General features: G+C 38.1%; 3 protein-coding genes across 5 annotated transcripts; 1 reads left to right on the top strand and 2 right to left on the bottom strand.

The window, feature by feature from the left end:
• Positions 1 to 18,508: 18,508 nt before the first annotated feature.
• Positions 18,509 to 50,897, bottom strand: VIP (vasoactive intestinal peptide; the record flags this gene model as incomplete). The annotated part of the gene is made up of 7 exons (XM_083374883.1): positions 18,509 to 18,638; positions 42,752 to 42,825; positions 43,427 to 43,547; positions 44,025 to 44,159; positions 45,698 to 45,802; positions 46,394 to 46,534; positions 50,791 to 50,897. The coding sequence occupies 7 exons, from the start codon at positions 50,895 to 50,897 to the stop codon at positions 18,509 to 18,511; spliced, it is 813 nt and encodes a 270-aa protein (XP_083231009.1).
• A 28,296-nt stretch (positions 50,898 to 79,193) lies between these two features.
• Positions 79,194 to 93,912, bottom strand: MYCT1 (MYC target 1; the record flags this gene model as incomplete). Its single annotated transcript, XM_083374770.1, has 2 exons — positions 93,855 to 93,912; positions 79,194 to 79,723 (listed from the first exon to the last, which is right to left on the bottom strand). The coding sequence occupies exons 1-2, from the start codon at positions 93,904 to 93,906 to the stop codon at positions 79,194 to 79,196; spliced, it is 582 nt and encodes a 193-aa protein (XP_083230896.1). The 5' UTR covers positions 93,907 to 93,912.
• A 28,359-nt stretch (positions 93,913 to 122,271) lies between these two features.
• On the top strand, positions 122,272 to 442,633 carry SYNE1 (spectrin repeat containing nuclear envelope protein 1; the record flags this gene model as incomplete). 3 transcript variants are annotated; one of them, XM_083348719.1, is made up of 145 exons in its annotated part: positions 122,272 to 122,338; positions 150,725 to 150,786; positions 162,594 to 162,689; positions 164,719 to 164,802; positions 165,130 to 165,150; positions 166,168 to 166,260; positions 167,857 to 168,035; positions 170,615 to 170,811; positions 170,968 to 171,077; positions 172,455 to 172,559; positions 172,874 to 173,011; positions 174,701 to 174,865; positions 185,160 to 185,272; positions 185,829 to 185,997; positions 192,084 to 192,180; positions 193,558 to 193,760; positions 197,687 to 197,851; positions 198,117 to 198,269; positions 198,794 to 198,937; positions 199,965 to 200,138; positions 202,712 to 202,870; positions 204,376 to 204,540; positions 206,159 to 206,293; positions 207,873 to 208,031; positions 209,151 to 209,359; positions 209,725 to 209,833; positions 211,524 to 211,688; positions 212,805 to 212,972; positions 214,873 to 215,049; positions 217,120 to 217,260; positions 218,369 to 218,529; positions 222,470 to 222,620; positions 226,207 to 226,434; positions 229,660 to 229,758; positions 230,195 to 230,382; positions 230,493 to 230,616; positions 231,993 to 232,159; positions 233,475 to 233,628; positions 234,120 to 234,748; positions 236,970 to 237,149; positions 237,647 to 237,797; positions 239,525 to 239,683; positions 241,423 to 241,605; positions 243,200 to 243,301; positions 244,800 to 245,003; positions 245,826 to 246,033; positions 246,764 to 246,876; positions 250,270 to 250,475; positions 251,694 to 251,849; positions 252,540 to 252,831; positions 253,725 to 253,897; positions 254,461 to 254,770; positions 257,097 to 257,261; positions 258,614 to 258,970; positions 263,645 to 263,781; positions 264,905 to 265,082; positions 271,864 to 272,046; positions 272,611 to 272,754; positions 273,504 to 273,659; positions 274,913 to 275,077; positions 276,252 to 276,424; positions 277,439 to 277,592; positions 279,471 to 279,614; positions 279,975 to 280,139; positions 281,710 to 282,027; positions 283,293 to 283,448; positions 285,300 to 285,470; positions 285,731 to 286,057; positions 286,985 to 287,137; positions 287,490 to 287,657; positions 289,172 to 289,348; positions 290,044 to 290,190; positions 291,636 to 291,761; positions 292,366 to 292,542; positions 293,590 to 293,855; positions 295,601 to 297,761; positions 298,606 to 298,943; positions 299,921 to 300,065; positions 305,702 to 305,920; positions 307,016 to 307,278; positions 307,961 to 308,126; positions 308,645 to 308,800; positions 310,715 to 310,867; positions 311,621 to 311,803; positions 313,475 to 313,612; positions 315,686 to 315,871; positions 316,728 to 316,850; positions 317,631 to 317,813; positions 318,757 to 318,900; positions 325,522 to 325,722; positions 327,520 to 327,660; positions 329,428 to 329,595; positions 331,490 to 331,651; positions 333,669 to 333,863; positions 334,596 to 334,769; positions 337,812 to 338,003; positions 338,473 to 338,607; positions 339,699 to 339,802; positions 340,947 to 341,103; positions 342,843 to 342,974; positions 343,170 to 343,325; positions 344,351 to 344,560; positions 345,940 to 346,041; positions 346,708 to 346,827; positions 347,210 to 347,410; positions 349,177 to 349,350; positions 350,058 to 350,189; positions 351,795 to 351,991; positions 352,862 to 352,994; positions 353,264 to 353,446; positions 354,411 to 354,560; positions 355,310 to 355,486; positions 356,296 to 356,451; positions 357,375 to 357,527; positions 359,062 to 359,232; positions 359,933 to 360,066; positions 361,157 to 361,361; positions 363,014 to 363,196; positions 365,265 to 365,411; positions 366,961 to 367,115; positions 368,775 to 368,922; positions 372,085 to 372,179; positions 372,636 to 372,870; positions 373,574 to 373,768; positions 379,978 to 380,103; positions 380,587 to 380,742; positions 387,578 to 387,736; positions 388,182 to 388,348; positions 394,563 to 394,725; positions 406,678 to 406,865; positions 408,585 to 408,735; positions 411,701 to 411,883; positions 412,075 to 412,212; positions 413,680 to 413,871; positions 416,432 to 416,762; positions 419,901 to 419,969; positions 422,164 to 422,306; positions 422,926 to 423,052; positions 425,641 to 425,852; positions 426,752 to 426,952; positions 428,319 to 428,447; positions 428,728 to 428,940; positions 430,424 to 430,516; positions 433,800 to 433,858; positions 441,619 to 442,633. In XM_083348719.1, the coding sequence occupies 145 exons, from the start codon at positions 122,272 to 122,274 to the stop codon at positions 441,863 to 441,865; spliced, it is 26,445 nt and encodes an 8,814-aa protein (XP_083204845.1). In that variant the 3' UTR covers positions 441,866 to 442,633. The 3 variants fall into 3 exon arrangements, with proteins under 3 accessions (XP_083204845.1, XP_083204847.1, XP_083204846.1); XM_083348720.1 differs by lacking the exons at positions 122,272 to 122,338; positions 150,725 to 150,786; positions 162,594 to 162,689; ... (122 more) ...; positions 380,587 to 380,742; positions 419,901 to 419,969 and adding an exon at positions 385,842 to 385,871; XM_083348721.1 differs by lacking the exons at positions 122,272 to 122,338; positions 150,725 to 150,786; positions 162,594 to 162,689; ... (122 more) ...; positions 419,901 to 419,969; positions 433,800 to 433,858 and having other exon boundaries at positions 380,618 to 380,742; positions 441,619 to 441,804.
• Positions 442,634 to 453,711: the final 11,078 nt, after the last annotated feature.

Below are 453,711 nucleotides of genomic sequence, written 5' to 3'. Positions count from 1 at the left end.
ATAGCTTAGAAAGATGACCATCTGGCAGATTTCTAACAAAAACAGTATAATTTCTATTTTATAAAATGGGAAACAGAAATTACCTTTAATGCTTGATTGGCAAAAGAAATGCAATAAAACACATATTCTAAAGTACTTTGCCTATGATATGCATAATATATAGTCAGCCTCATAATAGTGATTTAAGCCCTATGTTTTGTTTCTTTCTGATAAAATGGAAAAACTATGAGACCATTTTATGAATTTCAGCAGTTTTAGTCCAATGTTTTCTCTGATTGACTGGTTGGTGATTTTATTTTGTATTGAGCGCTAGTTAATAAATTCACTTAGAGTATATTCCATGTCCCTAAAGAGAAATTTTAAGAAACTACAGATAGAAAGTTCCATATGTGTAAGCGATGATAACTGGTTAAAGTGATTTCTATTGAAAAAAATATTAGTTGGCTGGAGTTGAAATTCAAGCCAGGGTACATTTTTCTTCTGTTTCACAATCTATTAAATTGGCTTCCTTATATCATTGCAGACAACCCAGCTGTCTTTTATTGTGAATCTTATGCATCCTTTATTAATTATGCACTTATACATATAAACAAAATATTTGAGGTGTATAAACATTTGCAATCTGAAACTGCATAAATATGAATTACATCTGAAATTATATGTACAAGACTGAAATTGCGATATGATCACATGGTATACATGCTTGGCATAATGATGACTTTATACTTCAGTGGTCTGCAGCTTCTGTTGTACACTCATTTCTACTCTTGAGAATCACTTCAAGTCCTCTCAGCCAGCTGTCCTTTATAAAGCTCATAATATCTCCCTTTGAAATTTGTATGAAGGATTACTTGTAATACCACCTCCCTCTCAGGAGTCTGTCCATGTTCTCAAAGGCTGTTTGTCCCGTGGAATCTGAAGTTCAACAGAAGGCTGCAACAGGTCTCCATGTAAACTCTGGAGTATCCTCTCCTCTAAAGGCGTCTTTGTGCAAAGTCCATTTCTTTCTGAACGAAAGTTATTTTTCTTTTATTAGCAAGTTACGACCAAATGAAACAATCTAAATGGAAGGATGAGGGAGATCCACCGCCCAATGTTTTTATCTACTACCAAATACCAAGAGATGTAAGTAATAAAAACTAACTACCAGTAATTTAATAATCAGATTAACAATAGCAAGAAAGTTCAGAAACCTTTAATATTCTGAGGTACAGAGAACAGCAAAGAAATTACATAAAAGCAAACCAATGGTTCTACTCTTACTTGACCTTTAGACTATCTACTGAAGAGGTAAATGGTTTTTTTTTCCTTTTTTCATCTCAGATTTTCAAAACAGACAGATTTTGAACTTTCCCAGTTTTCTTTCCTCTTAGGTTATTCTTTTTTAAAAAATAATTTTTTAATTTTTAATTTTTCAAAAATAAAGAAAAAACAAAAAACAAGAATTAAAACAGGACCCAGAAAAAGGGGGAAAAAATAAAAAGGCTGTATACAACATATATATAATTAGCAATAAACACACAACCTCCACCCTAGCTGAATGTTGACACCTGTATCTCATACAAGCCTAATAGGTTCGCTCCCTTACATTACAGGTCTACAAATGGTTATCCATTTTTCATCTATGTTTGCTAATTTACTATTTTAAATCACATTCTCTTAACAAATTTCTGAAGCATACAAATCTGTTATCTATCAATCAAGTCGACCCATTGTAAAAAAGCTGTTAACCCCACCCCCAAATATATTAAAAGCTCTCTGTTAACAGTCCATTATTATATTTAACTCACAAAAAGTCCACAAATGGCTTATAAACTTATCCAAACCATTGTCTCTAATCAATGCAGTTAATTTCATCCTCTCTGCCAATTCCACCAGTTTGAAAATCCATTCTTCCACTCTTGGTATTCCTTTTTCCTTCCAATGTTTAACACACACAATCCTTGCAGCTGACTCCATATACAAAAATAAGGTTCCAAATGGTTTTTCTGTTAATTTATCCGTAATAGCTAGAAGAAAGGCTTCAGGTTTCGTTAGTATTTGTGCTTTAAGTATTTTCTGGATAATGCTTATTATATTTATCCAATATGATTTAGCATGTTTACAAGACCATAACATACACCTTGAGTTTGATTACATTTTCAGCATTTGTTGGAAGTTCCATTATATATTCTTATCTACCTATCTGGAGTCAAATGCCGTCAGTGCATCATCTTGTAAAAGTTTTCTTTCAAACTGTAATTCAAGATAAACTTTAAAACATTAATCCACATATTTTCCCATTGATCTAACATTATGTTATAACCTAGGTTTTGTGGAAAGAAATCATCAGAGTCCAGTCCAAGCCAGGAATAAACAAAATGGAGGCTGCTTTAGAAAGAATGTTGTAATTTATTAAAGAGCAGAGCCAGACAGAAATGTGGCTCTGGAGTAGCTGACCACATAGAACAGGGAGTGGTGGGTTTTTATACCTTCTTGGGTTTTTGTGTTTGGAGTTGTTCCTGTGGTATGAACTTTGACCTGAGCTTTGAGTGTGTCCTTTTTGGTATTCTGATGTTGGTGGGTTAATCCTGTTATGTCCTAAAGGTGATATCCTGCTTCCCTGTGTCTGTGGCTGATGGCTACGTGCTATGTTGGATTTTTTTTGGGTGAGGGGTTGTTGGTTCTAGGGATCTTTGTCTTTCTAATCCCATCAGCTCCAAGCTTCCTGGCTACAGTGTTTCTGAAAGGACTATCAAATCTGCATTTCTAATTTTAGGGGGATATTAAAAAAGGACCGAATATTATATTTCCCCAAAGGAATAATAAAAAATCTTAGACAAAGACAGCCCCAAGTCTCCCTGCCCCTAGCAGAAACCAAGCAGGCCACCTTTTAGAAATGCAGATTTGATAGTCCTTTCAGAAACACTGTAGCCAGGAAGCTTGGAGCTGAAATTGCTTTAGACATATGCATTTTTTCCATTATGTTTCATGTCTACCAAAATTTGGGGAAACATCTGGGATTTTTTAGTTGGTATAAATCTCAGAATGAGATAAAATCTTTCCAGTTTGCATTAACACTACCCTGCATTGTGATTTATAATTTTTCTTTTCCATAAAGACCCAATCCCCTGACTTCTTCCAAAGTTTCAGTGAAAACCCCTTCATATGCTACATTTTTAGTGTAGGGTGATAAGCCCTGTAACACTGAGTCTTACCTGAGATACTTCCCATGTGTTAAGAAGCTGGATTATACAATGGGGCTTTGTATTGTTTTGTTGCCTTCGGATCACTGTGTTCTGAATTTTATAGGTTGCTCTATTACAAGCACCTTTCACTGTACATTCTCAGGATATATAGCCTTCACTGGCTGACTTCTCTGCCAAATGAACGACTGGGACATGTTGAGCAGATCAGCCCAAATCAAAGAGTACATTCTTCTATCACTAGACAAGGAAGGCAATGCACATAAAAATGCTTTTATTACATTTTCATGTCTTTTTATTCCTTTTTCTCTTTCATCTATTAAAGGCAATTTTAAAAGAACAACACCCACTCACCCAAGACATTGAGTCTTATTCACAGTAGCATTTACGGGCAAGATGTGGGTGGAGCATTACGATGCAAGCCCCATGCTTTGTAAATGGAACTAATTTGTATGGGAGAAGAAATGCACGTCTGGTCTAATTTCCTAGGAGGGAATAATAAACTTTGGAGTATTAAAATTAGGTAAACATTTTTTAAAAAGGAAATTAAAAAGGAAATGGTATTTAAAAAGAATATAATATATTTATACTGATAAATATAAATATTTAAATAGAGTTATATTTATCTTTTTACATAAAAGGCAAATGCCTGTGTGTAAGGCTGAAGCAAAACCAACAAGATACAATCAATGTGGATATAAAAAATGCCCATTTGGCTCTGGATGCTTTGCAAGATGATGCTTGTTGATCTGAAAAGCGGACTTTGCAAACTGCGGGAAAAACGCTAGGATGATGATGATTTTTTTTTTAAAAAAAATCCGATTGCACTATTAGATAAAAAGACACAGCTAACTAACTAAAACAAGAATGGTTATTGAACTGAATGGTTCCTGTCCATGAATATATTGACACAGGATTTTATTTAAAGCTTCAATAGGTGGAATGTAAGTGCATTTTGAATATCCATGATATATTATTTATTGGTTTATTTGTCTACATTGCAAAATGTTGGGCAAAATATCTGTTTTTCATTCCTATCCTCACAGGAAGAGCCACATGTGTAACACAAAGGCCATCAGCATACAGCAACACACTGGAAAGTATAGTAATTAATTCAAGGAAACCAATGCTAGACTAAAACTATTTCTATAATACAGCATAAGAGCCCTAAATGTGGTGTCACCAGATGATATATTCAGAGTAAATAATTGAAAGATTCAGTTATGTCCTCTGTCAGCTTTGGGGATGGCATTAAAAAAACATCAACATTCCAGACAATAAGAATGTAAATCTCGTTTGTTTGATTTCTCTATTTAAGAACCTTCAATTTAAGCAAATAGGTTTTTTTAGTTGTTTATATCATACCTTTGAGAGGGACGTGGTGGCTCAGTGGGTTAGGACGCTGAGCTTGTTGATCAGATGGTCGGCAGTTTGGCGGGTCAAATCCCGAGTGCCGCATAGCAGAGTGAGCGCCTGCTACTCGTCCCAGCTTTTGCCAACCTAGCAGTTTGAAAGCACGTAAAAAATGCAAGTAGCAAAATAGGGACCACTACGGTGGGAAGGTAACAGCGTTCCGTGCGCCTTTGGCGTCTAGTCATGCTGGCCACATGACCACAGAGACGTTCTCGGACAAGCGCTGGCTCTTCGGCTTTGAAACAGAATGAGCACTGGCCACTAGAGTTGGAAATGACTAGCATGCATGTGCGGGGGAACCTTTACCTTTACCTTTATCATACCTTTGCCTGCATTTAAAATAGTTTCAGATAGTACTTGCTTAATATCAAAATTATAGTGGACCTCCCCAAAAGGTATAATTTTATTTCATAGTTTTGATGGTCTCACACATCCTCATGGTTACAGGATCACATCTGGGGCACTTGGCAACAGGCACGCAATTATAGCAGTGTGCAGTCTCCTGGAGTCACATGACTGTAACTGTTGGGATTTTGTGCCAGTTTCCAACATTCACTTTATGGTTTTATCCAATTGGATAAACAAGATTCGCTTAATGACTACAGCATTCCTTTAATAACTGCAGTGTTCATTTAACAGGGACCACAAAATTTGTCAAAACAGGCACAGTGATGTGGTAGCCCACTTAGTGACCGTAAGGACTTAAGACTGGAATTCCAGGCTCAAACATCAAATACTACCTGTATTGATTTTATCCACAATTGTTGCTTACCGGTAACAATACTTGCACACTGACAAACTGAATGTTTTGTTATCAGCACCCCAGAAGGTATTAAATAGGCAGGGACTGAAAATGACTATCAGTTACATTTATGTATTCAATTAAAACAGACTGACCTTGAGTACTGCAACAATCCCTGATGCAGAATAAACTGCACACATGTTATTCAGAAACTTCCCCAGATAAGGATTTCTTCTGGTTTATATTCTAAAGTGCACCAGTGATATATAGTTTAATTACAGAATGGGTGATGGTTTTACTATATATTACTATGAGATGCTATTTTATTATCTAAAAATGCCTCTTTTTGCTTAATATATATAGAAACAGGTTTCAGGGTTCAGTACAGACAATGCAATAAAGGGCAAGGAACAGGTTAAAGCGTAACATTTGGAGTGACCTACTATTAATTTGTTTCCAACTTTTTTCTTCAAAGTGCTTTAAGTTTTGATTATTCATTTAGTTTGAATACGTTTAAAGTGCAATCTTCAAAAGTTGCTTCAAAGTTTTTTTGTCTTTACAGTACTTTTAAAGACCCAGATTGTAGTGCCATCTCTTTGGGCACATAAGTAGAGACTACTTCAAGAAGTCCCTTATGGCCACTGATCTTATCTATTGACATGTGAAAAAACAGATATTCTGGCTTTCTAATAATAAGACCAAAGCACAGGCAATTTTGTACCAGTCATGACTCTGTTGATCTGATGCAATAGAGAAGAGGATACAAAGCAGCTGTGCAACAACTACAATTTCAGCAAGTGTTGCATCTCATCTAAGTCATGCCTATTGCAATTCCCTCTTCATCACATTGACTAACACTTCACATCCTCCACCCTTCTCTGGTCATTCTAATGCTGGCTTAAGTAGGGTCATTATATGATTATGTTACTGCTTCATCTTACTGTTTATTTTTTTCCCTTTTGCAAGTTTTACCTAGCAACCGGCTCATAAACAGGATGTGGTACTACATGAGACTGAGGACAACAACTACACTTTAAGCCAAGACTGTATCGGATCTTAGATGCTGTAATTGCGCCAAGGTTATATACATGATTATAAATTGTAAAATCTAAAACCAAACTGAAGGAATCCATATAATCAACTTATCCAAGAATTACTGGAATTATATGAAAGCTGTTTGTTATTCTATTCTTGGTCCAAGGAAGATTTCCTTAGATGAAGTTTGGCATAAGTTATTAATGACATCCTAAGTCCATCTGGTGAGCCTCTTCTTGCTTATTATTAAAACCCATGCTTACTTACTTCTGAATATTTGGGACACATTATTAGCCCAAATAGCCCCAGCTAACAGCTTCTGATTAATAATTATGGAGATGACTCCCCAAAATACATCAGTTTGCCAACCCAGTAAGCCATTAAAGGAAGCAGTTGATCAAATAAGTAATTATAATGGACAGAAGGAATAACCTTGAATAACAGGAGAACCACAACCAATATAATGGTGGGCTAAAATAAATCTGAGTCAAGGGTAGAAATGTAATTTGAGAAAGCATCTCAAACATGAGCTTCCCTTGTTCTCATGAAAATGAAGGATGGAAGGAAGGAAGGGAAAAAGGGCCTTCAGACTTGCCAGATTCCATGACTGTAACCATATAATAAAAGTACTATTAATTTGCATATTGTTGGTTATAAAAATTGAGTCTACCTTGGAGAGATTAGAGTAATTAGTGCCACTTCCTTATCAACAAATTTCAGTTGGAATCTCTGAAAGTCATCCAAGAGCATAGGATTTAGAAGTGGGCCCAGCCTATTTGTGGATTCTATAGCAGCCATATATTGTATGGTAGCATCCAGGCTAAAGAATATGTGAATGACTTTGTCATCAGAGCACATCGCAAAAAATCACAGTCCACACCAGAGAGTTCATTCATACCACTCTGATCACATACAGTACATGGACAGAACAGCAAGAAGAACCTTTCCTATGGTGATTTCATAAAATGACCCTTCGCAAATACAACTGAAACATAAGCTGATTAGAAAAGATGTTATACACTGATGTTAATGTTATTTGTATAAACACTAGAAAAAAATATTTACATTTAACTTTGTATATATTGAAAGTACTAAGAATTGTATTTACTCAATATTGGCAAAAGGAAAATACTATTGGAAGAAGAGAACATCAAGGAAATGTATCACTACCTAGTATGTTGATTATGGAATCATAGAACCTAACTATTATTGATTGTTTTAAATATATGAACCCAGATAACACATTGTTTACCAAGTACTAAAGATTGTTACTGTAAAAAATTAATTATATTTTTAAAAAAGAAAGGACATCTTTTCCATCTAAACCACCTCATGGATTTTTGTTGGGGAAGAATTGGAGGAAAGAAAGTTACTCTTCCTTCAGCTCCTGAAGGAAAGGCAGGACATAAATCTAACAAATAAATAAATTGAGTTGGTTCAAAATTCAGTTCTTTCCTGGATTTGGGGAATTTCACTAAGTTTCTCATTGCCTGAATCCCACCATTCCCACCCATTCTCCTGGCACCATTCAGTTTCCCAGCTCCTCTATGATCAAAGATGTTGAGCTTATAGACATGATTGTTCTTGATAAGAAGCCCATCTTTTAAATCTCTGAGTAAACTGTACTCCTGATATTTTGTCAAAGGCTGGCAGACTACATTCTGCAATTACCTCATGTTCTTTACACAACCTCATTATACATTTGCACAAAGTAAGAGTTAGGGAAGCAGCTGCAGTTTCTCTACTTCTCTATGCACTTGGCATATTTATAAGCATTTACATGTCAGCATCTTTGGACTTCATCTTCTCAGCATTTCCTAAGCAAAGGGGGCAGATTAATTGTTATAATGATCTGAATCACATACACATTCATCAATGCCATTTAAAGTGCATTTCTTTCCTCCTCCTTGTCGTTCTTAAAGAGAGAGAGAGAAACACAAAATAACAACCTTTTGTCATCCAAGACTAAAAATTAATTTAGACACTTACCCACAAAATACTGCCCGAAAAAATTGCATTTGAATTTGAATTAATTGCTTTCTTTTCTTTTCAGTTGAAAGACCAGATGTTCACTTTGGAAGGAAAATTTCAAATGCAGAGGAGGACAGACAAAGAGCACCTCTGTCAGCCTTTAAGTAAACGGATCATTCTCCAGACTGACCATCTCCTTGGTTCTTTTATCACAAAATTACCCAGTTTGAGAGATGCCAAGGCCTGTCATGTAAAGCAGTACTATTCTCTTGAAAGCTGCCTATCAAGTAAATATATGTAGAAATAAATGACGCTTTGAACCTACCACTCAAGTTCAGCTACTATGTAACGCTCTGAGATGATTCACTTATAGAAACTAATGTGCAAGCAGATCTCACCGGTTTTAGGGGCCACTATTCACATGGTCTATAGGGACGCGGTGGCTCAATTTGTTAGGACGCTGAGCTTGTTGATCAGATGATCGGCAGTTTGGCGGGTCGAATCCCGAGTGCCGCGTAACAGAGTGAGTGCCTGTTACTCGTCCCAGCTTTTGCCAACCTAGCAGTTCGAAAGCACGTAAAAATGCAAGTAGAAAAATAGGGACCACTACGGTGGGAAGGTAACAGCGTTCCGTGCACCTTTGGCATCTAGTCATGCTGGCCACATGACCACGGAGACGTCCTCAGACAAGCGCTGGCTCTTTGGCTTTGAAACGGAGATGAGCACCAGCCCCTAGAGTTGGAAACGACTAGCACGCATGTGTGGGGGAACCTTTACCTTTACCTTATTCACATGGTCTAATCATAAAAGCTCAAGAACTGACCAGGGTATCTGCAGAGGAGTTTCAAAAAAAAAAGAAGTTAAGATAGTCACTGCAATTTGGGTCAGAAATGTTAAATTTACTCAGGCTCAAAATTTAAGAGAAAATTTTTATAAAATGTTTTATAGATGGCATCTGGATCCCAAGAAGCTGTCCAATATGTATCCTAATGTACAGTCTAAATGCTGGAGGTGTAGTAGTTTAGAAGCTACCTATTTTCACATGTGGTGGACTTGTAGAAATATAAAAGCTTTTTGGATTAAAATTTGGTGGAACATTCAAAAGATTTTTAAGAGAAAGATAAAGTTCTCCCCGCAATTGTTTTTATTGGGCATTGTTCTAGATTGTGATGTTAAAGAAACTAACTTGATGTTGAACATGATAACGGCAGCACGGTTACTGGTGGGACAATATTGGAAGAAGGATAGTTTGCCCACTGTAGAAGAATGGGTGTTTAAAGTTTCGAATCTTGCAGAAATGTCTAAGATTTCTGCTTATCTGAAGGATCATTCACAGGAAAGATATATTTCAGTTTGGAGGAGATGGATAAATTATATTCAAAACAAATATGGGACTAAAAAGTACCATTTAGCTTATGAGTTGATTTTAGTGGGATATTGTTATTGGTACGTTGTTTGTAGTTATGTTAAAAGAGAATTAAAGTGCATTATGAATTTGGTTAATTGTATATTATGCATAATTTTTATTTAGAATATGATTATTGTAACTATAATCCTGTATTTAGCTCTGGGAAGTGGGGGGGGGGGAAGTGGGTGGGTTTGGGGTGGGAGGGATTTGGGGATATATTGTAAAATTCTGTTTTTGTAAAACTCTTTAATAAAAAAAAAAGATAGTCACTGCAACCACAAGTCAAAAATTCTGCCCTTTTCGCCATAAACATAAAAAGAGACAGATGTGATAGAATATAGCAGGGAGTCATGGGAGAAACGGGCTCTTTCCCAGCAGACAAAGAAACAGAGGAGTTTGGAATGTCTGGTAGGCAGGAAGAGAGTGAAGGTGGACCCTTCCTAGCAATTCTCACAGTATATCTATTAGTTATGTGCAGTGCTTTTTTTGTAAAAGAAAAAGGTGCCGGAACTCACACATGTCATACAACCCGCCTTGCCTACCCTACAAGGTTCCATCCAAAAAAGGTGCCGGAACTCCGTTCTGAGCGTTCTATGAGAAAAAAGCCCTGGTTATGTGGACAGTTGCTTTAGCCTAGCAAGATTCTGTTCGTAGGTAATAATAATAAGTAAGTTGGAAGGGACCTTGGAGGTCATCTAGTCCAACCCCCTGCTCAGGCAGGAAACCCTATACCATTTCAGACAAATGGCTGTCCAGTCTCTTCTTAAAAACTTCCAGTGTTGGAACATTCACTGCTTCTGGAGGCAGGTTGTTCCACTGGTTAATTGTTCTAACTGTCAGGAAGTTTCTCCTTAGTTCTAGGTTGCTTCTCTCCTTGACTAGTTTCCATCCATTGCTTCTTGTCCTGCTTTCAGGTGCTTTGGAGAATAGCTTGACTCCCTCTTCTTTGTGGCAGCCCCTGAGATATTGGAACACTGCTAACATGTCACCCCCTCACCCTTCTCTTCGTTAAACTACACATACCCAATTCTAGCAACGAACGATATAAAATACTACACAGAAATAACTTCAGGGGTTGTTCTTGGTTTTTTGGCCTCACAGCAGCGCTTCAATCACATAGTCACAATAACCATCTTGATTTTTTTACACTTTCCCCATGGATGCCCCTGGAACTAACACTTCCCAATAAGGCATATCAGTGCCCTGTAAAGCCCCCATCAAAGTTTTTTGTGCAGTAAGTAACCTTCCATTGGCTGCTGTCAATTATTGCTTAACTAAAACTTGAAGTAAGTTACTTTAAGAGAGCCAGTTTGGTGTAGTGGTTAAGGCACCAGCTTAGAAACCAGAAGATCATATGTTCTAGTGCTGCCTTAGTCACAAAGCTAGCTAGGTGGCTTTGGGCTAGTCTTTCTCTTTCTCTCTATTCTTTCTTTTTCCCTCTCTCAGACCTAGCAAGGAGGCTGTGGCAAACCCACATCTGGAATTTGCCAAGAAAACTGCGGGGACTAGTCAGGAGTCAACACTGATTGAAAGGCACACACAAACAAAGAAAAGTTGCTTTAAGACTAAATAAGGTGGGAGTAGGTGGAAGATGAAGGACAGGATCAAATAATGTAATGGTAATGTGGGAATGACCTAGGGAGACGGAAGAAAGAGTGGCAAATGATAGACAATGGTTGGATAAGAGGCCACTTACCCAACAAATGTGGCAGACGTGGCAACAGGTCTCAGAAGGGACCCTCCCTAGTTGTCGGGATGGTAAAGGCAAGGGGAAAAAATGCAAGATTCTGTTAATGTAACTTTACATTAATCCCAGCCAGCATGCATGAATGCTGACAGTTGTACATCTTAAAGTTGCCAACTTTAAAAAACATTGAACAAGAGATACCAATGGAATGCAAGCCTTAAGTCTACATCACAAAAATTGATAGATTCATGATATCACTTTCAATCATTTGCCTCCTGTGTTGGGTGAAGCATTTGATTTGCTTGGTTTAAACTTGATTAAATCTACTACTGGGGAACAGCAGAGATTCATTTTTTCCCATATATTTCATCACTAAGCAGCGTTTTATTGAATTCTATGTTTGAATTCAGGTGAAGACTATTATCTCTTTTCATTCAACTAGGCTTTTCATAGTTTAGATAATACCTGTTAGACTCTGAATCAAGCTGTACCATATGTGCAGTACAGCTTCCTATTTTAACCTCTTCAAATCTAATCTTCAAATCTGATCTGTGGCTTTATTTTATTACGTATTACAAAGTGACCAACTTTTATCATATTGTGTGCCTCGCACACTACCGAAATATTATTACTTTCGTATCTTTTTCTTTAATGTAACGACCATTTTCTAAAAATAATGTATCAACTGATGAATACTGTATAAAGCTGGGTCAACTCTTCTTTTTAACTCTCTGGTTTTCTTTGAGGTTGAGCTGAACATAGCAGATTGGTGTCCTGCTCTTACAGCAGGAGACAGCAGAAGGACTGTGTCTCCATTGTGCACTAAAATGTTCTATATGATCATGTGGCATCATGAACTGTTTGTTGCAAGTTTAAAGTCAGCAGCAGCTTCTGGGATGGTCAGGCAACTATATGAATCTCATGGTCACCCATATCAAGAAAGGAAATGTAATAAACACAATGTTAAGACCAGGGGTAGGCAACCTTGGCTCAGGAATTCTGGGAGTTGAGGTCCACGAGTCATAAAAGAGGCAAGGTTTTTTTTTAATCCCATTTATATCCCGGCCTTCTCCAAAGATTCAGGGCAGCTTACAATTTAAAGCACAAATCAATGTGCTTAGCAATAGCCTTCATTCTATGTATATGCCTGCTTATTAGGGCTTCCCCCCCCCAGCAGCATTATTACAAAGTCAGCTTATTGCCCCCAACAATCTGGGTCCTCATTTTACCTACCTCGGAAGGATGGAAGGCTGAGCCAACCTTGAGCCTGGTGGGATGCGAACCTGCACTAATTGCAGGCAGCTGGTGTTACTTAAGGAGGCATTAGCCCACTGCTCCACCAAGGCTCTTTGGTGGAGCCAGGTTGCCTATTCCTGGTTAAGACCAAAAAATTAGAATGATCCTTGCGGCATCATTCTAACAAGTATGAAAGATCACGAACCTTTGAATAATTCTAGTCATCTCATTTTATATTAAAAAGGATTAAAAAAACACCAGAGGATTGTTCATTGTTCTGTTAATGATATAAAGTAGCCTTTTTAAACATAGATATTTTAGATAATAACTCACACTATATCCATCCAGGAAAGCTGTAAAAGGAAACATTTGGAGAGTACGAGTTTGGAGAATGGTAAGCGAAGACATTGCCTGGAGCTGATGATTTTTACCATATCCTCGCAGGTTCTGTTTATCAGAATTGGCCACTTGAAGTGAACTATTTGATTTATTTGACATTAAAATCATTCTCGGTGGTTCTCCGCTTGCCAGCAATTTCTGAAATAATTTCCTGTGGCATCTGGTTTTAGAGAACTGGAAAAAGAAAGAAGAGGAAGGAAGGAACAGCTGCTTAAATATTCTGGTTATTCAAATTATACATATTATCGTTAACATCATTATTTATCAGGAAACCCCTATTTTTTCTGTAAACCATATAGGTCCTGAAAAATAAAACAGATTAATACATTATTGGGAAGAGAAGAGGAAGAAAGCATTCCAGCAACTATTGTATATACTTGGTTGACTGAAAGAAGTATTCCAGTCTCCTGTCTGCCATAAATCTTTTGGTGACTGTTTGACAATATAGGTCAAAAATCAACTTCTCCCAACTCTGCCACTCCAGGCAACCTGGGCAATTGGCACGCCATTTGTTAATGCTCCAAACAAATCTACATCTTGGTTAAAATTAGGATTAGGGTTTATATTTTGTAACATTCTCTTCCAGTATGAGTATTGAGTGAGGGCATTTTCTAGCCCTCACTGAATAAAGACATCTGAAATCAAGCATGGATTTTTGATAGATCTTTTTATTTCTCCAAATCTGTTTTGAAAGAGAAGCAGCTTTTGGAGATACAATGGAATAAATGTTCTGAAATCAGATTTCTGTCATCTACTGCAGGTTAGGCAACTGCAGGAACGAATGTCCCCTCAGACACTTTTGTCCCAACTGACAAAAGTGATTCTTTTAATGAAAATACACCAGGCTGGCAAGCTGCAAAGCTGAATACTAACTTCTAACAATCCATTTATTTGCAGCAGTGTGTTTAGGTCCCACCAGGCTGTTAAAGAGCAATCTGGGAAATTAGTTCACTTTCTGTTAAATGTATGCTTTGTGACAAATAGGCAAGTCTCCTATGTCACCTGTTATATGAAAGCTCTCACCACTGATTTTTAAAAACAGAAGTTGTTTCCAGAAGTTGTCTAGCCCTTGAACCCTTATTTTATAAGCCTGCCTAATTACACATTCTGTTTCAAGTGACTATGCAAATAATCATTTACAGTCTTATTTTGGTACCATATAATATTTCACTCTGTGATTTTTAGATTTAAATTATTTAAGTTTGGCAAGATAGCTGAGGAGGAAATGCAGACCATATTTGAAGAAAATATCCCCAGGTGGCAAGCCCTCTTGTAGTGTTCAAACCACATGGGTAGAGTCAACTGGGTTTTGCCTCATATGACCCGTACTGTGCCTTACTCTAAAGGCCTTCGAAATAATGAGAAGTATTTGAATTGGGCTCCAAAAGCATTAGTGCCAAAAAGGCATCTTAACTGAGTTAGGGCCTAATTCTGTGCATCAGCTGGTGCTTCAAATTTACCTACTGCAGTAATAGTCTACCAGCCTTCAGACTTCATTATGTGACCCAACATTTTGACTTTGAATACACTATTTTTCACTTTCTATAAATCTGAGAGTAGAATTAATCTGAAACACTAAAAAGATGCATAATTCAAAATAAAGGAACAAAGCTGTCTGTATTTTTCATACCACTGTTAGATTGGGAAATACCATTGCTTTGGCATTTCCAGGCCTTTAGTCATGTACCTTTATCTGTTTAGCACATTTTGCAACATCAAATGACTGCATCGCCTTCCACATTGTACAAAGCCTGGGTGGAATTTTCGTATCACAATTTCTCCTGAAATTGCCATACTGGAAGAATAACCTGTCAGTTTATTCTGGGTTGTTTTGTGATATATTGCCAGCCAGTCTTTTGCTGAGCCACACGCCTTTCTTCAGGTTGGAAAATTTGATTAGCACTCAATTGAACAGTTGGCTCAAATCAGAAAGGGTAAATTAAACAATAGAGATATTTTGTAATTAGATTTAGCACTAGTTAATCAGCCAGAGCACATTCAACATTTTCAGATATAAGGAAAGGATTTTTTTAAAAAAATCCTCAGTGTGTGTTTTTCTTCCCAAATAATTATTTTAGGCTGTAACCCCCGTGAGACTATAAAAACTACCTGAGGGAATTCACCAGGCCTCAAACAAATAATGATATAATGGGGTTGTAATGGAGAAGCCATGCCACAATTTGTGCATAAACTTTTCAATGGATAGCTAGATTGGAAAACAGATATGTGAACTTTTGTGATGTATGATTTTTCAAGCTCATCCTACTCCTCCCTTTCTTTCCCTCCCTCCCTCCCTCCCTCCCTCCTTCCTTCCTTCCTTCCTTCCTTCCTTCCTTCCTTCCATCCTTCCTTCCTTCCTTCCCACAGATATAAAGTCCACATGTTCATAACAGACAGTCATTCTAGAAAGCCTTGCGAGTGAACAGCATGGTTTTTGCAAAGGAAAGAAAAAATAATCAAGAGTAATCACTTACTAATTCACACCCTTAAGTATATATACATATAAGAAATGATTGCTGGAATTGGGTATGTCTAGTTTAATGAAGAGAAGGGCGAGGGGGGACATGATAGCAGTGTTCCAATATCTCAGGGGCTGCCACAAAGAAGAGGGAGTCAAGCTATTCTCCAAAGCACCTGAAGGCAGGACAAGAAGCAACGGATGGGAACTAGTCAAGGAGAGAAGCAACCTAGAACTAAGGAGAAACTTCCTCACAGTTAGAACAGTTAATTACTGGAACAAACTGCCTCCAGAAGTGGTGAATGCTCCAACACTGGAAGTTTTTAAGAGGAGACTGGACAGCCATTTGTCTGAAATGGTATAGGGTTTCCTGCCTTAGCAGGGGGTTGGACTAGATGACCTCCAAGGTCCCTTCCATCATCATCATCATCATCATCATCATTATTATTATTATTATTATTATTATTATTATTATTATTATTAATTATTTATTATTATTATTATTATTATTATTATTATTATTATTATTATTATTATTATTATTATTATTATTATTATTATTATCATCTTTACATTAAAAATCCACACCTCTCTGGGATTAAAACCTGCCCTGCAAATTAGGCAGGAAAACAGATCAGATTTACTGTTTACTAATCTGAATATTAGTAAACCAATCACAGCACAGATTGTCTCATGCAGGAGCCAGCACTCTCCACCCACAGCAACCAATCACAACTGTGTGTTCTAGCACAACCCTACTAGCACAACCGTACTGCTCCAGCTAGTAAATTTAAAAATATCTTAACTATTTTATTTTGCTGTATTTTATTTTAATTTTACGTAAAATAGGACCAGATTATTTGACTGCTGGTAAGAAGCTTGAAGATCAACAGTCTGGGAGTATCTATGCTTGAGAACTGGAAAAGAAAATGTAGTTTGCACATGTTCAAAAAAACCTTTATCTCCAGTACCTCAACTTTACGTCCCAGAATTTCAGTAAGAGTCCATGTGATTATATGAGCTAATTAAATTGAATAACAATTACAATTTATCAGCCAAATTTAACAACTGTGATTTTAGTTGGGTTCATCCTTTCTATTTGGAAGTATTTAGGTAAAAAATGAGAGTGTTCTCAGTTTAGCTACAGTGCTAATGCTAGTTGTATAGATGGTTATTGAGAGAAAAGATTAATGCAAAGAACTAGGAATTGACATTTTACATTTTGATTACACAGGATATCAAGCTTAACATTCATGACTGCCCTGTAGCCTTCAGATCAGTACTTAGGGGGAATTTTCTGCTCTGTCAACTACTCTGATTGAATCTGCTTTACATATCATTTTAGATTTGGAAATGGGGCTGTTCCAAAATGCATCAGCACTTAAGGGTGAAAGCAAAAAAGACATCCTTATTTCACTAGTCAATAAAACATCTCACATATAGGAATACAAGCAATAAAACTTTGGAGTCTAATTTTAATGGACTAGATCAGGGGTCAGCAACCTGAAACAGTGAAAGAGCCACTCGGAACCGGTTCCCTCACAAAAGGAAAAACTGGGAGCCGCAAAAAATATGTGTGCATGCGCATACATGCGCGCATGCGCAGAACAGGGTTTGACTGAAGAGTGGAGCCAAGGAGAGATATGCACCTGCCCTGCATATTTGAATTGATTGGTTGAACTTTTTTAATCCCACTTTTTTTTTTGGACTGCACATGGGAGAGGACTGGGAGCCGCAGGAGATGGACCTGTGGACTAGATGATCTCCAAGGTCCCTTCCAACATTATTATTATTATTATTATTATTATTATTATTATTATTATTATTATTATTATTATTATTATTATTATTATTGAATCCAAATCTCATCAGTTCAAAAGTCCAAAGCTCATTCAAGAGCCTAAAGAAGTTATTAAAGCTTTTATTTTGCCTTTAACATGAATTCTCCCTTGTTTATCCTTACAACTGTTTGTCCAGATGTTTGAATGTTGTCATTTTCATCTAGATAAACAATCTTTGCATTGTAACAAGCTTCCAGATGACCATCTCCTTCAGAATGAAGATTACAGGTATGAATTGGCACGTACAATCAGCATTTTTCTATGTGCTGAATTTGGCCCATTTCTTTTCATAGTTTTTATCTGACTCATATTTGATATGGATACAGGTTATAGAACCTGATTTTTTTTTCTTTTATTCAGTCACTGTAGCTATTGGATTAGATGGAAGAGAAGCTTGTTCCTGGTAAAAATAGGATGGAGTGTAAACAAGCATTCATGGAAAACTGGGTTAATTTTTTATGGGACAATATCTCCTCTGGTGGACATCATGGTAAGGAAGGTTGCTTTAAAGAGAAAGTGAAATGGTGAATAGTAACTATTACAATAGTGAAAAAGGCGATATGTCAATTCTTCCAAATTACAGCTAAATAACTACAAATTCAATGTGTGCCTCTATTAATTTTTTGCAAATATGTGCTATATTTCTATATTTCTTTCTACATCAATCATATTCTCACAATAAATTTCATAAAGTAAGATTCTGTCTACATGGTGTGAGGAAATAAAGAACAGAACCTTGGCTGGATTGTTCTATGTCAGGGATCTTCAAACTTGGTCCTTTTATGACTTGTGGACTTCAACTCTCAGAATTCCTCAGCCAGCTTGCCTGCTCTATGTCATTCTTCTCTATGTCATTCTCTATGTCATTCCCTGCTCTATGTCATTCTTGGGCTGGGCCTGGCATTAGTCTTGCCACCCTAAATCCCAACTGAGGGGTCCTTGGTGCTCTCTGAGCTTGCTTGTTTTCTTGCAGATATTTCATTACTCAAACTAGGTGACATCATCAGTGCAGTGCGGTGAGCTACAAATATTGTCCTGTATTGGTAAATCTGTACTATTCTCACCCTGATTTACTCTAGGAGATTCTATGACCTGGCTATTCTAAATCTCTTCCTCTGTCTCCAGTCTCCAGTCTAGCTCCAGGCCGTGTTGTCTCTTGTCTCATCCCCCTCCTTGGAATGCTCTTCCTCTTCTTGGGAAATTGCTGCTTCATTGTAATCCATTACACCATCTCCTCCTTTACAGACACAATCCACCATAGAGCTATTCAAGCAGAAATTGGATAGTTATCTGTTAGGAAGAATTTAATTTGGATCTTGGCATTGAGCATTGAGCGTTGATTTGGATTCAACAGCTTAAAATTATGCTTTCCAACTCTGTTATTACATATGAACAGACTTCACTGGATAAGATTGTTATTTCATTCTGTTATATTTTATAAAGCAATGAGCTATCACATTAATGGAGGTTGTTTATAAATCAAAACCTGCCTGCTACAATTTTTTTTTAGTCTCTGCAATAATAATACAGTAATGCTTCAAAGGGACTTTCTATTAGAATTGCCTTAAAGAGATATATTTATAGTTTTTTATTATTATTTCAGTGTGCCTTGTTTGATCTTCTCTATAATTTATATGATTCACTTCTATTCACACTAATTTAAAACCACAAAGGCAATCTTGGTATTAAAGTGCAGGGATCACCTTCATACCTATTAGGGTTGTCAACATGCAAACTGAAAAATGGTGATAATATTGTATGAACATTCACTGCTATCATTTTGGTACAAAGGATATATTCTTTTTAATTATTTCTCCTTTATCAGCCAATACCCTCTCTTTCTTTCCAAGTACTCATTGAGTCCCTATTCTCAAGGCATAGTAGAATGACTCTGGGGTTGTGTACTTCTCCCCTTGTGTACATGGAAACTTTTTTTAGACACTATTTAGCTGGGGGAAGAAGTACACAACAGTTGTTTTTTTTTCCTTTTCCAATGAATATATTTCATCACCCTCATGGTTCAAGAAAATGCAGAGATTCAATGTGATGTAATGGTTAAAATGTTAGACCAAGAAAGGGCAAAGTCATTTCCAGTCCCCACACAGACATCCTATACCCTCTGGAAGCAGCTGGCTTCTGAGTTGCATCTTTCTGGGTCTTTGATCTATGCCACAGTTCAAAGCATTTGGGATCCTGTAGGAAAAAAGCAGGCAGAGCTTGGGGGGGGGGGAGGGAGGGAGGCAGAGTTAAATATGTCATCAGCTTAGAGTCCTTACATTGCCATAAATGGTCCAAGTCCAGCCCCCCTTGAATTCTGCTGATCCTTATCTAGTGCCAATTTAATGTTGACTGTTAGCTGACTAGATTCTTGTATATAGGTTTGAATAAATCATCTGTGTTGATCCCAATCCTTTGTGCCTGGTGTGCCTTATCACCTATTTGTTCTTTTTCAAGAACAAAGAGTACATAGGTTATATAAAGAGTACCACACCTGGAGATGGTCCGATGGCCCATTTTATCAGTGACATCATTACAACCCAAGAAAGTTGATTTTCTGACAAAAGATATCATACGAGGGGAAAAAAATAGAGTGTCATTGTTGATTTTCCCTTCTACAGATGTCAGACTAGGGACCGCACATTGTTTTCTTTATATTCACTGTTACAAGCTGTGATCCTAATGAAAATCTCAAAGGCAAAAATGATTGCACACTGAAATTGAGAATTGTTTCAAATTGAAAGAGCACCCAGGTTTTAGCAAGACAGCCTTACTAAACTTGGTGGGATTTATTCACAGGGATACTAGGCTTAGTCTTGGATCTTCTTTTGAAATTTGTCTGGACGAACAAAATTAGTTAATAATATGTCCAGTAACTATATAAAGTGAAACGTAATTATCTGTTTTAAATTGTTCATATTGTTCTCTAACAATCTCATGGGTTTAAAGATTTCACCTCTCATATACTTTATAAAAAATGAATTTAAAATACAGAAAGCTGCCACATATGGATTTGGCAGTGGGAGGCCTAAAAAGTCACAGGCCTGAATCCAGCTTTCTGTCTGGTTTCTGTCAGTTTCTGTCTGGTTTTATATTCTCTCAAATTCTGAATTGAACTGGGCTATTACCTGAATCATCAGACTGAATCCAAACTGAATCTATACATAATTGCGCTGCAGGACTTCAAGGCTTGTAACTTCCATTTTGATTCTATTTAGTAGGTATTAGTTATGTTTGTATCCTGTCCCTCTTCCAAAGAACAATATTGTATACATGTAATTTTTCAAAAATACATATCATATGATTTAATCAGGAAGATTTTTGTAAATATGTAAAGAGGTTGTGGTCTTCCATGTCAAAGACCAACACTGTTTGCAGTCCAGTCTTTAGAAGAAATTGTAATTGTAATATTGTTCAGTATCTTGCCCAGCTTTTAAAAATTAATATGTGCTTTAGCTAGAGGGACAACTAGCTTTCTTAATGTAGGATGAACTATTTAGTTTACAAGTTCACTTTAATGAGAGGAAATAAATAGAGAGGAATGAAAAGATTGTCATTTGGAAAGCCTATAATGCAACATTCTGGACTGGTTAAATGTAAAACGAATCAAGTCCATTTTATGTTCCATGTGATTAATAGAATTGGGATAAACAGTAAGAGGTAACACATGTCAAAAAGAGCTAGTGTTTGTTGTTGTTTTGCATTGGCTCAAAAAAGCACACTAAGTCTCATGCCATGTGTCAATGTCACTTGGAGAGTTACTTTCATAAAACTTAAGAAATATGCACCAAAAATATCTGTAATTTGTATCAGCAACTCAAGACAGTAAATATTTTGAAAGTTATTTATAGAGAGCTAAATTAAGTCTCTGCAGACATTTAAAGCAGGAGTGCCTTATAGTAGATTAGGGTCTGCTGATAGATTTCTGAGTGTTTTGCAATCAATCATAAGAATGCAATGATGCCTTGTTGTTTAAAAGCAATAATAACTAGATGGCACAGCTCTCCATGCCCTTTCCAAGCCCCTCCCCCGAAATAGGAATGAAGGAAGCTTAAAATAAGCCAGAATGGAAAATCATCAGTACACAAATGGACTTTTCTGTATCAAATCTCTGACTGAGATTTCAGGTGAATCTAGTTCTCAGGTCAAACTTATTTGCCTAGGGTTACCAGACACCCAGCTAAAAGAGGATATCTCATTGTGGTTATCCTCATGGCAACCATTCAAAACAAATATTGTCTGAATTTTTGAGAATTGAACTGAGCAGTTTTCTCTGGCACAGGAGTTTCCTGATGAGTGTTATGGGCAAGTTAACGAGCTCAGTTTGAAATTGACCTTAATCAACAAAGATGATTAGGGGTCTGGAGGCTAATAAAAGAACGATTGCAGGAACTGAGTATGTCTAGTCTAGTGAAAAGGACTGGGGTGACATGATAGCAATGTTCCAATATTTGAGGGGCTACCATAAAGAAAAGGGGGGTCAACCTATTTTCCAAAGCACCAAAAGGCAAGACAAGAAACAATGTATGGAAACTAATCAAAGAGAGAAGCAACCTAGAACTAAGGAAAAATTTCCTAACACTGAGAACAATTAACCAGTGGAATCGGCTTGCCTTCAGATTTTGTGGGTGCTGCATCTGGAAGCTTTTAAGAAGAGATTGGATAACCACTTGTTTGGAATAGTATAGAGTCTCCATGGTGTGGGTTGAACTAGAAGACCTTCAAGTTCCCTTTTAACTCTGTTATTCTGTTATTAATCAATTACACCTGAACGCTTTTGCCTCCTAACAGGGCAAACAGCTGGAGCTAGCATGTTCCTCTCCATGCTCCATTGTGAGCTTTTAACTCACTTGTCATCCTTTTTTCTCTTGTCAGTATATAAATACAAATATTTAATAGTTACTTTATTCTCCTTTTCCCCATTTGTTCTCCTTTGCCTGTCCAGAACTGTGCCACATATCTGAGGTGTGTGTGTGTGTGTGTGTTTGTGTGTGTATCAAAACAGGTAACATGGGTGCCTTGACAGCATATCCAAATCTCATATCTTATGTATAAGTGTCAATCATGCTTCCTACGGACATTGTTGCCCTGTAGAATTCTTTAATTCTGTGTTTTTAGCTCCAGCTAGAGAACATTTCAATTCTGACAAGGAAGAAAAGAAATTCTAGCCCTGATTGAAAGATAAAATAATGTTAAAAATGGGAGGATGCATTCAGCTTCTGAGCAAGAGATCTATCTGCTTCAACTACATAGGCAGATATTTGAGAGAATATTAGCAATTACTATTCAACTCTAGGCAATGTATTAGGTATTCTATGAGCCATGTCAAAAAAATATTGAGAGCAAGAACGATGTCTTTTGGAAGAACTAAAATTAAATGATAGAATGTATTATTTTTTTGCAGTCTCCATGAAAATACTCTCTCTCTCTCTCTCCCTCCCTCCCTCCCTCCCTCCCTCCCTCCCTCCCTCCCTCCCTCCCTCTCTCTCTCTCTCTCTCTCTATCTATCTATCTTCCAGTGCTGTTCCATTTGACAAATTTCAATTACTGCTATGAAACAAAGAGTTAGAGCTCTGTTTGCAACGTGTTATTATTCAGTATTTGTAAACATTAAACCTGTTTCACAAGATTCTAACCACTGGTAGTAAAAATATGTAGTTGTATCTCCAACTCATTAAAGACTAGAAAGGAGAAAGGAAAACAATTCTGTTCCAAATTAATCTCCACAGCCTTTTCTGTTCAAAATTCATATCAATAAATGAGGCCCCTTCCTCTGTCATTATCCTCTGAATATCACAACAACTTTCTTATGTGGAACCTCCTTATAAAATTGAAATGGGGAAAAAAATAAAGGAATCTTCTTTTAATGCTGTTGTCTTTGAGGTACGCTGTCCCATGGTTTACTTTAATATTGCACTAATAATATGAAAGATGTCTGGACATGCAACGGCAGAAGTTCTGGTGGAAGGAAGAGCCCAAACATCCATGGATTGCTACAATTACACAGCTAGAAACAGCAGGAACTTTGAATTGAGGTTTGATTTAGTTTAGTGAAAAACCTAAAGAATAAATATAAAGGTAAGGTAAAGGTAAAGGTTCCCCCCCACCTGCGTGCTAGTTGTTTCCAACTCTAGGGGCCGGTGCTCATCTCCGTTTCAAAGCCGAAGAGCCAGCGCTTGTCCGAGGACGTCTCCGTGGTCATGTGGCCGGCATGACTAGACGCCAAAGGCACACGGAACACTGTTACCTTCCCACCACAGTGGTCCCTATTTTTCTACTTGCATTTTTTACGTGCTTTCGAACTGCTAGGTTGGCAGAAGCTGGGACGAGTAACAGGCGCTCACTCTGTTACGCGGCACTTGGGATTCGACTCGCCAAACTGCCAACCTTCTGATCGACAAGCTCAGTGTCCTAACCCACTGAGCCACCGCGTCCCTAAAGAATAAATATAATAATATACAAAAAATATTTTGTTTCTCCAGTTGTTCAGAGACTTTTACCTGCATCTGTACATAGGGTTATTTGTTATAAGTGCACCAAAGAGGAATTGGATGGCCTCTAAATGTGGACAAATAAATCAATAGTCACATAAGAAGAAATATAAGAAGCAGCAGAATCCACCTAAGCAGTATAAAATAAGATCAAATATCAGCCATCTCTTTCTACATGTACATTTACATTTATCAAGTCTTGCTCCTCTTTTCCCATTTTCCTTCTTCATGAAATGTGAACAGTTATCCTGTTATGTGGTCAGTTTAGATCACAGTAGATATAGGAGAGAGCTGAACTGTTTATTGAAAATAAACGTTACCAGTTTGAAATGAAGTTTTTACAGTTGTACCTAAAAGAGAAATTGTTCAAGCGATGCTTTCTCCATTCATGAGATTTTTTTTTTTAGCATGGTCACTGTGTTTTCAGATTTTGAAATGCCAGTAAAGACGTGAGAAACAGATGTCAGATGGTTTTTGTAAATCCCTTTCAACGACACCTTAAGCCCAGCGAGAATGACAAATCAAGGTTTATATCTTTTTGAAAGCCATTAGAACCAGGCTCTGCCAAGAATAATTTTACCTATCACCTCTAAATCATCAAAGTCTCATTCAGACAATCCTTGACAGTTCTTTGGCTCTCTAGATGGGCCAGGGCAATGCCTTGGCATGCTGTTTCAGCTGTTTCAGTCTCCCATCCTTATGGCACTCAGGAAATTGTCACAGACTCGGTTGTTCTCCTAGGTCTTGAGGAAAGAGTGTTTATGGAGTTCCCTAATTGTTTTGTTTTGTTTTTGTTTCACACTGGTTTTTTTATTTCACTTTTCTGGTCTGTTATCTTTTCATTTTAATTACTGAATTTTTAGTTGTAAGCCATCCAGGCTTGCTTGGGGATTGGACAATGTGTGTGTGTGTGTGTGTGTATACATATATATATATATATATATATATATATATATATATATATATATATATATATATACACACACACATACAGAAAATGTTTTTTTTTGCCATGGTATAATCATCATTCAAGAACTCCATCCTGAGGTCATCTTAGACTCACATCCAGAAGGTGCCAAATAAAAGTATTCTTGAATACAATGGGTGAGTTTTTGTTGGCTTGTTTAAGTCTGTGGAATATAGAACAAGAGACGTGTGTGTGGGGGGGGGAGGGGAAATCAACTGGTAAGCCATTTTTAGATGAAGATTTATTATTTATTATTAATGACAAGGAAGGTTTTATTAAAGGAATCATGCCATAGCAATGTTGCTTCTTTTTAAACCCCAAGAAGGGAAAGGTGTAGATTCTAAAGAAGACTTCATTCTTCTACCTGCTTTGGCCGGACAGTTTGGGCGGGGTCCAGAACTAATTTTTGAAGTTTTTTTTTAATTAATCCAGAGATTTTTTTGCAGAGAGATTTCTTTCCTTCTTTATTGCTTCTTGAGGTAACCAGAGAAGAGGGGGTTAACCTATTCTCGTAAGGACCTGAGGGCAGGACAAGAGGTAAAAAAAGCTAAGTTGCTTTCTATAATTCTGCATTCACTGTAATAGAAGTTCTTGTGAATCTATTCAAGGGCAATTAGGACAAGGTAAGACAGATGATCAAAACTAATAGTGACTTCTGACATCAAATAGCTGGCTGGCCCAGTGGCACCCAAATTGTCACCTCTCCTTATATTGCTAAATGATAGAAAAACTTGAATGTTTGCTTGTATGTTTGTTTTAAAAGAGGGACGCGGTGGCTCAGTGGGTTAGGATGCTGAGCTTGTCGATCAGAAGGTTAGCAGTTTGGCGGGTCGAATCCCGAGTACCGCGTAACAGAGTGAGCGCCTGTTACTCGTCCCAGCTTCTGCCAACCTAGCAGTTCGAAACCACGTAAAAAATGCAAGTAGAAAAATAGGGACCACTACAGTGGGAAGGTAACAGCAGTCCATGCGCCTTTGGTGTCTAGTCATGCCGGCCACATGACCACGGAGATGTCCTCAGACAAGCACTGGCTCTTCAGCTTTGAAACAGAGATGAGCACCGGCCCCTAGAGTCGGAAACGACTAGCACACATGTGCGGGGTAACCTTTACCTTTACCTTGTTTTAAAAGATAGGGCCACATTTTTATCCTTTGATTCATGGTGCAGAACTAACCAACAGAGGATACAACAGAGGATACAGAGAGAGATTTAGTAAGCTAAATCAAGCTGAAGGTCCTGAGTCATTGGTACTCCAAAAAACTCAGGCAAGATGGAGTAAGATATTTGCATTTTGAAAATGAGATCATGCAGTCTATCATTAAAAATGTGAAAATATATAAAATAAGGATTAGCATGCTTTATTGTTCTACCTTACAATGTAATTCACAGTTGAACAGCTGAATGCACTATTTTTGCTTTATTGGACTTTCAGATAGGACCAGCCTGTTAAGTTCTTAGGAAATACAGGAACAGTAAAATAAAGAAGATTACAGACTGAAGGGACGTGGTGGCTCAGTGGGTTAAGACGCTGAGCTTGTTGATCAGATGGTCGGCAGTTTGGTGGGTCGAATCCCGAGTGCCACATAGCAGAGTGAGCGCCTGTTACTCGTCCCAGCTTCTGCCAACCTAGCAGTTCGAAAGCACGTAAAAGTGCAAGTAGAAAAATAGGGACCACTACAGTGGGAAGGTAACAGCGTCAACAACATCCTCGGACAAGCGCTGGCTCTTCAGCTTTGAAACGGAGATGAGCACCGGCCCCTAGAGTTGGAAATGACTAGCACGCATGTGTGGGGGAACCTTTACCATTACCTTTACCTTTACAGACTGAAATGGAATATGAAAAGACATACGAATTTCCCGATTAAAAAAAATACTTATAAAGGAGGGAGTTGGTTTATTCAATATATCTCTCAAACTTCTCTTTCCCCAATAAGCAAATAGCATCTTTGAGTTAGGAGGACATTAAAAAAGTAGCAATTACAGTGTGAGAGTTAAGTAACTCCAGTCTGTTTTGGTTCGGTTTTTTTAGATCTTGCTGTCACAACTTCTTTACCCTTGAAATTACTGCTAGTTAAGTATATTTGATTAATTTACTTCATCAGCTTGATTATCCCGATCATTTATTGTCAAAATATCTCTAGAGATTTCTAGATAGCATTATAAATACATAATTTGTCCAAAACAAAAACAGATATTTGTAATAAAAAAGCTCTCAACTAACACACACAATAAAAAAATTGGCTGTTAGGCCATTTAGACTTTGATTGATTGACAGATCAATCAATTCTGTGTCATCAAGTTGCTGTCTATCCTAGTGACCACACTGATAGATTTTCTCCAGAACTATCTGTCCTTGATTATTCACAATGGAATAATCAAAAGTCCATCTATTTCTCATGGCATACTGTTGACTTCCAATTACCAGACCCTGTGGACATCCATATATATAGATTATGGAATGTTCCTTCCTATAAATAAACTAACTAAATAAAAAAGGACTGGATATTCTGGCAATTTTGCAAGAGCCGTTTCTTCTTTCAGAGATTTTGTCTTCTATACAGACAGGCCTTCTTATTTGGAGGAGCAGAAAGTTATCTAAGCTCTCACCTACAGGGCAAAACCATAGAGCAGCTGCTTTTTTTTTTAAAGTCTGGTGTGTGAACTAAAATTCTCATCAATCCCATCTGTCTGCTGACAGTGGAAATTCTGACCCAGCCCAAGATTCCCTGTTATGAAAAGGAAAGCTAGACGCAGTTCTTTCTCCCTAGACCAGACTTGTCAAATGCTAATCCTAACGCTGGAGATCCCTGTCAACTGCCATTGATTTCACCTGTTTAACTTGATTTGGTGAAGTGCTCTTTGGCATGTACTGTCAGCCCTTAGATGCAGTCCAGACAAGAAACCAAACCCATGAGCACTAACAGTATCTTTATTGTAAGGGTACAATAACAGCACTTCTCTCTTGCTTTTATTTTCCAAGGAATTAGGGAAGATCCCTTCTGAGACTCTTTCTACACTCCCATTCCTTCTATAGGCTGAGATGTCCCTTATATGTTCATTGGCCACACTGTGTCTTTTCCTCATCCTGTCTCCCAAGGATATTCCTGCAGACTGTTACATGTGTATGTGTGTGTATATATTTGGCCAAAGACCATGAATGAATATTTTGAATCAGCAGGAGGTGGCACCATCAGTCAGCGTGACCTAGGTAAAGGTAAAGGTAAAGGTAAAGGTTCCCCCACACATGTGTGCTAGTCGTTTCCGACTCTAGGGGCTGGTGCTCATCTCCATTTTAAAGCTGAAGAGCCAGCATTTGTCCGAGGACGTCTCCGTGGTCATGTGGCCGGCATGACTAGACGCCAAAGGTGCACGGAACGCTGTTACCTTCCCACCGTAGTGGTCCCTATTCTTCTACTTGCATTTTTACGTGCTTTCAAACTGCTAGGTTGGCAGAAGCTGGGACGAGTAACAGGCACTCACTCTGTTACGCGGCACTTGGGATTCGACCCGCCAAACTGCCGACCTTCTGATCGACAAGCTCAGCGTTTTAACCCACTGAGCCACTGCGTCCCTAGCGTGGCCTAGGAATGCCATATATTCTTGAGCCAGCACAGCCTTCAGATTAATCTTAACTCTCGTTAACAAGTCCCTTCAGTTTCCATACCAGGATTTTGAAAGTAGTTTGCCCTTGCATTCTTCCTAGGGCTGAGAGAGAAGGACTGGCCCAAGGTTACCCAGCCAGCTTCATGCCTAAGGCGTGAATCCATGGTCTCCCAGTTTCTAGTAGGGTGCCTTTAACCACTACACCAAACTGACTCTCCTATATATTGCAATAGCACTTAGACTTGTATACCGCTTCACAGGGCTTTGCAGTCCTTTCCAAGCAGTTTACAGAGTCACCATATTGCCCCCAACAATCTGGGTCCTCATTAAAAATGACAAGACAAAATACTGATCGTAATGCAGCATCCAGAAGCAAACTCTCTTCGGGCTTTAAAAGAGGCCATGAAAAACATGGGAAATATTTTCAATGCCGAAAGCAGTTTAATAATATTATTGTACTAGAACAGCCCTTAGCTTGAATAAATTCTGAGATTGCCATCACACAAAAAAGTCTTATCAGTCTCCGTGGATTGCTGGATTTTTCCATTGTAGGGGAAAAGAAGTAAAATTTGAAAAATGTACTAATAAAATTAAAAGGGGAAAAAAATGACAGTAATTAAAGCTGAAAAAGGTCATGAAGGAAACGTAAAATTCTACTGCAGACGGAGTTTTGCAACAAGGCAAAGTAACTCAGTAAATCAGGAGTGTCCAACCTTTTGGCTTGCCTGAGCCGTACTTGTCTTAGGCTGTATGTAAAATAAAGAGTATGGTTAATGTTTATAAATAAAAAACTTCTTTTATATATATTTATATATTTTTATAATGACCTTGTGGGGCCACATTACTAGTTGTCCAGGGCCACATGCCACCTGTGGGCTGCGGGCTGGCCATACCTGCTGTAAATGCTCCAAAGTTTTCCATTAACTGGCAAGTAAAGAAGGACGGAGCCTCTGTGATTAATTCAAGTCAGTTGAACTATTACAGAGCCAGTCTTGCTGCTCAAATTACCATTTCTTTGAGCTGCTTTTTCTCCCTATAATTTCTGAAGAAGTAAACAGGAGTCCAAAATATAAATAGGCAGAGAGCTTGAACTAGAAAAGTGTTGTAAAATTGCTGTGGACAATGTCCAGTCCTATTTTATTTTATTTTGTTTTGTTTTATTTTATTTTATTTTATTTTATTTTATTTTATTTTATTTTATTTTATTATTTTATTTTATTTTATTTTATTTTATTTTATTTTATTTTATTTTATTTTATTTTATTTTATTATTTTATTTTATTATTTTATTATTTTATTTTATTTTATTTTATTTTATTTATTATTTTATTTTATTTTATTTTATTTTATTTATTTTATTTTATTTTATTTTATTTTATTTTATTTTATTTTATTTTATTTTATTTTATTTATTTATTTTATTTTATTTTATTTTATTTTATTTTATTTTATTATTTTATTATTTTATTTTATTTTATTTTATTTTATTATTTTATTTTATTTTATTTTATTTTATTTTATTTTATTTTATTTTATTTTATTTTATTTTATTTTATTTTATTTTATTTTATTTATTTTATTTTATTTTATTTTATTTTATTATTTTATTTTATTTTTTCTATACTGCCCATCTCAGCAATGGACTCTGGCTTGCATCACGCACACACATTCAGCTCCTACATCCGGATTAAATGGGACAAACCAGGACAAAAACAAGTAAAAGCATGAACTATAGGCAACAATCTCAAAGGTGCTTTTTTCAAAAGGCAACTGGACTGTTTTTTCCTTGAGGAAGATGAAGAAAATGTTTTGCTTCTCATCCAGCTTCATCAGTTGTGATGGTGGGGGGGATGGAAGGATAGGTACTGATGGTTGAGACTGGATGGTGGGGGGATGGAAGGATAGGCAACAATAAAGACAATAAAAATAAGGATAGGATGGAAGGATAGGCAAAAATCTACTATATATCATCTAAACCTAAATTTATATATCAAAAACAAAACAGCCACTGAAAACAATCCTGAGGATAGTTTGCTTGGACAGTCCCAAAAGGGAGTGGCTTTTGGTTATTTCAGCTTTAATCCTTTTATGTCAATAATAGCAACAGAATAACAATGGAAAGTAGGACACCAGGTGATCCCACCTCTATTCTGCACCATTAAAGTAACAATTTTTTTTAAAGTTTGCATGTAAATTATTTAATCTGGAGATAGACATCTCAGTGACTCTACAGATTGTTTCAAATATAAGATTATAGTCAAGCGAGGTTTGTGGCTGATCGTTCTCCATTTTGTAGTAATTATAAATAGTCTTTAGTGGAGGCTATTTTCCAAACAAAAATCAGTAAGTGTCCACCTCCACAAGTCTAAGCCAAATTCATCCCCAGCTGTTTCAGATTTTTATCTTAATGCCAAGGTCAGTCCAAAATATAAGCAAGCTTGTTTGTCAATGGTATTCACTTGCAGTAACAGACATGGGCACTAGATGTCCCCAGAGTACTTCAAATCCTTTTCTGATGGAGACTTTTTATTTATTTCTTTTTTTGTCACCTTTTTTAGATTGATAGGTAGAATAGTCCATTTGTATTAATATAGGAACTTTGGGCCAAAGGTAGAAAGGCAGTAAGTCCAATTAATCAGTATCATATAGTTCAAGGGTTTTTCTTTTCTCTCCCAATGTAGACAAAGGCTGCTATTAAGGAGGTTGGGGAAAAAAATCCCTTCCCTCTCTCCTCGCAAAGGGAAGCAAATTCGGAAAGCTTTGACAGAAAGAGTAGACAATTAGGAAAAGGAGAAGGCAATTCTCACCCAGTTTTCAAGTGCTTTCAAGTGCTTTGTTGTGATTTTGGCTTTGGCAGGAGATGGCTAAACAATGGGCCATGGGAGTGGCCGATCCTTTCTTCTTCGGTTCGGAGAGTAGATCCAAGCTGATGGGAGGGCCGTTGCCCTTCTACCGCTGACTGGAGAGACCTCTCCCCCACTCGTCGTCCCTCCAGGTCTACTTACATGCCCCCCCATGAAGAAATCTAGGTGACGTAAGGAACGATTTCTTTGCACGTCTGGCCGCGCCGGGATCTGGAACCAGAAGCCATAACAATTTGATGAATAGGGATGTAGCCAACAAAAGAAGTTACATTCAAATTTCCTCTGATAAAATGTCAATCACTTGGTTTTCTTTCGAATGCCAGATGGCATTTATGATGATGATGTTCATAAATTGCCAATGATCCTAACATGGGGACAGGCTTTCGCCTCTACCTAATCTGAACACTCCTTTTTGCTGGCAATTCATGGGGTAGGATCAGTGGTGGGATTAAAATATGTGAACAACCAGTCCTCTGTGTGGATGCCACTTCCAGAAGTCCATTCTCATTCATTTCAATAATGTTATTCAGTGTCATCATAATTTTGAACAGTCACTGAATGAGTGGTCAGTAAGTGAGGGCTACCTATAGCCCTGAAATTAATATACTTTTCCAATGAGTGCAGTGGTTTGTAGGATGTTTGATGCTTTTGCTTTATTTTCTTCCCAGTTTAGGTGAGCGTCTTGGCCTGTCCCAGTGATTCCCCCATCCAGGTATTAAGCAGATTAAACTATGCTTAGCTTTTCTGAAATCAGCCAAAGAGGAAAAGTGCTAGCAACAGGTTTAACCAGCCAGCAGTGATTTGTAGTTGCTATAACTCTTGCACAATCCAGATAGCTGTGGAAGAGGGCTCGAGGGATAATATTGGCCTTTTATTTGTCCTTGGCTTTAGCTATTCTGCTTCTGTCATAGCCTTAATCCACAGGCACAAATAATATGAGACACTATCTTTCCCGAATCCTTAAATGTAGTCTTTTCTAACATGGTGCTCTCTGAAGTATTAGATCTGCAGACACATCTTTAGAGTTTCAGGCTGGAGGACGTGGTTCCAGAATTTATCCCTTTCATATGAAACATCTGCTTAATTTTCTAAAATATTCGCTTTCCTGTGACAAAAGTGTGACTGATCATGGCTCACTGATTATGTGCCATCAAGTCATTTCTTACTTCTGTTCGCCAGATGGCTAGGTTTTCGACCATGGCAATCTATCCCTAACCTGGTCCTTCAAGTCCAAGGTTCAGGTCCAAGGACCAGAATTGGAAAGTCCAAGGTCCCTTCTAATTCTGTTACTGTTAGGTCTTCCAATGGGGTGTTCATCGTTACTGTAATGGAGTCCATCCACCTTGCTGCTGATCATGAGCTGTGGTGGCGCAATGGTTAGAATGCAGTACTGCAGGCTACTTCTGCTGACTGCCGGCTGCCAGCAGTTCAGCAGTTCAATTCTTGCCGGTTCAAATTTGACTCAGCCTTCCATCCTTCCAAGGTTGGTAAAATGACCCAGATTGTTGGGGGCAATAGGCTGACTCTGTAAATCATTTAGAGGAGGCTGTAAAGCACTGTGAAGCAGGTATATAAGTCTAAGTGCTACTGCTATCTTCTTTTCTTCCATCTGTCTTCCATCTTTTAGGATGACATGTTCTAGATAAGAATGGAAACAGGTTTTATTTATTTATTTATTTATTTATTTATTTATTTATTTATTTATTTATTTATTTATTTATTTATTTATTTATTTATTTATTTATTTATTTATTTAAAAAGTCTCAGGAACAGAGGATCAACCAGTCTGTGGTGTGATTGATTTCCTCATCCCAGTAGCTCTCATAGGAGTCATAAGTGATACTGAAACCATAATGGTAAAGTCTAATTTGGATGGTTCTCAGCTCTTTCACTAATGGCAGAAAGTGAAGATGAACTAAAGAGCCTCTTGTTGCAGGTGAAGAAGGAGAGTGCAAAAGTTGGGTTGAAACTTAACATTAAAAAAACCAAGATCATGGCATCCGGTCCTCTCAATTCCTGGCAAATAGATGGGGAAGAAATGGAGGTAGTGACCGATTTTATTTTTCTGGCCTCCAAGATCATATGGGGACTGCAGCCAAGAAATTAAAAGACGCTTGCTCCTGGGGAGGAAAGCCATGGCAAATCTAGACAGCACACTAAAAAGCGGAGACATCACCCTGCCAACAACAGTGCGTATAGTCAGTGCGTATAGTCTTCCCAGTTGCAATGTATGGCTGTGGAAGTTGGACCATAAGAAAGGCTGAGCGCCAAAGAATTGAGGCCTTTGAACTCTGGTGCTGGAGAAGACTGCTGCGAGTCCCTTGGACTGCAAGGTGATCAAACCAGTCGGTCCTAGAGGAGATCAACCCTGACTGCTTTAGAAGGCCAGATCCTGAAGTTGAAACTTAAATACTTTGGCCACCTAATGAGAAGGAAGGACTCGCTGGAGAAGAGCCTAATGCTGGGAAAGATTGAGGGCAAGAGAAGAAGGGGACGACAGAGAATGAGGTGGCTGGATGAAGTCACTGAAGCAGTAGGTGTGAGCTTAAATGGACTCCAGAAGATGGTAGAGGACAGGAAGGCCTGGAGGAACATTGTCCATGGGGTCACGATGGGTCGGACACGACTTCGCAACTAACAACAACAGCTCTTTCACAGTGAAACAGTGAAGCTATGCAGATACTACAACTTCAACAATAGTCAGCTTATTTTCACACCTAGGCATCGTTCACCTTGCCTGACGTGCTATCTACCCTGAGAAGACCTCTGGTGGTTTGAAAGCATGCACGTTATTTCGTGCACATTATTATCTCTTGCAGGTAATGATGAGTTAGGAATATTTCTACTGGATGCTGTGACTTTGGAATAGTTTGCCCTCCAACAAATGTAAGCTGATCCTGAAATGGCCCACTCTCTAGTCAGTTCTAATATTGCTGCAGCAGAATTCATGAATGAAGTTTTCAGTGGATTGTTTCATATGGTGGCAAATTTTGATATTTTTTTAGTGTGACAATTGTTTATGCTTTATATGGGCCATTTTTATCATTCTGCTGGATTCAAAGAGACTGCATAGTCATTTCTCAAGGATGGTTTAACTGGTGTTCCTGAACAGAGGGTTGGACTACATGATCCTGGTACTTCCTTCTGCCAGACCTCTGTGACTCATTCCACAACTAGAAGTGTATAAAGGTAGTCCTCAACTTATAACATTTCATTTAGTGGCCGTTTGAAGTTGCAACAACACTGAAAAAAGTGAGATGACCATGTTTCACACTGATGACCATTGCAGCCTCCCCACACTCATGCAATCAAAATTCAGATGCCATATTTATGCAGTATCCCGGGGTCATGTGATCACCTTTTGTGACCTTCTGACAACTGCAGTGATTCACTTAACAATGGTGGCAAGAAAGATCGTAAAATGGGGCAAAACTCACTTAACAACTGTCTCGTTCAGCCACAGAAATTTTGAGCTCAATTGTGGTCATAAGTTGAGGACTTACCTGTAATTAAACACCATTTCAAATGGTCAACATTTCTGGATGATTAATTAGATCATTTTAAAAAAATAGAGAGAAGAAAAGCATTGGTTATACATGTGTGTTTGTGTGAAATGCTCCTTTGTTCTTCTTAGATAATGTGATGCATGATCCAATATCAAAAAGCTGCCTCATTAGTTAACATACTATCCACTAGTAGTACTCTCAAAAAAGCAAGTAACCTGACAGTTTCATTATACTTGCATTATAATGAAGTCTCCTTTTCCTGGGAATAGGAAGTCTCCTTTTCCAGTTACTCAGCCTTGAAGGAAAATATTGTTGAATAGAGATTTGCACTGTAGAACCCAATATGCGTAACAACACTGACTCTTTGAAAAGTTGGCTCAGAGGATGAAGGCTGAATAGGAACTTGTGGAGTATGGAATGAATCACAGAGTAATAATACAAGCTGTAATTTCAACTGGATTTCTTTATAGCTGCCCAGCAGCAAGCTAATTATTCGATAGGTAATCCATCTGATAATCCGTCAAGCAGCAAGGTGAGAGCCTCATTTCTCCCGAAATCCATGCAGCCACTTCAGTTTTGGCTCATTGCTAGTACGCCAACTTGAGAGGGCCTTATTGTTAAAGAAGGGTTTCCAGCTCTACAGAGGGAAATTTGCAGCACCCAATAATATCTGTGTTAACATTTCAGGAAGCTCATACGTTTTCCCCAATATTTTCCCCAATAATTAAACTTAAGGATGAAATATTGGTTACGGTGATTGTAAGAAGATTGAGAGTCAGCAACACGTGTGGTTCTAGTGAAAATCATCTCTACTAAGAATTCCTGAAATCTGCTAACAATTTGCCTGGTAAATTGATAAAAGGAGCAGTGGTTAGAATGTAGTGTTACAGGCAAACTCTGCCCACAAGCCGGGAGTTCGATTCTGATGAGGTTGAAGGTTGATTCAGCCATCCATCCTTCTGAGGTTGGTGAAATGAGAACCCATATTGTTGGAGACAATATGCTGACATTGTAAACTGCCTAGAGAGAGCTGTAAAGCACTATGGAGTGGTATATGAGTCTGATTGCTGTTCCTATTGTTTTCTTCTGTCCATTCCTTATACAGGCCATTAATGACAATGCAACAATTTCAATGGATGCCTGAAAGAACAACAAAGAAAAAAACTGCTAGTCTTACAAATAGGTTTTCATGGATGTGTGTTTGGTCTAATTTTCTGCTGCAAGTAAAAATTTGATAGCCTTTGGAAAAGAAAATTCCTTGCAGCAGGATGCTGGAGAAGTTTCTACAACATTCATGGCACTGTCATTGTTTGTTTTGACAGCAGAATTTCCATCCAACTATAGCTGTTCTTTCTTTTTCAAAGACTATATTTGAAATATGTACAGCAAATCCAACCAAAATATACATGCACCCAAACATAGGCATTGAATGTAATCTTCCAATTTCACCAGTACTGAGCATTGAATCAATGTTCATGATTTGCACAAATACTATTGCTGTTAAAAGGTAAAGGTAAAGGTTTCCCTGCACATGCGTGCTAGTCGTTTCCAACTCTAGGGGCCGGTGCCCATCTCCGTTTCAAAGCTGAAGAGCCAGCGCTTGTCCAAGGACGTCTCCGTGGTCATGTGGCCAGCAGGACTAGATGCCAAAGGTGCATGGAACGCTGTTACCTTCCCACCGTAGTGGTCCCTATTTTTCTACTTGCATTTTTACGTGGTTTCAAACTGCTAGGTTGGCAGAAGCTGGGACGAGTAACAGGCGCTCACTCTGTTACACGGCACTCAGGATTCAACCCGCCAAACTGCTGACCTTCTGATCGACAAGCTCAGCGTCCTAACCCACTGAGCCACCGCGTCCCTCTTATGATTTCTGAGTCCTGATCAAATGCTAACATACTATATGCTGGTTCAGATCTTGTAAATGAATGACAGCAGCTCCATCAGGCAAGTTCTCAACAGGTCTTTCCTGTAGCTTGTCTCATGCATCAATTTTGTCCTTTATACTGGAGAAGGTTCCAGGAAGTCTTGAATCCATGCTAATACTAACTGTGCTAAGAGAGAAAGAGGGGTAATTTTTTAAAATATATCCTTACTGGAATAAGGATGTTCCCTGGCTGCTACTGGTAATTTATGATAGCAACTACAACATGAGACCAACCTGGTTGCCTGAGCAACAATCTGGGATATGAATTTGGCCAGCTTACCACGTACTATACCAGGGGTCTTCAAACCTGGCCCTTTTATGACTTTTGGACTTCAACTCCCAGAATTCCTCAGCCAGGCTGGCTGAGGAATTCTGGGAGTTGAAGTTCACAAGTCATAAAAGCGCCAAGTTTGAAGACCCCTGTACTATACAGAGAACACTCCCTTAAGTCCTTTAGTAAGCTGATCATAATGGAGTTTTTTCCCACTTGGTGTTTCAAGAAAATTGCTTGGATCATAGCAGGGACTGGTAAGGAATATCTTTCCAGTCAATTCTAAAATGCTTCAATGCCCCCTTCTTATTTTCCTATAAGCCTCACCCACTTTTTGTAACACTTAAGATCTAAAGATGTCCAGATGCTAGAAGCTTTGGGACATTGCTTTTTTTTTTTTAAAAAAAAAAAAAACACCTTTCTGCCTGGGATGCTTGTATTTCAAATTCCAGGAATGAAGGAGAGGAAAATTCTACAGTTTACAGTTTACTTCATTGTTCACTTGCCATCTGCCTGGAAGTTAGCCACCATCTACATATGAAAGAAGATGCAAGGCACTAACATTCTCCCACTGAAGATAAGCAGAGCACCATCAGAATACAAAATATAACTATAAAATATGGTTGCTAGCAGCTGTCAATATTAGAAACTGAAGCCATGGCTACCTATGTTGAAAAATAATTTAGATGAAACAATATTTAGCTTGTCAGTTTCCGGCCTTAAACTGGCAAATGGTTTATTTATGGGTCCTGGGCTTTTTCCAGTTGAAAACAATCAATGACTATTTGAGTAAGTCCTGTCTCAAGAGGCTTCACTTTCTGGCTCCACAGAAGCTAGGCTTATCCCTTGAAAAGGTCAGTATGCTGCCTAAGTCAGTAAACCAAAGTTTGTCAAGCTGGAGAAGCACTTGGGAATCAGGCAGAATGTGTGTATACACAAGTTTTCTACTTCCCATCTTTTGGTTTGCCACTTGTCTGGGAAAGTAATTTCACCACCAACCTGCTATGGGTCTCTCTCTCTCTCTCTCTCTCTCTCTCTCTCTCTCTCTCTCTCTCTCTCTCTCTCTCTCTCTCTCTCTCTCTCTCTCTCCCTCCCTCCCTCCCTCCCTCCCTCCCTCCCTCCCTCTCTCTCTCTCTCTCTCTCTCTCTCTGTGTGTGTTTGTATGTATTCACATTCTTATCCTATCCTAGAGCCTTGGTGGAGCAGTGGGCTAATGCCTCCTTAAGTAACACCAGCTGCCTGCAATTAGTGCAGGTTCGCATCCCACCAGGCTCAAGGGTGACTCAGCCTTCCATCCTTCCGAGGTAGGTAAAATGAGGACCCAGATTGTTGGGGGCAATAAGCTGACTTTGTAATAATGCCGCTTGGGGGGGGCGCAAAAGCCCTAATAAACAGGCATATACATAGAATGAAGGCTATTGCTCATTGATTTGTGCTTTAAGTTGTAAGCCGCCCTGAGTCTTCGGAGAAGGGCGGGATATAAATGGGATTAAAAAAAAATACTCCCATTTTTACTGTATCTTGCTAGAGTTTTAAATATTGCTCCCAGTGACAAGCCAATGTTCCATCCAAATTCAATCAACTTATTTTCTTATTGTCTCGAGTGATACCCTGTGCTTTAGGGACCCATTTGTCTGCTAACATGAAGGAAACACCATCTATTTGATCTGGTGAAAAACCTTCCTTCCATCCAATCTTGGGCAGGACCTTGACCTGTTCAAAGTCAGGACTGCAAGCTTTTATTATACAGGTAGTCCTCAACATACGACCACAAAGGAGCCTAAAAATTTTGTTGTTAAGTGAAACAGTTGTTTATCAAATTTGGCCCCATTTTTACGACCTTTCTTGTCACACTTGTCCAGTTGGTAACGTGGCTGTTCAGTGAATCTGGCTGAAGGTTGCAAAAGGTGAAGTCACATAGCAACTGCCACAAAAAGGAATCGGTTGTTCAGCATCCAAATTTTGATTACCTGACCAGGCAGCAACAATCGTAAGTGTGAAAAACGGTCATAAGTCACTTTTTTCAGTGATGCTGTAACTTTGAATGGTCACTAAATGAACAGTTGTAAGTCGATGATGGAAGGCAGCCAAACGCTGCCAGGTTTCCTATGGATACCTTTATGCGTTGTTGCAGCATATTTCTGAAATATCTGGCTGCATCTCCCTTAAGGCAGAGATAGGGACGAGGAAAGGGCAAGACAGAAATCCCTGAATTATCCAGCAAAGAGCCTAATCCTTTTTCTGTATGGAGTATAAACAGCAACTTGATATATTTTGCTTCTCTGCATTATTTGTCTTTACTGAAACTGCAGGCATCAAAGTAACAGACTTACAGCATCAGAAGACAGAGAATTAGCATGAGTTGAACCAGCATACATACAGTATGTATAGTCAGATCGCTCTAAGTTATTATTTACAGTGTAAACATCCATTTTTATTATATAAGAAACATAAATATCACAAATTTCACTCCACAATATATATTTGTTTTGATTTAAATAATGAAATCATCTCTTTGAAATACCATGAGAAACTCAAAAAAATAGCTTGATCTTTTTCTTTTTAGGATTTTTTTTCCCCCCAGGACTTTTTGAAGGATTTTTTTTTAATGAGTCGTCTTCAGAGGTTCTGGAAAGAGAGAAAAAGAAAGGAAGAGGAAAAAAAGAGCTTAAATGTTTAAGACACTTTAATGAACATTTCTTAAAAATTTGGTGTCACTAACTGAGCGTTGTTAGCTTGGGCTCAAGTTTTTAGGTATTTCCAGAAATTGAAAGAAATTTTCATCAGCTGATTTACGATTCTGATTGCAATGTTTCCCCTTACAGGGGTAGGCAACCTTGGCTCTTTTATGACTCGTGGACTTCAACTCCCAGAATTCCTGAGCCAGCCATGCTGAGAGAAAAGGGAGAGGTTTCCAAGCTGAGCCATGCTGGCTCAGGAATTCTGGGAGTTGAAGTCCACAAGTCATAAAAGAGCCAAAGTTGCCTACCCCTGCCCTAGAATAAAGGTGGGTGCAAAATCACAAAGGCCAGGTCACATGGGTCCCTCAGCCTCTTTTGATGACACTCCCCCATGATCCCCTGCCTGAAATGTCTTGTCAAACTACACCTTGATTTTCTGCTGTGTTCTATTTTTCTCAAAATAAGAAGTTAAAAAAAATATTATGCCAGTAAAGTTTAATTGGATTATTTTATTTTATTATTTTTAAATGAAACCCATCAAGTTAAGGAAAGGGGATGAGAATTCCAGCCCTACCTCTGTGATGATATAATTGCACTACTATCATATTGCATGCAGCCTCAGCTGCAAGGACAAATAATAGAACTCCTGGCAACCAAACATTCAGATATTCTTATTCTGAAAGATCGCCTAATTCTGTCAAGTGGGTTTGGGGGATGTGATGGGTTGCCGAGTTAGGAAAGATTTGTTAATGTGTGCCACCTTTCCTGCTTAGCTAGTAGAGATTGTGTGCTGGATCAATTCCATTTCCATGTCAACAGGAAAATGATATTTAAAACTAACTATATAAGTAAATAAAAACTTTTCTTGATACAGTTTTAATGTAGGGAGAGAGGTTTTCTTAAGTCAACTTTTTGAGCCAGGTTTTCTTAATTAATATTATAAAACTTGCCAGCTCCATGCTTCTGTTGATATACAGCTCTTCTATTAGACTGAGAGATTTTATCCTTAGCAGTAGAACTAACAACAACAATAATAATATCACATGTTGCTTGTGCTCTAGAAATTCAATGAAAGTCAATTCAATAAAAAATACTTTCTTAGGCTTTCTGTAATTCAGCCAATAGAGAAATTGTGCAAGTTGCATTATAAGGAGATCTATGACCAACTAGGACAGGGGTCTTCAAACTTGGCTCTTTTCTGACTTGTGGATTTCAACTCCCAGAATTCCTCAGCCAGGCACACCAGTCCACAAGTCATAAAAGGGCCAAGTTTGAAAGACCCCTGAGCTAGAATATCCTACTTTATGTATGATTTCCCCAAGTTCGCATGCAAAGTCTTTTATAATGCTGACATGGCCTCAATATGGGAATATAGGCAATACACTTCTAAGGATGCTCTTAGATCATAATGCTTCTTCTGGATGCTTTGTCATAAATAGACTGGGATAGTGGACTAAACACCTTCTAGTGATGACAGATGTCTAGCCATTGATCATGCTAACTGGGTTGATGGAAGCCACAGTCCAAACCAATTGATGCCTCTGTAGGAATCATTGTATCTACAGTATAATTATATTCTGGACCCTCACATTGAAATAAAGGAAGAACCACAGTTTGGACAAAATCCTGGGAAAGTAGCATCCAGAAGAAGCTATTCTGTTTTCCAGGCAAACGATAGAAAATTCATTTCATTCTTCCCTTCATTTATGGAGCCCAAAGTTGTTGTTTTTCCATCTCTCCTAGGACCTCTTAGAATTCTGAACATGGATCGTTTTTATAGGACCTTTATTAGAAGGTAGCTGAAGGAAGGTAGAAACTAAATAAATTCTTGAAAGATTCTGCTCTGACATCTGCAGTATTTCTAACATCACTATCTTTAAATATAAAAGTACTAATTGCCTGCATTTTGTCTATTGTTTGCCCCGTTTATATAACATTGTTCTGACCTATTGATCCTAGGGAGAAAATATAGAGTATTATTTTATTATAGAGGTTGTTTATTTTCTGTACTGTAATATTAACATATTACAGTACAAAAAATGAATATTAAAGTTCATCCAGTAAAGCTGGATGGTGAAAGATTCAGAGGGAATGCTTAAGAAGCAGTTGTTATGATTCATAGAGGGATTAAATTGATCACCTTGAATAGGGTTTAAACCCTTAGATAGGGTTTAAGCCTGATCCATCATTGCTGCTTTTTATGTTCCAATGCTACATGTATAGTCTAGTAGTTTAATGTCTTTCAAGTAGAATCTGATATTTCCCCAATTGTCAAGACATGCCTCTTCCCTAGCCTGGTTACCTCAAAGCGATCTCCAAAAGGATAATAGAACATTATATCAAGGGGAAGCAAATCAAAGGGTATAGAGCAGACATGTCAAACACAAGGCCCGGGGGCCGGATCCGGCCCGCGAAGTGGTTTCATGTGGCCCGTGAAGCCATCCTGGAAACAGTGAGGGAACGGCCCCCACTGCCTTGGCCTTGGCCCAGAGACCCTCCTTCTGCCAGAGACCCTCAGATCTGTCCCACTCCTGCCCAGGCCCCCATAGGCACCCTTGATGCCAACGATGTAGAGCTGGCCATGCCCACCCAGTAGGCCATATGCACTTTAGCCACGCCCACCCAGTAGGCCACGCCCACCCTGGCCATACCCACCCCGGCCCCCTGAGGGCAACCACAATGCTGATGCGGCCCTCAATGAAATTGAGTTTGACACTAAATTAATCAATGAGAGAAAGCATGCCTGGCTGGCTGGTATCCTAAATAGGCATATGCTTGTTAAGATATTGCATAGCCAATATTTTGAACTAAGTACAAATTGTATTTCCCATTGTCTGTCCCAAGGGTCCACATATATTGTGCATATCTTCTCCAGATATGTCATAAGGTTCTTTGTCTCACTAAATTCCATCTCAAAAAAAAAAAAAGATCTAGGCAAGGAGGTCCATTTTAACTTCATAATCCACTGAAGAGGGTCTTGTATTTTCCTTCATCAATCACTTTTGACTGGCTTAATGCAGAGCAACTCACTGCTTTGAACATAATTTCAGTTTCATATGTATGGGAACTCACAGTCTGAGAGTGACAGCTATGAGACAATGGAAGTGCAGGTCTGGTATGTCAGGATAAACTTTGGGGATTGTCGGCTACAAATTCAATTTCAATTAATCAGAAGGATATGAAGAAAAATCTATGGACTATCTATCTATCATCTATCATCTATCTATCACCTATCTCAGAGGTACCCAACCATTTGGGCACTAGACCAGTTCAGTGGAGAGATGTTTTTCCACGGACTGGAGGGTGCATGGTTTTGTGTGCTGCCTGCATCCCACAGATGGGGCTTTGCTTGTTTGTGCAGACCGGTTGCTGGCATGCTGCGTACCGGTACTGGTCCATGGTCCATTGGTTGGGGACCGCTGATCTATCATCTATCATCTATCTTCTATCTATCTCATTAAAGGGCAGCGCTTGTGCAATCATGTCAAAGAGATTATTCTTGCTTGAGCTTCAACTTAATATTAACAGTTTAAGAAAAATCCCAGCAAACTGAGCAAGTTAATCACGTCGAAGTATTAATTTTCATTAGCTTACATATATTTAAGCCCTGCAATTAGCTTCTTGTGATATGAAGCTATATAATTTAAGAGGGTTTTTTGCAAAGGGGGGGAGAGGAGTAGCTATGTCATGGGTGTCAAGGATTGAAGATCAGGTGATTTCTCTTATTGGGAACAAATTTCAACCTACCAGTGGGAGGCGATTCAGAAGACCCATATCATCTACAGTGACATCATCATAATTTTCTGAGAAGGCTGGTTCAAGCAATTCTACTTCATCCCGAAGATTGGGTGGGTTGAGATCTTCTTGACTAAAATGGCAGAGAAACAATGCACATTTTGTTGAATCTCAGGAGCGAAATAATCTTCGTGCTTCTGCCTTTTATTGTGCCAAACGTTACAGGTCTTTTTACTGAAAAGATACATCTCAAATAGTTTTGTCGTATAAAATAACGTATAGCTATTCTATGGAAACACAATACAAAGCTTTTTATTTAGTAATTATAAAACCATTTGTGAGTTAGGTCACCAATTCTTTGCTAAGTAATTCCTTTGCATGCAGAAAGATGTCAAAAAATAACAAATGGAAAACGCACGGGTCATGCTCACCTTTCTTTCAGTACACAATTTGCTGTGCTTTAAAACTATTTTTATGATAATTTGTCCTCAGAAGAAAAGCCACTGTTGCTAATTGTTTTTCAATACATTAAAAAGAAGATTTTCCTAATGGGTTATAGCTGTCTGATCCCTTTAAAACCCAGATATTTTTAGGCATTTCCTCTGTATACCTTCTTTTCCCAGTTAAAACAGAGTCCAGGTACTTCTTCACCGCCATCTGTTTTCGTAAACGGCTGTAGTTGTCAGTGAAGACAGCATCCGAGTGACGTTTGACTGGCACCTGCTCATCAAGGGGGTTGTTGTTTCTTCAAGTAAAAATGGAGTTGCAAGAAGCATATTAATGCACAAGCCTCTCGAAGACTAGGCCAGTCAACATTCATACTTTTATTGTAATTCTCATTTTAAAAAACAACAACAAAGTCACTTGTCTTGATCTTACCCTCTGCTCTAATGGATTACACTTGATTAAATGTTTCTTGGGTTTGTGAACACAATGACTCTGAAGGGAAATTATAGCTCGAAGGAATATCCAAGTATAAAATGTGGAGTTTGGGCCATGTGGAAAATAGTTATTTTTTTTTATTGGTCTTGAAATAGTATCTGTCATCAATAGGTGCCACCACAAAGTATCCAGCATATTTAAGTACAACAGTGAAAGAGCCTTGGTGGAGCAGTGGGCTAATGCCTCCTTAAGTAACACCAGCTGCCTGCAATTAGTGCAGGTTCGAGTCCCACCAGGCTCAAGGTTGACTCAGCCTTCCATCCTTCTGAGGTAGGTAAAATGAAGACCCAGATTGTTGGGGGCAATAAGCTGACTTTGTAATAATGCTGCTTGGGGGGCCCCCGAAAGCCCTAATAAGCAGGCATATACATAGAACGAAGGCTATTCCTAAGCACATTGATTTGTGCTTTAAATTGTAAGCCGCCCTGAGTCTTCAGAGAAGGGCGGGATATAAATGGGATTAAAAAAAATTAAAAAAATCACTGCTAATGAATTATTGATATCACTTTTTCAGTATAAAAGGCAGGTGACCCAAGGCACAGGGTGCTTCTGGTGTTCTGCTTTACCAGAGGCATCTTAGTTGATTTGTTCTCAGTTTAATTCATCGGTTCACGGTTTATTCAAAGTAACTGGTTTGTACCGATTGCAAAGTCACAATGGGCAGGTTTTCATGTCATTACCGGCCATATTTTGTATACGACACACTATCAGAGTTTTTCTTAAGTTATGTTCTAGCTTCAGAATTTCCAGCAGCTCTCTCTTTATTTTATTTTTTTTCTCACCTCAACTTCTCTAATACACGTATTCATCTGTTAGGTTTAGATCCCATCTTTTTCCCCAGGAGATCAAAGAATCATGTAGAACAATCCTCTTTTTTTCTCTATCTCTCAAGCTCAGCCTGGTCATCTCCTACACCAGTGGTGTCAGGCAGATCCTTTGTGAAACACCCATCAGTTTCCAAATGGTCTACAAAGCCAACCCCACGTATAGTCTATTGCAGCAGGTAGTCAAGACATGAGTAACTGAGAAAAGGTCCTCCCATTCCTGGAAAGGTCATGACAATTGTACCAGATAGAGTTGTGTGGTCTTCCTTGCCACATCTGGTACCTCTCCTCTTTGCAATATAACAAAGATGTGGTGTAGTAATATACTGAAAATATCTCTTCACTTATAATTCAAATTTCACTAATAGGTTCAGTTAAAGGTTTCTTCTTCGCCACCACAAACCTCTTTATCATTAATACAAAATATGAAAAGTTACAAATATTCTGGATCATATTAAATATATAGGAGTATTTAAAGGTAACCAGCATTGGGGAAACACAAGGTACAATCACTTACCCAATCCTTTTTCCAACTAGGGATTCCAAATACTTTCTTGCAGAAAGTTGACCCAAAAGTTTGCTGTAGCCACTTGTAAAGAGCCCATCAGCATGTCTTGTATTTCTATAATGATTTAAAATGTATGACCAATATTATTATACAGAAATGAAAATGAATATACATTGGTGATATGCACAGAAAATGCTGTGAATTGACTCCTTGTTGCAAAATCTTTATTTCAAACAGGACATGTAGAACTACAGAGCAAAAGGCCTCAGTGAATTTATCAACATTAGTTCACAAAGACTTTTTTTTCAGTGTTTAAAAGGTAAAGGTAAAGGTTCCCCCGCACATGCATGCTAGTCATTTCCAACTCTAGGGGCCGGTGCTCATCTCCGTTTCAAAGCCGAAGAGCCAGCGCTTGTCTGAGGACGTCTCCGTGGTCATGTGGCCGGCATGACTAGACGCCAAAGGCGCACGGAACGCTGTTACCTTCCCACCGCAGTGGTCCCTATTTTTCTACTTGCATTTTTACGTGCTTTCAAACTGCTAGGTTGGCAGAAGCTGGGACGAGTAACAGGCGCTCACTCTGCTATGTGGCACTCGGGATTCGACCCGCCAAACTGCCGACCTTCCGATCGACAAGCTCAGCATCCTAACCCACTGAGCCACCGCGTCCCTTTTTCAGTGTTTATTAGAGTTCAAAGTTTTTACCTGTCAATAGCTCTGGACATATCAAAATAGAACTTCTCATTTTCAGGTACAGTAGTTTGAAGAATGTCAGCCTCAGGTTTTAATGAACTTTGGGTGTGATCAGATTCACTTTGTCCATCAAATGGTATTCTGTTTCCTAGTCTGAGAAAGGTTGAAGGAGGGGAAATAGGATGGTAAAAATGTTGAGAATGATTTGGAAGGAGAGCATTCTCACAGACAAGGACTTCAAAGATACTTTAAAGTCACCTGCTCATGTCATAATGGCAGCATATTCCTCCATTGTCTAAAAGCAGAAGGAAAACATGCTGTGCTCTGACACCAGAATATTCCAATCAGAACTGAAACAATGTGAGATTTTGAATCATTTGCTTAACTGAGTGATATTAATCAGTTAATTAAATATGGACAATTTCATTCTGATGGGCTATGTGGAGAAAGAACACATACGCCTGACAATAAATAGATATGAACTGAAGTCCCCATTCTATTATTTCATTATATATAACAACAGGATGAACGTAAAAATATTAAAATATGAATGTGGAAGCCAAGTTGTCAAAACACACAGTACAAAATTTCCTTATAGAAAGAATCTTCATCAGACTTCAGCATGTTAGCCTATGAATAAGGATTCTAAAGATTTTCCATTGAATACACAAACCAAAAATATATGCAGAGCTTACAGTTTGCTACCCTTAATACTGCTTTCCTGTTACATCCTTCTTCTGTTCCATTGTTCCCACAGCAAGAGGTGGAAAAGGGGGATAATATAAGGTGACCTTGAAAATTTAGCTCTAACATGTTTACATCTATTTATTTTTGATATGCTATTGGGAAGAAATGAAGCACCAGTTTTTGGGACATATGGTCCTTAGTGGTAGCCAAGAATCAGCTCTTAATATAAATTGATTAGGTCTCTCCTCCTCCTCCTTACTGGAAAAGAGGGACCAAGATAAGGCTTGCAATAAGGATATAAAATAATAGTGCTTGGAAAGCTCATGCTGGGCGAATGAAAAGGGTGGACGGTAGAAACTAATGGTGAGAAGGATGCCAATGTTCCTACAAGAGAATGATTAGTTTTTCCAAACTCACTCAAAAAGTTCCTTGGCTGCCTTAGCGTAAGGAATTTGCTAATTAGCCCTATGTTGGGAAAGTATGACTTGTTTTAAAGGCTTCCAAATATTTGCTTCTCTGCTGTTATACTTAATTCAGTTACAAATTTTTCAGTCTTATTGCAATGTGTATATTACTTTCTGTAACATTTGGGCAAGCAAAGACCTTTGTTTTACCAATAATTCAATGTGCTTTCTTCCAATTAATGTTCTACTAATTTTTCAGTTGATAGTATGATTAGGAAAATGCCCATTTGAATCTTAGGCTTAGAGAAATTGGCATATGCTTCTTTTTTTACAGACTGAATGTCATGACATTTAGTTGTTAACTACTACCCATGTTTATAAGATTCTATTGCTTTCCTTGAATGTTTTATCTGAAACAGGGAACATCTTATAATGTCTATTTATTTTTAACTTTCCCCTAGTTATTAAATATGCAATTCTGTGATCATAAGGAGAACATCCCTGGAGCCACAGAATGCAGATTTTTCCCTTCGTAGAGACAAAGGCTGCAAAGGCTACTAATTCTGGTTAATCTTACAATAAAACAGGAAAAGGGCTGATTTCTGGGATCATATTAGATCAGGAATTCTTTGTTATGAATCCTGATTCTTTGTTATGGATTTCATAAAAGCAGATAGCCAGCTAGCCAGCTGGCCAGACAGACACAGACAGATGGATGATAGAAAGATTAATAATCCTAAATATTTCCTTAACACCTTTCCTAGAGCTAATAAAAATTAATAGGTGATTTGATATAATATAGCCATAATATAGCAATAATTTCCTTTTCATGGAAAATTCTTTTCTGTATCAAAAAAGAAATCTGGAAAAATATAAAAGGTTTATTTCTTTTGAAGGGAATTATGGCATTTCAAAATTATTCCACTCTCACATAATAGTCTCTTATAATATCTTTTGTCTGACTCTTCAAATTACTGATAAATTAGTAATTTAAAATAAGTTTTCATTTGATGATGTTGCATGTATGAAATAATTGGTAATAAATGTAAATTTCTTAATCTTTTTCAATTTTTCATGTGTTGTTTTGGGTGAAATTTGCATATTGTAAAAATATGAAATATTTATTTGATCATTTTTCTCCTGCATACTGTATATCCTGCATTTCAGTTAATCTGTGCATTTCATTGGATAGATTTCTACTTTAAACATTCTAATGAGGATCTATTGGTGATGTTCTCAAGCTTTTAGAAAATAAAATGTTCTTCTGAGTTATAATTGGGTGGCATTTACCACTAACCATGGCTACCTGAGTTATGGCAACTCTATTATTTTTACCCCCAGCTTTCTCATGCTCACTACTTCAAAGAATGTTAATATAATTAGTAAATGTGAGCCAGTAATTATTTGCCCCACCCTGCTTTCCATTTGTTTACTTATCATGGTGGGTTTAAATAAATAGGGCTTCAGTCAATTTGTGGACCATGCATATGAACATGTAAAAGTGAGGGTTATACATGCAGCATTGATGTTAACTAATTCAGATAAGCACAACCAGGAATACTAGTTCTATCTTAATTATATGGTTACAGACTCTTGCAAGTCTGAAAGTATTTTTCAAAACAGTTTTGCTCTCTGAAAAACCTAAGGGCTTCCTTTTGAGACACTGTCCTTCAGACTCAAATTTTAGTTATCACACTGTTATCTTGGCTGTGCCTCTTCCCTCCTGTCTGTCAAAGTCATTCCCACATACCACTACATAACAGAATAACAGAGTTGGAAGGGACCTTGGAGATCTTCTAGTCCAACCCCGTGCTCAAGCAGGAGGCCCTATACTATTTAATTTAATTTAATTTAATTATGGGACTTATATGCCGCCCTATCTCCCGAAGGACTCAGGGCAGCTAACAACAATAAAAACAATGAATACAAATATTAAAAGAAATTAAATTTTACAAAGCCCCACTAAAACCTGTAAAAATTCAAAACATGATTAAAACCCCCAACATCAGTCCAGGTCGGTCAGTTGGAAAAGGTATGTCTTTAGGTCGCGACGAAAGGACCAGAGATCTGGGGCCATCCAAAGTTCTTGGGGGAGCTGATTTCAAAGGGCAGGTGCCCCAACAGAGAAGGCCATCCCCCTGGGGGTCACCAGCTGACATTGTCTGGCTGACAGCACCCTGAAGAGACCCTCTCTGTGTGAGCGCACAGGGCGATGGGAAGTCGTTCCTTGCAGCAGACGGTCCTGCAAATATCCCAGACCTAAGCCATGTAGACAAATAATTGTCCAATCTCTTCTTAAAAGCCTCCAGTGATGGAGCAACCACAACTTCTAAAAGCAATCCATTCTACTGTTTAATTGTTCTAACTGTCAGGAAATTTCTCCTTATTTATAGGTTGGCTCTTTCTGATTAATTTCCATCCATTGCTTCCTGTTCTGCCTTTAAGAAAATAGGTTGACCTCTCCCCCTCTTTGTGATATTGGAACATGTCATCTCTAGTCCTAGTTCTTTTCATTAAACACACCCAGCTTCTGCAACCATTCTTCATCTGTTTTAGCCTCCAGTCTTCTAATCATTTGTCTTGCTCTTCTCTGCCTTCTTTCTGGAATCTCAACATCTTTTTAATATCATGGTGACCAAAACTGGGTGCAAAGTGATTATATGAATAATATATTGTTTTCTTGATAAAATAATACAACTTCCAGAATGATTTTTTTAAAAATTCCAGTCTAGATTACAACACTAGTATTTCCTTTTGGTCTGCCATGTAAGTACTAACTACTAGGCCAACCCTGCTTCACTTCTTAAGAATGATAATAAAGTGCTTTCTGCATATATGGAAATCTATCTCCTCCCCCCCACACACACACACTTATCCAAGCCTTGAGTTTAATAGTTTAAAGATACCAAAATTGAAGAGTGGTAAATTCCCTGATTAAGTCTTTATTATTATTATTATTATTATTATTATTATTATTATTATTATTATTATTATTATTATTATTATTTTAATATTTCTGGAATTAATTTGTCTTTTCTACCCTAATCCATGTATACAGGTAAAGTCCAATTGCAACAGCTCAAAAATACCTAACTTATTTACCTAAATAAATATTCCAGTATCTATTTGTTAAAGAGTAAAAAGTAGTATAACATTCTTTAGATGACTTTGTGACATTGGAAGCAATAATATTTGCCATTAGATTTGGCTATCAACACAAGCAACAGTTGTCTTATTTCAGTCCATAGGATTCAAGTACTTCTTAAATTTGCAACTCATGTTATCAGTTGTAGAAGAAATTGCTTAGGGTTTTCTTACCTTATAGCTGAATATGTTCCTAAAGGAGGCAAGGCAATGACTTGAGAGCAGAAAACATAGAGGAATGTGAAATAGAGGAGAAGATGGGAGCTACTTCTGTGTTCCATCTCTTTTGACCTGGATTGGCAAAAATGACAGAACACGATATCAGTGTCCAATACTTGATAAAGATCTTGTCAGAAGGAGGTTGTTTTGGAAAATCAGTACCATTGAGAGAGAGAGGGAGAGAGAGGGAGAGATGTACATCTACAGTAAATTAGATCTACAATAGACATAGATATAAATGTAGGTGTAGATCATATAGATAGAGGTGTGTGTGTGTGTGTGTGTTTCTGTGTGTGTGTGTTTGTACCTGTGCTCATTTATAGCTCTAATTATGAATTAAGAATGTGGACTAGACATTTTCATTAAAATACTCAGAGGCCAGAAATTTCTTCATAGTGAATATCTGCAATAGGAATTATTTATTATGCAGGTCTCCACAGAAGAATTGGCTGATTTATAAGAAAAACTGTTACTAGTAATATGAATAACATTAATAATATATTGAATATCATAGCTATGCTCTGCTACTTGATAAACGCTTTCTTTCTTGAGGTTAAGCATATGGCATGCAGAGAAATTTTAAATGAATCCTGACATAAAAAGCAGAGGTTGAGGTTCAGAGGATATGGGGGAAGGGGCGGAAATAGATGATTGACAGATAAACAATTTTGCTAATTATATATAATTAAAGTGTCAAAATATTAACTAAGATCATCTTGATTTTCAAAGTAATTTTATCCTGTTGTTAAAAATAGCATCAAAGAACTTGTACTGGCTGCACTTGCTTTGAAGTTATGACAGAAAACAGAGCCAAACATTTGAAACACCAGTAAACTCATTGAAAAGTACTCCATAACATCCACATAAAGAGCTCTGAGATTAGAGACAAGAAAGAAGGAGAAAAACTTATATGGTGATGGTGATCCATTCTCCTGAAAATATTTATCCAAGGGAGAGTGTGACCAAATAAAGCTTCTGCTATAAAAAACATATAAATCTTCAAGCTGCTACAAAATTGTCTATTGTTTTTATTGTCACAGTCTAACACAGCTTCCCCTCAGGAATATGTTCACGTTGTTCTGCAACTGAAATCTATTCATTGTTTTTTAAAAAAGTATTCATTTTATCTGATCACAAGAACAGAGTTAATGTAAAAAATAGAGAGAGAGTACCACTGAAATTTAAGTGAATAATTTTAGAGAAATTACATATTTCTTAACTACACTTTAAACACGTGAATGTGAAAAATGATGGGGAAAAATCTTCATGATTTATTTAAAAACTCTTAAACTGCATATAAAGGAAATAGTTTAAATGATCAGAGGAAGGTGAATAATGAATATCCCCTTTTATTCAAGGAAAAGAGACAATTCAAAAAGAATATGAAATACTGATGATGAAATATGCATTTTTTTAAAGAAAAAACTTTTGTTATTTGAGAGAGAAATCAGAAAATCATCCCCGAAGAGAAATTCATATTTTGAATTCATTGCGATAACTCTTTGTATTATTATTAAGTCATACCAACATACAGACAGAAAATCTAAAAATGAATTTAGGAAAAAAAATATTTCTCTAGACTGAAATGAACGCATATAACTTTTACTTACCACGCCAGAAGACAGACTTTTGGATTCCTCAAAAATGCAGTAATAGTGATTTTTGTACAAGGGATACGTGGAGCTCTCCTAGGTGCTGAATTTCTCTTCAGTGTGCCACACTTTCTTCTTCAGATACTGAGCAGAGTATTCAAAGGCAAGTATCTGGTCTGCTGGTCTGAAGTTTACCAGCCTGCTTTTCTTTGCAGGCTTAGTGCAGCCTTTCCAGCTGTCTCATTTAATAGGTTTATATATACAGGACCACTTTTCCACTTCAGAAACGGCGAACGCATTATGCAGGAGACGTCACATACCCCAGGGGGCATATGGAAATATCCATCATGGTTTTGTTAAGGATATTATGAGACAAAGGAAGTTCATACTTAATTCAAGGGAAGGCACACACACCCCTCCTTCTCTGATTAGTCGATTTATCACTTGATTGATGAACAACTCAAGATGAGTAACACTGGGCCAGGCAAAGTGGTCAACTGCTTTAGGAAACGTGGAATTAAGCTGGTAAGACAGAACCTTATCAACTAATATTGGTTGTGATGGGTACCCCTTTCCAAATTCCCTTGAGAAAAAAAATGGTTACAAGGCTCTAGCATTCATCAAGATTGTCAGAAGAATTGAGCAAAGTTTGATATATGTTCAATATCATTGCATTTGTTTAAATGCTATGCTCCAGAGTTGGAGTATATATTAAGATGATTTTTAGGAAATTAAACAAATGAAAATAAGCCCAAGCATTGTAGCTTGCAAAACAGCCTTAAAGTAATATATATGTGACTTTAAAGATGCATGGAGAAGAAAAAGGATTATCTCCCTCAGTAGAATTCCCTACTTTTCTCAGTTTTAGCAGAGAGAATGTTCCCTCTTAATTTTTATGGTTCGTGAACAGAATTAAAGAGAGTACTGGCCTTTCTTTCTTTTTGAATTATCAGTAGGCCATATTCAAGTCACAACGCTAAATGGTTACCTAAACCCTCTTGAATATTTTGAGAATATTTGTTTTGACTGTCTTTCTAGAGTTATATGTAGCTTATTTCTTTGAAAACTATTTTAATTATTTGAAAACTAACAATGCCACTACAATTGTTCTAAGATCTGAAATGTAAGTTTAAGCTATCTGCTGAGTTTATATGGAACATGACTGATATTTGTCATGCTTTTGAATCCTGGTGTATTCCTACAGGTATAAATGTTTGTCATCATCTGCTTTCTCATTTTACTACAGTATTTTTTAATCAGTCCATCAATACAACATAAACTGGACCTTGTATCTATAAGTCAAACCAAATAATGGTAATTTATTATTAAATTTACACATCAGACTTGCTAGAATCATTTAGTCACACCTAATACAATTTAAAGAAAACAACAACAGGTATTCAAGAAAATGTTCCTCAATAGAATGTTCATTTAGTTCCTATTAAATGTCTAATCATAGAATAAAGATGTAATTAATTTGAGATAGAGATGAAACTATGTATGATATATAAATGTACCTACTATTTTAAACAAAACACTTTCTCAATACATTTGCAAATATATTCTAGAGGCATAAAAGAGAGGCTATCTGAAAGGTAAGGTTTCCACCAGGAAGGAAATTTTGTAATTCCGAAAGCTACTCTAATGTTTATCTGTTCAGGACAGTATCTGTTAGAGCAGGGGTGTCAAACTCAGTTTCACCGAGGGCCACATCAGCATCGTGGTTGCCTTCGGAGGGCCAGGTGGGTATGGCCAGGGTGGGCACGGCCTACTGGGTGGGTGCAGCTGGAGTGCGTATGGCCTACTGGGTGGGCATGGCCAGCTCTACATCATTGGCATCAAGGGTGCCTATGGGGCCCTGGGCAGGAGTGAGACAGATCTGGGGGTCTCTAGCAGGAGGGTCTCTGGGCCAGGGCCAAGGTAGCAGGGACCGTTCCCTCACTGTTTCCAGGATGGCTTCGGGGGCCACATGAAACCACTTCGCGGGCCGGATCTGGCCCCCAAGGCCTTGTGTTTGACATGTCTGTGTTAGAGCAATAAAATAAATTGTTGTATTTTAATGATGGGAATTTCAGGTACCTTTTATCAAGCATACATGTCCACAAGTTAGGCATGTAAGGCTCAGTCATGTTTACTTTTCCCCCTCATCTGAGAAACCTGACAGAAAAAATTGTCCCAAGTTGCATCAGCAGTATTCCCTTTGTCTGACATATTTGTTAAAGGAATGCAAGTATCACCCTACATAACAACAGAGGCCTTATCGCAAGTTACATTGTTAATTGGTACAGTTTTATATAAATGCTTTGAAGTTTGTGTGTGTGTGTGTGTGTGTGTGTGTGTGTGTGTGTGTGTGTGTAGCTGGCTATTTAGTATTCATATATAATTCCTAATCTGGGGTTTCTGGACAAAGCCACAGTTGATAGACAATTAGGAAAAACTGCTTAGATTAATTCTATCAAGAGCATCTTTGATTTTAAGTTGGGGTTGAAGAGGTGAATTAATGAATAAAAATATTACTTGTGACGAATCTGGAATAAAAACAGAAACCTGTGATACTCTTTTAAACAATCATGGTCTTAATATTTAGAAATAATAGGTATGTGAGGTATTTATATCTATATTAGACAACTAGCCAGTCATGAACAAGTGCTTTGCCTCTCCAATGTTCACCCCCACAAAATGTAGACCTTCACTTCCAATGTATATTTTGAATTTAACCCTCATGAAGAAACCACTTGTGAAAGCTGCAATAAACAGTCACTGATTGGTTTTGTTTCAAGATGAAAGCATGATCCAGCCAAATTAAAATACTAAATTCCATCAATTCTAATGGAAAAAAATAAGCATGAAGCTAAGCAATGCTTACTTTGCATTGGAGTTTTTTTTTCACTGGAAAACTAATTTCCACTGAATGTTTGGCCAATAAATGTTGAAAGTGAAATTCAAATACTCATAAATAAAATACCACAGAAATTAGAAGAACATATTCCAAAGTTAAATCAGTTTAGTCTCAAAGCCTACCAAACAGAGAAGATCTTCCTTCTAATAAAGTTTTCATCTTTTTATCTTGCCTCTGATTCATGGGTTTGTAAGTTTAGACAAACTTGGTGGAGAACGTTCAATGATCTTTAATCATATTTTCTAATTCATTTAATGTAAAAATTAAATGAAGTAAGCCTCAGAAGAAATGTCTGGAAATCTCTTTCTGAGTTGACAGCTGTGACCTAAACCAGAGTGCTTACAAAATACTAATTCCCCAGGAAGCTTGTTCCTCTTCTTATTTCATGACTGGTGGGGGAAAAAACTGTTCTGTCTTAGGGGAAGAGAATTTATCTCTTGCAGTTATCCAGGTTCTCCTTATCACATGGAAGTAAGAAGTGGAAAGAGAAAAAAAAGAAGAGACGGAGGTAAACAATGGATTTGCCAAACCTGCCACAGCTCAAATCTGTAATTAGAAATGATCCTTGGCTCCATTTGTTGAGAAAGGTATAATTAATTAGAGGTTAGGTATATTGCAGTAAAGCAAAGTCAGAACTGAAAATTGCACGCCAAAATCCCTAAGTTCTACTAACAGACAGTGCAAGCATATGCAGCCCCCTCCTTCTTCCAACTGGGTAATCTTGAGGCAGCATCTCGAGGAGATACAGCGTTTACTTTCATTTCCCAAAGCATGTCCCCCCTCTCTACAATTCAAGGCAGTCTATCACCGCATAGTAATTTAGCACAAGCATAGCATAAGGTGGTAACTGTCAGGATTCAAATCAAGATCACAATCTAAGGGAAATAGATTTCCTCTAGATTTGTCCTACTAATTAAATTAATAAATATATCCTACTCTTCCATGGTTCACATAATAACAGAAAATCTTCTGCATCCTCTTTCCTATAGCAGTCTATGAGCACTCTTGTTTGTTATACATGTCCAGTTTCTTGTACTGAGATACACATTTCTCAGTGTGTAAATTTCATTTAGCTCTCATGGCTAATATCCATGGCTGGATAGATGTAATCTTCATATTCAACATTAATGTACCTGCGTAAATGGAAGTTGCCTTTAGCCTTGTACAGAAATGGACTAATAGGAACAGAACCTGCGTTTAATTATTTGTATATTTACTTTCTGTTTGTTTTAAAGAGTATTAGAAGAGCACGGAATAAGTTAGCAAGGAGGTGATAGACATAGGAGCAAACACAAGTCAAATGGCATTGACATCTCCTAAAGCAGACATGTCAAACTCACGACATCACGTGATGTCACGTGACATATCGGAGCTTTTTCTCCATTGCCGGCAATGGGGTGGGCGTGGTTTCCTGGTGATGCATCTGGCCCGCAGTTTGCCAATCCTGCCTTAAACTCTGCTGAAGATGTTACCTAGCCTGGTAACAAAATATTCAGAAACCAACCCACAAGCTCAAGAACAAACCTTCACTCACAAGTAAAATGAAGTATGCTAATGGAAAGAGAATATAAGAAATTAAAGAACACAGAGAAGCAAACAGGGAGGGAGGAATCGCAGCATATTTGTCACTTCTTCAGTTTGTTAATAGCCACAAATTAAATTCCACACCTTTCAGAAATCATGCAAAGAAAGGAACAATTGTGCTTCCATATAGCTCAACAGCACCACCTAGCTATTAAATTAAGTGTTTTATTCCTGGCAAAACTGCCTGCGGGATTTACAACATAAATTATCAGTAATATCTTTAGTTAAAATAAACAAGCCGTTCAATAAAACTCTATGCCACATTATGAAAACAGCCCTCAATAAATAAAATAAAGTGCTCCTCAGGAAGGGAATACCAGAATATAAAACTAGATTTCAAGTGCAATTTAAAAGGGATGAAAAACTGTGCATCAGAGGAAGGGAAATCCTGGAGCCGTCATAGGGAAGGTTCTTGATTCCAGGGTGGTATCCTCTGCATATACTTAATTAAAGAGTAGAGGGGTATAATTTCCTTAGGGTGGAGTACCAGTAGTCCTCGACCTACGACCACAATTGAGCCCAAAATTTCTGTTGCTAAGTGTGACAATTGTTAAGTGATTTTTGCCCCATTTAACAACTTTTATTGCCACAGCTGTTTAGTGAATCACTGCAGCTGTTAAGTTAGTAAAACGATTGTTCAGTAAATCTGGCTTCCCCATTGACTTTGCTTATCAGAAGGCCACAAGTGATGATCACTTGACCCCCAAGACACTGCAACCATCATGAATGTGAATCAGTTGCCAAGCATCCGAATTTTGATCACAAGACCATGGGAATGCTGCAACAGTCATAAGCATGAAAAACAGACATAGGTCACTTTTTTCAGTGCCGTGTGATTTCGAATGGTCGCTAAATGAACTGTTATAAGTCAAGGACTACCTGTAGTAAGGTTTTTAAGGCATCCTGCATTAAAATTGGTCAATTCCATGGTCATTCATGTTTACGCATAAAGAGGAAAGGAAAGTTTTGATAACTTCCAAAAATCAATCCATGCCCCTCTTCCAAAAGTACAGATGGACACGACTTTAAGACCATGGAATGAATGTTTATAGCTTTTACTTTCTACCACTCTCCTTAATCAGTTCCTGGTATCTGAAATGCAGTTTGCTGCCTACCTACAATTGATCCACACTGGGGATGCTAACCTTGAACTGTCTTTTATCACTCATAAATAAGCGGTTGCATGTGTGTCAGCTCCTCCTCCCAAATATTCTCCAAATATTATCTCTTTTCCAAATCTTTTTGCTCTTCTTACATTGAAAGACCATTTATATCAACCGGCAGATCAATGTCATGTCCAGCACTAACAGAAAAGAAGCATCTATTTCTGTCTCTTTTGATCCTAGTAAATACATTTAAATGTCGTTTCTGACATCCAGGATTAAGCACCAAGGGATTTATGGATAGCAGTAAGTTTTCATGTCCCTACAATGTTTTCTCCATCCATTGAATGCATGGGGGAAACTCACAGCCAGATTTGTGTTCATTCTAATGGAACGTCTTATTGGATTCCTGTTTGTTTTATTCTGACAACAGTGGTGTGAGTTGTTTGGATTGACAGGGTGAATCATTGAACTTTTTTGGGGGGGGGAAAACCCCAATGAAGTGGGCTTCTACTCGTCCGGTTGGTTTGTACTCAATCAGGCCATGAGGCATTGGGTAGATGAAGTTTCTACTGTCCCTGTCTCCATCCTATATCTCTTGTGCAACCTTCAGCCTACAATGTATCCCCAAATCTATTTTGTTGGGTTCTGTGATTCTCTGAAGAAGGTTTGAGGGACAGAGACTCAGGAGGAAGGGGGAAGCCGCTATAGATATTATCATTTCGCAACATTTACTATTTGATTCTACCTTGTACAATAATTTGTGGTTATTTTCCATTATGCCAGAGACTATCTGCCCTGTTTGTGCTTGTTTATATGTACGTGTTGTGTGTATGAGAGAGGGAATGAGAAAGAGAAAGAGAGACGCATAGAGACAGACAGACAGATAGAGACAGTGACGTAGAGATACACAGAAAGAGACCAGAGACAGAGAGATTAAGTAGGATAAAATATGAATCATTTCACTTCTTGCAGCACAAGAACACAGAATAGGGTGTTTATAATGATAAAACCAGCTACTTGATCTCTTATTCTAGGATCATCACAGTTAATTATTACTGGCTAGGGAACAACTATCTAAACCATGAGAACCACTTTTATCTAATTGCTACGACACTGGGCTAGAAACCAGGAAGCTGTAAGTTCTAGCACCACCTTAGCCATGAAAGCCAGCTGGGTGACTTTGGGCAAATAAATAAATAAATAAATAAATAAATAAATAAATAAATAAATAAATAAATAATAAATAAATAGTTAGTTAGTTAGTTAGTTAGTTAGTTAGTATATAATTTCATGAGGAGGTAATATAACTGCCCTTTGAGAAGCAATTGGGAGATGACTCTGAAGAAACATCCTCCGGAACTATAGATATTAGCTAACTACAGTATGTCCAGCTGCTCCAGCTATTTTAGGCACAGGATCCAGCACTTCAATTGAAATGACATGAGCAGCATTGCATCCTGACAATGGAAGCTCCACCTTTTTCATATGGGCATGCAATGTCTCAATGCATGTACAAAATTGACAGAGCTTATGTTGCATCAGCATGGCGCTGCTCACATAATGTGTGCCCCCCTTGCCTGCCCCCACAGATGTGTATTTTCAACAACAAAGGCACTTACATTATATATACCAGGGCTTTTCAACCGGTGGTACGCGTACCACTTGTGGTACTTTGCCAAGTGGCAGGTTTAGTTTAGTTTATTAGACTTATATACCACCCTTCTCCCGTAGGACTCAGGGCGGTTCACAAGGTTTTTAAAAGAAACAATACTATAATTACAAAGGTTAAAACAATTAAAATGATTATATTAAACCTTGAATATAAAAAACCTAGTTAAAACCAGTGAAAACCCCAATTAATACCCTCAGTCCAGGCCAGAAAGCTCAAAGAGCCAGGTCTTCAGGTCCCGGCGGAATGAACGGAGGCCAGGGGCAGTCCTAAGCTCTACAGGCAGCTGGTTCCAAAGGGCCGGCGCACCCACAGAGAAGGCCCTCCCCCTGGGTATTGTCCGCCGGCAATCTCTTACCGGCGGTACCCTGAGAAGACCCTCCCTGTGGGAGCGCACAGGACGAAGGGAGCTTGATGCCGGCAGCAGGTGCTCCCTCAAATATCCCGGACCCAAGACATTTAGAGCTTTATAGGTCATCACCAGCACCTTGAATCACAACTGCTAGCCAAGTGTAGCAGGGGAGGGGAATGAGCCTAAGTGAGCCAAGCCTGAGGGAGAGGGAGAGGCAGCTGCAGCTGCAGGACTGTTTGGGCTTGGCAGAAGCACCGGGAGCTGGCAGGGCTCCAGCTGATTGGCTCCAGCTGATTGGAGCTTCCAGAAGCAGCTCGGAGCTGGAGGTGAACTGAAGAAAAAAAGAGGGTGAGAGAGAGGAGAGGCTATAATAGAACGTGGTTTGGGTGGGGGAAGGGGAAAAAAGACAACAGGAACGGTTTAATCCCTTTAAACAAATGTAATTAGTTTTACCGCCTTTAATTGAGTCTGTCTGTGGCTTTTAGAAAGTTTTCTTTGAAGGTAAACTGGCTTAATTTAAAGCTAAAGCTTTTCACAATCGCTGGAGCCTTTTGGCCTAGAATTGCAACATTGTGACATGTGACATGCCTGAGGCAGCTTAAAGAGTTTGTGTTTCTTTATTTTCTTGCTTTACACTTGATTCCTCTGTCTTTAAGGGTACAGGAAAGGGATTGGGGGGTGAGGGTGCATTCTTACTACACTGTGGAAGAGCTGAGAAGAGCCAACCAGCTAGCTCAGGAGTCTACAAACTTAGCAACTTTAAGACCTGTGGACTTCAACTCCCAGAATTCCTCAACCATCCATGAGGGCTGAGGAATTCTGGGAGTTGAAGTCCACAAGTCTTAAAAGTGCCAAATTTGAAGACCCCTGAACTAGCTGGTAGTGGTGCATATTAATAAACATGGGTAAATTCATCACACATTTGTCAGTACAAAGGGAAAGTGATTCAGCAAAGGAACAGCCACCGAAGAAATTAAACTTTTTTACTTTTTTTCTACAGTTTGTAATATTTTATTAGATTATAGAATAAAACACAAAAATACAAAAGCAAATAGTAGGACACAGTGGGGAGGAAAAAGTGGAAAAAGTAAGGGGGAGTAGGGGAAAAAAAACATACTTCCTCTATTGCAGCAGAAGGAAGCACTAATGTTGAACCTCAACTTTTTACTTTTCTATAATATTATAAACTAGCCATTTCTATAACAAATGAATCTAATCACTAAAACCCAAAATCCCCCCTTTTTTTAGCCATCAAGTTTTTGACACCTTGCTAAGCATTGGTGGTACTCAAATATTGTCATGTCCTAAAAGTGGTACATGGGACGCGGTGGCTCAGTGGGTTAGGATGCTGAGCTTGTCGATCAGAAGGTCGGCAGTTTGGTGGGTCAAATCCCGAGTGCCACATAACAGAGTGAATGCCTGTTACTCGTCCCAGCTTCTGCCAACCTAGCAGTTCGAAAGCACGTAAAAATGCAAGTAGAAAAATAGGGACCACTACGGTGGGAAGGTAACAGCGTTCTGTGTGCCTTTGGCGTCTAGTCATGCCCGCCACGGAGACATCCTTGGACAAGAGCTGGCTCTTCAGCTTTGAAATGGAGATGAGCACCGGCCCCTAGAGTCGGAAACAACTAGGACGCATGTGCAGGGGAACCTTTACCTTTACCTTTAAAAGTGGTACAATCTGTGAAAAGATTGAAAAGTCCTAATACACACCACTTCATAGCGCTTTACAGCCCTCTCTAAGCGGTTTGCAGTGTCAGCATATTGCCCCCAACGATCTGGGTCCTCATTTTACCAACCTCAGAAGGATGAAAGGCTGAGTCAATCTTGAACCAGTCAGGATCAAACTGCTGGCTGCGGGCAGAGTTAGCCTGCAATGCAATGCTCCTAATCCAGTCAATTATAGGGTTAGAGAAGGTTGCCTTAAAACAGCACTAGGATTGTTTATAGTCAAAATAATTCCATAAATTATTCCCATAAATAGGAGAAACTGAAGCTTTCCTTCCCTTTCATGCCACTTCCCACAGAGACAAAGCCCTTGAATGGACACCCAAGAATGGGGCTTGTCTACTACTGTAGGCACTTTTTCTCCATTTTATCCTGCTTTCACATTAGAGGATCAAAATGAGTAAGCTTCCTCCAACCCAGTCTTGGATCAGATAACCATACATTTTTTTGTTTGTTTGTTTTAATTTACAACATTAAAATAAAGCAGAAGGTGACAGCTTCCTCACCGTCTTTGTGTCAACTGACAGGACACCAAAAGTGTCTATTTCCTGATTGAATGGGTCATTTATGATCATATACTGTTGGTATGTGGAGGTATTACTCAGAGAATTACCTAAAGTATTACTCAACTCCATTGAGTAATGGAACTTATTTATTGAAAAAAAAGTCCTCTAATTTATTGTTTAATGCAGTTTTTTTTATTGAAAAGTTTTATCATACAGTTTATCTTTAACAATCCTCCCTAACCCTCCCCTATCCCTCCCTCCCTACCCCTCCCACCCCTCCCCCTCCCGACTTCCCAGAGCTAAGTACAAGGTATAAAGAACAAAAAAAAAACAATCGTAAACATTCATATGCTAACAACCATAAACTCTGAAATCCATCTCTCTCTAGCTCATATAGGGTAATTACAAACACTATTAATATAAGATATATAAAAAAAGAAAAAGAGAAAAAAAGAGGAGAAAAAAAAAGGAAGACTTATTCAAATGCTACATGAAACTTCTTAGTCCCATATTTGTTCTGGATATACTCAATCCATTTTCTCCACTCCATAACATAACGTTCTTGCGAGTGATCTTTCAAATAAGCCGAGATCTTTGCCATCTCTGCCAGGTCAGAAACCTTTAAAGTCCATTCTTCTACAGTCGGCAGTTCCTCCTTCTTCCAATATTGGCCTATTAAGAGTCTTGCTGCCGTAATTAAATTCAACATCAGCTTAGTGTCCACAACCGTAGCATCTGTAATTATACCCAACAAAAAAAGTTGCGGACAAAACTTTATCCTTTGCTTGAAAATCTTCTGCATGTTCCACCAAATTTTTATCCAAAAGGCCTTAACCTTTTTACAAGTCCACCATATATGAAAATATGTTGCATCTTCTTCACCACACCTCCAGCATTTAGGCTGATAGTTCGGATACATACTTGCCAGCTTTTTAGGATCTAAATGCCATCTGTAAAACATTTTATAAAAATTTTCTCTTAAATTTTGAGCTTGTGTAAATTTTACGTTCCTCACCCAAATCCTTTCCCATGTGTCCATTGTAATAACTTCTTGGATATTTTGGGCCGATTTAATCATACAATCCTTAACGAGTTCTGTTTCTGAGTCAATTTCTATCAAGGCAAGATATATCCGTTTAATATGTGCTGGACCCTGATTTCTGATTTGCTTTATCAGATTTTCATCAGTCATTGTAAAACCATTTTTCTGATCTTCTTTCCACCTGGCCCGTAGCTGAATATATTGAAACCAAGTCTGAACAATCTTCTCATCTCGCAAGAGACTATATGGTTTCAAACACCAGACATTTCTTTCCAAGCTTAGAATCTCCTTGTACGTAGTCACATCATGTTTGAAACCAGCATGTATATTTTCTATTGCGTGTTTTGGGATTGCCCACAATGGTATCTTACAATCTAATTTATGTCTGTACTTCTTCCAAACCCTCAACAATGCCTGTCTTAAAATATGCACTCTAAAAACATTATCTACCTTCTTATCATACAACAAATATGCATGCCAGCCAAACAACAAGTCATGGCCCTCAAGATTTAATAATCTCTCTTGTGTCAAATTGATCCAATCACTTATTCCTGCTAAAGCAGCAGCTTCATAATATAATTTAAAATTAGGCATTTTAAGACCACCTCTTTCACGAGTATCCTGTATTATCTTTAATTTAACTCGTGGCCTTTTCCCTGCCCATACAAATTTGTTGATACCTCGCTGCCATTCCTCCAAATTAGAATCTTTCTTAAGAACCGGTATCATTTGAAATAAAAATAAGAATTTAGGCAGGACATTCATTTTCACTGCTGCGGTTCGCCCCAACAAAGACAATTGCAATTTTTCCCAACTCTCCATTTCTTTTTGAATTTTCCCCCATAATTTTTCATAGTTATTTTTATATAACTTTGTATTAGAGGGCGACAAAAGCACCCCCAAATATTTAACCCTTTTAACAATCTCAAATCCAGTTAATCCTTCTAAGAGAGCCTTTTGCGAAGCTGTCATATTTTTGGCCAGAATTTTAGTTTTTTGTGTATTAACTTTAAATCCAGAAACCTTCCCATATTGTATTATTATCTCCATCAGGTCCACAACAGAGTTCTCCGGCTGGGTCACTGTAACAACCAGATCGTCTGCGAACGCTCTCAATCTATAATCCTGATCTCTAATTTGTATACCCTTAATTTTTTCCGAATTCCGTATTTTAACCAACAATATCTCCAATGTTAGTACAAATAACAAGGGCGATAACGGACACCCTTGCCTTGTGCCCTTCTCAATATTACATGCTTCTGTCAGGCTATTATTAACTATTATTCGGGCCGTTTGTTTTTGATATAATGCCCTAATTGGTTGCAAAAAATTATACCCAAAATTCATTTTATCCAAGACTTTCATCAAAAATTGCCAATTCAATTGATCAAAAGCTTTTTCAGCATCTAAAAAAATTAGCGCCGCAGGGATCTGGTTATTCCTTTCCAAAAACTCTAACACATCAACTATATGCCTCACATTATTTTTCATTTGCCTACCACTAATAAACCCCGTTTGGTCCCCATGAATCGTCTGTTGCAGAACCCTCATCAATCTATTAGCCAACACCTTAGCAAATATCTTGTAGTCTGTATTTAAAAGCGATATCGGTCTATAATTTTTAACTTGAGTAGCATCTTGGTCTTCCTTCGGAATCAAAGAAATCAAAGCAGTTCTCCAAGACGGAGGCACCTTTCCCCCCCTCTGAATTGTCTGGAACAGTTCCTTTAACAGTTTTATCATCTCTAATTGTAGATTTTTGTAATAAGCCGCAGTCAAACCATCCGTACCTGGCGCTTTGTCCACCTTCAATTCCTTAATTGCTATAAGAATTTCTTCTTCTGTTATCAGTTGATTAATCCCCTCTTTTTGTTCTTGCGTAAGAACCGGGATGCTAGCATTCTCCAAATATATATCAATGTCTTTTTCATTAATCTTCTCCTTAGCATATAATTTAGAATAAAAATCCACAAAAGCATCCTTAATAAGATCCTGTTGAAACACAACCCTTCCCTTATGCTCAATTTTATCTATATTAGAAGCCCTTTGCTTTTTCCTCAGTCTATAAGCTAACCATCTACCTGGTTTATTAGCATTGCAAAAGGTGTTGTGCCTGGCAAACCGCAAATTGGTTGCCACTTGATCAGCCATTAATTTGTCAAATTGTCCTTTTAATAGCTTAATAACCTCCTTAGTCTTCACATCCGCTGGATTCAAAATCAAAGCCTTTTCTTTTTCCTTAATTTCATTCTCCAATTCTTTCCTCCTGGCTTCCAAAATACGTCTATGTTTATTGTTCATATATATCAACACCCCTCTCATATAGGCCTTGCTAGCATCCCAAACCATGTCCATAGAAGTGTCTTTGTTCATATTAATTTCAAAAAAATCCTTCATCCGCTGTTTACATTCTTCCACATTTTTCTGATTTCTAAACAAATTCTCATTTATGCGCCACGAGCGCCTATCTCTATTCTCCTTATTAATCTCTAGCCAGACTGGGCTGTGATCAGAAATAGTTCTTGCACATATCTTCACCTTTTTAATCCTTGAAAAAAAGTCATTAGTCAGCAAAATAAAATCGATCCTGGAAAAAGATTGATGTCTGTCAGAAAAAAAAGTATAATCCTTTTCATGCAAATGTATTTCACGCCAAATATCTCGCAGTTCCAAGTCATCCTTCATTTCAAAAAAGGATTTAGGCAGTCTAGCATGACTTGGAACGTGTTTAAAAGAACCAGCCTTATCCATCTGTACATCCAAAACACCATTCCAGTCCCCCATAAAAATGAACGATTTATAATCCAACTGAGTAAGCTTTGTGTGAAGTAAACTAAAAAAATCAGCTTGTTGTTGATTAGGAGCATATAATCCAACTAAAAGCGTCTTTTTACCTTCTAACAGCAACTCTATCATAACGTATCTTCCATGCTTATCTGCTTCAATTAAGTCCGCTGTTAAGGCACTTTTAACATAAACAACCACTCCATTTTTCTTATTCATTGCAGAAGCAACAAATTGCGTGCCCAACCTTAAGTTCAATAAATACTTTTGGTCCATAGCCCTAATATGCATTTCTTGCAAACATATAACATCTATCTTGAATTGTTTTAAATATTGAAAAACTTTCTTCCTCTTCTGTGGTGAATTTAGTCCATTAACGTTCCAAGTTAAAAATTTAGTCGCCATGCATGTCATCCCAAAGCTGTTGGAGCACATCTTTAATAGGCTCTCCTTTAGGCCGTGCTCCTCCCACTGCTTGGCTGTAAGTACGTTTTGGAAGTTCCATAGACTTCTGCTGATCTTGTTCTTTTATTTTTTTTGCTCGTTTTAAAGCAGCACGCATCACCCTCTGCTCTCCAGGATCAGCCAAAGAAGTTGTAGCTTGATCTCCTCCAGCACCATTCTCCTCTGTATGTCCAGCTTCAGCCTCTTGAAGTTTTCCTTATCCAGATCCCTTTGCAGCTTCCAGAAGTGATAGTGGGGTTGCTTTTAAAACATTGTTATAAAAATCCCGCGCCTGTGTCACAGTGACCAGACGGTACCTTTTGCCTTCATGCATCGCCACCAATCCAACTGGAATCTCCCATCTGAACCTTATATCACGTTGTTTGAGCTCCTGCACAAGAAATGCATAATCTTTTCTTCTCCTTAAGATCTTTGGAGGAATTTCTTTTAAAACCAAAACTTCTTGGTCAGCAATCACAACTTTAGTATCATAGGCAGCTTGAATAACTTCATCTCTAATTTCCCTCTTTGCAAAATATACCACCACATCTCTAGGTAACTTTTTCTGTCTAGCAATCCATGAATTAACACGGAACACTTTATCCATGCCTCCCTTTATTTCAGATGCTGGCTGACCCAATACTGCTTCCAGAGCTTCAGAAATCAGCTGCTTTAGATCTTCCTTAACATTTTCTTTTAAACCTCTGATTCTAACAGCATATTGCATCTGGTAATATTGAACTAGACACAGTTCTCTGTCCATTTTGTCTCTTAAATCTTCATTCTCCAATACCTTTGCTTCTAATATGGCATTCTTTTGAGTCAGGTCCTCCACTTTTTCATCCAGATCTTGCACACATTCAGCCACACTACGCACTGTAGACAAAATGTCTACCCTCATCGCACTGAACTTCTCCTCCATCCTCTCCTCCAATTTCTCCTCCATCTTTGCCAATTTATCACCCATTGATTCCAAAATTACCTGGGCATGTTTTTCAAGAGCATCTTGTAAGTCCTTTGATGTCAGTGCAGCAGGAGGAAGCAAAGCTTGCAATGATGTCTGTTGCACCGGAGAAGTTCCAGCACTCCGAAGAGTTTTTGGGGGAGGTTTAGCCGCCATCTTTTTACTTTCACTTGTGACACACTTTCACTTTAAGTTTATAAAGTCCATTAAGCTAGAGAGCAAGAATAAAAGTCCTCTTCACCTTATCCTCCTGTACCGCTCTGCCTGCTCTTTTTATTCCATGGTCTTTCCTTCTGGCAGGGGTGGTCGCAAACGCCTGGCTCCGCTCCAGAAATCACGGAGCAGAGACGCTGAACAGCTGGGAGCAACCCAGGCTACGGGGGAGTTCAATCCTTCAGCCGCCCAAGCTTTAAGCTCAGGCGGCCCCGGAGAACTCAACCCCTACCTGGGGCCTCTCCCCCTCCTCTTCTCCCGAGGAGGGGGCTTCAAATTCACCTGAACAGCTGATCGGCGCTGTTTCGGGTGAAAACAACACAGCTGAGCCGCGGGCAGCCCGAAAAGGCTGTCTCCGGCGCCGCGCCGCCACCGGAAGTCTGTTTAATGCAGTTTTTTTGAATGAAAAAAGTTGAAAGGAAGTATTTGGTGGTAGTTCTATCATTATATGAAGATATATAACAAGAACCAGTTTGGTGCAGTGGTTAACGTGCTGGCCTAGAAATCAGCCCCACAACTGTAGCTGGTTGGTTGACTATGGGACAGTCACACACACTCTCTCAGCCTAACCCACTTCACAAGATTGTTGTGGGGAAAATAGGAGGGAGGAATGTTAAATATTTCATCATCTTGAATGATATATATATATATATATAAATATAAACAAATAAAAAGGAGACTAAACAACAACAACAACAACAACAACAACAACAACAACAATAATAATAATAATAATAATAATAATAATAATAATAATAATAATAATAATAATAATAATAATAATAAATGTTGATCCAGGGCCTGGAAGACTAGTAAGGGACCTAAAGAAGACTAGTAAGATCTACATAAACCCTTGCTAGAAGTAGATGTTCTATCTGATGCCACACGCATTGTTAGATCAAAGCAATCATCTATATTATTGGAAATTAATTACTTGATAGGGCTCGCAACTTGGGTGTCCTCCTGGATTCACGACTCAATTTTGAAGACCACATAGGAGCCATGACCAGGGGGGCTTTTGCACAGGTTCGCCTGGTGCACCAGTTGCGTCCCTATCTGGACCGAGATGCCCTACACACAGTTACTCATGCGCTCGTGACCTCCCGTTTGGACTACTGCAACGCTCTCTACATGGGGCTGCCCTTGAAGACCACCCGGAGGCTTCAACTGGTGCAGAATGCGGCCGCGCGAGTTGTAATGGGGGTCTCCCGATACTCCCATGTAACACCTCTACTCCGCGAGCTACATTGGCTTCCGGTTGCCCTCCGGGTGAAATTCAAGGTGCTGGTTATCACCTATAAAGCCCTACATGGCCTGGGTCCGGGGTATTTGAGGGAACACCTGCTGCCGGCATCAAATGCCCTTCGCCCAGTGCGCTCCCACAGGGAGGGTCTGCTCAGGGTCCCACCGGTAAGAGATTGCCGGCGGGTGACACCCAGGGATAGGGCCTTCTCAGTGGGGGCGCCTGCCCTCTGGAACCAGCTGCCAATGGAGCTGAGGACTGCCCCCGACCTCCGGTCATTCCGCCGGGGCCTGAAGACCTGGCTCTTCGAGCTCTCGGGCCCAGGCTGAGGAGTAATTTATTTTAATCGGGGTTTTAATTGCACAGGGTTAGTTTAATTTTTTTTTAAATTGGTTTTAACTTTTGTATTGCTGGTTTTTTAACTCCCTGTAAACCGCCCTGAGTCCTCAGGGAAAGGGCGGTATATAAATGTAATAAAATAAATAAAATAAATAAATACTTCTGTATGCTACATGATTCAAACCGTATAGCTGGGTTCACACACGATAGTTTGTTAAAGAACTCACAAAAGGCCACAGAATTTTGTGAAACCTGATCAGGTTTCTACTGGCAAAATGGAGAACAGAGGTTCAACTGATCTTTAAGAAATGGCTAATATTATAGGTCTGATTGATTGACTGATTAATTGATTATATGCCATAAGGTCATTGTCAATTCTTAGAAACACATAGACTTTCTCCATAATGATCTGTCCCTAACCTGGTCCCGCAGCCCTTTCCAATGGGGCACCCATAACTACTCTAACTGAGTCTATCCACCTTTATTTATTCAATTTATATACCACCCTTCTCCCATAGGACTCAGGGCGGTTCACAAGGTTTTTAAAAACAGTACAACCAATTACAAAAAATTACAAAAAATGCCGATTGTCCTCTTTTCTCAATGCTATAAGTCTAGTCTCCATCAAAATATCCACAGCTTTATATCTTTTCAATGGCATTACATCAATTCATTTATCACTATATCACACAATATCACAAAGTTTGAGACAGGCAATTTGTTTCGTCAAACAAAGCAATAAAAGAGAATTAGATCTACCAACATTTTCTCTCTCTTTGATATTTTTAACAGCAGTCATGCATGGATTTGATCATTTTCTGACTTTTTTTCTCCTCAGACAATTTTTTTTTACATTTTAAAGGCCTAAGGAGGGGACCTATTTGTGGGGAAATCTAAAAAATGAGTTAATTCTTAAAACTATACTTGGAATAAAAAGAAAAATCGATCCAGTCATTTCATCTATGGCAGACATGTCAAACACAAGGCCCGGGGGCCGGATCCGGCCCGCGAAGTGGTTTCATGCGGCCCGCGAAGCCATCCTGGAAACAGTGAGGGAACGGCCCCCACTGCCTTGGCCCTGGCCCAGAGACCCTCCTCCTGCCGGAGACCCTCAGATCTGTCCCACTCCTGCCCAGGCCCCCATAGGCACCCTTGATGCGAACGATGTAGAGCTGGCCACGCCCACCCAGTAGGCCATATGCACTCTAGCCACGCCTACCCAGTAGGCCACACCCACCCTGGCCACACCCACCTGGCCCCCTGAGGGCAACCGCCATGCTGATGCGGCCCTCCATGAAATTGAGTTTGACACCCCTGATCTATGGAGATTCTCAGTCTCATGGTTGTTCCAAAGGTGCTTTTTTAAAAGGCAACTGGACTTTGTTTCTCCTTGAAGACGTTTCCTTTCCTCATTCTTCAGTTCATGAGGAAGCTTCTGGAACTGAAGAAGCAAAATGTCTTTCAGGAAAAACAAATCCAGTCATTTCAAATAGTCGATCTTAAATAGGAGGGGGAGCTTTTCTTGTTCCCCATCTCCTTAGAACTGCCTTAGTTTTAGTGGATTGGCTTAGTATTTGATAGACTTGAGGGCTCAGCATCATTTGAATCTACAGTTCCAAAAACCATAAAGCAGGGGTGTCAAACTCAATTTCATCGAGGGCCGCATCAGCATTGCGGTTGCCCTCAAGGGGCTGGGTGGGTATGGCCAGGGTGGGTGTGGCCTACTGGGTGGGCGTGGCTAGAGTGCCTATGGCCTACTGGGTGGGCATGGCCAGCTCTACAATGTTTGCATCAAGGGTGCCTATAGGGGGCTGGGCAGGAGTGGGACAGATCTGAGGGTCTCTGTCAGTCTAGTCTCTGGGCCAGGGCCAAGGCAGTGGGGGCCATTCCCTCACTGTTTCCAGGATGGCTTCGTGGGCCACATGAAACCACTTTGCGGGCCTGATCCGTCCCCCGGGCCTTGTGTTTGACATGTCTGCCATAAAGGAATTGAGTCTCTTTTTCTTCCCTCCCTCATACCTAAAAATTACCCCTTTGTTTTTCTCCATAGTTACAAGGGTGGCCTCTTTATCTTTCTTGAAGTGAAACAGCCTGGAATGCATTTGCACTATGAAATGTATATGGTATTTATAGAACAGTTTTTGCTATTCAGATATCTGGGCTTATCGTGCTTACTGAATCATTTATATGCAAATGTGATGTTTCATAAAGACAGACTAAAGGTGAACAACGAAATAAAAGCACATCAAGCTGCAGTGGTAAATCTCTGGCAAGCAAGGTGCACAAAAGTCTCTTCTACTTCAAAGGAAACCCCCAGGTTGATTCTCAAAGAGGAGAGGAGAGAATTATTGTGGTCTGTTGCTCCTTGAAGCCTACAGATTGCTCGTCTTGGAAAATAATACTTTGCTTTAATTATACATGTCTTGCCTCTGTCCCTCTACTACTCCCTATCGGTTTCTTGCTATATAACATGGTGGCTTGCAGTCAGATCACCTCCTCTCCTGGGGTATGGGATAAAGAAAAATGATGTTACAGTAAAGCAGAAGAAGCAGCAGCTTTGAGGATTGCCCATTTGTGATAGGACCCAAACTCCAAGTGTCACATTCCCATTGTCTTTAACAAGTAGAGACACGCCTCATTTTAGTGGTATGTCATACTCACGTTTCATAAAGATGTATTTAATTTATATTATGTGAAGGAGAATATATGGACTCTTTGAGTCACATTTAATGCCCTCTCCCTCTCTCCCATTTATGAAACTGATTAACTTTACTGTTTTGGCTTTGCCAGAGAGATACTTCCTATCTCTGTTTTCATTAATTGCTGTAGAAGCTGAATCATATCTCTAGCATTTGTAATCTCCTGAAGTATTTCTAGGTGAAAATCTGGCATGGGTTGATGCCTAACTGGGCAGCTTCCAGTAAATACAGTTTTCATTTTACTTTTCAAAAGAAGTCACTGAGACGAGTCAAAAAAAAAACAAGTAGTGATCTTCTGGTGAACTTTAAAAATCCAATTTTATCTAAGTTCAGATAATCTACCTGATGTCTTTTCTATCAATTATACATCAACATCTGTAAAATATTTTTATACCAGGATTGTAATTTATTGCAATTCAGCTTTGCTCTATTAAAGTGATATCTGTGATCAGTTATCCAAGAAAAGTACTTTTGTATTTGTTTAGGACCTAAGAAGATGTAAAATTACAAATTGTTGTTGTTGTTGTTAGTTGCGAAGTCGTGTCCAACCCATCGCGACCCCATGGACAACGTTCCTCCAGGCCTTCCTGTCCTCTACCATCTTCTGGAGTCCATTTAAGCTCACGCCTACTGCTTCAGTGACTCCATCCAGCCACCTCATTCTCTGTCATCCCCTTCTTCTCTTGCCCTCAACCTTTCCCAGCATTAGGCTCTTCTGCAGTGAGTCCTTCCTTCTCATTAGGTGAAAATTACAAATAGATGTAAGTAATAAGAAAATCGGAATCCCTTGGTCTAGAGATGGATCCAACAAGAATATTTTTTAAAAAAGATTGGCTTTATATGGTAAAGATCAATACATTCAAAGAAACCTTGGTATACAAGATATAGGTGCATGCACAATTATCTCCAGTGTCTGTCCTCTGGAGCAAAGTCCTCCCCTAAGATCCAGATGTCCCCCCCCACCTGCTTTTTCAAAGGGTCCTGCTTTTGGTTCAGCCTTTAGAGAGATTGATTGAAGGCTCCTTTTGAAGATGTGGTGGTGGTTTTTGTTTTTGTTTGTTTGTTTTGCTCTTGTCCAGTTTGTTGTCTTTTATTCCTTGTTCGTGTTTATTATTTTATGTATTTATTTGAATCCCGCCTTTATTATTTTTACAAATATCTCAGGGCGGCGAACATATCCTACACACCTTCCCCCTCTAGTTTTCCCCAGAACAACAACCCTGTGAGGTGGATTGGGCTGAGACAGAATGACTGGTCCAAAGTCACCCAGCTGGCTTTCGTGGCTAAGGTGAGACTAGATCTCATGGCCTCCTGCTTTTTAGCCTGGTGCTTTAACCACTAAACCACACTACCTCTCATGTCATATTCCTTTTATTGTGAACCACCGTGTCAGCCGAACCAGATAGATTAGACCAGGGGTAGGCAACCTTGGCTCTTTTATGACTCGTGGACTTCAACTCCCAGAATTCCTGAGCCAGCCATGCTGAGGGAAAAGGGAGAGGTTTCCAAGCTGAGCCATGCTGGCTCAGGAATTCTGGGAGTTGAAGTCCACGAGTCATAAAAGAGCCAAGGTTGCCTACCCCTGGATTAGACTAAGAAACCAAGGCCATGTAGGTCAGAACTACTTATACCTGTAAACAGCTCCAGTAGCAGAATCTTGCAAGTTTTATCTTTTTTCCACATTTTTTTTTCTTTTGTTGGTCCTGGCTCAAGTCCCGCTTATCTGACTGTTGCCTTGGTAGTGGCTTTTCCTCCTGCCCTTCAAACAGCCAACCAGACCTGGGTGACTGAGAATCTCCATAGACATTTAGCCAACCACATACCGATAGTATTTTCATTTTCTAATATGTATTACAGGGAGTTCTCGGTTTACAACTTTTCATTTAGTGGCCATTCAAAGTTACAATGGCATTGAAAAAAGTGACCTAGGACCATTTTTCACACGTACGATTGTTGCAGCATTCCCCCATGGTTACATGATCAAAAATTCAAATGCTTGTCAACTGGCTCATATTTATGACGGTTGCAATGTCCCGGGGACATGTGATCACCTTTTGTGACCTTCTGACAAGCAAAGTCAATGGGTGAGCCAGATTCGCATTAGAACTGTGTTACTAACTTAACAACTGTGGCAAGAGAGGTTGTAAAATGGGGCAAAACTCACTTAACAACTGTCTCACTTAGCAATGGAAATTTTGGGCTCAGTTGTGGTCATAAGTCAAGGACTACCTGAACTCTAGGTTATTATGCTAGACTGCCATTAATTAATTAATGGCACTGTTTAATTACTTTTTAATAATTTTTAATTTTTGTATCTTGTTTTTATGTATTGCCCTGTTCACCGCCCTGAGTCCTTCGGGAGAAGGGCGGTATAGAAATTAAATTAATAAATAAATAAATAATAAATAATTAACATGCCAAAAGATTGGTCTATTGACTTCTGGAATAACTTTAGTTAATACAAATGACCTATGCTCCAATTCACTGCATGTGTTTTTCAACATCATATGCACAATAGATTTTTTTCTTTCTACAGTACCTAGGGGTATTTTATGGAAATGTTTAAGGAGCTACAGCCCACCTTTCCACCTGGAACCATTTAACCAAAGAAAAACTTTTAATAGTACAGCAGTACCTTGGTACTTAACTGCTTTGAAACTCATCGAATTTGGTACTCAACGCATTTTGACATGAATTTTTTTCCCCCAGTACTCATTGTTGGTTTGGTACTCAACACACAAGCCAGAACATGTCAGTGTCAGCTGCCTTGTGACTCACTACATTATTCCTTATGGGAAAAATTTTGTTTGGTACTCATCGATTTTGGTACTCATCGTGTGTTCTGGAACCCATTAATGATGAGTACCGAGGTACCACCATACATGATTGAAACCATTTCTCTCCACCCTCACTTCTTAAGCACTGACAAAACTTGAAAACAGAAAACGTTAACTGAAAATATTCAAACTCTTCTCCTTTTACACCATGATCACATTAGACCTCCAGAACTTTTTCCTGTGAAGTGGTCATGCAGTGGATGATGCTGCCCTGGTTTTTTTTTTTCAATGGGTGTTCAAGATAAATTTGTCAGGAACACAGCAAAGCTTTCAGAAATGCCAGGCTGGCAGTAGGCAGTTTCCTTCTCCTAGGAGTCAGAAACCATGTGACTTTCCTTTAGAAACACTCACATCTGTTGGTGTATCACTGATTCTGCCTCTACAACAAACAACTCTGTGTTGCCGTCCTTCCTTGGAAATTGGATTAGATCCTTCGTAGGGCTTCTCTGATGCATGCAAAAACTCAAGTACTTTGTGAAAAGGAAAGAAAGTGGATCTTTAGAGCTACGTTGAAACAGTCATAAGACTGAGATAAAATTGTAAGTTATACTTGCAAAAAAATAAATATATCAGAGAAACCGAATTTTGTGTCTTGTGATTTTTAAGCACTGTGAGAAAATACCATTTTTTAGGCATGGTGAGCAAGTACCGTGATTTTTAACCACAGTGGGAAAGTACCATTTGAGAAATCACTTTTCTTCTATTTTGGAAATGGAGCAGCACGTAAGCCAAAATAAACAAAAACAAGCACAGAAAGTTAGGAACTGAAAAGGATCTGAACACCAATCAAGTCACAAGTCTTTCTATCCTTTTGTTCTGTACCAGCCTGCTACCGGCCCTGCAGAAAAGGCAGGGACAACCCCTTTACAAACGGCAAGAGGCTGGAATTAAGCCTGCCAAATTTATTAAGATAAAACAGAGCAAAACAAGACACCAACCATGAAACAGGAGCTATGAAACAGGAACTAATCAAGCGGTTGCCTTCAGCAAACCAGCCCTCCCACGCATTCCCCTTTTATACAATTCAGGGCGTGGCTTCTCTCTGCCTCCTTCCGAGGTGCCCCATTGCCTTCCTCTGTTTACTCCTGATTGACTGCCTCCTGCGTCAGGCGTCCTTGAACAGGGCCAGCTGTGGGTCATCTTCATCCACGCTGTCAGGCTCACACAGCTGGGTCTCCGTCGTGACTAGGTGGGAGGGGCCTGGCTGAGGGCTTTCATCAGCAAGATCTTCAACCCCCTCAGCAAGCTCTTCAACACCCCCCTCCTCCTCTGAGTCATCCAACCCAACTGCCGAACCCACAGGCTGACCCTGAATCACAACACCTTTGCTACTCTCCTGCAAAAAATAATAATTAAAAAAAATAGCAAATCAAGACTTTTCAAAGAAATGTATTGCAAACGACACCATAAGGTGGAATGTTACAATAATACTTGCTTCCAGTAAAAGAACACCACAGAGCAAGACATTAGAGACATTGTGTCAGTGCCATGCTAGGGAAAGAATTGTAAGTGTTTGGGGATCTAACAAAATGCAATAGCTATCTCTTCCCTTTCCCAAGGTAAAATTCCTTTAAAATATAATGTAGAACAAATAATCAACTCATAACACAGATACAAGAGTCAGGAGTTTATTTAAATTGCATCATTTCCACAGCGCTCATGAAATACAGATTCAGCCATGTTTTAAACGCATATCAATAGACAATTATTTTACAAATTGTTATGAAGTAAAGAATGTACACTTCGGCTTTCCTAACTTGACTATACACATAAAAGGGAGATTTGTGTCAGTATTTGGACTGAATTATAGTAAGGGAAAATATCTTCCCATATGCTGCTTATGAAAATGAGAAGTTACATATAGAACAATATCAACTGTAATTTTAAATTACTCTTCACAATCAGCAAAAAAACCCTTCACAAATTTAACATTCTCCTTGAGAATACCTTTCAGCTCGCTGGACAATAAAAGGCTCCCAGTTTTATAGTTATAATGCATAAAGGATTCTAACATTAACAAGGAGCATTGTCCTTTTACAAGATCAAATTACACTCACACCAGAGGGAAGCATGTGATTTGACAGGCACACCCTAATATCAACATATATACTTGCTGTTTCTCAATAATGAGCAAAGCAGTTTAGGATGTGAAGGTGAGTTTGCTCTTCTCAGGTGTGAATAAATCAAGGGCTCAGTCCCAGAAGTGGCCCTACTATAGTTCCCCCCCCATATTTCATCCGTTCAGCTGGGGGGGTCTGATTGACAGAAGCTTACTTGAACATAAAAACATCTTTCAATGTGATTTGAGTGTTTAATAGAGCATAATTCCAAAAGAAAGATCCTGTCATTCAAGCAAATGCAGGCACCTCTGCTTCAGATCACCCAACTAAAGCTTACGGTGGTCAGAGAAAGCAACTTTAGATTTAGGTTCATTAGAGTTCATTTTCATTGGTAGTAAAGGAAGCCCTGGGAAAAATCTCTTGTTCACGACAAAGAATGGCATTTGCATGTCTAGGTGTTCTGAAAAGAAATATTTGAGAAAACTCTTCCATTCATTTTTCTCATGCCACACAGGGACGAGTCAGAATACGCTTTGGATGTATCTGATCTCATGATATAGGCTCACTTTTGGGAATGGGGTTCATAGCTCAACTGTGAGATATCTGAAACTGCAGCCATGGTGGAATTGCTGCAGGATCTTCAAGGTTGACTCAGCCTTCCATCCTTCCAAGGCTGGTAAAATGAGGACTTGGTTTGTTGGGGCGGGCAATATGCTGGTTCTATAAACTGCTTAGAGAAGGCTGTCAAGCACTGTCAAGCGCTATATAAGTCTAAGTGCTATTAATTATTGCTATTTTTCAGGAAGCATTTTCTGCCTTCCAACTATTTTGCTTCTCCAACCCCCTTCCAGGGTAAAAGTTCAGCTACTGTGCTGGACAAAAGCTATGGCTCTCTGCATTTCAAAGAAGAGATTAGCAAGAGGGACTGGGAATACAAAACATGGTGGGGTGAAATTGTGCTAAGATTGCAGCCTTGTGCCCATGTTCAGCACCAAGCTCCCTTAAATTCAGCAGAATGCTGCCGAAGTTGTGGATGCTCCAGTCTGCGGAAAAACCTCTCTCCACGTAACCGGTACCTGGTGCCCAAAAGATTGGGGACCTCTGGTATAGGGTCTCCTGCTCAAGCAGGGCATTGGACTAGAAGACCTCCAAGGTCCCTTCCAACTCTGTTATTTTGTATTCTATTCTGTAAATATCATAAGCTTGTAAGCCGCCCTGAGTCTTCGGAGAAGGGCGGGATATAAATGGAATTAAAATAAAAAATAAAAAATAAAAAAATAAAATAAGGTGTATATGAAGTGTATTTCCAAGTCTTCCCACATAGGAAAAGGGATCTTACATATTTCCTTTTTTACTCCCATCCTCAAGATTCATTTGGGTTTTTTAAACTGATGTTTTCAAACATATTTGAAGGCTGTTGCAAATGGGCAGAATGTGGGTTGAAGTAAGACATTGGAAGGTCTTGCATGATGCAAACCACCAGAGAAAGAGCATAACAAGAGACATACCTCTCAGCTTCCTCATTACTGGAATATGTACAGGAATCTATACCAGGCTATACCAGTGTTTCTCTGAAATACTTTTCTCCTTTGGGGAAAAAAGACCCCACAGCAATTTTCAAACTGGTTGGCAAAAAAAAGCAGAAAGAAATGTAGGGCACTGCATTGGTTTTCTTACAGCAGTTCCTCAGTTCCTCAGAAGCAAAAATGTCTCGACTCAGTAAAATTTACATGAGGGAAGTGGAAATTAGCCCCCAGTCTTAATCAGGGTGTGGTTTGAAGTAGCTATTTCTAAACATATAAATCAAAAACCTTTTGGTTCTGCAAAAGTAATACATAAAGTAACCTAGATTTCTGCTGAAGAATAAGTGAAGACCCATATACTATTTTGGCAAACTGATATACAAGTCATAGGAGAAATCAAGTCTGGAAATTCACATTCCCAGGGAAAAGGCTTTTATAATTAAAATCCCATCTTAAAAGAGAAAACACCGCTACTTTCTAATTAATAGCAGGATATTTACCATTGTGTTTATGCTTTGTGTCTGTACGGCAAGCCATTTTGTACTGTCTAAATGAAAGACAATGCTTAATAAGCAAAGTTAGTTATAAAAATGCATTAACACTGCAGACATAGCTACACTTGTGAGAAAGATCTTCAAAGCTGAAGAACATCCAGGTGCCACACCATCTGCTCAGGTTTCACTATATCCTTTCTGTTCCAGCACTGTAGTTCTTTTTGGCCATAGTAAGCTTCCCAGATATCTTCACAGCCCACAGAAAATCGTAGAATCGAAGTCAAGGGTCTGGAAAAGCCTTTATGATAGAGTCATAAGCAGGAGGCGGAGTTTGTGTTGAATGGCAGACCCGAAGACTGTTATTTGGCCAAGTGAATTCTGGATGAGAGAAGCTGTTGGTGGAAGTGCTAGTAAGTGTGGCGGTCGTACTGGTGGGGACCAGAGTAATCAACTGACTCTCAGTTTCCACAGGAAGCGGAGGGCATTGGAGAAAAGGATGAAATGTAGAGGCCCTAAAACTTGATTTCCTTGGGAAAGAGTTAGCCTGCTCTAAAGACGCTTGCCTCTGGAAGGTGAGGCTAGCTAAGCTGAGATTGCTTCGGCGCTCACAGCTGCTGTTGCGGTAGAATCCAGGCCTGCTGGAAACACATCCATGAGCAGCTCTGGTACGTCGGCTGGATGATGAGTTGCTCCACTGGGAAATGTGGGCACTGGCTCTGCGGCCAGACAGGCAAGTCAAAAGGGCCCAGATTATGCTTCCAATGACAAGTCCAATCACCATAGAAACAAAAAACGCTATTATTATTTGATCTAGAAAGGAAAAACAAAGATAAGTCAATTAATCACAAATTCAGTGGGGGAAAAAGACATTTTTGCAAAAAGTATGCAGTGGTCAATAGTAAGTACAGCTTTCATGTGGAAATTATTTTTTTCAAAATGAATAGACCAGATTTGTCTAACCTATTCAATTTCAAGGATTTCCTTCCTATCCTGGCCAACAGTTATGCTAACTGAGAATCCAAAGAATTATTCCCATTATACAGAGAGCAAAGGTTTCCAGGCCAATCTAAAATCTTTGGAGAATCATGAGGATTAGTCCTTGCTGGGGCCAAATTAAAAAAAAAGTTTTTGTTTTGTTTTTAATAGTCATACTAAAAACTGACTGTCTCCCAAGCTTTGGCTGCAAATTCTCAAGATATAATCTTGTAAGAATTCAGCCACCCATCATCATCATCATCATCAAATTAGGAGAAGTGTTGATGCCATTTAGAGGAAAAACATGTGTCATGGTCCCTGAGTAAAGATGGAGTCCTTTAAAAGCTTTCAGTAATCTTATAGTGATCACATAAAAAGAAAGTTTGAAACTACTGAGCTAAAGGACTGCAGATTAGGAGAAAATTTATAGATTTAATATACTCAAGAAGGGAGGAGGATGCAACATGGTGAAGAGGCAATACCCCTCCCCCAATATCTGACTAAAGAATTCTGAGAGAATTTCTGAGAAGCACTACTCTAGAATTATTAGTTTTGCTAAGTTTCTTGTCACTTAATAGAATATATGAACGTGAAAAAACTCTATGAATATGTACAGGCCATAATTCATCAAACTTATTTTATAAATGAATATGGTGAAGAAAAATAACAAAAATGAGATATTTGCTACATTTTATCTTAAAACGATGGATTATTTATATTAACTTCTATTAAAGATTAATTTATATTAAAGGTACTGACCTCTGTCATTTATATTTGTCATGGCTTGTTGATGTATTTATTTAGATAGATTTTTTTTTATTTTTTCCCTTATTTGTTGCAATGACAAAATAATAGATTAGGAATAAGGAAAAGAGAGGGGAAAATAAATTTGGGAATATGGATAGCTGAGAAAACATGTACTCTTAAAGAGAAATATGAAATTGTTTACATTTCTATTCAAAAGTTTTACTAAGCTATGAGGAAAGCACAAATAAATTAGCATGATTTCAAATAAAAGAGCTCTCCTTTGTTCTATTTATTTTATTATTTAAAATATTTCTGTACCATTTTCCATATCTATACCATTTCCCCCACAAAATTCAGTGCAGTTTCTAACAACTTTCAAACGATAAGAACTCCAGGGTAAAATAATTGATGGAAGTCATTTAGTTTATTCTTTAATTGCTAGTCTAAGAACCATATCAAATAAAGTAAGATAAAATATAATAGTTACTGGGATATTTTATACAAAACACTCACACATTAATGCACTGTATAAAATATGCAGCCCGAAGTATTAGCTAAAACAGTCTATAAAGCAATTTCAGAAAGTCAAAGCAGCAATAAAAAGTTTAAAACCAGCAGCATTGGCACATTATTTAAAAAGTCAATAAAATACCTTTCTGTGGGCTTGAAAAACTATGACAGTAACCCCAGATGAGGATCCATTTCAAAGTCCGGGAACTGCCACTGAAAACATTTGCTTTCTCTAGGCCAGTGATGGCAAACCTTTTAGTACCCAAAAACCGCCCCCACCCCACCCTCACCCACAGGGCCACCTACTGCCTTGACGGCCCACTGCAGATTACCCAGGTGCCCTTGCAGCACCATGGTGGCCACGCCCTCCATCCACCTCCCACAGCATCATCTGTGCACGACGGGGCGCAAGGGCGGAGTCTTGTCCCTGCTGCCCAATTGCCATGTCCTTGGCTGCGCTGCTCCATGTGGGATGTACCCTGGGGCAACTCTCCTCTGGAGGGGCTGCTGTTGAAGAGTGGGCTGTGGGGGGAGGCGGGACTGGGGCAATGGCACGCGTGCCCACAGACAGGGCTCTGAGTGCTGCCTCTGGCATACATGCCATAAGTTCGTCATCACTGCTATAGGCGCTCTTCACCCATCATAATATGGGAGCACTAATGTGGCCCTTCACGTATAGCAGGATTCTCTGGAAAGTGGTGCAGGTTGTCCTTGACTTACGACTCCAATTGAGCCCAAGCTTTCTTTTGTTAAGTGAGACATTTGTTAAGTCAGTTTTACCCCATCTTACAATCTTTCTTGCCACAGTTGTTAAGTGAATCTCTGCGGTTGATAAGGTAGCAACCCAGTTGTTTTTTTTTTATTCAAAAGAAATAATACAAACATAATACATATAACTTGAAATAAAAAACAATATATAAAAATACAAATATTACAGTGCACACACCCCCGCAGACCATATTTCTTCTCATATAACAATTAACAATATACAATATATTTCAATTGTGCCCTTACCCCCTCCAAAACAGCATATATTCCTGAGCAGGTTTATTCCCTTTGCCTTCCACCAACACCGTTTTATAAAATCCTCCCCTATTTCATTATAATTATTTACTTTAATTATCCCTTTTTTAAATATAATTTCTGTGGTTAATTTATCATTTATTACCATATTCCATATTTCATTATACCAATCATTTCTTTGACTAACCCAAATTCCGACTCCAATATTTAGCCATCGCTAATCTAGCTGCTATTATTGAATTTACAATCAGTTCCTTTTTTGCTTCATTTATATCTTGTTTTTCCACCAGTAACAGTAATGCAATCATGTACTGTAATTGCTATTGCATTACTGATAGCAACCCAGTTGTTAAGTGAATTTGGCTTCCCCACTGACTTAGCTTGTCAGAAGGTCACAGATCACATGACCATGGGAAAACGCAACGGTCATAAATATGAACCACTAAACAAACTGTTGTAAGTCGAGAACTACCTGCATTCTTTCAGCTCCTGGGATCTGAAGCTATGGAGGGCTTCTATACTTAATATCAGCATCTTGAGTTGCAACTGGAAATGAACAGGAGCTAATGAACACCATAAAAACCCAAAGTGTGAGGTGTTCCTTTTGTTTAACCACTTCTAGTCAACAATGTTGCCTTACTATATTTGTGATGAATTGTGATAAAGGGAACTTTGGTTATTTAAAACTTGGAAATTATAAATATTAATGGGAAACTAAAAACTGGGAAAAACTAATTAGGACATTGATTCTCTACAAAGATTGAATGTTAAAATAACCAGGATATGTATAAGCTAAAAATTATTGATAAATGTAAGAAAGCTAATTTTATTTAATTGATAAAATAAGAATTGTATTAGTTTAATTGTGAGAAGGTAAATAAGGAGAAAAGAGAGGAAATATTTAATGCAGTAGTTTGACACTTGTACTAAAGATACTTGTATGTTATTGAATTATCAATTAACTCAGCTACCACTTGCTTTTTAAATATTTAAATGTAAAATTAGAAAAATCAATAAAACTTTTTAAAAAACTGTTGCCTTACTATTTGATATTACATTTTTTTTAACTTTCTACAAAGGTAGCCTTAAGTACAGTGCACTGCAGTTATCTATTTTTAGGAAAGCTGTAATAAATATTGCTAAGCACATTGATTTGTGCTTCTTAGATTGTAAGCCACCCTAAGTCTTCGGAGAAGGGCAGGATATAAATGGGATTAAAAAAAATGCTACTTTAAAAGTCTGAAGCCTGAAAATGTAACACTGTTCTGTTGGTACCAAGTGGCTACAATGGAAATTAAGTTTAATGAGGTCACAAATCAATCCACTAAACACACTACTTGTGTATACTGCCAAACCATTGATCCAACCAAACAAATATAAATCCATTCTAATTTGCAGTAGCATTTTAAAACTCAGTATGTTCCTTTTGTATTTAAAGCTGTGCATTTAAACTCAGTACCTTCCAGTATGCATCACTTAAGCATGATAGTTTACTAGCTGTGACCCAGGAATTGGCTGCAACTGATGAAGCCTTTCATGAGTAGAATTCACCTTTCACTTTGCAGAGATTAGGTGTGCTAATCTACTACAGCAAAACTGTTTAGATAAAACAAATATGGGCCACAAGATCCTTTGATCAGTTTGCTCTGCAATGTAAGGGATTACAAAGGATCTTAAAAATCGGAGAATGTTCAACGAACCATTTCTCTGTGACATGTTTATGACAACACTGCCCTCTACTGGAAATGTGCTTGAATAAAACAACGAGGTGTTTAAATGAAACTTGAATGAAATAGTAACAAATGCTATTACCTAGAAAGAAATCGGTTTCCTTAGCCTTCTAATGTAATTCAGAAGCTTGTTATATTTCGTCTTAGACAACAATGTAATAGATAGGTTTTGTTTGTTAACATTCCTAATGCTACCTGTCTGATGTCACTATACAGTAAAACTGTTTTATTTTTCGGCAAGACAGAAGTGATGGAGGGGGAACACAAAACGTTTACAAAGGGAAAATGAAAGCATTTCATTAGCTCATAAAATTCAACTAATCACACAAGATATTTAACTAACACCATTTAAGTGTTAGCGCTTTCATATCTGCACTGCACAAATCCAGATGACCATTTAATGAAAGCAGGAACCAAATTTTCTGTTTCTTTTTATTGCTGTCTAGTGGTTACTTAAGCATTTCTAGCCTAGATATGTTTCTGACTACTGAGATACATTTGAAAACATCCTGAATAGCAACATATTGCCCCCAAAACAGGCAACATCTCTTTGCATTGGCAACTTTAGCACTATAGTTGGGTTCCATATTTCAGCTGTAAAAATGAGGATGGCCATTAGATGGCAGCCTCCCCCCAAATTGTTAACTTCTCATTGTACGCAGTGGCTGAAGGATTTATTTCAGAAGCTGCTGCTTTCCCTAAAGTAATGCAGCCCACATTACTTTTGAAAGCCAAATTGCACTTTATTTTCTTCATAACTTTCAGAATAGACTGAGTCTTTGTACTATAAAAGGTAAAGGTTCCCCCGCACACGTGTGCTAGTCGTTTCCGACTCTAGGGGTCGGTGCTGATCTCCGTTTCAAAGCCGAAGAGCCAGCGCTTGTCCGAGGACGTCTCCGTGGTCATGTGGCCAGCATGACTAGACACCAAAGGCGCACGGAACGCTGTTAACTTCCCACCGTAGCGGTCCCTATTTTTCTACTTGCATTTTTTACATTCTTTCGAACTGCTAGGTTGGCAGAAGCTGGGATGAGCAACAGGCGCTCACTCTGTTATGCGGCACTCAGGATTCGACCCGCCAAACTGCCGACCTTCTGATCGACAAGCTCAGCGTCCCAACCCACTGAGCCACATGTTATTGAAATTTTGTGTTGGGTCTTGAAGGGCCTTTTACTAAAACACTCAGGCATGGATAGATAGTTTCTTTGGATTTCAATCAATATTCAGAATAAGACATTTCTTTCTGCATTATTTAAATAGAAGCATTAGAGAATCAGTCAGTACATTATCAATCTAAATAAAAAGTAACTAATATGTGTGAGCACTAAAATATTAGTGCTCTTAGAAAAATTACAGAAACATCATCAAGACCTATGTTCCTCTCCTAGAAAATGGTGTCTGTATTCAAACAAATCTTGATTTATTATTTTCAGTTATATACAAAATTAAATTAGATGGAAGTAGCAGTTTCCTGCTGTTGTTCAGCAGCCACCAATAAAAAGAGGTTTTACAAAAAAGTTGGCAAGCACGAAGCTTGCTGTGGAGCCAGACTGCTTCAGGTGTCCCTTAATAACAAGGAAATTCAACAGCACTGCAGTCTGCAAAATATCCTGCTGAAACATTTGGTAAATATATTATAAATCTGATCAACAGGTTTTTTTCCAGACGCCCTCCACCTTAGGCATGGTGAAAAGCCATACATTTTAAAAATTGGAACTGTAAAATAAACTCTGGAGTTGTTTTTTTTCTTATTATGCATGAAAGGGTATTTCTAATTCATTTATAAAATTTGTGTGATTTCTGGAAGGTTTTGCTTTAAACGATGGAATGATCATGGAAAAAGAATATTAATCACATAGCAGAAAAGGCCATAATAACCTTCCCCAGACCTCTCTAATCTTTAACTGTAGTTAAAAGACTCAACATTTTACAATGTATTTTATTTATTTGCTGTCCACCTCACCTGTGTAACTCTGGGCAGTTTACAAACAACATCACAAAATAATATAAAAATGTGATCAAACGCACAGTTGAAAACAGAGTTTAAAAACAAGGTTAAAATTTACACGTTAAAAGTAAAAATAAATATCTCTTTTTTGTTCTTTTTCTTCAATATATTTATTTTTATAAATCAATATATTGATTTAGAAAATAAGGTTGATAAATTATGGCCTGCACATATTTATGGAGTTTTTTTCCATTTATTTCTGTTAAGACCCTCATGCTAATTAGTAAAGTCGGGTCTTAACACTCCTCCAGAAGGCCAGGAGAGTGGAGGTTCACCTCATCTTTGAGGATAAGATGTTCCAAAGAGGCGGTGGGGGGGGGCAGTGGAAAGGCCCTCTTCCTATATTCTGTCAGTCAAAATTCTTTAACTGACAGAATCCACAGGATGTCCTCCCTGCCTGACTGGGTGGGACAAATTGGGATGAAGAACTTTAAATGTGACAACCAATACCTTGAATTGAAGTCAGAAGCAAACTGGCACACAATGCAATCATGAAACAGAGGTGTTACATGCACAATTCTAGGGGCACCCATACTGCTTACGCAGCTGCCTTTGAGTGGCCTTTGTCCTTTAAATGCAGAAGGACAGTCCATCTGCATTTAAAAGACACTCTTTCGAAGACAGCAAAGTCCACATTTTGGACAGAGGACCACTGGTTTAAAAGAGGGGTCAAAGAGGCCATCTGTGTCAAAATTGAACAGCCTTCTCTCAACAGAGGGGGTGGGTGGGAAACAACATCATCTATCTCCAGTCTACAACACAGTTCTTTCAACAGTTCCAAGAACAGTTCCACACCCATTTGCACTACTCAGGTGACCCTGAAGACACAGATAAGCCTCCAGATAGCTTTAAGGACTCACAAAAAGAATGCAAATGAACAGCAGGAGTATAAATCTTTCTATTCCCCACCATCCAGTCAGAGCTGAAGAAGCTTCTTGGATGACAAGCAAAACATCTTCAAAGAAAAACTAATAGAGTCCTGGGTTGTATAAACAGAGGCATAGAATCAAGATCATGCAAACTATTAGCACCACTTTATAAAACTTCTCTCTCTCTTTGGTCAATTTCAAAGTAAGACCACAGCTGGTCTTGGGGAGCTATCTCCTCCCCAACCCACTCCTAAATCCGCCACCTTCTGGACATCTCCCCTGACATAGTAGGGTAGAACTAAAGGGGACAGGAAGAGTTCTAATAGTTTTCCTCTCTTTCATGACCAGCCTCCATGAAATACCTCTTGCATGTGCTAAGAATGACAATGTAGTTGTGAACATTTTCGCCCTTCTATCTCCTGTAGGCATCACTGTAGAGCTCTTTCAAATCTGGTAGTTCCTGTTAACTAAAGTTCAGATCTATGTGTTGTGATTCAGGGTCAGCCTGTGGGTTCAGCAGTTGGGTCGGACGATTCAGAGGAGGAGGAGGGGGGTGTTGGAGAGCCTCGCAGAGCCCTCAGCCAGGCCCCTCCCATCTGGTTACGACGCAGACCCAGCTGTGTGAGCCTGACAGCGTGGATGAAGATGACCCACAGCTGGCCCTGTTCAAGGACGACCGACGCAGGAGGCAGTCAATCAGGAGTAAACAGAGGAAGGCAATGGGGCACCTCGGAAGGAGGCAGAGAGAAGCCACGCCTTGAACTGTTTAAAAGGGGAATTTGTGGGAGGGCTGGTTTGCTGAAGGCAACCGTTTGAATAGCTCCTGTTTCATGGTTCGTGTTTCTGTTTGCTCTGTTTGCTCTGTTTTATGTCAATAAATTTGGCAGGCTTAGTTCCAGCCTCTTGCCGTTTTGTAAAGGGGTTGCCCCTGCCTTTTCTGCAGGACCGGTAGTAGGCTGGTACAGAACACTATGCATGTTTGCCATGAACATCTATAGGATCTTATAAATTGAACGGGACCAAGAAAAGTTATGGAAATCATCAGTGACCCAATGTATCTTGTAGAAATCCTGCCTCTTTATCATAGCAAGCAGACACTCTGGATATGAAATTAGCAAGCAGATCCTTTGAGAAAGTAGACATTTTTACTCCCTGCTTAACTGCTGTGTGATAGACAGCTTTTAAGACATAGAAGCCTGTACAAACGAAGGTGACATCCTTGACTGAATTGTGACAAGGGGGGGGACTTCTCTCACCCTCTTGTGTGCATGCTTTGTTTTTAATTTCATTTGAATAGCTGAATTACTTAATAAAAAACTTTAACAGTGTGCATTCAGTGACATTCTACTATGAGTCTGAACAAAGGTTGTCCTTATGTTCTTTAATGCCACTTGCATTTAATTCATGCCTTTGAGGCATGTTATCTACCAGATGCTTTAAACATTCCCCCCCTTTTTTTTCTTAAAGAAATGGGTAAGGTTTGTCCTTCACAACTAGAAATAAGATTTATTATCTTTTCCGTCTGAGACACTGGGTTGTGGAGTTTTTTTTTGTCACTGGACAAAGAGGTTAAACAGTGCTTACCAAATTACTTGATGACACACCACATGGAGCGTAATATTAATATTTTAGAACACAGAAATAAAATCAAAATGATCTTGACAACTTACAGAAATGAAGTGAAAATATTCAGGTAGAAGACAGAAATCAAATTTCCAGATTTAGCAGATGATGCATGGATTGCTAATAGTTCATGGAAATAGTTATGCAAGCCGAATATGAGTCAGCAAATGTAATTTTAGTTTGTATCTACAGAAGTCTTGTTTCCAAATTGTGCAAAATAAAAGTCCCATTCATGCTCAAGTAGTCAGACTCATCTCTAGTATTCATCTTATCTAGTCCTCATCTCTAGTTCGTCTCAAAGATGTAGACAGAATGGACAAGAAAAGTCGAGAAGTATACCCAGGAGATTAAATATTAGATAGAAACAGACACCTAACATAAGAACCATCATTTAAAAAGCACAACAAGGAATGTTCTTCCTATGTCAACTCAGGAAGTTCAGACTGCCCTAGGAGCTGCTGATACAGTTCTACAGAGGAATTATTGAGTCTATCATTTGTACTTCTGTAACTGTCTGGTTTGGTACAGCAGTCAAACAGGACAGATACAGACTCTTAATGGATAGATAGGACTAGAAAAAATAATTGCAACCAGCTTGCCTTACATTGAAGATCTGTATATTGTGCAGGTCAGAAGGAGGGCAGAGAAAATATCTACACACCCGTCACATCTCAGACAAACTGTTTCAACTCATCCACTTGGGATGCTGCTATAGGGCAAGGCTTTTCAATCAGTGGTACGGGTACCACCTGTGGTACATTGGCACCTGGCAGGTGGTACGTGACCATTCTAGAAAAGAGGTAGTGGGGGAGGGGAATGAGCTGAACTGGTGGCAGCACCGCATACGCCTGAGCAAGAGATGGTTGGAGCTGCAGGGCTGTCAGGGCTCAGCGCAAGCGCCAGGATCAGCGCTTCTCTGGGGCTATCAGGGCTCAGCGGAAGCGCTAGGATTAGCACCAGGCTCCAGCTGGAGCTCGGCGCTGATCCTGGCGCTTCTGAGCCCAGAAGAAGTGCCGATCAACTGGAATGTTGCAGCATCTCCAGGGTCTTGTGATTTACATTCAGATGCTTGGCAACTGATTCATATTTATGATGGTCACAGTCTCCCAGGGTCATGTGAAATGACCAAAACCTGCTGCAACCACCCAGCAGAGGGGTGGAAATAAAAACCAAACACCCCCACACCCCACACCCCCACTGCTAATCCTCAACAGAAATGCTCACAACAATGAAAACCTCGGACAGGAGGAAGAGTGCCACCAGGCAGGCAGGTAGGTATCCTGCTCGGCTGTGGCTTGGGGGGCACTTTTTTCAGTGCCATTGTAACTTTGAACAATCACTAAGTGAACAGTTGTAAGTCAAGAACTACCTGTACTTCATCACCTTTTTCCTCTTTTTTTTGGTCATCAAGTTTTTGACACCTTGCTAGGCAACTGGTGGTACTCAGATGTTGCCATATCCTAAAAGTGGTACAATGGGGGAAAAGGTTGAAAAGTCCTGCTATAGGGCATTGCATGCCAAAACAACTAGACACAGAGACAGTTTTTCCCCCCTTATGCCATCATATTGCTTAACACCTACAGTGCTGTCTTATGTTTATTTCCAGTGTTGCACAATTGTATTATTATTATCCTTCCCATCTTCTTTACTATCCCTTCTTACTGGTGTCATTATTATGATTATTATTACTCTGTTGCTTTGCATGTACACTGGGAGTTTTTGAGCCAGAGACAAGTATCTAATCACACTTGGCCAATAAAATATTTTATTACTTCTATTATTATGAAAATTGAAGAAACTGGGAACTTTCAGAAGAGAAGGCTGAAACTGAGTTATCTTCAAATACCCACAAAGATATCACATAGCACAAAACTCAACAGTTTTTCTCTATCAATGTGCAATATTCAGACTTGGACTTTAGACTTGAAGTGAGGAACCATGTAATAGAAGTAGAGTGATCATCCTCTTTGTACCTGTGGCCTGCTTCTTAAGGGAGCTACACTTTTTTCTGGATTTGTAGTCACCTAGGGTCAGGAGAATAGGAAATATAAAGCTCCTTTATAAAATCAGCCCAGGAAAAGGTCCATCCCTTTCAAGGAGTCACCTACAGGGAAGATATTTATAAAATTACAGAATTGGAAGGGACCTAAGAGGACATCAAGTCCAACTCCTTGCACACTGCAGGGTTCTTTACAACATCTTCCATAGATAACTATCCAGCCTCTGGTTGAAAACCTCCAGTGAAGAAACCCTGCAGTAATTTATTACAATGATCCACAGCTCTGACTGTCAAGAGGTTTTTCCTGAGGTCCATGAAGTTTTATTCCTTTAGTTCTAATTTTATCCACTGGACCATAAGTCAGAATCCTCTGTAATGTAACAGCACTTCAGATATTTAAAGACAAGCCTTGGTGGAGCAGTGGGCTAATGCCTCCTTAAGTAACACCAGCTGCCTGCAATTAGTGCAGGTTCGCATCCCACCAGGTTGACTCAGCCTTCCATCCTTCCGAGGTAGGTAAAATGAGGACCCAGATTGTTGGGGGCAATTAAGCTGACTTTGTAATAATGCCGCTTGGGTGTGTGTGTGTGAAAGCCCTAATAAGCAGGCATATACATAGAATGAAGGCTACTGCTAAGCTTGTAAGCCGCCCTGAGTCTTTGGAGAAGGGCGGGATATAAATGGAATTAAAATAAAAATAATAATAAAATAACTATCGTAACCTCACTCAACCTTCTCTTCTACAAGCTGTAGAACTTTTAGCCATTTCTCTTAGGACTTGATTTCCATTATATTGGTAGGGAAGCGTGGTGGATCACATGGTTTGGACCCTGGGTTGGAGGTTGGCAAGCCAGTGTTTGAGACCCAAGTGCTACTGCGTGGCAGGGTGAGCTCCTGTCATTTGCTCCAGCTCCTTGATGGGGACATGCAAGGAGCCCCACAGGCATCACCCCCCCAGCAATGGTGATGTCATTGACTAATCCTTTCAACTTGGAAGTGCCTTAAATGGTGACTCCAACACAAATGGGACTGGGGGAGAATATATTGGTAGCCCTTCTCTGGACCTGATCCAGTTTTTCAATGTCTTTTTTAAAGTGGGTTGTGCAAAACTGAATGCAATATCCAGGTGAGAGCTGACCACGACAGGGTATAGCAGGATAATTTCTCTCTCACAATCTGTACTTTGTAGTCTTCTTGATGATCTTCAACATGTCATTGTTTGAATTTCTAGCTCCCTCCAAATGCCCGATGCAGTGTTTGTTTGACAAATATTATGCTCAATAGCATTTTTGTTCTTCCATCTCTTTGATGACTGATTACCTTGATGCATGGAGATGCTTTCAAAGAAGATATTACAGGTGGTACTTGTCTTATGACTGTTTGTTCAGCAGCAGTTAGAAATTACAATGACTCTGAAAGAAGGGACTTATCACCCCTGCTTGAAGTTATGGTCCCTGCAATGCCCCTATAGTCACAGGAACAACATTTCACTTCTTGAGAATCCAACCACGCTTATGACTGACTTCAGAGATGCTGCAGTAGTAACCCTCTCTCCCCACCCCCCAAACTTCTCCTCATCCTTCTCTGCTGGTTCCCCCCAGGCCTTGGACCTGCTTCCCACCCTTCTGGATCCCACAACCACCTCCTGAACCCATCACACTTTGGTCATTTACCTTTTCCATAGATCTCCTTTGGGAAGCAGCTGATCCAGCAAAGGACCTCCCTACATGGAGGCCCCATGTGCCATCCTGGAAGCAGATGCCCTTTCATTCTGCAAATGAATTATGGTCACTGCAAAATGGCACACACTTCTGGGACAGTGTCATGCAGCCTCTGTAATGTATAGAGAAGCCGAGGGGTAGAGCAGCTGGTTCTGCTTCCAAAACATGATCTCTGGTTAGCTGAGGAATTGCTGCAATGGGCTTGTGCTAGGCTTCCCAGGGCCTCCCCTATCCCTGAATCACCATGTGCTCTGCTTAATGATTGTTATGGGGAGAACACTGATTGAGGTTGTTAAGCAAGGCAGTCCCTTGGTCCCTCCCTTAACAATTGTCATGATTTGCGACCAGGATGGGCAAACTCCATTTATAGCTACTGTTCAGACCTACCATCTCAAAATAGGTTGTATTCATTTGCAACAAGATTTTCGGGCAATGTTATAATAAGTCCCATGTTCAGTGAAGTCAAACTCTCCACAGCTCAGTTTTCTATCAAATAGTATAGGGCTTCCTGCTTGAGCAGGGGGTTGGACTAGAAGACCTCCAAGGTCCCTTCTAGCTGTTATTCTGTTCTGTTCTATCAGAATGAAAATTAATCTGAAGTGTTTAATAATAAAAGCTCAAAATAAAGGTCCTTTATGACTACTAATCAATATTATTTGTAGTGAAAGCACATTCACTGGCCATGCTTCTTTAAGCATCTAACATCCTGTCTAAATATCCATCTCTTTACAGGTTCCCAAGACTGGCAAAGACAGGGCAGGGTGGTTCTGGATCACCAGTCCACAACTTCCTTGCCTGTTTCTGTCTGATCTTTGCCCAGGACAACAAAAGGCAGAACACAGTATAAGAGCAAAGAAGCAGCTGGAATAAATCAATAGGTGGGCCCAGTAACCGAGAAATATGGCCATACTTTCCAAAACAAACAACGACAATACCTTCTTGGAACAGAAGTGCCAACTGGTGCTACGCTGGTTGGATAAAGGCAGAGAAAGAATAACAGTAATGAGGATGCCTAAGAATATCACAAATTATCCCTGCCTTTAAAAACAAGATTACAACTCAAAGTATTCCATTATTATTATTATTATTATTATTATTATTATTATTATTATTATTATTATTATTATTATTATTATTTTGTAATATATTTTATTTTTATTTTTTAAAAATCACTTGATAATTGGTGAACAGTGTGTTGTCTGGGTTACATTTGTAAAACAATCATTAACAATTAATTTCTATCATCCATATTCCACATAATAATTTTAGTTGATTTCCTCTTTCCCCAAAACATCCCCAAAATAATATTTCATTATTTTTATAGTTTTCAGTTTAGGCTTTTAGTTTGTGGGCAAAACTAAAACTTGGTGGATCTAATGAACAGGAAAGTAGCAATCCTGCTCTTTTTGCTGTCAGCATGAAATTGTCCCTTGAAGGTTAGCGACATATTTATATCTAAAAACAAAGTGAGCTTAATAAACGTCTGGTAATTTGCCAATATCTGGCCAGTTTATGGTTGTTGTCGTTATTATTACTCCAAAAAGTGGGATAGCAATGTTAAAAAAAACTACTTTGCAAATGCTTTTTTATCATAAAATATTCTGGTTTATACTGAATACAATATCTATGCTGGATACCATTTAATTGCCTAGCAGACAGAATTCAGAGAGGCATGATACAGAAAATATTTTCACCCACATTGTTTGTATAAGAAACAAGTCAACTAGGATACTTACTCCAGAAATTGGGGGGCCAGATGTTCTCAGGGCTTGTGCCGTTGTTATCCATAGCATTCAAGATGGACAAAGAAAGTAATTTTAAGAAATGTTGTATTCAGAATAAATGTGGAGTGTATTAGAATTTTGATTTGGGTAAACGAAAAAATTCGTTACACATTCCCCAAAGTTGTTCTGTTTGCATGAAAGGAAATCAGTGTATCAGATTTCCTGCTTTTATACTCAAATTAGCAACTGTTTCCCTTATCTTGCATTGCCACATGTTTCCTGAGACAGGGAACAATTTCCTTCTCGTCATTTCCTTGGCTAGTCAGTGTATCAAGTGTGAACAGTATCTCAATCTTTTGTGTTCAGCTTGTTGTTGGATCCAGCTCATCTCTAAGAGAGGCAGAAAGGTTTCCATCCCTTCTCCAGAATATTTCTATAAATGAAGCGGTTCATCCTGCATTCTGAAATGAGCAAGAGGACACATGGGACTTACTATTTTCTTCATGACGATGGAGCCATTTTTAAACTTTATCTGGTGTTGTGCTTATTTTTTTTTATTGCATTTTCCTTCTCTTGTGTTTTAGACTGGGTCCCTAATAAGATAGCTCTTCTTGTTATTTTGTTTTGCTTTGGGGTTTTTCCTCTCTAATTGCTGTAATAGGAAAGTTTAAGTGCTGGTACACTTTATTTTGATATTAATTATGTAAGTCCTCTCTGGAGGGTTGAGATCAGCTTCAAAATATTCCAACATACATAATATTTTAATTAAAAATAAACACAAAACCATTCCATGTGCATCACGTAGGAATGCATTTATTTACCTCGTTTTTTTTTCATCAACCAAGCACTAAATTGCAATTTATAATGCAATTAAATTTACAACCATAACTTAAAAAAAAAAAGTTCAAACATCAGACAGCCTACTTTGCAGGAAAGAAGTATAGATAAAAGACTAAGAAACTCTAAAGCCTATTGGAAATATGCATATTTTATTTATTATTTGCTTTTTGTCTCACATTTCTTTACTCAACAGGTAAACTGAAGACTACTTTTGAAAAAGTATAAGTAATATATGTGAAAGTTTGCAAGTACTAAATCTTTCTTCATCCGAACTCATGTTTCTCTTCCGTCTCTTTATGGGGAGAAAACAAAAATGAGTAAGCTAATGCTGTCTAACCAACAATTAGAAAACGTTAAATTGTTGTTTAATACCAACTAATGAGAGATGAGTTTTCCTTTTCACTTCTTTCTAAATTAATAACAACAACAACAATAATAATAATCTGAGAAGGACTGGTCTGGTCTGCAGACCCAGTCACGTTCCTAGAAGAGATCAAAACTAGCCTATCTCACTTTATCTCTTTCCCTTAATAAAAGAAAAATGCAAAGTGTAGAGAATAAGCTTCTCAGTCACTTTGCTAGCCCCTTCCATGAAGCATGCAGATATTTCTGGAAACTGCTACCCTCTTTACTAATATTTGTACGGATTTTCCTTTACATGCTTTGTCTCTTTCACAGTTGCCAATTGCTCCAGCTGATTACATTATTAGCGTTCAATCTTTTTAGATGAAAACACGTGAGGCCATTGAAATGAATAATTTAGAGAGATAAGCACCAAATGGGTAGCGGTAAGTGGGGACATCATACCTGCAAATGAATAATCTACATGTGTGCATATGAAACTAATGTCACGATCGTATTTCCCTTTGCGATTCTGTTGAGAGGCAGAATGGAAGTTGCACCTAAGAGTGGCATCTCCTGGCTTACAAAAGCAGTTGCACCATGCATTTCTAGTTACACAGATACAAAGCATTATTCCGAAGTACAGCTTTATATTTCACTGCTGGGGATGATAATAAGTTTGTTTGTGTTTGCATGTTTATTATTTTACTGTTGCATTTATTAACACGAATATTGGTTTCAATGGATTATCTTGCTTTGTGATTTTTGTAGATACTGGAGTTTCTGGGGTAAGTTTCCTTGGTTATTAGATAGAAGAAAAGAGTAAAAAAATGTTTAAAGAATGATTAATTCTGCTTTTTATTACTGTTTCAAACTAAAGTGAATGTGCCTTTGTGCAGTCAAAGAAAGCTGTCAGATGTTAAGGCACAACCAGTGGTGGGTTTCAAATATGTGAACAACCGGTCCTCTGTGTGGATGCCGCTTCTGGAAATCCACTCTGGGCCCAGGCAGCAAAAAATTAGCTACCGGTTTTGCCAAAGTGGTGCGAACTGGCTGAATCCCACCACTGGGCACAACCCAGGAAGCCACAGGTTGCCTGGGATTCTTGGCGCTCATTTCAGTGACTCACATAGCAGCCGATTGTGTGATCTTTGGACGGCCAGGAAGAAATTGCTGACTTTATTTTGAAGTCATTCTGTAACCCAGGGTTTCTCATCCTTGGCTGGCTGGGGAAAACTGGGAGTTGAAGTCCACGCATCTTAAAATTGCCAAGGGTGAGAAACACTTGCTGTAGTCTGAAAACACTGAACTATAGTTCAGCGAGTACCGTGTTTCCCCCAAAATAAGACCCAACCGGAAAATAAATCCTAGCATGATTTTTCAGGATGGTCCTAATATAAGCCCCACCCCCAAAATAAGCCCCAGTTAAGATTGTCAGCCAGACTGACACATTTAGTATCATATTTCCCCAAATATAATCCCTAACTGGAAAATAAGCCCTAATGCATCTTTTGGAGAAAAACTGATATAAAACCCGGTCTTATTTTTGGGGGAACACGGTAATGAAATTCTATTATTTAAATCTTTGACTTAAAAAAAAAAGATTCCTGTTCTCCAAAGTATGCTTAACTCACTCAGCACTGCAAAGCTATTTGTGTTACCATATGCCACCAGTGTTTTGAACAATTGCTGTATTTATTTTACTTACAGGCAGACAGAACTGGAGTAGTCTCTCTACTTTCTGAATTCCATTTCTCTGAAATTTCACAATTACAGATGGAGATTAGCTGCCTAAATAATTAAACATACAGTAGCTGTTATGGATAAATGGGGGGTGTTTAAGGTTAAGGTGGAGAGATTGGAGGTTATGCTACATGGCTACCAAAGCAGTGCAAAGCATTCAAAGATGGCGCTTCATAGAGCTCTCTGTCTTAAATCTTCTATGGCTGCTTTAAAGATTGCCTCCAGCTTCACTGGTATGGTGTGTGTATGCACTGCCACTTCATTGGGAGTCCTAGCTAATATTTTTTGGGTGAATATGGGAATTGGGCTCACCATTTTATAGAGGTGCGCTTCCTTCTTTCATGGTCAATTCCATACAGTGTTGGCGGGGTGAAGAACACCCTCCTTTGTGGGGTGACACAGGCTTCCACATTTTCTCCCCTTCTATTTAACATCTAAAAGAAATCACTTTGTGAAGGCCTAGGCCAGTTTGGGATTTGGTATCAGTATCATTAATGTTCTTTTCCCAACCCACGAGTCCTTTTTATGCTCACAAGGAGAAACCCCTCTTCCAATCAAGCAGGCAGGAACTGTAGGAAAAACCCAAACCCCTTTTATTCTTCACAGACCTGAGTCAATGTCCAAGGCAAACACAGTTCACAGAAACTCGATCCTCAACACGAATGGTTGTCTTCGGCAACCAGCACCTCCCACACCTTCCCTTTTATTATGGAGCCAAGGCGTGGCTTTCCTAATGCCTGCTCCTTTGCCTTTGTATTCGCCCCATTGCACTCCTCTGTCCTGCTCTCATTTCTTGCCAGTGCTGTCACACATCCTGGATATTTCCCAGCTATGCTTTGTCACTGTCCAACTCAAGACTCCCAGCACAGCTGTGTCTCAGCCTGATTAAGAGTAGAGGGGCCAGGCTCCTCATCAGATTCCTCAGAGCCATCCTCTGATTCTAATGTCACTTCAGGCCCCTCCTCCTCATCTGAGTCCTCAGACTCAGCTGACATATGGAGTTACATCCCTAGTTAAAGTGGGGTGCACAACTTGAGATTCTCTTGGACTCATATCTCCTGCTTGAAGAACAGATGGCTGCTGAACCTTGACACAGAGCAGCTGTGATCAAGACTTTGCCCAGCTGCATGTTGTATACCAGATGTGCCATTTCATGGATTAGCAGGTCCTGTAGACCAGGTGTGTCAAACTGGTGGCCTGTGGGCCGGATGCGTCATGCGCAGGACCCCCCCACCCTGACTCGAGTTTGACATCCATGCTCTAGACACTCATGTCTTCTCACCTTATATTACAACTACTGTAATGTATTCTACATCAGGCTACCTTTGAGGATCACTTGGAAACTTCAATTGATCCAGAATTCAGTGATGAGAGCAGGAGCTGGATCGTATTACACCTCTGTTCTGTGAGCTACATTAGTTCCCAGTGCATTTCTGTATGCATTTCAAGGTGTTTGTTATTACAAAAAAAAAGCCAAAAGACTCTTAGGTCATAGTGCCTGGCTATGAGGGACCACCTATCTTACATAGTTTATGCCAGGGGTCTTCAAACCTGGCCTTTTTATGACTTGTGGACTTCAACTCCCAGAATTCCTCAGCCAGCATGCTTGGCTGAGGAATTCTGGGAGTTGAAGTCCACAAGTCATAAAAGGGCCAAGTTTGAAGACCCCTGGTTTACGTCCATCTGATACAATCCTGCAAAGTGAAAGCACTCCAAGTCCCTTCACTTAAACAACACATTTTTCAGGTATGGTAACTGAATTTTGTTTAAAAGGCAAAATGTTTATATGATAGAATTATCACCCTGAATCAAATGAAACAAATTATTGGGAGTTGAGATGGAACTAATAACAAGAGCTCTATTTCAACAAATCAATAGTCAGTCATCAATATTATCAAATACAGTAGCATTTTCTTCCATTGGGTCTTCGGAATATTTATTTCGAAACAAATTTATAACTGTAAGCCATCCAGAGTCCCCTTGTAAGGGAGGTGGATGGCATAAAAATTAATAAACAAATAAATAAAAAATAAAATGTCCACATGGATTTATTTTCAGGTAATTTCAATTCCTAGCTAGAGTTGTTATATAATGACTTCACTATTGTCCAGAAGGTGGCAATATATTGCTACTTTTCTTTAAGATTCAGAAACTATGACATGCAGCACATTTTATTACAGATTTTGGAACAGCTGATATTTCAGTTCCCGACTTAAATACTACATATGGTTTATCTGGTAACATGAGGCATGCAGTGCAAAATATGTTATTTACAGCTAACCACCATGATCCTTTTCCTCTGTGTATTATTTACTGTTAATTATATTGATTTTTATAGCCATTTTGAAATTCTATGCATTGAACATAGGGTTAATGCCTACAAACAGCAAAAGCAAAAGCAAAAAATATATTTGTGTATGTGTGCGAGAGATAATTTTAGCTCAGAACATCAAAAACAAAATGCAAGAATAAAAACATTTAAAACCATAGTGTAATTTTTCTATTTCTATTTTGCACCTGTGTGCAGGAGAGCAATGGAGATGGCCTTGAGGGAAATATTTAGAAACAGGCAATTTAGGCAATATGAAATCAACCACTTCCTTTTGCAAACTTCCTTAAAGTAAGGCTTAACAGAAGACCAGGTACTGGAAAAAAAATGTATGATTTCTCAAGAATCCCATGTGGGTTAGTGCAGCATGGGGATCTTCTTCAAAGTGAAATTGTACTGTTAATTTAATCTGGGTCTGTGCCAGGCTTACATAGATTTCTCTCAGGCATTTCTATAGCATATACTGTTATTGACATTTCATATTAAATCTTTTAGCTCAGGGGTCTTCAAACTTGGCAACTTGTGGACTTCAACTCCCATGATTCCTCAGCCAATCCTGGCTGGCTGAGGAATTTTGGGAGTTGAAGTCCACAAGTCTTAAATTTGCCAAGTTTGAAGACCCTTGTTTTAGCTGATGTGGCCTGTCAATGTGGAGATTGCATAAAAAGCAAGGTTGGAAAATGACCAACTTAGATAAAATGTACACTGTTTTATAGGATAATGGACTCAGATCTTCAGCCAGGTGCTCCACAATACAGTTCATAGGTTCTCTGCTAAAACACAAATATCGCATTAAATCTACAGGCCTATCATCTTCTGTTGTCTTATCTCATCTCATCTAGTTAACTGATATAGACAATGAACCAGAGGGGTTATTTGTACCTTCAGGGTTATTTGAAACTAAAACAACTGCTTCCCTATCATTTACATTATGAAAATATTTGATTTCTCAGATAACTGATCACCCATACTCTCTTGAGAATAAATACAAAATGTTTCAGGCACTACAAAATGGCCCTTCATTAAGAACACAATGCCTGGTTTTACTTATTTATTTACACTCCTGTGGTAACATGCAGCATGGAAAAAAGGCTGAAAGAGATTGATAAACCGTCACTCCATCCATAATAGTACTGACCCACAATGAGGTTACCATAGATTTCCCATTTCAGCAAAACATTCTGCCAAAAGGAATGGAAACCCAGGGAAGTGGCAACATTGCAAACATTGGTTTTGATGCCTGGGAGGGCTCAGAAATTGCGGGGCTGATTTGGCTGCCAGAGATTGTGCAATTGTAGCACATGCAAGTCTTTTAATTGGAGGAGTGGCTAATTGGGTCAGATTACGTTATGCAAAATACAGCCAGTGAAATATGGAAACTATGCTATTTGTCACAAATAGTGAAATGTGATAAACAACAAAAATACATTTTCTTGCTTCCAACGCATAAACAAGAGTCAGAGAAAAGAGGTTAGTATTTTATTTTTAGCTCTTGTATACACTTCCACCTGTCACTAATCACCCATTACTGCAGCTTCCTTTCTCCAACGCTTGACTGATTGTTAAAAGAGAGGAACTGAAAAAGGACTCCACTGAAAAGATAGTTCAAAGTTATGTAAATACTGGACAAAGAAACTGTTGTCCTCATAGCCTGCAGAACTGTGAATAATCTTCAGCAGAAAATAATTAAGAGTTGCTTAATCTACAATTGAGGCATTCTGGACAAAAAGAACAAAACATGTACTAGAATAATTAATGATAGCTTAGTCTTCCGTGTCCATCAGTAGCACAGTGATACATAACTTGAAGACTACTTAACTAGTGGAAGACTGAAATGCTGAATAATGTTTAGCTATGGATTGCAAATTATTCAATAAAGTTTAATCATTTATTAAGCTGGCTTTATTATATTTGAACAAATTGGCATATCTTCAAAACCTGAGCAGATATTCTTTCCACATATGGCTTAATACAGCAGTCCCCAACCTTTCCGGCTTGGCGGCCCAGTGTGTGTGGGGGGAGAGGGGATGATTCTGTGTGAGTGGCAGGCGTGTGTGCAAGTGCACACTGCTCCATTTGTGTATGCGGCATGCACGCATGTGTGCCGCTTGCACCAATGGAGCTTTGCACACGAGTGCAAGTGCCTGCCACTCATGCCAGTGGAACTGCATATATGTGCTCACCCACTGCTTCCACGGTCCAGTTCACTAGTGGGCTGCAGTCTGGGGATTGGGGACCCGGACTTAATATCTACCATTCATTGTTTGGCCACAATGGCTGAAATTTAGATTTATATTCATAACTTCTTCCACTTGTAGAAAAAAAACCCCTTGGTGATACATTTTCTAAATCTCATTAACCAAAAATTTCTTAGCAACTGCCTCATAATTTTCTAAAAGATCCTAGCCTTCTGGAGCTGCTTTTTCAGAAGCATGTTGTTTAGTTGCTAAGATGCATCCGATCCAACTCTTCACGATCCCGTCCTCTACTGTCTCCTGGAGTTTGCCCAAATTCATGTTCATTGTGTATATGACACTCTCTAACCATCTCATTTTCTCCCATTCCCTTCTCCTTTTGCTTTCAATTTTTCCCAACATCAGGGTCTTTTCCAAGGAGTCGCCTCTTCTCATAAGGTGGCCAAAGTATTTGAGCTTCATTTTCAGTGTCTGTCAAGCACAGAGGAGTACAAATGGAATGAGAAATTGGCAAATATTTCCACTCACCAGCTTCTAAGAATGCAAGTAGAATTCCACAGAACTCAAATCTGGATCTAAGTTAAAATAGACAATTAATACTAGATCCCCAAACCGTAGGGATTTTTATCCACCAACTAAATGTTATAAAGGTTATTTTTTTTAATCCCATTTATATCCCGCCCTTCTCTGAAGACTCAGGGTGGCTTACAATTTAAAGCACAAATCAATGTGCTTAGCAGTAGCCCTCATTCTATGTATATGCCTGCTTATGAATAGAATAGAACAGAATCCACAAATCAATGATTCTATCAATGGAATACATTTCCTGTCTGACAGAAGGAGCCACTATAGGAGGGGGGGGGGACGAAGGGAGGAGATGACTTTTCCTAATCCCTCTCTCTAAAAATGTGAACTGGAGGGTCAACAATCAAAGGCAACACAAACACATTGGGGACTAGAAAAAAGGATTCATGTGTATTTATTTACAATTACTTTATGTATAAATCATAAATCAATATCCAAATAAATTAATGGTAGTGTACAATGAATTAAATAAAGTTAAAATAGATGCTAATCCTAAAAACAGTCAAACTGAATCTTAAATTAACAATTAGAAAAACATATTTTGACCAGTCACTTTCTCACACAAATTCAAGAGTCGTTGTGGAGAAAAGAAAAGGGGGAAGAAGTATTAGGTATATTTACTGCCTTGAGTTATTTATAAACAATAATAAAGGTGGGATTAATAAAATCAAATAAATAAATATTGGTAACACATCTTTTTTTAAAAAATGCCCTTCTGAGCAGCTGTTTTTAAGGCTTTCTAAAAGTCAGCAGTAATGGTGCCATCTGGATTTCTGGTAGGTGGCTATAAAGTGAATATTAATGGATTAAAAAAAAGAATTTCCTGCTTTCTTCTAGATTTCAGGGGGAGGAGAAGCTTAAACAACCACATTCAAGATCCATCTACTTGTACAAGCAGGATTTATTTGAAATCCTGTAGGTGGCCTGGTGCCAAGCAATGTGTAATTTGAAGTTAAAAAAACAGCAGTACTGGTAACCTAATATAGAAGCCTCAGCAGTAGTATTACATGAGAACAGGGACTATTAACTGCAATAAGTGCTGGTTACTAATTGCATCTTTTGGGTGATTTCAAAAGTAACTTCATGTATGTCATATTTCAGTAATCTAACTGGGAGTTTATAGGACCATAGCTTGATGTTGTGAAGCAGGGCCTCACTCTCCAGGAAAGCCAAAGCTGAGCAAAGGTTTCCCTCTAAATAAACACTTCACCTTATCCAGCAGTAGCTGTGTAAGTCTGTAACAACCTTCAAGTTACACACCTGCTACTTCCAGAGTAATGCTATCTCACCCAGAGCTACCACTGGAGTCGAGAGAGAGCCAGACAGTGGGTGCTTCAGCCCTGGAGATTTCTAAGAAGAGATTGGACAACCATTTGTCTGAAATGGTATAGGGCAGTGATGGCGAACCTTTTAGAGACCAAGTGCCCAAACTGCAACCCAAAACCCACTTATTCATCGTAAAGTGCCAACACAGTAATTTCATCTGAATACTGAGGTTTTACTCTAGAAAAAACAACTCATACATTAACATCTTTTGTCATTCAAAGCTTTGAATGATACAAACAACATTTTACTGAAAGGTAAAAGTTTGCATTTGGCATGCTTTTGAACAATTAATACAATTTTTGCTGTTGTATGCATGCTGATAATTTATCTAACCTTGGCTTATACTTTGTAAGTTTGAAAGCAACATATGCAGCACTCAGGTCATCTGTTAGTCTGTTTCTGGTGTCAGATTTGATATAATTCAAAGCTGAAAATAGCGCGCTCACTCCAGAAGTTTGTTTTGGCTAGGAAGGGGCTTGAGAAATGGCTTTCATGCGAACACTTAGCCAAAGAGCAAGGCGCACGTGCCCACAGAGAGAACTCCAAGTGCCCCCTCTGGAACGCGTGCCATAGGTTCGCCACCACTGGTATAGGGTTTCCTGCTTGAGCAGATCCCTTCCAACTTTGTCATTTTGTTCATTCTGTCTAGTATGGATTCAATTTTAAATAGTTTTTTCCCTTTCAAGTTCTCACAGCCTTCAGGCACCAGTTCTGGATTTCCACTACACCAGCAGCTAGAATATCATTGATATATTGCTAAATCTCAATTCAAATTAGTAGCTGACACTCTCCCAGCAGTTTTATGCAAATGTTAAACAGGTGGAGAAAGAAAAGCATTCCATCTCACATGCTATAAACATGCTATAAACAACTACTATATTCAGTGATAAAACAGAATCTCAATCTGTCTGGGTGGCCTGAAACATTTATAGGTGTGGCCAGTAGTATGAAATGCCACCAGGAGATTTAGGAGGACTAGGAGTTGATGACCTGCTTAGGTTCCACCTCAGATCAGCCTTAAACTCTGATTTTAAAAGATCATTAAAATATATATTTATCTTAGCAAGTTTTGTAGACAAAAAATAGAAAATGCAAAACAAACAAAAAAAAGTCAGGGGCAAGAGAATCTCAGAAATGGAAGGCAAAATAAAGAAATACAAAATGGTGGGGGGAATAATCTCAGAAAGGGAAGGCTGCACATCGGATCAACTTACCATGGTTTGTTTAGCGACTGTTCAAAGTTACAGCGGCAATGAAAAAAGTGGCTGACAACTGGTCCTTGCACTTAGGAGAGTTACATGATCAAAATTCAGGAGCTTGGCAACTAGCATTTATTTAGGATGGCTGCAGTGTCCTTCCCAGCTAGCTTCTGGCAAGCAAAGTCAAGGGGGGGGGCTGCTGGGTTTGGTTAACGACTGTGTGCATCACTTAACAACTGCAACAATTCACTTAACAACCATGTCAAAAAAAAGGTCATCAAATCGGATGAGACTCAACAACTGCCTTGCTTACCAAGGGAAATTATGTTCCCAGTTGTGGTGGTTTAAGTCGAGGGCTACCTGTGTAACTTTCAGGAGAGCCAGATCAGCAGACATCTACTTATAAATGTAGGTGAGATTTAAGATGTCACGACTTCACGACTTAAGCGGAGTGAAAATACGTGATGCGCATCTGACATTTCAAGTGCAAGGGAAAACAAAAAAACGAGTTGCATTTTTGCGGAGGTTCCTTTTGGGCGGGTCGTTCTGAAGCGAGGCACACGTTTGCTACCCGAACCGCAACGCGCTTCTCTTCGATTTTAGCACACGGTCACGTGAGAGGTTCTGTCCTTGGGGGGGGGGAGGAAAAAATGGAGGCTCTTCTTCTACCTCCTCCTCCTCCTCCTCCTCCTCCCCCAGAGTATACAGTACATCACCCTTTCCCCCAGAAAGGTTCTACGCTCGCCCTTGCCACAAACTCGGCCGTACGAGCTGCAGCTAAAAAAACCCTTCAATTAACGAGAAGGCTGGGGAATATTTTTGCGGAGTGGGAGGGAGGGAGGGAGGGAGAGAGAGGAGGAGGAGGGGGGAGGGAGAGGGAGAAGCACAAATGCCCCAATAGCTGCCCCTGGCTGGCGGTGAATGGGCAGGGGCAGACTTTCCCGGGCAGGCGCGCGCTCGGGTCCTCGAACTCCAAAGAGGGCGCCCCCATCTTGTCTCGCGCCGTAGGACGGCATCGCGCGTGCCCGCCCTGACCCGTCCGTCCGGGCTCTGGCGCAGCATCTCTGCTAAGCCGTATCCCGGAGAGGCCGCCGAGTTCATCCATCTCTCTCTCTCTCTCTCTCTCTCTCTCTCTCCCTCTCCCTCTCTCCCTCTCTCTATCTCTCCCCCTCTCCCTCCCCCCCTCTCCCTCTCTCTTTCTATCCCTCTCCCCCCCTCTCTCTCTCTCCCCCTCTCTCCCTCTCCCCCTCTCTCTATCTCTCCCTCCCTCTCTCTCTCTCTCTCTCCCTCTCTCCCTCTCTCTATCTCCCCCTCTCTCCCTCTCCCCCTCTCTCTATCTCTCCCTCTCTCCCCCTCTCCCTCCCTCTCTCTCTCTCTCTCTCTCTCTCCCTCTCTCCCTCTCCCCTCTCTCCCTCTCTCTCGCTCTCTCTCTCTCTCTCCCCATCTCTCTCACTCTCTCTCCCTCTCCCTCTCTCTCTCTCTCTCTCTCTCTCTCTCTCCCTCCCTCCGTTCCAGTAGACGCGCACGCACCTGCTCCCTTTCCTGCCTTCCTTTTTAGCCTCCCTCCCGACGCGGCAGTAATTTAAAAAAAAAAAAAGGAAAAGGGAAAAAAAAAGCACCCAGCAGCTGAGGAAGAGCCCTGCGTGCTCCGCTGAAGGTGGCGAGAAAGAGGCGGGGCTTCCCCGAGACCCGCTAGCTCAGGGGTGGGCAACCTTGGCTCTTTTATGACTCGCGGACTTCAACTCCCAGAATTCCTGAGCCAGCATAGCTGGCTCAGGAATTCTGGGAGTTGAAGTCCGCGAGTCATAAAAGAGCCAAGGTTGCCTACCCCTGCGCTAGCTGCTGCTAGCTAGGTGCAGTAGCGCAGGCACTTCTCGGTGGCTGCGCGCGCGTGCGTCTGTGCGTTCGTTTGTATGTGTGTGTGTGCGTGTGTGTTTGTGTCTGTGTGTAAACGCGGCTGTCGCTGGGGTAGGATTGTTGCCCTCGGTAACCAGGGAACCTGTCCCGAGGCTTTCCGGCCGCTCCGGAGCTCTGGGAGATTCAGGCGGGACGTGGTGGGTCAGGCGTGTCGTTTTTTTTGAGAGGACAGTTTGGAGAGGCAGCGAGGGACTGCAACAGCCGCCAGCCGCCCCGGAACGTGAAGAAGGTACCAGGCGATGCGAGCTCGCGGTTTCTGTCTGTCTGCCTGCCTGCCTGCCTTGCTGGCGAGGCGATGCTTCTGCTTTCTGCTCTGTCATGTCCGTGAAGGAGAGAGAGAGAGAGAGATGAGCGTGTGAATTGGGGCAGGTACAGCGTGCTTTGGGCATTTCCCGAGTTCGAGGGGCGAGTTGCGGTTAGAAATGTTCACGCGTGCATGTGATTAGACATACTGTACCTAGAAAACGAAATCTATCGCTGCTCCAGTGATTTCCCCCAAAGCAGTTAAGCCCGTGTCTAGTTGGACCCAAGGTGAACGGCTAACGGCAAGGGAATGCGGGGGGGGGGGGAGAAATAATTTATTTAGGATGATTGACTTAATTGGGTTGTAAAACTAAATCCGGAGTGTGAGAGTATTGGGTTCCAAATTGAGTAGGAAAAAAAAAACCGAGGGGCAGGAAGGTCGTCAAGATGGGCAGTTGCACAGTAGATGCACCTGTAACCCTGACACTTTGCACTGAACTCGTGTAACTGAAAACAGGACAACTTTTGCTGAGGAAGAACTGACTCACTTTCCCCTCTGCTTATTTTTCGTTTTATTAAACGGCTGTTGAATGTGTAATACCCTCAACACAGTTTCAACAAGAAGTGTTAAGATTGGTACTAGATGGAACTAGTAATGCATATTCACGTTTAAGCAGACATACCGGTAGTAACTGACATCTAATTGTTGAGCTACTTGCCTCTGAAAGTTCAAAGATCAATCCATTTAATGCAATTCAGCTTTGTAGGAGGTTATCTCAGCCGTTTAAATTTATTTTGATCAGAGCATCCTATGAAACATTTTTATCAACTAATACTTAAAAAAACCCTTATCTGTAAGTTACTATAATATGTAATATACAGATGGTTGTAACAGTAGCAACTAGCTTCCCCTATAAAATAACTAAGTAATTTTCAGGAATTATCAAAGTTTCAAAAGCATTTATGTGTCTTTTTATTTTTAGACATAGGATTGTGGACACCTAGTATGTTTAGAGTGTTTTGTTATGATTGAAACACAAAACAGTACTAATATGAGTCAGCACCTGTAATTAATTCAATAATTTCCAGTAGAGAAAAATCTATCAAATAAGGGGGAGAGGCCCTAACACATTTCAAAAAAATATTTTTGAGGAACACAAAACTATCCCTAACTTAGAGTTAAATCATTAATAAAGTTCGTAAGTCTCAGGAAGTATCTCTGAATAATTACGTTTAAGTTGGAGCTTCAGATGGCTGAAATGCAAGCTGATGTTCTGTATGCTTATTTAAAGTAAGTTCATATCCAATTCAGTGGGGTGAATGGAAGTAAGTACCCAATTTAATAAACAAACATTGGAAGTAAGTATGCATTACAAGGAAATGCTTCTATTTAAAAATAGAAATAGGTTGCTTACTGTAAATAATAAATTTAATAGAATGTTTGAGGCCTCAACATGGGAAGCAATATATTCATCTTCTAGCTACTGTGAAGAGATATTTGGAGATAGTTATGTGAACATAGGCTGCTTCTGTGAAAAAGAGATGAAACAATCCCAACCTTGGACTAAAACAGGACTAGAACTGGGTATCTCTAAATTCTGTTTTAAGCCATTTATAGAAAAAGAACAAATTAGGGAAAACATGCAGATCATGACTACTGTACTGAAATTCTTTTCAATCAATCCCGTAATAGTAGCTCTGTCTGGGGTCATGTGACCTGAAGGAAGGAGTTTATAATAGTACAGTGATCAACAAGATGTTGAGACTCTAGAAAGAGTACAGAGAAGAGCAACAAAGATGATCAGGGGACTGGAGGCTAAAACATATAAGGAACAGTTGCTGGAATTGGGTATGTGTAGTTTAACGAAGAGAAGGGTGAGGGGTGACATGATAGCAGTGTTCCAATATCTCAGGGGCTGCCACAAAGAAGAGGGAGTCAAGCTATTCTCCAAAGCACCTGAAAGCAGGACAGGAAGCAACGGATGGAAACTAATCAAGGAGAGAAGCAACCTAGAACTAAGGAGAAACTTCCTGACAGTTAGAACAATTAACCAGTGGAACAACCTGCCTCCAGAAGTGGTGAACGCACCAACACTGGAAGTTTTTAAGAAGAGACTGGACAGCCACTTGTCTGAAATGGTATAGGGTTTCCTGCCTGAGCAGGGGGTTGGACTAGATGACCTCCAACTTTATTATTATTATTATTATTACCTTGTGGCCACAGTGATGCACTATGAAATTTGCTTCTGAATTTTTTGCTCTACAGCCCCCCCCCCCACCAAATCTGGGTCATTTTTGAACTTGGTCTTTCTTTTGTTGACTTGTCTTACCATACCAAACTAGATCCCATTTTGTTCTGATTGTCAGACTGACAGAATTTTGACCTCTTTTTCATAATTCCTTTCAAACATTCTCTGGAGTTGGGAAGAAGGATAAAAAAAGAACGAAAGAGTAATTGTTTCTGAATGCCTTTCTTCATAAACCACCTTGGGATAATAGGGCAGAAAGAGGTTCCCTCAAATTCAGAGTAAATGTATTCAGTCTTAGCTCAGTTCCGTTATATAGGCGGTCCTTGACTTACAATCACAATTGAGCCCCAAATTTTTGTTGCTAACTGAGACAGTTGTTAATTGAGTTTTGCCCCATTTTGCAACCTTTCTTGCCACACTCGTTAAATGAAATCACTGCAGTTGATAAGATAGTAACACGGTTGTTAAAAGTCCATCTGGCTTCTCCATTGACTTTGCTTGTCAGAAGGTCGTAAAAGGTGATCACATGATCTTGGAACACTGCATCCGTCATAAATATGAATGAGTTGCCAAGCATCTGAATATTGATAATGTGAACACAGAGGAGCTGGAAAGGTCGTAACTGTGAAAAATGGTCATGTCACTTTTTTCAGTGCCTGTGTAACTTTGAACTGTCACTAAACAAGTTGTTGTAGATCAAAGACTACCTGAAGTAATAAATTATGTAAGATGATATAATATGGGCCTTAGTTAAGGAAAATAAAATGCTTTCTATTTGAAAGGCAAGAGAAAAAATTGTTAACTGCTGTAACTATGTTTAACCTTCTATTTCAAGATATGTACCAGAAACAAATTTATCTTATGCTACCTTACTAATACTCATATATAATTCTCACGTTATGTCTTATTACCATACATTTCTGCATCAATCATCTTTGATTATGACAAATAGGCTATAATAGCGGGATCACCATTTATGGCTGCAGTCATATATTTACTTGCATGTGTTCCTTTAAATTTAGTATTTAGTTCTGAACATATATTCATAGGAAAATACTAGTGAAATTACTTGTATGTAATTTCAACTAAACCCAGAAGTAATCATGCTTAGGGGCAGAAAATAATATTTTTTATTAATTTAAACTTTCGTTTTTGGTAAACTTAAACACTTGAACAGGTTGCTAGAAAATTTTAACACTGCTGAATGTGTGTTTTTGTACGCACATGAGTGTGAGACTCATTTACTGTTAGGGTATAATCTCTATTTACATCTTTAGAAAAGCTTTTGTTATAATAAACCAATTCTTTGCCCTGATTGCCACAGTACTTTTTGTATTGATATTTTGTTCTGACATAAGCTCTTGCACTAGAAATTGCTTTTATACTTTCACTCCTTGTGGAGAAAAATTACAAATAAATCAAAGGTTTGAAGATTATTACCAATGAGTAGCAATAGAAAATAAATGAACTTCTTAATATGCTGAAGCTCTTAGCACTCCTTTGATTTTATATTATGGTTGGAGGAAGCTTTTTTTTTTTAGCTAGTGCGGTGCCAAAACTAATGTTGTTGGTTTGGATTTATGTTCATTTGGCACAATAGCATGATTATCTTGTCCTGAATTAACAACATGCACTCAGTGGCATAGCGTGGGTTGTCAGCACCCGGGGCAAGGCAAGTAATTTGCACCCCCTAACGCGCTGGGCGGCCACTGCACTGTCCCTCCCCCAGATAGTCCCTCGCTCTCTCTCCGCACCGCACCGCATGCCTGGCACCCCCCCTCCACAGTGGGTGGCGACCCGGCGGTTCGGATCGGATTCGCACAGCCAGCACTGCAGTGAGAGAGACTGAGTGAGCTAGGCAGGGGCAGAGAGCTGCGAGTGCGAGCACGCCCCCCCCAGATGTTGCGCCCGGTGCGGCCGCCCCCCCCTGCACCCTCCACGCTATGCCACTGCATGTGCTCAAGAGTTCTGGACATCAACAATATACAGAGTAGCACTTTGTAACAGAACAGTATTTTGGCTCCTGGGCTAAATTACGGCGTGTGCAATTGTGTGCAAAGCCTTTCTCTAAAGGTGGTCAAGATAGGCAGTGATATATGTATATAGACAGCAATTTAGATTGTGTCTATTTTCAGGCATTTGATACTGCTTTGGGACATGATGCCACAGGGCATTATGTGCTCCTCTGCTTATCAGATAGGAATGGAAATTGAGACTGAGGAGCTGGATATGTTTAGCCTTCAGAGGGAATAATTTCAGGGAGATGATGGCACTTTTTGAATACATGAAAAGATGTCACATCAGAGAAGGAAGGGCATGACTGTTTCTGCATTATTCTGGAGCTGACCTGGGCATTTTACTGTATAGACGTCAGAGCATATGTAGCCCTTTGGCTCTGTCAGCCCTGTATGAGATCACTCTGAAATTAGAAATGAATGTAAATAAGTGAATGGCATACAGGCAACTGCATTGCTTTTATTTTGAAGGTGACTGCTCCTCCCGACCCCCCACCCCAAATTATGTGCATGAGTGCCTACGCACCTTCACAGTAATATGTTAGTCCTATTGATTCGGCCCTCCACAACAGTCCCAGTTTCTCATGTGGCCCTTGAGAAAATTAATTGCCCATCCCTGTAACCTTTCTCAACTGGGCTCCATGGAAGTTGCTAGGGGTTCCGCACGAGATAGGGATTGAAAAAAATAATAATCATTTTTTGAACTTCATGCACCATGCTATGCTAGCACTTGCTAGCATTGCACGGGAATTTTATGGGTCTCAAGTCAGATGCCAGCCTACTGCTTTGCTTTTGTAAACATTGTAAAATGTGGATTGTGTAGGTTAGAAGAGAATTGTGTTGTGGTTTTCATATTTTTATGCATGAGCTTCTCTGAGACCTGAATGTTCTTTTCCTGGATTCCTCTGGATAAAATGGTTGAGAAAGGCTGTTCTAGAGTATGGGATATGGAATAATGTTCATAAATTATGGAAGGCAGGTTTCATGAGAAGGGTAGGGAAAATTCCTAATGGAAAGAGCAGTTTACCTAGTGTGGTGATGAATTCTCCTTCAATAGATGAGATCATAGAGAGGCCAGATAGATATTTTGGTGATGCTTTAATTTGAATTTCTGCATTGAATGGAAGGAGGTAGACTTGATGCCCCAAATATCTCTTTCCCACTCTGTGACTCATAAACAAAGTATGCTATATTTCACATTTCATTACCGTATTTTTAAACACATACTAATATTTTTGATCACCTTGTTCTCATCCTGTGTCTCCAGATTATTGAGAGTAAGAAGAAAACACGACTGGAGAAAAATATTGTGTGAACTCAGATGTCCATTTGCATGTTCTGCATGTGATGATGAACATACTGTAATTTCCATTCTAATGAAGATAATTGCTTTAAATTAATATTGGGAATATTCAGTCATTTAATTTAAGCATCTAAAGGGCATCATGTAACACAATTATTGTAATAACTGATTACTTGCATCTCATCTTATCCCAGAAATGCAGGATTGGGCTTGGTGAATATAACTTGTGAATAGACTGTATTTTTGCCTTTGTAAAAGAGTTGAGAGTCATTAACAACACAACAGTCTTGTTCATCTAATAATCTGCCTACTTTTTACAAGAAAAAATCCCCTATTTTTTAACCATAATGAATGTATAAATTTTATTTCAAAAACCAGATTTTAATTAACAATGGTCAAACTCTATTGGGCAGTGAACCTAAGGTATTAGGCATCTTAGGGGAAAATAACCATATCACATTTAAATTCAATATATCTATGGGGAAAAACTGAGCCAAGTCAGTCATACATCTTGATTTAAGGAAGACCATTCATCCTATTATATAGACAAAATCAATAGGGATGGGAGATTATAGAAATTAGAAAATGAAAGCATAAACACATTTGACCCCATGACAAAATTACAAATCGGAAGCTTTAGGAAACCTGTTTAGATGAAGAGTGAGTTGTTAGGAATTGAGTCAGGTGAAAAAAATATAATACAAAATGGAATAAAGATTTTGGGGAAGCATGTCCAAAACAAACAAAAACAACAGCAACAAGGAATTAAGGAAACTTTTGGTCTGTCTTGCAGGAAGGTAGAGACATTAGATTGTTTAATGCCTTATTTGCATCTATCCTCTCTGAGAACATGATTCTTAATATGACTGAAGTGGGACACCTCTTAAAATTGATTAAAAACTCACCTAGCTATTTTAATTAAATTTGTCTCTAGAGCAAGAGAAATTACAACCTAAAATATTGACAAAATTTATAGTTATTTGAAAATATAAACCAAGGAAATTCTTTGGATGTTGTATACTGCTCAATGCAGCTAATCCTCAGTTAACAATAATAATTGGTACCAAAATTTTCATTGCTAAGCCATGCAGTCATAAAATGTGATGCTTGGCTACAGTAATTCTGGCACTCCCCATTGCCATTGTTAAGTGAGGTCATTAAGCAAGTCCCAAGCAGCTTACAAGCAGGCAGAAGGCTGCTGCTGGGCAGGGAAGAGCATGCAGGCTACCATCAAGGCAAGGGAGGGTGCACAGGTTATATTCAGCTTCTGGTTTCAAATGCGTGCAAGCACACAGAGTTGCTATGGTAATTAGTAGTTTATTCAAGGTCACAGAGATAGCAGCAGACAAGGAATGGAAACCAAAACAGAGTCTCTAGAAAGAGCTTCCCTGAAAGGTTGCATTTAACAGGAGTGTACAGAAAAATACTCAAAATCTAGTCCAAGATTCTGAGAGCCTAGTCAGGGTTTTCATCTGGAATACCACAAGCAGACTCCAAACAAACATCACATACAGTAGCCAGAGATCTGACAGTTACTTACATTGAGGGATCGTGGGTCAGGACTGCCTCTTAAATCAGTCTGCAACCAGCTGTTACTAATCAAGAGATATATTTACTTGTTTGTCAAGGACCTTCATAGAAAGTGTCTGATTTCCTGTTCTCTCTACTTGCCTAGGGGAAGCCTTACATCATCCTCTACATCAGGCATGTCAAACTCGTGACGTCACACGACGTATCGGAACTTATTCCCATTGCCGAAAATGGGATGGGCGCGGTTTCTCCGTGACACTCCGGCCCGCGGGCCGGCAGTTTGACACCCCTGCTCTACATCTTCTCTAGCTGCTCATGTGAGGCCTATGTTTGATCAGCCTCTTGGCTTTGTGTCTCCTGAGGCCGACATTTTACAGGTCCTGCTGCAGCACCTTTTTCACATCCATATGATTATCTGATTCCTAGATCATGACAGGTGGCCTGCAAGGTGCAAGCATGGCAAGGCTATTAGTGACTGTTGCTGAGTAGGGTACAAGTGACTTACTACAGCATCTTATGACTTTCCCTGCTGGCTTTCCCACTGACTTTGCTTCTGGGAAACCAACAGTGAAAATCACAATGGTAATCATATGATTGTGGGTTACTGCCACTGTCATAAGTGCAAGCTAGTTGCCAAGCATCTGAATCACAATCAGGACTGTGGGAGGGCTTGGATGGCCAGAACTTTGAGGGCTAGTTGTAAATACCACTGTTCTGACCTGAGTCATGCTGGCAGGTGCAGATACAATACAGTCTGTTTATTGCACAGCTATACAGTGATAGATGACCCTCCAATGGTGCTGGCAAAGCTCCATCCCAACTTTCTCCAAAGGCAGCCATCCACAGTTAGTGCAACCCTGTCCCACAATTTATGTCCAGTAGCTGCCAGAGCTGATCCACAAGGCAAGGAGGAAGTCTGGAATCCACAAAAAAGGTTTAGAGTCTACAAAACAAGGTCCATAGTTCACAAACAAGGTTTAGAGTCCACAAAACAAGGTTTGAAGTCTGCAAAGAAGGTTCAGTGTCCACAAAGCACATTTTGTAATTCATGCATGCCAAAGCAAATGGTTGTTCCTGACAAATTCACCTTCCCCCTGAATCTGTTTAAGTCACCCCAAACCAAACCAGATGTTCCTTGTGAGGAGGGGCAGGGCTGCTTCCTCTGTGCTTCTGCTTTGTTCTCTGAGCCTGCATATCTGGTGGGGGGAGTAGCTGTTGCTCATTGGAGGTGATCTGTTGCCTTTTCTCACTGCTAATTGTTTGTAGCCAATTCTCCTGTTTTCATTAAAGCAGGTAGCTCCCCGTCCGGTCGAGTATTTCTGCCAATGCCAGATAGACCTGGCATTGCATCACCCTCAGTCCCCAGGCTCTCCAGATGTTCCTGGAGAGACATGCCATCACTGTCTTGGTTCTAGTTCCTCCTACCAACCAGCTCCCAACGGGGCCATTGCAGCCACTCGTTCAGTGCTGTCATAACTTCAAGTGATTGTTAAACGAGGACTAGCTATAAGTTAATTTTAATTTAATTTAATTTAATTAGATTTATATACAAAGTACCTCATGATATTTTTGAGGATAGGATGTATAAATGTAGGCTGAAGCGTGCCCAGAAGGCGCTTGTAAATGGCCTATCAATCTGTGTGGTTCAGCAACTTTCTAAATGACCTAGAAGATGAAATATTTATGAATTTTGCAGATGATGCCAAGCTCTAACTGTTTGGAGGACAAAATCATGATTCAAAATGACCCCTACAGTCTTGAACATTGGGCCATATCCAAACAGGATGACACTCAGTTATATTAGGTGTAAGATCAGGCAGCAGGAAAAGTCAAATACATGGGCACAGGATTGGGGAAACCTGGCTTGTGAAGGGGGCATCTAGGGCAGGGGTAGGCAACCTTGGCTCTTTTATGACTTATGGACTTCCAACTCCCAGAATTCCTGAGCCAGCCATGCCAGGAATTCTGGATGTTGAAGTCCATGAGTCATAAAAGAGCCAAGGTTGCCTACCCCTGATCTAGGGGTTTTAGCTGAACATCTACTGAACATGAACAAATAGAATTACACAGTAAGTGCAAAGGGCTATGTGCTGCAATGCAGTGTATCAGAAACACTGAGTCCAGATAATGGGTAGCAATATATAATTTCCTTGGTTGCTTTATTTGTATACTCATGAGTTAGGTGGCTAACTGTCTCATACAGTCTCCTTATATTTTAAAGGGTTTAAGTAGCAATGAATGGAGTAGTATTCATTGTTGTGCACTACCCAGAGTCATTTTTGTTGAGATGGATGGCTATATAAATTTGATGAATAAATAAATAGAAACTAATGAACTATGTCCTCTTATGGGCGTTACCCTTTAAAAGGGATATATAAAATCTAAAGATGGTTCACAGGATACCAGAGTGATAGTTGGAATAGTTCTAAGCCAGGGGTGTCAAACTCAATTACATTGAGGGCCGCATCAGCATTGCAGTTGCCCTCAAGGGGCTGGGTGGGTATGGCCAGGGTGGGTGTGGCCTACTGGGTGGGCGTGGCTAGAGTGCATATGGCCTACTGGGTGGGCATGGCCAGCTCTACATCGTTCGCATCAAGGGTGCCTATAGGGGGCTGGGCAGGAGTGGGACAGATCTGAGGGTCTCTGTCAGAAGGAGGGTCTCTGGGCCAGGGCCAAGGCAGTGGGGGCCGTTCCCTCTCTGTTTCCAGGATGGCTTCGCGGGCTGCATGAAACCACTTTGCGGGCCTGATCCGTCCCCCGGGCCTTGTTTTTGACATGTCTGGTCTAAGCCCTATGAAGAATCATCAAAGAGCTAGAGTTTATTATGCAAAACAAAACAAAACAAAACAAAACCCTATAAAAAAGATTCGTTTAATTTGAAAAATAGAAAATGTCATGTGCAAGAGGTTGTAGACCTGTTTTCTCTTGAAATAGAAGGCTAGACAAGTCAAAGGAGTTGAAATTGAATACTTCAGCTGACTCAAGAAATCCCTGAGATAAAACTTCTCTGTTGGAGATTTCCACCTGTTGGGGATGGTTTAGTTAGTAGATTTTTGCACTGAACAAGCAGTTGGATGAGTTGACATTAGATATGATATTCTAATTACCTGTGACTCTTCTTATGGGTAGCTTTAAAATATTGTAGGAGTTTATGTACCATACAGAATTGGCCACATGTATATGCAGTATTTCATCTTATGATGATACCCAGCTTTTTCTTTCCACCCCGAACCAACCCAGTGATGCCCCGTTGCCTGGAGGCAGTCCGGGTTTGGATGGGGAGGAACAGGCTTCGACTCAATCCCACCAAGACTGAGTGGCTGTACATATCGGCATCTCGGGAGAACCAGTTTTGTCCATCGTTAACTATGGGGGGTGAGGTGTTACCCCCCGTTGATAGGGCCCACAACTTGGGTGTCCTCCTGGATTCACAGCTCAGTTTAGAAGACCACATAGGAGCCTTAACAAGGGGGCTTTTGCCCAGGTTCGCCTGGTGCATCAGTTGCGGCCCTATCTGGACCGAGATGCCCTACGCACAGTCACTCATGCGCTCGTGACCTCCCGGTTAGACTACTGCAACGCTCTCTACATGGGGCTGCCCTTGAGGACCACTCGGAGGCTTCAGCTGGTACAGAATGCAGCCGCGCGAGTTGTGATGGGAGTCTCCCGATACTCCCGTGTAACACCTCTTCTCCGTGAGCTGCATTGGCTTCCAGTTGCCCTCCAGGTGAGATTCAAGGTGCTGGTGATGACCTATAAAGCCCTACATGGCATGGGTCTGGATTATCTTAGGGAGCACCTGCTGCCAGCATCAGCTTCCCATTGTCCTGTGCGCTCCCATAGAGAGGGTCTCCTTAGGGTGCCGCTGGTTAGGGAGTGCCGGCGGGTGATCCCCAGAGGGAGGGCATTTTCTGTGGGTGCGCCTGCCCTTTGGAATGATTTACCTGTGGAACTCCGGACCGCCCCCGATCTGCGTTCATTTCGCCGGGACCTGAAAACCTGGCTTTTCGATCTATCAGGCCTGGACTGAAGGGGTTTTAGCTTTTTAATATTGTTTTAATTGTTGGGCTTTAATTAATTTAATTCATTTTAATTTTATATTATTATTTTATATTGTCTTTTATACGCTGCCCTGTAAACCGCCCTGAGTCCTTCGGGAATGGGGCGGTACAGAAAACAAACAAATAAATAAATAAATAAATAAATAAATAAATAAATAAATAAAATCAGTTGTATTTTGTATCAAATAAAATAATATAAACAAGACTAAATATAAATTTATAATTTCCTGGTAATTTTACTGAATTTTTCATATTGCCAAAATGAACATAAGATTCGATTAAAGTAGTACCTTCTAATCTTTTTAACCTTGTCTGTCCATTACATTTTAGTTTCTATCTTTTAAGATAAATCAAGATTTTTGCATTATATAACAAATCTTTTCCACACATTTGTAGGTAGGAATCTTCCTTTGCTTAGAAATAGGCTTGCTTGTTCCAAATTTTAGACTTGGAAGATCAAATAGATTCCTGACAAACCTCTACAAAAAGTAGAGAAGAGAACTGGGGGATCAGCCATATAGGATTTAATTCTCACTGAGATGAAATGATAGAAGGTGTTGAAGCTGCTAGAGGAACCTTGAGGGGGCGTGATCATGCAGTATTGAAATTCAACATTATGCAAGCACAAGGAATAGAAGATAGTCAAATGAGACTCTTGGACTTTAAGAGAGCTAATTTCAATAAAGTTAGAGAGAGCTTGGGAAGGATTCCATGGAGGAGAATACTCAAGGGAAAAACAACTTAAGAAGCTTGAGAAATTTTGAAAAGTGAGATAATAAAACCCCAGTCTAGCACAATACCAATAAAGAAGAAAATAACAGCTCTCAAAAGAAACCAACATGGCTGCATAAAGAACTCTCTGATAAACTGAAAGTCAAATAGGACAAGTACTGTATAATAAGTGGAAAGAGGGGCACATAAATAAGGCAGAATATCAGCAAACAGCCTGAGCTTACAAAAAGTGAGGAAAGCTAAGGCTCAAAATGAACTAAGGCTTGCTACAAAAGTCAAAAATAACAAAAAAAAGCTGCTTTCAACATGTAAAAAACAAGAAAAAAGTTAAGGAAATGATTGGTCCATTAGTGGGGGAAAGTGGCAAAAAGGTGACAAGCAACAGGGAGAAAGCAGAACTACTTAACTTGTTTTTTGCATCTGTCTTTATACAAAGAAAAAAACAGTCCAACCTATCAAAAACAGTACCATAAAAACAGATTAGAAACTCAGGATAGGCAAGAAAATGGTAAGAGAACATCTGTCCACCCTAGATGAGTTCAAATTACCAGGCCCAGATGGATTACACCCCAAGGTTCTGAAGGAACTGGCAGATGTGATCTCAGAAACACTGAACTGTATCTTTCAAAGATCCTGGAGCACTGGGGAACTACCAGAGGACTGGAAAAGAGCTGATGTAGTTCCCATCTTCAAAAAAGGGAAAAAATGGATCCAGGAAACTACAGACCTATCAGCCTGACCTCAATATCTAAGAAAATTCTGGAAAGGATAATCAAGCAATGAATCAGCGAACGCCTAGAGACAAACAAAGTCATAACCAAAAGTCAATTTGTCAAAAACAGATCATGCCAGACAAATCTTATTGCATTCTTTGACCAGGTGACAAAATTACCGTAGTAGACCAGAGGAATGCTGTGGATATAATTTATTTGGACTTCAGTAAGGCATTTGATAAAGTAGACCACAACCTACTACTTGATAAGATAGAAAAATGTGGGTTAGACAGCATCACCACCAGATGGATTCATAGCTGGATGACCAGACATACTCATTGTGTGGTCCTCAGTGGAACTGCATCTATATGGAGGGAAGTATGTGGTGGGGTGCCCCAGGGCACTGTTCTGGGCCCAGTGCTCTTCAACATCTTTATGAATGATTTGGAAGAGGGAATACTGTAGATGGGGAACTCATCAAATTTGCAGACGACACCAAGCTGACAGGAATAGCCAACACTGCAGAAGATAGGCTTAAGATACAGGAGGATCTTGACAGACTTTAACATTGGGCACTATCTAACAAAATGAAATTCAGTGGTGAAAAAAGTAAGGTTCTCCAGAAGTTGTGAATGCTCCAGCACTGGAAGTTTTTAAGAAGAGACTGGACAACCATTTGTCTGAAATGGTATAGGGTTTCGTGCCTGAGCAGGGGTTGGACTAGAAGACCTCCAAGGTCCCTTCCATTATTATTATTATTATTATTATTATTATTATTATTATTATTATTATTATTATTGTTGTTGTTGTTGTTGTTGTTGTTGTTGTTGTTGTTTGTTTGTTTGTTTGTTTGTACTTAATGCTGACACAATTGTGTCCTGAAAAAGTTTATTTTCTTTCTTGTTTTCACAATTGCCCTCATCTTACCCCCAGTCCATAAGTGAGTTAGTCTTAAGTCGTTCTTAGTAGTATTGCTATAAATGTAGTATCTAACAAAGGCACTGCCCTTTCAACCTTTCTTTAAACTCTTTCAACCCGCCATAAGGTGTTAATCAGTTCAGCTTTGCTAGCAGGACTGAGCAGTGATTAGCAACAAAGACAGTGGAGACTGGATAGAAATTAGCATGGAAGTCAGCAGTTTCATACCAGTATAGTTTTCTGCTGATTGAGAGAAGGGAGGTGGGTGGGAAAGATCCTTAGTACACTTGAGTAAAGTGGATAAACTTGAAAAAACTATAACTACTGACCAACAGCTTATCTTAATAAAGAATAAATACAGGTAATCTTTGAATTATATCCATTTTTCAGTGCCTGCTCAAAATTACAGGTAGTCCTTGTCATACAACAGTTCATTCAGTGACTGTTCAAAGTTACAACGGCACTGAGAAAAGTGACATGACTGTTTTTCACATTATGACCGTTGCAGCATCCCCTTGGTCATGTGATAAAAATTTGGATGCTTGATAGTCGGTTCATATTTATGACGGCTGCTGTGTCCTGGGGTCATGTGATCCCCTTTTGCAACATTCTGACAAGCAAAGTCAATGGGAAAACCAGATCCATTTTAACTGCGTTACTAATTTAACAACTGTAATGATTCACAGACAAACTGTGGCAAGAAAGGTTGCTAAATGGGGCAAAATTCACTTAACAAATGTCTCGCTTAGCAACAGAAATTTTGGGCTCAATTGTGGTTGTAAGTCAAGGACTGCCTGCATAGCAGCTCTGAAAAAATGACCAGTTCTCAACTTTCTGGCTATTGCAGCACCAAATGGGGTCATGCACATGCAGTTTGCAATCTGGGTGCTCAGGTGACAGGCTCACAGTTACAACATTGTGAAGAGCTACAGTCACAAGATTGCCATTGGCAACCTTCCCTGCTGGCTTCTCACAAGCAAAGTCAATGGGGAAGCTAGCAGTGATGATTGCAAATCACTCCAGAAGTTGCTGCTGCGTGTAGCACCCTCCCGTCTGTGTGCAACCTTTATTAGCTCTCCCTCAACTCAGGAATGTCTTGCATCAGTCCTTCCCTGGCCTCCCTGAGTTTGCATTCAGGCTCTGTCAGGCCTCCATAGCCTTCCCCATAGCCTTCCTCCATTCCTCTGCAGCTCCCCCACACTCCTTAACTGATAGTCCTACCACTTCCTTAAGGCTAGCAAATATGTGGTAAAAGCACGTAAAATTATAAAGTGGATGAAGACATAAGGGCCTCAGGTAGTCTTTGATTTGTGGACCTATCTTGTTACATCTTAGATATCTTTCTTTCTTCACATATGAGACTTTTCGAAGGAACCTGTTTTCTGCTAGCATCACTATATTGATTTTTATGGGGCATTTGTTCAGTAACTGCTAGTTCTCATCTCACCTAGAATAGGAAGCCAAGAGAATTTCCTAAGCAAACAACCTAGTATTTCAGACCATAACAAATTTTCTGTGAAAATGTGTAAGTATCGATCACTTTTTGGAAACAAACAAATATTGTTTAAGCTGTGTACAGAACAAAATGTGCTGTTATTGTTGTTATAGTAGCCTGGGTTGCAATCTCAAAATAACTGAGATCTCCATTAAATAGTGTGTTCTATTATATTCATTTTCTAACCACTTAAACCTTTCTGCAATAATAACATTAAACTTCACATTTTAACCAACTGCGTTGCCTTAATGTGAATTCGAAGGTTTGCTCAAAATACTAGCTCACAACAGTTTGTAAATTTTAGTGTTGATGTAGTGCATGATTTCTTCTATTTTACCAATGTAATTCATAGTATTAAATCATTAGTCACGTGGAGTAGCCAATAAATCAGATTTCTAAATATCTGATCTAGTGAAAGTACGAGGAGGTGTTTTTGTACCAATGTACAGGTGTTCTCTCAAACTTTCTTGTGTATTTCTATATCTTTTCAGGCCTGAATTGCAAGCTACTGAATGAGAACAATCCTAAAACAGTGGCAAGCCAGACAGTTATATGCCCACTGTTTAAAGCTGCCATGACTTGCTATGGCATGCCAGTCTGCAACTAATGATGCTTTATAAAGAGAACTGCTAAAACGTTGCCCTTCATATAGACAATCATGCAGAAAAAAACAACACCATTGCCACACGGCACAATGGCATCCTCAAGATTAGCAGGAAGAACATCCCGGGATATTGCTGGAGTGATGCAAAGACTCCAAGGTAAGTGATTAAAACAGAACATAAAAGGTTTCTTTTGAGTTTTCAATGAAAAATAGGGATCTGTTGTGTGTAGAGACTAAATTGCCGGCGTCAACTTCCCTCCGCCCTGTGCGTTCCCACAGAGAGGGACTCCTCAGGGTGCCACCGGTCAGAGAATGTAGATTGGTGGCCCCCAGGGGGAGATCTTTCTCTGTGGGCGCCCCGGAGCTATGGAACCAGTTACCGGTTGAGCTCCGGACGGCGCCCGATCTTCGCTCCTTTCGCCGCGATCTGAAAACATACCTGTTCGAACAAGCCGGCCTGGCCTGAGGGGGGATTGGTGGGGTTTTTTATTATCATTTTATTGGGGTTTTATTAATGTATTTATTGTTTTTATGGGCATGTATTTAATTACTTTTTAATTTTTGTAACTTTGTGTTTTATTCTTGCCCTGTACACTGCCCTGAGTCCTTCGGGAGAAGGGCGGTATAGAAATATTAATAAATTAAATTAAATACTTTAAGCATCTAACCTGAGTGTTTAAAATTTGATTAGTCCTTCCTCCAACACTAGCATTCACAGTCTTAAATTCTGATATGACAAAGAATAATAAGAACAGACATAGAGATAACTTAGTTTTGAAGAGGTTTGCCAGTCTTTTATTTTGCCTATTTGCCTATTTCTAAATTCTTGTCATTATTGGAATATTGTTGGCCATAAAGAAGAAATTGAGGATAATATTTTGTGGTATATTTACAAATTGGTTTCTTTAAATATTTGAAAGGTTCTAATTTGTAATTCAAATTACTCATATTGAATAGTATTTATTAAATAATTCATACTGTTTAAGAACAAAGATGGGAGAGACATACAGGCATTTATTTATTAATGTATTCTAAATCTTTTTGTTTATTTTCTCACTACTCAAAACAAAAAAAGTTCAGTTTGTAATAGCTGATTTCTCCTGCAAGTCAAGCAGATCAAGCAGGAGTTTTAAAAGATTTCATTTCTGTTGTGCTTATGTACAATACTTTTCTTTTTAGTCTATAGTCCTGAATAATGGATGAGCTGACAATCTGTAGAACAGACTGTTTCTGGCTTTGTGAAATAGGAATTTCATCTTCTGGAGACATCAAACATAAAACTGGAGATGGAATTTATAAATCTGAAAATAACAACTTGTACTCTATTAGGGCCAAGATAACTACTAATCGTATATTGTGGTTTGTAGGGCATTTGAAACCATTTGCCTAATTCTGCTACTCTGAAAAGCTGTCTAAACAAAAATGGGGAAAAATATCTCCATTTATTCTTTATACTTGCTTTTATATACCAGTATAATTTTGTGTAATACACAATAAAACATCTATTTTATTTTTGTTTATTTTAAAATATATATTGTATGGGAACACTAGTGAGTTGCTGCTGACATTAGATCATTGTCTGCTTCCCAGGGCAAATGATTGATGAAGATAATCAAAATTGTTTCCTTCTCTTAAGGAGTAGATATCCTGTACAAACTAAGAGGATTAAATTTAAGTTGGAAAGCTTCCTTATTATTGGATAAACTTTTATAGTACAAGATAAGCCTACCAAACCTAGGTGACATACATTAAGACAACTGGGAGAAGGTAGCCACAATTGAGCAGTTTCTGTACTGTACGCCTGCCCTATAATAATTGGCAGGAGTTTTACAGCCCAGATCTCTTAGACATAGTTGGAGAAAAGGAGAAACCCTTTTCCATGTTTGCTTTCCATCGTGCTTTAAAAGTCAGAAAGGAACATCTGGAAGAGGACTTCCTGTGATGACCTCAGTGTATAGCCAGCCTCATATGGGAGAATATTTTATTTACCGTATTTATATCTCCCATTGCTGCTCTCTGAGTGACCTCTGAGCAGTTTACAAGATTTAAACAAACAAACTACCTTAACATATCCCTCTGGTGCCCAAGAATAAATTGTTAACCCTACTCACCATCAATAGTATCACCATCTACCCCTTGATCTGAATGCCTGGGAAACAATCAGCTCTTCAGTATCTGGCAAAAGGATAACAGGATTGGGGCCATCTGAACCTCTGGTGGGAAGCTGTTCCACAGGGCAGGTTTTGTCTTTGAGAAGGCAGGACTTTGTGGTCCAGCAAGATGACATTGTTTAATAGAGGGAACCCAGAGCATTCTGATGGGATGGTAGAAACAATAGAAGAAGGGTGGTCTCTCAAGTACGTTGGCCCTGGATGACTAGCAGCTTTAATCACATCCAGAAGCCTACTGAGAGGCAGTACATTGTTACATGAGTGTGAATAAGAAACACCAGGAAATCGTCTATGCCGCTGCATTCTTGATCAACTGAAGCTTTTGAGTGTTCTTCCACAACATCCCCATGTAGAGCACATTATAGTAATCTAAACAGGAATAACTAAAATGTGAGTCATTGTGAGCATTCTCATTTTCCTTTTGTGTCCAGAATCTGTCTAATAGTAACGTGAAATCTACAGATTGTAGTTTCGTTCAACTTAAGTCACATCAATATTTTTAATACTTCTAATTTGGATCCCAATTTTAAAGTCATTTTGAGTCTCTAGGTTTATTAGAATTTGTAGCAATGGCAACAGGGTCTTTTCTCATTGATGGTACATATGGTTTTGAAAAACATCTCAAGCTCCAGTAGCGACAACAATAGCACTTAGACTTATATACTGCCCCATAGTTCTTTACAGAACTCTCTGAGTGATTTACAGAGTCAGCATATTGCTCCCAACAATCTGGGTCCTCATTTTATCTACCTTGAAAGGATGGAAGGCTGACTTAATCTCGAATTCCCATCAGGATCAAACTCCTGCCTGTGAGCAGATTTCACCTGCAATACTGCATTCTAACCACTGCACCACCAGTACTGTATATAATGGATATGTTGCAGTGCTTCTGTTACTTTAAAGTCTAATGTTATACAGGATAGTGATTCTTTCTGGATGTATTGTCTTTCTATAGGTGTATAAAAGTCTTTGACATACTTAATTGTCAAATACAAAAAAAGGTGAAAGATGTAACAAGTAACAGTCTTGCTAATAACAAGCCTCATTCAATTAATTTATGAGCATATTTAAAATTGATTACAACATCTCAACAGGCACATAGATTTTAATTCATAGAATTGTTTTATGTTTTTACCAAAGGTGACCAACTGGATATGGTTTATTTCATACATTAATCATAATTTTATTCAAATTGGTCTAACTGATTATACTGTCATTATTTATGCAAGATGTTTAGTAGCATTAAACGCAAAGCTATAGAATTATAGGATAGAATTTAGATTTCAGAATTCTGTTTTTATAGATGTTCTATGGTGTAATCCTATAGATATCAATTCAAGTGTAAGCTCTAATGTAAGAATGTATAATACAATGGCCAAGAAAATATAGCAAAGTTCTCAGGCATCATACTGATAAGAGAAAACCAAGGTCTATATTTTTTATGGAAAAAGCTAAACATAGCTAGCAACTCAATATGAGTATGTCAGAAAGGAAAAGGGCAAAAAGGAGATTGGCTCAGTTTACCTAAGAACATAACATGCTATGCAGAAGAATTGTAGAGAACTGTCAGTACCAAGTAGCACATTGATGAAACACAAATAACGAAGTTCAACTTCATACAATATTCTAGTAAGTTATTGGGTGATGGATTGGCTTAGCATGATGCATAAATCATTATTATTTCTAAATTGTAAAAACAAATCACTATGTACTTTTTAAAAACCATGATTGCTGCATGATGTACAAACTTAGCATAGAAACTATATTGCAGAACAAAGTATGTCCTTAAAGTTGTTTAAATATGCTAATTCCTTCTTTACTTTGTTTAAGTCAACTTTGGGGAATCTAGATCTAGAATGTAGTGATTAGAAATGAGTGTAATTAGTAGCAGGAAATGTTCTTAACATTCTACCCATGAAGTAATGAGAAAAATATTCTTCCAAGAAGATTTATTAACCTCCTTTTAAGTTCTTGATTCCTAAACATGTTTACATTATATATCATAGCTTACGAGAAACCATAAATCTATCTACCGGTAAATGTGATTTGGTTGTAAATGAAACTAAAAATTAAAGAAGTGTGAAAACAAATGACTAAAGCAGCTGTTGCAATATTATTAAATAGTTTGAGTGTGAAGTTGCAAGACACTTTAGTCAGCTGCTTTGCATAGTTTAAAACTGGGTATAAGTGTCCTGGTTTTAAAAAAATACCTTATTAGTTTGAAATATTTTATAACTAAGCAAAATTAAATTAGGTACAATGGTCTGCATTCTGAACTATTCTTATTAGCTGCATATAAGCCTCAGTGTACACTACACTTCATCTTTATTGCTAGAGGATAAAGCTGGTTCAGTGGCTAAGAGGATTACCGGTACATGTGATCTGAGAGACATTGATTTCTTATAGTTTGACAGTCCTTTTTTTCATAATTTTCTCTTTTCTCTTTTCGATTATGCCACAAGAACAACCCAGGTTAATATTAAATGTGAGAAGTTTAAAAACCATAAATAGTCAGTTATATGTTAATGTTTATAAATTAATGATTAATCAGAAAATCCATGCAGAATTATGTATTATATATTTAAAAATCCCTTTAATTCTTTGTTAGCAATCTAAAATTTACACACACACACATATATATATATAAATTTTTTGGATTGCTAACACAAATATGAGCTGTCACTGCTGTGACTACTGCCTTGGGCTAGGTTGAAACAGGAAATAAGATTTGTCCCATGTTTGAGGCCTAGCAAGGAAAAAAATTACACACACACACACACACACACACACACACACATATACAGTATATATTTATGTATGTATGTATGTATGTAGATCTTTGGTCATTCAGGTTTTTTCCCACGTAGAATTGGAGGTATCAGGGCAACGTTTCGACGAAGCGGGGAAGTGAGGATGGCTGAATGCTTTGGGTCATGCTGTTTGGGCTTCCTGTTTGGCACTTCCCCCATCCCCTTGCAGCATCCCTATGCTCCTTAGGTGGGACTCTCCCCACTTAATGACCCCTGTATCAAGTTACATTCATAACTGGAAGTGCTGGGATTTCAGTCTCTAAGCAATGCAATCATGTCACATGTCACTATGATTGCATCACTTGAGGGCGAAGTTTCGTTTTCCGAGCTTTGTGGGTTGGTTTCCAAACGTTTCATTATCAGGCTGGGTAACATCTTCAATGGAGTTTAGGGTTGTCAGTATCAGTGTTCTTCTGTTTATAAGGGCTTTGTGTGGCCAGCAGATCTTGTAATGGGTCGGGTGTGGGTATGGCAAGTGAGGGTCTTGTGATGGGTTTTGGGATGAGTCAGGTGTGAGTCTTGTAATTGGTCTTGTGATAGGTCAGGTGTGACTCATCAGTGGGAGTCTTGTGATGGGTCGTGTGATGGGGAGATTATATCACGTAGCAATAGAAATTGTTGTTGTAAGTCGGGGATTACCTGCATTGCTGTGAAATGGCTGACTTTATTGCAAAATGGTGATAATGAATTTTCTGGAGTTGTGGTATCCTATATATAGGCTGCATAAAAATACATCTATTAAAACCTGGAAGAATATACACATAAAATATTTTGAGAAATGTTTTATTTTTATTAAATTTATTTGCTGCCCTTCTCACTGTCACATGACTCTGGGCAGTTTACAGTCTGATAAAATGATATTATAAAAGATTAAAGCAGTAAGACAAATACATTAAAATTAACAAAGGAATAGATAGCTAAGATAAACAAGAGAGTGGGGGGGGGCTCTTCTATTTAGTCTACTGACCACTTCCAGAATGGCACACCTCCGTTCTGGCCCCAGGCCAACAGCAAAAATTTATGAACATATAAATATAGAACTCTTAAGTGATACATTAAAGCATGCTGTAAACCTTACAAAAAGAATAAGGTTCTCTGTCTCTTCTGGTTGGGGTTTCAGACAAGCAGAACAAGGAAAGTAAATTTTCAGTAAAATTAAGCTTTGGATATAAATAGTATCTTTTCTTGGAAGATCTTACAAGTATACAAACATCTTCAGCATTTTAGAGAGCAAAACCTTAAGGGGTTTTTTTCTTTGCAGCTGGCACCTTACTGCAAATACCTTTACAGCCTTTTGTATATCCCTTTTTTCTGTCAAGATCTGCTTTATTTTGTTTCGTTTCTCATAATATTAATAAGCATTTGGATTATTGATATACTTTGGCTTAGTTATTATGGGCAGGGAAGGGGAACCTTAATAAGGTTCGAAGAAAATTGGCAAATTACTCTAGTAGTCTCTTTCTCTTTCTCTCTCTCTCCTTCCCTCCCTCCCACTCCCTCTCTCCCCCTCTCCCTCTTTCTCTCACACTTTTTTATGAATCTTCTTTTAAAATTCAATTATATATATATCACTTTTAAAAAAATACATGTAATTTAAAGGAAAATATTTTTAGAATGAATTATTATGGTGTGATGTTAAGCATGGCTGATTACATAACTGGTGCCTTCTATATGTTTTGGACTAAAATTCCATCATTAAAACGCGGTATAAATCTTGAATGCCAAAGTGAGTATACTTGTTTCCGTTCATCATGAGAATGAATTGTCACAAGATTTTATCTATAATGGAAGGTTACAGGAAGTGGGTGCCAGAAAAATTCCTATTAATTGATGCCAAATATACATACAAAGAGGGTGGCATGACCAGGATTATTAACATAATTAATCTGACTAATTATGATGGTGAGCGTGAAAGAAGCTTGTTTCAGCAAAGCATATTTGAAATTAAACAGAGTTGGTAAAATTTGAGCAAAATACAAATTATGATTTAGCTAACCTTCAAGAAAATATTTACGTGCATCTTCTTGGAGGAAGGTTACATGGAAAATTTAGGAGATGAAAGTTTGCTGCAATTTAGTCTGTAGAAATGAGTACTCATTCCAAATTATGTCAAGAATAATAGAAAGACAAGAAAAGCTTAGTCTGAACTTTTAGGTGCTGGTAGACATCCTTGTGATGTCTCATATATAAATAGAAATTGGCAGTTCGCAACATCTCAGCCTAAACTGTGATGCAGTAATTTGCAGATGTGGTCTTTTTAAAGGTATATTATGATCCAGTTGGGCTCCAAAGTTCTGCTTTTTCCAGTAATTAGATAGAATTTAACTATGACAACTGCCAGCTACAAGTATCTTTTATGGATTTGATTTTCATCACATGCTAGAAAATCATATACAATAAAATATTTTGAGAATAAATAGGCAGTTATGTCTTCATACTACCACCAAAAGGGCAATGGTTTTATTCTGCTTTTTAAAACTTTTTCACACACAAAGGCTTAGTGATTTGGAAATTATTATAAAATATCCAAAATAGTCTCCCTTCCTTAAACATTTAGTACATAAGAAATAAATACAATTAGAAACGAGCAATATTAAATTCATGCTGGAATATTTGGTGTACAGAGGCTGAAAATTCAATATAGTTACTGGACATTCTGCAATATTTTCTGCAGTTTTCAAAATATAATAAAAGTTTATTCTCAATAAAATCTTACAGTAATGGAAAAAAACAAATTGGTTTTGTTGTAAGAACATGTTTTAAAAATGTTAAGCATTTGAGGGATAAAATCTTTTGGCTCCACATTGTGTTGGACTCTGCCCTTGAAGCAGGGCCAGTAAAGGTTCAAAATAGTGAAACAGACACTTCAGGGATTGCAAAATTGCTGCTTTATTGTTGTAGAGTATTTTAAGAAATGTTGAAAGCCTGCCTAAGTTTATTTCTGTCCCATCTTGTCCTAAACCAAACCAGGGCAGGTTATTATGAATTTCTTTCTCATGCTTCCTTCAGTCTCCAGACAGTGTAATTTCTTGTCCTTAATGTCTCTCTCGCATTTTCCCCAAGGTCAGCTCTTAATTCCCTTCATAAAATGTCAACTCCTATCATTCCCAATTTGCTTGCTAAGCAAGTAAGAAGTGAAGCTGTAAGGATTTGTAAAAAAAAAACAACAACAACAAAACAAAACAAAACCCAACTGGTGGCTAAATTTTATTCCTGGGGAAGCCAACCAGCTTCTGATGGGATGGCCTATGCTAGGCTGTTCTGAGAAGCATATGCTTCACCTCTCCAGGTCTTGCTCGGTACAGATAGCTCCCAAGGGCAGGAGGCCAGGCTTTCCATCCTTCAGATGGAGAACAATCCATCTAGGGCAGGGGTAGGCAACCTCGGCTCTTATGTACTTCAACCCAGAACATAATGGAGCACTAACTGCACTAAGAAGATGATTAAAGAAGAATTGTTTCAACTGAATTTAAATGTCATTGTAAAGACATGCCATGAACTTTAAGTGTGGGTCATTTCTATCTTCACAACCTTATTTAACTTTCACTGAAGTAACATAAAGCCTGTCCACATAACTTATTTTGGGAGAAGGATGGTTGTGTCACACTAGAAGGCACTCTAAAATATTAGTATTCCCATTAGTATGGGAACCGCTATTTGTCAGGCTCTATTAGAGAATGGTTTCTGAGGTGCGACTCAAAGGTTTGGGGTGGTTCCAGCCCAGAAAAGGCTATGCACTCAAGCTGTAGAACAGGGGTCTTCAAACTCGGCGCTTTAGGTGTGCCTGGCTGAAGAATTCTGGGAGTTGAAGTCCATGAGTCATAAAAGAGCCGAGGTTGCCTACCCCTGATCTAGGGCAGGGGTCTCCAACCTATGGTCTGCGGTCCGGTACCAATCTGTTTTCTTGTTCTCTAGAAGGAGAAATAATAGTTTCTGATAGTTTCATAAGAGATGACAGTTCAGGAAGCTTTTAACTCCAAGTGAATATGAATATTTTTTCCTCAAAGAATCTGGAAAACACGTCCTAAGAGCCAGTTAAATAGTTAACTCCACTGCTTTTCTACAGAGTGGATCAAGTTGTCCTAAACAAAATTTCTGGATGAGGATTCGTGGATGCAATAAGGGTAGAGAAATAAATATGCTATGGGTTCATACTTGCAGTTGGACAGATTCATTCCTCGTTTTTCACAACCTTCACTTGGATACAGTGGTGGGATTCAAATATGTGAACAACAGGTTCTCTGTGTGGATGCCGCTTCCCAAAGTCCATTCTGGGCCTGGGCAACAAAAAATTAGCAGCTACCGGTTCTGCCGTAGTGGTGCAAACTGGCTGAATCCCACCACTGCTTGCATATCTCTGCAGCTGAGTCATTTCTCTGAGCTTCTTGGTAAACCAAGAGTCATACACAATAATTCTTATGCCAGTGATATAAAGTGGTCAGATTGAGTGAGATATAATATATTTAACAATCTGCTGCTTATCTGTTCTTCAGATACATAATGAAAAAGAGATCTAAAGCTGATATTAGGGTTATTTTGATTACCTAGCTTATTGCAATGTTCCTTCCAGTGGAAAAATACCAATTATGAAATTAGAAATATTAAAAATATTAAAAATTACAATGATAATGAACAAACCATTGGAAGACCTGAACAATCAAGTTGGGATGGATTCTGTCCATGAGAATTTATTTATGCAGTTGTTGAGAGTTGACATCATCTGGATGGCAGTCAGTCAAGATTCACCTAAAGGAATACAGAAATTTGTTCCCCTTTCCAAATTATTTAATTTGAGAATTCACCCATCAAAGCATAGCCTGATTAGCAATGACACCTTGAATGTTGGCTTCTGTCTTCTGCCTATCATGTAATCACTACATAGCACAACTGTATCAGTCTGTATTTGGTGTGTTTTATAGGTATTAGTTCCTGGATTTTATTTTTTTAACTTTTTCAGACTGCAAAACCTGCTAGTTAAAAAAACCAGTTTCCTGGGTCAGCTTTCTGCCTTTCAGCTACACACAAAATAATGAGTCATCATGAAAACAAATGCTTTTGAACACTACCCTTTTCACTGTAGAAAAAAAATCTGCAGTGGATGTTTCTACTTTTGTTCAAGTACATTCTTTTTCTGCCCTTAGTCTTTCACTGAAGCCCATTAAATTCTCCTCTGAAAACACAGCTTGAAAAACCCTGATCTAGGCAATGATAGACTCAAGTTTAAAATATGCCAAGTATGTATAGATGTCTGTCCTCATTATCCAAATGCCTGTATGAATTTTAGGCTACTAAGATAGGGATGAATAATCTTTACGTGATAAACCTGTTGTGTCAAGTTCACAAATAAGTTACCATATCTTGGTCCTAATCTTATAAAACTGTACGAGATCTTGGTGTGCCTTATCCTTTAATGTGTGCCTTTTTAAACCTCATGAACTGTAACACTTTTTTTAACCAATAGGAATCCTGTTTCAAATGGCTAAGAAAATCAATTTCATGTTCTAAGATACACATTAGTTTACAGCTCACTGTACTAAGAGAATGCAGGAAATTTTGTATTTTTCCATTTTTCAAGGCTATTTGCTTAATTGTAATACTATATGGAAAAGGATAGCAGTATAAAAATCGAAATATATTTCCGTTTGTATTAAATTTATAAATTTGTTGAAGGAAAAAAGGAATGGTTTACTAATAATCACTGATTATTTGATAGGATTATTTGATAGGGTTTTAGTTTTGCAATAATTAATCTTAATACACTAAATCTTGTAAATGTAAAGGTGAAAATCGTTCTTGTATTGAATTATGTGCATTTTTTTTAAAAAAATGAGAGGCTGCTTAATTTTAGGAAATGTATTATATTTTATTATTGCATTGATTTACAATTTGCTGCCAAAAAATTGAAGAAATTTATACTGTGTATTACAATGAATCTATTAAAATGCAGATGATAATGCACAGTGCTACTTGACTTTACATTGTTTTCTGTTAGTTGTAAAATATAATACTATATTTATTGTGAAATGCAATAAATATAGTTTCATTTCTTTGCTTTGCTTCTATGTTTTTAAAGTATGCTGTAAAATGTATCTTACAATGTTGACGCACATTGAAGGGAATCCAAGAACAAAAGATGAAGTCATTGTCATTTTTGTTTTTTTGGTAGTTTCCATAGATCTCCACCCATCAACAATGTTTCGTAGCCAAATTAGAACATAAAATATAATTACTGTGGTAACTGTATACTGCGGATTCTTTTTAAAGTAGTGTGTTTGAATATTGAATACTGTTACATGAATGCACATTATTATAATATTCCAGAACCTTTCATTTTTACTATCAAAATTTGGTCCTGATTAAAAATACATTGTACATGACTCAGGATTTTCATGTGCACTTCATACAACGATGTGTATCCTGATTTAAAACATTGCATTGTGATAATATGTTGAGTACAGTCATTCCCTCATTGTTGCTCTCTCTGATCCCAATTGATATGTAGGCCTCTCTTTGCTGAACTTCACTGTATCAAATAATCAGTTCTGCACTACTAAGAAGTTATTCACTTAGGGACTATTTTAAGAAGGAAAGTCACACTTGATAAGGCTAAAATAATCAATTCTACTCTTGATACTTGTATTGATCTGCCCATAAATAAAGGCAGGCAAAAGAAACCAAGGACACCTTCATTTTCTTTTCTTCTGCAAATGGAAAATGTCCACTAACAGCATGCCAGTTGTGCTTCCTCAGACTTATAAAAATGCTGCATAAAACCAAGATGACAGGGATCAGATTTGCATGAGTTCCCAAATTAGTTCCCAAGGTGCCATCTTTTAGAATGTATTAATATATATTTTATGTATAGGTTTTTCAAACTTAATAGAAAAGCTTATTCTTATTCTCTCCAAAAATATTTTCAATATAATATTTCAAAAGTTTTTGTATTAGCTTACTGTCATAGGGTGAGTGGTTTGAATAATGAATTTTATATTAGTTGGCAAACGTGTCAAACCATATGGCTGTGCACTGTGACATGCCTGAGTGGTTCAGAAAATCTTATTCTGGCTGAAAAGTATACAGGTTCCACAGAGTTTCTTTCTTTTTTTTGCCAAGTAGTGTTCTTTACTCATAGGTCACCACTGAAAAGCAGTCTAGGAGAAATGCAGGGAGGCAGGCAGGCAGGAAGGAAGGAAGGAAAGAGTTAGGTAATCATTCTTCACTTACAGCGCTATTTTTATGAACCAGATCAGTCTCTCCTTCTACTGATTTATTCTGGTAGGAGGTGCGGTAATGTGTTCTTGGCTATTTTGTTTAGATGGTAGGTAGAAATAGAATTCACTTAATCCTTAGAGAGTGGCCTCCACGTTTTGTAATTCTCCCCCCCCGCCTGCCCCAAGGTCCATGCAGTTTTTGTCTCTAAGGTAAGGTAAAGATAAAGGTTCCCCCGCACATGCGTGCTAGTCGTTTCCGACTCTAGGGGCCGGTGCTCATCTGTGTTTCAAAGCCGAAGAGCCAGCGCTTGTCCGAGGACGTCTCCGTGGTCATGTGGCCGGCATGACTAGACGCCAAAGGCGCATGGGACGCTGTTACCTTCCCACCGTAGTGGTCCCTATGTTTCTACTTGCATTTTTACATGCTTTCAAACTGCTAGGTTGGCAGAAGCTGGGACGAGTAACAGGCGCTCACTCTGTTACACGGCACTCGGGATTTGACCTGCCAAACTGCCGACCTTCTGATCGACAAGCTCAGCATCCTAACCTGTAAAGAAGTTAAAATAATTTTTTTTCATCATGTTTTCAATATGATGGGTAATTCGTCTTGGTGGGTATATCAGAGTGGGGAGGCAATGAAAAGTTTCAGGATTTTTAAAAATGCATTTGCATAGTTGTGTGCAACCCCAAAACTTTGATTGGGGCAGGTTAGAAAAATTGTAAAAGGACCACTCAAACAGAATGGACTGCTGCTGATCCCAGGTGGACTGATTTGTTCATTGATCTCATTTCCTTCTTGCTCCACCTTTAGTTTGGATGCATGCAGAAGACCACCCTCAGTTCTTAGGCTAGTACTGCTTCACTGGGGGATTGTAACCCTTTACTCACTAATACCTGCCTTAGGTGGAATACAAATGCATTTTGAGGATTCTGGCTATTTTGCGATGGCTGGTGAACTTTCGGGGGTCCAACACATTCCCATCTAGTCTGAGAATTAGGTGATTTGATCTACTATCCAGTGACTCCCACTTGAGAATATGTGAATCCTCACTTGAAGACTGTAGGATATTCACAAATACATTACACCATAGTGTGGTAGATTTAGTGTTATATTTGAACTTCAGCCATGGGCAGAATTGTGATTAAGAGAAAAAGAGAATGTTTATTTACTGAAGTTATGACTTCATATGTTGTTCAATACTTGATGGGGGGATAGAGAGGGCTAACCAATAAATATTTTTCACAAAGATTTTGAGGAAGGAAGAATAGATTTTCCCATTCTACATATGGTGGTCATGACCACCATACACCTGCATTTTAGTTTCTCTCACGTCACATGGAGTAGTGATGGGTAAATATTCAGGGGGGAAAGGTAAAAAAAACATAATAAAGATATAGAGGTGAAAAAATTAAGTCTATAACCCCATTTTCTGGCAGGATTACCGTATTTTCCGGCATATAAGATGACTTTTTAACCCATGAAAATCTTCTCAAAAGTTGGGGGGTCGTCTTATACACCGGGTCGTCTTATACGCCGGAAAAAAAACATAAATCAGTCGAGCATCCCCGTTCTTGCAAAGCAACTTCAAGCCTCCTTAGTCCAGTCCCCCCTCCATCGTGACTCTCCCTTCCCACCCCCAAGAGCCTCTAAGCCCCTTCCCCTCCCCCTTGCAAATGCCAGACCCCGGGAGCGGCAGGAAGCCCCTCCCCCTCACCCAAGTGGCATCTGAGCATAAGCAGAGCGCGCCCTGCTACCCGCTATATCTCCCGGCAGACGCCTGCATCCGGCCTCGCAACCAGCCGCAGAAGCCCGCACCCGGCTTTCCTTCCCCCCACCCGCACCCAGCTACCGGTTCCTGGGCCCCGGCCCTAGCCGTGGGCCAGCTCGCCAGCGACCAGGCCGACGGACTCCCGGCCGCTAGATGCTGCGCTTTGGGAGATGCTCCCTGGCGGATCGGGGAGGGAGCGCCCGCCTGCCGCCAGCATCCTCCTCTTGGTTCCGGCAAGCGCAGAGACCAGGCTCGGTCCTGATGCGGGGAGGATGGAGCAGGCCTGGGGCCCTTGGCTCTCCAGGACCCCGCCTGGGCCGGGCCGCCCCGCACAACTGAGCTATCTCCGGCGCGGCTAAAGGACACGGCTGGGCGGGAGTGTCAGGCAGTTCTCCCCATGCGAAGGCGGCGCTGCCCATCGGCTCTTGGCCCGAGGGGAGGGCCTTGCGCCCGCCAGACTCACCTGTCACCAGCACCGCTCTCTCCCCTGTGGGGATGCGCTTCCGCCGGGCGGTGCTGGCCGAGATGGGCCAGCAGGCAGCCGCCATGAGCGCGGCACTGAGGGGCAGCGGCAGGACGGCCTGGCCCAGCGCCTGCAGGACGGCCAGCAGCCCCACACGCAGCAGCAGCCGCCGGCTCAGCAACAGGTCCAAGCGCAGGAGCCGCACCGCCAGGCTGCCCAGGAAAAGCAGCCACACCGAGAGGCTGCACGCCCAGTCCAGCTCCATGAGGGGCAGGGCGGGAAGCCGGCCGGGAAGAGGGACCGGGAGCCCGGGCCGAGCGCGCCTCGGCTGACAGTGAGAGGGAAGCGGCACATGAGTTGTAAAAAAGAACTTCTGGGGACTTCTGGCGGGCTTGGCGCCCCTCTCGCCCACAGACCACGCAGCGGCCCTCGCCAGCTGGCCTTGGCATGGCTGCCCCAAGCCCGGCTCTCCAGCGCATCTTCCGAGCCCACCTGGCTGACCGCCTCCTGGGCGGGGCTTGGGTCCAGACGCGCGGCTGCTCCGTCTGCAAATGTTCTCTCAAATGGGTGGGTAGAAGGAAAACCCCCTTTGGGTTCAAAAGGGAGGCTTTGCACCATCTGCATCAGACGGGGCTGAATCAGGCTTGTGTCGGACACTTGGCAACTGGCATGTAAGTATTTTCCGGCGTATAAGACGAAAAACCTTGAAAATCTTCTTAAAAGTCGGGGGTCGTCTTATACGCCGGAAAATACGGTAAGATTATTTTCTGACACACTTGAGAAATAAAGGAAGGCTGCTAAGACTAGGAAAAAACATAAGGAACAGCATTTTCATAAAATACTGATTTGTTTTTCCCACTGCAGTCATCTTTTACTGTTTTGTAAATGTTACAGTTTCTGTGCACGTGCATATTTACACACATATTCTAACAAATTTAAATAATATATAACATTAACTTACAGTCTTCCTGATTTATTTTGAGATTGGCAGTGTCATGTGAATCTGTTTCCGGCTTACAGTTAACTGTACACTAAGCTTCTGTGACCTATTTTAGAAATCATGGTTAAAAATATGGCTTATGGGTTCTCTGTATGTGGATTGCAAATAGTTAGTGATTTAGTCTACCTTTGTAGCTTCCTCTCAATGATTCATCAGTGTTTGATCTCAGTTATTTAAAATTGAAAATTATGAGATAATTTCCACTCTAGTTGGCACCCAAAACACTCTCCATACGTCCTATATCTAGATCAGAGCAAATGTACCATTCAGCTCAGCTAGCAACAGATATAGGTTGATGTTTGTTCATTAAGCATCAGCAAACATGACATGAATAATGGTGCAAGAACCAGGGAGAAAGAGAAGGAAATGAACAGGCAAGAGATTAGAAGGGTAGAGAACTTAATATCAATACATTGAGATGTGTTTGAATAATGTGGATAATGATCTACATTACCTCAAGTTTTCCAGAGCCATTGAATATAATGCTATAAGTAATTAGCATGGACAATCTCAAAAGGAGTAGCTTTAGTTATTCCATGTTTAAACCTTTTTACATAGCAGTAGCAAAAATAGGGATAGGAACTAGGTCACCAGGTGATCCCTCCCTTTATTCTACATCGCTAGAGAAACAGATTAGTGGACTGGGATGATGTGGCCAAGAAATATGTCATATCACATATAGAAAAATAGGGTTAAATATTTATTCAATTGTCTCATAGATAAATTGTCTCATATTTAGGCTAAAACTAAATACTGTCAAAAACAATCATAAGAATTATTCAAATCTTACAATTTCATCTTCTTCCATGGCATCTTTTTAACATTTTAGAGACTTCTCAAGTTAAGAAGTTGGTTTTCTTCTGTAGAAATGTATTTTAGTTTTATGTTTTTTGCAAATCATCCATGATCCAATATTAATCAGTCAAATAATTGATTCAGTGTTTCAATCAAACCATTCAGTCAATTTAATTCATGAATTCACTAAAGCATTTTGATGATTTGATTTGGTGAATCAGTTTGATGTAGGGATTTGATTACATCACTTTGAACTGAATTGAACTGACTATGTTAAATATTCATACAATTCCAAAAACATTGGCAGGGAGAGCATTGGGGAGTTTTCTGGTAAAATGTTTTTCAGACTGAATCATATAATTCAAACTGCAGGAAGTGATTTATTTTTGAGATTATGATCAGTTTTTCACTTACCATTAGAAACAAAGAGAAAATTCTGAAATCACATTAACTATTAATTTTAGTTTCAGAGAATCATGTGGGTAGCGGAGACAATAATTTGTCAGTGAGATCTATCATCTGTCTGTCTGTCTCTCTCTCCCTCCCTCCCTCCCTCCCGCCCTAAAAGGGATATTTTGGAAATCATTTTAGGATCTGAATAGGATAATCCTTCATCCAGTTTGTTATTCCCCACCCCCTAACTGGAAGGCCATTTGTACAATCACCAGTTGTTGTTTTTTTTAAAAAAAGTATAACACATGCATCATAATTCAGTCCAGATTGCTTCAACATATGGATTAAGAAACTTTAATCTCTTCCATTTATTTAACTGGAATTCCAATTTGTATTATATTCATCCCTTCCCAATTTTTGCTTTGTGAAATAAAGCTTCCATTGAAGTAAAAGCATACTAACCTAACTAGAAAGACGTCTATTTGAGCATTAAACTTCTTGAACTAAATATATATTTCCATGGTACCTGACTCAGTATATCTTGACTGATTTGCTTTTTATCTTGTGTTATATTTTATAGAACTACTAAAATGGTTAGCCATTTATAGGGGACCATGCTTAATCTGTTTCTAAGATGCCATTTCTTTTGCTCCCCCTTCCCCCCAATTCCATCTACTTTTAGACACAGAGGGTCAAGATACTTTAAATTTGACGAAATAGCACTATATTATCCAAGAAAGTATTCTATTATGAAAGATTAAATCCATCATATTCTGTATGGCAAATAAAAGTCCTAATACATGGTGTGCTAACAAAGCTCTGAAAGCATACAATAGAAATGTAAAATATCTGTGCTCTGCCTACCATGGCATTATGTCCAGGAAGACATGTTTGGGCATGTTTGTTTATGAAATACTGTTTGCTTTTCTAACACTGACAATAAGAAAGAGTACTTTCCCACATTAGATAAATACTGAAAGAACAGCTTGTCTTCAAATAACTGAAGACAGTTAGAAAATCTTTTAACACTGAGAAGTGAAAAGGTATATACAGTAGTTGTTAGGAAAATCAGGATCCTAACTGTCTCACAAATGATATTCCAGACAGCACTATGAAGTTTAGTTTTGTTTAAAAAATACTGGATAGGTTATGACTTCATAAAATTAAACACACAAATGAACATGACTGACACTTGAACTGTGAATAGATGCAGCTATACTATACAGTACAGCAAATCTGGCATCCCATTAGCATTGCAGGCAGCAGCAGCTGCCATCTTTTCAAGGGATACATCCCACCTTAGTTAATTTAAATAATTCTCAGTTCTCTGTTCCAGAAGTCAAGACTACTAACTAGTTCTGTTGTTCCCCACACATACCGTATCTGCAGATGTTTCAGTTCATTCATATATCATGTGAATTGTTCACATGCACAACTGTTACAATTTTTATCAGAATTCTTCCCACTATGGGAAGTAGGCTGACTGGCCAAAATCAACTAATGTCATTGCTTTTATTCATGTTGTCATTGCTTTTATTCATGTTGAGACCATCTTTTTATGAGTTTTTTTCCCCAAGATGAATTTAATAACTCAGCGTGTGATTGGATTTGGTGCTATTGGTGAATGATCAAATATTTATAAATACCATGCATGTCTTTAAAAGTTTGATTGACATGTCTGTTGTGACCTTTACTTGCTAAAAAATGCAGCCATTGTAATCCATGCTTTTGTTATATATAATATAAACGGAAATGTGCTTTTTGTGCCGTGTCACCTTTGAAGATTGCTCAGAAATTAGAAAATGTGTAACTTTAACATTGCTTTCTATTAATTTCTGGTTTCATTTCAACATTCAAAATGTTCTTCTTGTCTCTTAAAAATTAAGTTCATTTTCCAATTTCCCATATTTGCTGTCCTCCAGATGTGTTTATCTTAACCCTCAAAAATCTCAGCACAGTTATAAATTGAAGGATGGTAGGTGAGAATTAAGAGGAATTGGAAGTCTATACAACTGGAGGAAACCACATTGGCAAATATGAATCTCATTTGATATTTAGAACTGTTGCCATTATAGATAAACCTGACTGGTTTAGATGGCCCAATGGTCTGGTTTAATATGAGTTACCCTCCTGGGTTTCTATAAACATTTCCAGGGCTTTTTTTCTCATAGAACGCTCAGAACGGAGTTCCGGCACCTTTTTTGGATGGAACCTTGTAGGGTAGGCAAGGCGGGTTGTATGCAATGTGTGAGTTCCGCCACCTTTTTCTTTTACAAAAAAAGCACTGAACATTTCTATAAACGGGATAATGTTTATCTGTTATTTGGCAGATTGTATTAAGCTGTGATTTGGTATGTTTCATTTTGGCCTGTGTGTTATATGTATTATGTGGTTTATTTAACAAGTCATCCTCGCAGTCTGCTTAAGCTTAATATTAAAATGTGAGGCTAATGTCTGTCATATTATAGATGCTTTAAAACAATACAATATAGTATAGCTTACTGCATTCATAGATGATGACAGGATATATTACAAAATAATACGAAGATACTTGTTTTCATTGCATCCTCTTTTTCATAGTTGTGACCCTATGTTATGTGTAGCTTGCTGTCTTAATACTCTACATGGAGAAAGTATTTTCTTAATAGTTCGGATGATTTTTTAAAAATAAAATTACAAGTAAGTTTGAAGAAAGGATGAGAGAATCGGGTAACAGAACTATACCCATTAGAGCAGACATGTCAAACTCGCGACGTCGCATGACGTTGTGCAACATATTGGGACTGTTTTGCCATTGCCGTCAATGGGGTGGGCATGGCTTCCGCATGACGCATCCGGCCTGTGGGCCGGCAGTTTGACACCCCTGCATTAGAGTCACCTCTTTCAGCTGGCCAGCATAGAAATTTAATATATAAATAGAAAAGTAAATAAATTATAACCATTGTGCTTATTTTAATTATTTAAATATTATGCTATAGCACTAAAAAAAATTCCTTAAAAATTGATTTGATACCTAATGTTCCAAGGTTTTCAAAATTCTACAATAGCTCCTTGAGTTCAGTTTTTCTGAGTCCTTAAAATGCAGTTTCTTGGAAGTGTTCATTTATATTACATGATCTGTTTTATGTGTTGATTGTCAAAGCTATTTAGCCCTCTATAGTTTGAAGGGTAAATAAAAGAAATATAAGGAAGCTAAAGTTGGCAAGTATGTTTGCCATTATCTAGAAATATAGCATGTGCTGCAAATCTTTTTATCTCTTGCTGGTCCATGAAAGTGGGCAAGAAGTATATCCTGACTATGAGTTGTGGTTTGATAGTCTTTGTTTCCAGCAACACAGGAAGTGGTATAAAATCACTCTACCTTCTGTGATTCATCCTTGCTACTTAGAAACAGGCTGTTTATCAATTCATATAAGTTACATAAAATATATCAGCATTGTGTCAGAGCTGTGGTGAAGAATGGCTTTGTATGCATTTATGCATAACTTCTTTAGCCTAGAACACCACATTATTGAAGTTAGCGTGGTTTTTAATGCTGTATATAATTTCTGTATCCAAGTACAGGTAGTTGACTTATGACCACAATTAAGCCCAAAATTGATATTGCTAAACGAGACAGTTAAGTGAACTTTGCTCCATTTTACGACCTTCCTTGCCATAGTTGCTAAGTGAATCACTGCAGTTAAGTTCGTAGTACAGTTGTTAAGGGAACCTGGCTCCCTCATTGACTTTGCTTGTTAGAAGATTGCAAAAGGTGATCACATGATCCCAGGACACTGCAACTGTCATAAATATGAATCAGTTGCCAAGCTTCTGAATTTTGATCATGTGACCATGGTGATGCTGTAACGGTGAAAAACTTTCATAAGTCACTTTTTAAAGTGCTGTTGTAATTTCAAATGGTTACTAAATGAATTTTGTAAATCGAGGACTACCTGTGCCAGAAAATAAAGTGATGATTGGTACCTTGGAAAAAAATAACTTCTGCTGTTATATTTTTACCTAACATCCTTCAGAATGTTCCATTATTGTTCAGACTTCCATTTTCAAACACAATGAATTATCTCCTTGAATTAATTTGTAATTGATAATAATAGCCTCAAAATAATAGGAGACTATTATTTAGATAGGGTAATGTACACTTGTGAATCTATCAAAATAGCAGTTTAAAACAGAAAGTAAACATTGATTCAGTTCCATTAAAAAATAATCCACACTGCAGATAATTTTGATACATTCTTGAGTTGTAAATAGAGCAAATACAGTAGAAGAGATAAAATACTTCTGTCAGAAGTTGATAATTGTAAAGATAATGGGCTATGTGCATTCCTGTTCAAGAAATATTTTGAACTGCAGCAGACACTTAATTATTTAAATAAACATTGCAATTATGTCCATGTATACTTATTGGGTGAGGTTCCGGGTGAGGTTCATGAGGTTCAAGGTGTTAGTTATGACTTACAAAGCCCTTCATGGCATGGGTCCAGATTACCTACGGCAACACCTGCGACCGGCGTCAACTTCCCTCCGTCCAGTGCGCTCCCACAGAGAGGGCCTCCTCAGGGTGCCGCCGATCAAAGAATGCCGATTGGTGACCCCCAGGGGGAGAGCGTTCTCTGTGGGCATGCCAGACCTCTGGAACCGCTTACCGGTTGAGCTCCGGACGGCCCCCGAACTTCGCTCCTTCCGGCGCGATCTTAAAACATTCTTTTTCGAACAAGCTGGCCTGGTCTGACGGGATGGGGTTGGGTTTTTAAAACCAGTTTTAACCTTAATATGTATTGATTTTATGGGCATGATGTTTAATGGTTTTTTAATTTTTGTATTCGATTTTTATTGTGTATTGCCCTGTTCACCGCCCTGAGTCCTTCGGGAGAAGGGCGGTATAGAAATCAAATTATTAAATTAAATTAAATTAAATTAAATTTGTGCCAGGTCCTTAGTGTTCTCTGAGCTTGGTTTTCTTCCAGATGTTTCATTACCATCATTGATGATGTTACTTAGTTTGGTAATGAAACATATGCAAGATAAACCACAACACTCAGAGAGCACCACAGACTCCACAATTCAACCCTGATCTTAAAATATTCTCTTCTATTTTACTTACTGGTGCATACAGAAAATTTAGATAGAAGAGCATGCATAGTAAAGCAAAAGTTGAAATTCAGGATGTGGAACATAATACTTCTTTTTTGTATTGTGCCACTTCTTCTACAGTATATATCTTCAACTTCTGATGTTGAAAATCCCAGAGTGAAATTTTTCCTAGGCAAAATAAATGCACTCCCTTGTTTATTTGATTCCATCAGTGGATAGTAGTCATTGATTTCACCTGTGCTCAATAATAGGAAGGTAGATTGTTCATTTTAAGTATTTTTATAACCCACTCATTTCTGGTAAGAGTTAACAATGAAATCTATAATGTTTATACATGCTAAACTATTACCAGAATGTAACCACAGTAAATACAGCATTGTGCAGTAAACACCTATTTATATTACGGTATTAGAAAAGGGGGAAAATTGTTTTCTAGAATTAATTCACTTAAGTAAGCTTAGAGTTTACACATTGCAGCACCTGGAATTCAAAATACACACCCAGATTGTCGGTTGCAGTTTCTCTCTCTCTTTTTATTATGTTAATGTATTACATCGTAAATTTCGTTTTCAGAAAGCTGGACGATATCCAGAGTAATCACTGAGTAAAAGCAGCATGAATATCATATTCATGTATGTAGCCAGTGCTAATTTACTATAAATTAAATAAACTAATTTACTCAAAGTGCTCCACTACCCTACAATCTTATCTCAAAGAGTAAACTGTTCCTGGGACAATCATATTCTGTAGAATTAGTAAAAATGCCATCAATATTAGTATATTTAAGAGCCAGGTTGGTCTAGTGATAAAAGCACTGAGATGGGAACTGGGAGCCATATGTTTTAGTCCCATCTCTGACAAGAAGCCAGCTGGATGACCTTGGCCCATTACTCCCTCAGCTGTAGGAATGAGGCAAGAGCAAACCATTTCCAACATCTCCCCCCAAAAATCTACAGGGATTCATTCAGGCAGTTGTCAGAACTCAACACTGACTTGGCACAGTTTTATGTATTTTGAGCAAAGCGCTGAGGCAGTGAACAAACCAGGACCAAAGTCACAATCCTTTACAGGAGGGAAAAAATACATTGAAGTCTCATAACTGATTAACCCGCTCCAGAAGTCCATTAAGTCCATTCATATCTTGGTTCATAATTCTTGCTTGGAGCAAGATCCAGAACTTTGTGACCTTCTAAAAGGCAAGCAGAGATGGGGCTGCCAGAGAGGGGGAAGTTATTCCACATAACAGAGAAGGGATGCTTCTGGGGACCCACCCAGTGGCTCTGTTTCAGCAATGGGGCCTAGAGCATGCCCATTCTGCTGAATCTATTGGGCTAGGCAGAAACCATTGGGGAGAGGTGTTCCTGCAAGCCACTGGCCTCATGCCATGTAGGACAACCAGCACCATGAACTACACCTGGAAGCCTGGTGAGAGGCCATTGCAGCTCATATGGCTGCAATGTTACACGGGTGCACCATGGAGTGCCTCATATGTGCTACTGCATTCTGGATCAGCTGACGCTTAGTTTCCGTTTCATGTCTTTTAACCATTCCACTCTGATATACAGGTATTCCTTGACTTACGACCGCAAGTGAACCCAAAATTTCTGTTATATCTTGATATAGTGAGGTTTGCCCCATTTTATGACCTTTCTTACCTCAGTTGTTAGGTGAATCACCGCAGTTAATACATTAGTAACCCAGTTATTAAGTGAATCTGGTTTCCCCTCTGACTTTGCTTGTCAGAAGGTCGCAAAAGGTCATCACATGACCTTGGGACACAGCAATGGTCACATATATAAGCCAGTTGCGAAGCATCTGAATTTTGATCACATGATCATGGGGATGCTGCAAAGGTTGTAACTGTGAAATACGGTCAGTCACTTTTTTCAGTGTCATTGTAACTTTGAAAGGTCACTAAATGAATTTTTGTAAGTTGATGGCTACTTGTATTAAATCACAGTGTTGGGCTACCTTGGGGTTTAAAAAAAAATTTAAGAAAATTATTTTTCTTACGAAAATAATTGTGTAAGGTTTTCAGAACATGAGTTATTGGTTCAGTCATTATTTTCCAAAATAAGCCTTGATTCTGTGCGACATTATATACAATACATAAAGCATTTATGATTATTTTAATATTAGATATTCCATTCTTCAAATAGAAGATACTTGTTAAACGATCATAAAATATTATAAAATACGAACATAATTTTTATACTTGTTTTTCATTTTTGTTAGGTAGTGTCATTTACTAGGTTCTCCTTTCACTGGCTTGTAATTAAGGTCTGCTGTGGGAACAAGGCAAGAACTATATTTTTAAGTTCTTACCTGCATATTTCAGGGCCCAGTTATATCGAGATCCTTATCAACTGAACAGGCTATGGATGCAATGTTATTAGTCGGGAAGGAAACCTGCTCCCTTTGCTGAAAAGCAGTAAGAATGAAAGCAATGATAGAGACACTTATTGTCATGGCAACACCTAGAAAGGAATTTCCCTGGTTTCCTTGGTAAAATCTTCTGTCTGATTTAGAGTCTGTTTATAGGACAGTTTTCAAAGAACCAAAGTCAGTGAAACAAATACAGTGTGTTCAGGGGGAAAAAAAAGTAGTTTAGGGGTTTTTTTGGTTTGTTTTTCTTTATGCTCCGAAAGAGAAAGAAGCTGCTTTCATGTGATCACCTTCTGCAATCTTCTAACAAGCAAAGTCATTGAGGAAGCCAGGTTCCCTTAACAACTGTATTACGAACTTAACTGCAGTGATTCACTTAACAACTGTGGCAAGGAAGGTCGAAAAACGGAGAAAAATTCACTTAACTGTCTCGTTTAGCAATATAAATTTTGGGTTCACTTGTGGTCATGAGTCAACTACCTGTTCTGGGATACAGAAATTATACAGCATTAAAAGCTGTGCTGAAAAAGCTGTGTTTTATACAGGTAATTATTGATGTAGGACCGGTTGCTTAGTCATCATGCAAAGTTTTTATTTCGACCCCAAACCACCCCAGTGATGCCCTCGATGTGATGTCCCGCTGCCTGGAGGCGGTCCGGGTCTGGATGGGGAGGAACAGGCTTCGACTCAACCCTGACAAGACTGAGTGGCTGTTCGTGCCGGCATCCCAGGAAATTCCGATTATTCCATCTTTGGCCATGGGGGGTGAGCTATTACCCCCCGTAGATAGGGCGCGCAACTTGGGGGTCCTTCTAGATTCACAGCTCTCTTTAGAAGAGCATATCGGAGCTGTGACTAGGGGGGCCTTTGCCCAGGTTCGCCTGGTGCACCAGTTGCGACCCTATCTAGACCAGGATGCCTTGCGTACAGTCACTCATGCGCTCGTGACTTCTCGTCTAGACTACTGTAATGCTCTCTACATGGGGCTGCCCTTGAAGTCCACTCGGAGGCTCCAACTGGTGCAAAATGCAGCCGCGCGAGTTGTGCTGGGGGTCTCCCGATACTCCCATGCTACACCTTTGCTCCGCGAGCTGCATTGGCTGCCGGTTGTCCTCCGGGTGAGATTCAAGGTGTTAGTAATGACTTACAAAGCCCTACATGGCATGGGTCCGGATTACCTACGGCAACACCTGCGGCCGGCGTCAACTTCCCTCCGTCCAGTGCGCTTCCACAGAGAGGGCCTCCTCAGGGTGCCTCCGATCAAAGAATGCCGATTGGTGGCCCCCAGTGGGAGAGCGTTCTCTGTGGGCGCGCCAGACCTATGGAACCGCTTGCCGGTTGAGCTCCGGACGGCCCCCGACCTCCGCTCCTTCCGGCGCGACTTAAAAACATATCTATTCGAGCAGTTCTGACCTGGTCTGATGGGTTAGGGTTGGGGTTTTAATATGTTTTAATACTGTTTTAAACTGGGCTAAATATTTAATCGTTTTTTAACTTTTGTATTCTGCTTTTTTATATTTATTGCCCTGTACACTGCCCTGAGTCCTTAGGGAGAAGGGCGGTATAAATATATAAATAAATAAATAAATAAAATAAGTTACAACAGACAAACCCTCCCCCCCCAAAAAAAAGCTGTTTTGACCCATTTTTAAGTTATGATGGCCGCATAAACCACACAATCACATTTTGGGCACTTGGCAACGATCTCACTCTTTGGGCCATTTGCAATGGCCTGTGGTCACATAACTGCAATTTCTGATGGTTTTTGCCAGTTTCTGACATTTATTTCCAGTTCTGGCAAAAAATGCCCATTGGATAAAAAAAGGGATTCATTTAACAACTGCTGCAAAAAAGTTCATAACATTGGGTGTGGCCACATGATGACCTGCTTAATGATGTGATGACTTACGACTGTCAGAATCCATTTATATCACATTCATAAATGTATGTTTAAAACATTATCCCCCCCCCCATGGATTCTGCCATCTTCTGAGGAAGGAGGAGTGCATGTGGATTCAGCCTGCCTCAGGTTATTTCAAAGACCAAGGGGAAATCTTTTGAACTGGGGGAACAAAAGGGAGGGTTAGAGAAGAAGGCATCTGGCCTGTGTCTTCGTTTAATTCTGTAGAGGAAGAAGGCAATAACCATAAAGATTTGAAGTTCCTTTTTTCCCACGAAAGGGATGACATGAAGTAAAATGATGGGGGCTGACCAGATGGGGTTGAGGGAAGGGGGGGTTGAACCGGGAACCCTTTATAAAATTTCAATTTGTAAAACAATACTAAGTCCTGTCTTGTATTTCCACAACCAAGCATGTCCTAGTAAAAATCCCTTTTGGACTAGAACTGACTCCAAGAGTTTTTGTTTTCCTAAGACGTGGATTGGGGTGGGTCCTGTCAACGACCATAATTCTGGGCTTAATTACTGTTGTAATTAAGCACTACCTATACTAAAGGTTCTCCAGGTTTAATAGTATGCATTTTACTCATGGACATTGCAACCGACTTTGGCAAACTTCAGAAAGCTAAGCAGTGCCAGACCTACTTAGTTAGATGGGAGACCATTAGGAAATATCACATTAACAACATCCCAGAAATAAATAAATCACTTCTAAATTGGTGCCACGAAAACTATGTGGAAGTGTCCTTACAGACACAAAGAGCTAAGCTTGACTGGAAGGAGATTTAATGTATCTATTCAACATCTAAATATGGTAATTGTCTGCCGTAAAAACAAAAGAATAAATTGGGGCAGGGGACAAACATAATTTCCTCTTTGTGCATGCTACTATTATTTAATTTAATTATTATTTCATTCATTACTTGACTTTTTAACTCTGGGAATGCACTGAGATATTATACATTAAGGCAGTGACTCTAAATCAGTTGCATGTTTATCAGAGTTGAGATTCATAAGAAATCTACCATAGGTAAGGCATAGGCTTAACTTTTGAAATTACAGTATAACCAATTGATTTCAGTTTTAGTTTTGGTTATAACAATTTGATAGGGAGCTTAAGAAAGGAAAGTCTGAGAACAATTGCAGAAGTGAATGAATGAAAATGGTTATGGTGATTTTACCCTTTTAATTAGCCAAAGTCCCAGTCACATCCTTTCTATACTGGTTTTATCTACTTTTATCTACTTATATACTTTGCTGAGAAAAGAAGCGATGGATACTCCCCTCAAATGCACTTTATTTTTGTTGTGACCTTCAAGCAGTTAATTGAGGATGGATAGCATAACATTGCCCAAGCTTTGGAAAACCTCCAGGCATTATATCAAAATGACAGTAACATTAGACAAGCTGCTTCAGAAAGTAAATTTTATTTCAGCTCTGCTCAGAAGAAAATTTGAAAACAGTGTGTTTCATGGAATTCTGAGGATAAGCTGATAAATCCCAATTTTTCAAGGAAAATCAGCTTGGCATTACCCCCTGTGGATGTAAAAAGCTTTGTATGATCTCAAAGTGAAGTTGAAGTACCAACAATCCCTAGGGAATGCAGCTATCAAATGGTGTATAAAAAGCTGATTATCACACACGGAAATGTTATTTAAGGAACTCAAAATAGGACTTCTTGTGAACGAGAACAATATTTCTTACATGGAGGAATTCAGCAAGTGCTTTTCTGACGAATGACAGCTAAATCTAAGCAGGATGTTAAGATCTCAATAGTTTTCAGTGTCAAGTTGTTGGTTGCTGGAAAAATATTCTCCTATTCATGTCTTGTTACCTGATATTTTTTTAAAAAAATAATAATACAATAAGCTGCTTTGCAGCTTATTTGCTTCTTGTTTAGTATGTGGTAAAGTCTCCTAGGTATAGTTTATTCAGCAAGGTAAAATAAATAACTCAGCCTGATACAGCACCAATGAAACTGTTCTGCAGCTTTAGTTAAATCAATTGTGATTTTGCTTAAAGGCTTATAGTAAAGCCTTTAACATATTTTATCATCACCCGTTTGAGAAAATGGCTGCCATAGAGCTATGACAAGTCACAGAATGTTGGGGCAGCCTCTTCTCATTGCAGCCTCTAGAGTGGTAGGTGCAACCACTATAACTTCAAAAATGGGTCATACATAGCTCTGGGAAAGTCTGTTATAAGCTAAAACTTTTTTAAGTGACCAGTCATTAGTTGAGGACTACCTGTAGTGGTACTGACATAAAAACTGCAGAGGCCACATGCTATCTTCCTCTGTTCTTACCATACATGCATCATAAGGAGCTAAATTACTGCTCGTGACATAGAGCAGGGGTCTTCAAACTTGGCCCTCTTATAACTTGTGGGCTTCAACTCCCACAATTCCTCAGCCAGCATGCCTGGCTGAGGAATTCTGGGAATTGAAGTCCACAAGTCATAAAAGGGCCAGGTTTGAAGACCCCTGACATAGAGAAATATATCTGAAATACCAATTTATCATTACTTTTAATTTTTTTCTTCCTTTTTAAGATGAACAAGAATCTGTGCAAAAGCGGACTTTCACGAAGTGGATCAACACGCATCTAGCCAAGGTAAGACATTATTCTGCTTTTTACATAGTAAAAATGCTTAAGTAGTAAATCAGAAGACTTGAAACAAGATCTACCACTTGTAAAAAGAGACCATTATCTCTGAAAGAAAACTGGATAAAATGGATAATATTGCTTTGCCCTTTGAAGTGATTTAGAACCAAAACTGTCCCATAATTAATATTTTTATAGCAAAAGAGACAGCTATTATCACTACAGCATGTGTTTCCTGAATAATGCTGGAAAGGAAACTAAAAAGGAAAAGGAAAGTTTATATGTACTTGTGTTTCAAAACTATTATTCTCTTTTTAAAAAAATATCTTTAAAATGTATGATTGTTTTGATTAATTATTATGTTGATTTTAAAAAGCAAACAAAATGATACCAGATTTTTTTCCAGCTTGTATTTTCAGAATGTCACATTATAATAGTATTTTCTTCTAAGCAAGTGTACAAAATTCTGCCTTTAGTTTTTGAAATTTTAACACCCCACACTCCTGCTTAGAAATTGGAAGTAGCCATATCTTTGCTCAGAGATTGGAAACAAGCTGTGGATTTTCATTCACTTATTATTGAATACTTCCCACATCTTTTAATAAGATTAAGAACAAATATCATTGTTGAAATCGTACTCTTCACTTTTTAGAGGGATGAAACTGGGAAAATTTAGTGAATGAATCCAACAGAGAAGAAGGCAATTTTTCCACATTAAAAATGGCTCAGGATAATTTTCCAATCTTCTGGAGCAAATTTTGGAGAAATAGCCCTGGAACAAGAGGCCTGGTGGTACAGTGGTTAGAATGCAGTATTGCAGGCTAACTCTGCCCACATTCTGTATTTCAATCCTGATGGGGTTCAAAGTTAACTCAGCCTTCCATCCCTCCGAGTTTGGTAAAATGAATACTCCGATTGTTGGAGGCAATATGCTGACATTTCAACTGCCCAGAGAGAGGTATAAAGTACCATTACTATTGCTAAATGTGACAGAGCTATATGTGGAATGACAGCAAGGGAAATTGCTGGCTGGTGTATAGATTGTACATGCATAGTACTGATTTCATCTTATCTTCAGGAAATTGGAATTGTCTGCTTAATTTATCCCATAGAACCATGAAGAATTCTTGTCTGTCCTGTCTGTCCAATTATTTTAATTATCACACACACATACATATAGTGCCATTCAATTCACCATGACCTTTGGCAGTATACAAATGTCAAGAAAAATATACCCCACCCATTGAAAAGCAGCATAATACATAAAGCCAGCTAAAACAATACAGTGGCAACCCATCTAAAATACATAGCAACTCAAACAATTGGGAATGCATTTCTTCAGGCCTTATCTCCATGCAAGTCCATAAATCATCAACTTTTCACTCCTAGTGTTGGTGAAAAGTCTGAAAAGAGTTCCCAGAGCTTTATAGAAACATGTCTTATTTTAACCTTGGTCAAATAATCCATTTTTATTTTCCTTCCTCTTACTTCTAACAATCATGGTCTTTAATTCAATTCTGATGCTATCATAGAATTTTTTCCTCTCTTCAGTTATTTTTCCCATCCCAAAGTTTCCTTTGAGGTTTTAGCTAACCTCTTTTGTAAATCCAATAAAAATTGTTATCCGGGTTTTTCTCTTGGTTTATCATTTGTATTTCCACTTAATCTTCAAACTTTAACCAACATCTTTTGTATCTCCAGTAGCAGAAAATCCCTAGTCAGATCATTCTCTTGGATAGTCACTTCTTGGCTTTAACTGCCTTCTTTGTCTTATAATCTATGCTTTTTATTATCCAGTGTTTCTGCTTCTAATACCAGGCAAAATTTGTTTCACATTGTGACATTGTAACTGCTAAACTCTGAACCATTCTTTAAATATCTCTGGGAATAGCGTTCATTCAAACCTGATCATTCATGGAATACATTCAAACCTGTGGGAGACCATTGTCTTGTGGTTTCCCTTTGAGGAGCACATGTGGGTAATATCCAGTTCTCTCCTTATCTGGAGAGGTTCCATGGAACTCTTGGTTCTTCAGCGTTTGCCTTGGTTGATGTCTCCACTCTTTGCCATTTCACCTATACCGGAATTCACTCATGGAAAGATGCTGACTCTTAACTACCTTTCTAAAAGGACAGTCATATATCGGGGCAGATTGTTCCAAAAGATGTTCATTCTCAGGTTTCATTTCAGAAGAAATGTTGTCTCTGATCCTAGAGGATAGTTAGAGCAGTTGGAGATTACAGTTAGTACTCACTAACAGATTTGTTATACTTGGAATCCATAATAAGGTAAAGGTAAAGGTTCCCCCGCACATGTGTGCTAGCGTTTCCAACTCTAGGGGCCAGTGCTCATCTCCGTTTCAAAGCTGAAGAGCCAGCGCTTGTCCGAGGACGTCTCCGTGGTCATGTGGCCGGCATGACTAGACGCCAAAGGTGCACGGAACGCTGTTTCCTTCCCACCGTAGTGGTCCCTATTTTTCTACTTGCATTTTTTACGTGCTTTCGAACTGCTAGGTTGGCAGAAGCTGGGACAAGTAACAGGCACTCACTCTGTTACGTGGCACTCAGGATTCGACCTGCCAAACTGCCGACCTTCTGATCGACAAGCTCAGCGTCCTAACAGGATAGCAATTTGGAATTCATAACATAAAGCAAAATAAGAGGTGGTATGAGAGGTGTGAAGCCAAGGAAAAAAAAAACCCATAACATAAAGATAAGACAGGAACTTGGAAGAGATAAACAAAAGACATAGATCTTCTATGACAGTTATGCTTTATCATCAGGGAAGAACCAACTGAAGTGTTAATATAGTTCTTAAATAAAGCAGATATAGGCTGTGAAGAGGACTGCATTTTGGGCTGTATTGGGTGTCCTAGAGTTGATTGATTATGGATAAAACCTGGAGAAATCCATACTCTGATTCTGAGGACAGTGGGAAATGTCTATTGGAACTTAAGATAAAAAAAAACAAACCTCAAGGGTACATTGAATATTGGACCATCTACTTTTAATAGAAGCTAAAATGCCAGCAACGTGGATTGAAGCAAACATTTCTTTAATACCAAAAGATGACTCAGATCTGACTCAGATCAAGAATTACAGACCGATCTCACTACTTAATGTGGATTATAAATTTTTTACCTCAGTAATGGTGGAGAGATTGAAAAGATATTTGGTTGAATTTATACATCCAGACCAAAACGGTTTTTTACCAAAGAGACAAATTAAAAGTAACTTAAGAATGATAATAGACATACTGGAACATTACGAATTACATCCAGAGAAACAAATGGCATTAGTATTTTTAGATGCTCAAAAGGCATTTGATAATCTCTCTTGGCAGTTTTTAATTTATCAATTACAAGTAATGGATTTTGGTCAGAATTTTATAAATATGGTAAAAACAATATATAGTAAACAAAGTGCCAAAGTGATTGTGAACGGAGATTGTACTGAAAGCTTTGAAATAAGGAAAGGCACAAGGCAAGGATGCCCTCTATCCCCTCTGCTATTCATTTTCACTTTGGAAGTCTTAAATCGAATTATAAGACAAGGTATAGAAATCAGAGGTTTGGAGTTAAAAGGTGAAATATAGAAATTACAAGCATTTGCTGATGATTTGGTATTTATTTTGGAAGATCCCTTGAAGATGATTCCAAAATTGTGGGAAAAATTGGAACAATATGGTGAAGTAGTGGGATTAAAAATTAATTAAAAAAAAACTAAAATAATAGTGAAAAATGTAATGGATAAGCAAAAAAATCGAATATCAGAGGTGGTAGAGGTACAGATAGTGAAAAAGGTAAAATACTTGGGTATATATTTATCAGCTAAATGCTCAACATTAAAAGAAGACAACTATATAAGACTATTGAAACAAATAAAGTTAGACCTGGAAAAATGGAAGAATTTAAAACTGTCTTTACTAGGAGGGATAGCTACAATTAAAATGAATGTATAGCCTAAGATTTTATTCTTGTTCCAGACAATCCCGATAAAACTTGGGGGCCTTTTTTTTTAAAGAGTTGGACTCCTTAGTTCTGAAGTTTATATGGCAGGGGAAAAAAGCTAGAATAAAAAAGAAAACTTTGCAAGATACTAAAGAAAATGGGGGTTTTGGTTTACCTGAGTGGACTTTGTATTATCAAGCATCTGTACTGACATGGGTGAAAGTATGGATAATGCTTAGGAATAAAAGGTTGTTATGTTTGGAGGGACACGATTTACAGTTGGGATGGCACGCGTTTCTATGGTATGGGAAAGACAAAATTCATAGATATTTTCAAAATCACTGTATTAGAAATTCTTTGATAACTGTATGGGAAAAAATCAAAATGAAAATATATGTGAAAATTCCAGGGTGGTTATCAACAATTGAAGCTTTTTCACATGTAAATTTGTTAGATTTTGAAAAAACGTGGACATACAAAGATATTTTAAATATTGAGACATTAAAATCGAAGCAAGAATTGGAACATCAGGGTATCAACATGTCATGGTGGGTACATTTATAAATACAAAATAAATATGAAAATGACATGAAAATGTTTGAATTTTATAAAGAACAAAATGTGTTTGATAAGATATTATTAACTTCTGATGAGAAACTAATTAAAAAGTTGTATAATTTTTTGTTAACTTTAGAGATGGAAAGTGAACAAATCAAAGGGTCAATGACAAGATGGGCGGAGAACTTTGGTTATAATATAGAATTAGAAGAATGGCAAAAATTATGGGAGAGAAATTATAAATTGACAATGTCAACTGCATACAAAGAGAATTTGTATAAAATGTTCTATAGATGGCATTTACCTCCAGCTAGATTAGCAAAAATGTTTAAAAATGTATCAGGTAAATGTTGGAAATGTAAATGTAGCATAGGTACATATTATCATACTTGGTGGACATGTGGTAAAGTAAAAGCTTATTGGAGGAAAATACATACTTGGCTAGAAAATATATTAGGACAGACATGTAAAACACAAGGCCCGGGGGCCAGATTCGGCCCGCGAAGTGGTTTCATGTGGCCCGCGAAGCCATCCTGGAAACAGTGAGGGAACGGCCCCCACTGCCTTGGCCCTGGCCCAGAGACCCTCCTTCTGCCAGAGACCCTCAGATCTGTCCCACTCCTGCCCAGGCCCCCCCCATAGGCACCCTTGATGCCAATGATGTAGAGCTGGCCACGCCCACCCAGTAGGCCATACGCACTCTAGCCACACCCACCCAGTAGGCCACGCCCACCCTGGCCATACCCACCTGGCCCCTTGAGGGCAACCGCAAAGCTGATGCGGCCCTCAATGAAATTGAGTTTGACACCCCTGTATTAGGAGAACATGTAACATTTAATCCTGAATTATTTTTATTAGGTATGCTACCAGGAAAGACTAATAAACAAAATACATACTTGGTTTTACATATTATAACTGCAGCAAGAATAAGTTATGTACAATGCTGGAAAAATGAATGAGTACCATCAGAAAAAGAACTAATAAAGAAGATACTGGAATGTGCAGAAATGGACAGATTAACTATGAGATTAAAAGATAAAGAAGAATCAGAATATTATGAAAGTTGGAACTTATTTTATAAATGGTTGGAAAAGAAAACCAAAAAATGAAATTTGTATATGTATTAATGGATTATTAACTCAGCTCACACGTTGTTTGGAAAATTAACATATGTATGTAAAGAATAAGAAAATAAAATATGACCAGTGAATATTGGACCATCCATACCATTAGATCTAGATGTTAAAGGAGCAAGAATTAAAACAGATACTGTACAGGTAGTCCTCAACCTATGACCACAATTGAGACCAAAATATGTTGCTAAGTGAGAAATTTGTTAAGTGAGTTTTGCCCCATTTTACGACTTTTCTTGCAACATTCGTTAAATGAATGCCTGCAGTTGTTAAATTAGTAACACAGTTGTTAAGTTAATCTGGTTTCCCCATTGACTTTCCTTGTCATAAAGTTGAAAAAAGGGATCACATGACCCCCCGGGACATTGCAACCATCATAGATGTGAGTTAGTTGTCAAGCATCCAGATATAATTCACGTGACCGTGGAGATACTGCAATGTTCATATGTGTGAAAAACGGTCATAAGTCCTTTTTTAATGCTGTTGCAACTTTAAATGGTCACTAAGAGAACTGTTTTAAGTTGAGGACTACATGTATATCCTCCATGAATTTGTTTTACCTCTTAAAATGAGACCTTTGGCCATCTTTACTCTTTAAATCCTTTTGAGCAGTCCTTAAGTCTTAAACAGCAGTCTACATGATATAGTAATTGTAAGTATGACTGTATTGTACTGTAGGTTGTTATAAAGACATGACAACCCTGGCAAATTTAGTATGGGTTTCTTTGCTAATGTTACATGGCCTATTTAGCTTTTTAAAAGAGCCGCAGAGTGGGTTGACATTTTCTCTAAACTGTTTACCTCACTTCCAAGACCAATTTCCTGGTTCTTTGCTGGTGAACTTTCCATTAGAATTTATGTATAACATTTAAATATGTTTACTATATAAATATTTTACATTTATGTATAATAATGTAAAAGCTTTTATATTTTGCACTTTGAATTGCATTTTCATGCACTTTTCTACTTGGAGGTTTGTTTGTTTTTTGCTTTTTTAACATTTTTATTATCCTGGTTAATTTTGTTTCATCAATAAATGTGCCCATCTGATTCCTACTCACTCTTAAAACCATGTTATTTGAGAGCATCACCAAGTTATCAATCTCCACATGTTTACTTATTAAACATTTCTGAATTAGCATTAATTAAAGTGATAAACACCAGTGAGAAGTGGGGAATCAATTTAATAACCTTTTAAAAGGTTCCCTGTTCATTTTTTTATGCTCGCTATTATGCATAGAAATAATCATTAATAATATTTTACATTTTCTTATACAATTTTAAAATATCACGGTGTTAAAATGAAAACCACAAACCATATGTTTAAGGTTATTGGGATAATATCAATACTTCTTACATCATATCATTGCATTTTATTATTACAGTACAGAGTAGGCGAAACCTGGTTCAAAAACAGCAACTGTGAGAGGGACCTTGGAATCCTAGTGGATGATCATTTGACTATGAGCCAGCAGTGTGCGGCAGCAGCCAAAAAAGCTAATACAATCCTTGGTTGTATAAACAGAGGCATAGAATCAAGATCACATGAAATATTAGTACTGCTTTATAAATCCTTAGTAAGACCACACCTAGAATACTGCATCCAGATGTTGAGACTTTGGAAAAAGTGCAAAGAAGAACAGCTAAGACAATTAAGGGCCTGGAGACAAAAACATATGAAGAACGGTTGCAGGAATTGGTTTGGCTAGTCTAGAGAAAAGAAGGACTAGGGGTGACATGATAGCAGTATTTGAGGGGCTGTCACAAAAAAAGAGGGGGTCAACTAATTCTCCAAAGCACCAGAAGGCAAGACAAGAAACAATGGATGGAAACTAATCAAGGAGAGAAGCAACCTGGAATTAAGGGGGAGAAATCAGGCCCTTCAGTGCTCCGTTATGGTTGTCCCAGACTTGGTCTCTTTCCCTTTCCCATTTAAGATCTACATAAAACTATTGAGAAAAGCAATGATCAGGAAGGCCTTTGGAGAGCCGTGTTTAGGGTATCAGTAGCAGCTTCACCTAGAACAAGCACTGAACACAGTCGCTATTACTCTTGCTAGTTTTATCTAGATTACTATAAATCACTTAATATAGGGCTTTCCTTGAAGATCACTTCAAATGATACAAAATCCAGCAACTCCTGTGCTTGTGTGCTGATATGAGAGCTGCTCTAACTATATGGTTTTAAGTGCAGCCAGAGGTGCTTGTATAAAACCCTGTAGTGCATGTTTTGTGCATATACAAGGCTGCCTTTCCCAGATAGATCCTGCCTAAGTCTAAGTCTCTAAGAAACGACTGCTGGCTGCAGCCTTCCTCCCCACACATCTTGGGGCAAATATGAATGAAAGCAGGCCTGGTCTGAGCAGCTTTGCTTCCTTTGAGACAGATTATCAGTTCAAGGCAAGAGTAATTCCCATTTTCCTACCTCTCATGTTTCAGAAGTCCTTTAGGAGGATAATTAGTGTTTTAATGTAGTGGGTTCTTGGCACAGATAGATGAGTGATTTACTGCTGATTTTGAATAGTGATTTATTACTTTAATAACATGTTGCATTTGTATTATATTGCTGTCACCTTGTGCACACTACTTGGAATCATTTTAGAACTGAAATAGTTCATACATTTTCAAAATAAGCAACCATATGCTCTCACAGAGCCTTGGTGGAGCAGTGGGCTAATGCCTCCTTAAGTAACACCAGCTGCCTGCAATTAGTGCAGGTTCGCATCCCACCAGGCTCAAGGTTGACTCAGCCTTCCATCCTTCCGAGGTAGGTAAAATGAGGACCCAGATTGTTGGGGGCAATTAAGCTGACTTTGTAATAATGCCGCTTGGGGTGTGTGTGAAAGCCCTAATAAGCAGGCATATACATAGAATGAAGGCTACTGCTAAGTTTGTAAGCCGCCCTGAGTCTTCAGAGAAGGGCGGGATATAAATGGAATTAAAATAAATAAAATAAATAAAATATTTATAGAATTTATGGAATGGAGGCAGTAAGTATCAGAAAGCATCGTTGTAGTTGTTAGTTGTGAAGTTGTGTCTGACCCATTGCGACCCCATGGACAATGTTCCTCCAGGCCTTCCTGTCTTCTACCACCTTCTGGAGTCCATTTAAGCTCACGCCTACTGCTTCAGTGACTCCATTCAGCCACCTCATTCTCTGTTGCCCCATTCTTCTCTTGCCCTCAATCTTTCCCAGCATTAGGCTCTTCTTTAGTGAGTCCTTCCTTCTCATTAGGTGGCCAAAGTATTTGAGTTTCAACTTCAGGATCTGGCCTTCTAAAGAGAAGTCAGGGTTGATCTCTTCTAGGACTGATCGGTTTGATCACCTTGCAGTCCAAGGGACTCACAGGAGTCTTCGCCAGCACCATAGTTCAAAGGCCTAGTTCAATTCTTTGGTGCTCAGCCTTTCTTATGGTCCAACTTTTACAGCCATACATTGCAACTGGGAAGACCATAGCCTTGACTATACACACTTTTGCTGGCATGGTGATGTCTCTGCTTTTTAGTGTGCTGTCTAGATTTGCCATGGCTTTCCTCCACAGGAGCAAGCGTCTTTTAATTTCTTGGCTGCAGTCCCCATCTGCAGTGATCTTGGAGCCCAGGAAAATAAAATCTGTTACTACCTCCATTTCTTCCCCATCTATTTGCCAGGAATTGCGAGGGCTAGATGCCATGATCTTGGTTTTCTTAATGTTGAGTTTCAAGCCAACTTTTGCACTCACCTTCTTTACCCGCAACAAGAGGCTCTTTAGTTCCTCTTCACAAAAGTATCATACCTTGCAACAAAAACATGAACCTATTGGTGAGGGTAGGTGGGTATATTTTTAGTTTTATGGGCCCATTAAGGACAGGAATATTACATCTTTCCTGCCATGTTTAGTCATCTGAACATTTTAAAATAGGAGACTTGTATGTGACCTCCAACTTTCTAGCTTTAATTGTTAGGAAGGGAACCAGCTAAAAAGGTAAAAGGTATAGATTTATGCTAATAATAAGGTAAACAAGGCAAACTTTTAAAGATTTATGGCTGATATGTGCTATTAGCTAATGAGTAGCAAAAAAAAATAGGGAAAAATGTATACTGCATATATTTAGAAATCATTACTTGAACTAAGCCAAGTGCTGATGTAAGTCAAATCATTTGGCATCTTGGAACAAAACAGAGAAAAGGGTGGAATAAATGGTGAGGGCAAATGAACTGATGATTTATTATTAATCAAATATATGGATTAGTGCAAGTCGAACATTACAGAGTAAAAAAAATGAATTTTACAAAATTGATTTGTTAGACAAACAGGGCTGAATAACTTCCATTCTCTTCATAGGCCTTTCGCTTTTTGCTGCTGAGAAAAGTATCTTGATGTATCATATGAAAATGGAAACATCCTACTGTTTAAAAATATATTGTTTGTTTGGTTCTGATTTAGGGCCTGTTGGTGGTTTGGTTCTGGTATAGGACAGTATACTTTTTTAAAAAAAAATCTCCATCTGCACTTTCTCTTCTAGTGAAAAGCTAAGCAAATTTAGAGCCTAGTTATGCATAATGTTCATATTTTAAGAGTCATATTTCCATCTAGACTTTTCAATCTTAAGATTGACAGGTTTAAAATAATATTTGGTTCTTAAGTAATCTGTTCTGTTGCGGCAACAGCATAATTTGAGATCATTGTTGTTAGAAGTTGGAAGTTTGTTCCAAGCCAGGTTACAATAAAAAGCAAGAAGATTGGGAAATTATTTATTGTAATACAGCCCAAATCAACAAATAGGCAGTGCTGAGCAGTTATTCCTTGCCATCTGTTACAGATTTCTAATTCAAAGGTTTAAGTCAATCTTTAACAATGAGACTGTATGGCATTAATTACACACAGAGACTCAGGCATATAAACACACATAGAGAGACACATAATAACTATATACTCTTCCTGAATATGAAGTCTCACCTGTAATTCCCTTCCCTTCTTATTGATGGTTAGCCACAATGGGCTACAGAGACAGTGTCTGCATTAAACAATGATGTTTAATGTCTTCCCTTCGTGTAACTTTTCTGACATTACCCTTGACAGAGCTAGCCCTCCCTGCAAAATGGCATCACTGTTGCTCATTACAGACTTTCAGTTTCTCACTAAATCTTGTGCTATTTTAGATATTATTGTAAGAAAAATACTTCAATATTGTGATTGTGATAGATAGTTATTATGCTACAGAGCAAAAGGAAGAAGCATTAAGGTAGAATAATATCCTACTAGGTAATGCATCTCCGAAGTTATTCCAAATCTAAAATAGAGTGTGTGTGGTACAGAGAATGTGTATGTATCCTGCAATACTTGCTGACATTTAAAGTAGAAGAACTCTGTATTGCTTTTTAGTATTTTCAATATTTGAAAGACTGGGTTAGAGAGATGAGGAAATTTCCAAACATTGCTTGTCCCACAATTATACTCCAGCAATGTTCGCCTGAGAAGGACAAGTTGAAGAGAGCGCTACGTAAAAACAAACATAGAAGCATTAAGAGGAAATGCACAAACCAAACTTGAGAAAATAAGGGGAAAAGTGAGTGAGAAAAATTAGGCTAATAAAAACCATTCTTGCTATATAAAGACATAGTAAGTTAATCTTATACAGGTGTTGCTTGAGAAGGAATATATATCTAAGGAGTATTGCTTTCACTGTAAGTAAAGATGTATTGGAAGACTAATACCTGATGCATCTATTTCATTCATTTATCCATCCATCCATCAAATGGATGCCCTTTTCACGCAAAGTGACTTATGTGTCTTTATATGCTATAAGGAAAATAAACTGTACTCAGAAAATATTAAGGGTACACAAGAGAATTCTCCTGAGATCATTTTGTTCCATGAAGAAAAGTTTTCTGTATATATTTCTTTTCAGACTAATTTTTATTTTCTGTATAATAATAATGAAGAAAAGTAAAGGTTTCTGTTGAGTAGAGCCATAAAGGAATCTTGATAAGAGTATAGAAGTGATTCTTCTAGAATGCTTTACAATTTTCCAGTGTTTTCTCAAAAATACACTTTCTTTCACACCCAAAACCTTTGACATGATAATGATAAAGTGGGAAGGTAGAAAATCATGATTAAACTGAAGAAGGTACAATGTGAGAACCAGTTGTAAGTAAAGTTTTTTACTTCAATTTTTTCTACTTTCATTCACAGCGCAATCCTCCCATAGTAGTCAAAGATCTATTTGAAGACATTAAAGATGGAATTGTATTGATTGCTCTTTTGGAGGTCCTTTCAGGACAAAAATTGGTAAGTATTTTTATATATAACTACTTATGTATTGTTCGATTAATTGATCTTATTCATGATTTGTAAATTATGGCCTTTCCCTAAAACATTGGAATGCTAATGTTCTTTCCCTGTACATAATAAATAATGCATACTCTATAATATCGATCCTGTTATAATAGATGGATTTATGGATTTCTGATCATCCAGTATACATAGCCCATGCTAAAAAAGCTAATGAATAAAAAAGTAAGCATTAAATATTAAATGTTAAATGTAAATATTTTCATATTAGCATTGTAGAACATCAAGAAAATATTGTTAAGAAATCAATCTATGTTTTCATTTTGACTTAGTTGTATGTTAGTCACTGTAATTTATAAATCTTGTTGTATGATTTAATGTTACTTATGTACTAGGCCACTATATTTTTTTTTTCAACAAGCCCTTCCAAGTTCAGATCCCATGGATAGTAAACAAACTTAAAGTGAAAAAAATCTTCTTTAGACAGTGATTGCAGACAACAGTAGCCTTTCATACCTGAAGCCTAACTAATCCCCCGTAATCACAGTCTGCATGGCCATGGATCATGTTAACTGGGATTCTGAGGTAGCTGGAAACATTATTATTAGGAGCCGTGGTGGCACAGTGGTTAGACAGCAGTATTGCAGGTTGACTGCCCACTGCCAGGAGTTCAATCCTGATTGGCTCAAGGTTGACTCAGGCTTTGATCCTTCCGAGGTCGGTAAAATGAGGACCCAGATTGCTTGGGCAATATGCTGACTCTGTAAACCTCTTAGAGAGGGCTGTAAAAGCACTATGAAGTGGTATATAAATCTAAGTGCTATTATGGAGAAGTCTGTCCTAGAACAATTGAGCAATCAGAATCAGAAACAAGTTCAGATATAATGGTATCACTGCTCAGAGGAATTTGTTTCAGGACCTTGGCAACTAAACTACTGAAATCTTGAGTAAATTAGGGCTGAAGAACAGGTATTCTATACAACTAAGATGTGAGTGATGTTTGCACTATAAATTCACGAGGAGTAATTTGCTCCAAAATAATTGAATCCTGTCATATCTTTGTTGAAAGACAAATGAGTAGATTTATAATGATAAACTATTAATGCGATAACTTTAGTAATACATTAATGAAAGGAAGGCAAAAGTTTGGGGTTTTTTTACTGTTGGTTTTATAATATATCAGTTACTTCTTGGACAGATAGTCCAGTAATCCAGGGTTTCCACATGAACCATGCAAGCAATTTTTCATATGGATTGTAAAATTGGATTATTCATTGTAGTCCAAGTGCAATTGTCTTTTTCTGAGTGCAGACAGCTCGTTGGTTCCTACTTGTTAAATAACTCAGTCCTCTTCTATTATTTTTATAAGAAAAAGTACTCCCTCTTGTGGTAGAAAAAAAATTAAACATAAAGGTTTAGGGTTACTTTTATTGAAAAATACTACAGATTAGTTTATTAAGGTGAAGCATTAAAAATTGAGACAGATTTATTTTATATTTATCCAAAATATCATTTAAAAAAAACTAGAATAAGTTTTAGTCATCAAACTAAAACAAATCAAAATAAAATATATTTTCAGCAGTTATTTGTATTAAAACGTCTGTAGAGTTTAAGGCAATTTTTCCTATTCTAATGCTGTCGATATTTGTTCAGTTTTAACTTCAGTGCCTAATCCCCATTTGCTGGAGATTTGGGGTGTTTAATTACAATATTTCTGAAAGTTATCTCAAGGGGGATAATTCTGATTTGTAAGCAGTGACAGTTGACTTTTATAAATTACTGGTAGGTTTATGTTCTGTTCTCTTGGAATATAAATATTAAAAGAATAGGAGTTTTAACAGATCAATGACTTTTTTTCTAAAATTGGGTTATTTATTTGGATTTGAGCCCTCTACTCTTCACTGAGTTTCCTTTCAAGTGAGTTTGTTTAGGTATTCACATTATGAATTTTTTGGCTGCAATCTGTTTTAATACTGTAATTTGTTAAATGTCAATTGACCTTTTTTATTTATGTATATTTTTTAAGCCTTGTGAACAAGGGCGAAAATTGAAGAGAATTCATGGAGTGGCCAATATTGGTACTGCCCTTAAGTTTCTAGAAGGACGTAGGGTAAGTTTCAGAGTTTTTTTTTTTTTATAGCCGTTTGCCTCTTTTGCACACACCCTGAAAGAAACTTACCAGTCTTAACCAGTCATAATTTTCCCTACTGTAGCTGGGATGAAATTAAATGAAAGTTAAAATAAGAATCTCGGGAACTAAAGCAGTAAAAACAATAGAGAGATGATAGGAAGTAGTGAGTTTGAAGCACTAATTTAGAAAACACTTTTCATATTAACTTGTTACTCTGTATAAAGCATATTTTTATTTTATCTTCTTATTCTAAACATTATCTACATGTAGCATTTTAAATACATATTTATTTGTTTTTCATGCTAGTCCGTGTATAGAGGATCTCCGGTTAGTATAACATTTTTATCAAACATTCAACAATATAACAAATTTCACTAAAATTAAATGAAACATTTAACATATAGCTATATTGTTTCAATACTCTACAGTATAGAGAGAGCAAAAGTACATATACATACATATTGTAGGGAATGTAATGAGCAGAAATATGTTATCTAGAAAGGTAGTTGTAGTTCTTCAGGTACACTGCCAGGAGCCTGGGAGGGCTTCAGCAATTAGGATGCTGGGATGGAGGTTAGCAACCCCGCGTTTGAGATCTGAGAGCTGCCATGGGGCGGTGTTGAGCTCCCATCCCTTGATCCAGCTCATGCTGGGAACATGAAAAGAGCTCCCAACTGGGCAACGGTGATGTCACCGCTAATCCTTTCAACCTGGAAGTGCCTCAGTGCTTCTGACACAAGTGCAACAGCAGATACACTGCCAGCTTATCTTCTCAGATGGACATATTGGGGCAAAGATTACTAGTTCTTGTCAGAAACTCCTTGCTACTTTCCTTATATTAATTCTCTATCCTATTTGATCTTGGGAGTGAAAGCATTCTGCAGGGGATGGCAAGTTCAAATGGTTCTGGCTTCCTATTTTTGGCAAATGGCAAATTTTTATCAGTGAAAGAATGTGTGGGATCTAGTGATTGACAAGTGAAGTAAAGGTTTATATACCTAAAAGTCTGTTTGAAAAGCATCCAATGCAGCATATTATTTTCTTCCTAATCTACAGAGCGGACTGTCCTAGTTTGCAGGATTTGCATGGTCTACTTTCATGTACATTTCATTCCATCTAAGAAATATAAACATAAATTGACATATGTTTGATATACCTATAGCATTTAAAAAAAATTGGAAGAATAACTGTAAGTGTAGTATTGATTTTGAGAATATATGCTATTTACATTAAGGCTCATAAATATGTCCACAAATGTTTCCATATTGTAATAATCTACCCAGTTGTTGTGGCTTTTTCTAATGCTTGATGGTAATGTGTTTGCATCTCCTTATACCAAAATAGATTAAGCTTGTCAACATTAATTCAACTGATATTGCTGATGGAAGACCATCTATTGTGCTTGGTTTGGTGTGGACAGTAATCCTGTATTTCCAGGTATAATATTTCCCCTTTTAAAAAATAATAAAAGACAGATTATTATTGTTGGTTGTACAGGTCAGCCAGATATTTAGACTGGATTTGGCATTTTAACCACTTATCATGTCCTTCCTAATCCATAGGCATAGTTTGCTGTTTGATGGTGTTAAAAGTAAAGCTGCCTTTTGCAATTGACTGGTGATGATTTTGTCAATGCCAATGGTGTTTAAGCCGTGCTCCAAATGTTTTGGAATTGCACTCAAGGCATCTGTTGCTATCTTCATTTTCTTTTGCTACATTTATTCTATTCTTATTTGCAGGTCTTTATATTTTGTAATTTACTAAAATAATAAAAGACAAATTATGGTTGGCCATACAGTCAGTCAGATGTTTAGATAGGGTTTGGCATTTTTAATCCACTTATCAAGCCCTTCCCAAGATTAGGCAGGGGACAGAGCTAATAATATGCTACTATAAGTAACTGATATGAGGATATTTAGGTCAGAAATCATCATAGGCAATACTCAGCATACTACTGTTCCAAATCCTGCTTTTTCATTCCCTGTGATAGGTCTTCAGCTGATTTCCCCCCCCCCCAAAAGCATTTAGGAGTATATGTCTTTGATTAAATGTGTGCATATATGTGGAGGGCTTGTCCTAGAGTCAAGAGATTGTGTACGTTCTGTAGTTGCTATAATTTTCCATGCTTCGTGAAAAAACTTCTAATAGAAATTTTGCAGATCAGGATTTAAAGTCAGTGAGGGAAGCCGCAAGGTGATGGAAAAAAGGTAATTGGAAAAAGTACCCTTAACAGTAAAATAAATAAATTTTATAAATACATATATGTAAAATAAGCATAAATTCTCAACAATAAGTAAGGACAAATGGGAATGAAATAGAACTTGTTTCGATAGAAGAGAATCTTTTTCAGGGGGAAAGATTCAAAAAACTGGAGTACAGTGTTGATTACTATGGTGGCGCAGTGGTTAGAATGCAATATTGCAGGCTACTTCTGCTGACTGTCGACTGCCAACAGTTTGGCAGTTCGATTCTCATTGGCTCAAGGTTGACTCAGCCTTCCATCCTTTCAAGGTTGGTAAAATAAGGACCCAGATTGTTGAGGGTAATATGCTGACTCTGTCAACTACTTAGAGAGGCCTGTAAAGCACTGTGGAGTGGCATATAAGTCTAAGTGCTATTGCTATCGCAACCCAATTTGGAGCTTTCTGCAGATGAATATAAATAAAAATATTAGTGTTTAATGGTTTCAGTGAGAGTTTATATTGCTTACTGTCATGATCTTCAGACTTTGTTCCTAGTGCCTGCACAGTACCAAAAATTATAATAAGCATATAAATTTGGTGTTTTTGAGAAGGTACTAATTCATCTATTAGGCATACAAATGTCATTTGACCAATACAATTCCATGGATGGGGCAGGTAAATTTGAATCTGCCCTACATCTTTTGAGGATGCAGTTTCTTGTCAAAAAATTTTTGATTTGCACTTTTTCATAATAATTCTATTATATCCTGTTAATCGGCTGTTGAACAAAATGCTAACCTCGGCATTTCCACAACCCACAATATACTGATAATTTTTCTACTGCATACAGATAGAGGAACTTACCAGCAACCTGCCACAGTTGCAGTCACTCTGCAGTAGTACGTCATCCGTGGATAGCGTTGTCAGTTGTGAGACTGCCAGCCCACCCTCCAAGCGGAAAGTTTTTACTAAAGTCCAGGGAAATGCAAAGAAGGCTTTGTTAAAATGGGTGCAGTACACAGCAGCAAGGTAAGCAATGATGGTGCAATAGAAATATTTACATCAGCAAGATGAATGAAAACTGGGGGAAAAAATAAATCTCTACGTACTTTATCCTGCTGAAATCCTAAACATAGTTCTTCACTTCAGTAAAAGTTACTTTAAGGCAGAAGTGAGAAAGTTTGAGGAGAGAGAACACTTACTGCAATTCTTATCCTTAAGCCCCTTCAATTGTGCTTTCAATTTTTTTGGCATCAAACTGAGTTAATTTTGTCACTGCTGTTTTTTGCAGCATGAGGAGTTTTGTCAGCTAGCGCTGCTGGCGTTATCTCAAAGTGCTAGGAATTGTATGTGGGTGGGTGGTTTCCACCTCTCCTTTGAGATGCTGCATTCTCTTTACCTTATCAATGTATTCGTAGAATTAGCCAGTAATTGGATATAATGTTCTTTTTGAAAGTTTCACAATATCTTCTTTATAAATATTTATAATTTCATAGTTGTAGATTTCAAACAGATTTTTAAAAATATACACAATAGTGTATTTAAGATTTTTGGAGATAATCATAGGAAACCAATATACAAGAGTTAGAAAATTATAACTAAGGAGGTGAGAGAGGATCCCTTGCAGGGTCGTGCCGAGGAATTTAGTCAACATCTGTCGGATAAAATCGCTCGGATTCGGACCGGTTTGGACTCCAGCTGGGCAGAGTCTGGCGATCAGGACACGGGCGGTCTTGTCAATGTTACCTGGGAAGAGTTTGATTCTGTGACCCCTGATGAAGTGGACAGGATTATGGGGAGGCTGAGCTCCACCACATGTTTGTTGGACCCGTGCCCTTCCTGGCTGGTTTATGCAGCTAGGGAGAGGACACGAGGCTGGCTCCAGGCGGTTATATCTGCTTCTTTGAGTGAGGGTTATTTCCCCACCGTCTTGAAGGAGGCGGTGGTGAGACCTCTCCTCAAGAAGCCTGCCTTGGACCCAGCTGTATTGAACAACTTTCGTCCAGTCTCCAACCTTCGCTTTCTTGCGAAGGTTGTTGAGAGTGTGGTGGTGCATCAGCTCCCTCTGGTCCTGGATGAAGCGGATTATTTGGACCCCTACCAATTGGGTTTCAGGCCCGGGTACAGCACGGAGACGGCATTGGTCGCTCTGGTGAATGATCTCTGGAGGGCTCAGGATAGGGGATATTCCTCTGTCCTAGTCCTATTAGACCTCTCGGCGGCTTTCGATACCATCGACCATGGTATCTTGCTGTGGCGCCTCAGGGGATTGGGAGTGGGAGGCACAGTTCTTCAGTGGTTCTCCTATCTCCTGGGACACTCGCAGTCGGTGTTGGCAGGGGGGCAGAGATCAGCCCCTAGGTCTCTCGTTTGTGGAGTTCCTCAGGGGTCGGTACTCTCACCTCTCCTGTTCAACATCTACATGCAACCGCTGGGTGAGATCATTCGTGGTTTTGGAGTTGGGTATCATCAATATGCCGATGATACCCAACTTTTCTTTTCGACCCCAAACCACCCCAGTGATGCCCTCACCGTGATGTCCCGTTGCCTGGAGGCGGTTCGGGTCTGGATGGGGAGGAACAGACTTCAACTCAACCCTGACAAGACTGAGTGGCTGTACATTCCGGCATCCCGGGACATTCAAAATGTTCCATCTCTTTCTATGGGGGGTGAGCTCTTACCCCCCGTGGATAGGGCTCGCAACTTGGGAGTCCTCCTAGATTCACGGCTTACTCTGGAAGATCATATAGTGGCCGTGACTAGGGGGGCTTTCGCCCAGGTTCGCCTGGTGCGCCAGTTGCGGCCCTATCTGTACCGGGATGCCCTGTGTACGGTCACTCATGCGCTCGTGACCTCTTGCCTTGACTACTGTAATGCTCTCTACATGGGGCTTCCCTTGAAGACCACTCGGAGGCTCCAACTGGTACAGAATGCGGCCGCGAGAGTTGTCTTGGGAGTTTCCCCGTACTCCCATGTTACACCTTTGCTCCGCGAGCTGCATTGGCTACCAGTTGTCTTCCGGGTGAGGTTCAAGGTCTTGGTCATGATCTTTAAGTCCTTACATGGCATGGGTCCGGGTTACCTCAGGGACCACCTGCTGCCGGCGTCAACTTCCCTCCGCTCAGTACATGCCCACAGAGAGGGCCTCCTCAGGGTGCTTCCGGTCAGGGAATGCCGACTGGTGGCCCCCAGGGGGAGGGCCTTCTCTGTGGGCGCTCCGGCATTATGGAACCAACTGCCGGTGGAACTCCGGATGGCGTCAGACCTCCGAACCTTCCGTTGCGGCCTGAAGACCCACTTATTTGAATTAGCTGGTCTGGCCTGATGGGGGACTATGGGTTTTTAAATTGGTGTTTTTAGTAATGTATTATTGTTTTTTAACTGGGCACTGGTTTAATTTCTTTTTAACTTTTGTATCGTTATTTATATATGCCCTGTGAACCGCCCTGAGTCCCTAGGGAGAAGGGCGGTATAGAAATCAAATAAAACTAAAACTAAAACTAAACTAAACTAATTTAAATGAAGAAATCACTGTTGCTGAAATTAATTGTAATCTTACCCTTTTAGGTTCTTGAGTTAAGTAGTGTGTTATTTTTTTTATTCTTAAGGCAAACTGGAATTGACGTCAAGGATTTTGGACAAAGCTGGAGAAGTGGTATTGCCTTTCATTCAGTTATTCATGCTATCCGTCCAGAACTAGTGGATTTGGAAAAGGCGAAAACACAATCTAACAAGAAAAATTTGGAAGAGGCCTTTACAATTGCAGAATCAGAACTGGGAATCCCAAGACTTCTTGATCCTGAAGGTTAGGGTAACATTTAATGTGCAATTTAAAACAATTTTGAAAAATTATAAATGTTTTGATCTCTCTTATTTCACATGTGACAAAGACAGTATTTGTTTTTATGTTTTGTTTTTTTTTACTCTATTTTGTTTTAATTTTTTCCTCATTTTTTTCCAGATGTGGATGTGGATAAACCAGATGAAAAATCAATTATGACCTATGTAGCACAGTTTCTGAAACATTATCCAGATCCTCATAGTGCAGCAAGTGATGCACAGGAGGCAGATGTATGTTTTAATTACAATGTACAATAAAATTGTCAGATGCAATAGTAAAGGTTTAAAGGACATAGTTTGAGTTAATGAACATGGGGGCTATGCATGAAAAAAATGGAATTTAAAAAAAAGGAGGAAAAGAGTTTGAAATGGAAAGAGATGGGACAGTGGGCTTCATTGGGATCACAAGTATGGAAAGATGATAAATAATTTTAAAGAGTTATTTTGAGGGATTTTTTTCTATTTTTAATCAACTTTTTAAAATATAATTTGTATTAAGAATTTTAATTACAGTAATGAAAATTAATAGAAATTAAACTTAGAGAAAGAAAAGAGATGGAAAAACAAAAGTGAAGGAAAAAGGAAGAAAAGAAAAAAGAAAGAATGTAATAAAAAAATATATAAAGAAGTGATTTCCAATCTTCATTACAAGAAGCATTAACAAATTTAATAACTCTTCACTCCCTATAGGATTAAACAATTATCTCTTCATTACATATCCTATGCCTTATTTATAAATAAATCCATAGTACATAAATTTTTCAGTTCTGACAGAACATTGCAAAACAAGTCTTATTTTCACTTTGATTAAATAAACCAACTTCCTTTTATTTGTAACAACCTTACGGTAATCTATAATGCAATCTAATATTGTAATAGTATTTGATTTCTCGTCCATTCTTTTTTGTCCCATCACACAGACCTTTTCAAGGCTTCAACAATTTTTTTTCCTAGATCCAGTAACAAAATATTCAAAAGGTCATTCTCTTGTTTTATCATTCGTATTCCCTTATTACTTTTTAAAGCCTCAGCCATTTTCTTTTGTATATCTAGTAAAATATCCTTTTCCAAATTCTTTTCTTGGGCTGTCATTTGTAGTTTCACTTGCTGTTCTTTTTCTATCTTGCTAGATAAAATTGTTCCACATCTGTCATTCATTCATTAACATCTTTTAGACGTATTCTATCCATAGAAGCAGACATCATTACTGTCAGTGTTGACATTTAGTTACTAACCTCTGGCTACATTCTTCAAAGTTCTATTATTTTGGATGTTTAACATTTTATATCATTTTGTAAGTCCCAGTGTTAACTGACATCAGGCTTGTATTTTTTTCCTGTGCTTAAAATCTATTTCTCATGACTAGTTCATTTTTTATGTTAATTCCAAAATCTTATAGTAAAGGTCAATATTCCAAATTTATCTGGACTCTTAATCCATGTATACATTTTTACATCAGAATATTACTTAGTGTTTTGCTAAGTTTTTGTTTTCAAATTCCTTGATCTTTTTAAAGATGGGGTGTGGTTTTTTTTAAAAAGTCCAAATTTTATAGGTTAAATACATGCAATTTTGTAGTGAGTTGAGTGCTATTTTTATTTGTCATAGAAAGATCAACTGATGCTAAGGGATATGAAAATTTGGATTGAACAATTTGAAAGAGACTTGTCAAGGACACAAATGATGGAAGCAAGCTTACAAGAAAAATACCAGGTATTTCTGATTTTCTAGTTCGACTACAAGAACAGAATGTGATTGAGAAAGGCTATATCAGCCAAAAAAAGTCACAATGACTGTAAAGTGAAGGAGTTTTAGTCCAGAAAAAAAAGGCAATGGACTGAAGAATGCTGAACTTAGATTTTGAACTGATAACCTTGAACAATTTTTTCTTTTCATAAAGATTATTTATGTTTTTGTACTCTTTTTAATACTGCATGCTGCCCATAGTCACATTGAGGACAGGAGCCTTATAAATTTGGTAGATGAATAAATAACACTGTATCCTTGTTCTTACATATTTTTTGCAGTCATTCAAACATTGCAAAGCACAATACGAAGCAAAGAAGAAACAAGTTGAACGTGCAGTCCAGTCTTTAAGAAAGGATGGAAAACTTTCCCTTGATCAAGCTTTGGTGAAGCAAGCCTGGGACAAAGTTACTTCTCAAGTAAGTTTAGAAGACATAACGGCCTTCCTACCAATTTTCACCTGTGTGTAAAGCTAAGCCAGATGTTTGCGGGTGTTCAGATTTCATATTAAAATATGCATTTTTCAAATAAGCAGATTATTCATAAACAACAAAAATTGCTGTACATTTTTCAGCTCGTGCACATTAATATTTATTCCTAAAGAAATGAATAAAGAAAACATCCAAAGATGAATTTACAAAGATGACATTGCACAGAACCTGAGAAAGTTACAGGCCTTTGTAGAAATGTATGACCTGTGCCATTTTCAATTTTGTTATATCAAAATCATGAATCACCTCTTGCTTAAGTTTGAAGAATCTTTTCCCCTCCATTGATAAGATTGTAGTCACAATTGATGGCTGACTTAAGGCAAAATAATTACCCTTATTTTTAGCAAAGATCATTGTTCCATGACTCATGGAACACTAACAGTATAACAGTATTTGGTTTCTTTATTTTTGATTTAAATTGTGTGAATCCAGCTGTTTAGGTTTGTTATTATGTATAGCTGCCCTATTGTTATTATCTTATTTATAAAAAAACACATAAGCAAAAGGAAATACCAAATATTAAGAAGTACATGAGCAAAATGCAAATAATGAAATATAGATGGATAAGCTAATTGTTTAAATATCATAAAGACTGCTATTTTAGAATATTATTGATTATTGTAAAATAAATCATGGCAATTTTTAATACAAAAGTCAAAAGTCCTTCTTAAGATTTAAACTAAAAATACCTGGTTAACACAGTATAAATCACTAACTAAAATTATAAACTATGCAAGATTAAATCAATATTCAAAGTCAACATTTTCATGAGATTAAAAATCTAAATTATATATGTAAAAGACCTCAAATGTGGGGTTGGTGCAAATTCACATATAAAGTTGATGTCAAGTTTCCGACGTATGAAAACTAACATCGAATGTTATTGCTTGACAGTTATATTTCAAAAATAGATTCTGTTTAGAATTGAATCTAATTAGAATTGAATCCTTTGTCAGACTTTTAAATATAAAATTATTTTGAACAATAAGGAATAGTCACATAATTTAGTTAACCATTTTTCCAAAGAAGGAATCAAGCAACGGTAACCTAGAAAAGTGTTGCAGCTGTTACACAAACAGAACTAGTTTGATATATTTCAGAGGAATATCTCAGATTGAATTAAGATATCAATTGTCAATATTTGTTCTGTTCTACTATGAATCATTTTTCAGAATTGTTGGATTTTACAGAAATGCCACCACACATGGAATGATAATCTAATCTTTCATTACCTTTCTAGCATTTGTTAAAAAGTTGTCCATTTTAGGAATCGGAAGTAGGTTATATATAGTAATGATAAAACATTTTATATCATTTTTTTCTAAATATAATCTTCACAATCAGTTAATATTTTTCCATTGAAATTCCAACTTTGCATCTTTAATACTATATCCAATTTTTCATAATATAATATTTAGCATATTTGCCTTCTGAATCATATTTTACCAGCACTTTATAAACTAAACTCAATAGGTGTTTGTTATACGGTTTTCAAATTCACTCAAAATTCCTCAGTATATCCCTTTCTGCAATTCTTTTGATGCTCTACTGCATATTTAGGGAACAAAATAAAACTTGGAAATGGAATTCCAGTTCTCTTAATGTTCTGTTTTCCAGCTTTTTGAATGGCACTTGTATCTTGATAAATCTCTTCCTGCACCTCTGGGTCCTATCGCAGCCTGGCTTTGTAGGGCTGAGACCTCTGTTAGAGAAGAAATCTCCGTTCAACAATCTCATGAGGAAACTGCAGATATGTTACATCGGAAACTTGAACAGCATAAAGTTTGTATATTTTCAGCTAAATGATATTATTTCTAATTTTTATTACATCTATGGGAGCATGAGGGTTTGAAAGTATGAATGACTTCTGATATGATGTAAACAAATAAAGTGGGCCTGCTGGTCTATGACCATAATAAACCACCTTTATTGATGTTAGGAAGGAAGAACAAATCTTATTAAGGAACTCTTAACAGGAAGGGAGTTGAAGACCCCAAAAGGTCTTGTTCTTTCTAACCTGCCTTCCCTTTGAGCCTTTAGTTCTCATTATTTTATTATTATGTATTAAGAAGACCTCCATAGCTCAGGATACTCACCTTAAAATGAGAATCCAGAAAAATTTAGTTAATCCACAATACCACCCTGTAAAGAATGAAGATAATCTTTGGTCCCTGAGATCATGCAAGTGTCCAGTCAGAATATTATTGGCATACCTGTCCACAACTGGAAGTGTATAAGTCCATGTACTTCCCTTTCCTGTCTCACAACTCAGCTGATATATCCTTTAATTTTCAGACACAACTTTTTCTCATAAGCTCCTTAAAAAAACCAACAAGGTATACTATAATTAGGAAAAATAAACTACCACTTCTGAATTCTTTCCCCTAGGAGGAGAGGAAAGTTCACAGCCTGCAGGTTGCTAGAAAAGTCGTCAAAGAACGTAGTTATTGCTGCTAAAGACAAGAACAAATAACTTATCAATTTTGCAGCTCTCTCCTATTACTACATCCTCTTACCTCTAGAATGTGGACTTGGATTGCACAAGATTGAATAGTTTGCAGCTAGGTATTCAGTACAGACCTTGCCAATGTGATTTTAATAGCTGAGTAAGGGATAGACTCCAGCAGTATGTGGATCGAGAACTACCAGAAGTACAGGCAGGATTTCGAAGAGGCAGAGGAACTAGAGATCAAATTGCTAACATACGCTGGATCATGGAGAATGCTAGAGAGTTCCAGAAAAACATCTACTTCTGCTTCATTGACTATGCTAAAGCCTTTGATTGTGTGGATCATAACAAACTGTGGCAAGTCCTTAAAGAGATGGGCGTACCATACCATCTTATTTGTCTCTTTTTGCGGGCCAAGAAGCAACAGTGAGAACTGGACACGGAACCACTGATTGGTTCAAAATTGGGAAAGGAGTCTGGCAAGGCTGTATACTGTCGCCTTGCCTATTTAACTTATATGCAGAGCACATCATGAGAAAGGCAGGGCTAGATGAATCAAAAGTTGGAATTAAGATTGCCGGAAGGAACATCAACAACCTAAGATATGCAGATGATACCACTCTAATGGCAGAAAGTGAAGAAGAACTAAAGAGCCTCTTGTTGCGAGTGAAGAAGGAGAGTGCAAAACTTGGGTTGAAACTAAACATTAAGAAAACCAAGATCATGGCATCTGGCCCTCTCAATTCCTGGCAAATAGATGGGGAAGAAATGGAGGTAGTGACATATTTTATTTTCCTGGGCTCCAAGATCACTGCAGATGGGGACTGTAGTCAAGAAATTAAAAGACGCTTGCTCCTTGGGAGGAAAGCCATGGCAAATCTAGACAGCACACTAAAAAGCAGAGACATCACCCTGTCAACAAAAGTGCATATAGTCAAGGCTATGGTCTTCCCAGTTGCAATGTGTGGCAGTGAAAGTTGGACCATAAGAAAGACTGAGCGCCAAAGAATTGAAGCCTTTGAACTCTGGTGCTGGAGAAGACTCCTGCGAGTCCCTTGGACTGCAAGGCGATCAAACTGGTCAATTCTAGAGGAGATCAACCCTGACTGCTCTTTAGAAGGCCAGATCCTGAAGCTAAAACTCAAATCCTTTGGCCACCTAATGAGAAGGAAGGACTCACTGGAGAAGAGCCTAATGCTGGGAAAGATTGAGGGCAATAGAAGAAGGGGACGACAGAGAATGAGGTGGCTGGATGGAGTCATTGAAGCAGTAGGCGTAAGCTTAAATGGACTCCAGAAGATGGTAGAGGACAGGAAGGCCTGGAGGAACGTTGTCCATAGGGTCGCGATGGGTCGGACATGACTTCGCAACTAACAACAACAACAAGGGATAGAAAGTCTGAGGAAAACTTTGCAATCAATAAACCATGGTGGATTGTGCTTGTTTTGCTCTGTTTTGATTCTTATCTCCAGCAGCAGCACATCAATTTTAGAACTGCTTGGCCACAGAGAAGGAGGCCTTCAGCCTCCCAATCCTTGCTTAGAGAGGGATTTGCATTTTGGCCAGAGTCAGGCCATGCACCCCCAATCAAAGGAGAAACCCAAAGTTAGTGGGCCGCAAAGCAGCCCAGCCACCATGCCTCTTTGATTCCTTCTCAGCCCCAGACACAGTTGCAGCTTCTCACCATAGTTGGGGCGGGACTTGCAAGTACCACCATCCACTTTGTAATATATGTTTGTTAAAAGTCATTTAATGGTTACAATAGAAGATCGCAAGTTTGACAGTTCTTGACAGCTGACAGCTCCTCACGTGGCTACCGCTGACAGCTACCGATAACAGCTGCGAGCTGACAGTTCCACACGCGGTCGCCTGGGGAATGGTCTAGAATGAAAGTGGCAGGAGAATCCACGAACAGGGATTGGCCAGGAGCTTGCCAGTGGGACTATATAAGGGTTTTTTAAAACGCGGTAAAGCGTTCCTGTGGAGAAGAAATAAACAGCTGATCGCACCCCAAGCCTGCTGTCCCTTTTTGACCGGGAACCCGCCATAAAACAATACATCTGGCGACGAAGGTGGTACTGCTTCACGGAGCTAAGATACGGAGCGAAGTCACGAGCTGACCGTCACTGAGCTGAAGTCACTGGGGAAAATAGCCCCACAAAATCCATGAAGCAGTAGTCACCGGGACAGCATGACATCGTTGGGACAGATCAGAGAATTCGACATCAAATACCCCGAGCAATGGGAATCGCACTTGGGGCAGGTAGAAGGGTACCTTCTATTCAATAAAATAACTGAAGACCGCCTGAAGGCTGCAGCTTTACTATGCCTCAGCCGACCTGCCGTCTACGACGTCACTACCGGCCTCTGTAATGCGGACCCAGTCAACACCATCCCTTATGCAGACCTGACTGACATGCTGAATAAGCACTTCATACCAGCTCGCTCGGAGCTATACTGGCGACTTCGGTTCGCCCAGTGGACCCAACATCCAGGGGAAGCCGCAACAGACTTCATTGCAGCTGTATGACACGCCACTCGATGGTGCCACTTCCCGGACCTGGAAGACAGGATCCAGGACCAGTCGTCAGTGAGATCCGAGTGTACGAAACTACTCATGAGAAAACACAAGACCAGCCCACCAACGGGCCCAACGGGTCAATCCACCATAGTAATTCAGCTGACAATGAAGAAGAAATCACAGATCCCGACAACAGAATCGATGCCATCCAGCAGAACTACAGAAAACCTCTGGCACAGCACGGTGCCGGGAAGGGGCCATGCAACCCGCAGACATCTACCTATCAAAACCCCCGCATGTTGAACACCAGTCTGAGATGCACCAGCTGCGGAGCAGCCCACCCATGGGCATCCTGCAAGTTCAGGAATGCCAAATGCCATGAGTGCGGCAAGACCGGGCACATCTGCACCGTCTGTCACAGCCGGAACCGAGGGAACATCAATGACCTGGATTCAGCCCTACCAGGTATGACGAACCCCTACACCCCATGCACAGAGCCCCCCTGGCCCTTAGTACAGACCACTAACTGGCTGGGAAAACCAAATAGCTGTTTAAATGTTCACCAGTTGCTGAGGCCCAAGATAAGAATCAAAGTGCATTTGCAGGAAATCCCCTGCGAAATGGAGGTGGACTCAGGCTCCTCGGTCTCCATAATTTCCATGGAGACCTACAATTCAATTTGTGGCCTCAGCAAACAGAGAATTCCCCTAAAACCAACCCTAATGAGATTGGCTGACTTCCAACAGGCCCCAATTAAGCTTAAAGGGATAGCTACACTAAATGTTAGTTTCAGGGAATTCCAGGGCCCACTTGAAGTTTTAGTCACCCAGGGAAAGGGGTCCAGCTTAGTGGGACTTAACTGGTTCGAGGCCTTGGGTATCTGGTTAGGGGGAGTCCATCTTACCCAGGCCAAAAGCCTCGAATCTGTCTGCAAACAATTTGCAGATGTATTCGATGGCTCCCTGGGAAGGTACACAGGCCCCCAATTTCCCTAAAATTAAAACCTGACGTCCTCCCTGTAAGAATTAAGGCCAGAAGAGTTCCGTTCGCCCTCAAACAAAAAATTGAGGATGAACTGGAACACTTAGTAAAACTAGGGGTGCTAGAACCTGTGGAAGGGGGAACCTGGGAGACCCCTATTGTCACCCCCGTGAAACCAAACGGTGAGGTGCGCATTTGTGCAGACTACAAGGCCACCCTCAACTGCGCCCTGAACCCACATGCTTACCCTGTTCCTTCAGTGAAGCATGTCCTCTCTGCCATTCAGTCCGGCACCATCTTCTCCAAGCTCGATCTTGCGCATGCTTACTTGCAGCTCCCGGTTACCAGGGAGATGGCAGATGCGCAAACGATAGTTACACACCGCGGGGCTTTCAAAGTTCACAGACTGCAGTTTGGCATTTCTTCCGCACCTGGGATCTTCCAGGAAGTCATGGAACGAACTTTGAAAGGCATCCCGGGGGTGTGTCCTTATTTTGATGACATCCTTATAGCTGGGGAAAATGAAGAGGCACTGGCAGAAAGACTGCGAACGGTACTTAGCAGATTTCGCGCCACAGGATTAAAGCTAAAAAAAGAAAAATGTTCAATTGGGGTAACATCCACAGAATTATTGGGCTACAGGATAGATGCACAAGGGATCCATCCAACGGAATCCAAGGTACGAGCTATTAAAAGGGCTCCTTCTCCAAAAAATAAAGCAGAGTTGCAAGCTTTCTTGGGGTCTTAAATTTTTACCACACCTTCCTTCCCCAGAAAGCAGCTAAAGCAGAGCCTTTACATAGACTACTGGATAAGAATGCCCCTTGGGAGTGGACAACACTCCATGAAAGCTGTTTCAGGAACCTAAAAGAGCTACTATCCAACAATTCAACTATCACCCATTATAATGAGCACAAACCAATTTGTATTGCATGTAACGCTTCCCCTTATGGGGTTGGCGCCGTGCTTAGCCACTTAGAGGAAGGAGGGGTCCAGAAACCAATAGCATATTACTCAAGGACATTATCAAGGGCAGAGAGAAATTATGCCCAAATCGATGAGGCAGTAGCCATTGTTGCAGGGGTTAAAAAATTCCATGATTACTTATATGGTAGGGAATTCACCATCTTTACAGATCACAAACCCTTGCTGGGACTCTTTTCCATGGGCAAACAAACCCCTCAAATCCTGTCCCCAAGGGTTCTGCGCCGGTCAACATTTTTATCAGCATATTCATTCAAATTACTTCACAAGCCTGGTAAGGATATGTGTCATGCTGATGGACTGAGCTGACTGCCTTTAGCTGATATTGACCCTGACCCTGCACCTGGGGGACAGATCTTGGCCATCAAAGAACTGCCGGATTGCCCCCTGCAGATAAAGGACATAGCTTCAGCAACAACTACAGACAGATTCCTCAGTAGAGTACTGGTTTGGGTAACCTCTGGCTGGCAGAGCCATAGCCCAGGGCCTGAATTCCAGGCCTATTACAATAGGAGAAATGAATTATCCACTCACCAAGGGTGTGTCTTATGGGGAAGCAGAATAGTCATCCCCGAAAAACACAAGCCCGGAGCCCTCCTAGCCCTGCATGAGGGGCATCCGGGCATGGTAAAGATGAAGGCCTTAGCACGCAGCTACCTTTGGTGGTCGGGGTTAGATAAACACATAGAGGAGCATGTTGCCGGATGTCAACCGTGTCAACAGTCCAGACCAGGGCCACCTCACGCGACCCTACATAAGTGGGAATCAGCTCACAAACCCTGGTCAAGGATCCACATTGATTTTGCTGGACCCTTCCAGGGACAACTGTTCCTCATCATAGTCGACAGCTATTCCAGGTGGCTAGAGATCATTCCGGTTAGAAGCCTAACCACAGCCAGCATGGTACAAGTGCTAAGGGGGCTCTTCGCTACACATGGTCTCCCTGATATAACAGTTTCAGACAATGGACCACAATTCACTTCTGATGATTTCCAGATTTTCATCAGGGCCAACTTAATTAAACACATTACCTCGGCTCCCTTCCAGCCATCCACTAACAGCCTGGCTGAAGTCATGGTCCGGACAACCAAAGCCGCCTTATGACGCATCATCTCTGGCGACTGGCACCAACAATTGGCTCAGTTCCTTTTGGCCCAGCACTCTACCCCTTGCACAGCCACTGGCAAAAGCCCTGTGGAGTTACGTTGGGGCCTCCACCTGGTCACCAGACTGGACAGGCTGCACCCAAACAGGGTGGCAGCAGAAACAGAATTACCAGCCCCTACCAGACAATTCAACGTAGGGGACCATGTGTGGGCCAGGAATTTTGGACTAGGGAGCAAATGGCTGCCCGAGGTGGTCATTCTTCGCACAGGGCCAAACTTGTATCTTATTGAAGACGTCATATAGACCAGCTTAGGAAAAGGGGACCAAGTAACCAGCCCCCAGCACCTGAGGAACAACCAACGTCAAGGGAATCAGTCAGCCTTACCCCCAACATTCAGGAGGAACCTGGAAACTTCGCAGACCTGGGGGAACCTTCTCTCTTAGGGGGAAAACCCAGTGCTGCTCAAAATCTTCAGAGCAACAAGGACTCCACGGCCATGAATCCCCTACCGCCTACATCATCATCTATTCGGGGAAGCCCACTCGACAATCTCCCCCAGATGCTCCGTCAGAGCTAGAAGACCACCTACATATTTAAAAGACTATGTGTGGCCCGGAGGCCAATGAGTTGGGTTAAGAAGACCACTGAGCAACAAGACGTTGAAAAATGTTAACTCTTTAATTGTTGGGGGGGAAGGGGTGTAATATATGTTTGTTAAAAGTCATTTAATGGTTACAATAGAAGATCACAAGTTTTTCCAGAGTTAGAATGCAGCAGTGCAGACTAAAACTCTGCCCATAGCCAGGAGTTCGATTCTGATTGGCTCGAGGTTGACTTAGCCTTCTATCCTTCTGAGATCGGTAAAATGAGGATCCAAATTGTTGGGGGCAATATGCTGACTCTGCAAACTGCTTATAGAGGGCTGTAAAGGACTATGAAGCTCTATTGCTATTGCTATCTATACACCTTTCTGTATTCTTTATTGTATTTTTAAGCCACCTAGAGAAGGTCGGCAGTTTGGCGGGTCGAATCCCGAGTGCCGCATAACAGAGTGAGCGCCTGTTACTCGTCCCAGCTTCTGCCAACCTAGCAGTTCGAAAGCACGTAAAAATGCAAGTAGAAAAATAAGAACCACTACGGTGGGAAGGTAACAGCGTTCCGTGCGCCTTTGGTGTCTAGTCATGCCAGCCACATGACCACGGACACGTCCTCGGACAAGCGCTGGCTCTTCGGCTTTGAAACGGAGATGAGCACCGGCCCCTAGAGTCGGAAACGACTAGCACGCATGTGCGGGGGAACCTTTAACTTTACTTTACCTTATAAATTTAATAAATAAATTTAAACAGTTTTATTGTCTTCTAATTAGTTAAATTGTACCATTAGTCAATTTGTTTCATAATTACTTTTACTACTGAGATAATTTTCTTTAAATTGTGTACGTCTCAATCCCCATGCAAAATACTTTCAGTAGCTTATAAGCATTTGTTTTATAATAATAAACAATCAAATGAGATAATTAAAATATAAGTAAGAGGTCACTTTAATGCTGCTGTTGTCACTTTGTTAAAATATATGAAATGTGTCATGGTGGCTATTTAGAAGCATCACACCTATGTAATTCTGTGCTATAATTTTTAACAGAGATCTTGAGAAAGAAATATATACTGGCTATATACATACGACATATTTTATAGACAGAAAAAGCTCTGCTTTGCTTTGAAAATGCTTCAGATAAATCTATATATTACTAACTCTCATCATGTTTGTTAACTTGGCAAAGCCGTGCATCATAGGGCTACAATTTTTGAACCAAGGTTTCTCAAACAGGCTAATATACAGAATGTGTCCAAAATCCAGGACTAGTGACATTTCATAACTCATGAGGTAATGAAATTTGTGGAAATTGTGGCTCCTTCATTGCCACTGGCTGTTGATTGGCTGCTCCTTCAGTCATGTGATCACATGATCTTAATTTTCAATGCTCTGTGACAGTGTCCCAACCAATTTTATAATCCCTTCCTCCCTTCTTTACCCAGTAGCAATCAGTTACCTGCCTGCTGGAAAGGGAAACGAAAGGGAAAAGGTGGGAGGGAGGGAGGGAGGGAGGGAGGGAGGAAGGAAGGAAGGAAGGAAGGGAGGAAGGAAGGAAGGAAGCTCAATGGGAAGTAGCTGGAAAGCAACTTTCTCCTTCTACCAATGACTTTTTACCTGCCCTTGGCCATTTTGTTTCTCTGTTTAAGTAAGGTAATAACTCTGAAACAATGACCCAGAGAGGCACAGGTTGTCTATTGCTCAGTAAAAATCACGTATTAAAATAACAATACATAAAAAACTGCTTTCCCAAAAAAGGTATTCCTCTGCTTCTAGAGAGCTTTATTTTATATCTTTGATTGCCTCCTCTGAAGAAAGAAGGATGAGCAGATGAAGTGTTATGTAGTACCCATTTGCAGAAATGAATAATGTCACCTCTGTTTCTCAGTGGAGCAAAAACACTGTCTCCACAAGAAAAGCCCCCCCCCCAAATAGAAACTTCTGTTATGACAATACAGGAGCAGGAAAGTTGACTTTTTAAAATGCTTTCTCTCTTTTAATCAACTTTCCTGTGCCACTCCAGCCTTCCAGATGTATTAATTGTTGATATGGCTGAATACATTTTTGGAAAGACATAGAATATTGTTCCTTGTTTTCCGGCTCCTTATGCAAGAGGTTTAAAAATGAAACTGATGGAAGGTTGCATAAATAATGCATTGTATACTATCTCAAAATGTGTACTTGACTAATGATCCATTTGCTCCAAAGTTTAGACATGTTGACCTAGACCTCATGGTTTTATAGATTTTATTAGTCTTAGACAAGAGATAGTGTTTTTAATTGTGTGGATAGGATAGTTCTTTTACAATAACATTAACCTGTCTTAAGGCTGATTTAGAGTTGCCTGCAACTGTCCATAGCAATTGTTGCATATTTATGCTATGAAGGCGTTGTTCGGGAAGCATATATTGAAGTTAGCTGCAGAGGGGCCAACGCAAATACCTGCTAAATCCCAATTGCACGTTGTGGGGAGGTGCACATCCTGTGTGCTGATTGGTGGATTTGACTTCCTGTTCTGTACTTTGCTGTTTGAATGCCCCCTAGCCAGAAACTTAAAATTCACAGACGTATGAATGCAACAGTTTTTTAAATTTTTAACTGCATTCAGTTGGAACTGGAATAATAGTAGATAGAAGAACAGTGACTTTTTTAAAAACCTCCACAGTTCATGGTATGGATGTATAATGTCAATTTAAATACAATCATAGCAGGTGCAAAACAGAAATTTACCTATTCGTATCACCTTGCTAGTCTAATTAAATTGTGACTGGTAGAAAAACATGCCCTGGCATATTCTTTTAAGAACATTTCTTCTGATGATTACTAGTAATATTTTAATAAATAACTTTCACTAAGTACTGTTGCTTAGATACTACAGGGAAAAAAAAACACCCAGATATTAGACTCTTTCTGGTTTATATTTTTTACCAGATGATTTAGAAGCTACAGTGACTTCGGAATGGATTACCGAATTCAGCCAGTCCATATTCCTGAGTTCACTATGCATGAAAGATGCAGTGACTCTAAAAGATCTGACTCTATGGATTTTTAAGAAGGAAATATTACTGTGTGTGCATATTCTATTTGCCTTATGCAATAAGTGGAATAGGATTCATAAACCGATAGGTAAATGGATTGACTGGGGGTAGTAAGCAACATGTTTTCCAAATGCTTTCGGCAAATAACCAGATTGTTTGATTTATAATAAGCCAGAATTACCAGGGCACAGCACAATATCTCAAAAAGCACTTTTGTTCTGAAGAAGATCAAGCTGCTATAAATGCTTTCCCTCACCTATAACTGTGACAGCCTGAACAAACGTTTTTATATATTGAGTCATCAGTGCAGCTTTAAAAATTATACTCCTTAAAATTGCCAGCTGTGAACCTTTTATTTTTTTTCTCTTTGCTCTCTCTTAAAAAAAAACAACCCTCCAAATTAGGATATGCTTAAAAATGTAGATGGGTACAAAAGGACATTCCAGGAAATCCACCGAGCTCAGTCTGTCAATGGAGTCCCTATTCCGTTAGAGCAGCTTGATGATATGGCTGAGAGGTAAGTCCGGATTCATTCTTACATGTTGCAGTGATAAAATGTTGCTTGTTTCTGTTAAAATCAGTCTCTGGTTTTCTAAAGGGTTTTTTTTTTAAATAGCAGAGGAAACAAGTGTTCCACACTGTAATTATCTTTTCTGGTCATTGACACTGGTTTGAGAAAAATACTTGAAAGTAAATAAGCTATAAATTTTGAAAATGGAATAAAGCTGTTTGTTGTTGTTTGCCACCTAGCAGTAGGCAAAACATTATGTAACAACATCATTTGGAAATGTTTATGGGGGCTGAGAGAAAGAAATCACTGTTTAATAAAAATATTTTGGTTTACAATTCTTATCAGTGTCTTTACTGGAAAACAAGCTCTATATAATGTTTTTCATTCGTGTTTAGAATTGAATTCATACCTTTCTTCACTTTATAAACCTACTCAACTAGTTTACGTTGGTTATTAAAATTCAACATTCAATATCTTTATGCTTTACAGCTTTGCAGCATGAATTGTAATTTTATGCTCATTGTATGTTTCTGTATTTAACGATGGGGTAATTCATGTCTAGGTTTAATTTTGTTGCCTCTTCATCTGATCTCCATCTGCTGAAAATGGAGTTCTTGGAACTGAAGTACCGCTTGCTGTCACTCTTGGTCCTGGCTGAATCAAAATTAAAATCATGGATTATCAAATATGGAAGAAGAGATTCTGTTGAGCTGCTTCTTCAGAATTATATGGCAAGTTTACCCTGATTTATGAACGTGCAATTTTAAGAAAGAAAATATATGAACCAAAAACACAAACAGCTAATGTGATATTATAGTGTTGTTTTTCCCAATTATATTGCTGGATTGATTTTAAACAGAACAGGCCTGCAAGGAAAGAGGTGGGCGTGAAGCTTCCCACATCATGATGAGTCAAGGCACACTGTCATATTTTTATCATGCAGGCAAGGCATGTTACATGAAGCACGTTGCAGATGGATCACATTCCCTAGAACTGAGCTGATCACTGAGCAACAATATTTAAAAAAGAATGTGTGTGTGTGTGTGTGTGTATGTGTTTTCTGTTCTTATTGCCTCTGAAGAGGGTTCAGTTTAGAGTAACTTGAACCCTTTAGGGAAGGATTGGTAGGACAAGTAACTTCAGAATTTATCAGGATTTTGCTTAACACACTCTTAATTCTTTTGGAGATTGGGACTCAAAGTTGATAGTAAATACACGGAATCCTCATCTTACAGCAGTCATTTAGTGACCATTCAAAGTTACAACAGCACTGAAAAAGTGACTTATGACCATGTTTCACAGTTACGACCATTGCAGCATCCCCGTGGTCACGTGATCAGAGTTCAGCACTGGTTCATATCGTATTTATGACGGTTGCAGGGTCCCAAAATCATGTGATCATCTTTTGCAACCTTCTGACAAGCAAAGTCAATAGGGAATCCAAATTCATTCAGCAACTGTGTTACTAACTTAATAACTGCAGTGATTCACTTAACAACTACAGCAAGAAAAGTTGTACAATGGGGCAAAAATCACTTAAAAATGTTTCATTTATCAACATAAATTTTGGGCTCGGTTGTGATCGTTAACTCGAGGATTACCTATACTTCCTTTACATACAGAAGGTCCTTCTTCATTCCGCAACATCGTCTAATGGAACTGGAAAATACAACTAGTCCCTGACTTATAACTATTCATTTAGCAACTGCTTGGTGTCACAACAGTTAATGAAAAAAGTGACTTTCAATCGATTCTCACATTTACGATGGTTGCAGCATCTCTATGACCATGTAGTCAGAATTTGGATGCTTGGCAACTGGCATCTATTTATGTCTGCAGTGTTCCAGGATCATGTGATTGCCATTTGCATCCTTCCCAGTCAGCTTTTGGACATGCAGAAGTCAATGGGGGAAGCTGGATTTGTTTAGGATTCATTTATTGACTGCAATGATTTGGTTAATAACCATGGCAAAGAGGACTACAAAACTCACTTAACAATCATCTTACTTAGCAATGGGAATTCTGGTCCCAACTGTTGTCATAAGTCGAGGTCCACCTGTACTCCTTTATTAAAATTTAATTAGCTGCTGTCAGCCCATGCAGAAAGTATTTAACTAGCTGAACAAATTGTCTTTGACTTTGAAAAAGGCAATGTTACATATCTGATATGCCTAGTCTTCCAATATGGTAACTGTTCTTTATGTTGAATGCCATTCATCATAAATTAGGGAAAGTAGTGGGATATTAAACAATTCAATTTCCATTGATTTTGATGACAGCTTTCTTGAAATAACATGAACTGAAAACTTACCTAGGAGTAAATTTATTTATGCTTACTTGGTCCATTCAATTGTCCTTCTAAATGGACTGAAACCATTTAAATCTTCAATTAGTTTTAGCTCTTTTGTATGACAGTGGAACAACTTGCTTCCAGAAGTTGTGAATGCCCCAACACTGGAAGTTTTTAAGAAGAGATAATTTGTCTGAAGTGGTAGTCACAATTAATGGCTGACTTAAGGCAAGATAATTATCCTTATTTTTGGCAAAAATGATTGTTCCATGGAACACTAACAATATAACAGTAAACGGTAACATATAAGGAACGGTTACTGGAATTGGGTATGTCTAGTTTAATGAAGAGAAGGACGACATGATAGCAGTGTTCCAATATCTAAGAGGCTGCCACAAAGAAGAGGGGGGTCAACCTATTCTCCAAAGCACCTGAAGGCAGGATAAGAAGCAACGGATGGAAACTAACCAAAGAGAGAAGCAACCTAAAACTAAGGAGAAATTTCCTGACAGTTAAAACAATCAGTGGAACAGCCTGCCTCCAGAAGATGTGAATGCTCCAACACTGGAAGTTTTTAAGAAGAGATTAAGCAACCATTTCTCTGAAATGGTATAGGGTTTCCTGCCTAAGCACGAGGTTGGACTAGAAGACCTCCAAGGTCCCTTCCAACTCTGTTATTTTTCTTCTGTAAATATAAAGGAGCATGTTATATAATTCCAAAAGACACGGTTGGGTTGTGTCTTAACCAAGGCAATATAAAAGAGTGTGCAACCTTTCAAATTCTCTAGAACGTTTTACGGTATCTAATAAAATGTAATTATAAGAATGGAAAGAAGGAAGATAATCCAGAAATCTATTTGGCTCCAGTCTGTATCCTGCCATGGGCTAAATTCATGGGCTCCTGGTCTTTCAGGGTACAAAATTAAATGTTTAATAGAATATAAAGCAAAGAAATGTTCTTCTCACACATATATACTATATGGAGAAATTAGAAAGATTGCTTTTCAGAATTGTATGATTAATATTTCAGAGATCTCACACATTTGCAACTTGGCCTTTTTAAATCAGTTTGAAAACAATAGCTTGTTGGAACTTTAAAAGTCATATATTATTGTGTCATTCTCCTGTTAATCATATAGTAGTAATTAAGTTTTCCATTATTGCTTCCTCATTGCTAATAGATATTTTCACTAATATTTTGGCTTTTTAATTTTGGGGTATTTTAATGCAAAATTGTACCCGTTGTATATTTTTCAAGAACTGTCTGACATAATGGAACAGATTGCCTTCAAAAGTTGTGGGAGATTCATCACTGGAAGCTTTCAAGAAGAGACTGGACTGCCATCTGTCAGAAATGGTGTAGGGTCTCCTGCTTGGGCAGGGGGTGCTGGTGGGTTAAACTTGATGACCAACAAGGTCCCTCCAGTTCTGTTATTCTATCGTGTGGTGGCGAACCTATGGCATGCGTGCCACAGGTGGCACACAGAGCCCTCTCTGTGGGCACGCACGCCGTTGCCCCAGTCCTAGGCCTTCAGCTGGGTTTTATAAAACTTTTTCACTTTAGGCCTCCACCGTCATGTGGGGAAAAAAAGGTTCAATCAATCAATTAATTTCAACTTCTTGCGGGAAAAAAAAATCTCACAAATTTGGAATTGATTGTTTGAACTTTTTACTCCCACCCAGTCTGCCGTAACCACCGCACCCATACCCACCCAATTGGCCACACCCACCCAATGGGCCACGCCCCTGACATCCGATGATACATAAGTGGGTTTGGGGCTGCAGTTTGGACACTCGGTCTGTAAAAGGTTCACCATCTATTCTATAAGTAGGTGACTTACAAGGAGCTATAAGGAGCTGCACTACCATGGTGAATAATAACAAATTGTTTATTGATCTATGATTACTAAAGTTTCCAAATCAGATAAGGTTAATTTGTTGCCAAGCAGGACCATGTTTATTCAAAGAAAGGAATGCTGAAGTACTTCATAAATCTTATTCTAGCCACAAAATATGCATTGTTGTATCAGGCCTTCAACTTGCTTTAAGATTTTGCCAAGTATATTCAAAGAAAAGATTAATTTTATTTTCTTATTGTTGCAACTGATTTAGATCTTAAAAATAAATACTACAGGTTTATTTAAAATATTTATTTTAATGTTGATCTGTGTCAGTATGATTTAATAGTGCACAAAACAGGTATGAAACCTGTTTTTTCGGTTAAGCTCTTGCCCTCCTGTGGTCTTAGGGACAAACCACATATTACATATATTAGACTGCATGCTACGAACAATCTTCTTTCTCTACTAAATGAGTTATTGGGAAGGGAAAAAGCTCTACTCTATGTATACTTTGGGAAAGAGAAGAACCCAAGATGCATGCTCATATGCTTTGATTAGCTTTTGCATGAGGGTTTAAGAAAAAGAGAAAGAATTACCTAGTGGTATTATGTGAGAGGCGTAAAAAGTATGAAGGTTCAGTTTAACTAATTTATTGCTAAAAATCCATGCACAAGAATCTTCTCAACTAATAGTCAGCAGTTGGTTAGAGTTGCATAAGGGTCAATGGCAATTAGGGTGATTAGATTTAGTTCATTTGTGGCTACAAAGTGATTCTAGGCTGATCCCTCTTTCCTCTGGTTCTCCCAGTTCTTCTCCTATAGACGTCAGTGTCATTGTCCATTCTTCAATACAGTGTATTTGCTAGCATATACAACCACTTCTCATTTAGCAGCTACTTTCCTTAGCAACCATTCATAGATACCAGGCTAAAAAAAACCCCACCATTTTCCAAACAATGCTGCATTTATGACCAAATTTTGCCTGCTTGACAACAAAAGCCTTTCATTGAAACTTGATTAATATCTGGTCAGGTTCAGGCTGCAATGAGAACTGGCAGGAGGGTTTTAATCAACTAATTAAAGTCAAAGAGCTGAGTTTATGAACTTTTGGTTAGGTATTTTTAAGGAAGTGCTGTAATGAAAAAAAAAACTCAAGGAAAGATAGCTTGTTTAAGCAATCTCCCCACCCTGTGAAGGGCAAAAAAGGGTCAGGCACAGGGCACTGTATGAGAGAGCCAAGTTTCATTTATCTGAATAAGATTGCAGCAACCAATGATCTACATAATGTCTGTTTTCTCTATCTCTTTCTATCAGTCACATGTTCACTTAGCAACCATTTGGCTTAATAACCAACTTGTTGGAATGGAATGCAGCTGCTAAATGAAGGAAGGATGTACTAATTGCATAGTTCAATAGAATAAGTGACTGATCTTTTTGTAGGTTTGTAGATTTGTTACCACCATCCCCAGTTATTATTTCCTTTTTTATTTTTCTGGCTTCATGACAGCTTTTTTTATTTTGTATATGTATCTGGCTAATTTCCCTTCTGTGAGCATTTGTATCCTGAGTCAATCAATAATGTTAAGGCAGGGGTCTTCAAACTTGGCCCTTTTATGACTTGTGGACTTCAACTCCCAGAATTCCTCAGCCTGGCTGAGGAATTCTGGGAGTTGAAGTCCACAAATCATAAAAGGGCCAAGTTTGAAGACCTCTGTGTTAAGGCCATCCTATAAGTTCATGCCATTGATAATAAGGCCAAATGACTGCTGCATTAGCTACTGTATCTTTTACTAAAAATATTTACATTTTAAAAACACAAACAATCAGAAAATAATGTCACACTATTTGTGTCTTGATTGTAAGGCCTATGGACTCACCAGGATAAGGAAATATACACTGATCTCTGTTTAAAAGAGCAGTCTGAGAAAAACTCTGGATGACCAGTAAGGTTAACAAAGAGATACAGGAAACTGCTACTGTTTACTCCCATCTAATTTTGCAGTCCAGACTTGGGAGCCTAGCAATCAGGCGTACATTTTGATGAATTATCATTAGATTGTGTATGAGAAACGTGTTTAGTAATAGAAGGATAATTTGCATGTAGAAAATCTAAAGTTCATTCTTTAGGTTTCTCTGCCTGGCATCCTGCGTGGCTGTTGTCATTTTCATTGGCCTTCATGAGCAAAATTGATCATGGGTCTGCTTCTCTTTAAGGTGCCCTATGATGATGATGATTTTGACCTTGAGTCAGTCTTTATTTTTGGTGACTATATCAACAAGTTCCTCAGTTTTGTAGGCAGCTTCTTCCTAGGGTTGAAACAAAACAACTTGTATCCAGTACACTTTTCTATCCAAAGCAAGTCTCCATGCCGCCAATTCAACGCCTTGATTACTGACCCAAACTGGATTTCATAAATTAATTTGCTTTACTATAGTTCCACATCATCCTCAGTTATTTTTTAATAATTAATATGGATGTGCTGACAATGAGGTTAATATCAGGGGCATTTTTGCATATATTTTTCCCAAAGCGAAAGATAAAATTTTAAAAAGTTTAATATATATTGTAAAGTTTAAAAAAAGATCTGGAGGATTGAATCTTTCAGGAAAGCTTAATAGGTATACTTATATTTTTAAAGTCTATTTTTTATCTTATTGTAGATTTCATTTTTCTTCTCCTTTTTCAGACTATTATAGAAAACAACAAATTTTTTGAGCAGTATGAAATTACGTACCAGATCTTGAAAAAAACAGCTGAGATGTACGCCAATGCTAATGGCTCATGTAAGTAGAAGTGTATTTGTTCAGCATTATTCTTATTGTTAGATCAAGTTCAGCTGTTGCTAAGCAATTTGGAAAATGACAAAATTGGAATCCATGTGTATGAGAGCAGAGTATGAATAACCACATGAAGACATTTCAGAGCAATGATCCTTTTCTAACATGGTAAACTTTTTCTAATGTTCTTTTTTATGGATGTGGGATTTTTAACCATGCTGGGGTACACATTTGGATGTCACACTAATGCCCCAATTACGTAAAAATATTTAGATCTCATGTAGCTTTTTATGATGTGTAACAACATTGATTTTAGTATTAATCTAATTTCCACATGAAAGTTTGTTTATTCATTTTGGCCACAAATGCTCTACCTCAGGCTGGGAAACAACACTAGAGATTGTCAAAGCGTTTAAAAGGCTTTCTTTGAAAAATGGATTGGCTTCACTTTATGAAGTGTTAAAGCAGTGAAGGCTCATTACAGCTGCTTTGATAACTACCCCAGTTATCTCTGCAAACCTACCCATGCACAGATAATTCCTCCATTTGGACCACCAGTGAAACAAATGGTATGTGAAGGCAACCAGAGAAAATACTTGGAGTAGCCATGCCAAACCTTCTGGATGCAGATGTTTTAGCTCCTTGAACTTTTCCCATGGCAATACACTTTGCAAAGTGACCGTTTGATGACTTTGCAGACCCCAAAAGGACTTCCCAATACAATGCACAGTGTACTTAGGCACTAATGCCCATTATAATCTAGGATGAATGCTTAATCGCTGTGGACCTTGTTTCCCCAACATTGCACAAGGCAGCAGTAGGGTGCTGCTATACTTAAATATCTGTGCATGTATGTTGGGGGTCTCCACATTTTTCAGCTCGTTAATCCCCTTCATGAAGTTTCAGATTGTTGATCAATCCCTACATATTTGTTATATGAAAATTAATAAGTGCTACTAATAGTAACAACAACTCTTTGGATAGTCCCATTGACCATTGGAGGTCGATATTGATCACTTTGGAGAATTCTGGTGTTGTTGTTTTTTGGTGTGTGTGTGTGTGTGTATGTGTGTGTGTGTGTGTGTAAAATGTGACTAAAGATATATGTCTGTTTCTTCTGAGATTACATTTAATAGTAAAGATGGTACATTTATCAGCAATAAGTAAGTTATTACTATTTAGCTTCACTGTACTCTCATGATTGCTATATGATTAGGTATAATGTCAATGTGGTGTGTCTTTAAAAGAGTCACTAAAATAACATACTGTGCTTGTACTAATTATTTGTATTAAGATTAATTCTTGCTTGTTCTTAATGTTATTTTATCTTGGGGTTTTCATTTGATCCAAGATTTATGTTAAAGATTCAGTGCTATATTTCAGCGGAAGAAATAGAGAACATTAAGAAGTTCATGAATGATACAACAACGCAGTGGAGGCACTTGTCAGTTGAAGTGAGAAGTGTTCGGAGTATGTTAGAAGAAGTCATTTCTAATTGGGATCGATATAGCAATACAGTCGCCATTTTGCAGGCCTGGCTGGAAGATGCTGAAAAAATGCTGAATCAGCCTGAACATGCTAAAAAGGTAAGGAACGTTTGTTGCCTTAAGTACTTTAACATGTATATGTTAGATTTCTATTCAACAACTCTGGAAACAGGTTGAACTGAGAGGCAGTGATGTCTCAACATGACCCCGTGAGCTTCCACATCTGAAATATGACTACCTCTATTTTATTTATTTATTTATAACATTTATAAATAAATGAAGATGGCAGCCCATCTTACCACAGGGTAATTCCAGGTGGCTTACAGTCATAAAAGATAAATGCGTGCACACAACACACACACACACACACACACACACACAGAGAGAGAGAGAGAGAGAGAGAGAGAGAAAACATCAATTAATATAAGCAATAGTAAGAGCACTTAGACTTATATACCACTTCACAGTGCTTTACATCACTCTCTAAGCAGTTTACAGAGTCAGCATATTTCCCTCAACAATCTGAAGGATGGAAGGCTGAGTCAGCCAGTAAGGATCGAATTCCTGGAGTGAGCAGCTTGCAGTACTGCATTCTAACCACTGCGCCACCACAGCACACGCTACCATTCAATTATAGATTGGGAGAGCAGGGGCGGGGGGGGGGGAGATGGGATCTGTTGTTAATCAATCACCTCCACTATGATGCTCCCTCACTGGGGCCCAAAGCTAAATTGCAGAGCCAGTTCTGTAGGCCATTATGAAAGGTTGGGGCCAACCTTACATTGGGAGACAAGATGTTCCAGAGGGGAGATGCAATGGCAGAAAAGGTTTTCTCCTGCACCCATTAGCCAAAATAATTGGCCAAAGGGGCCAGCAGCATGCCATTACTTCCTTCTTTTCTCCAAGCCTCAGCCTTTAGCTCAGAAGCTAAAAAGCAGACTGAAAAAAAATCTGTCTTCGTGCCTAGTCAGTGGTATAAAATGAAGCAAACCCACCTGATAATGTCACATATTTTAGTACATTTTTATATAGGATACAATTGTTGAAGTATCTTAGACTCAAAGCATTTAAGAAAGGTATATGCAACTTGCGCTCCTCTAAAATATTGCTATATTTTGGATCTAATTCTCACTAACAGAGATGAAGTGATAGAAGGTGTTGAAGCCACAGGAACTGTGGGAGGAAGTGATCATGCAATATTGGAATTCAACATTATGGAAGCACAAGCAATAGAAGACAGTCAAACTAGAGTCTTGGACTTTAAGAGAGCTAATTTCAATAAACTTAGAGAGAGCTTGGGGAGGATTCCATGGATGAGAATCTTCAAAAGGAAAACAACTCAAGAAGCTTGGGAAATTTTGAAAAGTGAGATAATAAAAGCCCATTCTATCACAATACCAACAAAGAGGAAAAAATAACAGCTCTCAAAAGAAACCAGCATGGCTGCATAAAGAACTCTTTGATAAATTAAAAGATAAAAGGGACAAGTATAGAAAGTGGAAAGAGGGGCACATAACCAAGTCAGAATATCAGCAAATAACCTAAGCCTGCAAAGACGAAATGAGGAAAGCTAAGGCTCAAAATGAACTAAGGCTTGTGACCAAAGTCAAAAATAACAAAAAAGCTTCTTTCAACATGTAAAAAAGAAGAAAAAAGTAAAGGAAATGATTGGTCCATTAGTGGGTGAAAATGGCAAGAAGGTGACAAGCAACAGGGAGAAATCAGAACTATTTAACTCGTTTTTTGCATCTGTCTTTACACAAAGGGAAAAAAAAACAGTCCAACCTATCAAAAACAGTGCCATAAAAAACAGAATAGAAACACAAGTTAAGATAGGCAAGAAAATGGTAAGTGAGCACCTGTCCAGCTTAGATGAGTTCAAATAACCAGGACCAGATGGATTACACCCCAAAGTTCTCAAGGAACTGGAAAATGTGATCTCAGAACCACTGAACTATATTTTTCAAAGATCCTGGAGCACTGGGGAACTACCAGAGGACTGGAAGAGAGCTGATGTAGTTCCCATCTTCAAAAAAGGGGAAAAAATAGATCCAGGAAACTACAGACCTATCAGCCTGACCTCAATACCTGGGAAGATTCTGGAAAAGATAATCAAACAACAAATCAGCGAACACCTTGATGTGAACAAAGTTATCACTAAAAGCCAACATGGGTTTGTCAAAAACAGATCATGCCATACAAATCTTATTGCATTCTTTGACCAAGTGACAAAATTAGTGGATCAGAGGAATGCTGTGGATATAATTTACTTGGACTTCAGTAAGGCATTTGATAAAGTAGTTCATAACCTACTACTTGATAAGATAGAAAAATGTGGGTTAGACAGCATCACCATCAGATGGATTCATAGCTGGTTACCGACTGTACTCAACGTGTGGTCCTCAATGGAACCACATCTACATGGAGGAAAGTGTGTAGTGGGGTGCCCCAGGGCTCTGTTCTAGGCCTAGTGCTTCTCAACATCTTCATAAACGATTTGGACGAGGGGATAGATGGGGAACTCATCAAATTTGCAGACGACACCAAGCTGGAAGGAATAGCCAACACTCAGGAAGATAGGCTTAAGATACAGGAGGATCTAGACAGACTTGAACACTGGGCGCTACTAACAAAATGAAATTCAGTGGTGAAAAAAGTAAGGTTCTACATTTAGGCAAGAAAAAACAAATGTACAGGTATAGTATAAGAGGTACCTTGCTCAATAGTAGTAAGTAACTGTGGGAGGGATCTTGGAGTCCTAGTGGACAATCACTTCAATATGAGTCAGCAGTGTGCTGCAGCTGCCAAAAAAGCCAACATAGTGCTAGGCTGCATTAACAGAGGGATAGAATCAAGATCACATGAATATTAATACCACTTTACAATGCCTTGGTAAGGCCACACTGCATCCAGTTTTGGTCACCACAATGTAAAAAAGATGTTGAGACTCTAGAAATAGTACAGAGAAGAGCAACAAAGATGATTAGGGGACTGGAGGCTAAAACATATAAGGAACAGCTGCTGGAATTGAGTATGTCTAATTTAACAAAGAGAAGGATGAGGGGTGACATGATAGCAGTGTTCCAATATCTCAGGGGCTGCCACAAAGAAGAGGGAGTCAAGCTATTTTCTAAGGCACCAGAGGGCAGGATAAGAAGCAACAGATGAAAACTAATCAAGGAGAGAAGCAACCTAGAACTAAGGAGAAACTTCCTGACAGTTAGGACAATTAACCAGTGGAACAACCTGCCTCCAGAAGTGGTGAATGCTCCAACACTGGAAGTTTTTAAGAAAAGACTGGACAGCCATTTGTCTGAAATGTTATAGGCTTTCCTGCCTGAGTAGGGGGTTGGGCTAGATGACCTTCAAGGTCCCTTCCAACTTTATTATTATTATTATTATTATTATTAATAATAATAATAATAATAATAATAATAATAATAATAATAATAATAATAATAATAATAATAATAATAGCCAGCTCTCGGTATTTCTCACCAGTGACCTTGCTAACTAGAATTATTTGGAATTGAATTTCAGAAGCATCAGACAAGACTTTAAAGCATTGGATCTTTAAAGCAAATTGGCAGAAATTTCATCTTAGGAAAAAAAAACCCTCTTGTCTTATATTCCAGATACCGACTTTTATTTGCCTGTAAATAGAAGTAATTTTGTTCTTTAGAAGCCATGTGTCTTTCAGGACAATAGCCCCTTCTCAATATAACAGCAGAAGCCGAGGTGTACATAAATAGGAAATGCAGAATAGTTAACAATGTTTTCAACATCTGTAAACTGAGAGTTTCCATGCAAATGAGAAGGTGACTTATTTATATTTCATGTTAGTGGAGAGAAAATTCCACAGCAAGGGGGCCACAGCAGAAAAGGTGGTTTAATTTCCTGAGAAATATAGCATAAAGGATAGGACGATCATTATATGCTTATGATAAGGGGAAATTGGGGAAAATTAAACATTCATGTACGTGTGGTTTAGAACTTTTCAGCAATATTACCTATGTTCTTCCTAGGATTTCTTCCGGCATTTACCACAATGGATTCAGCAACATACTGCAATGAATGATGCCGGTAATTTTCTGATTGAAACATGTGATGAGACTGTTTCCAGAGATTTAAAACAACAATTGCTCTTGCTAAATGGACGATGGAGAGAATTATTTATGCAAGTTAAACAAGTATGTCCTCTGAGACTTTCTTCCTATAGTTACAAACCACTGTTGCACAGCATTAGGTTAACAAGTAATTTAGTTTTTAAATTTAAATAAAGATTTGTATAACACTCATTCTATTTTCTGTCTGAAAAGAAAAACACATATTTCATAAAAGAATGCTATAGATTTATGTTGAATGGAATTTAAACTTTTGTCCCTTCTGTGCTTAATGTTCTGCTGACTCTTCCTTACTTCTATATTCTTGTATCTATTTTCTGTACTTTCACAGTATGCTCGGGCTGATGAATTAGACAGAATAAAGAAGGAATATCTGGATGGAGTGGCTGCCTTGTCTGCTTTCATTGATGATGCAAAGAGGAAAATCCACGCACATTTAGAAGTGTCCTTTCTAAACGTAAAGTTGTTTGTCCAAGAAATGGAGGCAAGTTCATTAGAAGCCTTATTTCTATGTAGCACTGCTTTAGAGTTTTGTTCTGCTTTTTGGGGCAAGAGCGTTTTTAAGGACATTGGGATATATCCTCATAGTTCTCTTAACTGCTATACCACTTTCCTGCTGTGATTTCTGTAAATCATATGCCTCTCCTTGTGCTTCCAGTGTGAACTATTTAAATGGAATTGTTACCTCCTTCCAACACTTTGTTTTCAACATTTGTTTTAAAAAAAATTAGCAGCATGGAAATGAATCTCTAATGAATGTTCTAATAAAATAATTTCACAAAAATTTTGCATTAAAAACCTTCAAAGTCTGCAGCATAATACAGTATGTATGCTGCTTAAATGGTAATGGTACGTTTAATATGAGATGCCATTAATTAATGCAACTGAAGGAAAGGATGTTAATTCTTAAGGCCCGGTCTTCTGTCCCACAACTAATAGGAGATTGAGCTCCATTTCTTAAAAGCTTTGTATTTTTACGCATAGTTATTTGGAACAAAAATATTACAGGATATTAAACAAAAAGCACTCGTTATGGAAACCCAGTACAAGATGTTAACAAGGACAGCACAAATGGTTACCAAGGAAATTCCGCAAGAAGAAGTCAATGAAATGCTTGCAAGAATGCAAAGAATCAAAGGACAGCTCAGTAAGGTAGTTACTATTCAAGTAATTTCTTAAATTATCCTGAATTACACCCCTCTAATGAGAAGAGGTAAGAGTGGGATTGATTTATGTTTCTTCGCTGTATTTAATTATTTTAGGACTAGCCCAGAGACTTTCAGTATGTTCCAACTGCTTCTACCTAATAATGTATTCCTTAAACCTATTTCATATTCTCTCAGATGTTAATATGAAATAAATTTAAGGAAGACATTATTCCTTCTATCCATCTTTGCTGCCACTCCCCCACCTCTTTAAGAACTGCAATTACACATAATGAGTCAGGTATTTTTGAGAAAACAAAAGGGAAAATAAAGATGACTAGAAAAAGAAAAAGAAGAAATTGAACATGTATGATATATACAACAAGGCTGCAAACCTTGGAATGAAAAAAGGCATATTATGCAAATATTTTCAATACATACACTAAACTCTTTACTCAATCATTCCCCCCACAAAAGCAAATTTGTGGAAACTACAAAAAAGGAAGATATTCATTTTACTAGTGGTGCTATATATAATCACCACTGGATATCAGAAGAAAAACATCCAATTTATGCAAATATACCCAAAGGACTATACAGGTAGTCCTCATTTAGCTACTGCTTCATTTAGCAACCGCTCTCAGTGATGATACAAATGAAAAAGTAACTTTATGAACAATCCTTGAATTTCCAGCTTGCACAGGTCTGTCAAGTGAAGGAAAGCTGAAGTAAAAGATCATAGTTGCAAGTTTACTTAGAGATCACTTCACTTAACAGCTGAGTTGCTGGTCCTAATTTGGTTTGTTAAATGAGAACTATCTGTATTTGAAAATCAACATAAAATTAAGTAATTGTGTTAATAGTTGAAGAGATTTAGCTTGCATTAAATAGATATGTACATGTATATAGACAGACAGGTGCACATATATATACCAACGCACAGAATCATATCTAATCATTCTATGTATTTTATGTGTGAGAGATTTGTGTTAAATTTTCATACATGGATTTTAAAATATTTCTGTTGGTATTAGGTTAAGGAGTTTTGCCCAGTTGTGCTGTTTGATTCACAAGAATTACTTCCTCATCTTGAAGAATTAGAGAAACAAATTACACATTTTCATGAATCTCTTGACAAGATAAATGAAATTATTTCTATATTAGATCCTGAAGCCCAGCCTGCTCATGTTTTTAAACAGCAACATCAGGTATTTCTCATGAATGCTCTGAATATGTTTTGTTTTAGTATTTATTTGGAAAAAAGTATGAATAATTGATCTGTGAATAACTTTCAACTTTAAACAAAATTTTAAGTGATTTCTAAGTCACATAATTCCCTTTTACTGGACTACATTAAACTGGAAGTTGAAAAGAGGGGGCATAGAATGGGGGCAACACCCATGTCTAACATTCAGAAGTTCTCATAACAGGGATTCTGGCAATTCAGGAGGCTAGAGGATATATGATTATGGGACAACTTCCAAAGACAGTAAGCAATTGTGGACTGAAATTTTATCTATCTGAAATATCTGCTTGGCAATGTATACAGTGGAGACGCATGTTAATCAACCTATATGACCTGAATGTTTGAATCCTCTGAAGTACCTGCAATTTTAGTTTAAATATAGCACTTCAAACTAATAATTGCATGAATGAAAAATTAGAATACTCAATGTAGAAGAATCAGTGTGTGCAGGTGTTAAAAATATGAATATATTTCTAATATTTTTAAACATTGACTTAATTCACCAGAAAATATTGTTTCATGTTTATTGGACTTATCAAAGAATATAAAGAAGGGATGGACATTAGATGTCTTACACTGGGATTGTAAAAAGTTTAACATTCTATACGTCTCATATGATCTGGTCTTGTTCTTTTATAGCCTTGCTTTGACATAGCATTACTTCATATATTAATATGACTTTTGGAAGAAATATTCCAGTTAAGGTTCTTAATGTGGTGTTGAACTATACTGCTAAAACATGGAATTGCTTATCTCATGGAGCTAGGGTATAACACAGATGATAATTTTAGATAAATGAAAGAAATTTCCACTCCTGATTTTAAGGAACAGATTCAGGATATGAGTTTGTGTTTTCAAAAGGTCTCTACGTTCTGAAAAATCAGAAGATGGCACAGTGTGTTGTGGCATAGTCTAAATTTAATGATAAGATAAATGATTATATCCTTATATCTATCTTTTAATCAGCCAATTAGTTTCTTTGCAACATGAAATTTATTCTAGTCACTAAATTATATTTAAGATTTTTTCCTTTCACTATCTCTTGTTTGTTGGTCATGATGTCAACCTTTTTTATATTTCATCATTTTAAGAAGCAAAAGAAAATTAAAAGCAACATTATGTTTTTGTCTGGGAGACTTTCCTGTTCCTCAGAAATGTTTATCTCTCTCCCTCTCTCTCTCTCACTCTCTCTCTCTCTCTCTCTCTCTCTCTCTCTCTCTCTATATATATATATATATATATACATATATATATATATATATATATATATATATATATATATATATATATATATATATATATATATATATATATATACACATACTGTATGTATGTATGTATGTATGTATGTATGTATGTATTGTCCATGACCACAATTTTCAGTGTTTTTTGCTGATTTATGGAATTGGCAAAAACACCAAATGAATAAAACATGTTTACTTAATTATTGTAGCATTTGCTGAACAACCATTGTAAAATGGGTACAGTCATGTGATTTAATTATCATAATGACTTATGGCTCAAGTTCAGAACCAGCTGTATATGATCCATGGCCCTATAATAACCCATGGCCCTAAGCAATATTATAAATTGTTACTTTTTTAAAAAACCTCTTCATAAATAACAATTTTTTCACAGAAACTGTATGCATTAGAATGACACTATTTGCCACTTAAGCCAGTCAAACAGTTTTTGAAACATTCTAGATTTCGTTTGCTAAAAACATTAGCCAAATAAAGCTTTGAAGGCAGTCAAACGAATATGACGATAATGATGCTAACTCGTGGACTGAATTCCTGAGCCAGCCATGCTGGCTCAGGAATTCTGGGAGTTGAAGTCCACCAGTCATAAAAGAGCCAAGGTTGCCTTCCCCTGATCTAGCACTACTGTAATGAAACCTCATAGCTTAAGTTTTTTCTGATTAGATTTTCTAACATTGAAGATTCAGATTTACTTTTCAGTTACTCCAGATAACACTTTGTGTTGTTCCTAATAAGAATTTATGATATTTTCACACATATGTTTGCTGTATATCCAGTTATTGGTTTTCTTTTTGCTGTTTTGCTGAGGTTACAAATTTTCAAGTGATTTATATTCCAGTAATAAACATTTTAATGTGCCAGTAAGGTGGTGTGCAATATTTTAAAAAATGTACTTGTTTTAGATGTTAGGTTTTAATTACTTCTTATAAGGAACGCTTGCCAGTCTGGAAATAGACATTGGTATTTTGTGGATTACAATTACAACTATAATTACTTTTTTTTCAAAATGATACATTAAAAGAACAGAGCTAAGTACTAATTCTTGAGTACTAATTCTCAAGAATCATTCAAAGTAGTAAATGTTATCTGGGTATGGAATTATAGCCTTTAAATAATTAAGTTGCTGTAATGTAACATTATTATACCAGATGAAAAAAATAAGTATTATTTTATAGAAAATAAAGTAGGAATGAAAGAAACACTGCAAAGTTGTCAATTCTGTTTGTCTTATTGTCCAAAATATGCTTATTTTAATATTTTCATCTTTTTAAAGGATCTGGTAGCTTACCAAGAAAACTGCAAAAAAGCCTGGTTATTAGCCGAAAGAAATAGTCAAATTATCACAAAGTTTCTGGCTTCAAGTAAAGTGTTAAATCACTTCAGCTTTTCTGTACTTCAGAAGAAAATGGTAGAAATTCAAGCTGCTTTTCAGGTAATCTTTTTCAACTGCAGTAATGTCACTAAGTTTTTAACATTATTTCCCAACATGAAAAAAACATGTGAAACAAAGCCAATTTGACTAAGGCATATTAAAACAATTAATAATAATAATAATAATAATAATAATAATAATAATAATAATAATAATAATAATAATAATAATAATTAATAATTAAAATAACAATCATTCAAAGTAGCCTCTGATAAATGATATTATAGAAAGAATAGTACAAATAGTAACAAATTCAAAAATATAGTCTGCAGTGCTAAAGGCACAAGATACCCAGGGATCATTGCAACCTTTCTTTTTTTAAAAAAAAATACAAATTCAGTTTTGGGAAACAAGAAGTTAAGATAAGATAAGATAACCCTTATTGTCATTTTTTTTACTGTGGGCACAAAATGAATCAAAAATGAAATTTAGTTGAAATTTAGTTCTATCATAAGTGATAGAAATCACTTATGGTTGCTTACAGTGCTTAAAAATACCGGGTCTTAGTGAGGCTTTCAGGAACTTGGCAGTATACATCTTAGAGAAAAGATGAGGTGTGTGAGGCGTTCGAAGTCTTGTTCTCTTGCATAATCTTGACTCAACTTCTGACTGTTAAATTGATCTCGCCGAGACAGTGACAGAAGAAGAGAAATACCTGTGCGATACAGATAGTTGTTGTAGAAGCCCCAATATCTTTTGAGAGTTTCTGTGATCTATAATTGATATCAGTATTAGACACCATACAAAGGAATTTTTTTCCTTTCTGTTTATCTTGAACACTATCTATTACTCTTAACATCACATGTCCTGCTGAAGCTACACTTAAATATTTATTGTGAGTAGGTGAGATGAAAGGAATGTAAATCGAAGTTATGGAGAGTAGAATTATTTCCCTTAATTTTGCAGGGAAGTATTTTTAATGATGTTCTAGTAATGTTGTCTAGTAATTCTAAATACTAGAATCCTATCTGAGCTTGTCTTGTGCACTAATTAAGAAGTTGAGATGATATAGCTACAGTTATTTCCAGGTCATATTCACATTAACATAGATTCAATTTCAGAGGAGTGAGATTGTTTATATATGTCACCTGAAAACATAAAAAGGAGTGTGTAAGCTTTTTTTATTCCTAAGAACTCCTCATGAGGCAAAATGTTACAGAAAAACACAGGAAATTGCAACTACAGTTGTTGTTCTCAAAGTCCAGATATTTAAGTCCTTTGGAGCAGAGTTTGAAGATTTTCCCAAGAGACTGTAGGCTGCATACAAAGTCAGCAGTAATACTGTTGACATCAGATAGTACTTAATCTTGAAGGAAAATGGAATACTGGAATACTTGTAATACTGAAAGTCCAGAGATGTGACCTCGGTTTGGTAAAGCAGAAAGAAAGAAACATTATAATATTTTTCCTCAAATGTAAATTATAATTTTAGTTAGTGCACAAAATGATATATAAGAGAAATTGTCCAGCATTGCAGGATTTTTTTCCTATTTTCATTTATAAAGGATATGGTACAGAAGACCGGTGATTGGAAGAAAAATGTTGAGGTAAATAGTCGTTTGATGAAGAAATTTGAAGAATCTAGAACAGAGTTGGAAAAAGTTCTCCAGACTGCCCAATGCTGTCTAAAAGAAAAAGGCAATCCTGAAGAACTTCTCAGGAAACATACGGTGACTAGAATTTCTTATTCTGTTTCTGTTATATTTCATATTGCTAATTAAAATATCTTTGTAGGTAATAGCACCTAGCCAACAATATCTAATGCCAAAAAAGCCAACAGGGTGGAAATAACTTGGAAATACTAAGGGTATAGGTTAAAATAGGAGATAAAAACCATTCCCCCCAAAACTAAGAGTTAGTTTGTTTTTGTTTTAGTACACATTTAACTAAATTTAATAATTTGATTTAATTACAATAATCAACACTTGTTTCTAGAGTGTGTTTATTGGCACGGTACTTTTTTTTAAAAGTGTACATTTAATGTATCTTCTCCATAGAAATATATTTAGGCTGTTTGTGAAAGCTGACATACAGTTAAGTTTTGAAATAATGTTTAGGACTATAATTTGAGAGTCCTTGAATATTTCACTTCTTCACAATGTAAATTATGAATATACAGTAGATTGGAATTAGGATAGATACCCTTAAGTCATTCGTCACTCTTGTGTCCATTAAATGGACACAGCCATGTAATTTTTCTTGGCTATAATACAGAACTGGTTTTTTATTGCCATCTTGCAGGATGCTTTGGAAAGTCCCAATTTAGACTAAAGTCTTTATATTCTCTGGTGTTCTTCCATCCAAGTGCTAATCCAGGGAGCTTCTGTCTTCTAAGAACCATAGTATTAACCCTCTGTTCTTTGCTTTAGTTTGATCTAGGTTGAAAGCCTTGCGCCTTCATAATCTGCATAAGAAAAAAATTTCTACTTCCAAATTGCAGGTGCTTCTTATGGGTTGGAGTCATATGGAAATTAAAAGATTAGCCTAACCCTATTCCTATAGCCTAACCCTATAGAGCTGTAGTGGTACAGTGGTTAGAATGTAGTATTGCAGGCTAATTCTGCTGACTGCCAGGGGATTGATCTTGACCAGTTCAAGGTTGATTCAGCCTTCCATTCTTCTGAAGCCGGTAAAATGAGGACCCAGATTGTTGGGGGCAATATGTTGACTCTGTAAAACCATTTAGAGAGGGCTGTAAAGCACTGTGAAATGGTATATAAGTCTGAGTGCTATTGATATTCTTCCTACTGGCCCACCCACCTCCATGTTTTTCAAGAAAAAATAGCACAGATAAAAATTGCATCCAGTTATCATTCATATACGCTGAGCTTGTCGATCAGAAGGTCGGCAGTTTGGTGGGTCGAATCCCGAGTGCCGCGTAACAGAGTGAGCGCCTGTTACTCATCCCAGCTTCTGCCAACCTAGCAGTTCGAAAGCACGTAAAAATGCAAGTAGAAAAATAGGGACCACTATGGTGGGAAGGTAACAGCATTCCATGTGCCTTTGGCGTCTAGTCATGCCGGCCACATGACCACGGAGACGTTCTCAGACAAGCACTGGCTCTTCGGCTTTGAAACGGAGATGAGCACCGGCCCCTAGAGTCGGAAACGACTAGCACGCATGTGCGGGGGAACCTTTACCTTTACCTTTTTATCATTCATAAGATCAACCTCAATCATGCAATCTAAGTTTCCTGTATTAGTACATAGTATAAAATGTTGGAATTAACCTTCTGCTTCCCCTAGCAACAATATTAACATTTAAATATGTGATAAATTTCAAAACCAGGAATTTTTCAGTCAGTTGGACCAAAGGGTGCTCAATGCTTTCCTGAAAGCTTGTGACGAACTTACTGACATCCTTCCTGAGCAAGAGCAACACACCCTTCAGGAAGCTGTGCGGAAATTGCACAAGCAGTGGAAGGTGAGTTTTGCCAACCAGCTTTAGTTATAAGTTGTTTTTTCTCTGTGTGGGGTCCCCCGAGTCTGTTGACTCCTAGACTAGTAGTTCCAGCAGTTTTCATGGCAAGGTTTCAGAAGTAGTTTGCCTTTGCTTGCTTCCTAGGGCTGAGAGTGAGTGACTGGCCCAAGGTCACCCATCTGGCTTTGTACCTAAGGTGAACTAAAATGTTCAGTTTCCCAGTTTCTATCTTGTTGCCTTGACCACTACACCTGACCGGTAGTTCTTCTGGTTATAAGGTACATAGCCACAGAATCCATTCTGTCGGAAGAAGAAGAGTCACTTGTGCAATTATTGTTCTCAGTTATTCCTGTCCAAGCAACATGAAAAATTCTTGCCTATTAGTTTATGTACGAGGTTTACTCAACTCTGGTTTCTTAATTAAAGATACCAGAAAAAAACATCACTTTATCTTAAAAGAGTATTTTTAATCATAATGGAGGTTACACAATTATTTTATTTCATGTTTTAAACTTCTTATTTCTGCTGTGATTTTGTGATGCATGAACGGCTTCCCCCCCCCCCTGTTCTTCTTTATGGTGTAACATTGCGTTGCATTTTCCTAGAAAGTTAGTCCCCTGCAGTTGTTCAGAAAAACATTCCTACAATTTTAATATTACTGTAACTGATTTGTGGCTGATTCATCTGTATATCATCTAATAGACACAAATACTTCATTTGCACAGTTTCACAAAGGGAGCATTTAGTTATTTACATTATATAATTATCCATTGTATAAAGTTATATCACACAAGCTTATAACTTTCAGAAAATAGAAAATGACATCATAGACTCAGTGATGTCCATTTCAGTTATGGTAAAAGAGAAAAATTGATAGAAAATATTACATTTTCATTTTAGCCCAATGACTTGATGATTAACAACTTGGAGGATATTAGGAGTATAAATTAAATTTTCAAATAAAAATATTACTGAAAAATGCAATGACATACAGATAGTCCTCAAGTTACAACCACAATTGAGCCCAAAATTTATGTTGCTAAGTGAGACATTTGTTAAGTGAATGTTGTCCCATGCTACGATCTGTCTTGCCACAGTTGTTAAGTGAAGCATTGCAGTTGTTAAATTAGTAACACGGTTGTTAAGCGAATCTGGCTTCCCCTTGACTTTGCTTGTCAGAAGTTGACTAGAGGGGATCACATGACCCAAGGACACTGCGACCGTCATAAATATGAACCAGTTGCCAAGCATCTGAATTTTGATGATGTGACCATGGGGGTACTGCAACGGTCTTAAGTGTGAAAATGGTTATAGGACACTTTTTTCACTGCCGTTGTAACTTCAAACAGTCACTAATTGAACTTCTGTAAGTCGAGGACCACCTGTATATGAATATCTACAACATAGAAAGCACATTCATATGGGGCAGGGAAGTTCAAGCATCTTAGTTACTGCCTCTGAAACTATATCTGGCTTGGTGCTGGATGGTATGCTTGTTTTATACCTTTATAGATGATTCCTTAAAAAGAGAAATGACTAAGTTTCATATTAACTTCTTTCCCCACTTTCAATTATGATGCAGGATCTCCAGTCAGAAGCTCCATACCATTTACTCCGCTTAAAAATAGAAGTGGAAAAAAGCAAACTCCTAGCAACAGTGCAAGAATGTCACACTGAACTCAATCGACAGCATGAGCTGATGACCAAGGAGAGCAGTGAAAAAATAATTAAGGAGCACAAGGTAATTCTATCTCTTTACTTAAATAGCCATAGAGTTTTTCTCTATATTTTGTTATCTGCCTTGACTCCTTAAAAATAAAGGAATATGCGGTATAGAAAACATTGCTGTCTTGTTCCAAATTTTTCTGCTTGGCATTATGCCTGTGATTCCAGCATAAACATTATATATGTCTGAGTGATATTTTTAGTATAAAATTTGACACTTTATGTTAGCGATTGATTTATTGCGCATTGATCTTAGAATTTCATCTATATTACTATTCAGCATATTTGTGCAACCCCGATGAGCAATGTTATTTGGAACAATAAGAGCTTAGATTCACAAAAAATATAATTAAAATATGTTTCATTTAGATGGGTACAGTGAAATTTGTAATTTACTTATTTGATTTCAACAGCCATCCATCTCAGCCAGTGACTCTGAGTGGCTTCTGGTTCTTTGGGCTTAACCATTATTTCAAGGATCTTTATGCATGTGTACAACCAAGTTCATTTTGAAAATAGGATCAACATAATATATTGCTGTCCTCTTTGCCAGTATGTTACAACATCAGATATCCTGATGTGTCTTTTCAGGATCTATTGTTTTCCTATGGCCCTTGTTTATTATTGTTAAGTGATTGAAAGCCCCATCTTCAGTATTAACACAATTTACGTACTGATTTAATAATGCTTCTTACTTCTTAGGAGACATGCATTGTATTGTACTACATATAAAATCTCTACCCATGACATTCCCAGACTAATAGAATTATTATTGAGACAGTTCATTAGACATTTTTAACAGATGTATAAATTATCTTCAATATAACACCTCAATAAGGCTTACAAAAATGCCTTCTGGATACTTTTAAACTGAAGGAATTTAGATTCTTTTCCACAATCAAAAAGTTAAGAAGCACTGCCATGTTCTTAACAGAGATGAAGTATCTTGACATTTTTTTAAAAATAGTGAATGTATTTAGTTCTTGAATAACAGATAGAAATTAGATTTTTTAAAGTTCATTTATGTTGGCATGTAACTTTCATATACAGACGCTCATACTAATAATGGAAAATATGTTCTTTCAAATTTAGTGTATCAGTGGAGTGAGCAAGTGTTTGTCTTTTATGCTGTCAGATGTTTTTTGGTGATAAAGGGCCTTTGCAATTATGTGAGAAACGACAGCAGCTGATTAAAGAACTGTGTCTGAAACTACCAGAATGGGATCCAGTTAAAATGACCTCTGAAAGTAGCCAAAAAGATCTCAGTGAACTTAAAACTCAAGTTGCCAGGACCTACATGAAATTAATAGATCAACCAGATAAATGGCAAGAATACAAGAACAGGTAAGCAACCATATGAACAGCTACATTGAAGGCATGGCTATAAAATACAGAACTAGAACTACAATGTCCTTTAATGTTATAAATACTATATTGCTTGTCAGAAGTATATAAAGTTTTAAATTGTATAAATAGAACATCAAAGAGCAATACACATAAAAAGTACAGGATCTAGATTAGATTGGTTTGGAAAATTGCTATGATTTACTCACTTGAAATTTTCAGCCATTTGAACTAGCTGATTAAAAAACTTTGCTAGGCAGAAACTTCAGATGCTAACTTCTTGAGCTCCCTTGAAACATTTTGTCATTAATTCACCCACTATTGTTCACCTACTATTTCTTTATCCTTCTATGGCTATGTTTCAGATTTTCTGAATTACGAAGCTGGATTTCATCAAAGGAGACACAACTTAAAACAATTAAGAATGATTCAGCTGATACTACTAAATACAAACATTTTAAAACATCAATAGAGGTATATTAAAATGATTTAAAACCGATGTGTTCTTGTAATACTAACATATTGACTTGAAGTGGATGAAATTGACAGTGCAAGTTGGCATTTCTCAAGCTTTAAAGCTAGGCCAAATAATTTACAACAAATGTAAATAATGTTATATAAATAGTGAAATGTAAAAGGAACTGGAATTTCCAATGATAAATAACATCAAGTAACTCTGGCTAGAAATTCTCTTTAGAAAGAAATGTGTACAATGTAATTCAGAAGCTTTTGAAAACCCACTGGTTATTTCAAGACAAGATTGTACCAATAAATGTTATTAGAATGATAAGTACATGCATGTTTCATATACTTTATACTAGAAAAAATGTACCACAAAAGTACATTGGCACAATCTGCCAAAATAGACCCCATTCTTACCCTGCAGCACGAGTAGTAATGGTTTCTGAATGAATAGCATTGTATAAAAAAAGGTGACATTTTGGGGTGCTGGCTACATGTGTGCGTGTATGTATGTATGTATGTGTGTGTATATATACACATACATATACATACACATATACACACACATACATATATATGCATATACACATATACATCTGTAGATAGACATAGACATACACACACTATACATATAGTCTCTCTCACATACACAAACACATGAAAAACAATAAGAGAATCATGGAGTTGGAATAGACCTTGGAAGTCTTCTAGTCCAACCCCCTTGCTAAGCAGAAGACCCTATACCAGGGGTAGGCAACCTTGGCTCTTTTATGACTCGTGGACTTCAACTCCCAGAATTCCTGAGCCAGGTGGCTCAGGAATTCTGGGAGTTGAAGTCCACGAGTCATAAAAGAGCCAAGGTTGCCTACCCCTGCCCTATACCATCCCAGACAAATGGCTGTCCAATCTCTTCTTAAAAACCTCCAGCGATGAAGGACCCATGACTTCTGGAGGCAAGTCATTCCACTGATTGCATGCAAAAGGTGTATATTGCATTAATTCTATTGTTGAAAAATGTATGCAAGGGGAGGTTACACACAAAAGCAAAAATTAGGGGAAAATTACAAATGATAGCATTTTTCAAGCAACTGGTTTTTTAAAATTGCAAAAGCAGGCAGAAGAGAATAATACCTAATATGTAAATTGACAGAATGTGTATCAAACTTCAAATTTTTATTTGCTAAAGACTGATATAAAAGATACTTCACCCTATTCAGGCAATACATACAAGGACCGAGCTCACCATGTGTGCAGTGGACAAGCAGCCTATTCTCTGTAGTCCACGCTGTGGGAACAGCATACAGCCTGCCAGTTGTCCAGATAGTATTACTATCAGCATCAAGAAAAACTTCCTGTATGGATCTTTATGCAGAAAAGCTACATTTCTGTACTCATGGGAAGTAGTGTTATTCTTCTGACCGAATAGTTCTTCACTGATGTCACAATGTGACTTGAAGAGGGATCCTCAAGCAATGTTTATGCTCGAGCATATTGGCTTGTGACATTTATATATCACTTGTTCATCCTATTAATCTAGTATCACAATTGGCTTTTTCAAACTGTTGACACGTTTCATACATTCTTTGATAAGACTTACTCATGCAAACTAATGTAAATCCAGTTCTACCCGATTTACATTAGACTTCTACTTTTATAATGCTTGTTTGGTGCATCTAATTTTTATATATTAATTCTGTTTCAGGAATTTAGGCAAGATGCCTGCAAGAAGGGAGAAATTATCATCTGGTTGAAATCTAGGCTTGTTGCCTTATCTGAGGTTTCTTCTGAGAGTGAAGTAAAAAAACAAGGGGATGAACTTTCAGTGCTTGCTAGTGACTTTAAGAAAATTTTAGCCTTGTTGTCAGAGGTATATTATAATTACATTATGTTGACTCCAGAAGCGGCCCTTTTTTCTATTATGTGTTCAGTTATAGAAAATCTGTAGGATTCTATTGTATTTTAGCAATATAGTGTGAATGTTACTGTAATCAACAATGATTTCTCAACAATAATCAGTGTTTTTCAAATACCTAGGTGCATCTGAGTACTATTAAGAAAAAACAGAATTATTAATTATTGTACAGTTATGTATGTAATTGTGTCTCTAATGATAAGTTCCCTGGATTTCCATGCGTCATTTGAAATTATATTTCAACGTATATGTATATGTCCTAAATACATGAGAGCCACAACTCATGTTTCCTAGATGCATATATTGTGTATGTTTTCTTAAATGTATTTTCTATTCAAATTATACTGTTTGCCTATGAAAGTATTGGAGGGATCCTTTTCTGTAATATAATATTTGATGCAAGTGCATAATCACATAAATTTTATGCCGAAGTGACTATATGCTGTATGCATCAAAACAAAAGCAGTGGGTGCACTATGGAGAAAAAAAAATCCAAAATTCATATTAATTTTCCCCTTTGGCAATTTTCCTTCCTCCCATTTGATTCCCTTTCTCCACCCTCTATACACTTGCACTATGTATAGTATATGTCAGTTTCTCTTTTTGAATTATTCATATTTGCTTTGAGAGTTTTTTTCCTAAATAGTTTTGTATATCTGAAACGTTCTGCTGGTGTTTACTGTTTGCTGAGTATGGAAAGTATTGTTTTGAGCACAAAAACATTTATTTTCAGATAGCATTGCCAACATAGAATAGGAGAAAGAAGGTTTGGCTATTATTATGGCCAATTCTACAATTAATTGTAAAAATGTCCAAATTAACCTGGAAAGCAAGTCAGGTAGAACAGAGCAAACTCACAAAATATTAATAGAATACAGTGGAATAGGAGAAATCTATTTATAATTAGATAGAATTTTTTTATCACTGTCAGATAATTGGAAAATAATATAGAGACAGCACAGTTAATTGGTTGAATATATAAGTGTATTGCGTTTCAAACTGTTTAAATCGTAAGTCCTATGTATTTAGCACTGAATATTTTTAGAACTTTAATATGTTTTCTGAATACAGATTGAGAAGACATTGGGTGCGGTTGGAGATTGTGTTCAATACACCGAAGAGGTGAAAGGCACATTAGAAGAACTGATCACAAACTCAAAAGAAGCTCAGACAGAAGTTGAAAAAATCTTAGATGTTGATAATTTGTTACAGGCCCAGCAAATCTTTCTCTATCATCAGGTACAACTACCCACACATGTGCCTTTTTGTTATTCCTTTTCTCTTCCTACTCTATTCTTGTGATTATTCTTCTAATAAGAAATGTCACTTCTTTTCACAATTTATACAGGGAAAATTAGGGACTGCCATCATCTTGGCAAACTGTACGATAATAGTGTTTGTGATAGCATATTTCTCAGACCATACTTAATATAATACAGTGGCATTGGATTGCTTTAAAGTATTTTTTTTTCACAAGGTTTTCCCTGACATTTCTATGGCAACAATTTAACACCTGCTAGACTGGTCTTGAGGAAGGAAACAGGAACTGTAAGAGAGTAAAATGCTCCTGGAGTGGAGAGCAGGAAAGGAGAATGGGGTCTCTGGTTTAAGCTATCAGTAGTCACACATAAGGGACGCGGTGGCTCAGTGGGTTAGGACGCTGAGCTTGTCGATCAGAAGGTCGGCAGTTTGGCGGGTCGAATCCCGAGTGCCACATAACAGAGTGAGCGCCTGTTACTCGTCCCAGCTTCTGTCAACCTAGCAGTTCGAAAGCATGTAAAAAATGCAAGTAGAAAAATAGGGACCACTACGGTGGGAAGGTAACAGCGTTCCGTGCGCCTTTGGTGTCTAGTCATGCCGGCCACATGACCACAGAGACGTCCTCGGACAAGCGCTGGCTCTTCGGCTTTAAAACAGAGATGAGCACCGGCCCCTAGAGTTGGAAACAACTAGCACACATGTGCGGGGGAACATTTACCTTTACCTTTAGTCACACAAAGACAAGGTATGGGAAGAGAAGTTCTTCAACAGGCAGAAGATGTTTATGACTTCTGTCCTTTATGCTCTTCCAGCCCTGCTCCCTATATCAGAAACCGTGTGGCCTGGCTTCTGAGTCTTAAAATATTGCCTGCTAAATGTCAGATTGGTTAACTGGTTGATTTATGCAAAAGTCATGACTGCCACCTGCTCTTTGAGCAGGAGTCACGAGGACTCTTAGATTGTGCACTAGGTCTGTTCAGGACTCATGGAAAATTAAAGATGAAGAATCTCCAGATCCTTCAAGGCTTTGAAGCTGTGCACTTAACCATTTTTCAACATTTTTCATCTTTTCAAAGGAAAGATTAGAGACTGGGGAGAAGTTAGCTAATACTTTTGGATCCAAGATGGACCATTGTCTCCTTCAAGGCAAATGAAACCAACCCTTTCCACACACACACACACACACTCAAAAAAAAAAAAAAACCCACTGCTTGAGCCCAACTAGATGTCATCTCCTAAGACATCTTAACCAACCAGAAGGGACATGAATCTAAAACATAGGTGGAAGAACACACCGCACCAAGGACCATGTTTAATTTCTCAGGATCAACTTGTTAAAGCTCTTCCTAGATAACTAGAGAAGATTGCATTCCAGTCATTTTGGTAGTATCTGGCTGGCTGTAGTGCACCTCTGAGCAGATCCAAAGGATTTTATTAAATAGATGCCTAAAACAACAATGTCTCCTGGGCCTCACCTTACAAGGAAGGGATCTGGTCATTTGACAAGGGGCTGCTGGATGTTTTACTGCCAGATGTAATAACCGCACAGAAATAAGCCTTATTACACCAGTTAAATCCTAAGAAAGGCTCAGTCAGATTTGCTTTTGTATTCCTTCATGGCAATTTAATATCAGATGTCAAATGTGATCTTTTTTTTAAAGAAATGGAGCATTTTACCAGTCTGTGTTCTAGATGTGTAATTTCGAAAAGTTTTGAAAATTATAGACGAACTAGACCTTTCTGATGTTTTAATAAATGAGCAGAGATCATTTAATGCTTGTTTCCTAAAACACATTTGTATACGCTTACGATGCAGTTATTTCTGCATTAAGAAAATGCATCTTTATTGACTAGAATATTTTTAAAAATTTGTTTTTAGCAAAAGTCAAAGAGGCTTCATGCAAAAAGGCAAGATGTACAACAACAAATTGTCCACAGCAAAGAGCTACAAATTGAGGGTGGTTTGTCTCCTGCTGTGCAAGAAGATTTATGGAAGTTGGAGAGTACATTAGAAAGCATGCAGCAATCTATGGAACAACGTGGAGATCAATTGCAGGTACATATTCTACTTGTAACTCTGTAGAGAAATAAAGAAATATTGCTTTACTTAATTGCTTTATATTTAACATGAGCTGTTTTCTGGCAAGCTTTTTTCAGGCTTAGCTCAGGTTTTAAATGCAAGATTCTGGCCAATCTTGTGACAGGATGAGGTCAAATTATAGTACATGGTTGGTATCCCAAATGGAAACTACCAGGTTATAGCTGTAGGCTAGAGTAGGAAAAAAATGATCCCCCTCTAGTAATGCTATTTTAGTATTCCTGCCAAGAGACATGCATGGTTGTGTCCATGTAACCACCAAGAATTGTCTGACTCCAGGTCATCTTTTCTTTTTACTCTGTGAAATTGTTAATTTTTCATAATACGATTATGAAGTTCAAGTATTAGGTTAATCTAGAATTTAACTATACAATTGGGTATCACCAGACATAGTGAATGGTCCTCAACTTTAAGATATTGAAGGAGGCATAGACAAATTCATGGAAACTAGGCCTATTCATGACTAGATTTTAAAAAGTAATTTTCTGAAACCCACAATAAGTTAAAAACTTAAATAAATGCTATTGCACACATGCACACATAAATCTCTAGAAGTATTGAGATAAAATGAAATTAACAAGATAGTGTAAACATTTAAACAGGGAATTGGCACACTTAAAGCAGCACAATTATTCTAAAAGTGCTGATGTTATTTTCTGCATGCAAAAATAAAAGTGGAATTCTCATAGGATTCATTAGCTACTGTGAGAAAGAATGTTGGACAAAATGTACCTTTGAACTATTCAAATAAGGAAAGGCAGATGTTTAAAAGAGGAGAATCACACATGGCTCTTGCACAGTTATTTTATTCTTAAGGCTTAGGAATAATCTAAACATATTAGTAATAAATCATTTATCAGACAGTTTTTGAATAGAGTTTAATAATTAAACTTTAGGAGCTATTTTACAATGGTTGTTTGAACTGTAAGTAGTATATAGTATTTGCATATAAAACCTAGCTAAGGTGTAACACCAAGCAAACTTGGCTAATTTGACAAAGGCTTTTGGTGTCATATCTTATTTATTTAATTATTTATTTATTTAATTAGATTTTTATACCGCCCTATTCCTGAAGGACTCAGGGCGGTTTACAGGGCAGCATAAAATACAATATAAAGATAATATAAAATTAAAATAGATTAAATTAATTAAGCCCAACAATTAAAACAATATATAAAAAGCTAAAACCCTTTCAGTCCAGGCCTGATAGATCGAAAAACCAGGCTTACAGGTCCCGGCGAAATGAACGCAGATCAGGGGCGGTCTGAAGTTCCACAGGTAAATCATTCCAAAGGGCAGGCGTGCCCACAGAGAATGCCCTCCCTCTGGGGATCACCCGCCGGCACTCTTTAACCGGCGGCACCCTGTGGGAGCGCACAGGACGATGGGAAGTTGATACCGGCAGCAGGTGTTCCTTTAGATAATCCGGACCCAAGCCATTTAGAGCTTTATAGGTCATTACCAGCATCTTGATACTACATGGGACAACCAGGGAATACCAGTACTACTAGCAGACTGAAAAGCTATTGGGAAAAATTATATTGGATGAGTGGAATGGCAAAGCCACTTATCACCTAGATCAGGGGTGTCATACTCACAATGTCATGTGACGTGTCAGGATTTTTTTTCCCATTACTGGCAATGGGGTGGGCGCGGTTTCAGCATGATGCCTCCGGCCTACAGGCTGGCAGTTTGACACCCCTGATTTAGATAATTACAAGGATTTATTGTTAGGAATTCACATACAATTGTCATCTCAGTACAGAAGACTCTTTGCTGTCATGCCCTGCACTCTGAGTTCCTAATCTTTGCTCATAGAACACAAAAGTCTTGGATCTAGCAAGGATTTTCATTTGTGTACTTAATATTTTAGATTTTGAACATGATAATGTAAATTCAGGTAAATAGGTTTAATATAGCCTATTTTTTGAGCCAGAAAAAACCATTATTCATGCATGTTAATTATGAACATTAATTTCCTGTCCTTCTTTTATTGCTCTGTCACTTTGTCTATTTCCTTTCTTGTAGTTCACAATACACACATGGGAACAGTTTGAAAGAGACAAAGAAACAATTGTCAAGTATTTGAGTCATGCAAGCTCTGCCCTTGAACGCATCTTAAGTTTTAGCAGCTTGGAGAGTTTGTCATCAGAATTAGAAAAGACAAAAGTATGTGTCCTGAGGACTTTTACTGTTTTAACTGGTATTATATTAGGTTCTTGTGTATTTCTTTTTGTTAAAAGAATGTGTATTTTATTAGTGACTCCTTGTCTTGAATGAAGGTCAAGCAGGTAAGACACTAACTTTAAAATGAATATATACCTAAACATTATTAAGATAATTGGTTTTTAAAGCTATGCATTCTTTCCCTTTACGTTTTGCATCTATTGTCAATTATTTCTATAAGTCATCCAGAATTATGTTGAGTTGCAAAGCCATATAAATGCTGTAAATAAATTAATAAAGGAAGACTCAATCTGGGCCAACCAGAACACAGTATCAATAGATTCCCAGATTGAAAAGGTGCGTATTTTCTTTTTCCCGAAAATGATATGCAAATTCCATGATCCTTTCCTTTATGTGGTTCAAGTTAACCTGGCTCTAATACAGGGGTGTCAAACTGCTGGGCCGTGGGCTGAATGTGTCATGCCGAAACCACGCCCACCCCATTGCCGGCAGTGGAAAAAAAGTCACGAGACGTCATGTGACATTGCGAGTTTGACACCCCTGCTAATAGCAGTACAAATATAAAACATTAGTAGAGAATTGTTACAGTCATGCTGGGAATGGTTCCAGTCCTAAGAAAACTGAAACAAAGAAATTCTGTATTATTTAGCAAAACTGTCTTTAAGTTACATATAGTGAGGATTTTCCCTTTTTAAATCAGATATTCTTGAACTGGTAATTTTTTTTAAAAAACTACTTTGGTATTCCATGTTTACAAGAACATAGAGCAAATTCCAATAATAACAATAATCCGTAATAAACATCTGGACCACCACTTGAACACCATTGACATTGACATTGATAAAATGTCAATCAATTGCAAAATGCAGCTTTACTCAGAACAGCTTACATCTAGCGATGCTACATTTAATACCATCGAAGAACAATTTCTGCCTATCCCAGGTCTTTGGGAAGGACTTGATAGATGAGCAAAAATGCCAGTCCCAATCTAAACATCTGGCTGGCTGTGTGATCAATGATAATAATAACAACTACCACTTGTTGGCAAAATATTACTGAGAATGATGTTTAAGTCTCCTCCTTTTCACAGGAACTTTCCAAGCAGACCGTAGCCATGGCCATGGAAGCAGAGAATCTGGTCAAGAAATCTTTTGCCATACAGCTGGGTCATAGGAGCAAAGAGAGCCTTCAGCAGCAAGCAAAGTCAATTCAGGAACAAGTTAAAAAAGTAGAAGCTACACTTGAAGAAGAGTATGTCCTTAAGTAGTCATAATATTTGTTTCCTGACAGAAGGAATGTATCTTATTTGCCTTATATTAGTGCAGTGTTGAGTCTTAAAGACTTTGTAAAACTCTGTCGTAAAATAATAACTTATCTATCAGCAATGACTGTGGTGTCATTCCAAGTGTGGTGGAAGATCTGAGAGAGAAAGAAAGAAAGCATCAACACTTTCCCTAATTGGAAAAACTATATCCTTGGTCCTTTAAGTGTCCTTATTATTGCTGTGTGAAGGAACCATTGTGAATCAAATTTTATGCACTTAGCCTGACTCTTGTCAATGAGAGAAATACTTTGAACTGGCTACAGAACTAAAGTCATAATAATGCACTTCAATATTCAGCACAGGGACAAAAACAGAAACTGATTTGATAGAGGTTAGCGTAGATAAATAATGTCATTTCCTAAAGTGCCTTGGGGCATTTAGAAAAATCTACTAATCGGTCTACTTTTTAAAATATTATTTTTTCTTTACAGTTCAGCTGAGTGCGTGAGAACATAAACTGTGCCTTTCTCTCCCTGAAATGTGCCCTATTCCTTTTTCTCATGCTATTACAATTGACAGATAAAATGCCTATCTTATTTCTTTGTATCCTTGTATTTATTCACCAGGCTCTATGAGTGTTAGAATCTGGAGATTAGAAAGGATTACAGTCAGAGCTATAACATGGAAAGAAAAAAATATAGCAAGAGTGAATTTAATGCTTTATACTTTGTTTCATCTTTGCCAGAACTTTAGGCGACAGGGCAATATTATTCCCATTTTACAAATAGGTTCATGAGGCTGATTGAATAGTTTGTCCAAAATTGCTTGATACCTGAGCAGGATATTTTGGATATATTTCTAACATTTCATATTCTAGACCAGACATGTCAAACACAAGGCCCGGGGGCCAGATCTGGCCCGCGAAGTGGTTTCATGTGGCCCGCAAAGCCATCCTGGAAACAGTGAGGGAATGGCCCCCACTGCCTTGGCTGGCAGTTTGACACCCCTGATTTAGATAATTACAAGGATTTATCGTTAGGAATTCACATACAATTGTCATCTCAGTACAGAAGACTCTTTGCTGTCATGCCCTGCACTCTGAGTTCCTAATCTTTGCTCATAGAACACAAAAGTCTTGGATCTAGCAAGGATTTTCATTTGTGTACTTAATATTTTAGATTTTGAACATGATAATGTAAATTCAGGTAAATAGGTTTAATATAGCCTATTTTTTTGAGCCAGAAAAAACCATTATTCATGCATGTTAATTATGAACATTAATTTCCTGTCCTTCTTTTATTGCTCTGTCACTTTGTCTATTTCCTTTCTTGTAGTTCACAATACACACATGGGAACAGTTTGAAAGAGACAAAGAAACAATTGTCTATGAGTGTTAGAATCTGGAGATTAGAAAGGATTACAGTCAGAGCTATAACATGGAAAGAAAAAAATATAGCAAGAGTGAATTTAATGCTTTATACTTTGTTTCATCTTTGCCAGAACTTTAGGCAACAGGGCAATATTATTCCCATTTTACAAATAGGTTCATGAGGCTGATTGAATAGTTTGTCCAAAATTGCTTGATACCTGAGCAGGATATTTTGGATATATTTCTAACATTTCATATTCTAGACCAGACATGTCAAACACAAGGCCCGGGGGCCAGATCTGGCCCGCGAAGTGGTTTCATGTGGCCCGCAAAGCCATCCTGGAAACAGTGAGGGAATGGCCCCCACTGCCTTGGCCCTGGCTCAGAGACCCTCCTTCTGCCAGAGACCCTCAGATCTGTCCCACTCCTGCCCAGGCCCCCATAGGCACCCTTGATGCAAATGATGTAGAGCTGGCCACACCCACCCAGTAGGCCATACACACTCTAGCCACACCCACCCAGTAGGCCATGCCCACCCTGGCCATACCCACCTGGCCCCTTGAGGGCAACCGCAATGCTGATGCGGCCCTCAATGAAATTGAGTTTGACACCCCTGTTCTAGACCACAAAAACTCTTAGCATTTGCCAGTGAGTTATTTGCAAACCCACCCATCCCCCACATTCATTTTTATTATTTATATTCTTGTACATTCCCTTTTTTCCTTTAAGGCCCCAAAACAATTGAGTTTATCACATTCAAGGTTGTTAACGTGTTAGAGAGGAGTTACACTTTAACATAATTGTTCCCCTCCCTAGTAGTTTTATATGATTTTTTTCCTTGTACATTTCTTCATCATTGCTCTGCCCTTTTTAAATTATTCTAAAAAGAATAATTGTTTTCCATGAATCCTAGTCTTGCTTTGTAGATTATTTGGAACTTATTTCTCCTTTATCACAAATGAGCAAAGAAAGGCATTGCTTCTACTGCCTCTGAACTGCATTATATGACATTTATTTTTTCCCCCTTTTCATTCTAAAATACTTAAATAGGTGGATGGGTCATGGCCCTTTTTAGTACAAGTTTAGGACAGGTACTTAGTTACACATGATATAGCTAGCTGAAACTAGATGGTTGTTATTTTAACAAAATATGCATGCATATCTACCTGGCTGGTTAAATATTTTGGATGTGAGTTAGCACAAATGTATGGTTTAGTTGTATAATTCTATAGTTTCTAATGAATTTGCATACTGTGTAGATTGCATAAAGAAATGCCCAACTTTAGTGAAGGCAACTATCTTCTTTATTGGGGTGATAGCAATTGTACCATAAATCATACAGAAAGACATATTTATTCTTTTGGTATTTCAGTCATTTTCATTCACACCATGTAATGTATTGGGAAGCATTCTTGTTTTCCTCTAATGTACTTATGGTATAAGCACAATATGTGAGGTCGATCATAATATAATAGTTTGTTCAAAACAGATCAAGTGGAAGGAAATGTTAATATTTTAACGAGAAGCGCAAGTGAAGGGTTTGTTAGGAATTTAAGAAATAAAGATCAGCATTGGCTGAGCTTCAGCAGCTCTCAATTAATAATTTACAGTTACTGCAATCTGATTAGATGTTCCATAAAAACTTTCAAGATTTCCCTAAAGTTTAAAATTAACAAATACTTGCATTTTGGGAAACAAGATTTCAGGGGTGGAAATATTAGGAAGACAAATAGCTTCAAGGAAACCTAAGTGCAAAACTGTACATATAGGTAAACACACTGCAGTTTTTCACCTATAGTACAAAAATATTGGCTGTAGTCACACATTGCAATTAAAGCAAGATGTTTTAAACTATAACTTATTTTGCGAGTGTTAATATTGAGGCATTATGGATAGAGTCATGAATCAGGATGAGCCAAAAATAAACAGTTATGGCTAACTTTTAAGTATACCTACACTATAAAGTTAATATCTGCTTTGGATATTACAATAATCAGTTTGCACATCAGTCCAATAAACAAATAAGAATATTCTATGCAGAATTATATAAATATATTCAGAATCTTCAGCAGTAATTCTCTGTTTTCTCCTGGTTTCATGATAACTGAGACATATAGGTCAGTATCAAAACTTCAGCTCACTTTAATGGTTAAGTTTTCACTTGTATTACACTACATTTAAAACAGTAACAATCTTTGATTAAAAATAAGCTATTGAAAAACAACCCATGTGGTAGCTGCTAAGCGGTTAATTTCCACGCTGCTCTAAAAATACACCTTTGAAAATAATATCTCAGAAGATGATTTGCTGCTTTGCACACTAGTTTTGTTCTTTTCAGAAAATGGGAGGGGATATCACTTCCTACACTCTGGGAGTGATTAAGACCAGGTTCCTTGGATGCTATAATTTTAAATTTAGAAACAGGCATTTTGTGGTTTGGTTTTTAAAATGACATGATGTTATGTAAGAATTTCTTTAAATTGGACATGTAAGTGAACAGGCATAGTTACACAGTAGTAGAGTGTTAATTTTTTTTCACTAAATATGGTTGATTTTAGTATTAAAACCATGGAAATGGTGAAAGACAAGTGGGATCAGTTTGGGAAAAAATTTGAAGCATTGTCCCTCTGGATCAATGAAAAAGAAAAAGCGCTGGATGCCTTGGAAATACCATCATCTTCCCTGGATGTGCAAATCAACCAAATTAAGGTGATTGGTTCACATTTTATTTAGCATTAAATATTGTTTTATTTTATTTTTTGCCCTCCACTAGTAATCTGCAGAGCAGAGGAGTAGGCTTTTAACAGCATACTTTGACATAAAAATACTAAGGCAGAAGGTTTTATAGGAGTTTAAAATAAAATACACATATTTAAAGTTTTAAATTAAATGGAAAAAAACTTTGGTATATGTGAAAAGTTCAGTGGATTGTTTTTGGGTGATGCTCTTTACGTGCAAAATATCTTCCTGGGTATATTTTCACAAAATGTAGAATGATTTCTATTGTAATCTGTATTGCAGTTACAGTATTTTATTCCAACATGTTAGATAAATTGTGTATAATTTTGTGTACTTTCTCAAGTAATGCTGAAATAATAAAGGAATGCCTGGATTCAGTATTGGTAACTAAACCTTTTTTTACATACTCTGAGTTCTTCATATTATATACTAGATTTTATTTTTCCTCTGGAGTGTTACTAAACATTACAACTACAAGTATAGTTAATCAGAATTCCCAGAATGTAAATTTCACATACAGGATTATTTTTTTTATAGTTTTATGATTAAAAATACATACACATATATTTTTCTAGAACTTCTTTATAACTTCCCTGTCAAACTGCTAGAACTTCTTAAAGTAAAAATACCGTTAGTCCACTTGTAGAGAAAAAGATCTAGATTTTATTATTTTTTAATTGATTGTTGTGATGAGAATGGACACTGACATATAGCAGTGGAAGTCATCACCTGTAGTGGTACATGGTATGTTGGATATGCCTGCCAACCTTATGCCCCTTGAAGTACAGATGGAAGAATTGACTATTTGGCTTAATTATCTGAGGTTCAGCATGGTGTCCTTTATCACAACATGTGTTGTACTACAGTATTACTAATATTGAATGATTCCTGTAATATGTATAATAAGATGCTTGCCTTTGCAGTAAGAATAAGGTAGTGCTCAGTCAATAGCTATAATCAAAACTTGCAACTCTACCACCAAGCCAACTAACAACCTCACTTCTGCTGCTGTCATTAAGGGAGACATCATGTGACTGTGACTTGTGATTTTACGCTGGTTTCTCCAGTGACTTTGCTTGTCAGAAACCAGCTGTGAAGCTTGCAAATGACAAGCACATGACTGGGGGAATGTGGTTGTAAGTATGAGAGCTGCTCATAAAATTACTTTTTCAGCTCCTTCGTAACTCTGAGAAGTTGCTCCATAGGGTAGTCTATCAGAGGGCTGCATATATTTCATTTTAATACACAGTGTTGATTTACATAATAATAACCAAGCAAACACTTTTATCTGGCCTGATCAAGGCCTTCTTACACTAGTTAGGGTCATAATTTTGAGTGAAAACGTTATAACACTGATTATAAATTGCATAGGGGGGAGGCAGTTAGCAATTTAGGAGTGTTGGTAGAACAACACTTCTTTCAGGTGGGTGGGGACATAATTACTATCATCATTTATTCATATTTTTTAATGTGACAATATAAAGGATGCTACTGTTGGATTTAAGTTAAAGTAAGTGGTTCTCACAGAACTGTCTCAGGTTAATGAGATCTTCTCTGATAGTTCTCTCCTTGTTCTTTATCTCTTATTGAGAATAAGAGTAGCTTTTTATGGATCCTTAAGTTTTTAAAGATAAATGATCCACATGAATAAATGCCATTATACTAATCTATAAAGCTGCAATTAGAAATAGCTTTTTTCTTTAAAACATATCAGGAAAGGTACGCTTTTGCTTTATATGATGGTAATAAAGCAGGAAATAGCATAGAAATATTTAAAGGGAAGAATACCAATTGTCTCCATAAATTTACAACTATGTGATCTTATCTGAAAAGTAAGTAAATAGATAAAATTCAAATGAAAGACATGCATGACAATTGTATGTGAATATATTACAAATAATGTAGTTTACATTACATTATTGTAAAGCAGGATCTTAAAAATAAAGGTTATATCACAAGGGGAGAGAGTATTTCTATGAACTCTCCTCTTTCTTCTGCAGTCGCAACACCATCAACCCTACCATTTGTAAGAGTAATCCAGTCTTCAGGATCAGAAGCAACCTGAGATGATGAAGCTCTTTCTGAGAACAGAAACTCTATTGCAGTTTTAGCTAAAGTCAAGACATAATATCTTATATATATTTTTCAATTAAGAATGCTTTCATTCAAAGTATCTGTGTCACAAAACCTACAATATCATTGGCAAAGGCAATTATAGCTCACACTGTAGTATATTTCATTTTGAGCACATATTTAATCAGCACATATTAAAGTCAAGATGACACAGATTAGGAGATTCTGGGAAGAATTCAGAGACCATGCACAGAAATTGGAAAGAACCATTGAAGGAAGGGCATTGGTACAGCATAATTTTGAGGCAAACTTTAGAAAGGTAGAACACATAAATTTTGACCAATAATTTCCAATTCAGTTGATAAAGTTGGTTCTGTCTCATATCTGAAATTCAACCAACTAGTGGGACCATCTTCTGTCTAAAGTGGCAGCAAGCTTCATACAGCATGTTGATGGCTATCATTCAAAAGTAGTCAGCAACAGGATCTAAAATGGGTTTGATTTTTCAGAGGGAGAACAAGAATTTCAAGGGGCAAAAGGAGTATTTTAAGTGGCTTATGTCACCCAGTTTCCCTCAACACCTTAAATGTTTTCCTATTCCCCAAACAACTGAAAAAGAATAGCAGCGGATCCCATGTACGCCTGCTTGTAACAGTATAAAGAGAAATGGACCAAGAACCCAAGTTAATCTAGGCCTCCTTTCTATGTTACAATGAATTCAGTTATAAGTCCTCATTTTCCAGCAGTATGCATATTGCTTTAATCAGCAAGGACTAATTATTTGCAAAAGAATAGAAACTATTACTTGAATTGTGGGTTTTACTTTTCATTTCTTGCACTTTAGGCTTAAAAAGCCAAATAGCTAATTCATGTTAATTTGGATGTTCTCATAACCAACAGGTTAGCCAATACTTACTACAATTAGAGCAAAGTCAAAGAATGCCTTTGAACAAACCACCTACAGTTAATTGTTCCAAATTATAAAAATTGAGTACATTTATGTCAGTTGTGCCTGCTTTAGAGCAAATAAGACATTTTTGATTACAAGAATATTAATAATCAGTGTTTCTTCCAAACTACATGGACATATGATAGATAAGTGCTAATAGTCTATTAAAAGTTTAATCAATTGCAAAGTACGCCACAAAAAAATTCCATTAACATTGCTATATGATACACAATTGTCTGATAACCCAGAATCATTTAAGGAATGAAAATTAAGCTTTCTCAGTGTTATATATGGAGAAGAATGAACACATGGCTGAAAGAAAAATAGCTAAGTTCAATAATTATGTTTTATCAATAACCTATTTAAACCTGATCCTGTAATAAATGTATGAATTAATAATGATGTATAACATGATAGATAACACATGATCATTGTATGCATTGCCCTTTTTTGTTTGAAGCAAAAGTGATTTCCGTGTAATGTATGGAACAATCCATGATATGGCTTCTTTATGTACACTTATTTACATTTTAGGCTGTTAAGAATGAAATAGCTGATAAGGACAACGAAATGCCAAAGCTAGAAGAAGATGCTCAACTTTTCTCTCAGTATCTTACTTCTGGAGAATCGGCACATATTAAAGCCAAGATGACACAGATTAGGAGATACTGGGAAGAATTCAGAGACCACGCACAGAATCTGGAAGGAACCATCGCAGGAAGGGCATCGGTGCAGCAAAAATTTGAGGAAAACTTTAGAAAGGTAGAACACATCAATTTTGTCTAGGCCATTCCAAAAACACAGTGACAGTTGAGTGCTAAACCACATTAAGACACAAAGGGTCTACAGGTAGTCCTTGACTTATAACAGTTTGTTTAGTTACCTTTCAAAGTTACAATAGCACTGGAAAAAGTGACCTACGACTATTTTTCACACTTATGACCGTTACAGACTCTCCATGATCACGTGATCAAAATTTGGATGCTTGGCAACTGGTTCATATTTATGAAAGTTGCAATCTCTCGGGGTCATGTGATCACTTTTGTAACCTTCTTAAAAACTAAGTCAATGGGGAAGCCAGATTCATTTAACAACTGTGTTACTAGTTTAACAACTGCAATGATTCACTTAAGCAAGAAACGTCACAAATGTGGCAAAATTCACTTGACAAATGTCTCACTTAGCAACATAAATTTTGGACTCAATTGTTATAAGTCGAGGACTATCTGTATTTAAATATTGTTTTAAATGTAATGAATTGATAATTCTGGGAGTTGAAACCGACACATCTTAAACATGCAAACGTTGAGAAACATTGATTGAAGTATTTGCTTCATAAATAGTTCAATATCAATGCTTCAATATCCTTCATGGATAAAATGCTAAAATTAAATCTAAAATATGGTAAAATCGATTGGCTGGACAAAACCAAATAATAAATATATCATACCCTACCACCCCTGTATTATGAAAAGATTTTCACTTTTAATTTTTATTAAGCATGATCAAGTGTTATATTCAAATCTTAAGGTGTTTTTAAAGTATGGATTGCTTGAAAAAAAGCCAGTTTCAAAATCAATTGTTTGAAGTTGGATTTCTTCAAACCATAGTTAGATGCTTTTAAGGAACCAGTGTGGAAGATGAAGTGCTAGAAGTGGGAATATGCTGTTCTGAGGCTTCCTGTTATTTCTTCTGTCAGAATAAGTTGTGGTTTATCACGATGTCAGTCAATCAAATATTTATTGCAGTCATCATGACTATTATCTTAAGTTAACTTACGTATCTTTAAAACAGACCTTCTAGTCAAGAATATGGTTACTATAAAACTTCTGTTTTAAGAAAACTTGCCTGAGGCTAAATCCTCCCATGATTTCCTACCTAGTTAGCATTTATTTCTCTCACACACACATACACAGTACTGTGCAAAAGTGTTAAGCAGTTGTGCATAAATGCGGTAAATTAGGAATTTACAGAAATAGAAATAGAAATGTTAATAGTCTATTTTTATCAATTAACAAAATGGAAAGCAAATGAACAGAAGATAAATCCAAATCAAATCAATATTTGGTGTGACCACCCTTTGCCTTCAAAACAGCATCAGTTCTTATAGGCAGGGCTTTTCAACCAGTGGTATGGGTACCACCTGTGGTACATTGGCACCTGGCAGGTGGTACGCGACCATCCTAGAAAAGTGGTAGCTGGGGAGGGGAATGAGCTGAACCAGTGGCAGCAGCACACAAGCCTGAGCGAGAGATGGCTGGAGCTGCAGGGCTGTCAGGGCTCAGTGGAAGCACCAGAATCAGTGCCAGGCTCCAGCTGGAGCTCGGCACTGATCCTGGCGCTTCTGCTGAGCTAAGAAGAAGCGCCGATCAGCTGGAATGTTGCATTATCTCTAGGGTCTTGTGATTTACATTCAGATGCTTGGCAACTGATTCATATTTATGATGGTCACAGTGTCCCAGGGTCATGTGAAGTGACCAAAACCTGCTGCAACCACCCAGCAGATGGGGGGAATAAAAACCAAGCACCCCCCACCCCACCCCCTCTGCCAATCCTCAACAGAAATGCTCACAACAATGAAAACCTCGGACAGGAGGAAGAGCTCTGCCGGGCGGGTGGGCAGGTGTCTTGCTTGGCTGTGTCTTGGGGGAAACTTTTTTTCAGTGCCATTGTAACTTCAAACAGTCACTAAGCGAACTGTTGTACTTCATCACTTTTTCCCCTTTTTTTGGTCAAGTTTTTGACACCTTGCTAGGCGACTGGTGGTACTTGGATGTTGCCATATCCTAAAAGTGGTACAACGAGTGAAAAAGTTGAAAAGCCCTGCTTCTAGATATACTTGCACATAGTTTTTGAAGGAACTCAGCAAGGTTCCTTCAAGATGGTTCCAAATATCTTGGAAAACTAACCACAGATCTACAGCCTATAAATGTAGGCTGCCTCAGATCCTTTTGTCTCTTCATGTAATCCCAAACAGAGTCAATGATATTGAGGTCAGGGCTCTTTGGGGGTCAAACCATCACTTCCAAGTCCTCTTGTTGTTCTTTACACTGAAGATAGTTCTTAATGGCATTGACTGTATGTTTGGGGCCATTGTTCTGCTGCAGAATAAATTTGGGGCCAATCACACACCTCCCTGATGGTATGGCATGATGGCTACGTATCTGTATTTCATAGCATTAAGGACACCATTGATCCTGACCAAATCTCCAACTCCATTTGCAGAAATGCAGCCCCAGATTTGCAAGGAACCTCCACCATGCTTCACTGTTGCCTGCAGATACTCATTATTGTACTGCTCTTCAGCCCTTCGGTGAACAAACTGTCTCCTGCTATAGCCAAATATTTCTAATTTTGACTTGTCAATCCAGAGCACCTGCTGCCATTTTTCTGTATGCCCGTTCCTAAGTTCTTGAGCATAGTTCAGTCACTTAGCCTAGTGTTCAATTTCTGGACACAGCCTGGTAAAGTCCCTGCAGTTTTCTTGGCAAGGTTCTTCAGAAGTGGTTTACCATTGTTTCCTTCCTAGGGTAAGACAAAATGACTGGTCTAAAGTTACCCAGCTGGCTTTGTGCCTAAGGCAAGAGTAGTTTAGACTGATGCCTTAACTACTCCACCATATTGGCTCTTGCCTTTAGCATAAAATATTGCTATTGATATTTTTAACAAGCACAGTAATCCTAGTTGTATGGAAGAATATTATTTTAAAAGATAAATCATTCTTATACTCTCATAATTAGGATTAACATAAGTAAGTAATAGCAGTTTAGTAGCATGAACTGTTATTACAGAAATATCAGTAAGCAACTGACTACTACTCTCTCTCTCATATTGACCTTATGAACTATTGCAACTCATAAGATTCACTGTGAAGAATCCAAGATTAATTGTTTTAAATGATAGAAAATGGCAATGTAACCTCATCGTCCTCTTTCTCTTTCTTCATCCTCTTCCTCTTCTCCTTCTTCTTTTCATTTACTGATTTAGATTCAAGAAGACTTAAGCAGTTCTGAAGCCAAAGTGATAGAGCTTGATATCTCATCCTGTTCATTAGCAGAAACTTATAAGGCTCTCCAAGACCTTACGGTAATAAAAACCTGTAACTTTTTGTTTCAACTTTTGTCACTTGTTTGACAGGATCAACAAATAAAAGACATGTACTGTTCTGAATGGGTTTATAGTGAGAATTTAGCAAATGAAGAAATATGAGATTTCCACGATCAACAAGCTTGTTGTGGCACAAGATAAAAAGCTCCACTTGGATAGTTGTCTGGAGCCTATCTTTTATATACACAATATGAGACATATCACTTACAGACAATTTTTGAATTAAGAAAAATTGTATTCACAAATTGGGAAATAATGTATTATATAGCTAAGCATGTATACTTTCTAAAAATGCTTGTATTAAACCACTTAAAATTTAAATGTAACTTTTTATTACTACATTGTAATGTATAAATCAGTGCATCTGGGAACATGATGCTAAATGGCTTCTGTTTTGTTGCGTTGTATTAAGCAGGACCTCTCACAAGATCTGGAAAGAATGAATCAAGCACTGACTTCTTTATCATCTGGCTCTCGCAAACTTACAAACAAAGAAAAAGCAAATCAAGATATTGTCATGCTTCAGCAAAAACATGAAAATATTATGAAACAAGTAAAAGAGAAACATGACTCTTTAGAGACTCATCTAGTACAATGTCAGAGGTAAAAAGTACCCTATGTTCTCTTCAGCTACAAAAGTTTTTGCAGATTTAAAAAATATTTTAGTAGCACTGGATTAACGGAATTATTTATTTATTACAATATTCCACTAGATTGGAGAAGGAATTGTCTACCTTTTTGACTTGGTTAGAGAAGTGTGAAACTGCAGTCAGACCTACAGAACAGCATGTTTCTGCTGACAAAGTTAAACTAGAAAATGAACTACAATTACTTCAAGTAAGATTTCTGGGTTGGCAACTCAATTGTTTCCCTAATTTTATAGTGCCTTCATTTTTATAGCAATGGAACTCTAGCAATGGTAATAACTCTCCGCTGAGTATTTGAAGTTAAACAAACCAGAATATAATGAAATAATCCATTCCTTGAAAATAACTCAATGCATTAAATTTGGTGAATAATTTAACAAGTGATTTGGACTGCAGGTCTATAGTCTTCCTTCACTGAATGAGACAAAACTTTGAACATATAGCCTTGTAGTTTCTATGAAATAAATCCAATAAATTTCTTATATTTCGGTTCAAAATGGTTCAAAACGGTAACCCACAGTATCGTTTTCAGTCTTTAAACCATCATTCAGGGTTTTTTTTTTTTGTAAATCAGGAGAATCCATCTCTGTTGTCTCCAGAGAGATTTGTTCTTCAGTAGAAAGTTCTAGCTCTAGTAAAGGGTTAAAATGCTCAAGCACTTCAGGAGCTCATAAATCAAATGTTTCCTTTAATGTACCCGTCTTAAGCTCTGATGATTGACCTTCAAGGTTTTGTTTTATAATTTGGTATGTAAACTAGACACCTTTCCCACCGAAGAGGCTCTTTCTGTTCACGCTTCCAAAAAACAAAGTTTCTTACTTCTGTTTATAAATGTTTTAAACTCTCAATTCTAGTTCTCAGCTTTTTGTGAGGCAAGTAAAAATCAGTAAAGTTCTCAAACATTTCTAAAAATTATAAGTTCAGAAATAATGCAAACATCAAGGAGAAACCTCTATTTCTGAAGAAAGCCTGTCTTCAACTGAAGAAGAAATTATAATGCAAAAAGTGCATGAGAAATGAGGAAGATCAGTTCTAGCGTTCCCAGATCTGAAGCCTAAATTAAGAGATTTAGCTTCCATGTTTTTGATAGCTCGGTTATGTTTTTTAAATATGTAAGAAGCTGAACAGCTTTCAAAATGACCCAAATGCCTATTTTCCTAGCTGGCAGTCAGGGTACCATCTTGGGTCTTCCTGTAAGTATTCTTATCTGAGAAAAATTCCCTAATTTCTGTTGGGTCATCATTGGGGTATAAATAGTAGAATCTTTTATTCATGTATACTTCTCATAAAATTACTTGATATCTTTGAAACTCATATTGGACTGCCTTTTATTTTCTTTGTGTATTTTCAATATTAGTTTTAGGAAACAAATTCCGGACAAGCTTCTGTAGAATTTCAGGCAACCACACTGAACATGGCAAAAGTACCTTCCCTGACACCGGGGGCTAGGACTCTGGCATGCAGTTATACTTGTTTTAGATTTTTTATTGTTGATACTTTATACTTGTTTCTTAATTTCCATGCTATATAAGCTATTTATCTAACATATGTTTTTATGTTTCTCAGGATTTGAAAATGGATATTGCATCTCATGATTCGCATTATACCAGCATATTCCAGTTGAATGAGACACTATTTAAAGCAAGTTGCAGTGAAAGTCTGAGGTCGGTTAAAAAAGAATTAGAAAAAGTTGATGAAAGATGGAAAAATCTACCTCAGACTGTTAACAGGAGGTTTGTATTTATGTAATAGTGCTTAATGACCCAGACATCATGACTGACCTAATATAATATACCACCATAAGTTTCATTACGTGTCTATAGAAATGGGCCTACATTGCAGAAGCTTTATAGAAAATACAGGAAACCAATAAATCCCTCCAGATGTGGAGTGACTGCAATTTTCCTTCCTTTATTTTGGAAGAAGCTTCAACCACTTTTTCTTTTGAGCCATAGAGGCATTAGAGTCTGTTTTCTCCAACCACAGCCGAGGGTCTATTTCTCTGGTATGGTTTATAATTTGATTTTTTTTTCCAAGCTCTGTAACAATTAGTTCTAATGCTATGCTAAGTCCAAACCTCATTATGGCTTGGCATTATGTGTAAATCTAGCTAGAATTATCCCCACATTCAGATTTCCAAATTATATACCTTGGGATATAGCTCAAGATGTTTTTGTTTGTTATTGCCTGGAAGTTCTCTGGAGAAATGAATAATGAAAGCAATATTGATTATTTATTTACTGTGTCTATTGTCTGCCGTACTTTTCTTCATCTTCTTTTCCTGATCTATGGTTTAATCTTATGCTCCAGTATAAAATGAGAAAAATTAGAGGTGGGGCCTGTGTGTGTGTGTGTGTGTGTGTGTGTGTGTGTGTGTGTGTGCAAATGACTCTGCCAGTATGTTACCATTGTCATTACAGTTATTCATTGTAAGAATTTTATATACATTGAAGATTGACTTAGTTACCGCTTGGATTTTTGTGCATTTCTTATTTCACTATCATACAAAAATGTGTATAAACATATATCGATGCACATTGTCACACACACATTGACACAGAATAACTTTTATTGCATCTAGTTAATTAGAACGTAATCCAATGTTTATGACATAGCATTAGTCATTAAAGATGCAAAACACACATGTGTGTTTCATGTGTTTTTAATTTTCCTGCACCACATCAATATAGCTCCTTCTCTGGAAATGTCTATTTATTCAAAAATTATTTATTTTCATTTAAACTCACTTTATAGTTAGAATTCTCAGACAAAATGAGCATTATAAAAGAACCGAACCACTGAAAATATATCCTGTTTGTTCTAATGCCTCAGCTCTTGTATTATGCTTACTTTAATTCTGTTTTGTATTTTCTGATTAGATGCTTTAGTACTTTTTTCAGTGGATTGTTGGCTGCCCAGCATCATGTATAAAATCTTTGGCCATATAAATTATCTAAAATAATGAATTAAATAACCCCGCTACTAAGTTTACAGATTTTTAAAAAGGAGAAAGCTTGGAATATACTTACTGACCCTGGTGTCTTCTAGGATAATTTTCCTCCAGTCCGTGCTTGATGAACACAGACAGTATGATGAGCTTCTCCTCAATTTTTCTGAATGGATCAAGCAACTTCTTTGTAAACTACAGCTAACATCAGAGATTAATATAACTGATCAACAGCCTGCTATATGTCAGAATAAGGTAAAATAATTCATAATGAAACAAATAAGAGCATGTTAGCAAATAACTTCTGGGGCATCTTTAATAGAGCACAGGTTCTTCTTCATAACATGCACAGTGATTAATATTTATATGTATGTATATGTAAAGGTGTAGGTTTATACATATGTTCTATATAGCATGTTTATTTGTGTGTTATATACGTGTACACTTTTGAGAGCAAGCAACAGAATTTCATTTTTAATGTGTGCCAGTGTGCCCACAGTAAAAAATCTATAAGTACCCTCGTCCCAAAGAACCATCTCCATCCATCTGGTTATTTCTCAGAAATTGCAATGGCAATACAAAGAGAGGTCTTTTTTTTGTTCTTTGCATTCTGTCTCCTGCTCCTAGCCCTAGTGAAGGGTGAGCTTTGCAACTTGTCAGTTTCCAAACTCTCATGTCCTTTCAGGTTTAAGTACCAAGCAAAAGCTTACAATTTTTTAAAAAAAAAATTTATCTTGTTCTTATAGGAGCATAAACTAGAAGTGGAAGGAAAAGACAAAGAGCTACAGAGTCTGAAGAGCCATGTTGAAAAGTTGTGTTCTTTCACTCAGCCAGAAGATCACAGTGTATTCCAAAATAAGGTTGAAGACTGTCTCCAGTTGTACCAAGAGGCTGATCGAGTAATCAGCCGCCGTCAGGATGTTCTTCCCCATCTCAAGGCCTTTTTAGAACTTCATATCTCTGCATCACATGTACTTCACCAGTTGAGACAAAAGGTAGAAACAACGAAAAACATGGATAAGTTAAAATCGGAAACGCTGAAGAAGAAGCTAAGTGACGTCATTCAAGAGGTCAACAAACTGGAATCTACAGCAGCCAGTTTAGATGTATCCCTTACTAAAGCCCACTACCATCTGAAACAAGGAAACTCTGAGCAGAGGAGTTCCTGCAGTAACATTGCCGACAACGTCTGTATAGAACTGGAATCCATTCAGTCTTTGCTTGGATCTAAGCAAAGTGAAGCAGAGGCCCTTAGTGCTCTTTGTTCATCCATCCTAGAGCGTAAAGAACATCTCTTAAAACGAATTGAAGATCTTGAAGAAAGGGCTGACAAGGAAGGACTGAAGGAACCAAACCTTCAGGAACTTCAGCAAAGGTAAACAGAAATCACAACAGGTCGCTAGCAGCATTGGATTTATAAAATACTCATTTCAGTACGCAAGCATCTGTTTCTTAGTCAAACTTCATTTTATATAGTTTCTCCCATGCTGGACCCAAACTGATTTCTATATTTCCTTTGCAGGTCTACTTTTATTCTCTTCCCTCATCCTCTAAACAATGCTAAACTTAAGTAGTTGTAATGACTAGGTATCTCCAGACCCAGGATTGAAACAAATTCTGTACATATTTTGTTACTATTTTCAATAAAGCCTAAAAATAATAGCACAGATAACAATTCTGGAATGAAGTATAGATTGGACCACTTTTCCCTACAAAGATTCTTTTTCTTATTTGTTGGATTAGTATTGTATACTAAGCTAAGAGCAGGCAACTAAGAGTTGCAGATAGTTCTAACTATAATCTTTGATATTGGTCAGGCTGGGTAGCAGTAATGGCATGTTATATAAAGTGACTTTTTATTTGTTTTGTTTATATATCGAATTTCAAGAGTGCCCATCTTACCCACAGAGTGACTCTGTGGATCTTGTTAGCTCTTAAGGTATAAATCCTGATTCAGCTAATCAGAACAGAAATGACTGTACCATAATGTTTTCCATGTTACAATTTACGTGTTCTAGTAGGTATGCATTGTGGTCAGTAAATGTCCACTATATTATATTGTTGTGCCTTCAAGCCATAATGACACTTTATAATTGCCTGGCCAGTCCCTGCAATCTTGGCAAGATTTTTAGAAGGGGTTTCTCACCACTTTCTTCCTAGCTAAAGGATATAATGTAGTCCTTACATCCATGATATAGTTTGATTGCAATATTTGCTTGGACAGCTTTGAGATTACATTACTTGTGGATTGGAAACATTGAGACCTTTCCTAGTGGATGATTTATCACTCTATATTTTCCCTAGACATAAATATAATAGCAAAAGTCTGGACTCATGTTTGTTATATGCCCAAATCTTGTATTATGAAAAGAAATATTGATGTGCTGGGGGAAGTATTCTTTTTAAACTTATTTATTTTTGGCTCTAAGTGCAATGTATAAACTCAAACCAATTACTTCAACCACCATTTAATGGAGACTGATTTTGAATTGTGGATATTGTGATTGATACATTTAAACTGATTAAAAGATTTTTCCACTGCTTTTTGACACTTGCATACCCTTTTGTGCTATGTTAATGAGTACTAATAAAATAGTACTATATCTGAGTATACTATTTCAGATATCAGTGTTTATGTATAAGAATATTATAATTATATATTCTAATTCAACTGAAACTGAGGCTATTAGATCATATTAAACATTTCTTTAACTCAAGCATTTCTCAAACTTAAGTTTGAAAGTGTGATTTATGGTTATATATATTTTTAATGATGGTTGTATTGGTAGAAATGCTATGTGTTATCAGTCAGGCTTATGGAAAAATTCCACTCATATAATCAGTTTCCTCCAGAACTCTTAAAGATCCTTAAACATGATGAAACAGATGGGTGTGTATGTATGTATGTATGTATGTATGTATGTATGTGTGTGTGTGTGTGTGTGTGTATATATATATATATATATATATATATATATATATATATATATATATATATATATATATATATATATGTCAAATGTTAACTATTTAGATTACCTTGCTAGGCCCCAAACATGGGGCAAATCTTTATTTCCTGTTTTCAGCCTTATCTCAAAGGCCATCGAACAGGCTGTAGTCACACCGGACAGTTCATATATTTGTGTAAATTACTAACAAAGTCTCCCTTAACTCTTTGTTAGTAATTTACACACACACACACCACACACACACACACACACACACACACACACACACACATATATATATATATATATATATATATATATATATATATATATATATATATATATATATATTTAATCCCATTTATATCCCGCCCTTCTCCGAAGACTCAGGGCGGCTTACAATTTAAAGCACAAATCAATGTGCTTAGCAATAGCCTTCATTCTATGTATATGCCTGCTTATTAGGGCTTTCGGGGGGGGGGGGCAAGTGGCATTATTATAAAGTCAGCTTATTGCCCCCAACAATCTGGGTCCTCATTTTACCTACCTCGGAAGGATGGAAGGCTGAGTCAAGTAATTTACATTACTTTTATTTTGTAATAGTGGACACAAGCAAATTAAAAATATAATTAATGTTTTGATTTACAGGTTAAGGATTTTTAACCAGCTGGATGATGAACTGAATTCTCACCAGCATGAATTGAAATGGCTAATGAGCAAAGCAAAGCAAATTGCTTTAAAAGATAATCATATTGCCCCAACAATTGATAAAGAGATTAATTGTTTGGAAGCAATTTGGGATGATACAAAGAAACTAATCCAGGAAAAGTAAGTTAATTGTTTACTTATTTATGTACCATTATGTCAAGTTTAACTCTTGGTTTTATCAGCCTTTCAATCAGCTTTTAGCAATCATATATAGATCTCTTGTAAAATCAATGAAAATGCTTACTTTTGGGATCATAAACATAACTTTGAGAGCATATACTTCTAGAACAGAGAACAGTATACAGGAAAAGCCTAGAGTAGACACCCTTCCTTGCTCTAAATTTATATTTTTCAGCTGGCAATAGGTAGCCATGCAAGCAATACTCAGATCAAGCAACTTGCTAATTGCTTAATGTAATATTATTGCATTACTTTAACTCCTGCTACGTATACTTCAGGTTTCTAATGCCATACAGGGATTGTAGTAAATGCCTCATACTTGTGAAAGTATCAGAGGAATTAAATCATAATCCAGTAAGAAATGTTACCTAGCAAACCACCATCAACCATCAAGATATGTTCTGGTGTCTATGTCACAGTGATTCTTTCCTTTGCAGGCAGGAGCAGTGTTGTGTCCTTCTTGATATTATGAGACAGTATCACAATCTGAAAAGTGCAGTTTCTAAAGCAATAGAGGATGCCAGCACTGTAACAGTGACCAAAGCCATGCTAAAAGACCAGGGAGATGTGCGAAGGGCCTTATCAAAGGTAGGTTAAAATATCTTTGTCTTCAAAAATGTTTGTTGAATGCATATTAGTTTCATAATCAACTCCTTAAATCTCCACTTTTGAAGAAAGATCTTTATTTCTTTGCAATGAGTGGTTAGTTTTTAGTTAAAATGGAACGTGCAGCAGAGGAACTATTTAAAGTATTCCAATGAAAATTGAGATAATGCTCACAAAAAAGACGACCTCCAAAGCCAAACAAGCATTGATAACATTGATAACAACAGGAAGACAGTTTACTACAAAGCTCCGATTCTATTGGTGAATGAAAATCAATGTGACTGTCTTTTTCCCTGGTATAGACCACAGCAAGGACTTCCCACAGCAAGGACCTCTCCTGGCTATTTAGGCCTTCTTTAGCTTCTATGAATGAATGAATGAATGAATGAATGAATGAATGAATGAATGAATGAATGAACCTTTATTATCAAACTACACCATGTATGCAGTGAGATTGGCTGAGTCTCCCTTTGTGCCCCCCCACCACAACTCACAGTGTCAACAAACCCACCATCTTGTTATACCATGTGAGCTACTTGCACAACACACTGGCCTTGCAAGTCAATCATACATAGAGTTACTTCCCGTTCAGGAGCCTGACAGTCCATGGATAGAAGTTGTTCTTAAGCCTGTTGGTGTGGCTGGCTATACTTCTGTATCTTCTACCTGATGGTAGGAGAGTAATGAGGTACCGACCAGGGTGTGAGTCGTCCCTGAGAAGTTTCCTCACTCTTCCAAGGCAGCGAGCCCTGGTGATGTCATCCAGTGGTGTCAAGGGACAGCCCACGATGTTTTGTGCTGTGTTGACCACTCTCTGTAATATCTTCCTATCCGTGGTTGTCAGACCAGCATACCAAACCACAGTACAGTACGAGATGATGCTCTCTGTAGTATACCGGTAAAAGAAGGTCATTAGTTGTTGTTCTACCCTGTTTTTCCGCAAGACCCTGAGGTAGTGGAGTCTCTGTTGGGCCTTTCTGGCCACCTGGGTTGTATTGACTTTCCAGGTAAGATCTTCACAGAGGTAGACTCCCAGGAATTTAAAGGAGGAGACTCTCTCCACACAGCCCCCCCCAATGTAAAGTGGGTCAGGGTCCTCTCTTTTCTTCCTAAAGTCTAGCACCATCTCCTTTGTCTTGCTGATGCTCAGGTACAAGTTGTTCTCTAAACACCATAAGGATAGTTTTTGTATCTCCCTCCTGTATGCTGTTTCATCTCCACCTGTAATAAGACCCACTACGGTGGTATCATATGCAAACTTAATGATCACAGTGGATGGGTTGGATGATACACAATCGTATGTGTACAGTGTATACAGGTAGGGGCTAAGCACTCAGCCCTGTGGCGAGCCCGTGCAAAGCTTCAGAGGGGTGGATGTGACAGACCTGACCCTCAAATTCTCTTAGTGGCTGCTCTTTTCACATCCTACAAGACTCCAAGCTTATAGCCAGCTTTGTATGATGCCATATTCAGTTGTTATTGAAAGTCACAATGGTGGCTACAAGCCAACATTAACAATAATTCTTGAGTAGTGAGTGAGATAGGATGGACTTGGAATTTTATGACTTGTCCTAAATACGCTGTATCTCTGTACTATGCATGGGGTGTGTTTTTTTTAAAAAATAAAGGATTGCAGTCTAAAATAAATTAGGGAGGGTGGATGGTGAATCTTTATGCTGTGGATAACAATAATACATTCCTGTTTGTAGCATGAAGCAGCCAGGAACGAGATGAATGATAGACAGGCTGAACTGGATGCCTTCACTAACAAAGGAAAACACCTCATTGCAGAGCTGAAAAAGATACCAAACTGTGATGCTCGGATGATAAAAACTGAGATGGACAGTACTGTGGACAAATGGTTAGACGTAAGTGGTATATTTGAAATAAAGTTTGGATAGCTGAATGTTCCAATAAAATACAAACTAAAACAAAAGCTTCTTGTGAGGAACAGAATACAGGTCGTCCTTGACTTACAACCATTTCATTTAGCAACCATTCCAAATGATAATGGCACAGAAGAAAGTGATTTATCACTGGTCCTTGCACTTGCGACTGTCACAATATCCCCGTGGTCATGTGATCAAAATTGGGTACTTGGTAACCAGCATGCATTTACGATAGTTGCAGTGTGTTGGGGGGGTCATGTGATCACCATTTGTGGCTTCCCACAAGAAAAATAAATGGGGAAGTTGGATTCGCTGAACAACTGTAATGAACACGTCAAAAAGGTTGTAAAATTGGGCTCTTAACAATTGCATTGCTTAGCAATAGAAAGTTTGGTCCCAGCTGTGATCATAAATCTTTACTTTATTCTAAAGTAACTGTTCTCTTAGACAGAATTTGGATATCATAGTATAACACATATTACTATAATTATCAGCAGCTTGCTTAAGCTGACTTTAACTATGGTTTGTTGAATAAGCTATGGTGATTTTGTTTCCCTATAAAGCTAAGGCAGAAACAATTAAACCACATTACAATTTAGCAAAGTTTGAATATCTTCTCATTTTAAAACACTTCTGCTCTCTTTTTTACCATGGGTTTTAATCCATGACTACTTCAATCAGTATCTTGTGGGTATAATTACTAGCAAGTTGATTCTTGCAGAAGTAATTAAGAAATGAATTGTTTTTTACTGCATTTCACATCATACCATGTGGTTTATGATGTGGCATAATTTTAACGTAAGTTTGTTTTTCTTTTCATAATTAAGAGAAACAAGTTTGTGTTTATGAACCAGGTAGCTTCTATTATTAATGTCCCAGTTCATGGTTAGGGCACCATTTACACATCTGTAGTTAATTGAAGACTTTCATTTAATAGCAGTTTAGTTGGGAAATTGGATTACATTAAAGTGCTATAAAATTTTAAGAATTTGAGCAATGTTGAAAAAAAAGGTTTCTTTCATTTTTGTTTCACTTCTTTTTTCACATATGGTGAAAATAATACCACCTACCCTTGTTTGACCATAAATAATATTCCAGTGACCAGGAGTGGGAGATGCTAACCTCACCAAATAATAAATTAATGACAACTCATGAGATCCATCAATTGAGTGTTCTTTAATCAAGTAATAGCCTAATTATCATGTTGCTACTGGAGGGGGAGAGAGGCACTAGGGCCCTCAGCTTTGAAGCCCAACAGACCTTGATCTTCTCTTCCCTGCTCTGTAAAACCACTGGGTGAGATGGTAGTCATCTTTGCACCTTTGCTGGTCAATGCCTAGAAGCTCCTAGGGTCTGGATGGATAAACCTAGACTCAAACTAAATCCAGAACAGTTGATTATGAGTAATGCCCCTCTCTCCTGACATGATCCCCTCCTTGCTGGGCTTCCAAAGAGCCTTGATGACATTTCTGTTTAGGAAAGCATTGGAGACAATGAAGATGGACCTCCCTTTGTTGGGAAGTGCCATTAGGGAATGTTTGTTTTGTGATTATTATTATTATTATTATTATTATTATTATTATTATTATTATTATTATTATTTCAATATTTTTATTACTTGATGTAAACTACTTAGAGCTCTTTGGAAATGAGTAGCTTACAAGCTATAATGGAGTAAACCAGAATGAAATGAAATGGTTCCTTTCATTGCTTAACAGGTTTCAGAAAAAATTGAAGACAACATAGATAAGTTGAGCATTAGTGTGACTTTGTGGGAAGACATACTCGCCATCCGTGATAATATTGAAGGATGGTGCAATAACACCATCTCCCAGTTGAATGACATCATAAACAACTTGGCGAACTGTCATGGAGCTGAAATTTTCTTGGATGAATTTCAGGTGCCATAATACACAATATTTATTATATCCAATTTTAAATTCTTAGCACGTGTTAAAATTAGGAGAATTGAGTATAATATGTTTAGCTACTCTAAGCTATGGGCTTATATTTGTGTAGAAAATGCTCCTTGTTGTAAAATATATATATGTTTAATAAAGCGGCACATTGAGGACTTCTGGATTATGTAATTCATCTAGTGGCATATTAAAGAATAACAGAGAAGTCTTCTAGTCCAACCCCCTTCTCAGTCAGGAAACCCCATACAATTTCAGACAAATGGTTGTCCAATCTCTTCTTAAAAACCTCCAGTGTTGGAGCACTCACAAACTCTGGAGCCAAGTCATTCTACTGATTAATTGTTCTAAATGTCAGGAAATTTCTCCTTAATTCCAGGTTGCCTCTCTCTTTGGTCAGTTTCCATCCATTGCTTCTTGTCCTGCCCTCTGGTGCTTTGGAAAATAAGTTGACCCCCTCCTCTTTGTGGCAACCTCTCAAATACTGGAATACTGCTATCATGTCCCCCTTCGTCCTTCTTTTCTCTAGACTAGTCAAACCCAAATCCTGCAATCATTCCTCGTATGTTTTTGAACCTATTTTACAAAGTAATAAATTAGAAAACAATGTGCTTCAGAAATCAATAGATCCGTATAACTTTATTTCAGATAATATAACGATAGAAAAATTAAATTCATATTTATTCTAATGTTGTGAATGAACAATAAATGAACAATAAATCAACATGCTAACTCAAGTCATCTGTTGTGTATTGACACTCTTGCATTAAAAAAATCCCATACACAATATCCTAGTAGTCTTATTACAGAAAGTAATGGGTTGGTACCCTCTTCTTTGTGGCATCCCCTCATACATTGTAACACTGCTATAATGTCACCCCTAGTTGTTCTTTTCATTAAACTAGACATAACCAGTTCCTGCAACTGTTCTTTATATGTTTAGCCTCCAGTCCCCTAATCATCTTTGTTGCTCTTCTCTGAACTCTTTCTAGAGTCTCAACCTCTTTTTTATATCATGGCAACTAAACTGGATGAAGTATAACAAGTGTGGTCTGACCAAGGCATTATAAACAGTACACTGGTCTATTTACTGCCCATTCAAAGTTACAATAGGGCTGAAAAAGTAACTTTACAACTGGCCCTTACACTTATGACTGTTTCCATGTCCCTGTGGTAACATAACTGAGACTCAGATTATTTGCATCTGTCAGGTTTTTATGACTGTTGCAATATCCCACAGTCATCTCATTGCTATTTTGCACTTCACAGTCAGCTCCCAACAAACAGAGTCAATGAAGAAGCCAGCAGTATAAAATCACAAGTTGCAGCCAGGAGACGTCTCACTTAACAACCAACTAAATTAGCAATGGAGTTACTGGTCTCAATTGTGGTCAGTAAGTGAGGACTATCTGTACACAGAATGGTATTACTCTTTCTTTCAGTTGGAGCAAGAATGTGCCAGGAACAAAATATTTATGTTTGCTATATTTCAAGTGCAATCTTACCTGAATAATGGCAAATATTAACATATGACAGAAATGGAGACATTAATTTCCCCCATGTGTTTGTTCCTTTGTAGTCTGAGTTGAAGCACAAAGAAGAGAAGTTGGAGCAAATGAGTTCAAACATATATGACCTTAAAGAATTGGTAAATGTAGAAGAACTTCCTCCAATTCTTCTGGTAAGATAGGTTTTTCTGATTGGGGGGGAAGGGTGTCAAATCCAGGAAACCAGGACTCCAGAAACTTCAAATGTATATAGGTTTACTGTATGCAAATGTTCTCTACACAGATCTGATCTACTAAAGGTCAAATGAAATAGGCGGTAGATAAAAATCAGTGGAATTCAAGATGTGCCAGACTTAGATCTCTTGTGGGTGCAAAAGGACTTGAGACTGATAACAAATTTGACCCCTCCCTTGCATTCTGCCTGGTCATCTCCTACATTGAGCATGGCTTTGCTCTGCAATGATGGAAGATGACAAAATAGATATATAATATTTTTGTAAGAATTCAGATATGTAAGTTCTGCAGAGCTCAGCCATTCATTTCACTCTTTAAAATTGCCCCAACAACCCCGAATTAGAGGAAAATATAAATTGTTCACCCATTGGATAAAAAGTAGTGTTAGGCTGTTATAATCTATAATTTATTGGGAGCACTGGATAAAAGCATTCCATTTCATAAGCATTGTTTGAATCAATAAAAATATTTTTGGAAATGTTCCAATTAAAAGATTATATTCAAAGGCAGAATTTACCCATTATGTAATTTTTTCTAGGTCATAGCTACTGATTTTGATTCTTCTATTATATATGACCTTGTTGTGAAATTTTTCCTTTAAAAACACTGTATGAAACAATACAGTATATGCATAATTTCTAGTACTGTAATCAAATTTATTTATAAATTTATGAAATTTATTTGCTGCCCACCTCAGTTCCAGCAATACATTTCAGATACCAATCTGGAAGCAAAATGGGAAATTTAAAATTAAAGGTGCAGTTTTTACATACGGAAAGTCTCTATAACAAATTCAAAAGTAAAGAAATCAATACAGCTTGTACATAATTTAATGTGCCCTCACATACATGTTTGATAGCAAAGAGATAGCAAAGCTCTAGTGATTTTCCACTTGGTTTATGATTAGCCATATTGATAAGAATCTATAAATTTCTAGGTTTATAGAAAGTTGAAAGAATGCTAGAGAAGTCCATTTCATTGTCTATAGAAAAAATATCAACGTTCATTCAATGACAAAGAATATTTCAAATAACACTTCTTGTTTTCCCATTCCAATTTTTTTTAATCAAAAATACAGCTGAAGTTCATAATAAACTACCAGCTTGAGAAACCATCTAATGTTGTGTGGCAGAGCAGAGAAAGATTTATAAAAATCTGTATCCCTGATCAAAGACATTTTACTTGTTGCCTGAAAAAAATACATTATAATTTATTAATAACCACCAATATATTATAAAACCTTTTTTTAAAGTCAGGCAGGCCTAAAAGTGTCCTTAAAAAAAGTTTGTTCTTTTTCTTTTAATAGGGTGGTTTGTCTATTTTTTTGTATTTTGCCAAAACAGTTCAAATACACCTTACGGTCATGATTGTCACTTTTATAAATTTATTTTGGAATAGTCTTAATTGTTACCTTAGTGTATCCATATTTACTTCTAGTTTTTAGATGCTGATTTAAAGAAGAAGATAATGCATAGCAAAGCAATGTACGATACAGCTAAAGAATCTTTGAAAGATTTTAATTCTCAGAAGACACAGTTATATAACTTCGTTACTCAGATGGAAAACTGGTTTGTCAATACAGAAGAATCACTATTAAACTGCATTCATAGTCAGGTTCCATCAGATCTTGGGACAGTCAATGTAAGTAGCATAAAACTAATGAACAGACATTGAGCAAATTAGAATAAAAACATGGGGCATTTACTTTGTTATCAATCCCTTAAAATAGACCCTGTGAACAAATCCACTATTTCAATTTTTCATCCATTAGAGGTTAATTGCCATTTAATGGGAAGGGAAAAAAAATTGGGGTCAGAGTTAATGCTGTGCTGCTAAAAGCATTTAAAATGTCCCAGATCACATGGCTGTAATTTTTGTCTGTTGAGTAACATGTATGTACTTCAAAGAAATACAGCTTTTGTTTCTCTAAGTGAATTTCCTCAATCTCCAAAAAAAAAAATTAGATTTTCAAACTGAGGAAATAAGAGCACTTAAAAAAGTGTTCTTCTGTTCACATCATACAGATATAGCAAAATGATCAGGACTGTTCTTTAATTAAAAATGCAGTACTTTGTACTGCTTTATTTTTTTTCCAGATTTAGGAATTATTCAACTTATGTTTAGTGATTAGTCCAGTTTTGGCCTGACCGGATGTTTTAGCACAAAGAATTGGGACTTAGATATCTTGAACTTTGGCAAGGTAGATCCATCAACATTTCTCTTAAAAGTAGTTGCTAAACTGTGGCTATTAGTATTCCAAGGACTTCTCCCATTTTCAGTTTTTCTTCTTAGATGAGAAGCAAAACATTTTTGAAGAAAAACACCAGGAATGTCCACTTGCCTTTTGGAAAAAGTACATCATGACCTGGATGATTGAGAATTTCCATATTCAGTCAATAAAACAGATTTTTAAGTAATGTTCTGATGTATTTAAATGTTCTAATAATATCATTGTTCCTTCAGAAAATACAGAAGGAGATTCGCCAACAGCAGAACAATTTTGATTCTACACAGGAAATGCTTAATGGCCTCTGCCGCAAATATCCATCATTGGAGTTGGAAACTCTTGGAGGCACTATAACATCCCTGATAAAGAAATTTGAAGCTGTAAATCAGTTGAGTTTGAAAACGCAAGGATCTTTACAGGAGTCCCTAGAAAAACATTTCTTACGTGAGTTCTCACTGAATTTAATATATGAATCATGTAACCCACAGGAATGTATGCTGGAGACAATTATGCCAGTATTAAAATAAAGTATCCATTTACCTAATGAATTCATTTGGGAGCTAGGTTTTCATTTAATTCCCATTATTGAAAGTATATTTTATAAATATTTCCAAGTCCTCTATTGCTTGGTTTCATGGACATAATAGTAATTTTGAAAAAGTATCCTGGCAATTACTAATATTATATATGTGGATAGGGGCAAGCACAAATACTGGGGACATCACTGATTTTTTATGCATGCTTGCAAGTATATGCTTTCTGTGTGTGAGTATATAAAGGTGTGCATGGACAAGTTTCCTTGCTTTCTCTGACTATATGCTTTCACTTTCTATATGAATTGCACAAGTCTATCCTGGCTACTTAGCTCCTCTTCTTGGCTACAAGTTGTTCTGTATTCCTGAGATCATCTTGGTCTCCCTGGTTTCCTGTGACATCTTTCTCTATCCTTATCTTAGGCTAGCAGGGATTAGATAATCCATTTCAACTTTTATTTTCATTTGTTATGTTTACAAATGTACAACCTGCAGTCTTTCCCCAACTTTTCTATAGGCTTTTGTGAGGTCTCATGAGTCCAGAACCATTGTACTGTTTTACATTCTTGTTGAATTTTAAGTATGGAATATATAAATCAGTCTTATTATATGATAATACTTGGTATCTCCTTTTTTAAAAGAATCTATGGAGGAATTTCAAAACTGGTATTCTAATCTGAGAATTGCAGTAAAAGATATAAATATTGCATCTGGGGACAGTAAAGCTATTGAAGCAAAACTCCACAAACTACAGGTAAGGTTGCAGGAGTTTCATGTTGCTCACCTTGCAGACTTTTCTCGATAATATTAGGAAATCATTGAGCAATTTGTTTTGTGCTTGTTGTTAAACCACTATCTTAACAAAGGTCAAACACTGATTTTATATCATGATGTGCAACAGACAGAATGCATTGTTAATGACCTTTTATAGTTTTTTCATAGAATTCTTATCCAAACCAAGAGTTTGGATAAGAGTCAAAAATTTTAACTGTCTGTCATACTATTTAGGGACGCGGTAGCTCAGTGGGTTAGGACACTGAGCTTGTTGATCAGATGGTCGGCAGTTTGGCGGGTCGAATCCCAAGTGCCGCGTAACAGAGTGAGCGCCTGTTACTTGTCCCAGCTTCTGCCAACCTAGTAGTTTGAAAGCACATAAAAATGCAAGTAGAAAAATAGGGACCACTATGGTGGGAAGGTAACAGTGTTCCGTGCGCCTTTGGGGTCTAGTCATGCCGGCCACATGACCACGGAGACGTCCTCGGACAAGTGCTGGCTCTTCAGCTTTGAAACGGAGATGAGCACTGCCCCCTAGAGTTGGAAACGACTAGCACGCATGTGCGGGGGAAACTTTACCTTTACCTTACATACTATTTGGTGTAGCCTACAGACAGTTTGGTATAGTGGTTAAAGAACTAAGGTAGAACCTGGGAGACTGAGTTTTAGTCCCACCTTCAACAGGAAACCAACTGGGTGACCTTCAACCAGTCACTCTCTCTCAGCTCTAGGAAAAGAGCAAGAACAAACCACTTTCCAAAACTTTATCAAGAAACTGCAGGGACTGGTCCAAGCAGTTAGCAGGAATCAACACTACCATGAAGTTACAGGGGGAAAAAAATATCATACAGCAAAATCATAAATGCTTTCTAGGTTTTCAGATATGTTCTCACCACTGAAAAGTTTACATTAATTTTTTTATTTTTTTTATTTTAATTCCATTTATATCCCGCCCTTCTCCGAAGACTCAGGGCGGCTTACAAGCTTAGCAGTAGCCTTCATTCTATGTATATGCCTGCTTATTAGGGCTTTCACGCACACACCCCCAAGCGGCATTATTACAAAGTCAGCTTAATTGCCCCCAACAATCTGGGTCCTCATTTTACCTACCTGGGAAGGATGGAAGGCTGAGTCAACCTTGAGCCTGGTGGGATGCGAACCTGCACTAATTGCAGGCAGCTGGTGTTACTTAAGGAGGCATTAGCCCACTGCTCCACCAAGGCTCTATTAATAAATAATTAATAAAAGTTATATACAGGGAGTGCAGAATTATTAGGCAAATGAGTATTTTGACCACATCATCCTCTTTATGCATGTTGTCTTACTCCAAGCTGTATAGGCTCGAAAGCCTACTACCAATTAAGCATATTAGGTGATGTGCATCTCTGTAATGAGAAGGGGTGTGGTCTAATGACATCAACACCCTGTATCAGGTGTGCATAATTATTAGGCAGCTTCCTTTCCTTTGGCAAAATGGGTCAAAAGAAGGACTTGACAGGCTCAGAAAAGTCAAAAATAGTGAGATATCTTGCAGAGGGATGCAGCACTCTTAAAATTGCAAAGCTTCTGAAGCGTGATCATCGAACAATCAAGCGTTTCATTCAAAATAGTCAACAGGGTCTCAAGAAGCGTGTGGAGAAACCAAGGCGCAAAATAACTGCCCATGAACTGAGAAAAGTCAAGCGTGCAGCTGCCAAGATGCCACTTGCCACCAGTTTGGCCATATTTCAGAGCTGCAACATCACTGGAGTGCCCAAAAGCACAAGGTGTGCAATACTCAGAGACATGGCCAAGGTAAGAAAGGCTGAAAGACGACCACCACTGAACAAGACACACAAGCTGAAACGTCAAGACTGGGCCAAGAAATATCTCAAGACTGATTTTTCTAAGGTTTTATGGACTGATGAAATGAGAGTGAGTCTTGATGGGCCAGATGGATGGGCCCGTGGCTGGATTGGTAAAGGGCAGAGAGCTCCAGTCCGACTCAGACGCCAGCAAGGTGGAGGTGGAGTACTGGTTTGGGCTGGTATCATCAAAGATGAGCTTGTGGGGCCTTTTCGGGTTGAGGATGGAGTCAAGCTCAACTCCCAGTCCTACTGCCAGTTTCTGGAAGACACCTTCTTCAAGCAGTGGTACAGGAAGAAGTCTGCATCCTTCAAGAAAAACATGATTTTCATGCAGGACAATGCTCCATCACACGCGTCCAAGTACTCCACAGCGTGGCTGGCAAGAAAGGGTATAAAAGAAGGAAATCTAATGACATGGCCTCCTTGTTCACCTGATCTGAACCCCATTGAGAACCTGTGGTCCATCATCAAATGTGAGATTTACAAGGAGGGAAAACAGTACACCTCTCTGAACAGTGTCTGGGAGGCTGTGGTTGCTGCTGCACGCAATGTTGATGGTGAACAGATCAAAACACTGACAGAATCCATGGATGGCAGGCTTTTGAGTGTCCTTGCAAAGAAAGGTGGCTATATTGGTCACTGATTTGTTTTTGTTATGTTTTTGAATGTCAGAAATGTATATTTGTGAATGTTGAGATGTTATATTGGTTTCACTGGTAAAAATAAATAATTGAAATGGGTATATATTTGTTTTTTGTTAAGTTGCCTAATAATTATGCACAGTAATAGTCACCTGCACACACAGATATCCCCCTAAAATAGCTATAACTAAAAACAAACTAAAAACTACTTCCAAAAATATTCAGCTTTGATATTAATGAGTTTTTTGGGTTCATTGAGAACATGGTTGTTGTTCAATAATAAAATTAATCCTCAAAAATACAACTTGCCTAATAATTCTGCACTCCCTGTATATAATATATAAAAAGTTATATATATAATTTCAAATGGCCAATTACGGTAGTTATTTTATCAAATTTAAGTGCAAGTGTGTAAATACTATAAAAGTACATATTTGTATTGGTAAAATCAAAATCAACATCCCATAAAAAATAATAATAGTATTAGCTATGTTTACAATGTTAACATTAGTAGCATTTGTACAATTCAAAAATGTTTCTTTAATGTAGAAGACTTATAAGATAGCCTATTGTTGGGGTGTACTTATTTATTTATTCTGCCACAAGTCATCATATATACATAAGTAATTTACCATTTTGTTTCCCATTTGTCCAGTCTGAAAAAAATTCCATTGCAAATTATTCCAATTATTTTTCTGATACCATCAACCTATATTACCATTCACCATAGATTAAAATTCGTATGTGCATAAATCAAGTAGTACCTGGATTGTTGTACTTTTGAAAGTTAAATACAAGATGAAAGTTAGGTATGCTCTCTCTTCATATCTACTTCCCCTCCCGTTTTTCTTTACCTTTATCAATTTGTGTATTCGTTTTACTCAGAAAGTGCTAGACTCTTTTAATGAAGGAAAGGCTAAACTGGAGTCAGCCTGCCATGAAGGAGAAAATCTGTGTACTTACTTGCCTAAACCCTCTGTGAATGGTATTCAAGAACAGATATCTAAAGCTCATCAGGACTTCGAAGCATTTCTAAAACAATGTTTGAAAGATAAACAAGCTTTGGAAGAATGCATTGCAGAATTGGAAAGGTAAGTTTCAGATATCCATGTTTAATATAGTACATAGATATATTGCCTTATGCTATACCTAAATTAAATGGCAAAAATAGAAAAAAATAGTCTCAATTAGGACTGCACATGTATTCTACTATTTCTGTCTGGCCATTTTCAAATGTAATTTTTAGGATATATATTTTTTTAAAAAAATGGAATAAGGGCCAAACCAGTGGCAGAGTGAATGTTCTGTAAGATGTATAGTTGCATTTTGTTTTGATTTAGAAGGTACTATTTTCAGTAGAAATGCATGATTTATCTGTGGTGGAAACAAGGAAGTATGGAGTGTTCATTTCAACATGATCAGAAACAGATAGAAGGCTGGCTAGAGATTTTTTGCTGGCCCTCCTGCTTACCGTCTGTTTTTGGGAGAGGAAGCTCCTGCTTTGCAGAATCTTGGCGTGATCTGCAATCCTATTTAGAGCATTTTGTCCCTTAAATGCACAGGAGGAGGCAGACAGGGCTGTTGGTGGGGTGCAGTAGAAGAATATAAGTGTAATGGGCCTACTATACTGAGCCTTGGTGGAACAGTGGGCTAATGCCTCCTTAAGTAACACCAGCTGCCTGCAATTAGTGCAGGTTCGAGTCCCACCAGGCTCAAGGTTGACTCAGCCTTCCATGCTTCCGAGGTAGGTAAAATGAGGACCCAGATTGTTGGGGGCAATTAAGCTGACTTTGTAATAATGCCGCTTGGGTGTGTGTGTGTGAAAGCCCTAATAAGCAGGCATATACATAGAATGAAGGCTACTGCTAAGCTTGTAAGCCGCCCTGAGTCTTCGGAGAAGGGCGGGATATAAATGGAATTAAAATAAAAAATAAAATAAATAAATAAATACTTGACTGCTCACATAATTTTTATTCAAAGATTTAATTGCTTGAAAACTGTTTTGGGGAGCAATCTTCGCAGTATTTTCACTTTCTTCATTGACTGTGATGATAACTTGCACACTGTGCCAGTTTAGAATGGGTAAAGTTCCAGAGTCACAGTAATTCTCACGGTTTCCTTTGCCATATTTAGATCCTTCTTAAGTATTTTTAGAATACTTACAGCTGTACAGAAGTATGTTCTTTGTCAGTGTTGTTCAAAAAAATTAGGGTTCTTTTTAAGATACGTACAGATCGAGTAGGTGCATGTTGCGTCCTGTATTTTATATAACAATAGTGGTACTGTTTTATTTGCTTGTTTTATTACAGTTTTGAGGACCAGTGTAAAAGCTGGAGTTCATGGCTTCACGAAAAGGAGGAAAGAATAAACACAGAAGCTCTGGGTGAACACAGACAGCACATCCCAGATAAGAAAGACGAGGTGCAGAAAGTAGAAGCCTTTTTGGAAGAACTTCTGCTTGCAAGGTATAAAACCATAATTTATTAACTAATTTTTTCTCTTTTTATCTGCCGTACAGTTACAACAATGACCCTACATTTTATTTGTGTAGTTCAGCTGCTCTGGTACAGCTGCAGAAAGCCACAACTCTGCAAACTTCATTATTTACAGAATTCAATAAATAACAGAGATTTGAATTTGGTTCTAATAATGAATTTATTTTATAAGGCACAATTCTTATTGTTCTATTGAGAAATAAATGAGTTTGCATATTTGAAAGCGAGGCGTGTAATTTTTATACCCGTTTTTTCTAGAATCTCTGAAAAAGGTTGATCTCATCACAATGCACATTTAAAGCACAGATTCAGCTTGCCACTTTTTTCTGCTATATTCACCTCTAACCACAACGGACTGATACAGTGTTTAATACTGTTGCTATCAAGTAATCGCATCATATAAAACAACAAGATAGTAATTTAAGTTGCCTGAGAATCAGTGCTCATATTAGGGACCGGGAATTGAGTGTAACATCTAGCAAGGTCAATTTTTTTTATAATTATAATGATCGCGATTTGATCTTTTGTGTGAAGCTATTAGCTTTTATATCTAAACCATATTTTGACATCTCCCTGTAATAGCATGGTTTGTCCATATGTATTCATAATTACTGTATGTATTTATAGATGCATTTATAACAGCTTTTTACTTTTTTTTAGGGAATCCTTTGATAAACTCTCTCAAAAGGCACAATTTTTAAGTGAGAAAGACTATAGCACCGGAATGGAGGTTCGCCTAGCCTCTCAGCAGTTTTCTGCTTATCAGAATTTAATCCAGGAAGTAAAGGAGAAACTGCGGCACTCTCAGATAGCCCTCCAAGATCACCAAACTTTGGAGGAAGCGCTGCAGGATATGTGGACCTGGGTGAAGGATGTTCAAGAAAAACTCAGCTGTGCTGAGGGCACCCTTGGGGACAAAGTGACCTTGGAGAAAAGACACCTCCAAATTCAGGTAAAATAGCAACAGAATACTGACATCAAAGAACTTTTATCTTAACAACGTTTGGACTAAAATTTAGGTAAAACTGAAACTGTTTCCCAAAGTCAGTGATTGACAAGCCAGGACCAGACATGCAAACCGATTGGGTGACCTTGGGCCGGTCATTCTCTCTCAGCCCAACTCACCCATAGGGTTATAGTTGTGAGGAAAATAGGAGGAGGAAGTTGTGTTGGATAGATTCACCACATTGAGTTAAAGGCAGGAAATAAACAAGGCATTTAAATTATAATTCAATCATTTTTTTTTTCTACTTTGCCCTTTATATTTATTTTTTATTGTTAATACATGTTATATTTGGATAAAAGTTAACGTGGAACTTTTTCAGAGAGTTTTTAATATCATCATGAAATGATGATGATAATATTCATCATTATCAGTGGTAAAATGCCAACCCAATATTGATTTCCAAATAAGAAAATATCCATGAGTTTTTGTCACCAACAACCCATCGATTCCTAAAATATTATTTCAAGATCATTACAAAGTCTCTCATAATAACAAATACCTACATAATTTTATGATAATAATCCCCTAAGGCAGTGTTTCCCAACCTTAGGAACTTGAAGATGCGTGGACTTCAACTCCCAGAATTCCCCAGCCAGCATAGCTGGCTGGGGAATTCTGGGAGTTGAAGTCCACGCATCTTCAAGTTCCTAAGGTTGGGAAACGCTGCCCTAAGGGACAATCAACAGGGAGAATGATTATAGGTTACTATTTTCCCAATGGAGAAAGCTACCTGGATAAAACCTTTTCCATTTGTCATACCTGCAGAACAGGTAAAACCATGTGCAAGATGGTTTTAGGTATTCTCTGAAAAGTGTTGAACTGGAACTTTTGTGTCCTAGGAAATCCTATTAATGAAAGGTGAAGGAGAGGTCAAGTTGAACATGGCAATTGGCAAAGCTGAACAAGCCCTTAAAACAAGTAGTGAAGAGGGTCAGAAAGTGATTCAGAGTCAGCTGCAAAGATTGAAAGACCTCTGGGGCAGCATTGTCAGCACCTCGGTCAGCTGTCAAAGGTAAAACTTTTATGTTGTTGCTTCATTCTGGTAATTTTTCTTCATTGAGACTTTATGATTTCCTGAATTAACTCTTAAGTAAAAGATATTGCTCAGAATATCAGGATTAATGAAAAGGGGGAAATTCATAAAAGAAAGTTTTCTGCCTCTTTTTCCTCCTCAATAGCGGAACTTAGGACCTTCCCAAAATGTAATGTGAGACATGGAGAGCTCCTGGAGAAACCACCTCAAATTCAGCATTGAATAGAATGAATTAAAGAAATAGCAGTATTAGTCTTCCTCCCCTCCCCTGCCCCAACAGAAATGTTGTTAAGAGAAGGGAGGGAGGGAGGGCACTATTTTATATAAAATATGCAGAAAAATGTATTAACCGCCCTTTCAATCTTTTGGGCAGCCTTTTCTTCCTTCCCCCATGCTCAAAGCATGTCCTTATTCTTGCTTATCTACAAATAGAGAATCATACTGGAACATACATTTTGCAACGTCCTTGATGTATAAACTCAATTTATTTCCCTAATAACTTTTCATATTTTGATTTCAATGTGTGTTTCTGTTATATTAAGCTTACTGGAGTTTGTCATAAATCAGTGGAATTGCCACCTGGAGAAGAAAAGTCAGCTGGATCAGTGGTTGGATTCAATAGATCACAAATTGAAAGAGCCTTTGGAACCTCAGAATGGCCTGAAAGAGAAATTTTCCCAGCTGGACTGCTTCCAAACTATTGTTTCAGAAGTGGAAGAACATTCTAATGACCTACACCAGCTTATAGTAAAAGCCAGAGAACTGCACGAGAAAACACAGGATGATTCTTTTGGAGAAACTGCTCAAGAGGAGTTGAAAACACAATTCACAAATATTGCAACAGTTGCTAAGGTGAAGATTTTGTAATATGTAGCCCCCCCATAATTAGAGAAGTTTTAATCAAGAAGGTTCAAAGGTTAAAATGTATGCTAATATAATTATGTGATCAAGATAATTATATGAATTACCAAACAGAACCAATGAATCTATGACAGGATTCACACATTACGCTAAACTGTAATGTGCTTTTTAAAAAATCAGCTGAACTTATTAATTCAATCCGGTCATTTGTTATTGAAGCAAAACATAAATTAGTTTGGGCCTGATCTCTGATTTGAAATAGAACTAGAGATCTCATTGGAAAAAAATCCAACATAACTATCACCCAAAATGAAAGAAGTAGAGTCAAAGTCATGAAAACAACTAAAAATAACAAAGGAAGGGGAGAGAGCGTAGAACAGATAGCAGGAAAAGAATAGCAGACACATTGAACAGAATTGAATAATGAGGGAAACCCAATGTTTGTATGTCATTTCTTTTATGACATTTAACTACATTTTAGAAAGCTACTAGTTTCAACTTAAAAGAAAGATGCAATGGTTAGCCCACACAATGGTTACAATTCTGGAAACTATCGATACATTCAGAAAATTTTCAGGGTCTAATGAACAAAAAAGCAGTACAGTCTCTGAGACTGAATGGCTAAAGAATAAAAAATTCCTGGACTGTAATGAGTTAGTGTTTACATATTTTCTATTTAATCTCTTCTTCCTTTCACTAGTGTTGTACACCTCATAGTTTGCCCTTATTATATTGTTGTGGCAAAGCTGCACTATCCGAGCTTCTTTATCGGTAAAATTCAGGGTGCTGGTTATCACATTTAAAGCTCTACATTCCAAAAGGTCAGATAATTTACATGATCATCTCTCTCTTAGATGATACAAGATCAGATAGGGTAGGCAAATTTGGGGCCCCTTCCCTTAAATGTTGCCTTCCGGTGTGACCTAGGAAGTGGGTCCTTTTTGCCATGTGGGAACCCTTTTGCACAAGGGATCCAACAAGCCCCCTTGCTTTTAGCTTTTCAGAAGGCCATAAAAAGTTGGCTCTGCCCCAGGCTCTAGGAAAGGGTGAGATGGAAGTCAGTGGAGGTTGAAGGCATGGACAGTGAATGGCTGAACCATCAGATTTTTTGCTTTTGCTTTTTATTTTTATTTTTTTGGTTTTATTGTTGTGAGCTATCCAGAATTGTATTCTTAGATGGACCACAATACATATATTTTAAATAGCACTATAGCACTTAGACTTATATGCCACTTCATAGTGCTTTACAGCCCTCTCTAAGAGTTTACAGACTCAGCCTATTGCCCCCAACAATCTGGGTCCTCATTTTACCAACCTTGGAAGGATGGAAGGCCGAGTTAATCTTGAGCCGCTGATGATCGAACTGCTGGCAGTCAGGAGAATTAGCCTGCAATACTGCATTCTAACCACTGTGCACCACAGCTAAATAAATTAAATGAAGTTATATTAAATTCAATTAATATGATTTTCCTCTCCTGGCTGTTTTCTGTAATTTACTTTCTGATTTCTCCCCCCCCCCTTCTTCTCAAGCAGTCCCATAACAGCTTCCCTGTTAACAGTAAACTGGTGCTTATATACTTACTTTCATCATTTTACAAAATCCCAGAGCTCTTGGGAGGAAGTTTGAGGTTAGAGTTAAACTCAATAGAGCTATAAAAACCTTGTGTATAAATTCTACTATGTTTAGATTAGGGAGCTTTTCTTTATTTAATCAGACAAGCTGAAACATTGCATGATTAGTAATCTCTTGTATTGATAATAAATCTCTTGTTTCTCTACAACAGAGAGAACCATACTTTGCTAGTCATATTATGTGAAGCAGCAGTAATGATATGAGGGCTGGGCACTCTTTGAACATGATTCAAAAGAGTGCTTCAGACTTCATGACACCTCTGTACTATTCATCCAACAGATAAAAGCTACATGAAATCTTAACGGTGTCCGTACAACCATGAAAAAAAGATATAACTGCTTTAAATGGATTTACTTTAATGAATTAACTTTTTTAAGTAGCTGCACCTATTTCAAAATCATACTATCCATGAGCTTAAAAATAGAGGCCTTCCTTAATGAATACCAGAAAGTTATTTATTTGCACAAATGCAGTGTTCATAATATTTTTAAAATCAACTTTGAAGCTCTAGATGATATTAGTGATTTTTGACCAAGAGTATAATTAGGCAAAAATAATAGTGATAGCAAACCTCTTCACATTATTTTCAGATTAAAACAATCTGGATTGATTGCATCAAGCAGAAGAAAAATACTGTTTTGATTCCTTAAACACAGTTTTGAAGTGTCTCCTTTTGATTTACAGGAAAAGATGAAAATAGCTGAAGATATTGTAAAAGACCATTTGTTACATCTCGATGCAGTGCATGAATTTTCTGATTGGCTTCATTCAGCAAAAGAAGAGCTTCACCGCTGGTCAGACACATCAGGAGATTTGTCTGCCATACAGAAAAAGTTAGCCAAAATCAATGTGAGAAATTGTTTCGTAGTTTCGTTATTAATTTTTGTACATGTGTGTTAAAATATTCGCATAATGAGTTTTAATTATAGAAAACACTCTCATTTCTTTGGAACCAGATTGGGCACTTATAGTTCCCCTGTCTTCCTGCAGCAGAATGGAAGGCACTGAATTCTTTTGTTCTCTTTCTCTCAGTAATCTTTTGCACAGCAACAAGAAAGAGGGGACTTTTGAAAAATAAATGCTTTTATTTTGCCAGTGGCATCCCTCTATTAGATAAAAAATCTTATATACAGATAGTCCTTGATTTACAACCACTGATTTACCGACCGTTCAAAGTTACAATAGCACTGAAAGGAGTGACTGGTCCTCACACTTATAACTGTTATAGCATCCCATCAGTCACGTGATCAAATTTGGCTGCTTAGCGACCGGCATGAATTTACGACAGTTGCAGCATCCCAAGGTTATGTGATCATCATTTGCAACCTTCCCAGTCAGGTCTGACAAGCAAAGTCAACGGGAGGGGGGGAGGGATTTGGATTCATTTAACGATCATGTGATTCACTTAACAACCATGTCAAAAAATTCATAAAATCAGGGATGACTCACTTAACAATTACCTTGGTTAGCAAGCTGTAAATTGAGGACTATCTGTAGATTGAAAGAGCCCTTTATCCATAGAAAAATCCAACATTTTTTTTATATTCGGCTGAGCATATAGTTCTATTTAATCATATTTATAAAGACCAGCTCTGCAGGTAAACAGTGACTATTCAGTAGATGAAAATGGCAGTTATAAAGCAATACAGAAGAAACTGTGAAACAGCGGTTCTCTCCAAATCCAGTTTATATGCCATGTAGCAACATTGCCACTTTATCTAATACTTAAAACAAAGTATTACATAAAATGCTTAATATAAGAAAGTTTTTTCCTCATTAAAATAATGATACTACAGAGTGGACAGACTTGCTTCAATATTTTTGCTATTTCCCACATTGCTTCTTCTGTTCAGTTAAGCTGATGGCACTTCTAAAAAGCAACCAGATGCCTTGTTTATTTTAATGAAATCTGTGTTTCTCAGAAAATGTTACTCCTCCGCTCCCCCTTCCCCCGTTGGATTCTAAGTATCTTTTGAAGCTGATTGTTGTTCCCTTAGGCATGGTTTTGCTTTGTTTCTGCCTGGGCTTCTGTTTTTACTTTTCCGTTACATTTTAGCACAGCTTGCACAGACTTTTGGTGAAACTGCCAGCGGTTGTGTGGAGTGAGCAGTTCACAGCTCTGTAAAAATGCTGCATGTGGCCTTGTTTCGGCTGAAGTGGATCCCAGCCATTTCAGTTACCATAGTGATATTCCATTGCAGGAGCTGATAGATTCCAGACAGACTGGTGAGGGTCGCCTGCACAGGATCGAAACGCTGGCTCCTGCCGTGAAAAAGAACACAAGCGTTCAAGGGGCCAAAGACATGGACGCTGAAATGCAAGCCCTCCAGTCCGACTGGAAACAGTGGGAAGAGAATGCTTTCCAGTCCCAAAACAAGCTGCAGGAACTGGAGAGTCAGATGGCCTGGTCAGAGCAGGAGTTTGCAGCTCAGGCTGTTCTGCTGGAAGAGGCCTTGCAGCGCTTCAGCACATTGCTTGCAACCTGGTCTGAAGGCCTGACCCCTCTGGACAGCAAGCACACAGACCAAGAGCTGGTTGAATGCTGGCACCGAGAAAAGGTAAACTGCTTTCTTTCTGTGAGGCTGTCCTACACTTTGATGGGGGGGAGGATGCAGGGCGGGGAGGAGAGAGAAGTTGCTAATGGCCAGAAGAGAGTTCTCATTCAAACAAAAGCAGTACAGGACACAAGAAATGCAAAAACGAGAACTTTAAATGCTCTCTTGACTGAAAAAGTTAATATTGCCGCACGGGACTGGCCTATAAACTGCAGGGTTTCCATGCGTGGAGTCCAAAGGAGGTAACATACATCTCTGTGCTTGTTCCACCTCGGTTTCCTCCCCCCTCCCCTTTTTCTTTGTATGTATGTTTAGTTTCAGAAAGTAGAACAGAACGTTTCAAAGCAAAATGTGCCAGCTGTGAAGTCTTTATTGCCAAAAATAAAGAAATAAATCCCTCTGTTTCTCAAAAGGCTGTTATAAGCTATTCCTGAAAATCATGGGTGGCTGCTACATTCAGCCCTTTGATGGGAATTGTATCCGTCTTCCCAGAGAAGGGAGAAATTAGAAATGAGCATTCTGGCTTGTTCATGTTGGAAAAAAAAACAAAACAAAAATGGGTGCTTCATAGCTGTTTCTATCTCTTAGAATAACCACTTTGTGAATGCATCCACCGTGTTTTCAAAATTCCAGATGCCTCTATTAGTCATTAAAGTTTCAAGACATTTGCGTTTACACATAAAACTGCAGGGATGTCACCAAGGTTGTGTAATTATTTCACAGCTCCCCGTGTGTTCTCATGCTGCGTTTCATTGCTCTTTTAAAAACTAAACGTGGAGCCTCTTAGCAGAAGCAGACTCGGTTTTCCAAGATGCTTTCCTCCATGGTGTACATAAGTCTTGTCTGGTGAAAAAAAGACGTCTTTTCTAAGCTTTAGTGTAATTTAAAATATATTCTATTAGTTTGCGTGGTTTTGTGGGATGGCGATGGGCGCTCTCTGTTTTTCCAACTTCTACCGATGCCTTGACTCTCCCTGCTTCCTGCCCATTAGAAGCATTCCCTAAACTCCTTTGGAATGGAAGCACAAGAAGGTGTATTTTAGGAAGGTTGAACACTGCTAGAGAAACTACAGTTCAAAGGGAAATAAGACTTTTATATACTATCCTGTCACTTTGTAATTAAAGTGCCAGACCATGACATCCAGCCAGTGCAAATTGACAGAGCCTTGGTGGAGCAGTGGGCTAATGCCTCCTTAAGTAACACCAGCTGCCTGCAATTAGTGCAGGTTCGCATCCCACCAGGCTCAAGGTTGACTCAGCCTTCCATTCTTCCGAGGTAGGTAAAATGAGGACCCAGATTGTTGGGGGCAATTAAGCTGACTTTGTAATAATGCCGCTTGGGGTGTGTGTGAAAGCCCTAATAAGCAGGCGTATACATAGAATGAAGGCTACTGCTAAGTTTGTAAAGCCGCCCTGAGTCTTCGGAGAAGGGCGGGATATAAATGGAATAAAAATAAATAAATAAATAAAATAAAAACTTCCTCTACTTAGAGGGAAAAAATTATGAAGGAATCCTCAATTGACAGCCATTTGTTTAATGTCCATTCAAAGTTGCAACACTACTGAAAAAAGTGACTTTTGAACCAGCTCCCATGATTATGACCATTGCAGCATCCCCTCAGTCACATGACCAAACTTTGGGTGCTTGGCAGCTGGCTGTGTTTAGGATGGTTGCAGTGTCCCAGGGTCATGTGATCACCATTTGTAACATTCTCAGTTGGCTTTTGACAAGCAAAGTCAATGGGGAAATCCAGATTCGCTTAACAACCGCATGATTCACTTAACAATTGTGGCAATTTGCTTAACAATTATGGCAAAAAGCTAAAAAAAAATGGGACACAACTCACTTAACAACTGCCTTGCTTGGCAACAGATACTTTGGGCTCAGTCGTAGTTGTAAGTTGAGGACTATCTGTAAAAACAATCATTGGTATCAAACTAACCTTTAATGATAAAATAAAATGGGAAAATATGGATGGCTATGTCATGAGTTCCTAGACAATTTGTATGATTAAAACAATTTCCATTCCATTTAAAACATTGGTTCCACAATGGCTTCTCTTATTTTATGGGCACAGAAGAGAAAACCCTTCATTTTAGAATGGAGGGGGGAAGCATCATAGGAAAAGGATGTGGAACAACATGGTTTTGATCAAAGCTAGAATTAGGAAACTGTGACTAAATCTCTTGTTTGTTCAGGCTAATTTATTCCATTACTCCTTTCCAGTGCTTTTTTTGTTAAAAAAAAAAAAAGGTGCCGGAGCTCACTCACAGCTCCGGCTCTAGTCGAAAGCCCTTTACGGGGAGCGGGGAGGAAGAAGAACCGCTTTAGGGAGCTTCTGAGGTACAGATCACGTGAGCAGCAACAGCTGACGGACGCCATTGCCACGGCTTTTGAGAGGGTGCTGGTTCGGAGCTGGCATGTCTTCTGACCTTGTCCTCCTCCGTCTCTGATGACGCAGAGGCTTCCTCTGGAACCTGAGCAACCAAGGTGGCAGCAGCACTGCTGCTTTGGGAGAGCGCCTGGTCCCTCAAAGAGATTTGTTCCAGGAGTCAGTTCTGCTCCCTGGTGGCCAATGCGGGGGTGAGGACAGGCGATGGTGTGGGGGGAGCCCCATGAACCAAGGCAGAGAAGAGGATCTGCTTTCAGGGCCGTGGAAGTGTTTCCGGGTCGACCTTTGATGCCCCCGATTTCCCCAGGCAGCTTCCTTTCACCGAGCCAGAGCTTTACTCTCGCTGGCAGCTTAGAAGGAGCCGGTTCTTCCCTTTAAAAAAAAAAGGGCTGGAACACAGTTCTGGTGCATTCTATGACAAAAAAAGCACTGCTCCTTTCCAATTTACCAATTTTAAAACCATGAGATTTCATTTCAACTCGCCTGAAGATAATTGGCAGTGGGTGAGGAAGGAGATGGGAACAATACAAAAAGCCTTGAGAAGCTGCAGTTTTGTAGTTACACTCTCTGAAAATATCTTCCTTAAAAGATTCATTCCTTAAAGTGTTGTGTTTTCAAGAAGAGAATGTCAAGATTGTTTTACATTGTGAATATCATTTGTAATTTTTTACTGTGTGTGTCATGTATACATATGACCAGTAGAAGAAAAATGTGGTCTATTATTTTTATTCAACAGATTCCAGGATTATTATTTCATTTTGAAAATCCTTAGAAGGGTAGAGTTTATTTTAATTTTCTTTTGATTGAGAGGATTGATTGAACCCTTGAAAACCGTTGGTATTCAATTGCTTTGAAACTTAATGAATTTGGTACTCAGTGCATTTTGAAGTGAAAAATTTGTCCCGGTACTCATCATTTGTTTGGTATTCAACACACAAGCTAGAAATTGTTGGTGTTGACTTTCTTGTGACTCACTATGTTATTCCATATGGGGAAAAATTGTTTGGTACATATCGCTTAGGGTACTCATTGTGCCTCCCGGAACCAATTAACAATGACTACCAAGGTACCATTGTAATTACTTTTATTACTTTGTAAATAACTCAAGGTGGCAAATATATCTAATACTTATTCCTCCTATTTTTCCTATAACAACACTGTGAGGTGGCTTGTACTGAGAAAGAGTGACTGGCCCAAAGTCACCTGGCCAGATTTTGTTTTGTAGGACTAGAATTGGTTTCTAGCCTTATGCCTTAACTACTAGCGCTACCTGGTCACATCCATTCCATCCATACTTTTAATCCTGATCCCACTGATCAATCAGCTGAACATTTAGTTCATTAATCAGTTCATGAATTTATTCTTTCACAACAAAACGTGGTATTATTTTTTCCCCTCCTGATGTCGACCAGAATACGTTCATAAATGCAATAAAAAGTTTACTTGGTTTAGTGAAAAATAATCAGTGTAGCCTATATAAGTCCATTCCCATAGGGAATCCATGGTTAATCAAACTCTTATTCGTTAAAAAGCATGTTAAAAAAGCATTTTCCAATATATGTGTCATTACTGAATTTTTATCTGCCAGAAAAATAATACAATTTGCCAAAGTGACTTGCAATTTTTAAAAACCTGGAGTTTACCTAAGAATTGATATACAATTTGCTTTTTTAGATAATGTGTTTGACTGACTGTACCTCCCCTAAAACATGTCAGACCATGTGTCAGGTCCCCTTTTTCAGATAGCCTGCCATTCTGGTGGAAGGGGGAAGGAGGTCACTTTGGGGAAACATTTTTGCATACTTTCACTTTTGCTATAGCTGCTTGTGAATTAGCGAGGGGGATCGTCTTTGAAGATGGAATGGATTCCCTTCCAGCCTGTTCCAGCCCGACACCAAGGTTGCTGTGCCTCCAAGATGAACTGTTATCTGTCCTGTGCTTCGGTGTTCTCAAAACAACCTTGGCTGCCGGTGTACTGTATTGGCTGCCAGTGTACTGGTCAGGGGTGTTGGGCTTCAAAGGGGGAAGAATAGCTTGTTGCTTTGGATGGGAATGTTAGATTCCTCTTGACTCTACTGCAACCACTCCTTCTCAGTAAAAGTTCTTTTGATCTAGCACATGGTGTCAAGTCTTCTCCTGAGAGAGACATGTGTTTGACTTCAAGGACCCCCTTGCGGTTTGCTATCCTATCAGACTTTTTAAAAGTTTATATAAAAATGGTGAGAGCACTTACGCTACCGGTGCTACATAAACATAATTTTTGATTGTGGTTTCGTTTTATAAAGGAAACTCTGGATGCCCTAACAAAGGCCGAGTCTATTAATGATGATATTAAGGCTCAGTTAAATGATCTTTGCCGGTTTTCCAAAGATTTGAGCAGCTATTCTGCAAAGGTTTCCCAGTTATTTAAAGAATATAATAGGTAAGTTTCCATCTTCTGTATAGCTAGCTCTTGATTTATGACTGTACATTTAGTAACTGTTCAAAGCACTAAAAAAAGTGACTTAAGGCCTCTTATTGCACTTACGACTGTTGTACCTTCCATGGTCACGCAATCAAAATTCAGGTGTTTGTCAACTGGCATGCATTTACGATGTTTGCAGCATCCCAGGCTCACATGATCAACATTTGTAACTTTTCTGGCTGACTTCTGATAAGAAAGTCAATGGAGGAAGCTGAATTTGTTTAACATCTGCATGATTCACTTTATGACTGTGATGATTTGCTTAATGACCACAGCAAAAAAGGTTGTAAAATCAGGGGCAACTCACTTAATGACCACGTTGCTTAGCAACAGAAATTCTTGTCCCAATTGAGGTTGTAAATCAAGATCTTCCTGTAGAGAGGGTTGTCCTGTGTTCCCATCTACATTGTGAAGCTTTGCTATACTGCAATTACCATTTAAATATGTTTCAGAGCACATTAAAATATTACACAAGTACAAAATAAAACAAATCCCTCTTTGAGATAAAAGATGCTAATGTAGAACTATTTTGTTCTGATTTAGCATATGAAGACCCCATATAGTTCTGCTATATAAAACTATAAGTTTATATATCACCATTTCTCAATCTGATAACCTTAAGATAAGTATAAGTCCAACTCTCAAAATCCCTGGCCCAACATGATCATGGGGATGATGACTGATGTAGCATTGTCAACGTTTTTTCTTGGATCATTACAACGCTAATGACAGTTTTTGAGAATTACCATATAAATTAGGAGTAAGCAGTATTATAAATTTATGCCCCAGGTGTATCTGCAGAATAGATGGACTGCAAAAATAAATCTGCCTGTCTGTCTATCTGGCTGTCTATTCTCTCTCTCCCTCTCCTTCTCTTCTCTCTCTGAAATATAGGCAGTTTTTAAAGAACGTATTTTCATTTTGTTGCCCGTGTCAGACGTCACTTTTTCATTATCCATCACCCTTGCTTGAAAGGCCATCACTTGAGAAATTGATGTATCATGTGAAACGTTGTAGCTACTTCTTTCTTCCTAGCATAACCCCAGTCTGTATTTCTGTTTGAATAACATGGTTCCTGAAGTCTTTGTCTACAAGCTTCAAAGGGATGCCAAAGCAAAGAGCAGGCCTTGCAGCAGAGATTCAGGACAGCCTTCAGAGATTTTCAGCAGTGGCTGGTCAATTCCAAAATCACTACTGCCAAATGTTTTGACGTGCCTCAAAATGTCAGCGATGTTACAGCTAACATACAGAAAATACAGGTAATTCTTCAGATTCAATTGTCATGTTACCTGAATACAGAAAAAGTGTGGCTAATTTTAATTATGTTTATTGGAAACAAGCTAGTCTCAAAGTATAACTTATGAAATTAGATTGCTTTTACTCAATGTCATAGTTAGTGTTTGCAGGTAATCTTCGACATATAAAAGTTCATTCACTGACTGTTCGAAGTTACACTGGCACTGAAAAAAGTGACGTAGGACTGTTTTTCACACTTATAACATTTACAGCACCCCCCATGGTCATGTGATCAAAATTCAGATGCTTGGAAACTGGTTCATGTTCATGAGTGTCCTGGGAACATGTGATCACCTTTTGTAACCATCTGACATGCAAAGTCAATGGGAAAGTCAGATTCACTTAACAAGCATGCTACTAACAACAATTGCAGTGATTCGCTTAACAATTATGGCAAGAACAATCACACAATGGGGCAAAATTCACTTTACAAATGTCTCACTTAACAACAGAAATTTTGGGCTCAACTGTGGTTGTACATCGAGGATTGCCTGTACTTTAGTTTGGGAACACTTGACAGTTCTCTCCACAAGAAAGAACATGTGAAAAATGGGATTCTCTGATGAGATTCATTTTTGAAATTATGTATGTCTGTGTTTTGCGGAGTTACAAAATTATTTACATTTTGTGGAGCCTTTTGGTTCACACCATTTATTTATTTTATTTATTTATTTGTTTTTATAAACCGCCCTTCTCCCGAGGGACTCGGGGCGGTGTACAGAGTAAGGTAGGCAAACATAATGAAACAGTACTGAAAAACAATAAACAAAACAAACTGGGACCCCAATTAGAGCTATCAGGCCAGGCCGGACTGCTGGAATAGGTAAGTCTTCAAGTCGCGCCGGAAGGTGCGGAGGTCGGGGCCATCTGGATTTCAGTTGGTAAGCAGTTCCAGAGGGCTGGCGCACCCACTGAGAATGCCCTCCCCCTGGGGCCCACCAGCCGACATTCCTTGAGCGGTGGCACCCTGAGGAGGCCCTCTCTGTGGGAGCGCACAGGGCGGTGGGGTGTTGACATTGGCAGAAGGTGCTCCCGTAGGTAGTCCGGACCCATGCCATGTAGGGCTTTGTTTGTCATTGTTAGCACCTTGAACTTCACCCGGAAGGCAACTGGAAGCCAGTGCAGTGCACGGAGGAGAGGTGTGATATGGGAGTATCGGGAGGCTCCCAAAAGTGTCCGTGCCGCTGCACTTTGCACCAGTTGAAGCTTCCGAGTGGATCTCAAGGGCAGCCCCATGTAGAGAGTGTTACAGTAGTCTAGGCGAGAGGTCACAAGGGCATGGGTGACTGTACGTAAGGCATCCAGGTCCAGATAAGGCCGTAGTTGGCGCACCAGTTGAACCCGGGAGAAGGCCCCCTTGGTCACAGCTCCTATGTGATCTTCCAGGGAGAGCTATGAGTCTAGGAGGACACCCAGGTTGCGGGCCCTATCAACAGGGGGTAGTAACTCATCCCTGATGTTAAGGGATGGGATGCTCTGAGTAACCTGGCTTGCCGGTACGTACAGCCATTCAGTCTTGTCCGGGTTCAGTTGAAGCCTGTTCCTCCCCATCCATTCCCGAACCGCTTTCAGGCAGCGGGACATCACGTTGAGGGCATCACTGATGTTGTTTGGAGTTGAGATGAAAAGCTGGGTGTCATCAGCATACTGATGGTACCCTACTCCAAAGCTATGAATGATCTCACCCAGCGGTTTCATGTAGATGTTGAACAGGAGAGGCGAGAGGACCGACCCCTGAGGGACTCCGCAAACGAGAGGCCTTGAAGTCGACCTCTGTCCCCCTGCCAGCACCGACTGCGAGCGACCCTGGAGAAAGGAGGAGAACCAACGCAGAACCGTGCTTCCCACTCCCAGTCCCCTGAGGCGCCACAGCAAGATACCATGGTCGATGGTATCGAAAGCTGCCGAAAGGTCTAATAAGACTAGGACAGAGGAATGGCCCCTGTCCCGGGCTCTCCAGAGATCATTCATCAGAGCGACCAATGCCGTCTCCGTGCTGTAGCCCGGCCTGAAGCCTGATTGGCACGGGTCTAGATAAACCGCTTCATCCAGGACCTGAGGAAGTTGGTGCGCCACCACGCTCTCAACAACCTTCACAAGGAAGCAAAGATTGGAGACTGGACGAAAGTTATTCAATGAGGATGGGTCCAAGGTGCGCTTCTTGAGGAGAGGTCTCACCACCGCCTCCTTCAAGGTGGTGGGGAAGTGACCCTCACTCAGAGAAGCAGAGATGACCGCCAGGAACCAGCCTCGTGTCCCCTCTCGAGCCGCATAAGCCAGCCAGGAAGGGCACGGGTCCAGTAAGCATGTGGAGGAGCTCAACCTCATAATCCTGTCCACTTCCTTAGGAGTCACAGGATCAAATTCCTCCCAGATGACGTCGACAAGACTGTCCATGTCTTGTTCTTCCAACTCAGCCCAGTTGGAGTCCAGGCCGGTTCGAATCCGAGCAATTTTATCCAGCAGATATTGACCGAATTCCTCGGCTCGACCCTGCAAGGTTTCCTCCCTCACCTCTTGGTTCAGTAGGGAGCGAGTCACCCTGAACAAGGCAGGGTCTGCGGACACGATGAGGGTGGAAAAGTAGTTGGATTTTGCCACCCTTATCGCAGCGAGATAAGACCTGGTGAGGATTCTTAATCGCAATCGGTCGGATTCGGATCGACTGGATCTCCAACGGCTCTCTAGGCCCCGTCTCTGAAGCTTCATCTCCCGGAGCTCCGCAGTGAACCATGGGGCTCGCTGGGATCTGCGCCGGGTCAGAGGCCACATGGGTACAACTCGGTCCAGAGCCTCCGTGGCTGCCTTTTCCCAGGCTTCCACTAAGGCATCCGCCGAGCTGTGAGCAGGGAGTGCATGTGCGTCCCCAAGTGCTGCCTGGAACCTATCAGGGTCCATTAGGCGCCTAGGGTGGTACCATCTGGTTGGCACCGTGCACCCACGGCGGGGGGTGGCAAAGGGGAAGTCTAGCCATAGAAGGTGATGATCGGTCCATGACAGGGGCGTAACAGTCGTGGCACCCCCACCGATATCACGCCACTGTCCAGACAAGAACACCAAGTCTGGGGTGTGGCCTCCCTCATGAGTCGGTCCAGAAATTATTTGCGACAGGTCCATGGCCGCCATGGAAGCCATGAACTCCCGAGCCAGTTCGGACGATCCTCCCAGGGACGGTAGGTTAAAGTCGCCCAAGACCATGAGTTTTGGGAATTCAACCACCAACCCTGAGAGGACATCGAGTAGCTCGGGCAGGGCTGCCGCTGCACGATTAGGTGGTAGGTATGCCAGCAGCAGGCCCAACTGCGCCCCCAGGCCATATCTCAGAAGGAGAGACTCACACCCGACCATCTGAGGGATGGTGGTCTCTCACGGGCTAAGGGACTCCCTGATGATAACTGCCACTCCCCCGCCCCTCCCATGGGTCCGAGGCTGGTGCAGCACCTGGAAACCTGGCGGGCAGAGGTCAACCAGAGGGACACCACCCTCTGGGCCCAGCCAGGTTTCCGTGATGCAAGCCAGGTCCGCGTGCTCGCTCTCCACTAGGTCACGAACGAGGTGAGCCTTGTTAGCTACGGACCTGGCATTCAGGTAGACCAGCCTTAGCATAGGAGACTGCACACCTTCGCTCCCGGGTCCTCCGGGGAAGTACAGAGGGTCGGAGCAACTCACCGCTTGCACAGAGCGGAGATGACACTCCCGGTGACGATACAGCCCTCTGTTTGTGCACCTTCTGCCGTTCCCCACCATCCTGGGAATAGGCTGTTCGTCAGTTCGCCACTGGGTTTTGTCGGCGACTGGTCCTCGTTTTTCACCATCGCGAATGGTCGTAGGCCTGGCCTGCGTTATGGTAGCTGGAAGGCCTGCCTTTCCCGAGCAACCATAGTCTTTTCCCGCCCCCCTCCCTAACCCGACAAAAAACTTGACTAGAAACTTAACCAGGGGCCTCTTGTTGGTCTTGTGATGAAGGCCCCTGACCCTGCCTGGCCATCTCTCAGAGGCCCAATGGTCGGGCCCGTCATCGAGGTTCGATGTATTGAAGGCAGGACGAACCCAGGAGAGGGGGGAACTCCTGAGGGCGAGTAGATCTATGCTTGAATATTGGAGTAGCATAGGGAGCATTGGGAAGCATTGGGAAGGCGGTCCCCTGGGTGGAGCATTGGAAGGAGGGTCGAGTCGGGTAGGTGGATATCTGGACCGTCATCCAACCACTGCCACTTGGCTGGGTGAACCCCAGAAGCAGGCCACTCCCCATCCTCTCACGATGGGTTGTGACTCTGCTTCTGGGGGTGGTCCAGGACCCACTCTGGGTGAAGCATACCCCATAGAGCTCTCACCTCTATGGGGCTGCAGGTGTAGGACAGGCCACTCTGCCACCGTGGCTTGCACCCAGGCCCATCATGTCCTGTGGGGCGAGGGAGGGCAGGGGGTTCGGAGCTGGTGGATGCAAGATGATGATGGCCTCGGTGGTCTAGTCGCCGTCATCTCCACTGGTCAGCTCCATCGTGGCGTCTTTAGGTTGTTGATCGGCACGGAGACACTGTCGGCACCCAGGGTGCGGGCCGGAGATGCCACGCCGCGTCTAGTAGTGCTGCCGTCGAGGGTTTTTGGTGAGTTGGTTGGCCGGGGCCTGGAGAAGCTTTGCGCCGTTGTCGCCCCTCGGTGGTGGTCGATCGGGTCCGCATAGCCGGTCTGCGGCGTCTCCTTGATCCCTTGGAAACGCCGCCGTTGTTCAGGAGCAGGCCAGGAGGTCGAGGCAGAGTAACGACTCCGGTCCTGCTCAGGGCGGTTGCTGCGGCTGCCTCTTCCGCCGCCTAGCTGATCCATTTGATCCGCGGGGTCTTTCCTGATCTTCCCATTTGCCGCCGTTGCCCAGGGAGGCATAACAGGGAGCCGAGGGTGGAGGCGCCGGCCCCACTCCGGATGGCTGTAGCAGCTGCAGCGGCTCAGGGGCGGGTCAGGGGCGCCCCACCGCCACTGCCTCCGCCGGGGTTCAGGCCCGTGGGGAGACGACAGACTAGGGCCCCGCGGGGTTCTCGCCGTTGCCATTGCCGACGATGCCGCTGCCTCCGCCACCCAGCTGGTCCACGGCGCCTCCGTTGATCGATTGGAGACGCCGCCGCAGCCCGGGAGTCGAACAGGGGGGGGTCAGGGCAGGGCAGAGATGTTGGCCCCTCTTGGATGGCAGCAATGGTTGTGGTGGCTTAGGGGTGGGCCGGTGATGCCCCGTCGCCACTGCCACCGTCGCTTTTAGGCTCCTGGGACAGACGGTCAGCTTGGGGGCTGGAGAGCCGTCGCTGCTGCTGCTGTTGATTTCGTTGCCGGCGCCTCCGCCGCACAGCTGATCTGCGGAGATGCCGCCCTTGCCCGGTGATCGGGATCGTGGGAGACCGCAGACCAGGGCCCACTGAGCTCTCACTGCCGCCGCCGCCGAAGATGCCGCCGCCACCCGGGAGCCGGTCAGGGGGCCGGGGCAGAGCAGAGCCTCCGGCCCCTCCTGGATGGCTGCAATGGCTGTTGTGGTCCAGGGGCGGGCCTCTCACCGCCGACGCCGCCGAACATGCCACCGCCTCCGCCACCCAGCTGGTCCAGCTGGTCTGCAGCATCTCCGCCAATCTCCCGGAGACGCCGCCGCCACCCGGGAGCCGGTCAGGGGGCCGGGGCAGAGCAGAGCCTCCGGCCCCTCCTGGATGGCTGCGATGGCTGTCGTGGTCCAGGGGCGGGCCTGGAGACGCCCCGCCGCCACCACCACCGCCGCTGCCAGGCTCCCTGAATCGACGACCAGCCTGGGGGCTGGAGAGTCGTCGCCGCCGCCGCTGTCGTCCTCGCCGCTGGCGCCTCCGCCGCACAGCTGATCCGCGGAGACGCCGCCCTTGCCCGGCAGTTTGACAAGTGGTAGAGGCAGGGCGGAGGTGCTGGCCCCGTTTATAACGGTTGCCAATGGCCCAGGCCATAAACCACTCACATTTTTTCCCTCGTCCTTAAATACTATTCTGAATAACCATGATTCTGTAAGTGTTGATTATATACAGAGATAACTTTTTATGTGCTTTCTCTTCCTCGCAGCATTGTAAGTTATTAATATAGAAAGATAACTTTTTATATGCTTTCTCCTCCTCACAGCCTTGTAAGTTATTAATAGTTACCTTTGTATATAATCGGCGCTTACAGAATCATGGTTATTCAGAATAGTACTTAAGGACCAGGGATAAAATATTATTAATAACTTACAAAATACTGTAGATAGTTGAAGAACCACTGAGAACCCAGTATTTATTTATGTTTGCATATGAGCAAAGTACAAATATACAAATGGGAGGAACAGAGTATATGCATTCTGTCCTTTGCCATTTCTCAGCTAGCCCTGAAGTGTTCTCTGGACAAGAGTCGGCCTTGAAGTCCAAAACATTTTTTTCATATTGTGCCACAGTGATACAACCAAACTGTCTTTGGGTATGTGTATTAATGAATGCAGTAAAGAGAACTAAGCAGACAGGAGGTTTTTACTGATAGAACATTGGCTTAAAAAACAGAACTAAAATACTTTTTAGATGGAAAGTTTAGATGTTAGATGTTCTTTCAGCTTTCAGTAATTGGAGAGAAACTTTCTACATCTTAGATATAAAAGGGTAAGAAAGCAGCATAAATTATAGTTTTTTGTTTGTTGGGTTTAGCAAATGTTGTGTTTGTACATATTGCTTGCTATTTGTATCATATTAGTCTATATATGTGTGTATTTTGGCTTAGGAATTCTTATCTGAAACTGAGACTGGTCAACATAAATTAAATTTAGTGGTGTCCAAAGGAGAACTGTTAAGTTCTATATTACCTAAAGAAAAAGTGAAATCCATTCACACCAAAATTGCTTCAGCTAAAGAGGACTGGAAGAAATTTATTTCCACTGTGCACCAAAAGGAAACAGCTTTAGAGGTATGAGATCAGTTACAAAAGAAATCAATTAGTTGAAACAATTTTTGACTTTTCCTTCCAAATATACTTATGCTTAATTGTGCATCAAGCCTAAATGATGGATCTTATCTTTTCTCTAGACCTCTTTTATCTAGACCTTTTATAAAGTTTTTAAAGCCATTTTGTTGCAGACACATACTGAAATCCCAAACCTTTATTGTGTTTTACAATTAGTAACCAAAGCTTGTATTATATTTCAAAAGAACTGGAAGGCCATTTAACCAATTAATACTGGGAAGATATGTTCCATGTGTCTGGCAAGCCAATTTATCTTTTAATTAACTAAAGATTCTGGATTCTTTAAAGACAATCTGACATATATTCTATTTCAACAGTTTGAGCCACTCAGTACAGAATTTTGGTTCTCTTTGTCTAAGCAAAGAAATGTCTCATCTGGAACAGAGATTCCATTCATGACAATGTTGAATCTAATAGCACTTCTGGATACTGAACTGTATGGTGAAAATATTTTATCCAAAATTATGGACTAGTGATGAATGCTCCCTATCCTGACTTTTTTTCTAGAATTTAAAGGTACAGATGAAGGACTTTGAAACAAATGCTGAACCTCTTCAAGACTGGTTGAATAAAACCAAAGAAATGGTGCAAAGTAGTAATAATAATCTGCATGACCTTCTCACTAAAAAGAGAGAACATCAGAAATTACAGGTAATATTAAGATAAGATCGCTCTATTTATTTAAGCATGTTTTGGGCCAAAAGCTTTCTTTAGGTTATATGTTCTGATTCATATGATCAATTGAAAATATGCCGAAAGACCATTTTATCTGCTGTGGGAGAATCTAACAAATCTCATTTCAAAGTTCAAATCTTTTTGAACACCAGACTATTCAATCCAGTGCTGATGTGGTCTTCATTGCTTCAAGGGGATATTTGATTTGATTCTGCAAAAGGAATCCCTTACTATTGGCAAAGCAAAATATTGACAAAATGACTAGACAATATCATAGAAGTGTTATTCATGTTTAACACTTTAAGAAGCCTAAATTTCAACTTCTTGACTTTCTAATCCCAGTGTTAAATATGGAACTCAAAATAATGTGTGTGTGAGAAATTTCATCAATAACAACAGACTAGGCTTCACACAATATTTATAACCTTATAATCTTACAACCTTGTTTATGTCATGACCATTTTATTCTACTTTTCCTTAACAAATATTGTGATTAGATTACTGAGAAACTGCTTGAAACTGGAGCACTATTTTGAGGAAAGTAATTTATTCTACCTTCTGAAGAAACAATGGCACATTGCCACAGGTCAAACTGATCATTAGGAAAGGCTTAGCATGTCCAAGTCTATTAACAGAATTTTTCTGATGCCTATCCGTCTACCTGCCTTGCTGCTTGCTTTTTCCCCCGCGTTCGTACTAAACAAATATGTGCTTATGCTTTGCAGTCTGTCCTTGAAGAAATAAAATGTAATGAGCCTCAGCTCAACAGATTAAAAGAAAAAGCTCAGCAGCTTTGGGAAGAACAAGCTGCCAGCAAAAACTTTGTGCACAGAGTTTCTCAGCTATCGTCTCTCTATCTTGCTCTGAGCAACCTAACAAAGGTAATGCTCCTGTAGGTGCTTTTACGCAACAAGTCTAGTAAAAAATAAAAGACTGCCTTCTGAAATGCTGCAGATCTGTTTATGAAATGGTCTTATCTGTATGTTAAAACCAGAATGGTTGAAGGCAAGATTGTTAGTTCCACACCAATGAGAGGGGAACATGAGGTGTGAGAGAAAGATACAGCAAGCAGTATTTTACTGATACTGGCTTGTTTCTTTACATTTAGGGCATGTTAAAGAGTTATATTAAACGGTCCTGTAAAAAATGACTACATAAAGAGAAATATATTAAGAAACAGGATATAGACAGGTATCATTTTGTGAGAAAGTAATATTGTGGACTTGTAAACTAATAAATCCAAGGCCTAACTAGCAGAAGAAAGAAGAATGCACTGCTCATTTAATGCATGTTTTCCTAAATGTTTATAAAATGGAGATCTTGGGTGGGTCATCAGTTTACCACTCTGTTCATATATAAGTTTATTTTATTTCATTTATTAAATTTGTTTGTTGTCCATCTCACCATGAGTCAGCTCTGGTCAGCTTACAACATTAAAAGAAGTAAAACCATATATATAGGGGAGGATTGGCGGGTGAAGGAATGTGGGATCTGCTAGTGGTTCATCACTCACCAGCGTCAAACTCCCTTATTGGGGCCCCAGGCCATCTGGCAGAGCCAGTTCTTCAGACACTTATGGAAGGTCAGGACAGTGGGGGCAGATCTCACCCCGGGGGAGGGGCAAGATGTTCCAAAGGGCCGGAGCCACAGCAGAGAAGGCTCTTCTCCGGGACTGCTGGAATTCCTTGACCAATGGGGTCTGCAGCATTCCTACTCTGCTGACATGGGTGGGGCAGTCCTGATAAATAAACCATATCAAAACTAAATAAAATGTGCATACTATATAATTAGCAGGTGTATGCAATACATACGTAATTTTAAACAATATCTTTACTGAGATCCATAACTTCTTGTCACATGAGATTTTGATAAATACAAGAAGGATTTAAAAAGTATAAGCAAAAGAATCACCCAGCCATGTTCATTAGATATAACAAACTTGTACAGTATTCTAGTTCCAAGCAAATTTTACTTCTGGTTTCCCTGCAGTAAGAAATGGGGCAGTTAAAATTTTGCCCGTTTCCTCATTCTGAACTTAGTTTTCTGAGATTTCCCTTTCTGATTTTTTCTCAACTCTAGTGGAATGATAGATTATCTGAATGGTTGGTAATGTTAACATCTGTATGAATTTAAGGAAAAGGTCTCCAGAATGGACAGAATAGTAGCAGAGCACCAACAGTTCTCTCATGGATTAAAGGAGCTTCAGGACTGGATGACAGATACAATTCAGGTGCTTGACTCTTACTGCTGCCCCACAGCAGACAAAAACGCCCTTGATAATAGAATGACAAAGCTTGAGGTAAGATGAGATGTCAAAGAATCCTACACACATTAGGAGTTACATTCTAAATGTTTTTATTATGATTTATATTATAATTTTAATTGTGTAAAGTGGATTGTATGTAATTATATACGTAATTATGTACAGTATGTATTCTTTCCAACGTCCCTGAAAACCACGATGAGGTGGTCACTGACCTCGAGCCAGACATCCTAGAATGTGAAGTGAAGTGGGCCTTAGGAAAGCTGAGCAACAATAAAGCTAGTGGAGGTGACAGTATTTCAGCTGAGCTATTCAAAATTTTAAAAGACAATGCAGTAAAAGTGCTACACTCAATTTGCCAGCAAATTTGGAAAACTCAACAGTGGCCACAGGATTGGAAAAGATCAGTTTACATTCCAATTCCAAAGAAAGGCAGTGCCAAAGAATGTTCAAACTATCACACCATTGCACTCATTTCACATGCTAGTAAAGTTATGCTTAAACTCCTACAAGCTAGACTCCAACGGTATGTGGATTGAGAACTACCAGAAGTACTGGCAGGATTTCAAATAGGCAGAGGAACTAGAGATCAAATTGCCAACATACACTGGATCATAGAGAAAGCTAGGGAGTTCCAGAAAAAACGTCTGCTTCATTAACTATGCTAAAGCCTTTGATTGTGTGGATCACAACAAACTGTGACAAGTTCTTAAAGAGATGGGCGTACCAGACCATCTTATTTGTCTCTTGAGAAACCTATATGCGGGTCAAGAAGCAACAGTGAGAACTGGACATGGAACCACTGATTGGTTCAAAATTGGGAAAGAAGACCGGCAAGGCTGTATACTGTCGCCCTGCCTATTTAACTTATATGCAGAGCACATCATGAGAACGGCAGGGCTAGATGAATCAAAAGTTGGAATTAAGGTTGCCGGTTTCCTCAACATTTTTTAAAACCCATCTGTCTAGTATTCCAAAAATTTGAAATTATGTAGAGAGAGAGAGAGAAACTTTGGAAAGCTCTTAAAAAAGAGTGGAGAGCAAGGAAAGTGAGGAAATGTTTGAGAAAATAGGAGAGAGATGTATTGGATTGTTCTCCACCTTGAGTTATTTGTAGAAATTTAAGGCGGGACACAAATATATAAATAAATAATTGGAAAAAGGTAGAGGAGCGTGATAAGAATAGACACAGGCTGTCTTTGCTTTTCAGGCAATCCTTTCATTGAAGCAAGAGAAAGAAATTCAAATGAAAATGGTAGTGACAAGAGGAGAATCTGTTTTACAAAATACATCAGTAGAAGGAGCATCTGTGATTGAACAACAGCTGAAAACTCTGAAGGACACATGGGCTTCCCTCTTGTCTACGTGTATCCACTGCAAAAGGTAAAACACAACATGGCTATGAAAGAATTTATAAAATGCACAGCACAAACCTCAGCATAAGAAATTACAGAGAATAGTCTACATCAGTGTTTCTTAAGCATGATCCTAGGATCCTGGGGGTTCCTCAAGACCCTCTCAGATATCTCCCAAATTATTTGCCAGCTGTGTTGAAACAATACAATATTAAAATTCCACCAAACAACGGTTAGAAACAGCTGTTTTTAGCTGTCTTCCCCCCCCCCATTTCTCTTTGTAAAAAAATACAAATTCAAACTTTGGCAAACAACACGTATCAACAATCAATTGTTGCTGATCAGAGATCAGGTATAAATTTCTCCTTCTTGTTGTGTATGATAATTTCCTTAGGTATTTCCCCCAATTCCACAGATTTTGCTATTTCATTAAAAGACCAAACACTTGGGGATGTCAGATAAGTGACATAGCTTGGCTTGTATAGACACATAAGAGACAGCCAGGACAGGGAGGTTATTTCAAAATAACCCTAAGAGCCTTGCAAATAGCAGAGTTGCTTTAAATAGTTCTTTAATGTAAAGTACTCCTTATGAATTCCTTGTGTATCCCTATATAATGCACAATGTATTCTTAGTATATATAAAATAATTAGCACCATTTGTTGATAATGTAATTGGAACTAAGAGCCTTGGTGGAGCAGTGGGCTGATGCCTCCTTAAGTAACACCAGCTGCCTGCAATTAGTGCAGGTTCGCATCCCACCAGGCTCAAGGTTGACTCAGCCTTCCATCCTTCCGAGGTAGGTAAAATGAGGACCCAGATTGTTGGGGGCAATTAAGCTGACTTTGTAATAATGCCGCTTGGGGGGGGGTGTGTGTGAAAGCCCTAACAAGCAGGCATATACATAGAATGAAGGCTACTGCTAAGCTTGTAAGCCGCCCTGAGTCTTCGGAGAAGGGCGGGATATAAATGTAATAAAAAAAAAAAACTAGGTTACTGAATTATACAGAACTAAGTATATGGATTACTTTTAACATTTCAGCCAGCTCGAAGGGGCTCTTTCCAAGTGGACAAGCTACCAAGATGATGTTCAGCAGTTTACTAGTTGGATGGACAAAGTAGAAGCAATTATGAATACCTCAGAAAGACAGTATTCTGAACTGAGGGGGAAAAAATCTTCACTCAGCAAATCTAAGGTTTGTAGAAAGTCTATCCTAAAAAAATATAATTGCAGTAGTAGAGCTGCTGTAGTGGTTAAGGCACCAGCAGTGCTTTTTTTGTAAAAGAAAAAGGTGCCGGAACTCACACGTGTCATACAACCCGCCTTGCCTACCCTACAAGGTTCCATCCAAAAAAGGTGCCGGAACTCCGTTCTGAGCGTTCTATGACAAAAAAGCCCTGGGCACCAGGCTAGAAAGCAAAAAGACTAACTAAGCTCAAATCCTGCCTTAGCCATAAAAAGCCATGAAAGCCACCCGGGTGACTGGCCCAGTCACTCTCTTTCAGCCTAAGTTCCCTTCGTCCAATGCGCTCCCACAGGGAGGGTCTTCTCAGGGTGCCACCGGTAAGAGATTGCCGGCGGGTAACACCCAGGGATAGGGCCTTCTCAGTGGGGGCGCCTGCCCTTTGGAACCAGCTGCCAGTGGAGCTGAGGACTGCCCCCGACCTCCGTTCATTCCGCCGGGGCCTGAAGACCTGGCTCTTCGAGCTCTCTGGCCCAGGCTGAGGATTAATCTTATTTTAACTGGGGTTTTATTTAGGCAGGGACACATTTAATTTTTTTTTAAATTTGTTTTTAACTTTTGTATTTTGGTTTTTTTAATCACCCTGTAAACCGCCCTGAGTCCTTCGGGAAAGGGCGGTATATAAATGTAATAAAATAAATAAAATAATAATCCATCACACAGGTTGGTTGTTATGGACAAAATAGGAGAAGGAAAAAATATTAGGTATATGTGCCAGTTTGAATTATTTATTAAAAAATAATAATGATGGAAATACTGAGGTGTGGTAGCGCAGTGGTTAGAATGCAATATTGCAGGCTAACTCACTGCTCACTCCAGGAGTTGGATTCTGAGTGGCTCAAAGCTGACTCAGCCTCCCGTCTTTTCAAAGTCCGTAAGATGAGGACCCAGATTGTTGTGGACAATATGCTGGCTCTGTAAACCACTTAGAGGGGGCTGTAAAACACTATAAAGTGGTATATAAGTCTCACTGCTATTGCTAAATACAATACAACACAACACAATACAATACAATAAAAATTCCCATGCAGAATGAGAAATACTATATTCTCTAAGGAGCTGCTTTCTCTTAGTATGCTACAGTCAATTTCTCAACTGTGTGAAAACTGTATTTTCTTTAAACATCTCCTATTAAAAAGGCTTTAAAAACTTAGTGTTTATTTGTGTTCTGATTTCATGTGTATCTTCAGGATAGAACTTAAATTCATTTTTACTTCTCCTTATTGTTTAATCCACAAATATAGCATTACTATTACAGTTTTGACAAATCCCTAAGGATCCTCAACAGTTCACAGATAAAATAATGGCAATGTATAAGAAAGCCGATAGCTGCAAGGTTTTAAATATTTGAATTTTTTAAATTCAAATATTTAAATACTTAACTATGCAACTGAAAAAAGGTATAAAAGGCAATGTATAGGAACAGAGGATGGTCCTTCACCATAAGTTCCATTTCAGACGTGCCCCAAGCAATATTCTGTGTGATTAGGTGCATGTTTGTTACATGCTGTTCCTTTCTAGAGATCTATAAATCTTCCATGTTTTGTTTTGCACAAGTTCTGAGTTCTTCATGGTCAGTACAGTTAATTCACAATCCAGAATGTTAACTGTTGTTTTGAATTTTGCTTTGGATTGACTCCAGAAAAACCACAATTACTACATTTACTATTTAGCTTCCTTTTGTTCCTTTATGATAACAGGATTGTAGGCAAAGTCTTACTGGGTTTTGACCCTGGCAAAGTGAATCCTTTTGTTTCCTGTAGTTAGGACTTGATTATATATTGTTTACATATTATTGTAGGTGGTTAAATTGATATTTGTCCTCTACAGTTACTTAAGGAAGAAATATTTAGTCACAGTACACTGCTGGAAGCCATTGAAGTCAAAAGCACGGGCATGACTGAGCATTATGTCACTCAGCTTGAACTGCAAGATCTTCATGAGAGATATCAGCTTCTCAAAGACAGAATAATGGTATTACTGCATTTTACAATGCCATGTTTATTCTCCTTCAATATAATTGCTTAGAGAAATGCCTTTGTTTCTTTGCCCACAAATTTCATAGTATTTGAATGTTTGTGTCCATGTGTGTATTTTGACTGAATTTCTTTTAGTTAAAAGCATCGTTTTTATTAATGTTGTCAGTTAACTTGATAAATTAAGCACTAAGATTGGCATATTAACCTCTTAGCTATTTGTTTTATTAATCACTTATTTATTGAAGCACATGAGAAGCAGTAAAGAAATAAAATGCCACCATTATGTGCAGTACTTGATCAATGTCAGGAAAGCCTGTTAACTTACACCATAATGGGATATTTCTGATAACAATAGGAAACAATAACTAAAGCTGAAGAGTATGTGCACTTGCATCAAGAGTACCAAAAGAATTTGAAGGCCTTTGAAGTATGGTTGGAAAAAGAACAGGAAAAGCTCAACTGTTTATCACATCTTGAAGGTGATACAGAGAGATACGAGGCAACACTCCAAGAACTCCAGGTAGAATTTTAAAACTATGTTTGTCTCAGTAATAATTATCTTGCAGTTTATCCTTTGTTTTCTAAATTCCAATCAACTTGGAGCAGGCATTAGATCCTATTTTTCATATACGTCTTCTTTCAGTATTAATATCAACTGCTAAGGCAACATTCTACAAACTTGTTGGTCTTTGTTAGGCTGTATTTTAAAGTTTTAAAGTTGTCTAGAGCATACAAAAAATCATTACCTTATTCTGAACAAATTTATATTGTTTCCAAATTAAGCACAATCAACCATTTGAGCTTGCAAATAAAAACTAGTATTTTGCATTAATTGGGTATATTATGCAAAATTCTGATACTAGGGCTGTGCATGGTTTGAAAATAATTTGTAAATAATAACCATATTTTTAGAGATTCACAGAAACAATTTTACCTTAACTAATAAAGGAGAATATTTGTAGCTCAGGGTTGACGTGTGGGGTCCTTGGTGCTCTCTGGTCTTGCTTGTTTTCTTCTTTTTTAAAGTTTTATTATATTTTTTAACAGAGTTCAATAATAATTATTCAACAAAAATGTGTTGTCTGAGTATCTTATTCACTAATACAAATTAAATTCCTAATCCCTAAATCTTTTCTCTAATAATAGATAAAATAGGTCCCAAGTTTGAAAATATTCTATTTCTTCTTTTTCTTTCAACCTTAAAGTAAGTAAAGTATCTTCGGGTATGTTCTGGAATCTCAAATGTGTACCGCCTTCTCCATTTCCAAAGCAGTGACTGCTCCTTCTAGGTTTTGATTTGCTTGTTCTAATCTTTCATTCTGTCATTAGTGCTTCAATTTTTCCCCCCAGTATCTTCTGATTGATCTTCCACCTTCTGAATTATTTGTTCATTTTTAAGGATCATTTGTTGGTGAACCTCAAATTGTATCTTTTATGTGAAGCATTTGTTTGTTTAGCTTATCAAGATTGCTTTTTGTTTCTTGATGATTCTTCCGCATCATTTCTTGCATTAATTGTAAGGTCACATGGATCTCTTTTTGGAGGTTGTTTGCCTTCTCTCGTTGTAACATTGCTTCAATAAAACCATGACTTGCTGGACTGGATGTTCCAGAAGAGGGTGCAGAAGCAGAGGTTTTTTTGTAATTTTAGTGAGGTTTGGTGCACTCATTGTTCAATTAGGCAAATTTTGTAAATCCATAGGGAGAAGAGAAAGGGAAAAAAAGCCAACTGCTATAGGCTATTATCCAACTTTAAAAAGAGCCACCTGTTTTAGGCTAAAATCCAAGTTGAAAAGGGAGCCAACTATTTTAGGCTATATTCCAAGTTTAAAAGGGAGCCAACCTCTTTAGGCTATAATCGAAATTTAAAAAGAAGCCAACTGCTTTAGACTATAATCCAGATTTAGAAGGGAGACAACTGCTTTAGGCTAATCCAAGTTTTTTTTAAAGAAAAACCAACTACTTTAAGCTGTAATCCAGCAAAATAAAAAACACCAACTGCATAAATCTAATCCAAATATTTCTGTCAGTTCAAAAATATTAGAGAAAAAAAGAAAAGAAAAAAATTAATTTTGTACTTTTGCATTTCAGGAATTACAGGTACATTGTGCTGAAGGACAAGCATTGCTTAATGCAACACTCCATGCTAGAGAAGAAATAATCCCATGGGGTGCACCCCAGTTGGAGGAAAGAGTATTGGAGTCTCTTCGTCAAGATTGGACAGTCTACCAACACAACCTTTCTGACATTAGGATACAGCTGAATACTACCTTAAGCAGACTCAAACTAATGGAGAACAAATTTTTGAAGATGGATCAATGGCTCAAAACTCTGGAGGAGAAAGTTAATATCAGGACTAGCTGGCAATCTGACCGAGCCACAAAGGAAATCCAGCTTCAGCAGCTGAAGGTGATGAAATTATACAAGCATGAGTACAACTACAGTAGTTTGTCTTTCTATTGCAGTCATTGATCATTCGTACAACTGAAAGCTGACATTCATTTCAATCTGTACAGATATCTTTATATTCTTAAGCTAAATACAAAACATTATTATTGTTTGCTATGAGCATAGATCACCTATTTATACAGTACATGATATGGAGATATTTTTTGGAGAGAGGGAAGGAGAGAGGAAGGGAAGGGAAGGGAAGGGAGGAAGGAAGGAAGGAAGGAAGGAAGGAAGGAAGGAAGGAAGGAAGGAAGGAAGGAAGGAAATATTAAGCTTGGCTGTATTAAGTGTACACTTCAGGTTTGATCCACCTTGTTCTCTCTTTAGTCTACTGCTATATTAAGCATACAGATATTGAGAATAAGGGCTCCCACTCTATTTTTAAAGTATTTGTTTTGGGAAAATAATAGAAACTGATTTTTTGCATCCTTTTTTTTCCTTTTTCCAAACATATTGTTTTTCTTTCTCACTACCACATCAGAATGTTCCTACTGATTGTTTTGCAGTTTGTATAAAAGAATCTTTATACAGAAAAAACTGTGCTTCAAAATTCAAATTGCTAAAAACAAAAAAAAGAAATGTTCTTTTAATTTGAGAAATGTTGATTAGTTTAGTTTGCATCAAAGTACCCATGTAATACAGTTTGGTCTTTTCCTTACCAGACAGCAAGTCAGATTAATCATGTATCTTTTAATACAGGCTCAAGATATAGAGAGATAAATGGGTTATGTTGATGGAAAAAGTAGAAACATTAGAAAGCAGTAGAATCAGCTGTGTGAAAGTCTTATGGGTATAAGAAGAAAGGGAAATTTTATGAGTCAATTGAATAATCTTTGAATATTTCAGAACAAAGGGAATTTTGTCGACAGAATAGGCCTTCTGGATTTACCTGTGAGATCTTGACTGATATATGAAAATAAAACAAGAAAAACACCTTCGTTAAAATATATTTAGTGCTCCACCTATGCAGCAACAAGATTCTGCTTCACCAAGTTCTCTTTTTAACAACTAAAAAGAGTGTTGTGTGTTTCCATTTGTCTTTCTGCAATGTGTGTGCACAACATAAATAGTCTATAAATATTCTGTAAATTAAAACCATGAGCTTATAATTCCTCATTGTATAAATTGAGATTCATGTTTCCATGGTTTTGTTACGTTTAAGAGTTCTACAAATCACGTTTATGTCATTTCTGAAATATTTTTAAAGTATTTCTTTATCTCAGAATTGGCATGAAGAAATAACAGTCTATAAAAACGAAGTTGAAGAAGTCGGTTTGCTGACGCAGCATTTCCTGGAGGAAACTCGTACTTCCAGTAGGATGGGAAGACAAGCAACCCAACTTGCTTCTCGATACCAAACTCTTGTTCTTCACGTAGTGGTAAATAATGAAAATGTTCTGAAAACATTGTGTATTACTAATTGGGAAAAAAATTAAGTGATTTTTTTTTAGATATACTTCTAAGTGCTTCATTCTTAGGAATGATTGGCTAGTCCAGGAATCTGCAACCTTGACAACTTTAAGACTTGTGGACTTCAGCTTCCAGAATTCCTCAGCCAGCTGTGGGCAGTGAAGTACACAAGTCTTAAAGTTGTCAAGGTTGCAGACCCCTGGGCTAGTCATTATGCTTCTCTTATCTCTGTATATCTGAAGATTTAATTATACAGCTAAATATTACTGCTAAGGATCACTCATTAGCTATTAATATATTCAACTGGAGAGTTAGGCTAACATTAGTTTCAGTCATTTATATTTTGCTGTACTGCTCTCAATCTGCCTTTATAATTTACATCTATTTTACAACTCCTGTTCTAAGGCAAGAGCTCTAATACTTCTTATATAAGAAGTGACAATTCAGGAAATAAAATTAGTCCTCGATTTACAACAGTTCATTTAGTGACCTCTTGAAAGTTACAGTGACACTCAAAAAAGTGACTTATGGCTATTTTTCACATTTACAACCGTTGCAGCATCCCCATGGTCACGTGATCAGAATTCAGATGCTTCGCAACTGACTTCTGTTTACGAAGGTTACAATGTCCTGAGATCATGTGATCCCCTCTTGCGACCTTTTTTACAAGCAAGGTCAACAGGAAAGAGAGATTCACTTAATAACTAGGTTACTAATTTAACTACTGCAATGATGTACTTAACGACTGTGGCAAGAAAGGTCACAGTCTTAACAACGTAACAACTGTCACTTAACAACTGTCTTGCTTAGCAAAGAAATTTTGGGCTCAATTGTGGTCGTAAGTCAAGGGTTACCTGTAGAAATGGTGATTTAAAATAATCAGTGTTTTCTGAGGAAATCAGATTAATTCTTATAGCATCTGTTGAGTTCATTGTTACAAATTCTTTCAAGACTTAAAATGTAATTATATATGAAAGGGACTGCTTCAGTGGTGGGATTCAAATACCTTAATATCCGGTTCTCTGTGTGGATGCAAGCCTGGACCTCCGAGGCCTAGAATGACTTCCAGAAGTGACATCAATGCACTTCTGGCGGGCCATTCTAGGCCTGGGGGAACCTTCTCCAAGCCTCCGAGTACTAGAACAGACTTCCAAAAGCAACATGGGTTCAGCCGGTTCTCTGAACTCAATAAAATTTAGCTACCGGTTCTACCGAACTTGTGCGAACTGGCTGAATCCCACCACTGGACTCCTTGTTTTCTCAGTCACATTGGTAGCTGTAGATTCATTGTACATTTATCTGGCCCTAAGCCTGGAATTAACATGCTGAGAATAGATTTTTGAGCAAAGAAATACTACTTGCATACATGTTGTGTTCTGTGACCAGGGAGTCCCTTTTGAGTGGAAGCATGTACAGATCTCTGCATTCATAAGCTTTCTTTGGTCATCTATCCATGCCAGACCAGGAGGGTGTGCAATATTGGGACAAGACAATGTTATGTTAGTATCAAAGAACAGTTCAATTAGCCTTTTAGCATATGAGGCATTTTTACGTACACAAACAATGAAGGGACATTGAGTTGTCAGCATAAACAAGGCAGAATTCTGCCTTCTAAAACAGAGTAGGTGGTCTGAATAAACTTAAGACAACTAATTCCATAAGAATTGTCTTGTTTGTATTAAGAATGATCTAAGAACAGCAGTTGATTTCCCAATTGTATACTGCATTTCATTGATAAATACAAAATTTTCCAGGTTTAATAGAGGTGCAAGTATCGAGGAATGGATGAATAATATGTCTTACTTCTCATCTGCTTGCAGGAACAAATAAAATTCCTGGAAGAAGAAATTCGAAGTTTGGAAGAATCTGAACTAGCTTTCAGGATTTACAAAGACTGGTCTGAAGCTATCCTTAGGAAATTCAGAAATGTTGTGACAAAATGTGATGTAGCAGACAGAGCATTAATGGAGAAAAAAATGCAGAAACTTGAGGTAAACTCAGTTGTAATTTGTCACTGCATACCTAATATAAATATCTATAATATCTATAAAACTAATACTTATATCATGACTGTAGCACTACAGGGCTGTAGAAAACTGTGAACAGTGGATTTCAAACTACCTATGTTAGAAAATTACTTTTGCATTGATTTATAGAAATATTGGATTTATAGAGCTATTTTAGCTATTTTATTTTAATTTGCACAAATGGTTTATTTTAATTTTAAATATTGTGCCTTTTTTGCTCACAGGATCTCATGAGTGACATGGAAGTTGGCCATAGTTTGCTCAAATCTGCCCGTGAGAAGGGAGAGAGAGCTATTAAGTATACTGAGGAAAATGAAGCTGAACAACTAAAGAAACAAATCAGTGATTATGTAGAACAACTTGATGAAATGACTTGTTCTATCAGAAAGGAATGTACAACCTTAGAGAAATGTCTCCACTTAACAAAGGAATTTTTAGATAAGTTCAAAGTACAGACACAGTGGCTAACAGATTATCAAATCATATTGCACAATACAGTGGATCCCAAAATGGAATTATATGAGAAGAAGGCACAGTTATCAAAATACAAGGTAAATGTATTGTCGTCTTACAAAATGAAAGGATTCTTCAATGAAAAACCTAATTATTATTATTTTTAATTGGGGTTTTAAGTGTGCAGGGTCAATTTAATATTTTTTAATTTGGTTTTTAACTTTTGTATGGTGGATTTTTTAAATTCCCTGTAAACCGCCCTGAGTCCTCAGGGAAAGGGCGGTATATAAATGTAACTAAATAAATAAATAAATAAATAAATTATTAAAATATTCTCAGGAGATATCATGCAGCAGTCATGTAATGTGATCCAACAAACACTTTCCAGTGTCCCTATTTTTGTAATGCTGGTTAGTGAGATTTCTTTTTCCTGACTAATCTTCACATTGTGAACAATCAAACACTTGTCCTAATAGAAATAGCACTTAGACTTATATACCACTTCAGGTGCTTTACAGCCCTCTCTAAGCGGGTTACAGAAACAGCACATTACTCCAACAATTTTACTGACCTTGGAAGGATGGAAGGCTGAGTCAAACTTGAGCTGGTCAGGATCGAGGGAATTGAACTCCTGGCAATGCGAGCAGAGTTAGCCGGCAGTACTGCATTCTAGCCACTGTGCCACCACAACTCTTTTGTTTGTTTAAAAAGTAGAGATTAATAAAGTTTTTCCCTTTTGCCTTTGTTTACTTTTCATATATACGTTTGTGTGTGTGTGTGTGTGTGTGTGTGTGTGTGTGTGTGTGTGTAAATAAAATGAGAAAAAAACAGCATCGGAAATCACCTTCATGTTAATATGGGATAAAGATTTGAAAGGAGCAAACTTCAAATGAGGTTATTTGTTTAAGATTATATCATATATTTTGTTGAGTTCTGTCCTATAAATAGAATGTGATTTTCCATCTGTATTTATTTTTTTACATTGTATTTTTTTTAAAACATTTCTAACTGGATTTTAATTTTAGACAGTGCAGCAGACTATACTGTCCCATGAACCTTTAATCAGATCTGTTGTGGAAAAAGGCAAAAGCCTTCTAGAATTGATCAGTGATGCTAATGTAGCTGAGAATATTCAAAAACTTCAGAATGAATACCAGGAGCTTTGCAACATAGCAAAGGTAAATTGTTTTCTGCAATGCAATAGTAATCATTTTTCCTTAAAAGTAAATTTCTGTTTGTCATATGGATTATTTACATTAATCTAACTATACTTCATTCATTAGAAGAGAGTGTTCTGTTTTCTGTGTAATTCTTGAACCTCTTAAAATTGTGTTGAACCTGTTCTTGTATTGAGAGACGAGTCAACCATCCTATAAAATGTATTATTCAAGATATCAATTTACAAATGAAATAAAAAAGGATTTTCGTACTGATGAGTAAGAAAACTGGACAGTTGAACTTTTCAGAATGAAGATCTGAGATTACTGTCACTTGAAACAACTGAAAGGTACCTGATTTCTGTTAATACAGATACAGGTTGCAAGCTTGGAAGAGAAAATGAAACAACACGAAGACTACAATAGTGTCTTACAGGAAGTGGAAAAGTGGTTATTACAAATGTCCAGCAGGCTGATTACTCCTGAATTCATGGAGAACAGTGATCTAGAAGTGATAACACAACAATTAGCCAGTCATAAGGTAGGTCAACAACTTTTTAGTAGAAGAGATGGTTACTGTAGTTTGTAGATCAAGTAAAGAACTGTTAGTCTTCTAACATTCATATCTCTTCTTTGAAAAGCTTTCTCAAAGATTAACAGTAAAAAGAAAATCGACAATACATCCTATATAAATAGCTTTCTCTTTTTTTAAAAATCAAAGCAGCAAAGATTTAAATAAATCAAATTATGATTTTGAGAATTAGTTACTTTTATTACTATCTACAGATATAGAAATATCTGGTGCAGAGTGCGGCTGCCCGGGTAGTGATGGGAGCACCCCGATACTCCCATATTACAACTCCCATATTACACCCCTCCTGCGTGAGCTGCATTGGTTACCGGTTGCCCTCCGGGTGAGATTTAAGGTGCTGGTACTTACCTTTAAAGCCCTACATGGCTTAGGCCCGGGATACTTGCAGGACCATCTGCTGCCGGGAACGAATTCCCATCGCCCAGTACGCTCACACAGAGAAGGCCTCCTCAGGGTACCGTCGGCTAGACAATGTCGGCTGGCGATCCCCAGGGGGAGGGCCTTCTCTGTGGGAGCAGCAGCCCTGTGAAACCAGCTCCCCCCTGAGCTTTGGATGGCCCAAGATCTCCAGTCCTTTCGCCGTGGCCTCAAAACACTCCTTTTCCACCTGGCTGACCTGGACTGACAGGGATTTTAATTATGTTTACAATTTTTAACTCTAATTTTAATTTATTTTAATTTTTAATTTTAATTTATTGTACAGAGGCCTTTAATTTTAATTTTATCTTAATTTCTGTATTTATTTTATGTTATTGTTGTTAGCCGCCCTGAGTCCTTTGGGAGATAGGGCGGGATATAAGTCCCATTAATAAATAAATAAATAAATAAATTAAATATACAGTGTACGTAGAAACCATATGTACTCAATGGTTCTATACTACAGAAAAAGACTACTACCTTCCTCAAATATCAGATGATTTTCAGTGAACATTACATGCAGTATTTGTAATACATAAATGATGCTATATTTTTCTTGATAATGTAAGATCTTATATACAGCTTCCTATGTTTGTAGACTATAATCTTATAGAGGTTTTTCTCATAAATTGCAGAAAATGTTTTATTTTATTAGATTTTATGTCCTGATAACTACTAAGTTCTCTTGGTAATTTTTTAAAAAGATAAAGCCATTTTTTTAAAGTATAATATTTTAAAATTATATGCCATAAAATGCTTCCTTGTGTGTTTAAAAAACAAATGAGTTAAGGTTCTTGATAATATTTTTAGAATTAACTGGTCAGTGTATAAATAGCATTGTAAACTAAGAAGAGGACATTTACCGTAGGTATAAATTCTCTTCTCCGTGCAGAAATTTAAGTATATCTTTTACAGTCTTTGCTCCAACACATCCTGTAACATATTGTTAGGCATTTTTTCATTAACATTCAATTGTAATTTATTTTCCTGTTATTTAAGAGTATTCTGACAGTCTTGTATCTTAAGACTACATCATAATGTTTTAGGCAACAATGGAAGAAATTGCAAGATTTGAAGATCGCCTGAACATCCTTAAAAGCAAGGGAGATTCTTTAATCAAAGAGTGTGCAGAACATCTCCAAGCAAAATTTAAACAAAACATAGAAACCCAGCTGCAGGGAACGAGAGATAGCTATTCAGCCCTCTGTAGCACAACTCAAAAAGTAAGCATCAGTCTTTTAATACTGAGCAGGGGATAGAGCAGGGGTCTTCAAACTTGGCCCTTTTATGACTTGTGGACTTCAACTTCCAGAATTCCTCAGCCAGCCATGCTGACTGAGGAATTCTGGGAGTTGAAGTCCACAAGTCATAAAAGGGCCAAGTTTGAAGACCCTTGGGATAGAGGAAGAAAGTGGTGGCAATTAGCTAGAACCTGGCTCAAAATAAGTAAGATACTAAGATGGTTTCTTAACAGTTTCTGAAGAATGAATTTAATAACAGTTGCGGGGGAAACCTTAAAACGTTTACAAAAGTAGTCCCAAAGGTGCTTTTTGAAAAAGCAACTGGACTTTGCTTTTCCTTAAAGACATTTCATTCTCATCCAGTAAGTTTCTTCAGTCTTCAAGGAAAAACAAAATCCAGTTGCCTTTTGAAAAAGCACCTTTGGGACAGTGATGACCTGGAAGACTGAGAACCTCGACAGATATTTGCAAAAGTAGAATAGTTCAAAATAAATTGTGGAATAATGAGTAGGAAATATTCATTTTATATTAATTAGCATTATAAAGGTACAGTTATTTCTCCAGTCTAGAGCTCATTTTAACCTGCTAGACTATATTTTTGGCCAAGGGTCCATTTTCAGTTACTAATAATCATTAATATTAACAAAATTCTTATTTCTTATTCTTATTTCTTGTAGGTATATCAAAGTTTGGAGCACGAACTCCAGAAACATGTTAACCACCAGGATACTCTTCAGCAATGCCAAGCTTGGCTTTCTACAGTTTGGCCAGAGTTAAAGGCCAATCTTCATCGACCTTCCAGTTCAGCAGATGCTGTTAAGCAGGTATCAGCAGTCTACGTGGCAATATTTCCTTGAAAGAATTCATATATAAAAAAGGCACCAGTAAGAAACTTGGAGATTTTCCACAGTTAGTCACAGAGTCATTCGACAAAATTCAAGGATTTCATCTCAATCCCCCCCCCCCTTTTTAACCTCACATTGTTATACAGAAAAGAAGGAATGATCAGTCTGTTTTTCCAAGAGTCCATGTGGTTCCCATGCTTCTTCTTTGATCCCATTGGGATCATCATGACTAAAATGGTACAATGTAGTTCTCCTGATATTTTGGTCCAGAAGCAAATTAAAACTATGTTGAAAATCCAAAATGAATTAAAGAATTATTTCAGAAAAGAAGATCTTGGGGAAAAATCTCAGGGAACCAGTACTGTTTTGCTAACATTTATTTATATATTAAGCTTTTGTATCACCAATGGCAAAAGTTTATCTGAAAAATATAAAATGACTCCACTAAGTCAAGTTTGAATACAGATAACTACATAGATGCATCCATTTAGTTATCTTGGCAGTCCTATGAGTGAGCTTTATCACTCCCATCTTTTCAAGGCTTCTCTCTTCTCTTCTCTTCTCTTCTCTTCTCTTCTCTTCTCTTCTCTTCTCTTCTCTTCTCTTCTCTTCTCTTCTCTTCTCTTCCCTTCCCTTCCCTTCCCTTCCCTTCCCTTCCCTTCCCTTCCCCTCCCCACCTCCCCCCCATCTCCTCATTTTCCCTTCCCATTATCTATTCTAGCTTTCAGTTCTGGAATCTTCCAATATCTTCTATCCAAGAAATTAAGTTTGACCTTATTTTTTTTCAACAGCCAAGGCTACTTATTTGAGCTGTAGGTTCTGTTTAAAAAGTTTTAAATATCAACAAGGACATAGGAAGCATATTCCAGATATGGAATATTAGAAGTGATATGGCCATTAGAAGTGTCAACTCTGCTTTCCCAGAAGACAGTCTTAGGACAAATGTAAATAAACCTCCTCAAAAAAACTCAGTGAATAGGGCAAACATATGATATGGTCCCATTGTGCATTACTTCTTCTCACTCTGCAGTAGGAAGTAGAAATTGTCCTTTTTCTTCAGTGAAGCCGATAAATGATTCAAACCTCAGCTGGCCAAATCCATCGAAAGATACATAGGATACATATGTACACATCTGTGGAAATCCAAGTTATCTTTAATTAGAAAGTTAAATGTAATCTGAACTATTCATATTTTTAATTTTGTGCACAATGCAGATGCATAATCAATACAGAGTCCCTTGTGTTACTTTATTAATATTTACTGAAAAAAATGTGCAATTTATATCAACAACCTGAACAGTTTGTTATTTTTCACTATTTTTTTTTTAAAAAAGCAATATTGCTATACTTTATAACTTTCAAAGCATTTTCAGGGGAATTTGAAAATCTATATTTTGTTGATAATCTTTCCTTACTCTTTCTAGGTTAAACATTTTAGAGCCCTGCAAGAGCAGGCAAACACCTATTTGGATCTATTATGCTCCATTGATGATTTATCAGACAGCACAGTAAAAAATGCAGCGACAGATATTCAAGAAGCAAAGCAAACGGTATGGGATACACTATAACAGCTGTTTTGTAATTCTTCTGTTTTGTACTTTAATTAGCAAAGGAGATTGTATGGGATAAATTGTAGCAGCTGTTCTCTCGTTCTTCTTAGACATGTGATTACTGTATCTTACTTTCTCACCAATTAGGTAATTAAGAAACATGCTTACAGCCATGCTTGCAGAAGTACCGAATGAAAGATAATAAAGAAAGAGGAAAGAATATAACTTAGAACAGAATCCAAAGATATTCTCTGCTATGAAACAGCAAAAAAAATCTGTTTAAAAAATCTGTTGTTTCCTAACAATGAGGTTCATCTTACTTTTAAGGATGCTACATTAATTTATATGTTATTCTAGTTGAATTTTTATTGGAGTATAATTGTTACAAGGCTGGTTACATCTGTTATAATGTGCATGGAATTAATAAAACATGAGCATTAGAGACTTGTGTGTGCTTTATATATCTTCCACTCTTATAGATTGTCCGCCCCCCCAGCCTTCTAATGTAAATCTCTTGACCTACATAAATGGATTGTGTACATCTAAGACAGCTCTGAATTAATTACATTAAAATATTTCCATTATTCCTCCTGATATTTTCCAGATTGAAGATAGGATAATGAACTCCCAGTATCTTGCTCAGGGCTGGGAAGAAATAAAGCAAATGAAAGAGGAACTTTGGATATATTTCCAAGACGCAGAGCAGCAACTACAGAATATGAAGAGACGGGGAACAGAGCTAGAATTAAATATTGCTCATAATATGGTTTTACAAGTGCAGGTAAGGAGCATCTCTTATTTTATTAACCATAAACACATAATTGATAGTTTACTTCTGAAATTGTCTGGCCTCTTTGTGACAATGGAAAATTAACCATTAGTAACTTTTTAAAAGCTCAGATAAAAACTGAAAAAGACAACTGCTTTAATGAACTGCAACAAAATTGCTGCACTTCAGAAACCAAGACACTTTTCTTAAAATTCATCGAAGGCGCCGTGTGTCTGTTTGGTTTCCGTCACTCCTCTCTTGGACTTTTGGGGAGGATTTTTTTTCCCCACCTGGAAGGAAGTTGAATGAAAACCAGACGTGTTCCAGAAAACCGATTTATCATAACCGGTTCACCAACCCCCCCCCCAAAAAAATTACATATCGGTTCTGCCAAACCAGTGAAAACTGGCTGAATCACACCACTGGGACCCCTGCTGTAAAGGGCTGGATCCAACCCTTCCTTCATCTCCGCAGATGCACAGATCTCCAAGTATGCCATCCAAGGAGTGTGACAGTCATTGGACGGTGCCAATCAGCTGCAAGGAGGTCACTGACAGACTATTGCCATCACCCAAGTTGCTCCAGTCCTCAACCCCATCCCTTGCCCTTGAGCTCAGCTGAAGTTTCAGCATGGTGATGACCTGCTTATCTACCCACCCACTCTTAGTTTGCAGACCATACCAGAGCAGGTGGTGGGACAGATTTGGTCTACAAGCTGTAGTTTAACAGCTCCTGGACTATGACAGAGATGAGTCAGATGCTGGTTGAAAGGGTAGTTGTCTTAAATGGTATTGGGTTTCCTGCTTGAGCAGGGGTTGGTCTAGAAGATCCCCAAGATCCCTCCAAACTCTATTATTCTCTTATTAAACAAGTCTTACCACTTTGTTCCCAAAGGAGTCAGTAAAACCAAAAAAATATTGCAATCTCATGAAAGGAAGAAATGCATTTGTCATAATTTATGGTTTTGTCGTAGAATCTGAAACACAACTCAATAGCCCTTTTTAGATGTTAATAGAATTCTTTCTTGCTATTTTCTTTTCTGTATCTCCTAATGTTAAGGACTTCAGCCAGAAGCTCCAATCTAAACAGACAGCTTTGACTGCAGTGACTGAAAAAGTGAGCAAATTGACAGAAGGGCAGGAGTCACCAGAGCACAAGGAAGTAGGACGCCTGAGCAACTATTGGCTTGATCTTTGCCTTCAAACCAGCAATGTGCTGTTACATAGAAAAGAAGATCTTCAGAGAACAACAGAATATCATGATTGTTTAAGTGCGGTAGAAGTGTTTTTAGAAAATTTTACACAGGAATGGGATCACTTAGCAAGGTAAGGATGATCTCCTTGCCTTATTTTTGACAGATTTCATCAAGATGAACTACAGCTGTGCTTTGTTACTTGATCAACATTAAGAATTACTAGGAATTCAGATTTTTTCCCCATTTAACTTAGTACTCCCTCTTCTATCTCAGCATGTTTTTATTACACCATTTAAATCTTTTTCACTGGGAATATTATTATAGATAGTGCAGTTTTTACACATATACATGGGGGGAAAAACCCAAAAGGTATAGAGTAAGACCAGACAAAGCAATCATGGGTTTTCCCCTAGCCAACAGGCCTTCAGCCAAAAGGAAATCATGTCAGCATAAAATTTGCTGCCAAAATTGCCAGTCTCTGCTCTGCTACAGAAAAGATGCAACCCAATGCTGATTTCCTTATGTTCTATGTGAAAGTCAAATTAAAGAAAGAAGTGGGATTCGGTTTCCCACAGATCTTTCCAAGTGTCACTAGCGCTAGGAAAATCCGGCAATCACTCTCCTTAACTGAGATGAGGCTGGCAAGGTTAGTTCTGACCTTCTGTCAAAGGCATAACTCCTTTGCACAAGCTGCTTTACAACAGATTACTAGAGCTGGGAGAAGTAGCAGGACATGGGGAGGCTGTCAGCCTTGTGAGATAGTCCAGATAAGAATTATATCCAGAAGTATAGGACTTACCTTTATTCGTAAAGTTACAAGAACAAAATCTTGAAAGTCTGAAAGTACTTCTCTCCCTTCCTCCCCTTGCCTTTCAGTCCAAGAAACTAGGGATGGTCCCTGCTGAGATGTGTGCCATCCTCCATTAATTCTGCAGGTTACGTTGCCATTTATGTGACCATTGGCTAGTCCGCAACTCTTCCTCCCATTCCCCTTCTTGCCTTCCCCAAGGTCATTTTCACATACCATTACAAGACCTGAGTCTTTACCTACCAATGTCTCTAATCTTGTGGGTCACCTAATCTATGAGACTAAAGATCCGGTGGCATTTAAAAAGCTGGCTATAATCCTTCTGGCTCCTCTTCCAGACTGGGGTTCAGCTATCAGGGCTAGAAGAGGGATTAGAGAAATCAGAGAGTTATCTCTAAATCTGCTGTCCCACAGAGTGATTCTTAGGGCTTTCTTTCTCACATTTCATCATTTCAGCCTATCACCATCCCCAAATAGTTTTTATTTAGTTCGATCCACCCTTCTGGCTGGCAAATATTTGAGAGAAATATCTGGATTATTTTACTGACCAAAACCAGGGTGATCCAATGTGCCTTGGCTAATTAAGGTTGGGATGAAGGCAACAACACAAGGATGCAGGGGGAAAAGCAATTTGTTAGGATATGTTCATGCTGTGACTAAGGACAGATAGGAAAAGGACCTGTGCCAATCTCTAGCATTTCTTTTATTTATCACATGAACCTGTAACTTTTTTGCACTTTCTATACTCAGAACTATATTTTAAAATAAACTTTGCAGTGTTTTGTGGTAGAATTTTGAATGAGTAGAGGCTCATTGGAATGAATTTCATTAATAAATTTGTTTCTTCCTTTTCCAATTCCAAGGTGAACGCTTGATGTTGTAGTGAGTTTAAACTCATGTGTGAGTTTAATATTATGAACTCTGCAGGTACATTTTGTAAGTCAAAGCATACACATACTTTGCAATAAGAATCATATATGTGGTGAAAAGATGCTAATGACTATGAAAAAGTTTTCTCTTGCTCTGCAATAGAAATGTTCACTATGCATTGTTCTTTTTGCTTGAAGATCAGATGCTGAGAGTACAGCTACACATCTTGAGGCTTTGAAAAAATTATCAATGGCTCTGAAAGATAAACGGCTTGCTCTTGAAAACTTAAAGGAACAGAAGCAAAAAATGACTGAGCATCTAAATTTGGATGATAGAGAACTAGTCAAGGAACAGTCAGGATACTTTGAGCAGTGCTGGATCCAGCTAGAAGACCATGTCAAGAGTAAAATACAACTATCTGCCACCACATTACAAGAATTGAGCGTTGTGCAAGCCAAACTTCAAGAATTAACGGAGTGGGCAGAAGAGCAGCAGCCTAGCATCTCTGAAGCTCTTAAACATAGCCCACCTCCTGAACTGGCTCAAAATTTTCTCATGGTTCACCTCACCCTTTGTAGTGAAGTAGAAGCCAAGCAGCTTGTTTTAAAAACACTAATAAAGGATGCCGATAGAATGAAAACTAATTTAGGGCTTACTGAAAGACAAATGCTCCAAAGAAGTCTATCAGATGTTCAGAATCATGTGGATTTCCTTAGTGAACTGGTTTGGCAGAGAAGAAGGCACTTGAACAAGACATTATCTGAAAGGACTCAGTTCTTCCTAGCAGCCCTTCAGGCCATGAATCAAATTAAACAATATGAGAAAAAGGTCATATTCCATGAACATATCTGTCTGCTACCAGAAGACGTGAGCAAACAGATCAGGTCTTGTAAGAGTATACAAGCCAGCCTTAAGGTCTACCAAAGTGAAATTTCTGGACTGTGGTCTCAAGGGAGGAACCTTATGAAGGAAATAACAGAACAGGAGAAAAGTGAAGTGTTGGACAAACTACAAGTGTTGCAGAACATGTATGATATTATTTTACAAAAATGTGGCCAGCGATTAATAGATCTGGAAAAACATATAGTTTCTAGGAAATACTTTAAAGAAGATTTGGATAAAGCATGCCACTGGTTAAAACAATGTGATATTGTTTCATTCCCAGAAATCAATTTAATGAATAGTAACACAGAACTTTATTCTCAGTTGGCTAAGTATCAGCAGATTCTTGAACAGTTTCCTGAATATGAAAACCTTTTGTTGATAGTTCAAAAAGATGGCCAGGAAATTTTGCCATCCCTTAATGACATGGATCGTTCCTACCTTGAGGAAAAACTCAGTGCCCTGCCTCAACAATTTAATACGATCGTTGCTCTGGCTAAAGATAAATTCTGTAAAGTCCAAGAAGCAATTACAGCACGTAAAGAATACGCATCATTAGTTGAACTGACAACAAGGGCACTGTCTGACCTGGAAGATCAGCTTGTAAATTTGCGTAAAACCCCCTCTACTCTCACAGCTAAAGAAGTTGTGTCACTTCTGGAAGATTACAGAAATGTCCTAAGTGAAGTCCTAAGCCTTGGCAGTGCAGTGGATGAATTAAATCAGAAGAAGGAAGCTTTTCGAAGCACGGGGCAGCCGTGGCTACCAGAAGAGATGTTAACGCTTGCTTCGCTGTATCACAAATTAAAAAGGCAGATAGAACAGAAAGTTAACCAGTTAGAAGACATGATGCTGACTTATCAGGAGCATGAAGAAATGTGTAAGCAGCTTGGGATGAAGCTAAATTCCATAAAAGAAAAAGAAGCAGAAGTGAATGAAGAAACCCTTCCAGCTGAGGAAAAGCTAAAAATGTACCATTTCTTAGCCGGTAGTCTTCAGGATTCTGGGATCCTTTTGAAGCACATTGCCGACCATCTTGAAGGGCTTTCTTCTCAGATTGACCCATCTGTTCACGAAGGAGCTGATCATCAAGTGCAAATTTGGCAGGAAATGATGAAGGCATTGCACACTGCCATTGGGGATAAAGTGATGGAGTGTGAAAACAGGCTGGTAGAGAGCATAGATTTTCAAACTGAAATCTGTCGCTCCCTGGATTGGCTGCAACATATCAAAGCAGACCTGAATGAACCATTAAACATGGATGTAAAACTGAATAGCATTCAAGAAGAGATTCGCAAAGTTCAGATCCAACAGGAAGAAGTACAATCTAGCCTAAGGATAATGAGAGCACTAAGCAATAAAGAAAAAGAGAAATATATGAAAGCCAAAGAACTGGTTCCCGTAGACTTGGAAAACAGCCTTATTGAGCTCTCTAAACTCAACAGTGAAGTCCAGGAAGCAATACAAAAGAGGCAGGTCAGTATGTCCTGCAATCCTATAGTTAATTATTTACCACAGTATAACGGGTATGGAATGCAAATCTGTTCAGGCTGCATTTCAATGATATATAGGTGCTGGATCTTCATTATAATCTAAAGCAAAAAGATGACATAAAGATTAAGACTGCATCAAGTTGTTGCTCTAATTCTGCACTTTAAACCTAGAAAACAAAATAGCAGAATTGGAAGGAGCCTTGGAGGTCTTCTAGTCCAACCCCCTGCTCAAACAGGAAATCCTATTCTCATAATTCTCATAAATATTTGTTACACATAGACCACATAATGACATCTCTACTATGCGAAACATGACAACTTCAGAAATTGCATTTCTGAAAATTCTTGCCAAAAGATTTTGTGTTACCAGGTTCTTGAGATATCATCTTAATACCTTGTTATCCCGGTTTTCACTGTGGAATAAATGTCAATACCAGGCAAATAATTTGATTATAAATTTGTTTCATAGGTTATTTGCTCTAGGGTTACATCCTTGATTTAGGACATTCAGAAAGCTTTTAATTACTTAGAGGAGAAGGAAATTTGTTCGAATGTTTCTACATTGTGGTTTTAGAGATCCATGGACTTTTTCAGGTTCTTAAACCATCTTTTGGAATATTAATGTCTTTGTTTATTGAATCAGCAGATAGATACACATAAAATTAAATAAACATTCCCTTCATGAAATGCAGCACAATATCCTCAAGTACAGTGTTCTGGAATAATTTGCTGATTGTAGAATTCCAGTTTGTATATCCTGAATTAGGATCATTGTTGGTATTATTCATATATATATTTTGTGTTGTATTATTTTGTTTTGTTTTCAGGAAAATTTGACTAAATTATATAGTCTTTGCCAAAAATACTACCAAGTTTCCCAGACAGCTAACAACTGGCTTGAGGATGCTCAGATATTGCTCCAATTTGCACAAAATGGCCTTGACACAGAGAATTCAGAAGAAAACCTAAGAAACCATACAGAATTTTTTAATACTAAAAAACAGTTCCAACTCCATTTGAAAGAAGTAAAGATGCTTGTGTCTGACATGGAGCCATTCATTCAGAACCTCAGAAAAGAGGATCTGGAGCAGAAAGTGAGGGCTTTAGAAGATAAGAGCATGGAAATAGAACAAGAAGAACCATGTCAGAAAGAATTATTACAAAGGTACCTTTTTATTCATTCTATTTCAGCCCTTTGCTTCTCAATGAGCACAGAAGTAACACCTACAACCTTCACAGACATATACAAGCACACGCCTGCTTACACACACACACACACACACACACACACACATACACACGGAGAGTATGCTGTAATTAGTCTCTAGGGAGAAAGTGGCCACACAGATGCTCAACACATTGTTTTATTAAAAGTGAGAAAATACTGAAATCCTCCTATGGCCACTACTGATAAAGGGCTTAGTGAGAATTCACAAAACCATGTTATATATTCTTCCCCAACCTTGGTCCATGGATAAAATGCTATGTTAAATAAATGATCCAGTAAACAATTGCAATGTGTTGCCTTAAAAAATGATACAGTAGAATAAAATGAGGTAATTCAGTTGGGAAAAGGGAGAATGGCCCCATGAGTTTCTTTATAAATTATTTCTGGGAGATTTCTTACTAGTTGCGTCTTCTTTGCAGATTAACCCAGTTTTAATCAGATCTGAAAGCTCAGCCACTGTAATAAGTCCTTTCTGCATCACTATTTAAAAAGCATTTTACTGAAAATACTGGTAGCATTTTCTTTTTTAAGACACAATTTGATCTGAATTAAAAATCTCTCTCTCTCTCTCTCTCTCTCTCTCTCTCTCTCTCTCTCTCTCTCTCTCTCTCTCTCTCTCTCTCTCTCTCTCTCTCTCTCTCTCTCTCTCTCTCTCTCTCTCTCTCTCTCTCTCTCTCTCTCTCTCCTATGGTTTCAGTTAGAGACCCATCATGGCAAAATATCACCTTGTTAAATTTCCTCCATCAAATTAAACCATTTAAAGATTCTGTCTAAAAGTTGGCCTTTTAATTTAACACCAAAGAATATTTGTTAGCAACAACAACATATTTTATTTTTATTTATTTATCTGCAATGCATTCTTGAATAATATTTTGTCTAAATTATGACTTTTTTATTATATTTAATTTTCCAAGGTGTGCTTCTCAGTGGCAAGAATACCAAATAGCAAGACAAGACATCATTGACTTGATGAATGAGTCTGAAAAGAAATTATCTGAATTTTCTGTAGCTAAAACTTTTTCCCAACTGGAGGCAGAGGAAAAATTAATATCACATAAGGTAAAAGTTTTAAAAGTCATTTTTTTCTAGTTAAATCGCAAACATTTGGGTACTGGGTTTGTGATGTAAAAAAAAGGGCTGCTCTCTAGGGTGATTCTAAACAAATGATAAGCTAACAAAAATACTCAGAATTGATTACATTTATGGTATGTGTTAGAGATTAAATTTGGTTTGGGTGACAATATTAGATAATGGAGTAAAAGCACCTTTAAGGAGTTAAATGGCCTAAGGGTGTGGCTGTAATTATTCCACATAAAAGAGAGTTAGATGTTACACATAGTTGCTCTCTTGTTCTTGTATATGTGTTTGATGTTAGTGTTTGGATACCTCTTGTTTTCTTGTTTGCTAACTTGATATTTATTCTCTCAAGAATCAACTGCTTGCTACAGTGTATATTGTTTTTGATATTGGTAAGCAGCTTTTGTATTTTGATACTATGTTTTTATGGACTGACTTTTATGTGCATGATACTGGATTGATATTTGGACTATTTCTTACTGTGTTTCTTTTTGTTGTCTGAGTAAAAATAAGTTATAAAACTCATGTTAGTGCATTACTGTTTGCCTAAAAGTCCCAGTACAACTTCCACTGTGTATTAATAATACTCTGTTAAACAAACCATTTTTTCAACAACATATTCTAACAATGGTTATGGGCCCAGATCCAGTGTGGTGCTGAGGACAGGCACAGTATTGTATTTATATTTCCTAACTGAGTTTTCAAATTCAGACAATGGCACAAGGACTATTCAATCCATTCTGCATTACCCGGCTTAATGGGTCAAACTACGTATCCTGGTCTACACAATGTAGTTTGCTATTACAAAATCAAGGTCTTTGGAAAATAGTCCATAATCCTCCTGATGTAACTGCCTGGGATCCAACTAATGAAGAGGATAACAAGAAGATTGTAGACTTCAATAAAGACAATGATAAGGCTTTATCTATCATTGGGCTAACATTAGGAGACCAACAGCTAGTCCATGTGCGTGGAGAAGAATCTGCTGCTAAATGTTGGGCTAAGTTGAAAAAGATTTTTGTTCGGGACAGTGTTGGTGCTCATATAAATCTTACCAGAAAGCTATTTAGAGCTAGACTGGAAAGGAATGGCGATATGTTAGCTCACCTTAACTTTATAAAAGCAACTTTGTTGGAACTGCAAGAAAAAGAACTTATTTTCTCAGAGCTTCACCAGGTTTACATCATTTTATCATCATTGGATGAGAGCTACGATGCCTTTGTATCGTCCTTGGAGGTTTTGTCCAAAGAAGACCTAACTGTTTCTTCAATAACTGGAAGGTTGTTGGAAGAGTCAAGATGTCGTATGGAGAGAAAACAGTTGAGAGAGCCATTGCAACAAGAAATAAAGAAGACTGAATCTGCTTATATTTTAAGGAAATGCTTTGATTGTGGGTTAAAGGGACATATTGCTAAGTTTTGTCAGAATAGTAATTGTCAGAGAAAGGAAAGCCATAGAAAGAATAAAAAGCTGATTAATGTAGCTGTAGCTAATAGAACTACTAATAACCACAATTGGTGGGTGGTAGATAGTGGAGCTACACACTGTATTTCAAAAATAAAAAGGGATTTTGATAATATAAGGTCTAGTAAAAAATATATTTCTATGGCTAATGGCTGGAGAGTCAAGGTCTCTGGAGAGGGTAAGGTTTACTGTTCATTTTTAAAACAAAATTTGGAAATGCTATATGTTCCCAGATGTGATTATAATCTATTATCAGTTAAGGCATTATTGGAAGCAGGTTTTAAAGTTACTTTCCAAGGGGAGGAATGTCTTATTCAAAAGAATGAAGTGAATTTAATAGCTAAGATGAAAGATGGTTTGTTTGTAATTGACAATGATCCTATAATAATGGCTACTACTTGTACAAATCAAAAACCACATGATGAATGTATTCATTTATTACATAGAAGATTGGGTCATGTGAATTTTAATACACTAAAAAGAACTGTAGCTTTGTCTAATGGGTTTAAGTTAAAGGCTTGTAAGAAATATCTGCAGTGTAATGTATGTGGTAGAGAAAAGAGCAGGGCAGCACCAGCTAATAGGTTAGATGGATTTAAAACCACAACTCCATTAGAACTGGTATTTATGGATTTGATAGGTCCTATGAAACCCAGTTTAGGGGGTGCTTGCTACATATTAAATATTCTAGACCATTATAGCAGATATGGGTTCTGTTATCTCCTTACGTCAAAAACTGAAACTATACAAACAATATCTAATTGGCTCAAGTTTGTACAAAGGAAAACTCAGTTAAATGTAAAAACCATAATAATAGACAATGGAACTGAGTTTGTTAATAAACAGTTCAATGAGCTGTTAGTTTCAGAGGGAATAGAGCATAGACGTACAGCTCCTTATAGACCTCAGCATAACGCATTTGTTGAACGGAGGGGCCAAACATTGCAAGCTATGATTAGATCTATGATTGAAGATTCTGGTTTACCTGATAGCTTATGGGGAGAAGCAGCAAAATGTGCTAATCATATTTTAAACAATGTGGTTAGTTCAGCTACAGGTAAAATTCCTTATACCTTATGGTATAAGAGAAAACCAAATCTTAGTTATATTCACACATTTGGGACACCTGCTTGGGTACATATTCCAAGTTCAATAAGAAATAAAGGAGAACATAGAGCTAAACAATTATTTTTTGTTGGCTATGAGTTAAACCATAAGTCTTATCGGTTCTGGGAGAAAGGTACTAAAAACATTTATTGTAGTTCTAGCGCTGTTTTTCAAGAACAGTCAGGCTGGGAAAGGGTGGAAGATATTGTATATATTCCTCAACAAGATTTAACTAACTCCTCAAATGAAAGTGATAAAGAAGAGGAGGAACCTGCTAGAGAGATCAAACAAGAACCACTGATAGTGGAGACAGGAGAGGAAGAAGATAATAATGTAAATGTACCTATAAGTCCAATAATTCTCAGAAGGTCTAACAGGGAAAGACGACAGCCTGATCGTTTTGAGGCAGGTTTAATTTGTCAAATAGATATTGAACCTTCTAATGTTGAAGAAATAAAAATGTATCCTGAGAATGAAAGAAAGAATTGGAAAGTAGCTATGGATAAAGAAATAAAGTCTTTGCAAGATCTTAATGTTTATCAAGAGGTTAAAATACCTAAAACAGAAAAGTTAATTGGATGTAAATGGGTTTTTAAACTGAAAGAAAGTGTTACAGGAGAGGTAATACATAAAGCAAGATTAGTTGCTCAAGGATTTGCACAGAATAATACTGATTATGATGAAGTATTTTCCCCAACGTTAAGAGCTTCCACTCTTAGGGCTGCTTTAGTTTGGGCAGCAAATAAGAATTATAGTATAAAACATGTAGATATTGAAACTGCTTATTTGCATGCAACATTAAACCATGATATATATATGAAAGTTCCATCAGGAATAGAAAGTAAGGTAGGGTACTGTTGGAAACTGAATAAGAGTTTGTATGGTTTAAAACAGTCAGGTTATGAGTGGAATAGATGTTTAGTAAAAGAGTTAAATAGTTTGGGATTTAAAGCTAGTATTGCAGATCCTTGTTTATTTATAAAACAGCAAAATAGTGAATTATCATTGTTATTATTATTCACTGATGATATTGCTATTATAGCAAAAGATGAAACAGAAACTGAAAGAATAATTTCAGGGTTAAAAAGAAAATTTAGAGTAAAAGATCTAGGAGCTATTAGTCATTATCTAGGGCTGGATATTGTCAGGACTAGTAAAGGCTTTAAACTGTCTCAAGCTAAGAAAATTAATGGTTTGCTGAAACGTTATAATATGGAAAACTGTAAACCAGTAAAAACACCTATGGTTCAAGGTTTTGAGAGTTCAGCAGATAACAGCAATGTCTTTGATAAAAAGATATATCAATCATTAATAGGCAGCTTGATGTATCTATGTAACTGGTCAAGACCTGACATAGCATTTACAGTTAATCATTTAGCTAGATATTGTGAGAATCCTACAACCAAATGTTGGCAAGGTGCGAAAAGAGTTTTAAGATATTTGAAGCACACCATACATTATTCTCTATATCTAGAGCCAACAAAGGAATTGGAACTAAAAGCATTTGCAGATGCTAGTTTTGCATCTGATACTGTAACCAGGAAATCCACTTCAGGATTGGTTGTATTATTGGGAAACGCTTTAGTAGGATGGAGGTCTAACAGACAGAAGCATATAAGCTTATCAACAACTGAATCTGAATTTTCTTGTTTATCTTTATTATGTACTGAGCTATTGGTATGGAAACAATTATTGTTTGATATGGGTTTAAATTGTAATGAACCAATAAAAGTGTATGAAGACAATCAAGCAGCTATAAAATTAGCAACTAATGCTGCAGTGAAAACTAGATCAAAACATACGGATCTACGGTATCTAAATGTCAGACAATGTGTTAAAGATAATTTGATTAAACTGGAATATTGTGCAACTGAAGATAATATTGCTGACCAGTTTACTAAAGCTCAGAGTGCTATAAAGCATAAATCTGTTTGTGATATGTGTAATTTGAGATTGTAAAAATATATGTATAATATGCCACCCAAAAAGGGGAGATTGTTAGAGATTAAATTTGGTTTGGGTGACAATATTAGATAATGGAGTAAAAGCACCTTTAAGGAGTTAAATGGCCTAAGGGTGTGGCTGTAATTATTCCACATAAAAGAGAGTTAGATGTTACACATAGTTGCTCTCTTGTTCTTGTATATGTGTTTGATGTTAGTGTTTGGATACCTCTTGTTTTCTTGTTTGCTAACTTGATATTTATTCTCTCAAGAATCAACTGCTTGCTACAGTGTATATTGTTTTTGATATTGGTAAGCAGCTTTTGTATTTTGATACTATGTTTTTATGGACTGACTTTTATGTGCATGATACTGGATTGATATTTGGACTATTTCTTACTGTGTTTCTTTTTGTTGTCTGAGTAAAAATAAGTTATAAAACTCATGTTAGTGCATTACTGTTTGCCTAAATGTCCCAGTACAACTTCCACTGTGTATTAATAATACTCTGTTAAACAAACCATTTTTTCAACAACATATTCTAACAGTATGGTTTTCCCATGGCCTAAATTGCATTTTTCAATATCAGAATTTTATTTTTAGGCAAGTGAAAACATTTCAGTACTGATTTTATTTTAAAATCAAATATGTTCTTTCACAGTTGCTCTACTCTTTCACAGTTGCAAAGAATATTGTTTCATACATGCTTGTAGTCCAAAATATGTAGTATTTTGAACACTAATAAAAATGAAATTACTATTAAATTACTATGTAAACTGAATCATTTATAAGATGAGCATTGAATAATACATATTACATTGGAATATGAATATACACAAACACATTTGCACATCTCTGTTGATTCCTCTATATCTACTCATCTATTAATACACACATTAAAACAATGGATCCTTCTGTTTATAGTAAAACTTACATCTTGCTAGTATAAGTTTTAAATGTAAATATGCCTAATAGAAAGAGGAATTGTAATATTACAGCAAAGGATATATTTGTTTTGATTCTGCTATAATGCACAAACGTTTGCTTGAAATTTTAAAGCTGTCTTGTGAAACAGGAAAGATAATTGCCTCTGTTTTTTTTCAGTCTCTGGTCTCTACGGTAAACTCTTTTCATGAGACAATCACTTCACTGGAGGAAAAGGCATCTCTCCTGGAGAAAACAGGCAACATAGCCAGTAAGGGAACCATAAGTCGGTCTATGACAACTGTCTGGCAGCGGTGGACCAGACTCAGAAGCATTGCTCAACAGCAAGAAAGGATTTTGGAAGAATCAGTGCAGAAATGGAATGTATTTAATGATAAGGTATAAGGATCAAGTTTAGTCAATGTCTGTAAATATTCCTAGCAGCCGTTAAGGCATCATATCTGTACCATGCATTCATAACGTTAACATTCAACCTTTTTTATCCATTTTGCCATTTTGCTAACAGCAGTCAATGCACTGGCCATCATCATTTTCCTTATGTTTTATTTTGTTTCTGGGCTCCTGATATCTCTGTGAAATAGAAAAGGATATAGTATAGAGGTATGCAGAAGGAAGGTAAGATTAGTACACTAGACTAAAACTAAGATTAGTTTTAGCAGAAATACTTTCTGCTATTGCAAAACATCAATTGTTTTGAGTCCAAATGGTACATTGAAAGAATAGGAAACAAAGAAATGAGTGATAAATTCCACTTAACAGGTAGGACTCTCTGAACTAACAAAACTTAATTTCAGAACATCCATATTATTAGTTGGATCTTTTGCATCCTATAATGGAATTTTCAGTCACCATCCCCTATGGAACTCTCTCAGAATCCTAAGAGTTTTGTGGAAAGAAAGAGTTGTCTAGACAAACTAAAAGACATTGAGAAATGTATTGAAACATATTTAATGTCCTAAGTACAGCATTTCCTGTAAGATTTTTTTAAAATGTTTTCCTATAACCCAACCTTCTAATCAACAAAGGTGTCCATTGTAAGTTATAAGTAACTTTAATAAGTATATATTTATAAGTATCTTTAGTAATGGATACTATCAGTGTTTCCATGCAATCTTCCTGCTACACTATAAGGCCATTAATTTATCAAAGGGCAAGCTGCCCAGATCCCGTCACATTCTAGCTTTGCCTTAGATTCTTTATCTTAAAGTTAGACTACCCTCTCCAAAGAAAATTAGTGAAGATTTTGGAATCCCATCAGTATTGTAAAGGCATATTCGCTGAGGCCAAGATGGTTCATGACAGACCCAGTTTTGTTGGTGCATAATGTGTGGATATTGAATTTGAGAATATTATAGATTATAATGTTACATATACTGTACATGTGCCTGTGTGTGTGTATGTGCGTGTGTAGTTATGATACCTTTTAAAAAAATAATAGATTGGGTTTTTTTTGTTTAAAATTATTATCTTTAGATGCAAAAGGCAACAGAGACTCTTGATCAGCTGCATGAACGCTTACCAGAAGGCTCAGTCGAAAAAGCTTCAAAGAATGAACTTCTGGATCTTCTAGATTATCACAGTAATTTCATTCTAGAGCTTGAACAGCAACTATCATCCTTGGGTCTCCTGAAACAGTATTCTTTTAGCTTGCTCCAAGATATAGAAATAACACCTAGCTCCCAGGAACAAATGCCCATCATGCAAGAAATCAAAGCAATGCAAGACAGATGCCATAAGTAAGAAAATGTTTTATATTTCTGTGTTCTCCTTATAGCAGAACAGGCAGAATAATGGAACACACCGTATTGTCATGCTCCATTCTACAGCTTCTAGGGGGCACCCACAAATCTGCTTTAGAATTTCAACAAATTCTCCAAAGCAGAGTTGGCAGGCAGTGCTGCAGGGAGGGAAAAAGAAGAACAAAAAAAAGCTTATGACTACATAAATGTGCTTGCATAACCTTGGGTTTAACTCAGTGTGGAAAGACGGTTACCAGTCTTCAGCTGTGTTTTTCCACTATTGCTGAAGGTGAGAGTTATTCAAAAGCACTGTACAAGTGGTTACTTGAGCTTGTCCTTTGCTTGGCAATCTGCTCCTTGCAATAAAGATATTGCAAAGGGAGAAAACTGCCAATTTTGACTTTACTGTCCCCCATACTTACCTCAGGCCCATTTGCCAAATAAGGTAGAATCCAGAATAATTTTGATGGGGGAAAAAGCAATGGTTGAAACTTAGTAATATAATCTTGCCTGTTAAATAACAATAGCAGTAATAACAGTTGTATTACAACTCTAAAATAAAATTTCATCCCTGTTACATATTTTCTGTTTTGTTGATAGCAGTAATGCCGATAACAGTAATGTTTTCAGATATTATATAAGATGAAATATTTGAACTAACATTTAAACATTTTTAAAGCATGCAGCAGAAGGTGAAAAAAAGTGAGAAAATGGTTAAACAAGAATTAAAGGAACGTGAAGAAGTAGAAAAAGATATTAATAAAGTAAAAATTTGGATTCAGGAAGGCAGAGAATATTTATTAAATCCTATGATAGAAAGCGATACTCAACTTGAAAAACTTCAGGTATGTCAAGCATATACCAATTATTTAATACAAGTTCAAACTGTGAATATGTGAAAGCAATGTGGGTATATCTGTAGAATGCTACAGTATGTTTTGGTAGAAGCTGCAAAACATGCTTACTTCAGCAGCACATATACTAAAACTTGTAACTATGTCTTACAACCTACCTCAAAATTAATAATTCACCTAAAGAACTATTTTAATAATGGAGATAACTGAATGTATTTCATTATTCTGGCACAACAATTTCTATTTATTTTGTAGTTTTATTTCTATAACAATCACAGGATGCTCTAGTCTCCTATCGTGACTAACCCAATGAGAACCTATTACTATGCATAAATATCAGTGCAAAATCCACACAGTAGTTTGTAAAACACAAAGATTATATAGTGATCTGAACACAGTTACAGCCAATAAAAGTTATTTGTAACTGCATCAAAATTAATCTCTATGCCAGATTTAATGTGAAACAAACTGCATAATATATTTCTTTTTTTGTCCTCCATATACTTTAGACACTCCTGAAGGAAGCCACTATGCACCGTCAAGCAGTTGAGAAAATGGCTGAACAGCAGCAGAATAAATACTTGGGACTTTATACCATTTTACCTTCTGAGCTGTCTCTTCAGTTAGCAGAAGCAGGCTTGGCACTAGTAAATATACATGAGCAGGTAAAAATTATTTAGTATGACAATTCTACAACTGGTTTCAGTGCTAAAATTCCACTAGGGTCACTGAGCCAAGCCGTAGCAGTAAATTAATACATGCAAAAGTAGCAAAATCACCTACACCACATAACCATCATCTACTCCCCACTATTCCAGGGCAACCATAAATATGGTAGAGGTCCATGTTAATTCTCAGTAAAGCTCTCTCCCTCTTTAGTATGTATTTCCTTGAAACTGAAGATTTTGCATACCGTACTTTTTGTATATAAAGTTAACTGTACTGCCCTGTAGTTTGCTTAGGCTCACCATCACTATACATACATACATACCAGAATGCACAGCCATGGATCATATGGAGAGGAAGGAGGAGATAGCACAGCTACCTTTTCCTATATCTAGAAATACCTTTAAGAAAATCACTCATGTCTGTTAGAAGTAGTTTAGTTCAAGGTTTAAGGCTAAAACCCAGAAGGTATAGCTTCAGATCCATTTTTAGCTACTGAACCTTACTGGGTGACTTTGGATACTACTTCAACCTCTCTCACAGGGCTAATATTGTTAAAATACTGTAGAAGGTTATCCTCCATAAAATTCTATATTCCATAGAATTTCTATGGTCACAGAAAATCTTTTATATATGACTTTTATTAAATCTTTTACATATAACTTTTATTATTAACAGCAAACTAGAACAGAACAGAGAAAATGGAAAAGAGAAATAACAGAAAAAGTGAAAACTACAGTAAAAAGTAAAGGAAAATAGGAAAGAAAGATAAATAACAGTATAAAAGTATAAAAAAGTAGCTTCTGATAGTCTTCACAACAATTACAATTATATTTTAATCTCTTACTCTCTAGAAAGTTACATCATAACTCTCTTCTGTCTATAATCTATCCTGTCTAATCATAAAACATAAGTTCATTTTCTTCATTTTTATGCAAAATATTCATAAGGAATTTCTAGGCACCAATAAATGTAGATATTGTCCTTTTTGTAATCAAAAGAAGTCACTTGTCCAACAAGTTCTGTCAGTTTCACCAATCATTCTTCCATGGTGGGTAATGTTGAATCTTTCCATCTTTGTGCATATATTATTCATTCATTCATTCATTCATTCATTCATTCATTCACTCACTCACTCACTCACTCACTCACTTACTTACTTACTTACTTACTTACTTACTTACTTACTTACTTATCTTACATGCCACCTATCTAACCTGGAGAGGACTCTAGGTGGCTTACAATCATTAAAAACCAATAAAAAACATTAAAACAACACATAATAGCATTAAGTTATCTGAAAATTTATAAGATGGGAAGAAAGGGAGAAAGATGCACATGTGGAAAAGAGGTGAGGTCTTATCTTAGTCCCTGAACCACCTCCAGAATAATGTACCCCCATTGAGGCTCCTGGCCAGTTGGCAAAGGAAGGTCTTCAGGCCCTTTTGGAAGGCCAAAAGGTTGGGTATGGGTCTTACCTCAGGGGCCATAATGTTCCAAAGGGCAGAAGCCACAGTAGAAAAAGACTCTTCTCCTGGATCCCACCAGCCAGAATTCCTTGATAGATGAGGTCCACAGTAGTATATATAATAGCATATAATAATTTTGCCATGGTAGTAGTCATATATTAAAATAAACTTCCATGGGGTTTTTGTTTGTCCTATACTAAAAAAAAAAATCTCTCTTCAGTGGGGTATTAATGTTATTATTCCTGATAGAGTAGAAAAAAAAACATTTATCTCTAAACTTTAATGTCTTGTATTCCTTATTATAACAAATGTTTGCACTCTTATCAAAATGTTCCAGTAATGTAATTTTTCTGATCTGAGAAATATCATCACATTTTCTTTGATATATGCACTGTAAAACTTGTTTCCTTCCTTCATTTAACTTATTTTTTTTTAATTTGGCAGATTGAAGCCAAAGTAAAAGAAGCTCAGCACCACAAAACATTAAATCAAGAATTTAACCACAAAATTCAAGACGTAGCCAAAGAGCTTGATTCAATTCAATTGAAATTGAAAGAGAAGACTAATAATATCACACAAGCTAAAAGAGATCAAAGGGTAAAATATTTTGTTTAAAACCTAATTTTCCTTATCTAAGAATTTGATGGAATCAAAGCTAAGATTATGCCTTTTTCTATGAATTCTGACTGAAATATTGAGAATGCACCTTTATCAAAAAAAAAAGGTAGGGAGAGAGCAGTCTTCAGCACTACAGTATCATGAAACTACAACTTTCTGAGGTAGTGTAGTATAAAATAGTTTTGATAACGATGGCTTGATATGCAGATGCTTCATCACCTGTTGGAACAACTGAATGTGTGTAGTAGCACAGCTACTCTTTGGTAAACAGTGGTAGCTTATATTGGGAACTCCATTGCTAAGTGAAGCAGTCATAAAGTTGACATTACATGAATGCACTGGCTTACAACGGCAGTCCCAGCAGCCATTGTTAGATGAATCCAATGCAGTCATTAGTTGTAATGCCACATGATCACCATTTGTGACTTCCTGCTTGCTTCTCCACTGACTTTGCTTGTCAGAAGGTTGCAAATGGTGGTACCATGAACATGGGATGTCTGATATAATTGCAAGCTAGTTGCCAAGCACCCTTGCATTTTTGAGCTATAAATGGACTGTAGGTGTCAATAATGTATCATGTTTATCCTTTTGCCATGTGTGATTTTTTTTAAAAAAGTTGAGCTCCTTGACAAAATAAAAATCATGGAAAAAATGTAAAGGTAGCATTAATTCTGAATAAAAATAACTTTTCACCAATTCATCTTATGACTAAAATATTCTTCTTTACTACAGAATCTGGATGAAGAAGCAGACAGCTGTAACATAAAGCTTCTGGAACTTGAGGCAGCTGTCCAAAGCTTTGCAGAGCAGAACCCCCAGCTAGGTAAACAGCTGGCTGGCAAAATTAATAAACTGACAGAATTCCACCAACAAATAATTAGGGAAGCGGAATACAGGGCATCAAAGCTAAATCAGGTATGGCATCATATTGGACTGATACGTTCTGAAGTTTTATCATTCAGAGAATGTTCTGTTAAGTAAGAGCAAAGTCTTTGTGTAGGACTTAGGTTCTGTAAATGATATACCATGCTGCTTTTACAGAGCTCAGTTTCCCAATTCTACTTTTATTTTCTTTCTTTAAAAAAAAGCCAGTTCTTAATGCAAATAAGTTACCAAATATCTGAATTACCAGAAATTATTGTAATTATTATAAGGGACACGGTGGCTCAGTGGGTTAGGACGCTGAGCTTGTCGATCAGAAGGTCGGCAGTTTGGCGGGTCAAATCCCGAGTGCCGTGTAGCAGAGTGAGCGCCTGTTACTCGTCCCAGCTTCTGCCAACTTAGCAGTTCGAAAGCACGTAAAAATGCAAGTAGAAAAATAGGGACCACTACGGTGGGAAGGTAACAGCGTTCCGTGCGCCTTTGGCGTCTAGTCATGCCGGCCACATGACCACGGAGATGTCCTCGGACAAGCGCTGGCTCTTCGGCTTTGAAAGGGAGATGAGCACCGGCCCCTAGAGTCGGAAACGACTAGCATGCATGTGCGGGGGAACCTTTACCTTTACCTTATTGTAATTATTATTACACATAGCAATGTGAAAACACAGCTGCCAGTTCTTTAGCTGGTGTTGGCCTTCATATGCATTGGGTTCTTCCCAAGAACCTAGGATATGATAATGTATCTGTGTAGTATAAGTGTGAGTCCAAGCAGTGTGGCTTTTTGGAATTGACAGATGAAAATGCACAGATTTTCTAAGTGTCACCCTGGATTTTTTGGTATGGCACCCAGTGTTCCCATAATCACTGGAAACACCACACCTGGTTTATGCCACAATCTTTCAGCTTTGATTTTCAGATCTTGGTACTTTGTGACCTTCTCCAATTCTTTGACTTCTATTTTACTATCCCCTGGTTTTGCCACGTAAATTATCAACATTTTCTTCTTTTCAACTAGAGTTAAATCTAGCATGTTATGAGCGAAGTATTTATCAGTTCAATAGTTTATATTTGGAAAACCCACGCTATTTTAACCTTCTCATTTTTTATTATTTTTCAGCTATATGATCCACCAATTTTTCATTCCAGGCACATGACAACTTTTACAGATGTTCCAGTGAATTGATATAGAGAATGTTTTCAGTCATTAGTATTATTATTTCCTTAAAGTGGCTGAAATTGAAATCTTGCAACCTCACATAGTACTACAACGAGAGCAACAGATTCAGTATACCAAGCACGGTATAAAAAAAGACAGAAATTGCAGGAATGCAATTAGTTTGAAATTCTTATTTATAGGAGCTCATGACTTTCTCTTACAACTGCCATAGCTATTTTTCTATAGGGTGCAAAATAAGCAAGGGATACAGTATGTATATGTTCTTGAATGCATTCAGACAATGTGTCAATGTTTTGTGTATCCCAGATATAAACACTTGAAGTATAATTGTTTAAAACACATGCATAACATCCATATGTTCAATGAATGAATTTTAATGTAAGTGGTTTAGTAGAATAATACTTTACTCAAGAAATGTAAATGTTAAAAAACATAAAGAACTGAAGTGAGTGGCAATTATACTAAGGCAGATCTAAGTCCTGTGTACATTTGTTCTTCAAATGTATTGACATTTCTTGGTTTTTTTGCAGGCTGTTTCTCATTTAGATGAATATAATGAAATGCTAGAATTCATACTAAAATGGATTGAAAAAGCTAACATTTTATTACATGGCAACATAATGTGGAATTCTGCTACTATACTTTGCAATCAATTTATGTCTCATCAGGTAATAATAGACCACATAACCTTTCTTTTTCTTACTAATAGCAATAAACACAAGAATTGGTGCATCGAAAAAACTATAAGCAGAAGTTTCCAGTCCCAAACTATAGCATTTTTACTGCACCTCTTAATGAAAGTGAGATTTCTTTCGTTTGGCATTAAAGATCCTAACGTGTATATATATATATATATATATATATATATATATATATATATATATATATATATATATATATATATATATATATATATTAATGTAAAATGTTTTAGCTTTGTTGAATTACAAACCTTTAAGGCTGATTTTTTATGTCTTGGGAATGTATTTATTCATCAAATTTACATGGCAACCCATCTCATGAAAAAGTAACTCTGGGCAGAAAGCATACAACCTGCAAAATGTGACACACACACACACAAACACACACACACACACACACACAGAGAGAGAGAGAGAGAGAGAGTATGGAGAGTATATGTACTGTTTGTGTGTGTGTATGTGTATTATCCAGAAAAAAATAATTTTAAATTAAAGGCTAAGAAAGGGCAGCATATGTCAACAACAAAGGAGCTTCCTCAGCAACTTACATGTTTCCTGGGGCCCTCAGGCTGATGCCATAACCAGATTTTGAAGCGCTTCCAGAAAATTGACAGGAATGGGGTTAGCCTCTTTTAGGAGAGGAGATGTTTCATAAGGTAGGCACTTTGGTAGAAAAGGCCCACCTTCTGAATCTTGCCAAATGCAGCTCCTTGGCAAATTGGGCCCTCCCCGTAGCATACCCTTTCTGTAATATCTTATGAGAAGAGCGGATATAATTGAGGAGAGGCGGTCCCTCAAATATCCCAGCTATATGCCACAAAGGGTTTTAAAGATCAAAACCAACTTCTTGAATTGGACACAGAAGCAAACTGGCAACCAATGCAACCAGAGCAGATTCTGCTATTCTTTAGCCATACATAACTACCCACGCCACTGCATTTTGCACCAGTTGAAGTTCCATTTACACTTCAGGGGCAATTCCATGTAGAGCATTACAAAGGTCCAGTTAGCTACAATTGCCACCTGCTGTTTGAGCAGGAGTTGTGAGTTCAGGAGAATCCACAGGTTGCAGAACAAATCTGTCTGAGGCAATGCAAAACCCATGTGGAAATTGTTTCCAAAATCTATCCAGTAGATTTCAAGAAAACATACAAGGATAGACTCCTTAAGTATCACCAGCTACCTGCAATTAGTGCAGGTTCGAGTCCCACCAGGCTCAAGGTTGACTCAGCCTTCCATCCTTCCGAGGTAGGTAAAATGAGGACCCAGATTGTTGGGGGCAATAAGCTGACTTTGTAATAATGCCGCTTGGGGGGGCGAAAGCCCTAATAAGCAGGCATATACATAGAATGAAGGCTATTGCTAAGCACATTGATTTGCGCTTCTTAGATTGTAAGATGACCTGAGTCTTCGGAGAAGGGCGGGATATAAATGGGATTAAAAAAAAATTCCCCAAATCATATATTCAAGCCATTCTTAATATTCTCTTCTGAAGATTGGGTGATTGGACCTCTTCTAGAGAATGATTGGCCTAGTACAGAAAGTGAGATACCTCATACACCCTTGATCACAGACTGCAGTAGTCTACCTACAGTAGTTTAATAGGAATAATAAGTATTTACAAAGATTAATAAAAAGATACTGAGAAGCTTTGTATGAGATCAAGCTCATCATGTACTGGAAATTCCAAGTTGCTAATTTACTTAGATGAATCTGCATGGAGTTCAGGACTACAAATTTCCTCTTAGCATCTTTTCAGGTAATGGTGTGATTCTAGATAAGTGTATCAAAGTGTGATGACAGTTAACATTAAATAAAGGGATTGTGCAATCTCATTTCTCTAATGAAACCTTCCATATTAGCAGAAATTAAAAATGTACTTCTAAAATACAATTGATATTTCACCAAAGTTATAGCTGCTATTTTTTATTTTTATCCTATGACTGATTTAAAAAATGAATAATTGCAATAATTTTGAACATAAAGTTTAGTTCAGTTGTAACTGGAAGAGTTAAACATCATCTATTTTATACAATTTAGGCCATGTTTGAAGAGGCTGGTGAGCTTCCTAGGGATCTTGAAACTATGAATGAAAAAACTGAATACTTGGCAAGTGTGTATTTCACTGAAGACATGTCTCAGCAAGTGTCAGATCTTCGCAGACAGACTGAGGATTTACAGCAGGCTCTCAAACAGCGGCTACAAAATATTCAGGATGCAGCCAAAGTATGTGGAAAGCACTCAATATATACATCATCTGTGGAGTGTATTAGGAAAGCACAATACTAATATAGTTCATTTTGATGTAGCTATTCATTTTTAAAGGGACGCGGTGGCTCAGTGGGTTAGGACACTGAGCTTGTCGATCAGAAGGTCGGCAATTTGGCGGGTCAAATCCCGAGTGCCGCATAACAGTGTGAGCGCCTATTAATCGTCCCAGCTTCTGCCAACCTAGCATTTTGAAAGCATGTAAAAATGCAAGTAGGAAAAATAGGGACCACTACGGTGGGAAGGTAACAGCATTCCATGCGCCTTTGGCGTCTAGTCATGCCGGCCACATGACCACGGAGACATCCTCGGACAAGCGCTGGCTCTTCGGCTTTGAAACGGAGATGAGCACCAGCCCCTAGAGTTGGAAACGACTAGCACGCATGTGCGGGGGAACCTTTACCTATTCATATTTTAAAAAATGTATTCTATTTATTTTTTATTGTAATTTTTTAAAAAAATAATATTAATTTTTATTTACTTATCACATTTTGGAATACCCATCTCCTTCCGTGATAGACTCCAGGGGGTGTACAATAAAATATTAAAACATAAAATTAGGATATATAAAAGTTGAAATTTAAAAATGGGCAAAAGTTGATTAAAACATTCTTAAAAATTAATTGAAAGATGAAGGAAAGTTATTCAGGGTGCTCTCCATCCCCATGGCTATGCTTGCCTCTGGGCTCCCCAAGCAAGGCCACAAATTATGTAGATATTTATACGGCACTCTTAAAACATTAAGATGCCTGAAAACATGTTTTCTGATTATGCTTTAAACTCATGTTTTCCGCTACACATTTTATGTTTATAGGATATGAAGAAATTTGAAACAGAGGTAAAAGCTCTTCATACAGCTTTAGAGCAAGCTCAAGCCACTCTGACATCTCCAGAAATTGGCCGTTTGAGTCTGAAAGAACAACTTTCTCACCGACAGGTAAACCGATCATACCAAGGAGATACTACTTGCAGAACACAGTTGTGAAGTATTAATTCTTGGGTTACTTTAAGACTGGGAACCTTCCATTTCTAGGATGAATCCTAATAATAAGAGCCATCCTGATATTGGACAGTGGAGTTAATCCATCTAGTTGTCCATTTCCAGTTGGGTGCTGGAAAAGCGAAGAGAAGGGAAAGTTAAATTCAGCATTGGCCTTTGTGGTATTTGTTATATTCACAAATGGCTTTCTAAGTTTATCTTAGTTCACAGTGATTTTGTAAGTATGTCTTTCAGAATACAGGCAATCCTCATTTAGTGACCACAATTGAGACTGAATTGTTGCATACTTCATTAAGCGAAATGGTAACTAAGTGAATCATCATAATTTTTGACTTCAGCTTTGCTTTGCTTTGCAGACCTGCAAAGGTTGTAAATGTGGGTATGAATTACTGTTTCATTACTGTCCTAAATGTGAACAGTTGCTTTGTGAGGCAGTCATTAAATGAGGACTACCTGTACTTTAATGTCTATTCTCATGTTGAACTGAAACCACTAACAAACAGATACATTTATTAAAGCTTAACTTCCAACTGCTTTGAATCTTTGGGATTGCCATATTTCTTAGGTCTAGAATCCCATTCATTATTGTTCTAAAATGTTCTACCGTAAAATTCAATTTGAACATTTAAGTCCTAGAATTAATAATTATATTCATTTTTAGCTCATTTTTGCAAAGCACACATAGTAGCGTTGCTTATGTATGCTCAATGTTTCTAGCATTTGCTTTTGGAAATGGAATCATTGAAGCCAAAGGTTCACGCAGTCCAAGCTTGTCAGAGTGCTTTACGGATCCCTGAAGAAGTTCTCGCTACTCTACCGATATGTCACGCAGCTCTTAGGCTGCAGGAGGATGCCAGTCATCTACAGCACACAGCTATCCAGCAGTGCAATATAATGCAGGCAAGTGTGTGTTAACATAAGACTCAAACTAATACATTGCTGCGATACACTTTCCATTGGAAGGATTTATAGAAGGAAAGCTGTAAGTAGGGGTTAATGAAGAATGAAAGAGCTAAAATGTATGTGAAAAAGTATGAATTGGTGTCATCCAAATTGTTATGTATTGTTTGAAAGTATAGTTTGTTGTATACTGTCGGTTGTTGCTAGTTGCATGTTAGACTCATATGAATGATGATGATGGATGAACCAGACCTAGATTTTTCATGAACATGTATCATTATGGGAAGGGTGAGGGGAGCTAAACTAAGAACCGTAAGCAGACAAAAAAATATACAGTGATTTGAGATGAAGCTAAAGTGAGAAAATCTTTCAAGGAGTTTACTTTTGGTCACATTTATTTAGTCTGGTATATAGGTAGTAGCCTCGGCTTATAATCATTCGTTTAGTGACCAGAGTTGCATGAGCACTGAAAAAAATGACTCGTGACCATTTTTCTCATGACCGTTGCAGAATCCCTGTGGTCATGTGATCAAAATTCAAGCACTTGGCAACTGACATGTATCTATGATGATTGCAGTGCTCTGGGGTCATGTGATCATGTGCAACTTTCTGACAAGCAAAGTCAGTAGGGAAGCCACATTCTCTTACCAACCGTGTTACTAACTTAACTGAAGTTGATCCACTTAACAGCTGTGGCATGAAAGGTCTTAAAATGGGGCAACACTCATTTAACCGTCTTGCTCAGCAATGGGAATTTTGGGCTCACTTGTGGTCATACGTTGTGGACTATCTGTGGCATATTACATATCTACTTAGAAATAAATCTTACTTTGAGATTGCAACTTTGCCCTCCTCGTTTTAGGTGATGATTGTAATGATGATACTAAATTAATGAAGTAATTATCTTATTTGACAGGCTCAACTATTTATTCTTTCTCTCTAGGAAGCAGTAGTGCAGTATGAGCAGTATGAACAAGAGATGAAACATCTGCAGCAAATGATAGAAAAAGCCCATCACGAGATTCAAGAGAAGCCCATATCTACAAGTAACATCCAAGAATTGGAAGCCCAGATTTCATGCCACGAGGTATTACAACTGGGATCCAAGGATGACTTTTGTTTTTTAAATGCTAAAAATCACTTTGCTTTCCTATGATCCTTTTACTATAACAGAGCTGTGGAAAGAAAATATCTCATAATTTTGCCTTTTTTCTCACAATAGATAGTTGAAATTGGTAACAGCTCTTAATGTAGCTATTATAGCTCCATTCAACTGACACCATTTTTTGGTGATCATCTTCTAGACTTTTTATTTTAGATCCTGAGAGTTATATCCTACTCACTTTTAATTGTCTTTGGGGTTATTAGATACGCTTTCAGAGAAACAACTTTATGACACATAGCAAATTATATAACGTGTCATAATGAATTTATTGGTCTCCCTTTTGGTGTACCATCGTCTATATTTTAATGTTGCCCGTTCTCTCTATATATCACTGATATTAATATAACAATCTTGTCTTATAAAGATATAAACATCTACAGACCAATTCTTATCACCCTTATCAAATGCTTGCGTAAATAACAGTTAATGGTTTCCTTAGAAGGCTTATTTATTTATTTATTTGTGTATTTATTTATTTATGATTCTTTCGCTTTTTCTAATACATAGTGCTTCCTTTCTTAAAGTACCTGGTTTTTCAGAAACACAAAACAAGGAAAATGGTTGGCAGACTTTGTTCAGGCACAAACAGCTATCTTCTCCCTACGCCCTTTCCTCACTATCTCAGTTCTGCTCTCTATTCAGAAATCCACAAGAACAAATTTAACACCTTCTAAGCTCTTTTTTGTAGCAAGCAACAATGATCTAGATCAGTAGAGTCATAAATCATCCAAAATGCCCCTATGTTTCCTGAGAAGGGAAACCTCCCTTATGCTCTAAGTATATTTCTTTTATGTGACCAGGTTTAATGCCTAGACCACAGGTCTGCAACCCGTGGCTCCGGAGCCGCATGTGGCTCTTTCAGCCGTCCCCTGCGGCTCCCAGTCCTCTGCCATGTGCAGTCCAAAAAAAAAAGTGGGACTAAAAAAGTTCAACCAATCAATTCAAATATGCAGGGTAGGTGCATATCTCGCCTTGGCTCCACTCTTCAGTCCAACCCTGTTCTGCACATGCGCGCATGTACACGCATGCGCACACAGTTTTTGCGGCTCCCAGTTTTTCCTTTTGTGAGGGAACCGGTTCCGAGTGGCTCTTTCACTGTTTCAGGTTGCTGACCCCTGGCCTAGACGATACAGTTTTAAAGTGTGAAGATAATTTTGAGTTTGATCTGTAAACTATTTTTATAAAGGCAAATATTTTGAACAACTGTTGGGCATAGAGCAGGGATCTTGGGCATGTTTTATTTTGTTTGTCTTTTTTCCCCCTTCGTGTTTCATTCTCTGAGACTGCCTATTCAAGTCTATGCAGTTTTCATGGCAAGGTTTTTCAAAAGTGCTCTGCCACTGCTTCCTTCCTTTCTCATCTTTTTAGTTGGTCCTAATTTAACTTTTCTTTAAACAAGAAATTGCTTTAACAGATTATCATCATTCATTTCCCCATATAATCTAATCAATATACCAAAACTATTGATAATATGTCATATGTTAGATGGCACATAGGGATTGCCTCTGGAATAAATTGAAAAACATTCTGTGAATTGGTTGTATAGGATAACAAGTAATGCAATAACACTATACATTTACTTAAATATATTTGTTAAACAACAAAGATGATGAGGGGACTGGAGGCTAAAACATATAAGGAACAGTTGCTGGAATTGGGTATATCTAGTTTAATGAAGAGAAAGACGAGGGGTGACATGATAGCTGTTTACCAGTGTCTCAGGGGCTGCCACAAAGAAGAGGGAGTCAAGCTATTCTCCAAAGCACCTGAAGGCAGGACAAGAAGCAACGGATGGAAACTAGTCAAGGAGAGAAGCAACCTAGAACTAATGAGAACTTTTCTGACAGTTAGAACAATCAATTAGTGGAACAACCTGCCTCCAGAAGCTGTGAATGCTCCAACACTGGAGGTATTTAAGAAGAGACAGGACAGCCATTTGTCCGAAATGGTATAGGGTTTCCTGCCTGAGCAGAGGATTGGACTAGGTGACCTCCAAGGTCCCTTCCAACTTATTATTATTATTATTATTATTATTATTATTATTATTATTATTATTATTATTATTATTATTATTATTGTTGTTGTTGTTGTTGTTGTTGTTGTTGTTGTTGTTGTTTGCAATGAAAACACCATCAGTGTAGTGGCTAAAGCAAAGTAATATCTCTAAAATATGAACACTTGGTTCTGAATCATTTTAGGATTTTTTTTCCTGCTGCTCTTACAAGCTAATGTATTATTTTTAAACTATTTTTATGTATTAAAATTAAAAGGGATTAAAGAATGAAAACTCTCAAAGAAGGAAGAAAACATATGTTCAGACTGAACTGAGCTATATATACTCATTATTTCATTATCATTTCAAATGAGTCCTATAACTATGCACATTTATATTACATTCTTTTTCATGTGAGTAGCAGCGTCCTTACAACTATTATATGGAATGAAAGTTTGCTAGTCAGTCTCTTAAATTTTCATTCAGGATGGGTGGTGTTTTTCTGTTTAGTTTTTGTTTTTACTATACTAAATTATTTTAGGTACAATATGAACTGTAAAAACCTGCTGGGCAACAAAGTCAGGAGATCACTTTGTTTCAAACGGAAATATTTAAATACAAAACAGGTTATGCCAACAGCTTTTTTTGAAGAGCAAAATATGAGAAAATACCAGAATAAGAGAACACATATTATTCTGAAAGAAACAAAGCCATTAACCAATACAATTGAGTTACAAATTTATTTTCATCTTCAGAACTGGTTATATTGTGGATATTTCTATGGAGGCTGAGGCAATCACTCTCAAAATTGCTATAAATCAGTCTCAGTACACATACTGACAATTTCTCCACTGAGCTTTTTTATTTGGATACATTATTTGTGGAAAAACCTCCTTATATAGCCAGGAGCTAAATAAAAAAAGATTGATTGACATGATATATGTACAATAGTTGGTTTTGCATTAATCCAGTTACATGGAAAGAATTTCTTCCACTTATTTACTTATAGATCTTCTTTGCACTCAAGACAATTTAAGCTCTATACATGAAAGAGTACATTAGGATAATCCAGGAAAATAAGATTATACTTATATATCTATACTTATACTTGGTTATACAATCTAAGTATATGCTTAGATTGTTGAGGCCATGGTTCTCAGTAAGATATATAATTCTTTCCAAACAGTTCTTTGTCTGGTAGATTTTAATTTGGACTTAATCATTGAGAAAAGAACTATATGTACTCTATGATTTGTTATATTTTGATTATTGATGCTCCATACTTGAAACAGTATATTCCAACATTTTTTAAATAGGTAACCAATAATTAAAGTTTTTTTTAATAATTGACCATATATTATACCACCAAACATAGCAGTACTTTGTTTCTTATTTTGTTTTAGCTTGTTTACTAGATTAAAGTATATGTACTGGAATACTGAAAAGAGACATTATCAAGAATTATTTTCCATGTTAAAATCATTCCTCCACTCCTTTTACATAGATCATTAAGAAACTCAGTCTAATAGGCTTTTGTTCAACTCGTAGCTCCTCAGAGCAAGACTGTGAGATCCATTAAAAGCAATCTTTGGTAGAATCAATTCAATTCTAGCTTCCAGTGAAGGAGAATATTTGTAGCTTAGGGTTGAAATGAGGGTCCCTGGTGCTCTCTGAGCTTGCTTGTTTTCTTGCAAACCTTTCATTACCCTAACTAGGTAACATCATCAGTGCTAGGACTAGCACCAGGGCTTTTTTTCTCATAGAACGCTCAGAACGGAGTTCCGGCACCTTTTTTGGATGGAACCTTGTAGGGTAGGCAAGGTGGGTTGTATGACATGTGTGAGTTCCGGCACCTTTTTCTTTTACAAAAAAAGCACTGACTAGCACTGATAATGTTACCTAGTTAGGGTAATGAACGTCTGCAAGAAAACAAGCAAGCTCAGAGAGCACCAAGGACCCCTCAATTGTAGCTTCATTTGATTAAATTTTCAATTTTCTGGTATAGATCAAGTGATCCCTCATCCATAGCATTATTAAAAGCATAAGTTTGATTCAGGCTTTATGATCCAGATTTCAATTGGTGCTATTGCTATACCATGTTTCTCACTGGTAGTATCCAGATGTGACAAACTGCAGCTATTAATGCCACAGAGAAATAATGATCTATACAGCATTACATCTGTTCATCTGGAAATACAAACTAGTTTGTACTATGCAGTATCAAGCTATGATTACATTCTCACAGCTCATCTCAAAAGGGTATTCAATCTACAGGTAGTCCTCAACCTACAACCACAATTGAGGCCCAAATCTATGTTGCTAAGTGAGAAATTTGTTCAGTGAGTTTTGTCCCATTTTACGACTTTTCTTGCAACATTTGTTGAGTGGTTCTCTGCAGTTAGCTTAGTAACATGTTTATTAAGTGAATCTGGTTTCCCCACTGATATTTCTCAGAAGGTTGCAAAAGGTGATGGCAGGATCCCAGGACACTGCAAACATCATAAATGGGAGTCAGTTGTCAAACATCCAAATGTAAATCACGTGACCATGGAAATGCTGCAATGGTCAAAAGTGTGAAAAATGATCATAAGTCACTTTTTCCAGTGCCTTTGTTACTTAGAACAGTCACTTAGTGAATTGTTGTAAGTCAAGGACTAGCTGTATTAGGTGCATACATGCCTTTTGCTGGAAAGTTCTTTATACTCCATATGCCAGAGTATATTATACAAATTTGGGAAACTTACCACCCAAATTGATACAGGATCTGAAAGGCTCACAGGCAAAGATTCATAGATTGATAAAATAATTTTACCACAAATATTAGAAAATCTGTTGATATAAGGGAAGACAATGATTGCAAAGTGTAGGACTCAAGCAGAAAGATGGAGAGAGAGAGAGAGGAGGAAAGAGGAAAGTCAAGATTCAGATGTTGAGTTTCTTTTTCCTACTCATGTATCATCATGAATTGAGATCCATGCATTTTGGGGCAGAAATAGTAGTTGATGCCTGTATAGCAGCTTTATCTCAGGTGCTTTGCCTCACAAAAGCATTTCAAACTAAACCTGTTGCAGTGGACTGGCATTCAATTGTCCATGGCACTTTATTCTTGTCCATCTTTTGGACATTTGTTTTAAGAACTATAAATGCAATGTAGACTTTATTATGTACCAGTTGGGAGCCTAGCTACAAAAGCACCTGTAAAGAAAGAAAAATGTCCATGTCTAGTTAATTTTCTGTATGTGTCCATCTTTTGTAACGTTGGATAAGAATCAGCAGCTATTTTTGCTTTTTCACTTTCTATACAGCATTCTGAAGCTAATACGGTATGCTAACTCAGTATATATGCTTATTAGAAACCTGACCCGAAACACTTCAGTTAAAGGGTTAAGCAGCAACTTCTATATCACAGTAGCCTTGTTTTGCAATCCTTATTTGCTTTGTCAGCCAGGTTGAGTCAACAGATCTAATCCTAAATTAGATCAAACATATCAGTCCTAGAGGAGATCAATCCTGACTGCTCTTTAGAAGGCCAGATCCTGAAGCTAAAACTCAAATACTTTGGCCACCTAATGAGAAGGAAGGACTCACTGGAGAAGAGCCTAATGCTGGGAAAGGTTGAGGGCAAGAGAAGAAGGGGACGACAGAGAAGGAGGTGGCTGGATGGAGTCACTGAAGCAGTAGGCGTGAGCTTAAATGGACTCCAGAAGATGGTAGAGGACAGGAAGGCCTGGAGGAACGTTGTGCATGGGGTCGTGATGGGTCGGACACGACTTCGCAACTAACAACAACAACAACAACGACAATCCTAAATGTGTATTTGATGCAGAAAGGCAGACTTTGATATTTGGATTTTAGTTTTAAATATGCTTGTGTGCGTGTTTTATTCCAAATGAAATCTGGATGCAATCCCCGTTATTGCTCTTCTTAAGCAATTACAAAAAAATAGGTCTTTTTAATAACCCCATTTGTTTTTGCAAATGCCCCTGGTAAAGCCAGCATATTAGAACAGCAAGAATAAAGTAACAGCGTTTGTTAGCCTTGCATTTTATTGTCTGCTCTGTTAACTACTGTATATTCATAAAGAGAAACAGCAGTTTTTAAAAAAAAAATACTTCCAGTTATCGCATGACCTCATTTCCCTGCTATGTAGTATCTGGAGACATTCAGCTGGTTTTGGTGCCTTGCAGGAAGGTGACGGCATAAATTATTCCTCCTGTCCCTCCCCTGTTTTGAGCAGAATCCTGTGTAGAAATGCTTTGTCTTTGTCACCAGCTTAATCTCCTTGCCTGTGATAAGGGAACAGTTCATTTGCATAGCTGACTCTGTTAAAGGGTTAAGTGTGCCTGTGATGCAGCCTGACTTGTTCTTTTTTCCACAATCAACATCCTGTGGTTCAGCTACTGCTGTGGCTAATATGGAGCGTCTGAAACACAGAGCTGTGATTTCATTGGCTGATCTTAAAGAAGCGAGCCCGGTTTTTCTCTAACGGAAGCAGAATTGCTGCTAGCTTGTACTCCTTATGGCCTTTACTGATCCTGCGGTTTTCTCAGGAGCTGGCACAGAAGATCAAAGGATACCAAGAGCAAATTGCATCTCTCAATTCAAAGTGCAAGATGCTAACAATGAAAGCCAAGCACGCTACTATGCTGCTGACAGTGACAGAGGTAGAAGGGCTTTCAGAAAGAATGGACGAGTTGGATTCAGAAGACATGCTTCCTGCTGCACATACTGCTCACCCGTCCGTAGTGATGGTAAGCAATGACCACGTCATTCCCATTTATCTGTCGGGATCATTATTTGAAGTATTGTTTCTCACACTCCTGTGAACAGGATTGCAATCATTTAGGTTGTTTACTTGCTTTTAAGAGATGTCAGAATGTTGTGGAGTAAAAGATAATGAACTCAGTTTATGCAAAATGGTAAGATGTGCAGAAAAATGAAGAGAAATCAGTCAATTAACTTTGTCAACCATCAGATGGGTGTAAGCCAGCCGTTTAAAATATGTGTACTATATATATGAGCGCTAAAAACAGTAAATCATTCACTTTAAATAACAGTAAGTTAGGTTGAGGACTATACCTCTAATAACTCATTTTTAAAAAAAAATATGGCTTGTACATCCAATGCAGATTGGATGTCTAAATGCAGAACTGAAGAAAAATTTAAAATAAAATGTTACGTTGCATATAAATTAACCATCTGCAGCAGTGGTAAATTGTTACAGAAGTTTAAACTAAAATATTTTATAGATGAATAAAATGCTTCTGTGTTAGCTATTAACAGTAAACAGGAGAACATATTTTTTCCCCAAGACTTTTAAATCAAAATATTTTTTACCATTATAGATCAGAAAATTAAAATTTAAAATATAAATTACAGAACAAAATTAAAAGATCTTCATCACTGCCCAGCAATAGGTGGCATTTCTCCTATCTACGTCTGGTAATAGTTTAGTGTTCAGCTCATCTGTTTTGCCTGGTGATCACTGGGGAAGTGCCATATGATACTTTTGGAAATCTCAATAATAACTCCAATAAAAGAGGACTTAACTGTTTCTATTTCCTCAGTTTTATTTGGTTCCTAGGCTCCTGTACTTACCCTCATATAAGATGTCTTAAATGGGTGCTGGGGAAATTTGATGGACGATGGGCAGGGGTGACAAAATAAAAACTATTAGATGACTGAAGCTCCACTTGAATGAGTTGAATGGAGCTAAATGATTATTGTTTTTCAGTTATTTTATATTTTCATATTTATTTTTATTTATTTATATATAATATGTAAAAATCACCTATCTTTACATGTTGATCAGCTGCTTTTTGCATTATTCCTACACAACAGTGATAGGGGTCTGTGTTTAAATTTTTTGTGCTGAAGAAAAGGTAACAGTAGATTAATGATGACATAAATTGGTGAGAACTATTTCATCTATATAAATGGATGCAAAAATACATGACTGGTTTTCATTATGCTGATGAATTTATAAGGGGCTACAAAAAGGAGCTTAAGAATCCCATACAACCCCAGTTTGTAGGTTGATCTGGAGAAAAACTGCATTATTTTTAGCTATATCTTCTAGTTGTTTCTCTCTGCATTTTTTCCCCATGTGGTTTCCTTCTTGGTAGTATTAATACCTGTGTTTTTGTGGTTGTACTAATTTTTAAATAAAGCTGTTAGGTAAATTCTTCAGAAATTCATCCTTCATCACCTTTGCTAACATACTTTCGCTGCTACCTAGTGATGAGGAGAAAGAGGTGGGGGGAAGGCAAAAAGAAAAAAAAATGTATAAAAGAGGTATTGACCGGCACCTACAGAGATGGGAAATGTTTTGCCTGCCAAAACCTACCTAGATTCAAGAATCAAGTAGTATGAAGATTCCCAGTTCATCTTGTTCTCTATAGTTGATGGGTATGCAGGTTTGAGAAGGGAGCATAGACTCTTATAAACTATGTTCTGATGAAACTCCACATTTTTGAAGACGTGAATTGCAAAGTCTTTCTGGTATCTAAATGATCTTCCTGTCCTTTGGGATGCATTTCCCATGGCAGATGACGGCTGGTCGCTGTCACACACTTCTGTCACCAGTTACTGAGGAATCTGGGGAAGAGGGAAGCAACAGTGAGATCTCTTCTCCTCCTGCCTGTCGCTCTCCTTCACCTGTGGCTAATGCTGATGCTTCTGTTAATCAGGTATCTCTCTCTCTCTCTCTCTCTCTCTCAGCATTCATTCATCTGTGCTGTCTGCAAACATCTGTGGTCCTCAGTGCACAATATCTCATTTGTTCAGTAAAGTGAGAGATATTTTTTTCCAGGAAAAAAACAAACCTGCTGAGTATAGATCATTCATGCTTTGCAAATATAGAACCTTTATTTTACAATTAAGAAATCCCCACTCGTCCTCAACTTGCAAAATTCGTTTAGCATATCAAACTTGTAAAAGAAGCTGAGAAAACACAACTTTATGCTAACATATTAGAAACATTTCATTGCCTCTTTGTCTCGATTCTGTCACTAGATTGCTGCAGAAAGAGATACAGTGTTTTCCATTGTTTTGATTATGCAGGAATAATCCATTCTATTCATATGATTCCAGCTTTGGGGTGGGGTGTGTGTGTTGTATCTTCAACAGAAAGGTTCATTTAGTATGTATCTGCATATGTCTCTACGTAAGGTGCCAGCCCTTGTATCCACCAAAAGTATTTTGGAATCACTTTGTATCATTCTCTTTACAATGAAAAGAAGTATAAAATGGAGTAAAACAGTGAAAATTGTAGATTCTGAGGTCTCCTTGCATGTACTGTAAACTTGAGATCTTCCTACAGATTTTCAGTAATATTCAACTTGTGGACTGTGAAGGACAATCCAAAACTTTACTTTTCCTTTAAGTACTTCACAGGTATGTTTCAGAACATTACCTTGCTGAAATATACAATCTTTTTTCCAGCCTTCATTTTTTTACTAGGATATTTGCTTGAAGGCTAGGAAAAGATGTTCAGATGTTGCAAACTAAGTTTTATGAGAATTCATGAGAATTGTCAGAAGCAAATAAATAAATAAATAAATGTCCCAAAGTCATAATAAAAGGCATCATCTCAAACATGCAAAATAAAACCTTGATAAACCTGAAATGTTTTCGAATAAAGTGCTTTTGAATGATGAAACGTTAGGAGAAAAATGGGTGAAGCATTTGATGAAAGAAATATCTTCTTCATCATACTTTGGGGTTGATGGGCACTCAGTAGCACAAAAAATATGTATGTGGAATGAAGAATGGATCTAACTAAATGCCATCATAATCTTAGAAGCAAATATCCTATAGTCAGTGAAGAAACTGAATCTGTAAAGAACTTGGTTGTTTTATTGAGATAATTCAAAGCCTACATCTAAAACATCTTTGAAGTACCTAAAAGGAAAAAATAGTTGTCAGTGATACTTTAAACTATATCAGAAACTTGTTTAGGAAACAAATCTTATTTCCAATGCAAATAATGAAAAATGTGGATATCATAAATATACATGTAACATCTGAAATCAAATATTTATGTTATCTCTGTCATTGGCTTCATGTATATTTTAAATAGCATGTGAGTGGTTAAAGTAAATTCTTGTCTGGCTGATGAGGTTTCCTGGAACACTGGGATGCAATACTATATGTTTATCACTTATGTTAAATCAAAGATTGGAAAAATTTTAATTCTTCAATGCCACATTTATAATTCTTCAGTTCTGTGTTTACTTAAATCAGTAATAGCCATCTTCTAAACTGTATGTGGTGATGTTTGTGGTCTTTTTTTTTTACATAAGTACAAGCAAAAGTGATGGGAACAAAATAAAAATAATGCTAATTGGGAACTACAGTATAAGACCTTAGTACTAAACTAGGATTTTTTCAAAATTCAATAATAAGCTGAAGTTTCAGCACTTTTGAAAATACAACATTTTACCTCATGCTCATAGGACATTGCTTATTATCAAGCCTTATCTGCTGAACAGTTGCAGACAGAAGCATCCCAAATTCAGCCTAGTGCTCCGATTGCTCAGGAATCCTGTGAAGCAAGATTAGAAACCATTTCCGGTACTAAATTGGATGATTTACAACGTTCTTGGGAGACCCTGAAAAATGTGGTAAGTCTTTTGGTGTAAGGAAGAATGGAGCAAATATTGACAATAATGTGGATGGGGATTCCTGTTTATGTCAAAATAAATACTTGCAAACATACATTGTCTAGACTGAAAGTTAGATTGCATTGGAACTGTGAGGCCTTGAATAACCTGTTCAACTTCACATTCCAGAAGTCACAAGACACTTTTAAATAATCAGATGAGGCCTGATCTGTTCAACCCTACAGGTCCTATTTCTTATGTATTCTAAATAGCACTGCCTACAAACAAAGTATTAGCATGCTTCCATAAAATCTGAAAGGGAATAAGATTGCCAAAATGGGAGAGCACCGACCATGTTTTTGGACAAGGAATACTAGAATACTGACTTTTGAAAAACAAAAATCACAGTTAATAAATAATTCGGCATAGCTGATTAGCTGGAATATTCAGGAGGAGTAATCCACAATACAAATGCTGTTGCATATTTGAAGCTTTAGCTGCAGTTCCAGATGTGGCTCCTGGATTATTAATGAGTGTTGTGATTATACTGTACAGAACAAGACCCATTGCTCTGACACCCAGTCTTTTCTTTTTCCCAAACTTAAATCTCATTGTGACCCCTAAAGTCCATAAAGTTTAATATGTGAGGATACTGGGAGGTCTTTTTGCTTTTTCCATATCAGCCATTCAGATATAAAGATGTTCAGTAGGGGTCTTTCTTTGAAATAACAAAGTTATAGCAAAAAATTAAGCTATAACAAAGGGCACTGTGATTTAAAGATATTCACCAGGTAACTTTTGCTATGTTTTTAATCTAAGACTGTTGATTTTCTGAAATGTTTTAGCTTGTGTTCATTTCATGTCCTTATATTTAAGGGTTTTTTTTATCAACTGCTTTGTAAATATACTATTTGAAATTAGTAAATAGTCAGGTACTAGTCGGATTCCAAATAGGTGACTTCATGCCAACATGTGGATGTCTAGGAATAAAAGCAGCTGCAAACTCAATACGAACATCCTGAATACTATGAGGAGGATTAATGGCAAATGAAATTATATGAAATAAACAATAGATTTTCTATCATTAAATTTATCAACTAGATTCTTAATAACTAATTCTTGAAGACTACTAGGAAACCACCCCTATGTAAGAAAAATGTAATGCAATGTCTGTTGTAGTGATACTAAAAGTTCAGCAAAACTCCTATTTATATAGGATAAAAGCAATTTAATTGTAGTTTGAGATTGAGAGCTGTTTTGCAACAATTTGGCAACATAAATTTCATTGTAATAATGTTTATCAAAAAAGCTCTGCAGTAATATGTCCTTTAAAATCCTAAGGTAAAATCACTAAGTGGTAAATTGTATGTTGTTAAAAAAAAAAAGAAGGGACGCGGTGGCTCAGTGGGTTAGGACGCTGAACTTGTCGATCGGAAGGTCGGCAGTTCGGCGGGTCGAATCCCGAGTGCCGCGTAGCAGAGTGAGCACCTGTTACTCGTCCCAGCTTCTGCCAACCTAGCAGTTCGAAAGCACGTAAAAATGCAAGTAGACAAATAGGGACCACTACGGTGGGAAGGTAACAGCGTTCCGTGCGCCTTTGGTGTCTAGTCATGCCGGCCACATGACCACGGAGACGTCCTCGGACAAGTGCTGGCTCTTTGGCTTTGAAACGGAGATGAGCACTGGCCCCTAGAGTCGGAAACGACTAGCACGCATGTGCGGGGGAACCTTTACCTATTCATATTTTAAAAAATGTATTCTATTTATTTTTTATTGTATATACCTACGTATGCTTCCTTTTTCTGTTTAATGACATTTGTTAAATTAACTTTCATTAAAATATTGTTAGTTCACTGCATTTTCTCATTGTTTAATACAAAAGTTTAATCTCTATTTACAAATATATATTTTTTAGATTAGTGAAAAACAGCGTACACTTTATGAGGCTCTTGAACGTCAGCAGAAATACCAAGATTCTCTTCAGTCTATATCAACAAAAATGGAAACCATTGAGGTGAAATTAAATGACACTCTAGACAGTCATAAGAGTCCAGAAAGCCAGATGGCTGGCCACCAGGTAAAATAAATAAATAAGCATATTACAAAGTTGTTTCTTGTTCAGCTGGATCTGGTCTTCAGATCCAAATGTATGGCAAAGTTATGTGACGCGTGTTTTCATTCTCTGCTTTCTTTTAGAACGTGATATATATATATATATATATATATATATATATATATATATATATATATATATATATATATATATATATATATATATATGTATGTATATATATATAAATGTGTAAATTACTAACAAAGAATTAAAGGGAATTTAGTAATTTACACAAATATATGAATTGTCCGGTGTGACTACTGCCTGTTCGATAGCCTTCAAGATAGGCTGAAAACAGGAAATAAAGATTTGCCCCATGTTTGGGGCCTAGCAAGGTAATCTAAATAGTTAACATTTGAAACATATATATAAATATATATATAAGTATATATATATATATGTGTATATATATATATATATATATATATATATATATGTATATATATATAAATATAAAACAAGTATTTTAAAAGGGAAAGGGTATTACTTGAAAGCTATTATGTATTTGCCAAGTACCCATTCATTATTTTTGTTTTTACTGTAGTAAAGTGCAGGTAGAGTAATGAATTGAACTTTTGATTTCATTCCAGATAGGCTGGGGAGGCCCATATAATCTTCAAACAAGTCTGTTTGAATGAATCATCAAGTAAAACAAATCCTGTTCCATTAACAAAATGTGCATTAACCTCTCTGTGTACTCCCCTAGCCTTCTGCTTCATCACCATCCATCTTTATCCTTGCCAGTCCCTCAAAGGAGCTTGGAAAGAGGGAGTGTCTTTTCCTTTTTATGAAAGACAGCTTTTTTTCTTTTTCTTTTCTTTTCTTTTTTGCATCCTTACAGTACATTGGCTTACTAGAGAGAGTTATGATTGGGTGCTACAGAGAATGGACATTAAAGTAGAGGATATAGGAGAAGTCGAGGACAAAGTCATTTTCAGGACTGGTCATTCATTTATGTGGAGGTGCCACAAGACTGAATCTTAACTCATTGATTTTAAATAAATTAATATATCGTGGTTATAAATATCAATTCCTAATAGAGCATTTTGGTCTGGTTTTGACTGTAATTCTAATGTGCCTAGTTGTTTAAGTGATTCTGCATTATATAAATATTTAAATAAAGCAATTAAAATCTTGCATTCCTCTGTGGTACTATACACAGGATCCAATGGCATGTGCTATTCAGTTTATAATACAGGTAGTCCTTGACTTACGACCACTATTGAGCCCAAAATGTGTGTTGGTGAGATGTTTGTTGAGTAAGTTTTGCCCCATTTTACGACCTTATTTGCCACAGTTGTTAAGTGAATCACTACAGTGGTTAAATTAGTAACATCGTTGGTAAGGGAATCTGTTTTTCCCGTTGACTTTGATCACAAAGATCACAAAAGGGTGGTCATCTGATCCTGGGACTCTGCAGCTGTCATAAATATGAACCAGTTGCTAAACCTCAGAATTTTTTTTTAAATTCCATTTATATCCCACCCTTCTCTGAAGACTCAGGGCGGCTTACAAGCTTAGCAATAGCCTTCATTCTATGTATATGCCTGCTTATTAGGGCTTTCACACACACCCCCAAGCGGCATTATTACAAAGTCAGCTTATTGCCCCCAACAATCTGGGTCCTCATTTTACCTACCTCGGAAGGATGGAAGGCTGAGTCAACCTTGAGCCTGGTGGGATGCGAACCTGCACTAATTGCAGGCAGCTGGTGTTACTTAAGGAGGCATTAGCCCACTGCTCCACCAAGGCATATGACCAGGGGGGATGGCTGTAAATTGGTTGCAGCTGTGAAAACTGGTCATGTCACTTTTTTCAGTGCCGTTGTAACTTTGAACGATCACTAAATGAACTGTTGTAAGTCAAGGACTAGCTGTACCTATTGGAACTCGGCAGTTCAAACTTTATTAACCATTTTAGGACATGTTTTTCCGGGTATAAGGTGACTAAGCTGGTCCTGTTTAACTTCTGTCTTTAATAGGCTTTGATGGATGAAATTCTGATGCTCCAAGAGGAAATAAGTGAGCTACAAACCTCATTAGCGGAGGAATTGGTGTCTGAGCCGCTAGACGCAGAAGCTGCTGAGCAGTTGGCTCTGCAGTCCACGCTTACCGTGTTAGCAGAGAGAATGGCAACTATTAAGATGAAAGCTTCAGGAAAACAGCAGCTTCTTGAGGTACAAGGATGCTGAAAGAAAGTTTTAATTACACAGTTCAGTAATATAAATTAATTTTTTTCAAAGGGGACTGCAGATATGTTGCTGGACTAAGCTGACACTTTCTAACTCTATAATCCAGCAACACCATGGCTGGATGGTTTCCTTCATGCTTCAGTTGCACGGTTTGCTGCACATGAGAAATTCCCATTCTGCAATATTGCTGCAGAAGCAGCAGTACTTCTCTTTGCTTTTCTACAGGGCAGGCTCAACCCCTCACACAGTGCAGCAATTACTAACTAAATCCTGCATAGACTTAATTTAAGGTTCTGTATTAAGCCTAAGTCTCATGGCCAGCAAAAGAATTAATATTCTCTTCTTTCCAGATCTTCTCTCCTGGGAATTCTGGACTGGGATAAATGAATCTCTCAAACTGTTATCTCCTCTATGCACATTGTGCTAACTCCTCTTTGGTGACCTTCTATTACCCAGGAACGTGCACAACTTCAGAAATCTGAAACTACTTTAATCCAATCCATGTTAGCCATTTTCTCCCTTTCTTTCTCTCCGGCTAACATTCCCCTTCTGTCAGCTCTTTAGCCCATTTCAACTTTTTTTTCCCCATTCTCCTCGAGAAACTCAATGTGTGAGTCTGTCCTGACTATTTTTGCACCTTCCACCTAGGAGATCACCTAGCAGAATGTCAGACATTTGAAAACAAATGCATTACAAATCATAATGTGTAATTCACAGGAGAAACTCAGTGAGCAACTAGAAGAGCAGCGTCAAGAGCAGGCTCTGCAAAGGTATCGCTCTGAAGCAGATGAACTTGATCACTGGCTTCTGAACACAAAAGCATCTCTAAATACTACAGTGGTGACTGAAGAGGAGCCTATGGATATGGATTCTCAATTGGTGGACTGCCAGGTGGAAAAAAATCTTCCTGTTTAAATATTCTGCTGTAACTAACAGAGATTTCCTATGGGTTATTAAATTAACATTACCCACAGGAATGCTGTTTTTCATTATGTGCCCTCAAATCAGTGTCAGCTCTTAGCAACTTAGAGTTGCTAAGTTTTAACTGTGGCAAAATAAAATTAAATTACAGGGCATTATTTCTGGTGACAAGTTAAATGGGTGGGTGGGTGATTTCTCAGGCTTAAAGTATGCAGTAAAGTCTAGCTACAATGCAAGTAATTTTTAGGTCTTTCAGTAGTGAAAATTTTATGCTTTAAACTTCTAAGAGTTATAAATAATTACTGAAGAGAAAAAAATATTTTCTTAAATTGGAGAAGCTTAAACTCTGGTTAGTTTAAATTATAGTTTGTTGAAACAAGTCAAGATCAGCGCATGATTTATGGTCATGGTTTGCTTAATAATCCACATATTCATATAATAAAGCAAACGTAATAATAAAAAAACCCATCATGTTTGAAAGCAGCCACTATTGTCCCAGTCCTGAAGAAAACAGCAATTAACTGCCTAAACGACTACAGACCTATCGCATTAACGTCTGTAGTGATGAAATGCTTTGAAAGACTGGTTCTCCAACTTCTTAGGACATGCCTAAGTTTGCCTACAGGGGGAATAGGTCAACAGATGACGCCATAGCTACTGCCTTACATTCTGTAGCGGGCCATCTGGAGAAACCCAGAAACTATGTCAGGATGCTTTTCATTGACTACAGTTCGGCCTTCAATACTATCCTGCCGAGCATCCTTATCGAAAAGCTGACTGACTTGGATTTTCCCTCTTCCATCTGCCACTGGATCAAAGACTTTCTGAGGGACCGGCCACAAACAGTGAGAGTTGGATCTGTCACATCCACCTCCCTGAAGCTTTGCACTGGCTCGCCACAGAGCTGTGTGCTCAGTCCCTACCTGTATTCACTGTACACACATGACTGTGTATCGTCTGACCCAACCACTGCGATCATTAAGTTCGCAGATGATACCACAGCATTGGGTCTTATTACAGGTGGAAATGAAACAGTGTACAGTGGGGAGGTTCAAAAACTATCCTCATGGTGCCTAGAAAACAACCTGCACCTGAACATTGACAAGACAGAGGAGATGGTGTTAGACTTCCGGAAGAAAAGAGAGGAACCCGCCCCACTTTACATCGAGGGGGCTGTGTGGAGAGAGTTTCCTCCTTTAAATTCCTGGGAGTCTACCTCAGTGAAGGTCTCACCTGGGAAATAAACACAACCCAGGTGGCCAGAAAGGCCCAACAGAGACTCCGCTTCCTTAGGGTCTTGCGAAAGAACAAAGTGGAACAACGAGTGATGACCTTTTACCGGTCCACTATAGAAAGCGTCCTCTCACATTGCATTATGGTGTGGTATGCTGGCTTGACAGCCGGAGATAGAAAGACACTACAGAGGGTGGTGAGCACAGCAAAAAAACATTGTGGGCTGTCCCCTGATACCACTAGATGACATCGCTAGGGCCTGCTGCCTTAGAAGAGTGAGGAAAATCCTCAGGGACAACTCACACCCTGGTCAGCACTTCTTCACTCTCCTACCATCAGGTAGGACATATAGAAGCATAGCCAGGCACACCAACAGGCTGAGGAACAGTTTCTACCCATAGGCTGTCAAGAGTCCTGAATGGAAAATAACTCCATGTCAACATAATATGATAGACTTGCGGGGCCGGCGCGTTGTGCAATAAGTTCACATGGTGCAATAAGATTGTGTGTTTGTTAGTAGGATTCACTGGGTTAGGGATTTTTTTTCTTTTGTCTTCACTGTGAGTTGTGTTGGGGGAGGCTCAGCCAATCTCATTGTACACATGTACTTTGACATTAAATGTTGATTTGATTTGATTTGAAACACCAGGTAGTTTTAAAAGGGAAAAGAGTCTTTCTAAACTCTAAATGATTGTCCTTTGGAGAAGAGGTTAGCAGGAGGCATAAAGTTCCAAGACTTTGTTTAAGCAAAGGTGAAGATTATTGTACAATCTGAAACAAGTCACTAAATTCTTGTGATCTGATTTGCATGAGAAATGAGAGATAATCTGTGAAAAACCTAAAAATGTTGTGTTTATAAAAGCAGAGAAGTGTCTAGTTGGAAGATACTCTAGAAAGAGACTTGGCTTACCTGTTTCATTTTACCTGTTCCTTTGTTGTAATAGGAGAGTGATTTCATATGTGTGCATGCATGCATGTGTACGTGTGTGCATCTTTCCATGTCATGAGAATGACTACTTGTGTCATGACCCAAATACATAATTTGCACCATATTAATTTCATTGGAGTTTCTATCAGCCATCTAATCTTCATTATATACCGTAATTGCCTTTGGATCCAGTTTAGACAAACTGCTAGCCTGCCTCAAATCTATGTTAACATCAGAATTGTATAAAAATATAACATGATTCAAGCAGCAAATAATTTAACCCAGAAGTTCTTAGATGTGGGTGTCAGAATATTTAGACTGCATATAAATAAATTGTCTGCATTTCAAAATAAATATGCCAGAGATTTGTCCCTTTAAGTCGCTCTAAATGAAAGAAGATTATGCAGAGGATCTTAGGCCATTTCTGTACCAATCAGAAATATCCACTGTGAGAAGAAGCTTATCAATTCAAGAGAGCAAGGAGGGAAGGAAGGCTGAGAAGTGCAGAAGTACACGAAGTAGAAAAATAAGACACAAGCTGTCCTAACTAAACGAGATCTGCCTATTGCAATAATCTAGGGATGTCATTGGCATATAAGCAACAGGAACATCCAACATATATTTCTCACTTACATCTTTCTTTTCAAACAATGTCAAATTTTTGAAGATTTTTTTTTACAAGTGAAAAATAAATGCAAAATATCTTAAGTATGTTTTTGAGAACATTGGGGAGAAAATACTCAGCAATAATGTGAATTAGTTTGCTTTTCTTCGTTGAAGAAAGAGCGAAGTGGGTTTTTGATGGATGTTTCAGAATGTATGAATTTGTTTCGTTGTTTTTGCTGCTTCAGAATATGCTTGTGGAAATTGAGCAGAAGGTGGTGACTTTGTCTGAGCTGTCTGTACACAACGAAAACCTCCTCATGGAAGGAAAAGCTCAAACCAAGGGTGAGGCTGAGCAACTGGCATTGAAACTCAGAACGCTAAAGGGAAGTCTTCTGGAACTACAGAGAATCCTTCATGACAAGCAGATCAATATCCAGGTAAGGAGCCCTTTTCAATTGGTTGTAAAGGTATTTTGGGGGTTTATATGTAGCAATTGGGAAATAATACAATGTTTACTGTTAAGAATCTATACTCTGGGATAACGTTTCCATTTTGGGGGGATGTAATATTTGACATAATTAAATAACAAACTGCCTGAGCTGATTTACTAGCTCAGTTTTATTCCCCACTTTCTACTTTTGTCTCTCTCTGTGTGTTTGTGCGTGCATGTAGACACTCCTTTGAGTCAGTCTTAACTCCTGGCAACTGCTTTGACCAGTCCCTAAATTTTCTTGGCAAGGTTCTCAGAAGTGGTTCACCTTCTTTCTAGGGCTAATTAATTAATTAATTAATTAATAATCATGCCTTCTTAAATCCGTAAATTTACACTTCAAATAGCAAGCCTACTTCTACTTGCATTTCCTACTCACACTCCACCTCCCCCCCTTTTTCCCCCCTTTATTAAAGCAGGGAGCTTTACAGGAAAACGAAGAATGTAAATCAGATGTGGTCACATCTCAAGATCCCAGTGTCCAGGAGTGGCTGGCCCAGGCACAAACAACCCGTTCACAACAGCAGCTAAGCATCATACAAAGACAGAAAGTGAGTACGATATACACTTAATAAATGCAAATTTTATATGTGTTTAGGGATGTTTATTGTGTTGATTTCAGCACGGATATACGTAGACGATTGATGAATGATTTTAAACTTGCTTCAGTCATTAATCATAAAGGAGGCTCTGTGTCATTGAGGTTCACTTTGTCTTATTCCATTAACAATACTCTCAGTATGGTGTAGCCCTCTTCTTATTTTCATACAGAGAACATGGATATCTGCACTCAGTCTGCAGTCCAAATTGGAACCAAATTGGAATTTATAAATTGTCGTAAAAGTAGGGTTTGGTGTATGCTGTTTTCAGTTCTAAATATCTTCAATAAATATAGGGCTGGGCCAGTTAAGCCATACAAAACTGAAGTAAAGCCTTCAGTGTATAGAGACTGCATAATAATGAAACTTTATTACTGTTTTAAGTCCATTATTATGCAATAAGTTCTTACTATGCAGCAACAATTTTTGCTACTATAGACTAACACAGCAATCCTATCATTCTTCCACATTGGTTATTGTTCTGATGCACCCTGTAATGGCTTCCATTTTTTAAAATAAGCAGCATTCTAACATCTGTGCTTAGCAAGTTGTTATTTTTGTTGGAAGTAATAGAATATAGGCAAATATAGCCCAAAACATTTTTATAACATATATGGATAGAGATAAAATAATATTTCTGGAAATTATGACAGCTGCTGTATACCAAATCTTGTTACAAATGTTGTGCTTGTGACAAATAGCAGTTACACGCTTAATTATATGCTTACCGCCTGAATCTGTAAAGCTTCTGAGAATGGATAGCAGAGGAGCCACGATCATTTGTCTCATTGTGCTGGAAAGGCTGTAGGAGAGAGGACATTCCAAAATTAGAAGACCTTAACTGTAGTTCAAATAATTTTGTTAGTGGCTTTCTAAAAAAACATACATACAGTGGCTATTGAAAAACAACAACACATGCATACATTGATTTCAGGTTTTTTTTTCTTTTTATGTAAATATCTCCAAACAGTTATAAATCTAGTATTCAGTGATATGAAATGTGTCTTAAAGGCAGTTGCTTGTGTTTATTTTTATTTTTTTAGGAACTAGAGAAGGAACTAGCAGAACAAAAGAGTCTTCTTCGTTCAGTGGCAAGTCGTGGAGAAGAAATTTTAACTCAATCGTTTTCAGATATGTCTTATTCTAGGTGAATATTTATGCTTAAGTACTTCCATCTTCCTTGATCATGTCTATATATTCCCTTAGAGGGAGATCGTATAAAAAAATAGTTTACATTTAAAACAACAGATTCAGTTTAAGTATTTGTCATCTGCAGATTACATAAGCATTTCAGTATTTTTTTTCCTAACTATTTTATGAGAATGTTCTAATAAGATGATACACATTTTACCCTAGTGATGATATCTTTGGACAAGCCTTCTCTGAATTGATGTTCTCCAACATGACCATGCACTGGGGGTTCATGAAATCATAGTGTCATTATATCTGATGGATAAAATTTCATGAAAACAGTTTTGTACATCAATCACACAGTGTGGGCTTCGCTTTTTATGAAAGTCTCAAAATTAGCATTTCTCAGCATGGTTTAGGATAAATTTATTACATCTAAAAATATTAGCCTTAGCAGCTTGTTAATATTGGCTATATTTAATTTACAACTCCTCTTGAATTGTTAGATTAATTTAAAATGAATTTAGCTCATTTATATTATCAATATGAAAAATGGTTTTACACAAAGATGTAAGAATATATTATAGTCACACAGCCAGTCAGATGTTTAGAGTGGATTTGGCAGTTTTGTCCATCTATCAAGTTCTTCCCAAGAACCTAAGAAAGGCAGATGTTGTTTATTATTGTTAAGGTTGGTCAACCAGATGTTTATAGTACGCTTGGCATTTTCTTCCACCTATCAAGTCCTTCTCAAGGCAGATATTGTTGTTTAATGAAGTTAAAATCTTATTATGGTTCATCACATAGTTAGCCAGATATTTAGACTGGATTTGGCATTTTATCCACTTATTGAGTCCTTCTGAAAAATTTGGGATAGGCAGATGTTGTTATTTGATGCTGTTAAAGGTAAAGTTGTAAGCTGTTCTAAGCAAAATTGCCTTTTGCAATTGTCTAATTGGCATTGATTTTGTCAATGCCAATGATGTTAACTTCAGTGGACTCCAAATTAAAACTTCATTTTAATGGCACAATTAAGGATCCACCCTAATCTGCATGATTTGAGAAGTCATTAAAACTCTGGTATCTTATCTTATGAAATGCTAACTGAAAAATCACAGTAATACCACTATCGTGATTTGTATTTATATTTTATATGATAGCAAGAACCCAGATACACTAACAGAAGAGCTGAGTTTAGAAGGAGAAAAGCCCTCAAGTGAAGATCAAATGAAAATGAAATGGGAAAGCCTAAATCAAGAATTCAGCATCAAGCACAGGCTTCTGCAGAATGCTCTGGATCAAGAACAAGAGCAGTCAGTAAGTAACCTGTCAGGATTATTTTTGTCATTCTTCATATGAACAATGTTAAAGGTGTACCTTAGCAAGGTTTTCTAGGCAAAGGTAAAGGTTCCCCCGCACATGCGTGCTAGTCGTTTCCAACTCTAGGGGCCGGTGCTCATCTCCGTTTCAAAGCCGAAGAGCCAGCGCTTGTCCGAGGACGTCTCCATGGTCATGTGGCCGGCATGACTAGACGCCAAAGGCGCACAGAACGCTGCTACCTTCCCACCATAGTGGTCCCTATTTTTCTACTTGCATTTTTACGTGCTTTCGAACTGCTAGGTTGGCAGAAGCTGGGATGAGTAACAGGCGCTCACTCTGTTACGCGGCACTCGGGATTCGACCCGCCAAACTGCCGACCTTCTGATCGACAAGCTCAACGTCCTAACCCACTGAGCCACCGTGTCCCTTATAAGGTTTCCTACACAGGTGGAAAAGAACCTAAGCTATCAGACATCTAAATAGGGACTACAGGTAGTCCTCGACTTTTGGGCACAATTGAGCCCAAAATTTCTATTGCTAAGTGAGACATTTGTTAAGTGAATTTTGCCCCATTTTATGACCTTTCTTGCCACAGTTGTTAAGTGAATCACTGCAGTTAATACCATGGTGTTAAGTGAATTTGGCTTTCCCATTGACTTTGCTTGTCAGTGGGTCACAAAGAATGATCACATGACGGTGAGACACTGCAGCTGTCATACATATGAGTCAGTTGCCAAGCATCTGAATTTTGATCACGTGGCCATGGGGATGCTGCAATAGTTGTAAGCATGAAAAATGATCACAACTTACTTTTTTCAGTGCCTTTGTAACTTTGAATAGTCACTAAATGAACTGTTATAAACCGAGGACCTCCTGTAATGCAGCTCACTTTATCTGGTATTGCCAGTGAAGACTCTCGGAAGCTGTTGCTGGTGCAGAATGGATCAGGCAGGCTACTAGCAAGGGCAACTTACTATTCTAGAATTAACCCTATGTTGTAGTTGCTGCAATAGATGCATCTTTTCAAGATGCTGGTTATTACCCATAACCATATATCATGTGGCATTTGGTTATTTTGGTGACTGCTTTACCAAGCATGATTATACCCATTTGGTCCAAATGCTGGAAAAAGCCCGTTTTGGCACTCCGAGGCATGGTGTCAGCCCGTTTTCATGCCCCGAGGCATGGCGGCATCCTGTTTTTGCACTGCGTGGTGTGGCATCTTGTTTTCGCGCCCTGCAACCACAGCACTAGCATGAGTGGGGTGTGGGTGCCCACATGTGTGCTCATTGACCAGCCTGTCCCATGGCCCGGTGGCCAGCAGCTCACGGCTTACTACCAGGCCATGGCCCACAGGTTGGGAACCCCTGTTCTATAATATTAGAAGTGGAGAAGCCATTTGTGTTCCATAATACCCGCCCAGCTTGTCCAAGAGCTGCCAACTTGTATAAACTGCATGAGCCATACAAAGATGATAGACAGGGAGACTTCTCAAGATGATAGGCAAGGTGAGTGGAGATAACTTGGGCTAAGGCAAATTTCAATGTTTGAACTGTTGATTAATAGTATTATTCTTGTAGTTTACTATCCAGTGTTTTTCAGCTGGGTCAGCGTATAAGTATTGTTAAATAAATAAACATCTAAAATAATCCTAACAGGGTAAAGAGAAAAAAAAAGTTTCATTTACCTTTCTCATATGTCTGAAATATTTTAATTATTGTTTCCCTCCCTAACAGGTTTACAGTAGACCAAACAGGCTTATGTCTGTCATGCCATTGCACAAAGAAGAAGGCAAGGCTCAAGATAAAGCATCAGTAAAATCTTTATTGCTTGGTTTGAATGAGGCTTTCAAAAGTGTTCCTTCCCAGGTAGAATATTTTAATTTTAATCACTTAAAAAAATTAGCTGTTTTGTAGAACAAGGTAGAAAATAATTTAATTGATTAAAAAATTTATATTTACAAAGATAAAATCTTGCCCCCCCCCTCCCCTCATCTCTCTCTCCAGGTATATAACTAGAGTAACAGTCTTCTCTTTTTTTTTCCTTTTTATTGATTTATTCAGGCTAGAGGTGCTCAAAAGGAGAGTCTGCAGTTTGAGCAAAAACTATACAGAGGGGTTTCAGCCACCTCATCTTGGCTAGATGGTATTGAAGAACATTTGTTTGTTGCCACGGCCCTATTACCTGAAGTGACAGAAACATGCCTTGATAATCAAGAAGTAAGATAATCATCAACCTATGAATTAAATCTGACCTTTTTTCAGTTACTGGAAGAGAAGGTTATACAAGATACGTTTATTAGCATTAATTGTAGAAAAAAGAGATGCAAAAAAACCTTTGTACCTTTATTAAACCTTATGCTAGAAAAGGATATTTCATTTGCATTGAAATAAATGAAGTGTACTATAATATTTATGGAACTAACTTCTGGATGCCTCTGCCAATGAAAATTTGTTAGGGAAAAGGTTAGTGTTTTTGCATTCCTAGAAAGTAAATCAGAATAAACAAAGTAATTTCTACAGGTATGCACAAATATTAGCTCCTTGGACTGTAGCATACATACAGTACTTATTCAAAATAAGCCAAAGAATAAGAGGCCACTGGTGAAGCCACTCCTTGAGAAATAAAAGAACAGCCTATGTCAGGCGTCATGCAGAAACCGCGCCCACCCCATTGCCGGCAATGGGGGAAAAGTTGTGATATGTTGTGCGACGTCACGTGACATCATGAGTTTGGCATGCCTGTACAGGGGGTGTGCTGGTGCCATAGCCAGCAGATGCTATGGATACAGGCAGAAGGGTAAGTGGCGTTCTGGGCAGGAGGTGCTGCAGACATGGACACAGTGGGTGCTGTGGAGTACGAGATCTCTGGGATCTCGTTTTACATAATGGGGATCCTCAGAATAAAAGCATTGGGGGGTGACTTATAGAAGTAACTCACAACCTTCGGTGCTGGCTTTGCTCATGGGAAGCCAGCAGGGAAGGTCACAACTGGCAATCAAGTGACTGCAAGCTTGCCATTGTAAGCCAGTTGTCAAATCAAGTAAGTACAGGGCTGCTGCGAGGACTCATCCTAAGTATCACTCATTCAATGCCATTGTAGCTTGAACAATCTCTGAATAAATGGTCATAACCTGAGAACTACCTATACAATACTGATTTTCACAATCTATGGTTATCTGGGGGTTTTTTAGTTTTAATTTTTAATTTTAAAAGCATGTTGTTTTTATTTGAATACATTTTAGTCTCTTGCTAAAGATATCAAGGAAATGACAGAAAAAATGGATAAGAGCAAGGATTTATTTTCACACGTGTTTCCTGAGAGTGCTGATAACCGAGATGTTATAGGAGGCACTTTGGACAGTTTGTTACAGAGACTAACATTACTAGATACACTAGTAAATCAAAAATGCCAGCATATGAAAGAGAGACTTCAACAGATACTGAATTTTCAGGTAAATTTTGCCCTATTCTCTTTAGAATTTTTCCATACTGTTAAATATTGAAAAGTGGGTAATCTAATTATGTTTCTCTGAACCAGTTTGGTATAGTGGTTAAGGCCCTGGGCTAGAAACGAAAGATTATGAGTTCTAGTCCCACTTTAGGCATAAAGCCAGTCAACTCTCTAACAGCCTTGAAATAAGGCAGTGTCAAAGCGCTTCCAAACAAATCTTGCAAAAAAAAAACACCCCTTCATCAGGCATCAAAACTGACTAAAAAGTGCACAAAGACACACACAACATATTTCTGTAGATTCTGTCTTGCTAGCAGAAGCTTATGTAAAAATATAATAGTAAAAAGACCAAGTTGCTGCTTACAACATGTTAGTTGCTAGGTCTGCAATATGTTGCTAAATAATGTGATATTTAGGATTGGACTCAATATAAAAGTTATTCCCAAAGGTGCTTTTTTTAAAAAAAACACCATACAAACAAACTGGACTTTTGTTTTGAAAAAAGCAGCTTTGGGACAATCATGACCTGGATGACTGAGAATCTCAATATATAGAAAGGTCATGCATTTTACCAAAGTACGGTATATTGAAGTATACAGTAAATGATCAAATAAAACAGAAATGCCAGAAACTGCAGGATTATCTTAACAACATCCCCAGACAAAAGTCCAAGGTAAACCTTGTACTAACACAGCGTGAATTTCATTTGCAGAGATATACTAAATACTAAAGCAATAATAATGACATTGTTTTTAAAGTTAAACCAGTATTATGCAGTTGTTTGGTAAATGAAAACCCCTTCTGAAAACCTTGCTACAAAAATTGTAAGGACTTGTCCAGGCAACCATCAGGAGTCAAAAACTGACTCAAGGGCACACACACACACACACAAGCACACACACACACACACACACACACAAACATCCAAACATGGCTTTTTTGCGTACAAATTAAGAACGTAGCAGTAGTTCATGAAGTAATTCACCAAATAAAATTATAGCTATTAAAGTGATCTCTGAGGAAGTATGACTGATGCCTTTTCCAGACAATGAAAAACATAGTTTGAGGATTAGGGAACTAGTTCAGTTCAGTTTATCATATACAGATGGCAAGAGCTATCAGCATAGTACAGTATAGCCAACGTACAGTACAGGTTGAATACTGCTAGCCTCTTAGTATATGTACAGGAAGTGGGAGTCCCTTTGGCTGATAAGACTCTCTTCTGAAGGTTTGAGTCAATGCTCAAAAGTTTTATTACCTGCAACCTGCCTGTTATCACAAGCCACAAAGAAAAATGTTGGGCAATAAAAAAAGCTTTGGACGCTAATGACAAGCATTCTGTTATTTTCATATATTCTTTTTTTTTCCAATTACCGACAGAATGACCTGAAGTTGATGTTTACTTTATTGGCTGATAATAAGTATATTGCACTGCAGAAACTAGCAGAAGCAGTTGAACGCCCTGAAACAGAACAAATACAGGTACTAGTGTATTGTTATATTCATAAGGATGGAGAAAGATACGGTATAATGAATACTTTTCGTATGCAAGTAAACAGAATTGCCTTTGAAAAGGAATTCTGCTTGGCAGTGTAATAGATGTCAACAACAATTTAGTTTTCTTACATTGTGTCAGATGGTGTGTACAATATGCATGTGTTTCTTAACCTGACTGAGCATTTCTATAGCAGAAAGCATATGTAATATTAACTTGAATTCTTAGAACTTCAATTTTACTTTGCAAGTTAGAAAAGCATTTAAATGTCAACAAGAATAATGAACACACTCCTGAAAAACCCATTCATTGTGCCTAATAACCCACAGATTATTATACAAATTTTTGAGCTTTTCCTCTGTCATGAATGGAATGCTATCAGAATTGTAGTGTAATGTAATATCATATATATCATATATCACATATCATAACATATCAATCATATATCATATTATAATATATACTATTCTTATAAGTATTTCTCATTGAGAGATAAATTTTAACATTTAATAAACTACAATTTGGAATGTTACTTATTCTTAGGTTTATCTGATGTAGGTATCATCTCTACTAAATTTCCACTTTTGACATCAGGGCTCCTTGAAATTTAGCTTTTTTTTTGACATTACAGTGAATTATTCTTCTTTCCATAGGCTATTGAGCAAGTAGAACATGGACTGAAAGAATTAGATGCAGGTATCACCGAATTAAAGAAACGTGGATATAAATTGCAACTTGACCAGTCTTTCATGCAAGAATTATCCAAACTTCAGGTAATTAAACTATTTGAAACAATGTTTTACAATTATCAGCATAGTATTTGTTTTCCTTTTTTGCTGATGAGTTATCTATTTATTAGTTAGTATCTATTTATAGATAAATTCATTTAATATGAAACAATGTAAAATAACTTCAGAGGGTTGCAAAAATTATTGAGTTTGCTTCATTTGTCAACTAACATCCCAAAATAAAATTTTGGTGGAAATGTAATGATCATAAGGCGTTAATGTAGCCCATGTAGCTCACTTATCCTAACTGCCGTTACTGGCCATAAGTCTTCCTAGATGTGACTATAATTGAACTCAGATTTTAATTTCTTTCTTTTTCTGTAATTATAATGTAACTCTTTTTTTGCTTTTTCTTTTCATGTATCAGGATATGTATGATGAGTTGATCATGATCATAGGATCACGGCGCAGTGGATTGAACCAAAATCTGGCACTGAAGGGTCAGTATGACCAAGCTTTACAGGATCTGGCTGACCTGATTGAAACTGGGAAAGAAAAGATGGCAGGTGATCAAAAACTGATAGTTGCCTCCAAAAAGGAAATCCAACAGCTTCTTGACAAGCACAAGGTGAAAACAATTCCTACATTTATAATTTACTCTTGCTGTCATTTAGTAGAGTCCTTTTCTGTAATTTTCCAATCTGGAAAGAGAATGATTATTTCAATGTGATTAAATGCCATTTGGAATAATTTAAAGCTAATGATGGCTAAAAGAAGTTTTCATTATTTATGCAAATACTTACCTCAAACGACTCATGACTCCTATACAATAATAAATGGACTATTACAAAAATCAGTAATGAAAATAACTAACAAATGCCAAACTATGGAAAGCAGACTGTTAAGGGCTGCCTTAGAAGTTTGCCTTTCACAGTTTGGCATTTTGTTGATTATTGCTTAATAAAATGCCCAACTCTGAAAAGCAGTGTCTGTCCATCATTTGCATCAAAAACCTACCGGAATAGAATGCTTTTGACTGCAAAAAGTAAACAACGTGGGGGTTCCATGTACTTCAAGGTGACAAATATTCCCTAGTTTGGGTTGTCACTTCTTTCACGTTCCTCGAGGTAGGGATTCTCAGCAGCCATTCTCAAGACAGGACAGGCTAATAGCAATAGCAATAGCACTTATACTTATATACCGCTTCACAGTGCTTTACAGCCCTCTCTAAGTGGTTTACAGAGTCAGCATATGGCTCCCAACATCTGGGTCCTTATTTTACTGACCTTGGAAGGATGGAAAGCTGAGTCAACCTGGAGCCAGTGAGACTCGAACTGCCCAACTGCTGGGTAGTCAGCAGTCAGCAGAATTAGCCTGCAATACTGCATTCTAATCACTGTGCCACCAAGGCTCTAAGTCATGTAGAATTGTATAGATTAAAACCAATCACATTGGATTTGACCCAGAAACCTATTTTTAGGTTTAGAGTTTAGCAAGCTCCAAATTCCTCTGGCCAACTTGTACTTTTTTAAAAAAAATATAGAGAGATCCAGAAAGAAAATTCTCTATGAGCAACAAAGTATCCTGTAGGGACTCAGCCCCACACTATCCCAATACTTGGGATAACCGCCAAATGTTCAATGATTGTTATCAATGTTATCAGGGTAGACACTTATGAATCTCACAGCAATCATTGTGATAATGAATGTTATCAGGGTAGACACTTATGAATCTCACAGCAATCATTGCAATAACTAAAGGACCGCTGTAATTCTATAAAATTTAATCATCTGCTCGTAATGAAACCACTGCATTTTGTTCCAGTTGTTCCTTCTGAGTTGCTTTAAAAGGTAGCTCCATATAAATTGAATTGTAATAGTCTTAAGTGCAAGGTGGTTAAGCCTTGAGTCATAATGGAATAGATTACCCATTCATAAGGAGTAAACATGTTTTGACAGTGCAATAACCAGAGTGTATAGGAATATTTCAAATGATTATGTTTCAAAATTGTGTTTTAATCTTAGGTGCATTTGGATAAACACTGCTATTTTATCTTGTGATGTAGTTTAAATGCAAAACCACTTTATTTAAAAATGTCAAGGATGCTTGCTTACGACCTGGAGTTGAAACAAAACAAACACTCTGATTCCTAGTCTGCTTGTGAGGAAGGAATATGAATTCTCTGAAAGATATTTTTTTTAGCTAAGCAAGATGCATACTCTGAATAGATTCTGCAGCAACGCCTGTTCCATTGCTGAGAATATAAATGAGACACAAATAGTAGGAAAATCAGGGGATTAAAATGTTGGACTGCTTGTACTATGATAGTATATATATTATATCAAATGCTAATGAAATATCATGGTTAATAACAAATATTGTTAATATTTTCAGGAATATTTCCAAGGACTAGAGGCACACACGATCCTAACAGAAACACTTTTTAGAAAAATAAGCAGCTTTGCTCTTGCGAAGGAAACTCAGATCCATGCAGATCTAATGGCGCAAGGCACTGTGGTGTTAAAACAAGCTCATAAGAAAGGAGTGGAACTAGAATATATTCTAGAGGTAAGGTTTTCTTTTTTTTTCCTTTGGCTTTAAATGTTAACTTTTTTCATTCAGTTTGCCTGTGACATAAAAAGTAGCAGTTTCTTAAGAAAAGTTATACCAATGTTTGCGGAGAGGTGAAATTTGTTTGATTTGAAAACATCAAATCAAAATTGTTTGAGCGATCCCAAAATCATTTTGCCACTTGGGCAGTATGGAAATTTTTTTAAAACTTCCATTTTCATCCCATTTTTATATTAACTCTTTATTAATTTATTTGGCAAAAAAATATGAAAAATTTGTAGCAATTTTTGTATATACTTCTGTAATATGGGTAATTCTTGACTTATGACCACAATTGAGCCGAAAATGTCTGTTTCTGAGCAAGACGTGCTAAGCAAGACAGTTGTTATGTGAGTTTTGCCCATTTTTACAATTTTACATTTGAAATACTGTAGTTCCTGTTAAATGGGCACATTTTGTTCTGAGATAGAAGAAAACCATGCTTTTTGTTACATCTCAAAGAAAAACTCATGAAATGTGCATTTTGTTTTGAGTTCAGAATGCTCAAGGTGGCTATTTCAAGCTCCCTAGAATACAGTCAAATCAGAAGAGCCAGATTTTGTTTAGGTGACCTATATCAATCAATTCAGTGTTAAACAGTTTCCTGCTAGAGATTTATTTGAAAAACACTGAGAAACTAATTGTCATATATATATGATTTACAGACTTGGACACATTTAGAAGAAGACTATCAGAAACTCACACAGCAGTTGGAGGCTGTTGAAACCAACGTTCCTAGTGTTGGCTTGGTAGAGGAATCTGAGGAAAGGCTTACTGATCGGATTGCACTTTATCAGGTAATGGCAGTAATTTGTCCATCTGCAACCTAGTGGTGAATTTGCGACTCAGTCTACCCTTCGCTGGCTGCAGTTAAGAATATCAGAGATCTATGGATTAGAGCAGATGTGTTTCTAGCTGAGTTTACTACACTAGACAAATGCTTGAAGGGGAATGCAAGCAGGCCATCATGTCAAACGCCTTCTGGATTTTGTGCATTTACCCTAAAAATCGAAGCAGACATTTATTTGATAAAATGATAAGATGTATATATGTAATCCAATGCAAACGTGTGCATATTTTTCCTACCTAATTATGCATACATGGGAGGGATTGATTCTCTTCAAGTAGTACATAAGTAGTACAGAATAAGAACAGGTTTATTTATTTTTTCCCCCACAGATTTTTTATAACCTAGAACATAACTACCTGGAGACAAGAATAGAGAAGATAACTGATTATACCCAATTTTGTGTGATTCGGGTTTTTTGCTTTGGTTAGATAAATTAGTTAGACATGAACTAAGTAAGTTGCATATAGTGCAGCACAGAACTTTTCTGGGAACCTGTACATGTAGAAAAAAGGCTTATCCCTTCTATTCCTAGCATGACCATGCATATAAATGTTTGAACTACTAAGCTGTAGACAGGATTAGTTCTTGTGCACATCAGTGGAAACTTTTTCCATAAGTATTCAATCCCCATTCAGTTACATTTTGCTACTGATTGGAAAAGAAAGAGGGCTCCTCTGTCCAAATGCTGTGTTATAGGTATGAGTGACTCTCTCTACACCTATCATTTATTACGAAAATCATGACTGCGTTTTATATATTGAAAATAAAAGTTCTCTATAGTTGTCCTACATCAAAGTCATTGTTAGAGTCATCCTATAGGAATTGGTTTTCTCTTTACAAAAAACAACCAAGTCAGTGCTCTTATTATTTCTTACTAAAAGCAAAGAGCCTTGGTGGAGCAGTGGGCTAATGCCTCCTTAAGTAACACCAGCTGCCTGCAATTACTGTAGGTTCGCATCCCACCAGGCTCAAGGTTGACTCAGCCTTCCATCCTTCCTAGGTAGGTAAAATGAGGACCCAGATTGTTGGGGGTAATAAGCTGACTTTGTAATAATGCCACTTGGGGTGTGTGTGTAAAAGCCCTAACAAGCAGGCATATACATAGAATGAAGGCTACTGCTAAGCTTGTAAGCCGCCCTGAGTCTTCGGAGAAGGGCGGGATATAAATGTAATAAAAATAAAAATAAAAAATAAAAAAATAATTTCTAAGTTAATGTAGAGTAAAAGTCAACCTATGCAGTTGGAATGTAGAATATTTGAATATGTATGTACTCTATGTATTATGTAGGGTATGCATGTATATGAGTATGTGTGCGTTTGAATATGCTTGTGTGGAAAGCTAGAGTATGTGGGTAAAGTAAAAGCAAAGAAGCCATTAATCATGAACAAGGTTTAATGTATATTCTCTGAATTGTCACCCAAATGTACCGTATGTTCTCATATCAATAGGAACACCTTTTATGGTAAAATTATAGATTCCTTTTTCCTTATGGATTATAGTAAGGAAACCCATCAGTTTCATATTGTCTCTTATTGTCTTTCGTCATCAAAGCACCTGAAATCTAGTCTTACCCAACACCAACCCAAACTTTACCATGTGCTGGATGATGGGAAAAAACTATTGTTCTCTGTCACATCTTCGGAACTGGAAACTCAGCTGAATCAGATAGGGGAGCATTGGTTAAATACTACCAACAAAGTTACCAAGGAACTACACAGACTGGAAACTATACTTAAACTCTGGACAAGGTATTGCTAATGCCATAAAAAAATAGGTTTGGATTCCGTATAATTTTGTATTTCATCTATACAGTTACTTGTATAATTTATTTTATTATTTTTTGAAATTTGAGAGAATTCCATGAAAACAATAGCAGAGTTCGACCTTCAACCCTAGCTAATTATTAATGGCATCCAACTTGGGGAAGAGTTGATTTATTAGCAATATTTCCAGGGATTTATATACTTTGGTTTATTGTTGTGGTTGCTTTGTAATTTGACTCTGCTGGATATAACTCATCCATGTAATGTTTTGAGTTGGGTAGGGTATGAAAACTGTAATATGAGTGAATGAGTGATGAATGAATAAATTATAAAGAACTAATTGTCATTCAAAAAGTCCAAGGCAGCCTAAATTAATTATATTTTCCCTTCATCTCCAAAGCAGAAATGCAGAAGCATTGTTTTACTTTAGAAATATTATATTTCTAAATTAAAAACATTAAGAAATTGTGGAAACAATTTAACAATTTAAGAAACTGTAAAACACCTGCCAGGGAAAGAAAGAGTTGAATTGTATGGTTCCACTCATATTACATACAGAAATGGCTCTTGACTGCCATTTGCTGTTTTCAAATAAGGGAGTCTTTGCGAATCACAAAATCTGCCTACTCCTACCAAGGGAGGAATTGAAATTGGGCAGTATATATGTATTAAGTTGTTGCTTGTGACAGTATATAATTTTACATAAAAATAATCATTGAAATTTAAATTAATTTGAATGTTCAGTATAAAATATTTTATCAGGAACTTTTTAAAATTGACAAAATGACTTCATGAAAGAATAACGAATATATGTGGCTTAATGTGACATAGATTTGTCCTTCATCCTCGTTATAGATATCAGAATGACTCGGCTGAGCTGATTCATTGGCTCCAGTCAGCAATGGACCGTCTCAAATATTGGACCCAGCAATCTATTACAGTCCCTCAAGAACTAGAAATGATTCGAGATCATCTGAATGCCTTTTTGGTAGATATGAATAAAAAAAATTGAGCCATTGATGTTTCATGATCTAATTGTTTAGAGACATAATTGTTTCAGTTGCGGAAGAAAATTTATACAGCAACACATAGTGGCAGTATTCATACCTATTATATATTTTGGGGCTAAATAATCGTGCATGTATATATTGCAGTGCTCTTAATTTTCGTTTCAAAATAAAACATTTACATTCTATTCATACTTTATTGATAAAACTGCTAAAACCTGCTAGTTATGCCCAAATGCAATTATTTCAGGAATTTTCCAAAGAAGTTGATGCAAAGTCATTCCAGAAATCTACTGTTCTGAGCACTGGAAATCATCTTCTTCGGCTGAAGAAGGTGGATACTGCATCTCTGAGGGCTGGACTGTCACAAATTGATAATCAGTGGACAGAACTGCTCATACAGATTCCAGTAGTACAGGAAAAACTGCATCAGGTAGGGCAAATTCAATTCACTACATATGTATTAACCTAGAAAGTTAATACAACCCAGGTGGCCAGAAAGGCCCAACAGAGGCTTCACTTTCTCAGGGTCTTGCGGAAGAACAGGGTAGAACAACAGCTAATGACCCTCTTTTACCGGTCTACTATAGAGAGCGTCCTCTCGTATGGTATTGTGGTTTGGTATGCTGGTCTGACAGCCGCGGATAGGAAAGTATTACAGAAGGTGGTGAGTATAGCACAAGACATTGTGGGCTGTCCCCTGACACCACTGGATGACATCGCCAGGGCTCCTTGCCTTGGAAGAGTGAGGAAAATTCTCAGGGATGACTCACACCCTGGACGGTATCTCTTTACTCTCCTACCATCGGGTAGGAGATATAGGAGTATAGCCAGCTGTACCAACAGGCTGAAAAACAGCTTTTATCTGTGGGCTGGTAGGCTTTTGAACGGGAAATTAGTTTTATAAACTTTATGCATAATTGATTTGCGAGGCTGGTGCGTTGTGCAATTAGCTCACATGGTGTAATAAGATGGAGGGTTTGTGTCACTGTAAGCTGGGGGATGGGGGCACGAAGGGAGGCTCAGCCAATCTCAATGTATACATGGTTGTACTTTGACAATAAAGGTTCATTCATTCCTCTTTTTTACATCCTATTGTGGGGGTTTATATATGTGTGTGTGTGTGTGTGTGTGTGTGTGTGTGTGTGTGTATAAGTATATAACTATATAGTTATAGTTATAGTTATAAAGGGGGGGAGTAGAGAAATATTATAAAATATATAATTTAATATCTTTTTATATCTGTTATTTGTCTTTGAGTATGCTGAATATTTTTAAATTAGAAAAGTTGGTTTCAGACCTGAACATATAAGCCCCAGCATAATATATGCACAACAATACAATTATAAAAAAGCATGTACTGGCTCTTAGTTTTCGTTTTATTTGACTTTTTTCAGCTCCAAATGGATAAACTTCCTTCTCGCCATGCCATCGCAGAAGTCATGAGCTGGATTACTTTGATGGAAAATGCTATTTCTAAGGATGAAGAAAACATAAAAAATATAGTAGGACAGAAAGCTGTCCAGGAATACCTCCAGAAATATAAGGTATTTAAAGAAGGAAAAATAGTTACAAAATCGCTTTACATTGATATCCTCTACTTAATTGCATTGGATCTGGTTTTAGATAAGTAGATGCTTAACCTGTGAAGCTGCATTTTAAGGTTGTAATACCCCATTGGTTTAGGTAGGATGTAAATTTCTGGACTTTTGCCTGTAATTACCCTGTGGAAGTGCTTCAGTGGTTAATTTCCTCTCTCCGGGTTGGTTCTGGCTAGTTTTAGTTGTGGGAAAGAGATCAAGCCTGAGGCACTTTCTTTATGTGGTTTTCAGAACAAAGTACCCTCCCCACTTCTGTTTAATCTCAATATTAAAGACATGAGGGTGAGGGGGTCATATAGAAGCAAAGGTTCAGATATCATCAATATGATGAGGAGAACTAGTTATACACCCTGACAGGGCTGAACAGATATTAATGTTATTAATGTTCTAGATCAGGGGTCTTCAGACTTGTCCCTTTTATGACTTGTGGACTTCAACTCCCAGAATTCCATTTTCATTCCTGGAACCTGTTGGAGTGTGAATGGGAGGGAATAAACTCGGGCATAGCCCTAGCCAGATTGTGTCTTGGATACAAGGACTTTCTCCAAAGATTTTCAGAATTTATTTTTGATAAGAAAATAATCCTCTACAGGATTATAGTATACTGGTAAACGTTACAGCAGTCAAAACACAGCATGTGCTGGGATAACAATACATATTGTATGAAAGTTTCACTTCTGTCTGCTTTTCACAAGGGCTTTAAGATTGATGTAAACTGTAAGCAGTTAACCGTGGACTTCGTTAACCAATCCGTGCTACAGATTAGTAGCCAGGATGTGGAAAGTAAGCGTAGTGACAAGACGGATTTTGCCGAACAACTTGGAATGATGAACAGGCGGTGGCAGATTTTGCAGAGTCTGATAATGGAAAAGGTAACAAAATAAACGTGATATGTGTGAACATAGCTTATCTGAAAGAAAAGACAGCTATAAATTATATGTCCAGAAGAGAAATGATATGCCACCTGTATTAATAATGCCAAAAATACTGCTAGGAGTTGAGCTTCATTCAAGGGCATACTTACATGTTTAAATTTATTTTATAATAGCATGTTTATTTTAGTAAATACTACCATCTTTGAAAACAGTAACTATTATTTAAAACCAATATTTTTGTGGCTTAGTTAAAATATAACCTTGCTTGTCATGCTTTTATTTTTCCTTTTTCATTGTATTCTTCGCATCTCTTTCTTAGTTAGAAAATTACAAATACATTAAGCATTCACTTCCTGTTTCCCATAACAAACCTTTTGCTCAGATACAACAAGGTGGCAGTGATGGCATTTATTCTAACAATGGGTTAGTTGAAATACATTTCACAAAATGTGTAGAAATTTTGGTTTGCTCTAAGAAATTATACCGAAGAATTTAATTTCAGGATCATACTAAACTGCATAAAACACTGAAATAAAATCTAATCTTCAGATAGCTATAGTAGAGGAGGAGAGAGTAGCTCCTGGTTCCAGGAGGAAGTTAGATTGAATTCAGGCATTCCAGTATCAATCATTCCTATGAATTTGATTGATTGCTTTTACTGTACTCTTCAAAGTATGCAGCAGGTTTTGATTCACTTTCAAATTTATGATAAATACATTGTAAGAAAAGATGGATTAATACCGATGTATTTTTTCCAATTAACTTTATGAGTGTTTTAATTATCTGTCTGTCTGTCTATCTTTTAGATTCAGTTGTTGGAAGGCTTTCTTGAATCATGGACAGAGTATGAAAATAATATTCATAGTCTAAAAACATGGTTTGAAACTCAAGAGACAAAATTGAAGGAAAAACAGAGAATTGGAGATCAAGCTTCAGTTCAAAATGCCCTGAAAGACTGTCAGGTAGCAACAACTTTGTCATTAATTGTGAACCAAATCTGTTTTATAATTTTACTGAATAGAAGAGCAGAATATCACTGTAATGACATCTGGACAGATGTAAATCCCATTTAGTTGATAATATTAGTAATATAATTAGTAAGGTATGTTAAAATAAATGATATATAGATATTCCCAATTGGGTAGAACACTTTTATTTATTGGTAAATAAATTGGTAGAAGAGTTGAGGGTGTTTAAAGGACTTTGGTGAGATGATTGGTGCCTCTTTTCGTCTTTTTCTTTGTTCCTATAGGGTTTGTTTTCTCTGCCAATTCTGTTCCTTTGTTTGTGTTGTTTTTGTTTTTGTTTCATATTATTCTTTGTTTTAAAATATGTTTATAAATTTATAAAGCAGCCAGAGTCATTGAGAGTAAGATGGCATAGGAATCTAATCTGTTACATACAGAGCAATGTGAAATCATAGCTGCCGGTTATTTAGCCGGTTTTGACCTTCATACACATCAAGTTCTTCCCAAGAAACTAAGACATTGTCATGTATCAGCCTAGTATATATATGGACACAAGCAGTGTGGCCTTTTGTAATTGACAGATAGAAATTTTTATCAATGTGCAGATTTTCTAAGTGCCATTTAAGATTTTGTGATCTGGCACCAGTATGCCAATGGGACCATCATGGCCAATTTATGCCACAGTCTTTCAACTTCAGTTTTCAGATCTTTATGATCTTCCCCAAGTCTTTGTCTTCTGTTCTACTATCTCCTAAATAAACTATAGTACATCTATAATAGATATTTCTTATCGATAGTACAGTCCATTCTTTGTTGTACTGAATGTGAGAACCCTAATCACACGTTGTTAGTAATTTGTGATTTTACAAAAGCCTTATGCAGTTAAAGCACAATGTAACCATTTTTATTTCCTTCAGGAACTTGAAGATCAGTTAAAAACAAAAGAGATAGAACTTGAAAAAGTTGAACAGACTGGTTTTTCCTTAATACAAAACAAAAAAGAAGTCTGTGTTGCTGTTATGGATACCCTCCAGAAGCTAAATAATTCTTGGGCAAATTTGGACCACCAGGTAAGTAAGAAGAAATGCAAGAAAAAGTATCTTCCATAAATTGGGGTATTTCAAACCCCTGGTTTCAAGAAACAAGCTACACATATTCTGAATGACAGAAGTAAATATCACTTAATCAAGAACTGTTCCTCCATGTCCCTCTTCTTCCAACCCAGTCCAGATGTTGAAGTTTATTCAAAAGCTAGAAATGAAGAATTATTGATTCATTAAGAAAACCCATATGCTGTGCATCAAATACTTAATTATACACTAGATTCCTAAAAATTTTACTATCATATTTGTTTCCACTAATCATTGATTGATTGATTATGTGCCATTGTCATTTTCAATTCTGAATGACCACATAGGTAGATTTTCTCCGTGAGTGTATGTCCCTAACCTGTTCTTTCAAGTTTCCAATGGTGCGCTAATCACAGTTAATGTTAACTATGTTTGTTAATATGACATAGATGTTCAGATGACATGGAAACTTTCAGTTGACCTAAAATGGAAGTGAGAATTTCCGTGCAATTCAAGGAGAAGGAATAAGCATATCAGAGCCTACATGCTAAGCTTGTAAGCCGCCCTGAGTCTTCGGAGAAAGGCGGGATATAAATGGAATTAAAATAAATAAATAAATAAATTTGTTTTATGTTTTGTATCTAAACTGCAATAGAAGAGAATATGTGTAGCTCAGGGTTGAACTGTGGAGTCCTTGGTGCTCTCTGAGTTTGGTTTTTTGTTTGCAGACATTTCATTACTAGACAGGGATGCTGTGAGTTTGCTCCCTGTTTATATATAGTAGTTTGCCTTACCAGTGTTGAGGGAGTGGTTTTCTCTTTGATTAGGGCGTTGTAAAATTGATACCCATCTGCTCATATATCTACTAACTATTCACATAAACACTCCTCACACAAAAGACATTGCAGAAATTTGCGTCCCCAAAGTAGTACCCCATGTCTAGTCCTGTTTGGTTAAGTGAGTGGTGATGGCATATAAAATGTATGAATGAATGAATGATTTAATTAATTAATAAATATTACCATCTTTCTTGAAGTGATTTTTCTCTCTCTTCCTTCCCTGTTTCCATTTCAACTATTTCTTTCAATATTTGTACTTTCCTCCCATTTGCTTCTTTTCCTTCACTGCTGTTTTCTATGCAAGATGTAAGAAAATCTTGTCTTCTATTCACAGTTCATTTCTCTCTCTCTCTCTCTCTCTCTCTCTCTCTCTCTCTCTCTCTCTCTCTCTTTCTCTTTCTCTCTCTCTGAAGGAAGAAACTTCTTTCTTTCAAAGTAAAAATATTGATTTGATTATCTTTGGCAAACTAAGCAGCTGTACATAGCCTCTGAATTAGAATTAGGGAAGGGACAGAAAATAAATGCAATAATTACTGCATCCTTATTTAAATAGTCATTATTTGTTTAAAAAAAAGTTCTACTATAGACAAATAATGCCATAGTAAAATATGACATTTTTTTTCAATTTGAAATTACTTTAGTAAATACATTGGTATTTTTAATATTTATTGCATTTCTTGTTTCATTTTGGCCAGCTAGGTCAGCTGAAAACACTGTTACAATCAGTCCTTCATCAGTGGAGAATTTACAAAGGATCTTATGAAGAACTTAATAGCTACATAATGGAAGCAAGGTATTCTCTGTCTCGCTTTCATCTTCTTACTGGCTCTTTGGAAGCAGTGAAAGTCCAAGTAGATAATCTTCAGGTAAGCCATAAGAGCAAACACATTTATTACGTTAAGCAAGATCATGGAATTTTGCCAGAATGTTAAGAAAATAAACAATTGCCACCTTAAATGTAGTTATGAAATAAATTTAAAATTAGTCCAAGGCAACTCATACCAGTCTTTTTTCAATGATGCTTCAGGATTTCATCACTTCTTTGCTACCATGAATTTAGTGCCTGTTATAATAATTACCTGCCAATTGTGATTTTGAAAATGAGATTTTTTAAAAAAATTGCTATCTCTTACAATTTAAAAACCTAGGCACGCGGTGGCTCAGTGGGTTAGGACACTGAGCTTGTCGATCAGAAGGTCGGCAGTTTGGCGGATCAAATCCCGAGTGCCGCATAACAGAGTGAGCACCTGTTACTCGTCCCAGCTTCTGCCAACCTAGCAGTTCGAAAGCACGTAAAAATGCAAGTAGAAAAATAGGGACCACTACGGTGGGAAGGTAACAGCGTTCTGTGCGCCTTTGGCGTCTAGTCATGCCAGCCACATGACCATGGAGACGTCATCCTCGGACAAGCGCTGGCTCTTCGGCTTTGAAGCAGAGATGAGCACCGGCCCCTAGAGTTGGAAACAACTAGCACGCATGTGCGGGGGAAGCTTTACCTTCACCTTTACAATTTAAAAAAATCCTTCACATTTCGTTTTTGCTTGAATCTTGTTTTCCTTTGTTTAGAACTTGCTAGATGAATTGCAAAAGCAAGACCATCGCTTACAAAAATTTGGGTCAGTGACCAATGCACTATTGAAAGAATGCCATCCACCAGTTACAGAGGCCCTTAGTAATACTTTGAAGGAAATGAACTTAAGGTATGAAAATACTGTTGTTGTTTTAAGTAAAATCTACAATTTGTACTTACCAGCAGATTTTGAAATCTAGTGTAATGCAGATTCCCCCTTTGGCAAATATTTTCCAAATATGTAGTGATAAATTGAGAAAGCAGATAAAATAATTCTAGAAGCTAGAGTAAGACTAGAAGCTTTATATAGACTTTTTGTTGAAGGAAGAAGAAACTGAATAGATGGTTCATAGATTTGGGAATTAAAAAGTGTTCAAGTAAAAGAGGAAAGTTAAGATGGCAATTACTAGATGAAAAGAAGAGCAGAAGTCATTTCTATGTTTTCCTTTTCTCACTTTTTTCTTACTCATATATGAGAGAGAGAGAGAGAGAGAGAGATCTTCAAGATACATACATATCAAGAAATATACATATCTTGAAGAAGTAAAATCTAGAATTGTGTACATTTAGTCTGTTAACTCATTATGTAAAACACTTTGCTATTTCCAAATATGTTTTTAATGTTTCTTTAAAATCTCTTTAAAATCACATATAAAAATGCTTTTTATATGTGTTTCCTTTCTTTAATTTGGAATCCCTCTCTCCCTACCATGCAGCCAAATCTAGCTGCATTTTTGTTTCAGATAACATTGTAATAATAGCAAAGATTTTGGGTGTCCTTGGTGTAGTTTTGCTCTCCCAGAAACAATATAATAATAAAAATACTTAATTTTGGAAGAACAGATAGCATTATCTAACCAACCTCTACCAATCCTATCAAGCACCAAGCAAATTAAGCTTCCCTGTTGTTAAATGGAAGACTATTAGGAAGAGTAATTCAATTTCAGTATTTTCTGCTTTGTCTTCCAACCTCTTTAACTCTTTCTTCCAGATTCTCCTGACTGTAAATGTTTAATTCTTTTAGCCTTCTATTTTTTAAATTAAATATTAAAATCCTATATTTCCACAAAGTATATAGTACCTTTTCGGGATGGCATCTGTTGTAAGGCTACTTTATGCCATTTATTCAAAATGTTTTCCTCATCCACCATCCATTATTTGAAGGATGTTCATATCTTACGTTAACTTTTGCACTAGAATCCGTTCCTTTTATTTTCCAGATGGAATAATCTTCTAGAAGAAATTGCCGAGCAGTTGCATTCCAGTAAAAGTTTGCTTCAGCTCTGGCAGAAGTATAAAAATTATTACATGCAATGCTCTTCCACTGTCCAGCAGTATGAGGACCGAACAAATGAACTTTTGAAGGCTGAAATCAATAAGGACACTGTTGATGATGAAGTCACTGCTTGGATTCATGACTGCAATGTATGTTTAATAAGCCTTTGATGTAAACTGTTGTCCTGGGTAACACAGTCCTATAGTGAGATGTCAGCAAGCAAATAAGTATAATAAACTAGTACAGATTATTACAAATTAGAAAGACCCTGGTAGAGAAAAAAAATGTCTGTCTCTCCCTCTACTATTTGTCTTCCAAATCTTGCAAAGCAAGTTTATTTGCTTTTCCATATTTTTGATTAGGATTCCATTATTACATTTTTCTCCAGGCGGTAAGAAATAAAGGGCTATTTTTTTTTTGCCAACCAATAGATGCATGTGAGTTGAGTAGAGAATACAGTAAATCCAGTTAATTCGGGGGATGGTAACCATGCTGTTCCAACTCCAGAATCTTGGAAACTGTGGCTTTCTTCTGCGACCTGATAGTATCTAGTGACAAGCTGAACAATTTTGCTTCTTGGGGAACATTATTCTTAAGTGTAGTCTTTTCATCCTTTTGTTCTGTTTTGTTTGAGAGAGAGAGAGAGATTAAAGCAATATATCTTGAAAGGTGAGGTAACCTCTCCTCATGTGATTATTAAAACAGGGCTTTTCAACCAGTGGTACAGGTACTTGGGCACCTGACAGGTGGTACGTGACCATCCTAGAAAAGTGGTAGCGGGGGAGGGGAATGAGCTGAACCGGTGGCAGCACCACACAAGCCTGAGCGAGAGATGACTGGAGCTGCAGGGCTGTCAGAGCTCAGCGGAAGAGCCAGGATCAGCACCAGGCTCCAGCTGAAGCTCAGTGCCGATCCTTGCGCTTCTGCTGAGCCCAGAAGAAGCGCCAATCAGCTGGAATGTTATAGCATCTCCAGGGTCTTGTGATTTACATTCAGATGCTTGGCAACTGATTCACACTGATGACGCTCGCAGTGTCCCAGGGTCATGTGAAGTGACCAGAACCTGCTGCAACCACCCAGCAGAGGGGGGGAATAAAAACCAAACACCCCCCCCCACCCCAACCCCACTGCCAATCCTCAACAGAAATGCTCACAACAATGAAAACCTCGGACAGGAGGAAGAGCGCCGCCAGGCAGGCGGGCAGGTATCTTGCTCGGCTGTGGCTTGGGCGGCACTTTTTTCAGTGCCACTGTAACTTAGAACAGTCACTAAGTGAACTGTTGTAAGTTGAGGACTACCTGCACTTCATCACTTTTTTACTTTTTTTTTTGGTCATCAAATTTTTGACACCTTACTAGGCGCCTGGTGGTACTCGGATGTTGCCGTATTCTAAAAGTGGTACAATGGGTGAAAAGGTTGAAAAGCACTGTATTAAAACACTAGTTTTGTTAGATAGATTAAGCGGAAATAGAAAGAGACCATCCTAAAGTCACTCAGGGAACTCCACGTTTGGGTAGATATGTGAATCTGGGTCACTCAATAGAAATTGCACATTACATCTTACATATATACTCTAGAATACAGCACAGCCACAATTGTTTGTATCACATCACAAAAGTGGATTAAATCCTTTCACGTTTTTGTAAGAATTGGACATAATCATGCCAGGATGACATACTTGCGTTATGCCAAGTGCTTCTGTTCAAAATACATGCATCAAGACCTGGTATATATTTAGTAAAATGAACTTTAACATTACAGTTGCCGTCTTCAGTTTTACATTTGCTGTGATTTCCACAGGATCTACTTAAAGGCATGAAGACCATGCAAGATTCTCTATCTGTCCTGCACGAACTAGGGGAACAGCTGAAGCAGCAAGTGGATTCTTCTGCAGCAGCAGCTATCCAGTCTGGCCAACTCTTACTAAATCAGAATTTAGCTTCTTTAGAGCAGGGACTCAACAGGCAGCAGTCAATATTACAGGTAAGATAAATTTTCCTTAATTGAGCCTTGGTGGAGCAGTGGGCTAATGCCTCCTTAAGTAACACCAGCTGCCTGCAATTAGTGCAGGTTCGCATCCCACCAGGCTCAAGGTTGACTCAGCCTTCCATCCTTCTGAGGTAGGTAAAATGAGGACCCAGATTGTTGGGGTCAATAAGCTGACTTTGTAATAATGCCGCTTGGGGTTTGTGTGAAAGCCCTAATAAGCAGGCATATACATAGAACAGACATGTCAAACACAAGGCCCGGGGGCCGGATTCGGCCCGCGAAGTGGTTTCATGTGGCCCACGAAGCCATCCTGGAAACAGTGAGGGAACGGCCCCCACTGCCTTGGCCCTGGCCCAGAGACCCTCCTTCTGCCAGAGACCCTCAGATCTGTCCCACTCCTGCCCAGGCCCCCATAGGCACCCTTGATGCCAACGATGTAGAGCTGGCCACGCCCACCCAGTAGGCCATACGCACTCTAGCCACACCCACCCAGTAGGCCACGTCCACCCTGGCCATACCCACCCGGCCCCCTGAGGGCAACCGCCATGCTGATGTGGCCCCCAATGAAATTGAGTTTGACACCCCTGACATAGAATGAAGGCTATTGCTAAGCACATTGATTGTGCTTAGATTGTAAGCCGCCCTGAGTCTTCGGAGAAGGGCGGGATATAAATGGGATTAAAAAAAATGTCAAGGAAAATAGCCTCTTATTGTACTTGCAACTAGTCACATGTCTATAATTTATGTGCTGTCAGAATATCATACTTAGGGCATAATAACACAAGCAATCAGTTTGGGGAAAAGAACAGCTCTCCTCAAAAGAACTTCTTTATTCAGACGCTTACTGTATGGAGAAGTAGTGCAGGGAAAGCACCCCAGAGGGAGACCAGAGCTGCGATATAAGGATATCTGCAAGAGGGATCTAAAGGCCTTGGGAATTGGACATTAACAGCTGGGAAACCTTGACCTCTGATCGCTCAGCTTGGAAGCTAAAGACGCAGCATGGCCTTCTCCAATTTGAAGAGACACTTGTGCGGCAGGCTGAGGCAAAGAGGCAGTCCCGGAAACAGTGAAATCTGGGGGCTAGACAGGGGACAGATTGTACCTGCCCTCAGTGTGGAAGGGACTGCCACTCTCGAATTGGCTTTTTTAGCCACACCAGATGCTGCTTTAGGACCTCTTTCCAGAGCACGATACCATAGTCTCTCGAGACAAGGATGCCAATGAATGATGATGACTGTATTTGAGAACTATTATATACAGATTGACTTTTCTTGTTCTTCTGTCATTAAGTTGTGTCCGACTCTTCATGACCCCATGGACCACAGCATACCAGGCCCCCCTGTCCACTACTGTCTCCCTGAGTCTGCCCAAACCCACATCCACACTGTCTAACCATCTCATCCCCTTCTGTCATCCCCTCCCCCATTTGCCTTCACTCTTTCCCAGCACCAGGGTCTTTTCTGATGAATGCTCATTTGGTGGGCAAAATATTTGAGCTTCAGCTTCAGTATTTGTCTTTCCAAAGGACAGTCAGGATTGATTTCCTTTATACAGCCTCTTAGTTTAGCATTTCTTTACGCTCCTATATGAACACATTTGAGGTAGATATGTGAATCTGAGTCGCTCAATGGAAATTGCATATTATATCTTACATAGATACTCTAAAATACAACAGAGCCCCAATTATTTGTATCACATCACAAAGGGGAATTAAATCCTTTCAGGTTTTTGTAAGAATTGGACATAATCATGCTAGGATGACATACTTGCGTTTAAATCTTAGCATTTCACTTTTTTTTTCCTAAAGCAAACAACCTATAAATAAATGTTTTCATTCATTTGGCAACAGAGCTTTTGGTGTACAATTTGAATTATGACCTTAAACAGCATATGGGTACAACTTTACTTAAAATTGATTATTCCAGCTTCGTATCATTTAAACACCACTTTTTTAAAAAATTTAGAAATATAATGTTCCTCTTTTATATTGGATTTCATGCCATTCTGGCATGAAAAAATTACCTGCATTAATGAGTCTCCCCACTTTTAAACATTTAAGGCAGGAGTTCAAGATTACCAGACCTTTAATCACAGTCTGGCAGGACTGGAGCAGTGGACAAAGCAAGCGGGAGAGATGCTGAAAACGCAAGATCCAAGCCACTCATCGGACTCATCCCTCATTCGGAACAGAATGGAAGAGCTTAAAGTGAGTTTTTGAAAATGCTTTTTTTTAACTTTCAGAATGTAATTTATTTATTTATTATTTTATTTATTTTATTAATATTTCTATACCGCCCTTCTCCCAAAGGACTCAAGGCGGTTCACAGGGCAAGAATAAAATACAAAGTTACAAATATTAAAAGGAAATTAAATAATTGCCCGATTTTAAAACAATTAATATGCTACATTTATAAAACCCCAAAGATACAACAATAAAAATACAAGAATAAAAACCCCACCAATCCCCCATCAGGCCAGGCCGGCTTGTGCAAACAAAAACGTCTTCAGATCGTGGCGAAAGGAGCGAAGATCGGGCGCCATCCGGAGCTCTACCGGTAACTGATTCCATAGTTCCGGAGCGCCCACAGAGAAGGATCTCCCCCTGGGGGCCACCAATCGACATTCTCTGATCGGTGGCACCCTGAGGAGACCCTCTCTATGGGAACGCACAGGGCGCAGGGAGGTTGATGCCGGCAGCAGGTGTTCCCTGAGGTACTCTGGACCCCTGCCATGTAGGGCTTTAAACACCATTACTAGTACCTTGAGTCTCACCCGGAAGACAACTGGTAACCAATGCAGCTCACGGAGCAGAGGTGTAACATGGGAGTATTGGGAGACTCCCAACACAACTCTCGCGGCTGCATTCTGTACCAGTTGGAGCCTCCGGGTGGTCCTCAAGGGCAGCCCCATGTAGAGAGCGTTGCAGTAGTCTAGATGAGAGTTCACGAGCGCATGGGTGACCGTGCATAAATCATCCCGGCTTATTGTTATTGTGTACCTTTTTATTTATAAAAGCACGGGGGGGGGACCTGAATTGAAAGTGAGAACTACATATTTGAAAATAATCGAGAACGGTAGATTAAAAGAACGAATGAGATTAAGTAATCAGGTAAAATAGGTTCATATCAAGGAAGATAGAATAAAGTGTTCTTATGTATGTATATAAACAGCCATCGGCTATTTAACCTGTATGTACGTATTCTCATAGAATAACAGGTTCTGTTACAATGAGCGGTGCTGGGTTCCTCAACAGAGTGTTTCACAGATGTTTGCAGTGCTACTTTTCCCCCAGCAATTCCTAGTAATCATAACATCGAAGCCTTATTAGCACAGTTAAGAGCCCAAAACTTTTTTAGGGTGTATTCCAAGAAATAGCCTCACGTTTGTTGCACTGAACTCCTTGGAGAGAGATCAGATGTGTTATTAACCCAAATTTACATTAACATTCTGTCTCTGTAGGTGTAAATAATATCAGGTACTTTAATCAACCTTCTTAAAAGATTTTAAAGATTTTCTTTAAAAAAGAAAAGTTGTTATTTTTTTCTCCTAAACAGAACTTCACTTGTGAGTTACTGAGATTAATAGTTACAATATGGGTAACTGAATAAGCTGAAAATAAAATATATTTTATCATTGTAAGATAAAGCATCTAAAATTGTGCTCTAGTATAAAATAAATGTTTTGCAATAAGGTACTCAGATTACAAATAGGGCAATTAAAACTATTAAGAAACCTTGTTTCCTGTCACTTTATAGTGCCAGATGCTAAAATTCAGCAGCATGGCACCAGATTTGGATCGTCTAAATGAACTGGGGTATAGGTTGCCCCTGAATGATAAAGAAATCAAAAGGATGCAAAATCTGAATAGATGCTGGTCATTGATTTCTTCACAAACTACTGAAAGTTTCAGGTATGTCAGATATTTACAAAACAGTGTAACTTACACAGATTGGAGTTTTAGTAAAGCAGAGTTGTCAGACTAACGGTTCTAATCCTAATGTTCAGACTAATTTTAGAATTGCATAAGGTTCGGAAAGATATAAAAATTTACTTCATTCTGTTATATGCTTTCAAGCAAGAACTCTTTCTACTATGGCTCAAAAAAGCTCCAGAAGTAAAATTAAGAATATATTAAGTCTAATTTGCCAGAATTTTTTGAAAATCTAAATTAATCTACTCCACTGGCTGAAAGGTTGTTTGTGTGCACCTACTTTTCAAAAGCCAGTTGGCCTTCCCAAGGCAATTAGATGACACAAGCAAAACAAATTAGATATAAAATGTCAGAAAACTCGAACAAAAGACTAGTGTCCCTGGAAAAAAATTCGTTCAGGAGATAGATGCTGGGGTCTTATTTATAGAATCATCTCTTCAAGCAAGAAGCCAAAAGGATGTTTCATGATTCTTCAGATTCTGATCTCATTAAAATTGGTTGCTGCCTGTTTTCTTGGCCTTAATTGATACTCTTTGACCTATGGATCACTAATAATAAAAAATCATTGCCACAGAGGAAAATTACATGAAAACAGAATAAGTCGGTCAGGGTGTGAACATTATAGTGAGAGACAACGTTATGATGTATACTTTTTGCTTCACACATGCTGATTAGCTGCAGGAAACCCCATTTCTTGAGCTGTCAAATATTTTATCAGTTTATTTGATATGCATATGTGAGGAATGAAGAATGAGTGCCTTTGACCCAGGTTTTTCTTACAGTTCCTTTAAATCTACTTTCTCTTATGTGAAAAGAACTCCAGTGAAAAATAAACAGCCCTAACCTTTTCGATCTGCTCCTTCTAATTACATCACCATGTTCCTGCTGTGCCTTTAAACAAAGAAAAAAGAGAAAAGAAAAAGGGATCTTTGTCACAAATGGATTGTCTAGTCCAGGGGTGTCAAACTCACAATGTCACATGATGTGTTGCGACGTATCGTGACTTTTCTTCCACTGACAGCAATGGGGTGGGTGCGGTTTTGGCATGAGGCATCCGGCCCGTGAGCTGGCAGTTTGACACCCCCGGCCTGGTCTAGTCTGTACACTCTACTGTGGTTTCTTTTAAAAGATTTTACTGGAAAAACCACAGTTAGGTGCAAAGCCTAAGACACACAAACTGCACTGTGGCTTAACATAATGCATGAGCCTAAACAAAGGGAGAGAGAAAGAAAAAGCTGATAAAATTTAAGGTTTATAGAAGTAACAGATTAAAATGGGTGTTTGATTATTACTGTCTTTTTAATTTCTCCACAGAGAACTCTTAATAATCTATTATTAAAACAGAGTGTGCTTAGAAAAATAAAAGTGCTTCTGAACGCTTTTTCTTTAGGAATTAAAATTTTAAGTGAGACAAATAGGACCACTAACTTAAAGTTAAAGAAATTGGAATCCCCAAATGTTTGTGCTTATATCCAGTTTGTTTTCTTTATTTCCTTTTTCATCAACATATTTTTTAAAAATCCAAGATGAAGTCAGTAATGTTGTGTAGGTCAGATTTTATTTCTTTTTTTTTAAAAAAAAATCATAAGTTCATTTTTCAGACTGAGATGTACATTGAATCCCTCTTTATTCCCGCAGTAAGCTACAGTCCTTCATGCTGCAGCAACAAACTTTCCTAGAAAAATGTGAGACTTGGATGGAGTTCTTGGTTCAAACTGAGCAGAAACTGGCTGCAGAAATTTCAGGAAACTACCAGATTCTTTTAGAACAGCAGAGGGCACACGAGGCAAGTTATAATGACAGAATTTTTGAACTACAGTTATCAACTTCTGCATTTATTGTCAGTGAACTGGAACTGTACTAATAAGGATTGATTTGTTCAAACATATTTTGATCTCTGTTCATGATCACAGAGCATGACATATGGATTATATAGCAGATGGACAGACACCAACATCAGATGGTATAAAGCACATCTGTGGCTGTAGAGATGGCCTTTTTTGAGATCCATTAGTTGTGAGATCAAATGCAACACCAATAATAGTATTATTATTATTATTATTTATTGTATTTATATACCGCCCTTCTCCCGAGGGACTCAGGGCGGTGAACAGGGCACATATAAATAGAGAATACAAAAATTAAAAAGAATTAAATAATCGCCCAGATAAGAACAATAACAGTATAAAAACCCCATTAAAAACCCTAACATCCCCCATCAGGCCAGGCCAGTAGTAGGCTAGATATACAGGAAATAACCCTGTAAAACTCAGTATCTTGTTCAAAAGTAAAAAAATAATAATACTTCCCTCACCTGTAAAAAGGGGGAAAGTAAATTACTGCTTCAGTCTGGTATGAATGTAAACAATTAGAAGAGATTAATGGAGAGTCTCAGTCTGTAAAAGAGTTAGACTTAGCCCACAGTCACCGATTCATATATCAGGGCTAAGAGGCAGCTGTTCGTCCATGAAATTGATTTTATAATACAGGTAAAACTCGAAAAATTAGAATATTGTGCAAAAGTTCATTTATTTCAGTAATGCAACTTAAAAGGGGAAACTAATATATGAGATAGACTCATTACATGCAAAGCAAGATAGTTCAAGCTGATTTGTCATAATTGTGATGATTATGGTGTACAGCTCATGAAAACCGCAAATCCACAATCTCAGAAAATTAGAATATTGTGAAAAGGTGCAATATTCTAGGCTCAAAATGTCCCACTCTAATCAGCTAATTAAGCCATAACACCTGCAAAGGGTTTCTGAGCCTTTAAATGGTCTCTCAGTCTGGTTCAGTAGGAATCACAATCATGGGGAAGACTGCTGACCTGACAGTTGTGCAGTAAACCCTCATTGACACCCTCCATAAGGAGGGAACGCCTCAAAAGATAATTGCAAAAGAAGTTGGATGTTCCCCATGTGCTGTATCAAAGCACATTAATAGAAGGTTACGTGGAAGGGAAAAGTGTGAAAGAAAAAGGTGCACAAGCAGCAGGGATGACCGCAGCCTGGAGAGGATTGTCAGGAAAAGGCCATTCAAAAGTGTTGGGAACTTTCACAAGGAGTGGACTGAGGCTGGAGTCAGTGCATCAAGAACACCACACACATGGATCCTGGACATGGGCTTCAAATGTCGTATTCCTCTTGTCAAGCTGTTCCTGAACAACAAACAATGTCAGAAGCGTCTTACCTGGGCTAAAGAAAAACAGACCTGGTCTGTTGCTCAGTGGTCCAAAGTCCAACTTTGCATCTCATTTGGAAACCAAGGACCCAGAGTCTGGAGGAAGAATGGAGAGGCACACACTGCAAGATGCTTGAAGTCCAGTGTGAAGTTTCCACAGTCTGTGTTGATTTGGGGAGCCATGTCATCTGCTGGTGTTGGTCCACTGTGCTTCATTAAGTCCAGGGTCAACGCAGCCATCTACCAGGAGATTTTGGAGCACTTCATGCTTCCTTCCGCAGACGAGCTTTATGGGGATGCTGACTTCATTTTCCAGCAGGACTTGGCACCTGCTCACACTGCCAAAAGCACCAAAGCCTGGTTCAATGACCGTGGGATTACTGTGCTTGATTGGCCAGCAAACTCACCTGACCTGAACCCCATAGAGAATCTATGGGGCATTGCCAAGATGAGAGACATGAGACCGAACAATGCAGAAGAGCTGAAGGCTGCTATTGAAGCATCCTGGTTTTCCATAACACCTCAGCAGTGCCACAGGCTGCTAGCTTCTATGCCATGCCACATTGAGGCAGTAATTGCTGCAAAAGGGGCCCAAACCAAGTACTGAGTACATATGCATGCTTATACTTTTCAGAGGTCCAATATAGAACATGTACACTCTTTGTTTTATCGATTGCATGTAATATTCTAATTTTCTGAGATTGTGGATTTGGGGTTTTCATGAGCTGTACGCCATAATCATCACAATTATGACAAATCATGGCTTGAACTATCTTGCTTCGCATGTAATGAGTCTATCTCATATATTAGTTTCCCCCTTTAAGTTGCATTACTGAAATAAATGAACTTTTGCACGATATTCTAATTTTTCGAGTTTCACCTGTAGAATACTTAAGACTTTTCAGTAGAATCGAGCAACATTTAGCTAAACAGATGAACTGCAAAACATAAGATAGCATGATCTAAAACTAAGTTGGGAGGTTCTGTAATTAATTGAATACAAGAATTCCCCTAATTTGAGAAGATTAAATTTGGTTTCATTTTTGGATAATAAAAATAAGTCAGTAGACTCCAAAGGCTGGACATCAGACACATTCTGACATTCATCTGAACATGTGGAAGCTTCACAAAAAAAAAGAATAGGGGCCATTCACAGGCAGAAAGAGGCTATCATTGTAAATACATTAGCTTTCTCTATCTGGATTTTTATCTGCCGTAGCTCCCTTACAAGAAATAAACAAGAGGTTCTAGACAGCATGCGTGAAATATATCTATGAATGTTCAGCCTTGTAGAAAATTGGAAAAAAATATATTGTTCATAAATTACAAGCTTTTTTCCCTTTGGTGTTATTACTTGATTTTTTTTCTGAAAGTGTAAACAATTTTATGTCTTCAACCTGATAAAGAAAAATGAGAAATATTACATAGTTGGAAATTACGCATTTGCATCTGTATTACGTAAGTGTCATATTTTCAAGATAAAATTTAATATGAATATAGTCAGTGATACAAAAGCCATTGAAATGGACCACTTTAATTCATTTCTTTATTGGTATTAGGTTTTTAAAACAATATTGTAGACCAAATTAACCCATAATTAGCTATTTTGCTTTTGAAAAAAGTCTATGTCATATTTAATAACTTATCCATCTAAAAATACCATACAACCTATGTATATTAGAAAGGTTAAATTTTTGTTTTGGAGTCAGACCTCGTTTTGTTTAGCTCATTTGGAATTCACTTTTAAAACCTTTTCATTCTTTAGCTTTTCCAAGCAGAGATGTTTAGTCGCCAACAGATTTTACATTCTATCATCACGGATGGCCAAAACCTTCTTGAGCAAGGGCAGGTAGATGACAGGTAAGAATGTGTATTGTAAAAAATTCAGATTTTCCAACTGTTGCATGTTGGAAAGCTTTGCCTTTTTATGTAATATGCATTTGCTTCCCCGAAGCTATTGGCACATTATAATGATGGATTACTAGTATTTGTGAGATTGTATTTTACACGACTGCTATCACTAATAATACACTTGCTTTCTATTACATATTCTGCCAGCTCACCTCCAATAAATATTGATTTTAGCGATAATTGTGGTTCCTTGTTGCCCTTATTTTGTACGTAAGAATTTAGATTAGCAATACTGTTTTCCGTGGGGGGGGAATGTAACTATGGCAAACCTTCCTTCTGACTATTATAAAGTTAATTTTAGAAGTTCTCAGATGGAGTATGTCAAAGGCAATTGGATCCTACAATACAATAACAGAAATAAATTTATCCGAATTCTTAGCCATGTTGTGCTTTTCCTTTTTTTAGGGATGAATTTAATTTGAAACTGGCATTGCTCAGTAATCAGTGGCAAGCGGTAATTCGTAGAGCCCAGCAGAGAAGGGGCATCATTGACAGTCAGATTCGTCAGTGGCAACGATACAGAGGAATGGCAGAGAAACTGCGCAAGTGGTTGATGGAAGTGACTTGTCAATCAGCAAGTGGGCTGGGCAGTGTTCCTATCCCACTGCAGAGAGCTAGAGCCCTGTTGGATGAAATGCAGGTAACTATTAGCAGACCATTTTAAATCTAACTAGATTCTGGTATCGCTTAATGCAGAGGTCCCCAACCTTTTGGGCACCAAGGACCAGTTCTGTGGAGAAAGGTTTTTCTGTGGACCAGAGAGGGCGTGGTTTTGTGTGATGCCTGCATCCACGGATGGGACTTTGCTTGTTTGTGCGGATGGGTTGCAGGCATGCCGCAGCCCAGTTCCGGTCCATGGACCGGGGTGGGGTTGGGGTTGGGGACTCCTGGCATAATAGAACGAGTTTTTGAAACTTCTGAGCCATGTTCTGTGCTGCTGGGTCTAGCTTTAAAGAGGTAACTAGTTACCTCTTATTCTCATTATTTGAAAACAGTCCTCCATGTTGCTGGACATGCTAGAGAGATGAGTCAGAAAATAAAGAGAAGATACTGCGGAAATTACAAAAAAATAAAAATGTACGGTAGAGTTCATTAAATAGGACAGGAAGAAAAGAAAGGAAACAAACAAAAGAGGCAAAATACAGCACAGCAAGAGCTGATGAAATACTTGCTGCAAAGTTTCATTATACCATCTGCTTTTCATGCAGAAGTGTTTATAATTGAAATGTTTAAAAATCCTCCTTGGAGGAAAAGCACTCATCCAGTAGGATACTACTGGCTGACGTATCTGACAATTTTGTAACATCAGAGTGATGTGTCTGGAATGTCTTTGGTCTTCCCAGCTCATAGAGAAAGTGCTCCTTCGCCAACAAGGTAGCTACATTTTAACGGTGGAAGGTGGAAAACAGCTGCTACTCTGTGCTGATGGTGAGACAGAAGGATCTCTACAGAAGGAACTTACAGAAATCCAAGAGGGCTGGAAGTTAGCAAACCTCAGACTTGAACAACAGAAAAAGCAACTCACCTTACTATTAAAAGTATGTTCATTTTAATTGATCTTTAAAAATCAAATTAAGGCTACTCCTCTCAAAGGCTGAATTGACCTTGTTTACTTTTGCTGCATATTGCATGTAAATAGATAAAATTCTTGGATTGATTTTGTGCGATCTTATATGTCTAATAACAATAACAATAATAATAGTAATAAAAAATTTGGAAGGGACCTCGGAGGTCTTTCCTGCTCAGGCAAGAAAGCATAAACCATTTCAGACAAATGGCTGTCCAGTCTCTTCTTAAAAACTTCCGGTGTTGGAGCATTCACAGCTTCTGGAGGCAGGTTGTTCCACTGATTAATTGTTCTAACTGTCAGGAACTTTCTCCTTAGTTCTAAGTTGCTTCTCTCTTTGGTTAGTTTCCATCCGTTGCTTCTTGTCCTGCCTTCAGGTGCTTTAGAGAATAGCTGGACTCTTTGTGGCAGCCCCTGATTGCCTATGGTAGGGGTAGGCAAGCTTGGCTCTTTTATGACTCGTGGACAGAACTCTGGGAGTTGAAGTCCACAAGTCATAAAAGAGCCAAGGTTGCCTATCCCTGGCCTATTGCAACGTTCTCTAATCTAGTGCCTTTTGAATATGTTGGTCTACAAGAAAGATTCAGAAAGATCTAGATGTGGAAGGTTGACCTGTGGCACTACAAATCATGCTATCCGTGTAGTGTTTGTGTTCCTTTGGCATAAAGAACAACAACAACTTTATTGTCACTTTGAATGGACACCAATCGGCATACATAAAAATGAAATTTCGTTGCATACAGCTCTCAAAGGGTCACCACTTCCGATATACACTCCTTGTTCATGGCCAGCTCAAGTCTCAGAACGTCCATTTTAGTCTCTAGGGAGCGAATGATGGCAAACAGGTCAGATGAGTTGTCTGTGTCATTACTATGATTTTTCAACCTCATCCTAGAACTCATACTTAAAAATTAGGCTACAGAAGCCAGGTTTATGTAGGAATATATTCTGCATAATAGATCCTTATATTTTATATTTTATTTATTTATTTTTACTATTACTTTTACAATACAGTGCACGTTACAGTACATTAAGGTACATTAATGTAAAGTACAGATAGTCTTCAGGTATAACAATTCATTTAGTGACTGTTCAAAGTTATAACAGCACTGAAAAAATGACTTATGACCTTTTTCACACTTAGGACCATTGCAGCATCCCCAGGGTCATGCAATTACCTTTTGCAATCTTCTGACAAGGAAAGTCAATGGGGAAGCCAGATTGACTTAACAACTGTGGCAAGAAATGTTGTAAAATGGGACAAAATTCACTTAACCAGTGTCTCATTTAGCAATAGAAATTTTGGGCTCAATTGTGGTCGTAAGTCGAGGACTACTTGTAGCGTACATGAAGTCCTGCCCTTAAAAACATTTTTTCTACAATCTTTGCTTTAATTTGTTAGTTCAAGCAATTTATAATCCAGAAAATAGAATGTGTCAGGTAGTTTACAAGGCAAGAAATTAAAATATGGAAAGCAAGGAATTTCAGAGTATAGAAATAGTGCCTCATATAAATTAGAGATATTTTGAGGGGCAGGAATTAACATTTGGGCTCATAAGGAAGAAAGAAGTGTTGTTATTTGTTATTGATATGATGATGATTATATTTCCCCTTTTTTATTTGGGCAGTAATAAGTGCAGTAGAGTTATAAACAAGTAGAACAGATTGATGCAATCTTTACCATTATTATGTGTGTTAATTCATGCCCTCTCAATATAGGAAATACTTTGAACCTTCAGAATATTTTTTGCAAAAAAATTTTTATATAATTGACAGTCCTGACTCATTTGGACACTATATGTAGTGTACATCCATTGTTTCAGCCGCTGTTCAAAGTTACAGGAGTGTTGAAAAAATAGACTTATAACTGGTCCTCAAAGTTCTGGCCATTGCAGCATCCTTGTGGTCATGTGATCATGATCTTGGTGTGTGGGTGCCCAGTTCACATACTGGAAGTGACCGATGCAGTGAGCCACGTCGTAGGATCCACATTTGTGACCTTCCTTGCCAGCTTCCCACAAGCAAACTCAGTGGAAAAGCTGGCAAGGAACATTGCAAGTCAGCCCAGTAAATACAAGTCCTCCATACCATCCCTGCCCAAAGCACCCCTTTACCGACCCTTCCAAACCCTTGGCCAGCTCTCCCATAGCCCCAGCAGCCCTCACACAGGCTCCCTCAGCCTGCCACCAAATTCCCTTCTCCAGCGGCACCTGTCTGCCCCCCATGCTCCTCATCTGGGACCTCTTCTTCCCTCTTAATGATCCATGAGTCCAGGAGCTAGAACAACAGCTCGGACTTCTGAGCTTATGATCATTAAGTAGTGTTTGCACATGACATGTGCTTTATGACTGCATTGCTTAGTAACTGCTATCCCAGTTTCAATTGCTGTCATAACCCAAGAGGTACGTGCACATGCATGCATGCATGCATGAATGAATGAATGAATGCTTAGACAGCAATGAACAGAAAAACATCTACTGATGAATGTGAAGTCACATAATCCTTATTTGCAAAACAAACCAGTTTTCAGAGACTAGCTATTTGGTTTTGGGGATCAGTTTGACAAAATGATTCTTTTCATTGATTATTGATGAAACAGAAACATTATTTTCAAAAAAGAGATACAATAGATAATACTGGAATAAAATTACCAATTTCAGAAAAAGATATACAGAGGTTTGAAACAAAGTACCTTTTTGATATGAGTATGCATATGTGTGTGCATGCATAACGTTGCAGTTTTGGGGATAGAATTATATGTTTACTGACATGCTTATTGCTACAGAAATATAAATTCAAAACAATTTCAGATAAATTGGAATTGTTCAAAATACGTTTTTTATAAATTTAATGGAAGCGGGAAGTCTTTAAAGTGCCATATTGCAAACATGGTAAGAAAACAGAATGAAATGGGATTTTGAAATCTTAAGCAGTTGTTTAGATGTGTACTTTTTTTTTAATACCGAAATAAATCATTGGATTGTAGTTAGTATTTAAGAGCTCTCATTTCTGTACATATCTGTTTATTATAGGAAATCCAAAATACTGTGATGGATGCCCTAATAAACTATTCTTGTGATTAAAGTTGTCAGTTACAATATTTGATTGCATTAGATTCAATTTTTCCCTTACCTTTATGCCATTTACTTTTCTTTCTTTCTTTTTAAACAAGTTTTATTGATTTTTAATATTTACATATATATGTATTTGCGAAACAATATGGTGGTTGGGTAGTTAAAATAAAAAATAACCAGTTGTAAATAGTTCAGGTTACATCAACAGAGATGCCCTCTCTACTTCTCTTAGTTATTACATAGTCAAAATAGGCAAGTTAATACATTTCTAGTTGTAACCTAGTCAATCCACAAAACTTAAAATTTATTTTCAGTAATACATATCAATATTCTGTTTTTAAATTTTATCTACCGGTAATTGCAATAGGATATTCTAGAGTGTCCTATAGTATATAGGAAAAAGCTTAATTTTTGGGTAACCCACAATTCCCTATTTCAATAAAGAATAATTCTTTTATCTACAAAACTTATATGGTTCATTACAAAGCATTCTTATGTTTTACCATTAAAGTCTAATTTTCATCTTAACAAATCACCAGTTATTAGAAATACGTTTTTTGCCTTAGCCATTCAACAATTATTAAAATACCATCTTTTATATATAAAATTCTAAATTCTATACTATGGTTCAAAAGTAACCACTGAATATTCTATAAGTCATCTTAACCATACATCAATTATTAAAATACTATCTTTTTATATGTCATTCCAAGTTACAGATCTAAAATCTAAATGTAAAATCAGTTATATTTTTAGGGATTCCCCTTAATCCATAAAAGAGATATTTTTATAGTCTATCTTTAGGAATCCCAAAAAAGAAACAAGTTCAGTTTTTTAAAAAAATAAATAAATAAATCTAACTCTTGCCTTCTTTTTGTGCCAATCTTGGCATCTTTAAAATCTCAGATGTATCTTTCTTCCTAAACCCCTTACTTGGATCCAGGGAGCGTATCCAAATGTCAGTTTTGTAAGGAAGATGTCCCCTTTGTAACCATTGTATTTTTGCTTTGATAATTTAATTTTTGATGGTTGATACAATATAGTTGTCATTAAATCAGTCAGATCTTTTTGTTCTTCCAATTTTATCTGGGTTAGGTAGAAAGTAGTAGCTGGTATAATTGTCCTTTGATTAATTGAATTCTCAACATATTGTACTTGAAGGCCTTTAGTGTCTTCACTCTTGGTGTTGTTTTCTTCAGGTGCTGCTGCTTTTTGAGTTGCAAGTTTTGTAGTTGCCATTAAAGTTTGGACTTTAAGGTCTTCTATAGGTTGCTTTTGTTCCTTGAAATGTCCTATTTTAGTGTTAATTTCCACTTCTTCTATTTGATTTTGGGTTATCTTTTCCTCATTTAAAGTCAAAATTTGATTTGGTGGCTTTAAGTTGTAGGATTTTTCTTGCAATTTGGCTTTAATTTGCTCTGTCATTGCCAAGATCGTGTCCAGTATCAGTTTATAATCAAGTGGTGGGATGTATTCATCCATTTTGTTGTTGTTTGCAGTTAAATCTTCCATGGAGGCTGTTTTAATAATAGTCAAAGATTTTCCACCTCCTGAAGAATTGTATTCAGTGTCAGGTGTTCTCACCCTTATCTTAGTGTCAAGGACAGCTCTGTTATTCAGTGAGGAAATTTATTTGCTGTACCAGGTTTCGCCACGAGATGTCATCAGTAACATATAACATGCAATGTAAGAATTTTCTTTTCTTTTTCCAAATTAATATAGAACTTTTGTAGGATTAGTCCATTTTTTTTCCTTAATTCACAGCTTAGAGAGAAGATAGGGTAGTGGATTCCCAGCAACATTTAGTAAATACAGATGAAATAACTTAATTTCTATGCTGAATTAATTAAAGTTCTTTTATAGCTTTGAGGCTTTAAGATTTGTTCCCAAAATAGATATTCACCGTTTTCTTAAAAAATGGGGAAAGAGATTTTCAGGAAAGTCCCACAGGAAGATGGTTAGGGAATAAGAAAGGTAAAAGCTCACCCAGGTCCTCCAGATTGCTTCTTAGTGCTAGGTAGTGCTTTGGCTTTCGGCAGGGAGCGGCTTAATGATCAGCCATCTTTATGGCCGGTCTCTTCTTCTTTGGGCCAAAGGAGATGATTCCGGATTCCAGCGGAGGGCTGCTACCCTTCCGTGATTGCAGGAAAGTCCTCCTCTCAGTAATCACTCCTCCAGGGCGATTTTTGACCCTTTTCAGGGTCCTCCAAACAAGAAAGAAACAGACGGCAGGAAGCAGGCTGTTTCTGCATGTCCGGAAGCGCCGCGTGCACAAACCGGAAGCCATGCCATTTACTTTTCTGATGGGAAATTAAAACAGTATTACTGTTCTGGTGAATTCAGGATCTGACTTTATAGAGTATTACAAAATACTAACTTACAAAGCTTATTTGGTCTTAGTCACTTGTGAATAGTCACTTTGCCTTCTACAGCCACAGATTCAATTTCTATATTGTCATGTTTTGATCAAATCTAATGTGTAATGTAATGGCCTTTGAACTATGGTGCTGGAGAAGACTCCTGCGAGTCCCTTGGACTGCAAGGCGATCAAACCGGTCAGTCCTAGAGGAGATCAACCCTGACTGCTCTTTAGAAGGCCAGATCCTGAAGCTAAAACTCAAATACTTTGGCCACCTAATGAGAAGGAAGGACTCACTGGAGAAGAGCCTAATGCTGGGAAAGATTGAGGGCACTAGAAGAAGGGGACGACAGAGAATGAGGTGGCTGGATGGAGTCACTGAAGCAGTAGGTGTGAGCTTAAATGGACTCCAGAAGATGGTAGAGGACAGGAAGGCCTGGAGGAACATTGTCCATAGGGTCGTGATGGGTCGGACACGACTTCGCAACTAACAACAACAACAAATGTAATGGTTAAGATGTTATGATGACCCTCAGTCATCGAAGTTTGCTGATTGACTTAGAACCACTCACTCTTTCTTGCCCTAACAAGATTCACTGAAAAATTACATGAAATGTGTACACTGCTTTGTGCTGCTAGAAGAAACATAAATAATTTGGACCCTAAATTGTTAGGTTTGAGAACCCATCTTCTCTGTTCTTCCTTTGCTTCAATTGAGAGACATTATATTTATGTCCCACCATTCAGGACTGGGAAAAATGTGAAAAAGGCATATCAGATTCCTTGGAGAAGCTAAAATCCTTGAAGCAGAAGCTTTCCCAACCATTGCCAGACCACCATGATGAGCTCCATGCAGAGCAGATTCGCTGCAAGGTACAGTACTAATGCGCAAAGCATCCTGATCCTAAAGAGGGGTATATAATGAATGCAACCAGGACAGATGATTTCCACTTAGTTGTATTATGTATGGAGCAACGGGTGACTTACAGACATTTTTTTTTATTGAAGAAGTTGATTCTGTGATGCTTGGAATATTTTTAAAAAAGCTGAAGAATGAGGCCATTCTGTATTATATAATATACTGCAAACATATGCAGTTTAGCAGGGCCCTTAGAAAGAGTAAATTCTGATATTGTCCTAGTTGGAAGCAATTAAGAGTCACATGTGCATTCGAACCAGACCAAAACACCAAGTATTCTTTTTTAAAATAAGTCTGAAAACTCCTTTTGTTCATCATAATTATTTATGTTGACTTTTTTAATTTTCTTTTTTGTTCTTCAGTACTGTGTATAATTATAATAAATAAATAAATAAATTACTTCTATGTACTTTAAAGAGTTTCTTTCTCCAAAATAGGAACTAGAGAGTGCTGCTGAAGGATGGACCAATGACCTTTCTCATTTGAACTTATTAAAGGAGACCCTGTCTGGTTTCATTACTGCAGAAGACATTTCGGTACTCAACGAGCGTATTGAATTGTTGCACAGACAGTGGGAAGAACTATGTCACCAGGTACAATAATATTGCCTGTGTGTGAAAAATAAACACTTTTCTTATTAGGCCAGTCCGATTTGTGCAGACTGCTGGGTGATTGCTGAGCTACAGCATAGTTTAATGTCTGAAACTTGGAGTTAAATATGATAAGCCTGGATTTGAATGCTTAATTAACTGTAGTAGTTAGTAATAGTTCTTTTTTTAACCTTCTTAGTTGTAAATTAGGATATATGTAATCAATACAGGATCAGAATGCCATTCCTACTCGATTATAGAATAATAATAAAAAAATTTAATGTCACAAGTAACAAGTCAACTGATAAAAATAATTCCTATATGCCAACTATCCCCACCCAAAAACCTGCCTTAACAAATCCTGGTTTGTTTAATTAGCAGAGTAAAATATGCTTCCTAAGCATATGAAAAGATATGCTCTCCAACTTTCCACCCACTTGATTTCACCTTAAAAAGATTGAGACACTCCAGATAGATAGAGAGGTAGTAGTAGAAAGGTAGATGCCCATGTTTGGTCGATGCCAAAATTCTAAGCAAGCAGATCAAGTCCTTACTCTTTATCTCTGCTAAGGTTGCTTTCTCTACCTGTAAATATTTAGCTGCTGCTTTGAAAGGTTGTTTCAGTTCAACAAAAGTGTAAATTACCCCTTGAAGCTGCTTCATGATGCTGTGTTATTCTACTGTACTCTGATCTGAGATTTCACCTAGTCTATTTGATTATGGAATCTTAGTGTTGGCTGGATTTTGGATCCAGAAGGACCTGTGTTGAAATTGTTCAGAAGATAGTAGATATATTTGAAGGTTCAAAACAAAACTAAGTCAATTAAAAGCAAAACATTTAAAAATCTTCAATGGAGGCAGCTGTAGTAATTTAAAAAATCAACAGTAAAAAAGATTTGCAGGAGGAGCCCTAAGTTTCAGCTGCTCATAAACATAAAAAATGTCAAATCAGGTAAACATCCTGGATTTGTATTTTATGTTAAACAAATTTACCAGGAGTGGGCCCAATGACCCTACTGTCAACATTTTAGAGAATGAGAAATTAAACACTATTCCAGTTTTATACAGAATTGATTAAAATAAATAAGCTTAATTCCAGAGATCAATTGTAACATAAATCTTAAAAAAGTCATCAGAGAAACTCTGCCCATAATGGCCCAACATGGGTGAATTCTGTCAATAATCCAGTTGAAGTTGCTGTAATACTTGGAAATCTTATACCCCACATCTTAAGATTATTAAATAGAAAAATTGAGCCATGTATCAGGAGAGAACAGCCATAAATATGATGCAAGATTACAGATTCCACTAAAATTACAAACCCATTCCTAGTTTGCATATTTTAATCAACTGTAACAGAAGACTTCCTGGGGCATACACATCAGTTGACCCGCAATAAGATCAAGTAAAAGATACGTTCAACAATCCATCTACATTTAGTAGATGCCAAACCCATATAATAGGTGTGGAAGGGTCAATGAAAAACTGGAATTAATCCTATCAATAAGACTGCAGATTAAAAAAAATACTTATTCCTGTTTAGGTACCATTTGGCGGTGGTGACTCTACCAAAAATTAAGCAATATGTAAACAGAGTAAACACCTATGGGCAGAAATGGAGAACTTTATTTTAGAGATGACCATTAAGTTGCTAACAATTCATGTAATACTTGGGGTTGATCTGATTGCTACGATACAGTGTTCCTATAAGCATAATACAGCTAATGTCTAGCAAAAACGGAAGAAGAATCCTTTCTTTCACTGCAGTTATTTCAGTTTCCTACCTGTAGTTTTGCAGTTATATGCGCTATCTCAAATATTAAAAGGGCTTTGGAATAAGGATCAGTGTGAAAGTTCTTTAGAAAACTATGTTAAGAGCATGACATGGAAAAAAGGAAGCGAGGTACCAGAAAGCAGTAGTTCTAGAGAAGAGAATTTTCTACCCTATACAGTAGATTATGGAAATATATGAGCTGAGCCCATTCAGTTGCTCTCTTTCATCTTAAGCCAGGGATAGGCTGGCCACTTTCAGGTCTTTTGACTTTCTAAGTCAACAAATCTACCTTTCAACCAGTTGTTGTTGTTGTTAGTTGCGAAGTCGTGTCCGACCCATCGCGACCCTATGGACAATGTTCCTCCAGGCCTTCCTGTCCTCTACCATCTTCTGGAGTCCATTTAAGCTCACGCCTACTGCTTCAGTGACTCCATCCAGCCACCTCATTCTCTGTCGTCCCCTTCTTCAACCAGTAGGTAGCAGCAAAGAATTAAGATGTTTATATTTCTTGGCTGTTTCTTCTTGGCATTTTAGCATATATATGCATTTCAGTTGCATGAAAAGACAAGCACAAAAGACAAACTGCACGTGGCAACTTGTAGAACCTATGCTTTCACTTGTTATGTTCCGGAGCATTCAGGAAACCAAGGAAGCATAGTCAATATCAGGGACGTTTGTTTCGCTCATTGGCCAGATGACTGCTTGATCAACCCATTTACAAACTAAGAAGAAAAAAAGTTTCAGACACCCAAGAATCTAAGCCCCAGTACAGTCAATAGTTGACTAAAGGATGAACAAAAAGATCAGCTACCAGCAGAAGGGGATGATCCCAAGGAAAGTGGCAGAATGAATTGTAATGGCAAGATTGCTAATGAAGAGCATGTCATGTCGGGCCACCTCCTTGTCGCTCCCATGAAATAGCTTGATGCAAAATGTTAGGAAAAATTTTCAAGCATGAAAACTTCAGCCATGGTTAAAACCGAAGATGTGAAGATGTGTTTGGGCAGCCCTTGCACCACATCAAGGAGGGAACTAGAAAGTACAATATTTGCTCTACACCACAGCTAAATAGTCAAATGCTGATTTCTGACAGTTGTGGCATTGCTTTTTAATTGTACTAATAAGATGGCTCCCAGTCCTTGTGATTGGGGAGGCTATTATAATTCCTACATTTCAAAAAGGAGCCAAAGATGACCTTGGTTATTGGAGATCAATCAGAGCAGAGCAGGAAAGGACCTCAAAGTTCTTCTAGGCCAAGGGTGTCAAACTCAATTTCATTGAGGGCCACATCAGCATTGCAGTTGCCCTCAAGGGGCCGGGTGGGTATGGCCTGGGTGGGCGTGGCCTACTGGGTGGGCGTGGCTAGAGTGCGTATGGCCTACTGGGTGAGCATGGCCAGCTCTACAATGTTTGCATCAAGGGTGCCTATGGGGGCCTGGGCAGGAGTGGGACAGATCTGAGGGTCTCTGGCAGAAGGAGGGTCTCTGGGCCAAGGCCAAGGCAGTGGGGGCCATTCCCTCACTGTTTCCAGGATGGCTTCACGGGCCACATGAAACCACTTTGCAGGCCGGATCTGGCCCCCGGGCCTTGTATTTGACATGTCTGTTCTAGTCCAAGCAAGAGACCCTATACCATTTCAGACAAGTGGCTGTCCAGTCTCTTCTTAAAACCTCTCTTCTTAAAACTTCTGAAGGCAAGATGTTCCATTTTTTAATTGTCCTCACGGTTAGGAAGTTTCTCCTTAATTCCAAGTTGCTTCTCTCCTTGATTAGTTTCCATCCATTGTTTCTTGTCTTGCCTTCTAGCGCTTTGGAAAATAAGTTGACCCCTTATTCTTTGTGGCAGCCCCTCAAATCCTGGAATACTGTTATCATGTCACCCCTGGTCCTTCTTTCTCTAGACTGGCCATTCCTGAATCCTGCAACCGTTCTTCGTATCTTTTTGTCTCCCCGGCCTTTAATCATCTTAGTTGCTCTTCTTTGCACTTTTTCCAAAGTCTCAACATCTTTTTTGGTAATGTGGTGACCAAAACTGGATACAGTATTCTAGGTGTGGCCTTTCCAAGGATTTATAAAGCGGTATTAATACTTCACGTGATTTTGATTCTATTTACAGATAGATGAATTCTATTTATAGATATACGTATAAGTTGCTGAGTGTTGTAAGTAAATTCTGTGCCATATTTATATTGGAAATGCAGGTGGTCCTCACTTAATGACCAATCACTCAGTGACCTTTCAAGCTTACAGCAATGCTGAGCAATTAGTCCATATGACTGGTCCTTGTAATTATGCCAGTCATAACTTCTCTGCAGTCATGTAACCATGATCTGGACACTTGGCGCCCTGCTCACAACATTAAAGCATTCTGCAGTCACATGCTCATCATTTGCATCTTTCTTTGTCCTCACTTAACAATGGGACAGAATTCACTTAATGACAGAAATTGGAAATGCAAGAATTTCTGTTGCAAAGCAGCACAGTCATGCAACATGATGCTTTACAACCACATCACTTAGCAACAGAAATTCTGGTCCCAATTACCATAAATAAATGAGGACTACCCATAAGGAATGCCCTTACTCTGAATGGTTAAAGAATGACAGAAGGTTTGATGCTTTCATTGATTACTTCTCTTTATTTGCATGTGATCTTCAGTATCTTACTATCTTGACTTTATCATACCCTGTTCAAAATCTGTTTGGATTGGGGTGTGCTACAAAAGTTTTGAAATGAATTATAGAAATGCTTTAACTTTTGTATAAAATACCTTTACCCAGAGTTTAGATGCCATGGTTGTCATCTACTTAAGTTGGCCGAGAAGAGCATCCCAGTAGTGTTGCATGTTCATGGTGAAATGTTACTAACAGAAACCTCAATTGGTGGTAGAAAGGGATTCAAATCTTTTGCCCAGTTTTGCAATGAGGAGCGCTTGCAAATAAACTTGCTTGGTCAGATTTATTCTTTGAAGGCTCAAGAGATAGAATGCATGCTAACTACAATATGTTGGAAGGTGGGAGGGGACAAAGTTAAATCAACATTTTTTAATGCTCCATACTGAACAACGAATTCCTTATTTCTGATCTTGAGGCACTGGCAAATTTGCATTTTGCCCTGCTTAGCCTGACCAGTTGTTCTCCATGCAATAGAGGAGTTTAGTTTTACAGAAAAGATTTAGAATAATTTCTTGACCCTGGGGTGTGGGGGGAAAAACACGAAAGGAAATGAGAATCATTTGTATCTTGTTTTACATATCTAAATATGGGCTGTGCTCATTCTTTTAAGTGTTTCCTTTCTCAGTAAAGGAAATACATAAGCTGAGAAGGAACTACATTTATAGAAAAGAAGAAACAGGTGCAGTAAGTAAAGCTGTCTTTAGATTGTTGAAAAAGATAGTATAAAAATACATTTTCTTTCTAGGTCTGGTTTGCTTTTGCTTAATCTTCCTTTGGTCTATGTTTTAAGATTTAGAAAATCAGTTTTTTTCTGGGGACATTTTGTTGCCATTCTTCTATTTCCTGCCAGATCTGGTGGGATCAGATGGAACCATCAGAGAGACTAAGTCTTTCCTTATTACAAGCTATCCTTCTGAGATTGCAGGATTATTTCCGTGGATGGTCTCCCTCAAATGGCCTTCTAGAAATTGGTAAAGACTTAGTTCTTTTGAAGGCCATAGTGGACTGATTGAGTGATTAGGGTGACATTAACCTAATCTGTTCTTGTAATTTGTTATTCATTTAACATATCATTGTTATTTTGTGTGGGTTTTCTAATTTATATTATCTATATCTATCTTCTCGGTCACTGATTAACAGACTGAGGTGGGCATAAACCATCATATAAATATGAAATAAATTTACCACTGAATCACTTATGGCAGATGAGGCTGGATGTAAACTGTTTAAATAGAATTCTAGTAATGTTTTATATCGGTGGGGGCCACATTTTTACTTCAGTTGCTTACCATCCATGCTTGTATGCTTAGCGTTTTTTAAAAGCTAGTTGGGCTATTAACAATATTAACAAGATCAATAGCAACAAGATCAAGAAATATGATCTCATAGTATTAGAGTTTCTTGCATTAGAAAAAACTACTTTAAAAATGCCATGCCCTTTTTTCTTCTTAACCTCCTAATTGTTAAAAGATGCAGTCTTTTTGTGACTAGTTGCAGCTCTATATTTAAAAGTAATCTCTATATTTATGTGTAATCTGAGAAGTAAGTATAGTTGTCTAGGCTTTAGAGATATCTACCTGACTAGCAATATGAGGTACACCTTTATCTGCAACTGATAAGCCTGAATTCCTTTATCTTCCTATGGAACCTAATTGTGTGTCTGGTAACTTCTGGTATTTGTGTACAGCTGCTTTCTCATTGTAATTTGGCCAGAAGTAACCTAAGATTAAGGGACATGGTGGCTCAGTGGGTTAGGACGCTGAGCTTGTCAATCAGAAGATGGCAGTTTGACGGGTCGAATCCCGAGTGCCGCATAGTAGAGTGAGCGCCTGTTACTCGTCCCAGCTTCTGCCAACCTAACAGTTCAAAAGCACGTAAAAATGCAAGTAGAAAAATAGGGACCACTACGGTGGGAAGGTAACAGCGTTCCATGCGCCTTTGGCGTCTAGTCATGCTGGCCACATGACCACGGAGACGTCCTCAGACAAGCGCTGGCTCTTCGGCTTTGAAACGGAGATGAGCACCTCCCCCTAGAGTTGGAAACGACTAGCACGCATGTGTGGGGGAACCTTTACCTTTACCTTTAACCTAAGATTAATTACTATTGTTAAGCTGTTAAGCAGGGGTGTCAAACTCGCAAGGTCACGTGATGTGTCGTGACATATTGCAACTCTTCCCCCATTGCCGGAGCTGGGGTGAGCACGTTTTCAGCATGCATGACGCATCCGACCCGTGGGCCAGCAGTTTGAGACCCCTGTGTTAAAGAAATCACATGTGGTTGAAGCGTTATCTCTCTTTTAACTTCAGCAATCCTCTTAGCGCAGGGTGAACACGATGTCTTAACTTTTCTCATTATTATAATCTAGCTTTCTTCCTGCGCTTCCTTAAAGGTTTCCTCGAGGAGGCAGCAGGTTAGCGAGAGGCTGAATGAATGGGCGGTCTTCAGCGAGAAGAACAAAGATCTCTGTGAATGGTTGACACAAATGGAGAGTAAAGTTTCCCAGAATGGAGATATCCTCATTGAAGAAATGATTGAAAAACTCAAAAAGGTATGGGGGCTTCTGCTTTACTATTGAGGACCATTCCATAAATATTCTTAATTCATCAGAACTGCAGTGTGCTACATCCCAGGAAGCTGTTCAGTAAAATCTTGGATATGATTCTGTATGGCCTTTCATAATCCAGTGCTCTTAAAACATGTTAGAAAGGACATGTGGACTGGACAGTCTGGTATTTATACTTGAGTGTCACTAATTTGACTAAACCGAACAATTTGCAAACTTTGGGGCATTTTATTTTCCTGTTGTCTACATATGTTAGATTATTATCTCCTATAAACACCTTCAGAATTATAGAAAAGGGACATCATGTTTAGATATTATTTAGACATAACCTTCCCAGATAAGAGCAACTAAGCCGCCCTTTGTTGCTCTAAGCAAGAAGACTTTCTTTAAGATGCTCAGTGGTTTTTTTTAATGTTCTTCTATCATTCAGGATTACCAAGAGGATATTGCAGTTGCCCAAGAGAATAAAATGCAGCTTCAGGAAATGGGAGAGCGGCTTGCTAAAGCAAGCCATGAAAGCAAAGCTCAGGAGATTGAGTATAAACTTGGCAAGGTCAATGACAGGTGGCAACATCTATTAGATCTCATTGCAGCCAGGTACGTATGTATGTATGCATGCATGCATGTGTTTAATGGTACTTCTGATCCTGGAGGATTGCAAGTGGGATATAACCACAAATGCTAACAAAAAAAAGAAAAACAAAACAAAACAGCCTTTCATGTTAAGACCCAGTCAAAAAGAAAGATTTACAGATGAAATGCCTACTGAGATGATACTTTAGCATCTACAGGTAGTCCTCAACTTACATCAGTTCATTTAGTGACCGTTTAAAGTTATAATGACACAAAAAAGTGCCTTATGACCATTTTTCACGCTTACGACCTTTGCAGCATCCCCATGGTCAAGTGATCAAATTTCAGATGCTTAACAACTGCAGTGATTCACTTAACCACTGTAGCAAGAAAGGTCTTAAAATGGAGCAAGACTCACTTAAGAAATGTCCCACTTAGCAACAGAAATTTTGGGCTCAATTGTAGTTGTACGTCAAGGACTACCTGTACAATATCTTACATTTGCAGAATGCCCTACCTTTCATCACTAGAACAGGATCAATCCTTTATTCTGCTACCGTCAGAAGAATAACACCACTTGCACATCAGAAGCTTCTACTGCATGTTATCTGTTTTCCCATTGGTACTTAACTATTTGGTTCCATTTAATTATTTTGTAATTTTCTGTGATTCATTGGTACCTACTATTTTGTTGTGACAGCATAAACCTCTTCTATAAAAAGTTTTCATGTCAAGTTTGGCTACAAGTATCAATTCAAATAGATTCATTAAAGCAAGAATTGTTATTTTTTGTAGCACTAGATAGTTCCTCAGGATGTGGGTTTTCAAGCAAATAAGAGCATGAAGATAGAAAATCTAAAAGTAGTAGCAACAGTATTGAGACAACATGTTTTTATCAGTCATGACCGAAAGTAAAATTATACTTAAGATCACATTTATAGTTTTCCATTTTTCAGCCATTTAGAACTATAATGGAAAGCCTTCAGTATAAATAAATAAATATTAACTTTTTCTTCAAAAAGTTAGCACTTTTTCCTCAGAAAGTTAAGAGCAGTTAAATTTAAATACAGTATATGTAAGTCTACTATTGTAGTATGGTTTTATTAAATAAATACTAAAATTAACTTGTTTAAAGTTTATTGATATGAAAAAACAATATACATGATTGAATGTTATTTTTACTCTACTGTTTCCCTTTACTTTTGTACCTTGTGTCAACGTTCAGTTATTTTAGATCACGGGTGTCAAACTCGATCACGTCACGTGACATATCGTGACGTATCACGACATTTTTTTGCCTTTGGGGAGCTGGGATGGGTGTGGCCTGCAGGTCATTAGTTTGAGACCCCTGTTTTAGATGGTTCAAAAATCCCTTTCCTTGCTACTTTAAATGCCTCTGGTGATGCCTGCTAACAGTGGAGAGATGTATACAAATTATAAAATAGGAACAGGAAATCCATGTAGCACCCAGCAAAGGAACAAACCAAACAAATCCTTCACTTTTTATTTGATTACACCAGCCAGCCACACTTTTTTTCCTGGACTGCCTTTTTGGACAGTATATTCCACAGCTGCTCAGAATTTACAGTGAACGCTTTTTGTACCCTTCCCCTCCTCCATTCAGGGCCTACATTCCTGAAGATCACCCTGGCACATGTTGATGAATGTAAGTTTTATTTAGAAACATGACCACTTGTCACACAGCTTAGTCTCATGTTACCAGGCAGTGGCTTACCAACTTTTGTTTGGAGGGTGAGCACTGTTTGCAGGGTTTCTGTGAAGTACAGTTTCCAGTAACGATTGGATTGAATGCTCTTAATTATCATACTGGGAAAATTAATGCTGGTACTGGTGGATTTACATGCCCTGAAAATGGCAGATGATCACTCTGTGGATTCAGATCTTCCTGACTGCAATTGTGATGTGTCAAGGCAAGCAAAGTTTGTTTGAATCTTTTGTTATGCTTTGTTTTATTACTGAACTTAATAAAGGGCTCATAGTAATGAAGGGGTCTATGAAGAATAATAAGCTCCATGAAAAAGAATTTTTTTCTACCACTTAACTGCAAGGCACCATACACAGGAAGATGTATGGAAAATGCTTTTGAATATCAGACTTTTTTCTGCTGTAAATGTGGCATGGAAAAAGGATTATTTGGGGAATGTTATATAAAAGTATTTCAGAATGTAAAAAAATAATAATGTTAAACTGAAAAAAATTGAAAAAGCATTGCAAAATTTTACTCAAGTTATTATTAGCAAACAACTGTCTTATTTATTCATAGCTGTGACTTTATGGTGAATTATAGTGAAGTTGAGTCATAATATATCTTTTCAATTAAAACATATTTTAGGTTTACATATCTGGAAAAGTTTTCCACATATTTAATGAACAATAATAAAGCAATAAATTATCCGTGCATGTATTTTAAACTTAAATATGTTTCCAGTACTTAATTCAAGCTAATACATTTAAAGTATTAATTTAAAGCTAAGAATATTTATCCACCGATAAAGATACTTCTAAATAATTGCAACAATGTCAATGTCACACTGTAAGACATATTTTAAAAGTTCAGCAAATCACTGAGATATTATTGTAGGTATAGATTAAGCGTGCTAAATTTAGATCTGTCATGTGCTGATTTCAATCTGCTGTTTTGGGAAGTTGGATATTTATTAACAGGAAAAGAAATCCTTTCCAGCTTCTTGAAGCAACGTAGTAGAAGACATTACAGTCTGCTAAGAAAGTTAGCTTCCATAAATATTATTGCAGTTTTATCTCAGAGAGATCGTTTTTGCCTACAATTATTTCTTAAATTGTTTGCATGATTTTATGTCTTTTCAGTTGAAAAGGATGCATGTTCTAGTAAAACTGTAGGCTTCCAAAATAATACACACTCCAAGTACAGTAATCTTTTGGCGAGAGTATGCAGGATGAGTATCTAACTAGGACACAAAATATGTTGTTACATTAGTCAATAAAGTGTTCATTTGATGAATAAAGGACTATTGATAGTTCTGCTATGATAGGTATTTAGTTTTTCAAAACTAGACATATGCTGAAATAAATCACAAACTTTGAGACTAAGCAAAATATAATTACAATAGGTGATTAGATTGAATTACTATGTGTGATCTCTGGGTTTTTTGCCAGAAAGAAAAGACACATTGCAGAAGTGTGCACAGAAAGAAGCATTGTTTCCCTTGTACTAATTTTGACCCAAGCATACAAAAAGGGAGGGAGAGCTTATTTTCACACACTGTCTTTATTGAACAATATTTTTGAACGATGGACCTATAATTAATTTTAATAGTATCTGCATCTATATAAAGTCTGTGATTACAAGATGCTATGGAAGAGGAGCAAATTCTGCATGACAAGTTTGAGATTGAATTGGAAATGGATTAAAAAGCGATAGTCTACAAGATGGCAAAGAAGAAGATATTACACTGGACATACAAAAGAAATTTGCAGATGACTTAAAAATTGAAAGGGATATAAAAAAACAAAAATGAGAGTGACATGGACAATTTTCCTGTATGGGATATTCAAAACAGGCTTGTTAAAGGTTTTGAAGAATTTTATGAGAAGGGATAAAGGAAAAAAATGAAAAGAAATCAAGTTTTACATCATTATTTGAAAGGGTTAAAGATTAAGGTTGATAGAAGTAAAAGGAAGGAATATAAAGTTGGTTTATTTGATCACAGTTAAACTAAATTGTTATCTCTGATAGCATTTAATAATCTTTTGCTGACATCAGGACTCAGTGGTTTATGCATTTGTTTATAGATATGGGACATGGCGAAGGGCATAAGAAGAGATCATTTATTTTATTTTAAGAGAGGGTGATAAGTTACTAAACTTCGGAAGGTGTGAAGACACTTTATAATATATTTCTTTTTCTTTACTATGTTATTATTGAGGCAGTTTCAGGAAGCTTTAAAAAGCCATAAACAATTGAACAGTCATAGCAGGTACAAGGGCTGGACCATTCAAATCTCAGAGGGAATGCTGAAGTGATGGACCTATTTTACCTATTCTTAGCAGACATGCATAAGTAGCATCTTACACAGATTTTATATTTGTACCAGCTGTTCAAATAGTCTGAACCCACCCAGACTGCTTAAACACGATCAATGCCATCTCTGTACGATGCCCAGGCCTGCAACTCAACTGAAAGAGATCCAGATAATGGGTCTTCTTTAGGATCTTCTGGAGCTGCAGTCCAATTACTTTCTCAACAAACTTCCTCAAGAAGGAAAAATTGAAGAAGGGGTAGAAGTTTCCCAACACTGTTTAGTCCAACAGTGGCTTCTTGAAGATGTGACAGACTACCACCTCAAGCACAGATTGAATTCATCATCCTATCTCTCAAGGATGAACTCATGATTGCTTGAATCACCTCAATATCATCTCCTGGGAGGCCTTGATCAACTAGGGAAGGACATGCCCTCCGGGTGAGATTTAAGGTGCTGGTTCTTACCTTTAAAGCCCTACATGGCTTAGGCCCGGGATACTTGCAGGACCATCTGCTGCCGGGAACGAATTCCCATCACCCAGTACGCTCACACAGAGAAGGCCTCCTCAGGGTACCGTCGGCTAGACAATGTCGGCTTGTGACCCCCAGGGGAAGAGCCTTCTCTGTGGGAGCGCCAGCCCTGTGGAACCAGCTCCCCCCTGAGCTTCGGATGGCCCAAGATCTCCAGTCCTTTCGCCGCGGCCTCAAAACACTCCTTTTACACCTGGCTGACCTAGACTGACAGGGATTTTAATTATATTTACAATTCTAACTCAATTCTTTAATTTATTTTAATTTATTTCAAATTTTTATTTTTAATTTACTGTACAGAGACCTTTAAGTTTTGTTGTTGTTAGCCGCCCTGAGTCCCTCGGGAGATAGGGCGGGATATAAATCCCATTAATAAATAAATAAATAAATGAATGAATGAATATAACATACAAGTGCCAAGCTGACCAATCCAAGGGCCCCTGTCCAATCCCTCAGAACTTAACAGGCACAAACTCTTCCTAGGTGTCAGACCATATGTCAGTTTTACATGTCCTGCCGAGCTGGAATGATAATAAATTCAAATTCTTTTCCAACAGACCCCCCTATCCCCCCTCCCCATTTATTTATTTATCACGTGTATATGGCCACCCATCTGACAGCAGCAATGTTGGGCAGTAATAAACTTTCAGATGGTTTTCAAAACTCATCTCTTCCTAAGGACTAGGCGACCTTAAAGAAGACCCGACAGATGGCATTCCAAAAATAAAATTAAAGTGGAAAATGATGGTTATTGCTACTGTGTAATCCATAATAAACATTCTTCCAGTTATCAGAGTTGATCTTTGTCCTTCTCCTTCTCCAGAGATGCTGTTGGTACATTATCTCTTCTGTCACCGTCTTGAAATTTTCTCTGAGAATTAGGAGGGCTTTCATGAGGTACACAAGAGCATACAAACTTAATCAAGGCCCGTTACCAACCTCTCATCCCAAGAAGTGGCTAGGGCTTAGTCAAATTTCACACTAGAACCTAAGGATATTTTCCAGTGCTTTCTCAAAACTAAAAAAGATCAATTAGGCATCATATATACCGTAAGCATGATTCAAGACCTATTTTGGTTTTGATCCTCCTCCTCAGCAATTTGTCAAGTAGATTGGACTGAGATAGACAGATTGCCTGGCCCAAAGTCACCCAGTGAGTTTGCATGGCTTTGAGTAAAATAGCTCTACAGCAGACATGTCATACCCGTGACGTCGCAAGGCGTATCGGGACTATTTTGCCATTGCCGGCAATGGGGTGGTTGAGGCTTCCAGATGATGCGTCCGGCCCGCGGGTCGGCAGTTTGACACCCCTGATTTACAGTTTCCATTCTGAATGCAATACTTAACCACTACACCACCCTGTTTCTTCAATTCACTGGAAATATTGAAATCTGAAGAACTCATTGCTAAATGAAAATTAAAAGAAGCTTTTTCCTATTTACATGATCTAAAAGTATTTATTGTAAACAATATATTATTTAACAGTTATCAATATTATTTGCACATTTATTTATACTTTTTATGCCTGTAGATGAACATACTGGGTTATGTTACTCATATCCATTCTAAAAATCAAGACTATATCAATACTAAAAATTGCTAAAATAAATATGTATGTTAAAAAAGGCAGATATCTAGAGCTCCTGAGTAAACATTGCTCATGATATTGTCTGTGTCTTTTAACAGGATGAAAAAACTGAAGGAGACTTTGGTGGCAATCCAGCAGTTGGATAAGAACATGAGCATCTTGAGATCTTGGCTCGCCCATATTGAATCAGAGTTATCCAAAGCCATTGTTTATGAAACTTGTGATTCCGAGGAGATTCAAAGGAAACTAAATGAACAGCAGGTAAAACAAAAACGTGAGGTAGAAGAGCAATCAAAACAAAACAAAAAAGTCCCCCCAAATGAAATACCCACATTTCCAATTGCATAATGGTGAAGGTGATCCAAGTGTGAAGCAGGTTTGGGCATGCTGTTTCCTGTGGTACAAGAGGGCAGTGAGGAAGATGCCCTTAAATTTCAAGGCAAGTGATGCTTTTAGCATTATTCTGGTAGAATCTTCTGCTGGCTTGACATCCAGTCATCATGGGACTGCTCACTGAGCCTGCCAACCAGAGGTAAGGCACTACCATATTATGTACAGTATGTTAGCTTCTGGTTTAATTGGCTTTTAATTATGTGGAAGTGAAATGTGAGGCACTTTTAATTGCCCTATATAGAAATGAAATCTTTGTGTTAGTATTTCACAAGTTTATAAGTCCATGAGATGAAAAGGAAAGTTGTATTTGGGAAGGCCAAATTGTTCTTCCTCCCTTTGGCTGTTTCTAAGTTGTTTTTTAAAATTATTTTCCATGCAGAGTTGAATGACTTACACAAATTTGGGTATGCTGTCGATGAATTTAAGAGAATAATCCATGAAATAAGTCTAATAAAACCTATTTCTTCATATTCAGCACAATGCTTGTATAAAATCAAAAATAATTGGCTTAAATCCCTACCCAAGAAAAAAATATTTTCCATATATACCCACTGTTTTGTTGGAGCTTATGAAAAGAATAACATGCTAATTGAGGTACTTGGTAATACATTCTTAAGCTAAGCATTTGTCAGGCGCAAAGGATAAGGACCAATACCTTAATCTGCAGTTCAAAAGATTTATTGCTCAATCCTATACAGAAGAATCTAGTCAACTAAAGTTCAGTACTGAATTGATGACAGATTAGGGGTCAACAGAATTCAAGAGGGGTTGGACTTGGATCACTTGTGGAAACATAACAACTCTTAAACTGATAAGACACTTAATTCTACCCTCCAGCTCTGCCTGCTCTGTTATAGCATTACCTCTTTCATGGGCTATGGTTAGTATTATGAATTATGGGTCTTTTATGCAATGGAATTGGGAGGCTATATAAATAAATAAAATCCCTATTTTTGATACATTCATTTAAAGGTAAAGGTTCCCCCGCACATGCGTGCTAGTTGTTTCCGACTCTAGGGGGAGGTGCTCATCTCCGTTTCAAAGCCGAAGAGCCAGCGCTTGTCCGAGGACGTCTCCGTGGTCATGTGGCCGGCATGACTAGATGCCAAAGACACACGGAACGCTGTTACCTTCCCACCGTAGTGGTCCCTATTTTTCTACTTGCATTTTTACGTGCTTTCGAACGGCTAAGTTGGCAGAAGCTGGGACGAGTAACAGGCGCTCACTCTGCTACGCGGCACTCGGGATTCGACCCGCCAAACTGCCGACCTTCCGATCGACAAGTTCAGCATCCTAACCCACTGAGCCACCGCGTCCCTTACATTCATTTGAGTGTTCATTATTGATTTTTACTTATGCTCTCAACTATTTTACAAATAAAAAGGTAAGGTAAAGGTAAAGGTTCCCCCGCACATGCGTGCTATTCGTATAAAGGCTTTCCATATATCTAAAAAAACACATGGTTAGAGGAACATAATTTCTTTGGCAAAAATGAAATATATTCAGCATCTGATAGAGCTAGATAGATTCCAGATAATTTGGATGATTGTACCTATAATTAGCGTAGGTTCAAGATCCAAGCGCTGCGTGATGAGCGTCACTTGCCCCAGTTCCTGCCCACCTAGCACTTCGAAAGCATGCGATTATGAGTAGATAAATAGGTACCACTTCAATGGGAAGGTAACAGCATTCCATACGCCTTGGCATATAATCGTGTTGGCCATAGATAATGTGTCTTTAGATAATGCTGGCTCCCTTGGATAAGAAATGGAGATGAGCACCACTCCCTAGAGTTGGACGTGATTGGACCTTCTTATAATTTTAATTTTATGTTCTTTCTTATATTAATTTTCTGCATCCCTCTTCCTGAATAATTTTTATCTCAACCACTTATACCTTAATTCTAATATGAGCTAATATTTTAATACCATACAAGAATTTCTAGTCCAAGGGGTTCATTTTGTATTCCCCCCACCTTTGCTCATTTTTGTGTCCCAATCCTCTTCCAGCTGGGAGCTTCATTTTTCAGCTGTTTCTCTTTGGCTTAATCTCCAAGGTCATTCCTTGTCCAAGCTCTGTCAGAAGGAATTTTCTTCAACTCAGCCAGTTTTATACATAACCTGAATAACATAAATTGTTTCTATTCCTTGTGGTTTCAATCTACTAAATTTAAATGGAAATTCCCATTTATACTAAATTCCCATTTTTATCGGCAATCATATACGGTAAGAAGCTTAAATGTCATCATTTTTGGTAAGGCGATTAGGCTAATATCTTGGTGTATGTGTGTGTGTGTGTATGTATGTGTATATATATATATATGAGACCAGCCCATCCACTCAAAACACACCCCCACCCAATCAGAACACAGCCCCCATTCAAAACACAACCCCACCCAATCAGAACACAGCTAACCCCCCACCCAATCAGAGCACACCTCCACCCACAGAACACACCCCCTCTGGCAGTTTAAAAAAGAGGAACAAACAGCCACTACCACACACACACACACACACACACACACACACACATATAAACTTTTGGATATATCTTTTCCCCAGTTAAATTCCTCCTCAAGTTTGAGAGTTTCTGTCAAAAATAATATTGCCTCTATGAATGTCTCTAAAGTTTTGTCTCTAATGGACAAATATGAACTCTAAAAAATAAATTTTGCCTCAAATAATTTTTGTTCAGTAAGAAATTTAATTATAATATTCTTTGGTTTATTCAACTTTGCAAGCTTGGTATTTTGAACTCTCCATGCACGTACTATGTCATTTTTGGAAAAGTGTAATTCTGGGAGGAAATCGTTAAGTCTTCTTACTGTGTAATCCATCAGGTTGCCATTCTCAGCCTTTCACTGATACCTCTGATAGACAGGTTGCTTCATCTGTTATGATGATTAACATCTGACACAAACATTTAATCTCCTTCTCAATCTTTTTTACACTGGAGGCATTTTTAATACTTAAGATGTTAGTTTAATTAGCTTCTTGAGCAATGTCTTGTACTTGCCTTGAGGTCAAATAATTGATAGGTATTCAATGCAGCACTGGAGTTTAGAGATGGTTAGTTTGAAAAGGACTGTGTGAAACTGCTATTAAGGAATACTTGAAGATGGTTAACTTCTTTAGTGTTGATAGCAAAATATTTCACAAGAGAAGCAATGAATAATCATTATTTGACTTTCAGGCCCTTTTACAGAGTATCACTGCAACTTTACAACAAATGTTGATTAGAACAGGGATCCCAAGTCCCAGTCCGTGGACTGGCAGTGGTTCATGGCATGCCAGAAAACAGTCTGTGCAGACAAGCAAACCTCCTCCCCGGGATTCAGGCAGCACACGAATCCACACCCCCTCTAGTCTGCGGGGGGGGGGGAATCTCTCTCCATGGAACCAGTCCCTGGTTGGGGGCCACTGGATTAGAAACAGCACTTAAATCCTGATAATAGAAAGTGTCAGCTAGACAGAATGAACATAAATTTAGCTTGAAGCTAGCAGATTAACATGCAGATTAATATCTATAACAGAAGTCTCTGTTACAAATATAACTGAAGAAATTTATACCCAATGAAATGACTTCTGTAGCTGTGGATGATTTGTTACTAGTAGTGTGTAACTGAGAAACAAAAGTAATAACGAAGAAGAGCCATAGACTTCAGCCTCTTGTCCAGTATGACTCTACGGTTCTGAATAGATCATTCACATTAGCAATTATTCCTGAAAGTCAGTAATGTGCTATAAAATTCATTGCGATCATATGAAAATACCAGGGAGAAGCCAAGGTGTTGGGTGCCCTACTCAGGAGTCAGGACTCAGAATTGAAACTTGGAGTTATTATATAGCCTAGAGATTTGCTTAAAAGCAATTTGAAGGAACTGTGGTCAAGTTTGCTTTTGAAGATCATCATTCAACAGGTGATGAGTCGCAAGCTGTCAGAAAGTGTTGGCAACAGAATGCCAGTGGTTGTTGATCAACAATCATGAAAAGGTGTGCTGTCATAATAGATATAATAGAAATAATTATCATATTATATATATCCTGCTAGAATGCAGGGTCTACTTTTAATTCTAGGATTACAAAGTTGTCAGCGTCTGCCTTATTTTGGATTGAAACAGCCATGCGCCTGTTTGTGAATATAAAAGCATACATATGGCATGAGCAGTTAGGATGCTTATACTAGGTAAAGTGAAAAGGTTGAGAAGAAATGTATTCATTATCATTATAATGGGAGGGAAGGGTATTATCTTTTTGAGTGCAACTTATTCAATAATGTAACCATATGATCCAGGCCAATATTTCTCAACCTGAAACCCTTGGTAACTTCAATATGTAACATGTGGCTGGAGAATTCTGGGACTTGAAGTCCACATGTCTTAAAGTTGTTAGATTGAGAAACACTGATCTGGGCATTATGCATGGTTACTTATGCTCTTCTGCAACATGGAATCAAAATATGTGACACAATTAGTGGACCAGAGGAATGCTGTGGATACTGTGGATGCTGTGTACTCAAATCATTTCCAGTATTCTATGTACAGTTGCACACTTGCTGTGGATATAATTTACTTGGACTTCAGTAAGGCATTTGATAAAATAGATCACAACCTACTACTTGATGAGATAGAAAAATGTGGGTTAGACAGCATCACCACCAGATGGATTTGTAGCTGGCTGACTGGCTGTACTCAGCTTGTGGTCCTTAATGGAACTGCATTTACATGGAGGAAAGTGTGTAGGGCTCTGTTCTAGGCCTAGTGCTTCTCAACATCTTCATCAACGATTTGGACGAGGGGATAGATGGGGAACTCATCAAATTTGCAGACGACACCAAGCTGGAAGGAGTAGCCAACACTCCAGAAGACAGGCTTAAGATACACGAGGATGTGGTCAGACTTGAACACTGGGCGCTATCTAACAAAACGAAATCCAGTGGTTCTACATTTAGGCAAGAAAAACCAAATGTACAGGTATAGTATAGGTGGTACCTTGCTCAATAGTAGTAACTATGAGAGGGATTTTGGAGTCCTAGTGGACAATCACTTAATTATGAGCCAGCAGTGTGCTGCAGCTGCCAAAAAAGCCAACACAGTGCTAGGCTGCATTACAGAGGGATAGAATCAAGATCATGTGAAGTATTAATACCACTTTACAATGAGTTGGTAAGACCACACTTGAAATATTGCATCCAGTTTTGGTCACCACGATGTAAAAAAGATGTTGAGACTCTAGATAGAGTACAGAGAAGAGAAACAAAGATGATTATGGGACTGGAGGCTAAAACATATAAAGAATGGTTGCTGGAATTGGGTATGTCTAGTTTAATGAAAAGAAAGACTAGGAGTGACATGATAGCAGTGTTCCAATATCTCAGGGGCTGCCACAAAGAAGAGGGAGTCAAGCTATTTCCCAAGGCACCTGAGGGCAGGACAAGAAGCAACAGAGGGAAACTAATCAAAGAGAGAAGCAACTTAGAACTAAGGAAAAACTTCCTGACAGAACAATTAATCAGTGGGACAACCTGCCTCCAGAAGCAGTGAATGCTCCAACTCTGGAAGTTTTTAAGAAGAGACTGTACAGCCATTTGTCTGAAATGGCATAGGGCCATTGTGGCGAACCTGTAGCACGCGTGCCACAGGTGGCACACAGAGCCCTCTCTGTGGGCACGTGCACCGTCGCCCCAGTCCTAGGCCTTCAGCTAGGTTTTATAAAACCTTTTCGCTGTAGGCCTCAGCCGCTGTGTGCAAAAAAAAAAAAGAATCAATCAATCAATTTCAACTTCTCGCAAAAAAAAAATCTCGCAAAGTTGGAATTGATCGATTGAACTTTTTAATTCCACCCAGTCTGTCGTTACCACTGCAGCCATGCCCACCCAATGGGCCATGCCCACCCGGCACCTGACGATACATAAGTGGATTTTGGGTTGCAGTTTGGGCACTCGGTCTCTAAAAGGTTTGCCATCACTGGCATAGGGTTTCCTGCCTGAGCAGGGGGTTGGACTAGATGACCTTCAAGTCTCTTCCATCATCATCATCATCATCATCATCATCATCATCATCATCATCATCATCATTATTATTATTATTATTATTATTATTATTATTATTATTATTATTATTATTTTAATTAGGGTTGTATTTTCACCATCATGGTTTTCCCTAATGAAAAAAACAATTGTTAAATAATACTTTAATGCAACGGTTTCCAACTTTTCCGGCTTTGCAGACTGGCGGAAAGGAGGGCAAGGGGATGGTTCTGTGTGAGCGGTGGGCAAGCGTCTCCACGCAGTTCCATTTGCGCAAGCAGTGAGCACACGTGCCTGCCCTTTGCACAAATGGAGCTGTGCATGTGCCCTCACCTGCCCACTGTGTGTGCAAGTGGAGTTGCACGTGCACACTTGCCCACCACTTCTGCAGCCCAGTTCTGAAAGGCCATGGCCCAGTAGTGGGCTGCAGCCCAGAGGTTGGAGACCCCTGCTTTAATGTGTTTATTCAACATGTTTGTGTCACTTGTTATTACTAGATTGGGATTTGAATCTGAGTTTCCGTTTGAATGTCAGGATACATTTCAGCCATTTATTCCTTTCTTTCTTTCCCCCAGTTCCTTTTCTTTCCTATCAGAGATTCTTATCCACTCAAGAAATACAAGTATATTCTTTATATACATACAGACAACTGGAGTTTAAGCAAATGTTCCTTACACAGGAATACCCCAAATCCTTCTGGCAGCCTCCATTGCTCTCTCATTCCCACTGATCACCTAGCAAATTCACATGATACATAATACAGTAGAGGCTATTTTAGGACTACAAGAACCAGCATTTTCAGAAGCATATTATGCTATGGTGTGAAACCTGTTTAGGCAACTGTTTTAAAAAGTTTTTTTTTGGAAACATTTTAACTTTCCCATCTTTTACACACTTCGTATGCATAAACAGATAGAATTGGCTAAAGAAAAGCCCTTCATTTGGTTTTTAATTACCAAATTAAGGTGGGTCACCATTCAACATAATAATTTAGAACTATGTAGAATCTTGTCATGCCAATAGATTATAAAGGCATAATGTCAGGTTTTCTGGTTCCTCCTTTTTCGCAGACATGGCTACAATGGTTCTGTCTTGGTTTGTTTATCATGTTATACAAATTAGGAATGCAAATCATTTTGAAATTAGCACATTTTTAAAACTCTTTCTAAAGTTTTGGTGTATTGATCCAGTTACACAATTAGCAATTTACTTGTGAATAAAATGTGTATTAAATCATGCTACATGACATGGAGTGGTCAGAAACTGAAACAGACATATTTTGTATGCTTATTTTGTAAATTTATACTCTTGGAGATACAATGTCCCAGGAATTTCTTTTGCTATTTAATGCAGTGGGACTGTTGGCATTGATACAAATAATATACTCAACATGAGTGTACCATTTAGCATTCAAAACAACTACCAGTCAATATCAGAAGATAATAAACGTTTAAATCATGTGCTTATAGTCACTTCTGATTTGACTCAAAATGTAGGAGGACCACCTGGATTATTCATAAATACTGTTTATTATGAATGTTTATTCATAATGACAAGTAGTGTAGCGGTTAGGGTATCAGTCTAGAAACCAGCAGACTGTGAGTTTTAGTCCATGCGTTAGGCATGAAGCTAGCTGGGTAACCTTGAGCCAGTCATTCTGTTTCAGCCCTAGGAAGCAGACAAGGGCAAACCACTCTGAAATCTTGCCAGGAAATTTGCAGGGACTTGTCCAGGCAGTCACCAGGAGTCAACAGTACTCAAAATGTGTGCTTTTACACACACACACACACACACACACACACACACACACACACACACACTTTTATTCATCAAACAAAATTCTTCCGAGAGAAAATTCTTTTGTCAATATTTCTTAGGATAAGGTTGTAAATTATATTCAGCATGTTTGATATTCAGACTTGACCAGTCTACATGCCAGACAGGCACAGGCATAGAATCTACATATTATGAGGGCAAAATGCTCTTTGTCATATATTGAATCACATTAGCTCAAGCCTCTGCCTCTGGTAGGGATAATTTAGGAAATAAATAGGATTTTTTCCTTCTCCCAGTGCCTCAGAATTAATTTATAGGAATCTGCAATTGGGAAATCTAGGAAGAATTATGCAAAAGAACAGAAACAGTGTGTAGTGTTACCTTTGAACAAATAGATGATCAATCTAGCCAGGAATCTTCATTTCTTCTTCTTTCCCTCTATGTGGTGCCAAATGTCCTCATTTTGCTGAACAAATTATAAATATTAGTTGTCTTTAACTTGTTGCTTTGTTAATTTGACTTCTGTTCCAAATGCAAGAAATTAGGTTATATGAAAGGCAATACATCTAATCCCAATACTATATTAAATTATATTGAAATGCAAATGTATTTCAATTAGTGCTATTCAAAGACTGCTTCACTAGTCTTTAGAGAATTATATTCAGTGCATTTTCATGTTTTACAACAGTGGTTAAATCTCAAATTGCTGGTAAAGTCAGGAAGCATGAATGACACAGAGTTCAACAATATTTTTAATGTTATAAATGAAAAATACATTATTAAAAACTGTTCCAAGTGATTTGTAACAAGCTAATTAAGGTAGAGTTGTTTTTTCCCCCAAATGCAGCTCTCCTGAATTTGCTTCTGAATTCTTTTGCCCCTGGCTGCTACCCACAGTTTCTCACAATTGTAAACTTAATTTTTATCACCCTGAACTATAAAATGGTCACTGTTTTTCAAATATCTTTTGTCCCCTTGCTTCTTGCTGCCATCCTGCCCCCCCTTTTTATTGAAAACCTATGAGTTATACCATCAGGAGGGCACTTTTCCAAGCAGTTATCCCTGATGAGCAGATCACTGATGAAGAATTGGACTAAATAGTATACATTGGAGAAGGAAATGTCACCTACTGAAGTGTTGTTGTTAGCTGCGAAGTCATGTCCGACTCATCTCGACTCCTCCAGGCCTACCTGTCCTCTACCATCTTCTGGAGTCCATTTAAGCTCGCGCCTACTGCTTCAGTGACTCCATCCAGCCACCTCATTCTCTGTCGTCCCCTTCTTCTATTGAAGTAAATCTCCTCAAAAAATTAAACTGGAGTATGAGGCCCCCAAGCGAGAAGGTATTCAAAAGGTTGCTGGGATTAAAGGTGAAAAGATGTCCATTGCTGATTTGTTCACAGGCAAAAGCAAGATGGACATTTCATACTATAAACAATTGACCAGGGAATGCCAAAGCAATGAACCAAGTCACCTTGATGTTATCAAAACAGCGGTGTCAAGAGTGGACATTGACCATGTGGGAATCAACAAACTGAATGGATTATTTCATAGCAAAGAACCACAGTCTCTTATAGTGGGGATAAGAAAACTATATAAGAAATACCATAGCCACTTATGCTAACAAAAGATGTTAACATAATTTATGGCCTGATAGATTGTTTAGGTAGTATCACGTTGGTGTTGATTCTTAATAACTACATTGATAGATGTTCTCATGATAATCTGTCCCTAACCTCTTCTTCAGCTCTTCCGCTGGTGCTACTGTAACTTAAATCTATTACATTGTGTGATTGTCCTCTTCTTCTGTTTCCTTCCACCTTTCCCAGCATTTATGGTTACATAAAGCATATGATTGGAAACATGAAAAAAATGTAACTTCGTGCAATTTGAAGAAATGCAATATGACAAGAAGCTTAATAGTAAAGTACTACCTCCACTAACACTCCAACAAATAATATTTAAAGTGCAGGACAAGACAACCACAGGGATTCAAGGAAACAGGAATTGAACAGCTCTGTTATGATTTGCAACACTTCATTGATATAAAACCAGAAACATATGCCATATTCATTATAGATGACTGTAAGACTAAACTTTGAAGTAAAATAGCACCTTGAATAGTGGAAACGTTTTATCTTGATATACAGATGAAGTAGGAGACAGACAAATAGCTGTAACCATTTCAAACATTATACTATAGCAAATATGTTTTTAAAGCAATCTAAAATGCAATTCCACACATGGACATTGCTGGGTAAACAACACTAATGTCAAATTGGCTGTATGATCTGCAACCAAGTGGGTGTAGCTCTCTGTTGAGTCAACAAAAACAAGACCTAGGTTAACTGCCTTGGTCCTGAACTTCTTGTACAATTTCAGCTTAATAAATCAAGTGATAGACAAGATACAATTTCAGTAATATTGCATCTACCTTTGTTGTTGTAAGAGTAGAGAACTGAAATGTATTTGATTTGATCTGATAAAGTTTATCTCTGAAGAATTCTAATTTGAAATTCACAAAATCATTAAATGAAGTAACAAAAATATTACAAAATATAACATTCATTAGAAGACAAAATACCTATTTATACATTGAAAATTGACTAAGAAAGACAGAAAGCAAAAGGCAACACACAGAATTCTTGAAACTAAACTTTTCTGCAGACCAAGAAGAATCAAGGAAATCTATTTACACAAGCAAGGAAAAGAAACTGAAGATGACAATCAAATAAAAAGAACAGTAAATTTCTTCAATGTAATTATAGAAATGAAGGGAATCTTTCTTGCCAAGATAAGCATGATAACAGGCAAGGCAAAGTTCTACTGGAAAAGAAGGAATAAAGAAGAGTTAATTAATATATGAAGCAAAACAGTACAATCACCCTAAATATGTAAATAAGGTGACTAAACACTGCTGACTGCTGACATGAGAATGGGCTTACAAAAATTCAGAGAAATGGTCATTGACAGACAATCCTGGTGAACTAATGTAGTCATGGAGTAATGAACCATGGAGAGTTGAAAGAGCCTTAATGAACATCATAGCCATCCATGGCAGACATTTTGTCCATTCATGTATCCACTAAGTTCTTGGAATGCTAAATGGGTTCTTGCACCAAAGACTACCTATCCCATCCTGTCCAGGGTACAGCAACATTCTTGACATTTTTAAGAGAGCCATTTCATGAACATTTCTCACTCTGTTTTCACATACTCCATTTACTTTTTTTTCATAAAAAAAGAAACGATCCAATTTTTCCTACTTGTTGCTCCACCTGATTCAGCGACTCAAAGGAAATAAAGCATATGGTTGGAAACATGACAAGAAATGCAATATGACAAAGAGCTTAATAGTAAAGCACTACCTTCACTAACACAACGTTTATTTACTAATCCCATCACCCAACCAGGGCTGTTTGAGCATGGATGTCAAAAAGGAAGCACTCCTTGAAACTCTCTTCCCTCATCCCATTCAGAGTTTTAAAAGTCAACATCAAACCATGAATGGAACCCAGAAAAGCAATTGCAAATTGCTACTGAGAGATAATTAGTAGTACTAATATTAGACTTATTAAAATTACCTGAAGACGTGTGGCAATAAACTTAATGGATTCCAATTAGTATATTTGTAGCCTGGTAGAACATATGAACATCAAGAGCAATGTTCTATGCACTCTTCTTATCTTATTATGTTTAATAAATAAGACATTTACTTGATTACAAAAATAAAAGTATGTGTTGGAATGATTGGTTTCTCTCCGTCCCCCTCCCTTTGTATTTATGTGTCTGTGTGTGTGTGTGTGCCTGGTTGCATTAGAACTTATTTTTAAGTATATCCACTTGGAATCTCAATTTTTGTGGAACAATTTGGGATTTTTATTAGCTACCAAGTAGCTTAGCTTTTTATTTTCCTTCATTTGTATTTCAGTTTGGCCTTGCTTGTTTATAGTAAGTACAGTATTAATTAACTTCAGTTTTGCCTAAGACATTCACAAGTTTATCTATTCATTTACAGGAACTTCAAAGAGACATAGAGAAACATAGCACTGGGGTTGCATCTGTCCTCAATCTCTGTGAAGTTCTTCTCCATGATTGTGACGCTTGTGCTACTGAGACAGAATGTGATTCCATTCAGCAAGCCACAAGGAACTTGGATCGAAGATGGCGGAATATTTGTGCCATGTCAATGGAAAGGCGACTCAAGTAAGTATTTGGCGAAACATTAGATGATTCTCCAGATTTCTTAGAATGAGATGAAATCTAGCCAGTTCTTAAATTAAATGCCTGTTAACGGACACAAGTTACATAGGTTAAGGGATATATTTTGTATTTTATATTTATTATTGTTTTGTATTTATTGCCCTGTACACCACCCTGAGTCCTTCGGGAGAAGGGCGGTATAAAAATATAATAAATAAATAAATAAATAAATAAATAAATAAATAAATAAATAAATAAATAAATAAATAAATAAATAAATAAATAAATAAAATAAACTGTATAGAGCAGCATTGTTACTTCCATATGGCTCAAACTTCATTACATACAGATTCTGCAATAAAAGATAAAATTTATCTAAAGAGACTCACTACTGAGTTATCTAATCCAGGGGTCTCCAAACTTGGAAACTTTAAGACTTGTGGACTTCAAGTACCAGAATCCCTCAGCCAGTCATGGCTATGTTAAAAGCAGATTTCTACAAGCTTATGGAAATTATGTGTTTTGGAATATTAATCAATTGATAGTTCACCTTGACAATCATGTTTGGAATGCTGATGATTTTATAGTTCAATGTTCTGCTTCCTGATATGATCTATATTCAAGGCAAGGCATGATAGATACAGTTATTTGTTAATGCAATGTGTGTGTGTGTGTGTGTGTGTTTGCATTTTTTAAAAACTTCTTAATTTAAGCAGCTGAAGTTGTGTAGCCCTGAAACTTTTCTGTTCAGCTCTTTATAATGCTGTGTTGAAACATTCAAAATAATTACATGATTTAAAATAAGGATTTGCAAAGGTTTAAGAGGAACAATCCATAACTACTTTACTCCAGCTCAAGCCCACACTAGCACTTGCACAACATCTGCCCAACAATTTTAACATTGATTCCCAATGGAAAGCCAAATGGGTGGCTGAATGTGCAGAATAGATAGACATATAAATGACCCCACAAGAAAAGTGCCAGGCTTTAAACTACCACATCTGCAATGGACAATACTGAACAGGATTTGCACCTCACATGGCATCTGCTGGGACTCTCTGTATAAATGGGGTATAGTATCCTCCCCTCATTGTGACTGTAGATCACATTGCGACTGGCTGTAAGATGAGGGCATATACTGGTCCAGTATCTGATTTTTTTAATATAAACAATATTGTGCTTCAATGGTTAGATAATATAGACCAGGGGTCCCCAACCACTGATCGGTGGAATGGCACCGGGCCGCAGCATGCCAGAAACCGGTCTGCATAAAAAAGCAAAACCCCATCCGCGGGATGCAAGCAGTAGATTAAACCACATCCCCTCTGGTCTGCAGAAAAACCTTTCTCCATGGAACCGATCTCTGGTGCTCAAAAGGTTGGGGACCTCTGACCTAGACATTAATATTTGAACATAGGTCTTTTTGACACTTATATTTTATTGGATTCTACTAATATAGCTGAAATGTTAATTTATATTGCTAGTCCATGTATGACATTCTAAGCGCTAAATAAATAAATAATGAATGGATTATGTTTCTTGTTAATCAAAACAACTGTCAAGCTGGATTAAAAGCCAGTATTGTTCAATACCCTCTTTGTTTGCTTGGGCATATTCAGATAGGAAAAATGATTTCCTTATTACAGTTGGTAACTAGATAAGATATCAAATAATGATTATTAAAGTGAAATTCAGACTCTCCTATTTTTATCTTTGTTTCAGAATTGAAGAGACGTGGAGACTTTGGCAGAAATTTTTGGATGATTATTCTCGCTTTGAAGATTGGTTGAAAATTTCTGAAAGGACGGCTGCTTTGCCTAGTTCTTCCGGTGTATTATACACTGTTGCTAAAGAAGAACTAAAGAAATTTGAGGTGATTTTTATCTGTTTGAATTTTTTTTTAATTCCATTTATATCCCGCCCTTCTCCAAAGACTCAGGGCGGCTTACAAGCTTAGCAGTAGCCTTCATTCTATGTATATGCCTGCTTATTAGGGCTTTCGGGGGGGCCCCTAAGCGGCATTATTACAAAGTCAGCTTATTGCCCCCAACAATCTGGGTCCTCGGATTGAAATATAATCTGTTCTGATGCTGTCACAGAAGCAAACTTATTCTACCTTATTAGTATAACTCTACTCATTTTATTTTAGTGAAAGATCAAATTCTGCCTTCAGTCTTGGAGAAAAGGAGTTTGAACCTGCAAAAATGGATCACAGGTTATTTGTCCTGCCCTAAACTATAATTAAAATGAATTAGCGCACTTGATCCATATGTATTGTCCATAATAAGGCCATAGTCTGCTATAATTTAGCTAGTGTATGCCCAATGGCTCCTGCTTACAAATGATACAATTGACTTTGAACAGGTAATAATGTCATCCCAATGGAACAGCATATTGATCTTTTTTTTTAGCAAGGAGAAGGTACCTCTGGTTTCTTACTATTGGGCTATTGTTTGGTTTGGTTTAATTTCTCTTTATGGCTCATTCTGCCCAGGAAGAAACATAATGCCACTTGGAAATGGAAGCATTTCCCATCTGTTCCTTTCTTTCAATTGAGCCAGAGGAGAACAAGGGAAGTGGCAACCACATCAGCCACAGTTCATAGAGATATAATGCAAAATATAATTGTGAACACCAGGAAGAGAAAATATAGGGAAATGAAATAAAAAATACTTGCTGTTACTATGCAAAACAGAAAATTTGTATAGATGAATACATCCTGTTTTCTGTTTCAGACTAACGATAATGGCCTAAGCTTGAACTCATCTTTACACAATTCAAAAATACCCTTTTTATATTTTATTGATCTTTTTTTATTTTGAAACTGTCATCCTTTCACTTACTGTTTTAATTATTTCAAACAACTACCATCATGTTTAAGTGGAACTTAGTCTTGCAATCACTAATATCCAAAGGTCCATGAATGAGTCAGTCAATTTGGATAAAAACATTCCTTACTTTCCATTCCATTTCCCTTTTACTTGCTGAGAAATTGTACAATTTACCCCAGTAAATAAAACTCAACAAAATATATTTTAGTAGATGTTAAATATGTGTTCCTCTGTGAGCTTTTTCTCTGTATTTAATTTCATTTTCTTTTATTCAAATGCATTTCAACTATCCACTTACACTCCCCTAAATGTGTGGTTGCTGCAGGGGATCTTGGAAAAAAATTGTTCAAACATATTTTTTTACTTTGGTTTTAACTTGTTTACTATTTTCACTTGCTACAGTAGACATCATAGAGTGAGTGGAAATAAAATAAAACTCACTTAAAAGTTTATAAAGAGGAACATTTCAGTGTGCCTGTTACAAGAAAAGTTGCATTCCAGAATTTTTTATCTTTTGGATATTTTTTATAGTCAACAGAGCATTTACTTCTTTGCATATGGTATGAGGACTTTTAAGCATAGATTTATATTTGCCTTAATGCATTTTTTCCCTTGCCTAGATGCTTCAGCTATGTTTAATGGTGAAAATTAGTCATTTACAAAGGCAAAATAATTGTCAGACTTAAGGCTTTCTTTTCTCCAAAATAAATACGATGTTAAATGTGATACACATTTGAAAGAGTGTGCTCTTTTGAAAAGGTTCAGTTAAAGTATAATTAAAGTGAGCAAATTAGAATATCAGTATAGAAGGACATCATTATAAGACAGTAGAAAACATTACAGCTGTCATTCCTCTGGACAAATGTTAGCAACAGATGAAATTACTAATGTGGTGGACCCAACATAAGCCTCCTTGTTTAAAATCTGTAGTCTTTCTTACTGACTCAAACAGGTGGATTTGTTTTTCTGGATTTGTTTTATTAAGGTTTTTATTGTTCACCAACTGAATTCTTCATATAATTTCCACTGCAGTCTGCCTCTTTTTACTTAATCTCCCTGCCTATCTACAGTCTGCACTGACACTTAAATTGAGTTGATTGATCATTTATAAGATGAAGCCTTGGAGGATATTTGCTGCTTCAGATTACATAGCTCCCTTTTGTCCTTGGCTGCAACCTGCTGCACAAATACCTGTTTTCATTTTAATCATGTTGATTGCTAATAAAAAGCAGCAAAATAACTCAAGAGTTAATGTTAATGGCCATGAATGTGCCTATAGATTATTTTGTTCTGTTACACCTGGTGATTCAAGGATAGCATTTAATCCCTGAACGTTGCTGATCTTCCCTTGGTAAAACCTGACTGCACACACTATTTTCTCTCTCTATTGTGGTCTACCTACACAGACTAATTTTATGTGATATACAATTACATTACCACACATTCGAGCTTATTGAGTTAACAAACTATGTCTATTTGTCTTTTATTATGAGGTTCTAAGAAATCCATTATTTTCAACTATAAAGACACAGTTAAATATGTTTGTATAAAGATATTTGTTGTGATGCCATTGCCAACTGGCTGCCTGCTTTCCAAATGCCATGTTTTAGAAACATATACTACTTCATCCTAAATATCAACATGCGCCTGACTTTTTAAAAAGTTCTGTTTGAAAATATTTGGTATAGCACAGTGATTTCATGTACTGCATAACAAGTAGTTCCTAGTATCTCAAGAAAAGAGCTGCCTATATGGAATATTTATATATAGTAGCACAGGCAAAAATATACTTCAGGTAGCAATCTTTAGCATTACTTTTATGTAAACAAAACTCACATCTTTCTCTCCAGTATGGCAGGGGATTTAAACGGGATGTAAAAGCCTGGATAATAATTTCTGTTTGATAGAAAAATTACCAGATACAAGTGAAAATAAAAATCCAATTGAAGATATTCATTATAAGAGCCGAAGTTTAATGGGTTATTTTGTTGCTTCTATTTTTGGTAGGCTTTTCAACGTCAAGTACAAGAAAGTTTAACTCAGCTAGAATTGATCAACAAACAGTACCGCCGCTTGGCCAGGGAAAACCGCACCGATTCTGCTGGCAGCCTCAAGTTGATGGTCCATGAAGGAAACCAAAGATGGGACAATTTGCAAAAACGAGTGATGGCCATCCTCCGCAGACTTAAAGTATTCCTCCATTTTTGTTCATTTTAGTGCAATGTTTCTGCAGTTGAAGGGACAATTTTAAGAATAAAAGTTTTCTCTCTCCCTTTGGTTATCTTTGGATTTTGCTGTAAATGGGTAAAGGATATCACCAATGGGAAAAAGCTGAATTGTTTGGATCGCATAGTTACCTCACGTTTCCTTTTGTTTAATAGCATTTCATTGGCCAACGTGAAGAATTTGAAACGGCACATGACAGCATTTTGGTCTGGCTTACAGAGATGGACTTGCAGCTCACCAACATAGAACACTTCTCAGAGTGTGATGTTCAAGCAAAGATAAAGCAACTCAAGGTACAGAAATATAAATCTAGAGGATCACAATAATAAAAAAGCAAAGCAGGTTTTGTCATTAACTTTATTTTTATGCAACATAATATGTGTGAGGTAAAACTAATAAGCTTTAAACTTCATCACACATCCATAAGCAAGGTTGCGTACAGTAATGTTATTGTATGTATACTACAATGGTGCCACCTAGAGTCATTTTGAGATGGGTAGCTATATGAATATGATAAATAAACAATAATAAGTCAACACAAGCTGTGCTTACTATGAAAATCGTCCCCTTACCCATTGCTTTTCCACTGCAACTCATCCTAATCAATTTATACCATATGTTTGCCACATCATAAAGTAAAACAGGAATTTGCCACTCAAGTCTTCTGTCTCAAATTAGTTTGTTGTTTAGGAATAAAACACATTCCTAAAACACATTTTACGCTTTTCTATTAGCTGTACAATTTAAAATAATTAAGGTAAATTCTCTATAAAGTTTTACTACAATTCCTATCATTACGTACTTGCTGTCTAAGTCTCATGAGAGTAACTTTGTCATTATGAGATAGCCTCTCTGTGACACAAGGAAATTTTGATTCCAAGTTTGATTCCTTAATGATAAAAGAAAAATTAGTAAATGGCTAAAATCAGGTAAAATATTGCCACCTGTTATAAAATTATACCCTTTGCACTACTGCCTGTACGGGTCATGACCAAAACCTGCCCTATTGAAGTATACTTTACAAAATACATTTCTTCTTTTCAAACTGATAGTTTTATGGGATACTTATGGTTATATTTATATAGGCATCAGGCCTTGAGCAAAATTTGGGGTCATCATAACACAAGGATAGCTTTGTTTTTATTCTGTACAGTATCCATAATGCACCCTGCCCTTGTTTAGCAACTACAATCTATTCTTTAAATTGGGATATAAATAGTCACTAAGTGAATAGGTGGCTAAGAGAAAGAGAGAGGCACTGCAATGACCATTGGTTGCTGCTGTCACATTTAGATAAAGGTCTCTTATACACCTATGCAAGTGTTACTCTTACTGCAGCATATGTTGTGATCAGGAGCATGACATTTGCTTCTTAAGTGTACTCACTGATTGTAATTTTTTTTAAAAAATACTGTCATATTTGAGAACATTTGCTAAATGATGGACCACTCAGTGAGGAACGGCTGCAGAAATCTTTGCTAAAGATAAAATAAACCAATCTATTGGTTATATGTACCAGAAACATACAGCATTAGCAATTGTCCCCACTGAAAAAAGAAGACTCCATAAAGAATTTATTATATAAAATTAGATTAATGCATAGGTTGCCATTTTCTTCTAAACAGTTCCTCACTTATGTGACATAAGATTTTTGCAGGGGGGGTGGGGAATTAGTTAATCAAATATACAGTATAGTGATTGGCCTCTGGGTCCTAACTTTTCTTATGTTCTATATAATAAATTACACTTTGTTTTTTCAGGCTTTTCAACAGGAAATCTCCCTGAACAACAACAAAATTGAGCAAATCATTGCCCAGGGTGAGCAACTGTTAGAAAAGAGTGAGCCTTTAGATGCAGCTGTCATTGAGGAAGAGTTGGACGAGCTGCGACGCTATTGCCACGAGGTCTTTGGCCGAGTAGAAAGATACCACAAAAAATTAATTCGTCTTCCGGTAAGCGTTAACTTTGAGATATATATATATATATCGATATTTACACATTTTGTTAATGTTAGACATCATCATCATAGACTCTGTCTTCTCTTCTTCAAGCACCTACAGAGTTATAGCTGTTTTGGATATGTCATGTCCTAAGCGCAGCAGCCCCTTCAAAAGCCATTTTTTCCTCCGTTCATTAGGGCAGAAATCTGCGCAAATTGGAGAGGAAAAACAACCAGATTGATAAATGAAAAATAATCATTGGGCCACAAAGGAATACCTGTTGGGCTGTTCTGGTGTTCAATGGCTATGAAGCAGCAGCAGCAGCAGCAGCACCTAAACTGGAGGCCTCGGTGAAGCCTGAAGGCTTTGGAGACGCTTGGCAGCATCTCCTTCCAGGAGGGGTTGAATTTACTGACTTTTTAAAAAAATGTGGATGGGCCTTCCACGGCTGCTTGGCAGATAGCACGCAGCCCTGGGCTATATGTTTTGCAGGTCTGCATTTTGAGCATCTCCAAATTACACTGCTGAAGTCTGGCAGCAGAGCTGCTGTATATTTTTGGCAGAACGTTTTTTGGGGGGACGGAACATAAAACAGATTCATTAAGCCTCTCATACCTTCATATTGTTCTTTAAAGGCCCCCCATACACTACTTAAAGAAAAAAAGTTGCTCATCTCTCAACTAAAAGATGCCACTTTAAAGTTTCATGTAGATCTAAGGTCTGAATTTACCATTTATCCTAAATATTCCCCATGTTTTTGTGAGGAAGTAAACATTTTTATTTACTAAGTCTTTTTTTTCAGTCTCCTAAGTGATCCCGCAAAATGAAGAGAGCTAGAAAACAGCCTAAAGTAATAATGTGTAATAATGAAATGCAAAATGAAAAGAAATAGAGCTGGTACTTTTCCAATTTATATCTTTCAATATGTGCATGTATGTGTGTATATATATATGATATATATAAGTATTCTAAAATACTTAACAGATACTATATATATATACACACTCTCACTAATGTACTAACAGCCAATGGATTCCAAAGAAACACGATTACCAACTTAATCCGAAGAGAGACACCCACAAAAACCCAAGACAGAGAACAAGAAAATGGCAAAGCCCTCCTCCCATACTTAAAAGGGACCACAGACAGAATCAGCAAGGTCCTCCAAAAACACAACATCAAAACAGCATTCTACACAGACAGAAAAATATCCACCATCCTAAGAAACCCCAAGGACATAATTGGGTTAGAAAACCAAGGAGTATACGAAATCCCATGCACCACCTGCCCCACCACATACATCGGACAGACCAACAGAAGAATAAGTGCACGCATTGAAGAGCACAAAAACTCACTCAGAAAGGGAGAACAAACTTCATCCCTGGTCCAAGAAAGGGAGAACAAACTTCATCCCTGGTCCAACACTTTGAAGCCACGGGACATGAAATTGATTTTAAAAAAACCAAAACTATCGCCAAAATTGAACATTTTAACAACAGAATAATCAGAGAAGCCATTGAGATAGAAAAACGCCCCCACAGCATGAATACACGAGATGATACCTCTCGTCTACCAGCCATTTGGAAACCCGCCTTGATTGACAGATGAGGCCCAACCACCAAGAATGATACCAGACCCAAACTCATGATAACATCACATGACATCACCACCACACAACCATTCAAAAAGCAAATCCGAACCCAGAACGATAAAGACACACAACCACAAAACAGAAACCTAACTACAGCTGCAACATCAGCCACTTTAAACCCCTCCAAACCACACAATAAGCAAACTGACACCCACTATAAAAACATGGCACCACCACAAACACGAAGCCGAACAAAAGCAGCACAACTCACCAGCTCAGGTCTGGAGCTGGCAGCTGAGACCAGCCCATCCACTCAGAACACCCCCCCACCCAATCAGAACACACCCACCATTCAAAACACACTCCCACCCAATCAGAACACACTTGGTCCCCTACCCAATCAGAGCACACCTCCACAGAACACACCCCCTCTGGCAGTTTAAAAAAGAGGAACTAACAGCCACATGCTTCTCCCAGAAGAAGGAAGCTAAAGCCTGATGATGACGGATGAGACTCCGTCGAAACGTTGCGCCCACACCTTTAGTTCTACGCGGGGAAAAACCCGAAAAACCAAGGATCCATATATATATATATATATATATATATATATATATATATATATATATATATATATATATATATATATATATATATATATATATATATATATGTATATATAATAAAGGGAACAGAAAATAAGACATCCTACTATTAAATACAGTACATTGTGTTGTTTAAGTGTTCCCTTTATTTTTTTGATCAGATATATATATATATATATATATAGATATATATATATAGATATATAGATATATATATATATATACACACAAAAGATATATATATATATATATACATATATCTTTTTTTAATCTTGAAAGGATGGATGTCATGCAGCGAGAATTTTATCTTCTTGACCTAGCAAACAGTAGAAGGGCTCCTTATGAAAAGCATTCACTATTGTTTAATGTCTCCTTCCAGCTCACAGACGATGAGCACGAGTTATCCGATCGTGAAGTGGATTTGGATGAATCAGCAGATCTTTCTGACCTGCACTGGCATGACAAATCTGCAGACAGTGTCCTTTCCCCGCATCCTTCCTCCATTCTCTCACTGTCTCTTCCCCAGCCTCTCCGAAGTGAAAGGTCAGGGCGGGATACGCCAGCTAGTGTAGATTCCATCCCCTTGGAATGGGATCATGACTATGACCTGAGTCGTGACCTGGAGACAGCAGTTTCAAGAGCCCTTCACTCTGACGAAGAAGGGAGGGAGGACAAAGATTTTTATCTTCAAGGAGCTACAAGCCTGGCAGGTACAATCTATCAACAGATGCTTGATCTGCACGATCTTCTTAAATCAGATCATCTCCCTTCAACCCAGCCTTTACGATTGAGGCGTTTGATGTAAGGTTACAGGGCCACTTCTGACTCCAAAAACCCATTACTAATACTCTCCAACTGGCACAGAAGTAATTAGTGAGATACAAGCAGTCCCCAGAGTAAGAACAAGTTCCATTCCCAAGGTCTTTCCTTAAGCCAAATTTGTATGTAAGCTGATACACTGCGTAATGAACTTGAACCATTGCATATTCAACTGGAGTAATTTTGTAGTTAAATTTTGCTACAGTAGGCTCTGTTTAAGTCATCCTTAAACCAGAATATTCTTAAGCAAAATGGATTTATTGGACGACATTGCACAATTAAGTCATAATTCTGGGGAAAAGGAATACCGTAATTGTGTGACATAGATACATACAGTACATGCTTTCCACTATCTCCTCAGTTTCTTGTTAAAATCAACAACGGTGATTTTTGTTTTATGTTTTCCTTAGCACACTGCTAGGATGCTAGGCATTGGTGCACTGCTGTTAATTTCTTTAACCAGTAGGTGTCATCATGTCTAGGTGCTGTCCAGATGTTCATGTTCTTGACCTGCTGTTGGATGCCTGCTTCTTTGATGGTGACTAGTTCCTGTTCTGGGAGATTGCTGTGAACTATTCACTTTCTGCAGTTGGTGGCTGTAGTAGCCAGTGCTGTGAGCTTTTGTTTAGTACTCTCTAGTGCTTCGGATGGAATCATGGAATCTTGTATTTTTTTTCAGCAGTAGAGTCCTAATCTTAATCGTCATGTTCTTCTGTAATTCTATCAGTTGACTAACCTCTCACTGAGTTGCTCTGATCTTAGCGTATGACCAATTCTGCAGAGGGGGATATGTACTACTATTCTGGACTGTGTAGCCAAGCAATTCCAGAATTATGGTGGTATAGCATATACCAGTTCATTGTCGACAGAACATAATATTTGTAGCTCAGGGTTGAGCTGCGTAAGGGACAAGTGTGGTCCTTAGTGTTTGATTGTTTCCTTACAGATGCTGGTAATGAAATGTCTGGAAGAAAACAACCAAGCTCAGAAAGTACCAAAGACCCCACAAGTTCATTGGTTTTATCGATGATCTCATATCAACAGCTATGCTCTGTAATGGAAGGAGTGGCAGTGGCATTCCAGCTTCAGGTCCCCATTCAGTTGTTCTTCCAGGTCTTGAGTCTAGGATGTAATCTATCTCACGTTGTGTGAGCAGCTTCCTCTTCACTATGTTGAAGTGTTCTCGTTTGGTGTGGATGCAGGTTTTCTGTCCATCTGTAGTTCTCACATATCCCCTCTTATTACTGTAGGTCTACTGTTGTAGTAACATTCCATCAATTACAGGTTTTCTTGTTTCGTCCATGTATGGTTTGTTCCAGTAGCCTACTTATTGCTTATTGTCCTGGTTTCCGAGACCTCTGAGCACAGTGACTCTTCCAGTTCATGTTACTCTCATATTTGAGGTAGGCAGGTGAACTATTAAGGGTATTTGCAAGGTCCCCTAGTAGTAAAGTACTGTAAGTAGCAACCAGGATTCAAACCTCAGTCTTCCGTCTCAAAGGCAGAAATCCAACCACTATGCTATCTATATAAGCTTACCCACACTTTTGCATGCATTCATTCATTCATTCATCCATTTATTCATGACATTTGTACAGCCATCCATCTCACAAATGTGAGTCTGGGCATCATAAAATAAAAACAACCTTAAAAACAAACATTAATAACTTTATTCCAAAATAAGGACATTGGTATAATGTTTTAAAAAGAGAGGAACATTTTTAATGTTCCAGACAATGTAGCCATCTCACTACTTCTCCATTTCCCGGAGATCCCCAAACCTGTTGACAGAGCCACGTTTTGAGGGACTTCCGAAAGGCTACCAAGGATACATAAAAAGTAGGTTTGGAGGTCTGGTCAAAGTCTCTCTCATCATTATGTTTCAAGAATGGCATGTATATGTGGTAATGCCCATGTGTGACCAATTGAAAAAATTAAGGTCAGATGTTCTTAGAAAAATCATGGAATTTGAACGAGATAAGCATCGTGCAATATACATGTCAGCTTTCCCAAGTAGACCAGATAGGAAACATGACCAGATGAGCTAATTCTACTTTATTGTAAGGCTACATTAACAAAATCTTGCAAGTTTTTTTAAATCCCATTTATATCCCGCCCTTCTCCGAAGACTCAGGGTGGCTTACAATCTAAAGCACAATGTGCTTAGCAATAGCCTTCATTCTATGTATATGCCTGCTTATTGGGGCTTTCGCCCCCCCCCAGTGGCATTTTTACAAAGTCAGCTTATTGCCCCCAACAATCTGGGTCCTCATTTTACCTACCTCGGAAGGATGGAAGGCTGAGTCAACCTTGAGCCTGGTGGGATGCGAACCTGCACTAATTGCAGGCAGCTGGTGTTACTTAAGGAGGCATTAGCCCACTGCTCCACCAAGGCTCTTTAAATATACAACACTTTCTCCTTGAAAGCCTCAGAAACTAGGGAGGATCCTTTCTGAACATCTTCACCCATTATGCAGCTACAGGCTGTGCCTTCAATTATCTGATCAGCATTTCTTCACCCAGACTCTCTAGATATTTCTCAGATATCGTTACAGTACATCTGTGGCAATTTGCACCTGGTTATGCTATTTACTTGCACTACATTACCTCCAGGTTTTGAAATTTTAAAATAGGTTCCAACTTGTTATGACACTGGATTTAAGATCTCTCTTTACTTGAAGTACTTCCACTTTAATGTGATAAGGGTTTTATTTGCATTAAGGAGTTCCCCTTACACTGCCTTTTTGTACTATCCATGTTTTTGTCAGACGTGCTGCAGAGTCCCCTAAGCATCTAAAATAGGCTAGAAAAGAGTTCTGGGATCAGTGGATGAAAAAGAAAGTCTGTTTCATAAAGGATTTCTATTATAGCAATGTAGTATTGGATATAGACCAGAAACTGTGATGAATTTCAGTTCTATTTCTCTAAGCAAAATGTGGATAAACTTGGCAAATTATTTTCTTTTGAAATTCACAGATTCTTTTCAATAATTATTGCTAAGAATCAATGGCTGTGTTTTATCTTTGCAGATGTAGTGATTCCTGAGAGCCCTGAAGCCTATATAAAACATACTGAAAATGCTCTCAAAAATGTCTGTGGTAGGCATTAAAAAGCCTAAAATTTCTACAATCCTAAAATATCTCTAGTAGAGCTTTTTAACACATCTGCTGCTTTATTTATTATTTAACCAATCACTCTAATTCACTCAGATGCACCAACAAATTAAAAACTTATTTTCTCACACAAAACATACCTTGTGAAATATTGTTGCTTCCAGTTGGATATTTGGCGAACACAAAATGTGAGGTCTCTCTTCTTTAAAAAGTATAATACAGAGTCATGGTGCTAACATCCCTGTCTTGTAGTATGTGAGCTGGGGAAAAATGCCTCAGTATATATTGTATTGGATTCAGATAAGAAATAACTGATATCACAAACTGTATAAATTTATTGTGCTACACTACAAGGAAGGTTTTGCAAGGCCAATAAGCATTATATGGGTGGAACTGAACGAATATAAAGGTAGTCCTGGATTTGCAACCGTTTGTTTAGTGACTGTTCCAAGTTACAACAGTACTGAAAATAGTGACCTACGACCATTTTTCACACCTAAGACCATTGCACCATCTCCCTGATAGCTTGAACAAAAATCGGGAACTTGACAATTGACATGTATTTATGACATTTGTACTGTGCCGGGGTTCATATGATCCCTATCTGAAACCCTACCAACTGACTTCCAACAAACAAAGTCAACAGGGGAAGCTGGATTCCCTTAATGGCAGTGCAATTGATTTAACAATTGATTTAACAATTGCACTGATTCGCTGAACAACTGTGGCAAAAAAAGGTTGTAAAATGGGGCACAACGCACTTAACGACTGCCTTGTTTAGCAATGGAAATGTTAGGGTCAATTGTAGTCGTAGGTTTTGAGGGCCACCTGTAGTGTCGGACTGGCTTCTCTTCTCTGCATTAAGAGACCTTCTTGTACAATTTGAAAATATTGGATGGCATGACACACTGTACAAGCTGACCTCTGCTCTCGCAAGGTCTCCTCTCTCCTTTATGTTTTTTTTTATTCCCATTTATATCCCGCCCTTCTCCGAAGACTCAGGGCGGCTTACAAGCTTAGCAATAGCCTTCATTCTATGTATATGCCTCCTTATTAGGGCTTTCACACACCCCCAAGTGGCATTATTACAAAGTCAGCTTATTGCCCCCAACAATCTGGGTCCTCATTTTACCTACCTCAGAAGGATGGAAGGCTGAGTCAACCTTGAGCCTGGTGGGACTCGAACCTGTACTAATTGCAGGCAGCTGGTGTTACTTAAAGAGGCATTAGCCCACTGCTCCAACAAGGCTCTTAATGTTCCATGCATAGACATCCCATCTTTTCCACCGTTCCTCAGTTTTACTATTTCTGTTTGGAACTTGCATCCAAAGAGAGGGATTTAGGGCCGCCAATAATTTCTACTATGCTGAGAGGTGGATGTAACTGGATTTTATTCCGAAAGAGTTTTTTTTTAAAGCATGAAATATGAATGCTGAATATTCTCCCAATATTTCTGATTATGTCTGTAATAAAAGGAAGGTGCTATGTCTTTTTTAAATAGCAAATATGTATCATTTTTGCTGCTTTGCAGTTTAGTTTTCTACTTGAAAAAAATCTGTAAAATATAGACATATAAAACCCAAATAATCAGGATTTGGGACATACTGTTTTCCTTGCATGCTAGAAAACTAGAAATAGACACAAGGAAGCATTCCATCTCTGAATTTGAAAGAAAATTAATGGATCACTCAAATTTATGGGGTTTTGTTTGTTTGTTTGTTTGTTTTTGTAATTTATCCAAAAATAGCCATTTGTTTTCTTCTGGGATATACTACTGCAGCCTGAAGCAAATTGTAGAGGATATGAAATTATTTGAAAGGAAAACAGAATGTAGTTTTTTTCCCCTCTCTCAAACACTCTCCTTATTTACCTAGTGAGAATACCACAAATATTTAAAAAATGTCTGAAGATGCAATAATACAAGTAGAACATTTTGCCTTCCGTTCAGAGCTATTTTTAAAAGTAGATTGCTTTGGTCAATAGTATATATTTTCTCCTTAAAAAAAAGTCACATCTGCTCAATTACTTACTCATTTGCAAATTACTTATAGATTTAATTTGTCACAGACATGCTATTCAGTCATGCTTCCTAACCTAATTAACCCCACTCTCCATTTCATCGGTCTGAGATATTTTAGCTGCTCAAGTTGATAACATCTCATTTGTATAATTACTGCAGGAGAACCAGGTTCCTTGGAAACACACATTAGGCAGCTTGACAAAGCTTTGGACACGAGTCGTTTTCAAATACAGCAAACGGAGAATATAATCCGCAGTAAAACCCCTACAGGGCCTGAGCTAGATTCTAGCTACAAAGGATATGTAAGTACTATGAACATAGACACCTAGTGGCTGGATGTAAAATTAAACTCCTTGAGGTACAGAAGTGGTGACTTCTAACCTTAGAAAGAATGTGAAGTGCTGCTGTCCTAACAAATTAATAGTAGCATAAGTTATCACCGGCCACAAGTCCATCTTGAAACATGCAAAGTGGACCAGGATTATTCAGGATGGATTGATGGACATATCATAGTTCCAAATGCTAGCGGAAATTAATGGGTTCTTAGCATACATGCCACAAATAAATGCTATTTATATCTCACCTGTTTTGCTCATCCTCAACCCAGCCATACAAATAATCATCCACACGTTCTTACAATGAATCTTCTCAGTTTTATCTATTTAAGCAGCTTGCAAAACAATTGGCAGAGATTATTTTTTCATTGTTATTATTGCGTGCGTTCAATGCATTGCATGACCCTTCTAATTAATGTTTGTAGTATAGTACAAATGCAGTGATCCAAGTAAGCTAGTATACGTATTAAATAATTGTCAAAATTATGAGTACATTTCTGTCTAACTAAAATGCTATCAAAATCTTAGCTAAATGGTGGAAACGTGGCTACTGAAAAATTATTTGGGGGATTCTTTTAAAAAACAGATGAAGCTTCTGGGTGAGTGCAGCAGGAGTATAGATTCAGTAAGGCGGCTTGAACATAAACTGAAAGAAGAAGAGGAAAAGCTGTCTGGATTTATTAACCTGAACAGTACAGAGACACAAACATCTGGTAAGTAATAGTCAAACCTCCCATCTAAATATATGAAAAACCAGTGCTTTTTTTGTAAAAGAAAAAGGTGCTGGAACTCACACATGTCATACAACCCGCCTTGCTTACCCTACAAGGTTCCATCCAAAAAAGGTGCTGGAACTCCATTCTGAGCGTTCTATGACAAAAAAAACCCTGTGAAAAACAAGCGGTAATAATTTACCATCCACAGAGGGCACTATCCGTACATCTGAATGCCCTCTCATTCCTAGCCCCACTGTATGCCACTAGGACCTATGGTGAGATTAGAGATGTGGTCCTATTTGATGGGACATGCCTTGAGATCAGTTGGGAATCACACAATTAACATTCCTGATCACTTTGAGGCACAAGCAGGCACTAGCGCTAAGGCAACTTCAATATGCTTGGAACTTAACTCTTTATCAAGATAACAATTGTGGATATTTAATTAGTTTCTGAAATAATTTTGAGAATGTACCTAGATCTAGGTTATTATTATCTCTTCTTTTAATAAAATCAGTGGCATCCAGGAGACAAGAGGAAACAGAACAACTGTAGCAGGTTCACAACTTAAGCCTTGATCCTTTTGTACAAACGATTTTTTTTCTGTTCAACGCTTAATAATTTTGTTTGTAAATTAGTTTCTGGTCATTTTTTCCAGTTCTGGATTAAGTTGAAACCATTAATATAGGTGACCTCATTGAAAATGAATTTGGAAAAAAAAATAGACCTGGACTAATTATTGTGGTAATGTAGTATTTTGGTTGTAAATAAAAATATAAAAACTCATTTTAATAGAAATTGATATAATCTGGTCAGATTGAACTTTCTATCATACGTCTAGTACTCTAGTAATAATAGCATGAAGTACAGTTTTTTAAATGATAAATCTTCCTTTATTAATAGTGTTAGTGACTTAGTAGATTTTACCTTGGAAACTGAGTAGGGTTTTTTCATGAAGGAGAATTCACAGCTATGATTCAAACCCTTATGAAATCCGGTCAAAGTATTCCTGATCCCATCTACTCTGAGTGGGTCTTAAAGAGTCCTGTTCTGCAAACATTCATTCCTTTTCCCAGGGCTGATTCTTGTAGCTTTGCAGTTATTTACAAGTAGTTCTTGTTTAAAGACTCTTGTTCAGTGACTGTTTGAAGTTACAGTGCCATTGAAGAAGGAGACTTATGGTTGGTCCTCGAAGTTATGGCCATTGCAGAGTCCCTGTGGTCACATGATTGCTATATGAGATCTTGGTAACAGATGATAGATCACAGCCCAACTAATAAGGTAAAACCAGGAAAAGCCTATTGCAGACATGGGGCCTTCACTAACAAATCTCTGCAGTTTAACAGTATTTGCCTTGTCTCATTGCTTACCCTGTGATATGTGGAAAAGAGCCTCAGGCATATCAATCTGAGGGTTTGGAGAGCTAAATATAAGGGATAAAGAGACATGCCTTCAGATAATCTTCCATCTTCTTAGGCTTTTAGTTAAGATGGCGGCGCCTGGATTGGCGGCGGCTACATTGGCCCTCAAAGGTGAAAAGTTTTTGGAGGGATATAAGGGATATAGGCCACATGATTGGGAACAGTTTTAATGTGTTTGAGCAATGTAGTGAGACTAAGCTAACATATGACTGACAGTTCTTAACTGTTTCGGAACTGTTGGTGAGACTGTTAAAAGTGGTTTGCACTGTTTGAAATTGTTCTGCCGGCAGCAAAATCTGACCGCTGGCACAGCGACGGATTCTATTGCAAATCAGGTCTGTTTCTGAAGGAAGCAGAGGAAGAGGGGTCCCGGGGTTTATGGAGCGAAGGAACTGGATGAGGCTGTCAGCAGGCCCAGAGGAAGGAAGAGAAGCTTTTGGAGGAATTGGAGGCTGCAGCAGCGTGCTCCAGGGGCAAAAAGGAGTGAGGCCCCTTTAAGGAAAAGGTGGAAGAGAGAGGATCAGAAAAAGGAAAGGAAGCGAGGTGGTCGTCCAGGAATACAAGCTAATTTGAGGGGTAATCCACATGGAGCTCCATTTCCATCTGTCCTGTTTGCCATTGTTCGCTCCCTAGAGACTAAAACGGACTTGAGCTGGCAACGAACAAGGAGTGTATATCAGAGGTGGTGACCCTTTGAGAGCTGTATGCAACAAAATTTCATTTTGATGTATGCCTATTGGTGTATGTTCAAAGTGACAATAACGTATTATTGTTGTTGTTGCTGCTGTTGCTGTTTCTGTTGTTGTTACTGATATGAGGGAAAGTAACTTTTCATTTGGGTACTATTCTTAAATCTATGCTCCTCTGAGCTTAAATTTGGATCAAAACTCAGAAATATACATAACCCTTGTGTCAGATCCAGCCAACGTCTGGTACAGGATAGAAAGCGCTCTTATGATAACTCTCTGCTTCTGTTCTTATTATAGAGCTGAATGCCTACTCATGTGGTTAACTGGAGCCAGAAGGGAGAGTAGGAAAGGCTGGGATGGGATGGGAACTCATTCTGGTGCCTTCATCATACTTAGTGGGATGAAACATTGGGAAGTTCAGTTTGAACAGAAGGTAAAAACCTGACTTTTATAAAGCAAGATCTTCTTTTCTTAGGTGTGATTGATCGATGGGAGTTAATCCAGGCCCAAGCCTTAAGTAAAGAACTGAGAATGAAGCAGAATCTTCAACAGTGGCAGCAGTTCAGTTCTGACCTAAACAATATCTGGGTTTGGCTGGGAGAAACTGAAGAGGAATTGGAGCAGTTGCGTTGCCTTGATCTTAGCACAGACATACAGACCATTGAGTTCCGGATTAAAAAACTAAAAGTAGGTTTTCAGCTGGAATTTGTTTCAAGGTTATCCGGCTTGTTTATTTGTTCAGATAGAATAAATTTCATTTCCTTTCATAGATGTGTCCCTGAAGGTAGCAGAAGCTGAGATGGGCTAGGAGGAGATTTTATCTTTTTATAAAGGTAAAGGTAAAGGTTCCCCCGCACATGCGTGCTAGTCGTTTCCGACTCTAGGGACCGGTGCTCATCTCCGTTTCAAAGCCGAAGAGCCAGCGCTTGTCCGAGGATGTCTCCGTGGTCATGTGGCCGGCATGACTAGATGCCAAGGCGCACAGAACACTGTTACCTTCCCACCGTAGTGGTCCCTATTTTTCTACTTGCATTTTTACGTGCTTTTGAACTGCTAGGTTGGTAGAAGCTGGGACGAGTAACAGGCGCTCACTCTATCTTTTTATACCAAAGATATTTTTTCAAAAAAAAATTGTTTATTTTCAGAATTTCAAACCCGCTCATTTTATGAAGAAAAATGATCAGGTTACTTCACAAAATTCTTTCCTAAATTTGCATTGAAGCTACTGTAACAATACTATTTCTTCAGGTGTACGTAGATAAGCTCTAATAGGCCAATTATAAGCTCAGCCTGAGGTCTGCCAAGGTGCTTTCAAATACTGCCCTGCCTATGGGCTTTAATTTATAAAACAATGTATTAGTTTGTTATGAATTCTGCTCTAAATAGTAAGATATTTAAGAAGTACCCAGCTATCAAAACATAATTTTAAAAATATGGCACAGTAATAATTAAGAAAAAAAAAACATATTTAACTATCTTTAATGGATGAAATGTTGAGATGGAGAAGCTTGTTTTTGGAAAAGGTTCTAGCAGTTTTTTTTCCCCTCTCTTCTCTTCCTCTCTACCACCACTATGCTATTTCCAAGGAGCTACAGAAGGCTGTTGATAATCGCAAAGCCATCATTTTGTCCATCAACCTATGCAGTTCAGAATTTATGCAGTCGGAGAGTGAGGAAAACCAGCAACTGCAGGAACAGCTGTCTCAAATGAACATGCGCTGGGACCATGTTTGCTCTATGTTAGAAGAATGGCGCTGCTCCCTACAGAGTGCTCTCATGCAATGTCAGGTCTGTTCTGGCTTTTACAAAACTTTCTTCCTGGCGTCCTGGATGTAGTGTAGTAGATGTGCACATATTCATGGCCTGTTTGAAAATGTTTTGGAGATATTTTTCTCCTTGAAAGGTAGCTTTTGTAAGACTTGAATTGTAATTAAATAACAGTTTCCTAATACCCCTTGGCAAACTAGTATAGTACCAAGCCTTATATAGGGTCCAGCATTAACAAATTGGTTCACTCCAGGCTGTAAAAAGCAACAGGATTCAGCATAAAAAGCTCAAACCCTTTTAAGATATGTTTCATTTCCATGCTATCTTCATATTCTCGTTCTCCAAATCGCAGTCTGGAGTGTGAAGAAAATGACATACAGTACGTCCATGCATTTTTCTTTCTTTTTTAAAAAATATTTATTTGGTTAGAACACTTTTTGGCGTACTATGACCTCTAAACCGCTAGCACTACAAACCAGTATTGCAAATCTTGGTTTCTCCTTGCCTGCAGAAATTCTGTTAGCTCAGACATTACAATGACCTACAGTTTTAATACACCAGAAAGTGTTTTGTTAAAATAAATTTTAAGGGGAGAAAGGAGATGCAGGCACAGAGTTAGTTGCTAACGTTTTAAGCAATAACTTAGAACAGGGGTCTGGGTTGTATAAACAGAGGCATAAAATCAAGATCACGCGAAGTACTAGCATTGCTTTACAAAGCCCTAGTAAGACCACACCTGGAATACTGCAGCCAATTCTGGTCACCATATCACAAAAAAGATGTTGAGAGTTTGGGGGAAAAATCAGAGAAGAGCAACTAGGATGATCAAAGGCCTGGAGGCTAAAACATATGAAGAACAGCTGCGGGACTTGGGTTTGGCTAGTCTAAAGAAAAGAAGAAACAGGGGAGACGTGATAAGAGTGTTTCAGTATCTGAGGGGCTGCCACAAGGCAGAAGGGGTCAGGTTGTTCACAAGAGCACCAGAGGGAAGGAGGAAAAACAATGGTTGGAAACTGGTCAAGGAGAGAAGCAACTTGGATCTAAGGAGAAACTTCCTGACAGTGAGGACAATCAACCAGTGGAATAGCCTACCCTCAGAAATCATGGGCGCCCCATCACTGGAGATCTTTAAGAAAAGACTGGACAATCACCTGTCTGAGATGGTGTAGATTCTCCTCTTAAGCGGGGGGCTGGACTAGAAGACCTCCAAGGTCCCTTCCAGCTCTATTCTATTCAAAAATGTGGTAATTTTAAGACTTGTTAACTTCAACTCCCAGAATTCCACAGCCAGCAACAGTGAGGTAAATAAGAAACTGCAGGAATAACTGTCTCAGATGACAGAGCTACTGTAGGTAGCATTTATTAAATTCTTACCAATTGCTTTTAGGATTTCCATGAGATGAGCCATGGCTTATTATTATGGCTGGAGAACATCGACAGGAGAAAAAATGAAATAGTACCTATCAATCCAAATCATGACTGTGATACTCTGCAGGATCATCACAGACTTCTAATGGTAGTATACTTTTATTTTCATAAGCAGATGTCTAGGGATATCTGGAGAACGTTAATGGGGAAATAAGTGACAGTATCAAATCCCGTTTGGGGGATTTATTGGTTAGTATTAATTCTTTATTTCTTACCGGAAAGTTGTGCTAAATTATTCCTCAGAGAGCGTTATTAATCCCATCGTAGCAGACCAGAAGAAACTGTTAATTCTTGCAAAATGAATTTCATCCTGACCTCTTATACGTTGTTTTAAGGCACACAAAATATCTCACCTTTGTCCCCAACAGCAAATACGACGTGAGCTTCTAGAATCTCAGTTAAAAGTGGCTTCTCTTCAAGACATGTCCTGCCAGCTGCTTGTCAACACTGAAGGCAAGGATTGTCTAGAAGCCAAAGAAAAGGTCCATGTCATTGGAAACAGGCTAAAAATGCTCCTGAAAGATGTGACTCGTCACATTAGAGAACTAGAGAAGATTCTAGATATTTCAAGCAGTCAGTTGGTAAGTCTTTTTTATGATATTCTGATCACGGCAAGTTATAATAGCAGTTTCTTACCAATCTGCATTTTTGCTACCAGAATGCCTTCATATTCTTTGTGCTTTTTTTACTTTTTTGACATGTATTACCCATGTTAAAATCTGTAAATCTTAGAAGTATTATCATGTTGTTGATATGCTATTATACTCTTTACTACCTCTATAAAGACAAATTTTCTTTCTAGTACAATGTTTATCACTGGCTAAGCTAACTAAAGTGTAAACCCTTGGTTTAATAGAACTTGGTTTATAAGAATTTGGATTCCATAGACAAAAATCTGCTGGGTTTGAGTTTTGCCTAAATTTCAAGCAATAAAAGACTTTCCCCTGAACAATGAACGAAGTCAGTGATTGCTTTTTTTCCCCCCTTCAAAATGAATATTCACCATTATTCATGGGCTTATTTACATGTAAGTGTATTTTGTGCTCTAAAAATCTAATTCACCATTTTGCAGACATTTGGCTTTAATGGACTCTCCTTTCCCCTTTTAAATGAAGATTTACAGCATAACCTACATTTATTTTGCTCTGTAGGATATACAGCAATGTTTTGTTACTGTCTTTTTGTGTGTGTGAACAATTTTCTTACACATTTGTTGCATATTCTTTATAACTTATGGCGAAGGGGTGGTATGATGCAGAGATGTCCCAAAGTGTGTTGATATCCACCACTATTTATTTTCATTCGACACTGGTAAGCACTAAATACCCACTAAAAGAGGGCAGTAAGCTGGAATTATTTCAGAGAAGATAAGAGATGCCAATTATGAGTCATCTAGCTAGCTGAGTGCCATTAACCTTTTTTTTCCTGATGACTCCCCCACATTACCAGGTGTGCAATTTGCAAAGGTTCTGGACTGCCACTGAGGGTCACACTGCAAAAAAAAAAAAGTCTTGTGCCTCTGATTTGATTCTGCTGCTTCTTTGCTGTTTTTCCCAAAAGAAAGTGAAATGAGTGTGCATGTAGACAGATTGAAAGACAGTGAGGAAAAACTTCCGAAGCAGCCTGGAAAAAGAAGGAAAAAGAGAAAAGGCTATGGCTGCCCACCTGATTGAAGAAAGGTGCTTTGCACGCGTTCCCATCATTCTGAAGCCCTTCTTTCAAAAAAAAATATCTTGAGCCCTGCTGTCTTCTTTCACATGTATCCCAAGGGTCTGATCTGTATCCCAAGGGTCTGATCTGAACCACTCTCCAAGTGTTCCTACTGAATAAAAAGCACCTGGAGAGAGCAGTGATGGGAAAGAGCCTGTCCCAAGTCGAACGCTCTTCCAAGAAACTTGCCTTTGGGGTATCAGATGAAGACTTCTTGATTTCACAATAGCTCTGCTGCTTTATGTTTTTCAATTGCATACCATCCAGAAAACTTCACTTGTTGTGCGAGTTAAAAAAATGATGGATGATGATGATGATGATGATGATTGTAATTATGTAATAACTACCACTCAGGACCTCTCCTCCTGGTCTTCTGCTGATGAACTGGACACATCAGGATCCCTCAGTCCAGTATCTGGAAGGAGCACTCCAAGCCGACAGAGAATGGTAATGTCATGCCAGATATTTTTTTGCCAGTTCTTGGGTGGAAGCGCCAGATAGCTGTAGCCAGGTGAAAAGTCTCAAACAACTCTTGTCATAGCCCCCACCCCACCCCAAGAAAATCACTGGACCAGAATAATTCCTTCCCCCTACCTCTAAAAAAATGCTGCTTCCTCAACCTTCTACCTCTTTTTCCATGCATCAAGTCAGAATTTTAAAATCCTGAATAAATACCAACAGAATCGGGACTCAAAGCGTGGCAGGTGTATACATGATATGCTGCTTCTTTTGAAAGAGAAGAACAGCTCTAGCGGAGGGAAGCCCTTCAGAATCTTGACTTGCCTCGCAACTCCTACATCTGATTGCTCGAGTTTTTGTTTGGCTCGTTGTACTGGAGTAGTTTGACCAGCTCATCAATAACAAATCAACACATTATCTGAGTTTAACTGATAAGCAAACATTATAACAGAATTTTGTACATTACGTTTTTTAGTGTTCTGGTGCTAAGACTAACTGCTCAAAGTAGAAACATGGGAGGCAACAACTCTGTGGGACTAGCCACTGTACTCTGGTCTTGGGAGATACGGCCCGAATTTAAGATTAAAACAGCAGCCGTGCAAATGGCCCCTCCCACCCACTAGGCCTTGTGAGGTACAATGAAAATTATAAGAGCTGAAACAGTATAGTAATATTTGCAGAGACGGACTGAAACCATGATAAAATTGCTCTTCATAGAGAGCAGTAAAAAGAAAGTGATTCAGGTTGGGAGGATAAAAGAAAGAAATTTTAGTATTTATATCAAATTCAGCATACAGGTAGTCTTAGCAGCCCACAATTGGGACTTGCTAGTCTGTCGCTGAACGCTTCAGCCACTGAGCAAAATATCACATGACTATGAAATGGTGTTATTCTTGCCTTCTCCATTCACTCCGCGTGACCTAAGCCAGTGACAGAGAACATGAATGGCAATCACATGACTGCAGTGATTGTAAATGTGCATGAGTTGTGAAGTGCCTGAATGGCAACCATGTGATGGTGGGATATACTGCGGCAGTTATATATGCAAGGATTGGTTGCATTTTTTTAACACCGATATATAACAGTTATTGAATGAGGCAGTCAGTAAGTGAGGACTACCTTTGTACAGATAGAAAAGGCTTGCAGTATTTGAGGTACAGAGCTAGATTGTTTATGTTCTTGGAAAAGAAATTTAGAAACCTGACCAAACAAACCTACTACAATTGCTACTCTGTAATTCTGACCAATTAGATAATGATAATGAAATAAGCTGTTTTTGGTTTGAAACCAACCACATAAATTTCCAAGAGATCTTCCTAGCCCCCACATGCAAGGAATAGCAATACCATTGTTTTACACAATATTCAGTTCTTTTTCTGGTAGTCCCGGAATTGCCTCCTACCACTTTCCATTCTTCTTTTTCTGTTCCTAAAAATAAAGACTGTGTGCTATAGTATATCTTGTCCTACGCGCCTCACTTTGACTCCTAGGGTGTGCCTGATTTTAATTCCTCTCCTTCCTTTTAAAAATTATTTTATTTATTTAATTATTATCCAGCTTTCCTTAACTTTCACAGAGCTGTCAATTTTCATTTGCTTTCTTATAAAATTACATCTTAGTTCTGTCATTACGAGCTTTATGGCCTCCGAAAATTGATTTCACTGCTTGTTTAAGAATATAAAGGAACACTGGCTTTTCAAGAGAGAAGGCTGCAAAAATTACAGCAGCTGTAATTCCTAAGTCATTGTTTTTAATTAAGTGTTAAATATTTGTAAATGTGTTTCATATTCATTAACACAAAAAGAATTATTAATTTACTGGAGCGAGGAACTTTTACCAAATAATTGTTGGAAATGTATTTCCAAGTTCCATGTTTAATGTTTAAAATCCGCATTTAACATTTCTAAGACAGTGTCTGTTTGGTGGCCATGTCCATTCTTAACATATGGAATAGTTTCATGAAGTTTAGCTTTAAAAAATTTTCAGACTTACTCATGCCTTTTTTTCCTTTACTTTTTTTTTTTTTACAAAAAAAAAAAGAATTTATTCCTTCTAGCTTCATTCCCTCCTGATCTAACAATGTGGTTTGTTTGGCTTTATTTTTATTTATTTATTAGATTTTCATCTCACCATTATTACTTTTTAAGTAACTCATACATAGATAATATTCTTTGCTTCTCTTTTTCCCTACAACAACCATCCTGTGTAGTGAGTTGGGCTGAGAGATACTACTGGCCCAAAGTCAACCAGCTGGCTTTCATGGCTTAAGACAGGACTTGTGCTCACAGTTTCCTGGTTTCCAGGCGAGCAACTTAGCCAGTCATTGCACTTTATAAACTGTGGTTTGATGTCCATTATGACAATCTCACAGCATCTTCCCTTGTTTGCCATCTGTGATCACTTTGGTGATAGTCCGGTTCCTGGTTACACACATACCCGGTGCTATTTTGTATCTATAGCATCTTCTGCACAGCCAGGACCATAAATGAACTGAACCAAAACTCTATTAATGATGAGAAATAGAATATTGCTATGTAAGACATTACATTTACTATGTAAATAGTAAAATTAATCCAAAATATTTTCTATACCTTTTTTTTAAAAAAACTGCATTGCATTTCCTGTATATTGCTTTATTGGCTAGAACCGTGGTGGCGAACCTACGGCACGCGTGCCACAGGTGGCATGCAGAGCCCTCTCTGTGGGCACGTGCGGCGTCATCCCAGTCCTAGGCCTTTAGCTGGGTTTTGTAAAATCTTTTCGCTTTAGGCCTCCGCCGTTGTGTGCAAAAAAAAAAAAAAGCTCAATCTATCAATCAATTTCAACTTCTCGTGGGAAAAGAAAAGTTCTCGCAAAGTTGAAATTGATTGAACTTTTTAGTCCCACCCAGTCTGCCATTACCATCGCAGCCACGCCCACCCAATGGGCCACGCCCACCCATTGGGCCACGCCCACCCATTGGGCCACGCCCACCTGGCACCTGACTATACATGAGGGGTTTGGGGTTGCAGTTTGGGCACTTGGTCACTAAAAGGTTCGCCATCACTGGGCTAGAATGTCATTTTTAAGTTGACACTGTATATTCAGTATATTTACGTTCAATTAAAAGTGGGAAAGGAAAAGCCAGTTTCCTTGATTCATGGGAATTAGTTACTTCATTTGATTTTTGTGTTTCCTTTGCTGCTCTTTTTAGTTTGATTTCATCAGTAGCTTGTCTTTATTTGCCTGGACTGAACATTCTTCTTTCTTTACCCCTGTTCATTGCAAACAGCCACGAGGCAAATGTAATGTCTCACAGCCTGGACCCTCTGTCAGCAGTCCACATAGCAGGTACACCTTATTCTCCTAGTTTCTGCACTCTGTTCTAGAATTCCAAGAGGATGATAGAAATTGCGCACAAAGAAGGATGCTTGGCCATTCTGATATCAACAGCTTGAGTATTTTTTTTTCCTATAATTATTTATTTTTCCTCCAGTCCAAATTTGATTTGAAATAGTAAAACCCGATTGCTCTTACTTTTTAACTTTGGCTTCCAGTCAATATCCCTTATCTAAATTCTTTAGATGCATTGGAATGCATCTGTATTTACGTTCACGATACTGCATTTAAAATACAAATGGAGAATTCATTCCTGGATTCATGGCAAAAAAATTTTTTTTATCATCCTCTTTGTTTCTAGAGATTAAATTAAAGCAGGCAATGAGCCAGTACAGCATATCTGAACTTAAAAAAAAACCCAGAAACCTGAATAAAATGTATAACACACTCTTTTTATTCTTTTTCTAAACTTATATTCCTCAAAGTTTTGTTCCGTTTGTGGGTTTTCAAATTTCAGGAGCCCAATCAAATTTCAGGAGCTGAAATGAAGATGGCGAACGATGACATGGCAGAAACACACTCTAAAACAGCCTCCATGGCAAGCTAGCATCCTTACTTTAGCTTTAATCTTGCTTACTTAGGACATCCTGAAAGCAGTATAGGGACCCCCTACAAAGCTACTAGAAAGCAGGTTTAACAAATGAAGCTTTCAATGTTCTCACCTGTCTAGAAATCTGTCTTGCCTGCAGCTAACAGTGCTTCCGCATTCCGTTGTTGTGAAATATGTGTGCTTTTATCTATTTATAATCAACAATTTACCTTCTGTTCCTGGCTTTCTTTTCTTGCATGACCCAAATCAGAATGAACATTTATGTTCTAGGGCCCCCTTTCAATGTCAACAGGTGCTGTTTAAATACAAATAGCACAACGTAACAAAAACATGGAACTGTCAGAAAATATAGATCACACCTGCCCACTCCTTAGTGACAGAGGCTTACCAAATCCCCAACAATCAGTTAGAAATAGCAAGATCTCCTTGAAACAGGTGGAGCTAAAGTTTGCACTGACAGTCTTCATTTGATTTCATTGGAACAGGTATACTGTACCTGGCATTTGTTGAATTATGTTTCCAAATGTTATAGCCTGGGGTTGTTTGGGTTAAATTATTTTATGTAGCATACCTATAATTCATGCAAATGTAGAAGAAGTCAATTCTACAAAAGCAGAAGCATTTGTAGCAGTCTGTCCCTAGGTAGATAATGTAGGGACACATGGACAGGACCAAGGAATAGCAAACAGCATTTATTACCATTTGTTATTCGTAATGCCCAGCATTTTTCAAAAAAAAAGATACAATTTTGTCTGCATAACTAAACCACTTCATTGGCAAATAAGGCAGAAAATGTACCAAGCCGGCTGCTTATTATTCTGCTTATTATTATCACTTGCAAATAGAGCCATCCTTCTTCATATATTACGTTTATCCTCCTGCTTAACTGCTATCTTTCAGTTGCATTTTGTTTTTAATCAAACATCAAACTAAGATATACAATATACCATTTTTCTGAGGCTGCACATTTTTGGCCACTCAAAAGGGATGCCCGCTCGACAGAAATGGTGCTATTTTTTAATGCAGTTTAGGAATGATGATGGTTTTAGGGAAATAAAGAAAATGCAGCTTGGAATGTAAGGCAAGCACTGTGTCTGTGGACAGTTTTCTTCCTTGTCTCTTGACAAATATGTAGCATTTTTCTGCTGCTTTTGGAATTATAATGAGCTAGCTGGAGCATTTGGCAGCTCTTTGGGACTTGCCCACATTCTGGCTGTGGTTTCCATGCAGCACTCTCAGATCTGCTTTTTCCATCAGTGTTTACTAACACATCTGTTAGCAGTACAACATCAGTGCAACACAAAACCCAATTTGTCATCCAGACAAGCATGGAATACAGATGACTTTCTACTGAATAGAAAAGTTAATCAAGCATACAATCCAGACAGGTTGTGGTTGATGTGTAATGCAGTTTTAACTGATAAAGGAGCCAGGCTGTCATTGTGTCCTTTAATATTTTGACATGCCTCTGATCTAAATACCTTGTGTTTGATCTTGCACTGGATCAGCAATCTTTAGTAGAGTAGACTTAAGAACTAAAAACTAAAGTCATTTAACCCACACAACTTTAGGTTAGCCAGACAGAGATTTAGATGAATACATATAAAATCATCTCATTTGCCCGCTACAAACAGAATCTTTTGGATTCTCAGATCAGACTAAAGCTATCACCAGTCTACAACAGTTTCATGCCATCCTATTTGGCTTTTCAACTACTACTTTATATAATTGGAATTTAGCCCTGTGTAGATATTTCATGTGATTAAATGTTACAGATTAAAGTAATTGTGTCCTTTTCTCCATGGTGTTTACATTATGAGCTGCCTTAAACTACCTGTTTAGAACTTGGCGCCAGTGATCCAATCTGAAGTCTTAGAAACTGTTCATCAAGCACCACGTTCTTTCGTCTCACTTCTCATATCTAATGAGAACCAGTTTATAAAAGAAATGAATTTTAAAAAGGCAAAGGTGATACGGTCAGAATAAATTGCAGTCAGAAATCAATTTTTGTCTCCCAGAAGACCTAGCCTAATATGATAATATCCATTAGTGTGGCATTGTCCATAACTTCCAGTTTTGTAGTTCACAATTACAAAATGTGTATTAATCTACTTCAAATGATTCAGCTACATATATATAATTACCAGAACTATTATAGATAAAGATTGCTTATTAAAAATGTAGACAAATAGGAGGGGAGCATTCCTTGGCAAACAGTGCAGTTAATTAATTCAGCAGTATTTAACAGAGCAAAAGTGTTCACATAAAACTTAGATCTCCCATATGTCAAAGAACTTTATTACTCCATGTATGATATCTAGAGCAGACATGTCAAACACAAGGCCTGGGGGCCAGATCCGGCCCGCGAAGTGGTTTCATGTGGCCCGCGAAGCCATCCTGGAAACAGTGAGGGAACGGCCCCCACTGCCTTGGCCCTGGCCCAGAGACCCTCCTCCTGCCAGAGACCCTCAGATCTGTCCCACTCCTGCCCAGGCCCCCATAGGCACCCTTGATGCGAACGATGTAGAGCTGGCCACGCCCACCCAATAGGCCATACGCACTCTAGCCACGTCTGCCCAGTAGGCCACGCCCACCCTGGCCATATCCACCCGGCCCCCTGAAGGCAACCGCAATGCTGATGTGGCCCTCAATGAAATTGAGTTTGACACCCCTGATCTAGAGCTTTTATTTCACTATCGTATCCCCAAGTTCCTACCAGAACTGCTTTACTAAATTAATTTTTGCTGGGGACTGCTCCTTCTGTTTACTGAAATAGCCCTTTTGCTACTGTTCTCTAGCAGAGAGGAACAATCAGGGAAAATCATATGTTCTTCTCCATTAAAGAAGTACAAAAAATATAACGGAACAAGAATCTTCTGGCCACTGAAAGTTTTTTCTGGGTTCAACTCAAAGTCAGATAAAATGGTATTGTTGAGCCCATGATTTTCCAAACTTTTCCACAAAATCTTAAGATTTAACGAGAACCTGATGGGATTCCATGAAACAGTACAGACAAAAAAAAACTAACTTGAACACAGTCAGATTTTTGTTACTAGATCTTGCCTCCTAATCAAGGATTTGGGAAAATGTTTATTTTTTAAAAAAAAAGTAACAGGTTTTCATCCTTAAAGTTTGAAAGCCTGTATTTAGTCCTAAAACCTTTATTTATTTAATCTAACATTACTCACTTTTTAGATTTCAGTAACTAGAATTCAATATATAGATGTACATTTTTTTATTACATTGAGAAGTTTATTATGAATTAAAGCTGATATTTTTAATGTTGTTCCTAGAAGTATAAAATACAATTGGATGTCTTTGTTATAACATTAAAAATCCCAGCCTAGGACATTGTAGTACGTTTTTATTCTTTTCGTTTTACCTTCTTAATACATAGTAATTATCCCAGATTTAAATTTTAAATTTCTTTTAAATGTTTAAAATTCAATTTAGTGGACTTGTTCAGGTCTCATTAATTAAATTTCTTTAGAATATTGTTATGATTGTGCAATCAATGTGAAGAAATAATAACACAGCTACTAGTTGAATCCAGACCAACTTAATTAGATCACACTGAAATCATAGGTAAAGGTAAAGGTAAAGGTTCCCCCGCACATGCGTGCTAGTCGTTTCCAACTCTAGGGGCTGGTGCTCATCTCCATTTCAAAGCTGAAGAGACAGCGCTTGTCTGAGGACGTCTCCATGGTCATGTGGCTGGCATGACTAGATGCCAAAGGCGCACGGAGCGCTGTTACCTTCCCACCGTAGTGGTCCCTATTTTTCTGCTTGCATTTTTACGTGCTTTCGAACTGCTAGGTTGGCAGAAGCTGGGACGAGTTAACAGGTGCTCACTCTGTTACATGGCACTCGGGATTCGACCCACCAAACGGCCGACCTTCTGATCGACACTGAAATCATAGTCATTTCTAATTAAATCTACTAAATAGTTTTAACCACATAAACACATAGGCCATCTAAGATCAACTTACAATCCAGTATAAGCAGTTAAAATCTAAAATGAAAAAGAAAAGAAAGAAAAAATGAATTTAACAATTAAAACTGAAATGTTTTTACACATTGGCAAGGCTTGCCACTCTTTTTCTTTTTCTTTTTTTAGGGAAAATAAATATCATTTGACCATAAATAAAGAACATTGAGAGAAACAGCAGATGTCAGACATGGGGCTTGATGATTCACAAAAGAATTGCATAATAGATAACTGAAGAGATGTATGCGTGCAGAAATCAAAAACAGAGCTAGGGAATGGCTATATTTGACATCAGTTGACATTGAACTGAATGGGAAAGATGAGGATAAGGAAAGCAAAGGTGGACACAAATTATTACTGTTTTAGAAATAAATAGCACAATAGCAGATTGCAAAATAGAAACAAAAATCCTTTGAAAAAAATGCCTAACAGCATTACGATAATCCAAAGAAGAATGTAAATAACCATATGAATAGATTCAGTGGATTTTGGTGTTCATTTTCATAAACTGCTGGTTGATGCAGAAGGTGTCCCATGTTTCCAGTTACCTTGAGTACATTCTTATTGAGTACCTCTTGAGGTTCTTACTCAATCATGATGGATCTTCTGTTTATTCTGCCTTATATGTCCCTCCTCCAGTTGCTGGTGAACCTTACTTCCTCAGGTGCCAGCTCTTCATTCAGTTCTAAGGCAGAGGCTAAAGCTGGCTGCTGCAGCCCTTCTAGAAATGAATAGGAAGAAGTGTTGCTATTCTATTGGTACAGAAAACAAAAGTTCTTTAAAGAGAACAAATATTTGTATAGTATTCAGGAGAAAATCCTGGAATTCTACTTCCAAAGATTAAAGAGAGCATCAGATATCTTTAAAATATTTCCGATAGTCCAAGTCAATTTGGGAAAAAAATGATTAAATGAAAGCAATAATCAGTCAAAAGTACAAGTCTCAAATGGTTTCCTTTTAAGAAATTTGAACACCACCATTTGATGAAAGTCTGAAACTAGAGTCTCAGGGTGACCTAATTTGTAGGACTGCAACCAGGTTCTCTGAGCTAAGACTTACAGATAAAGACAGATTTGAACCCAGGATTTCAGTTCTGAATTTTTTAGAAAATTAAGCCTTGGGATCATGCATCAGGTTTTCCAGCAATGCAAAATCATTGCAATGGAGGAAAACCAATTGCTATTCTTCATTAATTTCCACGCGATCCCTGTGGCATATAGAGGTAGTCCTCAATTTATGACCACAAATGAGCCTAAACTTTATGTTGCTAAGTGAAAAATTTGTTACGTAAGTTTTGCCCCATTTGTGACTTTTCTTGCCACATTTGTTACGTGAATCACTGCAGTTGTTAAGTTTGTAACAAAGTTATTAAGTGAATCTGGCTTTCCCATGGACTTTGCTTGTCAGAAGGTCGCAAAAGGAGATCACATGACCCTGGGGCACTGCCACAGTCATAAATATGAAATACTTGTCAAGCATCCGAGTGTAAATCACATGACTATGGACAGGGGTCAGTGAAAGAGCCACTCGGAACCAGTTCCCTCACAAAAGGAAAAACTGGAAGCCGCAAAAAATGTGTGCGCATGTGCGTACATGCGCGCATGTGCAGAACAGGGTTTGATTGAAGAGTGGAGACAAGGCGAGATATGCACCTACCCTGCATATTTGAATTGATTGGTTGAACTTTTTTAGTCTCACTTTTTTTTTGGACTGCACATGGCAGAGGACTGGGAGCCACAGGAGATGGCTGAAAGAGCCGCATGCGGCTCCGGAGCCGCGGGTTGCAGACCTGTGACTATGGAGCTGTTGCAATGGTCATAAGCCCCTTTTTTCAGTGCCATTGTGACTTTGAACGGTCACTAAACAAACTGTTGAAAGTTGAGGATACCTGTATGTGCCTAACACTAGGATCTAAATACAATCCATATCTTCCTTTTTTCAAAAGGATTGTGTAATCAGAACTTGCACTTTTTACCACACTAAGTGCAAATGGGAAGGGCAGTGGTACACATATACACATTGCTGAGTAATAAGTGAAAGCCATGAAAATAAAAAACTCTATCAAGAAAAGAGTTATGTAAAGTCTCAGGTGGAAATTAGGTAGCACTGCCTGTTCCCTTTGACTTGTATTTTAGCCAATTGATTTCCCTAAGTTGCACTGGAAGGTCCTGGAAGGTTGGGTTTAATTAAACTTTAATACAGAATACTCTGATGTTGCTAAATGTGCCATATCTTTTCAAAACTTTCATAATCCAAAGCCGTAAAATACCAAATGAAGCCACTTTCCATCCTAACTTTGGTGGTGTTTTGTAAATAATCTGCAACTTTTATGCTTTTGATCATGGTTCCCTTAACTAGCCCTATCATCTTAAACAGTTAATCACTTTTTAACTTTGGATATTAATGTCTTCACTTGTCAAATAAAACTAGCAATTTGGTTCATGGGGATATTTAGAAGGTTAGAGAGATGCCCTAAATTGCCCCTAGTAATAAAATGAACATAAACACACCCTTTAATATTAACAATGCTACAGTCATTTTGATGAATCACTAGATATAAGGGTGGTTGTATCTTCTGAATTAGAAATAAATGCTTGTCGTGGCAAGCAGAGAACCATTTTGTTAGGTTTTGCTGAAATTTTTTGTAGAGTTATAAATTATACTACAATAAAGGAGAATGAAACATTATTGGCTTGATGCTGATTCAGTGCAAAAAGAGGCTATAATATACAACATGTACTAACTGGATGATAATGTCTCCTAATTGTATCTTGATATATTGTACTCTTGCAAGATTTTTTTTTTTTAAAAAAAATCTGGACAGCCTCCTAAAGAACTATTGTTAATGCATGGATCCTTCAATCTAACTCTTAAAATTACATATACCAAAACCAGATCATTTGCACTATTAGACATTGATGTGACAAAGTGTACCTTAAATTAGCTTGACAGATGATTGTTGTATTTGGTAGAATTGGAGGTGTGAGATACGAGATGATTTTTAATAAAGACGCATTGGATTTCTGAGCCTCACCTAGGGAAAATTTGGGATCACCGATTGTGGATGCCACGTATATATACTTTTATAGCGAATATTATTTTGGGAGCACACTAATCCAGATGCCATTTTCCAGGGTTGCATTGGCTTATTTCTGTTTTGGATTCTCTCTTCAGGCCCACAAGAGGTGGCTCCGGTTCCTCCCGTTCTGAAAACCCGGGGCATCAGTCGCGACCGCAGCACTGCTTCTTCCTCAGGGTGCTGAGAGCAGCTCTCCCACTCCAGCTTCTCTTGCTGCTTCTGGTGGCCCTCGCCTGCTTGGTTCCAGCGAGCGAGGAGGACTACAGCTGCACCCTCTCAAATAACTTTGCACGCTCCTTCCATCCCATGCTTAGGTACACAAATGGCCCACCGCCTTTATGAAAAGATTGCCAGCAGCTCAGTAATATCTCACATGCAGTACCCAGAGTTCAGCAGAGTTTCCTTGAGCACCCTGCCCACATAAATAAATTAAATGTCTATCAGTATCAGTAAGAGCCGTGGAATACATGAATTGGGCCATTAAAGACTCGCATCTCTTCCATGGACTTGGACTAAGTAATATCAAGTTTTTCTCCCCAAACAGCATCCAGGCTTTTTTCAGCTACTTTTATAATTTTTATCATCACTCTATGTTATACCTAGCAGAGGACTTCAGTTTGAAGAAGGACCAGTATGTACTGCTCATATAGAGCTATTATACAATCTTTATTTAACTACTCTACTGGCATTTTAAACTAAACTTACGCATAAACCTATATACTTGTAAGAAACAAACGAGTGATTTTAGAAACCACTGTAACATAACAATTTTAAAAGCTTGCAAGGCAGCGTATTATTTTCCCCATTTTTGGTGGGGTTTTGAGTGAGGCATGATGTCCTAATCTTTGCTTTGAATGCACAAATTGTAAATGGCACATTTTATAATTTAAAATAAATATGTAAGAAATGAAATCATGAAAACTTTATGAACAACCATGCATATTAAGTATTAAAAATATTTCTGTACGTACAGTTTGCTAAGGCTAGTGTACTTATTTCTTGTTAGACAAACCAGGAATTCCTTTGACTTCTTTCTTTTTAAAAATATATATATATTGGAGCAGTGCTTATATGTATATATATGTTTGTGTCTATGTGTTTCATTGATTATGTGCCATCAAGCTGGTATCGATTCTTAGCAATCAGATAGATTTTTCTCCAGGGCTTTCACACACACCCCCAAGCGGCATTATTACAAAGTCAGCTTAATTGCCCCCAACAATCTGGGTCCTCATTTTACCTACCTCAGAAGGATGGAAGGCTGAGTCAACCTTGAGCCTGGTGGGATGCGAACCCGCACTAGTTGCAGGCAGCTGGTGTTACTTAAGGAGGCATTAGCCCACTGCTCCACCAAGGCTTACAACTTTATTGTAAGGTTATATTAACGGAATCTGGCAAGACGGAAAGTACTAGATCTCTCCCCCTCTCATCTCTTCAGTCCAAGAAAATAGTCTAAATGTCCCTTCTGAGACATTTGCCAGACCATGCTTGCATTGCTTCTGTGAGCTCAGCTGGCACTTGTCTGACTGTTGCCTACGGCTCTTCTACCTGTCTCCCAAGGTCACTTCCACGTATCACTTCATTAACCTGATCTTTCAGGGATTCTACTGGCATACCCATCACCAAGGTAACTGAGCCCATCCACCTTGCTTCTCTTTGTCCTATTCTTCTTTTTTTTTCACCTTTCCCAGCATTACAGCCTTCTTCAGGAAGGGAGGTCTTTTGCATCGCGTTTTTGAAGTAGGAATTTCAGTCTTGTCATTTTGTGCTTCAAGTACAATGCCGAATGACGATGCTTTGAAGAGTGGTTTATAGATAACAATGGGGAAAAGAGGTGGTGTTTTTGTTCAAATACAAATGTTATTTCTGGCAAGTGTTAGTGTGTGTTGTGAGGGAGTTTTTGAGAAGAGACAAAGAGAAAATTATAAATTAAAGTGAGATGCTATTTAAAGGCCTTAAAGATTAAGATTTTTAATATGTTGCTGTGTCTGGTAGCTCTTAATGGGCTTTTCTTGACTAAGCTTGAATCAGAAGGCTTTCAAGATTTCTTCATAGTTAAGATATGGGAAGAAGAAACTTATTTTTAGAGAAAATAAGTCACTGTGTTTTTTTTTTAAAAAGGAAAGGATTATGAAACTGATTTATTTGAGTAAGGTTAAAATTTATGTGCTTTTACTTCTGGTAACTTAATGGGCTTTTGCTTATCAAGTTTGAATAATGAAGTTTTATATTTTGTCTATAGATAAGAGATGAAATACGGGAAGAAGAGATCTTGGTTGAAATGTTAGGGTGAGAAATTATACTTGTTGACAGGAAGGGAAAAGTCATTTCTTTCCTTCTTTTTCTTGTTTTTTTTTTAATTTCTGTTCACATTTTTCTCTCTGCGTTTTTGAATTTTTTACTTTTTATATTTTTCTTAGTTTACGTTAGTTTTTTATCTTTGTATTTTAAAACTTTAAACTTATTTTTTTAAAAAAGACAGAAGCTTTACTGTAAGCCTTACCATAGGTACAAGATACCTTAACAAGCAAAGAAACCTCTGGAGAGCTTCTGGACATCCAGAGGGGAGGAAACAGAAAATCCAGCTCTGGCTACATGTGATGTGACCCAGCCTCTTCTGAATCATCACGTGACGTACATCAGCCCATGCCCGGGTTGAAAGAAGTGTTTCTATCCAGTAAGTCATACAAAGACATAAAAACCCTGGATTTGTGATATACCAATAGACGTTTCTGGCTGTGTCAGAAAGCATATCATCAATTAGCTCTTTAGGTAATGAGAAGTTACATCCCACGTGGGTGATCTGAACATAAATGCCACCATCTGTTCCACCTAGTTCAGGGGTAGGCAACCTTGGCTCTTTTATGACTCGTGGACTTCAACTCCCAGAATTCCTGAGCCAGCCATGCTGAGGGGAAAGGGAGAGGTTTCCATGCTTAGCCATGCTGGCTTAGGAATTCTGGGAGTTGAAGTCCACGAGCCATAAAAGAGCCAAGGTTGCCTACCCCTGACCTAGTTTATCTTAAAATGCAGATTCATACACATAGTTTCATTTCCTTCAAAGATCTCTGAACTAGAATCTAATTGGTTTTGCATCTTAAATTTTTATTATATTAGAAGTTGGTTGTTTGGGCATCTTTTATGAAGGCGGTTATATGGGGTTTTTTTGCATACACACACACAGAGACACAGTCATTAGCTCTCATGATGGCTAAATCGGATTACTTACCTTTGCAGAAGAGTCATGACAGACATAAACATATCTGAAACTCTGATTATTGCTATATTAGGCTATTTTCTCTTGTTTCTGCATTTGAAAAACCATGGTACTGGAGTAAAACATAGTAATTGAATTTCTCACACTTCAGGTACACAGGGTAATATGGGTGCTATAGCCAGAACTTCCTTTAAAAAGTGGAGAAACTTTTTTTTGCAAAAGTTGTTTCTGTTTTAATTTTCTTTTAAAAATTGGCATTGCAAAAATTTAATACATTCTACCTTTTGCTTTATAACATACTTTGAAAAGATAAATAGCTATTCACTGGACTAGGAGACAGAAAGCAGAGGGAAAAAAGCAAGTTGATAAAATTGCAGTTATCTCCTGATTTGAATTAAATTATGTTTATATAGATGAACAAAGAGTAAAACCTATGTCACCATTTCTGTAATAAAAATTGAGTTGATAATTGTCGTCCTCTAGTAAAGCCTGGAATTCTTTAAGAAGTTAGAAATCTTTTAATAGCAGAATGACACAAAATTATAAATATTAAGATGGATAGACATTTCATACAAATATATTTTCAGTGATCTGTGAGCAAAGCCATATAGAATTCAGCAAATAAAGAGCAGTTAGCAGCATTTCTTCCTTTAAAACAGTCTGGTCTTTATGAAAAGACAGTTGTTCGTGGATGGGGCACAGTTGTCTACAATGGGGAACATTTCTGTTGATCCATGAGCTGGATTATTCCAGTGTCATGATTCCAGATCATGGGAAACTGAATATGAAGACTTTCTGATCTACACTTAACATTTATAGAAGATGGGCACTTAAATATGAGCCAGCAGTGTGCTGCAGCTGCCAAAAAAGCCAACACAGTGCTAGGCTGCATTAACAGAGGAATAGAATCAAAATCACGTGAAGTACTAATACCACTTTACAATGCCTTGGTAAGGCCACACCTGGAATACTGCATCCAGTTTTGGTCACCACGATGTAAAAAAGATGTCAAGACTCTAGAAAGAGTACAGAGAAAACCAACAAAGATGATTGGGGGACTGGAGGCTAAAACATATAGGGAACGGTTGCTGGAATTGGGTATGTGTAGTTTAATTAAGAGAAGGGTGAGGGGTGACATGATAGCAGTGTTCCAATATCTCAGGGGCTGCCACAAAGCAGAGGGAGCCAAGCTATTCTCCAAAGGACCTGAAAGCAGGACAAGAAGCAATGGATGGAAACTAGTCAAGGAGAGAAGCAACCTAGAACTAAGGAGAAACTTCCTGACAGTTAGAACAATTAACCAGTGGAACAACCTGCCTCCAGAAGTGGTGAATGCTCCAACACTGGAAGTTTTTAAGAAGAGACTGGACAGCCATTTGTCTGAAATGGTATAGGGTTTCCTGCCTTAGCAGGGGGTTGGACTAGATGACCTCCAAGGTCCCTTCCAACTTATTATTATTATTATAACGGGGAACAAGTGCCAGATAAAATCATCAGCAGGAAAAAAAATGCAGTTAGGGCTATAAGAAAATCATGGCAAAAGTTAAGGCAAAATCTGGTCAATATTTGGTTTAAGGAACCATTTGGAATGTTCAGGACTATTTACTATTTAAAAAGCTCTCTAAGCCATAGCTTAAACAAGAAAAGTGTCTGAGCATTTCTCTGTAATTATTGGGCATCCAGTTCAAGGGATGGAAATCTTTATGTAAAATTAGGAGAGTATCACCATGAATGAGACAAGCTGGCAATTCACCATCCCTCCCCTCCCCTCTTGTCACACCAAACAATTTCTAATTATCACTTCCTAGTATCAGTCTGGGAGTGTTTACCATTCTTTCTTCCTGCCTAAGAGAATACTACATTTAGCCGTATCAACCTTTTTCACTCTAGAAATGATAGCTTAGTGGGCAGAGCCTGTACTTGGGAATACGACTTTTTGAACTCAGAGATAATATGGAAAATATATGAATCAATCAACAAGTAAGGAAGCAGAACCAAAGAACTGAGAGTGAAGGGGAAAATATCAATTTCTCTGAATAAAATGCAGTTTCAATGCAAAACTGTTTAAAGGGATTCAAAGCTCATCACTCCTTATGAGCAGTGAGAGGACAATATAGTCTTTTGTGTACCTAGAGTTACCCTACAGTTGCTTGCAACAAATTGGAAAATACTTCCTGATTAATACAAAAACGTAAGGATGTCTTCCTCCATCCTTTCACTAGACCCCTCTACTGGATCAAATGGAGCTTCTGCTTCAGATACAAGAAATCTGAATCAAACACATGCTTGACATATGGCTCAAGGAGATTAAAGTACAGGATTAATAAATTCTTCAGGATTAGAAACAAATGAAATGCTCAATTAGTTCATCATGTCCAGGGCTCTTTGAATTTATAGTTATTAGACAACATGCACCAACCCACATAGTATTTTAGTTGGGGGAAAAAATCATAAAGATACAACATCCTTGGATAAATCACAAATATAGTTCTTTTGATCTTGAGTCATATGTTACAATACACTAAAGCAGGGGTGTCAAAATGCTGGCCTGTGGGCTGGTTGCATCATACGGAGACCGCGCCCACCCCAGTTCCGTCAATGCATAAAACATTGCGATATGTCACGACGCGTCACATGACGTGGCAAGTTTGATCCCTATGCACTAAAGCAGACATGTCAAACACAAGGCCCGGGGGCCAGATCCGGCCCGTGAAGTGGTTTCATGCGGCCCGCGAAGCCATCCTGGAAACAGTGTGGGAACGGCTCCCACTGCCTTGGCCCTGGCCCAGAGACCCTCCTTCTGCCAGAGACCCTCAGACCTGTCCCACTCCTGCCAGGCCCTCATAGGCACCCTTGATGCGAATGATGTAGAGCTGGCCATGCCCACCCTGTAGGCCATACGCACTCTAGCCATGCCCACCCAGTAGGCCACGTCCACCCTGGCCATACCCACCCAGCCCCCTGAGGGCAACCTCAATGCTGATGCGGCCCTCAATGAAATTGAGTTTGACACCCCTGCACTAAAGGATGGTTTCTGTTATCTTTCAACATACATGGATGATGTTAACAATCTCTTCATTAATAATTCAAATACTTACATGATTTTAAATTCAAACTCTTCTGTTCTAACTATTGCTTAACTGTAACAAAGGAGAATGTTTCAAATTAGACAACTTGTGAAGGGAATATACATTTAGGTAAAATTCATTTTGTCAAAAGCTTGTTTGGTCAGGCTGCAGAGTCTTGGCATGACTGCCTTTAAAGACCACTTCATGTTATCTGAATCTCCACAGATGCACAGAAGCAACGCCCTAAATGAGTCATGCCTCCCCAAGGTCTAACATTAAATCTGTTGAAAGGCAAAAGCAAGGAGAGGACAGCCTTGAGTGACCTTTCTTTTATTTGTTTACTTCCAAAGCAAATAATTACAGAACCAGTTGATATTTTTTTCCTTGGCTTTGCCAAATAAATAATTCTACTCATAAAAAAGTGGTAAATTTAATTCATCTGATAGGCAGTGAGCTTTTGATACTATGTCTTATAAAAACTTTCAGTGAATCAGTAAAAAAGGCAACGAAGATACAGATCATCATAAATGTCAGCTAGAACTCACATCAGATCCAGCTAACAACAGGCTGCAGAAAGCTGCTCTAAGGAACAGAATACATGGTGCTCAGTAGGGCAGTACATGGGGTTATTGTGCCTTTGCGTCAGGGTTTTTTTTGGGGGGTGGGGGGGAGGGGGCTCCTGGCAACTGCCTGGACTAATCCCTGCATTTTTCTTGGTAAGAGTTCAGAATTGGTTTGTCCTGGTTTCTTTCTTAAGGCTGAAAATAGCTAATCCAAACTCATCCAGCTGGTTTTGTGCCTAAAGTGGAATTAGTATCCCAGTTTCTAGCCTGGTTTCTTTAATCACTACACCAAACCGGCTCCCCAGTCCAACGGAGGACCAATTTTCAAAAGGGAAGATGGTGACCATTACCATGCATATATAAAATCTATGCAATATTTGTATACAAGTGAATTATACATTGTAATACATATAAAAAGGCTTTAATCATTTGGTGGTGGCTGCCATCTTGACTTTTATGACATTCTCCCTGCTGCGCAGGGATTATGTTGCTCTTTGTTAGGCAAGCAGTCACTTCATGAGCTAAGGGTCCTGCAGACACCAACCTTAAGAATTTGGATTCTTCCCCTTGGCCTTCCTTTTCTCAGTGTCGAATCTTTACATTAAAAGTCTTTACAGACTTTTTTTACAGCCATTTGCCTGAAATGGTATAGGGTTTCCTGCCTGAGCAGGTGGTTGGACTAGATGACCTCCAAGGTCCCTTCCAACTGCTTCTTCTTCTTCTTCTTCTTCTTATTATTATTATTATTATTATTATTAGTAGTAGTAGTAGTAGTAGTAGTAGTAGTAGTAGTAGTAGTAATTATTTCTTGAACCTGTAAAACTAGAAGACCTGGAGAAGCATTCATGAGGTCATATAGTCAATAATGACCATCTGCAGTCTGGTCATTATTATTATTGCATATCATCAGAAATGAGAATCAAAATCCTTTTCCTCTCCACAAACTGGACATGTTTTTAAAGCAACCCTACCGTCTGAGTTTGTCTGTAGCCCCTTCCGAATTCTGAAATATTGCATGTTCTTCTGTGACATTGTGCTCATCCTTCAAAGATTTCTCCTACTATATATGGTTATATATGCGGCTGTTTTTTCTAATGACCAGCATGACTAGATTTGTTTTTATTATCACACATAAAATGAAACTAATAATAATATATGTTGCTCTGGGTTCAGAAGTTAGCTTTGGTCTACAAATCACTTAGTTCTGGTAATATCACTGATCTTTGCCGTAAAGGAACCAAAGCATGCAATAGAAGGCTAGCTTAAGAAGGAGGCTTCTGTTATTTGCTAAGAAGTTTTTTTTTCATTCTTAGCCATGCTCAGATGCAAGAACCTGGCCTGATTCAACAGACAGAATATGGACATACAGCATCTGTCCCAAGGTATTAGGTCAGTGATGGCGAACCTTTTAGAGACCAAGTACCCCAAAACTGCCCCGCTCCCTGGCCCACCTCCACTCTGCTCCCGCCCCGACCTTGCCCACCCACAGGGCCACCCACCGCCTCCACAGCCCGCTGCAGCAGATCGCCCAGGTGGCCCTGCAGCGTCATGGCCACACCCACTGCCTGTGCCCCACGGCATCTGTGCACGATGGGGCACGAGGGCAGAGTCTTGCCCTGCTGCCCAGCTGCCATGTGCTCGGCTGCGCTGGTCCACGCAGAACGCATCCAGGGGCAACTTTCCTCGGGGTCTGCTGGTGAGGAGGGGGCTGTGGAGGGAGGTGGGGCTGGGGCAGCGGCACACGTGCCCACAGAGAGGGCTCCAAGTGCTGCCTCTGGCCCGTGTGCCATAGGTTCGCCACCACTGCATTAGGTAGAATCCTGCATGGCAATTATTTTAATCTATCTGTTTGTTGTTTGCATTTTTATCCCCTCCAGTTTCTAAATGTCTCCATTTATAATTATTTGATTTACTTTCTATAACCACTCATCTCAACTCTGGGTGATGTACATCATAAAAAGTTAAAACAATTGAAACAATACAAAATAAATATATAGGGTTGCTAAGTAAAACTATTGCCATAGATGTTAATATAGCCAGAAAATGGGGCCCTTAACTCACTCTGTTTTACATTGCCTTTTTGTCCCAATTACAAAAACATAAATGAGCGTGGAACATTTTTCACAAGCTTCCAATTTATGGGGAAAACCTACCCAGTGGGAGCTACCACCAGACCCAAAACTAGTCTCCCTACCCCACTGGCTTAGAAGTGCAGTCCCTACAATTCAAAAAATGAAAAGGCACAGAGAAAGGATTAATCTGCTATAAATAGAACAAGGAGGAGAAGGAAAGGAGGAAGGAGGTTGGATGGGTAGGTGGAGAGGAAGAGGAGAAGGAGAAGAAGAAAGGATGAGGAGAATGGGTCCCAAGTTATATACTGGTAGTTCAAAAAGCTGATGTGGAGTTTGGAAGCATCAGAGACAATGGCTCAACAGTAGTATTAATATGATGTTTGAAAAAAGGATTCTTGATCTTAATCACAGCTAAGTGATTTGTATACAGTGCTAAAAAGTAAATGACAACCTGATGAAAGCCATCTATTTATACTGCCAAATATAAAGTTGCTTCAGAGAGATAAATAAACAGCAACATTGGAAGCAGCCAAACTTTGCTGTGCATTGCAAACTGCAGATAAAAATCAGAATTTTATGAAATAGCTCTTCATCAGGAAGAAACATCTTGAAGGAAAACTCAAAGTGCTCTGTGTTGTTTTAATGTATTTTATTTGAAGAACCAAGATGTTAACACCACTATGTTTGTCCTGTTAACATCAATATTCAGAAATGATAGATTCCAGATGGGATGAGCTGATGATTTGGGGAGGTGGAAGTGCTGGCCTTCTGGAGATTGCCGTATGAGAAGTCTCAGCAGCAGCTCCAGACAATAGGGATGATGGTGAGAGATGCTGGGAGCTGTTAATTCATGAATGTTGGAGGGCCAAAGTCTCCCAGTCTAAGGTTAACGCTATGTAGCACAGTGAGAGTTGAAATTTAACGAAATAGGGAAATGATTGTCCCAATATGGGACATATCCACAGACAATAACCTTTAAGGTATAAAATACCAAACAATTAGTAATGAGCAACTGCTAGAAAGCCTTTCTTAGTCTTAGGCATTTCCTATGTACTGGTTTATTCTGAAAAGAAAAGGTAGTAAGTGGTAAAGTCTGCATTGCTTGGGGGATTGAATAAGATTCCAGATTCTTGCTGCCCATGAAAGAAGGTCAGTTATACCTTCAAAATCTGATTAGCCAATTAGAGTGACAGAAAACTAGTCTAAACCACAGGATCATGATGTCACATCGCATACCCATTTCCAAGAAGAGAATATAAATATGGGCAGCAGTACTCAAGTTATTGGGTATTGGGGTGCAACTAGCTTGTTGGGACCAGTAGGACACAACCTGTCAAGCCAGTCCAACAGGTATTTTGCAAAGGTGCAGAGATTGTATATGGATTCAACCCCCGTGAACCTCTGGAATTGAAGTATGGCCATTCTGTTTTCTGATTTTTCTCCAAGTAGTCTTTTTTTTCTGTGTGTGAATTTAGGTATGTGTTCATATACTCCCTCCTACTACAATTACAAACTAATTCCAGTAAATTGCCATTCTCTCAGAAATGACTTGAACAAAATTTTCCATAATTCAGTGTCCATTGCTGAGCAAGACACAGGTGTGCAGATGATTTGCCACAAACCATTACCTTACTTGCTTCACTTCCTGAGCATGGGTAAAGTTGAAGCATTCATAAAGATGGCGACGATGAGGAGGAGGTAGGGGTGGTGATGGTACTGCACTGAACATAATTGTTGTTCATACTGGCTAGATTTCTTTCATCAAGGCAGCCCAGTTCTACGCATCATTGCAACCAAAATTGTGCCTTGCCTCAGAATCGTTTGCATTTTTGTCTGATCTGCCCGAGAAAGTGAGAAACGATGCACAATAACCTTGGTTTTGAATAAACAGGCCCTCCTTCACAGTCTGCTTCTCTAACTGCAGAATCCAAACTGCACTACAGGTTTTTTTTTCTTTCCATATTGGAAAGCAGCTCAGAATGTAGGGACTTTATCCAAGGGACCAATTGAACTGTAATGCTTTTTTCAACGGGTTTTAATGATCAACTGTGTGAATTGACATAATTTTTTCAATTGTGTGAATTGACATAACTTTCTGTTTGCTGACGGTTTGTGACTGCAATCTGCCTTGACAAACTAATCTGAGTAACATACGTGCAGCCTGCTAATTTCTAACATTCCCTCATCATGCGCCTGTCACCTGAACAGTCCTCTTTATTCATGCCAGCAGGCTACCATATTGAAGTGGAGCTGATTGAGGTCTGAAGGGCCACAGAAAGTGTACCCTTTGGGTGGTAATTCGTTTCAGAAAGCTAAAACCTTTGTGAGTCTTGTCAATCGCTTACCTGTGAAAGTTGCAAATTGCCAGTGTCTAGAAAAGAATGGCACATTAACCAAAAAGTGTCCAAAGCAACCTTTCAAAGCGTGATGCATCAGTTCAAATTTTTTTCATCTCCTTGTCCCGATTTCTCTCCTACAATGCCCCCCTTTTATTAACTGATCTTTTATCTGGAATTTACTAATGACTGTGTTGGTATAGCATCTGAGCACAAAATATTGCTGCGTGTGTAGATAGGTTCCCATAAGACGAGCAATAAATGCATCACTAATAGTAATATTTAGCCTAAATCTGGATTTGTTTTCTTCTTACCATTTTTCCCCCCGTCCCAGATGTAGGATTAATGAAAAAACATCTTAAAAAGCAGTTTTCTACTATGAAAGATGCTTCTGATCCCTTTGAAATAGTCCAAGTAAAGCTATGAAAAGATTGTATGCTCTTGCCTAATTATCTGATTTGGAAAGCATGCTCATCTATAACAGAACCATCAGGGATCAATATTATAGATACCCTAAATTTAACTGCTTCAGGCATAATGTTGACCTCTCAACGTTACCAAAACATTTTAAGCCTGCATGCACAAAGGTTAAAATTGGGATATGCCTCACTTTAACATGACATCAGTTAATCCAATGTAGACCTCATCTTCTGAGCAAGAAGGAGAAACTTTCTTTGATGCTGGTACCTATCGGAACTCATACAAATCCCCAATCCTGAACTATGTTTCTAAATCTTAGGAGTGCTGCAAATTTGATTACAGACTTGTTTTTGCAATTAATTGATGGAGTAAGGGACAGATGAAGGATGAGCAGCATGAACTTGATTGTGAGTAAAAAGAGGGTGATTAGATTTTTTGACTGAAACCAGGCCATGGTAAATGTATATTTAACAAATCTGCTTTAAGAGGATAGGTTTGAAGATGTTTTGCCC

The sequence above is a fragment of the Vipera ursinii genome (genome assembly GCF_947247035.1).
Source record: "Vipera ursinii genome assembly, chromosome: 1".
NCBI lineage: Eukaryota > Metazoa > Chordata > Lepidosauria > Squamata > Viperidae > Vipera > Vipera ursinii.
This window is presented reverse-complemented; position numbering and strand designations above follow the sequence as displayed.